The sequence below is a fragment of the Rhizoctonia solani genome, chromosome 15 (assembly GCF_016906535.1).
Source record: "Rhizoctonia solani chromosome 15, complete sequence".
Taxonomy (NCBI): Eukaryota; Fungi; Basidiomycota; class Agaricomycetes; order Cantharellales; family Ceratobasidiaceae; genus Rhizoctonia; species Rhizoctonia solani.
Window position 1 is genome coordinate 380,627 of NC_057384.1, and position 418,014 is coordinate 798,640.

The 418,014-nt window shown below is 47.6% G+C and overlaps 111 protein-coding genes across 111 annotated transcripts; 60 read left to right on the forward strand and 51 right to left on the reverse strand.

Moving 5' to 3' along the window:
• Positions 1–7,108: 7,108 nt before the first annotated feature.
• Positions 7,109–7,810, reverse strand: RhiXN_11947 (molybdenum cofactor biosynthesis protein; the record flags this gene model as incomplete). The annotated part of the gene is made up of 3 exons (XM_043331762.1): positions 7,109–7,402; positions 7,465–7,553; positions 7,633–7,810. 3 exons carry the CDS (start codon positions 7,808–7,810, stop codon positions 7,109–7,111), a joined length of 561 nt encoding a protein of 186 aa, XP_043186523.1.
• A 603-nt stretch (positions 7,811–8,413) lies between these two features.
• Positions 8,414–12,283, forward strand: RhiXN_11948 (phosphatidylinositol glycan, class N protein; the record flags this gene model as incomplete). Its single annotated transcript, XM_043331763.1, has 19 exons — positions 8,414–8,570; positions 8,629–8,679; positions 8,733–8,749; positions 8,805–8,952; positions 9,047–9,080; positions 9,131–9,218; positions 9,273–9,438; positions 9,501–9,708; positions 9,790–9,892; positions 9,941–9,971; positions 10,027–10,222; positions 10,274–10,655; positions 10,712–10,902; positions 10,954–11,083; positions 11,135–11,243; positions 11,296–11,710; positions 11,764–11,778; positions 11,830–12,014; positions 12,072–12,283. The coding sequence occupies 19 exons, from the start codon at positions 8,414–8,416 to the stop codon at positions 12,281–12,283; spliced, it is 2,838 nt and encodes a 945-aa protein (XP_043186524.1).
• A 1,217-nt stretch (positions 12,284–13,500) lies between these two features.
• On the reverse strand, positions 13,501–14,730 carry RhiXN_11949 (F-box-like protein; the record flags this gene model as incomplete). Its single annotated transcript, XM_043331764.1, has 1 exon — positions 13,501–14,730. One exon carries the CDS (start codon positions 14,728–14,730, stop codon positions 13,501–13,503), a length of 1,230 nt encoding a protein of 409 aa, XP_043186525.1.
• Positions 14,731–15,112: 382 nt separating this feature from the next.
• Positions 15,113–16,387, forward strand: RhiXN_11950 (heat shock protein HSP70 family protein; the record flags this gene model as incomplete). The annotated part of the gene is made up of 1 exon (XM_043331765.1): positions 15,113–16,387. One exon carries the CDS (start codon positions 15,113–15,115, stop codon positions 16,385–16,387), a length of 1,275 nt encoding a protein of 424 aa, XP_043186526.1.
• Positions 16,388–20,722: 4,335 nt separating this feature from the next.
• On the forward strand, positions 20,723–22,485 carry RhiXN_11951 (amidohydrolase family protein; the record flags this gene model as incomplete). Its single annotated transcript, XM_043331766.1, has 8 exons — positions 20,723–20,971; positions 21,025–21,053; positions 21,104–21,230; positions 21,284–21,379; positions 21,432–21,593; positions 21,680–21,910; positions 21,969–21,992; positions 22,117–22,485. 8 exons carry the CDS (start codon positions 20,723–20,725, stop codon positions 22,483–22,485), a joined length of 1,287 nt encoding a protein of 428 aa, XP_043186527.1.
• A 626-nt stretch (positions 22,486–23,111) lies between these two features.
• RhiXN_11952 (chitinase) lies at positions 23,112–25,704 on the reverse strand (the record flags this gene model as incomplete). Its single annotated transcript, XM_043331767.1, has 14 exons — positions 23,112–23,422; positions 23,641–23,687; positions 23,743–23,876; positions 23,929–23,994; positions 24,043–24,180; positions 24,237–24,243; positions 24,298–24,413; positions 24,462–24,557; positions 24,643–24,701; positions 24,747–24,785; positions 24,842–24,963; positions 25,067–25,210; positions 25,264–25,646; positions 25,702–25,704. 14 exons carry the CDS (start codon positions 25,702–25,704, stop codon positions 23,112–23,114), a joined length of 1,665 nt encoding a protein of 554 aa, XP_043186528.1.
• Positions 25,705–26,373: 669 nt separating this feature from the next.
• On the forward strand, positions 26,374–30,021 carry RhiXN_11953 (LysM domain protein; the record flags this gene model as incomplete). The annotated part of the gene is made up of 20 exons (XM_043331768.1): positions 26,374–26,452; positions 26,508–26,653; positions 26,723–26,936; positions 26,989–27,101; positions 27,160–27,634; positions 27,693–27,809; positions 27,868–28,017; positions 28,075–28,189; positions 28,245–28,306; positions 28,358–28,407; positions 28,462–28,565; positions 28,618–28,727; positions 28,776–29,023; positions 29,081–29,275; positions 29,332–29,448; positions 29,507–29,518; positions 29,578–29,656; positions 29,708–29,752; positions 29,817–29,848; positions 29,914–30,021. The coding sequence occupies 20 exons, from the start codon at positions 26,374–26,376 to the stop codon at positions 30,019–30,021; spliced, it is 2,571 nt and encodes an 856-aa protein (XP_043186529.1).
• Positions 30,022–30,966: 945 nt separating this feature from the next.
• On the reverse strand, positions 30,967–33,870 carry RhiXN_11954 (aconitate hydratase; the record flags this gene model as incomplete). The annotated part of the gene is made up of 8 exons (XM_043331769.1): positions 30,967–31,274; positions 31,340–31,477; positions 31,531–31,715; positions 32,023–32,278; positions 32,332–32,997; positions 33,047–33,302; positions 33,356–33,662; positions 33,713–33,870. The coding sequence occupies 8 exons, from the start codon at positions 33,868–33,870 to the stop codon at positions 30,967–30,969; spliced, it is 2,274 nt and encodes a 757-aa protein (XP_043186530.1).
• Positions 33,871–38,243: 4,373 nt separating this feature from the next.
• Positions 38,244–39,360, forward strand: RhiXN_11955 (uncharacterized protein; the record flags this gene model as incomplete). Its single annotated transcript, XM_043331770.1, has 2 exons — positions 38,244–38,316; positions 38,363–39,360. 2 exons carry the CDS (start codon positions 38,244–38,246, stop codon positions 39,358–39,360), a joined length of 1,071 nt encoding a protein of 356 aa, XP_043186531.1.
• Positions 39,361–39,582: 222 nt separating this feature from the next.
• On the reverse strand, positions 39,583–46,763 carry RhiXN_11956 (Myb protein 1A; the record flags this gene model as incomplete). Its single annotated transcript, XM_043331771.1, has 33 exons — positions 39,583–39,700; positions 39,745–39,797; positions 39,850–39,909; positions 39,968–40,129; positions 40,180–40,442; positions 40,493–40,660; positions 40,712–40,720; positions 40,770–40,870; positions 40,921–41,021; positions 41,082–41,451; positions 41,505–41,686; positions 42,406–42,621; positions 42,682–42,900; positions 42,962–43,090; positions 43,151–43,179; positions 43,248–43,488; positions 43,551–43,802; positions 43,882–43,886; positions 43,945–44,056; positions 44,125–44,595; positions 44,654–44,738; positions 44,791–44,826; positions 44,887–44,908; positions 44,964–45,129; positions 45,194–45,372; positions 45,435–45,643; positions 45,701–45,832; positions 45,882–46,126; positions 46,177–46,291; positions 46,345–46,403; positions 46,461–46,483; positions 46,620–46,644; positions 46,704–46,763. 33 exons carry the CDS (start codon positions 46,761–46,763, stop codon positions 39,583–39,585), a joined length of 4,617 nt encoding a protein of 1,538 aa, XP_043186532.1.
• Positions 46,764–47,120: 357 nt separating this feature from the next.
• On the forward strand, positions 47,121–50,100 carry RhiXN_11957 (chitinase; the record flags this gene model as incomplete). The annotated part of the gene is made up of 9 exons (XM_043331772.1): positions 47,121–47,315; positions 47,389–47,414; positions 47,477–47,558; positions 47,611–47,756; positions 47,809–48,337; positions 48,394–48,471; positions 48,529–48,589; positions 48,657–49,409; positions 49,457–50,100. The coding sequence occupies 9 exons, from the start codon at positions 47,121–47,123 to the stop codon at positions 50,098–50,100; spliced, it is 2,514 nt and encodes an 837-aa protein (XP_043186533.1).
• Positions 50,101–51,800: 1,700 nt separating this feature from the next.
• Positions 51,801–56,114, forward strand: RhiXN_11958 (glycoside hydrolase family 35 protein; the record flags this gene model as incomplete). The annotated part of the gene is made up of 24 exons (XM_043331773.1): positions 51,801–51,937; positions 51,993–52,066; positions 52,126–52,185; positions 52,235–52,358; positions 52,421–52,429; positions 52,489–52,574; positions 52,627–52,823; positions 52,875–52,905; positions 52,954–53,004; positions 53,069–53,142; positions 53,196–53,272; positions 53,321–53,389; positions 53,442–53,492; positions 53,554–53,567; positions 53,621–53,670; positions 53,722–53,797; positions 53,849–54,087; positions 54,136–54,878; positions 54,926–55,048; positions 55,110–55,206; positions 55,264–55,434; positions 55,494–55,635; positions 55,715–55,790; positions 55,871–56,114. 24 exons carry the CDS (start codon positions 51,801–51,803, stop codon positions 56,112–56,114), a joined length of 3,015 nt encoding a protein of 1,004 aa, XP_043186534.1.
• A 623-nt stretch (positions 56,115–56,737) lies between these two features.
• Positions 56,738–58,685, reverse strand: RhiXN_11959 (velvet factor; the record flags this gene model as incomplete). Its single annotated transcript, XM_043331774.1, has 3 exons — positions 56,738–58,056; positions 58,107–58,371; positions 58,419–58,685. The coding sequence occupies 3 exons, from the start codon at positions 58,683–58,685 to the stop codon at positions 56,738–56,740; spliced, it is 1,851 nt and encodes a 616-aa protein (XP_043186535.1).
• A 58-nt stretch (positions 58,686–58,743) lies between these two features.
• On the reverse strand, positions 58,744–63,445 carry RhiXN_11960 (acyl-CoA dehydrogenase; the record flags this gene model as incomplete). The annotated part of the gene is made up of 9 exons (XM_043331775.1): positions 58,744–59,738; positions 59,783–59,862; positions 59,917–60,071; positions 60,139–60,326; positions 60,400–60,435; positions 62,268–62,553; positions 62,643–62,759; positions 62,811–63,178; positions 63,262–63,445. 9 exons carry the CDS (start codon positions 63,443–63,445, stop codon positions 58,744–58,746), a joined length of 2,409 nt encoding a protein of 802 aa, XP_043186536.1.
• Positions 63,446–64,788: 1,343 nt separating this feature from the next.
• RhiXN_11961 (aldehyde dehydrogenase family protein) lies at positions 64,789–71,003 on the forward strand (the record flags this gene model as incomplete). Its single annotated transcript, XM_043331776.1, has 22 exons — positions 64,789–64,882; positions 64,936–65,002; positions 65,141–65,245; positions 65,309–65,464; positions 65,516–65,576; positions 65,625–65,748; positions 66,099–66,314; positions 66,486–66,588; positions 66,645–66,718; positions 66,780–66,927; positions 66,975–67,088; positions 67,137–67,295; positions 67,349–67,376; positions 67,427–67,450; positions 67,507–67,657; positions 67,713–67,799; positions 67,871–68,048; positions 68,132–68,253; positions 69,857–69,884; positions 69,940–70,021; positions 70,344–70,555; positions 70,625–71,003. The coding sequence occupies 22 exons, from the start codon at positions 64,789–64,791 to the stop codon at positions 71,001–71,003; spliced, it is 2,712 nt and encodes a 903-aa protein (XP_043186537.1).
• A 38-nt stretch (positions 71,004–71,041) lies between these two features.
• On the forward strand, positions 71,042–79,269 carry RhiXN_11962 (heat shock protein HSP70 family protein; the record flags this gene model as incomplete). The annotated part of the gene is made up of 22 exons (XM_043331777.1): positions 71,042–71,234; positions 72,283–72,287; positions 72,349–72,502; positions 72,561–72,698; positions 73,109–73,148; positions 73,202–73,343; positions 73,398–73,521; positions 73,578–73,605; positions 73,668–73,836; positions 74,284–74,429; positions 74,497–74,527; positions 75,046–75,201; positions 75,261–75,341; positions 75,400–75,482; positions 75,563–75,812; positions 75,853–76,123; positions 76,149–76,312; positions 76,378–76,497; positions 76,566–76,739; positions 77,137–77,227; positions 77,280–78,122; positions 78,164–79,269. The coding sequence occupies 22 exons, from the start codon at positions 71,042–71,044 to the stop codon at positions 79,267–79,269; spliced, it is 4,509 nt and encodes a 1,502-aa protein (XP_043186538.1).
• A 494-nt stretch (positions 79,270–79,763) lies between these two features.
• Positions 79,764–80,199, forward strand: RhiXN_11963 (heat shock protein HSP60 family protein; the record flags this gene model as incomplete). The annotated part of the gene is made up of 2 exons (XM_043331778.1): positions 79,764–79,865; positions 79,924–80,199. The coding sequence occupies 2 exons, from the start codon at positions 79,764–79,766 to the stop codon at positions 80,197–80,199; spliced, it is 378 nt and encodes a 125-aa protein (XP_043186539.1).
• A 659-nt stretch (positions 80,200–80,858) lies between these two features.
• RhiXN_11964 (RNA-dependent RNA polymerase) lies at positions 80,859–83,850 on the forward strand (the record flags this gene model as incomplete). The annotated part of the gene is made up of 11 exons (XM_043331779.1): positions 80,859–80,887; positions 80,945–81,063; positions 81,395–81,493; positions 81,552–81,698; positions 81,752–81,768; positions 82,109–82,320; positions 82,690–82,731; positions 82,783–82,893; positions 82,943–83,005; positions 83,223–83,519; positions 83,574–83,850. The coding sequence occupies 11 exons, from the start codon at positions 80,859–80,861 to the stop codon at positions 83,848–83,850; spliced, it is 1,413 nt and encodes a 470-aa protein (XP_043186540.1).
• A 699-nt stretch (positions 83,851–84,549) lies between these two features.
• Positions 84,550–86,476, reverse strand: RhiXN_11965 (cytochrome P450 family protein; the record flags this gene model as incomplete). Its single annotated transcript, XM_043331780.1, has 9 exons — positions 84,550–84,637; positions 84,698–84,844; positions 84,919–85,046; positions 85,570–85,583; positions 85,636–85,759; positions 85,829–85,971; positions 86,022–86,135; positions 86,356–86,405; positions 86,457–86,476. The coding sequence occupies 9 exons, from the start codon at positions 86,474–86,476 to the stop codon at positions 84,550–84,552; spliced, it is 828 nt and encodes a 275-aa protein (XP_043186541.1).
• A 3,292-nt stretch (positions 86,477–89,768) lies between these two features.
• Positions 89,769–91,828, forward strand: RhiXN_11966 (FAD-binding domain protein; the record flags this gene model as incomplete). The annotated part of the gene is made up of 5 exons (XM_043331781.1): positions 89,769–89,858; positions 89,924–89,986; positions 90,032–90,310; positions 90,414–91,572; positions 91,605–91,828. 5 exons carry the CDS (start codon positions 89,769–89,771, stop codon positions 91,826–91,828), a joined length of 1,815 nt encoding a protein of 604 aa, XP_043186542.1.
• A 375-nt stretch (positions 91,829–92,203) lies between these two features.
• Positions 92,204–96,672, reverse strand: RhiXN_11967 (cytochrome P450 family protein; the record flags this gene model as incomplete). The annotated part of the gene is made up of 10 exons (XM_043331782.1): positions 92,204–92,291; positions 92,358–92,688; positions 92,976–93,165; positions 93,224–93,237; positions 93,290–93,413; positions 93,477–93,619; positions 93,679–93,800; positions 93,859–94,065; positions 94,114–94,195; positions 96,516–96,672. The coding sequence occupies 10 exons, from the start codon at positions 96,670–96,672 to the stop codon at positions 92,204–92,206; spliced, it is 1,458 nt and encodes a 485-aa protein (XP_043186543.1).
• A 746-nt stretch (positions 96,673–97,418) lies between these two features.
• On the reverse strand, positions 97,419–98,079 carry RhiXN_11968 (cytochrome P450 family protein; the record flags this gene model as incomplete). The annotated part of the gene is made up of 3 exons (XM_043331783.1): positions 97,419–97,629; positions 97,686–97,824; positions 97,887–98,079. 3 exons carry the CDS (start codon positions 98,077–98,079, stop codon positions 97,419–97,421), a joined length of 543 nt encoding a protein of 180 aa, XP_043186544.1.
• Positions 98,080–98,911: 832 nt separating this feature from the next.
• On the forward strand, positions 98,912–100,551 carry RhiXN_11969 (bromodomain associated protein; the record flags this gene model as incomplete). The annotated part of the gene is made up of 3 exons (XM_043331784.1): positions 98,912–99,240; positions 99,366–100,180; positions 100,247–100,551. The coding sequence occupies 3 exons, from the start codon at positions 98,912–98,914 to the stop codon at positions 100,549–100,551; spliced, it is 1,449 nt and encodes a 482-aa protein (XP_043186545.1).
• A 689-nt stretch (positions 100,552–101,240) lies between these two features.
• RhiXN_11970 (AMP binding enzyme) lies at positions 101,241–103,528 on the forward strand (the record flags this gene model as incomplete). Its single annotated transcript, XM_043331785.1, has 5 exons — positions 101,241–101,641; positions 101,711–102,618; positions 102,671–103,011; positions 103,069–103,455; positions 103,505–103,528. 5 exons carry the CDS (start codon positions 101,241–101,243, stop codon positions 103,526–103,528), a joined length of 2,061 nt encoding a protein of 686 aa, XP_043186546.1.
• Positions 103,529–105,341: 1,813 nt separating this feature from the next.
• On the forward strand, positions 105,342–107,034 carry RhiXN_11971 (Serine/threonine-protein kinase; the record flags this gene model as incomplete). Its single annotated transcript, XM_043331786.1, has 11 exons — positions 105,342–105,382; positions 105,435–105,591; positions 105,649–105,858; positions 105,911–106,081; positions 106,139–106,186; positions 106,252–106,272; positions 106,335–106,460; positions 106,517–106,582; positions 106,633–106,641; positions 106,694–106,897; positions 106,954–107,034. The coding sequence occupies 11 exons, from the start codon at positions 105,342–105,344 to the stop codon at positions 107,032–107,034; spliced, it is 1,134 nt and encodes a 377-aa protein (XP_043186547.1).
• Positions 107,035–107,557: 523 nt separating this feature from the next.
• On the forward strand, positions 107,558–108,445 carry RhiXN_11972 (uncharacterized protein; the record flags this gene model as incomplete). Its single annotated transcript, XM_043331787.1, has 3 exons — positions 107,558–107,642; positions 107,707–107,841; positions 107,925–108,445. The coding sequence occupies 3 exons, from the start codon at positions 107,558–107,560 to the stop codon at positions 108,443–108,445; spliced, it is 741 nt and encodes a 246-aa protein (XP_043186548.1).
• An 817-nt stretch (positions 108,446–109,262) lies between these two features.
• On the forward strand, positions 109,263–110,552 carry RhiXN_11973 (Myo-inositol-1(Or 4)-monophosphatase; the record flags this gene model as incomplete). Its single annotated transcript, XM_043331788.1, has 5 exons — positions 109,263–109,401; positions 109,456–109,749; positions 109,807–110,006; positions 110,056–110,313; positions 110,367–110,552. The coding sequence occupies 5 exons, from the start codon at positions 109,263–109,265 to the stop codon at positions 110,550–110,552; spliced, it is 1,077 nt and encodes a 358-aa protein (XP_043186549.1).
• A 929-nt stretch (positions 110,553–111,481) lies between these two features.
• RhiXN_11974 (uncharacterized protein) lies at positions 111,482–111,784 on the forward strand (the record flags this gene model as incomplete). Its single annotated transcript, XM_043331789.1, has 3 exons — positions 111,482–111,572; positions 111,621–111,703; positions 111,755–111,784. The coding sequence occupies 3 exons, from the start codon at positions 111,482–111,484 to the stop codon at positions 111,782–111,784; spliced, it is 204 nt and encodes a 67-aa protein (XP_043186550.1).
• A 1,959-nt stretch (positions 111,785–113,743) lies between these two features.
• On the reverse strand, positions 113,744–115,955 carry RhiXN_11975 (vacuolar protein-sorting-associated protein 36; the record flags this gene model as incomplete). Its single annotated transcript, XM_043331790.1, has 5 exons — positions 113,744–114,084; positions 114,143–114,174; positions 114,224–114,600; positions 114,909–115,722; positions 115,849–115,955. The coding sequence occupies 5 exons, from the start codon at positions 115,953–115,955 to the stop codon at positions 113,744–113,746; spliced, it is 1,671 nt and encodes a 556-aa protein (XP_043186551.1).
• Positions 115,956–116,274: 319 nt separating this feature from the next.
• On the reverse strand, positions 116,275–119,377 carry RhiXN_11976 (carbonic anhydrase; the record flags this gene model as incomplete). The annotated part of the gene is made up of 12 exons (XM_043331791.1): positions 116,275–116,357; positions 116,410–116,671; positions 116,727–116,737; positions 116,796–116,869; positions 116,921–117,427; positions 117,946–118,175; positions 118,241–118,520; positions 118,593–118,737; positions 118,793–118,863; positions 118,915–119,078; positions 119,132–119,194; positions 119,255–119,377. 12 exons carry the CDS (start codon positions 119,375–119,377, stop codon positions 116,275–116,277), a joined length of 2,013 nt encoding a protein of 670 aa, XP_043186552.1.
• Positions 119,378–120,355: 978 nt separating this feature from the next.
• RhiXN_11977 (methyltransferase domain protein) lies at positions 120,356–121,801 on the reverse strand (the record flags this gene model as incomplete). Its single annotated transcript, XM_043331792.1, has 9 exons — positions 120,356–120,788; positions 120,841–120,894; positions 120,944–120,957; positions 121,017–121,112; positions 121,160–121,191; positions 121,241–121,299; positions 121,350–121,363; positions 121,422–121,535; positions 121,595–121,801. The coding sequence occupies 9 exons, from the start codon at positions 121,799–121,801 to the stop codon at positions 120,356–120,358; spliced, it is 1,023 nt and encodes a 340-aa protein (XP_043186553.1).
• A 1,327-nt stretch (positions 121,802–123,128) lies between these two features.
• RhiXN_11978 (DNA polymerase lambda) lies at positions 123,129–125,370 on the forward strand (the record flags this gene model as incomplete). The annotated part of the gene is made up of 8 exons (XM_043331793.1): positions 123,129–123,244; positions 123,302–123,667; positions 123,711–124,383; positions 124,436–124,606; positions 124,664–124,797; positions 124,844–125,015; positions 125,073–125,242; positions 125,307–125,370. 8 exons carry the CDS (start codon positions 123,129–123,131, stop codon positions 125,368–125,370), a joined length of 1,866 nt encoding a protein of 621 aa, XP_043186554.1.
• A 547-nt stretch (positions 125,371–125,917) lies between these two features.
• Positions 125,918–126,457, forward strand: RhiXN_11979 (DNA polymerase beta palm; the record flags this gene model as incomplete). Its single annotated transcript, XM_043331794.1, has 4 exons — positions 125,918–125,966; positions 126,025–126,075; positions 126,103–126,199; positions 126,247–126,457. 4 exons carry the CDS (start codon positions 125,918–125,920, stop codon positions 126,455–126,457), a joined length of 408 nt encoding a protein of 135 aa, XP_043186555.1.
• Positions 126,458–127,500: 1,043 nt separating this feature from the next.
• RhiXN_11980 (uncharacterized protein) lies at positions 127,501–132,551 on the reverse strand (the record flags this gene model as incomplete). Its single annotated transcript, XM_043331795.1, has 17 exons — positions 127,501–127,506; positions 127,562–127,606; positions 127,690–127,882; positions 127,944–128,178; positions 128,280–128,608; positions 128,686–129,268; positions 129,313–129,421; positions 129,467–129,517; positions 129,569–129,764; positions 131,379–131,407; positions 131,468–131,510; positions 131,583–131,614; positions 131,972–132,003; positions 132,057–132,191; positions 132,241–132,307; positions 132,348–132,397; positions 132,446–132,551. The coding sequence occupies 17 exons, from the start codon at positions 132,549–132,551 to the stop codon at positions 127,501–127,503; spliced, it is 2,241 nt and encodes a 746-aa protein (XP_043186556.1).
• A 1,531-nt stretch (positions 132,552–134,082) lies between these two features.
• On the forward strand, positions 134,083–138,256 carry RhiXN_11981 (phospholipid-translocating P-type ATPase; the record flags this gene model as incomplete). The annotated part of the gene is made up of 15 exons (XM_043331796.1): positions 134,083–134,181; positions 134,228–134,291; positions 134,340–134,912; positions 134,963–135,219; positions 135,275–135,396; positions 135,443–135,603; positions 135,649–135,875; positions 135,922–136,594; positions 136,645–136,733; positions 136,786–136,975; positions 137,278–137,627; positions 137,679–137,751; positions 137,805–137,928; positions 137,983–138,062; positions 138,123–138,256. 15 exons carry the CDS (start codon positions 134,083–134,085, stop codon positions 138,254–138,256), a joined length of 3,216 nt encoding a protein of 1,071 aa, XP_043186557.1.
• A 507-nt stretch (positions 138,257–138,763) lies between these two features.
• RhiXN_11982 (GATA type zinc finger) lies at positions 138,764–142,984 on the reverse strand (the record flags this gene model as incomplete). Its single annotated transcript, XM_043331797.1, has 8 exons — positions 138,764–139,649; positions 139,701–139,712; positions 139,931–140,006; positions 140,576–140,722; positions 140,781–142,350; positions 142,641–142,801; positions 142,847–142,913; positions 142,958–142,984. The coding sequence occupies 8 exons, from the start codon at positions 142,982–142,984 to the stop codon at positions 138,764–138,766; spliced, it is 2,946 nt and encodes a 981-aa protein (XP_043186558.1).
• A 3,040-nt stretch (positions 142,985–146,024) lies between these two features.
• On the forward strand, positions 146,025–147,450 carry RhiXN_11983 (Tyrosine kinase specific for activated; the record flags this gene model as incomplete). The annotated part of the gene is made up of 6 exons (XM_043331798.1): positions 146,025–146,337; positions 146,394–146,725; positions 146,781–146,954; positions 147,004–147,078; positions 147,139–147,248; positions 147,306–147,450. The coding sequence occupies 6 exons, from the start codon at positions 146,025–146,027 to the stop codon at positions 147,448–147,450; spliced, it is 1,149 nt and encodes a 382-aa protein (XP_043186559.1).
• A 955-nt stretch (positions 147,451–148,405) lies between these two features.
• On the reverse strand, positions 148,406–150,086 carry RhiXN_11984 (Gag-Pol polyprotein/retrotransposon; the record flags this gene model as incomplete). Its single annotated transcript, XM_043331799.1, has 3 exons — positions 148,406–148,514; positions 148,570–148,687; positions 149,384–150,086. The coding sequence occupies 3 exons, from the start codon at positions 150,084–150,086 to the stop codon at positions 148,406–148,408; spliced, it is 930 nt and encodes a 309-aa protein (XP_043186560.1).
• Positions 150,087–150,179: 93 nt separating this feature from the next.
• RhiXN_11985 (Retrovirus-related Pol polyprotein from transposon TNT 1-94) lies at positions 150,180–150,920 on the reverse strand (the record flags this gene model as incomplete). Its single annotated transcript, XM_043331800.1, has 2 exons — positions 150,180–150,578; positions 150,717–150,920. 2 exons carry the CDS (start codon positions 150,918–150,920, stop codon positions 150,180–150,182), a joined length of 603 nt encoding a protein of 200 aa, XP_043186561.1.
• Positions 150,921–150,998: 78 nt separating this feature from the next.
• Positions 150,999–152,075, reverse strand: RhiXN_11986 (Copia-like polyprotein/retrotransposon; the record flags this gene model as incomplete). Its single annotated transcript, XM_043331801.1, has 1 exon — positions 150,999–152,075. The coding sequence occupies one exon, from the start codon at positions 152,073–152,075 to the stop codon at positions 150,999–151,001; it is 1,077 nt and encodes a 358-aa protein (XP_043186562.1).
• Positions 152,076–152,111: 36 nt separating this feature from the next.
• RhiXN_11987 (Copia-like polyprotein/retrotransposon) lies at positions 152,112–153,605 on the reverse strand (the record flags this gene model as incomplete). The annotated part of the gene is made up of 1 exon (XM_043331802.1): positions 152,112–153,605. One exon carries the CDS (start codon positions 153,603–153,605, stop codon positions 152,112–152,114), a length of 1,494 nt encoding a protein of 497 aa, XP_043186563.1.
• A 665-nt stretch (positions 153,606–154,270) lies between these two features.
• Positions 154,271–156,609, reverse strand: RhiXN_11988 (cytochrome P450 family protein; the record flags this gene model as incomplete). The annotated part of the gene is made up of 12 exons (XM_043331803.1): positions 154,271–154,373; positions 154,436–154,582; positions 154,650–154,757; positions 154,923–154,989; positions 155,042–155,231; positions 155,292–155,305; positions 155,378–155,507; positions 155,567–155,709; positions 155,762–155,883; positions 155,941–156,147; positions 156,204–156,342; positions 156,408–156,609. 12 exons carry the CDS (start codon positions 156,607–156,609, stop codon positions 154,271–154,273), a joined length of 1,572 nt encoding a protein of 523 aa, XP_043186564.1.
• Positions 156,610–164,556: 7,947 nt separating this feature from the next.
• RhiXN_11989 (uncharacterized protein) lies at positions 164,557–165,867 on the forward strand (the record flags this gene model as incomplete). The annotated part of the gene is made up of 2 exons (XM_043331804.1): positions 164,557–164,790; positions 165,646–165,867. The coding sequence occupies 2 exons, from the start codon at positions 164,557–164,559 to the stop codon at positions 165,865–165,867; spliced, it is 456 nt and encodes a 151-aa protein (XP_043186565.1).
• Positions 165,868–166,006: 139 nt separating this feature from the next.
• RhiXN_11990 (Retrotransposon-derived protein PEG10) lies at positions 166,007–166,474 on the forward strand (the record flags this gene model as incomplete). The annotated part of the gene is made up of 2 exons (XM_043331805.1): positions 166,007–166,123; positions 166,223–166,474. The coding sequence occupies 2 exons, from the start codon at positions 166,007–166,009 to the stop codon at positions 166,472–166,474; spliced, it is 369 nt and encodes a 122-aa protein (XP_043186566.1).
• Positions 166,475–168,795: 2,321 nt separating this feature from the next.
• Positions 168,796–171,953, forward strand: RhiXN_11991 (Retrotransposable element Tf2 protein; the record flags this gene model as incomplete). The annotated part of the gene is made up of 3 exons (XM_043331806.1): positions 168,796–170,256; positions 170,302–171,589; positions 171,637–171,953. The coding sequence occupies 3 exons, from the start codon at positions 168,796–168,798 to the stop codon at positions 171,951–171,953; spliced, it is 3,066 nt and encodes a 1,021-aa protein (XP_043186567.1).
• Positions 171,954–173,967: 2,014 nt separating this feature from the next.
• Positions 173,968–178,751, forward strand: RhiXN_11992 (Retrotransposable element Tf2 protein; the record flags this gene model as incomplete). Its single annotated transcript, XM_043331807.1, has 2 exons — positions 173,968–175,316; positions 175,400–178,751. The coding sequence occupies 2 exons, from the start codon at positions 173,968–173,970 to the stop codon at positions 178,749–178,751; spliced, it is 4,701 nt and encodes a 1,566-aa protein (XP_043186568.1).
• Positions 178,752–181,375: 2,624 nt separating this feature from the next.
• On the reverse strand, positions 181,376–183,943 carry RhiXN_11993 (Retrotransposable element Tf2 protein; the record flags this gene model as incomplete). Its single annotated transcript, XM_043331808.1, has 2 exons — positions 181,376–182,633; positions 182,691–183,943. 2 exons carry the CDS (start codon positions 183,941–183,943, stop codon positions 181,376–181,378), a joined length of 2,511 nt encoding a protein of 836 aa, XP_043186569.1.
• A 644-nt stretch (positions 183,944–184,587) lies between these two features.
• Positions 184,588–187,884, reverse strand: RhiXN_11994 (Retrotransposable element Tf2 protein; the record flags this gene model as incomplete). The annotated part of the gene is made up of 1 exon (XM_043331809.1): positions 184,588–187,884. One exon carries the CDS (start codon positions 187,882–187,884, stop codon positions 184,588–184,590), a length of 3,297 nt encoding a protein of 1,098 aa, XP_043186570.1.
• Positions 187,885–187,997: 113 nt separating this feature from the next.
• On the reverse strand, positions 187,998–191,474 carry RhiXN_11995 (Retrotransposon gag protein; the record flags this gene model as incomplete). The annotated part of the gene is made up of 3 exons (XM_043331810.1): positions 187,998–189,395; positions 190,279–191,028; positions 191,082–191,474. The coding sequence occupies 3 exons, from the start codon at positions 191,472–191,474 to the stop codon at positions 187,998–188,000; spliced, it is 2,541 nt and encodes an 846-aa protein (XP_043186571.1).
• Positions 191,475–192,059: 585 nt separating this feature from the next.
• Positions 192,060–192,809, reverse strand: RhiXN_11996 (uncharacterized protein; the record flags this gene model as incomplete). The annotated part of the gene is made up of 1 exon (XM_043331811.1): positions 192,060–192,809. The coding sequence occupies one exon, from the start codon at positions 192,807–192,809 to the stop codon at positions 192,060–192,062; it is 750 nt and encodes a 249-aa protein (XP_043186572.1).
• A 2,343-nt stretch (positions 192,810–195,152) lies between these two features.
• Positions 195,153–196,967, forward strand: RhiXN_11997 (Retrotransposable element Tf2 protein; the record flags this gene model as incomplete). The annotated part of the gene is made up of 1 exon (XM_043331812.1): positions 195,153–196,967. One exon carries the CDS (start codon positions 195,153–195,155, stop codon positions 196,965–196,967), a length of 1,815 nt encoding a protein of 604 aa, XP_043186573.1.
• Positions 196,968–197,158: 191 nt separating this feature from the next.
• Positions 197,159–198,311, forward strand: RhiXN_11998 (Retrotransposable element Tf2 protein; the record flags this gene model as incomplete). The annotated part of the gene is made up of 3 exons (XM_043331813.1): positions 197,159–197,177; positions 197,236–197,976; positions 198,037–198,311. 3 exons carry the CDS (start codon positions 197,159–197,161, stop codon positions 198,309–198,311), a joined length of 1,035 nt encoding a protein of 344 aa, XP_043186574.1.
• A 3,575-nt stretch (positions 198,312–201,886) lies between these two features.
• RhiXN_11999 (Retrotransposable element Tf2 protein) lies at positions 201,887–205,077 on the reverse strand (the record flags this gene model as incomplete). Its single annotated transcript, XM_043331814.1, has 3 exons — positions 201,887–202,937; positions 203,015–203,925; positions 203,977–205,077. The coding sequence occupies 3 exons, from the start codon at positions 205,075–205,077 to the stop codon at positions 201,887–201,889; spliced, it is 3,063 nt and encodes a 1,020-aa protein (XP_043186575.1).
• A 239-nt stretch (positions 205,078–205,316) lies between these two features.
• RhiXN_12000 (Retrotransposable element Tf2 protein) lies at positions 205,317–206,672 on the reverse strand (the record flags this gene model as incomplete). The annotated part of the gene is made up of 1 exon (XM_043331815.1): positions 205,317–206,672. One exon carries the CDS (start codon positions 206,670–206,672, stop codon positions 205,317–205,319), a length of 1,356 nt encoding a protein of 451 aa, XP_043186576.1.
• Positions 206,673–216,428: 9,756 nt separating this feature from the next.
• On the reverse strand, positions 216,429–218,121 carry RhiXN_12001 (cytochrome P450 family protein; the record flags this gene model as incomplete). The annotated part of the gene is made up of 9 exons (XM_043331816.1): positions 216,429–216,499; positions 216,552–216,741; positions 216,802–216,852; positions 216,910–216,972; positions 217,080–217,198; positions 217,274–217,395; positions 217,453–217,659; positions 217,716–217,854; positions 217,920–218,121. The coding sequence occupies 9 exons, from the start codon at positions 218,119–218,121 to the stop codon at positions 216,429–216,431; spliced, it is 1,164 nt and encodes a 387-aa protein (XP_043186577.1).
• A 1,769-nt stretch (positions 218,122–219,890) lies between these two features.
• On the reverse strand, positions 219,891–224,208 carry RhiXN_12002 (cytochrome P450 family protein; the record flags this gene model as incomplete). Its single annotated transcript, XM_043331817.1, has 16 exons — positions 219,891–219,993; positions 220,055–220,201; positions 220,269–220,376; positions 220,441–220,455; positions 220,538–220,604; positions 220,653–220,842; positions 220,905–220,918; positions 220,997–221,147; positions 221,191–221,333; positions 221,389–221,510; positions 221,568–221,774; positions 221,831–221,969; positions 222,029–222,144; positions 223,047–223,069; positions 223,122–223,250; positions 223,312–224,208. 16 exons carry the CDS (start codon positions 224,206–224,208, stop codon positions 219,891–219,893), a joined length of 2,571 nt encoding a protein of 856 aa, XP_043186578.1.
• A 3,749-nt stretch (positions 224,209–227,957) lies between these two features.
• RhiXN_12003 (Retrotransposable element Tf2 protein) lies at positions 227,958–234,703 on the forward strand (the record flags this gene model as incomplete). The annotated part of the gene is made up of 5 exons (XM_043331818.1): positions 227,958–228,014; positions 228,180–228,268; positions 228,326–228,422; positions 229,947–231,266; positions 231,320–234,703. The coding sequence occupies 5 exons, from the start codon at positions 227,958–227,960 to the stop codon at positions 234,701–234,703; spliced, it is 4,947 nt and encodes a 1,648-aa protein (XP_043186579.1).
• A 2,709-nt stretch (positions 234,704–237,412) lies between these two features.
• On the reverse strand, positions 237,413–242,004 carry RhiXN_12004 (Retrotransposable element Tf2 protein; the record flags this gene model as incomplete). The annotated part of the gene is made up of 2 exons (XM_043331819.1): positions 237,413–240,697; positions 240,859–242,004. The coding sequence occupies 2 exons, from the start codon at positions 242,002–242,004 to the stop codon at positions 237,413–237,415; spliced, it is 4,431 nt and encodes a 1,476-aa protein (XP_043186580.1).
• Positions 242,005–244,254: 2,250 nt separating this feature from the next.
• Positions 244,255–248,885, forward strand: RhiXN_12005 (Retrotransposable element Tf2 protein; the record flags this gene model as incomplete). The annotated part of the gene is made up of 3 exons (XM_043331820.1): positions 244,255–244,618; positions 244,691–245,603; positions 245,678–248,885. The coding sequence occupies 3 exons, from the start codon at positions 244,255–244,257 to the stop codon at positions 248,883–248,885; spliced, it is 4,485 nt and encodes a 1,494-aa protein (XP_043186581.1).
• Positions 248,886–253,476: 4,591 nt separating this feature from the next.
• RhiXN_12006 (uncharacterized protein) lies at positions 253,477–255,121 on the reverse strand (the record flags this gene model as incomplete). The annotated part of the gene is made up of 8 exons (XM_043331821.1): positions 253,477–253,628; positions 253,736–253,886; positions 253,947–254,058; positions 254,704–254,776; positions 254,827–254,833; positions 254,890–254,942; positions 254,997–255,036; positions 255,104–255,121. The coding sequence occupies 8 exons, from the start codon at positions 255,119–255,121 to the stop codon at positions 253,477–253,479; spliced, it is 606 nt and encodes a 201-aa protein (XP_043186582.1).
• Positions 255,122–255,637: 516 nt separating this feature from the next.
• RhiXN_12007 (stress response protein NST1) lies at positions 255,638–260,037 on the forward strand (the record flags this gene model as incomplete). Its single annotated transcript, XM_043331822.1, has 6 exons — positions 255,638–256,593; positions 256,699–257,063; positions 257,122–257,330; positions 257,380–257,579; positions 257,677–258,032; positions 258,077–260,037. 6 exons carry the CDS (start codon positions 255,638–255,640, stop codon positions 260,035–260,037), a joined length of 4,047 nt encoding a protein of 1,348 aa, XP_043186583.1.
• A 3,036-nt stretch (positions 260,038–263,073) lies between these two features.
• On the reverse strand, positions 263,074–263,418 carry RhiXN_12008 (uncharacterized protein; the record flags this gene model as incomplete). Its single annotated transcript, XM_043331823.1, has 1 exon — positions 263,074–263,418. The coding sequence occupies one exon, from the start codon at positions 263,416–263,418 to the stop codon at positions 263,074–263,076; it is 345 nt and encodes a 114-aa protein (XP_043186584.1).
• Positions 263,419–264,792: 1,374 nt separating this feature from the next.
• RhiXN_12009 (carbohydrate esterase family 16 protein) lies at positions 264,793–266,218 on the forward strand (the record flags this gene model as incomplete). Its single annotated transcript, XM_043331824.1, has 10 exons — positions 264,793–264,984; positions 265,036–265,052; positions 265,109–265,206; positions 265,254–265,306; positions 265,355–265,439; positions 265,495–265,552; positions 265,599–265,834; positions 265,887–265,996; positions 266,051–266,088; positions 266,143–266,218. The coding sequence occupies 10 exons, from the start codon at positions 264,793–264,795 to the stop codon at positions 266,216–266,218; spliced, it is 963 nt and encodes a 320-aa protein (XP_043186585.1).
• A 205-nt stretch (positions 266,219–266,423) lies between these two features.
• On the forward strand, positions 266,424–271,984 carry RhiXN_12010 (carbohydrate esterase family 16 protein; the record flags this gene model as incomplete). The annotated part of the gene is made up of 14 exons (XM_043331825.1): positions 266,424–266,603; positions 266,658–266,674; positions 266,734–266,831; positions 266,886–266,938; positions 266,995–267,079; positions 267,142–267,199; positions 267,252–267,487; positions 267,539–267,648; positions 267,714–267,751; positions 271,229–271,314; positions 271,375–271,455; positions 271,514–271,588; positions 271,644–271,739; positions 271,806–271,984. The coding sequence occupies 14 exons, from the start codon at positions 266,424–266,426 to the stop codon at positions 271,982–271,984; spliced, it is 1,392 nt and encodes a 463-aa protein (XP_043186586.1).
• Positions 271,985–272,265: 281 nt separating this feature from the next.
• RhiXN_12011 (uncharacterized protein) lies at positions 272,266–272,990 on the forward strand (the record flags this gene model as incomplete). Its single annotated transcript, XM_043331826.1, has 4 exons — positions 272,266–272,356; positions 272,415–272,471; positions 272,527–272,607; positions 272,815–272,990. 4 exons carry the CDS (start codon positions 272,266–272,268, stop codon positions 272,988–272,990), a joined length of 405 nt encoding a protein of 134 aa, XP_043186587.1.
• A 449-nt stretch (positions 272,991–273,439) lies between these two features.
• On the reverse strand, positions 273,440–275,570 carry RhiXN_12012 (La domain-containing protein; the record flags this gene model as incomplete). Its single annotated transcript, XM_043331827.1, has 7 exons — positions 273,440–274,087; positions 274,143–274,440; positions 274,497–274,600; positions 274,769–274,882; positions 275,011–275,147; positions 275,262–275,390; positions 275,453–275,570. 7 exons carry the CDS (start codon positions 275,568–275,570, stop codon positions 273,440–273,442), a joined length of 1,548 nt encoding a protein of 515 aa, XP_043186588.1.
• A 556-nt stretch (positions 275,571–276,126) lies between these two features.
• RhiXN_12013 (cbinuclein conserved middle domain) lies at positions 276,127–278,689 on the forward strand (the record flags this gene model as incomplete). Its single annotated transcript, XM_043331828.1, has 10 exons — positions 276,127–276,150; positions 276,258–276,973; positions 277,031–277,532; positions 277,609–277,642; positions 277,697–277,845; positions 277,895–278,039; positions 278,127–278,212; positions 278,270–278,379; positions 278,435–278,556; positions 278,613–278,689. 10 exons carry the CDS (start codon positions 276,127–276,129, stop codon positions 278,687–278,689), a joined length of 1,965 nt encoding a protein of 654 aa, XP_043186589.1.
• Positions 278,690–278,938: 249 nt separating this feature from the next.
• RhiXN_12014 (ubiquinol-cytochrome C reductase core subunit 2) lies at positions 278,939–280,716 on the forward strand (the record flags this gene model as incomplete). The annotated part of the gene is made up of 7 exons (XM_043331829.1): positions 278,939–279,142; positions 279,204–279,343; positions 279,388–279,885; positions 279,938–280,139; positions 280,198–280,275; positions 280,326–280,466; positions 280,627–280,716. The coding sequence occupies 7 exons, from the start codon at positions 278,939–278,941 to the stop codon at positions 280,714–280,716; spliced, it is 1,353 nt and encodes a 450-aa protein (XP_043186590.1).
• Positions 280,717–281,065: 349 nt separating this feature from the next.
• On the reverse strand, positions 281,066–282,650 carry RhiXN_12015 (pre-RNA processing PIH1/Nop17; the record flags this gene model as incomplete). The annotated part of the gene is made up of 7 exons (XM_043331830.1): positions 281,066–281,221; positions 281,291–281,398; positions 281,916–282,106; positions 282,157–282,207; positions 282,257–282,349; positions 282,406–282,540; positions 282,587–282,650. 7 exons carry the CDS (start codon positions 282,648–282,650, stop codon positions 281,066–281,068), a joined length of 798 nt encoding a protein of 265 aa, XP_043186591.1.
• Positions 282,651–282,770: 120 nt separating this feature from the next.
• On the forward strand, positions 282,771–283,951 carry RhiXN_12016 (3-deoxy-7-phosphoheptulonate synthase; the record flags this gene model as incomplete). Its single annotated transcript, XM_043331831.1, has 4 exons — positions 282,771–282,828; positions 282,888–283,086; positions 283,136–283,439; positions 283,493–283,951. The coding sequence occupies 4 exons, from the start codon at positions 282,771–282,773 to the stop codon at positions 283,949–283,951; spliced, it is 1,020 nt and encodes a 339-aa protein (XP_043186592.1).
• Positions 283,952–287,492: 3,541 nt separating this feature from the next.
• Positions 287,493–292,508, reverse strand: RhiXN_12017 (anaphase-promoting complex subunit 1; the record flags this gene model as incomplete). The annotated part of the gene is made up of 9 exons (XM_043331832.1): positions 287,493–289,162; positions 289,211–289,726; positions 289,792–290,456; positions 290,504–290,721; positions 290,776–290,913; positions 290,971–291,251; positions 291,299–292,170; positions 292,254–292,325; positions 292,384–292,508. 9 exons carry the CDS (start codon positions 292,506–292,508, stop codon positions 287,493–287,495), a joined length of 4,557 nt encoding a protein of 1,518 aa, XP_043186593.1.
• An 8-nt stretch (positions 292,509–292,516) lies between these two features.
• On the reverse strand, positions 292,517–293,589 carry RhiXN_12018 (anaphase-promoting complex subunit 1; the record flags this gene model as incomplete). Its single annotated transcript, XM_043331833.1, has 2 exons — positions 292,517–292,901; positions 292,949–293,589. 2 exons carry the CDS (start codon positions 293,587–293,589, stop codon positions 292,517–292,519), a joined length of 1,026 nt encoding a protein of 341 aa, XP_043186594.1.
• Positions 293,590–293,887: 298 nt separating this feature from the next.
• On the forward strand, positions 293,888–295,214 carry RhiXN_12019 (malate dehydrogenase; the record flags this gene model as incomplete). Its single annotated transcript, XM_043331834.1, has 7 exons — positions 293,888–294,145; positions 294,197–294,220; positions 294,271–294,349; positions 294,403–294,472; positions 294,529–294,967; positions 295,032–295,133; positions 295,182–295,214. The coding sequence occupies 7 exons, from the start codon at positions 293,888–293,890 to the stop codon at positions 295,212–295,214; spliced, it is 1,005 nt and encodes a 334-aa protein (XP_043186595.1).
• A 444-nt stretch (positions 295,215–295,658) lies between these two features.
• RhiXN_12020 (uncharacterized protein) lies at positions 295,659–296,244 on the reverse strand (the record flags this gene model as incomplete). The annotated part of the gene is made up of 2 exons (XM_043331835.1): positions 295,659–296,053; positions 296,109–296,244. 2 exons carry the CDS (start codon positions 296,242–296,244, stop codon positions 295,659–295,661), a joined length of 531 nt encoding a protein of 176 aa, XP_043186596.1.
• A 542-nt stretch (positions 296,245–296,786) lies between these two features.
• RhiXN_12021 (interferon-induced 6-16 family protein) lies at positions 296,787–299,235 on the reverse strand (the record flags this gene model as incomplete). Its single annotated transcript, XM_043331836.1, has 4 exons — positions 296,787–297,237; positions 298,477–298,888; positions 299,004–299,150; positions 299,199–299,235. The coding sequence occupies 4 exons, from the start codon at positions 299,233–299,235 to the stop codon at positions 296,787–296,789; spliced, it is 1,047 nt and encodes a 348-aa protein (XP_043186597.1).
• A 1,981-nt stretch (positions 299,236–301,216) lies between these two features.
• RhiXN_12022 (uncharacterized protein) lies at positions 301,217–304,089 on the reverse strand (the record flags this gene model as incomplete). The annotated part of the gene is made up of 13 exons (XM_043331837.1): positions 301,217–301,297; positions 301,349–301,447; positions 301,496–301,591; positions 301,639–301,710; positions 301,761–301,836; positions 302,017–302,614; positions 302,674–302,794; positions 302,847–302,960; positions 303,011–303,602; positions 303,676–303,723; positions 303,780–303,912; positions 303,965–303,985; positions 304,035–304,089. 13 exons carry the CDS (start codon positions 304,087–304,089, stop codon positions 301,217–301,219), a joined length of 2,106 nt encoding a protein of 701 aa, XP_043186598.1.
• A 734-nt stretch (positions 304,090–304,823) lies between these two features.
• Positions 304,824–305,986, forward strand: RhiXN_12023 (Transposase family Tnp2 protein; the record flags this gene model as incomplete). Its single annotated transcript, XM_043331838.1, has 4 exons — positions 304,824–304,839; positions 304,904–304,972; positions 305,029–305,257; positions 305,350–305,986. 4 exons carry the CDS (start codon positions 304,824–304,826, stop codon positions 305,984–305,986), a joined length of 951 nt encoding a protein of 316 aa, XP_043186599.1.
• A 4,414-nt stretch (positions 305,987–310,400) lies between these two features.
• RhiXN_12024 (superoxide dismutase, Fe-Mn family) lies at positions 310,401–311,395 on the reverse strand (the record flags this gene model as incomplete). The annotated part of the gene is made up of 6 exons (XM_043331839.1): positions 310,401–310,475; positions 310,530–310,565; positions 310,621–310,658; positions 310,712–310,775; positions 310,833–311,174; positions 311,228–311,395. The coding sequence occupies 6 exons, from the start codon at positions 311,393–311,395 to the stop codon at positions 310,401–310,403; spliced, it is 723 nt and encodes a 240-aa protein (XP_043186600.1).
• A 1,078-nt stretch (positions 311,396–312,473) lies between these two features.
• RhiXN_12025 (oxysterol binding protein) lies at positions 312,474–312,816 on the forward strand (the record flags this gene model as incomplete). The annotated part of the gene is made up of 3 exons (XM_043331840.1): positions 312,474–312,514; positions 312,563–312,675; positions 312,728–312,816. The coding sequence occupies 3 exons, from the start codon at positions 312,474–312,476 to the stop codon at positions 312,814–312,816; spliced, it is 243 nt and encodes an 80-aa protein (XP_043186601.1).
• A 249-nt stretch (positions 312,817–313,065) lies between these two features.
• RhiXN_12026 (oxysterol binding protein) lies at positions 313,066–316,954 on the forward strand (the record flags this gene model as incomplete). Its single annotated transcript, XM_043331841.1, has 14 exons — positions 313,066–313,121; positions 313,199–313,216; positions 313,274–313,356; positions 313,407–313,498; positions 313,554–313,633; positions 313,695–313,779; positions 313,837–314,485; positions 314,540–314,586; positions 314,929–315,185; positions 315,236–315,605; positions 315,737–315,785; positions 315,841–315,876; positions 315,940–316,200; positions 316,260–316,954. The coding sequence occupies 14 exons, from the start codon at positions 313,066–313,068 to the stop codon at positions 316,952–316,954; spliced, it is 2,778 nt and encodes a 925-aa protein (XP_043186602.1).
• Positions 316,955–317,120: 166 nt separating this feature from the next.
• Positions 317,121–318,232, reverse strand: RhiXN_12027 (ubiquitin-conjugating enzyme; the record flags this gene model as incomplete). Its single annotated transcript, XM_043331842.1, has 9 exons — positions 317,121–317,204; positions 317,271–317,342; positions 317,415–317,492; positions 317,553–317,587; positions 317,646–317,703; positions 317,760–317,799; positions 317,858–317,875; positions 317,930–317,978; positions 318,130–318,232. The coding sequence occupies 9 exons, from the start codon at positions 318,230–318,232 to the stop codon at positions 317,121–317,123; spliced, it is 537 nt and encodes a 178-aa protein (XP_043186603.1).
• A 1,019-nt stretch (positions 318,233–319,251) lies between these two features.
• RhiXN_12028 (STE3-type pheromone receptor) lies at positions 319,252–320,671 on the forward strand (the record flags this gene model as incomplete). Its single annotated transcript, XM_043331843.1, has 6 exons — positions 319,252–319,450; positions 319,503–319,682; positions 319,735–319,790; positions 319,842–319,923; positions 319,973–320,408; positions 320,473–320,671. The coding sequence occupies 6 exons, from the start codon at positions 319,252–319,254 to the stop codon at positions 320,669–320,671; spliced, it is 1,152 nt and encodes a 383-aa protein (XP_043186604.1).
• A 4,333-nt stretch (positions 320,672–325,004) lies between these two features.
• Positions 325,005–327,547, reverse strand: RhiXN_12029 (P21-activated kinase 1; the record flags this gene model as incomplete). Its single annotated transcript, XM_043331844.1, has 9 exons — positions 325,005–325,085; positions 325,140–325,474; positions 325,528–325,627; positions 325,679–325,958; positions 326,011–326,275; positions 326,336–326,900; positions 326,954–327,055; positions 327,104–327,250; positions 327,302–327,547. The coding sequence occupies 9 exons, from the start codon at positions 327,545–327,547 to the stop codon at positions 325,005–325,007; spliced, it is 2,121 nt and encodes a 706-aa protein (XP_043186605.1).
• Positions 327,548–328,909: 1,362 nt separating this feature from the next.
• RhiXN_12030 (Mob1/phocein family) lies at positions 328,910–330,442 on the forward strand (the record flags this gene model as incomplete). The annotated part of the gene is made up of 5 exons (XM_043331845.1): positions 328,910–328,957; positions 329,008–329,189; positions 329,244–329,399; positions 329,442–329,521; positions 329,586–330,442. The coding sequence occupies 5 exons, from the start codon at positions 328,910–328,912 to the stop codon at positions 330,440–330,442; spliced, it is 1,323 nt and encodes a 440-aa protein (XP_043186606.1).
• Positions 330,443–330,762: 320 nt separating this feature from the next.
• On the forward strand, positions 330,763–333,238 carry RhiXN_12031 (Sodium/hydrogen exchanger family; the record flags this gene model as incomplete). Its single annotated transcript, XM_043331846.1, has 10 exons — positions 330,763–330,821; positions 330,878–331,052; positions 331,107–331,181; positions 331,235–331,518; positions 331,569–331,684; positions 331,737–331,853; positions 331,902–332,095; positions 332,154–332,382; positions 332,436–332,611; positions 332,660–333,238. The coding sequence occupies 10 exons, from the start codon at positions 330,763–330,765 to the stop codon at positions 333,236–333,238; spliced, it is 2,004 nt and encodes a 667-aa protein (XP_043186607.1).
• Positions 333,239–334,594: 1,356 nt separating this feature from the next.
• Positions 334,595–336,832, reverse strand: RhiXN_12032 (mitochondrial 2-oxodicarboxylate carrier; the record flags this gene model as incomplete). Its single annotated transcript, XM_043331847.1, has 5 exons — positions 334,595–334,744; positions 334,801–335,176; positions 335,230–336,053; positions 336,109–336,188; positions 336,277–336,832. The coding sequence occupies 5 exons, from the start codon at positions 336,830–336,832 to the stop codon at positions 334,595–334,597; spliced, it is 1,986 nt and encodes a 661-aa protein (XP_043186608.1).
• A 165-nt stretch (positions 336,833–336,997) lies between these two features.
• RhiXN_12033 (mitochondrial carrier protein) lies at positions 336,998–338,877 on the reverse strand (the record flags this gene model as incomplete). Its single annotated transcript, XM_043331848.1, has 10 exons — positions 336,998–337,069; positions 337,147–337,344; positions 337,399–337,482; positions 337,540–337,578; positions 337,995–338,037; positions 338,113–338,257; positions 338,378–338,445; positions 338,503–338,608; positions 338,654–338,728; positions 338,850–338,877. The coding sequence occupies 10 exons, from the start codon at positions 338,875–338,877 to the stop codon at positions 336,998–337,000; spliced, it is 858 nt and encodes a 285-aa protein (XP_043186609.1).
• Positions 338,878–339,383: 506 nt separating this feature from the next.
• Positions 339,384–344,433, reverse strand: RhiXN_12034 (Serine/threonine-protein kinase; the record flags this gene model as incomplete). The annotated part of the gene is made up of 16 exons (XM_043331849.1): positions 339,384–339,402; positions 339,462–339,476; positions 339,538–339,842; positions 339,891–340,626; positions 340,684–340,781; positions 340,831–340,929; positions 340,986–341,227; positions 341,277–342,801; positions 342,851–343,210; positions 343,278–343,553; positions 343,599–343,612; positions 343,674–343,851; positions 343,902–344,029; positions 344,082–344,109; positions 344,156–344,230; positions 344,293–344,433. The coding sequence occupies 16 exons, from the start codon at positions 344,431–344,433 to the stop codon at positions 339,384–339,386; spliced, it is 4,239 nt and encodes a 1,412-aa protein (XP_043186610.1).
• Positions 344,434–351,034: 6,601 nt separating this feature from the next.
• Positions 351,035–351,801, reverse strand: RhiXN_12035 (uncharacterized protein; the record flags this gene model as incomplete). The annotated part of the gene is made up of 3 exons (XM_043331850.1): positions 351,035–351,360; positions 351,413–351,653; positions 351,715–351,801. 3 exons carry the CDS (start codon positions 351,799–351,801, stop codon positions 351,035–351,037), a joined length of 654 nt encoding a protein of 217 aa, XP_043186611.1.
• A 372-nt stretch (positions 351,802–352,173) lies between these two features.
• Positions 352,174–356,115, forward strand: RhiXN_12036 (uncharacterized protein; the record flags this gene model as incomplete). The annotated part of the gene is made up of 4 exons (XM_043331851.1): positions 352,174–353,128; positions 353,192–353,290; positions 353,346–353,717; positions 353,777–356,115. 4 exons carry the CDS (start codon positions 352,174–352,176, stop codon positions 356,113–356,115), a joined length of 3,765 nt encoding a protein of 1,254 aa, XP_043186612.1.
• A 660-nt stretch (positions 356,116–356,775) lies between these two features.
• On the reverse strand, positions 356,776–359,923 carry RhiXN_12037 (transcription factor STEA; the record flags this gene model as incomplete). Its single annotated transcript, XM_043331852.1, has 5 exons — positions 356,776–356,793; positions 356,844–358,817; positions 358,868–359,099; positions 359,149–359,219; positions 359,267–359,923. The coding sequence occupies 5 exons, from the start codon at positions 359,921–359,923 to the stop codon at positions 356,776–356,778; spliced, it is 2,952 nt and encodes a 983-aa protein (XP_043186613.1).
• Positions 359,924–363,680: 3,757 nt separating this feature from the next.
• On the forward strand, positions 363,681–365,881 carry RhiXN_12038 (Retrotransposon-derived protein PEG10; the record flags this gene model as incomplete). The annotated part of the gene is made up of 3 exons (XM_043331853.1): positions 363,681–363,846; positions 364,356–365,053; positions 365,597–365,881. 3 exons carry the CDS (start codon positions 363,681–363,683, stop codon positions 365,879–365,881), a joined length of 1,149 nt encoding a protein of 382 aa, XP_043186614.1.
• An 8,277-nt stretch (positions 365,882–374,158) lies between these two features.
• On the forward strand, positions 374,159–374,506 carry RhiXN_12039 (Retrovirus-related Pol polyprotein from transposon TNT 1-94; the record flags this gene model as incomplete). Its single annotated transcript, XM_043331854.1, has 1 exon — positions 374,159–374,506. One exon carries the CDS (start codon positions 374,159–374,161, stop codon positions 374,504–374,506), a length of 348 nt encoding a protein of 115 aa, XP_043186615.1.
• A 92-nt stretch (positions 374,507–374,598) lies between these two features.
• On the forward strand, positions 374,599–375,333 carry RhiXN_12040 (Retrovirus-related Pol polyprotein from transposon TNT 1-94; the record flags this gene model as incomplete). The annotated part of the gene is made up of 1 exon (XM_043331855.1): positions 374,599–375,333. One exon carries the CDS (start codon positions 374,599–374,601, stop codon positions 375,331–375,333), a length of 735 nt encoding a protein of 244 aa, XP_043186616.1.
• A 78-nt stretch (positions 375,334–375,411) lies between these two features.
• On the forward strand, positions 375,412–377,216 carry RhiXN_12041 (Retrovirus-related Pol polyprotein from transposon TNT 1-94; the record flags this gene model as incomplete). The annotated part of the gene is made up of 4 exons (XM_043331856.1): positions 375,412–375,565; positions 375,614–375,704; positions 375,771–375,979; positions 376,048–377,216. 4 exons carry the CDS (start codon positions 375,412–375,414, stop codon positions 377,214–377,216), a joined length of 1,623 nt encoding a protein of 540 aa, XP_043186617.1.
• Positions 377,217–377,261: 45 nt separating this feature from the next.
• Positions 377,262–377,966, forward strand: RhiXN_12042 (Retrovirus-related Pol polyprotein from transposon TNT 1-94; the record flags this gene model as incomplete). The annotated part of the gene is made up of 1 exon (XM_043331857.1): positions 377,262–377,966. One exon carries the CDS (start codon positions 377,262–377,264, stop codon positions 377,964–377,966), a length of 705 nt encoding a protein of 234 aa, XP_043186618.1.
• Positions 377,967–380,003: 2,037 nt separating this feature from the next.
• RhiXN_12043 (uncharacterized protein) lies at positions 380,004–380,492 on the forward strand (the record flags this gene model as incomplete). The annotated part of the gene is made up of 1 exon (XM_043331858.1): positions 380,004–380,492. One exon carries the CDS (start codon positions 380,004–380,006, stop codon positions 380,490–380,492), a length of 489 nt encoding a protein of 162 aa, XP_043186619.1.
• Positions 380,493–380,567: 75 nt separating this feature from the next.
• On the forward strand, positions 380,568–381,023 carry RhiXN_12044 (Retrotransposon-derived protein PEG10; the record flags this gene model as incomplete). The annotated part of the gene is made up of 1 exon (XM_043331859.1): positions 380,568–381,023. One exon carries the CDS (start codon positions 380,568–380,570, stop codon positions 381,021–381,023), a length of 456 nt encoding a protein of 151 aa, XP_043186620.1.
• Positions 381,024–381,319: 296 nt separating this feature from the next.
• Positions 381,320–381,952, forward strand: RhiXN_12045 (Retrotransposable element Tf2 protein; the record flags this gene model as incomplete). The annotated part of the gene is made up of 1 exon (XM_043331860.1): positions 381,320–381,952. The coding sequence occupies one exon, from the start codon at positions 381,320–381,322 to the stop codon at positions 381,950–381,952; it is 633 nt and encodes a 210-aa protein (XP_043186621.1).
• A 1,554-nt stretch (positions 381,953–383,506) lies between these two features.
• RhiXN_12046 (Retrotransposable element Tf2 protein) lies at positions 383,507–383,773 on the forward strand (the record flags this gene model as incomplete). The annotated part of the gene is made up of 2 exons (XM_043331861.1): positions 383,507–383,525; positions 383,574–383,773. 2 exons carry the CDS (start codon positions 383,507–383,509, stop codon positions 383,771–383,773), a joined length of 219 nt encoding a protein of 72 aa, XP_043186622.1.
• A 631-nt stretch (positions 383,774–384,404) lies between these two features.
• Positions 384,405–386,225, forward strand: RhiXN_12047 (Retrotransposable element Tf2 protein; the record flags this gene model as incomplete). Its single annotated transcript, XM_043331862.1, has 2 exons — positions 384,405–385,793; positions 385,827–386,225. The coding sequence occupies 2 exons, from the start codon at positions 384,405–384,407 to the stop codon at positions 386,223–386,225; spliced, it is 1,788 nt and encodes a 595-aa protein (XP_043186623.1).
• Positions 386,226–387,341: 1,116 nt separating this feature from the next.
• Positions 387,342–388,202, forward strand: RhiXN_12048 (Retrotransposon gag protein; the record flags this gene model as incomplete). The annotated part of the gene is made up of 2 exons (XM_043331863.1): positions 387,342–387,828; positions 387,892–388,202. 2 exons carry the CDS (start codon positions 387,342–387,344, stop codon positions 388,200–388,202), a joined length of 798 nt encoding a protein of 265 aa, XP_043186624.1.
• Positions 388,203–389,246: 1,044 nt separating this feature from the next.
• RhiXN_12049 (uncharacterized protein) lies at positions 389,247–389,606 on the forward strand (the record flags this gene model as incomplete). The annotated part of the gene is made up of 1 exon (XM_043331864.1): positions 389,247–389,606. One exon carries the CDS (start codon positions 389,247–389,249, stop codon positions 389,604–389,606), a length of 360 nt encoding a protein of 119 aa, XP_043186625.1.
• Positions 389,607–391,583: 1,977 nt separating this feature from the next.
• Positions 391,584–392,270, forward strand: RhiXN_12050 (Transposon Tf2-1 polyprotein; the record flags this gene model as incomplete). The annotated part of the gene is made up of 1 exon (XM_043331865.1): positions 391,584–392,270. The coding sequence occupies one exon, from the start codon at positions 391,584–391,586 to the stop codon at positions 392,268–392,270; it is 687 nt and encodes a 228-aa protein (XP_043186626.1).
• A 302-nt stretch (positions 392,271–392,572) lies between these two features.
• RhiXN_12051 (Transposon Ty3-G Gag-Pol polyprotein) lies at positions 392,573–394,780 on the forward strand (the record flags this gene model as incomplete). The annotated part of the gene is made up of 4 exons (XM_043331866.1): positions 392,573–392,886; positions 393,037–393,303; positions 393,348–393,633; positions 393,884–394,780. 4 exons carry the CDS (start codon positions 392,573–392,575, stop codon positions 394,778–394,780), a joined length of 1,764 nt encoding a protein of 587 aa, XP_043186627.1.
• A 2,614-nt stretch (positions 394,781–397,394) lies between these two features.
• Positions 397,395–399,073, forward strand: RhiXN_12052 (uncharacterized protein; the record flags this gene model as incomplete). Its single annotated transcript, XM_043331867.1, has 5 exons — positions 397,395–397,586; positions 397,646–397,926; positions 397,977–398,334; positions 398,388–398,572; positions 398,626–399,073. 5 exons carry the CDS (start codon positions 397,395–397,397, stop codon positions 399,071–399,073), a joined length of 1,464 nt encoding a protein of 487 aa, XP_043186628.1.
• A 211-nt stretch (positions 399,074–399,284) lies between these two features.
• RhiXN_12053 (Vegetative incompatibility protein HET-E-1) lies at positions 399,285–400,142 on the reverse strand (the record flags this gene model as incomplete). Its single annotated transcript, XM_043331868.1, has 1 exon — positions 399,285–400,142. The coding sequence occupies one exon, from the start codon at positions 400,140–400,142 to the stop codon at positions 399,285–399,287; it is 858 nt and encodes a 285-aa protein (XP_043186629.1).
• Positions 400,143–400,274: 132 nt separating this feature from the next.
• Positions 400,275–400,969, reverse strand: RhiXN_12054 (uncharacterized protein; the record flags this gene model as incomplete). The annotated part of the gene is made up of 2 exons (XM_043331869.1): positions 400,275–400,289; positions 400,346–400,969. 2 exons carry the CDS (start codon positions 400,967–400,969, stop codon positions 400,275–400,277), a joined length of 639 nt encoding a protein of 212 aa, XP_043186630.1.
• Positions 400,970–407,196: 6,227 nt separating this feature from the next.
• RhiXN_12055 (uncharacterized protein) lies at positions 407,197–407,736 on the reverse strand (the record flags this gene model as incomplete). Its single annotated transcript, XM_043331870.1, has 1 exon — positions 407,197–407,736. One exon carries the CDS (start codon positions 407,734–407,736, stop codon positions 407,197–407,199), a length of 540 nt encoding a protein of 179 aa, XP_043186631.1.
• Positions 407,737–410,123: 2,387 nt separating this feature from the next.
• On the reverse strand, positions 410,124–410,638 carry RhiXN_12056 (uncharacterized protein; the record flags this gene model as incomplete). The annotated part of the gene is made up of 3 exons (XM_043331871.1): positions 410,124–410,380; positions 410,444–410,479; positions 410,539–410,638. 3 exons carry the CDS (start codon positions 410,636–410,638, stop codon positions 410,124–410,126), a joined length of 393 nt encoding a protein of 130 aa, XP_043186632.1.
• A 2,354-nt stretch (positions 410,639–412,992) lies between these two features.
• On the reverse strand, positions 412,993–416,077 carry RhiXN_12057 (COG4 transport domain-containing protein; the record flags this gene model as incomplete). Its single annotated transcript, XM_043331872.1, has 3 exons — positions 412,993–413,585; positions 415,279–415,375; positions 415,505–416,077. The coding sequence occupies 3 exons, from the start codon at positions 416,075–416,077 to the stop codon at positions 412,993–412,995; spliced, it is 1,263 nt and encodes a 420-aa protein (XP_043186633.1).
• Between the last annotated feature and the right edge of the window lie 1,937 nt (positions 416,078–418,014).

Genomic DNA, 418,014 nt, shown 5'->3' on the forward strand with positions numbered 1-418,014 from the left:
GACAGGCTGACTTGGACACACCAAGAAGTATTTGGTTTCATATGTCGGAGCTTCAGGGGTCGAAGGAGCTTGATTCGGACCTTGTCCCAAATCTTCAGAAGGAATAGTTTAAATATGGGATGTAAGTTGCTTGCGATTGGCTGGTTCAAGCTGAATTGACACCGTAACCCGTAGTAAATATTCTGGCTCTTTGAGTACAAAATAATGTTCTCGCCAAGCCAAGTCTTAGCAATGAATTCCGCTCCAAAAATACAGCGATTACAACTGAACTTTTGGCACGAGTAAAGGGGAAAGGCCGCACACGCATCTAAATCGCTCTTGCGGGTGATGCGGCTTGATTTGCCGTTCTCTAGTTCTCTCTTCCATCTCCTGAGCTCCAGTCCCACTCAGTTAAATGAATTGGATGTATATTGAATTGAAGTCTCTTCCGAATCAGTCTATACGGGCGTTAGCTCGTTTTGCTTCTTATTTTCTTCTGAAATGTGTTTTCACGCTTGTCTCTAGGACTCCTGTATCAAACTGAACCTGGACCTGAAAAACAGGCAATAGTCGAATTGAATGATCTGATCAAAGTCGAGTCTAAAATACAAGAAGCGTTACGCCTAAATTCGCGACTTAAATCTTTAGGTTATTGAATTTCTCTACGCCTACTCTCTGTGTAGCTGTCAGTAGTTTTGAGGGAAACTATCTGAAATTAACTGACTCAAAGTACTGTCAAGGGTACTAGCGGCCAAAGAACTGATACCTCAATAAAGTTTCCTCACGTCTAGCTTGCGTGGTACCCACGCTGTAGTGCTCAATATCGTTACAAGCTAATTTAGTTGACGCGGCAACCACAGTTGTATACCTCCCACACCATCACTTTAATCGAAATCCAAATACTCCACGACTGCCAGCTTATAAGCACCAAATCACTTGTTAACCCTACTTCATCTTGGTTATCATAGAAAAGGTTCAAGCAGGCAGCATAGAGCAATGCTTGGGAATACAGCCGGTATTAAAACATTTTATTGGTAATACGACCGGGTCACGAGTTGATCATTATTGTCTGGCCAAACACGCGCGTACAAAATCTCACGAATTCATACCCCGGGAGATATTTCTCCTGATAAATACAATATCACGATCATTCAGGAGCTCATGTGGATTTCGCAGCGACAGCTATGTCGGCAGTCATTTGCCCAGCCTTTGGGTCCCCTTCGTGCTAATCTCAACATTCTTTTCTAGCGCTCGGAAGCTACTTGTGTCGTGCAACTGCTGGTACAGATAATTGGGCGGAATCGACGTGAATGCGTAGGCTGAACATGAGCCTGTCTCATATTGACATGGATGAGAATATTACTCGAAGTGTATAATATTAGTATAACGCCGGAAGTCGACTCACTATCAAAGATAAAAATCACAAAAATCACAAAGAGATAGTAACCAAGCCCTTAATTTATAGTGTCAAGTAATGACTGTGTACAAAATTATATGCACAACGTACACATACCAATGTATGGATATCCAACGATCATTTTATATAAACTGTATATGGCAATCACGGACCCTTTGAGTGAATATGATACCTTTAAAGTAGGGATGTTATGCGCGATTAAGTATTGAGCTGTTCCTTGATAAATATTTGTACAAATCACAAAATAGGAGTTGGATGCTCTACTCGATATCAATTATGGGCGCTTCTGAAGGCGATGTTTAACGCTCCCACATGCTTGCAATGCCGCCACAACGCGAGTAGGTCCCATGATCGACCATGACCCATCGCTCCTAGATCTCGGCGCATAAATAGGAGAGATTTTGGTATAAAATACCCATAGAGATCTGCTATTTTATTAGAATCACCAGCATACTCATAATAGTGCATATTGCTCACGTCTCCTTGATTTTACTGTCTTACGTACTCTTGATTGTCGCATCGCCAACATCTCCAGGCGACCAAGTAGCTGGTCGAAGTGAACGTATTCCTGTCGAGAACTGCACAAAAGCCATGTGTCAGACTCATTGGGTGACTCCCCGTAAGGCAAAATTTAGTATTTAGAACGCAATCTAGAACTGGGGGCGTTTAGAATGCTCAGATGTAAATATAAGACCCTTGAAGCATGTGAAATACCGTTGCATCCGCCGGTGCCGTTGCTCAGAGGAATTCTAAATTCTAGATTGCATTGGCATTTAGAGAGAGAGGGTGACCCCCTTTCTAAACATTTAGATACATTTTAAAATAGTTTGCAACTGTATTGGTGTCTGCTGAGTGCGCGCATACACTTGAGGTGACTGCACTCATATCCTGAACAGTACATAAACACAAGAATATATGCTATTCAGCGGCCTAATGCACATTGCAAGCGGAATTCTATAGCTATCAGATAACTGCAAGGACCTGTACCCAAATTGTTGTTGTATTGCCATCCATGTTCAATGTACCTATTAGTGCGTCACTTGGTTCACATCCATATCAACCATGGCACAACCGTAGTAAAACAATGTAAAAGTTCAAACACTGCCAGCTACCCAAGGCAGGTTGCTCCTGTTGCTGCTGGCTCATGGTCCAAGCGCATGCAACATAGCGTGAGCAATGCCTAAAGCTGCCAGAACGTTTTTGAGACATGGTACAGTTCCACGCATATAAACTCTGAGGGCCGCAAGACAACCCACATCTAAGTATTTGCACTTCTTCATTGATATTGGTTCATCTATCTATACATTTATCTATCATGCCTCCTAAACCAAAGCCAAAACCCAATAAACCCCCCAAGTCAGCTGATCCAACTCCCCAACTTGATCAACCCAAACGCAAACGTCTTACCCTACAACTACACAAGCCTGTTTCCCAAATCACACGTCTACGCCCATAGTTGTGATGTAGCCGCGGTTATCTCAACTATGATATAGGGCCTGCCAAGATGAGGCAACGCGCGGTTCTGGCTGTAGATTTGCGCGAGTAAGAAAACGGCAACTCGGGTTCCTGACCCTACTTTGGAGGGTTGTACCTAGAAGATACAGAGCCCCTAAGGCAGCGGCAATACGTAGTTGTTGCCTGCACGAATTGAAGGGGCATCTTCATCATCAAGTATAAGTGAGTATATGAAATCAAGGTGATCCTCAAGTATTTCCATGACTTTTGGGGTGTTTGCCTCACCCCCGCCCTGTTTAAATACAGCATATAGAGGCTTTGTATCCATTTCCACAACTGTATGTACAGGTCTTTTTGATTAAATTCTATTTCAAAAGCTCCCAAATCCGGTCGCTTGAATTTTTATAAATTTAGAAACTGATCGCGCAATTCCGCAATCATTGGCCTTACGGGAGGGACATAGTCACGGGGTCCTACTTGGCTGTCGGCACGGAGTCGGTCCGTATCCGACGGACCGATGATCGAGCGATTTAGAAATTCTAAATCGTGCTCTCGCTTACGGGAAGTCACCCATTGTTGTGATCGATCTCTCGACTGCCGGCGTACGTGAATCTTTTGCCTCAATTTATCGTCTTACTCAACGATCTTTCCAGGCGGAATCTTAGCTTGCCACCGGAGCACAGTAAGTATTACATTTCGTACTGAGCCTATGGCCTCTCGCTTCTGAAACCCGCCCACATATGCTCACATGCCTACATGAGCGGCCTCGGACGTGAGACGGGGCCGCCGGGACGTGAGTACGACTCACGAGCTAGGCGTGTCACCTGATCACAGGAGATGTGGTGAAAGGGACAAGGGATGGGGAGAAAATACAACGAGCGCGTTGCTCGATTCGTCCGTCGGCCGGACCCGGTCGATGGCGGGTCGACGGCCACGTGATCTCGAAAGGGTCGACTCCCTATAGCTAGGCCCAGTACGGGCCGTGTGGCTCCGCCGACTACCTCGCACCACCTCATGCTTACTCATTGTAAGACATCACTAAAGCAACTATAGTGCAACTATCAGAAAGCCCTTTGCGTTTGCGACTGCCGCCCGATTGGTACATGATTGAAGGTTTTTGAGCACCAACTTATCACTTTAACATCGGGTGGTTGGGTGTTTCAAATGTGATCGATCGTCCCCATGTATGTTTTTAGTTCAATGCTTAGGAAGTGAGGTCTTACGAGTACAGCATTTGACGACTTATTGTGACTTTAAGCTTAGAGATGCTCATGAGGTGCAGCACAGCGGCTAGGAGCTTCACCAAGTGTATAACATTCTAGTGCATCTCAAGGAGTGAGTTCCGCGCGATGTTCGCCCTTATACCATATGTAGTTTCCTGGCCCTGATTGTGTGCATGGCAGACGAGATCCAAAGGATACTGAGAAACAACATTCCCACAAGATAAATATCTCATTTCCGAGTCTGCATATTGGTCCATTATTCTATAACACCCTTATGATCGAGTCCGATGGTATGCATATGTCCATTCACCATTTTTTAGCTAATAATTTTTCCCAAAAGGTTCTCGAGCCGTTCTGTCCCGGAGGATTTGGGGGCATGGGCGTTTTCATGTGGTTATCGGCGAATTTATTTATTATGCTTAATGCGCACAACTTAGCGCTTTGGAAGGCGGTTCTGGTGTGCTTTTCCTCAGAGGGCCTAGTATTACCACATGGGGTACAAATGGGAGCTTTCTGTTCAGATATTAAAATGAACATGCGCATATAATAGCCAACATTGAATAACGGGGGCGCCTGTAGCAATTGCAGTAGCAAATGCAGAATATACAATCTGGGGGGCTGGATGCATTGTGGCTTCTGCCTCCCCAACTTGAGTAAAGCATGTTCCAAATCATCACAGTCCGATGATCTCATTCTGCATGCCGAATTCTTAAATCAGATAGATTCTATTAAGGCTCGAAACTCCTCAAGTTCTCAGCTAACTGAGCGCCGCCTTGTCCTCGGCGCATGGCCCATATTCAATTAGCTTCGAAGCTACTCAACCGAATCACCAACGGTTGGGACTTGCGCGGCCCTAAGCTATAAATATTAAGCTGGGGCAGCTGAAGGCCTCCTCACTTTGCATCCTCCCTCTACAATGCGTTCGCTCATACCTGCCCTAATCACCTTTATATGTTCTGTGCTGCTAAGCTCTGCATCTCCTACTCCCGATCGTTCCTCGAACTTACTGGAGGAGCGCCAATGGTGTTTCACTGACCAATGCATCAAAGACTGCTGCACGAACGCAGGATGTAACGGTGAGGCACAAACGATTAATAGCTGGTTGTACTAATACCACTGTGCTTAATGGACATGTATAGCTACCGGTGAACCATCCCTAGTGCTCACACACACAACTAGTACTCTCAGCTACAGGCAAACCATGCGTCCCGGACCTACCGTAGTATTGATCTTGTGCTCTGCCATCATGGTCTTGTCTTCTCCAGCACCTCCATGCGATCTAACTCCCGCTGGTTGCCCGTGTACTTATTCATCGTGCGTGCAAGAATGCTGTAAACGGGTTGGATGTAATGGTAAGTACCATTTTGATCTTTGGTTGAGATAAAAGAGTTAAGGCCATCACGGTATATGTATACAGGATCCCTGCATTGTGGTAACAGCAAGGTCTGAGACGAGAATTTAAACAGCGATTTATCTGGCGTAATTACTGATATTGAGCATTTTATAGTGCTCTCGCAATGTCTGTCAATGCAACTGTAGATATAATTAGGAAAGCACCAGAGGCGGAGGAAAGTCAGAATCAAATGCCTGTATCCAAATTGGTTTGACCCTGTATGCAATAATGTAATGAGGTAAAATAAACACACCCCTAAATATTATATACCATCTGCTGTAAAAGCTCTTTTGCATACCCACCAACTCACGACTTGAGTGGTTACCATGGTCCGACTCGACTGGCAGCCAGCAACATTGCACAGCGCGCTTCCAGTTTGGGAAAGATCCTTTACGCCCGGTCAGATATTGATGCGGTGCTATCACCTGGATCTACGCGCCCCGCGAAGGCCCGTGCCATTCCCGTGCAGCAAGGCGGCAACCTAAGAAAAAATAAAAAGCAAAGCGAAAATATCCCTATATGATCAGGAGTGCTTTGCTCATGTGGTCAAGCACCTTCTGCTGACGATCATCACGCCAAGATTCGAGCCAAAGATCAAGGGACGGTCTTTATAATAATCAAATCCTTCCTAAGCAAGGGGTGTCTCTTGGCAATGCGATGCAGATTATGTGGACCCGGGGAGATCAGAGAGGTACGTTCTATACAATTTCAAGGCACAAGAAGCGCCGTCGAGAGAAAGGAGGGAGGGGGGAGCCGAAGCGCGTTCGGCGAACGTGGAGGGTGGGTATGATCGAGACCGCTTCTGAGAAGGGGGAAATGGAGAAAAATGAATTCGGTCTTGGTCTTGGAGGGTCGTGTGTAACATGTGATGGTCATGAGGGGAGGAGGGAAGGTCATGAGGCTTGGGTTCTTGCGTTCGCGAAGGATGGTGTTGGAGTCGGCAACAGATGCGTGTGACTCGTAGGTGTGGTTCAATCAGAAAACTAAATATAATGTTCCAAGTGGGTCGTCGATATCATGATGACCCCGACCCATAGGCGAATGATAAATAATATGTAGCACTTTCATAGGTGATCATGAAGCCTCGATTCGGCCTAATCAGACCACTGGTGTACCTAGATTTTTCGCTCTGATACTATGCGGTTCACGTCGTTCTCGCTGCTCTGGCTTGCTCCTGCACTCTTGATTGCTGCTTCTCCTGTCCAACCTGGAACAGAGGGTCTAAACGACCTTGGTGCGCGTGCGCAGTGTTCTCCAACTGGGCCATACAAGGTTTGCATAGACTACTGCTGTAAGGGCGTAGGTTGCAATGGTAAGTAACTCGGAACTCTTGTTTGCACTGGGGATAGTGTTCATGTATTATGTACTAGGTTTCTTGAATTGTGATCGTAGTACGGTTCGTATACGAGTGTAGACGTCAATTTGGGGATAGAATCGCTAATGAGTCTGTTTAGTGCAACTCGAACGGGACTTGCAGGTGTAAATGCCAGTATAATTAACTGGTGACTTTATTCGATGGGGTGCGCGACAGGGCATACATGTGTATGAAACTATCCAGTATCATACCCAAAGGTATTCAACTTTGTAGTGATCGTGTTCAACATATTATGCACAATGAATATAACGATCAAACCAAGATGCTTACTTTGCTTTTTGAGGAGGGAAGTTTGCTTTCCAAACCGCCTCATTCGACGGGTCGCCCTCTGCATACCACTCCCGTTTCCATATAGGAGTCTTCATCTTTATTTGCTCCAAAATCCATTCGCAAACGTAGAAGGATTCGCGTCTGTGGGGGGACGTGACTGCGATCACGATCGAGGCTTCTCCGACAGGTACTTCCCCGAGCCGATGGTGGATTGCGATTAGGGTGAGTGATGCTGCGTCGGTTGGAGCAGGGGTAAAAGAGGTAGGTCCAAAGTCGTGGGGTGAGACTTTCTATTACCCAGTGTTAGATTTCAGCTGTCGAGGATTTGTGTGGGTGGACGTGTGAAACGCACTAGGTTACGAGCATCCGTGGCGATTTTAGCCATGGATTTAATTGCGAGTTTGGAGTAGGCCTCGTATTCTAATCGTGTGACTTGTTTTCCTGTGACGATAGGTAAAGTGTAAGTTAGCAATTAGACGCATGAGTGATGGTCGCATTCGCAAACGAACATGTCTATTACCATTAAAGTTATCACGAGTGGTTCCTACAAATACTGCGAGTGCGCCAGCTCCGTTGTCTCGGACAGAGTCCATAATATTGTTGATATTGAGAGAGGTATGGGAGAGTGCGAAAGAGTCTCCTGTTAGAGGCTCAGAGAATTCGAGATCAATTGATTCGGACGGGGCGGTATTGTTCATGGCTGTTAAGCTGGTATAGGTTCGACTCAGAGAAGCAAAAGGAGTAAGAGAGAGCGATGTAAATGCTCAGTAAATGCCAAGCTGAATTAAAAGGCCCGAGTAGACAGTGGTAAATCCAATAAAACGAGGGGGCTACGAGCTCCCTAGGATCAGATCAACTGAAAATAGATAGACCAGCAATGAGTAACAAGCCTCACAAAAAAGCTATAGTCACGAATCGATGTACCAAGTAAACGACGCGTCAATCACGATTGGTGGTGGTTGGTATTAGCCGTGGGTAGATCACCTGGAAGATTGTATTGGCAAAAGCATCTGTGGGACCGATGACGTAATCACGATCGCGTCGCGGGCCAACCGCAACATGCGAACACACACGACCTCGCAGATCCTCTGGCTCGGCCTAATATTCCATGTAGCCTATATCTACTCTGTATTCGACTGCTATTTCACATCTCCTGTTGTCCATGGCATGCAACAGCATCGTATTTCTGGCCACGCAACGCTCCTAAAAAAGCACCTGCCAAACGTGTTGTCTTGATAGTTGGTGTGTATATAAATGTCCGAAATTTGTTAAATGATTTAAGAGTTTACTGCTGTTAGGGGATGGACTCCGAGCGACTTGCTGTTCAATGTCAACCCATTCCCGAATATCCGGACTCTCCCTTGACTGTAGCGCCATTCCTTCGTTCTGTTGCTTCAGAGCGCGGTGCTTTTGGAATAAGTCACACCCGAGTTCCTACTGAAAGTAGACCTGGACGTGGTAATATTGAAATCTACATTTAAGAGACAGAAATTGATGGTGTGGCACTAACAAATAGACGTGGCGCTAATTGGAGGGATGTACGAGGACGTTTCGGCGGTCACAAAAGGTCAGTGGGAGCAATCCCATTTGTGCGTCACTGACATCTCTCCTATCTACAAGGCTGGAAAACCAATCCCGTACGCTTGTGCTTTTCAAAAGTTCTGTCTCCATGGACTCATCCCAATTTCTCAGGTTGATTTCGACTCGGTCTTCAACAAATCCGCTCATACGTTTGCGTATGGATCGCCGGATATTGTCCCGATGTTTGCTCGTGGTGTAACTCCCGAGGATAAAGTTTCCAGCTGGTGTTACGACGAAGAGGATGAAGACTTTACTAAAGGTAAGTACTATCCATGAATGCATATTGTTCAGCCTGTCAACTCGTTTTTCGCCATTTTCTGCCACTTTTGTCTACTTTTTTTTCTTGCCCAAAGATGCCAAGGAGCTTGATACTTGGGTACTAACCCGGTTGAGAGAAACACTTCAAAATGCCACACAGCACCCCGGCTCTGCATTAGATCGAGCTTGCGTCAGGAAGGAGTGGTCATTTTCCTCCATCTTTTGGGGTTGGATACAACCGGACATAGTTATAGACCTTTTTCAAAGGTGCGTACGATATTTATAGTACAGCTAGCATCAACTCACCTCCTTTCATCGTAGGAATATATGCAGAACATTATCCACGTCGATGCTATTGTGCAGGAAGCGGAAAAGCTGATCAACGACTTCTACGCACACGACGATGAGCCTGAGAACGAGTCGCGCACAGCTTACGTTTTCACCGCCGACCACGGTATGAGCGTAATAGGAAACCACGGTGATGGAGGTGAGTGTTCCCGCAAACGAACAAATGCGGTTCCTCTCATAGACTTTCTGCGTTGCGTGTAGATCCCGACAATACCCGCACCCCTTTAATCGTATGGGGCTCTGGCGTTCGTGGACCCGTGTCGGACCCGAAACCGAACTCGACCCACGACTCGTATTCTAAACCCGCATGGGGCCAGCCTTTGACTGATCTTGCGCGCGCCGATGTTCAGCAAGCGGACGTGGCGGCGTTGATGACGGCCTTGTTGGGCGTCGACTGGCCAATGAACAGGTTAGTTGTACACCTTTTTGGTTGTTCTAAAGCGTAACCCACTTTGTTTTTTGTTTGCTTTTTTTTTTTAAAAAAAAAAAGTGTTGGAGTAGTGCCCGGTCTTGTCCAGGGTCCTGGGTATCTCAAAGAGTCTGATAAGCGAGGTGATGAGCAGATGGCTCGCATTGGAGTTGCGAATGCACGAGTAAGGGATTTTGATGTTCCCAAAAGATCACTGCTGACTGTTCTCAAGGCTATACTGGAGCAATATCGCGTCAAACACAGTATGTCCGTTTTCTGTTTAGTTTAAACTGGGTGCACTCAACCCCGATGGCTCAGCGATCAAATCCAAACATCATCTACGCTACAAGTCTTTCCCTCCGCTTGAACCTTACGCTGGAGGCGCGCTACCCCCAGGTGCACTGGAACTTCGTGAAATCGAGAGATTGTTGGCTGCGCAGGACTGGAAAGCTGTACGGCAAAGGGCCCAGCATCTAATTGACATTACACTCGAGGGACTAGTATACTTACAGCGGTGAGCATACATAATTACGGTCTAGGATGATTAGTACTCACGATATAGCAGCTATGACAGATACGTTCTTCGGTTTATCGTCACTGCTGGTTATATTGGATGGATGCTCCTCTCTGCATTACACGTTCTCCATACACACGTCTTGCCTCCGAATCCCGTACTGAAATCCACCGATGATACCGGCATCTCTGTGTTGGACCTCTTGGCATCGATGGTTTCCCTATTTACGGTCGGAATATTCGCGTACCAACGGTCTCCTTGGACGTACTACCTCTACGCCGCATTTCCGATCTATTTTTTCCGGAGCATACTTCGGGAGGGGAACGCCATGTACGAAACGCTCGCACAAGAAATGGACTGGGGTACCTTCCCGACTCCCGAAGAAGTGTTGGCATGGGGCATCGGCTCGTTTGCAGTGCTCGAGTGTATGACGGTGAGATGGATTTCCTCCGATTCTTGACGCCGCATATCTGATGCGTGTTTTCAAAGCTCGCATATACCCATCGAGAACTGTGGACCGTCTTGTTCGTGATTATTGGTGTCGTCTGGCCTGTTCTTTCGTGGCCCACAGGGTTTTACTCTCAGAATAAACGTCTCGGTTTGGGATGGACGATCAGTTGTCTTGTAAGCGGGATATTCACGGTATTGAGTGTTGAGAAGACCGAGAGTATTTTCCTTATGTAAGTGTGTTTGCCTCCTCGTATAGGATTTGAGCTAACTATGTATTGTAGTTCTCTGGGAGCGGGGGCGATCCTTATGTTAGGTTTAGCTGGGGACTTGGCGGTAAAGTCTGAACTAGGCAGAAGATCCTTTTCTTTGTCGTCGATTATTCATAGGCCAAGAGGATCAGTCCAAGCGCAAGTTCGTGATTTATTGAAGGGCTAGACTGATTGATCTAAACGGGTACCCCAGATGATACTTGTTGTAGCTGCATTAGTCACAACGATCAGCTCGGTCCGGAGTTTACAAAACAAAGAAGGTCTACCCATCTTGAATCAATCGGCTGGATGGGTCATCCTTGGTGAGGTTCGATTGTCTGAATCGAAGTAGCATTACTAAAGTGTTGTCGGTAGTTTTGAGTGTCGTCCTCCCTATCTTTCTTCCGCCTAGCGTTTCAAGTCCCAGCTCCAAGCTTCAGCAGTACTTCCTTGCCTTTGGACCACTTTTTGTTTTGTTGTCGATCAGCACCGAAGGTCTTTTTTATGCCTCGTTCAGCTTGACGTTGTTCCTTTGGGTAGAAGTCGAAGCCAGGCTCCATCAAACGGCAGAAAAGGCAGGGCCAAAGCGAATTGCCCCCAAGCCCGTAACGAAAAACATTGGATGGAGGGCAGAGGCGTTGCGTCAGGCACTAGACGAGGACGAATCGGAACGTCCAAAGGTCATCAAAGCTCGTGCTCCCAGGCTCTCACGTGGACTTGCCGGAGCTGACGTTCGACGAGCGTTATTCTTCCTTTTCTTTGTCCAAGTGGCGTTCTTTGGAGCTGCAAAGTATGTTCTATGTTTTATTTCTCTTGGCTTTCTGTTGACATGATTTGTGGTAGCGTGGCGTCGGTCTCGTGAGTCTACTTGGGGTTTATTTTCTACCCTTTACTAATGGCTATGTACAGGTCCTTTTACCTTGAACCTGTCTATCGACTTATACCAGTCTTCAATCCGTTCTTCATGGCTTCGCTGCTGATCTTCAAGATAGTCGCACCCTATGTGATACTATCGACTATGTTCGCGACTTTGAACAAGAGAGTTGCTCTTCCTTCGTTCGCGTTATTCAAGGTTGCCTTGGGCTTAACTGATGGTAATATGATTACTTGGTGTTCCTGGAATATCACTGATAAATGTGACCCGCATACAGTCATGTCTCTGACATTTTTCTATCTGGTACGCGACACAGGCTCGTGGTTGGAGATTGGACAAAGTATCTCTTTCTATATTATTACTTCACTTCTACTCGCGTGGAGTGCAGGTATATGCGCAGCAGGTGACTGGTTAATGAAGGGATCAGTACTGGGAGATGAAGTTTCCGGTAGTACGAATAGATTGGACACTTCGAGGAAGTTTGACTGATGATGGGATCACATACGCCGAGAATAACGCAATATAAATAGATTTTTTATCCATTGCAAAGCCGGTTTGAAAAATAGATTGTCTCACATGTTTGGTATGGTGTTATTTCTTGTGTGCTTAGTGGGCTCCCTCGCTTCTACATGGTATACACTACAGCCTAGCTTAATTTCTGACCCTGTATCATGTAGATCTCCACCAAGGTCACGATAACAAAGTTCTGACCCAAGTATACGTTTGGAAAGGGAGAATTTCCCCATAACTCAGTTGACGAATATTGGAACAGACGGCTCATTGTGCCCTGCACGATGGGATGAACTCAGGAATCTCCCCTATATATGTTACGAACTCATCGGTTCAGTTTCTGACCCTTAGTTCACCCCTGTGCGCCTCCGTGTTTTGTATTATTGGCTTTTGGGCGCAGATGCCTGGGAAAATAAGAGCATAATATAGATAAACCATATTTTGGAGATTTACCATGCACGTTGTTTGATATTGCGGTTGTCTTTGCCAGAGGAAATAAGCAAGCGATCCCGTCCCTACTGGGATATCTGTGTGGCTGCTTTTAAAAACTTGGTTGATCCGACGGCGGAACCTCATATTATCTTTTGGGCAAAACAAGTCGTCGTTCTGGGGGAAGACAAACAGTCCAGATCGGCCCATCCTTCATCATCATTTTGATTTGACAACGACCCACGACATGGTACAAATTGCGCTTTCATTGTAATACGTAGATTTACTGTACATGTATGCATATGGTATTATCGGCTTCAACGTTGACAAAAAAAAGTATATAAAACGTCACTCAATACCACTCGTGACCCTCAAACGGATTCGGTTCGTCAAAAGAACGGAAATCGACAATCGAACAATGCTTCCGTAGTTCCCTCTCAAATGGCTCCTTTTCTATTGGCATTTTTCCAGATTCGATAGCATGGTCGCCCCATATTATGATCGCTTCGACGTGAAAGGTCTGAATAATGTGCTTTAGAACGACCCACTCCATGCGACACCCGTTCAAAAGATACAGGGTGCTTATAGTCATGGGCGTCACGGGAGCCCTCAAACCCTCTTTCGATCCTTCACCAAACCAATCGGTCAAACCCAGTGTGTGTACGCGCGGTACTAATCGAGAATTTCGCAAGTTGCACATAATCATCTACGCTACTGCTCTTATTCTCGTGACGTTGCAGCGCGCAAAGAACTTTTTGATTTCGCCATCAAATAACAGGGGAGGATCTTTTTGTGAATTCGCCAACATCGGGGTTCACGACAGAAACGCAGAGGGGCTTTGGGCCTGGAGCAATTAGTTTAAGGAAGTGGGTAAGCTGGGGGCGATCCCATGTACTAGTGATCAGAACTTCTAGATCGGCGAGTGATATTGGCTTCTTCGATGCAGCCGTAGAACCTCGAGCAGTGATCTTAATTCCAAACTCCAGAATTCTGAGTTGTGGGCTAGCCTTGAGGATGGTCACAAATTGAGATTCAGTCATTGAGCCCCCTGGGATTAAAGGAAGTCGGAGCTCGACGAGCCCATGATATATTTTACTAGACCACACCGGATAAAGTCCTTTCAATCGCAAGACATCGACATTAGCCCAAAGATCTTCAAGACTCTGTTCGGGCACGTCTAGCAACAGCGATTGGTGTGTACGCGTGTTATCTGCTGATTCAATCGCCTGATAGTGATCGTACTTCCCCCGCTTGAGGATGGAAAGCTGTCTGAGGGTTCCCGGCACAAAGTGAGCGAGGCATGAGGTCAAGACTGCACGGCAGAAATTCAGACTGATCGTTCCCGCATGCATACCCACTTCGAGTTCAAGAGACCTTGTACGATGTCCATTCAAAGCTACGAATTTTTCCATTTCGCCTGTGGTTGTAACAAGGTCGAAAAAATCCGAAGCATCGATGTGCAAATCTAGGAGAGATTTCCCGGAACGATTTATGGATGTTTCTAGTCGGGGAATGGATTGTGGATCGTTCGCAATATCAGGAAATGAAAAGTCGATATGCGACCAGAGGGAAGAAGAGGAAATGACAATACGTCGCCAAAAAGAGCAGATATGAGATATGACGACAGGTTGGTCGGGATAAGACCCAGAAACCTCCTCTTCATTGTATTTCTTGCGATAGCCGCTGATATTGCACCATTGGGAAGCCACAACTATATGGAAGATTCGGGTAAGAACCTCGATGGGAAGTGTGTGTATAGGGACGATCCTAGAAGAGCAGTTTCTAGTTTGGCAGATGGCAGCTTTTGCCTGTAGTATCTTTGTATTGCAAGATGATATTTGTGGGAGCTCATTTTCGATTTTGTCCAATAGCTCTTGGGGGACATCACGAAGGATTTTTGTTTCCAGGTAGGACTCGCGGATAGTGCGGCAGATATTGAGGTAACGGTCTACCGCAACCTGTAGTAGTTCTCCTGCGATCTGGAGCTCACCTAGCATATCGGCCAAGGCTATCATTGGGGCGTTTTGAGACTGTTACCAGTACAAGACAAAGCTACCCTTGTTGCGTAATTTGCAATTCTAACCAGAAGCGCCGTTTACCAACCTGTACCTCCCAACTTGGAATTCGGGAACACAGCGCATTCAAACTCTTCACAACCTCGAATTACTTGGTTGTCGGTGGTCTTGAAAAAATCGATTAAGCCCTTAATCGCTCCTCCTTATCCTTTCCTTCCCGGAATATTGTGATATGGAAGAATTATTCTCATTGAACACCATTCATAGGCTGCTTCAAGTCCTATTGTGTGTTCTCTTACTTATCCCGCCAACAACATGGTCCTATCAATCTAGCATGTCTGGTGCTTCAGTTTAGTCCTTATTCATGAACACTATATTGATTCTCTCCGACTTGCTCTGTCTAGCGATTGGGATTAGTATCGATAACCATGATCGATTCACAGTTGCTATCTCGGGTGACGACATGCTCTTCCATGGCTCCTTCGAGGTTGGAGAATCTTTCTCTGTGAACGTTAATTTATCTGGGTCTCCGACATCACATTTAAAAACCGGCCTATTTTGGTCCACTCTGACAGCCGAAGGTACAGACGCGTTAAAATTAGCGAACACTGTTTTTGCGGCACTAAAAAATTCAAGCGGTAAGTATGAGGAAGTCCATCAACGATATCTTGTCTCTCATTTCATTGCCTTAACTGAAATCACAGACGCTTTATCTTCCTCATTTAGTTCCTGCGTTGTAGCATCGCCCCTGGCACTGTCTTCATCACAAAAGGATTTAATTGCCTCGGTCTCCAAGGAGGTGTTCGGCTGCGTAGATGATTCCCTTGTGATTCGAGAGTACGCTGCTATTATCTACGCACTGGATATCGACTCCAGCGAAATCGAGGATGTATCGATTGTGCTTCTTGCCCCCAACAAGTTCACATATATTCTAGGAGAGGATTATTCTACCACCGTCGTTATTGACACTTTCCCACCTCCCTTGGACTTGGATCTCGTGGTTTCCAAGTACGATGTGAAGGAAATCATAGTGGCCCGGGACTCAGACGAACCAGAGCTTGGGCAAACCTATGGAGCAAACAAGATCCCCATCCGATACGAATCTGATGATATCATCGCTCGAGGAGCCTTGATTGTAGCAGAGAACGCATTACCAGTCCCGCCTGTTTCACTCCTTTCTCTTCCACTAGGAGTTGCGCTCCATGGAGCTATATCGCACCCTGTCATCCCGATGTTCGCAGTCCTTCCTCAGCACGTCAAGCTTAACTTGACAACAGTTCATCACAACCAACGGGCCGCACTTATCGAACTTTGGGAAGGCCCGCGGGCTCGTGCGACAGATAATCTCTTCCTCACCAAACTGCGTCTCGAGGACATTCCACCTGCCCCAGCAGGAACTGTATTGATAGAAGTTACAATATCTGTAGAAGATTATCCAAACAGGGTCAGAGTCGAAGCGGTCGAGGTCACATCTGGAAAGAAAGTTTCAACGCTGGTACAAAGAGATGAGCCTGTCTATGCTGAAGGAGTACTCGATGAATACCAGGCCGCAAAAGAAAGGTTCGCCGAGGAAGATGCGAAGCTTAGAGAGAACTGGAACAAAAATCTTCCTCATCAAACTCAGGTATGGTCACTTTGATGTACTATTGACTTGAATTGACGCCTCGAATCTGGTTGTATGAAGCCAAACGATGCCGTTCAACTGGTTTTCAATCGGCCAGCGAGACATGAAGAATTATAGTAACTCACATTGCCTACGCCAGGGTATGAACATATTGAATACTCTTGTAAAATAAAATGATTTGTCCATGCGCGGTGCATAAGAGTTTGGCGGCAATACCTTTCTCATATAAACATTTAAACCGACAACCTCCTTTTCCAAAACAGAGACGTGAGCAATAAGTATGCCAAAAAACACGCAAATAAGAGAGCACCCGTTTTGGGGTCATAGCTGACTTTGGTGATGCAAGCCAAAATTGATTTGATGTGCGTTTGGTGGTCAGCTCCTGGCATCCATATTAATCAAGTGATACGAAATAAGCATACCAAAACTCGGCCAACTCAACCCTACATATCTCTACATGCCCCCATCAAGTTTCCAACTATTGGGGCTGAGCGTACAAGGAGGGTCCTCGTCTCCTGGTGCAGTGGAACATGTTAGCGGACAAAGTCAGTAGGTAAAACTTGAATGGATGTAACTCTTTCAATTGGTAGGTAGTGGCAATATGTGCATCCTAGTTGCGCTGGATATTATATCGTATGATATCACCATCACCGCTTGATAGAAAATAATCAAATGGGCCAGCTATTTATTCTATCGACCTGTACCATATATACCCAACTGGAATGACACTAGTGTGCCCAGTTTATTTGCATCCATCTATGCGACTATATCGTCATAGGCTAAGTGTTCATGTTTTTTTTAGACCCAGTAAGAACATTGATCTCAATAGGTGGCTCGCCACGCTTCCCAATCTAAAGATCTGTTATCTTAACTTATAGGAGCAACGGGACGGCGACCACGGTAGGATTATAGAGGTTTGGAGTTAGACAACGTCAACGCATCTCAGAACAAAGTGGCTACATTGTCAAACTACATCACTATTTCGGGCTCGTTCCTCAGCGAATGTCGCACGACCTCATGCCAGAGACCCTGACCTAAACTGTCCGAAGGGGCAAATTGTTCATTCTATAAGATACGTATCGCCTTCACTGCCAATTCCACGTTTTTCAAACCCAATGATGTTCCCCAGAAGAAGTATGGTAAGCCTCTGATCTCTCAGCTAGAACGAACAGACTTGTGCAGGAGTTTGGTGTGTGTAATCGTAATGGTCCATGTAATCTCGTACAACCCTGGTCACAACTACCCTATGGCACGTGATAGCGACTATAAGCCGTGTCCCTCGATCTCATCGGAGCAGCTCGGCTAATCGACACACTCCCCAAAATGCACTTCTCGTAGCAGGCGATCCGGGAATTGACTTGAACTAGTGACCAGCGCCTGGTCTGGACTTATGGCATGTCAATGACTACACATCTCGACATCTCGACATATGAGTCGGACATTTGACATCCAGAAACCGAAATGACTTTGTGTCCTAAAACGCGTTGGCTGGGATGACGATGTTGGCCCATCAGGCACGTCAATCTATGGCTGATGGCTCAGATCATTTGGTAGGATTGCAGGTGTACCGGAACGTAACATGCCCAAATACACTAGCACTTATCTGAGACCTCGAGTTCTTCCGAAACCCGGTTTGGAAATTGTGTATATTTATTCGGCACAAATATCACTCTTTTCGTACTAGCGAACCCATGAGGGCTGACACTAGGCTCGATCTTCCTTCACTCACCCTCGAAACCCGGATACTCGAATTATTCGTTAAGGTGAACAAAGCCTGTCGCCTCTCCATGTCTTCTGCCTCACGTATGAATTCAAAGAACCGGCGGAAGAGCCAAAATAATTTGTTGGCTCAAGGTGTATTAGCGAGGAAAATGTTTCCTTTGTGTTGTCGGTGCTATCTCGTGCACCGATAGGAGATGGAGAGTATAAGATGAGAGGGTGAACTCTCCGGTTCAGCAAGATAGTATCAAGCAATCTACCTGACTTCAACCTCTCATCCACATACCTACTCACTACTCACCCACCCGCACATTCATTAATCTATACTTTATCTCCAAAAATGGATTTCGTCTTCACCCTTGCATATATCCTCCCCTTCGCTCCCTCCACCGGAGCAGTTGAGGATCCCGAACACGATGCTCCCAAGGATTATGAGAGCTATAACTACTGTGTTGTTGCGTAATCTATACGCACCGGAATTCAGTGTCTTTCACCGTAGGTTTACTTGTCCTATCTAGCGCATACAGTCACTAATCCTTACTCTAGAGGCAAACCTATAGGCATTCCCACCATTCTCTGCTGCTATTGATTTGGACTCTTTTTCGTTCTTTTCTCCTTCTGTTGCAGTGCCGTGTGTGCTAGTCACTCCGGTACTAAGGCCATGTAAGACTCTCAGACTTGTATTTTGTTGGTCTCTTGCGCCAGTACACGAAGCTTTGGAGTTGTTTATATCTCATATCAGAGCCGAGAGCCTGGATCTTAACTTGGCACTTCCAAGAAACCCTAAAGAGGCATCGCTATGATTCCGGCGCAGACCCTCATCTTTGAAGGGGTATGCCATATAGGGTGACCATTCAACTAGCATCAAGTTGTTGGCCAGATTAGGAAGTACCATCTTAGGTATGACTAAGTAAGGACGTTCTACATAAAGCAGGGTGCTTTATGGTATGCTTCGCCTACCCAGGCTTCAAGTCGTCCGCAAAACTCGGTACAAGGCATAAGCTTTAGTGCTGGCTACCAAAGGCTACCTATTTCAGTACTGAGGTGCGATTGACTCGGGAATTGAATGAACCTCTATGCACATACCAAATTGATCGTTTGAATTTCAAGCTAACTGGGTGCTCGTATACGTTATAGCTATGTATATTATGAGCGCGGCGTAGAGGGAATTAATCAACTAAATTGTAACATGCTTTGAATACGACGTATTCAAGTTGCTCGAATTCAACTATCGAAAACTCGCAGCTATGTTTGCTTGAATGGGGATGGCTCTTGGCACGCTCTTCTTCAAGTTAATCATGTCAACATAGTACGAATTCGACGATGTGCACCGTGATGAACACTCTGTGCTGGCACGCAATTGACGGTCCCTTCTCTCCTCCCCAATTCCTATACGGTTAGCTATGGTATTTGGTCCCGCCCAGCTTCGCGCCCAGTACATTTACGTTAACCTTACCAGCTAGGTCAGAGTGAAGTACCCTCATAAGTGCCCCTGATGAGTGCTTTCTTCATTATGTCTGCTCGTATCAAGCACCTGAGCCCCCAATTCCCACACAACCGGGTTCTCTGAGCATCTTTCGCCAGTGTGGATCCAAAATTTCGTAAGGGGGACAGAAGCTCCATAGGTGTGTCTACGATTGTCCGATGTTCTCGACCAGACGAAAATAATGCCGTTTGGTTGGGCGTTACGTGTCGGCGCAACTCGGATTTGGTCGGAGTCCCACATATAGAACACGTGACTCTTTTCTACATACATACCATGTTATCCTACTTTGCTCTCTCGCTTTACGGTTTCGAATGCGTTCATCATCATCATCACGCGCTAACACTACACTATAAATTCGCTTCTCCCCTGAGACTTTGTCCACCCTGGCCGTTCTTGGTTACTGTTCCTCAAAGCTACTGATGGGCGCCTTTTCTGCATCGGGCCCTCGTCTCACGTATGAGCGTATAAATGCTCTATATCTATGACCATTCATACATAGGCCAAGCAAGATACTTATATCTAGAGAATGTATCCTGGCATTGGTTGTTGGGGCGTTTGGGCAAGCGATGTACAATTCGAGTCTGTGAGGACCCCAATACGCCGGATCGGATTTATGTATCATAAGTCTGCCCCAACAGCTCGTAGGAAGTCCATGTAAGTTCTACTCAAGGATTTCGACCAGATACTGTAATTGAGCCAGGAGCCCAGGGCTTGGCATATGCATGTGTGATTATGTTATTGAGTGTCACAGCCACATGTGCTATCATCTGTGTGTCCGGTTTGCTCTCCACCATATCGGAAGACGAGATACGCGTTCAGCTATGGGGTATAATCGATAACTGGACTGTTCTCATTCGATACCAGCAACTAAGAGATATGATTGTCTGAGTGTTGTGATCGTTGCTTGGTTAGCTGATTTCCGGGGCCGGGCGGGGTCGGCCAGACTGTAATTCAACTGGGAAACTGGAATGACAGGTGGACCACGACTCAAGCTTACTTCAATACTCGATATTCGGTACAAACAAGACGGCCGAACTTCCATTTGACGTCTTATCAGCGCCTCGTTCCCATCATATAACACGCTGTTTTTCCTTGCCAGCACACGTAACTCGCAACTGGTTTGTACTTTCTCACACCGAACAACCATGCCTACCCACCGTTTGTTTCACGGTTCTGTCATTACCCCTGTGTCTGTGCACAAAACTGAGTTCTGGCCCCAAGCGTTGCTCTGTGTGAACTCAGCCGGAATTATTGAATGGATCGTGTCCGACGTCAAGTCTTCGCAACTCCAAACCGTGGCGCTCGAAAAGGGTCTTGTATTGGATGATTCGGTTGAAATTTACGAGCTCAGACATGGGGAATGGCTCATGCCTGGATTTATCGATACCCACACAGTAAGTCACACGACGCGTATCCTTATCCCGGAGATTGATCATGTTACACGTAGCACGCGCCTCAATTCCCCAATATCGGAATGTAGTCTGATAATCATGATATCTTGACCATAAAATGACAGTATTTCATAGCGGAGGACAGTATGAGCTTCTTGAATGGCTCAATAACGTGACATTTCCGACCGAATCGCGTTTCCACGACACCACTTTCGCCGAGCGCGTATACTCTGCTGTGGTTGACCGCGTCTTAAATTCTGGTGTGCGTACTCTCAACGTATATTTTCTCACATTATATTGAATCTGTCTCGTTAGACAACCACTTGCTGCTATTATGGTACTCTGCACCTTGAAGCTACCCAGGTACTCGCCAAGCTTACGCACGACAAGGGGCAGCGAGCGTTTGTTGGGGTGAGTGCGAGTAGTATCCTATCTGTCCGTAAAACTTAGCGCGATACGGTAGAAATGCAATATGAATCGCGAATCAGGAAAATATCAAGAAGACTCGACCTCGCAATCCATTGAAAACACCAAGAAGCTTATCTCCTACATCCGAGCACTTTCACCCAATTCTGCACCTCTTGTTCATCCAATCTCACCCCCCGTTTTGCAATTTCTTGCACTGGTGACCTACTAGATTCACTTGGAGACATGGTCAAAGCAGACCCTACACTTGCAATCCAAACACACATATCCGAAAACCTTGGAGAGATTGATTTCACCCTGAAACTGTTCCCTAAAGCCTCCACCTACACTGATGTTTACAAACGTGCTGGTCTTTTAACGGATCGGACGATTCTGGCTCACGCTGTGCATCTTTCGAACGACGAGATGGAGGAAATCAAGAGTTGTGGATCTGGGATTAGTCATTGCCCTACGAGTAACTTTTACTTGAACAGTGGAGTTGCGAGGGTTGGAGAAATGCTTGACCGAGGACTGAAGGTAAATTTGTCTTTTATAGTTTCAATTATCCTGATTTAACCTGGTTTGGATTTTATAGGTCGGTCTGGGCACGGATTGCTCGGTGGCTTTTCGCCTTCAATGCTAACTGCAGTCCGGGATGCGGAATCGCATCCAAAGTGATTGGAATGACCTCTGTTGGGTCATTGCCAGTCCTTACGCCAAATCGACTCTCACTAACGGTAAAGCCGGCGCTGCGAGAACGGACAAGCCACAACGTGCAATGGCATCGTACACCCAAGCTAGCCGAAAACCCTCTGTCCGCTCTCCTCCACCTTTCGACTCTTGGTGGTGCACAGCTATGCAACCTGGAACAAACCACCGGGTCTCTCGAAGCCGGAAAGGAATTCGATGCGGTATTGGTGAGCGTGCGTCCCGAGACTGGGAATGCGAACGTCTGGGCGAATTTGCCAGCTGGGGTGAATAGCAGTGCTGGAGAAGAAATGCCAGCCGATTCGCTCGAAGCGTTGTTAGAAAAGTTCTTCTTTTGCGGGAGTGATAGGAATGTGCGCAGGGTCTGGGTCAGAGGTCGTTTAGTTGGTGGGGTTGAGAAATGAGGCAAGGTTGGGATTGGGATTGACTTGACTATAACTTTGAGAGGTTTCAAACAGGACTTTTTGTAATTCATTTATACAGAACTAATCGAACCAACTTGAATTTCGAATGCTGATGTGACTTAGTGGGCCTGTGTTGAGCCGATAATCATATGCCACTAGCAATAACAAACAGTAAACATGATATCTAGCAAAACAATGGCGGCGCGATGTGGGACTTGGGGGGCATCTTGTCCTATTTGATATACCAGAATCATCTGTGATGGAACACAAGTGGGCCTTTGCTCAGTCCATCGCCGATTATGCGTGCATTAGTGAACCACTTGGATCCTGCCCATCTCATCTTTAAGCATAATTATACCGTCTGGCACTGCTGGGTAGCCCGACGTGTAGTTGTTAGATGTGGTCGGATGTGATATCAACTATATGCGTATACTGAAGCCCAGAGCTGTACCATCATGTGATAGCCGGTTAAATTTGGCTTGTAGGTAGCCCTCAAAGATTTCGGCCTCTTGGTTTTAGCTAAGGATAGATCATCACAATCGGTGCATTCATATTGACATAGAAATAAATCGTTGATTGACCTTTAATAACGTTCATTTATGCACATTGTCCAAACGCCTTGATCATCAGTTGTGACTGCCCACAGAAAAAGCTCTCCTCAGTTCCCCATCCGGGTCCAAGGCACGGTCTACTCCTCGTTCCCCCTCCGACCCGCATGTCACTGTGGCCTTTTTGCCAGCTTCTGTTCTCGGCCATACGCCATCTGCCGGGCAGTCTGAAGATGAGGGCAATTGCGCAAGTGATTTGCCCAAGACAGAGGACAGCAAGTTGTTGTTTATGTCGAGGTCGGTCGCCCAGATTAGCACTCCAGGCATGGCACGCTTGAGCACAAAGTCGAGTTTCTTTGCGATGTATCCGGGTTCTCGTATCCGATCCACTGATTGTCGTACTTGAGCGTCATGGTCTGGCTGGTAGCGTTGTACTCGGGCTTGAGACCTCGTGACTTGATGAGGTGGTTGATTTCACCGCTGGAGTATCAATAAAATCGGTGAGTGATTGTGTTTTATTCGTCGGGGTGGTAGACTGACTATGAGAGGAAGCCCTCGCCCTTTGTGCAAGGACCTGGGGTTCCAGGGCCGGACATTGGACACCCACCAACATTACAAGATGGGTTGGCGAGCGTAAACGAACGTCCGTAGAAGCTGGTAACGCTATCAGCACTTCGATGACCGACCGAGTCAAATGGTTAGAACGTACCCGATTCCAAGGTTAATCTTACCCATCCTCACACCTGCTTTCAGCATCATATTGACCGCTTGGTTGACCTCAGGGATGGCGGTGTGTGGCAGAACGCCAGTGTTGAATTTAATGTCCCAGGATCCGTGGATATCCTGCGACCAAGTAAGTTCTGGCGTTCGCTTACTATCGTCCAATGATACTCACATAGGTCATGAGGTTGATCCAATCGGTGTATTCTTGCAATCCTTGATCGGGAATTGTTGGAGGTACCTATTTAGACGTTATTTCTTATGGTCCAGCTTGAATGTGGAACAATACATACCAGTACGACGCCGGGGCGTGAAGCTGACCTCGACTCGTTTGCCAGATGCCTTGATGGCGGCTTGCAGCTCCTTCATAAGCAGAGGAAGTTCTTGCCGTCCGCTTCGACACCTCCGCGCTCAGTGCCAGGGTATTCTTTTTTGAGGTGGTAAGTATAGAGTATAAACATAAGAGTTTACTCAAGAACTAACCCCAATCCTATGAAGATATACATCAGTGATAAAATACTAGCGAAGCCATAGCACGACTCACAATATCAATACCATCAAAGCCGTATGACGACAGTTGATGAGTACATTCTTGATAAATGCTGCGCGACTGGATGAAGTACGAGCCATTGTCGAGAAAATGTCTTGATACGGTGGATCCTGGCCTCAGGTAAGGGTTTGTCACTTGAGCTATGTTCAAGCACTTACATTAAATGCCCAGCCGCCGACGGCCCACATTGTCTTGAGGTTCGGATTCTGCTTCTTCAACCCTTGCAGCTCCTTGATGAGTTCATCATCATCGCTCTGGTGGTGGTGAGTTTCCAGTCGCCGCGAGAAATGTACGCAAAGGAGTAGACGATGTGAGTAAACGAGAAAGGGTCCAAGTCACGTGGACGCTGAGCCGGGAGAACAGTGTTGGGGACACCATCACAGCTACGGTGGCAGCCCCTAGAAAGCAGGTAGAAAAGCACTTGAGACTCTATAATAACATACAGTTACTATAATAGCCGATGATGTTTCGTCCGGGATTGGCTATATTCATTGGTCAGTTATCGCTTTCCGATAGAGGACCGGGAAATAGAACGCACCAGTAGCCTTGCCGACATTGTCAAATTCACTTAGCAGCTTGCAATTGCTCTGGCATCCGGTACCAGGCGCACCGGTCTTGTTAACAGTGCAGAAGTCCTCGGTGATGCCGCAGTAACCCCACCTAGGAAAAATGTAAGCCGGGCCGAGATCGGAACAATGATCGGACCTACTTTCCACAACAGCCATTCAAGGGACATTCTTATTACCGGGACTTTCGAGCCCACGGAATGGCTAGGCCGGCTCCAGTAAGTACCAATAGTTCGGAGGAGAAGTTCAAGGGCCTACAGCTATTGGTTTTTGGGAGTGGGGGTGTACCTGTAGACCCGCAGATACGCATGCCGGGTTGAAGTCCACCACACCCGGTCCACCTGACATAACCGAAAAGTAAATAAGACAGTTATAGTCTAACTGAATCACTGACCTCCAAGTCTTCTGATTCCACTTGTTGATCTCATCCATAGTGATATCATATGTTGCTGAGACACCAGTACATGTAGTGCCATCGACAACGTCATCGCATAACAAGACCCATCCGCATTCTGAGAAGGTCGGCTGTATCCTCATTCTGTGAGGATCTATACTGCACGGAGGAATACGAGTAATCACTAACCGTGAAGGCAAGGTCCCCGAGGAGCAACAAACCCATTGACCAGGAGCGAGCTTAGAGCAATCGAGCTTGGAGTTGTACTTGGTGAAATCCGCTGCGGAGATCCCACATTTGCTAGCAAGAGTCCCGCATCCATCGCCAGATTCACAGTGCGAGTCTTGCAGTCCGCGCGGGCATGATGTGGGGATGGAACGCAGCTAGATAGGTCACGATCAGTAAGTCATAGTAGCGAAATGATACTCAAAGGCGTACCATGGACGGGGAGCAATAGTGCCACAGCAAATACAGCGAGTGCGTTCATCTTGCCTAGATGAGCGAGGGTTGCCGACTATTTCGCAACTCGGTCCGTCTTATTATCGACTCTGTCCAGCCCCTGAAATTATCCATAGTAGGTGAACGAAAGATCACCCGGTCAGTCCCCGACCTGGCCTGAAATTTCCGCTCATACTTCGGCTAATAGCTTGGCATCACTCGATCACTCGGTTATCGAGTTTATCATATAACCAGCAATTGTCTTGGAAGCAGATGGTGCCTATAAGATGCTCCCTTCGGAGTCTATTTACGACTTCGGTACACGTTTTTCATGCTTCGTGAGCGCTTTGGGGGCGGATCAGATTCGAGACACCGGTAAAACTTTCCGACCGTGGTTCCGGGCGGTGTCCTGACCGATCATAAATCTGGCATCCACGCTTCTTCGTCTGATGGCGGCGGTGCCACCCAGCAAAATTACGGACTGGGTTGCATTTATTGGCTCTTGCCCAAGTTTTCTCGCGCGCCGAGCCGGCTAGACGATCATGACAATGTGGGCGCACTCGGGGCACTCGGGCTGCATTTCTTCGTAGATCTGATAACACTATTATGCGTATTTGGGATGCATGATTTATAGCTGTGCTCGAATATGGGGTTTTCCTTAGAGCTCTCGCCATGTTTTCTCGTTGGAGGACCTCTGGTTCTCGTCTCCATCTTTTGGCTGCTTGTTTTCTAGCTGTCTCTCCCAGTCTATGTAAGTTCTAGAACAACTTGAATTCCGTTTTATTGATAGTATCTTTATGATACAGCGTGGGCGGCGTCATGCGGTAAGACGCACACAGTCGCCTCTGGCGAGGGCTGCTGGAGCATCTACACCGATGCCAAGCTCACACAGGCTCAGTTCCTCGCCATTAACCCCGGACTCGACTGCGCCTTGCTTCAGCTTGGACAACAGGTGTGCACAGCGGTGGCATGCTCGAAGTTCTATACAGTGCAATCCGGGGACTACTGCTACAAGATACAGACCGAACAGAATATATCGGATGCGGACATGAAGACTTTGAACCCTGGGTTTACGTGCGAGGAACTTTTTCCCGGTCAGAACGTCTGTGTGTCGGCACCGACGGCCAATCCGCCGACCACTACTTCTGCGCCACCAAGTACTACGATTCAGACTACTACTGCTCCAGTTACGACTCCGACCGCTGTTCCCGTACCGTCGCCTACGGGTATAGTATGTCAGCGAGCCGGCTGTGAGCCAAGGCGATACATGCTACAACCTCGCGACAGCAAACGGAAAGCAGCTGAGCCAGTTTGTGGCGTTGAACCCTCAACTAAACTGTTCTATCCTGCAAGCCGGAGATGAAGCATGTATCGAGGGGCTTTGTGAGCGAATCTACAAGGTCAGTGATGTCTGACTCCGTACAATTTCATTTTACTGATGAAATGGTTTGGCTCTAGGTTCAAGAAGGCGACTGGTGTGCAAAAATCGAGTCTAGCTATGGCCTTGCTTCTGGCGATCTTCTCAAGCTCAACCCCGGTCTCTCTTGTGAAGCGCTTGCCCCCGGCCAGGACGTCTGCGTCGAGCCCGGTGTGGTGGGCAGCACGGCTGACAGCATCGTCGTCCCACCGATCGACCGCTTCCCAGCTCTCTCGCCTGGAAACACTATCCCTCAGTCACCCATTTTGGCATATGCTTCCGCCGAGGGTAACGCTCGCGACACGTTCTACGGCGAGGTGATCTTTCAGAGCGACTCGCAACACCTCGAGGCTTTTGATCATAACGACTTGAACGGAGATGGTTTCCTTGACCAGAATGAGCTGCAGAAAATGATGTCTTATGATCCGGCTGCACTCCGTGGAATCACAGAAATTAACAGCAAGTTGAACTCAGACAACCTAGTTCCGGAGATGCTGAAGGAAGCTGATCTCAATGGTGGGTACCTGGGTTTGGATCTATCTGTCATTTGTTAATCACACTGTTCCATGATCAGGGGATGGGAAGATCAATAAGGACGAGTACCTATTTGCCATTCGTCAAATCCAGAACGTGACGAACGTAGTCACCGATCTGGCTGCGGATAATACAGCGGCTGGGCTAGAACGTAAACGTGAGTGATAAGGTGGTCTGTCTGTGGATTATATGGAATCTATAACACCCGTCTCTAGGTATTATCCCCGCCATGATCGCTGCAGTGGCAGTGATTATTGGACTTGTAATAGCAGATGTGACATTATTCTTCCAAATCCTAGCAAAGAACGAGTTATTCAGAGGAAATGATCTGCTCAGCTACTTGGATATCCGATATTGGGACGGAAGTAAGTCATGAGAGCTATACGATATCATATGACTAAACACTTCCATATTTTGATTAGAGGGAAATCCGCCTTCATGCGCTGCATACATGTACTGGTCCTCTAACTGTGGTGCGATCGGCTCGGGGCATGCCAAGTCGTGCTCAAATGGCGGAGAAAGAGTATTTGGATCTAGGTACGAACTCTCCATAAATCAGTTGTATAAGCTCATTGACAGTATTTTGACGTAGCTGTGTAACCCATTTCCATAAAGGGAGTGCGGGCTGTGGGTTCCTTGGGTGCAAGTCACTCTGTAAGAAAACTAGAATAAAAACGTCGATACCTCAGCTAATTCAATCTTCAGGCTACAACTACAACTTGGACAACTGCGACTGTAGCGCTCTGAAATACACGGTACGTCCGGTGTAAATGACGTTACTACTTGCTCCTGAATGTCATTCCTTTCAGATTGAGCGAGATACCGAGTATACAGATACACCTTACTCCACTACAAATGAGGTTGGTGTTGCAGCATGCCGAAGCAAGTGTGGTGGCACAACCGGATGTGTTGGGTATATGCGCCCTAGTCACTTATTCGAGACCTTTGGCTAACATTTTTGAAAGATACTCTGTGTCACCAGGAAGCTCCGACACCACTCTTTCATGCAAAGTTTACAAGACGATGTCAAACAAAAAGTCCAACGGCAAATACACATCGTTTAGACTGGAAGGATGTAAGTTTGGTTCCTCCTTACACTTCTTCAACTAAATATTGTCATTAGCCCCGGTCGGTGGTCAGCAATGCTCAGTCCCGGAGCCGGGATATTCAGTGTGGCCGACTTCAGTTATGGAAGAGGACCAAAAGAAAGGGGAAGTGTTCAGTGAAGCATATCGCACGACCGACTCTAGCCTGGTGAAACGTGCTAACCCATCACGAGTGGACCGTCGCAGCGATCTAAAATTCGCGACGACCATCAAGAGCCAGAAGTGTGGTCTCTGTGCTCCGTTTTCCTTTACCACCACTGTGGAGGTGAGTTTCGCTGATTTCCAAAATGTCTCCCTTTTTGTTGACACGGAATTATTCCAGGGTACTCTCAAGATGAAAAAGGGCGGATATACTGACAACGATGATTTGTCCCCAGTCTGGTTGGGAATGTGTAAAGGCGGGCAAAAATGCGGTAGTGGAGGAAAGCACGTCTGGCTCCTGGACAAGCTCGGGAGCTCTTATATCAAGCGCGAGGTTTGCGTCCCCATGTCGACAATTTCGAATCCCAAGTGCGATGTAAGTTTTTTGGGACTTATGGCTCGACAAATACTTATATACTCTTCCGTAATTAGGCTTCATGCACAGGCTTTTTGCCGTACGTCAGTGGACGCAAAAAATTCGACTTTAACGGCTTGCCTGAAAAGAAGGATATCCGGAACAGAATCGAGCAGGTCAAAGAATGGATCGCCGTGAGTACCTGATTACCTCCAGATTCGTTTATCCAACCACTCACGCCTTTCCCACCAGAAAACTGGCCCGGTAATGGCAAGCATGTGCACAAACACTACGGCCTGGCAAACTACGCTACCAGCCTAAAGTCCACAGGCCCAGATACTGTATTCTATGATAAAGACAAGCAATGGGGCGACTCGACGTGTGGAAAGTGCGACCACGCTGGTAAGTTTATTTTGTTCCGCCCCGGACTGAGCTAACCTTGCGCGATATCAGTAACCGTGGTCGGATACTTTGAATATGAGCGAGCCGGAAAACAATGTAAGACATAATACGCTTTTCCTCCGATACACCAGCTAACCACAAAAATTCAACCAACTCTTAGCTCTTGCGTGGATCATTCATAACAGCTACGGCGTTCGGTAAGCACTCTTCCAACTCACATATATATCCCGAGCCCGACAACTTATCGTGCATTCTAGTACGGAAAACGAGGGTATCAGTTTATCGAAGAGGGCAGTGCGGGCATGCGTAAATCAGATTGGTGGGGGGTCAAAGTGGACGAGGGACGGGTGCATGATGAATTTTAAGTTCGAATTATGTAGATTAAATTGTCATTTTGGGGGAAATTTTATGCTTTATACGAATCATGTCTTGTCGCTGGCTGGCTGGGGGGCGAATCAAAGGCACGAGGGCTATATGCATGTTTTGACTAGGGGCAAGTTGTCATTCGTACGCGAGGAACACACCGGTAGCTCGATGAGACAATCGGCTCGCAGAACACAAACAACTCGATCATGGATACTTTTGACCGGCCGGTAGCATACCACTCTCGCATATGCATACAAACTCCAAAAGCTCGTGCAGTGCAGTGCAGTAAGTTACAAGGATAGACGCCAAGTCAGGTCATGTCATTCGGTCATAACTATCCGCCTTGGAACCGATGTTTCGCTCTTGAGCATCACCTAGTAGAACTTGCTTACTTTCTTGAATATGCCCATTACTTCCATATTGCCCTGCTCCTGCGTGCTCTGATCCTTGTAACACAGCTTGCCACTGGTGATTATATGCCAGGGCAATATTACCACACGCATATACTACGACATACGTATCGCTGCATATAGCCAAGCTAAACATTCAAAGGCTGTACTCGAGCAGCCCCCTGACACATACCATACCCAGGGACACCTCAAATGTCAACTTTCACACGCCCAACAGTCACAGCATCAACCAATCTCGCATTACCACTAGCCAACACAACTGCGAAAACAAGGATATGAAAAAAAGAGTAAAAATGGAATACAACACGACGACGACAAGGGGAAAAGAAAGAGAAAGCTACACAATCAAATCCAATGATTATTTTGTTTTCATTCCTTCCCTCCCCCTACAACTCAACCAACGAGCGTGGACAACGGGGACGAGATGGGAGGAGCGGGGAGGGAGAGGGGAAGGGGGCATAAAAGAACTCGAGGACCTAGTTGCCCTTGGCCTTTTGCGCCATCAAGTTCAACGCGCTCCCAGCCTTGAACCACTCAATCTGTCCCTGGTTGAACGAGTGGGCCAACGGAATCTTGTCCTTGCTCCCGTCTTCGTGGCGCGCGACAAGGGTCAGTTCTTGCCGGCGCAAACGACTCGAGGCCCTCAATGTCGACTCGGTCCGTGGGCTGGATCTTGTCATAGTCGGCCGGGTCGACAAAGGTGAGCGCGAGCATGCCTTGCTTCTTCAAGTTGGTCTCGTGGATACGGGCAAACGAGCGCACGATGATGGCGAGGCCGCCGAGGTAGCGGGGTTCGAGAGCGGCGTGCTCACGAGAGGAACCTTCACCATAGTTGTGATCGCCTGTCGGTCGGAAACGGTATCAGTAAGAGACGATGCGAGATGAAGGGAGCACAGCAGCTGCGTACCAATGACAACCCACTTGACGCCCTTGTCACGGTACTCGGCCGCAACCTGGGGAACACCACCCCACTTGCCGGTATCCAAGTTCTGAACCTTGTTCGCCTCGCCATTGGCAGAGTTGATCGCGCCAATCAAGCAATTTTCTGCACATCCAGTCAGCGGCTATTTTCTCTCAACGGTCATAGCAGCCACTCACGCGAAATGTTCTGCAAGTGTCCACGGTACTTCAACCACGGTCCACCAGCCGAGATGTGGTCGGTAGTGCATTTGCCCTGGACCTTGATCAAAACTGGCAAGTTCTTGGGCGCCTTGCCGTCCCATGGCTGGAAGGGCTTCAAGAGCTGGAGACGGTCAGACTTGGGGTCGACGGCGACGTTGACGCTGCAAAGATCACATTAGTCACATTGATCAACACAATTTAGCTTGGATTATTAAATCGAGAGTTGGATTGCCGAACCGAGCCGCGCGGGGTCGGTCGAGGGGCCATCGAACCGGGAATGATGATGCAAGACATCGAACTCGGATGAAATGGGCCATCATCGAGCCAGGAACGATGAACCGAGCCGAGGACCAAGATGCAAATCCAATCGGCTGGACCGGATTGGCGATCATCGTGTCGATGATCGCCATGACACATCACCCCATCCCAACCCACTCCAAACAAAAAAAGTAATAATAAAAGACCCACCTAGCCCTGTCCTCGGGCGGTGCCTGGAAGGTGTCTTCACCCGGGTCGTACCCCCTAGGTGGAAGTTCATTTCCACTCGGGTCGGAGAACTTGAACTTTTTGCCATCGGATCCAGTCAACTCGTCCTTCAAGGGGTTAAAGGTCAAGTCGCCGGCAAAGGCCAAGGCGGTGACAATGTCGGGAGAAGCGACGAATGCGTGGGTGGCAGGGTTGGCATCGTTACGACCGGTAAAGTTACGGTTGTAGGATGTGATGACTGGGTAATGTTAAATTAGACGAGAGCTAGGAATGCAAAGGATAGGGACCTACTCGAGTTGACGTCTCCCTTCTTTACGTCCTTGCGATCCCATTGACCGATGCAAGGTCCGCAAGCATTGGCCAACACAACACCTCCAACCTTTTCAAATGCCTCGATCTGACCGTCGCGGGCAATGGTGGCACGGACCTGCTCCGATCCAGGAGTGATCGTGAACTTGCTCTTGGTGGACAGACCGTGGGAAGAGGCTTCGTTGGCAATGGCAGCGGAACGAGACATGTCCTCGTAGGACGAGTTAGTGCAAGATCCAATCAACGCGACCTTGAGCTCCTGAGGCCAGTTGTTCTTCTTGACCGCCTCGGCAAACTTGGAGATGGGAGTGGCCAAGTCGGGGGTGAACGGACCGTTGATGTGAGGCTCGAGCTCGGACAGGTTGATCTCGATCTGCTGGTCGTATTCGGCGCCTTTGTCGGGCTGGAGATTGTGCTGGAAGGACTTGGCGTACGAGGCAATCTCGCCACGCTTAGTTGCGCGGAGATAGTCGCCCATGCGTTCGTTGTAAGGGAAGAGAGAGGTAGTTGCACCGATTTCGGCACCCATGTTGCAAATAGTGGCCATGCCTGTGCAGGACAAGGACTCGACACCTGGACCGGTGTATTCGACAATGGCACCAGTTCCACCCTTGACGGTGAGGATACCGGCGACCTTGAGAATGACGTCTGTGGGATAATCAGTAGCTGATTGATGCTGGAATGGCAGATTACTAACCCTTGGGAGTAGTCCATCCGCCAATCTTGCCAGTCAAGTTGACGCCAATGACCTTGGGGCACTTGAGTTCCCAGGGAATGTTGGCCATGACATCGACGGCATCGGCACCACCGACACCGCACGCGATCATACCGAGACCACCCGCGTTGGGGGTGTGCGAGTCGGTACCGATCATAAGACCACCGGGGAAGGCATAGTTCTCGAGGATGATCTGGTGGATGATACCAGAGCCTGGTTTCCAGAACCCAATGCCGTACTGTGAGGTAAATGCGTGAGATATATGTATAATATCTGATTCAAGCAACCCACCTTGGCGGTAGCAGTGGCCAAAAAGTCATAGACCTCCTTGTTGATGTCGATGGCACGTGCAAGATCCTTTGCGCCTCCGACCTGAGCCTCGATAAGATGGTCGCAGTGGACGGTGGTGGGGACGGCAGTAGTGGGCATTCCGGCGGACATGAATTGCAAAAGGGCCATCTGGGCAGTGGCATCCTGGCACGCAACACGGTCCGGCCGCAGCTTCAGGTAGCTCACTCCGCGCGTAATGTCCTGGTTCGCGGGATCGTCCAAGTGGCCGTAGAGGATCTTCTCGGACAGCGTCAATGGCCGGTTCAGTCTGGGCACACTGTCAGCACAAGTCACATGCAAGACAGGGTATATGCGCACCTCTGGCGGACAACAGCCAAGGTATCCTCAATGCGCTGGTAGTTGATGTAGTTGTTCGGCTCGAGCGGGGACATCGAGACCTTCTTGTCGCCGATGCGTGGGGCCGCAGTGGCCATGCCACGCGCAAAGACTCGGGCCTTGGTGCGGAGCGAGAACATGATTGCGTTAGTCGTGGTCAACTGGGGAGAAACCACTCCGGCTTTATCTATCTCTCACCCCGTGAGACCCGCCAATCACACGGCCCCCTTTGCCAGCCTAAAAATTGCACATATTCCGCGGATCTGGCCTGCAGACCTCCTTTTCGGATCGACCCGGAAGCCGGGTACCGGTCTCCAGACCAGGTGGCGGTGCCTCCCCGCGTCTTTGCTTGAGTTCTGTCCACACGCTACGTCGGATTGCGTCCGACGTGGGTTTGGGCTCCCAGGCGAGTGTGATATTCTAGGCATGTATGTCTGCATGCCACAGGGAGCTCTGCATAGTTTGATTTCCTGCCCTCGTCTGCTTTGTGAATCCTCGGCATGCTATTGGTTCGTCATTCCGGCTCGGGTCAAATACGGTAATATCCGTATTCGTAATACCAATCAGGCTCGTCTCGGAGCACGCATCGTCCCCCCTAATGACGCTTTAGGTAACCTCGGGTCGCGCAACTGCGCGTGTTTTCGAATATTCTTATTTGTCTCGGCTGTAGTTTCTTGCCTGCGTGTTCTTGGGTGGCGTTGACTCGCGTGTCAATATTTTAGTTCCGTATTTTCCTGCAGAGTAATTATATCTGGTTATCTTGAATATTAAAAGTACGCCATAGGACAGACACTCAAAGTGACAAAGTATATGAGCCACCTGTCCTCCACTTTCACGTGCACGTCGCCCCCGTTTATCAGTCGGAATTCAAGTACGCTCACTCTGTCTTTTCCATCTAAATTCACCAATATTTCAAAATATGAACTGGAAGCCTATAGAATCAAATACAAGGCACCTTTCCCATCAAGTAATACTTATCAGCTTAATGAGATAGCGCATAATCGTCTCGCGCAAGCATTCGCACTCGCTGCCTCTAAAAACACTTCAATATCGGCAAGTTATGAGTTAACTATTCATACCCAAGCCCAACATCAATTGAATAATTCTGGAATTGGACACTTTTAATCAAACTTCCAAGGAAAAGGGAGGGGACCAAACACAGCCATTATATGCATGTGCATATGTATACCATTCATTCCAAGTACTAGTAAGTACATATTTCCTTAACCACACACTTCCCCCGCTTCAAACTTGCACATCATTGTAAACCAAAGTCAGCCCCAGCCCACATCGTGAACACCGGTACGGCTAGCAACACACCGGCATCTCAGGGGCCCTGACCACCTTGAAGTGGGTGCGCCCAACCCCACAGGGCAGAGGCCTCCTACATTGGGGAGCGCGCCTCCTTCATGGTATCCATACATTCACAGAGGGGAGCCTAAACACCCAAGTCCATAGAGATGACGCTCAGCTCAAGTCTGAGTTCAAGCCCGAGTTTGAATCTTTGCCAGTGAACCCAAGTCTAGCGCTGCTTTTGTTCAGTCTGGCGTGGTGAGTGGGAGGTCAGTCAAAGGGAGACGGAGGCCACTTGGCATGCTGGTATACGCAACGGGTAAGGTGAAGTAGGCACACATGTGTTTATTGAATTGTATTTATCTTGGCAGCCTGCAATAAGGCTAGTAAGAGAATCGACCAGGGATCAAGTAAGCAAAATCCTGTGCGCAGTTCAAATGCAGCTTACTGCCGATGCGCAACTGGACCTGACTTTCTCGTATAATAAAAGAAATAAGAGACTTGGTCTCATCGCATTACAATGCATAAAAATTGGACAAGTTTTGGACCACGTTCCCTGAGTTTGAGAGCCGGAGAGGCATTTGGCCTGCAAGATTGTTTATCAATGTGACACTATACCTTGTCCAAGCTATCTAGGATAAAATATAGAGCCCTGTAGCTATACAACTTTTGATGCACATAAACACACATTATAGTGCCTTTTATGGTAGGTTAATCCGGAACTTTAGCCAAAATGAGTGTGTATACACGCCCTATTCTATGTATATTCACAATTATATGATGAAACCTATTGATGCAGCAGTATAGAATAGTGACGATCATTCTTAGATACTACCTTTATGTATCACAGGTCCAGTAGAGTTGGGCTAGAAATACACAAACCAGGCTGATGACATAATAAAACTTTTATGATAGTACCATTGTGTGGCTCTCCCTTCACCTCGACCACGATCAACTATGGATAATCCAGAGTTGCTTGATTTTCCAGCGACCGTTTCGGGCCTTCATAGTCTTCCAAATGAGCTCTTGACTCATATATTGATTATGGTCTGCAATTCTCAACAATGCGTTCTTGGTCAAAAGCAAACGCATCCACTATATCCAACGACTCTTACACATGTTTGCTCGCTTTGGAGACAGATAATCATTAATATACCTTTGCTGTGGTCACATATCGATCTTACCGTACATCCAAACGGACTTGGTGATACACTTGGCGTCGCCCGTGCATCTCTATCCCTAGATCGAGCAAATCAGACACCATTAGACGTTCATATTTCGGAAAGATCACTAACACAGCGCTCCCAATCCATACATTTTGTTAATCTACACATACTAGAGGACTGCTTAGCACATGCTCAAACTTTGGTTTATAAAGAGTTCTCGCGCTTTGAGAGTGTAGCTAGAGTATTATATCGGTGCCTTAGCAGTGCCGCACCAGGAAAGCTAAAAGAGCTTACCATTCTATTAGAACGAGGAAGAGCTTTGAAGTACTTTGATGAAAAAAAATTTGCAGAAGAATGTTTATCTATGAGCCCCCACGCAGCCCCACAAGCTTGCCTCGATGATCTTTTGCTCTCCATAACTGCCCTGCGATTATCTGATTACTTTCTCCCCTGGACAAGCTTCGCCTACCATGGCCTCGTAGAACTCTGTCTGCATATCAGGGAAGACAACTTTTACCAAACCGCTTCCATTTCCTACTATGAGTTACTGCACGTACTCTCTTCTAGTCCGAGGCTCAGAGTTCTTGATCTGGAGCTCGAGTCAGGAACGCACTAGGTGCCGATACCGATATTACGCCTGCGCGCTTGAACTACTTGGAGGTGATTCGAATCGGAGGCATAGCAAACAGTTGTCTTGATGTTTTGCTAAAATTATTTGTGCCCGGTTTAATGCCGTTGAGTATATCATGTAGTGGGTTCACCGATACTAGTCGCAAGCAGAGTATTTTCCACAATACTAGTATTGCCGATTTTCTTGCTAGGTTAATCGTCAAGAATATATGGCTCTCGTGGACCAGCTACTCAGTTATACGCGAATTTCTCTCATTGGTACCCAATGTCCAAGAACTCGCACTAGATCACTTTATCCTTTGTGAGACAGCCGACCAGCTTGTTGTATGAACCGGAAGATGCTGGGCACATAAACACCCTATATTTGCTCCCTCCTGTCGGATTGAAGTAATCAACCTTCAGCATCTGGTACAAGTCCATCAAGTAAAAAGGCTCCTTATTCATCAAGAATGTAATCTCCTGAGTAATGGGTTTCCGGTCTCAAGTGTTGATAGCGCATCGGTGCTTCGGGACGCATTGCCTGAAGGATACCCTAGTGTCGAGAGATTCAACTCACCGAGCCGTACGCATGGGGATTCCCAGCTCTTTACAACATGGATTTTATCATCTAGTCCAGAGGTTTGGTTTGTTAAGAAAGTAAGCATTTTGCAATCATTTTAAATAGTAGTGCTTACCTCTTGGTCCCTTCAGTCTTTGAGCTCCATCACGATCGCGTCGTTGACAAGCAGGCAATGTTTGTTCCGTTTAAGATATGAAATTAAATGTGCATGTTGAATTTGCTTCATCTTGGCGTAAAAAAGAGACGAACTGGTCAAACATGCAGTGTCAATACGCTATTGGGATATTGGAGTATTGCACTCTAACTGAATCCCATATAGCTGCAAGGAATGTTTGTATATTAACTATCAAGTATGATGTGAGTTCCTATCTCTTATGAGTATGGATCGTATTCTTGCATGACAGCCAGGTAGGAGTTTTAATGTACTCGATATGATGATTGCACGTGTTTGTTCCAGCTTGGTGAAATTCAGATTATCGAATGGGGCGCCTTTCTGGTCTCCACAACACGAGACAATCGACAATGACTATGGATGAAGGTTACTACTGTTAACGAAAATGTTACCACTAAATCGTTGACTATACATGCTCTCCCGAATGAGTTGCTTGTCATTATACTTACTTGTGTTTACCACGGAAACCTGCGCGAGCCACTGGCTGGAAATCTCACCGATCGTGGCAATTGTGTAAAAGTCTCTGGTACCCTTATGCTCGTTTGCTCTAGGTGGAGGGAAATAGTTATGAAGATACCTAGATTTTGGTCTCATATCGATCTTTTGACGCATGAACTAAATAATCCAATCCACCTGGCAAACGTACAAAAGCACCTAGCCTTAACCAAACAAGTTCCTGTGGAAATCCATATCATGGATAAACTTGAGCCATCTGCTCCACTCGAATTGGAAATTTTTTGCAAAATTATCAATGAAGCTGCACCTCGTATGAGGTCTCTTATATTCCATCAAGTAAACTATTCCATGGACAGGGCCAGATATTCTTTACCACTGCCTAGATCATAACACACCGGGGACGCTAGAAGAGCTTACCATCGTCCTAGATGACGGATCCGAGGATTTTCGATTGTTTATCGAGGCAGAGGACTCCATAACTAGGCACAGTCACCCACCTATCATACTCAAACATATGACCGTAGATCGCCTTGAAGCTGCGTTACTCTCCACTGTCACTCTACGACTGTGCGGTGCATTCCCTTACTGGGTCAGTAAGGCCTATCATGGGCTCGTTGAGCTCTGCCTCCACTCCAAGCCAAACAACTCCGTGCCTCTCGAAATCAGTCACTCCAGCCTTTTGCGTATTCTTTCGCTGAGCCCCAAACTTCAAGTTCTCGATCTAGATATCAAGTTCACAGCTATAGCCGAGGGATTCATTGAATCCGTCTATCTCGAGGACTTGCGGATTCTCAGAACAGGATTGATGTCCCTCCACCAATTCAAGCACTTTGTGGAATACCTGTTTCCTGGCCCTAGCCCTCTGACTATGTGTTACCGGGCATATGATGGTAATAGTGTTGCGTCTATTACCGAGATAACTGCCTTCTTTTCACGGGCAAAAGTGGAGAGAACCTGGCTTAGGTCCAGTCATCCATATATGGATCCTCGTGGCCTTGGAATACTCAAGTTGGCTCCTCACACACGAGAATTGGCACTCAGTCAGCTTCCTTTTTATAACATGCACGCGAGAATTCAAGTGGATCCCGGTGATTATCAATACCACATAGATACGCTGTATCTACTACCTCCCTGCAAAATTTCAATAAGTAATCTCGAACAAATCACAAAATCTTTTCGAATTCAAAAGGTTCGAATACACCATGCATGCCTTGTTTTGGAAGATGATAAATTGATCCCCGCTTCAACGCTCCAAGAACGGATGTCAAGTATTTGCAAAGCCATCGAATGGTCTGATGAGTATAAACCACATGGTTGGGGAATTCCGTCTTTCCCAGCCACAACTCGAGGTTAGCAACATTAGCATGAGGTATGCAGTCATTCTCTTCATTTTCTTCTGCATTTACAGACTAGATGTTATTCAGATATCGTCACTCAAGTCTTCAATCTTGCTCCTATTTGCACGACAGGTACAATTCATCGTGTATGAGAAATTACTAGCACAGGTTAATATTACACAAATCGACTAACTTGTCCAAATGAAATCAACTGGGAATGTACAACTTCATAAACCTTATTATCCCCAAAGTGACCATGCCCACTCAGCCTTGTTCAGGTTGACACTGAGAACTGCCCGTTGTAATTCAAATTGTTCCCCCAATTCCTTAGTCCCTCCATCGCCATAATCCTGGAGGCTGTTAGACCCTATGAGCTCAATAAGTTTAAATCAAGAACTTACCAAGTGTGATTCATGTCTTCCGGAAGCGGTACATGTGGCAGCATTTGGCTCATCTTCAGTTTAAATGGTTAGTACAACTAGTGTGTCTCAAGTAACTTTGCCTACGTCTAGCGTGAGATCAAGTGAAGCCGATGGCATGCTAGCAGACGCAGGATTGGCAACGCTCTATGATATTATTATGAATTGTGAATAAATTGACCATCGTTTGACATAAAATGCCCACATTAATCTGTAAAGAAGCGTGTTTCGATAAATGCTCGAAGAATTTGGCGTAATATAGTGGAGCATTGCCTGGTGTTGGTGGTTGGAGTCGACAGGCGTTGGAGAGAGACCTGAAAGCCTCTAGCGTCGTGTTCTGAAGCTGTTCGTCGAATCGAGGGAGGTTCTAAAAATAACTCAGAATGAAATGTAAATAATGAACGTGTCGCATCCAACCTTGAACAGCCATGCTCCAGCATAGGCGGTAGCAAACGGAACAATGTCCTGCCCATACGCGAGATATCCATTCGGGGCAAACTCTGTGGTGATGTGCCGTAGCAGAGCCAAAGCTGCGCTGACGCAATCCAATAGAAGTATATGCGTTGCCCCTGGCAAAGGGTTGTAGACTAGAACTAGTTTGAGTTCTGCTAATGCAAGTCGCATGCGCATATGATAAAACCGAAGAAAACTCTTCGAAATCGGCGAAATAGTAGGATCCACTGACAAGAACCGTGTAAGTTTATTTTGAGAGTCATTTCCGCAAACTCACCAGTCTCAAACCGCCACCCATCTAAAAACTTTTCACCTCCACTGATTACATGGCGAATAAAGGGCTCGAATTGAACTCGGTTTAGAGGCGTTACTACTGAACGAATAGAGCGGAAGAGGTTGTAATGAGACATCATCTCGAGACTTGTCACTATCACAATATCTGCATCTATTAACTTGAGTTTAGCGCCTTTCAGCCAACGAACTGGGTAATGCTTACTGCAGGAAACTAACCACCTGGCGTTAGTAATGGTAGAGTAGTTTGAAAAAATGCTTACCCTGGCATGGTTTCTGAGCCATTGTAGCCCGCCTTGTGGAAAATGCTCTTCTGGTATCATTCGGGGCTTCCCTCGTCGAAGGCTGGTTGCCAGATCGCAAACTAACTCATACTGGTCAAACAATAGTCTAGAGGAGAAGACTATGGCTTACCAGCAAGCTCTAAAGTGACGAAACGAATCCCATACCATAAGTCGTAATAAAAAAAAAACCATGTCAGAGGCACACTCACGAAACCAGGTACGTTCTTCATTCTAAGCAAAGAACACCACATTCAGGGTCCACCAGAGCAGTATAAGAGAACGTGTGCTTACCAGCCGCTCCCTCGCTTGTAATTCGTTAACGGGCAAAGGTTCTGCCCTGGCATGATGCAAGTTGAGTTCAAAGGCCATCCTGATAGCCAATCCCAACTTCCTAAAGGTACTTTTATCTTCCGCCTCCTTCCAATACGTCATGATTAGAAGTGCCTGGATGTACTCGACACTGCTTATACCATCTGATAGTGCTCTTCCCAAGAGAAGTTGAGCCAAATCGTGAACTGGCTTGAAATGAGATGGCTTGAAGAATCGACATGCAGCCGCCAGAATAGCTGTATATAACAACCGGGATCTTCGTCGTACGTAAATAGGCGTATGAAGTGTGGGGTCGAGTAGAGCGATTACTGGGTTAAGTGTCGAATGAAATCTTGTACCAACTATGTGAAGTGGGGCTCTCGAGGGGGTTGAATACATACTCACGAGTAGAATAGCCCCATTACAGAATCCTCAGGCAAGATACCAAGTTTTATGGGGTCATCATAAAGTTCTTCAGTGTTCGAGTAGGCTGCGGAGAAGGAGCCCGAGAGTCGGCCAACTGGCTCGCCACCGTATACTCGGCAAGAGAAACTAGAGGATTGAGTCCAGTCGAGCCATGATCCCGGCTGAGGAAGGTAACAAGATGAGCTGAATGTCTGAGTGACATCGTTTGAAGGAAAGATTCTTACTATGGAGCTGAAATATTTATAATTTACTGAGTCGTGGGAATTGGTGTTTTGATTTTGATTACTCACTTTGAGCCGGTATGGAAGGGCGATTTGGAAACAACATTTCGTTATTCCCGGACAGTTCCTGCCGGGTTACCCCCGTTTTTGAGCGATCATAGAACGGTATCGCCGCGAACATGGATCTAGTATAGTAGTCTCGGGTCTGATAAAGCTTCAAATAGGATCAAGGATGCAAAGGGCGCCGAGTTTGTCCGATGTTGTCAAGTACGTTTAAAGCCACCAGTCAAACATACAGGCGCTTAAGAAACAGACCAGGGGTGCAATGCGAACCTGGTGTCGTATCATAAACGCTCGTATTATATACGGTAGATCGTAATTCATGGTAGGGAGCAAAAAGGCCGGTCCCGGCCATTTTTGATATGAATTTAGCCGTTTACTTGGCTTCTTTCAAAGGAGGTAATTATCCGGTCACGGGGCTTGCCCCTAACCCCTGGTGGCTAACACAAAGTTTGCTGAAAGATTCAGAGTGGAGCGCGTGCCATGTTCTCATTCATATTTAGCAAAACAAACGAGATCTATATACCGCATATTATCTATCCTACTTGATTCTCCGCAGTGTATCTGTGACGGAGTTTGGCTGAAAGGAGCAATCACACCGCTGACGTTGCATATCCAAAGGCTGATCCTTCCAACCCTCGGGCGACTAGAGCATATTCATTAGCAGCTTCTTTCGTCTTCTTGGTGGATCTCGTTCTATTTGCAGCCACGTCAGCAGTGATTTCCTCAACGAAGCCAGTATCCACATACCCAAGCACGGCCTTCATAAACTTTTCCCTCGCCGCCGCAGGTATCTTGGCATTGCTAGGGTTATCCTATAATAGGGCATACAATCAACATAAAATCACCGGTTGATAGTGGAGCCGCAGACGTACTGCCATCAAAACGGAGCCCATCCACGTTCGAGCCTCGTTGGGGACCCGCGAGACAAGATTCGACAAGAGCTCAGCGAGGTTCGGGACCGTGGATCGGGGCGCGGAGCCTCCGATACCGAGCAAGAGCGCTTCCATCAATATCGCCCCTTGTTTCCGTAATTGGGCATCTGCAGGCGCAACAAGGGCGCTGTCGTTTCGCGTTTTCCGAAGGAACATGGTCTAAAATAGCCGATAAATCATACTCGACAATCACGCGTAAGCTGCCGGAAATAGGACGCACCATAAAGTTGCATGCGTTGACAAGCGAGTATCGTTCCTGCAAGGTCAGCGCGGTCGCCGTAATCCGGAATAATCCATCGGCTATATCCCCAGACATTTCAAGGATGACTCTGGGGAAATGTCCGCCGACCTATCGGAGTCTTAGTATGGTAGTTCTGAGCAAAGCGTGGGATGGATTAGCACTATGCACCTTGGTAAGGTACCCGAAAAAGTCCTGGGCTACATCAGGTTCGTCTCCATAGCCGCACCACTGTTCAGCATCGTCAGGCCAGCTGCAACAAGCCCACTGGTCGCCTGTGCAACAATCCCCGTCCGGCGCTGAACCTCCACATCACTCTCCTTGTTCAACCTTGGCCACATCGGTGGGTCCAGTTGGACAACCAAGAGCGCAGCGAGCGATAGCCACACCGCAGTCAGCTGAACCCTGGCTGCCGTGCATACAAGCTCAAGAAGCGGCTCGGGAGATAACGAGAGCAAAGTTGCATCCGAGGGAAGAGCAGTGATAGATTTGATTAATTCGCTAACTGCCTGTGAAATCCATGCGCTTAAACGTTTGCTCGAACTGAAACAAAAATGATGATATAGCTTACCGTGCTGACCTCCGCGTCCACGCACCACCTGGCCATAATCGTACCGATAAGCCTCACGATTTCTTCTCGAAGCAGAGTCATCCTGGAATCGGACCGGGCCTGTTCGATTGATAGCAGGAGAGCCTGGCCCTCGGGTGTATCAGGATCCTCGAGTGCAAATGTGAAGATGTCGGTGGAACGAGTGAGACCCTTGCTGCATGCAGTCAATGCACCTAAGTGAGCGATGGTCGCATCTCGAATGGCTTCGGGAGGCTGGTTGGATGAAATTAGTTAGAATTGGAATGAGCTTCCTACGATGAACTTGCCGTGTTTGTATCATTCAGAAGCTGACCGAGGCTGGTAACAACTGGAGTAACAACGCCCTTGAAACCACCACCACCTTGTCAGAACAAACCAACAGCAAATAAGAACGAGAATATTACCAAAATAGGATCGATAGCCTGGGCAGGAGGCAAAGCTTGAATAACGCTAGCAATCGATTGCAGAACCTTGCCCTTCTCGTTCGCCTGGGTAAAAGAAGAAAAAAGTTTAGGAGAGAGTACACAGAGTGAGTATCAAATTATCCGAAACGTACCGGGATCCGTGGTAATCGCTGATGCAGCTCGCCAAAGCTCTGAATATGAGGCGCAAGTCGCACACGATTGGCATCGCACAGCTCTTTCAGCGCGCGAGCCGCGTCTCCGCATACGGCCGGTTCCTCGAGCGCGGCAACAACGTAGCCAACCGCGTCCAGCAGCAAGCTGGCACCCTCGCCCGCGTTGGTACTCGGAACCGCCAAATTTGCCCCGTTTGCGGCAGCGGTTTGGGGGCCGACGCGGTCGCTGTCGTCTCCTGCGGGTGTACTCGCGCGCGTTCGTGCTCCGGTCGTGAACCATGTTGCGTACGCGCCTACGGTTGCGAGTGCCGTGCGGCGTACACGGTGTGTCCCGGCGCGCGGAAGGCGGCCAAGAACGCGAGGTCCGAACAGCGTCGCGAGAGATGGATTTGGGTCCACAGGCAACGCTTCTTGGATGGCCTTGATGTTGTGTAAAGTAGCTTCTACGCTCTGTGTAATGGATATAAATGTGTGGTTTGGCGTAATACCAGTATGGAGACTGTCGCACCTCCCAGTCTACAGGCTCATTCACCAATCTCTCTACCAGAGGATCCACCAATTCGCGTAACATCTCGTCCCGGAGCACATAATATCTGAGAAACAGGTTCAATAACGACACGAGCCTTGTTCTTAATCAGCACGCACGCATTTATCAGTGCATCCCCAACATCCCGTCGATAACTATCGTAATCAAACCTGCTCAGCTGCCATTATCCAAGTATCACGGGTTTGGTGACATACTTTGAAAACTTCTCTCGTTGATCTAACAACAGGATTAACATCAAACTTGAATTCTATATCCATCGTTACACACACACCTTTAGGCCATCCAGGCTCGGCCGGCCAAGTCACCTTGCGCTGCAAAATACGGACGAGCTGCAGATAGATCGCCTTGGCCACACCCCACAGCTCGCCATTTTGATCGCCCACATAATCAGCATCCAACAAGGCTTCTTCGAGCAGGTACCAGAATGGCAATACCATCTGCAGAAAAAACGAGAGTATCCCGAGTCAATATGATGGTAATCCAAGGGACAGATTGATTCACCTCGCTCTCCTCTTCATCCACGCCGTACCACCCGGGGAACCCTGTGTAGCCAAGAGCCACCTCCATGAATTTTTGAACATTGGTTTCGTTCAAATGAGCAGCCAGATATTGGGTCGAGTGTTCACCCAAGGCGGTTATCAACTTGCATACAGAGTGAGAAACGGCCCCCGAATCCTCCGCTGGAACAATCCAAGAGTTGGTAACATTACCAAATAGGGGACGGGGAGAGGGAATGACTTACAAGCCACAGCTTGGTTCATAATCTCGATTCCGACCCGCGAAACCCATTCGAGCAGAGGCAAGGTGAGAGTCCGGAGTCCTGCGCCTCCTTCAGACAACGACGACTTGGTTAGTATCTCTTGTAATACATCAGACGCAGCTACAAAGTTGTCTTCGTCCGAGTTTGGCGAGAGTAGGTCGATCAGAAGAGGGATCAATGGGGTTATATTACTGCGGGTGTGAAACGAATCAGCTCATCGAACTAACACGGCAAAAGGACGTCCATACTCGGCAGGAATTCCCCAGCTAATCCATGCTTCAAGACACTTTAGCGCCGTACGCCCATGCGTACCAAAGGACGAAGATGCGGCTTGGACGACTGCTGGAGCCGCATCGCGAAGGATCAAATCCATTTGGGACCTGTTGTGAACGAGCAGGTTAGAATGCGCAATGGCGTGCTGGTAAATACCCTCCATATTGACATATTACCAGCGCCCAGGGTGGGATGTGCATAGCATAAGCAAACTTACTTTTTCTCTGCGACCAATCCGAGCGCCCGACCTCTTCTGCTACAATAGTAAGGAATTCTAGTACGACTCCGGGGGATGCTCCGTTGGCGCTAAGTGTTTGAGCAGTACCAAGGATCCAGTTTGGCCATCGTGATTCGGGATGCTCGCGATCGGTGGGTGCAAGACGCAAGGCAAGGGAACAAACCTAAAACTTGTGGGTTAAAGGCGATCATTTGGTTTTGACAGTAGACAGACCGAAACAAACAGCTTTCGGGTGATCACAGGTGGCAAGTTTCTCGTTGCGGCTCTGCCTGTGAGTTCGAGCAAGGTATCCCGGAGTGTGATGGCGTGTTCTTGTGGAAATGCGTCCCTGTAATTGGTTGTCAGACACAAGCGGCTTGGAAAGGTACATAATATACACACCAGTCGCGTGCTATCTTAACCTGGATGGTCAAGGCGCCGAAAAATTGCACGTTTGGGTCCTATAATATCGGATTCGCGAGTTGTCTCACGGCAAACAGACTGGGTTATGTACTCACAGATGATTCTAAAAATGGGATAACTAGGCCCCAGGCTTCAGGACGTCTTTGAACATCGAGAAGCTCTCTTGATTATAAACAGGTCGGTTTGGGCGGCACGACGAGATCATTATATGTGGACGCGCCTGTTGATGCTCTGTTGGACCTCTGGGCGTGTACCAGGCGAGTACAATTGATTCACGAGCTAAAATGTAAACATATATTTAGTAAACTATTAATAAATCCAAATCGACACAAACATACTGCTTGGGCTTGAGCGATGTCTTGTGGCGAAAGCGAAACTTGGAACGGTGACGCAGACATCTCTACAATTGGTGATTGTCCAAGGCTTGTGATTGGGACCTGCCCTCAACTCTCGGCTTCAGGGCAGGGAGAACGTGAGATTACCAAATTGGCTTACCGGAGAGCAACCGTTGTCAACTCCACCGCATTTTGATATATTTCTGATCTTTGTCTGGCGCGGCCGGCAAAACGTATATATATGAGCGATTCCGCATGAGGTTCTGCTTCATCATCTCGACGACCACGGTCGCTTTTTTCTTCTGTCCTTGACGGCTGGCCTCCTGAGTCTATATTCCTCGCTGCTAGTGTCTTTCAAGTCACTCTTTCACACCAAATATTCTCCAATTGACTGGATCTTCTGCTGCCCGTAAAACGACCATGTTGTCGTCCGCTCTCATTTCACTTGGCGTTGCCGGCTCGGCGCTTGCTTGGCCTGGCTTTGGTTCCTCTCGCCACTCCTCCATTGCTCGTGCCGTCCATGCCCGCCAAGAGCTGGTAACTGCAAAGCCCAAGGAGCCTGTCGCCGCCACTTGGTTCGCATCCTGGCACGCCGACGAGTTTTCTCTCGCAAACGTTAGCTGGAACAAGGCAAGTATTTCAATCTGTTCAGCCTTCGCGCGTGTCGTAAACTAACCCCACTGCTTAGTACACCACTGTTTCATACAGCTTCGCGTAAGCGCCAATATAATATATTGATTCTGACGCCGTTATTAACTCGTTGCCATCGCATATAGCTTGACTACTCCCAACATCAGCTTTGTTAATATCAGCGACCCAGAGGTCTTCAAGGACTTTGTGTCAACTGCCCACGCCAACGTAGGTTATTTTGTCTTTTCCCCGCGTACTTTTGTAACCTTATTTCATGCAGAATGTATCAGCTACTATTTCCATCGGTGGCTGGACCGGCTCCATATATTTTAGCTCGGCTGTTGCGACTGCGGAGAACCGCACCGAGTTTGTAAAGACAATGGTCAACCTTCTAAACGATAACAAGTTGGATGGATTGAGCTTCGAGTAAGAATTTCACACCCTGACTCACTGCAGCAGCACTCATAATCACTTCTAGTTGGGAATACCCTGGCGCCGCCGGAATTGGCTGTAATACCAACTCCCCTAACGACACTACCAATTTCCTCCTCTTCCTTCAGGAGCTCCGCACCGCCCTCCCGAACGCGACGCTCTCGGCCGCGACATCCATCAACCCCTTCATCTCGGCCGACGGCACGCCAAGCACCAACGTCTCGGACTTTGCCAGCGTATTCGACTACATCCAGATCATGAACTACGACATCTGGGGACCATGGAGCGACACGACCGGTCCCAACGCACCACTCAACGACACCTGCGCGACCAACGCGACGCAAAAGGTGGGGAGTGCCGTAAGCGCCGTCGAAGCGTGGACCAAGGCTGGGTTCCCTGCGGACCAGATTGTGCTTGGTGTCGCAGGCTATGGTCATGGATTCTCGGTCACCCCGGCCAACGCGCTCAACGATAGTATCTTGAACCCTTACTCCACGTTTAACAAGAGCTTTACCCCTCCGGGCGATGCTTGGGACGATATGCCCGTCGGCCCCAACGGCACTGTCGCGCTTGATGTATGCGGCAACCCGCAGGCACAGGGCGGCAACTGGGACTTCTGGGGCTTGTCGAGAACGGATTCTTGAATGAGAACGGCACTGCTAATACCGCCGAGGGTATCGTGTACAAGTTTGACGAGTGCAGCCAGACTGTACGTAACCCTCCATCCTATGTTGGCCATCTTAATTTATTGACAGCGCCCTCGTAGCCCTTTGTGTACAACCAGACATCGGGCGTCTTTGTGGCCTTTGACAATGCCGAATCGTTCGGTAAGCGATAATATTCGTGACTTGCATCAGGCTGTCGCTGAAGATGATACTCCCTTTTTTTTACCAGCCGCCAAGGGTAAATTCATCAACGCTACCGGACTCCGTGGATTCGCAATGTGGGAGGCCGGAGGAGACTTTGACGACATCTTGCTCGATTCGATTCGTTCCGCTGCTGGTTTCCCAGAAGTGATCGAGGACGAGGACGATTGCGAGGATGATGGCGGTGATGATGGTGTCCAGACCGGTAACGGTAACTCGAGCTCTGGTGGCAGCGGTTCGTCCAACAACTCGGGTGCTGGTTCGTCCAACAATTCGGGTAGTAGCAACTCGGGTGGAAGCTCCAGCAACAATTCCGGTAGTGGTTCGTCGAACAACTCCGGTAATACTTCGGGCAACGCTTCAGGTAACACTTCGGGCAACACCTCGTCTGGCAACACCTCGTCTGGTAACAATTCGAGCGGTGGAAGCGCATCCAGCACACCTTCGACCGGTAGCAACAGCAGCAACAACTCTGGTAGCAACAACTCGGGCTCTACTACTTCCCCGTCCGTACCTGACGACGAAGACGAGGATGACGAAGAGTGCGAGGACGACGAATACCCAGAAACCCCTGTGACCTCCACTGTCAACCCCACCTACCCGTCTGCGACCGCGACTGCTTCTGCCTCTTCGATTGTCGTCGTCCAACCCGAGGGTACCCCGACCGCCATCGTTTCTTCGAGCTCGGCTCCGCAACCCTCAGCCACCGCTGCTCCTGATGCTGGAATTACCGATGACGATGATGAAGAGGAGTGCGAAGACGACGACGAGATCATTGATGGTACCGCCTCTGCGTCGTCTTGCCTACCACCACTGGTACTTCATCAGCCGCCAGCACTATCGCGTCTACTTCTGCCTCTGCATCGACTGCCTCTGCCTCGACTGAAGCCACTGCCAGTGCCACCTCTTCCGCAGCGACAGTCTCCGAGACATCAGCTTCGGCCTCTGAGACTGCCACCGAGTCGGCCACCGCCTCGACGTCTACCGGCAGCTCTTCGGCCTCTGCATCGAGCACCGAATCCTCGAGCGTTCAACCCATTCCCACAGAGAGTTCCGCCACGACAGTCTCGGAGAGCTCCACTCCTGCGCCTACCTCTGTCTCTGCTTCTGCCTCTGCCTCTAGTACCGAGCCTGCTCTGAGCGCTGAACCTACCTCGACCGCCTCAGCCGAATCTACCCCGGTTGCTGAATCCACCTCGGCCGCCGCGTCCTCTGCTAGCGCTAGCGCGGAGCCCACGAGTGTCGAGCCCTCCTCCGCTGCCGCGTCGTCCTCGGCCGAACCCAGCCCCACTGAGCCCGCAACCAGCGCCGAGCCCACCTCCAGTGCTGCACCCACAAGCGTCGAGTCTGTTAGCGCCGAGCCATCTGCCCCCGAGAGCTCTGTAGAGTCCACGCCCGTGCCCACCCCGTCCGCCGAGCCTTCATCGTCGGCGTCCCTGTCCGCCCCCGTGTTCGAACCCACTCGCCGCTAAAAAACCGAGCGAATATACCTCTTTGACGGTCGTCCTTAGGAACGCAGAGTACTTTTAAACTATATCCCACTCCTAACTACTTGAAGTAGTTTACATTCTTTTGTTTTTTAAACTGGTACTGGACTCTTTGTAGCTTGAGCTGTGCTTTGACAATACACCACGGATTCAATAAACTTTTGGATTTTTTCGCTCGTTGGCTTAAATTTGTGAGATTTACTTTTAGAGATGTGTTACTATAATTAGTCCAACCCTCTTCACTGAGTAAAATGGCTCAAATGGAATGGCGCACGTGAACCCGTTGACGATTCTGAATCTTTGCCCTATACACATGCTTTTGATGCAACGGTATTTATGCCTATCATCGCGATATCAATTCATCCCCATCGTATCAAGGACGCAGAGTAAATTTCACCCTGCCTCATCAGCTTGAGCGATGTGGCGCGCGACACTCAATGTGTATCAATTGTGCACCGCGTATGATCAACGTGCCCCTTTATATCTATGCAGATCGAACGCTATCTATATATAGCATATACTTCTATGTAATCCCGTCGCTTGGGTCCGTTCCCGTCCTTCGCTACTTTGTTACCAGATCGAACCAAGTCGTCTTTGTTGGCGGTGATTTTGCGAAGCAGATCCATGATAGCGAGGTACCAAAGGACACCAGCGAACCTTGAAACTGCCACCCGGATCCACCAGTCCTACGTTGCCAAGTGAGATTGTGGTACAGTTCCCATCGCCAAAGGTTCTGCTCTAACCTTGGCATAGATATTTGCGATCTCGGCCGTCGCCGCATCGACGCACAAGCTGTCACCAATGAATAATGTCTTCGGTGTGAATGAGATGTGAGCGCTCATAAATAAAGTTATAGCAAGACCGTTTTCTATTGGGGATAGCCACTTCGGATCGGTTGCTCTCAATATCCTAGGCCAACCTCAAATTCATGTTGTGCAAGCAAGCGAGTAATTACGGTGACCTAATTGCTTATGTGAAAAGTAGCACCCTTGATCATTTATCTATAGATAACGTTTCAGCATAAAGTTTGAGATTAGACTTTGGTTTTCAAGCTCGATAACATTAATTGAATTTTGTCAATTGTTATCCAAACTGGTGTTTCGTAAACCCATTTGCATCGGACATGATGTCCTTTACGTGCTCAGGTCCCCGTAAATAGTAACTTGCAACTTGCATGTTTATGAGCGAAACTTTCACAATTCAGTTACGTGTGCGGGGGACAGATACACATGACAGCCCAATTTGATATCACGGTAATATGCGAACACCGGCCCGCAATGAGCAGCTGAAATATTCCATTTTTCGGTCATATGCACCAGCGGTCTCGTGTATGCATTTGGACAAACGTCCGGCGTTCTGAGCGTAAAGAAGTCGGTGAACTCTTCAAAATAGTCATCTCGCGCCGGCAAAGAAGCTGATTTGCTGCTTCTCTTGGGCTCGTCATCTCCGAAGGTTATAACTCTAGTTGGACTTGGACTGGGCCGCCCTCCACTTGTGTAGCATGTAGTACGACTGTCCCGATGCTGTAATGTACTTTTATAGATTTTTCCAAGGCTTGATAAGTCGGCCCGAAATCTTCGCCTTATTGCTTTATGGGGAACACTTCTAGGCGGCGTCCACGATAAAAGGCTCGCATCACACGGCAGCGACAGCCTTTACGTGCCTCCCGCCGTTCGAATTTCACGATGAGGCTTGCTGCATCACTCGGTGTTGCCTTTGGACTTGCTTCCGCTGCACTCCATGTCCAGGCGCAAGCTAATACGACACAATGGCCTGTGCATGATACCGGGTTAACCAAGGTCGTACAGTGGGATCATTACTCGTATGTGAACTTGACGTCAAAAGTTTATCCTATTCACACGTCTAAATTTGCCCAGGTTGATCGTCAACGGCGAACGCTTGTATGTCTGGAGCGGCGAATTTCACTATTGGCGAATCCCTGTCCCAGAAGGTTAGACTTTTTTCTTTCATTAATTGCCGCGCGGGATAGCTGGCTCATTGGAGTTTTAGTATGGCGTGACATCCTGGAAAAGGTCAAGGCAGCAGGATTCAATTCTGTCTCTGTCTATGGTGAATAAGCCTTGAGCTATCCTCGATTGATTTCTAACTAACGATACAGGAAACTGGGGATATCACAGTGCCAGCCCTGGTGCCCTCGATTTCGAGTCGGGAGCACACAATTTTGAGTCCATTCTCGATATTTGCAAAGAAATAGGTCTTTATGCAATTTGGAGGGCGGGACCGTGAGTGTTCACAACATATTCATCTGTCTTCAGGGTGTCTGATCTGCTCGTTCAAATGATAGATATGTCAAGTAAGTTGATCACACACATCCCTTCAAATAACATAGTGCCTAAATGCGATTCTGTCCAGTGCCGAAACTACAGCCGGAGGTTTTGCTCTCTGGGCGACGACAGGTGCTTACGGAACTCTGCGGAATAATGACACGAGATATACAGGTATGTGATTTCGTTCGTTACCCGACAGATCTACTCACCGCACGCTGCGAAGATGCATGGATGCCGTACATGAAAAAGTACACCAGCATACTTGAAAAGCATCAGATTACTAATGGAGGAAACCTACTGTTGTTCCAAATCGAAAATGAAATCGCTGGACAACGTTTGAGCTCGGGAGCGCCCAACTGGCCGCTCATTGCATATATGCAGAACCTGGAGAAAACTTCACGGGATTCTGGACTTATTATTGTGATTGTGATTATTTCATGATCGAATGAATTTGCTAACTCGAATGAACAGCCGTTCTTTACCAATGCACCCAACATGAACGGTATGTTTGATTACGATCCATGATAGCCCATGGTTGACGAGTTTCTAGGCAAGTCATGGTCTAAGGACTATGACCCCAATGGTGCCCAGGACATCTATGGTAAATCCTAGAAGCAGGCATGCCGTATCCCCTCCAGTCTTGTATTCCTGACTCTATCGGCTAGGCGTGGATTCGTACCCTTCGTGCTGGAGCTGCAACCTTGATGAGTGCGGAAACGTCAAACCATTTACGGTTGTCGTACGTCTCTTCACCTCTAATCTATCTAAATCTAGAGCTCATTGGATCAACAGAGTTACCATGAACACTTTAACGAGGTTTCTCCTACGCAACCGTCGTTCTTACCTGAGTTCCAGGGTGGATCCTACAAGTAAGCAACTTACTGACTACCAGTGACCAATGTACTGAGCTTCGACAGTCCTTGGGGTGGACCACAGGGAGGATGTGCTTCTAACATGGGTCCAGATTTCGCAAACGTGTTCTACCGGTGAGTCCCAGCACGGCTAATTTGTCACCGAGGTCTAATTCGCTCCAAATAGCCATAACATTGCTGAGCGGGTCTCGATGATGTCTTTGTACATGCTATTCGGGTGAGCGATATGTATTTCTGTAGGATGAACGCATACAAACTGACCGCGGTTGAATCTATAGCGGTACCAACTGGGGTGAGATAGCGGCTCTTTGGAAAGTGAACCTCCAAGGCTGAATTAATTACTAGGTGGACTTGCGACCAATTTGCTCGGTACTTCGTATGACTACTCATCTCCGGTGCGCATACATTCGACGATGAGACTTGTAGCATGACTAAAGTTGCCACAGATCAGCGAGAGTCGTCAAATTGGACAAAAATACTACGAGACTAAGCTTCTCGGAATGTTCATCAGGGCTGCCAAAGGTTCGTTTATACAGTCACCGCCTCATTCTAATTTTTAAACTTGATTTTCAGATATCACTAAGCTTGATCGTATTGCTGCATCGACCAATTACACTACCAATAGTATCATCAGCGCAACCGAGCTCAGGAACCCGGATACTCAGGCTGGATTCTACGTTACCCGACATGCTACGTCGTCCGACACGACCAAAGATAGCTTCCAGCTCAAAGTTTCTACGTCGTCAGGAAGCCTGACTGTGCCTACCTCTGGAAATATCGCCTTGAACGGAAGGGAGAGCAAGATCATAGTGGTAGGTTCTTACCCGTTTCATTTCAAGCCGACGCCTGATGCCGAGTAGACTGACTTCAAGGTTGGAAATGCTACTCTCCTCTATTCGACCTCTGAGATCCTCTCTCATGCCATTATCGATGGAAGGGAGCACCTCGCACTCTGGCTCCCTGAGAACGAGTCCGGAGAGTTCCTGGTCAAGGGTGGCTCGAAATCACAAAAGGTCCTTACCGGTCCGGCAGCCAAGTTCACGAGCTCCTCCAACGGCTTGACTGTCTCTTACACCCAGACATCCGCCGTCGGTATCATTTCGTTCGACTCGTTTACCGCAGTCCTCGTCCCCCGTTCCACGGCATGGAAGTTTTGGGCCCCAACGTTGACCGCTTCTCCATTTTCGCCTGCGGACAAACTTGTCTGGGTTACGGGTCCTTACCTCGTTCGGTCCGCTTCGCTCGCAAAGCAGTCCACTCTGCTCGAGATCACGGGAGATGCCGATAGCTCTACCCAGATTGAAGTTTGGGCGCCCAAGAGCGTCACCGCGCTGCACTGGAACGGTCAAAAGCTTGCATTCAAAAAGACGTCGTATGGCACTTTGGTTGGCACTACTCCTTCGTTGGACATCACCGCCGCCAAAGTGAGCGAGAAACTCAAGGGTACATTGACCGGATGGAAGGTTGCAGACGGGTTACCTGAGCGATTTGCCAACTATTCGGACGCGGGCGCAGGATGGGTTGCTGCTAATCACACTTCGACCCCTAACCCGACCAAACCAAGTGGCAGTGGCCCTGTTTTGTATGCCGACGACTATGGATTGTGAGTATTGAATTATGGCGAAAGATGGTGGCTGATTGTATGCATAGCCATTTGGGCAACATCCTCTGGCGCGGACGGTTCAACGGCAAAGCTACCGCGGCCCAACTTAACGTCCAGGGTGGAACTGCGAGCGGGTGGTCTGCGTGGCTCAACGGAGATTACATTGGGAGGTGCGCACATCCCCCCCAATTACAAAGGGTTGCGAGCCTAACCTAACGTCCCTTGTAAAAGTTTCCCTGGAGACCCAGTTTCCGTACGCGGTAACCTCACACTCTCGTTCTCCAACGCAACTGTGCTCGATGGCGAGAACGTCTTGCTCGTGCTCCAGGTATGTCCAATTTTCCGGGTTTGTCGCGAACAGCATGGTCCTTAGAAATTTCGACAGGACCATTCGGGGCATGATCAGCGCGCAGATGCTCTCCTCCCACGTGGCATTCTGAGCGCATCACTCCTAGGTCCATCGAACGGGACCTTTACCAGCTGGCGCGTGGCCGGTAACGCGGGTGGCCAAAAGAACATCGACCCTGTGCGTGGGCCGATTGCTGAGGGCGGACTGGTAAGTTATCTCGTCTCATCGTTCCACTATTTCTCTCTCTCTGAGCCCCCCGAGCACAGCATGCCGAGCGCCTGGGATGGCATCTCCCTGGATTCGACGATTCTAAGTGGGCGTCTGGGTCCCCTTCGGACGGAGTACAGGGTGCCGGTGTGGCGTTTTATCGTACCCAGGTAGACCTGAGCAAGATAATCGACAAGCGCGGTACGTTATCGCTGCCTTTATGTTTCCCCCTCTTCTCCACCCAACCGCGGTCGATTGCTAACTCGCGATACACATATAGGCTATGACGTCGCTCTTGAGTTTATCATCGACGCGCCAAAAGGGACCAACGTCCGTGCACAGCTCTACGTCAACGGGTAAGTCCACAAACCCGCTCATCCCAATGCTCCTCCCCCCTCCCTCCTTGATCCTGATACATGTATGCGTTAATGCACAGGTACCAATACGGCAAGTTTGTCAAACAAGTGGGCAACCAGATCGCGTTCCCCGTTCCACCCGGGATCCTGAACATCCGAGGAAAGAACACGATCGGTCTGTCCGTGTGGTCCCAGAGCGCGCAGGGCGCCAAGGTCAGCATCGACTGGAACGTGCTGGGCGTGTACGATTCGGGCTTTGATGCCGATATCGACGCGGCGTATCTTCAACCTGGTTGGACCGCCGATCGTCTGGCCTATGCATAAGGTGAAACGCGCGCACACGGGGGTCTGTGAATAGAGATAGGGATGGGGATGGGGGCGATAGCCTATAGGCCAAACCCCGTTCTAAGCCTTCCTTCCCGCCCGCCTAGCCAACATTTACCAAACCGAGAAAAACATCCAACATGCTATAGTAGTCTATACTTTTTTCCTATTATGTAAACCATTGAGATCACGGTTGAAATGAATCTGAGCCTGCCCTGAACCCAATCAGGCACAAACGCCACGTCCACGGTCCCGGGGCGACCCCAGACGACGGGGACTTGGGCTCATAGCCGCCAGAAATGGTGTGAAACCGATTGGACCCAAAAAAATCGAATTCCTAGTTGCACTCTTAATAACAAGTGAATGACAGATATCAAAACATTGTACGAGTGGGATATATTCAAGAAGAAAAACGGAGCTACATTAACTGCATACACACACAAAACAGAACTTCTTTCCTGGAGAGTACACATAGAACGGATCGAATAAACAGCAAAAAAAGGCGAGAAAAGAAGAACACGGTCCAGAAATGTATGTAGAAATAGTGTAGAAAAGAACAAGAAATATAGGTCATGCGGCATTTATTCATCACCTCGTATCGGCGGAAATAATACTCCCAATGCTCAACGGGTTTCGTTTGCCCTGTCCTCCACCAGCAGCACCGCCAGCACCTTCACGTCGGTAATTCCAGGGGAAGCCGGGGGCGGGGGTCTCGTTTCGTATGTCGTCGAGCTCGGGTTGGCAGGCGCAGAATAGTACCCTCCTCCGTTCCCGGGCGCACGGTTCTCGAACGCGCTGCCTGGTGGTGGAGGCGGGGGCGGCGGTCCTCCTCCACCCGCGCGACTCTCGAATCCACCACCACTTCCCCCTCCTCCAGGCGCACGATTTTCAAACGCCGGCGCGCGATTATCGAACGCGGCTCCCGCACCCGGCGCCCGGTTCTCAAACGTCGTTCCGGCGGGTGCGCGACCGTCAAACCCGCGTGTGTCGTATCCGCCCTGGCTCTGGCTATGTCCATGTCCATGACCATGACCATGTCCGTGCGTCCTCGCGTCGTATGCTGCACTCCCGGTTCTGGCCTCGTATCCTCCAGCAGCCCGGGCGCCTGTATCGTATCCTCCAACTCCAGCTCGAGCGTCGTACCCTCCTCCAGTAGTACCTGCTCCAGTCCGAGTCTCGTACCCTCGCTGCTCGTACGCCGGACCCGGAGCCCGATTCTCAAACGATGGTGGGGCCCGATTCTCAAACGCCGGCGCACCCGACCGACTATCGAACACAGGGCCGGCCGCACGGTTGTCGAACCCAGGACCGGGACTAGGGCCAGGACCAGGAGGCGGACCCGGTCTCCCATCAAACGAATTGTGCCTCGAATCAAACGCCTGCTGACGAGCGTCAAACGACGCCGAGGACGCGCTGGACGGTGTTACTGCCGGTACAGTCGCCGCCGACACTGCCTGCCTTGAATCAAACGATCCCGGACCGGGACGACCGTCAAACGACGGGCGATTGTCGAATGTTCCCGAGTTGGGGGGTGCTGGGACAGAGGAACGGGTGTCGAATGCCCCGTTCGGACCACCTGGGCCCGAGCGGGTGTCAAAGCTGTTCGACGAGGTTGGCGGACGGGGCTCGTACGATCCTGCAGCGGCCGTCGGGGCGTTTGTTCGGTCGCGGCCTACACCGGGCGCAACAAACGGTCGTGGTTCCGCGTATCCACCGCCACCTCCTCCACCTCCAGACGGTGCATTCGAGGCCGTTCCAGCTGTAGCGGGTGCAGGCGCAGGAGCCGGGTACCCAGACTGGTTTCTCAGGGGGGGCAAATGCACCTTTCCTGTCTCGGCTGATGAGGTGAACGACTCTCGGCCGGCGTAGACCCGCCAGAATGCGTCTGGGGCTGCGACTGGGCAGGCGGCTGCGGTTGAGGGGGTTGTGCAGGAGGTTGGGGCTGCGGCTGGGCATAACCATGCGGGTACTGCCCGCCGTAGCTTTGCTGACTCCACTGCTGGCTGTACGATTGTTGGCCTTGCTGCTGTTGGTCATAGTAGTACCCCTGTTGTTGCTGTTGTTGCTGCGGCTGCTGCTGTGGTTGGCTGGGCGCGTTCTGGGACTGGTACCACCCTTGTCTAGGGCTCCTCGGCGGAGTCGGCGGGGGCATGCTTTGCTGTTGCTGGGGCTGAGGGGGATAGGGCCCGGTAGTCGCGCCCTGCTGTTGTCCATTGGCATATCCAGACGAAACATTGTTGTACCCGCTTGGGCCTCCCTGCGACCACTGCTGAGGCTGGTACGGCTGCTGGGGTTGGTACACACTGGGTCGTAGCCGGGCCGCGGCGAATACTGGTGATACTGCACATAAGGCGGCGGTTGGTGGTAGTACGGCGGCGGGGGAGGCTGGTGCTGGTTCCACGTCGGGGGTTGCTGCTGCGCATGCGGGGGAGGAGGGTAGTACGGCTGCTGTGATTGCGGCTGCGGCTGCTTGAGGTTGAGGTTGAGGTTGCGGTTGCGGTTGAGGCTGCGGTTGCGGCTGCTGGTAATGCCATCCGCCCTGGGGGTTGGACGAATCGTGCGAATGGTCATCGTGCCTCGCGCGCTTTTGCTCCCTAAAGTCGCCCTCGTTCCGCGCGCGCTTGGAGCTCTAACGTTCGGGTGGAGGTGGGGGCATGCCGGGTGCGGGACCGTGAGCAGGCGGGGGCGGGGAGGACTGCATGACATGTCCCGGAGGGGGAGGACCGGGCGGCTGCGAGTGAGGCATGGGAGGTGGGGGCATTCCGTGTCCGCTTGCGGGGGGATGCATCGGCTGATGGTGCTGGTGCTGGTGCTGATGTGGAGGCATAGTGGGCGGCATTCCGTGGGGTGGAATTGGATGGGATGAAGACGGTGCCATGTTGTGAGGCGGCATCTGGTGGTTCTGCACAGGGCCGGGGGGCATGTTGTGGGCGTGAGGGGGAATAGCACCCATGTTCATGTTCATCGGTGCACTCATGTTTGGCCCCGGACCGGGCGCAGGAGGATGGTATGTTGGCGGGAATGTTCGCGGGGGAGGCATATTGGTGGGGCCGGGTGTCGGGATGGGCTGGCCATGGTGGTGGTGTGGCGGTGGGAGAGCACCTCCAGGCACAGGGGGAGGAAGGCCAATCCCACTCGGGGGGATCGGGTCGGGCGCAGGAGGATGTTGTATGTTGGCGGGAATGTTCGCGGGGGGAGGCATATTGGTGGGGCCGGGTGTCGTGGAATGGGCTGGCCATGGTGGTGGTGGCGGTGGGAGAGCACCTCCAGGCACAGGGGGAGGAAGGCCAATCCCACTCGGGGGGATCGGGTGGTTCGCATTCGATGTCGGGGGACGGACAGGGGCCGGTGTATTTGTCGTGGGTGCGGGAGGGGCGGGGGCGGTGGGGGAGCTGGCCTGGGGGCGCACCCTGAGGAATGTTGCTGCCGCTCGGAACGGGTGGCTGTTCGTCGTCGTCGAGGGGAACAACCATGGTGCCTCCTCCGGCAAAAGGGTTTCCGCCTCCGTGCGGTGCGAGCGCATTCGAGTTGGCGGTTGGACTGGTCGCTTCCGTACTCGTATGTCTTTGCGAATTCGGATTTTGATCCCTTGGTCCGCCAACGAACACGATAGCGACGTCGACTCTGTAGCATGTTAGCAGGGCAATGGATGTACCCCTAGTACTCACCCTCCATGCCTGGGAACTTCTTGGCCGTAAACACATAGAACGGATTCGAGTAGATGGACCTGCAGTGGTGCACAGTCGCCCTGTATGCGTGTCAACACACGTACGCACAAACAAGCACACAAGACAAGACGCACCCGTGGACCTCGAAGAGCGTAAGCTTGAGGCGGTATGAACCTTCTGTGCGGACGGACAAGTCGGGAAAGACAAAGAATCCGGCGTCTTGACCGCCATTCTCGGTATCCTTGAGATGATAGAGCGAGGACACAACCGAACCTGTCGTGCATCGTGTCTATATTGACGGCCACCAATCAGCCACCAGGCCCTGTGTTCGGTCTAGTGTATGCGGGTCAGCCTACCTTGCCATCCTTGAGCAGATGGAGCTCATCGTCCGTGTCGACGCTCGCCAGACTGGCAAACATGAAATAGTATGGGTTCTGAAGGTATGACTGCGACGACGCAGGTGATCCGGGCCGCGACGGTGTCCCATTCGGATCGATCACTCGCAGCTGCACAATAGGCGGCGGGTCGATCGGTCGGCGGTCAGCTACCCAAAAAAAATAATTCCGTAAATCAGCCACAAAATATTCCCAGCCATAATATCCACATTCTACACCCACCCTTGCCACCCCACCACACATCCTCGCCTGCTTTGGCTGTTGACGCACAATCAGCTCATACTGAAGCTGTCCCGGCGCCATCGTCACACAACCACAACACGGAAACAGAGACCAGAGAACAGACGGAGAGAGAGGGGGAAAGAGAAGAGGAGAGGGCGAATCCGAAAAGTCGGGAAGGTCCGCTTTCGTCCACTCTATTAATACGTATCTCATTTGCAAAACCCCCTCTGTTACCCGTGGCGACGGCCTCCCTGTATCCTGACCCGGTACCACACTCTTGGCTCCCTCCCGAGCCAAACCTTATCTCAATTGGAAAATGTTGAAACATGGGCGTGGGTTGCGCCTTGGAGTCGTGACGAGGTTAACTTTGAGTCATATTCCCTACGTCCCCCCCCCTTCCCCGCCGATCTACAGTATCTGTGTGTCTATATCCCGGAGACCCAGGAAGGTTACGGAAGTGACGGGGGGGAGTAGAGATAGTGATTAACAAGGAGAAGGGGGAACACCGTTTGATTACCCGTTGTGATTAAATGACAACAGTAACGGACGCCATCTTGTTAATTATTATACGCATACACGAACACCTCCCCCTCCTACTATTGGATTTTCCGTAATCCCACCCCCCCCCCTAGACCTACCGCGCCCGAAGACACAAGACACCAATCCATGCTTAACCCTCCACGTCATACACCATAATTAGGTACACACATCCCATCCGTCCCTCGTACATGTTACACACCCAGGGGCCAACATCAAAACCCCGTAATCATGCCGCCGGCATCGACACATCCTGTTCCGACTGGATGGATATACCACACTTGATATATCGATCTATGCGACTGTGGAAAAAAAGAGCACACCTGGTCTACCGTTATAGGTTGACGAATCGAACCTGTTGATTCGCAGGCTCGCCTAATACTCTGTTCTTTGCTCGACCCTTGCCACCGCCGGCGATGACGCACATATACGTACACGCATGCGCAAAGACAGATGAAATGTGACGCATATAATGCATATATATAGCAACGCACGCGCTATCTTTCCCACTCTGGACACTACATCCAACCATTCATCTCATCAATCAATCACGAAAAAAATCACACATGACAAGTGAATAAATCAATAAAACATCGACATCGATTATACTCCCCATATACATACCACATACAACAACGTGTGTGTCGCGCAGGTAAACCCCTCTCCAAGACCAAACCAAAGGTCTAGCAACTCCATATTTGGCAAAGACACCTAGGCCTCAACTCAATTACACCAGGGGGTCCTATAATTGTCTTTTTGCTCCTTTCTACCTAAATTAACATCGTAGGGGGAGGAGAATGGCTAGTCAGAGAATGGATTAGCGTTCCCCCCTGCCACCAGTAATTTGGGGAGATCGGTCAGAGGTCGTCATCAGAATGACCCAAGCGGATGGGGGAAATTCCCCTTCGGAGAATTACAATCAAGGGATGAACAATTGAGATCAGGATGCGTGTCCCATATGGTACACCGCCTGGGGACCGGAAACCCATGCAAAGTCAATTCATGTACCAAACACCAAGAAAGAAAATGATCCTAAACACAACCATGTATACAATTGAAAGAAACAGACGCTGGACCAAACTTGTGTGTGTGCGCGATACAGCGTTAATGAAAAGAACAGCAATCCTCTTCGGGGGACCGACCCCAGATCGAAACCGAATTTAAGGTTTAAAGGCGATGGGATGTGATAGCCCCAAACTCCACGATTTCGCATTCCACAGAACAGGACAACGGCAACATCGGATTTCAAGAGAGGGGGAGGGGACTTGGGACGAGATCCGGGTAAGGAATCCCCAACGCCCTGGTCCGGTTTTATCATAGCCTGGCAGTACACTGGTACACTATCATCTTGTTCCAGTCTTGGTCTGCGTCCCAAACAAGCTTCCCCTCGAGCTCCTCCTCGATCCAGCGTTGGGCGATCACAGCGTCTAGCTCGAGTCGAGACCACTGTGCGTGCTGTAATAGATATGACGCGGAAGCGAGATGTGCCACGAGCACTAGGGCCTGGCGCGCGTGTGAACTGCAGCTGCTGGGGTTTAGACTTTCGAGCAGTGTCAGTCGTCGTTTGATGAGGTTGATAGAGGGTCCGGGGTACCGGGCGATAATAGCTCGCGACCACTATTTCGTCGGTGATTTAGGTAGTGATGTCAGGTACGAGTCTGGTTTAGCTAGGCGCTCGCAACAAACACACAGGGAGACAAGCATACTTCGCAAAAGGCCTTGATGGCGTCTCCTCCTCGCATAGCGCGCAGCATATCCAGTGCGAGCACATTGACCGTCCCTTCCCAGATCTTCTCCACGAGCGAGTCTCGGATCAGTCTCGTCTGGTGTTTTAGTGTGGAATAAATGCGTACTTGGGGGGGATCGTAACTCACCTTCCCTATTCCGGTCTCCTCCATGTACCCAAGTCCTCCTAGCGCCGCCATGCATTCTTCCATCCCGCCTACTGCACGGTCAGCCGCGAACGCTTTGAGAACCGGCGTCAAGAGACGTAACCGTACACGTTCGCTGTTCGTTGCCGTCCCAGCCTCGGAGGCTCCCAACAACTCCACGACTCCAAACAAAAAATGGGTTAGCGCATGTCGGAGAACCTCGACCCGAGCCAAGGTGGCTGTATGCAGTGGTACATCAACCAATAAAGCTTGACCTCCGACCCGTCCCGGAGCTGGATCGGCCACCTGTCGGACCTGAGCATAGGACCGTGCGATAGCGAGGCATTTCGCGAGATTTCCGATCGAAGTCGCTGCAGAATGTAGGCGTGTGATGTTTAATACGGGTGATATCGTACGAACCCCATTGGGTTTGATCGTCCCTTGGGTTTGTGACGGGCGATGAGGAGAAAGCCGATTGTGTCCTCGAGTTCGAGTTCGTCCTCGAGTTCGAGTTCGGCCGTCGGGAGCGCATGAGTCCCAACTTTGTTTTTTAACCTGTGTATGTTGATTCCGTTGCGTAGCTGAAATGAGAGCAGATGGGTGTTGGGCGAGAAGAGCTCGACGTCTGCGCTTGGCATCGGTACAACGAAGAGCGCGAGTCCTTGATTGGGTACTTGCGCGAGTGCAAGTGCCAATTGTCCGTCTGTTGCTGAGGAAAACCATTGACGCCCGAGAGTCGATATGGCGCGCCGTTTTGCATCGTATCATTGGGATAAACGGGGTGAGCTATGGTCTCGGTGTGCGAGACGTCTGATCCACCTGGGCGCTGTATGTATACAATTGAGCGGTAACCTACGAGTCAAATTGACCAAACATGCCTCGGTCATCCATTGTCCCGCTGTGTGTACGCGAGCTGGGGGTCTCGACTTGTCGATCACATACATGTTAATCGGTGACGCATGACAGGAAAGATACTTACCTCAACAACCTAGGTAACAGCCACTCTTTCATATGGCAAGTGCCGATTAACTCGAGCACCCGCGCGGCCCCATCCGTCATTGCCAAAGGACAGGTAACCTAATCGAGACCCGTTGATTAATATCCGCTTAAATTGGTAGGTCCAGGCTTCACACCCCATGTGAATCTCCAGCCCAGAGGCAAGTTTTAATGAACATCAATCCTTGCGAGCGAGCCGTGATTAGCCCGGTCGTACGCAATGGATACCATTCCCTCTTTTGTGGCGACCTGTTTGAGCTGGCGCCATCCTTCAGAGGTTTTCAGTTGATCGATGCGCTAACCAAAGTGATCGTATTGAATGAGAGTTGGGGCTCAACATATTTGCCCAATTCGTGGATATCTGTATCAGAGGTGATAATTCCATATATAAACAGCTCCAGGACCAGGTACGTACATCCGTTGATGTCATTTCCAAACCGTGTGAGTTCCTCAACGACTGTGGCGTACGAGCTGTATAATAATAGTTGAATTGGCTCGCGCAGCCACAAAATGTACCTAGGTGGAACAGCCTCTTTACCAACACTGGAAGAATAGGATCATCCAGGAAGGGATGCAGTAGGGGTGGCGGTTGCTAGATTTCACGCGGTTAGAGTTCTGAAAGGCCGTGCCATATCGGTTTACCGTACTTGTTGAAAACCTTGCTCGATCCTCATTGCGTCTGCGATCTTCAGGTGCAAAGCGGGACAGATGTGAGATCCTCTCTTGGTCCATTTTATGCAAACACTCCGGCTATCAAGACCAGCGGACTTGGTATCAATAAAGACATTGGATTTTCACGAGCATTCGTAGGCGTAAAGCTAGTTTCTCAACCTGTATAGAGGAACCTTAATGGAACGGCGCGTCGTGGTCACAAGATCGAGTCCGGTCCGGTAAGCGCGCGCTTAGTGACGCTGACGCAAGCAAATGCCGACACACGCACCCTGGCTGTCTCCACAGCCGTCATTCTATCTACCACGGGCAGATCATGTCGAATAACGACGAGACAGCTTTCAGAGCATCACTATCTCAATTTCGATGGGCACGAGGCAACAATGATGATTCGCAGCAGACACAGACGGGTATGTGAACCATGACTGCGGACCATGTCTGCACATGTGATTGACGGCTTTAGACAGCGCCAAACCCGAATCCATTCAGCAGAATGTACAACTCGATGAGCTCATATGTGCCGCTGAGGAGTGACGAGCGCTCTATGAAGAGGAGGCGTACTTTGCCCTGAGTCGGTGGGAGCGTGAGTCACGGTCAGTCACTCGGCCCGCAATCGCCAGCCCAGGGCTGAGCCAACAGACCTTATTGACGCCAATTGAACTCTCCAGACTGCTAGGGTTTGGAGCATGTCTCCTCGGTGCAGCTACGTGCTTCTTTGTTGCGTTCCTCACCCTCCCGTGGTTAGCCCTGAAGCCGGGAAAGTTTGCTCTCGCGTTTAGGCATGTTACTTTTTGTTGCCTCCACACGTTCATTATTCTTATTTGATATCGGTTCAGTCTTGGATCCCTTCTCATGGTGTCGCTCTCTCGCACGCCTGCAAGTACGGCTACTCACATCCCCGTAGGTTCTGTTCTGATCGGACCCGTCAACCAAATTAAACATCTCTTCCAAAGACCGTCTGCCCTTCTCGGCGGCTTACTTTGGCTCGCTCGGTCTGCGTTCTGATCGGACCCGTCAACCAATTAAACATCTCTTGTCCAAAGACCGTCTGCCCTTCTCGGCGGCTTACTTTGGCTCGCTCTCACTCTGTACTTTTCCCTTGGGGTATGTATGTCACATTAGTTTGACAACCGTGGACTAAACGCTTGACAGTCTCCGTCCTACTTCGGAGCACTCATATCCGCGATCGTTCAAATCATTGCCCTATTGTCGTACATTGCAGCCTATTTCCCTGGTGGGACCCAGACGCTTCGCTTTGGAGGACAGATGGCCCTGCGTGTGCAGGTAATCTCTTGCCTATCTAGATAGGCTACTCACGGTGAGAGCGGCCCTGCTTGACTGGCTTACGCAGGGTCGCAAACAGTAATGGAGGCATGTATTCTAGTGGATTATTCGATAATAACAGGCTCATCTGTCAATACTGTGGTTTGGGATGGACACCCGAAGCTTAAAAGCTACTTTTTTTTTTGTTAATCGCTGCGTGTGCAGGGTTAAGTGGATTAGCCTTCAATCAGGGCTTTTGCTCTCAATCAGAATGCGCCCTGAATAAATGATCCACGAAACAATTAATTTGAGAAATACCAGTTTCCATCTCATCTTATCTATATATCTAATCTAATCTAAGAGACCAACCACGAGACCGCCCGGCTCGGTCCAAGTTCCGCGCCGTTAAAAATCCCCGCACTCGTGATCCACCTTATCCTCGACCAAACCCCTTCTACACACAAAAAATGCTGCGAAACCTACCCAAGAACCGTGCACTCGCGTCATTGCCTCTGCGCCGAGTTTCAACTCTATCCGCCCCACGAAAGGCCGCTGAAGAGATTTCACGAGATTGGAAAGGTACGAGCGCGACGGGAGCAAACACAAAGTTGTACATCGGCGGGGAGTTTGTGGAGAGCAAGCTGAGAATGGATTGATGTGCATGATCCGGTTAGTTGGTCACGTTGGTTCGACGAGCAGCACTCTAACCCAGGCTACAGTCCACACAAACAGTATTAACGCGAGTGCCAGAGACGACGGCCGATGAATTCAATGCAGCAGTCGATGCCGCATCACAGGCGTTCAAAACATGGAGCAAGACCAGCATACTCACCCGTCAACGTGCAGTCATGGAGTACGCAGCAAACCCATTCAACGCGTCATAAAGTATTAACCGGGGCAAACGCATAGACTCCAGCATCTCGTTCGGAAACACGCACCATCAATCGCTCAAAGCATTGTTCTAGAGCAAGGAAAAACGTTTGGTGACGCACAAGGCGAGCACCTACTTTCTGCCAATCTAGTCTATGGAAATTTGACCAAAAGGTTCGATCAAAACAGGCGATGTAACTCGTGGTCTCCAGGTGGTCGAATCTGCATGTGCGATTACGTCCAACTTGCTCGGAGAAAAGCTCGAAGTTAGCAAAGATATGGATACAGAAACCAGGAGATTACCACTGGGCGTGTGCGCCAGGTGTGTGGATGTCTATCTCGACCGAATTGCCATACTAAAGTTTACAGCGTGGCGCCATTCAACTTTCCTGCCATGATCCCACTCTGGACCATCCCTATGGCTGTCGCGACTGGAAATACCCTCGTGTTAAAACCTTCGGAACGAGATCCTGGTGCGGCCATGTGAGTCCTTGTGATCGTGCTATAGCTGGATTCTAATATCGACTTTAGGATCATCGCTGAGCTTTGCGAGCGAGCTGGAATCCCGCCTGGTGTTTTGAACGTTGTCCATGGAACAGTTCCGACAGTCAACGCTATCTGCGACCATCCTGCGATCAAGGCAATTAGCTTTGTCGGCGGTGACAAGGCCGGCAGGCATATCTTCGAACGGTAAGGTGACTTGCATCTGGGTATGTTACTGCATGACTTATATTTAACGCAAGAGGGACGATGAATGGAAAGCGAGTGCAGGTGCGTTTGTAGTAGTTGATCACATACGCCGTCTAACTTATGTTTAATAGTCTAATCTCGGAGCCAAGAATCATGTAAGTTAGGATTCATAGCAAAGTTACACGATTAATCTGATGTGTGTCGATCATAGGGCGTTATTCTTCCAGATGGTATGGGCGTTGTTATTTTCCCTTTCAGAGTTTCTAAATCTCTGCTTCAGCAAAATAAGAATCTTGCTCTCAATTCCATTATTGGTGCGGCGTTTGGCGCTGCCGGTCAACGTTGCATGGCCCTTTCTGTTGGTAAATTACGCCCACCCGTCATTGATACGAACGTCCTAATAGCGCATACATATAGCCGTCTTCGTGGGGACGGCCCAGTCTTGGCTTCCGGAGCTCGTCGAGAGGGCTGAGAAACTCAAAGTCAACGGTGGCTTTGAACCGGGTGCCGATCTGTAAGTTTCGATGTAGCTTGACCCAGTCATCCCAACTCTAACCGTTTGGGCTAAATTCTAGCGGTCCCGCTCATTTCGCCCCATGCCAAATCTCGTGTCGAGTCGATCATCGCATCAGTTACCGAGGAAGGTGGAAAGATCCTCCTCGATGGACGAGGCATCAAGGTCTCAGGATACGAAAACGGAAACTTTGTTGGGCCAACCGTTGTTGAAGCTGTAAGAGACATGCGGGCATACAAGTATGTAGCTTGGCACGGATTGGTTGGTTGTACTAATTGTCATTGGCAGAGAGGAGATTTTCGGCCCTCCTTGTTTGTCTCAGAGCAGACACTTTAGATGATGCCCTCGCAATTGTTAATGCCAATAAGTACGGCAACGGTGCTGCGATATTTACACAATCCGGTGCCTCGGCAAGGAAGTTTGAGACCGAAGTTGTCGGCCAAGGTGTGTTGCTCTTGAAGTCTTACGCTTACCCGATTTGACACCGATATAAAATAGTGGGAGTGAATGTGCCATCCCTGTGCCTCTGCCAATGTTCTCCTGGAGCGGAAACAAGGCTAGTTTCCTGGGTGATATTTCGTTCTACGGCAAGAGGTTAGCGCTTTCCGCACTCTGTAAACGGATTGGGCATTAACCAAATGCGTTTAGCGGCCTCAACTTTTATACTCAGACCAAAACCACAACGAGTTTTGTGGCGTGCAGAAGATGCCACTGCGAATAAGGCATCAGTAGATATGCCTGTGATGCGGTGATTACCATGTATTTAGAATGGGTATATATGCGTGAAGTAATTGGAGTTTTCTGTCAGCTGTATAATTTTAAGGAGGACATGAGGTGATTGCAAGAAAGCCACAATTAATGTTTTCGTGCTCAGCTACAGGCAGACGTGATAAGAAATACCAGTACGAGGTGGTGAAGCTGTCCACTCATCCCTGCACAGACTGTATTAGATATCCACGGGTTCACTAGCGTAATGGCAAACTTGACTTGAAGCACGGGATTTAAGTTTTCGCATGCTCTTCGTATGTAATTCTAAACCAATATACCGCTTCTATCTTGCCCAGGGGTCAATGTTTCACACGAATTCAAGAAAAAATTGCGACCCAGCTTAACCCTTGCTATTTTCCGAAAAGTACTTGGTCATTAACGCGGGCTCTCTGGACCGTAGGCCGCACCTGGGTCTACACAAAAGCGAAGTGAGTAGGCCCAGCTTAGTATAGAGCATTCGAATCAATCACGTATCTTTCGACTTCTAGAGGGTAAATACGCCAGCTCTCACATTTAGTATAATTGGTAAAAGCCCAAACATAATTTTCCTGCTATCATCCAGGCGAGTTACTCGTTGTCGCATGGTCCTAGGACCTGTCGGGTATGATCAATGTTCCTTAAATATTACGGTATGTTCTCACTATCGGAATAGTAATATTGTATTTCAATTTATCTCATAGGTAGTTTATACATCATTGGGCCTTGTAAATGTACCCAGGATCCCATTGGGCAGTCAATGTCATCACACCGGCAACTAAGCCCCTCGGAACCCAACCACAATTAACTTATGGGTAATTTACAATAAAATTTGATTCTTATTTCGATAACGTGTTACTGAACACGATTTGATCCAATTCTACATCCACAGAGATGGTAGTGAGCAAATTCAGACATTCAAGCGATCACAGTGTTTAAAATTCGCACGCGCTCTGCTACACCTACTCGCGCTTTCAAATCGATTGGTTTATTTGATAAAATGATCTTCTTATCGAGCCAATATATGGAATGTCGCCGGTGAATTTAGTAGCATGGTGGACAGACCGCTAGGCGATGACCTACGTTCTATAATTAGAATACATAAATTTAAGTGTCAAGGGATCTGAACACTGACTTCAACCACTGAATTTAACCACAGCAGGCAACCCCTGAGCGATGTGGTCATTGCGCGCCAATGTTCCCGTCTTTCCCGTGGCGTGGCCACTGTTACGTCCGGATTGGCGATAAAAAGGTCCCATGTTACCGCTTGAACCCAATAACTATATCAATTACCAACGTATAGAGGATACACTGGCTATTGTGCGCCAAAAGTATGTACATATACCCACCTTTGCCGTGCCAAGGTGCTAACAGACTATCCAATAGGTTGGGCCGTCCACTCACACTCTCTGAGAAGATCTTGTACGGTCATTTGGACGATCCTGTAAACCAGGACATCTCCCGAGGAGTGAGCTACCTTAAGCTACGACCGGATCGCGTTGCTTGCCACGACGCAACCGCGCAATGGCACTTCTGCAATTCATGCTAGCTGGTCTACCCACCACTGCCGCCCCTGCTACTGTCCACGGTGACCACCTCATAGAAGCTCAAGTCGGCGGTGAAAAGACCTCGCTCGCGCAATTGAGGTCAACCGAGAAGTCTATGATTTTTAGCTACTGTATCTGCCAAGGTACGCATATACGCACTTTTCTACTCATATAAATCTAATTTGTAATGTTATTTAGTACGGCATTGGATTCTGGAAACCAGGCTCTGGTATCATCCACTAGATCATTCTCGAGAACTATGCCTTCCCTGGTGGTCTTGTGATTGGTACCGACTCGCATACTCCCAACGCGGGTGGTCTCGGTATGATCGCGTGCGGTGTCGGTGGTGCCGGTGCTGTAGACGTGATGGCAGGTGTTCCATGGGAGCTCAAATGCCCTAAGGTCATTGGGCGTCAACTTGACTGGCAAGATTGGCGGATGGACTACTCCCAAAGGTCGGCGATTTAGTTATCAAGAACTAATTGAGCTTTAATTATTATATAGATGATTCTCAAGGTCGCTAGAATCCTTACGGTGAAGGGTGGAACTGGCGCAATTGTGGAGTACACCGGACCGGGCGTCGCGTCCTTATCGTGTGCAGGCATGGCTACCATCTGCAACATGGGTGCTGAAATTGGCGCAACTAGCTCAATTTTCCCTTATAACGAACGTATGGGCAACTATCTTTGGGCAACCAAGCGCGGGGATATTGCCGAATACGCCAAGTCATTCCAGCACAACCTCAGGCCTGATAAAGGTGTCGAGTACGACCGGCGCATTGAAATCAATCTGACTGAGCTCGAGCCACACATCAATGGCCCGTTCACTCCCGATCTTGCAATCCCCATCTCACAGTTTGCCAGGCAATCAAGAAAAATAACTGGCCTACTGAGCTCAAGGTAGCCCTTATAGGATCATGCACCAATTCTTCATACGAGGATATGTCTCGCTCAGCTGCAATCGCAAATGAAGCCGCTTCACACGGGCTGTCAGCCAAGAGCAACTTTACGATCACAACTGGATCAGAACAAATCCGCGCCACAATTGCCCGAGATGGCCAGCTTGAGACATTTGAAAAAGTGGAGGTATCGTATGGGACAATCGCAAAAGCGTTACATGCATATACTCATGGCAGTATGTAAGAGCTGGAGAACTGAATGAATCTCAGTAACACTACTGGAAAATTATTTGGAGCAAACAACTCCACCGCTACAGCGCAGTAAGCTGTGCAGCTCTGCTCCTAACAGACCTCAGAAAGTAAAGCGAGCAGGAGGCTTTATTTCTTAGCATCAGCAAATAAGTACTGAAGTCTAAAGGTAGGAGGATATATTCGGTTTATACTCTGTCCAGTCGCCTGTGTCTGCCACGAGACCCAGGCCGGCGAGATTTGGGGAAACCAGCAGCTGCGAAGCAGCGAGGGTGGGTCGGGGCGTCCAACCGCGAGACCGGCTCGTAGATGGACGGCACAAATCAGCTCTGATGACTTGTTGAGTGGTTGTTAAGATAAATGCGACAACAAAAGGCATGCCGCTGTACAGGAGGTCGAGTGCAAGTCAGCATGGTCATCAGTCACGTGACTCGCTTTATGCTCTGCTAAGTCTCTATTTTGCGCCTACGCGAGCTTCGCCGCAAAACGCCCAGCTGTACTTACCCCAAAGCCACTCCTGTATAGCATTAGCAAACAATACTGATCCTAGGACTTATACAAATATACAAATTTCTCCAGTCGATGAAGTGAGCTTGCCCTCTTTTGTGAACCTCTTCCTAACTCCGGAGATATATTCGATACGTAGCGACGTGGGATCAACGTCAATCCGGGTTTGAGCTCGATGCAAAGCTAGTAATTTTAAATAACACTTTTTTTACCTTGACTCGATGTTGTGGTATTACGGGACATTCTCTGTCTTGGTGTGTAATTGAAGAGAAAATGACAACATTTCTCGCATAAAGGAATAGTGCCTACAGTAAATCTAAGAAGAGATCCATGAGGCACAGAAGTATCGTAGAATCACTTTCAGTCAATTTTTGCCCATTTACATACACAAGAGTTTCGTTTGGGATACCCGAAGCTGAAACTTTATAGTCACCAGAAGTTTCCGTCCCACCGCATACAAGTAGCGAAGCGCCCATCAATCTTACGTCAGAAATGTTTATCTCATACTGGTACACTGTGTTGGCATAGTACTAGTAAGTTGACACGACATGGACAGCCCAACAAGTGTTCAAGCAGTCTCATTTATGGCGCTAGCGCCCCTCGCATTCGTCCTACTTTGTTATCTACTCCGATGGCCCACAGTTCGTCACCCACCTTCCCCTATGTCATTTCCGCTTGTTGGCAATCTGCTTTCGATTCCACCTGGATGAGTATATTGCATTTGCAAAACTTGGAGAAGAACTCAAATGTATGTAGACATTCATTTGATTGGTTATATATGCGTACTGATCGCCCGTAATCCCCAGCCGATATGGTCTTCCTCAAGATTTTCAGTCAGAAAATCATCGTGCTAAATTCTACGGACGTTGCTACAGAAATTCTCGACAAGCGTTCCGCATTCCATTCCGACCGCCCTTTTATCCCATGGTTGCAGATGCATCATTGTAGGTCGAAATCACTTATATAAACCTGGGTAGTCTATGCTTGGTTTATTGACGCCTTGGATCAGAATGAATTGGTCCCGAGTGCCCAGTCTAATTGAGTATAGTGATACATGGAGGCAGTATCGTCGGGTAATGGGCAATTGGCTTAACAAGCGAGCCGTTACCCAGTTCAATGATATGCAAGACAACAAACGCGATTGCTCCTACGACGCCTAATGGGAGTTACAAAACACACGCGGCCATTCGAGCACGTCAAAAACGAGTTCTTCTTGTGAGATTTCATAACTTTGATGATTTAAATACAGTAACTCAACTCATGACTGAAAAGTGCTACAGGATCGTTGATGCTTCAGCTCGCATATGGGTATAGGCCTTGGGGCCCTCAAGACCCGTTCCTCAAAGAGGTGCAGTTAGCGATACACAACATATTATCGGCAACGATGCAAACTCGTGAGCTAATTTTTACGCCCTCGGCAATTATGGTTCTACTATCAGCGATTCAGGTTTTCTTGTAAATTTATTCCCATCACTCTTATACATGCCAACTGGTTCCCTTGGACTCGTTGGAAGCGCACAGGAAAGGAGTGGGGAGTACAGCAGGAAAAAGCTAAGGCCATGCCATATGAGTGGTTGAAGCAACAAGTTGTGAGTCCATATGTCTCCTGGACACTTTACTCTACGAAATTATACAACCCACAGGCCAATGGATCGCATCAACCTTCTTTACTAGCCCCTTTAGTAAAAGACCACGAAATGTTATCGAACCTGACCTCCAGCGAGAAAGACGAACTACTGAAGGAAGTTGGGATTGTACTATTCGCAGGTTGGTGCACCTAGATACAAACATACTTTACATTGATGCCATTCATGAATGTATAGGCGGAACTGATACTGTAAGATCTCCCAAGTAAGGAATTGGATACATTCAAGAGCATAACGAATGCTTTAGATATCGAATTTTCTTATTAGCTTTGTGGCCGCAATGATTTTAAACCCAGATGTGCAAGAAAAGGCTCAGAGGGAGCTTGACGCTGTGCTTGGACACACTACCTTGCCCGAAATGTCACACAAGGAGCGGTTGCCATACACTCGGAATCTAATTGAAGAAGTGTTCCGGTTATACCCGTTGTCCCACTTGGTAAGTTATTAATACGCCCTCGTTTACGTTTGCTCATATGACTAGGAATACCTCATGTTACCAAGATGATAGCTACCAAGGCTATTATATTGAAAAAGGAACAACCATGTGGGTAACATCCCACTATCCTTATGCGACTGCTAGTACTAACCTACCCTTCCCTTCCCTGCCAACAAACGCATCAATAACATTCTTCGAGCAGTATGGGGAATATTTGGTGGGTTTTTGTGAACAGTTGTGCTCTGTGTCAAACCATGACATTTTCAACTGTGGGGCTATTATAACTAGGGCTATGGGCCGTGATCCTCGTCATTACCTGGATCCTGAACGTTCGACCCTGATAGATATTTGGATCCTCAAACTCCACGAGCACCTAGGTTTGGGTGGGGAAGACGGTAACGATAGTTGGGTAGCGAGTATTGACGAGATCTGACCAATAACACCTAGCAATGTCCCGGAGCTCATTTCGCTGAGGCTTCGATATTTATGATCGTTGCATCACTGCTTACTACGTTTACCTTCTCGAGGAAGAGAACAGAAGACGGCCAGGAGATTGTACCACAAATGGAAGCAGAACGTGACTCGATGATGCTGTGAGTGGATTAATTCATTATGTCCTTGAAAATGCGTGGCTCAGACCCAGTATAACGGTGTTGGTAGTGAATTGAAGCCGTTTGATTTCGAGATTCGAGTAAGGTCTGAGGGGCATCGCGAGCTTATTCTTGGAGCAAGTGCCGATAGCGGATGAAGCGAGTATGACAAACGAGGAAGTAAATTAAATAATGAAAATTGAAGAATGCACATTAAAACGGTACTCATCCAAGCATTTGAGATACCTGAACCTTTTTTTACCTTTAAAAAGAAGCAGCGGATCCCCATACGAGAGTTCTAATACGGTTCTTTGTTAGTAAGATAATTTCTCTAAGTTTATTAATTCACAAGATTCTTGATATGCGACTTGGAATTAATAGCCAATATCGTGCGACGGTTCTGGCGGCCTGCCGCATATAATAGGGCCGGACCAACTATAGTATAGAAAATTTCAAGCGTTTAGACAAAGTTGATTCGAGAGCAGCTATCCTCGCTATAACATACCAATCCTATGCGCACCCGTTGCAGTGAATGGGAACACTCGGCGCTAAATGTGATCTTCCTCAGTGGCAGTGCATGTGCTCCCTGAATTTGGCTTCAAATTTTATGATATATTAGAACGTCCATAACCCCCCTCGCGCGAACCCAGTACAAGATGGCGAAGCAAAAAAGAATGAGACCGAGGCCGAAGGAAAGGCCCCGGAGCGAAAAGGCCCTGCCGTGATTGGGATTAATTTTGGAAACGCGTACGCGTCCATTGCAGTTATCAATAATGTACGTTTTGGACTTGGGTTAAGGGACTTCAGTTCGCTGAATCTTGAAATTTGGTGTAGGAAGGCGAGCCGGATTGCATTGCCAACGAAGATGGCGAGAGGCAGATCGCTGCCGCATTGTCGTACTTTGGGCTCGAAGAGGTGAGCAGCATTCACGCCATGGGTGTCTCGTTTTGACCGAATATTTCGTCATGTATAGTACATTGGGAATCAAGCAAAACCTCAGCTCGTCAAAAATTCCCAAAATACCATAACTAACTTCCGGAATCAACTAGGAAAAAAGTGGGTTGTACGCGTTAGCGTTCTGGGAGGACAGAATAGTTGATATTAGGTTCAAAGATTCAGTGAGGTAACCCAAGCAGGCCCATCTACATCGGCGCCTATCATCGACCACGAAGACCACCCGCATATAAAGTCACGATCCTTACTCCAGCACCCCCGCCTTCTGCAGCACCTACGCCTAAAGCTACTCCGCTGCCCACGCGCCCTGCATCGCCAATTCCCCAAGAAAAAACACTCACAGCGCACGATGTGTCTGTATTATTCCTCAAATCCTTACTCCAGTCTGCCGTAGACTTCCTTGGTCGACCGATAGAGGGCGCTGTGTTGAGCGTGAACCGGGTGGAACGATGCTCAACGAGCTGCCCTGAAGCGCGCGGCAGAGGAAGCAGGGATCAAGGTGCTTCAGCTTCTCGATGAGGCGGCAGCAGCAGCGTTGGCATACACCGACGCGCCCCCCGTTGAGGATGCCAGTCATGCTCTCAAATCGGACGACAAGACTACTTTGGTTGTTGATCTCGGAGCAGCCTCCTTGTCACTTACGTTGTTGTCCTCGAAACAAGGGCTCTCATGCGCTGTCGAAAGTCTGAAAGACGGGCGTAGATTTCAGCGGGACTTTGAACCGACTACGTTTCGATATGTTGGTCGCCAAGGTTTACGGTGCGGTAGTTGACGAGGTCAAGAAGCTTCTCGATTCGGCTGGTGTGGATCCCATTCTCGTTGACGAGGTTATCCTCGTCGGTGGTAGTGCTGCCTTGCCAGGTTTGGCAGAGAGACTCGAGGGGCTATTTGGCGAAAACACCGCAATCAGGAGCGAGATCGACCCGGGTCAGGTCCTCGCCCTCGGATGTGCACAGGCAAAACATATCATATCCGCTCAAACGATATCTTTGCGCAGGGTGTGTCGGCTCCTGTCACCTCGAAAATCCTTGCGCTTGTGTTTGCGGGAGACGACTCGACTGAAACTGGATCCCACTTGTCGCCGCCGGAACCCCTCTCCCAGCTCGACGAGTCCTCCGTTTCCCGGTCCCGGCCGGGCAGATTGGGTTCGAAATCTGGGAGGGAGTGGATGCTGTTGATGTCAAGAAGGTTGCTGTTGAGCAGGACGAGGACGACGAAGAGGAACCAGAAGAGGAGGAGATCCGAACGCGCATCGTTAAGAAGGATAGTGCGCTTGGTGGTGGTGTAGTTGATATCAAGGGCAAGAAGGGTGCGAAGCTACTTGTGCAGGCGATTGTTAGCGCCGAGGGCAAGGTTGACGTGAGTGCATGGGAAGAGGGCAGCGAAAACCGCACGACGTTCACTATTGGGGCGTAATGATGAATATTGTATCCTAGATATTTTGATTATATGAAACAATATGGTTGACTCCCACTTCGTTGATGGTTGTCCAGGCGGTAACTTTATTTGAAGGGGAATCTTTACGACACAGCCACCTGATTGACTTATCAAATCTCAACGATCACTGCAACTAATTCACAAACCCCTTGCGACTACTTGGACCATGGCCGTTACGTTGGTTATTTTCAGGGGAACATGGAACGGGCTCGGGTGGACTCTCTGGTGCTCCCACCCGCCACCATGGCCCATGTCATGAAGCAGAAACATGGAAGACCGAGGCACCCGCGTATATTGAGGAGGACTAAAAACTACCAAGTCTTTGAACAAGATCCCTCGTGTCTATCCGTTTATGCTGGGATATGGTGGAATGGGCAGGATTGACCTCGATGCGGTCGCAAACCAACCTGGTGAGTTATCTTGCTTTCGATTGCTGCCTTATCCACCTATCGCCTATCTTAGAAGCGACGCTGGGAGCAGAAACGCCACCCTCGTCAATGAGCGAGACTCTGGTTGAGCAAGTACCCGAGGAGACTGATCAAGTAGCAATGGGAGTTAACTCTGCTCTAGTGACTTCCAGTGTGCCGCAGACACTTGTTCCAATTCAGACAACTCCTATAGCTCTCCTAACTTCCACCCCAATAACTTTCTCTGTTTCTGTTGCGGTGTCGGCAACTTCTACGACTACATCCTCAGTCCCACTCGCCGCTTTGATCACATCTTCTGTTGCAGTATCGACGAGCGCTCCTGCTCCCAGTAGCATGGTAGCAGCCGTTACCGTATTGGCAACATCGGAGACCACTTCAAGCCCATTTTCCCCGGTCTCCCCCTCAGTGGTTGAAATTATCACCTCAGTTTCTCTTGTTCCTTCTCCGTCGGTTACAAGCGCGACCCAGGCGCTCAAACAGAAATATCCTTACGCCCTCTACGTCGCATTCGGACTCGTAATTCTCATCCTCCTATGCGCTATCTGTGCTTCAATTGCATGGGTCCTGCGCAGGAGGCGCAAGCGGAAAGAAGCGGAAAATGATCTATGGATTGGGAGTGTACTAAATGACGAACCCGATGGTAAGGATGGATATGAACTCGAGAAGGGCGTAGATGAGGGAGGCCCCGGAATGGCCGGAGTGGGAGCAGTGCGCAGAGAAGCGACCTACCCACCACTCACGCCTCCTTTGCTCAATACTTGGCACTCCCAGGATACGCCTATGCCCAACAATAGAAATAGCACTTCTGGCGCCCTTTATGGATTTACCCCAGCTCACGTTCGTCAACCGTGGCGGCATTCCTCTCTGCTCCAGAGAGGTGGGCCTGCAGCTATTGACGGGGTTCATCATGGATTCAAGACCCAAATGGAGGATTGACATTGGACACCCGAGGTATTGGTCCTGAGGGACGCGTCTCGTACCCCAACCCCCATGCTGCACTGGCTTCTGCCGCCCCATCTCATTATTCGTACGGGCGCGAGGGGCCCTTTGCGGTCACCAATCTCATGCCCGGGGATATTTCTAGCCGAGCCAGCGAGACAAGTTTAGGACGACAGACGAGTGAAGCGAGCCTGACTCGACTGGCTCCTGGATTGAGGAATAACGATAAAGGAAGACCCGCTCGACCACTGGGACTCCCTACCGGGCGTCTGGACGACCCAAACCCATGGAGACGTTATGAAGGGGTCGAGAACCGGGGTGGCTCGATGGGGACTGGGAATCGTGTCAACGACAAGGGTTGGGGGGATGCTCTCAGGTCTGGAATCTACTCGGCCGTCGGAAGGATAGTCGGGGTGGAGGAAACCAAGCTTGCAGAGACCAAGGAGGCCAAATCTGCTGAGCAAGAAAAGGACCGATTTACAGAGTTGGTGCAACGGAGGTACCCTCGTAGGGAACGGGGGGCGAATCCAAAGAAAGCCCTCTCAGATTGTGACAACGCTCGCACCGGGATTTACGACGGCAGATCCCATGGCAGTAGCAACAGTCCTGAATCTTCTGCACTCGCTCAGTCCGGATCTTCGCCCGACGCGATTAAATCAGGAGATGCCCGCCCAATAGATTGGCTCGAACGTGAACCTGGACAGCACATGATTCCGGATTCCCGCGGCTGGATCGTTGAAGAATTTCCAGGTGGATCAATGGGAAAGATTCATATAATTGCTACAGGGGCGAGAGATAGGATTCTCCGTCGACTTGGGTCAAACTCGAGCGTAGCTACTTGGACAACCGTCTATTCGACGGATACAGACCCGGTGTTCAGCTCCGAGTCTGCTACCACAACGCGAGCGAATACTATCGCCACATCTCGGAGAGATACGATCTCGACCCGGAGGAGTGGGTGCGTAGGTATGAATAGGAGCCGGGAACTCAGCACTACCTCGAGTGATTGGGATACGATGAATATGGCCAAAGCTTTGGAAATGTCCTTGGCTGGCAGGCCCAGGGACAATGAGCGTAGACATTAGATGGATTTTAACAGATTGGCCTGTAGATCATTCAAATATGCATGGTAGATCATTATGGATGTGTGTTAACTATGTATATGTAGTTATTTACGTAGATGTGGCCGTGAATGCATTAGCTCCGCGTGGAGCCACCTCAATTATCCATATCGAGTATTCCAAGCTGCCGTAATTGTGCAAGAACAAAGTTGTAACCATACTGATTAGCGATGCGATATGCTAGGCCTGATACGGGTGCTAAGGATATACATGTACTCACAGAGCCTATGTCCTCAATTGGGTAATCTACCGGCCGATGCTTCATGTAATCTAGAAGGTACTTGGTTTGACGCCCCATAGCCACCTGTTCAGTTGAATCAGGGATAGCCACGCCAAAGCAGCGGAGGATCTCACGCGAAAATGGGCAAAGAAACTGTTCCATCATCAGCGGGACATTTTGTCATCGGATAGTTCTGGAAGTACACCGGACGGGCGTCCCGACAAGCCGCTGATATAAAATGTCTCGGCTGCCCCTGTCGATATGCTGGCTCGTTGATAGCACCCTCCTCTCAACACTACATCTCGGACCTAGTACCCGAATGCTGCTCCGTACTCTAAAAGTGTGTCTGTTTATTCGGACTTCAAGCTGGGTTGACTGATACCGACCGCGCGCGTAAGATTGCATACGATAGATTCAATCAAAAGTCTGAACAGGCTTACCAGCAACGGGAAACCTCGGACGAGGACTCCGACGTCGGTCATCCAGAACAGTTAGACTTGAACATCCCAGGAAAATTCCAATTTGGTTCTTCGGAACCAGAAACTATATGTTCAGATGACGACCATTCAGACAGTATGAATAGCGATCTAATTGCCCAATTTGAGGAAGTAGAGCTTGGAAGCGAGTACGGGGGCGAGTCTACAGAGGTAAAACTCTTTATTCTTTATAATTAGCTCGAGCTAGACTACTGCAATACTTACCTCTTTCTCAAAAAGTGCATTGGAACTCAAGAGGGCACGGCGAGTCAAGTGAAAAGTAAGCATTTGCTAGATTCCTCTATTTAATCCCGACTTCTTCATCCTACGAGTTCTAACAACGTGATTAAAGGTCGTCCACCAGACAGTGAGTTTGAACATTGATTGCTTTCAACATGTTAATCGACCTAAACGCCGGTAAACGCTTGCATCAATTCTCTTTCGACCCAAATAGCCGCGTACGAGATACCTCCTGATATACATAAAGTTGCGTTCTCTCCAGAACATCAAATGCGTTTGATAAGCATGGCGTCTCATGGGCAGTCCAGGGAAGTGAGTCCCCAATCCATATTGATATTCAATTACACGATGAATGACCAACGACAATCTATCATTGCGACACCAACCCAAATGTCAATGCGGTATCTCTCGACTCAACTTTCGGGTGCATTGGATCCCCCAAACTTTTCCGGTGCTATTAGATCGTTCGCTATTGTCTCTCGTATCCAGACTTCACGTGGGAGCATGTTCCAATCAATATCGTTCCAGAGTTGTGCGGGCCCAGTGCACAAATAGCACCCCTGCTTTCAGAGATACTTCTCAGGGGGGAATCTTTCGCAGATTACTAAAAGCGATCAATGCGACAACCAGCTCTGACAAACCCCTGGTAAGCGGGTTCGTCAGCACTGAGCCGTGAATGTATCCACCTAATGCTACTATCTAGGGAAGAACTAGACCGGGAAGAGACCTTAATACGGGACAGGGATTGTGGAGCATCGATTGATAATTCTGGCGGGAAAATCAAACAACGGATGCGACTTGATATCGTAAAATCTGATGCTTGTGACTTCAAGTTTACTCTTGAACAACCAACGAGGTCCAAGTCGCACCGATTTCTCACGTTTCCTGGGGTCTCGTCGACTTATTGAATGCTATATCTCGAAAAACGACGTTCGGAAGCATACAAAGATTATTATCGACTTTTTCTCAAGAAAAAACTTTTAATCAATGGACGCTTATTCCAGGCCTTTTTGGACAACCCGGGAAAGTACACTTGGTCGAAATCAACCAAGATTTCATCGAGACTCTCTACCGGAACTAGGCGATGACAACCGAATGGCCTTCCTCGAGTTCATAAATTGTCATAACAACCTTGAACTGAACTCTAATCAAGGCATTAACAAGTGGGCAACTCGCTTCGCGCTTGGATTTTCGACCTCCCATCCGGGATTGATATTTTTGCCTGAAGATATCCACTTATTACATGATGAATGTGAGAATTATCAATATTCCCCGGAAGGGGGGGGGGCTTTATCTAACTTGACTCCAAGATACCACAGGCAAAAGCAAGTCAACAGCTGCAACTCACGAGATATTGACTGATGGGTGCGGATTCTTGAACTATACCGCCCTCAAGGTCATAGAACAGAAGATGGCCTGGGGACGATTTCCGACTTGCATTCAGGCACGGATTGCGGGTTCGAAAGGATTATTTATGTTACACCCAAGGCATCGTGACTTATCTGAGCAGCCTCAAATATGGATAAGGTGAGCATAGATTCATTCCTAGGGTCTTTGATTTAAATAGATATTTTATGCGCTTATTTAGAGAAAGTCAGATTAAAATTCAGCTCGACTCCAACAAAACAAAGTGGTCTCCCATCCACCGCATCCTAGATGTCTTATCAGGACCATTTGTACTGGAATCGGCCTCAATAAGTTATGAAATGATCATGAGCCTATCTGAAAACGCGTCCGGGAAGAATTGCTTGTCAAGATGCTTCGGGATACTATTGGAGAAGAAGCACGGTCCTTGGAACCATCTTTGAGACCCCATGGGTCTGAAGTTCTTTATGATTCCATCTACACTACTCAACGGGTACTTCAGAGCAGACTTCGTCGAGTTGTATCACCTGATGCACAAAGAGCCTATGGTCTTTTGGACTTTGACGACGAAGATGGAGAGGAGGAAGGAACCGCGTTGGCAAAATGGGATGCAGGGCCTGATCCCTTCAGTGGGCAACCGGCGAGTGCTCAAGAGCAGGTTCTCGGGTGGCTACAAGCAGGATTTTTACCAACTGACAAGTTCGTCATGGAGAAGTTAGTTTACTCCAGAAGAAAACAATGGAAGGCCTCGTGAAAGTGAGTGTATGCATCTTGATGTTGATCGCGGCTCACATTTGATTGGCCGCGTATCAACAGAAATATCGTATTGTAGTGCCACACAGTGTGCGGGCGTTCATTGTTCCCGGGGGTGTCATCTTCTTAATCCAAGGCGCAAATGTTCGGTCATGACTTAAGTCCACAATAGACCCGTTGGGTGTGCTGAATGAAGACGAGGTCTTTTTTGCGTCAAGTCAGCCTATCGAAGCTAGTAGTTCTGGCCTCACCCAATGCATAACTGGTCCCGTTTTGGTACGCTTATAATCAAAAATAAGGTCCTAATACTAATGCTATAATATGGTACAGGTATCACGAAACCCATGTATTCAAATATCCGATACAAGAAAGGTACGCACGTACTCCGAGAAAGAACTGAGCCACTCTAAACTCACTACCCAGGTTATGGCCGTCAATAACTACGAGCTCTGGTCTCGGGGCTACTTTGATTATATTCTCTGTCAAGGGAAGCCGAAGCCTAGCAAGCCTCCTGAGCGGAGGTGACTACGATGGGTAAGTAGGCGAAAGCGTCCCTGAGATTGGGTCTTATGCGATTCATCAGAGACACTGTTGTTCTAATATGGGATGAGCAAATCACCTCCCAGTTCCGGAATGCACATAAGAGGTTTGCGGACCCGGGCCCGGGTTTCGAAAGCCGCAATCTCATTAAATCCAAAAAATTACTGAAAGATATCAAAACGCGGGCCGATTCTGAGGGGCAAGATATAACAAAGAACTCATCTCGGCGTTACTAGAAGACATCGCGCCGAGTCAGCTCGGAATGTATAACATATTTATCGCAACTCTGTCTATCTGTACTTGGGTCTTATGCGATTCATCAGAGACACTGTTGTTCTAATATGGGATGAGCAAATCACCTCCCAGTTCCGGAATGCACATAAGAGGTTTGCGGACCCGGGCCCGGGTTTCGAAAGCCGCAATCTCATTAAATCCAAAAAATTACTGAAAGATATCAAAACGCGGGCCGATTCTGAGGGGCAAGATATAACAAAAGAACTCATCTCGGCGTTACTAGAAGACATCGCGCCGAGTCAGCTCGGAATGTATAACATATTTTATCGCAACTCTGTCTATCTGTACGGACTGGACCATCCAACGACTGCGCGCCTAGGACACATGTAAGTGGGAACTAAATGTATCAGACTGCATTTCATTCACTGAGGTACATGTAGGTTCACACAATGCCTTGACTCGGTCAAATCGGGCTTGAAACCGAAGCCCGAAGTGCTCAGAGCTGATAAGCAAATTTGGAATAAAAGACAACCCGATTGCTTTCCTTCGAAAACTGAGGAGGATGGCACCTATGGAAGTCTACTACTCTTCCCCGACGCGGAAGCAGCAATAGGTTCATTCTCGAAGTTCTTCAAGATGTTGCAAAGAATGAGGTTGAAAGTTATGAGAAGAAGCTGGGGAAATGCGCGACAAATGCGAAATATCTTATCGACTTGACCAAGACCTTATCAAGCCACTGAAAGAGCTGAAGCGCGGGTCCGCCATCCACAGTTCCAACAGTTCCAACATGAGCTCCAGATTATTGTGGATCACGTCAGGAGCTTCCGAACACGTTATACAGAGTCGTATGGTAATAGGGACAAGTATTCGACTCAGTTACCGGGAAAAGCATTCCAAGCAAGGACGCAGTATTGCCGAAGGGCAAGGAAATCCGTGCTGTTTCAGAAGCCTATTCGCGCACCATGCCCACGGGATTACTCATGTTCACTGATTCTGAAGTTAGGAAGATTGCTGCGGCATGCGCGTATAGGAATTGCTTCTGTGGCAAGCTCAATTTTTGCTTTGCGGTTGCATGGTCAGAGCTTTGCGCGATCAAGGCACAAGCCTCAGGCGGGCATTTGTTACGCTTACACCTGGTTTTGTTGAGTCCATGGCAATTCATCGGAAAATGGCCAAGGTGTTCCGTGATTTAGAGCGAAGCGAACCCAACCAAGTAGCGTGATGTAGCTCCTGTTTGTTCTTCATAGCTGAAGCATTGAATCTAGTTTATATATAAATTTTAACCTTGGAGGCTGTGTAAGCATCTACTGCATATGTGTTCAATAGCCACAAAATCTCCACCTGTACTTTAAATGATGTTTATAGAGCTTACTGTCATAGGGAGACCATTCGCACCCCAGGCACAATACGCCTATGTCACTCCGTGTCAGGATTGGCTTCAATTATGAGCTGCATGTGGTCTTCTGATCTCAACTTCAACTCAAACTCGAACGGCTTGAGCTCACTGCCATCCAGTACAAGTCAACGCAAGACTACTATAAAATAGACGCAACAATACACTCACGTGATAAGTGAGTTACGTTCTAGCTCTACTTGCGGTACAATTTCATGGCCCCCAGCGTCCCTTTTCTTTGAGAAGGTGAATGTAGCGAGCATCGAAGCAACTATGATGAAGACCGAAACTTCGGCAAAATAAACACCAGGACATTTACTAATAAACGCAAATCGTACGTCTGGTAAGAATATGCTTGGATATGGTGTTTGACTGGCTACGGGAGCACGCACCGTCTTCCCCACCCAAACACTGGTGGTCGTTGAACTTCGGGATTCATAAATCTATCTGGATTAAACACTTCAGGATTTTCGTAGTGACGAACATCCCGACCGATAGCCCTAATTGTAGCACGAGTGCCCTATTTTAGTTACATCAGACAACATCTAGGGAGGAAAAATCACCAAATATTTCCTAAACTATTCGTAATTTGATACGATTTTTTTTGGGGGGATATGGTATCAGCTCGCGGCTACATACCAACTCGAGAATAAAGCTCTTACATAGCCGTCCCTTTTTTGATGTCATAGTTTCGGTAGTTGTCGTCTTGATAATTTGCATGGGGTATTCCTAATGCATGACCGAAAGAAATTTGAATGAGAATTCTCTCTACGGGAAAGAACGTCATGTTTACCAAGTGGGAGAGGGGGATATAGCCTGAATACTTCGCTAATCAGGCATCTGATGTATGGTAGTCGTTCCTGGTCCAAGACCTTTGGCAAAACACCACGACCAAGAACGCAGTCAAGTTCTTCCTGAGCTTTTGTCTGCACTTCCGGGTTTGTAATCATAAAACACGAAATTGATGAGAAATGTTCCTGTCTGAAGTGGGCCAAATGTACTTAATCATCATGCTTTACCTACGGTAGAGCGAATTTTCTTACGGTATCAGTTCCGGCTATGACATTATTGAGCGTTCTATACTGTTATAGTTGTTGCGTACCACTAACCTCCAAACAACACGATACCAATTTCCTTTAGTCGTTTATCTTGTTCCAGAGAGCTGAACCCAGATAACAATTTATGATCTTGAAGTAAAGAGCTAACGATAGAAGGCTGGTAAGTTCCACTGGCCTATATATCGTATCAATTGTTGAGAAACAAACGACCCCACAAGGCTCCAATTCTAAGCCTGCAACTTACAACGTGGGCTTTGAGCCATTCGTAAGGCTCATTTTTTGCTCTCTCTTGTTGCATCTTCCACTCTCTTGCTATGCACTTCCAGCCTGTCCCAGGAAACCAGTCTGGAATATATGACAGGACCGGGAACACGTTTACAAGGAAGTCTTAGGCGTACTGACTAAGCAATGGTCTGAAAGATGATAAGGCTACTCACTTGTTTGCATGGCTGCTTCTACGATATTACGTGTTGCCAATTTTACTTCCGTGTAGAATCTGTCTTGAGGATCTCGAGGCTTGTATCCATAAGCGAGTTGAAGCATTAATGACCCTATAGTACTTTATGTACATGAGTATCGTATGTAATCACCATCGATAAGTTAAATCGGACCTACAAGAAAATTTCATTTTTAAGATATTCAAATGGTTGGGGTTTATTCGTAGCGCTCAAGAGTTTTTGCAGAAGTAACCGGGCCTGTTGCTCTTGTTGACTATAAAACCGAGTGACTTCCCGCGCATTAAGCCAATGATTTAATATTCGGCGGTATGACCGCCAAAGGTCGCCATATCGAGCTGCGGCAACGTTTTCTGACCAATCATCCTGGGTACAGTAATGTGAGACACAGTTTAACTAGTGAAGAACACAACATACAGTGCTGGATCCATAACCATTGGTATGTTAGGTCGATCTGAGTAAACTGCCGAACGTTTATCGAGTACATCTGACGTAGCCTCTGCTGAATTGAGTACGCAAATTTTGTGTCCGAGGATTTCAAGATACACTATGTCGGCTATCCAATCGAAGTTGGTTAGCGTGTATATTTACCATTAGGAAATCTGATGTGTACACTTGAGTTGTTCTCCGAGTTTCGCAAATGCAAGATGTTCATGACCAGGGGGGATTGAAAATAGATTCCCAATGAAAGGAAGTGATGTGGGAGAAGGCGGACAGCGGCTTCTGGACCGTCTCCACAAGTAACGGAAAAGAAGCAAAGACAAACCAATTGAAGTTGTGTACAAGCCAACCCGGTCGACTGACATGGTATTGCAAGGCTAGTCAAGTGGAGGAAAGCCGTTTAAATTGATCAGCTGTGCACATATATATCGATACTTTATCGCACATGTCGATCAGGAAGAGTGCTTGACCAAACTCGGAAAAACTCGGAAGCGCGATGTGAGCGCGATAGAAAACTCGTCATCTTCGAGAGACTGGTCCACCAGGCCCATAGGTAATCGATCGGTTTAGCTGACTCACTTATCACTAAAGGAAGCGCTAGGTTGCACCTACCCACCTGGCGTTTTCTGGCGTCGCAGGTGTAAGCCAGGTGATTAGAGCCCAAAAATCCCATTCCGCATAGTCTACCTGGGATCAACTGGTTATGGACCAACGGAGATAATTTGTGTGTGGGGTTGTTTCTACACCTCAGTCCGACTACGGCCACCACGCTAGACCAGAAACGGTTGTGATTGGCAATTTGAGCATAAGCGAGAATTTAAAATTGCGCCTATAGTCATACCATTGCATTCTAACGAGTTCCAGAGCTCAAGAGTCTAAAATGCGACAATGTATCCATCTCTTTCATTCCAATCTCATCAAAGGCTTCAGTTCACCACAAAGCTGTTCGTGATACAAAGCAATCGACACAAACACAGTTTCAAATTTCTGATCAAGCTCAAAACTGTCTATTGACTCCGATCCAGAGTAATGATCGGCGCTCGTGCATAAATCCCGCCACAACAGGACAAGCAACGGCTGACCGAAATGCATGTAGATCTTCAGGGGCTCAAGGAATATGGCGAGTACCATATTGCGCTCTCAAGCTCTAGATTTCGGGTTTTACTTCAGAGAGGAATAGTCTGGAATGGTACATGTTAGGCAGATTATTTACCGCTGCAATTGTGCTGTGTCGTCATATCAATCATAGTACCACGATGCGGGACTTGCCAGTGCGCGCCTTGTCCTTTCATTCCATACAACGTGGTCCGAGCTCGATTTGTTTGCTGCAGGTTTGCCTCACCTTGCGTTCTCCGCAAGTCTTCCCCATGCGCACCACTGCTACACACATGGCCTGGTTTGGCCTTTGCCAACTCGCTAGTCCGTAGGGTCTGCACACACAGATAAAGTTATGCTAGTTACCGTTCCTCGTATTCACCCCAGCCAGCTCGGTGGTGCGACCCTGGTGGCACCCCGACTCAGCGTCTCGCCTCTCCTTCCCCCATTCCTCCGTCCTCCAGCACTGGTCGTTTGTATTTTCCTACTTCTACTTCTACTTCTACTATCCCTTTCCCACTGAAACAGCCCGAGACCAAGCAAGATACTTTGACTTTTATTCATATATGCGTCATCTCTTCTACGCCCATAGCTTAGATTTCGAAGTGACTGTTCTGGCGAATCCATCCATTTAGTAAATGTATCAAATATTCATGAAATGGAGCAAAGGTCATTAATATATTAAAGGTAAAACTTGCATCCGAGCCAAAGAAAGTTTTAGAAGCGAAGGTAGCTAGGACAAAAGACAGTGCACGAATATAATGCACATACAGTATAGGGATAGTTGGTGGCTCGAGACGCCCAGCAATCACGTGAGTATGTGTGGGTATTTCCTTGCTGGAGAGGAATCTTGATTTTGCCTAGTTCGTTTTGCGGGAATTACTATGTAGTGACTCATCATCAACCCACCTGAATGCTGACGTTGGTACATCCCTTCATCAGCACTTGGTCACATTGCCTAACTTGGATAGTGTCGACACAAGTACATTTCAGCCGGGGCCCCGGGAAGAGCGCAAACCTTAATGTAAAATATTGGTACCAAAGCAGGGTGGTGATATCAAAAGGAAGTTGGTGGATATGATACCATTATACGGACATGAGCCCATGCCGCCCCAGAGGGCTCAGGAGCAAAACCAGGTTTTACCAAAAACACTCTTGGCCATCAGGGCCTCCCAAACCACACGACAATATTAGTAGCTAAGCTCACGTTGTGAGCATTGCGGTACGTGGTTTTGGAGTTTGGGCCCTTGAGTTACCATGCGGTTCGGATCAACATACGATTTGGTATTTTAGTGGTCTTTAAAGAAAGCGTGAGGCTAACGGGATATCCGATCGATTTCCCGGGCGGGACGACCGAAGGAGCTCAGGAGTCTTGCTCATTTTTGCTTGGAAGCTCACATTATTAGCTCACAAGAATTTTGGAATATTCGCCAAAGGGAAAGGTTTCTCCTTTATTGTTCATGTTCATTTGAAAGCCCCAATAGCCATTTTTGTTCGTGGCAACTTTTGCCGAAGGCGCTCTTCCCCGTCTGTACATGTCTTATGTGCTATACAAACCCCAAAGACTCTCGACAGGTCTCTCCAATGTTAACGTTAATACGAGATCAGTAATATTGCATGAGTTTGAGCTCCACCGCTTGTTATAGTTACCCGTGAACACATGTCAATTGCTTGAATTGTTGCCCAAGGGTGTTTTGCAGAATATAGTCGCTCGAGCGATCAAAAAGAACAACCAGCTGACTGCAGAGTTTGATCGTAGGCGCAAGTAGCTCTGTGCTGCATGCAAAAGACTCCGGACCTTTACCATTTCTCCGCGGTACTAAGATGAGATACATGGTGTCAGATGATGCACTTGTCATTAATCTGCTCGTCTTAGTAGCCCTTAGAACAAAATGTTATGACATAATACATTTCAGTCCAGGAGTTTGTGTTGAGGTATTTATTATACTGTCAAGCCGTGATTAGTTGGTTAGCACCAAAATTGTGAGCGTGAGGCCCATAAATACCAGCAAGCGCGAGTTATCCCAGTCACACAGAAATCACTTTCTACTCTGATTCTGTACCGTAAGATATAACAATCATCTTTCTAAAAGTGAGATTATCTTGTTATTCAATGTTACTATATGGTTTTCGGCTATATGCATATGTTTTGGCCGGCATATACTGACTTAACAACCCTGTTATTATAGCCTCATGTTTCTCGACACACTATCCAAGACACCAGGTATTCTAACCCCTTTTGATGCCGAGTTCAATAGGGGGGTAGATCGTCCAACAGCATCGGTGAGTGATGAACCAAACTTGTTGGTGACATAATTACGATTCGTGGTTTTAAATCTCACCTACAGGGATGCAATGAAAGCAACGGACAACCTCATCAAGCTAGAGGTGTAGCTGTTGGCACTGTAGCTGTATGTATTTCAGCTAGTAGTATGAACGCTAATAATGACTCCTAGATGCAGTCGTTAGGAAGCAAACTCACCGGTACGGGAGAGCGTCCAGGGGCGAAGGAGCATGATTCTCTATCAGCGTTTCCACGAAGGGGGTCAGAAGGCTTCGTGCTTACTTCCGAACAAGTCCAAGAATTGCGCGCACTAGTTTGCTCGGGTCAGGCCTTGACTATTGCTGCCGGAAGCCTATATCAAGCAGCCGCATTTAATGGCAACTTACTTCACGCTTTGAAACTACCCCATGTGGTTGTTGTTCCGACCACTGTCAAGGAGATTCAAGATATAGTCAGGTTTGCCCGGACACCGTATCAAACTTACCGTTAAAAATGGGGGGCACTCTTTCGCTGGTTATTCTCTCAATCATGACGGGATCTTGATAAACATGAAGAGCTTTGGCCCCAAGGGAATTACCTTCGATCTTGATAGTACGCCCAAAACCGCAACTATTCCGGCAGGATGCCGATGGGGCGATGTCTATAGATGCTTGGAGGAAGCAGGTCGTAGCGAAATGGTTCTGGGAGGGCGATGTGCTTCAGTCGGCGTTTCAGGTTTTACTATGGGCGGGGGCGTTAGCCCGTTTTCTCGTCAGTATGGTCTAGGGATAGATAGCGTTCTTAGCTTCAGGCTCATCACTGCCGATGGGGACGACATCACCGTTGGTCGGAAAGATACTTGCGAAAGGAAGAAGAACCTGTTTTGGGCTTTACGGGGTGGAGGCGGGGGTAACTTTGGGGTCCTTGTCGAGTTCACTACCCAACTCCACGACCTTGGTAACAATGATGGGATGGTAATTGGCGGAGGTTTTTCCTGGAAGTTCCCCGAGGGCCAGTCCAAGTTCAAAGAAATGATCGACAAGCTTAATTCGCATGATCAACCATGGCCTAACGAACTCACCATGAATGTACTTTGGCGGGGGGACCGAGGGCAGTTGACGGTAGTATACGATGGAACTGAGGAGAATCTCCACAGACACATCGAACCCTTGACAGGCTTTGGAGGAGAGTCAAATTTCAAGCTATGCAAGTGGTCAAATATTGCTATTCAAGAACAAGGATGGGGCCCAGGGAGCCCGGCATTCCATCATCACACCCCCTTCATCTACGGTCATCGTGCTTTGAGCTCAGACTTCATTTCGAAAGTAGACACGATCATGGAAGAGCTACGTGGAGTACTAAGTAGATACGACCCAAACGGGAAGGCATATCTAACTTGGGTTCATGTCGGGGGAAAGGCTGCAGAGGTTGGCGCAAAGGACACAGCGTTCTATTGGCGCGATGCTTCGTACGTCAGCTACTTAAAGCTCCAGTGGTACAATCGTCACGCGACAAACGCAATGATCGACTACGTGCGAAAGGTCAAGCAGAAGTTACTCCCGTACACATTACAAGGCAAAGCGGCTTATGTAAACTTTACCGACCCAACTATTCCTAACTGGCAAGATGCGTACTATGGAGACAACTACCCTCGTCTCCAGCAGGTCAAAAAAGACTGGGACCCTGATAACTTCTTCCGCTTTGAGCAAAGCATCGAGCTGCCAGGACAGAAGGGTGGGTCACCTTACCTCTGACGTTGTCAAGAGCTTTAATGCCGTATGCTGACCACTTTACTTTTGTGCATGAAACGCTATCTCCATACGACATGGGTCTGAATACAGATACCGGGAGGAGCTTAGACAAGGCGATCGAGCAAATCAAGGATGATTGGTACGCACACTCGCTACCCTGCACAGAGGAGCTTTGGAGCATGGAGGACCCATCGGAAGATGAGGTGCTGGAGGTTATCAGAAAGCAATGTATGCTCTAAAGGGCGGTCTTCTCGTGAATTAAACTTGGCGACCGTTTAGTATTAAACTTTCAATTGTTTATCGATGACCTTGTATCAAATTGCTGTATTGTCCGTACATATTGATTGTGGTTCGCCGCCTTCTACCGAGCTTTTGGCCTTTGATTATACACATTTACTTAAGAAATCATTCATAGTATAGCTATCCATTCGAAGTTCAATATGCATGGATGAATTGCGGAATCTCGAAAACCAAGAGATTTGCGCGGGGATGTGGCCGACTGACATGGCGGTTGCAATAACTCCACGATTGTTTCAATATAGTCGTATTCATACGTTAATCACAACTTCCTAGCCATTAATCAACCTTTCACCCAGATGTAATAACCTTCAATCTCATATTCCATCGGCACTGGTACTGAGCACGAGCTGCCGGTGCTCTTCTGACCTCAACCTAAGCTCAAATTCGAATGGCTTTAACTCACTAATATTATTAGAAAAGGTGAGCCATCGCCTGTCCCTTCGTAAATACTGGTGTGAATTCACTCACAATATCATAGAGTTACGCTCCGGTTCGGCTTGAGGTACAATAACATCACCGTTAATGTCTTTCTTCTGTAAGAAAGTAAAGATCGAAAGCATCGATGCAGCGATAATGAACGCCGAGTCTTCTGCAAAATGAAAGCCGGGACATTTGCTGGTAGCCATACACAGCGATTGGTTGGTGGGATGCCGCTCGTACTTGAGATCAATTGTTTGGAGGATGTACTCACCGTCTACCCCATCCAAAGGCTGATGGACGTGGAACCTCGGGGTCCAGAAACCTATCGGGATCAAACACTTCAGGATCTTTGTAATGACGGGGATCACGACCCACAGCCCTAATCATATGACACGGTCAATTATCACGAAGTATTTTCGCTAGCAAAAGTTTTACCATAGGTTTCCTATTCTATTCGGTGGTTCGAGCCAATAAAGTCAAAGCGAAATTAGCACAGTATATGCCACAATGGACATCTCCTACATTGTTGTTCCCTTTTGAATGTTATAACCTCTGTAAATATCATCCTGATCGCATGCATGGGGTAATGCTAGGGTTCGAGCAAAGCAAACAATGGGTTATACTAGTTAAGTTGGCAGACATCTTGCACGCTGGAGCCAATCTCACCAAACGGCATAACGGGATACAATCGGAGCACTTCGTCGATTAGGTTCCTGATGTATGGTAGTCGCTTCTTGTCGGACATTTTCGGTAAAACGGCATGACCGAGAAGAGAGGTGAGCTCTCTCTGCGCCCTCGCCTGTGCATCGGGATTTACGACCATTGCGAATATAAAATTGATGAGAAGAGTGGTAGACTACCACAGGGATGAGTCTCTGATCATACACGGTAGATCTACTGCAGGAATCACTCACAGTGTCTGCTCCGGCTGTTGGAGATATTTAGCACTATCCTTAATTATACACTTCAAGTAAACCAACCTCCAAATGTTGTGACTCCGATTTCCTTTAACCACTCTTCCCGTTCGGCAGCACTCGATCCAGATAATAGCTCGTGATCTTGAAGTAAAGAGCCGATAATAGAGGTTTGATGTGTTCCTGTGGCCTTCATTTGCATATATCATCACTACCAAGTAAAGAGAGTAGCTGTTACGAAATTGAAACTCACCACCCGAGATTTGACCCATTCATATGGCTCCTTTCTTGCTTTTTCTTTCTGTGCTCCATATTCTCTCGCTGTGACCTTCCAGCCAGTCCCAGGAAACCAGTCTGGAATGTATGCCATAGCTGGGAACAGGTTAACAAGGAAATCTTTAAGCATCACATTCAGCTGTGTGTCAAATCGTCACGGTTCGCGGTCCGCCACCTACTTGTTTGCATGCTCGCAGATGTTACGTTATGTACAGTCAGCTGCAGTTCTTTCATAAATGGGTCCTGGGGGGTCTTGGGTTTATACCCGTAGGCAAGCTGGAGCATCATAGATCCCAAAGCACTTTGATGTTGTCAACACCACGAGCTACTAATTCAAGGCCTAAATTAGTAGGACTTACAAGTTGATTTCGTCTTTTATGTGCTCAAACGGTTGCACATGATTTGTAGCACTCAACAGGCGTCTGAGAAGGAAACGGGCTTGCTGCTCCTGGAAGTCATTGAACTGGGCAACAGCGCGTATGCTAAGCCAATTGTTCATTATTCGACGATAGTGCCTCCAGGCATCCCCATATTCCATCAGCGGGAGGTTTCCCGGCCAGTTCATCCTGAATGGTCAATAAGGTGTGGACCAATAAACAAGGGTGCTTACATACAATGAAGGATCTTTGACCATGGGTACGGGTGGTCGGGATGAGTAAGACGCTGTGCGTTTCTCAAGAACATCGGATATAGCTTCTGCAGAGTTAAGAATAATATAAATCAGTACATCAGTAAAAGATTCCTTTTTTCAGTAGGATATGGCCTGAAAATTACAATGTTAGTATGCCTCCCTCAGCATAACCAGAACTATGGAAGAATTGATACCTAAGATCAGTATGTATTGATCTTGATTTCAGCTCAATTCCACTTAAACACACGCACTAATTTTTCAGTATTAAACCTTGTACAGTGGTAAAGAGCAAGAATGGCTGAGCCACGTATAAGCTGACTTGAAAATCTAACATTCTCAATTGTAGTTGCTAGAAGGTTTGTGAGGACTGTTCTACTTCGGCAGAGATGGGGGGTAGGTAAGTGATATCGAACGTACGGATATATGTGTACCCTTTATATGGAAGTTCCACTTCATCTGATTTATGGAGGTATGACGCAGATAAAGCAAGTCCCAATATGTTTAAGTGACCGAGATATCCGGCCCCGAATGTTACCAGCCCCTTGGGCACATGGTGAATTTGTTCCGGGAGTCATCGACTCGCATATATTGTGCGTGATGGCAGTGCATGATGGCAGTGCGTGATGATAACGAGATAAATACGTCAATGCGTCGTAAGCACAAATAAGGCGCTCTATGAAGGAATTGGTACAAGGAATAGGGACTACCTAGACACAATGAATGCTCACGGGTCGGGTGGTTTGATCCTGTTTAGCTGCAGAGTGGTGGACTGGACAAAAAGAGAACACTGAGAGTGTCTCTAGTAATGGTAGGCACTTAACGAAATCACCTACTTCTCTAAAAGGGCCACTGAGCTCCAGCGTAGTGATTGGTTACGGGGGCCCCAGGTAGGTTTGAGCCCTTATACACAACAAAATCTGGGCGCCGAATGAGTGATGCCGCCCTCGCAGGCTCGGCTGCGCTGAATAAATCTGAACTACGACTCATCGAACTCTCGGAACCACACCGTACAGCTATATATTGCTTCAGATATTGATGTGCTCCCCTCTCCTATACTAGCAAAACGAATGAGATACAATATAGACATGCAAATACAATCTAATGTATATATGCATAGTTCACAGTTGGTTTCCCGGAATTCATAAAATCCCTTTATGGTCATGGTTCTATGATAAAGTATACGCAGACACGCCGAGCTTGGCAGACCGCGCGGCAAGTTACCGCAGTTACAATCAGATGTATGCACTTAGGATTCGGCAGTATCATACGGAGAGCCAGGTTCGAGTACCCGAATGTGTTAGTATTAATTTGGTTAGCTTGTGAAATAATAGTGACTGTCTGTGGTGGCTCTTAGTCCACAGCATAGGTATCGACATAGTGGTATCATTCCACAATCTAGTGAACAAATGTGGGCAGGCGGTTGGCTACTGGCATTATTTTTGAGAAAACATACTTGCCCGCCGGCTTGGCGGCTTGTTCGGTTGCAATAACGTGAGATTTGTTTGAAAATAATTACACCGAAACATTGGTGATGGTGCCGACCCTAGTCCTGAAGTCCCCCAGAGTTGCCAGGTCTCGGTCAACCTTCCACCTAAAGGCAAGCTCTCTTGGGTTCATTCTCCGTCAGCATCAATGCTGAGTAAGAGCTGGTGATGCTCTTCCGACCTCATCTTGAACTCAAATCAAACGGCTTTAACTCGCTACCAGTAGAAAAATCAACTTATTTCTCAGCATTTGACAAACAATTACCCTGAGTGCGAACTCACAATACGGTGCAGTTACGTTCCGTTTCAGCTCGTGGTACGATAGGATGACCGCTGCTATCTGTTTTCTGTGAGAAAGTAAAAACTGACAATAATGAAGTAGCCATGATGAATGCCGAGTCTTCACCGAAATGCAAGCCAGGACATTTGCTGATGACATAAACAGAGTTATTAGTGGGACGTCATCAATATTTCTACTCGGCCAACTGAAGAATGTGCCTACCGTCTACCCCACCCAAACATTGATGGTCGCAGGACCTGTGGGTCAAGAAACCTATCAGGATCGAAGGTTTCAGGATCCTTGTACTGGCAAGGGTCCCGACCAATGGCCCTAACAATAGCCCACTATGAGCTATGGCTGAACGACGTCGCCAGTCAGGTCTTACCACAAATTCCCGATTCTGCTCAGCGAGTCGAGTTCGTGATGAATTTGATCAAGGTCAGTATAGTAGCCCGTGCGATAACGAACATTCCTTACATGGTCGTTCCCTTTTGGATGTTATAGCCCCTGTACGTATCGTCTTGGTGGCATCCATGGGGCAACGCTAGAGTAGAGATCAAGCCAAGAAAGACGCGTGCAAGTTGATCAGTCCGACCTCTTTCACATTGAAGCCAACCTCACCCATCGGCAAAACGGGATACAACCGAAACACTTCGTCTATCACGTTCCTGATGTACGGTAGTCGATTCTTATCTGACATCTTCGGTAAAGTGGCGTGACCGAGAACAGAGTCGAGTTCTTGCTGGGCCTTGGCTTGAACGTCGGGATTCACGACCATCGCGAATACAAAATTGACAAGGAAAAGGTGGTCTGTCGTCGGAATATATTGGTTGTTCACAGAGAGCCCGAGTTTTGTTTGAAGAGTCGCTTACCGTGTCTGTCCCAGCTGTGCAGAAACTTCAGGTTTAGTATTGTTCCTGGACATGATATCTAGATACACTGACCTCCGACTATAGTGATTCCGATTTCTTTCAACATTTCTTCCTGCTTCGCGGGACTCAGTCCTGATAACAGTTGGTGATCCTGAAGTAAAGAGCCCAAAATAGAGACTTGATGTGTTCCTTGCCCTGCAGTATTATATATGTGTATCAAATACAGAGAAAGGAAGGACAAGCTGTAAGAAACCAAACACTCACGACCTGAGATTTCGCCCATTCATATGGCTCGCTTTTAGATTCTTCCTTTTGTGCGGCATATTTCCTGGCTGTGGCTCTCCAGCCAGCTCCGGGAAACCAGTTTGGAATGTATACCATTATCGGGAAGACATTGACGAGAAAATCTGGATAGTCATGATCGGCCCAGTGTCCATCAACAATATGTTAAAGCTTACTACTTACTTGTTTGCATGACTGCGCACGATAAATTATGCAACGTCAGTTGAAACGCCTTTAAAACCTATCCTGTGGAGTTTTGGGCCGGTACCCATAAGCGAGTTGAAACATAGTCGACCCCAAAGCACTTTAAACCATCTTCATTTCAATAATCTGCAAAGAAAAAAAAAAGTGTGGTTTACAAAAGTAGGACTTACAAGTAGATTTCCTCCTTGAGCTGATCAAATGGCTCCTGATGGCCCGCAACGCGCATTATCCGTTTCAAGAGTGAACGAGCTTGCCGCTCTTGCAGGTCGTTGAACTGGGTCACGGCGCGCACGTTGAGCCAATTGTTCATCATGCGACGATAGTGCCTCCAGGTATCGGTATACTCCATCAGCGCAAATATTTCGGGCCAGTTCATTCTGCGGAGCCGATTGGATGCGAACTCGGATAAGTCAGCGTTTGGCTATTGGCTTACAGTGAGGGATCCTTGACCATGGGGACAGGTGGTCGGGACGAGTGGAATACAGCATGCTTGTCAAGAAGCTCGGACGCAGCTTCCGCAGAATTGACTATGATATGCTTATGGCCGAGTATTTCTAAGTAAATAATGTCCGCTAACGATTAAAAGTGAGTCAGTATACATCTACGCCTTGTGAATCGTCCATAGAATGTATACATTTCAGTTGTTGTCCAAGTTTCGCGAACGAGATGTACTCGTAGCCAGGAGGGATCGAGAACAGGTTGCCGAGAAACGGAAGAGACCAGGGAGAAGGTGGGTGGCGGATTTTTGGGCGCCGAATCCGGTTCCAGGAGTAGCAAACCACAGCGGCTGTGAGTGCCGCGTACAGAGTGGCTTGGGTATCTATCATGCTACGATTGTGCCTGGAATAATTCACGGGGGTTGTACAGTGCAAGGTGGATCACATCGAAAATGCGGGTACAATCGCGTCTTTTATGCGATAATCTGATGCATTACGGCCATCCGATTTAGGTGTAGTCGATACATATTGGATAAATAAAGGCATCCATGAACACGAGATGTTCTTGGATCGGATATATACGGCCTTGGGTGCGATACTATCCCTTTTAAATACCGTGTGGACTGTGCGTTGGTTATAGACTTACCGATTCGAGATTAGTCGACTCTTAGAGACTGATACCAGTAGAATGTGTGGCAGGATACAGTAGACATTTCGAATTTGGTGGATTGCAGATAAATGCGCTTAGTAGTTAATGATATAAAACGGATATTCGAATTCGAACGTTCAGAACTGTGTTAACTGTGGGCATGACCGTGATAGTGTGTACCAGTCCAATAAAAGTGGCCAATTCAGGCGGACGGTTGGTCCTTGACATTCTTTTCAAGAAATATGGGTTTTTTTCTGATACACACAGCACTGGCATCAATATGTTTACGGCTCTTCAAGATTTGTTTGCGCTAACGCTGCAATTGGTGCAAATGGGGCCTTGCTTTGGAAGAGGAATTAAGCCCACACAGTTAACAAATAATAGGTGTTAAGCGCCACTTCAGGGGCGGATCCAATGACACGGGCTTTACCAATGGATGTAATCACGACCACTTGCACAACCACGGCTCACAGGATTTTAGTAGGGATAATATCAAGTCGACTCACTTGGTACCCACACGAGGCAGATCGAAAAGTACAAAGACTATATTGATATCATCGGCTAATAAACTTGATGGATGGAACAGCACACCAACACCTTCACCGAGCAACACTCCGAGTTCTCCATTCCCACAACTTCTCATCGTCATCGTCCCTTGCATCTCACACACTTACAGCACTCTATGCAGAATACTTGGATCTGCTAGCACGGTCGTTTGCTGCCCATTCTCACCACGGTGGACGAACAAATCCGTCATGGCCGGATGCCGTCAATGCCTTGTCAGAAGTCGGGGTTGATGTGGATGAGTTGTCCACGTGGCTGGGGACTGAAGCTGGGGAAGTGGGCAAAAATACGTCGTTGCGGGACGAGGTCCAGATGCGGGAAGAAAGGGGGTACTGGGAGTGAGTTCCTGGCATGCCAATGGGGTGGGTGTAAGTGTTGGTGTGGGTGTCGAGGACGCTAGGAAGAAGGAGTTGATTTCGTTAGATGGCAAGTATTACCATTTCTTTCGTTTTATCTGTTCTAGGGCTCATTGTCTTTTAGAGCATTTATCAGAGGGTGTAGTGCGGGGTGAACCAGGAATCCACCTTGTTTACGCTCAATTACCCTCACCTGTCCAATCGGATAATGAGGATGAGGACGAGGATAGTCCGTATCAAGTATATACACCAGACTCTAAACCCGTTGCACTCCCGCCATCTCCAATCTCCCGCTCACCCTCTCCAGCATCTAAACGAACGCGACCCAACGAATGGACAACTTCTCCACCAGACCATATTCCCGATTTTCTCCCGCCCTTTCCAACAACCAGCCCGTCCACGGCTCCTGCTCCAATGCCCAGTACCAAATTGTCGAGGCACAAGTCAGTCCCGTCGATATCCTCAACAGGAGCGATACCTTACGTCCGCTCGGCACTCGCAAATGCCTCATTACCACCATTGGAGGCCCCGGTCCGGTCCGTTCCACCAAAGGAAATAAGCACCATTACTATTCCCTCGGTCGCACTACGGGAAGCTTTATCCCAACACTCTACCGATCCTACACCCCCGTTTCCATTTCCCCAGTCAACACCTGGAACAAACCCAGCTCGGTCCAAGGCAGCGCGTGTGCTCGCCAATGCACTCAATCAGGCCTTCGACGCGTCAGACTCAATGTTTGGCGCCTGGGGTGGAGTGGAAACTGGCCAACCGCATGGTCATGGATTCGGTGTACCTGTGCTACTCGACCAACAAGGCGAACTCGTGCTCGGGAAGAAAGGGTTCGATAGAGTGGGGTCGTTGGCAACTAGTGGTGTAGGAGGCCGAGTTATTCCAAGAGAACAGGATATAGGAAGTGTTATGGGTATGTCTATCTATGGATTCACATGCAAGTACTGACCTTCTCCCATCCCAAATTTTTCGGTAACAGGTTACCTAAACTCTGCAATCCTTCCACTAGCCCATACATTCCTTGCGCCCTCGGCTCTCCACAAAATAACGCGCATTGTTCCACCACAACCGCTCCGGGACTCGGCAGATGCGGACAAAGCTCAGCCCATGTTTTATCATACGGAAAGATCGACGATTGCACCATGGTGTTTGCCCGTGCCCGAGGCGGATGGTGGAGGCCCATTGAACGGAACTGGAGAGGGACTGCCCGAGGCCAGACTGGTTCCTACGTGGGATTGGACTGCCAAGGATTATGAGAGTGGGCTGAGGAGAGCAAAGGCGTAGTACCGTAGTGCGCCCGAAAGGCTCATTGGGGGGGGGGGGGGGAATACTGGGATGTCCGGTTACCGGTTGTAGATTCAAGCCGGCCGTTGGGATGGTACTCTACGCACACTTCTGAGCGTAGATGCTTGTTTGGCTGAAGCCTCGAGTTGGGGTGTTCGGACTCGCGCTGGTGTGCGTAGCTCTGAGTTGTGATCGGCGGTGTTTTGTATTTACTGTGACTAATATATTGGGGTGTTGTATGATTTCACTTTAACGCGTACTGACGTTCGTTTGGGGCGGAGCCTTGGCTCATTAGGGCATAGTTGAGCTCATTGGGGCATGGGTTGAGCTCATTGGGCGCACGACTTGGGGCGCTAAGGTGTAATGCATAGCCTGCAAGATCCGGAACTCATTACTCCAGCCCTGCACTTATCAATGTATTGGGGGCCAGCCTTAATACATTGGGGGTACAGCATGATGTGCAAGGCACCTTATCAGACGTGCTCAATGTCCCCCTGGCCTCGGACGCTGTCTGGGGACCTGGCCAAGGCCTTGGGCAAGTGGTCACGCGTCTAGGCCGAGGGCCCCAACTTCTTTATATAGTAATATATTGTTGTTTGCTTGGTCATGATTATAAAAGAGGCAAGACCATTACGTCGAGGCGTATCCCCCCACCCCCCAACCACAACCACCCCACTACCTGTTCCAGTATGCCGAATAGCAAGCCCGGTTCCGTTGAGGTCGGCGCTGCCACCAATGGCGAGTCCGCCGTCCGCCGTTCGTGGATCCATCCCGACAGCCTTGTGGACCGACCGGCCGAGGGCATTAATATCATCCACGATGTCCTCCAATACGCTGCGCGCACCCACGGCTCGAAACAGGCCATCGGATGGCGCAACATTGAGAAGATTGTCGAGGAAGAGAAGGAAGTTACCAAGAACGTTGGCGGCAAGCAGGTCACCGAGAAGAAAGTATGGAAGTATTTCCAGCTTTCAGATTACCAGTACTGGTCCTTTGTCGAGTTCCGCGACTACTGCATGGAGGCTGCTCGTGGTCTCGTCGTGTTGGGAGTCGAAAAGGGCAAGGTGTTCAATATTTACGCGCAGACTTCGTAAGTGGCGTTATGGATTTAGTCTGGTGGCGGACAGGCAACTGACAAGTGGGGTGGGGGTGATCTTAGGGTGAATTGGCAAATGATGGGTCATGCATGCGCGGCGATTGGCACGCCTATCGCTACAGCTTATGACACCCTTGGTGAATCAGGCCTACAGCACTCGCTCGATGAGCCTGAATGCCAGGGTGTATTCACCAACGCCGACTTGCTCCCTACGCTCCTAGGTGTTTTGCCCAAGACGCCCACCGTGAAATTGGTTGTCTATGACGGCAAACCCAGCGACAAGGTTCTCGAAGACATCAAGGCAGTTCGCGAGGGCTTGACCGTCCTCCACTTGGATGACGTCCGCGCCAAGGGTCGCGAGAACCCGGATGTGGATACCAAGTCCCGTCTACCCACCTCGGAAGACACCGCATGCATCATGTACACCTCTGGATCGACTGGCGCGCCCAAGGGTGTCGTCTTGAGCCACGGAAATCTCATCGCGTCCCTCGGAGCCATCAAGACGCTCCTTGGACACCACCTCAAGCCCGATGATGCTTTCCTCGCATACCTTCCGCTCGCTCACATTCTCGAATACATTGTCGAACTCGCTCTGTTCTTTGTTGGAATGACCACCGGATACGGGCGCGTCAAGACCTTGACTGACGCGTCTGTTCGAAACTGCCTGGGCGACATTCGCGCCTTCCGTCCGACGATCATGGTTGGTGTTCCTGCCGTTTGGGAGACTATTCGCAAGGGTATCATGGGCAAGGTCAATGCTTCAGGAGGACTCAAGAAGAGTGTGTTCATGGGCAGTATGTCCATCAAGAAGGCTGGCGTTCCTGGCCTTACCCAAGCCGTCGACTCGCTCGTATTCAACCAAGTCAAGCAACAGACTGGAGGTCGTCTCCGCCTGACGCTCAGTGGTGGTGCCGCGCTCTCTCGCGAGACTCAAGAGTTCTTGTCCTTGGCTCTCGTTACTGTCCTTCAAGGTACGTCATGTGTAACCCGTGGCGAGCTCGTTGTACTGACAATACTGTGTAGGATACGGAATGACCGAGTCGTGTGGAATGTGTGCTATCCTTCCTCCCGAGTACATGTCCTACGGCCCCGTTGGTGTTCCCGTCCCATCGATTGAAATTAAGTTACTCGATCATCCCGAAGCCGGATATCTCTCGACCAATGATCTCCCGCAGGGTGAGATCCTTATTCGTGGCCCTTCGGTGACCAAGGGTTACTTCAAACGTGATGATCTCAATAACGACAAGGAGATCTTTGCTGGCGACGGTTGGTTCAGGACCGGCGATGTCGGCCAATGGAACAAGGATGGCACACTAAGCATCATTGATCGTATCAAGAACTTGGTCAAGCTGCAGGGTGGAGAGGTATGTGAATATATTGTTTTTCGGAAGATTGGAGCGCTGACGCCACCGGTTCTATAGTACATTGCACTGGAGCGCCTCGAGTCGACCTACAAGTCTTGCGACCTCGTAGCCAATATCTGCGTTCATGCCGTTCCGGACGCGAAGCAGCCCATGGCCCTGATCTACCCACACGAATCTAATCTCCGCCACTTCCTCCAGTCGGCCAACCTCCCTAATGTTGACTCCTCTGCCGACCTCACAACTCTCTGTCACAACAAGGCAGTCGCCGAGGCCGTGCTCAAGCAGTGCAACGTAGTCGGAAAGAAGGCCGGTTTCAAGCCTTTGGAGATCTTGGAGGCCGTTGTCCTCACGCCTGAAGAATGGACACCCGAGAACGAGCTCGTTACTGCTGCGCAGAAGATTCAGAGGAAGAAGATTGCACAGAAGTACGACAAGGAGATTAAGGTTAGTATTATTGTTACTAGTTTGGATCTGGTATTAATTCTTGCTACAGGAGGTATACAAGGAGGCCCAGTAAATGCCTCGCAAGCTTTAGGCTCGGGCTCTATTCTTTTAAAGGCTCTGAAGCCGAAGTATGATGACCTTGGAGAATGTTAGGACTTGAGATACCTCATGATTCGCGACGCTGATTGATTTTGTACGATAATTAAACGAATGGAACGTCTGTTATTTACTTTATGCACGTGCGTTGAGCTTGGGAAACTCGCTGTTGGTTGGCCTGTAGTACATCGGGGTAGGGTCGATCCGAATATCTCAGCTAAAGGCACCGCGCAGATGCTGGGGCGAGTAGTGCCGGGCAGGCGACGGACCAACTACAAGACACGGAGGAATAGATACATATACACACGGTGAGCAAGTGATTGGCTGGAGATAAGCCAGTTGGCCTTGAAAAAAAAAAAAGAAACATCGCCGACGAGAAGAATGACAAAAATATCGTACGACGGATTCCTCGACCATGCGTCATCGTCATGGTGTCCCCCGCAAAATCGAGACTGAGCCGCGACAGTGTGGGGAAGTTCTTGATTTGTCAAGGAAGTATTGGGGTGGCGATGTGGCTGTGGAGCAACCACCCTTGTGTTCTATCATTTGTTAGGCATCAAGCATTCCGAGAAGACTTGCACTGGTTGGGATAGAACTTGGGGGTCTCCGAGCCAACGATTCCCAAAAAGAAGCATGATACCGGGCGGGTTAGAAGGCTGGTAAGCGTGTGACCGAAAAAGGAAAAGAGAGCTCGTTTAACTGACTTTACATTTTCGGGTTCTCAGTGGACTAATTTCGAGAGATTTTGGCGGGAATGTCGCTCTTTGTTGTTGTCACCGGTGCTCGTTGTCCAAGGCTAAATATTGGAGCTCAAGCTTGCTTACCAAGATGTCACATGCCTCTTGGACACTAGCGTGAATGGTGTAGTGACATAGCTCATTCGATCTCCACGGGCAAAATGATGGGCGATGAACTGGCCATTTGGGATACGAATCTCTGTACCTCTCCCTGCCGTTCTATATCACGACTGCGCCCCCCGTTTATCAAGTAGACGTATCTCCTAATCGATGCGATCCCTCTTCTTCTTTGCACAAAAGCAGTCCTCAAGGAGTTCTGGGACCAATCTGGCTCGCCCCGGTGAGCAGATTGCTGTCATTCTTTGCAGGAACCGATGGAAACCGGATCATATGGCTACCGTGTGCGACTCCTTGACTTGCAGTGTCAAATTCTCCATAGTGGAACGAAAGCATGTAAGCTTCGCTGTCTTTGTTACTCAAATGTCGCTTGCTCACTATCGAATCCAAACCCCATCGCGCAGCATTGCCGGGTGTGCGGGGGCGTCTTTTGCCATACTTGCTCTTCCAGATACATACCGCTTCATACTAGCAACCGGACAACGGCTCCTGAGACCTTGCCTATGGAACTATCGTCTGTAAACAATACTCTGGACTCACTGGTAGACTCTCGCGTATGTGATCGTTGCTATGGCCTGATCTATGGACATCATCACACTGCCATGCCTTTGACCGTGGAACCTGAGCCCTCTGTTACATCTGAGTTACTCACAGCTGATAGCAATCCCCCATTTCCGCTACTTGCACATTCAAGGCCCAGTAATACAAGCAGTGGGGTTTCTTCTGGATATACTCGAATTCGTCGACGTAGTGCTCAGCAATCTTCTTCCACCATCTCTTCATTTCAATCGACATATTTTAATCATTCTATTCAAAGTAATAGTGGTGGGGGTGGCTCTCTGTCTTCTACGCCGTCTGCTCTGGGGTTGACGTCCTTAAACTATCCTCAAAGAGCGGGTATAAACCTACTTAGGAATCTAACAATGAGAGCGATCTATGGCTGCCCAGTCAGTTACGTGGTTCTCGGACCTGCTACCGTCCTTCCCGAGAGCGTTTGAGTTTAGATGAAGATGCGCTGTTGCTTCGTAGCCAAGTAATACCTTCTGCTGAAACCGGAAATGGTGGAAATGGTAAACCCTTGGAAAGGATCATCACACCGGATTCCCCAGGTGGTGTGGACGAGTTGGTAAGGTCTGAACAAACTATCAGGGCAGACGTTCCAAACGTGATAATCAGTGGTGCAATGGTATGCTTTCGAAGCAATAATTTGACAATGATCCCCTGAAGATTGAGCTAACTCTAGTCAAATGCCGAAATCCTGGCACATCTTGGGAAACATGGCTGCATCGAGGTAACCAACGATATCGATGCATCCAAGTCCATAGATTACCCAGTCGTTGCTGGTGGATTTGGCGACATATACCGCGGCATGCTTTACGACGGCACTCAAGTTAGCATCAAATGCCTAAGACTCATGCTCGACTCGGGGACCACAGGAAGGAAACATGTCAAGGTCAGACGGAACGTATCGAGTATGAGGACAAGGTTTAAGTTTTTTGAACCAGCGAGCCGCACACGAGCTGTACGTGTGGTCAAAGTGTAACCATCCGAATGTTTTGGAAGTCTACGGAGTTGCCCGATATCGAAATCAGATTGCTATGATTTCGCCGTGGATGGAGAACGGGAACCTTAGCCAATTTTTGTCTCGGCGGCCTCAAGTGGATCGATGTGCTTTGGTAGGTGGCTTTATTATATGAATTGCTTCCTCTAGCTTATTCGCCTGGATGAGCTAGTGCATACAAATTGCCGATGGTGCTGCATACTTACATAGTCAAGGTATTGTAAGTGCATATGTCAATTTTTATTATAATGTATTCCTTTGAACCAATTATCTACCTGATCATAGGCGCACGGTGATATCAAAGGGGTGAGCCTATCGCCTGGTAATGGGCTATTAGTTATCCCTGATTCTTAGATTTAATATTGTAGGTGAATGTACTAGTAGCGCATGATTATACCCTCAAGCTCGCCGATTTTGGCAACGCAAGTTTAAAGGAGTATTCTCTACAATTCACTACTACGGCAAATGCGTTGAATATTTCACCCCGTTGGACGGTGCGTCTATTTCAGCCTAATAATACTTCAGGTCTTTGGATGGGGATAAGGTGTAGGCACCAGAGGTTGTATTTGGCGACACCGGCCACAGCGTCGAGGCTGACGTTTACGCGCTGGGCATGGTAAGTCACTTTCCGGGTATTAATTTTCACGAATTGAAACACTTCAATAGACTATTCTGGTAAAGCAAATAATGGAGGAAGCCTGTATCCGCCGTACTTATATCGTATCAGGAGGTGATTACTGGGGCAGTACCTTACGCTGGCATTAGCGACGTTACAGTCTTTGCCAAAGTTATGCAGAATATCCAGCCTACGCGACCAGAGCAACACATCCCGTCCGGAAACCCACAGGCCGACTTCCTATGGGCGCTTTTGACGACCTGTTGGGCAATTAGCCCCCGGGATCGGCCAAGCGCGGCTAGCGTAGGAGATCAAGTACGATTTTGGGGCATCTCAATTTTCACTAATATTAATCCTAACTCATGGCATAGATGAAACTAATCACGCAAGAAGGGCTGTTGAGCAAGGCCCGCTGGATTCCATATTCGGTCCTGGAGCTATCCACGTCTTGATTGCACTCTGGCACCATTAACCAATATAGAAATTAATGTCAACATCAACCTCGAATAAACTAAGTGGTCTTTACATACGGACTTTGGAGCATTAGTCTCTGAAACAAATGAGATTAGGCGAAGGTCAGTTCTGTAGTTTATGAATGGTACAAGTACTCTTTGTACTATGTATCAGTTTACCATTGCTGACTGAGTGTAGGGTAGTATCACATTGATTTGCGTGGATAAATGTGCATGCACTAGTGCATACATGTAACTATAGTTATATATGCAGATCATCGATGGGTATAGTGAAGGGATTTAATCTGGCCAAGAAGGGCTCACACAACAAATGTTAAGGTTCAAAAGCTTTGAATTGCCATTAAAACTCGCATTTACGTTAACACCACATACGACTTAAGGGCAAGGTTACCATTTGTACTGGTATCAGTCAATTCGTATACAGTAAATGATCGATGCACTCCACGTGATTATACTATTTATATATGCCATTTGTTCCTAACTACAACCTGACACGTCGTAAATGTCCGTTCAGATTGGAGAACGTGAAGTCTTCGGACATCTCCAAGATATCGAAGCAACTTGGAAAAAGATATACAATGACTCTCGTAAGTTTCATATGTAGCCATATCTCTCTACCATCGGGACGGGTCAACTTGACTCTGCTTTTAGGCATAAGCGATGTGGTCAACAAGATCAGAAACTTTGTATCGGATGGGCCCTTCTTAGCAGTTGTAGTAGGCTCTGGGGCAGAGTCTAAGCCTGTTGTATTTGCCGTCCTGCCGCTTGTCGGACAAACCCAGGCTGGTAAGTTGTAGCCATTTTATTCTACGACATACTCTTAATCGCAAATCCAATCTTTTGAAATGAAAACAATACAATATCACTAGGCCGTGTCCTGCAAGCAATCGAAGAAACAACTTCCGGTAGACCTACCTCTATTGCCACCGTGCTTACTGTCTTGCAATCCCTTGGTGCCACGTCCATTCCTGGCATGGTTGTTGGCACAGCTGTTTCAGGAGCCATAAATACAGCCAAACTCCTGAACAAACACAAACAAGGCGAGACCCCAGATGCAGCCATCCCCGAGACAGAGTCCCTGGCTACCGCGTGTAACGCATCCGAAACGACACGGTTGGTCAATGAAACTGATAGAGGGGGCATTCAAGATGAGCGCATTAATCCTGGTTCACGGGGATATTCGGATAGTTACAAGTCTCCTTCTGATGAGGTCGGCCCAATTATACGCAGGACCGTATCAAAGGACAAAACACCTCAAGAGGAACCTCAGACCATCTTATCTGGTATAGAGTCATTAGCCCATAGAGAAGCCGAAAAACTTCGATGCTGGTACAAGGTTGTTGTCAATAATTTTCGGAACACTCAGAGTCCCTTCAAAGCAAAGCTATAGGTATCTATGTGAATTTGCACATACCTTGTTTGTTAATGCCCTTCCACTATTTATGGCATATACACGCCTCTACTCTTGCATATGTACGAAATATTATTTATCACCATAGCTATCCACTGGTCATGTAACTGGGCATTCAGAAGCTATATATACGCCCAGACCCGTTAGCTAATTCAGCACATCCATATGCTCATTGTTTACTCTGGAATGCTTTCTTAAGCATGGCAAGACTTAGAAAATAATAAATCGTATTATTGGCTCAAGCGCAAAAGTTCGTTCGACTCCTGCCAGTGTTATCACTAAATCTGCCGTCAAGTACACGTTAACGGAGCAAATAGTTGAGGAGCTCTTTGTGGGAGAATGAGTGCTCTCATCCTAGGGCTACGATTACGACCTAGTGGCTCAGCTGCTCCGTGCAGCACCATCCCACCACTAAATGAGAAACATCCAGCTTCCTTATACCCTTCTCATAGCACCAGCTGGGTACTGCGGTCTAATTACGTATATTTATATACATTAAGTTAAAACCCCTCAGTATACATATGCATGGCTACACCGAAGTCGCCCTGTTTTAGATATCAGAAACTATAAATAAGAACACTGCTTTGGGAATTCTTTCAAGCCGTTGGTTGCAAAATTTCCTTATTAACATCTCGTCCATAATTAATTCACATATGTGCATTGGTTTTTGTGAGGATACCCCCGTACGTCCATCCCCTACACAGCCACCAGGGTGCGATTCGATCAAATAATTCGGTCCAAACGCCAGACAAGGCCGACGATACTTCAACCATTTAAATTTGTTCAGTCCTCGAAAATGGCGGCAGCGAAGTATGCACTAGAAAAGCAGGTAGCGATTGCAGCTGTGTCCCGTGCATGTGGTCTTACTACATCAGTATTCCAAAAACTGGTTACTGCCGAGACGCTTATCAAAGGCGACAAGTCGCCCGTGACTGGTAAGAGACTTTCTCACACGGCCCGTTAAACAAACGTACAAAATTGCGTTTTAGTTGGTGACATTGGAGCCCAGGCGGTCGTTAATACAATACTTTCGAAGGCATTTCCCGATGACCCAATTGTAGGCGAAGAGGACGCGGGCGATCTGCGGGATAATACAGACAAGGCTCGGTCATTAAGGGAAAGGGTAATACAGTTGGCAAACGGCACTCTTAGCCCGCCTCCAACTCTAGAAGAGCTGAAAACAGGTCAAAATGTTGGCGACTGGGGACTAGGTGCTCCCCGAACCGAAGCTGAACTACTAGATGCAATTGATAGGGGGACACATGCAGGAGGCGAGAAAGGCCGTAAGCCTCGTTTTTCGGTTGTTATTTCTTGTTCAGTCTCATAATTCTCTAATATAGGGATGTGGACGCTTGATCCAATCGACGGTACCAAAGGCTTCCTGAGAGGAGGGCAATACGCAGTTTGTCTCGCATTTATTGTGGACAGCGTTGTTCAACTGGGCGTCATGGGATGTCCGAATCTACCTGCCACCCATGGAGATGGTCAAGGAGAGAAGGGATGCCTGTTTGTTGCAGTTAGAGGCCAAGGCGCCGAGCAGGTGAGCTCGATGGATATCGGCTTTAGCTAGCTAATCTCGTATCGTTCAGCGACCTCTATCAACGCCATTTTCCAAATCTTACAAGATATCCATCCCTATCTTGGACCAAACTTCGTCTCCTCACCTTCTAGAATCGGTTGAAGCTGCGCATAGTTCGCATAGTTTTTCCGCTAGAGTCTCGTCTGCGCTCGGTATCACGGCCCCACCAGTCCGTATGGATAGTCAAGCGAAGTACTGCGAATTGGCACGTTCCGGAGGGATATATTTGAGAATGCCAGTTGGAACTGGATACGTTGAGAAAATATGGGTAAGTAGCCTGGTCTATATTGCGAATATACGCTATTAACATAAGTTTTAAAGGATCATGCGCCTGGCTCCCTGCTAATCGAAGAAGCTGGGGGAACAATCACTGATTCTCTCGGGCAGCCACTCCATTTTGGATCAGGTCGCACTCTAGGCGAAAACAATGGGATTGTAGCCGCTGGCAAAGAACTGCACCCAAAAGTCATTGAAGCCATTCGAAAACTCCGAGAAGAACGAAAATAGCTCTTGTACAACGAGTTTGAAGGTTAGATAACACAGTTGAATTAATTAAGCATTGAGCACTATTTGGCTAGCCATATTGCTCCTGCCTGAACCGCCAGTGGTAGCATAAGCTTCAGTGTTTTATCATGGATCATTGATCTTGGTATTTAAGCGCCGGGAGGTCATATCGCCTCAGGCACAAACGAACCTCTCAACTCAGGTCGGATAGCTCTATATTTCTGCCAAGTGAAAGGTATAAATCAAGACCTAAGCTTCCCCGTAACCATAAATTTCTGTACGTGCACTGTGGACCGAACTCATCACCAAGCTTAACGTTACTCGAATACTGGCGGCTCGGTTCCGAGAAGCCCACTATGGATGTATGCTCTGTGAAGGTAAGCCGCCCAATTAAAAACGTACCATCTTGATCATCAAAATCTCACTAACAGAAGCATAGATTTCTGCCACATCCTCAAGACATTGTCGGTGCTCCTCACACAAGAGAATGGATAGATTATAGCTCAAGTCAGATATTTAGTCCTACCAACGCCTATAAATGACGGGCACTTTCTCATTGTCACCAGCATTCGCTACCTATTCATCCGTCTGAATATTCATATTCGCTTCGCTTCTACTCTGGCCATCGCTCTCGTCGCTGCATTCAGTGTTCAAGCCGAGAGGCACATAGTCCATTTTGACAATCGCTGCGGGCGCGGTACCATAAGTACCACATTCAGGCTTCTCCAGCCCCCTATTTATGAATTTTTTGCTAGCCTACTTTGATTCAAGGCGGTTGTGTTCTCTCGACCGGCGCTGACTATGTGAGCAATGGTCCGCTCGTAGCTGCCATTGCTTATCTCCAAACTGGCCAATGAGGATTCAATGGAGAAAATTCTTCCATGATCGAGACCACTCTTAGAAACCCGACCTGCGCTTGGTGTGGCTCCAGCATGGATGTTACTCTCATCCCTCCTCATAAGTTCCATGTTACCACTGGGTTCGGATATTACGGAGGGTGCGATGGGTCGGAAATAATTGTCAGTAATATCACTGTATTCATTTATAACTAACCCCATATGGGTGATTTAGGCAAGTCGGCTTCTTGCTGCCCCAATGGTGCCTTCTGCAAGACCGACGACTACCAGTCTCAACGCCAGTGCCAGGCTAATGATGTGAGTGATCGTAAGGCAAAGCAAGAAAATAGACATTAAACTTGGTGATAGGTTAACCTCGATATCACTTTCTGTGCATGATGGTTGAATGTCGAATCTATGTACTTTCCATGATCTTCCTGGTACAAGTCATTGCTTAACCTATGCTTCGGTCGCTGTGGGTGATGTGCGGGTTCTGTACGCGGTACAAGAGGGGAAGCCCGTGACCGCCCGCAGGCGGCCTAGGGGGCGTTGGCCGGGTCACCCAAGACTGCGACCGTCCGGATCGAAGGCTTGGGGTGGCAGAGAACCGCACATGGACGAGTATGTTACAAATAGATGTGTGATAATATGAGTAATAAACAAACAAACAAAAACATGAAGAAAAACCGTGAAACACGCGGCAGAACATAAAGGGATGGTGGGCAGGTGCTGAAAAACGCGAGTACAGTCTGAGTCCTCGCGCGCGATACACCATTCCAAGATCGCAGTATGGAATGGTGCCGACCGACTCACGTGATCGCGACCTCCGCCCTCGGTCAAGTATCGCATGTAATGCCTCCGCGCGCTGCGGCTCACATGTCCACAAGTAGAAGTACTAGTAGAATAATTATTGTCCCGCTAGTACCAGGGTCTAGAACTTATGAGAGGATATTGCCAGAATCTACTATTGTACGACGATCAAGGTGACTATGTCTTTGTGCTAACAATAAGGAAGCATACAGTGGCACATACGAATATAACACTTTAGGTGTGTGTTATGTCTATAGTCACGTGGGCAATCCAGTGGATTTTGTCCCAGGTATAACACATCGGCTCTTGCCCTGAAGACCGTGATCAGCTTCATGTTGGCAAACACCTCTTAGAGTAGGTTGAAACATGTTGCTTTGAATGGCTCACAGCCTAATGACGTACAATCCCATTTATAGCGACACAAGTTTCCGGAAGGAAATTTAAATTCGCTTTATATGAGAGCATGCCCATGAGTCTGGCACCGACGGAAGCCACATTACCGACCTGTGAGTGCAATCGAAGTCACTAATTACTTCCATAATGGGTGATCGGTCTAGACGCTAACCTGCAACTACCTGGTATAAAGAATTGTGAGATGAAAATGCCTTTGTCCACCCACGCACCCGCCACCCTACGAATTGTGTTTCCTTCATATCCAACAGAAATATTTTCTGGTCGATGCCAGAAACACAGAAACGATGATAACGTTCGCGATATCTATATCAATAAAAACATGGGCAGAGCTCGAACAATGCTCAATTTGTCAGTAGAACCAGCACAAAGAGAAGGCACTGAAAAGTAAAAGGATCGACTGGGGAAACAAGGCTTGATCGAAGAAATAGAATCAGATGGCTTTTCAACATCCATTACAGCCCACACGAAGGCGATCCTATTCAATCACAAAAGCCCGGTATCCTATGACGCGGAGGCGCTAGGCACTGCGAAAACCCACCATGAAGCGGATCATTGATGGTAGCACCACGCTCCCGAAGCCATCATATTCTATTTGCCTTCCGATAGCGATTCAAGCCAAGATGACTATGAGCCTAAATTCCAGCTTCCGAAGTCACCCCAAAGTCAAATCCGGCCACATCGCCTTCTTTGCGCCGGTGTGTTCTTCACATCCTATTTCGAACATAAACGCGGTCGAGGAGGTGTGGTAATCGTCGGAGTCGAAATCACAAAATTGCCATGCCGCGATCTCTGGCGATATGGCGACTGAAAATAGCAATTCGACTCGCACCTATACGGAAGTAAGGAATTTGACCGAGTGATAGACATTAGTCGTCCGGTCGTCCACGCCACCCCATCAATAGCTCGAGCAAGAAAACATGTTCTGATGAACAGCAGGCGAGGCATGACTATATGCGCCACTTGCTTAAATATAAACAAATACACACCGTTATATAGTAGGTTAACAAACAGTATGCTATATGGCTACAAGGGCACATTTATCGAAAAATTACTTTATTAGTACATTCCATAAATGGAATACACTTTGATACTCAGCCCGCCCCTTCGATTCTAATACCCCGACTATCAATCCCATCAGTCCCCGTCCCAAATGTATCCCACAAACAAATTCGGCAACCATCTGAGCTCTCCGGCTTCCCCAAGTCCTAGATCCCGTACGACAGCACCATCCTCTTCCGCACATTCTATCATTTCCTGGACCATCACTAAGCTTACACCGGCACTTTCATTCCGAATTTCTCCCCCTGTACTTTGAATCCCCGCACCCCTAGACTGAGATCCCGGGGCGCCTTCATTTTCAGCTACCGCAATCTGGAAAGTAGTTTTGCCGACCGGAAAACATTCCTTGAGAAGTAAATCCATACGTCTGGCAAACGCTTCTCGCGTATAGTCGGGTGTATGCAGTACGCGCAGGCCTGATCGAAGAGTACGCATATGAATTGGTGGCGTGGTGTAGGTGGGGAGGAGGGGCACCACTGATAGCAATGTGGAAGGAGGGAGAAGAACTGACAAACCTAGAGCGTTAGTACATACAACCAAGGAAAGAGCTATTACTCGCCCACGCCTCTCGCCCGATTCCATGCACCCCACACTTCGTCCAGACCCACGATCCCCCTTGAGTCTTTCAAAATTCCGGATCCCCTTCTATCGGACTCCCGTGCCTTGCCTCCTTTTCCGCCGTATCCACCTAATAGCAGTCCGCCAAGCTCTTTTGCTAACTCCAAGTGATAAGCCTTCTCATCTGCGACCATATCTTGGGTAACCGCGTCGGTTGGCAAACCAAGTCGTGCAAGCGAGCTGCGGATAAAAGTAGTTTCGGAATCGGACGGAGCCGAATCACTACCGGACAACAGGCCTGACTCGTCTCCCCTTCGACGGTCTGCTTCTTCTTGTTGGGTAAGCTTTTGGTTCAAGAGTTTGGCATAATCAGCCTAGGTAAAAATGTATAGTATTCAGTCAGCTGGTTAAACTTAGTGCGTAAATCAACTTGCCATCTCTTTAGCCTTGGACATCAAAGCTTCGAGATCTTTCAATGCATCTTCCATATCATCATGCGTAGCCTGAGCATTAATTTCAACGGATTGTAAAATGCCATCTGGCCACCTCGATAACATCAATAGAGTGTCTCGCACTAAGCGAATCAAACACTTACGAATACCCCTAGCCTGCGGTGCAACTTTATTTGTTGGCTACGCGCCTGTAAGTTGAATTAACCTCGCCAACACAACTTGGTACTCACCACCCGAGCCCAAGCTTTGGCCAACAACGTCCGTTTCAAAGCCGCATACCACACTTTATCTCCACCCTTTCTAAAACTGATCTTGATCATATCGCGGGCGTTGGGATCAGGAGTCGTAGGCGTTTTGGAAGGCGTAGTTACGGGTGTCGCAGAAAGTGACCTTGATGGACTAGCTGGTGACGAGCTTGTTCCCATCGTGGGCTTTGGCGATCGTAGAGTCACATTTCCGAGAGGGGTCGAACAAATCTCGCAGTGAGTCATGGAGGGATGGTTAAAAAACGTGCATGCTGGACAAGCAATCTCGCCGTTCGGGGCAACGGGCGAAGTAGGCGCCGATACAGCAGCACTCGAGGGCAGAGAACTCGATGTAGGGATTTCGAGTGCAGGCCGAACGGTCTTGTTACTTCTAACGGACCGGAATTGTTGCGGCATAGGAATGTCATCATTCTTGGGAACACCGCATAACACGCACACAGGAGCAGAAGAGTCGCTCGCACTCGGAGGGTTGTTGTAGCTGCATATTGGACATAGCCATCCTTCCTTTCCGCCCCCCTCCAACTCGAGTTCCTCGTCCTCGCCGTTGATTGAAGTTACAACAACTTCGGGGTTCGAGCTGTCTTTGTCCTCGTGTGAAGACAGATACAATATCACCTTGGCTGACGACTTGAGGAACCCTGCATACACATCCGTCTGTTTTATCCGGGATAGATTACATGAGGTAGAGAATTTGCGGGGGTTGAGGTTGTCGATATAGATCAATCGGTGCGATGTAACATGGATAGTGCCGTTTTGGTGATCAGGGGCTTTCTCCTTGCTGTATACGCATGTACATGTTGATAGATAAAGATGCCGTGTGGAAGTATATGTGAATAAACATGTGCAGGTATGGCGTGCAGTGTGAGAATGGTGCTAAAATAGACTTAATTAGTGGGAAACATACCCATCGTAGAGCCCAACTGCACCCTGACTAGCCACCAACCCTTCGTCCTCGTAAAGCAGTGCTGAGATAGGGATCGTACCATCCACACGACGAAAATGGCGGTTCATGGACCAATGTAAGCCTGGGGAGAATTACAAATGTAACAACTCTTGTCGAGTTCTCCCCCAACCTTGGTATGTCTTGGTACGCCTTCAGTGGAAGTCAGAGGATGACGGACGGGAGATTACCAAGGTCATTGCATGACGTAATGAGAAGACCAAATAGGCGATACTCGGTCAAACGCCCCAGCCGTTCACGGATCATAAGGTTTACAGTCAACTATTTCTAGATATTTCGGTAATTCTACACAATGAAATACAAAAACGGGAATATTCGGGTAGGCTGTCACTTCATTCCAGCCAAGTAGAACCGCCAAGGACTTCTCTCTTAGTAGGCTGGCGGGTTGGCAGTGACCTTGAGGTCCTTGATAGTGCCAGTCTCAATCATGTAAACCCAGCCGTGGACATAGACTAAGGGCCGAGTGAGAAAACACGTTACTAGCACGCATTACGGACGACGCACCTTGCTTGCCAGATGCCCAGGCACGCTGGACTACATCGGTATCCACAACATTGTCAACTTGTTTGCGCACGTTGGCCTCGACAAGGGTCGAAAGTTCGGTCGAGGTATCATGCGAGTCCGTCTTTCCGGATGCAAGGGATGCTGCAAGCTGCGTAAGAGGGTTCAACCAGCGCGCCAGAGGCGTTGTTGCAGGGGAGGCTGCCCCGCTGATGTTCTGCGCAGCGGCGTGGCAAGCAGCTGCTCCACCACATTGCGTGTGACCCTAGAGAGAAGTTAGTACTGATGAACGGGCTGAAACCAAGCGCATCCAAGCTTACAGCAATAACAACTGCGAGAATAGTTGAAATTAGTGAGATGGTGACAATGATGCGATAAGGCGTACTCACTGTGTTCGACGCCCAAGTTCTCTACTGCATAGGTGAGAACAGCAAGGGCCGAATCATCTTCGGGGTGGAATTGGCTGTTTCAGTGTTAAAAATGAGCTGAAAGTGCGTGGAGAGAGGAAACTTACTTGGCAATGTTGCGGTGTACAAATATCTCGCCAGGCTTGCAGCCCAAGACAGTGCTCTCCGGAACTCGGGAGTCAGCACAGCCAATCCAGAGGACCTTGGGGCTCTGGCCCTTTGCAGCATCTGCAAAAAATGTGGGATATTGTTCACGGACTTCTGCAGCCCATTTGGCGTTGCCAGCAATGAGAGGAGCAAGGGCGACGTCAGACATTTGCTCTGGAGGATTGTAAAACGGAAGGCCGAAGGGATGTGGGGAAGTATGGGGGAATGATACGCCAGTAGATGTAGTTTGGATCGATGACCGAGGGTTCAAGGTAGAGTCGCGGAAAGCAGGTGGGTGCCGGGGTGCAGCGGCGGGTGAGAAAAGGCCCTGGTTTTTATATCGGGATTCTTCGGAAGACCTGTTCTGTTTTTGCTCCGAACTCGCGCTTGGACGTGGGAGTATAAATGGAAAGTTGTGAGGCTGTCGGCACTGGGTATTGCGAGGTATAACGGCGCTCGGGTTGGTCCTGTGTGGTGGGGATTAAGCTCCGTATGCTCACTACAAATACGAAGGGGTCCGTTACCGTTGGTGCCTCAGAGAAGCACGTGTTACACTTTGCGAGGCAATGGCGCTTGGGAGCATGCTGAAAATTGTCTGAATAAATTAGAGAGGGTTTTGCTCGGCGGAAAACACTTGGGGGAGGGCGGAGGGGATGACTTGGCGGGCTGCGTCCTTTGAGGCAAACTTTTCCAATCCCCAACGTTGGCAAACACGATCCCGCCGGCGCGCTTGTGCTGGACTCAACGGCTCTTGCGTCACGAGGGAAGCCTGGTACTATCCAGGTAATTATGATAACACCTCGCATATGGTCAATTCCGGAGCTTTCAAAACACTTCTTGTCCCAATTCTAGATAATGTAATAAAGTATCCATCGAATAGACCCAATAATTAACCAGTCATTATATACTTGGAAATACGTCTGAAATCAAATAGCTCCGATTCGGCAACCTCAACCCCAGAGCCCACTACTGATAAATATAGCACAAATCCCCACCAACAGTGCTCAGCATATTTTGGATAGTCTTGGATGGGAACATGCCATCCGTTGGGATGACAGTCGTGGTGCTCAACCAGGGAGGATACCCATTCGGGTACGCAGGGTCCGTGTATGTACTCACAGAGCCCCCCTTGAAGGCCTTGGCGTTGGCCGGGTTCTTGAGCTGCCACATGTACCAGATACGGTCAATATTGGCATGATGAAGGAAAAAGATCGGCTACCAAACAAGAATGACCAAAATGATCAGTCTCGCTCTGACGTACAAAATTCGATTTCACATACGTCATTTGAAGTCCACGTCGAGCCCCCAGTGCACGAAGGCCCAGCAGCTGTTGGACACGTTCCGGCCATGTCACCACCTAAAATCATGTGGATGTTGGGATGAAATGCCTGGGCCTTTTCAGTCGCGTTTTGGAAACCGACAAAGTCTCCAACGTATCCGTTGATTGCTGCATCAATGTAGGCTTTCGTAATAGTCGCATTGGCGGCTTCGTTGGGGCGCTGCAGCCAGTACCAGTCGAGGTACGGGAAGGGTGTGAATTGGCGACGAATACGGTGCTTGCTGTAAGAGGTTAGGTTGCGCAGTGGGCGTAATCAGGAAAGGGGCTGGACTCTTTTGCGCATGTCTACGTACACCGGGTATGCTACGGTCATGTTTGAGAAACCCCCTGTGGTGATTTGGTAGTCATTCAGTGGGTCTCCAAATCCACCAAGGCCCGTAACGGAATTAGTACTGAATATTCCAGAGGTATTTAGGGATAGAGAGTCTTGGCTCCAGTCTTTGACAAACAGGGTTATTTGTCTATAAATGCGTCAATATTTTTGGATACTCACCCCAATAAGGCATGACCCCTCTGTAACCGCATTGTGCCTTGAGTTGTTGGATATGCGCATTAACAAACCACCTGAGACGAGTTGTAAGCGCATATACCATGGATGCGTTAATGTTCACCTACCGATGCCAAGGTAAGAATAGCCCAGTGTAATGAATCTGGTCGGTCAGATCCATGTGAACATATGTCATATCATCATAATAAGACGAGTTTGTTGTCACACTCGGGATGTTTGAGCGAGGGTATGTTGGTTTTAAAGCAGAAGTATGAGGCTTCCGAGCCAAGCACTATAGCTACAGGTTAGTTGACCTCGAATGTTGAGGAATGCTATGAAACATACGTTGACGGCGGTGATGTATGCTGCTTTCTCGACGGATGAGAAGGTACGCCACTCTCGCCGAATCTAGGAACGCAAGAGGTCGAATTAAGGGACCTACAAATCACTCATTGCACCGTCGCTTACCTCCGGATTACGACAACCGCCAGCTGCGGAAACCTCAGTTGCTTCGGCACTCGCTTCCTCTGCCAGAGAGGGAATGGCCCTACTAGCTGCGGCTAGTAAGAGAAAGAGCGATGATGTACGCATTGATTGTGTGGTGAGATCGTAGATGAAATAAAAAGAGTGTGGATATTACAACGAGTGGTTGAAACGCGATTTCAAGCGAACGAACACAAGTACTGAGTTTTATATAGCACACCGGCAAAACTAAAGAGATAGGGGTTGAGGGGAAGATCACACGCTAGAAGCATTGGGAGATCATTTACGCGCAGTTGTTACTGGATCGCAAGGTACATTCTTATCCATAAATTTATTGATATTTTATTACTCCGGAGCTAGAGACTTGTTCCAGTATCAGATCATGTCAGGTTCGGCCTGAGCGGGCACTAGTGATGTAGAGTATGTGCCAGCCAGGGACAAGGCTAGTGCTAGTGTAGAGCGTACGTGTAGCAGTGCGTTGCAACCATCGGTGTAGAAACAGGCCCATTGCTTAATCGGTAACAAATAAGTTTGTTGCAATTCCGGAACCAAAAGTGGGTTGCTAAGAAGATAAACAGTACTGAGTGTACATGTGTCTCAGATGGCAATTGTTCCTAACAACCGTCAAGGTGCCCAAATGTTCATGATCACGAAAGGTTGCGTGCGTTCAGAATTGACGTAACGTTAAATCCCATCAGGTCGAGTTGGTCAGACGGGAAGTCTAAATTGTTCATCATTAAGCTTGCAATGGGTGAATGGCTTCGGTATGGGTGGAAGGAATTCACATTTAGGTTGGCTTACCTGATCGATGGACATCATGTAGTCCCGATATATCAGTGCAAGATCGGGCAAAACTCCCAGGTGCTTGGAATAAATCCGTAATACTGGGCCTAACTCTCCAGAAACTACCACACACGACCCATGACTCAACGCACTAGATTTCAAGGAATATAATACTACTGCTTTAATACATATTAATGAGAGCGTCTGCACAGCAGCCAAAAGCCAGTGAATAAATTAGCGTCGAGTCGAATAGTTATATAATCCACAACGATAAATCCAAACCTGCTCCTTCTCGCCATGATATTAGGCACGTCGCTCTGCCCATGTGCATCGGTAGCTGACCTGCGCGCGGTTTCTACGTAGTTGGTGCTTGTAGGTATCCAAAAGCCCGTCTATTTCGATAGCTGCTGAGCCCTGTGACAACAAAAATGGCCGCAGAGAATCGCCCAAGCTGATCATGCAATCCATCGACAAGGCTGAAATCTCGCGCACTACGGCAATGGGGTTATCGGCATCGATACCCACTGGAATTTTGTGTACATCTGAGCCAATGTTGGTGAAGAGCGGTCCATCGGAATCGCTGATCGTCCGCAACATTCCCTCTAATTCAACGCCAATGTTGGGATTATAACCCCGTTCACGCATGATCCCTTGAACTTGGCTATAGAACTGATTGGTCGCATACACATCTGGAGGTTGCCCATTAGGAAATTCGAGATATATGTCGAGCTCCCCACTGATTAATCTAAGGGTTAGAATGACGTTAAGGCGTGTGCATGGTCACGCACCTCATAAACAATCCTCCAGGTTTCAAGCGCTTGGCGACATCTCGGAGGAGTTTCCTAAGTGGGAGTGAGTTGAACATACCCGTGGTTTATTTGAGACACGTACGCCCAGTCCTTTATCTGCAAGTGCAAACGCAAGTTTAAAAAAAGCAGAAAATAACGGGTTAGAGTCTACTCACATGAAAATTCTGAAAACGGGCGTGAATAATGTCTACTGATCCCTCAGCGTTCCTGATCCCGTCGCGCTGGAAGTCGTATACTTCAAACCGAACGTGCTGTGATCAAATTAGCCAGGGTGTTGCAAGATGAAATGGCTGCCTACGTTGTTTGCGGCTTCGGTTGGTGACGAAGGGACTAGGGCATGGTGAGATTGGAACCCTCGTGCACGAGAATAAATACCTACAAATCTCAACTCCGTGTAAATGTATACTGTGGGAGAGCGTCTCCGCTACATCTTCGATCCTGCAAAAAAAATAAGACGTCCGTTGTACTCAAAGTGCAAGAGTAATCACCATTTTCCATCGTCCTAGAGTAGCTTTTAGCCCGAACGCCAAGGAGGACGCTACAAGAGATAAATTACTCACGCTTCCCAGGTCAACAACCACCTTCCCCTCAGGCGGGTCAAGATGTGCTTGAAATGGCCCGAAATAGTGAGATTCGAGGCAAAGATGTACCAAATTGTGCAGCATTGTACGACGCTAGAGGCAGATATGCATCGTAAATCAGGGCCAAGGGGGCGATCGTCGAGGTCACGTACTGTCATTTCTTGGTGATCGATAGGTAGAACACTTGGGAGTTGTGGTACATCGGAAGCGTTTTGTAGGGCGGGTTCAAGTAGATAGCGAGGAAAACGTCGTCCATGGTAATGAAAGTAATAATTCGAATATTCATCCCGTCTGATAGGAACGAGCTCTGGCGACGGTGGAAAGAGCCCAGGGTTGGCAGGGTCATTGGGATCGGCCATATGATCGGGGATAGATATGTTTTGACAGATAAAGATCTATGTAAAAATTTAGAGTCTAAATGAGAGGCGAAGGTGAGGCGGTAGCTCCGTTATCTCATTTTTCTGGAGAGGGTACGGGTAAGGAGACTCATATTTTATAAGTGGAGGAAGATATGATGGTCGTTCAAGCTTGACCAGAGCGTGTTCTCGCCATCAGCTAACGATCACGGACAGGCAGAGGGCCCGAAAAGCGCATGTGTCCGTTTTCCTGGATCGGGTAGATTGGTATTGGCTGTCAGATGTAATCTGTCAACAAAAATCGAGTCCAACGGCGCACAGATGATGGAAGTGGAAGAGCTCGTGATACGTCCTATCGATCTCTGTTGGAAGAATTTGCGCGCCAGACGGCAGGTCCAAGTGCACGCGAGCAAGGCTTTAAGCTCTCAGGATCTAGCGGTGGATTCAATGAGATTTCCTCGGACGCTAAGCGCATGACTCCCAAAGCAAGGGTGCGTTTGTTGCCGCTAGGGATTTGATGTCCACTCCAAAAAGCATTTCTCTGCTCTCAATTTCAGCCATTGCTTGTTCTCCAATTATACTGGGATACAATCGCTTTGTTGCCTAGTTGTGTTTGTAATCGGAGACTGAATACCCGAACTTACCTGCCTTTCCTGCTCTGTTTTCCTTCGTACTCATCCTTCACTCCGAAATTCGACCCCCGCCATATACCGAAGACCGAAGAGACGCTGCGATATTCGCACTCAGCAGCAAGGGAATAGATATCAAGACGTTAGAATCAACCAACATATAGGCACAGTAGTCTAGGCATCTGGAGCTAGGGGGACAGGGGTTCGATTGTTGCAGAAGCATTTGGCTGCCGATTCGACGGAAGCGCGTTCGCAAGCGAGATGATCTCTGGTACGCGGAGAAAAAATATGCTTCAGAGTGTATCGACTGACGAAATAGCACCACATAGAGAGCGTTTTTATCAAACAAACAGAGGGGGACGAGGACAGAGCTTCGACTAGGCGTGGGTAAACAAACGTGCTGGACCTCTCCAGTTTTGGCCAGGGCGGGAGGCTGGCGCTCTGGTTACGATAATCTCTGCCTGTGCAGGTGATCTCGGGATTTATTGACTGTGGCGGAAAACCTGAAGTTCTTGGACCTCAAGGTGAGCTGGACTTATGGTGGAAAGTTGGATTCACAGAGACAAATCCGTATATTGTTCCCCTCCTAGTTTCATACTCCGACCCGGATCCGCTTAGGGATCACGATCCATCACGATTATACGACGTGGCGCGTCTACCTCAACACTTAGGAACAAACCACGCGTTTTCTCACTGGTATAATGACTCTTTCTTCCTTGTTTGATTCCTTGGACCGCCTCGATGAAACCGACGACGACGAAGAGGATTTTTCTGGCCTCTATCCCCCTGGATCGGCGAGTGACACTCCACATTCGAGGTGAATTCGAAACGCCAATCAATTACTTGTATTATTCATTAATATCAATCTTTACAGTTCTCATCTGCGAAAAAGAACACACATGTACATCGATGTAGAGGAAAATGCAGAGGCCAAGCGTGCAAAAATATTAGTACCTACGCACGCTTCTTCCACGCTCCAGCCACGACATGGTGGGACAGGGGCACCGCTCGGTGAAACCGAAAGTATAGTCCCAATCCAAAATTGCGCTAACAGAGAGACCTACCCGACTGCTCAAATTTCCTCCTCAACCTCAGTCAAAGTACTGGCTGAATCTGATCGTATTGAGGAGCATTTCGGCATTCAAACTGTGGAGTCTCCCCCAACTTCATCGCCTTCCAACTCTAGCTCCAACGGTGAACTAGCCTTTGAACCGGTACCTTCTGAAAACGATCAAAAATCGTAAGTGGGCTAACAGCGGAAATGCATGTATCACTGACGCCAGTTACTCCTTGGACACGACGCCAACCCCGGCCCATCAAACGAAAAATAGAGCCGCGCTTCATGAAAAGACAAAGCCAATACCATCAAATAGAATGCCTCGGTCCAGGGCAGAGAGCGGCCAAGGTAATACTATTATTCGCGTACCACGACTGACCTTTTCAATGGTTAATATTCACTTCGTGCCCGCCAAAGCCTCAGTTGCAGAATCTGCTCCAATTGCGACGTGTTCCAACGCGGATCTATCACAACCCAATATTCCGAAACTAGTTTCGCAGGCGGCATACAAGCCACAGACCAATCTCGCGCGACCGAGGACCAAAAAGGAGTCAAGGCCGATTAAACCGTCGAATTCATTTCGTGATCCCGACTTGGTGGCGTCGCGTCAAGATAACCACGTGGCTCAAGGCGCTAGCGGGTTATTTGGGGCGCAGATCACGCTTGTGTCCCGGAAATCGCGCCACCCAGCTCAATCGGCACGAGCTCGCGGTCCCAAAGACGTAAAGGACCAATGTACTACGATCTCGGAATTTGCTACATATCTGCAAACCCGATCCAGAGATGCAGAGGATACTAACAAGAAGCAAAAACCCATCTTTTGCGACTTGATTGTGTATTATGCAGCCGAAATTCCCGGCAAAAAGATATCATATAGTACGAAAAGACGAATGGAAATTGTATGTTACCCGTGGCGTGGTAATTTGTCCACTGACCCTCGCGGTCTTCAAGCTTTCAGGACTTTTGGCCAAGGTAGTCGGTAACTTTGATTCCTCCGTCACACACATCGTCTCGGACTTGCCCGAGAAACCTCTTCTCGAAGTCATCGGCCTGAGTTCTGTGGACTCGATACCTCCGTCAGTTTGGGTTGTCGGTTGGACTTGGGTCACAAAGTCTATGAATGTACTGTTCAGTTGTCTCTTCCGGTCGTGATTCTTACACTAAACTAATTGATTCCAGTCTTCACGTCGCCTCGAGGAAACGTCATATGAAAGATTTCACAAGAGGCTAGTTCTAGATAATCGGCTATCTCATGGACCCAGAGATAATCGTAGGAGCATGTCTGCTGGGATAGATGATGTTACTGAAACGGGGTGAGTCTAGATGCTCTACATATCCGTCTAATCTACCAACATGCAGAATGTGCCTGGCTTACAGTAGCGAAGCGTCATTTCGTGAGGGGTTTGAGTCTCAAGGCGGTGAACATTCGGCGCCTGCGTCTAGCGGACTTTCGATTCGCGTGAGCTCCGCAATTTATGTTGAGGCCCCTCCAGATCCTTTGGGAAGTATAGTTGCGCTTGCTCGTGAGATGGTAAGGCTCCGCAACCATATCTATTCTCAACGAACGTTATCTTTATCCGATTTTCAGACTCATGGAGATTTCAGTTCGGAACGGAGTAGCTCTCCCGAAATTCCAGAGCCAGAGCGGCTTCCTCGACAAAAGAATGGCACCAATAGCACTCGTTCCAACCCATGTCCTCGTCCTCATGGGAATGGATTCGCGTGTATGACCGGAATATTACCCCTGCTGCGCCATGCGTAAACCAGATGCTGGTGGATGAGGTACGCTCCGTTGAACTTACGAGACGGCGCTGCCATTTAGCTTTGGCCTACGGGAACTTCCAGCTTTCACGGCTCAGAGATATCTACGAGGCAAAGAAGCATGAGGATCCATCAAACCAATTCAGAGTCTTGAACTATACCAAAGGTGCGTTCTTTTGGACGTCCTGGGGCTGACGTAGAGCTCTGAACATTCCTTTTGGCTGTGATTGCGTGCGTGCGTCCCCACAGCAATTAGGAGCATAACAAACATCCTAAGAGAATAACCTCGGTCGATCAAGTCTCGCATCTTACTGGCGTGGGTGCAGGGATCGCGGAAAAGGTGCGAGCTGTTGCCGGGGAAATCATTGGATGATTAGCAACTCTATCTAATTGCTTCTACCCCTATCGTCCATGTCACCGACTTGCCTTGTGTCTTTGAAGATCATGAGTTCATTGCCACAGGGCGAGTAGCCAAAATTGCTGCCCAAACAACGAAGATCTAGCCGTTACTCGAATATTCCAAGGCATCTATGGTGTTGGGCCCCAAATAGCTCATAGCTGGTATGTGCGTGGGTTGAGAACGTTGGCTGATATTCGCAACCGAGTGGATGGTATCGTTCTCTCGCCAGCACAGGAGCTTGGCCTTCAGTATTATGCTGATTGCAGCGACGCATGCCCCGAAGCGAGGCTGCCGAGATCTTTCAACGCATCAAGGCCGTAGGTACGTATTTCTCCGCGCCGTTCATGAGTAGCCTTTACTTAGCCACGACCTTGTCTAGCCCTCAACTCGACCCCATGCTCGACATCGAGATTATGGGTAGCTTTCGGCGGTAAGATTATCGCGGCTAACTAATCAGAGCTGATATTGGAGAGGGTACAGGGGAAACAGACTTGCGGTGACGTTGACATCTTGATGACCCGACCCACTAACGACGGGAAATCCCATCGAGGCATGTAGCAACATTCCGGTCATTTCCCTCTGACGTGACCGCCGCAATTAGGCTGTTGAACAAACTACTCCCCGTGCTTCACAGTCAACAGCTCTTGTCCCATGACCTTGCAGTCCCAGACGACGAAAACGACCTAGAGGCCAAGTACATGGGACTATGTCAGTTGCATAGCGATACACTCATGCGGCGAATTGGTATGCTTGGTGTCTACGCCACTATGTTTGCAGGCCCAGAAGTTAACGTGTGTCTTCAGACATCTTGACGATTCCATGCGAACAGTGGGGCTCTGCCCTGCTTTATTTCGTGCGTTCTAGGCGCTGCATCGCCGAGCTGCTCCTAACCTTTCCCTTCCCCTGGCTCCATATGGACATCCGCTTAGACCGGAGACGATTTGGTATAGTTTCATTTCTTACTTGTTCCCGATAAAGCTTAAATGTGTTCCTTAGTTCAATAGGAGCATGCGGCTACTAGCTCGAAAAAGTGGCATGTCACTTAACCAGCGAGGGCTATTTCAGGGCGTCGTTCGTGACCCTAAAACCCAAAGAAAAACAATAACGGTGGGTGGTCGCATTAGTTTTGCAGCCACCTGGTTGACTGGTCCTTCAGGCATATTGATCGCATCTCGTACTGAACGGGAAATCTTCGATCGACTAGGGGTGGTATGTGTTTTTTCTTGTATTTACTTCTCTCATCGATCACCCCTTTGCTCATTTAATTCGTTTATTCGTCTTTCGGTAACAGCCTTGGAGAGAACCACATGAGCGTTCCGTTGGCGCATGAAATAAGCTACCCTCCGGTCTACAGTATTTTGGGAATCTATACATTAGTTCAATCTGCTTCGATGCATGACTGCGTTTGGCCTTGGAAATGAGTTTGAGACATCTTTCTCTACTGCATCTACATGACTCCCCTTTTGGAACATCTAGGCCCTACTGGTTTGTGGTTCCTTAGTCCTGGATTCGCCAGACTGGTGTGTTTACGATCGATCGAATTCGTACCGATTGGTCCAAGTATTTGTCCATCAAAAGCTGGTTATTCGTGGAGTTACTTGTTCTATGCCGCATTTATACCACAAGGATAAGTAAACTGGATTTGTCTATGGCAAGGCACCCTGGTCCTCGTGTTTGGATGCAGCAAACACACGACAGACATATGTCAAATCAACTAAAGTACACAATATCGACATCTACCTTCCCTGGTTGCAAAACGTTTAGTGTAGGTAACACGCTTGTTAGGGATGGGATGAGCCCTCCGGATATTTCTTTTCTGGGAATCTGGCCTTGGATCTAGGAGGTTTCGCCACTCCTAGTACTCGCTCTCTTCGCCGTTTCAGCTGTAATTCATATGACTTGCAAGCCCAGGTCACGAAGGCAATATCGGCCTTGCGATGTGAATGCCTTGAGACCAGCCGCTGATGCAAAAGTGTCAAATCCGAAAACAGAAGGTGGGGTCCGATTCCCGGTTCGGTATTTGTTCAGGTCTGGTAAAGCGTACCAGCAACCCAACACGTGGTGTGGGTGTGGCCAGGAGACTGGTAAGCGACTTCTCTGAATTAGCCGGGATGGCGTATTCTAGACGCGACCGTTGAACAGGTGACGAGGGTGGACTTTGGTCATTGAGGGATGCGGGAGGATATTTTGTTACGAATTCGCGTAGGAGCGCGAGTGCAGTTTCCACATTGTCGCACCTGTTATGTGGTACAAGATATTAATCAATCAAGATGAGTGGAAAATACAAATGATACTCACAGACTATAAGCCCGTATGATTGCCGCCCAAGCTCGTTCGGTGGCTCGTGGCGTTGCTTCCGCAAGAACTGGGTCTACCTGGCCATCATGAAGGCGTTGTATCCATTTTTTCCAGTCTATCCATGTCTTTTCTGCATACGCGAGTGCGATTGACCGGTCCGATTCAGCAGCGCGGGCAAGAAGTTCCAAAATATTGACAAAGTATATGCGTTTGGAGCGACATGTGAACAACACTCCTCAAATTTGGTAATGGCTTGCTGCAGTGATGCATGAGAATAGTATATCCCAAGATATGCGTTCGCAACCCGCGCGCTGATTGGAACGTGAGAGAACAAACGGTCGGGAGATGCAGTGCGTCGAGAGAGAATCCTAGAAAACAGTATGTCGGCCTCCCTGAGAACCTCAGGGGCGGATTGGGGAATAGTGTATACTGGAGCAGGTATCTCTGAGAGAATTGGATTCTGCACATCATCCATATTATCCCGCAACGGCGTGTCTTCCGGTTTCTCGGTTCGCTTTCGGGTCATCCCCCGCTTAAAGGCAGGGCGAAACGCCGAGTACGCTTGAAATGCGCAGACCATGATCTCTTCATCCAAAATAACCTCGGAGCCGTTTTCAAATTGCCTTGATTGTGCCCTCATAGCCTCGGTCAAAATCCAGCGCGCCCTAGCGAGATCACCTGTTCGTTTAACAGAGTGCATCAAGGCGGCCATAGTATTTCTATCAGGACCGATACCACCAACTGTCGCCCAGAAACCGGGATGCCGTCTGGTTGAATAAGTTCCTTGGCAAGACGAAAGGCATCGCCAGCAAATCTGGTCCCGGCACGTGCACAAGCCCGGATCGCGCCATTGTAGCAATCGACCAGAGATCTAGTATCGAGTTGCGGCTGAGTCAATTCCGATCGACCACTTATTAATCCTTGTTTGATTTCTTGAAGGAGCTCAAGTGCACGAAGTGGGTTGACCTGGTGCCCACGCGCGCATGCCGCAATAACTACGCTATACGTTTCCAAGGACGGGTTCGGGTGTGCAGCATATCGCATGTGAGTAAAGAGGTCATGTATTGCTGCGATGGAAGCAGAAGGATTGGTTTGTGAGGCACCAGAAGGTTCGGACAAGAGGTTGGAGTCTCGTGATACGTCAAGATAAGCACGCATAATGGATACATAGGCTTTTTGAGACGGCGGGGTTCCTTGGGCTTCTAGTTTATGTATAAGATCCTGTGTGGTTTTGATAGTGTCCATCATCAGTCGCTCATGCGTATGTGAATGCAGATGCGAATCGATGAGGTACGACAGGCGGTCTGGGCCAATGGGATAGCCCGCTGTGTAATGTTAGACCATGTAATCCGTCAAATGCCCGACCCACCTTTTTGCAGCTTGTCGCTAAGTTCAGAAAAAACAGCGACATCCTGCATAGGATAGGGGTGGTTGAGTAGGCGAAGATCCAAATTTTCGACTTGACCGGCATGGTGTTCCTAAACGCATGTTAGTTGTTGTATAGCACGACTATGCGAATGTACTTTGAGCAAATCCAACGCCTTTAATGCATAGTCCAGGTCACCGACATCAAGCTAACCGGCGTAGATAAGTAGGGCGCATTATACTGGCATAGTATTACACACCGCGCCTATGATGATGTGCTCCCATTCCGTATCCAATACCAATCCCAGTTGGAGGTCAATTCCGGGAGCAAGCTCTGTGGCCACTTGCATGTGGTTGATGATAGTTCGATGTGAGCTATCTCGAAGGCCAAACCGTTCTTGAAGCGTTTGCAACGTTTGTGCAGAGTCTTCCTTGGGCTCGTCCCAAGTGGTTGTGCTGCTGAAGGGAGAGAAGAGAACAAGTCATTGTAGATCGACTTAAGTTGTCGTTCTGAATAATGTAGGCTCTCGTCTTGTGGTACTTGTGTAGGGACAGTCGATCTTCGCTGGAGAGCGGCAAAGCCCGACCAACGAGTCTACTCAAAGGGTTAGTTCAATTCAAGGATGAGTGCGATAACGAACAGAACGTCTTGGGCAAGTAATACATTGGGCCCCTATGAATGTAGAAGTGTGATCAAAACGTATCCGGCAAGAGCTGCACAAGGGGCGAATGGCTCGCGTGATCATGGTGGGCGAAAATAGACAAGTATCAAATTGTGAGTGCCCACTCTATATCACGTGCCGTGCAGACAGATTGATACATTTGCCACGAAATTCAAGTCGAAGTTTTATTGTGTAAGTCAAGCCTACAAATTATGAAGTAGAAGCCAACGATTGGGTTCCGAAGATCTTGAAGAGAAAATTATTTTAAGTATACTCTTTGTTACCTTTATATCGTCTCAAATATGTGCTCTCTCCGAGGACATTCTCTTGTTTTATAGCAGAATATACGGTCGGTGCGACTTGAGATATATATACTGCGGGGTACGCTGCCTTTCAGTCTCCTCTCCTGAGCAAAAAAGGCATTTTGAGCAACAGAAAAACCTTAAAAGGTAACGGCCCGAACCCGGGATTGAACCGGGGACCTCGCCCAAGTAGAGAAACGAGCTCCCTAAGGGCGAATCATACCACTAGACCATCCGGGCTTGGTGTAGTTCCATAATTGCTAAATATATCCTATATAGATGGCAATTCACCAGGTAGTGGGGCTCTCCTCCTTCAGTCGTGGTACAAAATCGTTATTTTCCGCTATATTCGAGCTACATAGCACTACATTCATGCCATTTCTTAGCTTGTACCTAACATACATACTAGGAAAGCTCAAGAAAGTCGTAAATCATGAAAATCAGGTAACTAAATTTGACTTTGACAAGCCTCAGCAAGTTTGTGTTTATTTGCACTCCTTGAACACTACGATTCTTGTTGGAAGCTCAGGTAAATAGGGGGTATCCATCTCCTACGTACAATTAGAATTGTAAATATCTAATCTACTATTTAGGCCTATTGACATAGAGAAATTCTAGCATAACTGGGAGTGGTAGCCTTGCTTCTGCAAGGTCACTCTTGGGGTCTGAAATGAGATGTTACCACCAGCGACTCAATAAGTCACCTGATTAGTGTGAAAAGTTAATATACAAACCTCAGTGACTGTGTCAGGATTCTGGCTATTTGGAATACATCCTTTGTAGGCAGCCCATTTAGGCCCAGAACAGGCTCAGAATTGCAATATTACCTGCATAATTTCCATCGCTTCTCAAACTTGTACCCCCAAGTAGGTATTCCACTTGATATTACAACTCAAGTGTGCATGAAGATGCTTGTCCGACTTAGAAATCAACCTATACTTTGGTCTGATTTGTATGTATGCTGATGTATGTAACCATTTGCAGTGCATATAAAATGCCGGGTAGTATACCAAGTGGGAACGAAGGTTTGCACTAAACGCAGAAAAGGACACAAGACTATAGATGCATGAGAAAAACATGAAAAAATGAATAAGAAAATAACTCACCTGAGTAAGCTGAAACGGACCATGGTGGACTAGTGCCGTAATGTTCACTAAAAAGTGTATTGATATAGTGCATCCGACACTTGACTTACTGTACTGCAGGTTTGAGCGTTGACTTCGGGCCCTGAGAGAGACCTTACAGAAGCAAGGCAACAAGAGTTAATTAAAGCCAGTGTAAGGGTGGTAGATAATTTATATGCTACTTACTTTTGTGTTGTGAACTCGAACTTTCTTTCATTCTGTCGTTTTAGAATCCCTTAATCAGTTTCAATGTGGACCAAGGTCCTCTTGCATGCGATTGGTTTCAATTTCGCTCCTGGCTCCCGGATTTGAGTATGGCGGATCTCCAGCTCATACCGTTCCACAATCATTTGGTATTCCCTAGCCCAGTGCTCTGGTGAAAAGAGACCGAAAGTTTTAACAATCTCCTAGGTGAGCCAGATCTCGAGCTGAAGATTTTCCTGCCCGGCTTCTTGTGGCTTTCGGTGGGCGTTCTCCTTTGCATGCTCACTGTGAGCGTGCAGGATTCGGACATGTTCCAGCTCCCCGAAGGACTGGATCGCCTTGCACAGGGCGTAAAGCCACTAGCGAAATACCTTTTTACGAGTTCTGTAACTCTCGGCAATACCTAGGAAGAGAGTTAGGGCAACTAAAAGGGGATGAATACTGTGTTTGACTGACCGTTCTTGTCCTGAGTCTTTCCCTTTCCCTTGGTAGGCTTTGTCTTATATTGTATATTAGATGTGTTCGTCTCGAGCTCCAAAACGTAACGTTTTTGCCTTGAGCTCATGGCTTTTCCTTCAAGGTGAATCCTACCTTTCAAGTGTTAGCGCCAGAGACGCAGCGACGAAATATACGTGCGTACCAAATGGAGTAGTATCGTCCTTGCCCTCATAGCCATCTTCGTCCGCGTCTTCCTCGCCACCTGAGAGCTGGTCAACACGAGGTGATTGAACGGCGTAGCAATCTTACTTTGCATGGTTGTGTCGGGCGTGGGAAGTAATCTTCATCGGCAGACTCATCTAAGACCATAATTAGCAACGCGTGTACCATAGAACGCATCAAGTCACCAATATCATGGACTTTGACCCCAGTGGTAATTTTAGCCTTCTTGGTGAGACGAAGAGATGGTTCACTCTTGCGCTTCTCGCTCTGCTTCTGAAGAGTGTTCAACATGGCGAACGTTTTGGATGGATTTGGGGACGCGATGCGCTTTATTTATGATAACGCCCCAGACACAGCAAACATAATGCGACATAAATAACACATGCAGCTTTAGCGTTCCCTGAGAATGATACCGTTAGACCATCTGGTAATGGAGTTACCACTCTGGCAGTAGTTTATTCGCTGCCAATGATTGGCCAATAGTATCAAGTCAAAGAGGTATTCGGTAGATCGATATCACGATGTATGCATATAAAGACTATGCAGTTAATTCGTCTCACTGACCTGCCTCGGGCATCGTTCGAGCCTCCTCCCTCCCTCCCACCACTCGGGGTTTTGGATAAATTTAAGCTGCATTTGACTCTTACAAGTTTAATCTAACTTTCGAGCCGGGAATGAACTGTAGTGCCGATTCGTTTCTTCAGTAAACTATTCCTTTAATTTATAAGAGTCCCGACCCTACGGTAGAACACTATATCTATCCCTTGTATAAGTATACGCAGAATAATGGTTGGCATGTTGAGCACTATTGCGTATGCACAAAATCAGTTACTGGGGGCTGCGGATCGGAGCCTGTGGAGACGCACGAGCTCAGACTTATGCGTAAGGTCGCGCAGGGAGGAGTGTATTTTGTCACGTGATCATTAGTCTCGCTCGTTCGACCATACTCCCACAGCGCATTCGATTCATCATCGCAACTTGATTTTCATATTTCCCGCCCACCAACCCATCCGCTCGCACCGTTTTCACTCCTCGAGAATCTTTATCTTTCGCTTGGATGTTCTCACGCTCCGCTCTGATTGTTAGGTTTGACCACCCACCCGCGAGTTCTGCTCGCGTCTCGGTGCCCCAGCTTTCATCCGTCCGCTCCGTGCCGGATCCTCCACTCCTACTGGTTCCTAACGATGATTATGTATGCGTACTTTATATATTTGTTAGTAGCTTTATATATGGTTTCATATCGGATACGCGGAGCCACCGAAGCCTAAGTCACAGAATTTACCTTGGTACATTGCTTCGGTTCCCTACCATCCAGGTCTAGAGTATTAGCAAAGTAATAAAATATCCTCAAAAGAGCCAAGCCATCTGTTCCTGTTCAATTGATTCTTCTCCCTCAACCAAGCATGCTCTTCGCAGATGGTGTAATTAACATTAGAGTAGTTACTAGTCTTCTTTGTTGTTCTGCTAGACATTTCGTCCAATCTATAACTATGATGCTCTTTGAAGCACTGTTGCCTTTTTTTTGCACAGGTTGTTCATACCCCCATCGTGGCTGTGCTAATTAACATTATCAACTGCTGTTGAGCCCAGCGCTTAACCACCGTTGTCATCCTCTGTGTCACCTTTAACGTGTGTTCCGCCTCTGGACTTTAAATACATTGAAATAAGGCATCTCTGAGTTCGACACCACGCGTGCAACACCCAACGTGGATAGTGCACGATAAGTCACGTGGGTAGCCACCTCCTTAGATCAGTAATGACTTCTGGGGAACGAGAGATTGCTCTCAACTTGTTCCCCCACGGTCGTTCCGCTCGAAATCCAATGTCACGCAAAGGCAAGAACCGCCGGCCCAATGTTCCAGAAGACGAAGTCGCGCTGTTAGCCGAGGAGGACAATTTGCCCAGTGGATCTGGTATACAAGTGAGTGTGTGCACGGTTATGACGCTGGCTACTAATCAGCTATCAGGCGGAGCAACCAACGAACAAGATGTCTAAAGATAAAAGTCGAACTATCCCGTTCCGACCTAGCCGTAGGTAAACCGATTCATTGTTATGATCTATACTAATAGCTCCTGTAGAATCTCTCCGATCCAAGTACCCTCCGAATGTAGTGCGCAACCAGAAATATACGGTTATAACCTTCCTCCCCCTCGTTATCTATGCGCAGTTCAAATTTTTCTTCAACTTATATTTCCTTTTGGTTGCACTTTCCCAATTTGTGCCCGCTCTGAAGATTGGATTCATCGCGACATATATTGCACCACTTGCTTTTGTTCTATCTGTGACCATGGGAAAAGAGGCATGGGATGACATTCTTCGCAATAGGCGAGACAGAGAAGCTAATGCACAACGCTACTTAATTCTTGAGCCTGATTCGACCCCGCTGGCCTCCAACTCATCCACTGGGTTCCCCCCTACCCGCGCCACACCATCTTCTCAACTCCAAGTTGGAGATCTTGTTCAACTCACCCAGAACCAACGAGTTCCTGCTGACATGATACTCTTGCGTACTTCTGATCCTTCTGGGACTTGCTTTGTTCGAACAGATCAACTAGATGGTGAAACCGACTGGAAACTAAGAGTTGCTGTACCTGCTTGCCAATCATTGCACGATGACTGGTCGCTGTTGGGTGTGTCCGCGGAAGTATACGGTATGTGTCTGCGGATGCGTTTCGATGCGATGTAACTTTTGTTCCGTTAGCCGATGCCCCAATCAAGGACATACATACATTTATTGGAACTTTTACGCTTCATTCAACATCCTCTGAGCCTGATACTGAGCAGCAAGTTCCTCAAGTCACACCGCTTACTGCAGAAAATATGCTTTGGTCGAATACCGTGCTTGCAGCAGGAAGTGCGATTGGAATGGTCGTATATACTGGAAAAGAAACCCGTGCTGTAATGAATACCTCGCATCCCGAAACCAAGGTCGGATTGCTGGATCTAGAAATAAATCGGGTGGCCAAGGCAAGTTGTTCATGTCATTAATACTCATTTTCTAACCACACTATAGATCCTTTGCGCCGTCACGTTTGCCCTTTCTGTCCTTTTAGTCGCCCTCAACGGTTTCCGAGGACAATGGTACATCTACGTTTTCCGGTTCTTAATCCTCTTCTCTAGTATAATACCGATCAGGTAGGCTTTCACATTTTGCCCTATCTCGTCGTCTAATATCGCAAAGCTTGCGGGTCAATCTGGACATGGGAAAGACTGTCTACGCCCATCAAATCGAATCAGACTCCGAAATACCTGGAACTATAGTTAGAACTAGCACACTACCAGAAGAACTTGGTCGAATTGAATATCTTTTGAGCGATAAAACGGGTACTCTTACGCAGAACGGTAAGTCATAGTCTTTACAAGTACCCACTCGCTAATAACCCTTAGAAATGGAGATGCGAAAACTTCATCTGGGTACTATTTCTTATGGTGCCGACGCTATGGACGAAGTCGCACATCAATTAGTCGTGGCCTTTGGCTCGGAGCATTCCACGGGGCGCACTTCGAAGCGCCAGGGTTCGCTAGTTACTGGTGTACAACTTGCCTCTCGTGGACGAAGAGACATATCTTCTCGTGTGCGCGATGTAGTCCTAGCATTAGCATTATGCCATAATGTAGGTGCCTTGGCCTAAACGAACCCGTGCTGACACCCTGAGTTAGGTCACTCCTGTTACCAATGACGATGGTACAGTAACTTATCAAGCTTCTTCGCCCGACGAAGTTGCCATCGTCAAATGGACCGAGTCTGTTGGGCTCACTCTTACCTCTCGGACTCGAACGCAGATTGAGCTCCAAACACCTGACGGAACAACGCTCGTCTACAGTGTTCTTGCCCTATTTCCCTTTACGTCTGAATCCAAACGCATGGGCATCGTCGTCCAAAGCATGGAAACTCACGAAATCATGTTCGTCCAGAAAGGTGCTGACACGGTCATGGCTCGGCTCGTACAGCGATCGGACTGGCTCGAAGAAGAAACCGCCAACATGGCTCGGGAAGGGCTCCGAACTCTTGTCTGTGGTCGGAGAAGACTCACATCTGAAGAATGGGCTGCGTTTGAAACGGCGCATAAGGCCGCCAGCGTACGCCTAGAAGGCCGTGCGGAAGCCATGGCTGCTGTGGTAGGGGAACATCTGGAACGTGGGCTGGAGTTGCTGGGCCTAACTGGGGTAGAAGATAAACTCCAAGAGGACGTAAGGGCGACGATCGAACTCTTGCGGAACGCCGGGATTCGAATATGGATGCTCACAGGTGACAAGGTCGAGACTGCGACGTGTATTGCGATCTCTACAAAACTAGTGGCACGGAACCAGTACATTCATCAAATAGCCAAACGTACGTCCAGTCGATCTTGTGCATAACCAAATTAACCTTTATCTCCAAAGTAAAAAGTCCAGATCAAGCAAGGGACCAGCTAGACTTTTTACAGTCAAAGTTAGATTGCTGCCTAGTAATTGACGGCGAATCCCTTCAGGTGTGGTCGCTCCATCCGGTCCTAATCTTAAGAGGTTAATGATCCATTTTAGCTTTGTTTGAGCCACTTTGAGAACGAGTTCATCGAAATAGCAACCAAGCTGACTGCGGTGGTCGCTTGCCGCTGCTCGCCTACTCAAAAGGCTGACGTAGCGCGGCTTATTCGACGCTATACTCGTAAGCGTGTCTGCTGCATTGGCGATGGCGGAAACGATGTGAGCATGATTCAGGCCTCGGACGTTGGTAAGTTTCAATCCCGGACCTTGCCCCCGTTTTGGACACTGACCACGAGTTATTGGCCTGGACTGAAACTGTTATCGATGGACGCCAAATGTTTCTTTGGATACCGGTACGAACACTGACCCTGCTCGCTCTATATGGATAACCCTTTTATTCGATGTCTCTATCGCATTCTACGTTTGACCCCACATTTGTGCTTGACCCCACACTTCTAATACTCTGTCATTGATCAATCTTATTGACCACGGATCGACCTCCGGAACTTGATACGGAATACTGACACGTCTGACCCGATCATCATACAGGCGTTGGTATTGTTGGCAAAGAGGGAAAGCAAGCATCACTTGCTGCCGACTTTTCGGTGACGCAGTTTAGTTACCTGACTAAACTACTGGTATGGCACGGTCGTAATTCATACAAGCGCTCAGCGAAGCTCGCGCAGTTTGTCATTCACCGAGGTCTTATCATCTCGGTCATGCAGGCGGTATTCTCGGCGATATTCTATTTTGCGCCAATCGCACTCTACCAAGGGTGGTTAATGGTAGGCTATGCGACGGTCTATACTATGGCGCCTGTGTTCTCGCTGGTCCTTGACCGAGATGTCAACGAAGATCTCGCGCTCTTGTATCCCGAACTGTACAAGGAATTGACCAAGGTGTGTATACTAGAAACTAGAGCAAGTTTGTACGTACTCACGATCCTACAGGGCCGATCCTTGTCATTCAAGACATTCTTTACGTGGTGTGTGATAAGTGTGTACCAAGGTATAGCTCGCTCTCGTGAACCAATCCGTTGATCCGGTCAAGCCTGATGTGTCTCTTTCTCGGGCCAGGGGGAGCGATTATGATCATGTCTCTTCTGCTCTTCGAAAACGAGTTCCTTAACATCGTCGCCATCTCATTTACGGCTCTCGTTTTGAATGAACTTATCATGGTGGCGCTAGAGATTACGACTTGGTACGCTCATCATCTAGATTATGGCACGTTTCACCTCTCATTACGGTATCCTAGGCATCTGTACATGGTGATCGCCGAGATTGTCACTCTGATATTCTATGCAATTAGCATGGCGTTCCTGCCCGAGTATTTTGGTAAGTGCTACCATTGGTCGTAATAATTGGCACGAATTAAACTCTAATTTAATCGGGTAGACTTGTCATTTGTGGTGTCACTACGGTTTGCCTGGAAAGTGGCCCTGATTGTATGCGTCAGTTCGGTTCCGCTGTGGCTCATCAAAACTGTCCGAAGTCGAGTACGGCCGGCGACGTACAGTAAGCTCACTTGATCCCACGGACATGATACGCTAGTAGATTGCATTGTTACAACAAAATTCAACTATTTTCATTTCAATAAATCCTAAAACATTCACAATTCGAAGACCACTCCGCCAAGGCAGAAATCGGGTCGGAATACATAAATAAGACAAATCAGTTTGTTTGTGCTGGGCTGCGCGAGGGGGGAAACGTGTTGAACGCAGAAGTTTGTACACCAAAACGAGGTCGAGCCGAGCCGAGGAGTATGGTTTAGAGTCGAGAGCGGAGTGAAAAATGGTCGAGCGGAATAAAAGGACAAACCCCAGAATAAGACGGGCGGATCAAGGAAGAAACACCAGCGTTGGCAAGTACAATAAGATCAACATAGGGGCAACACACACACATGTCCGCAAACGGAGAGGAAGAAATCTAGCAAGAAGAAAAAAGACAAAAGATTTGTGATTTGCTCCGCACCGCTGTCGGACATGGTGCTTGTGTGCCCCCAAACATTGCTAAACCGTTTTGTTGGGGGGAGGCGTTTAATTTATCGAGAGTTCTCCAGAGTTCATGGGCTCGTCGATTGGCTCGGGCTTGGCTCCGACGTTGGTCAATACGTCATTGTGTAGCCACGGGAGGACCATTGGCGGATGAAAGTAGGACAGATTATTCCCGCTCGGATCGTTCCCAGGTAGGTTGGGATACGTCAGCGAAGGCGAAAACGAAGTGTACTGGTAGTTGTTCGGGATAAATGTCGCCGACGGTGACGCACGAGACGGGTCTGGGACGTTTGGGTTCGCGAGATCATCCAAGAACGAAGGCGTGCCGTCGGAGCGCTCAGATCCAGACGTGGACGAAGCGAGCGTATCGGCTGTTGACATCCTGCGCTTCTTGTGCGCCGGCGGACGTCCGGCCCCACTGCTCGTGTGTGAACTCATGCCCATTCCGCCATTGGAATTCGTATGCGTTGGACTGCCCGTCATTGGTGGCCCAGTTTCGTTGGGGGATTCGCCCGATGTGTCCATCATGTTGGGCAAGAATGGACCAAAGTATGGCTGGGTGTTGTATCCCACCTGGCCACCAAAGTTGACCGAAGAGCCAAACATAAGCGAAGGCGAAGGTGCGTAGGACGGATACATTTGTTCGTCGGCACCCATCATCCCTGAACTGCTATGCGAATAGTCGTATGAGCCATAGTACGGCATGTGTTGCTCGCTTGTTGCGCTCGGCGAAAACGTCGCCGGGTCTTGGTTCACGGTCGGGGACGTTGCTGTTGGAGAGGCGCGTCTGCTCGCACCCGGACTGGCCGATGGCGTAGCCGAGGACGAACCGTTCCCGTTCCCGGGCCGTCGCGCGTCGTGCCGCGAGCGCTTACGAATGACGTCGGATTTCATCGACGAAGGGCGCCGTTCGCCATGGAGCTTCAAACTGGAGTCTGGTCAGAACCCGTCGTGCTCGCTAATGAAGATACACGCTTACTAGAGACCACATCTGCGGAGCAAACCCGGAGAAAGAAGAGGCAAGTCGATTGGGTGATTCGTGTCGAAAAAAGATAGGTGGCAAAATTGGACCAATGGTGTCGTAGGAAAGAAGAGAGCCCAAAGTGCACAAAACGGGACAAAACGTCAATATTCGTTACGTCGCAAAGCGGAATATTCGGACCGGTCCGAACACTTGTGAAGAACCGGAACAAGAAAGAAAAAACTCACGCATTACAAAGCGTTCGGCCTTCTTCATCTTTTCGCCAGAGCGGGGTTGCGGTTGTGTGGCAGTTGTAACACGAGACTGTATGACCTTGGCGGTCAGCAAACGTAGATTAGACAGCGGTTCAAGTGAGGATGATCAAACGAATGGTAAATCCTCAAGGCACAAGGCGATCATCCCAAGCGGGCGAAATGAGATGATGGTTAGCCGAGACAAGCCATCAGGTCACCCCCGGGACAAACACAACCAACTACGCTGAGCGCCTCCGGGCAACCCAACTACCCGAACCAGAGAAAACGTGTACAATAGGATGAACGGGTGAGCTGAGCTCGGCCGTGCATACGAGAGAAAAAAATCCTGCCACAAAAGATGGCTAAACCAAGCGAGATATGGCTCGGCTTCAAAAAGAAAAGGAAAAGATCTTCGGAATGACCCGCGGGAAGAAACAGAGACCATGACGAAAAGATGAACAGAAGAGATCTTTCGAGCGCGCTGGTGCACATGTTCCAAAGGAACGTGTTCGTTCCATAAAAGGATAGACGCAAAGAAAGAATAAGGATGGCCACCAACCGGTGCCGCGGTAAAGAGTTTGCGGTCGCGAAAAGCATATCATCCAAAAAAAAAAAAAGTAACAGGGAATAAACACATACCAGGCTCGCCCATATTGTCTCCATCAGCGTTCCCGCCTCTTGGAGCATGCCAGCCAGGGTTCCTAGAGCCACCCTCGCCACCGCTGTTGCGCAGCGTCTTGGGCCTGGGACGCTTGTGAAGTTTGCAATACAATCCGCACGCATTACCTTTTTTCGGAAATGAGCTCCACCTTTGAACCTTTTTTTTTCTATACCAGGCACTCACAATTCAACTCATCATTTAGGCCTCGCCTCCAAAGCGGCGTCGAATTTGCACCACAGTTGGCGCATTCACTCTTGACGCCTCCAGGTGCGGTGTTTCCATGTAGAGGTAGAGCGTTGCTCCCGCTCCGACCGCGAGTGGGTGGAGGCGTTGCGCTCGGTGCGCCATTGGCATTGGTGCTTCCGCTGGGCGTAGAATGGGTTCGACTCGTGGGGGAGGATGTGGGAGTCGATGTTTTTGAGTTGCCAGCGTTGGAGGTGTTGATGTTAATGGTCGCTGGGTGCTTGTATGTGCCTCCGGTGTTAGTCAAGTTCCCGGTGCTATGCGCGCGCGAGTGTCCGCCAGTATTCGAGTTGCGGCGCGAGTTCATGGAGGCGGAATTATGCGTGGGGGATGTGGTTGTGGGCGAAGTGGTATACGACGAGACGGGGAGGCTGAGCGGAGGAACGCCGCCTGAAAGATTGGGCGCAAAGTCATAAGACCCAGCACTAAACGTCGCAGCCGCTTCTGCGAATTGCGAGTCTTGGGATTGCTGGCCATACTTGACGGGACGAAGCGCAAACGCAGGACTGGTGGGGGCGGACTGGGCCGGCATGAGAGGCGGAGAGCCCTCTCCACCCCAATTGAAGCTGGTGGCGTTCATGGTAGTAGGAGTCGTTGGTCCGTTGGTGCTGGCGGAACTGTCAAAGCCGGATGTATGGGCATAGGCTTGAGTGAGAGGGACACTATCTGCGTCAGGCTTGACCCCCATGACTCCCATGGTATTGTACCCGCTAGAGTTAGTATTGCTACGAGACATGCGAGGTTTAGATGCTCCGTCGGAATGGGCCTGGTCAGACTTGTTCTTGGCGTCGTCGCTGAGCAGCTCGTCAAGTTGGAGCTCAAAAGTAGGACGGCCAACGCTCACGTCGCCTGAATCGGTGACAGACCCGGCAGCTTCTCCATAAGAGAGAGCCGGCTGGGTAAAAGAAGGCGCGTGGGGATTGACGAGCAGGTGGTTGGGCCCAAACCCGCCAAAGAGTGTTTCGAATCGGAGTAGGCTTGCCTCGCCGTCTTCCATGAGGTTGAGCATATCGGCTTCACTGACGAGCCCCTGAGCGGGAGTCGAATCGTTGGTACCAGGTGCGGTAATGAGACCAAGAGTGGGTGCTTCCATATCAAGGTCCTCGTCGTGCTCGGTATCGACGTCTGCGTCGTTGGGATCGTGGGGTGGGATGTCGATGTCCGAGGCGACCGCAGCAGTCGCGGTAGTAGTAGCGCTCCGGGGACGGCCGGAGTGTGGTGTGTCCGGTGCGTCGAACTTGGTCGCGTCGGTCGCTCGGCGAGGGCGGAGCCCGGGGGTAGGAGTGTTATTCTTGGACTTGATGACGGTGGTAGTGGTGGAAGTAGCGGCGGCGGGCTTCAAGGCGAATGTGTACTGCATTCCTCGTATGCCGCGACCACGCATAGCACGGGCAGTCTTCTCGCTCGCAAGGCGGCAGCGCTCCTTTTCTTCGGCCCGCTGGCGGAGGCGCTCGGCGGTGAACTTGGGGGCCTGGAGGTCACTAATGTCTCGGTTTTTGTCGCGATCGAGCTGTCGGGATATATAAAGGAGCGGGGGAAGCGAAGGATGTGATGTGGCATGATGAATGGAGGGGAGCGGTCGAGTATAATTTGTCTTGTCAGTCAGTTGTCTTGTGTGACATGTGATTTGTAATACGAGGGATGTGCAGACGGAAATTTGGGGAAATTTGGAGGCTGCGACGGGGGTCGAGTGGATGTATGTGTGTGGTCTGCGCACGCAGACATGGACACGGACATGGACATGGCCATAGACATATGCACAGTAGTCGTGCGATAGCCACCCAAAGAAACTAGACTTACACGTTCACCAGTATGACGAGATAGGCGCTTGAACTCGCGACGAGACTTGGCATTGTTGTCGGCATCCGAGTCGACCATGAGATTGTGCAAGTGCCAGAGACGCCAGCTGAGGTTCTCCAGACGCTGTCCCTGTTCGAGGTGGGCGGCAACCTTGGTGCATACTGTGGCCTATAAGCCCCGGTCAACGCATAGTGGGCGCTACATACCCTTCCAGGTGCGGGTCAGGGCGTCGCCGTCGGTCAGATTGGAGAAGGGGGAGAACGATTTGTTTCCCTAGACACAGTCAGCAACTGTCTGGCTCGCTCCGAACCACTTACCTTGAATTTCAGCACAAACGGGGCCATTCTGCCCAGTACTCAGAGTGCGAGCGAGAGTGTGTAGCTGTAGACTGCGGGCGTTGCTGGTTCCTGGAGACTATACGGACCTAATCCTCCTTCTGCACGAAATAACGTGACATTGCATCCGGCCGCATTCATCCACCATTTATCCGGTCCCTTCCGCCTCCTCCCCCCGCCTCCCTCCGTCCCGCTGCTCCCGCCCACCCCGCCGCCGCTCAAACACCCCTCCCCATCGTCTGTATTCCCCCCGACATCGCCATATCAAGCGCCCAGCGCTTCCTGATCCGGCCCCTCGGTCCGCATCCGAATCGGGAAGACCCGTGGCAGCTCACCCGATGGGCTCGTACCTGCCATCCTCGTACTGGACTATTTCCTCACCCCTCCCATTTCGGCCGGACCAGATCTCCTGGGTCCGAATCCCCCCCACCCGAGTCATCACTTGGCTTGCCTCTCCCCCATCCCCGCCTCCTCTTCCACGTGCTGCGTTCTCCCTTTCCCCTCTGCCCACCCCGACGGACCCACGTGTTTGCTACCCGACACATAATATTCCATCGGGCTGTGCCTCCGTTGAATCTTGTTCTGTGTCTTCTGGCTCCACGAAGTCCTATTTGCGCCGTAACTCGCATGATATCCCTGTTGCCCGATGTCACCCCTTGTCTAGACAATCCGGGGCTACACTCCCATTGTACATATACAATACATTGCACGCTTCCCCCGTGGCTAGACCGAGCCACTTGCAAATACTAGTGCAGACATCACCTACACTTCTCAATAGCCTGCCCCTTGATAATGCACCACGCCACCCGCCTCAGGGAGTCTCATTATACTATCTTCCCCCGGTCCAAACACTCATTGCGACACTCCAGGGCCAACTTTAGCTACCAACACGGATCACACCGCGCCCCACCCGCCCGATCTAACCAAATATAGCCATCCCTATACCGATATATGGTACTCCGATCTCCTAGACACTACACGTCGTATTCACTTGACTCTTAATAAACAATAGCGCATTAAATACTGAAGGAAATTCTTAAGGTTGCCCATCAAAGTCTCTAAATGATCTGTCAACTATGAATAGTGGAGCCGCGGCGCGAACCGATTCCGGTCAACAGACGCCAGGAACTAGGCTATATGCACGCGTGTTACAGGCTGAATGGCCTCTCAAACACCCTGGTGCTAAACTAGTCCTTCTCGGCAGACGGAGCACCCATTTCTTCGTAAAAGAAGTTTGTATGTAATATGACGGGAAACGTGTTCAGTGTGCTCACACGTTCAACCACTTCGACTTTGCTACAAGCCTATGTTTGTCTGATTCCGTACCCAATTCATTATAGCCTTGTTTCACTGCCAGCCCAGAGCTCACCAACAAAGGAAACAAGGTACACTCGCATAACCCATCCACCGTTTTCGGCAAGCTCCACTGGAGCGAGGGGAGGTAATGGGATAACCACCCGGCCCAGTCATGTTTTCCATACGCGGTACAGTTCTCAGCGCACATTTTGCCCCCAGTACGGATCTTCATTACCCTTCTGCGCCCCAACGAAGATCCTTTTACCTCACTGGTCTCGACTTGTTCTCATTTTACGTCCCCGTACAGGGGGGCAGCCCTTGTTTTCATTTCGCAGCCGGCAAGGGGGGAGGGGCATGCAATTTGAATCGAGGGACGAACGCATGTGTGTGGGCGTGTGTGGGGGAGGGGAGGGAGGGATCGCAAGATCGTCCCGGAAACCATGGGCTGCATTGTACGTCTTTCTTTGTTTTTCCTTCCATCCGTTGGACCTCGGCATTCCACGTACTACACCACGCAGTATAATATTAGGCTTAAATTAATTCCAGTTCGAGTTGCAGACGATCAACGCGCGACGTTGTTGACGTTTAGCAATTGGGTGTTTTGAGTGTTTTAAGAACTTTATAAGCTGAGTTTGAATCGACAGGGATAGGGGGGCGTTTGCTCGTCGGGAGGTGCAACAGAAGAAGGATATATGCAACACCGTTTCTAGTCGTAATCAACTTGTACCTTCCATGTGAATATCCATCGGCTGTAACATCAAAGAGGGGGGGGTGGAGGACAGAACTCACATGCGCATATATGCGTACAGTATTGCCCCACCGCTATGTCCCTTCGTATAACAAAGATCCGAACCTGCACACGTGTCCACTCCTGCGCCTCGCCCAAACAGGGTAGTTACCCAACGTGCGACATAAAATTCGACACTTTGCATGCAGGATTCTGAACAGAAATGACTGTCAGGTCGGCGTAATATCATTTTACTTTAGGCTTCAATACGCCGTTGTATTGGGCCTCCCCAGGAAGGACGTCCGTTACGGCCGACGAGCCTCGTATCAAAGCCCCGAACGATGGTGGAAAGCGCACGTTGTCCCATTTGTAAGCCGCTGGTTCGGGTTATGACGTATCCGTAAAGTTCAAGTCCAGAGCCCGCAAGTAATTAAAAAAAAATAATCTTATCTCTCGACGTAAATCAATTACAATAACTGGGAATCTCATCGGCGATGGCGCATTGTGTGGCCGCCCCATCTCCCATCGATGGAATAACCACATCGCCGATCTGTCCTGTCTTCTGCGCCCACACGTCCCTTCGGCTCATCGCGAGGCCCAGGGGCTTGAGACGGAGGTTTGCGACTCGAGGCAGCAGCGACCTTTTTTTCTCTTTCTCTCTCTCCCTTACGAATGATGCGTGTGGCTGGCTAGGCTGTGCTACGCGAACATCAAACGTGCCTGAGGGAGAAGGGGCAACAAAAAGCCGATAAGCGCGCATGTAACAAGCCACTTGAGGTGCTGTAAAGTCCGATGAGACACTTGCCGTGAGCCCTGAGCAAGACCCTTTTCTACCCTTTCGCTGGTATATAGGACCCGCTGAGCTAAGCTACTGCTGACAAAGCTTTAGCCACTCTCTTGGGTCCAACGGCGATGTGCGTATGTTCGGTACCGCCTAAAGGTCATAACAACGACCACCGGTTGTGTAACTCCTTGAGCCCAGAATTTGACTCGAAATTCACCACGGACCAATTTAATACCCTATGCATGGCGCGGACCTTGCAGACCGCCAGAGTATCGACCGGTGGGAAAGCATCGCGGAAACAAATAAAAACTCCAATAGCAGGGGGTCCAGCAAGTAAGGCTAAGTGCAAATCAACCGCTGCTCAAGATGAATCCAGCCTGTCGAGCATACAAGAAGTTGAAGATACGACGATCTATGTTTCTCACGCCGAGTTTATACCTAGACAACGAAAACGACGCTCAAGGCATCCGCCTGAACCTTCAAGCTCGTCGTTGCCGGCCCGTAGATCGACTCGAATACGGGACGCAGCAAAGAAGAAGGCTTCTGGAGCACAATGTGGGTCTATCGTATATTATTAATCAGTCCAAAGTACCCATCTCGTGGCGAGGCAGACTCAGGTACTAGGGTAACGAGCTCGGCTTCCGAATCCTGCGGCACTGCCATAAACAGTACGATTGAACAACCGTTTTATCCCGTGGGCAACGACCGGCCCCGCCCATTCCTACCCTTTGCGCGGTTCGACAATGACCCAGAGTTACTCAGCAGTATACAGGACTTGAACGTGCCGCTTTTGGAGAATGCAGTCTGGCAGCCAAATAGCAACGGTGAAGGGTTGCGAGGCGGGTTCGGCTACGTTGAGAAGGCTTCATGGAATAAACAAGATGTCGCTGTAAAGTTCCTAAAGAGTTCTCAGACAGTTTCCGGCGCGACTAGAGGAAAAAAGGTGCATGTGTTCAATACTCGACTTGGGTTCGTCTAATACCGACTTATCACCGTAGTCATTTCGTCGAGAGCTTAGTGCCTGGAGAAAGCTTGCGCATCCTAATATCCTACCATTCCTTGGGGTGGTGGTGGTAGATAAGATGTACTTGGGAATGGTGTCGCCCTACATGCCAAATGGGTCTGCACCCAAATATATCAGCGAAAACCCGGATGCCGACGTGCTTCAAATTGTGAGTTGTCTCGCCTGTGCGTAAGCGCGAGCTTCACTATTCGGAGCAGCTGCATGATGTGGCGGAAGGAATGAGCCATCTTGCGGGGCAGAAACCACCAATTGCGCATGGGGACCTAAAAGGAGTAAGCAACTCCTTCTGATTCCGCATACTGCTATAGTTGACGCGGTCGCTACATCCACAGGCGAACGTGCTGGTCGACCAAGGAGGTCGTGCGTGCATCTGTGACTTTGGTCTATCACGATTCATGAAGGACTTCATGTCGATTGATACGACTTTTGGCGGCACTATCCGGTAAGCTCCCCGACTATACTCCGGACTGCCTTGGACCGAGTTATGACCGCATCGTAGGTGGATGGCACCCGAACAGCTTCGTGCCGAAACAATGATAGTATCCCTTCCTGCGGATATCTTCTCGTGGGGAATGCTCTCACTCGAAGTGGGTTGGTTCCTCAATATATCAAGCACCGTTGACAACTTTGATACCAATAGTTAATGACCGGATCTATTCCGTGGCCCGAAGTTCAGCAAGATAGCGCAGTTATACTCAAAGTTGCCGCGCGGGGTCAAAGACCAAGTCGACCAGTGTGTCAAACTAAATCATGTCAATCTCACCACAAATGCAACTGCCTAGTAGGGAATAAAGAGTTATGGGTGCTGGTTCAAAAATGTTGGCTTGACGATCCTGACCAACGACCTACTGTGCCTCAACTCTGTGATGCTCTATCTATTATTAAATGTAGTGGGGCCCAAAGGTCGATACAAAGCTAAAATTCCTAGTGCTTGTACTGGTACACCTTTTGGGGGGTTCTCAGACTATTTTACTTGGTATTTATCATGACCTGGACTTATGGCACGTATTCAAGATCAGATCTTGTGCCCATGTATGTAATTGTCGTTTTAGGAATGAAAGTCAACACGTTCAAGGACTCATACACAAATATATTGATAAACCCAACCTGCTCTGGCCTCAAGTGCGTTTATGACTCTCAAAAATCGGTCCGGTTTTGTCATATTATGGTTTTTATCACTAAAATTAGGACCTTGAGTTCTGGCAATGGCTCAAAGGATCTATTAAACAAACTAACCTAATTCGCAGCCAGTTTGCTCCTGGAAGGGGCTGTATTGTGATGAATGCTTATATCTTGAGAGATTTGCGTAAAGCTGTAGTTGAGGTCTGTATACATAAAAAAACCTGGCGGTGCCTGTGTACTCTATGCCATTTATCAATTGATCTATGAGTACCGATTGTTGGCAATTTACAAAGAAGCTATCTTTAGCAAATTTCTTGATTAAACTCATAAAAATCGCTGGTCATTATTTATAGTACCACCGCGCTAAGAATGAGGTGATGATGCTCTTCCAATTGGGGCATAGGCTTGATCAAATGTACATATATAAATACGAGGATCTACCATAGCCGACAATGCCGGTAATACTTCAAAACACGTTTATACTAACCCAAGGACCAATACCGAGCCTAGGAAGCCGGCCTTCACGAGATCAGTGGCAGCCTCGCCGAGCAACGCGCTCACTGTGTTTTCTTCCCGCCCTCCTTCCCTATTACCACGATTTCAAGCGCCGATGACCCACCCAATCCGTGAGTCGTACTCACGCCTCGGGGTCCTCGGCCCGGGCGTCCCTCACTCGCCAGTTGCACTCGACATCGTGGCGGCAGGCCCATCCATGTAGGCATACTGGCATACATGGACCGATCTCAGAAACCAGAGACCCTAAGACCAGTATAAGTATGCTGGTATTAATCCGATTCCTAACTTATTGCAGTCCTGGAGTAGAGTCTAATACTGAAGGTTAGTTTGGTTCATTCACTTGAGCGGAAGAATACCCTGAGAATATACGACCTGCATTTTCATTCGTTTATAAGGCCAGATCTTTACTTTCTCTTTTCGCACTGTCTGTGTTCCTCTCACCTACGTAAGATAATAAAATTTGGTAAGATACTTGAGAAATCATCACTATCAACACTATTTGAACTGTGAGTGGGCTAATGAGTGCGTAGTTTTAAGTGTGTGTGCCAAAGTTCGTTGTAAGTTGTGTTACCCTTTAGACGGAATTTAGTGTTGAAGCGCAGGTGTGTCGATGCTAGATATAATGTATACTCAGCTTCGACTATGATATAGCGAACTCAAATTCAATGTACCTAGATATAATGTATACTACAGGTACTTGTGAGATAACATGAAAAGATAGAAAATAATCCGTACTTTACCTCAGCTTCGACTATGATATAGCGAACTGAGGTTTACATGAAAAATTCCATGAGCATATATGCGAATAGTACAAACAGATACAAACGCGTCACGTGGACACGTATACAGGTTATCTAGTTATGATACTGATATTACAACACGCCCACTCAGAATCATGACGGAATAAAAGAGAAAAAAATAGAGAGAACTATGCCATACCCATATCTGTAATGAACTTTGGAAATTTAAGTCGTCCAAGGGGCTTTGTAAGCACGTTGGCAACTTGTTCATTGGTAGGGATAAATTTAAGTTCTATCTCCTTGAATGCAATCAATTCGCGAATGAAATGATACTTCACTCGTATATGTTTTGTATTTTGATGATTGCTCGGATTTTTTGCAAGTGCAATAGACGATTGATTGTTGGTTAACAGAGCTGTTGGTCCGTTCGTAAGAAAACCTAATTCGGATAGGAAACTTCGAATCCAAAGAATTTCTCGTGCCGCGCTTGCGGCCGCAACGTATTTGGCCTCAGTACTTGATAAAGATATCGTCGGCTGTTTTCTCAATGACCATGCAATAGCACCTCCTGCCAGAATGAATGTCCAACCAGTCGTGGACCGACTTGTATGCGGATCTCCGGCGTAATCTGCGTCGACGAACCCGATGAGCTCTGAATTCTTAGAGCTGTCGTACACAATTCCAAGATCTTTTGTGGCTTGTAAGTACCGTAGAACTTGTAGCAATGCTGACCAATGCTCCTTCCCAGGATTTGCGGCATGTTGAGCAAGCAGTCCTGTTGCGTATGCGATGTTGGGCCAAGTTGAGATCATTCCGTACATAAGTGAGCCAACACCTTGTTGGTAGAGAGTGCGGTCCACGCTTGGTGAGTTGTATTTCGGAAGGCTTAACGATTCCGCCATTGGGGTAACGCATGGTTTGCAGTCTTCCATCCCAAAACGTTTAAGAACGTTGTCGATGTATTGACGTTGGGAAATTTTTAGCGTTCCCGCCTTTCAATCCCTCGTTATCTTGACTCCGACAAACATTTGTGCCTCCCCTAGATCCACTATGTCGAAAGATTTAGCCAAATCGACCTTTATGTCTTCAAGGTATGATCTTGGTGTGCCTGCAAGCAACATATCGTCGACGTGCGCTAATATTATTGCTAGTTTATTGTCTTCCCTTTGCCAAAAAACGGCGTGGTCGGTCTCGCATTGGGTGAATCCAATTCTCGTGAGTACCTCGCGCAAACGTAGGTAAAACGCTCTTGCCGCTTGTTTCAACCCGTATAATGCCTTCACGAGTTGCCATACTGACTTATCATTGTCGCGAAACCCCTCAGGCTGCTCCATATATATCTCCTCGTCTAAATCGCCATGTAAGAACGCAGTCTTGATGTTGAGTTGAAGGAGCTCAAGGTTTTGGTTAGCAACTTCGCTTAGGAGCACTCAATATGAGTTGGACGCAGCTACAGGTGAGGAAACTTTGTTGAAATCAACGCCCAGGCGCTGAGAGTATCCTTTTGCAACCAGTCGGGCTTTGTATCAAACGATTTTGCCATTGGGTCCACGTTTATATGTGAGAACCCATCGACATTCCACAACATTCTTATCTGTTGGACAATTTGCTTGTTTCCAGACTCCGTGTTTGGTAATTGAGTTGATTTTGTCGATCATCGCAGCTAACCAGAGGTGAAAATCTGGCCTTTCCATTGCTTCTTTGAACGTCTTGGGTGGTTCGTCGATTACTGACATATAGGCGTACTTGGCGTGTTTGTTTGTCCTTGCACCGTACCGTTCCGGCGGGCGAATGTGTCAAGTCGAACGACGAGGTCAAGCAGGAGGTTCAGGCGTTGGCTTGCAAGTCTCCGGGGACTGTGCGCGCGATTGGTGAGGCGATGTAGTAGATGCTTTGGACTCCGAATCAATTTTGACCATAGGTCCGTCTCTTTGAATTTTCTCATCTGTTTTCGAGACTGAAATTTCAACTTCCCTGGTATGTGTTTTTGATTCTTTCTCGTCGCCCACTTGCTCGGCGTTCCATTTGGGCTTTTCAAAATCCTCGATGATAATTTGTTGACGTGATTCACCGCCCTTGTCAAATACGACATCTTGTGAGGTGAGGATCTTCCCGCTTGACCGCTCTACCAGTATGTGTGCCTTTTGATTTGGCGCAAACCCTAAATATTGGCATTTGATTGACCTTGCTTGTAGCTTGGTTTGTTTATTGTCGGGTACGCGTGCCCATGCCTTGCAACCAAATATGCGGATTTGCGATACGTCGGGGACCTTTCCGGTGAAGATTTCTTGAGGGGTCCGCCCATTTAGGAATCGTTTTGGAGTAATATTCCATAGGTACGCTGCATAAATGACCGCATATCCCCAGAATCGATCTGCCATGTTCATGTCGATTCGAATCGTTTGCTGACAATCGTTTATGGTACGAATGGCTCTTTCAGCCACACCGTTACTCTCCGATGAGTCAGGTTTGGTCACTTGATGCTGTATCCCATTCGTACGCATCCAGCTCTCGAATTCTTTGGATTGGTATTTGCCGCCGCCATTGGTACGTAGTATCTTGATTTTATTCCCGATTAAGTTTTCGACTGACGCTTTTAATTCCTTGAATCGCAATGGGTATTCGTCCTTACTCTTCAGGATATTCACGAACATCATTCGCAATTTATTGTCAATTGTAACTGAAAAATATCGGAATCCGCCGATGGCTTTGATGGGTAACGGACCGCATAGATCACTGTGCATGAGCTCAAGTAGCTCCAAGGCGTGGTTTTGGGACTTAGAGAACGGCGCGCGGGTTTGTTTGCCTTGTATACATGGGCCGCAGATCAATTCGGGAGGTGAGCGACTTCCTATTATATCCATGCCTTTAACTGCGCCTTTTCTGACCATTTCTAGGACGTATTCGTAGTTGATATGGCCTAATTGTCAATGCCAAGTGGTCAAATCGGCTCTCGCGATAGCAGTTGCAGCATAGGCAACAAAATTGTGTGCCTTGGCGTCATTGCGTTCGTTCTGATTGTCTGGTTCGACCAATCCAATGTGTGCGGTTTCTTTGGTACGTTTCACTTGTGCATTTAGTTTGTAGAGTTGATCAGTTTGACGAGCATAACCAATCTCGGGACCTTGTCCCTTATTTGCGACAAGGACCGCGCCGTAGTCCTTTCCGAATGCGACCTCTGTCCCGTTGTTTACAAGTTCTTGGACCGACATGAGGTTTGCTTGTAGCTTGGGTACGTGTAGGACTTCTTTTATTACCGCTTTGTGCTCAGTTCCTTGACGGTTTTGCATCACGATAAAAACGCGACCGATGCCTGCAGCCGGGATTTGCTTCCTGTTTCCAACTTGAACGTGGACGGGCAATGTAAGTGGACAATATGTGGCAAACCAGTGTTGATTGGGCGTCATGTGCTTCGATGCACCCGAATCAAGTAGCCATGAGTTATTGGCCGGTTCGCTGTTGACTGCCGGTAACGCATATAGGACCGCGGGTAAGTCGTTTGTTGTAACTGCGACCTTTGCTGATTCAGTTTTCGTTGACGTCTCTTTGCCCTTGTCCTTTGGTTGCTTGTCGGCACCGTTCTTCTGCCTTGGTCCCGTTCCTTTGGCGCCGCCTCCCGCTGCCCAACATTCTTGCTTTGAATGACCAGGTTTACCGCAGTTAAGACATGCGGGTCCTTTGTTTTTCTTTCGCCGGTTTTTCGAGTTCAAGCTCGACGATTTTGCGTTCGATGTTTTGGACTTGTTCGGTAAGTGCGAGAACATCGCCGTGAGACCAGTGCCGTTTTTACAACGTTCTTCCTCCTTTAGAGCGGCTTCCTTGACCATCAGAGGTGTAACAGCGCTCGCCTGGTTTGTGGTTTGGATGACGGTGTTAACGATTGCATAGGTGGGTGGCAACGCATTCATCATGATTTGTGCCATCATTAGGTTGCTGACAGGCTCCCCAAGTGTTTTCATCTTGGAAGCAATTGACAATAGGTTGTTTAAACCGGTAGCGATGTCGTCATCTTCCAAAATTTTCGTTGAGGTAAGCTGCTGATATAAGAAAGATAGCGATTGGACGCCTTTTCCTTCCCAGCGTTCAACTATTCGAGTCCATGCTTGCTTAGCCGTAGTTGTGTCCATTACGTCCGCCATAGCTCCATCTTCCATGTTCAGCGTGATTTGCGCAAACGCGTCCTCATCCCGTTTTGTCCACTTAGCAATCGACTCTTTATAGTTCAAGACTTTTGCGTCGTCTTTTAGTTTGGCTTCGGTGGGTGAGTTGGGCAAGTTATTGGTTCCGTTCGCTACGCTGAATAATCCACGCAGTTTCAAAACTGTCGTTTGACGAAACTTCCACGCGTTGTAGTTGGACCCATCGTCCTTCAACTTCGGGAGTTCGTAGATTTTCGTGTTCTTATTCTCACTTGTTGACATGTTGTGCGGCTAACGTGCGTGTATTTTGTCTTCTTGGTTAATTTGCCAGTGCGGCGGGGCTCATAACCTGTTGAAGCGCAGGTGTGTCAATGCTAGATATAATGTATACTCAGCTTCGACTATGATATAGCGAACTCAAATTCAATGTACCTAGATATAATGTATACTACAGGTACTTGTGAGATAACATGAAAAGATAGAAAATAATCCGTACTTTACCTCAGCTTCGACTATGATATAGCGAACTGAGGTTTACATGAAAAATTCCATGAGCATATATGCGAATAGTACAAACAGATACAAACGCGTCACGTGGACACGTATACAGGTTATCTAGTTATGATACTGATATTACAACATTTAGCTGGAAAAAGGCGTACAATTTTTAGTTTCGTGTCCTCATACAGAGGCATAACAGGAGTATCCGAGATGACCTTTCAAGGACCACAACAGCAACAGGGGTATGTTTAATAAGAAGTGCCAAGTGCGTGTGTTCGGGTTGTCACCAAAAGCAACGAAGAGGGTGTGAGGCGAACTTTGGGCCAGCGAACACGAGTCAGCTCTAGGAACGTTAATCATATATATTTAAGGAGATTCAGGGATAGAAAACTTGTATTTACAACTCCTGATCAACATTTAATCCCGCAGCCCTTTTCTCGTGCTTTCTATCTGATTGAGACTTGCTCCTTGTCAATGTTGGTACTAAGGATAAACTGGCGATGTTCCTCTGAACGAGGTTCGAATCCGAACTCAAAATCATCTAGTTCACTAGGCCGTGGAACAAGTGCCTGAATTAGTCTTTGAAGTGTAGGCTGAGCCAAGCTACTCACACTACGAGCGCGTTGTGCTTTGGCTTGATTTGGGGCATTATCTCCTCCCCGTTGATGTTTTTCTTCTTGGAGAATCTGAACATGGATATCAGTGAGGCAGCGCCCACAAATGCCGCCTCCTCAGCGAAATAGATGCCTGGGCATTTACTATAAAAGTTTATAGATATTGTCTGTGAGACAAAGTTGGTGGATCATTTCCGAGTAGAATGCATACCGTCTTCCCCACCCAAAAACAGGTGGCCGCGGGACACTAGGGTCCAGGTATCTGTCTGGGTTGAACTCTTCGGGGTTTCTGTAAAGATGGGGATCACGCGATATAGCCCTAGCGAATGCAGAAGAAAACTATCATATCAATCACAGTGATCTGTAGTTCTTGGTTAAGTAATCACCAAACATTCCCCATACTGGTCAACAAATAGGAATAGGCGATTGAGCCAGTAGAGTAATCAGTTCCATATATGTGCGAAGACAAAGTAACGTTCCTTACACGATTGTCTCTTTTTCAATGTGGTATCCTCGATAAATGTCATCTTTAAAGCATACATGGGGTAATCCTGATGTGTGGGTGAGCACGTTTGCTTCTTTGGGGCTTCGAGAAGTCTTTACCAAGCGGAACAACGGGGTACATCCGTAGAACCTCTTCAACCACATTCCTGATGTATGGTAGCCGTTCTTGATCTTTAATCATTGGTAAAGTTAATTGACCGAGGATAGTGTCGAGCTCCTGTTGGGCTCGTAACTGTATATCTGGGTGCAAAACCATTGTAGCTATGAAGTTTAGAAGAAAATTTGCGCTCTGAAATGAACGTAGTAGAAGTCAGTAAAGTTGATTTTACCCACTCGGTGAATTGCTCACAGTATCCATCCCGGCTGGTGAATGATCGAGTATGTTAGACTTGGTTTTGTCCTATGACTACATTTGAAGCTGATTCTCTCACTAACCTCCAAAGAGAATTATTCCAACCTCCTTCAATCGTTCCTGTGTCTCTGCAGGGCTCAGTCCCGGAAGTAGTGCATGGTTATGATCCTGGAGCATAAGACCAAGCAGCGAAATTTGACGAGTTTCTCCAGTCTGGAGATAGCGGAGGGATTTATGTTCACATATTAAGGAGAGAGGAAAAGAATACTCACAGCCTGTTCCTTTACCCATTCGTAGAGCCTCGTCTTTGCGTCTTCTTGCATTATGCCCCATTCTCTTCCTACGCGTTTCCATCCTGTTCCAGGAAACCAGTTTGGTATGTGTAGCATTGCTGGGAATACGTTCACCAAAAAGTCTCACAGTAGCGCAGTTAGTTGAACTGTCAGTGTATCTCATTGTATACTCACTTGTTTGCATCCCTGCATGTAAAGCGTGTTCAAATGCGAGTTTTGTCATCATGAAGAATGGGTCGTTATGGCCTTGTGGCTCATACCCATAAGCAACTTGAAGCATTGACGATCCTGTAGAACTTTGTGGGGTCATAAGTGATATGCATTAGAAATCATTGAAGATAAATAGGGCCTACAAAAATAATTCGTTTTTGACGGCCTGGAAGGGCCGGGAATGATTTGTGATATCTAACAAGCTTTTCAAGAGCAATCGAGCCTGCCTTTCTTGCATAGGGTTAAACTGAATAACAGCGCGCTTGTTGAGCCAGTTGTTCATTATGCGGTGATAGTTACGCGTGAGTTCGCCATATTTAGCAAAGGAAACAATTTTCGCCCAGTTCATTCTGGATAGGTTGGTCAAGCAAGTGTTACATCAACAGCAATAGCAACTTCAACATACAATGATGGGTCAGTAAGCATTGGCACGGAGGGTCGATCTGAGTAGATCGCTGAACGTTTATCCAAGAGGTCGGATGCAGCCTTGAAAGAATTAAGGATGACGATTTTCTGGCCAAATAATTCAAGATAAACGATGTCGGCTAAGAATTAGTTGTGTATCAGTTTGCATAAATAATATCGAGATTGCACCAGTTTGGCGGCATACATTTGAGCTTTTCTCCAATTTCCGCGAAAGCAACACACTCTTGGCCTGAAGGAATTGAAAACCAGTTGCCTACAAACGGAATTGATGCCGGGGATGGTGGGTGCCAAATTTTAGGCCGACGAGCCAAGCGCCAGCATTGATAAAGGAAAATTGCGATCAGAGATATAGTGAGAATTGAGTGACTTAATTGAGTGCTTTCCATGGTGTTGTGGTGCTCCAGAGTTCCAGAATGGAGAGAGAGAGGGGGTGCGGTTAAGGTATCTCAGTCGGCCAGAATTTATCTGGTCATCTTTTGTTTGATTCCCTTTCTTCACCGATTCTGTCTGGAGTGTCACAGATAGTACGTACAGAAATTGCATCCGTGTGATTGCTGAGGTAGTTCATTGAATTCTATTCCAGATGCCAAGTCCGCCCCATACTAGCCACCTGTCAGGTACAGTTGTGTCCCTCAGCTTGCACACTGATGGGGAATTTGTTATTCCAAATTAGGCCCTGCCAAGCCGCTTTTGCAAAACATGTACAACATGAAGAGTTTTCAGACTTTTATCACATAAGACTAACCAAACAAACAATGAGGCATAGAACAAATGTACATATATGCATGATAATTAAATTAAATTAAATGATTTAAGCCTGTACATGTGCTGTCTGAGGGAGTTGCTCATCACTGAGGGGTTCCTCTGTTAGAGGATCTTGACTAAGGGTGTCAACAACTTGTTGTAGACACACATATACCAAGGGAATTTAATCCTATTTTCTCACTTTTAAAGAAAGTCAAATGGACAAGTTTTTGATCACATGATCTTGGCGCTTATATCATACAATAAGCGCCTTGCCATGTCCTCCTCCTTGCTTAGTCAGCATACATAGCCACCTCCACCTGATGACATCATTTTGACATGTCAGTGACACATACACATGAGTAAGACTGCAGCAGGAGCAGGGTTCTTATTGGATTAGGTATTGCATATATGTATTTGTAATTAGGACATACTCTGTAATATGTAAGGAGGCCAACCAACCATGGTAACACCCAGGTCAATCACCTCTTATTGCATCCTGTACACTGTACAAGGACCTTAGGTCCAGTAAATAGTTACTTAGTCACTTAGTCACTGCCTTAAGTGGCTTTGTCATTGTACTTAGATAGCTCCTTGCCACCTTAAGCAGTCTTGACATTGTAGTATAGTTGGCCATTGCTGTAGATAGCTCCACCATTGCCTTAAGCAACTTACTCATTGTACACCACAGCCACAAGTGCCAACCCCCTCAATGTCCTTACAGATGTCTAGAACACTAGGTAATCAACCTTAAGTTGGTTGCAAACCATGCCCACCAGCACAACCCACTCAGCTATCAACAACAAGGAGACCCCCTGTACTAGCACAAGGGAAAATGAGTGATTGGGATTGCCCTTTAGCTTGTTGTCATGACCCAACTGTAAGGTTGGTCACACACTAGTGGCAGGCACTTAAGGCTGTACTAAACACTGCACATGACTATCTAAGGCTATACTACTAACCACTTAAGGCAATCCTAAGCTAACTACTGATGGTGGGGAGGGGCCTTATGCCAGTGAGGATGGTGAGGACTTCTGCAGTCTAGGTGACTTCTGAGTAAAGGGGGCCTATGGGGGCCTGGACTACTTAGCTGATTGGGTACCTGTCTATGATGAATGTTACACCCCTACAAATTATACCATTGGAATTGCCTCTTTTTCTATTAATTTCAGTATTTTTTACAGACTCTTTATCTTTTGTTTTTTGATCACATGACCTTGGTGCTTATTACGCCAAGATGCTGTGCCAAGATGCTGTGCCAAGGGCGCTTAGGAGAAATCCACACTTCTGCACAGCCCACAGCATGCTTCCTTTTTCACACAGACTCTTGTTTTCTCACAAGCACAGACCATGTACATAGTGTTCAGTTGTCTATATATACAGAAGGGAAATTGCTTGGAATCCCCAAGTTGATTTTACCTTGTCTCTAATCACAGACAGGCTATTGCCAAGCTAAGTAGTCCAGGCCCCCCTAGGCCCCCTTACTTGTTGATACCACCTCTCCAGAAGTACATCTGTCCTAGATGTCTGTAAGGATGTTGAGGGGATGGGCGCTTGTGGCTGGGTGTATCTAAGTAAAACCGCTTAAGGCAGTGTGCAAGCTACCTGCAACAACATCCAACTATACTACAGTAACAAGACTGCTTAAGGCAGCAACAAGCTATCTAAGTGCAATGAGGAAGCTGCTTAAGGTGGTGACTAAGTGTCTAAGCTAACTAAGTAGTTACCGGCCCTAGTGGCCTTGTACAATGGGGTGATGCAACAAGAGGTAATTGACCTGGGTGTTACCATGGTTGGTTGGCCTCTTTATATATTCTATGGGTCTACTAATTACAAATACATAATGTGCAATACCTATTCAAATAAGAACCCTGCTCTGCAGTTGGTCTTACTCATGCATATGTGTCACTGATGTGTCATGGTGGCATCATAGGTGGAGGTGGCTATGTGTGCTGAGTAAGTGCAAGTGGGGACATGGCTCAGCATTTTAGCATATGATATAAGCACCAATGTCACATGATCAAAAATATAGTCCATTTGACTTTGTTTAAAATTGAGAAAATCAGAATAGAATCCCTGGGTATAAGTGTGTCTACAACAACATCACCACCTCTACTGGCCTAAGGCCCTCCTACACTGCCTATAGATAGTTCAGCACTGCCTTATAGCAGTTTTCTCAGTAGTTAGCCTAGATAGATTAGTCAGCAGTGTTTGTATTAGATACAGCCCTAAGCACCTGCCTCTAGTGTGTACCCACCTTACAGTGGTGTACAACATTGTAAAATTGACTTTTGTAGGCTTGAATTGACAACAAGAAGCCCTCCAGTACTAGCACTAGGGAAATAACCATGATTGGGGCCACTTTGGGACCAGAATAATCAAAAGGTCACCACCCCCATGTAGTACCAACTTGCTATAAGGCTGACAGGTGCCAATTGCCTGCATACCACAAGTTTTGCCAGAGCTCAGTAACTAGCAACCCTAGCCAGCTGAAACACCTGCTTGTGGAAAACCTGCTCATATCACAATTGCCAGATCTGTTGATTTGGTGTAGGGACCATCCAACACTAGGTGCTTGACGCAAGGGTTTAGCATTCACACATTACAAAAAAACTGCTCATAAGTCCTGTCACAGGCACCTTTACGCCCCACACTGTTTTCCACAATTCCATCCACATGCTCTGGCATCCCACACCCTTACTCCCATCCTTCCAGTTGCTCCAGCTGTTGTAGACACATTCAATACCAGGGAAATTATTCCCATTTTCTCAATTTTGAACAAAGACAATTGGACAACATTTTTGATCACATGACATTGGTGCTTATATCATACACTAAGCGCCAAGCCACGTCCTCATCTGTGCTTACTCATCACACAAAGCCACCTCCACCTGATGACATCACTATGACATGTCAGTGACACGTATGCATGAGTAAGGCCAACTGCAGAGCAAGGTTCTTATTTCATATGTAGTACTTCCTTTCCCACACAACTGTATTTGTAATTAGCCACTCTCTATAATATATAAGGAGGCCTACCAACCATGGTAACACCCAGGTCAATTACCTCTTGTCACATTCCCACCACTGTACAAGGCCTTAAGCCAGAAACCACTTAGTTACACACCTTAAGCATTGTCCTCACTGTACTTAGGTAGTTCACCAACACCTTATAGCATCTTGTCACCGTAGATAGTTAGCTTGTTGTTGTAGGTAGTACCATTGCTGCCTTAAGTGGATTCATACTTAGTTCCATATGGCCACAAGCGCCTGCTGCCTCAACGCCCCTTGTTGTAGACACACTTATACCCAGGGAATTTATTCCCATTTTCTTGATTTTTGTTGTACACCACTGTAAGGTGGGTACTTGCTAGTGAAGGCAGGCGCTTAAGGCTGTACTACTACAAGCAACACTTATGTAATCTAACTACTAAGGCTATACTAACACCGCTTAAGGCGGTTATCTACTAACTACTGACAAGGGGGCCTGAGGCCTGGGAGGTGTGATAAGTTTATCAAGGGGGTTAACTTCTGAGAACTGGTGTGGGCTGGCTACTTAGCTGGCTGGGGGTTCCTCCTCAATGAGATGAGACAAGGTAAAATTGACTTGGGGTCTCCAAGCAATTTTCCTGCTGTATATAGACATAAGTGCGCTATTTACATGGTCTGTGCGCATGAGAAAAGAAGTACATGGTGGGAAATAAGAAGCGTGTTGCAGGCTGCGCAGAAGCGTGGATTTCTCCTAAGCGCCCTTGGCACAGCATCTTGGCGCGGCATCTTGGCATAATAAGCGCCAAGATCACGTGATCAAAAAACATAAGATAAAGAGTTTGTAAAAAATAGTAGAAATATCAGAAAAGTCAGGCAAATCCAATGGTATCAATAAGGGGATTGTAACAATTTTAAACAAAGGCAATTGGACTAGATTTTCAATCACGTGACATTGGCACTTATATCATACGCTAAGCACCAAGCCATGTCCCCATCTGTGCTTAATCAGCATATGTAGCCACCTCCACCTATGATGTCATCATGACACATCAGTGACATATGCATGAGTAAGGCCAACTGCAGAGTGGGGTTCTTATTGGATTAGGTATTGGATATCATGTAATTGTAAATAGCTTGCTAGTAGAATATATAAGGAGGCCAACCAACCATGGTAACACCCAGGTCAATTACCTCTTGTTGCATCCCTTTAAAACTGTACAAGGCCTTAGGCCAGTAACTACTTAGTCCACACCTGTACTTGTTGCCTTAAGCAATGTTGTACACCACTGTAATGTGGGTACTTGCTAGTGGGGCAGGTGCTGAAGGCCGTACTACTACAGACAAAGCTAATCTACTACTATCTAAGGCTATACTATTGCCGCTTAAGGCAGACTTCTACTGGGTTCTGATAACAGAGGGGCCTTAGGCCTGGAGGTGAGGTGAGTCAAGTAAAGGGTAAGTGCTTCTAACTACTGGGGGCCAGCTACTTAGCTGGCTGGAATGGGTCCTCCTCAAATGAGTATGAGACAAGGTAAAATTGACTTGGGGTTTCCAAGCAATTTTCCTGCTGTATATATAGACATGGGGTGCTATTTACATGGTCTGTGCGTGTGAGAAAGGAAGTACATGATGGGAAATAAGAAGCATGCTGTGGGCTGCGCAGAAGCATGGATTTCTCCTAAGCGCCCTTGGCACGGCATCTTGGCGCAGCATCTTGGCGCGGCATCTTGGCGCGGCATCTTGGCGCGGCATCTTGGCATAATAAGCGCTGAGATCACGTGATTAAAAAACAACAGATATTGAGTTTGGAAAAAATACTAAAAATATCAGAAAAATCATGCAAATCCAGTGGTATATGTTAGGAGGTTATAACAAGCAACTTCCTCACCGTAGATACATAGTTTGCCATTGCCCATAAGGGCTTGGTTGCCGTACTTAGGTAGTTAGTTGTTGTAGGTAGCTTCACCACTGCCTTACGTGGTCTACACTTAGTTAGATACGGCCACAAGCACCTGCTGCCTTGACACCCCTTAAGGATGTCTAGGACACCAGCTGTTACAACCTCCTGAACAATACCATTAGATTTGCCTGATTTTTCTCTTATTTTTACCATTTTTTGCAAACTTGTTACCTTATGTTTTTCAATCACAGGATCTTGGTGCTTATTATGCCAAGATGCCGTGCCAAGATGCTGTGCCAAGGACGCTTGGCAGAAATCCACGCTTCTGCGCAGCCCGCAGCATGCTTCCTTTTTCACATGTAGGCTTCTATTCACACACGCACAGACCACATGTAGTTAGTAGTTTTGTCTATATAAACAGCAGGGAAATTGCTTGGAGACCCCAAGTCAATTTTACCTTGTCTCATATCCATTGAGGAGGCATCAGCCAGCTAAGTAGCCAGCCCCCCAGAAGTTCTGCTGACGCATTACCCCTGTATCTCACTCATCACACCTCCAGGCCTCCGGCCCCTTTGTATTGACAGTAGATAGTTATTGGTCACCATAAGTGACTTAGTAGATAGTAGTTAGCCTAGAGTAGATAGATTACATAAGCTAGTGTAGTAGTTACGGCCACAAGCGCCCGCCTTCACCAGCGCGTACCCACCTTACAGTGGTGTACAACACCAGCCATTGTTCCTTGGCAGCCTGCTCCCAACCACCCTCTTGCAGTGTTGTAAATTGGGGAAAAGAGGTTGAGACTCTGGTGCTGAGCAGAGTCTGTGTTGGAAGATTCCCAATTTCCAAGCTAAGTAAAGAAGTAGCTTCTTTAGGGTTCTCTGGGTCTAGCTATCTTGAATACAATCAACTACAGATATGTCCTTTCTCAGTGTAAAGTGTCTTAGTAAGTATTTCTGTAAGAGCAAGAGTACTGGCTCAGGTTCCCTTTGGCAGAGATAGTTATGTAAGTTTCACTCCTAGTTGCAGGAACTAACTGGTTACCTAGTATATATCCTTCTTTAAGGATGATTGCCTTCTGTTCACTTAACCTAAGAACTCTGTATCAGGTCTACAACCTTTCCACACTATGGGTACTTGGGAGATCCACTTATACAAGTTTAAGTTATTTGAAATCTTGAGGCACAATATATCACACAATTGAGGGAGGCAAGCCCAAACCCAAGAGTGACAGTCAACAGTAACAGTGAGTGGAGTGGTAGGAAGGGTGCCCTCCAAGGGTATGCAAGAGTCCCCTTTTATACCCTAGAGTGGCAAGGTTACTGATGTCATGCCCTAGAGGCATGACCACCTTAGAATCCACTAAGTCAAAGAAATAGTGAATATATGCGCTATTTTTATGAAGATTTATGGATATATGCATATCTATGCTGTTTAAGTGCTGAGTGTGTATTATGTAATCCAATAACATGACTTGGAGTCATGTTATCATGCCTTTCTTATCTTTGGTCATGTGACCTTATCTTTGTTGTGATGTTTGTACATGTATTTACTATTCCCTCCCCCTTTGAATATATAAGGAGGGTTCTGAGAGCCTTAAGCCTCAGTGTCATAGACTGTTACAACCCCCTAAATTATACCATTGGATTTGCCTGATTTTTCTCTTATTTTTACTATTTTTTGCAAACTCTTTCCCTTATGTTTTTCAGTCATGTGATCTCAGTGCTTATTATGCCAAGATGCCGCGCTGAGATGCCGTGCCAAGGGCGCTTAGGAGAAATCCACGCTTCTGCGCAGCCCGCAGCATTCTTCTCATTTGACATATGTACTTCTTTTCTCACGCGCACAGACCATGTAAATAGTGCGTTCTTGTCTATATATACAGCAGGAAAATCACTTGGAGACCCCAAGTCAATTTTACCTTGTCTCATTCCATTGAGGAGGACCCCCCCCCAGCAAGCTAAGTAGCTGGCCCTCAGTAGTTCAGAAGTTGACCCCTTTTACTTGCGCTTACCACACCTCCCGGGCTAAGCCCCCTTTGTCAGCAGAACCCAGTAGAAGTCTGCCTTATAGCGGCAGTAGTATAGCCTTTGGTAGTTAGTAGATTAGCTTTGTTTGTAGTAGTACAGCCTTAAGCGCCTGTCCCACTAGCAAGTACCCACATTACAGTGGCGTACAACATTGTAAAATCAACTTGCTGTAGGCTTTGATTGACAACAAGAGGACTCCCAGTACTAGCACAAGGGAAATAACTGTGATCAGGGCCACTTTGCAGAGCAGAATAATCAAAAGCTCCCCACCCCCACGTATTACCAAATTGCTATAAGGCTGACAAGCTCTAACTGCTTGCATACCCCAAGTTTTGCCGGAACTCAGTAGTCAGCAACCCTAGACTGCTGAAACACCCGCTTGCTGAAAACCTGCCCATATTACAACCACCAGGTCTGTTGATTTGTTGTAGGGACAGTCCAATGCTAGGTACTAGACGCAAGGGTTTAGCGCCAGCACACTACAGAAAAACCGCTCATAAGTCCTGTCACAGGCACCTATCCCCACACCGTCTCCAATCATTCCATCCACATGCTCTGGCGCTCCACACCCATACTCCTGTCCCTCCAGCTGCTCCTCTTGACGTTCTATTCCAACCCACTCCCAACTGCCCTCTTGCAGCACATCTCCTGCTCCGCAAGACTTGCCAAGGATGGAACCAGAGCCGTCCACTACTGCTCTCCTTGAGGCTGTCACAGCCCTCACTGCCACAGTCTGGTCTCTCCAGGACCAAATCAAATCCCAAGGCAAGCAAATCACCCAGCTTGTTGCCATATGCAAGGAGACCAACAACCTTGTTGGCAACAAAGACCAGGGCAGAGCCCAAACTAAGCCTGGCCCATTGACTGGGCCTGTTACCCCTCCTACCCACACAGGAGGGGAAACTGTTATAACCTCCATTAGAATTGCCTGAATTTTCTATCATTTTTAGTATTTTTTACGGACTCAATATCTCATGTTTTTCAATCACGTGATCTCGGCGCTTATTCATGCCGAGATGCTGCGCCAAGATGCCGTGCCAAGGGCGCTTAGGAGAAATCCACGCTTCTGCGCAGCCCGCAGCACGCTTCTCTTTTCACATGAACGCTTCCTTATCTCACGCACTGACCATGTATATACTTTCCCCTTTATCTATATAAACAGCAGGAAAATTGCTTGGAGACCCCAAGTCAATTTTACCTTGTCTCATACCATTGAGGAGGACATTCAGCCAGCTAAGTAGCCGGCCCCCCAGTAGTACAGAAGTTAACCCCTTCATTGCGCTCACCACACCTCCCAGGCCTAAGGCCCCTCCATTCCCAGTAGTTAGTAGAAGTCCACCTTACGTGGCATTAGTATAGCCTAGTTAGATAGTTAGATACACATTGTCAGTAGTAGTACGGCCGTAAGCGCCCACCCACTAGCAAGTACCCAACCTTACAGTTGGCGTACAACAGAAACCCACACTCCAGGCACGGTTAGGCCTGGGCTCAAGGCCCCATTCAGGCCATCAAGAGGAACGGGATTTGATTCAGAGGAGGAAGAAGAGCCAAGGCACCCCAAAAAGGAGCCTCAAGGAACGCCTTGAAGGCACCTTGGGTCCCTCACCCCCTTTGACGCAGGGTCCAGTGTGAAGCGGCCCAAGATGGACCTTCCTGACCCCTATAAGGGCAATTCTAGGGGGCATAAGGCAACCCAGTGGCTGGATTGAATGCTGCTGTGGGTTGCCCTTCATTGAGATCAATTTGATGAAGAAGAGCAGATGGTTGTGTGGATACTTTACCACATGACAGACAAGGCAGCCAACTGGGTGCTTCCCCTCATTGGGGCAATCATCAAAGGGGAAGGCAACCCTCCAACTACCATCCCGGCCCTAACGGCCAAATTCAAGGAGGCGTTTGCCAATCCCAATGCCAAGCAGGCCACAGCCAGAAAAATTGCGGCACTCTCCCAGACCACAACTGTCATAAACAGAGGAAAATAGAACTAGCCGGAATTGAACCAGCTTGACCACTAAGCCATAGAGCCCTATTATTCCTCTGCTGACAACCCATGATTACACCTGCTACCCCCCAAATTTGGGCTTGGGCCAGCATGCAACCACTTGTACTGGTCATGTGACCATGTCCAGGACAACAACCACCTCCAAGTACGTCATGGAGTTCTGCAATCTCATGGCAGAATTGGACTGGAATGAGGAGGCTTATATTGCGCAGTTCATGCAAGGCCTCCACTGGAAGGTCAAAGAGTTGTTGTCAACAAAAGACAACATCCCCAAAGAACTCAAGGCCATTTTTGCAGCTTCAATCAAAATAGACAACACTTGACGCAAAAACAAGGAGAACCGCCCTAAAAAGGCACCCGCTAAGTCCCCAGCCACCATGGCCACCTCCACAACCACCACTAGGGTCCGCCTATCAGAGGACCCCAATTATGTTACCCCAGAGGAAAGGGACCGCCGCCGTGCATTGGGACTATGCGTCAAATGCAGCCAAAAGGGCCATGGCATCAAACAGTGCCCCAACGGATGGAAAGCCACCATCAAGGAAGTGGCCAAGGTAGCTGAGGATGCTGAGTTGGGAAAAGATTAAAGTCAAAGACTGCTGCCAAGCCCTTGACTCCCAAAATGGACATTGTAGATAGCTATATAGAATTTGTATCTGTGGGACTTGATTCAAATAAAAAACCCCTACTGTTTATTGATCTATACATCCAAAACTCCTTGGCAGAACTGTCATAAACAGAGGAAAATAGAACTAGCCGGAATTGAACCAGCTTGACCACTAAGCCATAGAGCCTGTCGTAGACACAATCAATACCAGGGAATTTATTCCCATTTTCTCAAATTTAAACAAAGGCAAACAGACAATATTTTCAATCACGTGACTTTGGCGCTTATATCATACGCTAAGCGCCGAGCCACGTCCCCATCTGCGCTTAATCAGCATACATAGCCACCTCCACCTATGATGTCATCATGTTATGGAATGACTAATTTAGACATATGCGCCCCTAATTGCCAATAGGGAATAGTGCAAACTGGAGTAATCATACTTGCTCTATCCAAATATGGGCATGAATATTACTATATTTGGAAACTGGCAGTGCTACAAGACCTTTTATACCTTATTTCCTCATTGCGCTTGCATATATACACGTCTGATTATGCAAAGTGGTCATAATATTATTTCTATGATTTATAGCATTTTTTGTATCATGCATTTATATGTAGGAACAGTACTTATAGACCATAGAACAAGTGCAAGTAAGCATGCAAGCGCCGGCGCTTAGTAATTGCAAATAAGTGCCAAAGGTTGGCGGGGCGCGCCAACGCCAATATCTCGGCGGGAAATAGGCATATTAATATGCAGACAAATACCAATAGGTCGGAGGCTCCGGCATCTCACTTCTCAAAAAGGAATCGCCTGATTCTAAGCCAAATTGATGGAGATACTAACCATTTAAGTTTCTAGCTTTTTCTATGAGATCCTACCTTGCCTCAAGGTTATTTTTAGTATTCACACTAATGTAATTTAGTCATGTATGCTCTAGAACATTCTGTAAATAGCCTTGGGTCTATCTCACTAGGACTTATTGGGACTAATTGGTCTTTATGTATCAAATAGCTCAGACTGTACCTCTCATGTAACTTCCCCTTTGGTACATCATGTATATAGTTATTTGTTCTCCCTCTGGGGTATATAAACCCCCTGAGGGAGACCCTTTGAATACAACCTTCTTTTCATCCCATTCTTACCCCTTGTGTGAACTTGAAGATCTATTAGATCTTCTTTACTTAGTTTAGAGTGTCTTATTTTGCTTTCTTAGCCTCTTAAGCTCACTGAACTTAACCTGTAAGGTATCTCGGCGCATATAGCCTCTAGCAAGGTCCCAACAGATACTGGGTAGCTAGGAAAGGCTCTAGGGCGACCCTGAACCTCTTGAGTAAGTCAGTTGGGAGAGTTTAAGGCCTTGAGAGCGGCATATACACCTTAACTGAGTGCAATCTCAGTCAAATAAATTACTAACAAATCCAGATAAATTGTAGTAGGTAACTAAGACTCAATACTAACTTCCATACTATAGGTATAAGCATAACCAACCACCTGCATCTGCAGTAATTGCTTGATTACTTGTTAAGTGTAGGGATCACCCTGATTACTAACCTAATTTACCCTTATATAGCTAGTCTATTGCCTTTTATATCCATAGATAACTGATCTATTAATCACTTTATTATATTTTGTACTTAATTACATAGTCCCTAAAACCCTACTCTATAACACATCACAACACATCAGTGACACATATGCATGAGTAAGGCCAACTGCGGAGCAGGGTTCTTATTGGATTATGTATTGCATATAATGTATTTGTAATTAGTTTACCTGTAGAATATATAAGGAGGCCAACCAACCATGGTAACACCCAGGTTGATTACCTCTTGTTGAATCCCCCCCACTTGTACAAGGCCTTACAGCCAGATTACTTAGTAGCACTATAAACGCCTTAAGTGTCAACCCCACTGTACACACGTAGCTTGCCATTGCCCTTACGGCCTTGGTCATTGTTGTTTAGTAGTTAGACGTTGTAGGGTAGACCTTGCCGCCTTAAGCGGTACTCATTGTACATCCACACGGCCACAAGCGCCTGCGCCCTTGACGTCCTTACAGACGTCTAGGACAGAGCCCTATTATTCCTCTGCTGACAACCCATGATTACACCTGCTACCCCCCAAATTTGGGCTTGGGCCAGCATGCAACCACTTGTACTGGTCATGTGACTGTGTCCAGGACAAGAACCCCTGAAAACCCTCATAGACTCTGGAGCCACATCAAACTTTATATCCCCATTGATTGTGGAAAAATTAAAAATCCCAAAACCCCAACTCAAAAATCCACAAGTTGTGAGAATGTTAGATGGTACTATTTCTCAGACTGGTTGCATTTGGCACCAGGTCCACCTCACGGTCTTGGCCAATGGCCATACACACTCCATCCCCTTTCTTGTCTGCCCCATTGGCAAGACCCTGGCTATATTAGGCATGACATGGTTAACCGCAGAAGCTCCCCTCATTGACTGGCAACAGGGACTTGTCACCTTCCCCAAACAAGTTCAAATTGCCTCAGAAGAAGAAGCTGATCAAGGCCCATTAGCTGATCTACCCAGTCAATACCACAAGTTTGCTAAAGTCTTTGGAGAGGAAGAATTCAAAGTCCTACCTCCCCATAGGGAATACAATATAGCCATAGACCTCCTGCCAGACGCCAAGCTCTCCCCCAGCCCTATCTATGGCATGACAGACGCAGAATCCAAGGCCCTGAAACAACACATTGATGAGGAACTAGCAACAGGCAAGATCCACCCCAGCACTTCATCAGCAGGCGCTCCAGTTATGTTTGTAAAGAAGGCAGATGGTTCCCTTAGACTGGTTGTGGATTATTGGAAGCTCAACAACATAACCCACAAAAATGTGTACCCACTCCCCAGACAAGACAACCTCATGGCTAAGCTACAAAACGCCAAACTGTTTACAAAACTGGATCTACAATGGGGTTACAACAACGTCCACATCAAAGAAGGTGACAAATGGAAGACAGCCTTTAGAACCAAATACAGCCTCTTTGAGTACCTAGTCATGCTGTTTGGCCTTACCAATGCCCCTGCAGCATTTCAGCACTTCATGAATGATCTGTTCAGAGATCTGATTGACGTAATGGTGGTGATCTACTTAGACAATATCCTCATCTTCTCAGAAAAACCAGAAGATCATCCGACCCACGTCAGAGAAGTACTATCCTGGTTGATAAAGAATCAATTATTCTGCAAACTGTCCAAATGCCACTTCCACGTCACTACAGTAGATTACTTGGGTATTGTCATATCCCCTGATGGCTTCTCAATGGACCAAAAGAAGGTAGAGGCTGTTACATCATGGCCTCAGCCCAAAACAGTCAAACAAGTCCAGGCATTTCTAGGCTTTGTCAACTATCTCCAATGGTTCATTCCAAACTTTAGCTCAGTTGCACAACCCCTGCACAACCTCACCAAAAAGGAAACCCCCTGGTCATGGGGAAACCTAGAAGAGGCAGCTTTTCAGAAGTTAAAGTCCCTAGTAACCAAGTCCCTGGTCCTTATCCACACCAACCCTGACCTCCCCTACTACCTAGAAACCAACACATTGGGAGTAGCCATGGGAGCCATTCTGAGCCAACAAGGGGAGGATAACCGTCTTCATCCGGTTGCTTACATGTCAAAGTCCTTCTCCAGTGCTGAAGCCAACTACAATACGCATGATAAAGAACTACTAGCTATCATCAAAGCACTGGAAGAATGGCGGATCTTCTTGGAAGCAACAGATAAACCAGTCCAAGTTTTTACCAATCATTGAAACTTGGAATATTGGATGCAAGCACAGACATTCAACTGCAGGCATGCCCAATGGCACATATTCCTGAGCAATTTCAACTTTGAAATCCATTATTGCCCAGGAAAGCAATTGGGAAAACCGGACGCCCTATCCAGAAGGGCAGATTATGCGGAAGCCCCTCAGGAACCAGAAGTAATGCTACCAGCCAAAGTATTTGCCAACACATCAGAAGAGGAACTCAAGATTGTCATGGAAATCCAGAATAAGCTGAGGGAAGATCCGTCCCTGGAACCCATCATCCAGTTCCTAACAGAAGACACAGACAATGCACCTCCCTCCATCCAAAAGGCCTATTGGGATTATGACTGGGAGGAAGAGCTCTTATGGTATTGCAGGAAACTAGTTGTCCTGGACTCAGAACCTCTCAAGGAATGGCTATTAAAAGAATTCCACAACTCCCCACTGGCAGGTCACCCAGGACAACAAAGGACGCTTGAACTTGTCAGCAGAAACTATTGGTGGCCTGGGATGAAATCCTCAGCCAAGGAGTGGGTTGAGTGTTGCCCAACTTGCCAAGCAAATTGCCGCGCCCATGCACCTGTGATCTCCCTAAAACCACTGGAAGTCCTGCCATTCCCGTTCCATACCATATCCTACAACTTTATCACAGGGTTCCCCAAGTCACAGGGACATGATGCCATCCTAGTGGTAATAGATTCATTCTCCAAGTTTGGACATTTTATCCCAACCTCAAAGAAAGTCACTGCAAAGGGCCTGGCAGACCTGTTCATCACTCATGTATGGAAACTCCACGGATTACCCGTCAGGACTGTATCAGATCAAGGAACAACGTTCACAGGGAAATTCCTCAGGGCCCTCTACCAGAGACTGGGTGTCAAACCCTCCTTCTCCTTGGCTTACCACCCAGAGTTGGACAGACAGACAGAAAGGGTTAACCAGTTTATTGAGTTCTACCTCCATTCCTATGTAGCGGCAGACCACTTGGACTGGGCCACCTGGCTACCATTAGCAGAGTACGTGTACAACAATGCCAAACATGCTGCCACGGGAAAAACCCCCTTTGAATTGGTCTATGGGAGAAACCCGGTCATGAACCTGTCCAACGTGCCGGCAAACATTCCAGAAGCTGATAATATAGCCAACACCCTGGCCAAGGAATGGAAAGAAGCCAAAGTGTCCCTCAGAATGAGCAAGGAAAGAATGACCAGAGATAGAGGAACAACCCCAGAGTATTCAGTTGGCAAGAAAGTCTGGTTAGATGGGAAAAACATATTGCTAAGGACCAATTTGAATAAATTGGACCCCAAGCAACTTGGTCCCTTCAAAGTTATCAAAAAATCTCTAGTCACACCTACCGCCTAGAGCTACCAGAAACTCTGAAAATCCATGACGTCTTCTATGTTGGGTTGCTATCCAGGAGCCACAAATCACCAAGTCAACCATTTCCAAAACGGCCCCCTCCTGAAACAATAGAAAGGGAAAAAGAGTATGAGGTTGAACAGATCATAGATTCCAAAAGACAACAAGGAAAATGGTTCTACCTGATAAAATGGAAGGGGTATGGCCCAGAAGACAATTCATGGGAGCCCAAAGAACTGTTGGAACACAGCCAAGAAGAGATCAAGCGCTTCAACCAAGCTAGACTCAGAAAGGCTTGTGACGCCGCCAAGAGCCTTTAAGGGGGGGGGGGCAATGTTACAACCCCCTAAATTATACCATTGGATTTGCCTGATTTTTCTCTTATTTTTACTATTTTTGCGAACTCTTTCCCTTATGTTTTTCAGTCACATGATCTTGGCGCTTATTATGCCAAGATGCCGCGCCAAGATGCTGTGCCAAGGGCGCTTAGGAGAAATCCACGCTTCTGCGCAGCCCACAGCACGCTTCTCATTTGACATATGTACTTCTTTTCTCATGCACACAGACCATGTAAATAGTGCATTCTTGTCTATATATACAGCAGGAAAATCACTTGGAGACCCCAAGTCAATTTTACCTTGTCTCATTCCATTGAGGAGGACCCCCCCCCAGCCAGCTAAGTAGCCAGCCCTCAGTAGTTCAGAAGTTCACCCCTTTTACTTGCGCTTACCACACCTCCCGGGCTAAGCCCCCTTTGTCAGCAGAACCCAGTAGAAGTCTGCCTTATAGCGGCAGTAGTATAGCCTTTGGTAGTTAGTAGATTAGCTTTGTTTGTAGTAGTACGGCCTTAAGCGCCTGTCCCACTAGCAAGTACCCACATTGCAGTGGCGTACAACATAGACACAATCAATACCACGGAATTTATTCCAATTTTCTCAAATTTAAACAAAGTTAAATGGACAACATTTTCAACCACGTGACTTTGGCGCTTATATCATACACTAAGCGCCAAGCCACATCCCCAACCGCGCTTAAAATCAGCATACGTAGCCACCTCCACCATGACGTCATCATGACATGTCAGTGACACATATGCATGAGTAAGGCCAACTGCGGAGTGGGGTTCTTATTTGATACGGTATTGCATATAATGTATTTACAATTAGCTTGGTCTTGTAATATATAAGGAGGCCAACCAACCATGGTAACACCCAGGTTGATTACCTCTTGTTGCATCCCCTAACTATACAAGGCCTGTTGTAGACACACTTGATACCAGGGAATTTATTCCTATTTCTTGCTTTTAAACAAAGGATAACGGACAACATTTTCAATCACGTGACTTTGGCGCTTATACCATACGCTAAGCGCCAAGCCACGTCCCCCTCTGCGCTTACCTCAGCATACGTAGCCACCTCCACCTGATGACATCACTATGACACGTCAGTGACACGTATGCATGAGTAAGGCCGACTGCGGATTGGGGTTCTTATTGGTTATGGTATTGCATATCTTGTATTTGTAATTAGTTCTCTCCTGTAATATATAAGGAGGCCAACCAACCATGGTAACACCCAGGTTGATTACCTCTTGTCGCATCTACCCATTGTACAAGGACCTTAGGTCCAGTAATTACTTAGTTACTTAGTCTCAGGTTGCCTTAAGCGACTTCTTGGTTGTACTTAGCTAGCTCGCCATTGCCCTTATAGGCTTGGTTGCCGTAGTATAGTTGGTCGTCGTTGTAGGTAGCTTGCCCACCGCCTTAAGCGGTTCTTACTTAGTCTTACCCGGCCGCAAGCGCCTGCCTCCTCAATGTCCTTACAGACGTCTAGGACACTAGGTAATCGACCTTACGTCAGTTGCAAACCGTTCTGCACCCATCCCTACTAAGTCCCAACCCCCAAGAAGGATACCTGTACTAGCACAAGCAAAAACACGTGATCGGACTCCCCTTTCAGCTGGAATAATCAAAGAGCTGTCTGTCCCACATAGTAGCAAATTGCTATAAGGCAGACTATCCCTATCGCCCGCATACCACTGGTCACCGCACCATTTGTCAGCGGAGTCAATCAGCAGATCCACCCGCTTGCAGAAAACCTGCTCTACATCACGCCTGTTCACGGCTGTTGATTAGTTGAAGGGACTGTCCAACGCTAGGCGGTTGACGCAGACTCTTAGCGCCAGAACAACAAAGCGCCCCATAAGTCCTGACACAGGCACCCTTGGCTACATAGCCCCCATCATTCCCACTTGCCCACCATTACCTTGCGTACCCCCACGCGCTCTTCTTTGCGGGCCTCCTCACACACTGGCTGCTCCTACCCACAACCAACCATGGCTACCCGCTCCAGGACAGCCTCTCAAGCCCAATCCCCCTTTGATCAGGGATACATGGAACCCGCACTTCCGCCAACCACCTCTGTTGAATATGGCAAGGTATCCCTTGAACGAGTCACACAGCTCCTCCTTGGCCTCCTTGGCCAAGTCAAACGCCTTGAGCAAGAAATTGCCAAGATCAAGGAAGCTGGAATCAAGACCCGGACAAACGTCAAAAACATCTCCCAAACTGTCAATGTTGTCAAGGATGGGCTCAGGTCCCTTCAATCCCATGGTCCCCGCACACCCAAAGGACCCCAAGCCAAGGCTGTGGAAGAAACGCCACGCCCCCTACCAAAAACCAAGCCTATTGGATCGACTAGTGGGGTCCCCTTCTGGTCAGAAGCACCCAAGGTCCTCCCCGGTTTGGCCCAGCCAACCCCAAGAAGAGTCGCTCCCCCGCAAGTCCCATCTCCCCCTACATCTCTGCGTCTCCAATCCCCGATTGGAGCACCTGCCCCTCTCCCTCCGGCTCCAACAGCCCACTACCCCGCTCCGGTCAAGGTTGACCACCCCGATGCCTACACAGGCAAAATAGGAAGCGAGGCAAAACAGTGGCTAACCAGGATGCTGGCCTGGACCCGCCTTAACTTGCGGATGTTCCCGACCAATCAGGAGGTCCTATCCTTCCTCCTGATGAACATGAAGGACTCCGCCGGGGCATGGGCCCATCCACACCTTGACCAGCTTGGATCACACCGGGCTATCATTCAAACGGTCAAGGGCTTCAAGCTGGAATTCCTGGCAGCATTTGGCAACCCTGACGCCACAAGGGCCGCTGAACGGAAGATCACCACCCTAACCCAGTCCGGCACCTGCGCGGACTATATCACAAAGTTCAGGACCTTGGCCATGGAACTGGACTGGAACAATGCGGCCCTTCAAGGCCAGTTTGCCCGTGGCCTCCATTGGGAGGTCAGCCGTCAAATTGCAACCCGCAAACACCGTCCCCGTACCCTCTTAGAGCTGCAAAATGCAGCACTTGTCATCAATAACGCCCTCCGTGAGGAGCGTGCTAGCCACCCACCAAAGGATAGTAAGCCTAGCAGACCAACTAACCCCGCAAGGGGGACAAGTACCGGCCAGTCAAACACCGGTTCTAAGAAGCTCTCCGACGACCCAAACTTTGTGTCGGAAGAAGAACAAAACCGCCGCCGCACCGCCGGCGCTTGCATCAAGTGCGGCAAAATGGGTCACAAGTTTGCGGAATGCCGCACGGGCTGGAAGGCCACCCCTATTGAGGAAAAGGGGAAGGCCAAGGAAACCGCCAAGATTGGCGAATACTCCAAGTACCAGTCGGGAAAAGAGTAAGGGTACCTGCTGCCGCGCGCAAGGAACCCAAGGACTCTGGTTTTATTGAATTTTGTAATATATCTGACAGTAACAATAGAATTTCCCCCCTGTTCACAATTTCGATTAAACCAGAGAAACAAGCGGAACACTTAGAAGTCCTGATAGACTCAGGCGCCACATTGTCATTCCTTCACCCCCGTACTGCCAAGGCATTACGCCTACCTCTCATAGACCTTCCAACGCCCTGTACTGTTACCATGCTCGATGGGTCGAGCCCCCAGGCTGGCAAAATCTGGAAAAAGGCATCACTAACCTTTACCTTTGATGGCAAGAAGATGACGGAAACATTCCTCATATGTAACACTGGAAACCACCCAGCCATCCTAGGCCTAAAATGGCTAGACGCCCATAACCCGGAAATAGATTGGAACTTGCAAACCCTCTCATTCCCTCACAGGCCCCCGGAACATGTAGCCATTGCCAAAGAGGAGGAAGCTGACAAGAATCCCCTTGAAGGAGTACCCTCCAAGTACCACCAATACGCAAAGGTATTTGGAGAGGAAGAATTCAATAAACTCCCACCTCACAGGCATTACAACATTGGGATAGAACTTACCAAAGAAGGCCCACTGAACTCCCCTTTGTACAGCATGACTGACGCCGAGTCCACCACACTCAAGGACTGGCTCAGGGACGAGCTCAAAGCTGGAAAGATCCGCCCCAGCAAGTCACCTATTAGCTCCCCCGTTATGTTTGTACCCAAAAAGGATGGCTCCCGTTGTTTGGTTGTAGACTACCGCCGCCTCAATAACCGGACCAAGAAGAACGTATACCCCCTACCTTGTCCAGACAACCTCATGGCCCAGCTCCGTGGCGCCAAGGTCTTCACCAAGTTAGATCTAAGATGGGGTTACAACAATGTCCGCATTAAAGAAGGTGACGAGTGGAAAACAGCGTTCCGAACCAAGTACGGCCTCTACGAGTCCCTGGTCATGACCTTTGGCCTGACAAATGCCCCAGCTGCCTTTCAGCATTTCATGAATGAACTGTTCAAAGACTTACTGGACGTATGCGTCATCATCTACCTTGATGACATCCTAATTTACTCCAAGGATGACGCATCCCACACAAAGCACGTTCATGAAGTCCTAAAGCGGTTAATGGATAACCAGTTATTCTGCAAGGCATCGAAATGCACCTTTCACGTTACCTCTGTTGAATACCTAGGGATTATTGTCTCCAATAAGGGTTTTAGTCTGGATAAGCTCAAAATCCAGGCAATACAAGAATGGCTGGTGCCCACTAAAGTCAAGGAAGTTCAATCATTTCTGGGATTTGCCAATTTCCTTTGTCGCTTTGTTGCCAACTTTAGTCACATGGCTAGGCCGCTACACAACCTAGTCAGGAAAGACACTCCCTGGAAATGGGACATCAAGGAACAAGAGGCCTTCCAGGGATTAAAGGATGCTATTACCAACGCACCAGTACTATGTCATGCGGATCCATCCAAACCCTACTTCCTGGAAACAGACGCTTCAGGGGCAGCACTAGGCTCCGTACTCAGCCAGCGTCAGGAAGACGGCCGCCTTCATCCACTAGGTTTCCTATCTGAGTCATTCAAGGGGGCCAAACAGAACTACGACACCCATGACAAAGAACTGCTAGCTATCATCCGTTCCTTTGAGTATTGGCGTATCTTCTTGGAAGGGACTGCTCACCCTGTCACTGTGTTTACCAATCACCGCAACCTGGAATACTGGAAGGAGTCCCAAACATTTAACCGTTGCCACGCTAGGTGGCACCTACTGTTAGCAGGCTATAACTTCCAAATTGTTTACCGCCCTGGGAAGCAATTGGGGAAACCTGACGCCCTTTCACAACGCTCTGACCACGCCGACATTCCACCCACTAACCAAACCATGCTTCCCGACACCATATTTGCCAACGTAGCCTTAATCACGCCGGAAAAGGAGTTGCAACGCCAGATTGAATCGTCACTCAATCAAGACGAGTCTTTGGAAGAAATCCTACAGTTCTTACATAACCAGTCCAAAGCCCCGCCTTCCATCAAACGCGCGTTTAAGGATTACAAAATGGAGGCAGGTCTACTGTTCTATCAAGGACGCATTGTAGTCCCTGATGCGGGCTCTCTGAGAACGGATCTACTCCGGATATTCCACAATAGTCCCCTGGCAGGGCACCCTGGCAGACAACGCACCCTAGAACTAGTTTCGCGCAACTACTACTGGCCAGGCATGCGAGCAGATACATACTGGCACGTGGACTCCTGTGAAACTTGCCAACGAATCCGAAAGCCAAAATACGCCTCCATTCCCCCACAGCCACTTGAACTCCCATCCAGACCATGGCAACACGTCTCCTATGACATGATTGTGGATTTGCCTAGGGATGGAAACAATGACTCCATCCTAGTCATAGTGGATAGCTTTACTAAATACGGTATCTTTGTTAAATGCTCCAAAAAACTCAAGGCACCTGAACTTGCGGAGCTGTTCCTGGAACATGTATGGAAACGTCATGGGATGCCGGAAAAGACTATATTGGATAGGGGCAGGGTTTTCAATAACAAGTTCTTACGGGCCCTGTACAAGCAATTAGGCATTGATCCTCACTTCTCCTCCGCCTATCACCCCCAGAGCGACGGACAAACGGAACGGGTAAACCCCTCTATTGAACATTTTCTGAGGGCTTACTCCAGCATCAATCAAAGGGACTGGACGAGATGGCTCCCAATGGCGGAATTTGCGTACAACAACGCCGTACATAGCAGTACGGGGAAAACTCCGTTCAAAGCCTTATATGGATGGGAACCTTCCCTAACCCCGTCCAACGTACCAACAGACGTCCCGGAAGCCAATGAGCTAGCTCAGACAATGGAAGCCCAGTGGAGGGAAGTAGGAGCGGCACTCCGGCAATCTAAGACAAGAATGACCGCCGGAGAAGAAGGAAGCCCAACCACATTTGAAATAGGAGAAGAAGTGTGGCTTGATGCCAAAAACGTTAACCTCAAAACCTTGAGCCCCAAACTATCAGAACAACGCTTGGGACCCTTCAAAGTTTCTGAGAGGATCTCTGACCAAGCATACCAACTTGAACTCCCCCCAACTATGCGTATCCACAATGTCTTCTATGTGGGGCTGTTATCAAAGGTCAGAAAAGATGACAAACGCGCCTTTGAGAATCGCCCTCCTCCAGTCACTGTGGACAGAGAGGAAGAATACAAAGTAGAAGGGATAACAGACATGGAAGAAAGAAACGGAAAATGGTTCTTCAGAGTCAAATGGAAGGGCTATGGGTCAGAAGAAAATACGTGGGAACCCCAGGAAAACCTCAAAAACGCGGGAAAAATTTTGAGGAAGTTTGAAGAAGAAATGAGAAAGAAGGCCCTTGGCGCTGCCAAGGCCCTTAGAGGGGGGGCAGTGTTGTAGACACACTTGATACCAGGGAATTTATTCCTATTTTCTTGCTTTTAAACGAAGGATAACGGACAACATTTTCAATCACGTGACTTTGGCGCTTATACCATACGCTAAGCGCCAAGCCACGTCCCCCTCCACGCTTACCTCAGCATACGTAGCCACCTCCACCTGATGACATCACTATGACACGTCAGTGACACGTATGCATGAGTAAGGCCAACTGCGGATTGGGGTTCTTATTGGTTATGGTATTGCATATCTTGTATTTGTAATTAGTTCTCTCCTGTAATATATAAGGAGGCCAACCAACCATGGTAACACCCAGGTTGATTACCTCTTGTTGCATCTACCCATTGTACAAGGACCTTAGGTCCAGTAATTACTTAGTTACTTAGTCTCAGGTCGCCTTAAGCAACTTCTTGGTTGTACTTAGCTAGCTTGCCATTGCCCTTATAGGCTTGGTTGCCGTAGTATAGTTGGTTGTTGTTGTAGGTAGCTTGCCCACCGCCTTAAGCGGTTCTTACTTAGTCTTACCCGGCCGCAAGCGCCCACCTCCTTGACGTCCTTACAGACGTCTAGGACAAGGCCTTGGTCATTGTTAGTTAGTAGCTAGATGTTGTAGGGTAGACACCACTGCTGTAAGCGGTTTTTACTTGTATTCCACACAGCCACAAGCACCTGCATCCCTGACGTCCTTTCAGACGTTTAGGACACTCAGAACTTGACCTCTTATCCCCATCCCACATCTACTACCCTAAGACATACAATTAAGAGTATTGCCTGAGAGCATACCAGTCCCTGTCAAAGGTTCCTTGCCCTGCTATCTTTATAGCATTAGTGCACTTTACTATATTGGTCTAGTCCAAACCCTTATCTGGCAATTGCCTTGAGCATTGTTGGATCCCACTAGCTGATAAGTCCTATATTAGGCAAAAGCTTGTTGGGCTTTACCTTGTGGTAGTTGTTGGCTCTGTGTTACAATCTCCCAAAATATACCATCGGATTTGCCTCATTTTTCTCTTATTTTTACTATTTTTTTACGAACTTGTTATCTTATGTTTTCTGATCACGTGATCTCGGCGCCTATTATGCCGAGATGCCGCGCCGAGATGCCGTGCCAAGGGCGCTTAGGAGAAATTCACGCTTCTGCACAGTCCGCAGCACGCTTCTCATTTGTCATTTGTACTTCTTTTCTCACGCGCACAGACCATGTAGATAGTGTGCATTGTCTATATATACCGCAGGGAAATTGCTTGGAAACACCAAGTTGATTTTACCTTGTCTCTTATTCACTAGAGAAGGTAGCCAGCCAGCTAAGTAGCCGGCCCCCAGTAGTAACAGTAACACTCACCCCTTTACTTGACCTACCACACCTCCAGGCCTCAGGCCCCACCGCCATCAGTAGTTAGTAGTAAACAGCCTTAAGCAGTATTAGATAGCCTTAGATAAGTAGATTACAAGCAGTGTCTGTAGTAGTTATGTTATAGAGTAGGGTTTTAGGGACTATGTAATTAAGTACAAAATATAATAAAGTGATTAATAGATAAGTTATCTATGGATATAAAAGGCAATAGACTAGCTATATAAGGGTAAATTAGGTTAGCAATCAGGGTGATCCCTACACTTAACAAGTAATCAAGCGATTACTGCAGATACAGGTGGTTGGTTATGCTTATACCTATAGTATGAAAGTTAGTATTGAGTCTTAGTTACCTACTACAATTTATCTGGATTTGTTAGTAATTTATTTGACTGAGATTGCACTCAGTTAAGGTGTATATGCCGCTCTCAAGGCCTTAAACTCTCCCAACTGACTTACTCAAGAGGTTCAAGGTCGCCCTAGAGCCTTTCCTAGCTACCCAGTATCTGTTGGGACCTTGCTAGAGGCTATATGCGCCAAGATACCTTACAGGTTAAGTTCAGTGAGCTTAAGAGGCTAAGAAAGCGAAATAAGACACTCTAAACTAAGTAAAGAAGATCTAATAGATCTTCAAGTTCACACAAGGGGTAAGAATGGGATGAAAAGAAGGTTGTATTCAAAGGGTCTCCCTCAGGGGGTTTAGGTCGTACACCACTGTAATGTGGGTACTTGCTAGTGGCGGGCGCTTAAGGCCGTAACTACTACAACACTGCTTATCTAATCTACTGTATCTAAGGCTATACTACTGGTTGCGTAAGGCAACTATCTACTATCTACTGGCGGAGGGGGCTTAGCCCGGGAGGTGTGGTGAGCGCAATAAGTGGGGTTAACTTTGGAACTACTATGGGGCCGGCTACTTAGCTGGCTGGGGATGTTCCTCCTCAATGATATGAGACAAGGTAAAATTGACTTGGTGTCTCCAAGCGATTTCCCTGCTGTATATATAGACAAAACATACTATCTACATGGTCTGTGCGTGTGAGAGAAAGAAGTAACTAAGACAAATGAGAAGCGTGCTGCGGGCTGCGCAGAAGCGTGGATTTCTCCTAAGCGCCCTTGGCACGGCATCTCGGCGCGGCATCTCGGCATAATAAGCGCCGAGATCACGTGATTGAAAAACAAAAGATATCAAGTCCGTAAAAAATACTAAAAATATCAGAAAAATCGTGCGAGTCCAATGGTATATGTTAGGAGGTTATAACATTGCCCCCCCTTAAAGGCTCTTGGCGGAGTCACGAGCCTTTTTCAGTCGTGACTTGTTAAATCGTTGGATTTCCTCTTGGCTGTGCTCTAGGAGTTCTTCCGGTTCCCAGGAATTGTCTTCCGGGCCATAACCCTTCCATTTGATTAGGTAGAACCATTTCCCCCGTTGTCTTTTGGAGTCGATAATTTGTTCCACCTCATACTCTTCTTCCCCTTCTATTGTTTCAGGAGGGGGTTTCTCTGGAAATGGTTGACTTGGGGATATGTGTACCCTGGATAACAAACCCACATAGAATACGTCGTGGATTTTAAGGGTTTCTGGTAGTTTGAGGCGGTACGCGTGACTGGATACCTTCTCTAATACCTCAAAGGGACCTAGTTGCTTGGGGTCTAACTTGTTGGAATTTGTCCTAAGTTCTACGTTTTTCCCATCTAGCCAAACTTTTTCCCCTATTAAATATTCCGGGACTGTTCCTTTATCCCTTGTCATCCGTTCCTTGCTCATTCTGAGGGCTGCTTCGGCTTCCTTCCATTCCCTGGCTAGGGTATCTGCCACGAGGTCTGCTTCTGGGACGTTTGCAGGGATGTTTGACGGGTTCATGATTGGGTTTCTGCCATAAATCAATTCGAATGGGGTTTTTCCAGTAGCTGAGTGCTTGGCGTTGTTATAGGCATACTCCGCAAGTGGTAACCACTTAACCCAATCTGAATGATCCGCTGCTACATAAGACCTTAGGTAAAACTCAATAAATTGGTTGACACGTTCCGTCTGGCCGTCTGATTCAGGGTGATAGGCCGAGGAGAAGGAAGGTTTAATCCCTAATCGTTGGTAGAGAGCCCTAAGGAATTTCCCTGTGAATGTAGTCCCTCGATCTGATATAGTTTTGACAGGGAGCCCATGAAGTTTCCAGATGTGGGAGACAAAGAGATCGGCCAAGCCCTTTGCTGAAACTTTTTTCGAGGTAGGGATGAAGTGACCTAACTTGGAGAATGAATCAATAACTACCAGGATTGCATCATGTCCTTCTGACTTGGGAAAACCCGTAATGAAATCATAGGAGATGGTGTGAAATGGAAAGGGGGGAACTTCTAAGGGTTTTAGGGCTATGACCGGGTTGTGGGCACGACGGTTGGCTTGACAAGTGGGGCAGCATTCCACCCATTCCTTGGCGGATGACTTCATTCCCGGCCACCAGTAGTTGCGGCTCAAGAGCTCCAGGGTCCTTTGCTGGCCTGGGTGACCTGCTAGGGGGGAGTTGTGGAATTCCCTCAGTAATCGCTCCTTCAGAACCTCGGAGTCAGGGACCACTAATTTTCCTCAATACCACAGGAGGTCTTCTTCCCAATCGTAATCTCTGTAAGCCTTTCTTATTGACGGTGGGGCGTTATCGGCGTCTTTGGTCAGGAATTGGATGATGGGCTCCAGGGAGGGGTCTTCCCTTAGTTTAGAGCGTACTTCTGTAACAATTTCCAGCTCTTCCTCTGATGTATTTGCAAAGACCTCTGATGGTAGCATGACTTCTGGTTCTTGGGGGGTGTCAACGTAGTCCGATTGTCTGGACAAGGCGTCCGGCTTCCCTGATTGCTTTCCTGGGCGATAATGTATTTCAAAATTGAAATCGCTCAGGAATACGCGCCATCTAGCGTGCCGTCGATTGAATGTCCTTGCCTGCATCCAGTACTCAAGGTTGCGGTGATCGGTAAAGACCTGAACCGGCTTGTCTGTAGCTTCCAGGAAAATACGCCATTCCTCCAGGGCTTTGATGATAGCCAGAAGTTCTTTGTCATGGGTGTCATAGTTTCCTTCTGCCCCTGAGAATGACTTAGACATGTACGCGATTGGGTGCAATCGGTTATCTGACCCCCGCTGACTAAGAATGGCCCCCATGGCTACCCCTGAGGCGTCTGTCTCCAGGTAATAGGGGAGTTCTGGATTGGAATGGATAAGAACCGGAGATTTAGTGACAAGAGCCTTTAATTCCTGGAATGCGTCTTCCTCCGTTTTACCCCATGACCAGGGGGTTTCCTTTTTGGTGAGATTGTGTAAGGGACGCGCGACCGTGCTGAAGTTGGGAATAAAACGTCTGAGGTAATTGACAAACCCTATAAAGGCCTGGACCTGTTTGACTGTTTTGGGTTGGGGCCATGATGTAACCGCCTCAATCTTCTTCTGATCCATGGAGAAGCCCAAAGGGGAAATAACGATTCCAAGGTAATCGACCGTAGTGACATGGAAGTGACATTTTGAGAGTTTGCAAAACAACTGGTTCTTCATCAATCGTGAGAGGACTTCCCTGACATGGGAAGGGTGGTCCTCAGGTTTTTCGGAGAAGATCAGTATGTCGTCCAAATAAATGACCACTGTGACGTCGATGAGGTCCCTGAACAGGTCGTTCATGAAATGCTGGAAGGCAGCGGGGGCATTGGTAAGGCCAAACGGCATTACCAGATATTCGAATAGCCCGTATTTGGTCCTAAACGCTGTCTTCCACTCATCTCCTTCTTTGATCCTGACGTTATTGTAGCCCCAGCGTAAGTCCAATTTAGTGAAGATCTTGGCATGCCTGAGTTTAGCCATGAGGTCGTCCTGTCTTGGTAAAGGATACACGTTCTTATGGGTAACTTCGTTCAACTTCCTGTAATTGACTACTGTCGTGAGCCACTGTAAGGTGGTCACACACTAGTGGGTATGGGCGCTTAGGGCCGTATCTAGTACAAAACACTGCTGACTAATCTACTAAGTAAGGCTATGCTACTACCGCTTAAGGCGGTCTACTATCTATACTACTGCGAAGGGGCCTTAGGCCTGGGAGGTGTGGTAGGTTAAATATGGGGGTTGACTACTGATGACTAATGGGGCCGGCTACTTAGCTGGCTGGTTATCCCTCCTCAATGAATATGAGACGAGGTAAAATCGACTTGGGGTCTCCAAGTGATTTCCTGCTGTATATATAGACGTAAGTGCGCTATCTACATGGTCTGTGCGCGTGAGAAAAGAAGTACATATTGGAAAAAGGAAGTATGCTGCGGACTGCGTAGAAGCGTGGGTTTCTCCTAAGCGCCCTTGGCACGGCATCTCGGCGCGGCATCTCGGCATAATAAGCGCCGAGATCACGTGATCGAAAAACAAAAGATAAAGAGTTCGTAAAAAATAGTAGAAATATCAGAAAAATCAGGCGAATCTAATGGTATATTCAAGGAGGTTGTAACACTGCCCCCCCTTTAAAGGCTCTTGGCGGAGTCACGAGCCTTTTTCAGACGCAACTTGTTGAATCGTTGGATCTCCTCTTGGCTGTGTTCCAGGAGTTCTTCCGGTTCCCAGGAATTGTCTTCCGGACCATACCCCTTCCACTTGATTAGGTAAAACCATTTTCCTCGTTGTCTTTTGGAGTCAATGATTTGTTCCACCTCATATTCCTCTTCCCCTTCTATTGTTTCAGGAGGGGGTCTTTCTGGAAATGGTTGACTTGGGGATATGTATGCCTTGGATAATAATCCCACGTAGAATACGTCGTGGATTTTGAGGGTTTCCGGCAGGTTGAGGCGGTACGCGTGGCTGGATACTTTCTCCACTACCTCAAAGGGGCCTAAACGCTTAGGGTCCAGTTTGTTGGAATTTGTCCTCAATTCTACGTTTTTTCCATCTAACCAGACTTTTTCTCCGATTGAGTATTCAGGAGTTGTTCCCTTATCCCTTGTCATTTGTTCCTTGCTCATTCTGAGAGCTGCTTCGGCTTCCTTCCATTCACGTGCTAGGGTGTCTGCCACAAGGTCTGCTTCTGGAACGTTTGCCTGGACGTTTGATGGATTCATGACGGGATTTTGCCCATAGACTAGTTCGAAGGGGGTTTTCCCAGTAGCCGAGTGTCTAGCGTTGTTGTACGCATATTCCGCTAACGGTAGCCAGATAGCCCAATCTGAATGGTCTGCTGCAACGTAGGATCTGAGATAGAACTCAATGAACTGGTTCACTCTTTCCGTTTGTCCGTCCGACTCCGGGTGGTAGGCTGAGGAAAAGGCCGGGTTGATTCTGAGGCGTTGGTACAGTGCCCTTAGGAATTTCCCTGTGAACGTTGTTCCACGGTCTGAGACTGTTTTGACCGGTAGTCCATGTAATTTCCAAACGTGGGTGATGAACAAGTCCGCTAGTCCCTTGGCTGTGACCTTTTTTGTGGTTGGGATGAAGTGGCCGAACTTAGAGAAGGAGTCAATTACCACTAGGATTGCATTGTAACCATTGGACTTGGGGAACCCCGTAATGAAGTCGTAGGATATTGTATGGAAGGGAAATGGGGGAACTTCCAGGGGCTTCAGGGAGATGACCGGGGCGTGCGCGCGGCGATTAGCTTGGCAGGTTGGGCAACATTTGACCCATTCCTTGGCTGAGGATTTCATTCCAGGCCACCAATACGTTCTGCTGATAAGCTCAAGCGTCCTCTGCTGTCCTGGGTGACCTGCCAGCGGAGAGTCATGGTATTCCTTCAATATCCGTTCCTTGAGAGGTTCCGAGTCTGGGACAACCACTTTTCCGCGGTACCATAATAGATCTTCCTCCCAGTCATAGTCTTGATAGGCTTTCCAAATAGACGGAGGTGCATTGTCCGCATCTTCTGTCAAGAACTGTATGATCGGCTCAAGGGAGGGGTCTTCCCTTAGTTTGGCGCGTACTTCAGTGACTATTTCAAGTTCTTCTTCTGACGTGTTGGCAAAGACCTCTGCTGGCAACATGACTTCCGGTTCTGGGGCCATATCAATGTAATCCGCTCGTCTAGATAAGGCATCTGGTTTACCCGACTGCTTTCCTGGGCAATAGTGGATTTCGAAATTGAAGTCACTCAGGAAGATACGCCATCGCGCGTGTCTGCGATTGAAGGTCCGTGCCTGCATCCAGTATTCAAGGTTGCGGTGATCTGTGAATACCTGGACTGGTTTGTCCGTAGCCTCTAAGAATATACGCCATTCCTCCAGGGCCTTGATGATGGCCAGGAGCTCCTTGTCGTGGGTATCGTAGTTTGCTTCTGCCCCTGAGAACGACTTGGACATATAGGCAATGGGATGCAATCGGTTATCGGTACCTCTTTGACTTAGAATGGCTCCCATGGCGACTCCTGATGCGTTGGTTTCTAGGTAGTAGGGCAGCTCGGGATTGGAATGGATTAAGACCGGGGATTTTGTGACCAAGGCTTTCAGTTCCTGGAACGCCGCTTCTTCAGAAGTGCCCCATGACCAAGGGGTTTCCTTCTTGGTGAGGTTGTGGAGAGGGCGTGCAACTGAGCTGAAGTTGGGGATAAAGCGTCTAAGATAGTTGACAAAACCTAGGAAAGCCTGGACCTGCTTGACTGTTTTGGGCGTAGGCCAGGAGGTAACGGCCTCAATCTTCTTTTGATCCATGGAGAATCCTGCGGGGGAGATGACAATTCCCAAATAGTCCACTGTGGTGACGTGAAAGTAGCATTTGGACAGTTTACAGAATAGCTGGTTTTCCATGAGTCTTGACAATACTTCCCTGACATGGTCAGGGTGTTCCTCTGGTTTCTCGGAAAAGATCAGGATGTTGTCCAAGTAGATGACCACGGTTACATCAATGAGATCCCTAAATAGGTCGTTCATAAAATGCTGAAAGGCGGCTGGAGCGTTGGTGAGACCAAAAGGCATTACTAAATATTCAAATAGGCCGTATTTGGTTCTGAAGGCCGTCTTCCATTCGTCACCTTCCTTGATGCGTACGTTATTGTAACCCCATCGTAAATCCAATTTGGTGAAAAGCTTAGCATTTCGGAGCTTCGCCATTAGATCATCTTGCCTGGGTAGAGGGTAAACGTTCTTGTGGGTGACGTCATTTAGTTTCCTATAGTCGACTACCAGTCTGAGGGATCCATCTGCCTTTTTGACGAACATTACCGGGGCGCCTGCTGACGAAGTACTGGGACGAATTTTGCCTGTGGCCAGTTCTTCATTGATGTGCTGTTTCAAGGCCTTGGATTCTGCATCTGTCATTCCGTATATAGGACCTGGGGTTAGCTTGGCGTCTGGGATAAGGTCTATAGCAATGTCATACTCCCTATGTGGAGGGAGGACCTTGAATTCTTCCTTGCCGAAGACTTTGGCAAACTCGTGGTATTGTTCTGGGAGGTCTGCCAGGGTGTTGGGGTCTGCTTCTTCCTCTGATGCTATCTGTACTTGGTCTGGGAATGTAACAGTGCCGAGGGACCAGTCTATAAGGGGCGACTCCTGAGTTAGCCATGTCATGCCAAGTATTGCCAGGGTATTTCCAATGGGGCAGACTAGGAAAGGAATGGTATGTGGATGGCCATTGGCCGAGACCGCGAGTTGAACCTGGTGCCATATGCGACCAGTCTGGGATATTGTACCATCTAGCATCCTCACAACTCGTGGATTTTCGAGTTGGGTTTTTGGTATTTTGAGTTTTTCTACTAAGGAGGGGGATATGAAATTGGAAGTGGCTCCTGAGTCCACCAGGGTTTTTATAGGTTCCGTCGGAAAATCACGTAGTATCATGTCTAGAAAGAGGAGGGGTTTTTTATTCGAGTCCATAGCAATATTTACAAACTCAGACATAGATACAGGTGATTCTAAATTGGAGACCAAGGGTTTGACGGTAATCCTTGGCCTCACTCTTTTTCCGACTCGTCCTGAGCCACCTTGGCTGTTTCCTTGGGGGTTGCCTTCCAGCCATTGGGGCATTGTTTGATCCCGTGTCCCTTTTGGCCGCACTTGACACAGAGTCCAGACGCGCGGCGGCGATCCTGCTCTTCCGGGGTGACATAGTTTGGGTCCTCGGATAGGCGGACCCTAGTGGTGGTGGTAGAGGTGGAAGTGGTCGCGGTGACCGGGGACTTAGCGGGTGCCTTCTTTGGGCGGTTCTCTTCATTTTTGCGGCGAGTGTTATCAATTTTTATAGAAGCCGCAAAGATGGCTTCGAGTTTGTCTGGAATATTGTCTTTGGTAGACAACAGTTCCTTGACCTTCCAGTGGAGCCCTTGCGTAAACTGCGCAATGTAGGCTTCCTCGTTCCAGTCTAATTCCGCCATGAGGTTGCGGAACTCCGTGACGTACTCGGAGGTGGTTGTTGATTGGGAGAGAACCGCAATTTTTCTGGCGGCGGCACGCTTGGCGTCAGGATCGGCAAAAGCTTCCTTGAATTTGGCTGTCATAGCCGGGATAGTGGTGGGGGCTGTGGTTTCGCCCTTGAGGATGTTCCCAATGAGAGGGAGGGCCCAATCGGCAGCTTTGTCCTCCATGTGGTAGAGGATCCAGACGATCAGCTGCTCATCTTCTTCAAATTGATCCCTATGGAGGGCCCCCCATAACAGCATGCGATCCAGCCATTGCACAGCTTTCCGCCCTCGAATGTCCCCTTTGAATGGGTCTGGTAGTTCCATTTTTGGACGTTTGGTGTCCGAACCCGAGCTGAAAGGGGTAAGGGTCCTCAGATCCCTAAGCGCTCCGCAAGGCTCTTCTTTAATCCTCCTTGGTTGCTCTTCCTCGGAGTCGTACCCAGTCGTACCCCTGGTGGGTCGGAAAGGATCCCGGAGGCCAGGCCTAGCCGTTCTTGGAGTGTTGGTTTGTCCTCCTGTGTGGGAAGGAGGGGTGATAGGCCCAGTCAATGGGCCAGGCTGTGTTTGGGCTTGGGTGGTTCCTCCTTGGTCCTTGTCTCCGAGGAGGTCCGCGGTTTCCTTGCATATGGCCTTGAGCTCAGTGAGCTGTTGGCCTTGCGATCTGATTTGGTCCTGGAGGGACCCAACTGTGGCTGTGAGGGCTGTGACAGCCTTGAGGAGAGCGGCAATGGACGGCTCCGGTTCCATCCCTGGCAAGTCTCGCGAAGTGGGAGATGCGCTGCGAGAGGGCAGTTGGGACTGGGTTGGAACGGAACGACGGGAAGAGCGGCTAGAGGGGCGGGAGTATGGATGGGGGACGCCAGAGCGTGTGGATGGAATGTTTAAGACGGCGTGGGGGAAGTAGGTGCCTGATACAGGACTTATGAGCGGTTTTTGTGCAGAGTGTGAACGCTAAACCTTTGCGTCAGACACCTAGCGTTGGACTATCCCTACAACAAATCAACAGATCTGGCAATCATGATATGAGCGGGTTTTTAGCAAGCGGGTGAATCAGCTGTCTAAGGTCGCTATCTGCTGTGTTCCGGCAAAACACGTGGTATGCGGGCGATCAGGACTCGTCAGCCTTATAGCAATTTGGTACTACGTGGGGGTGGGGAGTTTTTGATTATTATACTCCGCAAGGTAGCCCCGATCACGGTTTTTTCCCTTGTGCTAGTACTGGGAGCCTTCTCGTTGTCGATCAAAGCCTACACAAGTCGATTTTACAATGTTGTGAGCCACTGTAAGGTGGTCACACACTAGTGGGTATGGGCGCTTAGGGCCGTATCTAGTACAAAACACTGCTGACTAATCTACTAAGTAAGGCTATGCTACTACCGCTTAAGGCGGTCTACTATCTATACTACTGCGAAGGGGCCTTAGGCCTGGGAGGTGTGGTAGGTTAAATATGGGGGTTGACTACTGATGACTAATGGGGCCGGCTACTTAGCTGGCTGGTTATCCCTCCTCAATGAATATGAGACGAGGTAAAATCGACTTGGGGTCTCCAAGTGATTTCCTGCTGTATATATAGACGTAAGTGCGCTATCTACATGGTCTGTGCGCGTGAGAAAAGAAGTACATATTGGAAAAAGGAAGTATGCTGCGGACTGCGTAGAAGCGTGGGTTTCTCCTAAGCGCCCTTGGCACGGCATCTCGGCGCGGCATCTCGGCATAATAAGCGCCGAGATCACGTGATCGAAAAACAAAAGATAAAGAGTTCGTAAAAAATAGTAGAAATATCAGAAAAATCAGGCAAATCTAATGGTATATTCAAGGAGGTTGTAACAACTACCAATCTAAGAGATCCGTCTGCCTTCTTGACAAACATGACGGGGGCGCCGGCAGAAGAGGTACTAGGACGGATCTTTCCTGTTGCCAATTCTTCGTCTATGTGTTGCTTTAGTGCCTTGGATTCTGCGTCAGTCATGCCGTATATTGGTCCTGGAGATAGTTTGGCGTCCGAGACAAGGTCAATAGATATGTCATACTCCCTATGTGGCGGGAGGACCTTGAACTCTTCTTCACCAAAGACTTTAGCAAACTTGTGGTACTGTGGGGGGAGATCCGCTAAAGGGGTTGGGTCTGCTTCCTCCTCTGAGGCAATCTGAATCTGTTCAGGGAATGTGACTAGTCCCTGTTGCCAATCGATGAGAGGAGCTTCTGCCGTTAACCAAGTCATGCCTAGGATTGCCGGGGTGTTGCCAATGGGGCAAACAAGAAATGGGATGGAGTGGGTGTGGCCATTGGCCAAAACCGTGAGATGAACCTGGTGCCATATGCGACCAGTCTGGGAGATTGTACCATCTAACATTCTCACAACTTGTGGATTTTTGAGTTGGGTTTTTGGGATTTTGAGTTTTTCTACTAAGCTCGGGGATATGAAGTTGGAGGTAGCGCCGGAGTCTATGAGGGTTTTAATGGGTTCTGCCTGGGAATTTTGGACGTGTAGATTGATGAATAATAGCGGTTTTTTATTAGAGTCGAGTCCAACAGAAACAAATTCTACGCAAGTATCTACAATGTCCTTTTTCTGAGTCGGGGGCTTGGCAGCAGTCCTTGACTTCAATCTTTTCCCGATTCTGATTCCTCGGCAACCTTAGCCACCTCTTTGACTGTGGCCTTCCAGCCATTGGGGCACTGTTTGATACCATGCCCCTTTTGACCGCACTTGACACAAAGGCCAGACGCGCGGCGGCGATCCCTTTCTTCCGGTGTTACGTAATTAGGGTCCTCTGTTAGTCGGACCCGTTGAGTGGTGGTGGTGGAAGTGGTGGCTACGGTAGCCGGGGACTTGGCGGGGGTTTTCTTAGGTCGGTTCTCCTCATTTTCCCGACGGATATTATCAATTTTGATTGAGGCGGCGAATATGGCCTCGAGATCATCGTCTGGGATATTGTCCTTGGTGGACAGGAGTTCCTTTACCTTCCAGTGAAGGCCGCGCGTGAACTGGGCAATGAAGGCCTCAGTGTTCCAATCAAGTTCCGCCATAAGGTTACGGAACTCGGTTACATACTCAGCCTGTTACAACCTCCTGAATTATACCATTAGATTCGCATGATTTTTCTGTTATTTTTAGCATTTTTTACGAACTCCATATCTTTACTTTTTCGATCACGTGATCTCGGCGCTTATTATGCCGAGATGCCGCGCCGAGATGCCGTGCCAAGGGCGCTTAGGAGAAATCCACGCTTCTGCGCAGCCCGCAGCACGCTTCCTTTTTCATATCTGTACTTCTTTTCTCACGAGCTTTGACCACCTGTAGATAGTTCTCTTGTGTATAAATACAAGAGGAAAATTGCTTGGAGACCCCAAGTCGATTTTACCTCGTCTCATACTCATTGAGGAGGAATAACCAGCCAGCTAAGTAGCCGGCCCCATTAGTCATCAGTAGTCAACCCCCACACTTAACTTACCACACCTCCCAGGCCTAAGGCCCCTTCGCAGTAGTATAGACAGTAGACCGCCTTAAGCGGTAGTAGCATAGCCTTACTTAGTAGATTAGTCAGCAGTGTTTTGTACTAGATACGGCCTTAAGCGCCCATACCCACTAGTGTGTGACCACCTTACAGTGGCTCACAACACAGCCGTGGTCGTGGACTGAGTTAGCGCGGCAATTTTCCTGGCGGCCGCCCTCTTGGCGTCGGGGTCCGCAAATGCCTCTTTGAATTTGGCCGTTAAGGCCGGGATGGTAGTGGGGGGATTTCCCTTGCCCTTGATAATAGTCCCAATAATGGGAAGAGCCCAATCGGCAGCCTTGTCGGTCATGTGATAGAGAATCCACACGACCATCTGTTCTTCTTCATCGAATTGGTCTCGATGAAGAGCGACCCACAGCAGCATGCGATCTAACCACTGGGTTGCCTTTCGTCCCCTAGAGTCTCCCTTATATGGTTCTGGGAGCTCCATTTTAGGCCGCTTTACGCTGGACCCTGAGTCAAAGGGGGTGAGGGAGCTGAGGCTCCGCTTAGGCGTGTCGCAAGGCTCTTTTTTGGGGGCTTGCCTGGGTTCTTCCTCCTCCTCTGAGTCAAAGCCCGTTCCTCTTGATGGGCGGAAGGGGGCCTTGAGTCCAGGCCTAACCGTTCCTGGAGTGTGCGCTTCTCCCCCTGAATGAGTGGGGGGAGTGACAGGCCCAGCCAATGGGCCAGGCTGAGCTTGGGTTCCTTGGTCCTTGTCGCCGAGTAGGTCGGCGGTCTCCTTGCATATGGCTTTAAGCTCAGTGAGCTGTTGGCCTTGTGATCGGATTTGGTCCTGGAGGGACCCGACTGTGGCTGTGAGGGCTGTGATAGCCTCGAGGAGAGCAGCAATGGACGGCTCTGGTTCCATCCTTGGCAGGTCTTGCAAAGTGGGAGATGTGCTGCGAGAGGGTGGTTGGGAATGGGTTGGAACGGAACGTCGAGAGGAGCGGCTAGAGGGACGGGAATATGGGTGTGGGACTCCAGAGCGTGTGGAGGGAATGGTGAAAACGGCGTGGGGGAAATAGTGCCTATATCAGGACTTATGAGCGGTTTTTGTGTAGTATGTGGACGCTAAACCTTTGCGTCAAGCACCTAGCGTTGGATAGTCCCTACAACAAATCAACAGATCTGGCAATCGTGATATGAGCGGGTTTTCTACAAGCGGGTGTTTCAGCTGACTAAGGTCGCTAACTACTGTGTTCCGGCGAAACACGTGGTATGCGGGGGATTAGAGCCCGTCTGCCTTATAGCAATTTGGTACTACGTGTGGGTGGGGGGTTTTTGATTATTCTACCCCGCAAGGTGGCCCAGATCACGTGTTTTCCCTTGTGCTAGTACAGAGGGTCCTCTCCTTATCGAACAAGCCTACAACAAGTCGATTTTACAATGTCGTACACCACTGTAATGTGGGTACTTGCTAGTGGCGGGCGCTTAAGGCCGTAACTACTACAACACTGCTTATCTAATCTACTGTATCTAAGGCTATACTACTGGTTGCGTAAGGCAACTATCTACTATCTACTGGCGGAGGGGGCTTAGCCCGGGAGGTGTGGTGAGCGCAATAAGTGGGGTTAACTTCGGAACTACTATGGGGCCGGCTACTTAGCTGGCTGGGGATGTTCCTCCTCAATGATATGAGACAAGGTAAAATCGACTTGGTGTCTCCAAGCGATTTCCCTGCTGTATATATAGACAAAACATACTATCTACATGGTCTGTGCGTGTGAGAGAAAGAAGTAACTAAGACAAATGAGAAGCGTGCTGCGGGCTGCGCAGAAGCGTGGATTTCTCCTAAGCGCCCTTGGCACGGCATCTCGGCGCGGCATCTCGGCATAATAAGCGCCGAGATCACGTGATTGAAAAACAAAAGATATCAAGTCCGTAAAAAATACTAAAAATATCAGAAAAATCGTGCGAGTCCAATGGTATATGTTAGGAGGTTATAACAGTTTATATACCCCAGAGGGAGAACAAATAACTATATACATGATGTACAAAAGAGGAAGTTACATGAGAGGTACAGTCTGAGCTATTTGATACATAAAGACCAATTAGTCCCAATAAGTCCTAGTGGGATAGACTCAAGGCTATTTACAGAATGTTCTAGAGCATACATGACTAAATTACATTAGTGTGAATACTAAAAATAACCTTGAGGCAAGGTAGGATCTCATAGAAAAAGCTAGAAACTTAAATGGTTAGTATCTCCATCAATTTGGCTTAGAATCAGGCGATTCCTTTTTGAGAAGTGAGATGCCGGAGCCTCCGACCTATTGGTATTTGTCTGCATATTAATATGCCTATTTCCCGCCGAGATATCGGCGTCGGCGCGCCCCGCCGACCTTTGGCGCTTATTTGCAATTACTAAGCGCCGGCGCTTGCATGCTTACTTGCACTTGTTCTATGGTCTATAAGTACCGTTCCTACATATAAATGCATGATACAAAAAATGCTATAAATCATAGAAATAATATTATGACCACTTCGCATAATCAGACGTGTATATATGCAAGCGCAATGAGGAAATAAAGTATAAAAGGTCTTGTAGCACCGCCAGTTTCCAAATATAGTAATATTCATGCCCATATTTGGATAGAGCAAGTATGATTACCCCAGTTCGCACTATTCACTATTGGCAATTAGGGGCGCATATGTCTAAATTAGTCATTCCATAACAAGTTACGGCCTTAAGCGCCCCCCACTAGCAAGTACCCACCTTACAGTGGTGTACAACATTGTAAAATCGACTTGCTGTAGGCTTTGATCAACAAGGAGAAGGTCCCCTGTACTAGCACAAGGGAAATCACGTGATCGGGGCCACTTTGCGGGATATAATAATCAAAAATCCCCCACCCCCACGTAGTACCAAATTGCTATAAGGCAGACGGATCCTAATCCCCCGCATACCATGTGTTTTGCCGGAACACAGTAGTTAGCAACCTTAGTCAGCTGAAACACCCACTTGTAGAAAACCCGCTCATATCACAATCGCCAGATCTGTTGATTTGTTGTAGGGACTATCCAACGCTAGGTGCTTGACGCAAAGGTTTAACGCCCACTTCTATACATCAACCTAATAGCGCAAAATTTCCCAACGGCCCCTATTAAAACCTTAATAGACTCCGGAGCCACATCAAACTTTATCTCACCCTCCGTAGTCGAAAAATTGAAAATCCCAAAAACCCAACTCAAAAATCCACGAGTTGTGAGAATGTTAGATGGTACAATTTCTCAGACTGGTCGCATCTGGCACCAGGTTCACCTCACGGTTTTGGCCAATGGCCATATACACTCCATCCCCTTCTTAGTCTGCCCCATTGGGACCACACCCGCCATACTTGGCATGACATGGCTCACTCAGGAGTCACCCCTTATAGACTGGAACCTAGGCACTGTCACCTTCCCCGACCAAGTCCAGATAGCCTCTGAAGAAGAAGCAGACCCTGATCCATTAGCAGACCTACCCACGGAGTACCATGAATTCTCCAGAGTATTCGGCAAAGAGGAATTTAAGGTCCTTCCCCCCCACAGGGAGTATGACATTGCCATCGACCTACTTCCCAACGCCAAACTCTCACCCGGACCTATTTACGGCATGACCAATGCAGAATCCAAGGCGCTAAAACAACATATTGACAAGGAGCTGGCAATGGGCAAGATTCGCCCTAGTACCTCCTCAGCAGGCGCCCCGGTCATGTTTGTAAAAAAGGCAGATGGCTCCCTCAGACTGGTTGTTGATTATAGGAAGTTGAACGAGGTGACCCACAAAAACGTCTATCCCCTACCAAGACAGGATGACCTCATGGCAAAACTCAGGCATGCTAAGATCTTTACCAAGTTGGACTTACGTTGGGGTTATAACAACGTACGCATCAAGGAAGGAGATGAATGGAAGACGGCCTTTAGAACCAAATACGGCCTCTTTGAATATCTAGTCATGCCATTTGGCCTCACCAATGCCCCTGCAGCGTTTCAACATTTTATGAACGACCTATTCAGGGACCTGATTGATGTAACCGTGGTAATTTACCTAGACGACATCCTCATCTTCTTGGAGAAACCAGAAGATCATCCAGCCCATGTCAGAGAGGTACTATCCCGTCTTATGAAGAACCAACTGTTCTGCAAGTTGTCAAAATGCCACTTCCACGTGACCACCGTAGATTACCTTGGTATCGTCATCTCCCCGGATGGATTCTCAATGGACCAAAAGAAGATCGAGGCTGTCACCTCTTGGCCCACTCCCAGAACGGTTAAACAGGTCCAGGCCTTCCTAGGATTCGTGAATTACCTCAGACGTTTCATCCCCAATTTCAGTTTGGTTGCACGCCCCCTCCATAACCTCACCAAAAAGGAAACCCCTTGGTCATGGGGTAACCTAGAGGAAGTAGCGTTCCAGGAATTGAAGTCCCTTGTTACCCGGTTGCCCGTCCTCATTCATTCAAATCCGGACCTCCCTTACTACCTCAAAACGGACGCATCGGGAGTAGCCATGGGAGCCATACTCAGTCAACAAGGCCCAGATAATTGGTTGCATCCCATTGCCTACATGTCAAAATCCTTCTTGGGAGCTGAAGCAAATTACAACACCCATGACAAAGAGCTTCTGGCAATTATCAAGGCATTAGAGGAATGGCAAATTTTCCTAGAGGCAACGGACAGACCAATCCAAGTTTTCACAGATCATAGAAACCTGGAATATTGGATGCAAGCTAGGACTTTCAACCGCAGGCACGCCAGGTGGCGCATATTCCTGAGTGACTACAACTTTGAAATCCACTACCAACCAGGGAAACAGTCGGGGAAACCAGATGCATTGTCCAGACGTTCAGACTATGTTGACCTCCCCTCTGAACCAGAAATTATGCTCCCGGCAGAAGTTTTTGCCAATACGTCAGAAGAAGAGCTGGAAATTGTCACAGAAATACGCTCCAAGTTAAGAGAGGATCCCTCCTTAGAACCAATCATTCAGTTCCTAACAGAGGACGCCAACAATGCGCCACCATCCATTCAAAAGGCCTATTGAGATTATGATTGGGAAGAAGACCTGCTATGGTACCGTGGCAAACTAGTTGTACCAGACTCAGAACCTCTCAAAGAGCGTCTACTAAGGGAATTCCATGACTTGCCATTAGCAGGACACCCAGGACAGCAGCAAACCTTGGAACTCATAAGTCGGAATTATTGGTGGCCTGGGATGAAATCCTTGGCTAAGGAATGGGTAGAATGTTGCCCGGTATGCCAAGCCAACCAAAGGGCTCACGCACCAGTCATTGCTCTTAAACCCTTGGAAGTTCCCCCGTTCCCGTTCCACACCATCTTGTATGATTTCATCACGGGCTTTCCCAAGTCACAGGGCCACGATGCCATCTTAGTGGTAATTGACTCATTCTCCAAGTTTGGGCACTTCATCCCTACTTCCAAAAAAGTAACTGCCAAAGGCCTTGCAGATCTGTTCATCACCCACGTATGGAAACTACACGGGTTACCAGTCAAAACTATCTCGGACTGCGGAACCACTTTCACAGGGAAATTTTTAAGAGCCCTCTACCAACGGCTTGGAGTCAAACCGGCATTCTCCTCTGCGTATCACCCGGAATCAGACGGACAAACAGAGAGGGTGAACCAGTTCATTGAGTTCTACCTCCAATCCTATGTAGCCGCCGATCACTTGGACTGGGCCACTTGGTTACCCTTGGCTGAGTACGCATATAACAACGCCAGACATGCAGCTACTGGGAAAACACCTTTTGAACTAATATACGGAAGAAACCCGGTGATGAACCCATCCAACGTCCCATCTAATGTGCCTGAAGCAGATCAAGTGGCAAATACCTTGGCCCAAGAATGGAAAGAAGCCAAAGCGGCCCTAAGAATGAGCAAAGAAAGGATGACCAGGGAAAGAGGAACAATACCCACATATGCAATTGGGGAAAAAGTCTGGTTGGACGGAAAAAACGTGGAGCTCAGGACCAACTCCAACAAACTAGACCCCAAACGCCTGGGTCCCTTTGAAATCACGGAGAAGATCTCGAGTCACGCCTATTGACTGAAACTCCCTGAAACCTTGAAAATCCATGACGTCTTTTACGTAGGGCTACTTTCAAAATCTCACAAATCTCCAAGCCAACCATTCCCGGAACAACCTCCCCCTGAAACAATTGAAGGAGAGGAAGAATACAAAGTTGAGCAGATTATTGATTCAAAAAGACAGCAAGGGAAGTGGTTCTACCTAATAAAATGGAAGGGTTACGGACCAGAAGACAACTCTTGGGAACCGGAGGAACTGTTGGAACACAGCCAGGAAGAGATCAAACGCTTCAACCAAGCTAGACTCAGAAAGGCTTGTGACGCCGCCAAGAGCCTTTAAGGGGGGGGCAATGTTACAATCTCCCAAAATATACCATTGGATTCGCCTCATTTTTCTCTTATTTTTACTATTTTTTACGAACTCGTTATCTTATGTTTTCTGATCACGTGATCTCGGCGCCTATTATGCCGAGATGCCGCGCCGAGATGCCGTGCCAAGGGCGCTTAGGAGAAATTCACGCTTCTGCACAGTCTGCAGCACGCTTCTCATTTGTCATTTGTACTTCTTTTCTCATGCGCACAGACCATGTAGATAGTGTGCATTGTCTATATATACCGCAGGGAAATTGCTTGGAAACACCAAGTTGATTTTACCTTGTCTCTTATTCACTAGAGAAGGTAGCCAGCCAGCTAAGTAGCCGGCCCCCAGTAGTAACAGTAACACTCACCCCTTTACTTGACCTACCACACCTCCAGGCCTCAGGCCCCACCGCCATCAGTAGTTAGTAGTAAACCGCCTTAAGCGGTATTAGATAGCCTTAGATAAGTAGATTACAAGCAGTGTCTGTAGTAGTTACGGCCTTAAGCGCCCCCCACTAGCGAGTACCCACCTTACAGTGGTGTACGACACTCTGACAACTGAGTCATTCACCTAGTCAGAGTATGAGTATGACTTGCTTAGGACTGTGCTTCCTAAGACTTTGATTGATGGGTGGGAAGACACAGATATGACTAGGATGGAATGTGACTGCTCTTGGGTTGAACTGCAATTAGTTAAAAATACAAACATCTAAATACATGACTCAGTCTATCAAGAAATGCTTGGCAGCCAATGAGCACTTAGAGTGAGTCATTCTGGTGGCAAGCAGAATGACTCATAAGCAGAATTTGCAGTGCCACTAGAAATTACTAAATAAGGAAAACCTTAGTAATCTCATGAGAGGTATGACTCAACTAAGCTAGGAATAAGGTTCATTTCCCAAGTTAGAGCTAGTCATGTGATGAGCTAGATGTAAAGATATGAATATAATGATTAGTAAGGTACTTGAGCCACATAGATAGAATCTTGTGAAGCTAATATCTCCATGAGATCTTATTGTATGAGCATGTGATGGGCAGCATTAGAATAAACAAAAGGAGCTCTATTGAACAATATGTAACACATACAGTCAATATGAGCATTACATAGAGTTATGACAGGAATAATGGAAAATAAGAGACAAATGGCTATTAAATCAGAAAGTCAGATATATGCAGATTATAGTGGATGGTGAGCTGTAAATGAAATATTATGTAATACATAACAGCCACCCCTGTCATGACTGTCCTAGACGTCTGTAAGGACGTCAAGGAGGCGGGCGCTTGCGGCCGGGTAAGACTAAGTAAGAACCGCTTAAGGCAGTGGGCAAGCTACCTACGACAACAACCAACTATACTACGGCAACCAAGCCTATAAGGGCAATGGCGAGCTAGCTAAGTACAACCAAGAAGTTGCTTAAGGCAACCTAAAACTAAGTAGCTAAGTATTTACTGGACCTGAGGTCCTTGTACAATGGGTAGATGCAACAAGAGGTAATTGACCTGGGTGTTACCATGGTTGGTTGGCCTCCTTATATATTACAGAGGTGAACTATTTACAAATATGTTATATGCAATACCATAACCAATAAGAACCCCGCTCTGCAGTCGGCCTTACTCATGCATACGTGTCACTTGACGTGTCATAGTGACGTCATCAGGTGGAGGTGGCTACATGTGCTGAGGTAAGCATGGGTGGGGACGTGGCTTGGCGCTTAGTATAAGATATAAGCGCCGGGATCACGTGATCAAAAATGTTGTCTGTTTGACTTTGTTTAAAATCGAGAAAATGGGAATAAATTCCCTGGTATCGAGTGTGTCTATGACAATGACCCACTCCATTCTTTTCCATGAGTCCTGACCTAGTCAAGCCTCTAACACACTCATATTGCACATCAACATGACTGCAAGCATGCATATACTTGCACTTATGCACTCAGAACCTCCAAGTTCCCACATATAAGAGACTTATGGTTGGCATGGCTGGACTTAGTGATATTCTCTAAGTCCAGGTCACATGACCTCCCCCCTCCAGGCCTTTATCAAATACTATACTAAACTACTACAGATTTGAGGTGGGGGGGATGACATAATCTCTTCTATAATAATATAATATTCAGACCTTGTGTTACACTCCCTTGAAAGATACCATTAGAATTGCCTGAATTTTCTCTTTTTTTTAGTATTTTTTACGGACTTATATCTTTACTTTTTCAATCACGTGATCTTGGCGCTTATTTTATGCCAAGATGCCATGCCAAGATGCTATGCCAAGGGTGCTTAGGAGAAATCCACACTTCTGCGCAGTCTGCAGCACACTTCTTATTTCATTTACATACTTCCTTTCTCATGCGCACAGACTGTTGTAGACACAATCAATACCAGGGAATTTATTCCCATTTTCTTGAATTTAAACAAAATCAAACAGACAACATTTTCAATCACGTGACTTCAGCGCTTATATCATATGCTAAGCGCCAAGCCACATCCCCATCCGCGCTTAACCAGCATACGTAGCCACCTCCACCCATGACGTCACCATGACATGTCAGTGACACGTACACATGAGTAAGGCCAACTGCAGAGCAGGGTTCCTATTGGTTATAGTTTTGCATATACTGTATTTGTAATTAGTCTACCTCTGTAATATATAAGGAGGCCAACCAACCATGGTAACACCCAGGTTGATTACCTCTTGTTGCATCACACAACTGTACAAGGGCCTTATAGCCCAGTAACTTACTTAGTCCACACCTGTACTTGTTGCCTTAAGCGGCTTACTCAATGTAGATACTTAGTTTGCCATTGCCATTAGGGCTTTGGCCATTGTACTTAGTTAGTTCATTGTCATAGGGTACCCCACTGCCGCCTTAAGCGGTTTACTGTATTAGTTACATGGCCACAAGCGCCCGCACCCTCAACGTCCTTACCAATGTCTAGGACACAGACCATGTAGATAGCGCCCCTATTGTTATATATACTGTCCTAGACATCCGTAAGGACGTCAAGGGGGAGGGCGCTTGCGGCCGGATGTAACTAAGTGGAAACCGCGTAAGGCGGTGGCAAGCTATCCTACAACGACAACCAGCTATACTACGGGGATTGAGGCCGTAAGGGCAATGACAAACTATGTAAGTACAACACAGAAGCCGCTTAAGGCGGTATAGGCTAAGTAACTAAGTAGGGTTTTACTGGGCTGTAAGGCCCTTGTACAATGTGGGATGCAACAAGAGGTAATTGACCTGGGTGTTACCATGGTTGGTTGGCCTCCTTATATATTCTACAGGTGCACTATTTACAAATACATTATATGCAATACCTAATCCAATAAGAACCCCGCTCCGCAGTCGGCCTTACTCATGCATACGTGTCACTGACGTGTCATAATGATGTCATTGAGTGGAGGTGGCTACGTGTGCTGAGGTAAGCGCGGGTGGGGACGTGGCTCGGCGCTTAGCGTATGATATAAGCGCCGAAGTCATGTGACTGAAAATATTGTCCGTTTGGCTTCGTTTAAATCCGAGAAAATGGGAATAAATTCCCTGGTATCAAGTGTGTCTACAACACTGCCCCCCCTCTAAGGGCCTTGGCAGTGCCAAGGGCCTTCTTCCTCATTTCTTCTTCATACTTCTTCAAAATTTTCCCCGCATTTTTGAGGTTCTCTTGGGGTTCCCACGTGTTTTCTTCTGGTCCATAGCCCTTCCATTTGACTCTGAAGAACCATTTTCCGCTCCTCTCTTCCATGTCCGTTATCCCTTCTACTTTGTATTCCTCTTCCCCGTCCACGGTGACTGGAGGGGGGCAATTCTTGAAGGCGCGCTTGTCATCCCTTTTGACCTTTGATAATAGTCCCACATAGAAGACATCGTGGATGCGCATAGTTGGGGGGAGCTTGAGCCGGTACGCGCGGTCGGAGATCTTTTCAGAAACTTTGAAGGGTCCCAAGCGTTGTTCTGATAGTTTGGGACTCAGGGTTCTGAGGTTAACGTTCTTGGCATTGAGCCACACTTCCTCTCCTATTTTGAATGGGGTTGGGCTTCCTTCTTCCCCGGCGGTCATTCTTGCCTTAGATTGCCGGAGTGCTGCTTCCACTTCTTTCCATTGGGCTTCCATTGTCTGAGCTAGCTCATTGGCTTCCAGGACATCTGTTGGTACATTGGACGGGGTTAGGGAAGGTTCCCACCCATATAAGGCTTTGAACGGAGTTTTCCCTGTACTGCTATGTACGGCGTTGTTGTATGCAAATTCCGCCATTGGGAGCCATCTTGTCCAGTCCTTTTGATTGATACTGGAGTAAGCCCTCAGGAAATGTTCAATAGAGGGGTTGACTTGTTCTGTTTGCCCGTTGCTTTGTGGGTGGTAAGCCAAAGAGAAGTGCGGGTCAATGCCTAACCGTTTGTAGAGTGCTCGTAGGAACTTGTTGTTGAAGACTCTGCCTCTGTCTGAGATTGTCTTCTCCGGCATTCCATGGCGTTTCCATACGTGCTCCAGGAACAGCTCTGCTAGCTTGGGTGCTTTGAGCTTTTTGGAGCATTTGACAAAGATTCCATATTTTGTGAAGCTATCTACTATGACTAGGATGGAGTTGTTGTTTCCTCCTTTGGTAGGTCTACGATCATGTCATAGGAGACGTGTTGCCATGGCCTGGAAGGAAGTTCAAGTGGTTGCGGAGGGACAGGGGCGTACTTGGGTTTTCTGATCCATTGACAGGTTTCACAGGAGTCCACGTGCCAGTAAGTGTTGGCACAGATCCCGGGCCAATAGTAGTTTCTTGAGACCAGTTCCAAGGTTCGTTGTCTCCCTGGGTGTCCTGCTAAGGGGCTGTCATGGAATATGCGCAGCAGGTCTGTCCTCAGGGTTCCAACGTCAGGGACCACAATTTGCCCCTGGTAGAAGAGTAGTCCGGCCTCCATCTTGTAATCCTTGAATGCTCTTTTGATAGACGTTGGTGCCTTGGATTCATTCTGGAGGAATTGTAATATTTCCTCCAGGGATTTGTCTTGGTCTAGGCTAACCTTGATTTGGCACTGGAGCTCTTTTTCAGGTGTGACTAGTGCTACGTTGGCAAATACGGGGTTGGGGAGCATAGTTTGACTGGCAGGTGGTATGTCGGCATGATCCGATTGGCGTGAGAGTGCATCCGGCTTCCCCAATTGTTTACCAGGGCAATAGACAATTTGGAAGTTATATCCGGCCAGTAACAGGTGCCATCTGGCGTGACAACGGTTGAATGTACGGGACTCCTTCCAATACTCCAAATTACGGTGGTCCGTGAACACAGTGACAGGGTGTAGAGTTCCTTCTAAGAAGATACGCCAGTGTTCAAAGGACCGGATGATTGCTAGTAATTCCTTATCATGCGTGTCGTAATTCTGCTCTGCTCCCTTAAATGATTCTGACAGAAATCCTAGTGGGTGTAGGCGTCCGTCTCCCTGCCGTTGACTGAGTATGGAACCTAGAGCTGCGCCGGATGCATCCGTTTCAAGGAAGTATGGTTTACTGGGATCTGCGTGGCAGAGGACCGGGGCGTTGGTAATGGCATTTTTCAACCCTTGGAATGCTTCCTGTTCTTTGGTACCCCATTTCCACAGCGTGTCCTATTTGACCAGGTTGTGCAATGGTCTTGCCATGTGACTGAAGTTGGCAACAAACCGGCGCAAGAAGTTGGCAAAGCCTAGGAATGATTGAACTTCTTTAACCTTAGTGGGCGTGGGCCAATCTTGTACAGCCTGGATCTTGAGCTTGTCCAAGCTGAAACCTTTGTCCAAAACAATGATTCCCAGGTATTCCACTGAAGTGATGTGGAAGGTACATTTGGATGCTTTACAGAACAATTGGTTTTCCATCAACCAGCGTAGGACTTTGTGGACGTGCTGGGTGTGGGATGCGTCATCCTTGGAGTAGATCAGGATGTCATCAAGGTATATGATGACGCATACATTGAGCAGATCCTTGAACAAATTGTTCATAAAATGTTGGAATGAAGCCGGGGCGTTGGTCAGGCCAAAAGTCATGACAAGGGATTTGTACAGGCCGTACTTAGTGCGGAACGCGGTTTTCCATTCGTCACCTTCCTTAACACGGATGTTGTTGTAACCCCATCTTAGATCTAACTTGGTGAAGACCTTGGCACCACGGAGCTGGGCCATGAGGTTGTCTGGACGGGGCAACGGGTATACATTTTTCTTGGTCTGGTTATTAAGACAACGGTAGTCAACGACCAATTGGCGGGAGCCATCCTTTTTAGGTACAAACATGACTGGGGAGGTGATGGATGATTTACTGGGACGGATCTTCCCAGCTTGGAGTTTGTCCCTGAGCCAATCTTTAAGAGTAGCGGATTCTGCGTCGGTCATGCTATACAAGGGCAAGTTGAGGGGTCCTTCTTCTGTTAGCTCAATTCCAATATCGTAATGCCGGTGGGGAGGAAGCTTGTTGAATTCTTCTTCTCCAAATACCTTGGCGTATTGATGGTATTTGGGGGGTACTCCTTCAAGGGGTTTTTTGTCTGCTTCTTCCTCCTCGGCAATGGCCACGTGGTCGGGAGGTGCGTGAGGGAAGGTGAGAGTACGCATATTCCAATTGATTTCCGGGTTGTGTGCACCCAACCATTTCAATCCCAAGATGGCGGCGTGAGACCCCGTGTTACATATAAGGAAGGTCTTGGTCATTTTCTTGCCATCAAGGGAGAAGGTCAGGACTGCCTTCTTCCAGATTTTGCCAGCCTGGGGGCTCGACCCATCAAGCATGGTAACAGTGCGGGGATGTGGGAGGTCTATCAGAGGGAGGCAGAGTAGTTCCGCTGTGCGGGGGTGTAGGAATGAAGAGGTGGCGCCTGAATCTATCAGGACTTCTAAGTTGTCCGCTTGTTTCTCTGGTGTAATAGAAATGGTGAAAAGTGGGGAGATTCTATTCAAGCTACTCAATATATTACATATTTCTATACAGCCAGAGTCCTTGGGGTCCTTGCGCGCGGCAGCAGGTACCCTTAGTCTTTTCCCAATTTGGGTCCAGACTCTTTGCCAACCTTGGCGGCTTCCTTCTTGACGCCTTCCACCTTAGGCGTGGCTTTCCAGCCAGTTTGGCAATCCGCAAACTTATGCCCTGTTTTACCGCACTTGATGCAGAGGCCTTCAGCCCTGCGGCGGTTTTGTTCCTCCTTGGAGACAAAGTTGGGGTCACTGGAAAGGCGCCCTGGTCTTGTGGCCTGTTGGCCAGTACTTGCCCCCCTATTGGGGGTGGAAGAGTTTCCAGACTTACTACCCTTAGGCGGGTGGCTGGCGCGCTCCTCCCGGAGGGCGTTATCAATGACCAGAGCCGCATTCTGCAGCTCAAGGAGGGTGGTTGGGCGTTGTTTGCGGGTGGCAATGAGGCGGCTGACTTCCCAGTGTAGGCCGCGTGCAAATTGCCCATGGAGGGCGGCATTGTTCCAATCCAGGTCCATGGCAATGGTCCTGAATTTTGTGATGTACTCAGCGCAGGTGCCTGTCTGAGTAAGGTGGGCGATTTGCCGCTCTGCAGCCCTTGTGGCGTCCGGGTTCCCAAATGCAGCCAGGAATTCCCTCCTGAAGTCCTCAACTGTTTGGATGATAGCCCTGTGGGACCCTAATTGGTCAAGGTGGGGGTGTGCCCATGCTCCTGCTGTATCCTTCATGTTCATTAGAAGGAACAAAAGTACCTCCTGATCCGTTGGGAACATGCGCTGGTTGAGGTGGACCCATGCCATCATTCTTGTGAGCCATTGTCGTGACTCATTCCCAATTTTCCCCGTGTAAGCATTGGGGTGATCCACCTTGACCGGGGCTTGGTATGCAGCTACTGGAGCCGCTGGCTGAGGGGCAACAGGGGAGCGGAGCCTGATAGGCAAAGGTGGAGCAGGAGTTTGGACTCTTGGGGGGGCCCGGACAGGAGTTGGTTGGGCAAAGGTGATGGGGGGCTTGGTAGGGTTAGCCCAGGCAAGGAGGGGTGCACTAGGCGCTGGAAGAGGGTCGGCTTTGGGTAGGGGCCTGGGCGTGGCTTTGATTGCCGGTGGTTTCCGGTCTTCTGGTGTGTGGGGTTGGGGCCCATTGCCAGCCTCAATGCGAGTGAGGGTTTGGTCAACTGCTCCCATCCAGTCTTGGGCTTCCTTGTTGACTTCCTTGATCTCCTCGAGTTCCTGCTCAAGCCGGATGACTTGGTTTTGCAATCCCAGGAGGAGGGAGATTGCGCGGCTGAGGGATATTTCCCCGTAGACCTCTGGTTCAAGGCTCCCTGACTCATCGGCGGTTGCCTGAAGAGTGGGTCCCAACTCTCCTTGATCAAGAGGGGATTGGGGACGAGCGGTGCTCCGGGAACAGGTTGCCATCTCATGGGGATATGAGCGGCCTTGGTGGGAAGTGGCGCGTTGGGAGGCGCGGGAGGAAGCGCAAGAGGGGGTGCATGACGTAATGGTGGGCGAGTAGGGGGGAATGGTGCCTGTAACAGGACTTATGGGTTGCTTTTTTGTTTGGGCGCTAAGAACTTGCGTCAACCGCCTAGCGTTGGACAGTCCCTATTGACCAATCAACTGCCGTGTACGGGCGTGATGTGGAACGGGTTTTCTGCAAGCGGGTGGATCTGCTGACTAGTTCCGCTGACAAAGGGTGCGGTGACCGTGGTATGCGGACAATTAGAACCCATCTGCCTTATAGCAATTCGGTACTACCTGGGGCCAACGCTAGTTTGATTATTGATAGCAAAAGGCAAGCCCAATCAGGTGATTTCCCTTGTGCTAGTACAGGGGGCCTTCTTGTTTGTTGGGTCTGAGTAGATGTGCTTGGTGGGCACGGTTTGCAACCGGCTTAAGGTTGATTACCTAGTGTCCTAGACGTCTGTAAGGACGTTGAGGGGGAGGGCGCTTGCGGCCGGATGTAACTAAGTGGAAACCGCGTAAGGCAGTGGCAAGCTATCCTACAACAACAACCAGCTATACTACGGGGATTGAGGCCGTAAGGGCAATGACAAACTATGTAAGTACAACACAGAAGCCGCTTAAGGCGGTATAGGCTAAGTAACTAAGTAGGGTTTTACTGGGCTGTAAGGCCCTTGTACAATGTGGGATGCGACAAGAGGTAATCAACCTGGGTGTTACCATGGTTGGTTGGCCTCCTTATATATTCTACAGGTGCACTATTTACAAATACATTATATGCAATACCTAATCCAATAAGAACCCCGCTCCGCAGTCGGCCTTACTCATGCATACATGTCACTGACGTGTCATAATGATGTCATTGAGTGGAGGTGGCTACGTGTGCTGAGGTAAGCGCGGGTGGGGACGTGGCTTGGCGCTTAGCGTATGATATAAGCGCCAAAGTCACGTGACTGAAAATATTGTCCGTTTGGCTTTGTTTAAATCCGAGAAAATGGGAATAAATTCCCTGGTATCGAGTGTGTCTACAACATATACAGCAGGAAAATCACTTGGAGACACCAAGTTGATTTTACCTTGTCCCATACTCACTTGAGGAGGATATCAGAAACTAGCTAAGTAGCTAGTTGCCAGTAGTATCAACCATTGACCCCTTTTTACTTAAACCTACCACACCTCCAGGGCTCTGCCCCCTCTGTCAACACAGTCAGTCCAGTAGCACCACCCTAAGCGGTTAGTATAGTAGTAGCCTAGATAGTAGATTAGTCAGCAGTGTCTTGTACTAGTTACAGCCTTAAGTGCCTGTCTCCACTAGCATGTACCCACCTTACAGTTGTGTACAACACCTTGCCTGCAGGCATTAACATTGGCCCACAGCTAGGGGGGTGGGGGGAGTGCAACATCCCCCAGCAACTTATATTATTAATATGTCACTGTGCATCATATATACTATATATGTCTTTGACAGTGGATATATATGGTAATAACCCCTCCAGATATGGGTTATAACATACAGCAGGAAAATCACTTGGAGACCCCAAGTCAATTTTACCTTGTCTCTAATCACAGACAGGTTCAGTAGTCCAGCTAAGTAGTTGGAACCTCCAGAAGCATCACACTCACCCCTGCTCAGATAGACTTTCCACACCTCCAGGCCTAAGGCCCCTCCCTCATTGTAGTTAGATCAGTAGACATTGCCTTATGCAATCAGTATAGTTAGTAGCCTAGTCAGATAGCTTAGTCAGCATTACCTTGTACTAGATACAGCCTTAAGCGCCCACCCCCTAGTGTGTACCCACCTTACAGTGGTGTACAACATATATCATACAATGTTACACTCCCTTAACATATACCACTGGAATTGCCTGAATTTTCTAATATTTCTACTATTTTTTCCAATCTTGTTATCTTATGTTTTTTGATCATGTGACCTTGGCGCTTATTATGCCAAGATGCCACACCAAGACGCCATGCCAAGGGTGCTTAGGAGAAATCCATGCTTCTGTGCAGTCTGCAGCATGCTTCTCTTTTCACATGCATACTTCTTTTTCTCACAAGCTTTGATGTTATAACCTTCTTACCTATACCACCAAATTCGGACAATTTTTCTGATATTTCTACTATTTTTTACGAACCCTTTATCTTATGTTTTTCAATCACGTGATCTCGGCGCTTATTATGCCAAGATGCCGTGCCAAGATGCCATGCCAAGGGTGCTTAGGAGAAATCCACGCTTCTGTGCAGCCCGCAGCACGCTTCTTATTTCCATTATATACTTCCTTTCTCACGTGCACAGACCATGTAGATAGCACCCCTTTATCTATATATACAGCAGGAAAATTGCTTGGAGACACCAAGTCAATTTTACCTTGTCTCTTACTCATTAGAGAAGGTAGTCAGCCAGCTAAGTAGCCGGCCCTCAGTAGTATCAGACACACTCACCCCACTTAGTTCACTCATCACACCTCCAGGCCTAAGGCCCCTTTGCCAAGTTCAGTAGTAGTAGACCGCCTTAAGCAGTGATAGGATAGCCTTAGATAGAAGATTAGATACTCAGTGTCTGTAGTAGTTACGGTCTTAAGCGCCTGCTACTAGCAAGTACCCACCTTACAGTGGAGTACAACATTTGACCACCTGTAGATAGTTCTCCTGTGTATAAATACAAGGGGAAAATTGCTTGGAAACACCAAGTTGATTTTACCTTGTCTCATATCCATTGAGGAGGCACCACCAGCCAACTAAGTAGCCAGCCCCCAGTAGTACATTGTTAACCCCCCTACTTAACTCATCACACCTCCCAGCCCTAAGGGCCCCTTGCATTGACAGTGGATACCAGTAGGACGCCTTAAGCGTCATTAGTATAGCCTTAGGATAGATTAGATAAGCAGTGTCTGTAGTAGTATGGCCTTGAGCGCCTGCCCACTAGCAAGTAACCCACCTTACAGTGCAGTTACAACATACAATAAGCGCCAAGTGTCCTAGACATCCTTTAAGGGGGCATCAAGGCAGTGGGCACTTGTGGCCATATGGATCTGAGTAAGAATGTTGTGCACCACTGTAAGGTGGGCACACGCTAGTGGGGTTGGGCGCTTAAGGCTGTACTACTACAAGCAATCACTGAACTAACTAACTACTAAGGCTAAACTACTTGCCACTTAAGGTGGACTTCTACTTCTATCTAATTACAAAGGGGCCGGAGGCCTGGGAGGTGTGGTGAGCGCAAGTAAGGGGTGACTACTGAACTACTGAGGGCCAGCTACTTAGCTGGCTGGGGTTCCTCCTCAATGGAATGAGACAAGGTAAAATTGACTTGGTGTCTCCAAGCAATTTCCCTGCTGTATATATAGACAAAGCACACTATCTACATGGTCTGTGCGCGTGAGAAAAGAAGTACAAATGACAAATGAGAAGTATGCTGCGGGCTGCGCAGAAGCGTGGATTTCTCCTAAGCGCCCTTGGCATGGTATCTTGGCGCGGCATCTCGGCATAATAAGCGCCGAGATCACGTGATCAAAAAACATGAGATAAAGAGTCCGTAAAAAATAGTAAAAATAATAGAAAATTCAGGCAATTCTAATGGTATAACTTAGGAGGTTGTAACAAAGAACCACTTAAGGCAGTGTAGATGCTACCTACAACAACAACTACCTATACTATGGTGACCAAGCCTGTAAGGGCAATGAGGAACTACCTAAGTACAATGGAGAAGCCGCTTAAGGCGGTGTAGCTAGTGACTTAGTAATTACTGGACTGTAAGGTCCTTGTACAAAGTGGGGATGCAACAAGAGGTAATTGACCTGGGTGTTACCATGGTTGGTTGGCCTCCTTATATTCTTCAAGCTATCTAATTACAAATACAATTGTGTGGGAAAAGAAGCTAACTATATGTAATAAGAACCCTGCTCCGCAGTTGGCCTTACTCATGCATACATGTCACTGATGTGTCATGATGACATCATAGGTGGAGGTGGCTACATATGCTGATTAAGTGCAGTTGGGGATGTGGCTTGGTGCTTAGCATATGGAATGAGTGCCAATGTCACATGATCAAAAATGTTGTCCAATTGCCTTTGTTTAAAATCAAGAAAATAGGAATAAATTCCCTTGGTATAAGTGTGTCTACAACACCAAGCCACATCCCCCTCTGTGCTTGCTAAAGCATATGTTGCCACCTCCACTTGATGACATCATTATGACATGTCAGTGACACATAGGCATGAGTAAAGGCCAACTGTGGAGTGGGATTCTTATTGGTCATAGTTTTGCATATAATGTATTTGTAATTAGTTCTCTCTTATAATATATAAGAAGGCAAACCAACCATGGTAACACCCAGGTCAATTACCTCTTGTTGCATCCCCTTATTGTACAAGGACCTTACAGTCCAGAAACCACTAAGTAGATAGTTCATCATTGCCTTAAGCAGCTTACTTGTTGTACTTACCTAGTTGGTCATTGCCCTTACAGCCTTGGTCACTGTAGTTAGCTAGTTTGTTGTTGTAGGTAGCCTCCATACCACCTTATGTGGTTTTCTTTACAAGTCTATATGGCCACAAGCACCTGCTACCTGGACAACCCTTAAGGATGTCTAGGACACCCCACACCACCTTAAACAGTTCAGTAGTATAGCCTTAGTATAGCAGTTTGCATTGTTTAGTACAGCCTCAAGCATGTAAGGTTGAAAATTTATATGGTAACTGTAACATTAGTAATCAAATGTAATAAACAACCTTGTGTGAATCAATACAAGTGAGACAATAGTAAGCCAGAACTTAGAGTCAAACAAGTTGGCTATCAAAGTCAATCAAATTAAAAGTATTTATGTACAAAGTTTTGAGTCTACAAGCTAACTTTTGATAGGTCTTTTTATATGTTTTCTACATGGGTATTCTGCTGTCACATATACTTGTGTGTGGCTTCATTCAGTCTTATTCCAATTCTTGGCCTAGCACTTATGCTAAGGCTTTGCTTCATTATGTCTTATCATTACTGTCTGCAGCTACTGCAGACTTGTTTGTTACTGTGGTATGAATATATATGTATATTTGTCTCTTTATGGTGTGTAAGGCTTGGGGGCCTCAGGGCCATGTCCCAGGGTTGCATGTTCCCTACAAAGCACCTGTTCACCAGCATGTACCCAACCTTACAGTTGGTGTACAACTGTTATAGATAGGGAAAAAAGGTAATAAAACAAAATACTCTAAAGAAGAAAGAAAGATACCAGAAGAGGAGAAAAGACTAATAAGGTAACTGTCTAACTATAAAAGGTAGAAAACTTAGGAAGATAAGTAATAAGAGAAATCTATGCTAGTGAAATTAGAGTATATTAGAGTAGCTAGTTATCTTGCTAGAAGAGTAAGGTGGTTAGTATCAGGGTGATCCCTATCAATAACCAGTAATAAGCGTATTACTGCTCAGCAGGCGACGCAAGGTACAAGCCAAGTAGTATAAAACCTAAATGTCAGTCTCTGGAACTCACTGTAATTTAATTGAGAATTATAGAAATTTATTTTCTTGTCTCCAATGCTAGACAAGGGGGTAAAGGCGTTGTGGAAGCACCAAACACTTAGCAGACAGCCAGGAAGTCTTGGCAGGGTTGCACTCAAGCTGGTTCTAGGTTCCCTGTATAGGTTGGGACCGTCCTAGAGGCTATATGCGCCAAACTTGAGAGCTTTAGGCTAATCTACTATGTATGATACTTAAAGAGATCAATAGAAGTTCTTAAGAGTCACACAGGCTGAGAGAGGATGGTAAAAATGAGATGCATTCAAAAGGCCAGTTCAAGGGGCTATTTATACCCTTGGAGGCCTGTGATTACTATATACAGTAGGGTAAGATACATGACAAGATGAAAAGAGATGAGATGTTAAGTGAGAGCCTGTCTCATAAAGCCATGCCTTATAAGAGTTAGCCTCCAGTTCTAAGAATATCCTTCCCTTCACTAAGACACTCTAGGAAAAGGCTGAAACAAGCTGTGCTCTTAGTGAGGCCCAGACCTTTCTCTTAGCTACTTGGGTCAGTAGCTTCTGGAAAGCAGAGTGCTTACTTAAGAATAGTCCTTCAGTTAGACTCAAGTTATTAAGTCTTTCCTTCAAGGAACTGTTTCTCTCTTAATACCTTGAGTATTTACATGATTAGAAATAGTAGAAATAACAGAAAAATTCAAGGAATATTTCTATGTACTTTACAAGTGTCCGTCTCCACTAATTTCAAGGCCAAATCATGTTTGCTTTGCCATTCTTTACTATTTTATTCTGTTCCATAACAACAACACCCTTGTACACTGAGTGGGATGCAATAAGAGGTAATTGACCTGGGTGTTACCATGGTTGGTTGGCCTCTTTATATATTACAGGAGAGAACTATTTACAAATACATAATATGCAAAACTGTATCAAATAAGAACCCTGCTCTGCAGTTGGTCTTACTCATGCATATGTGTCACTGATGTGTCATAATGATGTCATCAGGTGGAGGTGGCTATGTATGTTGATTTAAGCGCAGATGGGGATGTGGCTTGGCGCTTAGTGTATGATATAAGCACCATAGTCACATGACTGAAAATGTAGTCTGTTTGTCTTTGTTTAAATTCGAGAAAATTGGAATAAAATCCCTGGGTATATGTGTGTCTATGACACACACCAACATGACCACAAGTACGCATATACTTGCACATATGCACTCAGAACCTCTGAGTTCCCACATATAAGAGACTTATGGTCAACATGGCTGGACTTAGTGATATTCTCTAAGTCCAGGTCACATGACCTCCCCCCCCTCCAGTCCTTTATCAAATACTATACTAAACTACTATGGATTTGAGGTGGGGAGGGGATGACATAATCCCTTCTATAATAATATAATATTCAGACCTTGCCCACAGGCTCCCTTAACATTGGCCTGTGGCTAGGGGGGTGGGGGGAGTGCAACATCCCCCAGCAACTTATATTATTAATATATCACTGTGCATCATATATACTATATATATCTTTGACAGTGGATATATATGGTAATAACCCCTCCAGATATGGGTTATGGCAAGGGGCAACAAAGGCCCAAGGGGTATGGATGGGGTAGAGGGCAACAAGGCCTGGGTTATGGGTTTATAGTAATGTGCACTAATGGCCAACTAGGGGCCTGGGCAAAGGGTAGGAGTAAGCTTAGGATAAATTGACAAAGAGGTCAAGTCTTGCTTTTCTAGTGACAACTTGACCTGGTTTATATACATGAAGCAAGCCACATTAAAAACAACAGTAACAAATAGTGAGTCATTTACAATTTCCCATCATATATCAAATATATCATGTGATCTTGATGAGTCATAGATATATACCTAAAAACAAAACTGTCTCAGAAAAAAAGGTAAAAGATAGTAAAAAATCATGTCATGCCAATGAAGGTCATGACAGTTGGCCTCCTTACATATTACAGGGCAAGACTAATTACAAATACATGATATGCAATTCCATATCAAATAAGAACCCCACTCTGCAGTTGGTCTTACTCATGCATACATGTCACTGACATGTCATGGTGATATCATCAGGTGGAGGTGGCTACATATGATGAGGTAAGTGCAGATGGGGATGTGGCTTGGGACTTAGCATGTAATATGAGCACCAAGATCATGTGATTGAAAATGTTGTCTGTTTGTCTTTGTTTAAAATCAAGAAAATCAGAATAGAATCCATGGGTATAAGTGTGTCTACAACATCAGCACATGTAGCCACCTCCACCTGATGACATCATTATGACACATCAGTGACACATATGCATGAGTAAGGCTGCAGTTGGAGCAGGGTTCCTATTTGTTATGATATTGCACATGATGTATTTGTAAATAGCTCACACATAGAATATATAAGGAGGCCAAACCAACCATGGTAACACCCAGGTCAATTACCTCTTGTTGCATCCACTAAGTGTACAAGGCCTTACTGTCCTGGACATGGTCACATGACCAGTACAAGTGGTTGCATGCTGGCCCAAGCCCAAATTTGGGGGGTAGCAGGTGTAATCATGGGTTGTCAGCAGAGGAATAATAGGGCTCTATGGCTTAGTGGTCAAGCTGGTTCAATTCTGGCTAGTTCTATTTTCCTCTGTTTATGACACTTACAGCTGGTAACAACTAAGTCCATAGCTACATAGTCACCTACACTGCCTTAAGCAGCTTCTGCACTGTATTTAGATAACTCATTGCTGCCTTAAGCAGTCTTGTTGTTGTAGGATAGCTGCTCATTGCTGTAGATAGGACCCTTGTTGCCTTAAGCAACTTTCTTGTATTTTGTAACCTGCAGCCACAAGTGCCATCCCCTCAACATCCTAACAGACATCTAGGACAGCCTCCTTATATATTACAGGGGTAAACTAATTACAAATACATTATATCCAATACCATATCAAATAAGAACCCTGCTCCAACTGTGGCCTTACTCATGCATACATGTCACCTATGTGTCATAATGATGTCATTGGAGTGGAGGTGGCTACATTGCTGACTAAGTGTGGAGGGGGACATGACAAGGCACTTTAGAGTATGATATAAGCGCCAAAGTCATGTGATCAAAAATGTTGTCCATTCATGTTGGTTTAAATTTGAGAAATTGGGAATAAATTCCCTGGTATCAGGTGTGTCTACAACAGGATGATCCTCAATGATGTTCATAGCTTTCAGAGGTGGTATCTGAGTTCCCTGCATGGTTTATAAGTACTAAAACCCAACTGTATATTGATCCCAACAGCTATATGCATGGTCAATTATGTTCAACTATATTACAAAGTGACTAAATTGATTGCAGTAGTGTTTTAAATTCTAGAATTGGTTGCATGGATGCATGCCTTTTGGCTTTACAGGGGAGGTCTGTGCCTGGGGTCTGCTTGCCTGTTGGCACGGAATTGGTCTGTATCCAACAGACCAATGATTGAGCAATCTAGAACTTCTAAATCACACTCACACTTACAGGTAGTCACCCATTGATCACATATATGTAAGGGGATTTAGGGACAGAAAATTTGTATTTACAATTCCTGATCAACATTTATCCTACCACTCTTTTGCTTGTACTTTCTATCTGATTGAGACTTGTTCCTTATTGTTGTTGGTTCTGAGGATAAATTGGCAATATTCCTCTGAGCGGGGTTTGAATTGGAATTCAAAATAATCTAATTCACTAGGTCATGTAATAAATACCCAAATTAATCTTTGAAGTGTAGGCTGAGTCAAGCTACTCACACTATGAGCGAGTTGCGTTTTGGTTTGATTTGGGGCATTATCTCCTTGCCATCGTTATTTTTCTTCTTGGAGAATCTGAACATAGATATCAGCGAGGCGGCGCTGACAAATGCCGCCGCCTCAGCAAAATAGATGCCTGGGCATTTACTGTAGAAGTTTATAGATATTCCTGTGAGACAAAGTTGGTGGATCATTTCCGAGTAGAGTGCATACCGTCTTCCCCACCCAAAAACAGGTGGCTGTAGAACACTAGGATCCAGGTATCTGTCTGGGTTGAACTGTTCAGGGTTTTTGTACATATGGGGATTGCGCGATATAGCCCTAGCGAGCGTGGGAGAAAACTACTATATCAACCACGGCAGCTTGTGCTTGGTTAAATACTCACCAAACATTACCCATACTGATCAATTAATAAGAATAGACAATTGACCCAGTGGAGTAATCAGTTCCATATGTATGCGAAGACAAAGTAACGTTCCTTACACAATTGTCTCTTTTTCAATGTGGTATCCTCGATAAATGTCATCTTTAAAGCATACATGGGGTAATCCTGATGTGTGGGTGAGCACGTTCACTTCTTTGGGGCCTCGAGAAATTTTTACCAAGTGGAACAACAGGGTACATCCGTAGAACTTCATCGACCACGTTCCTCATGTACGGTAGCCGTTCTTGATCTTTAATTGTTGGTAAAGTCACTTGGCCGAGGATGGTGTCGAGCTCCTGCTGGGCTCGTAGTTGTACATCTGGGTGCAAAACCATTGTAGCTATAAAGTTTAGAAGGAAATTTGCACTCTGAAATAGAGGTAGTGGAAGTCAACAAAGTTGATTTTACCCCCTCAATGAATTGCTCACAGTATCCATCCCGGCCGGTGAGTGACCAGGTATATTAGGCCTGGCGTTATCCTACGAACGCACTTGCAGCTGATTCTCTCACTAACCTCCAAAAAAAATAATTCCAACCTCTTTCAATCGTTCCTCTGTCTCTGTGGGACTCAGTCCCGAAAGTAGCGCGTGGCCGGCATCCTGGAGCATAAGACCAAGTAGCGAAATTCAATGAGTTTCGGAAGCCTGAAGATGGTGGGAGTATTTATGTTCAAACACCTTTTAGAAGAAAGGGAAGAAATACTTACAACCTGTTCTTTTGCCCATTCGTAAAGCCTCGTCTTTGCTTCTTCTTGCATTATTCCCCATTGTCTTCCTATGCGTTTCCATCCTGTTCCGGGAAACCAGTCTGGTATATGTAACATTGCTGGGAATACGTTCACCAAAAGTCTCAAAGTAGCACAGTTAGCTCAACTGTCGATGTATTTCATTGTATGCTTACTTGTTTGCATTCCCGCGTGTAGAGCGTGTTCGAATGCGAGTTTTGCCATTGTGAAGAATGGGTCGTCAGGGCCTTGCGATTCGTACCCATAAGCCACTTGAAGCATTGACGACCCTGCCGAACTTTGTGGTTCCATGGATGTTATGCATTAGAAATTGTTAGAAACCAGTAGGACCTACAAAAATAATTCTTTTTTGACAGCCTGGAAGGGCTCGGAATGATTTGTGATATCTAACAAGCTTTTCAAGAGCAATCGAGCCTGTCTTTCCTGCATGGGATTAAACTGAACAACAGCGCGCTTGTTGAGCCAGTTATTCATTATGCGGCGATAGCTACGCGTGAGTTCGCCATATTTGGCCGAGGAAACACTCTTTGTCCAGTTCATTCTGAGTGGGTTAGTCAAGCAAGGGCCTAATCAACAGCAGTGGGAGCTTCAACGCACAATGATGGGTCAGTAACCATTGGTATAGAGGGTCGATCTGAGTAAATCCCCAAACGTTTATCCAAGAGGTCGGAGGCGGCCTCGGCAGAGTTCAGGACGACGATTTTCTGGCCAAATAATTCAAGATAAACAATGTCGGCTAGAAATTAGCTGTATATCAGTTTGCATACATGATGTTGAGATTGCACCAGTTCGACGGCATACATTTGAGCTTTTCTCCAATTTCCGCAAAAGCAGCACATTCTTGACCTGAAGGAATCGAGAATAAGTTGCCTACTAACGGAAGTGACGCCGGGGACGGTGGGTGACGAATGTTAGGTCGACGAGTCAGGCGCCAGTATTGGTAAAATAAAAATGCAGCCAGAGAAATAGGGAGGATTGAGCCGCTTAATTGAGTGTTTGTCATGGTGCTGTGGTGCCCCAGAGCTCAAGAATTGGGGGGGGGGGGGTTAAAGCGTCTCCGTTGTCCGAAATTTATTTGGGGACCTTCAGATTATATGATAACAGGAGCCAGGCGTGCCTGGATGGCATTTTTGGACTGTGAAAGGGGTGTCCATCAGAATACCACCTTGCTTCTTTGCACCATGAGAGCAGGGCCAAAGAGGCGGTTGGTTATCTAGACTCGCAACTATGAGTTTCGTAATCAAGGTACAATCGAATGGCTCAGACCCCAAGGAGTTTAGCGTGAAAAAATGACCGAGAGTCGGCGAATCGAGAGACTCGGTTGTTTCCATGTTGTCCTCTCATAGCCACACAATTCTGATTCGGGGGATGTAGGGACTCCTACCAAACCACCAACGCATACATCCAAAGAGCATTAGTTTCTTGTAAGCAGGCCCCCGGATACCACTTTTCATCACGCTATATGCTTTTAACATATGGTACCTTGGGAAGCTATCAATGTCGACGAGGTTAATAGTAATGCCTAGTGTCAAATCAACATTTCATTACAAACCAAGCACAAACTCAATTAGGGTATACCGCCCCGCTCGTCAGTACATATCAGCGCTATCCTGTACGACCAATCAAAGCGGACCCAGAACCTTGCGGGTCATGTGTCCAAGTGAAGAAAGTGGGTCATGGAAGTAACGGGGATACCGCAAAATACTACCTTGGAATAAGAGTCACGACACATTAGGTTCTCCGTCATTCTCGGTAAACTTTCCTGCACTCATATGAGGAGTACACTGTACAAGGTTATAATGCTGAAGGTCAGTGCGTGTGTTTAAGTGAGAATTGAGCTGAGATCAAAATCAATACATACTGATTTTAGGTATCAATTCTTCCATAGTCTGATTCATGCTGAGGGAGGCATACTAACATTGTAATTTTCAGGCCATATCCTACTGAAAAAAGGAATCTTTTACTGATGTACTGATTTTCAGGATCTTATCACACCACAGTGATATAGTTGCGCTATGCGCATCGAAGATAATGCAGCTGCCTGGTGGGTGATTAAGAGTTAGGGGTGTTGGTTCAAAAGTATTGGCTTAACGACCCTGACCAACGACCTACTGTGTCTTAACTCTGTGATGTTCTATCTATTATTGAATTCAATGGGTCCCAAAGGTTGATACAAAGCTAAACTTCCTAGGACTTGTACTGGTATATCTTTTAGGGGATTTTCAAACGATTTTATTTGGTATTTATTATGGCCTGGACTTATAGCTTGCATTCGCGATCGGATCTCGTGCCCATGTATGTAATTGTTGTTTTAGGAATCGAAGTCAACACATTTAGGGACTCATACACAAAAGTAATTTTATTGTGTGATCACTTGACTGCTGCTACTTTTTTCTTGAATGAATAAGGGCTCGATAAGCAGAGAAATAATCGTGATGAACGTGAAATCTCCAGCAGGGGATATTCTAAGATGCCTGCTAATGGAGGGTATGAGAGATATATCACCAGAGCCCAATATTTCAGTTGAACAAGCATTTGGGTCATTTGATCGACTTACATGTCCAATACTATTGTCAGGCTCCGACGGTTGGCTTACTGGACTTAGATCCGTTCAACGCGGGTGCCCAGATATGGAAATGGCACCAAACACTCGAGTTTTCAAACATTTCAATGTCGAGAGCCTCATTCCTACGGTGATAATGTGCCACCCAAATTCAATTATTTACATCTTCTAAACAATGTTTCATTCCATTGCTCTTTTGCACATACATTCTATGCACTTGGCATCTGCTCCTTGTTGACGTTGATTCCAAGAATCAGGCGGCGGTGGTCCTCTGACCGAGGTTTGAACTCGAACTCAAAATGATCTAGCTCACTAGTCATGTAATGGATAGTTGAATTGATCTTCGAGGTAGAGATTGGTCTGGGCTACTTACACTATGACTGCGTTGTGTTTTGGTTTAATTTGTGGGGTGATCTCCTCGCCATCATCATTTTTCTTCTTTGAGAAGGTAAACATAGAAATTAGTGAGGCAGCGCTGACAAACGCCGAATCCTCAGCGAAATAGATGCCCGGACATTTGCTACAAGAGTTTATAGGTATCAGGGTTGAGATAAAGTGTCATTTTATGTCCAAGCTAGCATACATACCGCCTTCCCCACCCGAAAACAGGTGGCCGTTGGACATCAGGATCTAGGTACCTGTCTGGGTTGAACTCTTCAGGATTTTTGTACAGACGAGGATCTCGTGATATAGCCCTAGTGAACACGAAAAAAATCTCAATCACAATGAGCTGCGATTCTTAGTAAATTAGCCACTTACCAAACATTTCCCATACTGATCAATAGATACAAGCGGATGGTTAATTTGGTAGACCAATCAGTTTTCTAGTTTCGGAAGACAAAGTAGCAGTCCTCACACAATCGTATCTTTTTCAATCTGATATCCCCGATAAATGTCATCTTTGAAGCATACATGAGGTATTGCTAATACATGGTCAGCACACTTCTTCGGGATTGCCGGAAGGCACACACCAAGTGGGATAACAGGATGCATTCGTAGCACCTCGTCGATCAAGTTCCTGATATATGGTAATCGTTCTCGGTCCGCAATGGTCGGCAAAGTAGCTAGGCCAAGGACAGCATCGAGCTCCTGCTGGGCTCGTAACTGCACATGTGGATGCGAAACCATCATGGCTACAACGTTTAGAAGGAAGCTTGCGCTCTGTAATAAATACAGTACAGGTCATGAATCATATTAATCGTATATTTAAGTAAGTTGCTCACAGTGTCCGTCCCGGCTGGTTAATAATCGGGGGTATTAGCATCGCGATTGGTCTTATCGTTCAGTTGTAATTACGACCAATTCTCTCACTGACCTCCAAATAGAATGATTCCAACCTCCTTCAGTCGTTCCTCCTTCTCTGCGGGGCTTAGTCCTGAGAGTAGTGCATGGCCCTGGTCCTGGAGTAAAAGACCAAGCAACGAAACTTGATGCGTTTCAGCAGTCTGGAGATAGTGGGGGGGGGTCTGTAGTAAAATGCCATTTGGAAGAAAGGAAATAAGCGCTTACAACCTGTTCCTTTACCCATTCATATAAACCAGCCTTTGCTCCTTCTTGCAGCATCCCCCATTCTCTTCCCAGGCGTTTCCAATTTGTGCCCGGAATCCAGGCTGGGATATGTAGCATTACTGGGAACACATTCACAAGGAAGTCTCACAGCGACGTATTTAATCAGACTGCGACTTACTTCATCATATGCATACTTACTTGTTTGCATGGCAGCCTGCACGCCATGTTCGAATGCGGATTGTGCCGTCTTGAAGAAATGATCGTCAGAGCTTTGTGGCTCGTACCCATAAGCGACTTGTAGCATCAGGGAACCTGCGGAGCTTCATGGGGTTACAGATGGATAAGGCAGAAGTGATTGACAACCGGGTAGAACCTACAAAAATAACTGGTCTCTGACGGCCTGGAATGGCTGGGTTTGGCTCGAGATATCCAACAGGCGTTTCAAAAGCATTCGATTTTGTCTTTCTTGCATGGGATTAAACTGAACAACAGCACGGTTGTTGAGCCATTTATTCATTATACGGCGATAGTTCCGCAAGAGTTCGCCATATTTAGCTATGCTGACATTCTTGGCCCAGTTCATCCTGAATTGGCTAGTCAAACAGAGGCCAAGCTAACAGCAACAGTGACTTCAACATACAATGGCGGCTCCGTCAGCATTGGTATGGAGGGTCGGTCCGAATAAATTGCCGAACGTTTATCAAGGAGGTCTGAGGCAGCCTCGGCAGAGTTGAGGACAATAATTTTCTGACCGAGTAGTTCAAGATAAATGATGTCCGCTAGGAATTAGACGTATGTCAGCAAGCGCACATGGTATTGAACCAGTTCAACGGCATACATTTGAGCTTTTCTCCAATTTCCGCAAAAGCTACATATTCTTGGCCCGAAGGGATCGAAAACAAGTTGCCTACGAACGGAAGCGACGCTGGAGACGGTGGGTGACGAATTTTGGGTCTGCGAGCCAAGCGCCAACACTGGTAAAGGAAAAATGCAGCCAGAGATATAGGGAGGATTGAATGGCTCAATTGAGTGTTTGACATAGTGCTATGATGCTCGTATCAAGGTCTCTACGCGCAACAATGGAGAGATGTGGTCAAAGTATCTCGGCTGTGCGGAATTTATCTGGAGAGCTTGACGTGTCATACCAAATAGGAACCAGGTATGTATTCCTGGAAGATAGTTTTCGAATGTAAAAGAGGAGCTCATCAGAACACCGGTTTGCTTCTTTGCGCCGTGAGAATGGGGTCAAAGATGCAATAACCTCTCTAGGCTCGCAACCCCCAGCTTTGTAACCGATCGAGGAATCAATTAGTGCGAGAAATTAACTGAAAATTTGCTAATCGAGAGACTTGATATATGCCCGGTACGTGTTGCTCTCTATTCCTTCCAGAGTTACATAGTATGTTTTATACATAGCCTATCGAGTGGTTCCGTAAAGACCCTGTGTAGAATCTACCAACAACCGCCCCGAGCGTTCTAAGCTACAGAGCGACTCAGAGGCGACGGGCAAGTAATCACGCAACTGTATGCGGGCAGACCCTGGGCTCCATGATTTGGCGTTCGGCAAACTCTCGGCGTCTAATTCGAGGGATGTAGGATCTCTGGGGGCCACCATCAATGTATGCACCCAATCGGTATTGAAAATTTTGTAAAAACGCCTCAGACACCACTTGGAATCACTCGGTATACCTTTAACACATAATGCCCTCGAAAGCGATCAATATTGGCAAGGATAATAGCAATGTCTAGTGTCAAATCAACATTTCATTACAAACCAAGCACAAACTCAATTAGGGTATACCGTCCCGCTCGTCAGTACGTATCAGCGCTATCCTGCGCGGCCAATCAACGCGTACCCAGAGCCTTGCGGGCCATGTGTCTAAACAAAGAAAGTGGGTCATGGAAGTAAGAGGGATACCGCAAAATCCTACCTTGGAGTAACAGTTACGACACATGGGTTCTCCGTCATTCTCGGTAAACTTTCCTGCACTCAATGAGGAGTTGCACTGCACACATCGAAGACAGAGTTTATGATATTTGCGTCCACCCGGTCCGGTAACCTAACCACCATACCATAAATTTGATATTTATGAAAGATAGGGGCTATGACGAAATGCCTACCTGCTCGGCATGATACACGGCCTTGGCACATCGGGGACACTCGACTCTTCCTCCAAAAATATTTGGACTCCCGCCGCCAGTCATCATCGGTCGTATACCGGTTGGAGTCTGCGCAAGGGGTCTGACTGGCGAAGATATACTAGATTGCATGATACCAGCAGTCGGAGTCGAAGCCCCTTGCCGAGTAGTACCAGTAGGGGTTGAAATAACGGGCCGAGTAGGTATAGATCCAGTCGCATTTGGCGTGAGCGGGGACTGGCCGGTGGCGTCAGCTCCGAACATGGTGCGCTTGGTAGGAGAAGGTGGTCCAGCTCGTAGCGCAGCAAAACCTGTGCTTCCTTTCTTGATCGCACTAGGTGAAAGAGGCGCAGGGAAGCGCGACCCTATCGCCGACCTCTGTCGGTACTCGAAATTGTATGTGTTCTTCAGAGGTGCTGTCCTGGGCGGAAGGTCCGGCGCCCGAGTTGAAGAGGATGTAGACAAGGGGGGCGATGGAGCAGCAAAAATGTCGTCCGAATCATCCTTGATTCGTTCTGGAGTGGCGGGAGCGGGTGTTTCCGATGATTCCGACCCAGTAGGGTGAGCTTGAGGCTCATTCGACTCGCTCTCAACATCAAGAACATCATTCTCTGCAACCTCGGTCGCCGGTGATACCGTTCGTGGGGGCGTGAGAGGCGGTTCGTTCCGTGGCTTAGGTCCCGAAGACTGAGAAATTCGACCAGCGAACCCATCGATCGAGCGAGGCGGGGACATAGGTTGAGCACTGCGTGACGGAGGGCTGGCTGGTGGGGAGACCTGCGGGAGATTCTGGTGTCTCAAGTCTATGATATGTCTCAGGTCCAGAACATCTTGGACATCATCATTAAAACACACCTCGAGTGCCGAAACCTCGAACATGACAGGGTTTGCAGTACGGCTATAGAAACATACCACTTGTGAGCCACCAACGAATGGGAGCAAGAGAAGCCTACCTGTTGGTTGTGCTCGACAAGAGAATATGAGTCGAGGCGTTTATTACATGATGTGCATTTCAGGCAGGACTTGTGGTAAGTTTGTCGTCCAGGACCGATGATCTTCCAACGGTTGAACATCATCAGGGTGCGCAATTACGGGTGCAGACGTCATGCTCTACCCACCTGCTCAGCAGCGTACACAGTCTTTTCGCACCGAGGACACTTGGAAGGTCCGCCAAACATATTCATGATTGTGCTTGATCGAAGTGAGAATGGGAAGAATCAAGCCTGAACACGCGTGATGGTTGTTGTAGTTTGTGTCATCAAGACGACGGCCGCCCACTATATTAGCACAGCCACAATTAAGCCTGCCAACGGTAGGCGCCGAACTAATTTCCCCAAGTAATTCCCAAATTAAATTCTATCCTAAATTATGTGTTTCAGGCCAACCGGCAACATTTCCTGAATCGAGGTTTTGGTGACAATTTAACATTCCATCCTACGAGCGATTATTATTATCTCGTGTCATTAAGCCCCCACCTCGAGGCATCTGGTTATCAGCTGAGATATCAAGATAGGCCGAGTTACGAAGAAATAAACTTCCGTGGACGCCTCATACTTAGAGTGCACAAGCCCGAGCAATAATCGCAGCATCATGGGAAACGCTTGACCAGGTTTGCACATAGGGCTAGCTTCACTAATAATACTCTTTCCCTTTTGGCGCCTGATCCGGAAACCCGAAGCCCCTCACCTGTATTCACCCCCATCCCTCCCATTTGTGCGAAACCTTTTCTCAATTCCCAATGAACGTGAATGTATTGTCTTCCTGAAGCTCGGGGAAGAATTTGAGTGGATGCATTTGTAGGACTTGGTAGAGTACATGCATATTGACTGGGTTCGGGACTGCTTAGCGGACATTGTTTACCTGGAAATATTCGCCCAGAAAATCATTGTCAATTCAGTTGGAACTCCCTTCGACCTCCTCGGCAAACATTCAGCACTCTGATCGCTCATCCATGCCAACGGTTGCGGGCCCGGACTTGAGCAAATAGCCACAAGAGCGTCAACTGAATGAAATCCCTGTTTTCTCTGGGGTTCTCCAGAGTTCTCTGATCAGGTGATTTAACCGCGGGGGGCTCTGGAGTTAATTAGCACCTTTTGGAGAAATAAATGATTTCATTGAGAATCCCACAACTTATTGAGGATCTCAGGATGAATTGTTCTAATAAATCAAGCATAATTCAATGGAACAACATTTGGTGATTTTGTCGCAGGACAATGAACAGCTGGCTCATGATCCATGCGCAAACTGTCACTCAATTTTGTAGCTTACTCAGCAAAAACTATTTTTCTTGTAACACCAGGGGTTTGGTAATGGCGTATTGACACACCAATAACATGTCATTACACAAATACATGTGATAACGCTGATGTGATATACAGTTGTAACATCATGTAACACCAATTACACCATTACCAAACCCCTGATGTTACAACACCCCAATTACATGTAATCACATGTTATTCCACCCCACATATTTTGCTGAGTACAGGAGCAGCAAACTCAACCACTTCTTTGCAAACTATAGCTGGCAGCCTGGTACCAGAAGTAGGGTTGGGCCTATATGTTCAGGCAAATGTTCAGAATAAGCTTGAGATCTTTATTGGTAAGGTAGCACTGTATAAGGTTAAAATACTGAAAATAAGAATGTGTGTTTAAGTGGAAATTCAACTGAAACCAAGGTCAATATATACTAACTTTAGGTATCAATTCTTCCTTAGTCTGATTCATGCTGAGGGAGACATACTGAATTTGTAGTTTTTGGGCTGCGTTATACTGAAAAAAGTTATATTTTACTGACATACTGATAAGATCTTATTGCACCACAGTGTAGCCATGCCAAATACCTCAGACAAGGATCAACTACCGTACATTTGGAACCTGATCAATGAGGTCTTTGGTCTCCAACCCATTTCTCCACTCGGTAAGGACTAAACAGTCCAATTATCAAACACGTGCAATCAATTGGCGGATATTTTCTTTGTCTTTCCACATACTTGCAATACCTCATACATGTTTTCAAAGTGACTCTTGGGAGATTTAGGCACAAACCAAATAGGAACACAGTCCAATTGCGCTGTAAGTAAATCCAAACAGATGTCATGCGTATGGTTCTGGATTAAGTGACACTGGACATCAATGGCAGTCAAATCAAGCTGTTTGAGATCAATTCAAACCCTGGTCAAATGAGCTCCTACAAGTCCTACTTGAATATATAGTGACAAATGAAAAGAGAATCAGAATTTTCAGGATTAATGTTGAAGACGGTTAATTAGAGAAGGAAACCAACATGAAGAAAGCTTGTCTTGGGCCAAATCACGGGTACCGGTGTTTTCTTGTTAGGTTTGATCAATGTTTACTAGTATGGCAAGCCAGATGCAAAGGCGTCTACTCAACTAAGTCACTGTTTTCTCTAATCAGGTGGTTTAACTCCGGGGCCCTCCAGAGATCTCTGGAGTTAAGGGATACCTTTTAGAGAAACAGGTGATTTTGTTAAGTAGGTAGATCCACTGAGGGACACCCTTGGTCTCAGGTGGAACTAATCTTCTCTGTCAATAGAAGTTTTCCACCTGTCAAAGATTCTTATCTTGGACAATCATGTAGTGAAGGTACTCACAGACAAACAAATAGCCCACAGCCCATTTATAGACCACCACACAAATGAGCGTTACATCCCAAGAGCTATATCAACTTCCTCTATAGTTAAAGCCCCAGAGGTCACTTTGATATTATGGACAGCATTATCCCAGGCTTTTATGTATGGCTAGCTCTGTTGATACTCTTTCCCCTCTGGCGCCTGGTCCGTAAACACAAAGCCCGTCACCCGCCTTCACCACCGTCCCTCCCGTTTGTTGGAAACTTATTTTTGGTTCCTAATGAACACAAGCACCTTGCATTCATAAAACTTGGCAAGCAACTTGAATGTATTGTGATTAATAGGCTTGACAGATTATGTTGTGCACCACTGTAAGGTGGGCACACGCTGGTGGAGTTGGGCGCTTAAGGCTGTACTACTACAAGTAACACGTACGTAATCTAACTAATAAAGGCTATACTACTTCCGCTTAAGGCGGACTGCTACTACTAACTAATTCAAGGGGGCCTTAGGCCTGGAGGTGTGGTGAGTAAGGGGGGTGGTGAGCGTCTGAGTACTACTGGAAGCCCGCTACTTAGCTGGCTGACTAATCCTCCTCAATGAATATGAGACAAGGTAAAATCGACTTGGGGTCTCCAAGCAATTTTCCTGCTGTATATATAGACAATACTACTAACTACATGTGGTCTGTGCGTGTGTGAATAGAAGCCTACATGTGAAAAGAGAAGCGTGCTGCGGACTGCGCAGAAGCGTGGATTTCTCCTAAGCGCCCTTGGCACGGCATCTCGGCGCGGCATCTTGGCATGAATAAGCGCCGAGATCACGTGATCGAAAAACATGAGATATCAGGTCCGTAAAAAATGCTAAAAATAGTAGAAAATTCAGGCGATTCTAATGGTATATGTTAGGAGGTTATAACAGATTACATGCATGCTGATTGTGCTCTATTGATAGTGGATATTGTATACCTTGAACTGCTTGGACAGAAGATAATTGTACTCAACTCAACTGAAGCGGCCTTGGACCTCCTCAACAAATGTTCAGCGTTATACTCAAACAGGCCAATCATACCAATGGTTACCAATCCAGATCTGTGAGTAAAGTTCCCTGAAGATTGCAGTGTGTCTTACCAGTATTCAGAATGAACTGGTCAGGGAATATCAGCTTAGTCCCGCACAATGATACTTGGCGTCTCTATTGCCGCATAATGAATAATTGGCTCAATTCCTGAGCTGTTACTCAGTTTTGCTTCTTGCAGGAACAGCAAACCCGTCAGCTTCTGCGCAAGCTGTTGAAAGCAACAAGCCATGCCCAGCCATTTGAGTACGTCAAGAATACGTTCTTCTTGTGAGTCATGTTTACACCTCCAATCACAAATAAAATGTATTTCCAATGACCTCAAAGCTCTATGGGATCTTTAATGCTCCAACTTGCATATGGGTACAAACCTCAAACCCCCCAAGACAATTTCTTTGAGGAGGCACAACTAGCATTTCATAATGTGCACGTGGCATCAATGCAAACAAGTGAACAACCTTACAATATTTTGGCTGTGAACTGAATGGTGGTATTTCAGGTTTTCTTGTCAATTTGTTTCCTGTGTTGTCTCACATTCCCGACTGGTTCCCCGGGACAGGCTGGAAGCTCACTGCTAGAGAATGGAGAGCACAGCAGAACAAAGCAAAAACCAAACCCTATGAATGGCTGAAGTCCCAAGTCCCAAGTCGTAAGCCTCACCCTTTTTGCTTGCGCTTTATCTATGCACCTTACTCAGAAACAAATTAAATATGTAAAGGACAATGGAGCTCATCAGTTATTGCTGCTTGGGCCTTTACTTAAGGACCATGTCTTGTTATTGGATTTGAGTTCAACGGATAGAGACAAAAGGCTGAAGGAAATCGGCATCATTCTGTTTGGAGGTTAGTATGATGTTATGCCTGGTTGAGAGTATTATGTTTATCAAGTTACTGCACACTTACTTGCTATAGGTGGCACAGATACGGTGAGAGACTGCCGTAGAAGAACACTAAGGGTCTTGTCTAATCCCGCCCTCGCTTCAGTCAGCAAACTTCCTTGTCAACTTTGTGTTGGTAATGGTGCTGAACTGTTACAAACCCCTAACATATACCATTAGATTCGCACGATTTTTCTGATATTTCTACTATTTTTTACGAACCCTGTATCTTTACTTTTTCGATCACGTGACTTCGGCGCTTACTATGCCGAGATACCGCGCCGAGATGCCGTGCCAAGGGCGCTTAGGAGAAATCCACGCTTCTGCGCAGCCCGCAGCACGCTTCCTTTTTCACATGTAGTCTTCCTTTCACACACGCACAGACCACATGTATTTAGTTAACTTGTCTATATATACAGCAGGAAAATCGCTTGGAGACCCCAAGTCAATTTTACCTCGTCTCTTACACATTAGAGAAGGTTACCAGCCAGCTAAGTAGCCGGCCCCTAGTAGTTCCCACACGCTCACCACCCCCTTGACCTATCACACCTCCCAGGCCTCAGGCCCCATTGCCAACAGTAGATTAGAAGTAGAGCGCCTTAAGCGCTAGTAGTATAGCCTTAGTTAGTTGTCTTACATAAGTTAGTGTAGTAGTACGGCCACAAGCGCCCGCCTCCATTAGCGTGTATCCACATTACCGTGGTGTACGACATTGTAAAATCGACTTTTGTAGGCTTGATCGACAACGAGAGGACTCCCAGTACTAGCACAAGGGAAATAACCGTGATTGGGGCCACCTTGCAGAGCATAATAATCAAAAGCTCCCCACCCCCACGTAGTACCAAATTGCTATAAGGCTGACGAGCTCTAATCGCCCGCATACCCCGAGTTTCGCCGGAACTCAGTAGTCAGCGACCCTAGACCGCTGAAATACCCGCTTGCTGAAAACCCGCTCATATCACGACCGCCAGGCCTGTTGATTTGTTGTAGGGGCAGTCCAACGCTAGGTACTAGACGCAAGGGTTTAGCGTTAGTATACTACAGAAAAACCGCTCATAAGTCCTGTCACAGGCACCTCTCCCCCACGCCGTCTCCACAATTCCATCCACACGCTCTGGCGTCCCCCACCCATACTCCCGTCCTACCAGCCGCTCTAGTCGTCGTTCCGTGGCAGCCAACTCCCAACCACCCACTCGCGAACCATCTCCCACTCCGCAAGACTTGCCAAGGATGGAACCGGAGCCGTCCCTTACCGCTCTCCTCGAGGCTGTCACAGCCCTCACAGCCACAGTCGGGTCCCTACAGGACCAAATCAGATCACAAGGCCAACAGCTCACTGAGCTCAAAGCCATATGCAAGGAGACCGCCGACTTACTCGGCGACAAGGACCAAGGAACCCAAGCTCAGCCTAGCACATTGGTTGGGCCTGTCACTCCCCCCACTCATACAGGGGGAGAAGCGCACACTCCAGGAACGGTTAGGCCTGGACTCAAGGCCCCTTTCCGCCCATCAAGAGGAACGGGCTTTGACTCAGAGGAAGAGGAAGAACCCAGGCAAGCCCCCAAAAAAGAGCCTCGCGACACGCCTAAACGGAGCCTCAGCTCCCTCACCCCATTCGACTCAGGGTCCAGCGTAAAGCGACCCAAAATGGAGCTCCCCGACCCATACAAGGGGGATTCTAGGGGAAGAAAGGCAACACAGTGGCTAGACCGCATGCTACTGTGGGTCGCACTTCATCGAGACCAATTCGATGAAGAAGAACAAATGGTTGTGTGGATTCTCTACCACATGACTGACAAGGCTGCCGACTGGGCTCTCCCTATCATAGGGACAATCATCAAGGGCGAGGGTAACCCCCCAACCACCATCCCGGCCTTAACGGCCAAATTCAAAGAAGCCTTTGCCGATCCAGACGCAAAGAGGGCGGCCGCCAGGAAAATTGCCGCGCTAACTCAGTCCACGACCACGGCTGAGTATGTAACCGAGTTCCGTAACCTTATGGCGGAGCTTGATTGGAACACTGAGGCGTTTATTGCCCAGTTCACACGCGGTCTTCACTGGAAGGTGAAGGAACTCCTGTCCACCAAGGACAACATTCCGGACGATGATCTTGAGGCCATATTTGCCGCCTCAATCAAAATTGACAATATCCGTCGGGAAAACGAGGAGAACCGCCCTAAAAAGGCCCCTGCAAAATCCCCGGCCACCGTGGCCACCTCCACCACTACCACCACTCAACGGGTCCGCCTTTCAGAAGACCCCAATTACGTCACACCGGAGGAACGGGATCGCCGCCGCGCATCAGGACTATGCGTCAAATGCGGTCAAAAGGGTCACGGGATTAAACAGTGTCCCAACGGCTGGAAAGCCACGGCCAAGGAAGAAGCTAAGGTTGCTGAGGTGGTTGAATTGGGAAAAGATTGAGGTTGAGGACTGCTGCCAAGCCCCTGACCCAAATGGACAATATAGATAGCATTGAATTTGTAAACCTAGGTCTAGACTCCAATAAAAAACCCTTGCTCTATATCAATCTCCACGTCCAAAATTCCCCGGCAGAACCCATACGAACCTTAATAGATTCAGGAGCCACTTCGAACTTCATCTCCCCTGTGGTTGTTGAAAAGTTAAAGATACCAAAAACCCAACTCGAAAATCCACAAGTTGTGAGAATGCTAGATGGTACTATTTCCCAGACTGGTCGCATTTGGCACCAGGTTTATCTCACGGTTTCGGCTAACGGCCACCCCCACACTATCCCCTTCCTAGTCTGCCCTATTGGGAACACACCCGCCATACTTGGCATGACATGGCTCACTCAGGAGTCACCCCTCATAGATTGGAACCTAGGCACCGTCACCTTCCCAGATCAAGTTCAGATAGCCTCGGAAGAGGAAGCAGACCCAAATCCACTTGCCGACCTACCCACGGAATACCATGAGTTTGCTAAAGTCTTCGGTGAAGAGGAATTCAAGGTTCTTCCCCCTCATAGGGAATATGACATTGCAATAGACCTAATTCCCGACGCCAAACTATCACCGGGCCCCATATATGGTATGACTGACGCAGAATCAAAGGCCCTGAAACAACACATTGACGAGGAGTTAGCCACGGGCAAAATCCGCCCCAGTACATCATCAGCAGGCGCCCCAGTCATGTTTGTCAAAAAGGCAGATGGTTCCCTGAGACTTGTGGTAGATTATCGAAAACTCAACGATGTCACCCATAAAAACGTCTATCCTCTTCCCAGACAAGACGACTTGATGGCCAAGTTAAGGCATGCCAAGATGTTTACAAAACTGGATCTACGCTGGGGTTATAACAACGTCCGGATTAAAGAAGGAGATGAATGGAAAACGGCTTTCAGGACAAAATACGGGTTATTTGAATATCTGGTGATGCCGTTTGGTCTTACCAATGCCCCTGCCGCCTTCCAGCATTTCATGAACAACTTGTTCAGGGATCTCATCGACGTCACAGTGGTCATCTACTTAGATGATATCTTGATCTTTTCGGAAAAACCTGAGGAGCACCCATCTCACGTCAGGGAGGTACTATCCCGATTACTGAAGAATCAGCTATTCTGTAAACTATCCAAGTGTCACTTCCATGTCACCACAGTAGACTACCTTGGCATTGTTATCTCCCCAGCCGGTTTCTCCATGGATCAGAAGAAGATTGAGGCAGTTACATCATGGCCACAGCCCAAGACAATTAAACAGGTCCAGGCCTTCTTAGGGTTCGTCAATTACCTCCGTCGGTTCATTCCCAATTTCAGCTCCGTTGCACGCCCACTACACAACCTCACCAGAAAGGAAACCCCTTGGTCCTGGGGCAACCTAGAAGATGGAGCATTCCAGGAATTGAAACTCCTTGTCACCCAGTCACCGGTCCTTGTCCACTCCAACCCGGATTTACCCTACTACCTTGAAACAGACGCATCAGGAGTAGCTATGGGGGCTATACTCAGTCAACGAGGCTCAGATAACCGGTTACACCCAGTAGCTTATATGTCCAAGTCCTTTTCCGGTGCTGAAGCAAATTATGATACCCACGACAAGGAGCTTCTGGCAATCATCAAGGCACTGGAGGAGTGGCGTATCTTCCTGGAAGCAACAGAGAGGCCCATACAGGTGTTCACGGACCATCGCAACCTTGAATATTGGATGCAGGCAAGAACGTTCAACAGGCGACACGCTAGATGGCGCATCTTCCTAAGCAATTTCAATTTTGAAATTCACTATCGCCCAGGAAAACAGTCAGGGAAGCCAGACGCCCTGTCGAGAAGAGCGGACTATGTAGATTCCCCTCAGGACCCAGAAGTGATGCTACCAGCGGAGATCTTTGCCAATACATCGGAGGAGGAACTCAAGATAGTTACGGAGATCCGCACCAAGCTTAGGGATGACCCTTCACTGGAACCCATCATCACATTCCTGACAGAAGACGCGGACAATGCACCTCCCTCCATTCGAAAAGCCTATCAAGACTACGATTGGGAAGAAGATCTTCTATGGTACCGTGGGAAAGTAGTTGTTCCAGACTCAGAACCCCTCAAAGAACGAATCTTGAGAGAGTTCCATGACTCCCCACTGGCGGGCCACCCAGGACAGCAAAGGACCCTTGAACTCATCAGCAGATCCTATTGGTGGCCCGGAATGAAATCATCCGCCAAGGAATGGGTCGAGTGTTGTCCAACCTGCCAAGCTAATCGCCGTGCCCACGCACCTGTCATCTCCCTGAGGCCCTTAGAAGTCCCTCCGTTCCCCTTCCACACAATATCCTACGACTTCATCACGGGATTCCCCAAGTCTAACGGGTACGATGCTATTCTAGTCGTGATTGACTCCTTCTCCAAGTTTGGCCACTTTATCCCAACCACAAAGAAGGTCACAGCCAAAGGCCTAGCAGAACTGTTCATCACCCACGTTTGGAAGTTGCACGGACTACCAGTCAAAACAGTCTCGGACCGCGGAACCACGTTCACAGGAAAATTCCTAAAGGCACTATACCAACGCCTCGGAATTAACCCAGCCTTCTCCTCAGCTTACCACCCGGAATCGGACGGCCAAACAGAAAGGGTAAATCAGTTCATAGAATTTTACCTCAGATTGTATGTCGCCGCCGACCACTCGGACTGGGCCACCTGGTTGCCACTAGCGGAATACGCCTACAACAACGCCAAACATTCCGCCACCGGGAAGACCCCATTTGAATTGGTTTATGGAAGGAACCCAGTCATGAGCCCATCCAACGTCCCAGCAAACGTCCCAGAAGCTGACCAAGTGGCAGAAACCCTGGCCAAAGAATGGAAAGAGGCAGAATCCGCGCTCAGGATGACCAAGGAACGCATGGCAGGAACAAAAGGAACAATCCCGGAATACTTAGTGGGCGAGAAAGTATGGCTAGATGGAAGAAATGTGGAACTTAGGACCAACTCGAACAAATTGGACCCCAAACGGCTGGGACCCTTTGAAGTCACAGAAAAGGTTTCCACCCATGCCTACCGTCTCAAGCTGCCCGAGACCCTTAAGATCCACGACGTGTTCTACGTAGGGCTATTATCCAAAGTCCACGAGTCACCAAGTCAACCGCTTCCAGAACGACCCCCTCCTGAAACAATAGAAGGGGAAGAAGAATACGAGGTGGAACGAATCCTTGACTCAAAAAGGCAACGAGGAAAGTGGTTTTACCTGATAAAATGGAAAGGTTACAGACCGGAAGACAATTCCTGGGAGCCAGAAGAACTGTTAGAGCACAGCCAGGAAGAGATCAAGCGCTTCAACCAGGCTAGACTCAAAAAGGCTTGTGACGCCGCCAAGAGCCTTTAAGGGGGGGGCAATGTTACAAACCCCTAACATATACCATTAGATTCGCACGATTTTTCTGATATTTCTACTATTTTTTACGAACCCTGTATCTTTACTTTTTCGATCACGTGACTTCGGCGCTTACTATGCCGAGATACCGCGCCGAGATGCCGTGCCAAGGGCGCTTAGGAGAAATCCACGCTTCTGCGCAGCCCGCAGCACGCTTCCTTTTTCACATGTAGTCTTCCTTTCACACACGCACAGACCACATGTATTTAGTTAACTTGTCTATATATACAGCAGGAAAATCGCTTGGAGACCCCAAGTCAATTTTACCTCGTCTCTTACACATTAGAGAAGGTTACCAGCCAGCTAAGTAGCCGGCCCCTAGTAGTTCCCACACGCTCACCACCCCCTTGACCTATCACACCTCCCAGGCCTCAGGCCCCATTGCCAACAGTAGATTAGAAGTAGAGCGCCTTAAGCGCTAGTAGTATAGCCTTAGTTAGTTGTCTTACATAAGTTAGTGTAGTAGTACGGCCACAAGCGCCCGCCTCCATTAGCGTGTATCCACATTACCGTGGTGTACAACATGAACCCACACGTTCAAGTGAATGCTCAATGCAAAATTGACGCCATTATAGGCAGGGCTGTTCTACCAAGCGCCTTGGACAAGGAGCGACTGCTGTACATCCGGAACTTGGTTGACAAAGTTCTACAATTGTACCCAATTCTTCCGCTTGGTAAGAATCAAAAAGAACATAATTCAATTAGGAGGCGCTGACTATATTGTTTCCACTTGTACTTTGTCTGCATGTTGGGGCTCCCCCACAAGTGTTCCCAAAATGATACTTACAGAGATTACAGCATCAAAAAAGGAACAATTATGCAAGTAAAATAAGCGGTTTGAAAAAGCGTTAAGACTAACCTAGAAATCCTGTTGCTTCACCCGTATTAATTGTGCCCACGAATTAGTATTGGGAATGTTTGGTAAATCTTGGATAGAAATTGCATTATAACACTACTCTGACTTCTTTGACTACAAGGGCAATTGGTTGTGACCCTCAACACTACAAAGATCCCAAGGTTTTTAATCCTGACAGGTATCTAGATCCCAATGTCCCAAGGCCACCCGTTTTTGGGTGGGGAAGGCAGTACGCATGTAGAGCAAATAGACCCATGGGATTATTCTGATACCTCCTAAGTAAATGTCCTGGCATTCATTTTGCCAAAAACTCTACATTTGTTGCTGCTGCCTTGCTCCTGGCCTTTTTCGATTTTTCAAAGAAGAAGGGTAGTGACATCCAGGAAATTGTCCCACAAGTTGAGCTAGAACGTAACTCACTTATTCTGTAAGTTAATTAGGGTACGCGGTATGTGAATGACTTAATGCTAACTTACATCAAACGTGAACAACAGAGAGCTAAAGCCTTTTGAATTTGAGCTAAGGCCCCAGTCAAACAAACATCAGCAAGTTCTGATTGGTATTATTGAAGAATGAGCAAGAGCAATAGTTTCTTTGGGATGGGCACTGATCAATGGGGATTGCGTGGAAAGGAATAATAGCATAGCTTAGTCCAAGTGCTCCAATCACGTTGAGTGAGATGCCTGGGTCTGAGTATGTAATAGTGTATATATATGAAAGTGGTGTACATGAATTCACTCAAGCCTATCTAGTAGTAGAGGCGCCGGTGGGATGCATACCTCAGGAAAACTATGGGTGCAATTATTCCTATGGGTACTTCATGATGTCATGCAATGAAGTCAAATAGCACCAATTTGTTGGTACAGTGAACATTGATATCACATTGTGACAATATGAAGTGCCTCTCAGAATGATTACTGTCCTGAGTATACACCAGCATTGGCGTGTCAGGTTTTACGCTTGGCAGGGGACTTGGTCCATTTTCTCATAACTGTGGTATTGGGATCAACAGCGTGCTCAAGCTGAAGTTTGTTACAGCCTCTGAAGAGCTTGTCAAACTCAACCATGAAGACAAGTGCAAGAAGAACTAGGACTTGTTCTGGGCTATGCCAGGCGGAGGAAACTTTGGCACCCTTGTAGGGTTCACCACCCAGACCCACAACCTTGAGAATAGTGACGCAATAGTTGCCTGCAGTACCTTGACTTGGGAGCTTCCGGATCACTAATCCAATTTGTCGTACACCACTGTAAGGTGGGTACTCGCTAGTGGTGGGCGCTTAAGGCCGTAACTAATACAGACACTGTTTAAGTAATCTACTCTAAGGCTATTCTACTTAACGCTTAAGGCGCTACACTACTGACTACTACTGACAAGGGGGCCTTAGGCCTGGGAGGTGTGGTGAGTGAGTATAGGGGGTGATGTGTCAGCAGAACTTCTGGGGGCCGGACTACTTATCTGGCTGGTGCCTCCTCAATGGATATGAGACAAGGTAAAATTGACTTGGGGTCTCCAAGCGATTTTCCTGCTGTATATATAGACAAAGACGCACTATTTACATGGTCTGTGCGTGTGAGAAAAGAAGTACATAAGGGAAATAAGAAGCGTGCTGCGGGCTGCGCAGAAGCGTGGAATTCTCCTAAGCGCCCTTGGCACGGCATCTCGGCGCGGCATCTCGGCATAATAAGCGCCGAGATCACGTGATCGAAAAACATGAGATATCAAGTCCGTAAAAAATACTAAAAATAATAGAAAATTCGTCCGATTCTGATGGTATATGTAAGGAGGTTATAACATTGCCCCCCCCTTAAAGGCTCTTGGCGGAGTCACAAGCCTTTTTCAGTCGCGACTTGTTGAAGCGTTGGATCTCCTCCTGACTATGCTCAAGTAGTTCCTCTGGTTCCCACGAGTTATCTTCGGGTCCATATCCCTTCCATTTGATTAGGTAAAACCATTTGCCCCGTTGTCTTTTGGAGTCAATGATTTGTTCTACTTTGTATTCCTCTTCTCCCTCTATTGTTTCAGGGGGAGGTCGTTCTGGGAATGGCTGGCTTGGGCTTTCGTGGACTTTGGACAATAACCCCACGTAGAATACGTCGTGGATCTTCAGGGTCTCCGGTAATTTCAGACAATAGGCGTGGCTGGAGATCTTTTCTAGGATTTCAAATGGTCCTAACCTCCTTGGGTCTAGTTTATTGGAGTTGGTTCGTAGTTCCACATTTTTTCCGTCCAGCCAGACTTTTTCGCCAATGGAGTACTCCGGTGTGATTCCTTTTAATCCTGCCATCTTTTCCTTTGTCATTCGTAGAGCGGATTCTGCCTCTTTCCATTCCTGGGCCAGGGTATCAGCCACGTGGTCAGCTTCTGGTATGTTTGTTGGCACGTTGGATGGGCTCATCACGGGATTTCTTCCGTAGACTAACTCAAAGGGGGTTTTTCCGGTGGCGGAATGTTTAGCATTGTTGTAGGCGTATTCCGCTAATGGTAACCATGTAGCCCAGTCCGAGTGATCCGCTGTGACGTAAGATCTGAGGTAGAACTCAATGAATTGGTTCACCCTTTCCGTCTGTCCATCTGATTCTGGATGGTAGGCCGAGGAGAAGGCGGGTTTGATTCCAAGGCGCTGGTAGAGGGCTCTCAGGAATTTCCCAGTGAAGGTGGTTCCGCGGTCCGAGACTGTCTTGATTGGCAACCCATGAAGCTTCCAGACATGCGTGATGAACAGGTCTGCCAGTCCTTTAGCTGTGACTTTCTTTGTGGTAGGGATGAAGTGTCCAAATTTGGAAAAGGAGTCAATGACCAATAAGATCGCGTCGTACCCTTTAGACTTTGGGAATCCTGTGATGAAGTCATAGGATATCGTGTGGAACGGGAAAGGGGGAACCTCTAACGGCTTTAAGGCGATGACAGGGGCGTGAGCTCGTCGATTAACTTGGCAGGTAGGGCAGCATTCCACCCATTCCTTGGCGGATGATTTCATTCCTGGCCACCAATAGTTCCGGCTAAGGAGTTCTAACGTCCTTTGTTGTCCTGGGTGACCCGCCAATGGGGAGTTGTGGAATTCTCTAAGTAATCGTTCCTTGAGGAGTTCTGAGTCTGGGACTACTAATTTTCCGCGGTACCACAGAAGGTCTTCTTCCCAGTCATAATCCCGATAAGCCTTTCGAATGGAAGGGGGTGCATTCTCCGCGTCTTCTGTAAGGAACTGGATGATTGGTTCCAGAGAGGGGTCTTCTCTGAGTCTAGACCGTATTTCCGTGACAATCTCAACCTCCTCTTCCAAGGTGTTTGCAAAAACTTCCGCGGGTAGCATGACTTCTGGTTCCGTGGGTAGGTCTACATAGTCCGAACGTCTGGACAAGGCATCCGGCTTCCCTGACTGCTTCCCTGGGCGATAATGTATTTCAAAGTTGAAGTCGCTCAGGAATACGCGCCATCTAGCATGCCGCCGGTTGAATGTCCTTGCCTGCATCCAGTACTCAAGGTTGCGGTGGTCTGTGAATACCTGAACTGGCTTGTCCGTAGCTTCCAGGAAAATACGCCATTCCTCTAAGGCCTTGATGATGGCCAGGAGTTCCTTGTCGTGAGTATTGTAATTGGCTTCTGCCCCTGAGAACGATTTGGACATATACGCAATTGGGTGTAGTCGGTTATCTGATCCTCGCTGGCTAAGAATAGCTCCCATGGCAACCCCTGAGGCGTCTGTCTCAAGGTAATAGGGGAGCTTGGGATTGGAATGAATCAGGACCGGGGACTTTGTGACCAGGGATTTCAGTTCTTGGAATGCCTCTTCTTCTTGGTTACCCCAGGACCATGGGGTTTCCTTTTTTGTAAGGTTGTGCAGGGGCCGTGCTACCAAACTAAAATTGGGGATGAAGCAACAAAGGTAGTTGACAAAACCAAGGAAGGCCTGAACTTGCTTGACTGTTCTGGGTGTGGGCCAGGAAGTGACGGCTTCTATCTTCTTTTGATCCATTGAGAAGCCTGCAGGGGAAATGACAATTCCTAGATAATCCACGGTGGTAACGTGGAAGTGACATTTGGACAGCTTGCAGAACAACTGGTTCTTCAGTAGTTGTGATAGGACTTCCCTGACGTGGGTTGGGTGGTCCTCGGGTTTTTCTGAGAAGATCAGTATATCATCCAGGTATATGACCACAGTGACGTCGATAAGATCCCTGAACAAATCGTTCATAAAATGTTGGAACGCTGCGGGGGCATTGGTAAGACCAAAAGGCATAACTAGGTACTCGAATAGGCCATATTTGGTTCTGAAGGCCGTTTTCCATTTGTCACCTTCCCTGATTCGAACATTATTATATCCCCATCGTAAGTCTAATTTGGTGAATACTTTGGCGTGCCTGAGTTTGGCCATGAGGTCGTCCTGCCTAGGGAGCGGGTAGACGTTCTTGTGCGTGACGTCATTTAGCTTCCTATAGTCAACTACCAATCTTAGCGAGCCATCAGCCTTCTTTACAAACATGACAGGGGCGCCGGCGGATGAGGTGCTGGGGCGGATTTTGCCTGTTGCCAATTCCTCGTCGATGTGTTGTTTCAACGCTCTAGATTCCGCATCCGTCATGCCGTATATGGGGCCAGGGGTCAGTTTGGCGTCCGGGACAAGGTCTATGGAGATGTCATACTCCCTATGTGGAGGGAGGACCTTAAATTCCTCTTCGCCAAAGACTTTAGCGAACTCATGGTACTGAGGGGGGAGGTCTGCTAAAGGGTTTGGGTCCGCTTCTTCTTCAGAGGCAATTTGAACTTGTTCGGGGAAGGTGATTAGTCCCTGTTGCCAATCAATCAAAGGAGCTTCTGCCGTTAACCATGTCATGCCTAGGATAGCCGGTGTGTTGCCTATGGGGCAAACAAGGAAAGGAATGGTGTGGGGATGGCCATTGGCCGAGACCGCGAGTTGAACCTGGTGCCAAATGCGACCAGTCTGTGAAATAGTACCATCTAGCATTCTCACAACTCGTGGGTTTTCGAGTTGGGTTTTTGGAATTTTGTATTTTTCCACAATCGAGGGGGAAATGAAGTTCAATGTGGCTCCTGAGTCTACTAACGTTTTTAAGGGTTCTGCCGGGAAATTCTGAATATAGAGGTCAATAAAGAGCAGTGGTTTTTTATTTGAATCCAGTCCTAGATTTACAAACTCGATACTATCTATATTGTCCTTTTTAGTCGGGGGCTTGGCAGCAGTCCTCGACTTTAATCTTTTCCCGACTCGACATCCTCGGCAACCTTAGCTACCTCCTTGACTGTGGCTTTCCAGCCATTGGGGCACTGTTTGATGCCATGTCCCTTTTGCCCGCACTTGACACAAAGACCAGATGCGCGGCGACGGTCTCGTTCTTCCGGCGTGACGTAGTTAGGGTCCTTGGATAAGCGGACCCGTTGGGTGGTGGTGGTGGAAGTGGTCGCGGTGACCAAGGACTTGGCAGGGGCTTTTTTGGGGCGATTCTCCTCATTTTTGCGGCGGATGTTGTCTATTTTTATGGCAGCCGCAAAAATTGCTTCGAGTTCGTCGGGGATGCTATCCTTGGTTGATAGCAACTCCTTGACCTTCCAGTGGAGGCCTCGCGTGAACTGCGCGATGTAGGCTTCCTTGTTCCAGTCCAGTTCCGCCATGAGATTGCGGAATTCCGTGACGTACTCGGAGGTTGTGGTGGATTGGGAGAGTGCCGCAATTTTCCTGGCGGCAGCCCGCTTGGCGTCGGGGTCGGCAAAGGCCTCTTTAAATTTGGCCGTTAAAGCCTGGATGGTAGTGGGAGGGTTACCTTCGCCCTTGATGATTGCTCCGATGATGGGGAGTGCCCAGTCGGCGGCCTTGTCGGTCATATGGTATAGAATCCATACAACCATTTGCTCTTCTTCGTCGAACTGGTCCCTGTGAAGGGCAACCCAAAGCATCATTCTGTCCAGCCATTGGGTGGCTTTCCGGCCCCTGGTCTCTCCCTTGTAGGGATCTGGGAGATCCATCTTTGGTCGTTTGACGCTGGATCCTGCGTCGAAGGGGGTTAGGGACCCTAGATGCCTCCTAGGCGTTCCTTGAGGCTCCTTCTTGGGGCGCCTTGGCTCTTCCTTGTCTTCTGAATCAAAGCCTGTCCCTCTTGAGGGGCGGAAAGGGGCTTTGAGCCCAGGCCTAACCGTGCCTGGAGTGTGGGTTTCTCCTCCCAAGTGGGTGGGAGGAGTGACAGGCCCAGTCGATGGGCCAGGCTGGGCTTGGGGTGCTCCCTGGTCTTTATCCCCAAGGAGGTCCGCGGTTTCCTTGCATATGGCCCTGAGTTCAGTGAGCTGCTGGCCTTGTTGTTTGATTTGGTCCTGCAAGGACCCGACTGTGGCGGTGAGGGCTGTGATAGCCTTGAGGAGAGCGGCAGTGGACGGCTCTGGTTCCATCCTTGGCAAGTCTTGCGGAGTGGGTGATGAGCTGCGAGAGGCCGGTTGGGAATTGGTTGGAATGGAACGTCGAGAGGAGCGGCTGGTAGGACGGGAGTATGGGTGGGGGACGCCAGAGCGTGTGGATGGAATGATTGAGACGGCGTGGGGGAATAGAGTGCCTGTGACAGGACTTATGAGCGGTTTTTTGTGCAGAGTGTGAACGCTAAACCCTTGCGTCAGACACCTAGCGTTGAACTACCCCTACAACAAATCAACAGATCTGGCGATTGTGATATGAGCGGGTTTTTAGCAAGCGGGTGAATCAGCTGTCTAGGGTCGCTATCTGCTGTGTTCCGGCGAAACACGTGGTATGCGGGCGATTAGACACCGTCTGCCTTATAGCAATTTGGTACTATCTGGGACCGACGACTTTTTGATTATTCTAGTCGAAAGGGGAGTCCGTTCAGATATTTTCCCTTGTGCTAGTACAGGGGCGCTTCTCGTTGTCGATCAAGCCTACACAAGTCAATTTTACAATGTTGTACACCACTGTAAGGTGGGTACTCGCTAGTGGTGGGCGCTTAAGGCCGTAACTAATACAGACACTGTTTAAGTAATCTACTCTAAGGCTATTCTACTTAACGCTTAAGGCGCTACACTACTGACTACTACTGACGAGGGGGCCTTAGGCCTGGGAGGTGTGGTGAGTGAGTATAGGGGGTGATGTGTCAGCAGAACTTCTGGGGGCCGGACTACTTATCTGGCTGGTGCCTCCTCAATGGATATGAGACGAGGTAAAATCGACTTGGGGTCTCCAAGCGATTTTCCTGCTGTATATATAGACAAAGACGCACTATTTACATGGTCTATGCGCGTGAGAAAAGAAGTACATAAGGGAAATAAGAAGCGTGCTGCGGGCTGCGCAGAAGCGTGGAATTCTCCTAAGCGCCCTTGGCACGGCATCTCGGCGCGGCATCTCGGCATAATAAGCGCCGAGATCACGTGATCGAAAAACATGAGATATCAAGTCCGTAAAAAATACTAAAAATAATAGAAAATTCGTCCGATTCTGATGGTATATGTAAGGAGGTTATAACACAATTTCATGAAAATGACAAAGGAGTTCAACACCATTGATTGGCCCAACAAGTTTATAATGGATGCTGTTTGGCAGTACAAACTGTCGTAGACACAATTAATACCAGGGAATTTATTCCCATTTTCTCGGATTTAAACGAAGGCAAAAACGGACTACATTTTCGATCACGTGACTTTGGCGCTTATATCATACGCTAAGCGCCGAGCCACGTCCCCATCCGCGCTTACCTCAGCACACGTAGCCACCTCCACCTGATGACATCATTATGACACGTCAGTGACACGTATGCGTGAGTAAGGCCAACTGCGGAGCGGGGTTCTTATTGGATTAGGTTTTGCATATTCTGTATTTGTAATTAGCCACTCTCTGTAATATATAAGGAGGCCAACCAACCATGGTAACACCCAGGTCAATTACCTCTTGTTGCATCCCTACACTGTACAAGGCCTTAGGCCAGTAACTACTTAGACACCACCTGTACTCGTCGCCTTAAGCGACTCCCTCATCGTAGATACCTAGCTGGTCATTGCCGTAGGGCTTTGGTCACTGTACTTAGATAGTTAGTTGTCGTAGGTAGTACCTCCACCGCCCTAAGCGGTTTTTCACTTAGTCTATACGGCCACAAGCGCCCACTGCCTCGACGCCCCTTAAGGACGTCTAGGACACTAGGTAATCAACCTTAAGTCGGTTGCAAACCGTGCCCACCAAGCACACCCACTTAGCCACAACAAACGAGAAGACCCCTGTACTAGCACAAGGGAAAACAGGTGATCGAGCTTGCCTTTCGCTGTCAATAATCAAACCAGCGTCGGCTCCACCTAGTACCGAATTGCTATAAGGCAGACGGGTTCTAATCGTCCGCATACCCACGGTCGCCGCACCTGTTACCAGCGACCTCAGACAGCAGATACACCCGCTTGCAGAGACAAGACCCTACATTATGCCCGCCCACGGCTGTAATTAGCGGCACTTACTGTCCAACGCTAGGTTGTTTGACGCAGAGGTTTAGCGTTCGCGTAACAAAGCGCTCATAAGTCCTGATATAGGCACTACCTGGCTACACAGCCCTCACTCCCCCTTACTCGCCCACCATTACCTCGCGCACTCCCACTTGCTCCTCCTCCCGTGCTTCTTCCCACGCTGGCCGCTCCTACCCGCCAACACATGCCATGGCAACCCGCTCCCGGCCAGCCTCTCGAACCCGCTCCCCAATCGATCAAGGGGAGCTGGGACCCCAACTTCCGGCAACCCCCTATGTCGAAATCGGGGAAGTCTCCCTCGAGCGAATTACAAGCCTCCTCCTTGGCCTCCTCGGCCAAGTTGAGCACCTTGAGCGGAAAGTGGAAGAAGTCCGAGAAGCAGGGGTTGAGGCCCGTACCAACCTTGAGAACATCTCTCAAGCCGTCGATACTGTCAAGGATGGGCTTAGAAGCCTCCAACTCCACGGGCCCCGGACCCCAGAGGACACAAAACCCCCGGCCGTGGAAGCAACGCCACGCCCCTTATCAAAAGTCGACCCTGTTGGATTGGCTAGTCGGGTCTTGTTCTGGCCCGAACCATCTAGAGGGCTCCCTTCCTTTGCCCAACCCACTCCTGTCTGAGCAGTGCCCCCGCGAGTCCCATCTCCCCCTCCATCTCCGCGTCTCCGATCCCCAATCGGGACAGCTGCCCCTCCTCCTCCGGCTCCAGTTGCCACCTATCCCGCTCCGGTCAAGGTTGACCACCCCGACGCCTACACAGGCAAAATAGGGAGCAAAGCAAAGCAGTGGCTGACCCGGATGTTGGCCTGGACCCGCCTCAATTCGCGGATGTTCCCCACCGACCAAGAGGTACTATCCTTCCTCTTGATGAACATGAAGGACACCGCTGGGGCCTGGGCCCACCCTCACCTTGACCAACTTGGTTCACATCGGGCCATCATTCAAACGGTTGAAGGATTTAAAACGGAGTTCTTGGCAGCATTCGGCAACCCTGACGCCACAAGGGCCGCTGAGCGGAAAATTACAACGCTTACCCAATCCGGCACATGCGCGGATTACATCACGAAGTTCAGAACCTTAGCCATGGAACTGGACTGGAACGACGCGGCCCTCCGAGGCCAGTTTGCCCGCGGCCTTCACTGGGAAGTCAGCCGTCAGATTGCCACCCGCGAACACCGACCCCGCACCCTCCTTGAGCTGCAAAATGCAGCACTCGTCATCGACAACGCTCTCCGCAAAGAGCGAGCTAGCCACCCGCCAAGGGATAATAAGTCTAGCAAAACACCCAACCCCGCAAGGGGGACGAGTACTGGCCAAATTACAACCGGTTCAAAGAAACTCTCTGACGACCCCAACTTTGTGTCAGAAGAGGAACGCAATCGCCGCCGCGCCGCTGGCGCCTGTATCAAATGCGGCAAAATGGGTCACAAGTTTGCGGAATGCCGCACGGGTTGGAAGGCTACCCCTATCGAGGACAAGGGGAAAGCCAAGGAAACCGCCAAAATTGGCAAAGACTCTGGATCCCAATCGGGAAAAGAGTAAGGGTACCTGCTGCCGCGCGCAAGGACCCCAAGGACTCTGGTTGTTTTGAAATTTGTAATATATCAAATAGTACCAATAGACACGCCCCCCTTTTTACAATTCCAATCCAACCAGAAAAGAAAGCGGAAACATTAGAAGTCCTGATTGACTCAGGCGCCACATCCTCCTTCCTCCACCCACGCACCGCCGAGGCACTACGTCTCCCTCTAATAGACCTTCCTTCACCCCGTACCGTTACCATGCTCGATGGGTCAAGCCCCCAGGCAGGAAAAATCTGGAAAAAGGCAGTACTTACCTTTACCTATGATGGCAAGAAGATGACGGAGACCTTCCTCATCTGTAATACCGGCAGTCATGCAGCCATCCTAGGTTTAAAATGGTTAGACGCCCACAATCCGGAAATAGACTGGAATACGCGCACACTCTCCTTCCCACACACTCTGCCAGAACATGTGGCCATCGCCGAGGAGGAAGAAGCTGACCAAAACCCCTTAGAAGGAGTACCCTCCAAGTACCACCAATATGCCAAGGTATTCGGAGAAGAAGAATTCAATAAGCTCCCTCCTCACAGGCATTACGATATAGGAATTGAACTAACAGAGGAAGGCCCCCTTAACTTGCCTCTGTATAGTATGACCAATGCCGAATCCGCCACACTCAAGGATTGGCTCAGGGACGAGCTCAAAGCTGGGAAGATCTGTCCCAGCAAATCATCTATCAGTTCCCCCGTCATGTTTGTCCCTAAGAAAGATGGTTCCCGCCGCCTGGTTGTCGACTATCGCCGCCTTAACAACCGGACAAAGAAAAACGTTTATCCACTACCCCGTCCAGATGACCTCATGGCCCAGCTCCGTGGTGCCAAGGTTTTCACTAAATTAGATCTAAGATGGGGTTACAACAATGTCCGAGTTAAGGAAGGAGATGAATGGAAGACTGCATTCCGCACCAAGTATGGACTATACAAATCCCTAGTCATGACCTTTGGTCTCACCAACGCTCCCGCCGCCTTTCAACACTTCATGAACGAACTGTTCAAAGACCTATTGGACGTATGCGTCATCATATATCTTGATGACATCCTGATCTATTCTAAGGATGACGCTTCCCACACACAACACGTTCATGAGGTCCTAAAGCGGCTAATGGAGAACCAACTGTTCTGCAAGGCGTCCAAATGCACCTTCCACGTCACCTCTGTGGAATACTTGGGAATCATTGTCTCGGATAAGGGTTTCAGTCTGGATAAGCTCAAGATCCAGGCGGTACAAGAATGGCCGACACCTACCAAAGTCAAGGAAGTTCAATCGTTCCTGGGATTTGCCAATTTCCTCCGTCGCTTTGTTGCCAACTTTAGCCACATGGCTAGGCCGCTACACAACCTAGTCAAGAAAGACACGCCTTGGAAATGGGACACAAAGGAGCAAGAAGCATTCCAAGGGCTAAAAAACGCCATTACCAACGCCCCTGTACTCTGCCACGCCGACCCTACCAAGCCTTATTTCCTTGAGACAGACGCATCTGGCGTGGCCCTAGGATCCATACTCAGTCAACGCCAAGAGGACGGACGCCTGCATCCGCTGGGATTCCTGTCAGAATCATTCAAAGGTGCTGAACAGAATTATGACACCCACAATAAGGAACTGCTGGCCATTATCCGGTCATTTGAATACTGGCGCATATTCTTGGAAGGTACCCTGCACCCCATAACGGTTTTCACTGACCATTGGAACCTGGAGTACTGGAAAGAGTCTAGAACCTTCAACCGTCGCCACGCACGATGGCACCTTCTCCTTGCCGGTTACAACTTCCAGATAGTCTATTGCCCAGGGAAACAGTCAGGGAAACCAGACGCCCTCTCACACCGCTCGGATCATGCCGATGTTCCCCCCGCCAATCAAACAATGCTTCCAGACCCTGTATTTGCCAATGTTGCCCTAGTCACACCAGAAAGGGAATTACAACGGCAGATTGAGTTGTCCCTGGATCAGGACAAGTCGCTAGAAGAAATCCTCCAATTCCTACAGAACGAGTCCAAGGCACCGCCCTCCATCAAACGCGCATTCAAGGATTATGAGATGGAGGCCGGTCTACTTTTCTATCAAGGACGAATTGTAGTCCCCGACGTCGGAACACTAAGGACAGATCTGCTCCGCATCTTCCATGATAGCCCCCTGGCAGGACACCCGGGAAGACAACGCACCCTGGAATTGGTATCGAGAAATTACTACTGGCCGGGCATCCGCAGTGACACGTATTGGCATGTAGACTCCTGTGAAACGTGCCAACGGATCAGGAAGCCCAGATACGTGCCTATTCCACCCCAGCCTCTAGAACTACCGACCAGACCCTGGCAACATGTTTCCTACAACATGATTGTAGACTTACCAAAGGACGGAAATCACGACTCGATCCTGGTCATCATTGACAGCTTCACTAAGTACGGGATATTTGTCAAATGCTCCAAGAAACTAAAAGCCCCGGAACTAGCGGAATTATTCTTGGAGCACGTATGGAAACGACACGGCATGCCTGAAAAAACGGTCTTGGATAGAGGGAGGGTGTTCAACAATAAGTTCCTGAAGGCCCTGTACAAACGTCTGGGAATCGATCCCCACTTCTCCTTGGTGTATCATCCCCAGAGCGACGGCCAAACTGAACGGGTCAACCCGTCCATCAAACATTTCCTAAGGGCATACTCTGGCATCAACCAACGGGACTGGACAAAATGGCTGCCCATGGCGGAGTTTGCATACAACAACGCCGTACATAGCAGCACGGGCAAAACTCCTTTCAAAGCCCTGTATGGCTGGGAACCTACCCTAACCCCATCAAACGTACCAACGGACGTCCCGGAAGCAGACGACCTGGCCCAAACAATGGAGACACAGTGGAGGGAGGTGGAATCAGCACTCCGACAGTCCAAACAACGGATGACAGCCGGAGAAGATGGAAGCCCAACGGAATTCGAGATCGGAGAAGAAGCTTGGCTAGACGCCAAGAACGTTAACCTTAAAACACTGAGTCCCAAACTAACGGAACAACGTCTGGGACCATTCAAGGTTATCGAAAAAATCTCTGACCGGGCTTATCGTCTAGAGCTTCCCCCAACTATGAGGATCCACAACGTCTTCTATGTGGGACTCCTATCCAAGGTAAAAAGGGACAAAAAACGTAACTTTGAAAATTGTCCCCCACCGGTCACCGTGGACGGAGAAGAAGAATACAAGGTCGAGGGAATCACTGATGCCGAAGAAAGGGACGGAGAATGGTTCTTCTGAGTCAAATGGAAGGGATACGGGTCCGAAGAAAACACGTGGGAGCCCCGAGAAAACCTGAAAAACGCCAAAAAAATTTTAGAAAAATACGAGAAAGACATGAAAAAGAAGGCCCTCGGCGCTGCCAAGGCCCTTAGAGGGGGGGCAGTGTCGTAGACACAATTAATACCAGGGAATTTATTCCCATTTTCTCGGATTTAAACGAAGGCAAAAACGGACTACATTTTTGATCACGTGACTTTGGCGCTTATATCATACGCTAAGCGCCGAGCCACGTCCCCATCCGCGCTTACCTCAGCACACGTAGCCACCTCCACCTGATGACATCATTATGACACGTCAGTGACACGTATGCGTGAGTAAGGCCAACTGCGGAGCGGGGTTCTTATTGGATTAGGTTTTGCATATTCTGTATTTGTAATTAGCCACTCTCTGTAATATATAAGGAGGCCAACCGACCATGGTAACACCCAGGTCAATTACCTCTTGTTGCATCCCTACACTGTACGAGGCCTTAGGCCAGTAACTACTTAGACACCACCTGTACTCGTCGCCTTAAGCAACTCCCTCATTGTAGATACCTAGCTGGTCATTGCCGTAGGGCTTTGGTCACTGTACTTAGATAGTTAGTCGTCGTAGGTAGTACCTCCACCGCCCTAAGCGGTTTTTCACTTAGTCTATACGGCCACAAGCGCCCACTGCCTCGACGCCCCTTAAGGACGTCTAGGACACAAACCAAAGAATGGCAATCCCCAGGCTGCGGAGACCATGCCACATGCCAAGTTTACGGTAGCATATAACGCTACCAAGGTAATTCAAAAAGGTTGTCAAACCCCTGGCCTGCTATGGTTGTCTTGACCATGTAGAATCAATGCTATGGTGCCAGTGAGTTCACAAACAAGAGGTTTGTGATATTGCAAGTCCAGTTTTCCACCAGCATACCACATTGGCAACTTAGGACCTTAAACTTAGCTGTTACAGCTCCAAACCACTTTCAGTTACAGCAACATAGAACTGACAACTTGTAAAAATGAAGAAAATACAATGATTACTGGGTTTAACTTTTAGATCTGCTTGCAAAATTGGGTGCTATTGTCTTTCAACTCAACAAGAACTTTGAAGGCCAAATGAGGATATGCTATCACAACTGAGAAAAAGGTATCTGATCTAACAAGTAAACGCTGGTCTGACATACCTAGACTAACTGGGTTGCCCAACATGTGCATGTATGCTTGGTTGACCCTAGCCAGCTGCCTGTCTGAAACAATTGGTCCAATTGGGATTTCAATAAGATCAAGCCAGTGGGATTTACTGAACCAATTGTCTGCTCTTCCTAGCTCAACTAGTATTTCTTTCAGCCCTGTATGCCAGCATTACTCTCCCAATAATATACTGAGCAGGAACCCTTACAAGAAGAGTCATGCAAATGGCAACCTGGACAGTGCTAGATTGTTTGCACTCTTTTTGAACAAAAAAACACAATAAAACATTACAATACACCAAGCAGCAAAAATATTGCAACCCCCATGAGGAATAGCTGGAGGCCAAGCAACGCACTTTCAGGTATAGGTTTATATACAAGATCTGTAGACCTGTATGAGAGCTAGGTGATGTCAAAAAACAGGGTGAAAATACCAATCTTGGTGTGCTAAACAGGGAGGATAAGAAACAGGGGTTTTTCCAGCCTGCCAACCAGTAAATATCTTGCTCAGAGCTGCTAATGGAACTTGAAGAGAAACAAAATCTGAGTAGTATAGCACTTTCAAGCATGCAGATCTGTGCGCTTGTTGTGGAGATATGCACCTTCAGATCTAGGGAGGGTTACTAGGAAACCTCCCATTTTCAGCAATTTCCAATTAGTCTCCTAGTAACCCCTCCTACATTGGAAGGTGCATATCTCCACAACAAGCGCACAGATCTGCATGCTTGAAAGTGCTATACTACTCAGATTTTGTTTCTCTTCAAGTTCCATTAGCAGCTCTGAGCAAGATATTTACTGGTTGGCAGGCTGGAAAAACCCCTGTTTCTTATCCTCCCTGTTTAGCACACCAAGATTGGTATTTTCACCCTGTTTTTTGACATCACCTAGCTCTCATACAGGTCTACAGATCTTGTATATAAACCTATACCTGAAAGTGCGTTGCTTGGCCTCCAGCTATTCCTCATGGGGGTTGCAATATTTTTGCTGCTTAGTGTATGTACTAAAATCGGCATACCTAACGATTTCAGCCATACGACAGACTTCATCAAAGCTACGAACGTAGGAGAGACAGGCGAGACGGATGGTAAAAGTTGCCTCCTTACATACTTCCATTCGGTTGATACAAGGTTTCCTGCAGCTCAGTTTCCAATCACGGTTGTATGATCTACCCTTTTTCGAAGGACGGGAGACACACCGCCACGATTCCCATGAAATACAGCCATACCACACACCCAGCCCCTGTAGGTCATTTAAACGCCGAGACCCCAGTGTGATTATACCCTTGGCATTCGAACACACTGTCACAGCGTGACTACTACGGCCGCGTCGAGCCGCCCCAGTGAGGTTCAAACAGTCCCAACTCAAGCACGAGTGTAAAATAAGCCATAGTTGGGCATCTTTTGGAAATGATCCTGGTTGAGAAGTCAAGAAGGAGATTAGTTCCGCTTTGTTTCCGGCTATTCATTGACTAGACCTTGTTCGATGTTGTGCATATACTCCCGTCAAATAGAGCACGTATATATATCCAAATCGAGCACTGGATGTGAATCCCTGACCATAGGACCTGGACGCGAATTCGGGTGGCTTCTCATGGTCAACACCATTGTGTACCCAACCTCTGCAATTTGAACGTGTCTGGCGGTTCATTGCACGGAACCAGGACGACAGTCCATCCTTTTGTATTTCATTCGGAGCTCGAACAGGAGCAGCCTGGTCACAGTCACGGCACGCGCACGACTTGCCTGCCTCGCATAAATGTGTACGTTCCCGAAAAAGATACTTTGGCTGCATTAAACACACCAGTGGAACCTAACCACGGACCGACTTTACATGTTTTACGTAGAACACCAAGAAACAAACAACCAAGGCCCAGCCCGAGTCTCAGCCCAAGTACTAGACCCAGTCCCTTCCCACTCGGCCCTTCCTCCCCGAAATCTTCGTCCAAGACTCGAGACTAAAAATAACAAAACGAAAACCCGCGCACTCACATTTCCATACTCATCGACGATCGCGCGGGGTAATCTATATCGGGAGGAAGAAGAGGATGAGGAAGGGGGAGGGAAGGGAGCATTTCAGGATCCCGAGTCAAGAGTGAACGTGCCGGATCGAGGAGCCTCAAGGGGGGGCCGCGGCACCCCACATACATTTCATTCTACCATTTCTTTTTTGGCTGTTATGTTTTGGTGGAAGAGAGAGAGAGTGTGTGTGTGAAGATCTAGAAGGCGTCTGAACTCCTAGGTTCGGCTACGGAAGGTCGGGGGCGTTGTGTAAAAAAAGGTTGCGAGTGAGTTTGTATTTACAAACGTTGTAAATGGTATGAATGGATGGTGATTTGTAATAAATCAGGATAAATGTAAAGGATGCTTCCGTAGAGGGATAACAGGCTTGTATGCAACTGTTGTATGTCACATCGTGGACGCGGTTGTATTATTAGAACTTACGTTGACTGTTTTCATGTACCATTATGTTCACATACATTCATTTACTCGATCATTTATCCTTACGTAGTCTTTCATCGTTCGCCTTGAAAGTCCAAACTCGAACCCATTCAGAGGACGTAAACTCTATATATAGCTAAAAAAAGAAAAGAACAGAAAATCAGCTGCCCTCCCCTTCTTCATTTCACTATATTTATAAATGTACAATGTGCTAATTTAGGAACCCGAGACCAACCCATGAGCCACTTTACGCCGCCTATAGTGCCAAAAGTAAGACAAAGCAGACGGGGAGGCTGCGCGCGCATACCATCAACGGATCAAAATGGTACTCGTGCATAAACCGTAAATCTCAGCTGACGAGATTCAAACGCCGCGACCGAGCTGGACCTCTGTACTGTACTGTACTGTACTTCTTTTCGTTTTCTTTTCGTTTCTCTTTTTTCTTTTTTCTTTCTTTATCTAGCACTTTCCGTCGCTCGCATGACCGATCAGGCGCTTATCAATCCTCATCACACGCACGAGAGAAAAAAAGTCACACGCTCATGTCACGCTTTATGTCTCATGGTGTCCATCGATATCATGCAAAAAAATATAGAAAAAGAAAAAAAGGAGAAAAAAAGAAAAAGACAAGTAGAAAGACAACAAATACGCAAAATAGGATGCAGAGGGGGAGATCATACGTGCCACACACACACATGGGACACATGGGGAGGGGCTTGCAAGTGCAGATGAGAGTAGCACACAGATGATTTAGGGAATGCAGAGGGGGCAGACGAGGACGACACACATGACTTTCTTGAGGGGCTTGGAATGCAAGAGAGGATGGAGAGATCATACGACATGTGAGGTAGGATAGGAGTTGTGGAGGATGACACAGAGGTTGATGCGAACAGGGAACATGACAAACGAGCAGGGGCAGAGGAGAAGAGAGAGGGCGGGCAGGACGTGGCGCGACTTAGCACAAGACGCAACCGCACCCTCCGCTGTGCTCTTCCCCTGCCTCGGACTTGACTTCGCGCACGATCATGCTGGCCCGCGTGGCTGCCTCGAATACGTCGTCGACTCCTTGGTTATTAAGTGCCGAGCACTCCTTGTACGCTCTTGCGCCTGGAAAGCAGTCAGTTGAATATGAGCCGAAATAGACGTCTCGATGAGGAAAGGTGGAGGGGCAGGAAAACAAGGTTAAAAGAAACGAGGCTAGAAAGGAAACTTACCAATCTCCTGCGCAATCGCTTCTGCCCTCTGTTTAGTCACATACTGCTTTCCATCCGCACTCGACCCAGACGCAGGACGCAAATCGGCCTTGCACCCGACGAGAATGACGGGCGTCTGTGGGCCACAGATGTTTCGTACCTCCTCGATCCACTGTATATTCACATTAGAATCGTCACATTACTGGGGGGATGACAAGAAAGGAGCACAAACCTTGACGGAAACATTATCCAACGAATCAGGCGTGTCGATCGAGAATGCAATCAAGATGACGTGCGCCTTGGCATATGAGAGCGGGCGAAGGCGTTCATATTCTTCTTGACCGCTGATGAACCGTCGTCGTTTTAGGCGTTCCGATCAAGTTGCGAATAATGGTATGCGCGCGTGCGTGCGTTTAACCAGGACGATTCGGGAAAAAAGGGGATCCGAGCCGTGATGGAATAGAGTCCCCGGGCGTGGCGCGTTCCGCAGCAGCATCCAGACCGAGTCGATCGGTGGTACAAGAGAATGCAGATCGGTGAGATAGGGGGTAATTCGGAAGTGCGTGCGTGCGTATAATATATGTGCGTGTGCGTGTGTGATGCGAGTGGGAATAGAGATAGGCCGAACAGAGGCGTTGTGATGTGTACAAATCGGGGAGACCGATGCGCACAGGTGAGTGACGAGCGAGGATGACAAGGAAACGCCAATTCCAAGCGTCGGGACGCGCGCGTACCAAAATCCAAGACGAATTACGCGCCCGTTGTCGCAGACCCGACACCCGACCCAACGCCACACCGGATGACATGATTTGAATGTGTCATGCATGGCGTCAACATGAGCCCGTCCGTGTTGGGAAAATAGGGTGGGCGGGAGATGGCGAATTAGAGAGAGAGATTCGAGTGCGGGACCAAGGTGCGAGTCAAAAAGGAGGCAAATGAAAGATATTGCTCGGTCAGCGATGGTCCGTTGGACGAGCGCCCGTACTCACGCAGTATCCCAGAGGGCCAGCTGGACGGGTTTTCCGTCGAGCCTGATTTCAGCTACATAGTTTTCAAAGATGGCTGTTGCACGGTTAGGTTGGTTGTGTGAGATAAAGTGGGCAGGAGCGTACTTGGTTCCTGTGCACAACAAGCGATAAGCGGGTGAAGAGGAAGAAAAAGAAGGCAATGCGTACATATTCCTTTGGAAACTCTCCCATGGCAAAGACACATAGCAGACTTGTTTTGCCTGGTCTGGGGGATTAGCGCCCATGTTTCGCAGTCGGAGGGGGGATGAACATACCGCAGGCGCCATCTCCAACGATCACGAGTTTACGGCGGATCTGTTGGGAGCAGATGAGTGGTGAGTGGTGAGGAGCTGAGAGAAGGACGGGGAAGAAGGTGACGTACAGGACCACTAGACGACATTACGGTGGAGGGAAGGAGAGATGAGAGGTGCGAGTTGATGACGCCGAGGGCCGAGTTTGTTCTTGACAGGGTAGAGTGTCACGCGTGATGTCACGTTTTTTGGGAGCCCAAGACTGAGGCTGTCGTTAGAGTGAGGGAGGGAGGGGAGAAACTAGAAGCAAGCAGAGGGCCAAGGGAGGCTATATAGTTGGGGGGGGGGGGAGATGATTTGCTCTACCGGCGGAACACGCTCCGTTGTCGTGGATAGCCGGAAGTTTGTGTGTCCGAGGGTGGGAGGCGGTGTAAGTACGGTGAGAAGTAAAACGAAAATAGAAAATCGATCCAGTCGTACGAGAGAGAGAGATAGATAGATGGGGACGAGACAAGTAGACAAAGACTAGTGAATATGATGGGGAATAAATAGGGAGATGTGACAGACCCCGTGATGAGTGGCTGGCCGGAGACGCGGAAGGGCTCAGATAATTCATTTTCATCCGACCTTGTCTTGAGAGATTATTACCCAAGGCATCATCGACGATGCGACCTGCGCCGAGCGTGCCACCGCCACCGACGCCGACGACGATCAACAAGAAGAAGAAGAAAAAGGCAGATGGGGATGAGGAAGGACCAGAGGATGCGGACCAGGTCTGGGCCCAGTTCCCGCCCGAGCTGCGCGCCTATGTCCGCGCCGAGTACGCCAAATCGGTCCGACCACCGAGCGTGCAGGGCCTTGTGCAGCATATGGAGCAGTATGGCTGGCGTGCACGGACCACGACGGACCCTCCGCCCGCACCGCCGCCTCCACCACCGCAACACCACCATCACCCGCAACCAACGAGTGTTCCGCAGCCCCCGTTCCCCTTTGACGCACAGCTCTTCTCCGATCCCGGCTTTGCCCTTGCCCTCGAGCAGCTCACCATTGCTGGTGGGCCCAAGCCGCCCCCACAGGACGACACCGAATACGGCGACTTTTACTCGGACGATGAGCCAGACGACGATGATGATCTTGTCCCTCCGCCCAATCTCGCCGCGTCCTCCAAAAAGAAGAAGAAAAAGAAGAAGAGAGTCCCTGCTACTCTGCCTCCTCCACCGCCTCCGCCTCCCATCCCTGTTCCGCATCCCCAGCCCCATCCTCACCCGCATCCCAGCCCAACAGCAGCAGCAGCAACACCACCAACAACAACAACGACGGCGGGCGGTTCCTCCCAGCTCACGGGCAGCAGGCAAACAGCCCATGACGTTCCAGCCTGCCCCAGCAGCACCCCAGCCCCCAGCCAAACCACGCGTCAGTCCACCGAGCTCGAGCACCGCGAGCAACACCAAACTATGGAATACAAACTCCCTCGAGAACGCCAACGCATCAAAGACTTCTGGCTCGGTCTCTCCGAATCCGAGCGCAGAGATCTCGTCAAGGTCGAGCGAGAGGCCGTCTTGAAGAAGATGAAGGAACAGCAGAAACACAGCTGTGCCTGCGCAGTGTGCGGTCGGAAACGGTACGTTCACTTTTCAATCCCCCACCCCTGCGTGCAACATCCCAGCTAATCGTCTCTCTTGCCGTACTTCAATCTATCCCAACACGATCGATTTCCGTGGAGTAGAGCAGCGATCGAGGAAGAACTCGAGGTACTGTACGATGCATACTACGAAGAACTAGAACAATACGCAAACATCCAGCAGCGGTACGCCTCTTCCGGCGGTACCACCTCTCCCCCCCTCGGTCCTGGCCCCTTTCCCGGATCCGTCGAGTTCGATGCTACCGGAGCTGTCGTCAATGCACAAAGACCTATCGCGCAGCACGATGCCTACGACGACGATCCCGACGAAGACGAATACGACGATGAAGACGCCGACGAGGAGGACGAGGACGAAGAGGACGACAAGCCCAATGGCGTTGTTCCGGCCCCTCCTGCCAAAGACTCGGGAACCTCGTTTTTAAATTTTAGTAACAGTCTCACTGTCACTGGTGAGTTGCCTTGCTTTCCGTCTCTTTGATCCACTGGATAACTGACTTGACCGTCTAGCTGGGAATATATTAACAGTCGCAGACGACCTTTTGAAAAACGATGGTCAAAAGTTCCTCGAGATGATGGAACAGCTAGCCGAGCATCGGACCAATCGGGAGGAAGAGGCGGCGGATAGCATCGCGGCTGGAGAGGACGAGGACGAGGACGAGGACGATGAAGACGATGAAGACGACGAGGCCGACGAGTACGAAGACGATCTCGACAAGGTCAGTCCTATTCATGGTACCTATGACTCTCATCTCATCCCTTGTATAGAAAATGGAAGACGGCAAACGCATGTTCTCCATCTTTGCGGCCAGAATGTTTGAACAGCGCGTCCTGCAAGCATACCGAGAACGCGTCGCACAAGAACGTCAGCTCCAGCTTCTCCGAGAGCTCGAAGACGAGGACAGAGTGGCGCATGAGCGAGAGGCGAAAAAGGCGAAAGAGAATCAGAGAAAGAAGGACAAGAAGCGGTGTGTCACCCCCTCCCCTCCCCTCTCCCCCTCCCTCAGCCCTTGGCATGGGGAGCGGGTTATTTGTCGGACTGGAACTGATGGAATAAATGGAAAGACAACAAAAGCTGGCTAAAGATTCCGAACGGGCTAAACGCGATGCGGATCGTTTGGCGGAAGAACAGGCCGCCCAGGTCGCGAGGGAAGAAGAGGCTCGCAGAAAGCGGGAAGAGCGCGAAGCCGAGCGGAGGGAAAAGCTGAAAAAGGAGGAAGAGAGGAAAAAGGCCAAGTTGGAGGCAGAGGCCAAGGCGAGGGAAAAAAAGAGGAAAAAGGAGGAGGAGGATAGGAAGAAGAAGGAAGAGGAGAGGGACAAGGTCAAGGGTGAGTCGACTAGGGCGGGGGGAACTCGATGCGGAGACAAAGTTGCTACGATCGACGTACGCTTCATTGTCTCGGCGATCCTCATGCCGTACGGTTCGTTTTGCTGGGTGTATGCTGACTGGACTCCATGCTGCCAGCCGCTCCACCACCTCATCCGCCTCCATCCAGACCCATCCCTACCCCTGCTGCTCCCGTCACCAAACCCCCAGCATTACCTCCAACGACACCCAAGAAGCCCCCGGTCAAGGCGAATACTCAGCCAATGAGCATGAGCGCTGCGAGCTCCCCCGTCAAACCCAGCACCATGCCACCCAAGGCGCCAACCCGAAGCGTCTCAGCATCGACCCCCGCCGCAGCGAAACCGGTCAACGGCCCCGCAAAGACCGTGAATGGCCCCACCACCAAGGCCGTAAACGGCCCACAGGGTTCCAAACCCGCTCCGATAACGTCTGCGCCCAAGGCTGCTCTCGCATCCGCATCGGGGTCGAAACCTTCCGTAAACGAAAGCAAGGTCGTGCCCTCCGCCTCTGGGTCTGGATCCAAGACCCAACGGGTATCGAGCACACCCGTCAAGGTCTCGGTTCCCCAGGTATCCACGTCCCAGCAGGCTCAGACTCAGGCGCAGGCGCAGGCTCAGGCTCAGGTGCAGGTCCCGCCTCGCCCGACAGGATCGCCGGCTACATCCTCGGTCACACATGCGTCGGTATCGTCCGTGATGCACACGCCCGGGTCGTCGATCACCCATACGTCCACGCACACGACGGGATCGGTGGGCTCGTCTCCGGCTAAACCTGTTGGACTTGGGTTGGGGCCTGTACCGATCCAAGCGTCTGCATCGGGGGCGAATCTGGGTTCGCAAGTGCCAGCTCCTGTTCCATCGGTCTCGGTGTCGGCTTCAACATCTACATCTGCATCTGCATCGATAGTGGGTTCGGCATCGGGCTCGGGTTCGGGCTCAGGTTCAGGTTCGGGTTCGAGCTCACAGACGGCACCTTCAAGTTCGCAGATCATTCCTTCGAATGCGCAGCCCTCGATGAGTACGATTTCCCCCGTGCAAGCGTCTGTTCCATCTGGATCGCAATTGCCTCCTATATCAGGACAGATTCCGCATGCTCATATGCATCCACAACTCCCATCTCACGCGTCGGGCTCGCAGATTCCACATACATCTGGATCGCAAATCCCGCATACGCCGGGATCGCAAATCACGCACGCGTCGGGATCACAGATTCCCCATCCATCAGGAACGCAGATCCCCCACGCGCCACCGCCTGTCCCGATCACGCCAGGTCCTCAAATCCCGCTCCCCCTCCCTCCTTCGACACCTTACCAGGCCTTTGCGCCCACACCGTTCATGTCACCTTATCCCGGAATGGCGTTTACACCCCCTCCGCCCCCGCTTCGCATGTTCCCGGCTACCCCGCCCGATTTTAGTGTTGGCGGAGCGTTCCAGCGCGGACTGACACCTCGCCGCGGGTCGATTACGGATTTACCGACCAGAGGACCGGTGAGCACCGGCTCGGTCGGGGATGCACGGGATTTAGCGTTGCCTTTATCCTCTCGGGGCTCGGTAGGGGACATACCCTCTCGCGGATCGGTCGGAGACATTTCTTCTCGAGGGCCAGTTGGGGACATGCCGTCGCGAGGATCGGTAGGGGATATACCCAATCGCGCAATCACGCGTCCGATCGGGACGTCTGGCGCTAGGCGGTCTCCTTCTCCCGAACGACATCCACTTGGATCGAAAGCTCTCGCAGCAGACGATGATGAAGTCGTTACACCCATCTCGCGACGGAATACGACCGTCTCGTGGGGGAGTGCGCCTGGAGTTGGGATGCTCCCTCCTGTTGGAATCGCGGTAGGGACGATTGGGCCTCCTCCCGGGTCGATAGGTTCGCCCGTACCGATAGGTGTAGGCGCGCCTGGACCTGGCCAAGGGCCCGGGCTAGTTGGTGCACCCGTGTTGGCCCCGCCGCATTTAGGGTCGCCTTGGACGCCCGCTCCCGCTCCTCCTACCGCGGTACCTCGGCCTCCGATGTGGCAACCCAACGGGAACCCATGGGGCCAGTTCCCGGCTGTTCCCTTTGCGGAACGATGAGCCTCTCGAGCCTTGGGGAGGAGGGGGACTTGGAGCACCGTGTACAACCCGTCCTAACCCATGACTATACTATTATCTTTTTTTTCTTTTCCCCAATTTTACTTACTGCTACTGTCCTTGTCCACACTCGCATACGCTCGACTTTCATTTTTTTGTCTTCCCCATAGTTTCTTGTGATCCTTACATTTAGTTGTCCGATTGCGTATATGGCAATGGCCAGGATGTTTATGAAGTACGGCAGTGTGGGAGTGATATGAGCATACACTCGTATATGCGTGGTTGGTGGGGAGGATCCCGAGCCTGTTTGCGCGGTTCGATCAGGAGAGTAGATTCAAGGTTCGGATTTTGAAAAAGTATACAGGGATGTGCATCGGTTTTGGATAATTGAACGCAAAGCACAATTGTAGATGTCACGACATATGTGAAAATCTGAGACGCAGATTCGCGAAGCGATTCATGAAATTTCAGCAGCGTAAGTTCTTTGCGAGGCGATAGTGCGACGCAGAGTTGCGTGATGTTCGTTCGTTAGTCTGGGTCCTGCCTCCAACAGCGTTGAATTAAAGCCCATAGACTATCATTTTCTACCAGACACACGCACCCTGGGTGTATCCGATAGAACTTGCTGTGATGCTCTGGGCGGTTAGGCCTTTGACCACTCAATATTTTTGAAATGATAGAGCTGTCGTTTTGGACTGGGTACCAGGGTAGCGTTTCAGTCATTAGCTGCACGCGATGGCGTCGTAGTTGTCAGGTATAAAGCCTACCTCGAGAGCAAGCATTTCCCGAGAAAATATATCGACCGATAAAGAGATTATCATATTTTCGGCGCTCAATTATTCGGAAACTATCCAACTATGGGTCGCGTTTGCTTGTTTTATGTCACGTGATACTACGAATACCTACCGTAATGTCCCGAAACAAGATGTGCTGGTGAGCTGACATTCTTTAACAAACTGAGATAGACCAAATCTGCATATACACGCTCGTTAATCTGAAATAACGAGTACATTTACCTGTAATATATTAAACTTGATACTAATCTATTCATGTAAATGGGGTTTCCACATACCTCTTTGAGATCCCCATGTGCGATTGGTAGGATTTGGCTGCGAGATACCTTAAGCCCTCGGATATATCACAAAGCTGCATGTATATTTGGTAGATATTAGTACAACCTGCAATATCCATCCTGTATTGTATACATCTTCACTCACAATCCGGAGGACATTGGCACTCGGGTTGCGCTCTATAGATCTCGGAGTAGATCCATTAGGCATGTACAGAGATGCCACACCCAAGTACCTGTTCTGCAAACACACTACTCCAAGCAGTAGCAGGGCGTTAGGGTGAGTATGCTTGCACCATATAATGAGTTCCTGGTACAATTGCTAATGACATTACTGTAAAGTCGATCCAACTTTATCTAGCTAATTGAACACCGGCGATTACCCGCTGCTGAATTCATGAATTATTAGTCCCGCGCTCGCTATACATATGATCGCTCAAAAACTTGACCGCGACGATTTGATTATTCCAAAGTGCTTTCTTGACATAACTAAATCCGCCTTGAAACCCTTGGGCATTCTGTGGCCATAGTACATCAAACTGAGCTACGTTCACATCTACGATATCATCAAGTATCTCAAGTGCGTTTTCATATCGCGTTAGCGATAGGTAGAAGGGAGTGGAACTGGATAAAATTAAAGACATGGGTTAGAACTGAGCCAATGTATTAACTTCAAAACGATTACTAAGTCTCCGAGGAACGTGAGAAAGATTCGAGGGGAATAACACAATGGGAACCAGCAGCTAAACCACGGTGAGCAAGATGAATTAAAGATTGGGTAAGGGGGATGAGGTAAATGCTTAAACACCCCGTCACCCAACATAGCCGGCCCCCTCTGACACATTACTTGGATGCCTGACTAATCTCAGCTCGAGAATATTGATGAACACTGATTTTAGATGATTCACTCACTGGGCCAGGGCCTCCGTTTTCAAGCTCGTCCTGTATCTATATGACGCACACATGATTCCCTTGCACCCCCCCCCCCCCGATGCATGACCAGGTAGGGCCGAAAGATGAGCAAGTGATGTAAGAGAGTCATGATGCAGACCAGATTTCTCAACACGCAGTACGACTCCGGCAAATATCCAACTCGCCATTACACACATAAAACCATCGCCCTCAAACACGAGCTTGATTCCGAGCAGAAGGAAAGGAGGCAATGGCAAGTATGACAGTCTGTCAAACTGGAGTGCTATGGCTAACGTTGAAAGGATTTAATGCTCGCTTTGGCAGATGCGATCCATGGATACTCATAAGGGTATGTCCATAAACTGCGATGACTTCAACCAAACGCTGAGAGCAATCATATCATAGATGTAGATATCCCGAGTCTGGATACTCCATTCTGCCCCCCCCCCCTCCGGGTAGCCATCTTACTGATAGTAGAATTAGGAAAGTATCTGAAACCTCGGAAGGTATTGGGAACCTCGGGAGCTCCAGAAATTCTGCTAATGGACCTATGGCCTCGTGGGTTCTTTATCACAGGTAATATATAGTTCTTAGCTTCCCTTCCGTACAAGGCTCTATGAGTCAAACAGCTTGCAATAGAAATACTATCCTGCTTAGTTGTTGACTAAGTCCAAAAGTTGCGTTACTGATGATTATGTTTTTTCGAATTACTTTACCCTCCAACTGGCGTCCAATACATATACACTGTACAAGGTTATAATGCTGAAAATTAGTGCGTGTGTTTAAGTGAGAATTGAGCTGAAATCAAGGTCAATACATACTGATTTTAGGTATCAATTCTTCTATAGTCTGATTCATGCTGAGGGAGGCATACTAACATTGTAATTTTCAGACCATATCCTACTGAAAAAAGGGATCTTTTACTGATGTACTGATTTTCAGGATCTTATCACACCACAGTGTATACGCATCGCATATATCATAATGTTCAGCCACGACAAACACTCTCATAGCTAATGGAAGAAATACACAGGGTTTTACTGACTTAGGACCTCGTCTCAGGCTGAATCACCGACTATCACCCCAAAGGCGGCAAGTCCGCCCAGCCCTACGCCAAGTTGAGCTGCCCCTGCGGTTGCTCCTAGGGATTGAAGTATAGCAAACACGCTTCCAGCAGAACAAGGCCCCCATAGGCGATGGATTGCCAAGCCGCTGCTGCCGAACCTGTGCACAATACAATATGTGATAAGATCGATTTCCAAAGCTGATATGAAGCTTTTACCTGCAGCCACCCCAGCGGGACCGAATCCGAATGTAGCAATCGTAACAGGGACAGCAATAGCTACTCCTGCCCCAACGGCTGCGGCTATCAAGAGCCTCCTCCAAATATCTGAAACTTGCATGTTAGCGATCGCCTTCGTAGCTTGGCGGAAAGAGACATTGAAGTACGGGGTTGACTAGCCCAGCTGTAGAACGCGTTCCAAGCGCGCCGAACTGCACGTCCAATAGAACTTAACGCGGCGGATACGTTTCCCATGGATACCAATAGTATGGTGTACGCTGATACGCGGGATGGATGGTGGTAGTGAAAGCAAATGATGGGGTGGGAGTTTCGCCGGAAGGTATCTATCTTTATATCCAGCTAAAAGGGCTCTACTCACAAACATATACATTGTTCATACCTGTGTACTCGGGATATACTCAACAACTAGGATATCATCGCTATGAATTAACAAGAAGTCATGTCAACTGGGATTTGTAGAGATATCCTGGGTTTCAGCCATAACAAAGTTGATATGAGCTCCATAGGTTTGATTCTTCATTCCAAAAGGGCAAAGTATTCTAATTGGGGACTAGCCACCCTGTGCCACTTGAAGTTATAGTGATCCAAGGCCTGGATCTGGCAGCGGGGACCTTGCGTAGCTGATCTGCGGTCCATCATACTGTTCTGCCGCGATAATCCTTCTTTCAATAAAATCACTCATGATAATAGCACTACACTCTCCTAACAAGTAATTTAAGTTAACGGTGCCTGTTACGGACATAATCGAGAATGAACCGGATCAAAGCATGCCAATTTAGAAGAATTCAACAAGATTACCTTTAACATAACGCTATATCAAAGAGTGCAACGTGTAAGGTTACCATATTTGGTTTCATGCCTTTCATTTGGGATAGGAAATTGGCGGGCCCGGAATAAGGGAGAATGAGGGCCACTCGCTAGCGCTAATGAGCAAGGAATTAACTCGGGCTTTCAAAGGGGGGCGTTGTGATCAACCTCTGTGCCCGATGTTCAATTTTGACCGATAACTTCAATTTGATCGCCTGGGGGAGGTGGTACGTGCAGAGCATAAACAAGTAACAAACGGATCCTAACAAACTCTGTCGAGTGGCCAGTGCACGTGGGTGAGTCACTTCCTGACCATTCCCAAGGACTCCTTCGTCCAGACTTTATTCAGTGTAATTACACTTCGCGTGAGCTGATCGTACACTATTACTCGTGGAGATACTTAAATTTAGCACACGTGACTTCGCTTATTGATTACGGTCAGCTGAATACGGACCGGGAATTCACTGTCGACGTGCGGCCCGGCGATTCCGCTTCGATTTCGTTGGTGGGACCTCACACCTAATCATTAAAATGTTCCAATCTACCCTAACTGTCTAAGGACATGGTCCGGAAGGAGACTACCAGGGACGCGCGGGCCCCGGAGCATCCCGTATATAACGTACTGGTACCGGGTCGTAAATCGAGCCATTGCATGATCTAGAGAACCATGTTGCGTAAATTACTCTCTTCCACAGCTACTCTGTCTAGTCTAGTGTTGGCAGTACCTGCTACGAATAACACAGGTCGTAACGACGGGATTCACTTGGCTATCGGTCCTACATGCGGTAAACTGACTTCAACCGGAGACACATCGGACCTCAATGCGGGTCTCTGGGATTTAAAGCGATATAAAACAATCGTAAGCTCGTCGAATATTTCTACATGTTCCGTGCTGAGTTAAGTTACAAAGGTCTCATTCGGAGATAGGTAATTCAGACTGAACTAATGTCGGCACCGTGATCTGACGCTCTGAAAACAAATAGCTTTACTGCCGGAGGTGTGAGAGATGGCTCACCTCTAGCTCCGGCAGTGATCACTCCTCCTTCTCCAAAAGCCGGTGGCAGGACAACCAATGGGCCAGGTAAGTGGCCTTGTCTCCTCCTTTTTATCTCGCTTACCTCTTTAAAGTGTGGATTGAATACATTGCAAATGATACATCCGCACGGTTTATGGATTACGCAGTATGTCACGGTACCGCTATTTATTGAACTGTAGCTAAATAGACGTAGGTTGGTGGTGCGGTTACGAACAAAACACTATGGCCAAGTAAGTCAACTGCGAGTGACTTTATCGAACAAGTTGGAATCTTTCTCAGTAAGAGTCCTCCAGCTGCTGTGAATTTGGTACTAGTACTGAGTGGCGCACCTAGATCAGAGCAACAAATTGGACCCTCTTACGACATTATATACGGTTTACTTTGGCATCAAGTAAATTCTTGCTACGTTCTCGTTTCTGCTGCTTACCCCTTCTTAGTGACGTTTCAGCCTCACACACGGACGGGGCGGAAAATCTCCCTGCAGCTGCCCAAGCTGTACTTGATCAAATCAAGCGTCTGTCCGCACCTCCAACTAACGCCCGTTCTTTTCTAGTCACCGACTCTTATGGGAGAGGAAAACGGGAACCTGCCGGAGAGGCCTATAAGAAGAATATATTCAATGGTCTTGCTAAACTTCACCATGGTTTGCCGTTCTTGCAAATAGGATATGCCGGTAGGTTGTTTCATAATTGCAGATCGCTTGCGTGAAATAAAAATATTTAAAGATTTCGGCTATATTTGGGACGCCGTGCTGAACACCTCACCCGGCTATGCGGCGTTTGGGTATAACAGTCCAGGCGCATGTGCACTGAACAGCAGCACTATCATCGGAGCTGTGAGCTTTTGGCCTTAATCTATGCATATGTCTTTTTCTTAACGCTGGTTCTAGTGCGACGATCCGGACCATACTTTTTATTGGATTCCAGGGTAGGTGTATTGAGAATATATGTGAAATTTTAGTCCGCTTACACACATAATTAGGCATCCTTCAAAACAAACCCATCGCATCATGGGTGACTACGTCGAATTGGCGATGAAAAGGTGCCGAACTTTGTAGCGTTCTCCGGGATGCGCAAGCAATGCATACGATCGCTGTAAACATAAACAGAACAAATTTATATCAACTACTGTAACGCAACGTTTTAACCAAGAAATTCCCAAGGATTTTCCTTTCCAAAACGGCCCGGGCCTCCCGTCCATGCTTAGTATAAGTACGTACATGAAGTCAAGAATGATCCACTGCCCCCCACCCATAAGGAACCATGGTCATTTCTCTCTCCAAACTATATCTCGTGACCCTACTCTTCGCTCCTGGTTCAAGAGCAGAGAGAAATGACGGGATCAAGTTAGTTATTGGTCCTACATGTGGGAAACTCACTCCCACGGGTAACGTGACGGACGTAAACAGCGGATTACTTGATATAAAAAACTATAAAACTATAGTAAGTTTTGAACATTTTTACATATCATTTGCTTCTAACTTTGAGTATTGCTAGGTCTCATTTGGCGATAGGTAAACTGTCAAAGCTGAATAGCTGGGATTTGGTATCTAAATCGATGTACTGTTTCTAGCTATACTGCCGGCGGGGTCAGAGACGGTTCACCTCTGGCCCCTCCAGTAATTACCCCTCCGTCTCCCAAGGCAGGGGGGAGAACAACAAACGGGCCCGGTTGGTACTAATTAAAAATCAGAATACACTCATAATTCATCAATATACTCCTAGTGTGGATAGAGAACATTGCCAATGACGTAGGAGCAAGGTTCATGGACTATGCAGTGAGTGTTATCCGATTTTTGGACAGCTGAGGATGGAGGAAACAATATATTTCTAGGTCGCAGGAGCTGTGACAGATAAGACGTTGTGGCCTAGCAAAGCCAGCAGTTGGGATTTTGTCCAAGAGGCTGATATCTTTTTGAGTGAGTGATAACAAAGAATTTGTATTCAAAGCTAGATACTCATGCATATCTTGGCTCGGTAGGCCAAAACAACTCATTGGATCCTTCAACTACTCTATACACCGTCTATTTCGGAATCAAGTGAGCATATAAATGGGCTGCCCATACTAGGTCATAATTTTTCGTAAATTAGCGATGTCTCGGGTTCCCGCAAGGACGGACCGGCCAATCTTCCCAGGGCTGCCCAAGTCATCCTGGACAAGATCGAGCTACTCTCGAGACCACCCACAAATGCACGATCGTTCTTGCTTACTGATTCATATGGATATGGATCTCATGAAGCTCCTGGAGATGCATTCAAAAAGAAGGTTTTTAACGGAATTGCGGAAATGAAAACTCGAGTCCCGAGTTTGAAGTTCGCCTTTGTAGGTAAGGGGGAATTGAAAAACGCAAGTACTCCATTTCATACTCTACCTCTAGATTTTGCTTATTTATGGGATGCTGTTCGTGGGAAAAGTCCCGGGTATGCAGCCTTTGGGTATACGAGCATTGGGTCGTGTACCCTGAATAGCAGCACCATAGATGGCGCCGTGAGCACTCATTCGACCTACGATAACACCATATACTGATACTCTAAACCCCTCTTACTATTCAGTGCAATGACCCTGATCACACATTTTATTGGATTCCAAAGTAGGTGCCAGCAAAGACACGTAAGTGAATGCTCTGACACTGGTACGGCATCATGCAGCCATCCATCCAAGCAAACCCATAGGATCATGGCGGACTATGTGGAAAGAGCTCTCGAAAAATGCCACTGATTGAGGTTAACTGACAAAGCCAGCAGATTGGTTACAATGAATTAGTCATCGGACATAGTCCGACCTGCGTTTAGTGAATATTCACCGTGCTCTGTAGTGACAAAATAAAGCAACCACAACTCGTTCTACTCTTACAACACTTCTCTAAGTTGTCTTTGGGTTCAAGTAGGCAAAGTTCGATTTATCTGAAACCCCCTGTTCGGCACATGTACGCGCTAAACCCGTGACATTTACGGACTTCTTCGCCACTAGCAGAGTAACATCCAACTTAAAAGGCCCTAGTAACGTGTCTGGCTAGCGTCACAACTTGAAAATTCTATCCATCGGTACGCTTGTAAAAACCCAAGACAACTAGACTCTCCTTTACATAGATATCAGGTCCAAGAGACAACCGCCCGCATGTACGGGTATCAACAACCTTTTTCCCGAAGGAAATTGAGGGTCACTGGGCGACGGCCATCATGGAGCCCGCATCGAAAAATCAGTAAATAGTTCAGAAGTTGATATTGACGTAGGCACTTATGCATCACAACAAAGGACACTGATTTGACTAAGGCACAGAGGTCGAACCTTGAAATGCGGTGAGATTTGAAGTATTCGGGTCGAGATACGTCTACTAGTCCGCCAATGCAGTTAGATTAGCAATCATACTTGCTTGTAAGAGGTTAATAGTTCATCTTCACGGGCGACTATCGCATATCGCACTGGACATGAGAAGCCGCGCGATAAGCTATACCTAGGCCTCTAATAGATCAGATACTAACCCGTAACTAATGGGTTAATATGGTCCGATTTCGCATGCTGATTGACACGTTTTGGCACAAAGCAAGGCTTAACATATGGCACCTGAAGTGTCACGTACCCCGAGCAATAGGATAAGTCTTCCCGGTTAGATTGAAACTGTGAAACCTGCCTTGTTGACTATAAGCCTGACGATAAAGCCAGGGCAAGATAAATGAAAGTAACGTCCATTAACGCAAACTACCTCTGTACCAGCCTGCGCAGAAATGAACTCATTCCTAAACATGACCCCCCTCCCGGATAGATGAATTTAGGTAACGTCAACCCTAGAATATACGCGGCTAATCATACTCGGAACTTGTACTTGGCCTAGACTCCCCCACGTCGGCATTCAACCTTAACCATAACTCGGCGATTCGACATCCAAAAGCCGAAATAACTATGTATCTCAAAACATGTAAGTTAGGAATTTGCTGATGACGACAGTTCATCAGGTACATTGATCCAACATCAACCGCCGGTTCCACAAAGGATCAAATCATATGCGAACACACCTTAACCAAGTTACTGGGTCCAAAATTGGCAGTTGTATACATTCTACTCGGCCCGGATGTCCAACATTTTCGTGTCAGTACACCCGGATCAATTGGCACTGGTTCAATACCCTTCCTAGCCCCTCGAAATTCAGGGTGCGCGAATTAATTGCCGCGGTGGACAAAGCTAGTCGTTCCTAAATGCCTTCGGCGCCTTCTTCAGAAGCAATGAGCCGGTGGGAAAGAAATCAAATGATTTGTTGGCTTAACATGTACTAGCTGGGAATATGTTTCCTTTGTGCTGTCGGTCCTGTCGTTTTACACCGACAGAGGTGGAAAGTATAAGATGAGGGCATGAACTGACCGATACAGCAAGATAGTATCAAGCAACCTACCTGACTTCAACCTCTCATCCACATATCTATCTACCCAACCACCTGCCTCCTTGGCTGCACATTCATTAACCAATACATAACCTATACAAATGGATTTCGTCTTTACTCTCGCGTCTCTACTCCCATTCGCCTCCTCTACTGGAGCAGTTGAGGACTCAACAGAACGTGATGATTGCCCCAAAGACTTTGGCCAAAACTACAACTACTGTGTTGTTGCGTAATCCTTGTACACTGTCGACCAGTGTTCGTCTATGTAAGCCTGTGTCCCCTACGTGGTGCATACAACCACTAACTCAGACTCCAGAAACATGTCCATAAACACTGCTACACTTCTTTGCGGCTATTTTCTTCGATGCTATTATTGTTTCGTTTTCGTTTTTTCTCGTTTTGTAAATGTTGCATGCCTCGGGATACTTGGGTTTAACTGGGACTACATCCGTCATTCGAATTCGAGTTGAAGTTATTTGGTAATGCTTTGCACAGTTTGCAAAGCTTCTCAAGTATTTGTGGATCTTTTAGAAGAGCGGAAAGCCTATACATGATAAAGATCGCTTATTTAACACCCCTGAAGAATATTCCATGATTCAGTGGACATGCTTTCTTGGACATGAGGTTCTGTCACTATTTAAGTATTTCCAGGGACTGCTGCAACTCATTGGTTGACCGAACATAGTGATACCGTAGCCACTATGTAAGCGGATGTAATGGGTTGATAGTAGCCCCGATTCTAGGTACGATGTTGTTGTCTTGCTTAACGAATGGCCGAGACTCCGGTTAAGCACCGGAGTGACCGTGCGTTCGGATAGTAAAGAGCAAGAAGTTTGGGAACTTGGGATGTGCATGTGCTTGACATTGGCCCACCAGCCATTCGAATTTTCGGTCATATCAAATTCCTATCTGCTTTGTTGCTACTCCCTATCCGCGGCAGACGCGGACCGGATGTAACAACACCACATGCTGAAGGCTTGCTTGAGTCTTGTGGTGCCTTGTTCGTATTTTTGTTTAACTACATACATGATAAATCTTTTGGTCTTTCACTCGCAGCAGCCCGACAATTCTGTCCGCTTGAAGCCACATATCTCATACTGGGATATCTGACTCCCTTACTCGGTTGAATTCTCGGGCGTTTTGGACATGACCCTGTCGAGGCGTCGGGCTCATTTCTATTCCACGGTTGCACTTGCAGTGGTAAACATTCCGATGGCCAGTAAAGGGACACCCCTAAGACCTGGGCCCGCTGGTTATCCCCGGAGTTCACCCCCTTTCTAATGTGTTTGATGGAGCATTTGGTTCCTCAAAGTTTCTGTGGGAAGTCGTTGATATGAAAAGGCTCGGATACCTTCATATATGCGGATGATGAAAAATTCCATCGACTGGTTCTCTGAAGTACAGTGACCCCCGAACATGTGGACACTAGTTGGTTCGGGTACATGAACGGTACATGACGTGCGTTTCCACCCGAGTTAACACATGTTCCTATGAAAGAACCTTCATCTACCATTTCAAATAACCTCGACAGACCCTACGTTCGGCGCTTGTTACGCAGTTAGACCAAGGTGTGTGGCTATGCTACGGATAGCCACCACCCGACAACCACATCAACGGAGGTCAAACAACTGGAAATTATTAGCAAGAAATGGCGCCTGTTTTGCCCGAATTATTTTCCCAAGCCGTATACAGTTTCAAGAGCTACGATTGGTCATCGGAGGCCTTGAATGCATCTGAGAAACTAGCACAAGTGGCTTCCGACTCGAATGTTTTATCCGGTGAGTCCCATCTTTGCGAGCCTCATCAAAGGACTAAACTGATTTCTGTAAAAAAAACAGCCGCCTGGGCATGGCTGTTGGGCGTGTTTGCTTCTATTGGGGCATTTTTTGCAACCAGTTGGCAGTATGTTGGTGCTAGTGGTAAGTGATTGACTACATTCCCCACAACGATCCACAGGTTTACTAACTCGACCCGTAGAAGTAAGCAAGGAACATATATGGGAATGGTTCACTGCCTCATGGCAGAGCCTGTCTGAGTTCTTGTTGCGCCCTGGTACGCTTTCGTCGTTTACGTCTACGCCCCTCGAGCTCATCTGGCTTTCATTTAGATGCTCGCAATGCCATTATCGTGTGGTTCGTTGTATTCTGGATCTGCGTTCTCATTCCTCTGGCCCTTGGATTTGGCCCTGTTGGTGTAATTGGAGGTGCGTCCATACGATCAAGGGATCCATTTCTCCTCACATGGCTCATGGTTTCCTTTCGCCTTTCAGGTTCGCTTGCAGCATGGTTTCAGTCTGTGATTTATGGAGCTTTCACTCCGGCTGGGGGGTTCTTCGCAGTAATGACATCTGTTGGGATGATGGGTGTTGCTTGCCCGCCAGTAGCCGTACCCTCGATGATTATAGCTTCCTTGGCTGCATGGATCACTTGGTCAATGTCTAGCACATAGCAATAGAGGATACGTGTCATGGGCTCGTACAGCACTCCGATATGTAGAACTGTAACTCGTATGTCCCAAGTTTGGGTCAAGGTGACCTATGTGTCAATCGTTACTCAAGTGTAATACGATTCAATCTACACCTGAAACTTTCCAAATCAAGGTAACATTAGTGCGCGTGTTTCGGATGACCAACTAAACATGCCTCGAGGCTAGGGTTTTATAACCACGCGTTCTGGGCACAACTCTACGGCCACTGACCCCCGTTACGATCAACTCACCCTCTTTTTCTAATGTCCAACTACACCTGGTACGTTTTCGTGGACGACCTGTCGTTGTGGTTACAAACCAACCTCAAGGACGGTCACCAACCGGATTGGAATGGTCAGTGTATGTATTGGAAAGAGTTTGCGCGTCCGAACTAACCCCATCTCATTTGTAGAATTCTTGAATGTGGTTCGCCCCGCAAAGGCGCTCCTTTCAGACAGAGCACACAATGGTTCGTAGACCCTATGTGAACTCGCACGCAAGGTTGCTCATTCAGGCTGAATCAGCTGTCGAGAAGTTCGGCGAGGTTGCGCTCTCTGTCCAAGATCATTGGAACTTTGTCAACGATGAGAATCGCATGACGCCTCGTAAGTTGCTTTTGGCCGAATCTGGGAGTTGCGGTGGTTGCTTATGCCCATCCTCAAAGGGGCGCGAGCATAACACGTGCTTGGCTAATGGCGTTTGTATATCTTTGTACGCACCGATGATCCTGCTGCGCAGGAAAGGTGCCATGAAGGGTAACGTGGTATCATATTTTATTCACCGCATGCTTTGACCCGGCGAACATTTACTAGGCGGTATCGCTGCCTTTGTCCAATCAACGCTCTACGGCGGGTTTACCCCCGCTGGAAGCATTTTTGCGACCATGACCACTATCGGAACGCTAGGGCGTGAATCTCCATTGGCAATTGCTGGCGCAACTGCCGTTGCGTCCGCGATCGCTGGGGGGATGTACTTGGCCACCAACTAGGGCTATCTCTAACCGAACTAACGAAATAAAATATGGGATGGGCTTACTGGGGAAGCTTGCACCTGTTACGACCATTTACGATTATTTAAAGCTACGGACTCTAGGAGATGTCGTATGTTGCCTGAACATTTGTAGACATTTTGTGTTAATGAGAGCGCCTCTTCGAGCTCAAATGGGCTGGTCGAGGTGCTACTGGAAATTCATAAGTTTGATGGAGGTTAGGGTGTATGCGATTGTGAGACCACTGGCCTCTGTCCACATATACATGATTCCGCAAAGAATGATTCATATCAATATTTGCTCGCTCTCAGGACCAATAATTGTGTAAGAATATCAATTGTTGTTGCACCAATCCTTCAAGACAATCGTATGCATGCCAGTACTGTACACCTAAACACCACAACAGCAATAAAAACAAGGCGGATATCAAGACACAAACTCGTCATCGGTTATTTTTTTTTACTAGTTGCCTTACTCTTCAACTTTGGCTTTCTTTTCGGGCTCTCGCCCTCGCCCTCGGCCTTTCGCTTTGCGCCGGTCGAAGCGACGCTCGGGATACTAGCGCCGCGAATGCCCTGTCCGGCGCTCTCCCCGCTCGGTTCCACCTCCCCACGGGTCTTGCCAGCCTTGAGCGCCTCGACCGGTTCATCTTTGGCTGTTGCATCCTCGGCTTTGGACCTCGGTTTGGAGTCTGCGCCCCTGGATCTAGGTTTCGAGTCGCGGTCGTTCCTGCCCCTGTTATTGGGTCGACCGCCCTTGTCCCTGTTCCCGCCTCGACCGCCTTTCTGGTTGCCCTTTTGCTGGGCGTCTGCATGGGCACGCTTGGCTGGTCTTGGAGACGCCAGTAGTGGAACGTGCGTTCGTCTTCCTCTGAAAGATAGTTCGTGTGAATCATACTGTGGGAAGAAACGGGGGAGATGGACCGTACCGGAAAGAAGCTCCCAAGTGACCTCTCCACCTCCAATCTTTGGGACTTTTTCTTTCAGGAATGCAATCTCCTCTTCGCTCAGCGTCTTTCCGAATCCAAAGACACCCTCGGTCGCGCCCTTGTCCATTTTAATAAACGGCAAAGGAGTAAACTTTTCTTTCAAGGGGCTCTACAACGCACATATTAATGCTGTTTCCCCATACAAAATAAACAAGAACACGCACCTTGATCTCACCAAACTTGGCGTCCTCCGACCCAGCGCCAGTAAACTTGATCGCAGAGCCCTTTTCAAACTCAAACTCCTCGACGGGGACATTGATTTTTCCTTCCCCATCCAAAGTGTACACTTTACCCTGGAACTTGACCGTCACAGCTTCTTTTTCCTTCTTGCCTCCGTTGAGATTCTGGAATGCGTCAAACTGCTTTCGGCCGCCTGCTCCGCCGGTACCCGAATGCGTGCGAGCTGTGACGCCTTTTTTGTCGAGGCCCTTTTCTTTTATTTTCATTGTGCAGTAGGCTTCTCTGTTGTTGAGATTAGGCAATGGGTTGAGAATGAGAGAGTTGGAGGCAAGACGTACTTGGACATGGTCACGAGCTCGGCTCCTTCAAAAGTTGGCTTGGGGTCTGCTTCGAGGAAAGCTTTGACGGATGAAAAGTCGTCGAATTCGACGAAAACGGAGTTCTGCACAAAGTGTTATTATATGTTGCACAAATGGATGAGAGCAGGCGAGTGGTATGTAAGAAAGCGAAATATAAAGGATAGAAGAGACTAAAGAGGCCTCTTTCGAGCGAAATATGATGGGTACGACCCAATACGAGGCGTAGACGTAATAGACTAGTGGTGGCGTACCTTGAACACCTTTTGCTCAGTCCTACGCATCCTGACTGCATTCACCTTGCCAAACTGGCTAAAGAACTTTTCGAGTCGGACCTGTAGGTCAGGCGTCTCGTCCGGGAACCCTTTCTGTAGGCCGAAACGAGTCAAATGAGGGTGGGCGTCAAAACATAAGAGATTAAATATGATCAAATAAGGAAGGAATGAGTCAGTTATGAGCTGGCTGGTTAGACAACAAGATGAATGGTACCACGTACCGCATAGACGGACCTTTCGAACTGGTCCTTGGGCTCAACAAGCTCATGAGCTCTTCGGGCCTTGGTGCCAGTTTCGTCGATTTCAAGGAGGCTAGAAGAAGAGCGTAGAGCAGAGAGGAGCCATTCAGCTCCTTTGGCTGGATGATTGTATTGGTTAGTAAGTGTGCAAGATGCTATGAGTCAGAGCAAGGAGGAAGAGCGAATGACAGGGATAAAGGAACGAAATGAATTAATCGGTGGTGGCGACGTACGTTCAAATTCCCTCATGCGCTTGAACGAGGCAATGGTTGCAATTGGGATCCAGTGATCCTCGGTCTGGGTGTGAAGCTTCCACATAAACTTGTCGTATGGCAAGTTGGCATCGCTAAAGTAGAACTCGACTGTAAAGGTGCAGTATTGCATTCAGAGCTAGAGAAGCCAAAAGAGAGAGACTGGTACTTACACTGCTTGACAGCACGCTCTTCTTCGGTAGCCATAGGAGTATCGACTGCAGCAGAAGCCATGATGAGAGAGAGTGGAGAGAGAAGGTCGAAATTTAGTGCATGCATGCACGTGATCATAACATTAGGCGTGATTAGTCAGCAGATCGCTCTATGTTTGGTTCCGCCGGTAGATCATTTAGTTCTCCGGTATATGCGCCCACTGCGAACCCGTTTTGGCTCGAGTCGACGGCAGACCGACGACCGTAGCAGCGTCGGGGTGCAGAGAGATAGAACTGAATAGGTGAAACCAAACTTGGCCAAAGCGCCACACATCCCGGAAGTATGGAGGACAGATTGAGCCGTATCGACCGCAGAGCTAACTGTGCGGCAAAGTGCTAGACAATTTGGTTTCCCATGCAATCTAAATACGTAGATGTTTCTAGTCCGGCTGGGGGGCTTGATTCCGAACTCGACACCACACCACCGCGAGCCAGATTTTTTTTCACTCGCAGAGTCTGAGCGTTGAACGCTAAGAGGCTTGGATAGCGCTTTTTCGATCGGTGATTTCGAAACACAAGCTTGGGGTTCGTATCCGCTCCGTAATATTTTTCGCACGCGCGCCCGCCGCCCCGCCCCGCCGCCCCGCGCCTCCCGAACACCGCATCATAGAAAATAAAATAAAATAAAGAGAAAAATGGCCTCGTCGGACCACGAGATGGTTGACCTGACGCACTCGCCACCGCCGTTTGCGTCGACTCCGCTCAAGGCAAGCCGGACTCTGTATCCATCCCCAAGTTGTGTCCCGTGCTCACACGTTGCCATCAGCAGGACGCTCCCCGGACTGCCATCCTCATCTCTTCAAGTCTGCCTACTTCCCGCGGATCAAGTCCGACTGCCCACTCGACACCCGCAAGGGACCGGGACATTCTCTCCCTCAGCAATTTGCTTTCTCGACAACACACCGACGACGACGGCGCCACCACTGACCACGACCACGACCACGACCACGACCACGATCATGCCACCGTCGACCCCCCAACCAGCGCCTCTGTCACTCCGCAGACCACGCCCGTCACCGCACCCACCGAGCCTGGTCCCGAGCCAAAGCCCAAGAAGAAAAAGCGCCGGGTCTCGAGGTCGCCGTCCCCGCTCCCTGCACCGCCTCCCCCTATGCTCACCGTCCGCCTCGAGTGGAATCTGCCCAAACCTGGCACCCACGAGCACAACGAATCCTATGCTATCAATGTCCGCGACATGGCACGGGAGAGCGGCCAGCGACATGCGACACCCATCCCTACTCGTCGCATCGACGACTATTCGGACGACGACGGCGTCAAGGGGGATACGTCCGCCGTTGAAGGCGCAGGCAAGGAGATCAAGAAGAAGCGCAGAAAGAGGAGGGAGGAAGAGACCGAGTACGATTTGAGCGATGCCTTTATTGATGATTCCGACCTTCAACGCGATTCGAGGACCCATTTTGCCCAGACCAAGCAGCAGGGATTCTATGTTAGCAGCGGAGAAGTTGCCCTCGTCAAGGACAAGTGAGTCTCCGCACATTTATTAAATTAATGGTGAATTAATTGACATGGGTCGGACAGAACGGTTCCTAAGCCTCGTAAACGAGTTTCCAACGCCCCATCCAAGCCCCTGTCCAAAGTTGCCGCGACCAAAGCAGCAGCCCAGCGCGCTGCGTCCAGTTCAGTGGCAAATGCATCCTCCGCAACAGCAGGAGCAGGAGCTGGGGCAGCGAACACGTCGACCGCAACAGCTGGAAACACATCTACACTCAGCGTCTCCATCCTCGCCGCTGCCCTTCCCCAACCCCAACCGATGCTCACGGTTGGCGCACCCGTCTACCCACGCACGCCCACTCCGCCCAGCTCGGGTGCTCAAACACACAGTGCCCAGTCGTTGCCGCCCATCTCCACCCCGTCCAACGATCCTGGTTTCAAGCCCATGTCGAGTTTTGCGCCCGAGGCGAGTCCGATGGATGGGAATACGAGTCTGGGAATGAAGAGGCAACGGACAGAGACAAATGGTGTTGGAAACGTGACGACTCCTGTGGGCGGGAAGAAGCCCAGAAAGACATTGGTGGATACGGTATGTTGTGTGCCACTCTGCCCGGTTGGAGGTGTTGACGAGCTATGCAGGAGCCGTTTTCGGTTGCACTAGAGAGAGGCTGAAAGAGCTGCATGAAGAGATCAAGACTTGTATGTTTCTTTTGCGTTCCTTTTAAACTGGCAAATAACCGAGTTGTTGGACAGATTCTTGGGAAAACAAAGCCAAGTTCCCCCCGAACCTGAAGCCTCGTTTGACGACTGTCGCGCTAGAAGCGCTTAAACTGGGCGAATACAATGAAAACTTCTTCAATTACTTGCCCAAGATTTTCCCGTACAACCGGTTTACGATGCTCGTGAGGCCCTATTCGTCGTAGAATCATCAGCGATTAATATTATTGGTAGAAACTCACTCGTCGGTTAATGTACAAAGATCATAGTGAAATACTACGGAAACGGGGTGAAGAGCTTTTGGTCGAGTTGAAGCAGCTCGTTGATCAGGGATTGCCCGACCAAGAGAGGTTGCATGCGGATGCTATCAAAGCCTGGGGTGGGTCGAAATGACGAGACGTATTGGGATGTGAACTGACGATCCGGGTGGTGCTTGGCGAATCACCGTGGACTTACAGAAACCAAGAAGTATCCGTGTTTGCTAAATGGCAAGAAGAATACACGCAGGCGTTGGCGAACCATGTGCCCCAGGAACAGCTACCACCTAAACCTGTAAGCTCGTATTTCATCCAAATAGCGGGATAGTTTGAACCAACGGCACTTGGATAGGACATCCCGCCTCCTCCTAAACGCTACAAATGGAACGACGCGATCAAGGAGAATGTGTGGCAGCAAGTGTGCCTGTGTAACGAGTCGGCGGCGCTGGCAAACGAAGCTCAGTGAGTGTGGGGTTTCTCTTTCCCGACCCAACACGCATAACTTGGCCTATCGCAGTGGATTCGACCAGAACCTTGCTCCCAAAACGAGCGAACAGTCTCTCCGGAAGAGCTTGTACCAAAAGATTGTAGGCGTGTTCCCCGAGGGATGGCTGAATAGTAATTTAATTTCGAGAGAAGGTGAGTTGGATTCATCGATCAAACTCCCCTCATCACGACTAACAGTTCCACATTAGTCTCGGAGATGAAGCGTAAAGAAAAGAAGGTGGCAGACGCAGGCGAAGGAGATGACGAAGACGAGGGGCATGCATAGACATATCCGCATGCGCACGTAGACTATTGAGCCTGGGACTGGAATCGACTCGCGACCAATGGGGAGACCTGTAATTCGGCCTTGTAACTTTTTGTATTTATTCACTATTCATGTTCCTGGAGTTCCCGGGGGGCGGTGCCAGGGTCCACGGAGGGATCCGGGGGGTGGTTTTGCTGAATGCATCGATTCGTTTTGCACATCTCTTTTGCCCAGCTTTGTGTGTGGTGCTCGTACTCTTGAATTGACAAGATGATGCTTGCGCGTGCTGGACGATCCACGGCGGCGTTGAAGAGGTCGTTTGCGACGACGGTGGATGCGGCGGGTGTGTCTGTTGCGGCGGTCGACCACGGTCAGCCCACCACCGCGGTTACGGTGCTCGTCAAGGCCGGGAGCAGATACGAGACCCAGCAGGAACTGCCCATTTGCTCAAGAACTTTGCGTTCAAGGCAAGTCGTGAAATAAATCCATTTTATGCGGAATAGCTCGAGGGCTGACTCGTCTGGTTCTCACGCAGACCACGTCCCAACGATCTGCCCTCCGTACCGTCCGCGAGGCAGAGCTCTATGGCGGAGTGCTCAGCTCGACCTTGACTCGTGAACATTTGGCCATTACCGCCGAGTTCTTGCGCGGCGACGAGTTGAGTTTCATCGCTCGGTCCATTTATGCGCACGATTAATTAATTGAATGCGATTGGACAGACCCCATTTCGTCGACTTGCTCTCGTCCGTGGTTACCTCGACCCAATTCCTCCCACACGAGTTTGCCGAAGATGTGGTCCCCCACTCGATCGCAGAGACCACCGCCGCCCTCGCCAACCCATCTGCCCAAGCGCTCGAACTCGCACACACGATCGCGTTCCGCTCCACCGGCCTGGGCGCATCCCTCTTTGCCCAGCACCCATCCAAAAACGACCTGGAAGCACTCAAAGAATTCGCCAAGTCGGCGTTTACCAAGTCGAACGTGGCCGTGATTGGAACGGGCATCGACTCGTCCAAGCTTTCCGAGCTTGTCTCGAAGCATTTGAGCGGCTTGCCTTCTTTCGCTGGAGCGGGCACCAAGGGTTCGTCTTCGCAGTACTTTGGAGGCGAGACCGGGTTGGGTCGCAGGGTGGGAACGCGGTGTTTATCGGCTTTGGTGCTCCTGCTGGGTCACCTGAATTATCGGCCCTCCAATCCCATCTCGACGGCGCTCCCTCGGTCAAATGGAGCACTGGCTCGTCCCCGTTGGCGGGCACGGGTGCTGTCCCAGTATATATCCCATACTCGATGCTGCACTGTTTGGTGTCCTCGTATCGGGTAACAATGTTGCCGCAGATACCAAGACCGCTGTTGCCGCTCTGAAGAAGGGCTTGAGCAAGGAAGAGGCTACCAAGGCAGTGTCCAAGGCTAAATTCAAGGCTGCCAGTGCTCTCGAGGCCCGGGAAGGCTTGGTCGCCGCTGTCGCTCCTCAGGTGAGTCTTCTTTCATCCCGATTCGGGCACAGAGTTTACGATTGACCGAGCTTTCTAGGTCTTTGGTGGTTCCACCTCTTCGCTCGATTCTTTCCATGCTGCTCTGGACAAGGTTTCGGAAGCTTCGGTCTCCAAGGTACGTCTCATCGCGCATTTATCCTCCATTTTGACTAATTCTGGCATCAGACTCTTTCCTCTCTGCTTGGTGCCAAGCCTACCTTTGTGGCAATTGGAGACGTAATGCGCTTCCATATGTTGATGAGCTCGGCCTCTGAGTTATTAGAGACTGGGTCTAAAAATTTGAGGGGTGTATTTGAAGATGTTACAGTAATTCATCCTTTCTTTCGTACTCTACTCAAAAGAGGTTTTGCGTGTCACACGATGGATGTGTTTTCATTTCGTCGCCTTTTAAGGAAATAAAAACGGTCAAGGCCTCGAACGTTGCAAGAGTGCGGATGATAGGTTCTCACATATGTCTGTCAAATAGTCCGACACCCATAGGTCCGTTTTCGCAACCAAGACGCATCACACCACTTTGACTGCTGGATGGCATTATATGCCCCGAATCCAACTTTGATCCCGTCGAACAAGTCACTGATTCGCCCGAGTCGGTGATTGGCAAGTTGTCCAGCCTTTGGTTCCTACGGCGAAGTTCGGAAGTCACGGTTAAAAAGTGGCGGTGGAATAGCCACTCGATCGGTTGGTCCGGGTGTGGCACCCAGTCGACGTGTTCGCTCGTTCTGAGACGAGCTTGGTCCATTGAAATTGGGGACTAACCACCAAGCGCATGTACCCGGCGGCACATTCTACCACAGTCCATTCTCAGATGAGACATGCAATCGGTCTCGATCACAACCAAGCTTATTTCCATTTATATTATATTATTTTGTCTCAAACGCCCATTTGTTCCCCTTCCCTCTCTTACCCTACTCCTTCTCCTTTTCCTTTTCCCGCGCAACCACACTCGCCCACTTGATTTGCACAACCAATTCCTTCTTCTTCACATTCCACTCTGCAACAGCCGAGTCCGGATCCACGGTGGTGGGCAGGAATTTTGTCCCACCTACGGGTGCACCCGTTCCCTATATCATAAAAAAAAAAGAAAAACAAGAGTTTAGAATGGTATACGTCATTTGCGGGGTTGCACGTACCTGTTTTGGTGGGAGGAGAGGGGTGTCGAGGTGATATCGCGGGCCGGCGGTAAAGATTAGTCTCCGGGCTTCAATATCGAGTGTGGTTGATGCATGCAGGGACTTGGTCTAATAGTTGCAAGTTGGGGGAGGCGATTAGTATAGCACGTGCGGTCAAATATACTGAGAACATAGAGAACGTGTGTAAATTGAGATTGCAGTATCTGGCGACTGGGCAAAAACCCTGATTATAGAGCCAGCGATAGAAGGCGCGCCGATTAGTCCAAGGTCGAATGGGAAGAACGAGCTGAGCTATTACCGGCCACGGCCCTAGACCTAGCCAATCAAGTCGGTAATTCCCAGTGGTCAAGGGAATAATTAGGAGCCTTGTAAATCATTGGAAAAGAATAATGTGTGAGAAGATGTAGGGTGCGAGGTGATCCGGGAAAGAGGAAATACGTGTGAGAAATAGAGAGATCCGGTATGTCACTAGGAATGTCACAATACATATTAATGAAATGGGATATTCCACTTTTTGGTCGTAAAATCGAGCAAGCAGTTTATTTTTTTGAAAGTTGAGAGGGAAAATGGACAAGCGCCCTCGACGGGGCGATCTACCAAGAGGCAGTGTGATAGAACTACTCACCAGTTCAGGGACGTGAATCACTATACGACAACCTTCTCTTGTCGGGGACCAATTCCATGAAGGCACTGCTGGGGCGCCTAATTCTTGAATACGAGCTGTGCTAATATTCTCGGAGGAGGCCCAAAACGCTGGGATCCTGGCGGTCCTTGGTGGGATGGCCCCCTTGGACTTGATGTTCGGGGTGGCGATGGCTGGATGTACATGTGGCGTTATGACGAGGCTTGGTGTTGGTTGTACGTACATCGACTTAACGTAAGACCGGTTTTCTCCTCGATTCGAGACAATGCGACATCTTGAAAGAGTGAGTTCGAATAACATAGAGCCAATGAGATGTTATCTACCTATCAACGTGCCGCGGAGCTTCGTATCCTTGGCAGCCTTGCTACATACGGTCGGATTGAATATGGCATCAAAGATGATACATGGCTGTCCAGCTGGGGTCGAAAATGTTTAATCGGATACGCTCATGGATGGAGCTAGGGGCGCTCACCCTTGTCAGAACCATCACGGCGCTCGCTGAGAACCAATGGTAGATGACCCTCGGCCGATGGAATGGCTGGGTGGTGACAAATGTTGACGAATAGTTTGTGACCATCAGGCTGGACACGAGTCTTGACGCAGAATCCTGTGGATGATCGGTATTGAATGTGTTATGCCAGATCGCGACTCACCTGGATCCGGCGTGAGCTCCACGGGGACTGCGTTCTGTCCGTGGGATGGAGGGGAGGATATCATAGTGCGCGATGGTCACGTGCAAAACTTATAAAAAGCGCTTGACTAGAGTCATCCTTCTCCATCAGCTCTTTTCTTCTTTCCTCTTCAATTTCAGTTTCAGTTCTCGCTCAACCCGCCGCAATGTCTTCTACTCCCTTCCCCGATGATGCCGAGCGCCTCCAAAAGTACATTGAGGATCGTCGTGTCGTTGGATACGATCCTCTTGTCAGCCTGCTCTCCTGAAGCACGATATCCCAGCCTCCAAGGCTTCCCAAGACACCATCGCTCGTGCTCGCTTCGCCGCATCTCGCATCATTGCTGGCCAAGACGACCGTCTGCTCGTCATTGTCGGCCCCTGCTCTATCCACGACCCTCAGCAGGCTCTTGAATATGCGGATCGCCTCAAGGCAAAGATCCCAGAGTGGGATGGTCTTCTCATTATCATGCGTGCATACTTGTGAGTTTCAATCTTCTCTTAGGCCATACGTATACTCAGCTATCTACAGCGAGAAGCCCCGCACTACTGTTGGCTGGAAAGGACTCATCAACGACCCCGAGATTGATGGCTCGTTCCAAATTAACAAGGGTATCCGCATCGCCCGCCAACTCCTCTGCGACCTCACCAACCGCGGTGTTCCTGTCGGCTCAGAGCTGCTCGATACCATCTCTCCCCAGTACCTTGCCGATCTTATTTCCTGGGGTGCGATTGGTGCCCGCACCACCGAGTCCCAGCTCCACCGTGAACTTACATCCGGTGTTTCGTTCCCGGTCGGCTTCAAGAACGGTACCGACGGCTCCGTCGGCGTCGCTGTTGATGCCATGCGCGCAGCGCCTCTCCTCACGCATTTATGGGTGTTACCGAGCAAGGGTTGGCCGCCATTGTCAAGACCCGCGGCAACCAGGACGTCCACGTAATTCTCCGAGGTGGAACCAAGGGCCCCAACTACTCGGCCGAATACGTCCAACCCGCCGCCGACGCCATCCGCAAGGCCCGCCCAGCTAACCACCCCTCGATCATGGTCGACTGCTCGCACGGAAACTCGAGCAAGAACCACAACAACCAGCCCAAGGTCTGCGCCGACATCTGCTCTCAACTCGTTGCTGGCGAGACCTCCATTACCGGTGTCATGATTGAGTCCAATATCAACGCCGGCCGCCAAGACGTCCCCGCCGAGGGTCCCTCTGGTCTCAAGTACGGTGTCTCGATCACTGACGCTTGTATTGACTGGGAAACCACCGTCGAGACCCTCAACGCTCTCAACGAGGCCGCGAAGCAGCGCCGTGCTGTCCTCATCGAGCGCCAGTTCGCAAAGAAGGCTTAATTTGAACCTTTTCTGTGGTTTTATCTTGCATGTATTTCTTTATAGACGCATTTTGCATAATTCTACTGAATTTTTCATTGAACCACACTCGAGCGTGAATCGTCCGCCCTCTTCAGCATGCGTTGAACGCCTTGTCCTCAAAATCGAGTTTTGTCCGTTGTATCAAACCTACTTTAACTGGCAGCAACTTTTACGTAGCCCTCTTCTTGAATCAACACTGATCAACCCCCCCTCCCTGAATGACGTTGTTCGAGGCCTCCTAGCTGTCGACTTTTTGACAGGATCGAGTTCAGGGCCCAGCCAAATTAATTAGCCAAGCCGAACTCTATATTTTCGACGCTGATGTCTTTGCGCCTCTCGATATCATTGAATGGGCAGATCACTGAGACAATGGGCGGCCGTTGTGCTAGTGATCGGTGCAATAACACTGATCATCGATATCAGCATATATATGGTGAATTATACATTTTCAGTGTCGACATATATTCTGCGTCATTCCACGGCGTCATTCTCGTGTGATTTGGTTTGTGAAAGTGTTGAACTTTGTTCAATGACATTCAGTGGTTTGACAGTTATGGAGAAGTCTCGTACAAATTTGTTGTTGTGACTACTCTTTCAGAATCTCTCCTCTAAGGGCGACGATATGGATAGAGAATTACATGAACGCAAGTTACCGAATTGGCCCAATAATAGAAATCGCTTCGTTTCCTGCTGTATACGACCAAGTGCGCTTGTCTGTTGCAGCATTTGCCGATCTTCATTGTTTTTCCCACCATGGTACAAACTCAACGGTCCACGTTTGAAATGATGCAAACGAATGCTAATGGTCATATGCGCCTTGCATCGAGATCATTGCACTTGAGATTACGACAAACACAGGATAAGACCGAGTGAATACAGATGCTGGCTGAAAAAGTTGATAGGGATGAGTGGAGAATCGCGAGCACGTCATGCAATACAGTTGGCCATTGTAATTTCAGGCAGGAGGACATGTATCTTCCAAGAACTCAGTTGAACACAGGTATTCAACTACCTCGTGTGATAGAGTTGATCTACACCCCCAGTGCAAGATGTCGTTGATCTTGGCGGTCCACAGCCAAGATATTGGTGGGGGAAGTGGGGGTGGAGAGTCTATTAAACTCGAGAGACGTCATTGCGTGTGGGAAAAGTGTACGGCGCCTTGGGAGCTAAACTCCACCAGAATAACACCTAAACTATGGCTAATCTTCGGGTTCGATTACGCGTGGAAATGATCTCGACGAAAGAAATTTGTCGAGTATTGAAAGGATCAAGCTTGTTCGGTTCGAGCTCTCTGACTGTAGCCTCGAGGTCACCACCTGTACATCCATGAGCTTTGGTGCGTCATCTGTTGACTTTAGTCGGGCTCAAGCGGCTTGTAGGAGGAAAGGTCATGTATACGTACGAGCGCGATTTGTGCATCTACGCATTTGGCTGGGATGTCACAGTCGACGTTGGCGTGACGCCCACAGTACTCGGTCTTAAACTCAGGAGGTACCAGGAAGACAGATTAAGATTAATGTATCTAACCGTTACGATATTACATGAGTCGGCTAAACGGCGGGGCTATAAGCAAATAAAGCTATTATTCGCTGCTCAGCCTTGGTTACTTTGTCCCTAATTTGGCTCGGGCTGAAGTTGAAGCAATGTCACAAAATGAGAATAGCCTTACGGGACGGAAACTAGAACTCACAAGTCAATTTGCAAATGTCGATACTACATCATAGAGTTTCACAACGTAAATCATGTATGTATGATAAATCATTCGATGATTTTGCGTTCTTAAAATGTTTTAAGAATAATTGTAAGGCCTTGTTGCCCTCACATATGCTATCCGGGGTTTCGGTATTTATTGACCTCTCCTCTTCTCAGTATGATTGATACAAAAAGACAATCGGAGTAGGTGCACTTCAGTGTACTCCTTGGAACCAATAGCTTATAGAGTTATTCTGAATAATAGACTTTTTACTGAAAAGTGGAGTGTTGGCTCCCAGCATCTCGTGCCCACGCTGAGAGCACTCATGTACTACAAGCATCAAAAGAAGGCCTGTGGCCGAGATATTTATTTTGATCGATTAAGGGCATATAAGGCTCGAACAAGAATTTGGGCCGGGCTACTATTGCTATGTCTTGTGAGGTTTATTGGAGAGATCATTTGCAATCGCGGAAAATACGTGAAAGGGGTTGGAATGACATACATCAGGTGAACCTTTGGGGTTTCCGAAACCTTGGTGGACTACGGGGGACTCTGAAGCGTTTACTTGAGGATCCTTCGGTATATAACTCTGGTCAATCACCAGTAGAGAGAAAGCTTATCTATTATCGCTTACGTTATTAAATATGCAATATAAACCCATAGATGTGCGAATAGGTGACAAGTCGTATCCAGTACGTGGGTAGCTAGCTCTTAGTGCCGGACTTTAATAAAAACGGCTTGGCCTAAATACTCGCTAGTAAATGCCCAGGTATTTAATTTGCTGAAACCTCGACATTTATTACCGCAGCTTCGCTTCTCCCTGTATTCTCTTTCTCGAAGAAGGAAGGCGAGAACGACAGAAAAACAGGCCTCAAATTGGATTGGAGCGTAATCCATTCATGCTGTGAGTACATTGGTTAAACCAATAGACGAAAGGATTCCACTCATGTCAACTTTGTCGTAATGGCAGTGAGTTGTGACTGTTTGATTTTGAGGTCAAGCCCCGATCAGATGCACATCGCCAACTTGTTGTTGGAAGTATTGATGAATAGAAGTTATTGGTGAGTGGTGAGAGTATTATGAACTCAGATATTTTTTATACATTGAAAACTATGTCGAGGGAACGTGCACCTGTACTAGGCATGTTAATCTGGTGAGATAGACTCGATGCGCATACACTATACTTTTAATATATTAAGCCAGCCCTCGCAGAGTGAGAGTTTGTGGATGGGCGGCTCGGCCGTTCACGAAATCACCGCCAATTAAAGACACGAAAATTCGTTGAGAAACAGCCTTACGATATTCGATATGAAACCTGCCGGAAGTCTATATATGTTATGGAGGTTTCTATATCTTCTCCAAATAATCGGCCAGAATTGTACTAGAAACGGTCTGTCTACTAGCCCGGGCCAAAACTTTCTGGATGTTTACTATTAACCGTTTCCGGCATGTTTCGTTAGAGAGTCTATTTATCGCCGAATTCAGGGATGCCTATATGTTGCAGTGCCGAAATAATCAGAATCTATGTGGTATACGTGAATTGATGCCCCACTTAGTGTGTAGTGAAGAGAGACGGAGGGGTCGTCGGCTCATGCGACTAATGCTCCTGCGCTCGCCATTGAGTATACGTCCTGTGTCCTCTACCGGTTCCCTTAAACCTATCCTACTATACATTATACAAAACTGGATTAAACACATATAAAACAGCCCCTGTCAAGCCGACCTGGTATACGTTTCATGACCTCTCCATGCTCCATGGCAAAATAGGCCGGATCCATAGGCCTTCTAGCTGCACTGATACTGAGAGGTTAAATAAAATAATTACATTCACACCAATGCAGAGAAGGACCTCCAACCCCATGCTTCCCAGCAATCACTTGTCCAGCGTGGATGATATTCATCTTGGATAGGCATATAGCCATGCAATCCGGTGGCTGCGTTGGCCGCCAATAGCATAAGGATCCCTTCCCGAGCCTTCAATGATTCTAGCTTGTCGTGCTCCGCTTCTAGATTAGTGCCACCTTGCCTCTGCGGAAGCGCTGCACGCTCCTCTTCTACCAATGTACGAATGCCACGCAATGTGTCTGGCCCAGGGAAAGAGTACCGAGTGACGTACAACCCTACGGCACGAAGTAATTCACGCTCTCGCTGCATCCACCCGCTTCGACGTGGTGTTAGAGAGCGTACATCTTCCCCTCGACAATAGCGCATGATTGCGTCTCTGAGTTCATGTGCGCTAACTCCAACATAGCCAGTCTCGGTTAAATCCAGCGCCTTGCGTTGGTCCCTGCCGAGCCTGGCTTCCCGCAAAACTCCATCCCAAGCACTGGCAACAGCGCCTAGGAGGCTACCTTTAACTAGGCCCACACGCGACTTATCGCCTACCCGACCTCCGAAGCTTTGGAATAATTGGTTATAGAAATCTCGTGCAAATCGTACATCTCGGAATACGAGAGTTCGTGGTCCAGGTGCTGTGTGGTGGCCAGCTAAGGGTATTCGTTGGGTTGTGTGCGGATAATTTGGATGACCCGAATCGAGACTTGGATGCTGGAGGCCAACACCGGTCTGAGTAAGGGCGTGCAGTCCGGCATGTAACGGTAGCGCTTGGGCTTTATCTGCTGTTAAACATTCAAGTAATGCCTGATGGAAGTATGTTGTACGCGCGACGTCCGCTCGAGTAGCATCGGCTGGGACCCGACACAAGCGATCTGCCCAAGCTACAAACATGGGTTCATTGGAGAAGCTCACAATAAAACGTTGCAAGTCTGCCTGCGCGTTTGAGCTCCTGGGGGCAGCAGTATCCGGGAAATCCAACGCCGAAGGATCGCCTACATGTGTACCCGCTCGAACAAAGATGCTCCTGACTCCGCGCGGATCCTCAACGTAGCTCAGGAAGCCGGTCCGTCGCTTGACAAACAGGGTTTGGTGTTGGAGTATGTTCTCACGATGCGCGCGTACGCCGGCAACATCAACGTAATAAGGCCAGTACCTCGGAGAGTCTACCCTAATGGACTGTAGCGCGCGGACATCCGGGATCAGCGTTGGCGTCATGAGATGGTGGACAATTGGTGGTTGGCTCGAGACTTTAACCTTCACGGGAAGGTACACCGTTTCGCCTGTATCCGCATCTCTTGCAACAAGACATCGAGGCTCTGCTGCCAAGACCCAAAGGTGGCGAAGAAGCTGTAAATGACCTCGGTTGTCGCCCGAATTCAGAGGCATTCTTGGGTAGAACGCAGCGATAAGACATGCAATTGATGCATTGGACGAACTTAACGTGTACCGACCACCCCCTAAGAAGAGCAGGCCCAGCGCAAGACTTGTGGACATAGGTGATCCGAACTTAAAACCTGGGCCGTACCTTCCATAAGCAATTCGGAGTCGACGAAGGGTGGTTAATTCTCCAGTCCCGGCCATAACCATGGCTAGGGCCAACGACAAAACGTTGAGGGTTTCACGAACTGCGCTGCGTTTGACTTGCGCCTCATAGGTTACCGCTAGTAGTATTGATTAGCCCATGAATAGTCCAGACGAACGGTACGTACTGGAGGCTGTGACATGTTTGGTAAACAAGTCAAACCAGTACGCGATTGTCCCATAGGCTCCCTCATCCGCTGTTCCCGCGTACTTGAGTCCAATTGCAAAGCAGGCGCCAGAGATGATATGATAATGTGCCAATTCTATTGATTCAGTCAGACTGGGGTCTGAGTTATTTGTGCTCCCATCGGCGCCATTTATTTGTGGTAAGCGTCCGTGAACCCAAGTGATCGAAGGTTCAATTGTGTCCCACATAATAAGCGATCGACCAAGGGTACGCATGACTAGTAAATTGGGTTGGATACGATACAGGGCCATTGGGGTATCGGGTAGCTCGAGAAGTTGGGCGATGTCTTCTCGTCCTGTTCGAAGGTACATTAACGCCAGAGCAATCGTGGCCGCCGGGGAGGTAATATTCACATCGAAAGAAGGCTTGTCTCCCGGTGCACCAGGTGGCTCTCCTTGAATGTACACTCTAAGCCGAGCAAGCATTTCCATATCCACAGGACTTGTCGCCCTTGCACCTGTACCGACCATTATCATGCCAAATGCTAACGCGGACTTGCGGAATATGCTTCAGCGTCTGTACCGTCGGTGTTTCGACCTATTTCTCCTAGCATAACCTCTGCCATTCGTCGGTGGCGGGTGCCAAGGAACAATAGACCAATACCCGAGACTGCAGCCGTTTGCGTCGCATGCGGGATATTGAGTTCTGCTGCGCGAGGGGGGAGGAGGGCCGGAATATGCACACATAAGAGTTTGGTCGTTGCCTTGTCCCCAGAACCCATGTGCGCTGCGGCGAGCCCAAGTAGTACGCCCATTGACGTGAGCTCATGCTTAGGTGTAAGGTATCTGAACGTATGCCAAGTAACCATGGAACGTAGGTGGCCTGTCAATCCAAGGCCATACAAGAATCCAGCGTGTTCGGCAGTAAGTTCGTTTGGTCGATTGAAGGCAATCCAAGAGCTATCGATGCTTCCGGATGACGGGGATATACGAAGTGCAGCCGCAACACCATTGTGGAATTCGGCGTATTGTTTGCAGTCAGGTGGGATTCGATTGGGCTCGAGCGTTATAGTCACGTTTTGCGGATAGATTTTGACCGAGAGTTCGATTTTGGGGATGGTGTATACGTCGGTCATGACAGTCGGCACAGAACCAAAAGTATATGCCCCGCGGCCAAACGCAAGAGAAAACGTTCGCTCCGCGAGGAAAAACGCTACTTGTTGATTTTCTGTTGCTTGGTCATGTTCGCTATAATCAGGTAAGTCGGCGAATAGACATAGCTTTGCTACACTCACCTTAGCTCTGGCCGTTCTTTCAGCTTAACAATCGCCATCCTGGATGAATTTAGCATTCGTTCTATTTCGTACAAACGCCTGTCCATCCCGAATCGAACGTCCGTGAATCCTTTGAGTCCGAGATCGGTTCCGCTAAGTTCTCGCGTCTGACCCTGTGCTATCGTCTTAGCTTCGCGGCTCAGTTCACTCGTCGTTGGGCGCGCATCGTCGTTGGTGTCCTGATTGTCGGCTCAGTGACCTTGATACCAATCGAATTTTAGGAGAACACTAACCATTCTGGCCCGGTGCTCGTACTCCCCGCCAAATGTAAATCCGGAAGCCTTTCCGCTACGCATATGCGCCAAATCCCGCCTTTCGATCAATGTATACCCTCGGCACTCATCTCCGTAGAAGGATTTAGTTGGCAGCTCCTAAGGCTCTCTGATTGGAGCCCCCACTCCAAGTGGTAACCTCGCGATTGCCACGACCACATTCTCAGACTCTGAAAGGAGACCCACAGCCGCGACGGCCCGAGCACGTTGATCGCCTACAGCAGGGTCACATAGCACGTTAAACACATCGTTCCATAAATGGACACGCTCCGTAGGGTCAAGTTTCCCGTATTCCAAGGCGGGGGTCAACTGGAAGGTGCGTGCCAATTCGCTTAGACGTGGGAAGGAATTGCGACCATGTGGTACAGAGAGAAGGGTATAGAGGTGAGAAAGGATGTCGGGTGGAGCGATGAGGCGTTCGTCAAAAAGATGAGATTCTGCAAGCACGTCAGGATTAAGGTAAGGGTGGGCTACAGATACCCACCGTTTCCGACACAGCCCCTCCATGCTTCAGGAGCATCGCAACATACTCGGCTCCAGTAATCCACGTAATCGGGTCGCACTCTACGGGCGAGTTTAAGTACTAGAGCACCAATCTCCGCGAGTCGGTCCATTTTAGTTACATCCGTTGCAAGTGTTTGGGCGGCGAGATGTAGTGCGAGCATTGCGGGGGCCAAATATGGAGAAGTGGCCCCTGGCTGCGTCTGCACAACTGCATCAAAGCTTCGCGAGGTAGCCGGATCAGGTTCGGGCAGAGCCAACCCAGCGGCTGTAAATATGGTCTCGTCCCTCATCCTTGTATGCGTCCGCGTGCTTGACAGTAACTCCCAGGCATTGCTATGGCTGCTGATTTCTCGTTTTCCTGCATTGTCTCCAAGAAAAACCTCACATACAGCTTCTCCAAAACATTCGAATTCTGTCTTGTCTACATCGGGATTTTCACCCCATCGTTTCTCCAACCAGCTTTTACGAATCCTCCATCCTTCATTCGCTGGGACGACCCTTGCTAGAGCCTCGAACCCCAATTTAACGAGGTAGTCATGCGGAGAGAGATCCAAACACAATCTCCCTTTAAGGCCATCTTCGTATTCGATTGTTATGCTTGATCCAACAGGATTGCGCAAAGCAACTGGCAGGGGGGCGTGGAGAGGAGTAGCGTCCATCGACTTTGAATCCACTTTTTTGTGCCCACGTACTCCTGTGTACTCCAAACTCGAGGACAATTTGGGCGAGACAGAAATGGTTACTTGGAGTTCTCGGAGTTCCCAAAGAAGGACTTTAACGGTCCCTTCAGAGGTGAGAACCAGGAGGTCCTTAATTCCGGGCGAGTGATGGAAAGTGCAGAGACTGAGCGAGCTGAAAAAGTTCCGATAATTCGGGAAGATAAAGATGAATGCTGTCGAGTAAGGGAGATGATTTGCAAGGATTGTGAGGGGAACAGAATGGCAAGATTAGAGTAATCGTGACGGGCATCGAATGGGTGTATAGTTATCTCAGATGCATGGCTAGAGCTATCCCATTAAGAGAATGTGAATAGGTATGATGCGCTTTCAAAGGGCTAAGACTTACTCGTACTCGTTCAAATCGAGTTGAGTTACATGTTGGAGCCATACGTGGGGTCGCATGCTACTATCGCCTACACCAGCTAGCTCATCCCCTTCTCCTAGCCCTCCACCGATATGAATCCGATCCATAGTGCTAGTTAAATCATTTCGGCTGATCTGTGGAAGCATGGGCCGTGATGTTGTTCTCCCAATGGCTCTTCGTCTTCATCGTCCTGTCCAAGGGGGATGCGATCCAGCCTGTCGTTGACCACTCGCTCGCGTGGTTTTGCGCCTCCTCCATGGAGAGACATAACGGGTTTACGGGAGGCATATCTCCAGATGGTCAACCGCCGTTTTTGATTATTGTGCGAAATGAGGAGTCGCTCGTGGTCTGCATCGGTGCCGCCCGATACATACAAAACTGTGTCAGAGGGGTGTAGACGGGCCGACGGCAAAGGCTCGACAACGGGGGGAGTACCACCATCTGAGAAGCCTCCAAGTATTGAACGCGCGCAGCCGACAATTTTGAATTCGTCAAGGGGACTAGCAAGGGAAAAGAGGGTGGGGAGCAACGGGGTGCCTGTCTGGACAGCCTCGTCAAGTTCTTCCCGATCTTGGGCGCGTTGACGAGAAGACCGGTGGGAGACATTTCCCAAGCGCGTCGGACGAGAAAGGGAAGGTGAATGGTATGTTCAACGCCATTCCGCATCAAGACCTTGGCAATATCTCGGAGGAAAACAACTAAAGCGCGACAGGCGGTAGGCGATTCCGGTGCGTGGTCATCCTGTGACGGGTTCATACGTTGCCTTTGCAAGAACTGAAAGAAAGGACCAAACGTGGGATTGTCATCGAGAGACGAATCATGATGAGAAGTTGCGTTTTGAGTGGATATAACATCGTCGGGATGGAACCAAGCCCAGCAAACCCATTGAATATCTTGCTTTTCGTGTGCAAAGTCCCAGGTTCGGCGAGGTATTCCTCCTATGCTCCAGACTATGGTGCGATTATTCCAAGATAGTTCTTCTTCGCCTTGTCCAGGGACCGGAGAAGGACCAGCCAGACACCTGACAGCCGTAGCAGAGGATTGGTTGGGAGCAAAAACATTTCGAAGGCTCTTGAGCAAATCTGACTCTTCGATATCATTTTCGGTTGTAGGCTCATTCCCCAGAGAGCGAAGATAAGTTTGCCCAGGCGAGAAAGGCGCTGTGCTCAACGGAGCGTGGATCGACATGGTAACAGAGGGGTGTAACAAAGCCGGATGTAACGACGCGCAAACGCAAATCACGTGCGTTTGTTGGTATGGCCAAGCATGTGAAAGGGACGAATCGCCGGTCGTCGGGAGGGCGGTCGGGAGCGTCGGACGACAGAGGCGGGTGTGCTGGAGATAGAGAGGAATCAGAGGACTCAAGGGAGGAAACGGGGGAGCGAGCTTTGCAAGCGCCGATCGGATGCAGATCCTATCCTTCTATAAGAAGCCAGCCATGCCTGCAACTAACAATCACCCAATTCGATTCGACTGAATTCTAAGCATGACTCTCAAGGCAGTTGTTCTCGGTGCTGCTGGCGGCATTGGCCAGCCTCTCTCTCTTCTCCTCAAGACTAACCCTGCCATTACCGAGCTCTCGCTCTTCGATATCGTCAATACTCCTGGTGTTGCAGCCGACCTATCGCACATCGACACTCCTGCTGTCGTCCAGGGTTACCTTCCACCTGACGATGGTCTCGCAAAAGCCGTCAAAGGCGCAGATGTTATCGTAATCCCTGCAGGTGTCCCCCGAAAGCCCGGGGTATGTATGCATAATTTCGTATATGCACTATCACTGACGCGTTAACCTCAGATGAGTCGTGACGATCTCTTCAAGGTTGGTCATACGACTATAGCTGGCGCCCATACTCACACTGCTACTATCAGATCAACGCTGGCATCATCCGCGATCTAGCCATCGCGATCGCAACCAACGCCCCCAAGGCATTTATCCTAGTCATCTCCAGTGCGTTTCCACATATATTCGGTGATTTCATCGTGCCGATCATCTATCTTCAGATCCCGTAAATAGCACTGTCCCTATTGTCGCGGAAGTTCTCAAGAAGCATGGTGTCTTCGATCCTAAACGGTATATACCCCCACTGCAATCGCTTTCCAATTCCATCCAATTTATCCACTTTGCAGACTATTCGGTGTAACCACACTCGATGTTGTTCGGGCTTCTACATTCATTGCAACTGTCGCTGGGTCGGCGTCATCTGCACCCGACTACACCGTTCCCGTCGTCGGAGGTCACAGTGGCGTGACCATTATTCCTCTTCTCTCCCAAGCAAGGCCGTCCCTTCCATCCAGTCAATCGAAATCTGATATCGAGGCTCTCACCAAACGAATTCAGTTTGGTGGGGACGAAGTTGTCAAGGCCAAAGATGGAGCAGGAAGCGCCACTCTTAGTATGGCCTATGCCGCTGCTGAATTTACCAACGCAGTCCTCAAGGGCCTCAAGGGCGAGGATGTAACCGTACCTAGTTACGTTCACATTAGTGCCGATCCTGAAGGTGGAAAGGCCTTGTTGGCTGAGATTGGAGACGATTTGCAGTATTTCTCGACGCGCGTCAAACTTGGGGTGAGTAGCTTCCCTAATCGTGTCCATGTGGGGATTTGATTGATTGACGAACGTGGGGATAAAGCCAAACGGTGTGGAGAAGATTCTTCCTCTCGGGCAGCTTTCGGATTACGAGGCCGCGTTGGTCAAAACCGCTACTCCAGAGCTGAAGGATAACATTTCCAAGGTAGGTAGATTGTTATCGTTGGTGAAATTTTGCTGACCGGTATATTAGGGTATCAACTTTGTTGAGCATTCTAAGCTGTAGACACACTGCTAGGCCTTGCTATATTTGCGTGTTTGAAGGAAAATAATGTAATATCAAAATTATAAAGATCAATCGGCTATATTGCGGAGAATGTTCGCAAGCAATCCCGCAGCTTTAGTCAGTCTGTTATTCAAGTTAGAGTTCTATCTGACTACAAGCTCAATGAGCTCCGACATTGACTGCAAATGAGTTGCCTTGAGTTTGGGATGAACAGCTCGAAGCTTCGCAGGCCTTCGTAGCTCGTCAACTTGTACGAATCTGTGGGCGCTTTGGTGGGCTTCAGCCGCTCACGAGGGGGTCCAGCCATAGGCACGGGTGCATGTCAATACACATCCGCATATATAGTGCACTTGACGGGGACCGGTTGAACATCAAAAAATACGGTTTCAACCTCTGTCTGCTGGTTCTATACATCGAGTTATATATATGGTTTATTCACTAGGGTTAGAAGGGGTCTGCGCCACTTCCGGCGTTCAGAGCCAAGCTCTCATCCTGCATGGGACCAGTTTGAATACGAACCCCGGGATGTGCGCTATTTGTGTCATCCGGGTACCTAAAATCCGTCGCGTTCCTCCCTTTGCCACCACCTCTGTCTCCTCCTCCACGCCCTTTTCGTCTGATTATTTTGATGGTCAAGATAGCACCTATCAATCCAATACCTATCATTGCGATAGTAACAACGTCTGCATGGTCCTTCTTTTTCTCGACGTCTACCAGAGATTGCTGGAGCTGCGATTTTAGACCGGAGAGGGCTTTCTCGACAGGGGTGATGTTACTCATGGGCTCAGACATGTGGGGAGGGGAGTGGTCCACCGGAGGAGGAACGCGCACCGACGAACCTGTAAAACACATATAAAAAAATAGACGTGTATAAAGGCATACAGATTGGCTTACGCGCCGCAATTCCCACTGCTATCAAAACCAAAACAGGCGGGGTGATCAAAAGAGCTGTTCCAAGTCCCTTGTTGGTCGCGATCATGTTGGCTCTTGATCGAACCACTTTATGAGCCTGATAGAATGTATCATTCATCTTTACGTGTCGCGCGTATTTCTCTACGATCGTCTAGGTAAATAAGGCATTTCCACCAAGTTGGAGGTATATACTTAGGATTTTACTGAATTTGTAAAGCCATCGGTGGATGTCCATGGTGGTGCACCCGTACTAGTGTATAGCCACATTGCCTCGAGGTCCTCCAATAATTTGATTTGATTAGTCCCGCTGCGGAGCCCGAGTGGAATCAGGTGGCTACGCTCTTGTTGGTTTGAGCTATAGTGGAGTTTAATCAAGCAGCTACGACGCATATAGGCCGTTGATAGGAATCATTGCCAACGCCTCATGATATCGATCCACACATATATCATATATAAATCGTGTGACCCCATCATGCACACATGTATGCTCATACATAGGCACTTGCGTGTCTCTTTTTTAGCGTTTCTGATTTCACATATGTAAGCTCAGCAAGGAATCAGTCATCCAGAATGTGTGTACATGTGCTCGCAACAATTTCTTTTTGGTAAATTAGACACCCGTTAAATACAGCTCGTTCAACGACTCAATTTGGGCACGGTTTATCCCGTGAACGATTCTACCTCTGTATTTGAGACTACTCGTTTAGTCTTATTTTTAGGAAGTCTTGATTCCAAGAAGTCATCTTCAGTGCTGAGTCTATGCTGAGCACGAACGATTTCGTCCTCATAAGGAGGTGGGGGACCACATGTTTCTAGTGTCCACTCCTGCGAATCATCGTCACTATCATCGTCTTCCTTGCTCTCATCGTCACTCCTGCGCTCATTGTTGTTTTGGCTGCCACGGTTCCGGCCTCTACCATTCCTATCGCGGCTCCGGCCTTGATGTTGTTCGCGACCTCTACCTCCACTGCTCCCGTCCCCAGTTCTCCCTCCCTCGTCGCCGTTGTTTGAGGAGCGCCCCCCACTATTCCTGCCGTTTCCGGAGTCTTTGTCGTCACCCTTGTCTTCACTTGCAGCTGCAGTGGCGATTCCTGCGCGGCGGCGGCCACAACTGCAGGAACCATCGTTCCTGTTGCCCCGATGGATTGCATGATAGCAAAAGCGCTACCTGCTTGAACAGCGCCTCCATATACTACGCTTTGGACGAGCGCTGCCACCGATCCTGAATAAATAATTGGTTAGATTGTTTTTATCAATATTATATTCAATATGTATCAAGAGATGTATCGGTTAAAGTGGTATCAAGATTACACTCGGATCTGTTCATAATACCGAGAGTCTGTGGAAATAAAGGTCAGGTACATACCTGCTGCAACACCGGCTGTAGTAAATCCTAATAAGGGAGGGGCTACAAAAACTCCTACCCCAACCGCTGCTCCTGCTCCGATTCCTTTTATAACTAGACTCACATAACATGCACAGCTATCAGTATACCCATACAAAACTTCGCATAATAGCATATAGGTCTCACTGACTTTTACTACCCCAGCCCATGAGCTAAATCAACGAATGATGCGATGGTTGCTGTTGATAGCTACTCACAAGACTTTGTCATCACTTAAATATAGCCAAGGTAGCAAAGCGGGTCAAGCATAGGGGTTTGCCACCCAGAATATTCTAGCAATAAGACACGTAGAAATTACATGACGGCGGTATTCTAGTTCCCTTATACCGATGGGCATGCGGCTGGCCAGAGTACGGGGTAACAACGTTGTGGGGCTTCATTGGAACGAATCGCTGATACATACATGTGTTGGAAGAGTTCAGCATTCTGATGGAAGCTTAAGTATATCGTCTTTACATTTTTGAGATTATCAGTGAGTTGAAATAACGTATATAGCTCTACGCCCCGTTTTCGTCTGGCCGATGAATATTCCATGCTCAGATGTTCCGGGCCGGACCAAAGAAAGCATGTCAGTCGCCCTTTACATTTGCGCGAAAGACTCTCTAAATGGGCCCTACACCGGTCAATAGGTAAACTTGGAGTTTCGAATGTAAATTTCGGGCTGAACTCATGCGGTTTATCTGCCTCCTCATCAATAGCTAACTACAGCGAGCTGCCAGCTTGGATTGAAAATCCGTTTTGTACCTTGCTCGCTGGGAACAAATATTTGGTGGCAACAATACGCATAATGATTCCAGAGAACCTATTTATAACGGGAGTGAACAAATGGTGCTATTCGCACATGCGGTTTCAAAAAAAAGAGCAATTGGACAACTGACATACTCCTAACTCTGATTGTTTCTCGGGCGATAAACTTCTCCACCATGACTCGCATTTATCGAATACCTTATCGACCCTTGGTCTTCATCAGGGCTGGAGACTTGAAGGATACCTTGATCGTATGGCGATCGATCTTGGACAAGTTTGTGTAACCTCTCTCTGAGACTTGCACGCTGTGACCTCCCTTCATTGACAGGATTTTGATTTTCCCCTTCACTCTGCTTCTCCAGGTCTTCATTTTCTTTATCCTCTTGAGCTTCTTTATCTCCGTCCTCTCGTTGTTCTCCGTTGTCATCGGGGCCCTGTCCTTGGCCCTGTCCCGCTTCTACAGCACCGGCAATGCCTGTAGCACTAGCACCAGCCACTAGCGCCGGGACGATCGTTGCCGTTGCGCCAACCGATTGCATAATTGAAAACAGGCTACCAGCCGGCACAGCAGCTCCGTACACCGCAGATTGAATGGCTGCAGCCACAGATCCTACCAAATGGGTCAGCAAGAGTTATCACGTTCACCAAATAGCCCGGCAATATACTTGCAAGCCAGAACTTGGCAACTGCAAAACAGGGACAAGAAATAAAGCGCGTCAGCTCACCCGCTGCAACGCCAGAAGCGGTGAATCCCAGCAAAGGGGGAACTGCAAATACAGCTACACCAGTCCCTACTCCTATCGCCCCTACTTTGGCAACTTTTTTGACAGGGGGCGGCATGTTCTCTATCGCCTCGCGGGCTGCTCGCACATCTTGGCAGATATTTAGTCCTAGTCAGTAGGATAAGTGACATAACCTACTGGGATTATTTGCTACCTGATTCCAAAAATTATTCATGATGATGGACCTATGACACGGCTCTCGTAGTGGTTATATCTCATAGTTTGTAAGTTAGCCACCACGCGGTTACAAATAACGGCAATCAAAAGGGCCGTCGCCACGCGAATGTGTGCTGATGCATGACTGACGCGCCTCCAGCCTTCAGTTGACTTGGGGATAAAAGAACTTCTCCGAATGGCACATCAATACCTGTGCACCGAACCACCTTGGATATCATTTTATTCTATTTAGTATGAATCGGTTGTGAACCGCTCGCTAACAAGAAGGAAAGTTTGTGGCGCCAGATACACAAGTACTAGCGCCGGGATCATGCCAGCAGCCCACAAACCCCCATAATAGCACTCATAGCTACAACCACGAGACATTCTGCTTCGAACGGATACACCCTCACTTCGATATGTTCCGCATTGATTAAGCGTATGAAGAAATAAAGTTGTCTCAGGGGGCTCCAAACCAGAATATTGCGGCAACTGCAGCTACAGCTGTGATCCCTATCTCCTATATACATGTGCTCATCATAGGTTGCGGATCATATAGGCAGTGGGTGCAGACGTGATGTACGCTGAATAGTCTCTGTCAACTCAAGCATAGCGGAGGCCTCTGTCGTTTCGGAGAAAACTTACGATGGCCATTGGATGTATTACGTGAGTCACTCACTTGAAATTTCTAGTTCGTCAAAGCCGCAGCAGTAAATAAGTTCGGTAACCAGTTTTTTTGTATAGAATTATTTGCCTTTCACATGTACTCTATACGAGGCTTTCGATAACCAGTTTGTTACGCTACGCATGTCCATGACGCAATGCCTATCAAGAAACGGGATTCGCTACTATCGAACTAAGTGACTATATATACAAAAGCATCCGGCTTGGGACAGGATAATACTGGCTCTTTCGTGGACATGTGAGCCACAGCGCGTGGAGTCATCAGTGCGGTATTTGACCGAGGGAGGAGGGTCGCGGTCATATGAGACCTTATGGCGCACTGACCGCGAGAACCCAACCTGCCCTGGCGTTTTCAGAACTCACACACCATCCCTAAAGCCCCTTCGCATATTTAATTTTCTCTATCTGTTTATTTGTTCATCTTACCATACATCCATGCCTGTGACCTACCGATACTGCGCGGTTCTCTGCCACCCTAAGCCTTCGATCCGGACGGAGCCGCAGTCTACGGTGGCTACGACCTCCCCCACATTTACTGCGTACACAATACACACAGTATGGATGATAGCGACCGACGCATAGGTTAAGCATCTAGTATGATAGCCTGGGTAAACCTCAGCAACAAGGTCTTCAGTATCAGATAATACAGGCGGCCGCGTTTGGAACACATAAACATGCAATCGCGAGTGGCCGATATCTCAGGGTAACATAGATACGTGGTGTACGTACTTTCTGTGCTTGATGGTGTACTTGGGGTTACAATAATATGCTTCAAGCATGCTGTGCACTTCTGGAAGAATACACTACTGGTAATTTGAATACATCTAAGTATATGCATTCACTTCACGAATTGGTGCCTCAGTTGATCGTGCACCACAGTGAAAAGTCATACAACTAAATTTAGTTACTTTCAATAGAACTCGTTTACGCGCAAGAAACATTTAAGTTACATGTAAATATACTTGTTGTTACATGCACTTCGCATGTGACAACATATTGGTGGTTAGGTCATGTAAACTTACCCGCATGTATCCTTCCTTCTGTACACTAAAACTTAGATGTTTCTGTACTTGTTTTAGATGCCAATACATGTATTAATCTTGGTTGATTTGACAGCTATTTTTACACGATTTTACTACTACAACTAAACGATACCTGCAAATGCAGGTATAAAATTCGTACCAAATCACATAAACCATAATCCCACGCGTGCAAGCCAGGTTGTGCCAGTAGCCGAGAAGCAGCATACAGATAACATATAAAGAAATGATATAAACGAGGGGTATAAGACATGGGAAATGGGGAAGGAGGTAAGCCTAAGTACGAGGACGAAGTTCGCGAGAGGAGTGTTGCGGTGGCCGTTTAATCTTGATAACTCCAACCGCTTTTGCCTTGCCCTAAGTTCGATGTATTGTTAGACAGTCAATGTAACAAAAAAATCCACCGACCGTGTTAACAAGCTGTTCTGAGTCGATCTGGGTCGTGTGAACGGCTTCTATGGCTGATTTTGACGGGCCGACTTGAGGCTCATCCATCAAGCGGGTATGCTATAAGTGAGTATTAGTATTGCGTGCAAAAATGTCAATTTGACGAACCTTTGCTGAGCTCGAGTTGTGAGTAATGCGAGGAGGCAGGGGCGGGAGCTCTTCATCTTCGTGATCGTCTTGCTGCGTCTGACGCACCTTCACGGGCTAACAGATAATTTAGTTGCGGCACAGCACGACCAACACTCACGTACCGGGCGCCTCCGACGTGGGGGCTCAAGCTCCTCTTTCTCGGCATCCTCGTCGGTATCCACCGTCGGTGAAAGCTATTGGTGTAAGTAGACAATAATAAATACACGTCTAGGACTGTACTCACCTGTTTACGCTTCCCTTCCTGTTGACCTTGTGTTCTCTCGCGTTCACCTGCAGCACAGTAGACTTTTATTTGTAGTCTAAGGCAAACTTGTTAGCCTGCAGGAGCTTTGAGCATACTGACATACCTCGACAGGTTCGGGCTCGGGGGAGCTTTCAATAACGGGACGCTTGGTCACTCTCTTTGTGACAGTTTGAGTGGGCTAACAGATATGTAAAAGTCAAGAAATAAAATGAATAAAATAATTTAGATAACTTACCTGTTCGTCGTCCTCATCCTGACTCTCATCCTCGTCACTATTACCCTTCGCTTCCTTGTGACGACGGCCGCTTGACTTGGAAGCTTCCGGTAAAGCCCCCAGCTCCTTTCCCTTTTACCAGGCTTTGACGCAGCTGTCGGCTTTGCTCCCGCCTTGCCCTTAGAGTTGCTGAAAGTCTTGTTGCGGGCGGTTTCTTGTGCAACAACCTTATCGGCACGTCGGCGCTGAGCGGGGGTTGGCTCGGGCGGCAAGTCCGGTTCCTCGTCCTCGTCGTCCTCGTCGTCCTCGTTGTCCTCGTCATCCTCGTCCTTATCGTAGCGTCTGTCTGCACGTGCCTTGGGCCGTTTGTTCTCGAGGTCGTGGTCGGCTCGTTTTTTGGGCAGGAAATTCAAAGGAAGTGCCGTCTGGGTGGTCTTGAGACGACGAGCGTTGAGGATGTAGTCGTCCTGGTAGGCAGCCTTGTTAGTATCAGGGTCGTTCTCGTCCTCAACGTCCTGGTAATCATCTCGATCCCCATTGTCCTCCTCGTCTCTCCCGTCCTGGTCGTCTTGTCCCCCAGACTCATTGCGCTTGAGATATAGTTTCGCTTTCTTGTTTTCTAGGAGTTAAATTAGCTAAAAATGAATATTTATATTGAATGTTTAGTCAAAAACGTACTGCCGGCCTTTGTGTAAGCACTGTTCGAGGCAAAATACGAGCTCAGCATCGCATCGATTGCCCAGCTATCCTCGCCCGACTCATTGCGCGTGTGGTACAAGAAAGGAAATCGTTTGTACATCTAACCAAGTACTGTTAGCCACTTGCACTAAATGAGATAAATAAATACTCACATAATCATTAATTTTCTTCTTCGTCGACGGGCCATAGTGCTTGAGCGTGAGCTTCTGACCCGGCTTAAGCGTCAAGTTCCTTGGGCGGAACTTAATTGCAGCCTTGCGGACGAGCTCTGTGGAATGTGAATAAATGCGAGTGATATAGAAACATGATTACTTACCCGAATGTCTGATGAGAAATCATAGTCGTCCCGTAATCCAATAGCGACATGGATGGGATCGTGGTTTCCACGGCCGGGCTGATAGCCTTTGGGTTTTTCGATCCGATGGCAGTTTGCCTCGTTCACGGCGCTGAAACTATAAGGGTTAAAATAGAACCCGTGCTTATCCCCAAACAGGTGCCCATGTTTGAGCACGTGTTCATACTTCTTGTGTCGATGGATGAGTCGTTCCATCAAAGTTCGCTTGATTTGCTGTGTGCCGTTGACGGTCTCGTATACACGACCCCCACGCTTCCCCGGTCGATTTTCGTAAGACGTTTCGCAAGTGTCGTATGGGTGGGGCGGTGCGTTGCTGTGGTCGTTGTTGGTTTGGCGACGCTTGGATGGTCCTGATACAGGGGATGGGGAGCGACCACGTTTGCGGGAGTTGGAGGGAGCTGGTGTCGCATCAGGAGAAGGGGTGGGAATAGGAGGTGGAGTGGGGGATAACAGGCGGTTCTGTCTCGCCTGCTTGTCGCGCCGAGCAAAAGCGCGGGGGGTTGTACTACGCTCAAGTACGGATTCGGGCTGTTTCTCGGAATTAGGACTGGACCTATCGATCCCAGTAAATTAATTAGTATAACATAATTAGCCCTTGTTTACTGAATGTATGCGATCAAACTTACCGGGTGTATGTGTTTTCGAGCTCTAAACGCTTCTTGGGGAAGCCGTTACTGGAGCGGACGTGTGTCAGCAGGCTAAGATACAAATAAATGCGCGTATAACTCACTTGTTGGGTTTGCTACTACTAGTCTCTCTGTCCGGCGAAGGCGGCAGAGGTGTGAGGGTTCGATCCTCGGCTGAATCCACAGGGCTGGACAATTGGCCAAGTGTCGAACCCCGAGATTCATTGAGCTCGTGGCCTACCCAATGTTAGTCCGACAGACTATACGTACTTAAACAAATCCAATGTACCTTTTACTGTGTCGTCGCGTTCTGGGGGGAGATTGAATTTATAGGAGTTAAACATGGAAAGAGAACTCACGGATTGCTCTGAACGCTAGGAACTGCTTGAACTCGGCTAGGAGCCCAGGATCCATGTTAGAGAGCTCCATAAATATCTGTACAAATCTCTTGTTTAGCTTCAATTAGTAAATTAGAATATAATCTTGACTTACCTCAAAAATTGTCGTATGAAGCCGTTCAAGTCGGAACGTGCGGAGGCAAGCTAAGTGAGGCGAAATGAAAATTTAGGATATTTTTATTGCCGCAGGAACAGTGCCTTCTGGAAGGCAAGCAGAACAGCAGGACGAGGCGGGAGACAGCAGTGGTGGTCGGGAGCAAGGTGGCGGGGACGGGCGGGGACGGGCGCTGGCGGGGACGAACCGGCGGATGGGCGATCGGCGGATGGGTGATCGGCGGATGGGTGATCGGCGGATGGATGATCGGCAGCCACGTGACTACGCGACCGTGTCCTTGTGGGTCTCGATCGAAATTAACTAAGTCCCTCGATCAAATTTGACCAAACCTCTCTCCGCTCGCGCCTAGGCCTCATCCCTCATGTCTGCTATTGCTCGGCGCTTTCCTGGCAGCGGCGTCCTAGTCTATTGTGCTCACTGCAAATGTTTATTAATTCTAACACTCGAAATAAACATATGAAGGACTGGCGGCCCAACTTGGATTCGGATGTACAAACATTTAACATTGTGCTCTGAGAATTAAGTACTGATAGTTTTTAGGACAAAGACTTGGAAAGAAACAATGATATCAACATAAATGACGATTCACCGCCGGGGGACTCGCAGACGGAGAACAAGGAAATGAGGACGCGAACATGACAGGCGCGCCCGGTGAGCATCATTTGAAGCTATTATTAATATATTTCTACTAAAGAACTGCTTACATGTACCTCAGATTCTCAGACTAAAAGTAATGATAACGATATTGCTCATCAACTAGCGGGTCAGGAGTTTCGCATGGAAGGTATGTCCCCATAGTTGCTATCAAAATCTGAATATGTGCTAATAAAATTACTATAGAATATCCACAGATCAACGACACAATTGGCTATAATACATACGACCCCGAAGGCGATACATTGGACGATGATGACCGTTCGGACTACTCGCGCGGCAGCTGGTACCGGGTCGCCACACCCCTCCCTTCTCCACCGTCGCCTCCACCCGAACATGAGAGCGGTCTCTCAGAGCCCGACGATGATGGATTCCAGAACGTTGACGCCGAGGACTATCGGGAATACGAACGATGGTACGCGGAGGATAACATATATGAAGACTCAGAGATGCGTAAGCACTTTTATACAAATGAATTTATCCATTGTTACTCACGATTTTGCTAAGTACTGACGATGAGGAGGTTGATAGCATCATCATGCTAGCGATCCGACAGTTTGGAAGTGTTACACAGAACGACTATGAACGAATTCGATATTCTTACCGACATAAGCTTCAACTCATGAGTACCCAACGCTTGAGGACACGTATCGCCGCTCTCTCCGGCGTTGAACCAGAGAACGTCGACTGCTGTCTCAAGTATGTCATGCATTCACTGGACAGTACGCCGAAGAGGATGTCTGTTCGAAATGCAACGAACCCCGTTACGACTACAAGGGTCGACCTCGAAAGACCTTTCAGTACCTCCTGCCACCCCACGCTCCGCGCATATTTCAACAACCCCGACTTCATTCGGAAAATGCTTTATCGATTTAATTTTGTTCGACAGCCAGGTGAAATGAATGATTTCTTTAATTCATCTCGGTACGATAAACTATTGCACACGAATATTGTCATTGACGGCGACGACACTGGAGTGCCTCACTTCCCCGGCAAACACGACATTGCACTTGCAATCATGACTGACGGCGTCCAGATCTTCGACCAGGTTCTACCGAGACTAACACGTGCTGGCCGATCATGGCCCAGAACCTTAACCTGCCGCCGGAGGAACGAGCTCAGATGCGGAATCTTATTCCGTTAGGAGTTATCCTGGGCCAAACAAGCCCAAGGATTTTGACTCGTTCCTCGTCCCTCTTGTGAACGAATTTATCGAGCTTGCCAAGGGTATCGAGGTCTACAACACAATGAACGGCGAAACTATAACATTGCGCGTTCATCCGACAATCATCTCTGGCAATATGCAGGCAATTAAATACTTGATGAATTTCAAGGGTCCAAACGCTCAAGTGCCTTGTCGTGAGTGTCTTATTGTTGGCTGTTACCACCAGGGGAGGAAAAACGTACTATATACCTCTGGCCGAGCCGCTTCGCGCGGACTCTACTTCCGTTCAATCGTACGATGCTCATAGCCTCCCCCTTCGAACCGACAAAAAGACAGCTGCACAAACTAGAAGGATTATGAGACCGCACGCGTGGGTCTTGCCGATGATTTACGCAAAAAGTACGGTATATGCGGACCGTCTATTCTTGATCGCATACCCTCTCTAAGCCGACCGGCCTCTTATCCCCATGAGTTTATGCACTTGTTCTTACTCAACCATGGCCCGCTCTCTTTTCTCTGTGGACTAATACACACTCTGGTATCTCTGATTCTGGTCGCGAGCAATACTGATTTCGCATTCCGACTTAGTTCTCATAGGCACCGAAACAGTTGGTGCGACGAATGATGGACCTATGACACGGCTCTCGTAGTGGTTATATCTCATAGTTTGTAAGTTAGCCACCACGCGGTTACAAATAACGGCAATCAAAAGGGCCGTCGCCACGCGAATGTGTGCTGATGCATGACTGACGCGCCTCCAGCCTTCAGTTGACTTGGGATAAAAGAACTTCTCCGAATGGCACATCAATACCTGTGCACCGAACCACCTTGGATATCATTTTATTCTATTTAGTATGAATCGGTTGTGAACCGCTCGCTAACAAGAAGGAAAGTTTGTGGCGCCAGATACACAAGTACTAGCGCCGGGATCATGCCAGCAGCCCACAAACCCCCATAATAGCACTCATAGCTACAACCACGAGACATTCTGCTTCGAACGGATACACCCTCACTTCGATATGTTCCGCATTGATTAAGCGTATGAAGAAATAAAGTTGTCTCAGGGGCTCCAAACCAGAATATTGCGGCAACTGCAGCTACAGCTGTGATCCCTATCTCCTATATACATGTGCTCATCATAGGTTGCGGATCATATAGGCAGTGGGTGCAGACGTGATGTATGCTGAATAGTCTCTGTCAACTCAAGCATAGCGGAGGCCTCTGTCGTTTCGGAGAAAACTTACGATGGCCATTGGATGATTACGTGAGTCACTCACTTGAAATTTCTAGTTCGTCAAAGCCGCAGCAGTAAATAAGTTCGGTAACCAGTTTTTTTGTATAGAATTATTGCCTTTCACATGTACTCTATACGAGGCTTTCGATAACCAGTTTGTTACGCTACGCATGTCCATGACGCAATGCCTATCAAGAAAACGGGATTCGCTACTATCGAACTAAGTGACTATATATACAAAAGCATCCGGCTTGGGACAAGATAATACTGGCTCTTTCGTGGACATGTGAGCCACAGCGCGTGGAGTCATCAGTGCGGTATTTGACCGAGGAGGAGGGTCGCGGTCATATGAGACCTTATGGCGCACTGACCGCGAGAACCCAACCTGCCCTGGCGTTTTCAGAACTCACACACATCCCTAAAGCCCCTTCGCATATTTAATTTTCTCTATCTGTTTATTTGTTCATCTTACCATACATCCATGCCTGTGACCTACCGATACTGCGCGGTTCTCTGCCACCCTAAGCCTTCGATCCGGACGGAGCCGCAGTCTACGGTGGCTACGACCTCCCCCACATGTACTGCGTACACAATACACAGTATGGATGATAGCGACCGACGCATAGGTTAAGCATCTATAGATAGCCTGGGTAAACCTCAGCAACAAGGTCTTCAGTATCAGATAATACAGGCGGCCGCGTTTGGAACACATAAACATGCAATCGCGAGTGGCCGATATCTCAGGGTAACATAGATACGTGGTGTACGTACTTTCTGTGCTTGATGGTGTACTTGGGGTTACAAAAATGCTTCAAGCATGCTGTGCACTTCTGGAAGAATACACTACTGGTAATTTGAATACATCTAAGTATATGCATTCACTTCACGAATTGGTGCCTCAGTTGATCGTGCACTGCTCAATCGTAGAGAATTCGATTCTGGACCTTTCGGTTTTACTGTCAAAAATGGCGTTAGTTATTAGAGCAGCATCTGGGACTCCAGACGTCGTATTTTCTAGAGATGCAAACGCGCACATAAATCTGATTCGTAACCCACGACCAAAATCCCGGGCCACCTCAGCAGCTAGGCAGTGTATCTACGTATTTTTATATGGGCGGGAATTATGATAGCACACCTCGACTAGATCCACGTCCGTTACCTGCCCATGTCCCCCAAAATGACCTGGTTCGCGCTACCCCCGACACAATAAGAAGCTGGAACATTAGCATCGCTTTTATCGCCGTTGCATTCATAACGACTGGTTATACAGATTGAAACGGGGCATTGAGAAGAAAATGCGTTAACTGGAGGACATCCTCCCATTTAACGTCATACATCCTCAAGGTGATTGGTATAAATCACACGGACTAATTATACCATGCTGGTCGGATAACATAACATCGAACGGTGCCTTCTTGCCTTATTTCAACTTTGCTATTATTATCTGCCCCTATAGATACTTTCATTCGTCTATCTATATTTACTATCCGCCCTTCTACCTGAATGGATTTTTCATTCCCAATCTCGTTCCTTTCATCCCCCCTGCTGGAGCAGTCGTGAGCCTTAACGGAAAGGATAGTGGAACCGATGGTTTTAGTCGTAACAACAATTATTCGTACTGTGTAGTGGCATAAAGTAAATTTCACAATGATTAAAAGGATATATCCATGTGAGTATGCCGGAGGATGAACGATGCCATGCATATGTTAATCGCTCCTTCCCTCAGAGTTCTTAATAATATTACCCTGCGGAACACGCTCCTTCCCGTTCTCTATTTTAACTCTTTCGTATTCTTTATAGCCAGCGTAACCTGTAACCAGATCTAGTACTAGTTGTCACAATGAGTTTGCTTTGTTGAATACTGCCCAGGTCCCTGGACCCGTGTGCATACGTCATACAATTCACTGGCAACACCATAACTACAAAGGATTTGGTATGCACACTCAGATATTATTTTTCCCATATGCACTGGTTGACGAACCTTACCATATATTAACATTGATGGATGATCATCCCATGTTGAACTGCTATGAGGTTGATACTGTATGCCCCGAGTGAACAGGTGAATGGATTAATTTGAAATAAATGCGAGTCCATTCTGTGTAGGTTTTGTTTGCTCATTTAGGTAGCACGTTGGCCGACCTTCCGGGTATTCCCTGAAACTGCGAATTTAAATGAATTGGCCGCGTGCGCCTCCTGTCTGAGCATCGCCTGCAGTGTATCGAACAGTCTTGCGAATTCTCAAACTCGTATTTCCATCCAATTTAGTTCAATTCTCAGTATCGGATAAATTAGACCGTTCTTACTGATGAGGAGATTCTAAGGTGTGCAAATGCTCTAATCGGTGTGAACACTTAGGACCGACAACACACTAAGGCCCAGGAAGTAGTTTGAAATACTTTGAATGTTCTCCCATTTCTGGGGACCATGGGGACCTTGCCAGGTAGATCCCAGTCTAGCGGTTTAGTCACCCTTGTGCTCCAGACCAACTTTTCAATGCCCACCGGCGGCGCTAAGAAATGAATGAGTTATGTGGCTTCTTTTGGAAAACTGCAATGACAATGGATTTATTCGCCTAGAATATATGAACCAGCTAAAGTTTTGGGCTTAGTTAGTCGAGTCTAGTTGTCACAAGGGGTTTACGGTTGATTGACAGACGCCAAGAGTTCCGCACCCAACTGTCAAGTTAATGAGACCATCAACAAGCCAGTGATTAGCTTTGGTGACGTTATTAAATGTTCTGGCACCGAGGGCGTACTTTCCCGAACTATCCCGGTGAAGGATCAAGGATGGGGACCTCTGATCAGTCTAAGAACCCCTTCCCCAAAAGGGCGAATTTTAATATTGGCGTTGGTAGTATTTGTGTCTATGGATGTATTCGTTAAGGGAAATCACTGCTCTGGTAAACTTACCTTATACCATAGGATCTCGGACTTCCGGGTGGCGATCGGCGTGTCGGTCGGCGTTATGATCTACAGACATTAGGGTTGGAATATTAAGCGAATCAATGCATCCCCCTTCGGGAAAGATGAACGTGTGAAAATTGAAGGTTATTTGTGATCACATCCTCGAGGAACAGATCAGAAGTCACCTGGTAGCAAAAGTACATTCATTCGGGTTTGATTTTACTAATTTACAACTATATGCACATTAGTTTGGTTAGGAAGTTCGTGCCTCCTGGAACCTTTTGGCGGCCTCCTTGAAGTTGATGACATTCCAGATGGCCTTGAGGTACTGCAATGGGATTTTAGATATCATTTGGCCAGGGGAAATGATGGCATAGCTTACGTCAGGTTTCACATTCTTGTACTGCAGGTAAAAGGCCTATAAAATCTACGTTAGGGACCAACTTGAGCAGCGTTATTCTGGGGCAACTTACATGCTCCCATATGTCGACACCAATAATCGGAACATGAGCTGACAAGTAAACCAAGTAAGTTAAGATCTATGTGGAGTTATCTAGGACTCACAGAGCAACGGATCCTGGTTGGAAGTGGTTACGATTTCCAGTTTCTTAGTAAATTTGTTGTATCCCTTGCATAGAGCACGTTAGAAATATGTTGATTTGAATTAGTGAATAGTGATACTCACCAGCCATCCCCACCCACTTCCTTGGATTGCGGCTGTCTGCTCGTTAAACTTCTTAATGAGCGCATCTACGCTACCGAAATCTTTCTCAATCGCCTTCTTGAATTCCCCATCCTCCAGCTTAGTCTCAGGGCTCCCATTGGGCGCCAAATTCTTCCAAAATAGTGAGTGGTTAATGTGCCCACCGCCGTTAAACTTGAGAGCGGCCTGGAGTGCAATGCGCTCCTTGACCGATGGTGCTTTAGCGTGAGATTCTTCGGCGGCGTTCAGTCCGTTGACATAGGTCTGGTGGTGCTTCTTATGGTGAAGGGTCATGATCTCCTCGGAGATATGGGGTTCGAGTGCCTACATGCGCGAATGTGACTCGCATAACCGGGCGGCACGCCTTGCATACTCACATTGTAGGGATACGGCAAGTCAGGAAGAGAATGGATTGAAGCTGTTGCAGAGGCAGCAAATGCCCGACGCGCCGGGATACGGGTAGCGGTGCGAGTAAGAGCAAACATGGCGGAATGGTGGTGGTTGCGAGCGATTAGACAACGATGACGTTGGTCACGCACGCTCATTAGGTGATCGCCCGTGGGTCGGCTTCCGATTTGTTGATGTTTGGCCAGACGGATGAAGAAATTAGATTAGATTCTTGGGATGACTGCACCAATCAAACCCCGAACAGAGTCTTTGCTCGATCCACTTGGTACATCCCCAAGTCTCTTGCTGATTCAATATGACATCTCGTCGCCATTTTCTCCAATACTTGAACAAACTGTCAAGGATTTGATAACAAGGCAAGTAAGAATTACATTTTGTCCCAAGCTATGATTGACTCAAGCGTGGTGTCAGTCAAGTGCAGATAATATTCGTATCCTTCCTTCTATCCCCTGGGCATTATATAACGAACATCGGGTCACCTCTGCTTCATGTGCTCGACTATAGTGCCATCATCCTAGGATATAGTGATAAATCGATCCCTGATTTATCATCCGTGGTCACAGCCAGACTGTCATCGAGTACGCCTGCCTTTTGAATAATTTGGATTATACACTCAAATTATAACCCAGTACCCAAAGGCCCGGTAGCATTGATAATTGATTCGGCAGATACAATCCTAATTGACACGGGTTCGCATGCAAACACTTTCAAACTTTGGCCAAGCTATTTGGAACTATCACACAGCACTCTAGTTCCTCGAGACTCATACTGCCTGTCTCATCTAGATCTCCCTGCTTCCATCGCTGGTATCTACGGCCTTCCAAGTACGAGTTCCCAGACCCCAAACCTCGCCAATCCACACTCTCATACACTTGGTGTTACATTCGCCTGCGCTTCTTTCTCATCTCGTTCACCAGTATCATTTGGCACTCCCTCCTGTCAACACCGTTCCTGAACCTGCTACATCTCGATTCTGGTCTGTATTTACCCCTGTTGCTGGCCGTAACACTGGGGAGCAGTTAGTCATGGGAGTTGGAACTCAGGGGTCAGCTGGACCATCAGACAGTCACGATTTGTTGGCTAACAGAGATTCAAACTCTGGAGTAGTCGAGGTTAGGACCAGATCAAGGGCAGGGGGTCAGAAGGGAGTACGTATTATACTACGACCTTGGCGGTTTGACCACGAGCGCGACCGGATTGCATGGTCCGGATGGAATGATATACACGGCTTGCGCGCGTATGATCCACGCGATCAAGTAAGTTTGAATGCACAGGCTATCACGAGATGAGCTCAAAGTCATTAGGATGGTGGGCATAGCCCCCGCCATCGACAATTTATCATTTAATCTTCAGCTATCGGACGCTCAGCAACAGGCAAGGGCAAGCGTACCACTTCCATATACTAATGAAGGAAAAGGTGCGTGTGAGTCTTCGCATTAAACTGTATAATCTTATCTCTGGGAGAACAGCTCCAACGGGTGACAGTGAAATTATTTACATTCCTGACCAAGCCGACGATTTTGACGATGATGATCCGGATGACGATTTGTATATATGAAGGCGATGATATAGCTAGTTAGATGACTGAGTTTTTTGTATGTAAAACTGAGTCACCATGGGCCCCGCATTGTGTGCACATGCGCGGGTGAAAGCCATGTCGCTTACCTAAGTGCGGAGGACGACCCGATGAATACAGGAGGGACACAGCCCCAGTTCAAAAACCAATCTGGTTTAATGAGGTCATAAAGTGCCCTAGCTCCCACCAGCAACAACCACCACCACCCGCAACTGAAATCATCACGAAGTTATGTCTGCCCCAGCCGATGCCGGAGCCGCTGTTCCACAAGCCCAGAAGGGAACTTGGTAAGCATTGTCGCCCGATACGCGTCACAGGGTATCGTCCAGTACACTGACCATATTTGCACCTGCGCCGCGTACAGGACGTCCTTCGTCAAATCGTGAGTGTATATTCTTTTGAGGAACATAGAAACTGCTTATGAATTGTGCAATTACAGTCTTGCTTCGTTCACAGGCGACCTGTCGTCGCTGACGGCTCCCCCCTTTATCCTTTCCCCTGTATCACTCACCGAATTTCCTGGTATGAGATATTGCATCGTTAGCCTTTCATAGTACTAACAACATTACTAGCTTACTGGAGTGAGCGACCAGAGCTTTTCTCTGCTATTGCAGATGGCAAAACGGAACTCGATAGGGCTAAGGCCGTCCTGAAATGGTTCATCGTATGTAATTTATTTGCCCCCTATTTTAACCATGACTTACCACTATCATCCCTAGTCAACCCTGAAAAGCCAATACACGTCGCGAAATGAGACAATGGGTTCAGAGAAAAAGCCACTGAATCCCGTTCTCGGCGAGTAAGTTGGCTATATAGAAACACCTTTATTTAAATCATTGTCACTCATTTGACCGTATTAGGTTGTTCTACGGCCATTGGCCCGATAAAAATGGTCGCGGAAAGCAAACTATTGTCGTAGAACAGGTTTCTCACCACCCTCCCATCGTACGTATCACTCCTTTCACCTAGTATGCCACCATTTACCATCCAAACCGTTCGCAGACCGCATACTACCTTGCGAATGAGGCAAAGGGCCTCGCATTGCAAGGTCATAATGCCCAGAAGACTACGTTTAGTTCCGGAGCCATCATCGTGCGGCAAGTTGGCCACGCGGTTCTTACACTCAAACTGCCCTCTGGATCCATTGAGAAATATCTCATTACCCTACCCAAGCTTCGGATCGACGGAATTTGGTACGGTAGCCCGTATATTGAGTTGACCGATACGTCCTACATCGCGTCCAGCACCGGCTATGTCTCTACCATCAAGTATGAAGGAAAAGGCTACTTCTCCGGGAAGGCACATAGCTTCAAGGCAACCTTGGCAGCACCCGATAGCAGTACTATTGAAACATACGAAGGACAATGGGATTCCCAGTCGCACGCCAAATCGAACAAGAATATCGCATTCACTGACGTCTCTGGACCTAAAGAAGAAGTTAGCGTCGGGCCTCTCGAGGAGATGAACGAGTGGGAAACACGAAAGCTATGGAAAGCTGTTGCTAAAGGTATTCGGGAAGGAGATTTTGCAGCTGCGAGCGAGGATAAGTCTCGCATCGAAAATGAGCAACGTCAGAGGCGAAAAGATGAAGCTGCAGCTGGTACACCGTGGCAACTCAAGCATTTTGTACATGTCGAGAATGATGAAGATTGTAAGTCTGGAATACTTGTGGCCTTTTGTCACAATGGTTAACACTCGTTATCAGACGAGAAGCTCGGTAAAGCGTTTAATGCCAACCCACCAACAGAAGATGTATATGTTTACCAGCACAATGGTCCTGCGCTGTAATCCTGGGATTTTACTCGATTATGATCTGTAGCGTGAATTAGATGTTTGTCCATAAGTCATAATAATGATATAGTAATACTACTATCCGTATATTTGGCGTGCTCAACCCTGCTTCGATCAGAGATTCCATTTGAGAGGCACACATACAAATAAATGTAAACATAACTTGGCCCCTCTGCTTTGAATACATCAAGGTTCTATAAGATCCCTCCTACAAAGGTTTTGAACACAGCAGCTCAAACGTATGGTGAGTGCTCATAGTATATTATTGTTATACGAACATATTGAATGGTACCACTATCTCAGAAAGTCGATAATAATGAGCCTCAACAGATAGGCGTTCCCGAGGACTGGGAAAGCGACACCAGTTCCCGAAAACAAGATCCATCTTCAGAAAGCGGTAACTTACTTCCGCCTTCCAAACGAGCTAGGAAAGAAAAATATGCCAACTATGTGCCCGAGGAGGAGACCATCCGGAACGATTATTCACAACGCTACGTAGACGGTGGTGAGTGGCCACAAAATTGGGTGTTGGGTGCCAAGCTGGAACAGAGATTCGAAGAGTGAGTGTCAGAGTATGTTTTCGCTACATCTGACAATAATGTAACGATAGGTACCCAAAGCAAAGACGTTTACTCGAGCTCAAACGTGCCGCTGTGGCAAATGCTGCCCACTCTCCCATGCATCTATCATCTTCAGACTTGACCACGCTTGTCGAATCGCAATGCAAATTTGACGTGATTTTACTCGACCCACCAGTAAGCGAAACGACCGACTCTAGCAAGGATTTTACGTGGAATGACGTGCAAGCCATGCCTATCCCTGCGCTAGCCGCCGAACCTAGTTTTGTTTTCATGTGGGTTGGAAGTGGGGCCGGGGACGGGCTCGAACGCGGCCGCGAGGTCTTGGCGCGCTGGGGATTTAGAAGATGCGAGGACGTTGTATGGGTCAAGACGAACAAGAGCGATGTTCGCGGGCCTGGTGTAAGCACTTTCCTTACTCCGTCAATTGGAGTGTTGAGTTGAGATTGATTATTTCTTTCCTATTTCCAGGGAGACGCGCCGACCACCTCGTTGCTCACTCGGACAAAGCAACACTGCTAATGGGAATAAAGGGCACGGTCCGCAGGTCGACGGACAGCTGGTTTGTGCACTGCAATATTGGTGTGTTTGATTAGGTTTTAAGGCCCCGTCTTTGCACACTCATCAATTTGAACAGACACCGATGTGATTGTATGGGACGGTGATCCAACGGGTAAATGGTTTCTTTGATACTTGCCTGATGCACCTGGGTGCTAACAGGACGTTGCAATGCCAGACCCGACCCGAAAGCCCCCAGAAATGTACTCGCTGATCGAGAACTTTTGTTTGGGCACTCGTCGGCTCGAGATCTTTGGAAAGCTGACCTCACTTCGGCGCGGCTGGGTAACAGTTCTAGCCGCGAACGCAGGCACACCGCCAAAGGAACAAGAAGGCACCGATGACAACAACGAGCCTGCGCCTGTTCAGTGGGACAAAGCTACATGGGAGACATCTGTCCATCGCGAAAATGGGAAATATATTGTGCCAAACTCACAAGGTGCGTCTACCAACTGGAGTTTCGGCATAAACAAATTAAGCTAAACTTACGAATTCTAGAAATCGAAATTCTGAGACCCAAGTCACCCCAACGAGGCCCTCCAAATAACATGAATAACATGCCCATGTCAAACGCAAAGCCACCATTTTCCGCCGGCCCGTCACCACACCCTCAAACGCCTATGCCAAATATGCTCGGAAAACCGTTGCATATTGGATTTCAGAGGCCTCCCTCAATGCCCGGTCGGCCGGATGGAGGAATGGGTCAGATGGGCCCCGGACCGATGGGGATGGGGATGCCGGTGAACATGAATATGAATATGAACATGGGAATGGGGATGGGAATGGGGATGGGGATGGGCGGAGGTCCGGGTATGAACATGTTTGGAGGTATGCCGAACATGATGGGCGTCGGCCCTCAAAACGGGATGATTCCAAACCCAGGGATGATGGGCAATAATATGTTCGGAATGGGTGGGGGCATGCCGGTCGGAATGCCTGGACATGGGATGATGTTCAACCAGAATTTTACGCCCGGTGGATTTGATGGTGGCATGGGCGGAAACATGCCATTTGATCAAATGGGTGGAGGACCTGGGTGGGATGGCAGTCAGCGCGGGCCATTCCAGGGCGGGAATTCCGACGGTATGATGCAGCAGCAAATGTTTATGAACAATATGATGGGCAACCCCCAGCTCCCGCCCAGGTTCAACGGAAATATGGGCAACATGGGCAACATGAACGGAGGATTCTGATGTACTTTCGCGAGAAGGACTTGAGACTTTTTTGTACATTTCGATCAGCATAAATGGGACTTATATTTGCAAGCGAGACCTAATTATAACTACGAGGCTAAAGAAATAGGATTCAATCCTAAGTTCCAGTTGACAAGAAAAGATAAAAATGCAGATAACAAGCTGCTTAATCATATGCCTCTTCAGCAGCTCGTCGAACAAGCTTTCGGACTTCCTTGCGATATCCGGTGATATCGTTACGAACTTGAACCTGATTGTTCGAATTCGCGATGAGATGGGATGAGCAATAAATGGGCTTGTATCAGAATGTGCTTACGGCAGCGTCTACGTTCGCGGGGCTATCCGTGTTTGGGGTGTCCGAGCTCAACAATGAGATGACACTAACAAGCTATTAAGAATTAATGCGCATTTAACATCGGTCCCACAGTCTCTGTAATCGTATCGACAAGCAGACACTCACGATCGACTCGACAGAGTGAACTGGCATCCATCGCTCGCCAGCTTGCTCGAACCCATACTGGTCTTCTCCAGGAGCATGCTACATTTGAAAATCAGGTCAGCTCTAACGCAGTTAATTAGCCTCGTATTTGGTCATTACCAGAATTGAGATGCAGACTTTCCCATCGGGGTAGACTTGGTGTATCCACATATTAGGTGAGCATGTACATAGTGAATACCGAGTCGTACGTACTATTTGGGTGCCACATCTTGGTTATAAAACGCATTTCTGGTGGGTAGAGTGGAAAATTCTACAGAACAGATCGCTTGGTTTACCATTAATCAGGACAACAAATGGGTATTATACCTCGGGGAAGGTCAGCCTGGCCTTGAAGATTCCACCTTCGCTGCGTTTGCGGTTAACCAAACTTGGCTCCGACGATAGGCGCGCACTATAGAACTCACTACAAGGTATCAGGAGGTCTAAGAGTACCGATGAGTGGATCCCATTCGTGACGAAAAGATGCCTGAACTCACCCAATAATCATTATTTCCCATTCCATAATGTTACTATCATCGACAAGACCTACATCTCCAAGGGTTAGATCACGTTCTTGGGCTATCTTTTAGGTATGCTTTCCTGCAGAAAAGCCTTCAACAGGACGTTTTGTGAGTTCTGACGAAGCGATAATCGAATCAGCTACATGCGCAACGAGAGCCACTGAGAGCACACCTACCCTGCAACTGTCGCTTCAAAAGCAATTGAGGACCTCCAGGACCACCACTTGGAGTACCAGGCTTAGACCCAGAGGGTGTGTATGATGGTGTAGGTGTGCTCATGATATCGTGCTACTGTTCGCTGTTGGCGAGCGCTGCGCGTATGTCGTAAGGATCCGGGCTTGGGGCGTCCGCATCACGTGGTTTATTTAAACTGGGTGGGTCCTTATTTGGTATAATTTGTCATAGAGACACTAGATTCAGGCGTACTTGCAGTAACATTCAACAAAAACGAATATTCATATATTACATCGCCCTCTAAGCCCAACGTTACAAGCGGATATATAACTACAAATAAGCAAAACGGTGTATGAACAAAATGTCTCTAAGACAGAACAAAGAACTTGAGGTCGTATGTTAGCAAATATATGCGCTGCCCAAGGCACCTAAGACTTACGTGTGCACTGATCTACAGTGTACAAACTATGCGATTACACAGTATCCATGCTTGGAGTTGCCGGTTCCCTTAGGATCACCCTCTCGCTCGATCGGGTCCTCGGCACCGCCAGAGAGCGATGAGGTTAGGAAAAGAGTGATGTTGAATACAAAATCCATATCGAGTATGTGAAGGAGTGTAGAGTAATGTAGAAGACAAAGTGGTTGAGTGGAGAAAAGGTAGATGATACACTGAAGTTCTTGAGGAGAGTAGAGCTGGAAACTATCTTGTTGAAGAGGTGCACATGGGCCTCATCTTTATACTCAAACTCTACTACGTGCGTTGACGACGACTGCAAGGAGCGAAATCTACAAGGGTGCAGTTGGATTTATCACTACTTGGGCTTCTGTCGTACATGCATGACTGGTGTGCTTTCTTGAGATGAGCCAGCCACATTTGGGTGTGGCTTTGTTCATATGTCCAAATAAGCCACCATAGATAGACTTCGAGGGTGTGAATGGGAGCCGGAAGTACATTTCCAAATAGGAATAGTCTGGATCAGTCCCTGCACATCTTTGCCCCTTTGTCCTTAACCTACCTGTCGTACATTCGGGCCGACCTAGTATATCAATATGTTCTCCTCGGACGACGCTTCACCCCCTCATACCGAATCCCCCCTCTCTGAGCGTCCACCCTTCCGCTCGCCATGCGCACAGAGTTGCCTATCGTCTCATTTATCTGCACCGTGCTGGTGCTCATTCCTCTGCCATGGCACTGGCGAGCGCGCAACACCGCGACGCTCTCAATCATCTTCTGGCTGACCGCCATCAACTTTACTCGAGGCGTGAATGCGATCGTATGGGGAGGCAATATAATAAACAAAGTTCCAGTTTGGTGCGATATCAGTGAGTAGATCATTCAGGTAGTGTTGTTTAGCCTATCCTGACTTGGTTTCAGCTGCGAAACTGGTCATTGGTGCCAATGTTGCGCTCCCAGCTTCAACACTATGCATTTGCCGATATCTCGCGCAGGTCGCATCACCTCGTCATACGATCGCTAACGCCTCAGACAAGCGTCGACGAATGATATTTGAGATTGGCATGTGTGCGGTGCTCCCTGCTGTTGCGATGGCTCTTCGTACGTTGCTCTTACTGACATCGTCTGTTGATGCTAATCTGTTCGGGAGCAGATTATGTGGTTCAAGGCCATCGATTTGATATTCTTGAAGATTTTGGATGCAATCCCGTACGTGAAATGCTCCCGCTCGACGGTCCAAGCACTAATTCATCGCGATAGACCACCTATGTATCAGTCGCGGCTCTCTTTATCGTTTATTTGCCGCCGCTCATTCTTGCTCTCGGAACGCTGATTTATGCCGGTATGCACAGTCAACATGCGGTTCCAGCACATTCTAACACCAGCGCTAGGTATTGCTCTGCGTTGGTTTGTTCATCGCCGGGCCCAATTCCAGGCCGTCTTACAGTCCAACCAATCGGGCCTTACGACTGGACGCTACCTCCGCTTGATTGCGCTTTCCATCACTGAGATGTTGTTCGCGACAGCAATGACTCTCTTTATCCTGGTTGTGACTGTCGAAGACAACGGTATTCGACCGTGGGTCTCCTGGGACTTTGTTCATGCTGATTGGATGCGCGTCGACCAATACGCCAAAATCCTCGCCCCTCAATACTTCTGGGACCGATACCTTCTTACGTGGTACATCATCCCCATCACTTCGGTCATTTTCTTCGCGTTCTTTGGATTCGGGCAAGAAGCCAAAGCGGAATATGTCAAATACTTCAACTGGGTCAAGACCCGTATTTTCCGTATCAAGCCCAAGGCGCAGCCCGTCCTGCCTGTTTCGTAAGTGTCTAGATCATAATTCTGACATGCATGTCAAATTGATTCCGGGTCCCTTCTTTTTCAGGGCGCGTGGCGGTATTAATACTATTAGCTCTACCATGAGCACCCCTGCCGTTATCAAGCTGCAGACCGAGACCACGGTATCCCGGACATCGGAGAAATGGGACGATGCTCCTCCATCTTCCCTGCATACCAGTTCACGAGCTCCCTCTCCATCTGCCAACAACGACAAAGACACCTTAGACGTTGAGTCTCGCTCATAAATCTTCGATCCTCTTCGTTTTCTTCTTTTCGGGTCTGTAGGTAGCTTTCTTTGTTCACTCGTTGTATATTGTTTCTGCACATGCACCAGTCGTTTTCTTGTAACCTCATTATTATTACTTTCTTTATCAGAACACTGTTTGACATAGTTATCAACTCAGTCTTAGTGTTTGTACGGCCCGTATGTATTGGTGTTGTAGGCCGTGCGCACACTAGAGACCAGAAAATTACAATGCTTATTCATTTGTTAAATTATATGCTTGAGCCCGAACTGAGGTCGATTCTAGCCGTGATCGAACCGCCAAGATACCAACTTATCACACCATGAAGGTCCCCGGTACAGTACTCTTCCGGATCAATTGACCACGCCACTAGTGCATATTCTGATGTCTTCCTCTAGTATATAAGGTTTCTCTGGTAAGTTAATACACGAATCCTAAGAACTTGATGTTGGGTAACTTCGTAATCCAAAGTTGAAATATATTTCGTTATGCGAAGCAGGTGAATGTTAAGGAAGAATATCTCCCACGAGGGTGTAATATATGCGCATCAAATCACAATTTTTGCTAATTGGCAGCATGATTTCTGATATGTTATGAGATAATCAGAGGGATCAAGTTGAACGAAGTTTTTGTAGATGAATACTGGTACGAGATTATCTTGTTGTGTGGATTCCCACCGTAGTATATATATCCTGTCCAGCATATATTCATAGTGATTTTGTAAATCATTGCTATGAGTGCACATTTACAGTACCTGGCTCTTGTATTTACGTTGACATTGGGTAGATTCGTCTGAATAACATAGGGGCTGGTAGTTTCGTGTGACCTCCCTGCCTTATGGTGGGCATGTTGCATGCCAATGAGTTTACTAACAGATCGTAACTCGCTGTTGAAAAATAAACATATGACTTTGTATATATGCATGTTCTGTTTTGACCTTTGATCGAGGGATCCGGAAGGAATGCCAATATCGTTTTTGGTGTTAGGCTGATTTGGATCGATCGAGTAAGGCGAGTGCAATGATCTTCGGTTATGTTTGTCACAGTTTTGTGCCAAACCTCTTGGTTATGAACTACCTATCGTAAACACAGTCGCCGGATGACAGCTGGCTCTCGGCGGCGGTTTGTGTCAATCACCGAGATCAGAGGAGCGGATGGTACCACATGAGGAAATACATATTTGGACATTTTACCGTGCCACCCGCTTACTTGTTGACCTATTCCTTGTACGTGCAGAGAGATGTGGTAATGATGGAGGCATTCCACTCGCTTTCCCATCATATTGGAGATCTCGATGGATAATATCTAACTCTGGGTCATGGGAGTACGTTGGAGCGCCAACGGATATGAAGTAGCAGCGAAACACAGCTTTAGTCCCGAAGGCTGAAAAGGCATCATCTGGTTGCGCAAGCAAAGAGCCATATGTACTAGTAAAATTGAATAGGTGTGTCGAATGTATTAATTGTATCATCGCCAAATCCTGCCGAGGTTTGGTAGACAGAGGATTATCCGTTTAAAAAGTCCATACCTATTTCCGGATGCTGGGTTTTTGTATATCTCCTTAGACAAGTGATCTAATGACAACTATAGGTACTCAAAAACTTGGAACATGCTGGACGATGGTTCACTTTACACTTTAACTGCCTGCCACGCATATATCTACATATGTGCGTCTCATTCTCGAAAATTCCGTATTCGTATTTGTTTACTCACCTCCCTCTCTTTTTGATATTTTTGAATGGCAAAATCGAAACCAGGCTTTGACGCCTATTTTCGTCCTGCGTCCTTCCGTGTTACCGATAAACAAGACCATAACGGCTCGTATTTTCAACCAAATTTTCACATTGCAAAGCTCAATGGCTGTTACTCAACTCGATCAAGCACCGGAGCTATCACAAGAAACTCTAACATCTCTTTGTCGTGTGCATGCAATTTGTTAAAATATACTTCTAATATGGATTACCAGGAGCTACATGTGAACAAGACAAAATGCTCATAGATAATACAGCAGGCACCGTTATGCGACCGATCCCCAGAATAGTACAACACAAGATAACGGTAAAGGAGATAAGGAGACCGCCTTTCCGGCATGTCCGGGTCGGGCTCACAAAGAGGGAAGAATCATCTACAAAGACCGATTTCAAGATAACGAATAAATCTTGCGGCTGCCTCTAAACCGTTGGAGATATCAAATGGGATAGAGGAGTTGAGATCGGGTGAGGTTTCAATAAGCGTTGTTCGACTGTCCTCTGCAAGCAGGTAGTGAGATAGTAAGTGCGGGAGAGTTTGAGCTGGCTCCACGCCTGGAAGTTTGGGTATGCCGTTGATAAATATAAACTTTGTGTTGTATCCGCCGAACCAGACATGGCCCGCCATAATGTGAACGAGGCGGGGGGATACCAAGCAGGGGAGGCCAGCTTTGTTGAACACCAGGTGAAGTTTGAGGAATGGTAGGCGAGAGATTTACCCATTCACGCATACACAGTCTCTGAGCGAAGATTTTCGAACCATATCCTCCTCCATTCATATGCATGCCGTCACAATATGTATGCGAAGGCACGTAGTCGTTCTGGCGCTTAGTCTCCACCCCTATCCTGCCCCCTATACAGCGCGTTTTGGCTTGTTCTTTCACTCGGTTGGCTTCACCATCATCGCTGCCATTGAGTTATTTGCATCTCTTGCAGCCTTCTAACATACGCGACCTCCACATATCCGTATCATACCCATCACTCAATTACATGGCATGGGGTTATACACACATCCTCAATGGGGTTTAAATTTGCACTCGGTACATGGTAGAACAGAGGAGAATTGTGCCGGGGACTTTTGGGGTGGTGCCACGGTAGGATGGTAGCAAAGCTATAGGAAGCAGAGGTATCTTTATCTTCTGGTAGCTAATTGACTTAAACAAATCAATATATTAGTGCCTCAAGAAAGTATCGCACAAAGGTGCTTTCATCATTTTACCACCACAATGTTCGAACTATGGCTGCAGGTATTATCAATAGTTCTACAGAGTTTACTAATACATGCAGCCCTAGTTCGAACATTGTGGTGGTGAAATGATGAAAGACCCTTGTGCGATACTTTCTTGAGACACTAGTATATGGGTTTCTTATTATTGCCAACACTGAAAACATGGCTAAACTGGCTGCTCATGTGGAATCCAGCTAGAGTCTTCATAAAAGTGTTGTTTTGTAACTCCAAACGCCTTTTAAGGTGGAACTAAACCGTAGAAGTCCAAGGTTCAACGGAGTATCCCGTTAAAGGCTGGGAGGTAGGGCGTGGATTCGGGATGGAGGGAGGCGTAGCGATTATAATAGTTGAATTGGGTCAGCTAGGTAATAACCGATAGCATATTAACACAATATGTCCGGTCATGATCACTGGTGTCTTATAATCGGCCCGAATCGAACGATTATTCGGACCGCAACTGGTCAAATGCATATATGGAGTCGAGGGAGATCGGTACTTTTCTGAATGCAGTATATGTTATAATTAAAGGACCATAATACGTGTAGTGAGTATATATTAGAGAGTGGGGAAAGATAACAAAGTCTACGATGACCCCCCCTCTCTTTCCAAAGAGATTGGATTGCCTGGACACAGAGAACCGCATCTTATATGCGGGGTGTTAGCAAGATCTGACTACAATTTCTACGATTCCGCATCGCCAGCCCACCCCTACGTGCCGTCCACCTGTGGATTCTGTGTTGCTGCGTACTGATGTTTGGCAAAAATCGGACGTGATGTGGATTTTCCGGGTTCTTCGAGTTCACCGCGGATTAGCACAATCTTTTTCGGTAATGGTCTTATTTGTGCTGCAAGAAACGCTACAACGTTTTGATCCCAAGTATTGTCCTATACCTGGAGTGAGTGTACGGGAATTGTTTGCTTTCGTAAAAGACTTCGAATTCGTCAAAAAGGGGGCCAAAAGACCATACCGAATCCAGGACGTTAGTGCAATTATAACCTAGCCTCAAAGTCTTATAGTTGAACGATTCATCCCTATAAATCAGGACCCAAGAGTAAGAATATTTAATAGGACCAAGGAGCGGGGAGTTCGCAATCCACGAGATCAGCTGTAAGATAAAGTGCTTTTTTGCCTGATAGGTGTGGGGATTAATTCTCATAACGCTGGAGTTTTGCGCCCACAGTCTATCACTACGAACTTGAATATACATATGATCCGAGTGAACTCGGTCAAAATCCCACCTAGCGTAGTTCATATTTCGCACACTCTTTTGGAAAGAAAATCGTTAAACAGGTTCACCAACTATACACAGATAAGGCGAATTGTACCATCAGACAACCCATCAACCACGTCCAGACTGTCATGCGACACCTTGCTTCGCCTTAAATAATAGCAATGGAGCTAGTCCCGAGAGATCACAAGCTTTGGACAGAAAATCATGCTATTATACTAAGTCAGCGGAGAGACCATAGGCAAAAAAAAGAGTTAGATGTACCTGGAGTAATTCGTCTGCCGTTGCTCGACTCTTCACGTCGACACATAGGCACACACTTAAGAAACTCTTGAGCTCTCGACTCAGCGTTTCCGGCTTCTTGAGTGTTGGCGTGCCGTTGGTCGCAATCAAGTAGAGTGCCTTCAAAGGCTCTTCATCAAGATATGGAGGCTCGTTTTCGATCATTTCGATCGCCATAATTCCCAATGACCAGATATCAACCTTGGGTCCGTACTCTTTCTGCTTCACGACTTCGGGTGCCATCCAGTATGGAGTGCCCACCATGGTTGCTCGTTTCGATTTTTGATCCGTGAGCTTCGCACAGAACCCAAAGTCAGCTATATGAGCTATGTCAAAACGATACCTGACAATCAACACGTGGATAGCTCACTGATCTTGACGTGCCCTGCCGCGTCGAGTAGCACATTGTCAGATTTGATATCACGATGAATGATCTTCTGGGTGTGAAGGTGGCCGAGACCCCTACATGTCTGATGAACGCTTGGTAAATTCTGAATGGACAGTAAACTATAAACGCTTACCTCTAGGCAGATACTCGAAATCTGGTCTTCGGCCAGAGTATTATTTTCAATCACATCTGTCAAGGCACCTCCTTCCATGTATTCCATCACCACCCAGAGATCGGTGCGAAGCAAGTATGAATCCAAGAAATTGACAATGTTCGGGTGTCGAGACTCTTTCATTACCAAAATCTCGTTCACAATGAGCTCCTTCCTAGGCTGTTGAGTAAGATCCATCTGTTTGATTGCAACTTTCTGACCATCAGAGAGTTTCTTGGCCACAAATACATGACCCGATGCTCTGGTGTATAAATGAGGTGCTTTTCCCGGCAAGGCTGTAATTAGAAACCCACCCCTGGCCAACTTTCCGTATGGTGCTGTAGAGTGTCTTGGGGTCTTCTTTACTGACAACACTACGCAGCTTGTCCATTATTTGTGCCTCGGTCATCGTGCTGATTCGCCTCTCAGCTGCAGTGGTGGTCGCCTTGGGTTTGTTGGTTCCCTCGAGTGCCGCTGCCGCCGCCGCAGTCCCTGTCAACTCTGGCTCATCCTTCTCAGCAGGGGCAGACGGTGGAGGGGGAGGTGGCCTAGCAGCCTTAAGTTGCTGTTTAGGTGGTTCTGATGGCAATCCGATTAATCAACCAAGTTAACTAAGCTGTTATTTCGTTAATGACGTACCCTGCTTCACCCGAGCCGGAGCAGGTACTTCTGATTGTGCATCAATTGAAAGATCCTGGACTGCAGAGTCTAATCCAGTTTGATCGGCTTGACCATCGGACTCCTGCCCCCGATATCGATCCTGAGACGAGGGTGCTGGTACGGGAGGCGTATTCGATGTCGCTGCTGCTTGCTGGTTCAGTTGCGGCGAGGATGTGGATGGTTTGATTTGTGGCCGGCGAACCTCGCTGGGGGTGCGAACTGTGCTTTGGGATGGTCGAGGAGTGCCAGCAGGTGATCCACTGCCACTGGCTTGGTTGCGAACATGAGACGGGCCTGAAGTGGGTGCCACGGCGCCAGCCAGCCCGGTTCCAGCCTGGAAACGGGGAGGCCCACTTGATGGCCCGTCGCCCCCCACGCTAGGACCCATTCTGGGTGCTGGGATCCCCGACATTTCTTCATCTTCCCGCTTCTGACGGTCCGTATAGAATTCGAGGACTTCCAAGACAGCCTGTGGATTCTTCGCGTAATCCTCACGAGTGATGGCCGAGGACGTAAGGAGTTTTGTCCATTGATCAGGAAGCCCCTTCAAGTCGGAGTGAATTCACATCCAAGATACACGATCAAGACGGTGCATACCGTGAACGCCCCGCTAACAGGGTCAAACCCAACGTGAATTTTGTGCACAAAGTTTGTGGGGTTGCTAACGCCCATAAGAGGTGATCGGTTATAAATTTCGTCCTGAAAAAAATGAGAGATACAGCAAAAAGCTTATCTATAATATCCTACCTGCCAACTGTACAGCTCCGAGTCGCTCTTCAAACTAAGCCACAATTTCTTGTCTTTCGTCGCGATGAAGAGACAATATCGCTTCATATCAGTGCGTTCAATGTTCGCAATATCCCGAAGCCATATTAAAGTGGAGCTGGACGAAGACTAAAAATCGCCATGAGACAAGCGCAAGACGTAGAAAATCGGGTTACACACCTCGTTCTTGTGGAAACTCAACGTTTGCTCCTTCAGAACCATCCATTTCCGTGTCCAGATCCAGCTGGTCAACCCTTCCTCTTTTACGCTAACCTCTCCGCTCTTCACAATGTTATTGCTCGACAAACTCGAGCCGTTACCTACAGGAGCCGCTCCAACGCCGCCATACGAGTTATTGATGGGTATAGGAGGGGCGTTTCGAGAGGCCGCTAACGGATATTTATTATGTGTACCGTCAAAGCTCATGATCGACCACGTTATTATCTGGGTGTCGGGGCGTGCTCAAGGGTGTCGTCGCGGTTAATCGTGTTCGCCCGCACTATCGAAGTGGAGGTCGGGACAAGACCCTGACAGCGACGACTGATGCATTACCTAATTCATAACCAATTATAGCCAAACAAAAGACAGGATTCATCCCCCTCATCCCATTCTCGGACAAGGATACATTGTTATCACTGACTCACTATTTTGAGAACTTCATTGAAGCTTAGCTAAGATATGAGTAAGTAAACTTAATTTGAGTTGCTATCTCTGGCTAAGTATCCGAGGCACTGCGTGGCTCGGAATAAAAGCACACGAATAGTCGAATGACGCCCCAGTTCAAAAGCGGATGACTTCGTATAATATTCATATCCCGAAGCGGGATAAATAACGTATAGAAAACCACCGATACAATATCGGATAGTTCCGGCCCAAATAGACTACGCACGGGTAACTTTTGAGGATTCCCCTATATTAGCTATGCGTGGTGCTAGAAAGTCCAACAACTCCATTGCTTGCTCTCTTTGAGCTGCTTCAGGAGGCAATCAACCATTATGATCCAACAGCTTCTAAAATCAAGTCGTTAACCGATCATACCAAACCCCCTCGTTCTTGGGAGGCCCACGCCTCCGGACTCATTACTCATTTCCACACACCCCAACTATAAAGGAGTGATCTTCGTACCAGCTTTATTCTATACCATAGAAAGGTCATTCAACCCGATAGACACCGAATTGATCCGACCAATGAGCTCACAAAAAACTGGGATTCGTCGCATTGGCTTCGCCGACACTTCGAGTTGAGTGATGACACGCGCATACATCCTTCGAGTAGTTAGTCAAATACCTCGCGATATATCAATCAGAGCAACGACGGGGATTCGCCCACTGTAAATGCTATTTATGGCTGAATCCGTGATCTGCGAGCCAATCGTGACCCAGCACGCCGAAAGGCATGAATACTAGGCTAACCCAACGCGGCGTAAAGTTCTATTACTACGTCTCGTGTCATGCCCGTGAAGAAGCTACCAGTATAGCCAGACCGCTTATAGGGTATTTGCGTCACTAAAAAATCAAGAGATTATCCGGATACTCCAGGAGATCGATAGGACAAGGTTATATCAAGAACAATTGATGGAACAGGGAAGAGTATCAGTGTCAATTACTACAGTGCGATAGGATATTACTCTGCCTACTCTGGATGGAGTTACGTGGTCCTACAAACGTCACTCAGGATCGTCACTTTGCCTCTTTGCTATAAGTCACGTGATATTTACGCATATTTACACATAACCGCCTTGGCTCTGTTCACGCTCTCAATATTCCATATTAACTAAACCTAAGCCTAATGACAGGAGGAAAAGTGCAACGACTTCGTCGAGGAGCTTCATTAGAGGTAATTGTTAAAAATCACGTAAAAGGCAAATATTTGCTGAAATGATGCAGCATGTGTATACCCCAGCAGACCTGCACTTTGGACACATTGACTCGGCTTTTCAATCTCAAGAATACATAGCTCAATTAATTCGCCAAGACCCGCACGACGTGCAGAAAATTGTGACTCCGCCAAAATCTGATGACGAGAAAAGTTCAGTGGATGATGGGTGCTGGTTGTACGAACAGCTTAGGTTCGTTGCCAGCAGAGCTGATACGTGTCCATGTACTCACAATGCCCGAACCAGACGCTTAGCACAAGATCTAACATATCCGCTTATTACCAACTTACAGCTAGAATGCAACCGAGACACTTGCCCCGAAATGAAAGCGGGCGAATGGCTTTACCTTTGCGTGGCACATGGTAATGCTGCTGGGGGACACATCCAGGCACGTATACTTCTGTGTGATCTCATGCCCATGAATCGTACTGACGTTTCACGCAGTGTTGCGCGATCGATTATATCGTACATACATTGGACAGTGCAACAGCACTTCTCAATTCGACACGCGTCTTCCCCTCTAGGTGGGCAAAATATAACTATCCATTCCTCCGTCACCCCAGATTGACGGCCGCTTTAGACTTTCAGTACCCCAATCGTCATACCGTCATTTTTCGTCCCTAGCTCGCCGTCTATCTCGAATATTTGCCCATGCGTATTATCACCATCGTGAGCTCTTCTCGCAAGCAGAAGCCGAATCATCGCTCTACGCACGCTTTCTTGCTCTTTCACAGCAACACGAATTGGTTCCTCCCGAACTGCTGGTGATTCCCTCTGAGAGCTTTGAGCTTAACTCGTCAAACGATCGTTCACGCCATACCGTTGATGACCACCGTGACCCTGGATCTCCTCAAAGTGCTATAGAATCAGGCCAAGAAGGGACGTACTTACCCAATGAGAACGAACGGAACATGGCACGACGGCTTTTCGAGGAATGGACTGGAAACAGGGGCACGGATGAGACTAATGAGGTCGAATCAGAAGAGCAGATTTCTGACGAGAACGTCACAGAAGAATATCCCATCGAGGACCAATCTGCTGTTCCGGACACAGACGAGCACGAGGGTGTACCGAAAGCTCACCAGGAACCTAAGGAGCTCCCTAGCGAGCCCATTGCCCCTGGAGACTCCCATGGTCCGCATGACGAAGCACCAGAGCCCCCAGTTCAAGCTACCTCTGTTGTCACTCAGGAAGCTGAGTCTTCACCGAAAACCGATGGCGAGAAGACCGAAATCCAGGTGCCAGACAGAGAAGAGGACAATGACACAACAAGTCCTCCGTCCATTACTGTGCCAACTTCGGTTGATCCTCGCCCTCAAAGCCCAGTGAAGGAATCTGAAGCAAATGATGCTGAAATTCCTAGAGGTACTAAATCAGAAACGGACTCCGAGACACCAGAAGAGGGAGGAGAGCAATCCAAGGATAAGGATACTGCTGAGAATTAGACTTGCACCTACTGTAGACTGCAGTCAGCCGACGCGGCCAAGCCAGTCGTGCGCGCGAAAACAATTATCAACTCTTATCAGGATGCAAAATGTATATGTGTACAAGTATTCGAGATGTTTCAGTAGCACTGTACTTGTGGTCGATATATTACTATTGTATCTTGCCTCTCCAACAATGATCGGTCTATTTTTATGCCACACATATGCCGCCACATGACAGCTGACCATACTTCCCATATTAAGCGCCCTCACGCGACTTGTGCCGAACCCTGATGAGCAAGGTGCCCCAAGCAACAATAACTGACTTTTAATTTTATAGAATGTTCGCGGATGATCCTAATATGCCTGAAACCCCTGTAGAGGAGGAAGAGTTGTATTCGTGAGTAAGAGGCATACTGAGTAGGGGATGGACGTTGACAGGGTCAAGTCGCGTAGAGCATGGGCTCTTACAATCCTATGCATACTCCTCATTCTCTCGTTATGGACATCATACTATGTTCAAATCAAACGTATCAAGACTGTTCACGAAACCGTTTTGTCCATATTTGCTGGGATGGTGGTCGGCTTGATCATCCGACTCTCACCAGGTCATCTCATTCGCGAAATGCTGGTTAGCCATCACCTTGAGAATAATCACACGCATCACTAAAAATGTGGACTTTAGACGTTTAAGCATACACTATTCTTTAACTTACTACTCCCTCCGATTATCTTGAACTCTGGATACGAGCTCAAGCAGGTGGGCATTTATCACACGAGAGGGTGAGCGGCCACTCATGTATGGGCGTCTAGGACAACTTTTTTCGCAATTTCGGGACTATATTAACTTTCGCATTCGTTGGGACCTTTATATCTGCTGTTGGACTCGGAGTATTGGTCTACATCTACTCTTTCCTAGGACTTGAGGGTCTTCAGCTTAGTTTACTCGAATGCCTGATATTTGGCTCAACACTATCAGCCACAGATCCTGTCACGATTTTGGCTATTTTTAACCAGCACAAGGTCGACCCAAAGCTGTACACGGTCATTTTCGGAGAGAGCATCCTCAACGATGCAGTCAGTATCGTTATGTACGAGTAAGTGCTACTCAGTGTTTATCATTTGTTGGCAGACTAATGGCCCACAGGACGTTATCCCAATTCCATGGCACTGATATATACATGTCTTCATTCTTCCGGGGTGTAGGCATATTTTTGCTCTCTTTCTCAGTTAGTATGGCACTGGGTGTAGTATTTGGCCTGGGTAAGTAAACTGTGGCCTGGGCGGTATTATTGAGTTCACGACTGGTCGCCAGGATGCTCATTGATGCTCAAACACTCATCTCTGACCCTGTATCCTGGAATCGAAAGTTGTCTTGTTGCTCTGATAGCTTATACGAGCTATTTCTTTTCAAACGGGCTGCATATGAGTGGTGAGAATTAAACACTTGAACTAATTCACTCATGCTTATTCGAAATAGGTATCGTGTCCCTATTATTTTGCGGGATTACCCTCAAGCACTATGCGTACCATACCATGTCTCGCCGAACTCAACGAACAACCAAGTACATGTTCTCAGTTTTGGCCCAGCTTTCAGAGAACTTTATATTCATCTATCTCGGGCTGAATTTGTTTACACAAGACGTACAAGTGTTCAAGCCTATCTTTATTCTGGTCGCAACGGCAAGTATATTCACGCATCCGAGCTTCAGTCAGGCTGACTAGTGTTAAGATCTCGGTCATTTCAACTCGATATGCGGCCGTGTTTCCGTTGTCCGAGTTGATTAACCTTGTACATCGCGCACGGGGCCAACGACAGGACGAGCTGCCGCATTCATACCAAATGATGCTATTCTGGGCCGGCTTGCGCGGGGCCGTAGGTGTGGCGCTCGCTGCTGGGTTCAAAGGAGAAAATGCGAATGCACTGAGGACATCAGTATTGGTGGTTGTCGTGCTGACTGGTATGTACTTGGATCGCTTCTACTAAAATCAAGTGCTCAGCGAGTACATGCAGTCATTCTGTTCGGAGGCACTACGGCACGTATGCTCGAGGTACTAGGCATCCGTACCGGAGTGGAAGATGATGATGCAGACAGCGACGACGAGCCACTGAACGATTACGATATCGGCTGGGGACAACCCTATAAAGGCAGATGGAAACGACGCGGGCCGAGAGGAGAAGAGTATTCCGTAAGTATCACTTCGCGAATACACATGATTTGCTCATCCACAGCAAAGGACCTCTGGAACTCGGGTCCCGATGTTCAACTTGGACGGTACAACCAATCCCAAGGGCCGGCCCAAGCATCCAGTTCCATCCCACCAGCCGCGGGCCCATCGACGCGTTCATCCGAATCGTCCGATACAGAAGAATTTGGCGCGTTTAGGCCGGCTTCAGCACCGCCCACCGGAGCGGGATCGTTTAGCCTGACTGGGGGTGTGCCCGTACAAGTCCCGACATTTGAATCGCTTGACCAACGATACCTGCTTCCACTCTTTTCCAACCCCGTCGCGAGCCGGAACTTCCATGCGCGTAAAGCGGCCTATCGGCGTAGTATGCTCAATCTTTCGAGCACGGCGGGTGGTGAGCGTGATATTGGGGATGGGGACGAGGACGAAGGGACTGGTGGTCGGGGTACACCCGAACCTGTTAGAGATTTGCGCGGAGCGGGAGGAGCGGGAAGATTGAGTGTTCCGAGCACACCTGGAGCGAATAGTCCCCGGTTCGGGGCAACACGCCAGTTGGGGGGATCTTCTTCTCCCGGAATGGGAGAGGCGAGCGAGGATGCCCGACGGCGACGTGACTCGAGCATGTAATAATATCAAAAAACTGTACTGGCTTTTCGTGTTCGAATCATAGAACGTCTGATGATCCACGATCTGACTTTGTGTGTGTATTGCCGAATATAGAATGTATGGATTTACATTCCTCATACTGGGAACTATACCTTTCGCGTCAAGTGAGCCCGATATGTGGTTAGAAATCGCGAGGGCGTTCACTTTAGACCCCGGATATATTGTATGGGGTACGGGGATCATGTGTTGCCTCCACACGGCCCGATATGTTTGTCTAGTGTGGCCACTCCCTAGCGCGGTTCCGAAAGTCTGTTTCCGGCGGGAAGGGCGAACCCACGGGTCGTCATGCCCGATCTTGCACCGGCACCGAGGTCTCGACCCGCGGGTAAATATAAAAATCTGAGCTTGTTGCGCGTAAATTCCCAAGTTGAGAAGGACGCGACTTTTGAGCCTATCTAGAGATGTGCATTCGCGATACGGCCGCAAGATGAACCGGGCGGTGTCAGAAGTGTCTATGGACCCAATAGCTTACTAACGTCGTGTGCCCCCGATTACATCTAGGGAGAGGGAGTATGATCGGGCCACACGCGCATGTATGGCGGATAGCGGGAGACGTCTAGATTATATATACGCCAAGGCAAGGTACCAAACACTGTGTTCCAAGAACCCCACGGCAGACTCGGATGCTCAAGGATTCGACACCAAAAGTACATTTCCACAAAGATGGATGATACAGAGTGTGATGTTTTGTTATGATCTACATATTGGCGGGGCGGCATATTGCGAGAAGAAATACATGGTCGAGGGGGGGTAACGCGCGCTTCTAAAGCGGGAAAGGAAACACAACAAGTGCCGAACGATGTGTACAGGATTGGCAAATGAGTAAAATAAGCGATTTGTGATGGAAGCAAGCAGAAAGAGCTCAAACGGGTGGGCCTGCGGGACAAGAGACGGGATGTCACCCGACAGCATATGTCCCGAAATTGGGTTTGAGGGGAGAGAGGGTTATCATGATATCGGAAATGAGAAACCACGGCGATCATAAATAAATAGAACCGGCTTGGAGGAGGGCTGGGAGGCTCAGTGTGGGATATCAAGAAACACAGACAACAAAAGATAAATCCGAAGAAGAGAAAAGGGGGACTGATCCTTGCGTTTATACATGTGGATGATTGGTATAAAAATGTGTGGAGAATGTCCCGATGCCTACTGAAGCAGGAAATAGAAAGAAGAGAATGCCACTGGGGGGGGGGAGGGGAGAAGGGGGGTCAGCAAGGATGTATGCGTGATGCCGGACTAACGCCACTTGGCTTGGGTGTACGTGTGGGGGACGATGGGTAGTACGCGTGAAGAAGAGAGCAGAACTTACAAGGAAAACTAGTACCGCCTCGTGACACTGAACACACCCTCGTAGCCGCTCAACAGCTCCGATGTAAACGTATCTCGCCATCGTCCGACCCAATTCCCACCTGACACGACATAACCCTTGTACAACCAGCGACCGCGGCCTTGGGTATTGGGACCATCCTGGAAGATGAAAATAAGGGCGAGGAAGAAGAGGAAGAAGAATATGGGTGACGTACATAATCTTTAATGAGGATTATCATCCCGTCCCAAGCCCTGATTCTTCCTCGCAATTTGAAGGAACCCCAAGAGGAGTGGCCTTCGCCTGTAATGAGCGTGTCGAGGATTTGCTCCTCGAATTCGTCATCTCCGTCTCCCAATGTTGGGGGTGCGGGCTGTCCCCAGTCGGAGGACAAGTCCATATCGATCAAGGGCGGAGTAGGGGACAGGACCTCGGCGGTCGGAATGTGTGTGGGCGGGAGGTCAGTGGGGCCGTCGAGGGTTGTATAGTAGTAAGATTTGAAGCCTGATGGGAGGGTTTCGTCTGGAATCTGGACCTCAAGACGGCGAGTCTCGAATTCTGAAGGCTGAATTGAAGGACGGGGATCTGAACGGCTGATCAAAGTTAATGGATGAGCGTGTTACTTACTTCACCGTGATGGACAAACTCGGCGTCTCGAGGGATGTATGCATCGAGTGCAGCGCCGACGGGAAGGGGCTCGCCTGTGATCAAGTCTGAATCGCGACCGAGGGGGATGCGACGACGTTTCTGGACAAGGTGGTGTTCGTGAATGCGCCAGACGTGGGGTTGCTGAGCGATGGGGCCGTTTGTGACTGCGCCTAGGACACCGGCGAGCATGTCTCGGAAGGCATCAAAGGTAAGGAACTGGTTGACCGGAGTCCGTAGACCGTGAGGTGAGTGGGTAAAGCGGGCCACGGTAATCCCGACCATGCTACTCACCACAAAACGGCCCTCCCAATGACCGGCGAGGTCCCCGGGCCTAAAAGTAGGCAGTGACCTGAACGCGGGAGACGCAAATGGGTTTCCACACTGGACGATGCGACGCCACTCGGAATCGTAGGCTGCACTGCCCTTGCGATTCACACGGCCGTCGAACTCGGGACTTCCGGGGCCGTAGAAGGCAGGATATCGGGTGCGTGGATAGATGGTGAGGCCTGCGTGATCGGGTCTGATGGTCGAGGGGAAGCGGCCGGGGGGCGGAGGGGGGATGGGAGGAGACGGGTGGTCGCGTGCGGGGATGGGGCCATTGCGCTCGAGACGGACCATGAAGGCCATGATGGCAGCGACCGAGGCACGGGGAGGGGCAAGATAGATACGACGGCCCATGTGCATCACGATCTCCGTACGGTTACGCAGATCGAGATCGGCAAGAAAATGGTGGTGCGTGCCTAGAACAGGATCTTCCCCAAGGTCGGGCTCGTCTGGGCTGGGCAGATTCCAGTGTGTATATGGCGCACACAGTGTGTCGTACTGGACCACAATCGACCGTGGTCAGCCAGTGCCAAATGAAATCACACACACTCACCTTGTGCGATGCCAGTGCCCAGGGACGGAGTATGGTATGCATCTGCGCAGTCTCGGGCTGGGTCTCGGCCACGACTGTATCTGGGGAACGTGTGAGCGGGCGACAAGAAAAAAGGAGAGGAATGGGGGGAAATGGGAGAAAATGGAAAATAAATATAAATATACACACAGACTTCGGTCAAAAACCACATGAGCCAGAGACCAATCGCCCGAGAGGTGGATTCGTGCATGTAGCCCGGCCTGGGGGAGGGCATGAGCTTGTCGCGGATGAGGGTGCGTACGTAGCCGGTGACGCGGGCCCAGTGGAGCTGCTGGTAGTTGCGTCCGTCTGATTCGAGGAACATGAGGTAGATCATCCACTGATCCTCCCGTTCATGTTCCTCGGAGCACACACTCAGCTTGCCCGCACCCGACACTCCACGGATCCGCTTCAGTCCGATCCACCGTCGCCGCAGCTCGTGTGCGAATGACAAAGCAGTCAGCGGCTGTCCGGCCTCTTGGAATCGTCGAGTCGGTGCACGAGAGTCGAATTTGACGTCAAAGATGCGTGCATGGAGCCCCGGGTTCTGCTCGACCTTGAGTGCACTATTCGTCCGACGCGACACAGCCAGCATCGCAGCCAGCTCAGTCGGTGGTCCGACCACTGTCCCCCCGCATGCCCAGACAACAATATCCTGGATCACCTCGGGCGGCAGTGCCGTGAAATTAGCTTGCCGGTCGCTCATTCTGCGACCGTTCTGCCTCTCTCGAGCTCGCTCTTTATATATTCCTGCTCGTCTATCGATCACATCATTTCCCCCACGCGTTCCCTGATATACCCGAACAAACGGTTATTTCATAAACACACGGCCATCTGCCTTTCTCTATTCAGTATCCCGCTTTTCAGCTTCTCAGCCCCCTTCCATTTCCATTTCCGCTTCCGCTTCCTCCTCGTGGCTCTTAGACGTACGGAGGTCCGAGTGCTATTACATTACCGTTGATAGTCAATCACCACTGTATGCTTCCACATCATCCCAATCGCCGACTCACTTTTGCGCACAACCCCCAGCACCGCCTCGACAACGAGCAGCAGCACTCCTCCTCCCGGTGCCAACCTTAGCACCTTGGGCACGAACCCCTTGTACAACGCCGCAGCCCCTTCTTCGCGAAGAATTAGTGCCAGCGACGGGTACGTCCAGTTGTACTTGGGCACCACCCCCGGCACAGGATGTGCGCCCTGGATCCGCGACTTGACCACCTGTTCCAAATCAGCCTCCGTCCTATTCTACCCCTCGCTTCTCGCTTCACTCACATCAAACGGAGTATTCAACGCCGTACCCACAAACCCGCCCGCCGCCCCCGAAACAAAGTTGTTCAATAACGCCGCTTGCGGTGTCTATCCCATACTCTATTTCTCATCCAATCGCCTCGCCTACGGGAATCACACACTCACCTCTGCTTTCGGAAGCTCGACCGGAGCGTATGGATTGTTCTGTTCAATTCGTTCGGGTCGCCGATTCCATATTCGGTCAAAATACGATCCGTCGTTTCAGACACGATCCAATGCTAGTCAGAAGCTTCGTTCCCTTATACTGTGCATTCCACGTACCCAAAAAAGCCTCCGTCTTCAAGGAACGTATAGCGTCACGTGCAAGTCCGGGACCGTGGTTGGTGGCGCCCCAAAGAGGAGATCAGTAGTGGGTGGCGAGGTACAGAATAGATGGTAGGAACAACGGTCAGCGATCCTGTCATCCCGGTCTACACATAGAACTTACTCCACCATACGTGTCTGTCATAAAAGATCAACGATCGAGCACCAAATGAAATCATACACACGCACCTCCAAAATGTCGATTCCATTCCGGCATACAACCCCAACGGACCGTGTTGTCTCAAAATTGAACGAACCACATCCATAGGTCCGGCATACTTTGATGTCTTGTCTTGTAGTCTATATGCAAATACAATTAATCCCATCAGCGGGGTTATCCTATTCCCTATAATTCCCTGTTCCCTGTTCACTCACCGAATCTTGACCAGTTCAAAAGGAACAACCACGAAACTTTCGGTCGCTCCCGCCGCTGCTCCGGTCAGGATACTCAACCCCTGTGTCATTTTCCCATCGGGTGAATTCTTGATGAATGCCTTGCCCCAGAAATCGTTCGCCGCGACTAGAGTCCAGTATTAGCTTTTCGATCCCCTACTTTTACTATCCCCTTGCTCCGACCCCCTTTCTCTCCCTCCCTTCCTTTCTTCCTTCCTTCTCCCCAAAAGAGTGTTATTAAACTCACATTTCACAGCACGTTTTGGAGCTTCGAGCAGCAGCGGCGGTACGAGTCCACGGTACAGCCTCCCAGCTCTGTTAACCCCTGTATTAGAATATCCGTGCGAACGAAATTCGTGTCATCGCACATACCCCTCTTGGCGAATGATGTTCTTAAAGCTCGTCAGCATGCTTGGTGACTTGCCCGTATCGAGTTGCATACGGGTCTTGACCACATCTTTTCCCCACGATGATTGTGCTTTAGTACACAACCCTTTCGGACGTAAATATAATCGAGACTCACCGAGCGGATAAAAGATACATATCTCGGTCACACCTGCAAAAGCTCCAGCCCCAAACTGATAGTACCCAGGAAGAGCTGGTTAACCGTTTCGGATCGGATCCACGGGCACACACGATAGATAGTCCGACACAATTACATGAGATATTAGTCGCCGTCACAAGATTTAAACTCCTCCACAAGGGTCAATTGTACTTACGTTTGCGCGTCGGGGTAGCGGTCGACATCTTAGTGTTAGTCTAACCTTCGTGAGCGGGTCGGAGTCGGTATTTGTAGGCTCAACCAATGTGAGAATGTGGTGGCTCCGCGGGCTCCCACCCTGTCACATCGGGAATTTCGGGACAAGCGCTTGGCTAGGAAAATTTGCGTTCCCAACTTCCAACCTGGGTTCCAATATTACTGTGCGTTCCATCACTTTCCCATAACTTAAAAAGAGAATCGAACTATTGCCAAAAATATAATAAAGTCGGATGCGCGCATTCCAGGATGTCAAGCCAAGCCAAGACTGAGGACTAGATACACAAAAACAAAACAAAAAAGTGGTCAAAAAAGGAATAAACCAGACGCAATTGGAGATAGATGGAAACTGATGCCAGGCACCAAATGGGATGTATTATAGATTAAAACGAGAGACAAGGAGGGAGGATAGGAGCAAGTGGATCTAGGAAACTAGCGCGTGAGATCTCGTGTCGGATCGTGGGGAAACTAGGTGGTGTGTGGGTGTCGTAAGGCATCAATTGATGGTCTGAAGCCTGAATGGTTAAATCTGGTCAGCCACTATACCCCTTAGAAGATCGGGGCTTGAACTCACCTAGGAAGGCATCGCCTATATAGCAAGGCAAATACCGAGTGAGTTAGACGTAATAAGGGGAAGAAAGAACACTTACTCTCGCATTGTGTCATACAAGAATTTATAGCTCCGCAGATTGCCCTTAAGGCGACGCACGTCGATACTGTATGTATCTTCCAAGCGATCGATACGAGTCAATTCAACGAAGAATCGGACCTCATCCTGTGCATCATCGTTACGCTCGCCGTAAATCGGCTCGGGAAGTTGCTGTTGTTGAGCGGTGCCCTCCGATTCGGTAGGTACACCCGGTTGCGCGGAGCTCCGACGCAACAAGCCACGGAGCATTCCGCCCGCACCTCCAAACGAGGGCGGGGGCGGCATGGGCAATCCACGATTGTTCACCTGCATGGTACGATTAGCTGAATTCACTAGCAAGGCGTTTGTACTCACTCCACCGCTCGCCGCGCTGCCCATTACACCTGCACTCAACCCGCCAACGCTACCGGAAATCCCGCCCTTGCGCTTCTTATGGCGCACACACCTAAATTTCCACTCGCTTTCCTTGGTGAACGCGATACCCATCTCGACGAGCACGGCTTCGGCGTGCGAAAGTGCGTCGAGAGGCGAGCCAGACGTAACCATAGCCTGGTCGACAGCACCTTCGTGCACGCGCATTCCAGCGCGGTTGACAATTGGCTTCGAAGGCTTGACAATCGAGACCGGAGTTGGCGAGTTGGAAGGACGAGGAAGTTGGAGAGAAGATTGGTCCTTGCTGGTCGAGACACTGTCCATTCCGCCACTGTGCTTGGGCTCGATATGGGGCTGGGTAACCGATCGCATCGGCCCAGTTTGAACAGCAGGCGTAGTGGCAGGAGGCAGGTTGACGACCGGATGGCTAGCGGGCGCGGCTGCATCGGGTGCCAGAGACCGCTTCCTAAACCAGTTCATTACGCGCTTTGCTTTGCTAGTCGCGCTTGCGGGTCCGGCGGGTGCGCCCTCGGCCATGAATCGCTCCGTGTTAGACTTGTAGGCCACTGGAGGGGCCGAAGTCTCTTGAGCAACCCCAGGCGTCGCGATTGGAGTAGGGGTCGAGGCTGGTGGAGCAAGTGGAGCAGAACGCAATGGTTGAGGCTGCGTGTCCTTTCGTTCTGGTGCAGGCTCGGCCGGTGTGCGCGTCCTGAATGGCCTAGTGCGATAAATCCTATTCAGTAAGGCCGCCATGAGCAAGATGGAATCGGCTTACCTTTGGAAAGGCTCGACCATCAAACTCAAAGTCTTTCGACGACTCTTGGAACTCGACACACTCGTGTTCCCGACCTCTTCCTCCGCCGGCTTCTCAACCTGATAGACGTAAGCATCCATTAATCTTTCAGATCCGAAAACGACTCACGGGCTTGGTAGACTGTCTCGTAGACTTGGAGCGAGGCGTACTGCTTCCACCGGTGGAGCTCGTCGAAACGTTCCTAACTGGTCCAGCAGGTGTAGGTGTCTGGAAAATCTCGTTTTAGTAATAATTGCCAAGAAATAATGCCAAGAGTGTCTCACCAGGACTGGTTCTTGAGTCTTTGAGGATGGAGTGTCAGCATCGGTGGGCTTAGTTTGAGCTGGCGACTGTCGGAGCTTGTTCTCTGCATCGCTGGCCGTGGGCTCGGTCGGAGCAGGAGTAGGCAACCCGGTACTCTCAGCGGTAGTTGGAGTAAGCATAATCGGGGAACGAACGATCTCGCTGGGAGGCACATCGACCTTGGCCAAAGGAGTGAGATCAGAGCCATTTGCGCCGTTGACACCTATTAAGAATGTAAGATAAACTTCGAAATTAGTGGTGACAAAACATACCATTGGTGCTAGCAGTGCTGTGCTTGACTGAACGTTTACCTCCAGTCAAAGCTGCCAGAATATCGGCTTCATCGATCGAAGTAGACGGTTGAGATACCTGGACAGACGGGACATCCGGCCCAGGGATACGGAAATGCCCGCCATCCTCACTGATGGAGAAGTCAAGAGAGCGACCATTGGCATCCATCGAACCCCCACGACCGACGTCTGACGAAACTGCGCGACCCACGGTCTCGGCTTCTTCAGCCCGTGCCCGAGTTTCGGCGGTTCCGGCACTGGCAGAACGCATGCCAGTGGGCATGCTAAAGGCGCTGGGCGGAGCTACGCGAGAAGTGCTGACTGATCGACCGTTCGTAGACGACTGAGGTTGCGAAGGCTCCGGCGTAGACGTCGCAGTGCCGGTGGACGCGTTTTGCGCGGCTGCAGAGTTTGGAGCCCCAGAAGACGCCTCTGTGGACGTAGGCAAAAAGGCGGGAACGGGCGGAGCGCTGTCGCGTGTTCCGACGTCATACTCGAGTTGAATGGTGTGGCGGTATGCCCGATTCTTGCGCTCGGTGGGAGCCGAGTCCTGCTTCTGGGCGCCATCGACAGTGAGCATCTCTGAATCAGCTGCGTTTGTGGGCGAGGGAAGTACAATAGCCGAGGCACCAGCACGTTCACGGCGAGAAGGCGAAGCAGTCGACGTGTAAAGAAGGTCGGTAGAATCCTCCGGAGCAGCCGGGCGAGTAGATTGTGTTCGAGTGGCCCTCGACTGGGAAGAGGACTGAGCGGCCTGGGCTTGCTGCTGTTGCTTCTTGCGAATTTGGCGCTGGTAGGCCATGCGCTTGGCATGCTGCTGCTCGGTTGCCTGCTGTTCGAGTTGCTCCACCGAAAGTTGGAACTGGGCCGAATAGGGCTCGAGCCATGGGTGGGCCATAATGGTGGCCAGGTCAGCGCGGTGCTTGGGGTCGGGGACGAGCATGCGGCCGAGCAAGTCTCGAGCATCTTCGGAAACATAATCGGGGAAAGTAAGGGGAGTGGTCACAATGTATTTGTATAGTAGGTTAATATTGTCGCCATCGGGATTGGCGGGGTCATCGTCGAAGGGAAGGTATCCGGCCAACATTGCGTAGAGAATGACGCCGCAAGACCAAATGTCGACGGCGCTACCCACATACTCGCCCTCGGAAATAACGAGTTCAGGGGCGGCATAGCATGGAGAGCCACAGGATGTTTGCATAAGGTCATCGGGTCTGTGTTCGAAGCGATTGGCAAAGCCAAAATCGGTGATAATCACATTGCGGTTGCGGTCGAGCAACAGGTTCTCGAGTTTGAGGTCACGATGAACAATTTTCTTTTGATGGATGTATGATACGCCCGAAATGAGCTGAGCAAAGAGCTTGCAGGCATCGCGCTCACGGAGGAAGCGGTGGGCGAGGATATGGTCAAAGAGCTCGCCGCCAGACGCGTACTCGAGAACAATGCCGATATACTTGTCGGTCTCGATGACATCGTACAGACGCACGATGTTCGGATGGTTTATTTTCTACATATGGTGAGCACGGAAAAAGAGAAATGGGAAAAGAAATACCCACCCGCAGAACCTCGATCTCGCGCTCAACCTTGCTCATGCGGAGTGCGTTCTCGACGTTGCCACGGCGGATGAGCTTGACGGCAACCTCTTCGCCCCATGTTGCATGCAGTCCGAGCTTCACCTTTCCGAACTCGCCTTCGCCCAGCGTCTGGAGCAGTAGATACGGCCCAAACCGGGGGATGGCGCGCCGTGGGTGTGCAGCCTGGTACGCGATAGCAGACGGGTGCTGGCTCACGTCAACACCGCCACCCTTGTTCGACCCAGACGCTCGTCTCGTCCGCTCTACCGCCGTGCTTGCAGGCCGCCGCCCTTGCGATCCTTCCGGGTCCATGTCGTCGTTCAGCGCAGGTCCAACAATCACCTAATCACACACATTTCATTTCTGTTGCTACACACTAAGCGCCCCGCGCTTCTTTAAATCTCGAAACCGCTCCTGCTGCATCCCCCACTTCCCCGCCGTTTCCCACAAACGTATCTATCGTCTGAAGCACCTTTTCCCTGTAATCACCATCCTTCGTCGCATCACCGTCCCCGTCCGGCCCGTATGGCTGCGGCTCAACCAGCGCCTCGATCAACTTGTGATCCACAATCGCCTTGCGCACAAGCCCTTCCGTCGATTCCGACTCCGCGCCGCCCGCTCCGTGGAGTTTCGGGCCATCGGACTCGTGCAACGTAGCCGCGGTCGATCCGCTGCTTGAAATGTCCTGTAGTAATAACGTATTGATTAAAAATGCCGTCTTGCGTCTAACCGTGATGTCCGGATCTTCAAAGTGATAAGCACCGACCCTGGATCGACCCCTCCCTCCCCAGTCCGTTCAACTCACCTTGCAGCGCATGCTTCAGTGCTCTCCACCCATCCAGTTCATCCAATCTGTGGACCGCGCCCACATTATGTTTCAACGAACCCGATAGGCAATACAACACCTTGGACCGCGTATTTCCCGACACTTGGTTTGACGTGACGAGTGAAAGGAGATATGGCAACGGGTCTCGTTTCAAGAACTTGTCCAAACGGGTTAAAAGAAACCCAAAACGTATTCGAAACTACTTACATTGTTTTGTGCGGCGGAGTTATTTTGAACCGCCGTACCGGCAATCCATATCGCATGCCGCTGTACGCCGGCTACGGGTGAGCGTATAAGCTCTATCAAGGGCTCCCACATTTTGAGATTCTCCAGGTCTGTGCATGCGCTCGTTAATGAACAATTGGAAAGCCGTCCCATTAAACTCACTATTTGCGTTATCTATTTGTTCCACCAGCTAGGGTTTTATTAGTGAGGACAAACAGAACAAATGATATACTCACCATCTCGAAATCATCCAGTGCTTCGACCCTTTCATCTTCTTCCCTTGATTCGTCCCTCGCGATCGCCAACTTTTCCTACCACCAGAATTAGGGTTTAGCGTGAGACAAAAAATTTATGTCAGATAGAATGCTCAAACCTTCATCACTACTGCATCCGACTTGCCCAGGATCATGTCGATAATCTCTGGATCCAACTCTTTCATTCGTTCGGCAGTGGGACGAACCACCGGCTCATCTGTCGGCGTATTCTCCAAAGACCATTTGAGTAAGGATTCCATTATCAATGTAAATGTATAAGTTAAGCCAAGTATGTGGCGTTGAAAAGTAAGGATGGAAGCGCGGTGGTGGTAAGATTCTGGCCACACCATTACGCATGACTGACAATATACATGCATATGACCAAATCCAGTACATCCTCGAACTTGCCAGAAGCACGTGCAGATCCTGAGCACAGCCACAAATGTCGATCAACCGGTAAATTAAATGTTCGCTTTTTCCGGTGCCGACCAAGAGCGATCCGAGCTGGTAAGGACCCAACTATAACAGATACATTCATTTATACATAATTTGAGTCATCAGTTTGGTGGAACTCAGGGCTGGTGATCTGACGGTTACAAGGTTAGCTTCTTCAACTGAGCGCGCTTAAATCTCGGTCTAGCCCTACCTCTTGGATGAAGGGTTGTTACAGATGTGGCAGAAGCAGCGGCGGGCAACTGTTTGCTTCCCAGGGTAGCTTCAGCCTACCAATCAAACTCCTGCTTGATTTCGGCTGCCACTGAGAAAACGGAGAAAGATCGGCTTATCGTTTCGTAAGTCACGCAAATTATGTGTCTGATTTATGAATTCAATGTATTATTTGAATGATGAACGAGTGCGAAACGGAATTTCTGAGGAACGAACCGTATATTCGATTCGCAGGGCTGAATGTCTAACCAATGAGGATCGAACCCATACTCCTCATCGGCGATGCAAGCCCATTTTGTTGTGTATGCGTTGTTGGGTCCGATTCGTTTCGAGGGTGGAACGCACTTAAAAGCATCAATAAATCTGGGCTAGTATAGTTTCCAAGTATAGCTATCTAGCAAAATCATACCAAGTTTGAATCACAAGGTCCCAGGTCCAAGGCAATGCTTCCGGTTCTCTCTAGATCGGGAAATCGTGCGGTAAGATAGTCGGGGTGAGGAACTGTGAATAGATCGCTCATTTCCGTTCATTTCCGCAAATTTCAGTTAAATTCGGCCATCGATCGACCCACAGTTCAAGCGACAATTTGACATATTATATCTTCATATAAATTCTACTCAAACCACCCATGTTTGTACATATTAAAGATCAACTGAGATGAAGTGTAATATCCGGTCCCCGCTGCATAACGATAAATATAGGCGCTCCATGGTTGCGCGCATGCATGCCCGAAAGGTTTAAAAATGTGGGTAAGTTGTTTTTGGAATTGACGGCATTCACTCAGCCTAACGAGCGGCGAACTTGGCCGGAGGCACGGAATGTATGAGACCCCCCGAGTTTAATTCTATCGTTGTGTACGAAACTGGTACCTCACGCAGGAGTGCTCATCATCGCTTAGTTGTATGAAGGCCAAACCCAAACCCAAAATATAACTATCACGTTTTAAACGTGGTACGGACATCTCCGTATGTGGTGATGTTCCAAGTAGTATGGTGCCCTCGACTAGACCTTGGAGTGTATCGGGCCTGTAAAAGGGGTGAGGAGCGGAGAAGAGGTACTTCCTGATTGCATGGATTACTTACCATATTATGTATCTCACTTACGCAAGGTGTCAACACGATGGATTTTAGAGATGCGGGAACTGGAGTGACTGAGGTCTAAAGCATCAGGGTGAGGCGCAATGACAAAAGCCTAAAGGAGATTTGAACTTGCCCATCAACAGCGAATTGCTCTCCGTGTTTTGATAGGCTCGGCCATGTAGCCAGCACAGGATACAGCTTTCAAAGAAGGAAAGAAGCTAGCTTGAGTCAAGAATATCCTTCAAAGATACTTGGGTGTGATTGCGACCAATCACCATACTCAAAACATTATTGACCGAATCGAAGACGCCGTTGCTCAGAGCCCAGATACATACCACCTAACGACATCTTTAACCGAGCTCAGCAGCAGCATTTTGTTTGGTGTTTCGATGCCCCTATAGTTGAACGTATAGTTAGAAACAAAGAATATGATGCGCCCAACTGGTAGCAAACCAACTTATAGGTACTAGGGTCTATCCCGGGTACTTGGCGAGTGAATATATGCGCATTTGAGGGAAGACTTAAGGTAGACAGCCCACGTGTATGGCTTCGAGGCCTGTATCAGTTGTAACGTGTAGAATAGTATAAGACCTTCACCTTCATGGTTTTGGAGTTTTTTTTTTAATTGGATGGTACAGGAAGACGAAGGCTCTCGTGACATCTGATAGCTTTGGCAACCGAGATCTGAATAAATACGGAGATAGTATTGATTGAATTACAACGGATTGAATTGTACGGCTCAACAGCTTAACCAGGAGACTAAGTTGCACGGTTCTGCATGTTTGCGCCTTAGAACACAGAAATTATCGCGGATCAGAGGGATTACGAGATCCAAGGCGCTTACCTAGAAGGGAAGTAGGACTACTCCCAGACAGAGAGGCTTTCGTTATGACACTGAAATACACGAGGCTAGCCTCATTATTATACCGTCTCATGCTGTAAGTGATTCGCTCTCTTAAGTAATAACCAAAAGTGCGTTGAAAAAAACAAGAACCAACCAGCCTTTCTCACACCGAATAGCTTAATCTGACCATCCCTGGTAGAAGTTATTATCATAAGTGTGAAAGTTGAACCGCAGCGCGCAGAGGATTCATACGCGATACTTGTCCGAAGAACGGAGGCTTCTAATCACGCGGGTCATTCGAACACGACTCTATTCCACCACCTCGAATAGTGTACCAAGCACGATGCTCGTGTATGAATTCGCACTTTCAGTAACCACCCGGCATCCCTGTCGATGACACAAGTCACCACTGATAGTTCTCTGCCACCCCGAGCCTTCGGTACGGACGGTCGCAGTCTTGGATGGCTCACCCAACACCCCTAGGCCGCCTTTGGCGGTCCCGGGTTCCTGCACTAGTACCGCGTCGAGAGTCGGTTTTGCACTTGTCACCATGGCCTCTCATATGTTGACACGTGCATTTGCACATATATGCACACACCAGCATATAAAAAGACTAAAACAGAGGATGGGACAAGTAGCCTATATGATTGTCGTCCGAAAAGATCTGCAGCTTATTGAGTATACCAATGCTGTAGAACCCAAAGGTGCGGGTTTTTCGCACTTTGGAACAAGACCTAGATGTCAATTTTGGTATGGCCCATAGAAACAGACTTAGTCAATTAAATGCAGACACAGAGCCCATAATAAGTATCAATATATTCTCAATCAGCAGTCGCTGTCTCTTGTATGAGATAGGTAGCTAGTCCATTGACCTAAGTTATATACTCGAACACTAGCTACACAAAATTTGCTCAGTAATTAAAGCTCAATCGCCTCTAATAGTATAGCGATCGCGTGCTATTCAGTGGAGCAACTTGAAGATCATAGAAGTTGAAGTTGTTCTTTACATTTTAATAAGAGTCTACGAGATTGGCGTTAAAAACACGTAGCATTGGTTAATGTCATGTAGATTTCTCAACCGGGGGACTACTGTACTTGTAAGAGGTGAGCTCAGGGGACTCATGTCCCCCTCCAGAAGAGAGTTATGACGCTGGATGTAGTATGAATCGAACTTTGGTGACCAATTATGTAGAGATATAATGCAGCCTAGGGGCAGATGAATGATTCTGCTCTTACCACCCAAACGATATCAATTGTCCCTTCGCTGAGTTGTTTGCTATGACTGATAGTGTAATAGTAAACGTATAGAATATATAGATACTGGAGCATCAAAACAAAAAGTAGAGTATAAACCTACGTATATGCAGAACGTTAACAGCACTGTCGCAAGCTCCTCAACACAGTTCTACGGTGGCAGCGAAATGCCAGGAGTTTGAGTAGTTTCCGCTCCATTTTTCTGTCCAGGATTCCGTTGGAATTCTCTCTGTTGTATCAACAAGTCTGTATTTGGGCACGTTCGTAACTTACTTAGTTATGAAAGACCATATCAAAGTTTTGCGCTTCCTTCAGTTTCAAGGGCTGAGTCGCATCTTCATTAGGAAATTTTCTTCTGCCACGAAAATCCTCTTTAAATTTTACATAACTCACATAGTTTGCTTCCAGATATGAGGAAGTGTCACAGTATTTCTTGCGCGTCTATATCACCGCTGAGTGCCGTGGCGGGCTCTGCGTTTGTTGCCAGGCCGTACGCATACTCTAAAGAACGAGTGTTCTCTCCAAGAACCAGAAAACAGACGGTGCGATAATGTAGAATATCTAGGATCGATGTGGCGATATCAATGCCCCTACTCGACCTCCAGCAGAATATGTGCCCGCTACCGCCTAAAGCTCTCTCCCCAGCTATCAAATTTTGATGATTCTTATCTTCCAAGTCAGCCGGCCAATTCTTGTATGTGTCATGAGCGTGAGACCACGTTATCTCTGTATCTAGGATCCAGGAACTCGCTTGTGGATACCTTCCTGGTCAGGGGTTGTAGATAATTCGATGCAGCCGGATAGTTCAAGTCGAGTGAATGCACTGATACATACGCCGGTGGGGGGGGGGGGCACAAGACCACAAGAACCTTCCTACCTCTAGATCATTTGCTGAGGGAGACCTAGAGTAGGAGTAAACCAAGACACTGTTCCATATAAGGTGGCTTGCTTTATTATCACAAATACATCATATTACATGCGTGCCACTGCCGCAGCCACAATGAAGGGACTGTGGCATGAGTTATGTCAGAGAGGTATACTGGCTCAATTAGACAGCGCAAAAGGACTCTAATCTCCACCTTGTTACTCAGTAAGCTTCATAAGAACAGAGAATCCTGAATTTGGGGTTCCACCGCGTTAGAACTAAGCATTCTTGGAGGACAATAATATATAATGCAGAAAGAGTATGATCTGGCATTCGAATACCTCTTATGCTATACTAAGAGATGTGACCGTCAAAAGTGACAGCAGGCATCGGAAAATAGGCGACAGCCCACCAAGCGTATGCCAGGCACAGTAAAGCGAGTATGGTAAGTGTTGCGCTTGATGGGTATGCAATGCCTTTCCTCTGGTCCTGACAACGATATCAATTCAAGGAGTACAAAAAAGCTGCGGAATGATCCTGGCATAAACAGCATCCTTACAAAATATACTAGAGTTTTAGCTTTGAGAGCGAGTTTTGCACTGAAAGGCGATAGACCAGTAACATGATCTGATGCCCAGGAGCTGATCATAGCTAATGTCAATCGGGAGAGAAAAATAAGACAAAGATCAAAGGTCCACATACACGGTCCAAACTGCCATCCGTTGGAATTGGCTATGGTTGGTGCTAGCGAGCATTCGAGCTGAAACCATTGTCCACGGACAGATGCTATTATTCACTTTTCTGAGCGCAAAGCTCAGCTAAAGTGTAAGTCTATGCACGCTGGGACACAGCGAAGAGCAAGAAACTCGTGCGATGGAGTCCTATTAGCTAGCAGCTTCATTCCCATCTTTATTCTCGTTGGCCGAACTGTTTTCAGGGATCAAGTAATTCCCTCTCTGGGTCAGTTGGCCTTGGATACTGAGTTGAGTTAACATGAGTTTAGAAAGATTAGTGAACAGACTTACAGTTTAGGGGTATCCAAAGCGAGACATGAATGGTACTGAATAATAGTTTTGGTATGTCCATTGACCCGGAAAGGAATCATTGCCTTGAGCTGAAGAGCTCTGGTGACCGGGTTCAAAATGAACAGATATATGGCGATCCTAACGCTAATTTTATATCTTATTACGAGGCGTTATTTTTTGAGCGACCTCACTGATTACCGGTATTGGGTGCAGTGTCTTCAAAAAAGAAAAGAAAATGTCAACACGAGACTGAAAGCAAGTGCAGGTGAATGTGAACCAACCATCTCGTTGTTATGGGTGTTGTGCTATAGAATGCATTTCCATGTTTACGGCATGATTGGGCGTCAACATGGCAGAGATGAGAATGGCCCACACCAATCGGTCCTAAGAGGTAGTATTTAGTATTGTATAATATTCAGCGATGGCTGTAAGTTTACGACTTGATAGCAGGGAGTAATATTGCGGCACGGCTGATGGGTTTAAGTCAATTGAGTCGACAGGTTAAACATGGGTGATGAGGTTATCCCACATGTGATGTTCCTGGAGAGTTAAATGATTGAAATAAGTGGGCGTCCCGCTTTGAGTGACATGTCATGCATATAGAGTGGACTATAAGGTCCTTACTCGTGACAAATCTATGAAATGGAGCTCATATCAGATGGGAGATCGTGTGGGACATGAGTTGACTAAATTATTATGTAGCAGCACTGGCCCGTGACAAGCGTTGGGCTCGTTGGGTAGCGATTAGTGCTTTGGTGATTGCGTTTAAGAGTGACCAGCTCAGCTCAGATACTATATTTCTTTCGACAGAGTGTAGCACCCGCCTTGACTAAGCTACGATGAGTTTGAAGTGTAGCATATATACCAAGTATAGTTATCAAACCACGGCACAGCCCCCCACGAGCGCTTGAATCAGGCACAATAATTGATCGGCAGCAACCAACACGCCGAGAATGTCAAGAAGAGGCAGTGCAGCATTTCGGGCATGCTTTCAGGTGAGGAGGAATGAGAGAAAAAAAAATCCAAGAAACAAGTTGACCCAGTTTACATCGGTACACGATCACATGTAACAGAAGTTAAAGAAAAGAAGACGATTATAAGTACGGGAGGTGGAAGGAAATGAGAAGTTCAAAGGCTATCGCCAGAGCCTGGTGGGTTGGGTGTCTGGGAGCCGGGCGGACGGGGGGAAGTAGGCGAGGGACCCAGTGTACCTTCAGACCCATCGCCAGAGCCAGTGGGAGAGGTAGTTGCAGATCCAGTCTGTGAGGCTGAACCAGGGTTTGTACGAGTGCTTAGACCCACAGTGTCTACAGGCTGGCCAGAAACAAGGCTCGGATTCGGAGTAGGAGAAGGGTTAATCGTGGAGCCCGGTAAATCCGCGCTTAGTGTGGAGTTTTGGTTTTGTCCACCCGAGTCGTTGCCTTTTCCCCCGAGAGTGACTCCTACAGCTACGCCTGTCAATGTAAAAGTTAGGACTGGGAATCCGACCAAGATATAGCAACTCACCAACTACAACAGCGACGATGGCGATCGCAAGAACAGCAATAATAATTATGCCTTTAGGTGTTTTCCAGAATGGCTTCTTTGCCGGTTGGCTGGCCTGGTCGTACCCGCTGGCGGCTATGTGTTTATCGTGAGCCGAGCTGCCCGATTCAACATCGGGATGGTCACGATACGGCTGGCTGGGTACTGGGGTGCGAGACGGTGGCGGAGGACTGGAATTGAGGATATCTGCATCGTAGCCTTCCTATATGGGGTGTAGCGGTTAAGCGTGCGTGTTAAATTGGACAAGTAAAATGGTAATAAACCTGTCGTTGGCCTTGGGTAACTTCAGGCGCTTGGGCCAGTAGATTCTCATCGTATACAAGTGGTTGGTGGCCTGACTTGGGAGACATTACATTAACTGGACAGTGGTGGTGGTCGGGTTAGGAACTCTAGCCATCATTGCCTCAATTGATGAAAGATGGGGCGTGGCTATGAATGAGCCCGACCACGTGACACGAGTTCAGTCCTCTTCGTTTGATCACTTTGTTTTCCGTCCTATAAGCATAATTACTCGTCAGTCTCTGCTTCGTGTTCGTGCTGGAGAGCGCGCCATCGCCTCATGATAGCGGAGCAAGTGACATAATCGACCGAGCTTGTTCTCAACGCGAAGAAAACAGCAGCTTTTTTGCGGGTTTGGGAGCTTAGGTTGAATATTTAAGTAAGTAGCCATGGATTGATTCAAGCTGTGATCAATCGCTGACTTGAGTGGTGGGCAACAGATAATGCCTCGAGATAGAAAGAGGTCTATAACCCAGGAGGCTGCTAGGATCGTATTTCCTGTATCCATTAGCTCCTCTTTTTCGCTCCCTTCGCTGTCTCTTTCCCGCTCAAAGCCCACCCCGGTCCTCCCACCACTGGACACGACGAGAGCAAATGCTCACCCTCTAGACAATGGCGGTGCAACTTCTTCCTTCATCACTCCTACTTCACATCCCAATGCTTTGGAACTATCAGCATCTCCTGCGCGTTCTGTATCACCTTCCAAGCCACCGGCATCTCCTGGCGCGTCTGTTCCGCTGCCGTCCATTCGTTCTCTTCGAAGTCGTTTCTCCTTTACTACCCAAGAACCACCCAACTTGTCAGCCATTCCATTGCAAACTCCTACACAAAAGCGAGCCCCTCCCCGCCGCTTTCTTCCCTTTGGCAACTCGGGCTCCACTCAATCCACAAATTCCACTCCTTCAATTCCTCGCAAGTCCTTGGGCGATGTATTCACTCTGGGAAGACCCAGTACCGGCTCTAGGCACGATTCAACTAGTTCCCGTTCGGTAACACCGAGCAGCAAGAGCTCACGTAGCGCAGCGAGCATGGGGACAATGCGCGGCCAATGGCTTCATGGCTCGGGCTATTCTATGTTGGCACCTCATCACCAGGCCGCCTCACCACGTCCGCTCTCCGAGGATTTTGCCCTCGACGCCGAGCTCGGCTACGTGTTGGCCATCGAATCTGGCGAAGACACCATACGCTGCCGTCCGGATTTACCCCCGGCTGAACCCCCACCTCGGCTCCGCGACTCGAACCAGACAATTCTCGAGTCTTCACGTGAAAATCTTTCACAGATGACCTTGAGCCCCCCAGTCGAAATTCCTTCGCCAACACTTCCAACATTTGTGCCACCTTCACAAGCTGCCACCGCCCAGTCTAGCGCCCTCAATACAAATGTGACTAATCAGCTTGGTATGTTGTCACTGTGATCTTCGACGTACATCTTACCGAACCAGCTTCCTGAATTTCAATTAGGCAACGTGTCCCGCCGCCGTCAATCACCGGTGCCGCCTATTTCCATTCCTCCTCCTAATGTGCCGGTTGAGTTCGAGGGTCTCAGTTCAGGAGTAAAAGGTATGTGGAGTGAGCAGTGCCATTCCAGTAGGCCATACATTGACTCCGTGTGCAGCGCCAGCCACAATACTTGATTCAGAGGGAGAGGATGATCATCTAGTACCTACAACTTTTCCTTTTACACCAGTTGACGATCGTTCGGACGTAACTTCCAGCACCAATAACACCCCTCACTCGGGAGATCGATCGCGCGTTCCTCCAAGTATTCCTCCCCCCTTGCCATCCCCATCTCCACGTCCGGAATCGTCCTCGAGGGGCGAGTTCCCTTCTCTGAAGACGCTTCCCCCGTTAATGAGCCATGTTCAGCGATCTTCCAGTAGTGAGGCAAACTGGAGCAGCCGGAAAGTGGAGCCATCCCAGATCTCTAATGCTGTTCCTGTTGATACACTCAATTATGTTCAAGCTGTGCCCGAATGTCCTACAGAAGGTGGGTGTCCCCATTAAAGCTACTCGCCCGTCCCGTGTAATTGATACACCGGAATCTAGGTCAGCCTCTTGAGTTGTCCCAAAGTAGCGTCTTGAATGCAAAAACAAGGGAAATGCCCAACCTTCTCGCAGCCGACCTGGGTTTTGGCAGCGGGCCTCTAAGGAACCCACCCCTTGGTCTAGCCGCAAAGCAATCTGATTCGGACCTTGAGACTAACATTCCCGACAACGAATTATTGCCTTTCAATTCCGATTCTCGAACGGCCCATATTGACAAACACGCCCACCTCCTGTCAACTTTGGGCACCCTGGATAATTCAAGTTGTTCCGCCACTCCTTCAGTCCGAGGTGCTGATCAATTGGATGCAAATACGATAACAAGTAAGAACACGCTGTCTCAAAATTCGATTCTGGGGCAGAATCGACTAGGGGGCCTGGTTTTCCAATCCGTTCAACCCGCTACTCCGCCGGTCCAGGATCCGAATCAAGGCGGTCAGTATTTGGGCACAATCGAAGATGATCTTGCCAAGTTATTATCCCCACATCGATTTACTCCTCCTAAGGATAAGCTAAGCCACGAACAAGTTCAACTCCAGACCCCGGCATCGGCGCATGTACTACTGCCATCTACTTCTTCGACTCCACAGCCATCTCCGCTTCATAGAGCTGGGACTCGATTGCCGTTACCTGTGTCAACACCTTCGCCTTCGGTTCTTTCTACTCGCGTAAACGATCTGCTGTCAGCGAAATCACTCTTCAATGTCCAACGTCCAAGCCCTACCGAACGGAACGCCGTGTCTTTGAATGGGTCTCCCATGCTTTCGCCCAGCAAGCTTTCGAGTTCAGGGTCTTGGGGAGCGGACCAAACGAGCTATAGGGAAGCGGTGACCACACCTAATAATCCTGCTCGACTGCTTCCGCGGCGTTCCCCATCGGTCGGTGCGGCGATCACTCGTAAGCGAAGTGCGAGTTTCGATTCAAGCGGCTCTCCTAAGATAACCAAGGACACGAGCGACCCTTTTGCCTCCCATGTGATTGGGCCAAAAAGAACGGATTGGTTAGGACCTAGGACGGCCAAGGCTTTTGCCGCAGCCGGATTGATCGAGAAGGACAGGGACAGGACTGGCCTCAACACTGGTTCCCGCTCTGATACTCCTCATCGTGGAGGGGCCCTCAACTCATGGCGGACATATGGGGAGCGGTATGGAGGGTTCGGCTCCAGTGCCGGTTCTGCACGTTCACATTCCCGTTTGGGATCCGAGATTATCTCTCCTTCACACCGAACTCGGTCTCTGGTCGGAGGGGATTCGAGCCCAAGCTATCGTCGTTCCAGTTTGGACCATACCGCTCCCCCTTCTCCCGTGTCTACCCATCGTACTCTGGTTTCCAGTGCAACATCTTCTTCCCAGTCCCAGTCGGCGTTGCAGACTATGCGCGAGCGGCATGAGCTGGAAACCGAAGCATTATTGCTGGCCTTGGCGGGGAGTAAACGGACCGAGAGAGATCTCCGAGCCGAGAACGATGAATTGATGGCGTACATTCTCCAACTCGAGCGACGAATTGCTGTCTTGGAGACAGAAAAGGAACAGGCCGAACGTTCTCAGAGTCGGGCACGGGATTACAGATGGAACACACCTCCTCCGTCTGACGTTGAAGCTCTGGATAGGCGAAGACAGGAAATTCTCGCCGGACGCGTATCCACAAGGGCCTGGAGCAGCTCCAACACCTCAACGATATCAGGCGGTCGTTCTCCGCTGTACGGTCGACCCCCTCTATCCGCCGGTCTCCCGAGATCTGCATCTGCTGCCTCCGTACGGAAGAGTGCTGGGCCTGAACCCGACAGAATTTCTCCCTCTAAACCATCTCAACCTTGGGATATGGCTGATTCACGGACATCACCTCGTAGCCAATCTACGCTTGCGAACGTATCTACTCCGACCAGGAACACCATCAACCACTCGGCTGCGGACATTTCTGTCTCAGCGCGCAATGATTTTGACGATTGGAATGACTCCTCCTTCAGCCAGCCGCTTGAATCAAGCCCCAAAAGAGCGGCTCGTAGCCGGTTGTCGGGTGGTTCAGTGGTGTCACTGGTCCCTCAAGTACCTGGAAACATGAGCATGCTTGTGCACGAGCGACCAGGAGGCGAGTTTGGCGATGATGAAGTTTCTTTCAGGAGCGCATCTCCCTTGTCAATTACTCTCATTCATCCTCGAAGCAACACCCCCAAGGCCACTCCCGCAAATATTAGTCCCATAACTGCCGACTTTTCGTTCAACTCGATACCTGGCTCGCCTCGAAGTTTGCGCCTAGGCCCCGATGAGGAAATGCATTTGGCCGACTTGATTAGTCTTCAAGGCTTGGAAATTACAGATGCTATTACCAATCTTGATGGTTGAGGGTAGTTTTTGTTTTACTCACCGATTCGTTCTACATTCGAGTTTTAAGTATGTTTCACTTCGTACCTTATCTATGCCGTCATATCGATTTGATTGAGCTGTACATACAACTAGTGCATTCGTTTTACTATGGACTCCGGTTGTACTATGCATACGCATCTGATTTGTCACATGTACCTTAGTTTAGTTGGGCAATATTATCTTACCATTGGGTTACTTTCATGTTTGCTTGGGATACCAGCGACTGTTGTAAACTTCGAGATCGTAGTGTATCGAACCGAAGCCGCAAGGGTGTGAGACAGATACAGCTCAAATCGAAATAAGTGAATATATTTGAATTCCTGGATGAATGACACAAACTGGGAAGCACACACAATTCAAGATTAATGATACGATAGCATAAATCAAAATCGCCAAGTAGCATAAGCAATTAAACCACATTAGACTAGAACCGCATGTCAAGTGCACAAACGGCGCTCAGCGCGAAGAAAGCAAGTAAATGAAAGGAGCGTCCCATTTAGACATGTTAGTAATACTGTATGGAAAGGATAAACGTATGTTAAAGGCATTAGAAACCAGGATCCAGAAACCACTTCCGGCAATTGACCGTAGACAAAATACATAATTAAGGAGTCGATAAAATATTAATCCAGTCAAATTTTAGACCTGTGTCTGAGTCTATTTTCAATAAGAAAAAATGATCTTTCAAGTGCTTCAGAATTACTTACTGTGCTGTAGTGTGCCCCATCGTATATCTCAGGAACTTCATAGTTTCCTCCATAATCATCTTGATCCTCGGAATAATACGCGTTGTTAGGAACGGTGGCGTAGCCCTGGTTGTTCATTGCATAAGGAGCTTCGGCAGTGGGCCCATCGATCGCGTTATTGAGAACCCCGGTTACTCTTTGGTCAACGGGCGGAGGATACGGGGCTGGGCTTGATCCGGAACCATAATGATTGACGTTGGCTGCTACCGCATGTCCATAGGGGTGGTAACGCGAAGTAGCGCCAGAGAGATCGGCCTCATCAGGGCCCCCTGCGCTCGCCTTTCGAACAGCCATAGACATGTGTCGATGCGACTGGAAAGGAGTCGCACTACGGTGCCTTCGCAAGGCCCCCGGGCCGGGATGGTTCGGAATATAAGCTGGTGCATCGAATGATTGCTTGTGGGAGGGTGCGGATTGCATATAACCAAGAGGAGGTCGTAGCGAATCGGTCGTATTGGAACGGTGGTATGGTGTATGGGAAATCGGCGCACTAATTGCGCTGTAGGCGGGAGAGACACTTCGCTGGTCCCAGTATCCGAGCGCGCTCTGGCTGCGAGGTACTTCCCAAGGCTCGGCTTCGCTTGGCCACCTTGCGCTGGACACGCTCCGCGCGGACCCGATCCCATGATGACCCCGCCAGTGCGTGGCAGATCCGTTAGGGCTTTGTTTGACCATACCTGGGTATGGAAAATTGGAGGGAGGTGGAGAAGGGGCCACTTCGGCATAGTCTTCGATGGGATTGGTAGCTACGCCTTGATCGGCAGCGTTGGATGGATAAATGCAAACCACGCCAATGCCCCTCAATTGACCTGGTTCATTGGCAACGTCCTCTACCTCACCCCTGACCTCCACTTCGCAAATTTTGTCTCCCATCAACATCGTCTCTTCTTCGTCGGCACGTTCCAAATCAACATGCGCCTGAGGGTCGCCTCCATCGGCACGAGCGTGTGTTTGATGATGCTGGGTGAGGAGGTCGGTCCGACTGAATTTCTTGAAGCACCGTTCACATTGATAGGGCTTGTCCGTGGTATGAGATCGAATGTGTTCCCGAAGGTATCCAGGTTCACGATATAACCGACCGCAGGAGTACAGTGGGCAGACATACGCTTTTGTACTAGTCACCAGTCCGCTTGACGTATCCTGAGGCTGTTGAGCAGTATAGATATCCGTCGCCGTCCCAATCACGTTCGATGGATCATACGTCCCCAGGCTCGCGTTTTGTAAGGTTGAAGTGGAGGCTGGATATTGAAGCGGGACGTTAGGTGAGAGCTGCTGCGTAAGCTGCTGGGAGATATCCGAACGAAGCGAACTGGATACATGAGGTGCTGATATAAGTCCATCAACGTTCCCGTTTAGTCCATTGGACACCTCGGGCTGATGTTGCCTTAGTGAGACAGAGGGGACAGCCACACCACTATGACTGGAAGAATCGTGGGCGTAGGGCGACTGCCTCGCTGCATGCTGAAGTGAGAGTGAATTGGCTCGTGACGGAATACGATCATGGACTCCGAGGGAGCGATTAATTTGGTCGGGTACAGCATTTCCCATGCTTTGCGATATATCCAAGCCACCAATGGATCCGGGTACGGCATCACGGTCAAGATATCTGAGTCCGACCCCCGCCTCTGATTCGCTTTCCGTGCCGGTGCCCCCGCTGGCAATTCGCCTGCGTGCTGGCTTGACGACCTTCTTGCGCCTTTGCTTGTATGATGGACTGCCTTCAAACAATGACAGCATACTAAAGAACTGTTTTCCGTGGCCGGATTGATTGTTGATGGCATTGGGCGGTTGCTGGGTGCCAGCGCGAGAGTGCGGCTCTGGTGTTGCTTCCACATCTGAGTTCAGCTCTGGATCGGCATCTAGTTTACGAGCAAGCGTCAGGGCAGCGGGTTTTGCCACTGAACCAGATACAGTTGCCTCGTGATCATTGGTGACCTAGAATGTATTGAAAACGACCGGCATGCATCGAAGGCAATGTCACATACCGGATAGGAGTGCTCTGGAGCACGCTCGGCAGCACGCATGGCGCGATCCAATTCGTCGCCGTCCCCACCCCTGGCGGTTACAAATTGTTCGTAGAGGGTCCGTTTGGGATCATAGGCGAAGGACCGAGCTGGTTCACCAACCACAACCGTGGTTGGTTCAAGACCCATCTTCTCTCGCTTCAAATCTCGCTCAAGAGCGTCTAAGAACAAGCGGTCGTGAGGAACGGAGAACCTAAGTGCGGATTAACGGACACGTATGCTTGAGATAAATAACGACATACCAGTAGAATACTTTTTGTTTCTTTTGAGTACGAATACATTGGTATTTGAATAGTAGGTCGAGGAATGGTGACTATGTAGCGATGAGCATGAGAGATAGCGCCTAGCCAAACGCCATACCTTTGGTTCCTCTAGACAGGCATCGTTCCCGGGCTTGAGGTTGCGCAAGTCGGAAAACACGCCCTCCTCAAACTTTTTCATGTTGCGGACGGGTCGAGCGAATGCATCGAAACGAAACACCAGGGCTCGAACGATGTCCGTTCCAGTGATATGATATAACCCTCCCCAGAGTACACATGATACGAATTCACCTGAAGGAAGAAGGAACCTGTTCATCGCAGGATGAGATGCGCTCTGAGGGTGCTGAACGAGAGCGTCCGATGTTGAAGAGTTGGGAGACGTCCACCGAGACGGTGCAGTGGCCAAGAAATACTTCAGCTTGTCCAACTGTGCGATCATCTCTTGCTCGTGCACGGTAAGGGGGCGTGGGACTGGCGGTGATACGGCTTGGTTGGAGGATTGGGCAACGTCAGCATTAGGGTCGGACTGGTTGTTGGGAACCGTGTTGGGCTGAGTGGATGGAATCAGTGCTGCGGCGGGTCGCCCTGACGCCGCCGCGAGAAAATGGGGTGAGGTTCCAGGCCCTGTGATTCGCGCTGTGAGGCCCTCGTTGGCTGTAGCCGCCCGAGCAATGTTATTGTAAGGTGCGTGAGGTGTCTGTTGGCCGGAATGAATTGGCTGGGGAGGGTATCCTGAATGCAACATGATATTATTCATGGGCAACGACGAACACCAGGAGCGGCAAGAGAATGTGAAAGGTGCCCAGGTGAGGCCAGCGCCCTAATCTGAGATGTGCAAATGTCGTGGAAGTAGGAACAACAGACGGCCGTGGTGGTTGCGAGGCGAAAAGAGGGCCTGGATGTGGTGCTTGAGTATAAACGCCGAGGAGGGGCGACGGCGGCGTGCCCAACAGCCGATGAAGAAGGTCCCGGTGGGTAACACCCTTACCACGTAACGTTGTTACGCCAAAGCTCAGCCACCGGCACACCCAGTGGGGGTCGGCAACCCAATAGAAAAGTGTGTCCGGGTCACGTGACAGGATTAATGCAAATATCCCGAGTAGCGGTGTTGGCCACTGCGTGCAGCACGATACGCTACACCTGGGGGCGCAATAGAACTTCAGTATCAAAGATACATTGAATTATATTGTAGATAAAAGATTTCAAACAATATAATATACCACTGTGTACCTAACAGCTACGGATGATCCAACCTTGGGGGTTGGATGCCCGGGAATCCGTATCCTACCAGCGCTAGATATGCTCGTCTGGGGTTTGGATCCTTGTTGTTTTCTGGGGTTGGACTCTTGCCAGGGGTTGGATTTCTAATAAATTTCTTAATTACTTGCTATGCATTAGTTAGATGAACAAGTCATGTGTATGTCCTTCGCGACTGCCATATACACACTGAGGCTCGAAACTTCCTCCAGAGGGTGTCCGGGCCGATGCTTGACTCTATTCTTTTCGGTACTCAAGCTGGCCTTGAGGCACTTGCTCAATTCCTCGGCGCGTCAAACGCCTTCTCGCTCAACCCTTAGACCTATGCACTCTTTTCCGCTTTTCTTATTTATGATTATTTATTCTACACCTATGCTCTCTGTCTCTGTCTCTTGCGTCCGCCTGTCTCTTGTCCTGTCTCTGCGCTTGACTGCTCGTTCTCTCGGACCTGTATGCACCCTACGTGCACAGGTTTTCTACTTACTCTCATCCGCCTTGTGTGTTCCTTTGTCTTTCCTGTCCTCTGTCTCGCCTGTCTCTCCTGGTTAGTTTTAGCCCTTGGTGTTCGACCGTGTGATCGTGTCCGAGTGATAAATTGCAGCCAAAAAAAAAGAACAAGTCATGTGACTGAGAATCAATTTTGTGTTAATCTCTATATAAGGAAGCATTAAGTCCAGATCTCTTGAATGTTCTATAATAGCCACCAACTTGGTTGTTCTGGTTGTGCTTTTTTGCATCCAATGCATTTTTGTGCAATCCATCTGCATATCTGCACAACCCCCTCTGTGCAACCATCCTTGCTCCCACTCTGCCAAGGTATATACACTTGTACCCAAAAAGATTGAGCCATGTGAACTCAAATCAATGACACTCACATGTCACCTGCACAATTGAGAATTTGTTTACAATGTAATAGTAGAGTATGTAGATACAGTAGTATAGAACATATATACAGAGTTTTAGATCAAAACTAAATCTCCTGGTGGAGATATGTGTGAGCAAAATTTTTGGGCTGGCTCATTCTTTTTGATCACTTTATATAAGCTACTTGGTCCTCCCTCCTCTATGGGGCCCCAAAAATCTGGGAGCACTCTGGGACTTGCTATTGTTGGCAAGCATTCCAGAGCATTTGGTATGATGCTTTGTCATAGACACATATATATCCAAGGGATTTATTCTGATTTTCTTGTTTTTACACAAAGTCAAACAGACAATATTTTCAATCACATGAACTTGGCGCTTATATCATACACTAAGTGCCAAGCCACATCCCCATCTGCACTTATTTCATCATACATAGCCACCTCCACCTGATGACATCACTATTATGTGTCAGTGACACATAGGCATGAGTAAGGCCAACTGCAGAACAGGGTTCTTATTTGATACAGTATTGGATTTAGTGTATTTGTAATTAGTCTACCTCTGTAATATATAAGGAGGCCAACCAACCATGGTAACACCCAGGTTGATTAGCTCTTGTTGCATCTCCTTTTGTACAAGGACCTTACAGTCCAGCAACCACTAAGTAAATAGTCACCACCACCTTAAGTGGCTTACTCATTGTACTTCAATAGCTGGTCATTGCCCTTACAGCCTTGGTCACCATAGTTAGTTAGTTAGTTGTTGTAGGTAGCTGTTGTAGACACACTTGATACCAGGGAATTTGTTCCCATTTTCTTGAATTTAAACAAAGTTGAACAGACAACATTTTCAATCACATGACCTTGGCGCTTATATCATACGCTAAGCGCCAAGCCACGTCCCTATCTGCGCTTACTCATCACATGTAGCCACCTCCACTTATGACGTCATCATGACACGTCAGTGACATGCATGCATGAGTAAGGCCAACTGCAGAGCGGGGTTCTTATTTGTTATAACCTCCTTATCAATACCTCTGGAATTGCACAAATTTTCTATTATTTTTAGTATTTTTTACGGACTCAATATCTTTTGTTTTTTGATCACGTGATCTCGGCGCTTATTATGCCAAGGTGCCACGCCAAGATGCCGTGCCAAGGGCGCTTAGGAGTAATCCACACTTCTGCGCAGTCCGCAGCACGGTTCTCATTTCATATATGTACTTCCGTTCTCACGCGCACAGACCATGTAGATAGTGCGCTCTCTTCTATATATACAGCAGGAAAATCGCTTGGAGACCCCAAGTCAATTTTACCTTGTCTCTTACTCATTAGAGAAGGTAGTCAGCCAGCTAAGTAGCCGGCCCTAAGTAGTTCTCAGACGCTCACCACCCCATTTACCTATCACACCTCCCAGGCCTCAGGCCCCATTGTCAACAGTAGCCATAAGTAGCACGCCTTACGCGTTTTAGTATAGCCTTAGATAGTAGACTTACATAAGCCAGTGTAGTAGTATGGCCTTAAGCGCCTGCCTTCATTAGCGTGTACCCACCTTACAGTGGTGTACGACATTATTGGATTAGGTATTGCATATAATGTATTTGTAATTAGTTCACCTGTAGAATATATAAGGAGGCCAACCAACCATGGTAACACCCAGGTCAATTACCTCTTGTTGCATCCCCTATTGTACGAGGGCCTTATAGCCTGGTAACCCTACTTAGTCACTTAGCCCACACCGCCTTAAGCAGCCTCTTTGTTGTACTTACATAGCTTGCCATTGCCCTTATGGCCTTGGTCACTGTAGTATAGCTGGTTGTTGTTGTAGGATAGCTTGCCACCGCCTTACACAGTTTCCACTTAGATACATCTGGCCGCAAGCGCCCTCCTCCTTGATGTCCTTACAGATGTCTAGGACAGTAGCATTGTCACTGCCTTATGCAATTTTGTTACAAGTCTATATGGCCTTAAGCACCCACTACCTAGACAACCTGTCCTGGACATGGTCACATGACCAGTACAAGTGGTTGCATGCTGGCCCAAGCCCAAATTTGGGGGGTAGCAGGTGTAATCATGGGTTGTCAGCAGAGGAATGATAGGGCTTTATGGCTTAGTGGTCAAGCTGGTTCAATTCCAGCTAGTTCTATTTTCCTCTGTTTATGACACTAGGTGTTTGATGCAAGGGTTTAGCGCACACACGCGGCACAAAAACCGCTCATAAGTCCTGCATCAGGCAACTCTATCCCCCCACACCATTTCAATATTCCATCTACACACTCTGGCGTCCCCCATCCATACTCCCATCCCACCAGCCATTCCAGCCAATGTTCTGTGGCAGCCAGTTCCCAACCACCCTCTTGCAGCTCATCACCCACTCTGCAAAACCTGCCCAGAATGGAACCAGAGCTGTCCCTTGGCGCTCTCCTTGAGGCTATCCAGACCCTCAATGCCACCATTGGGTCCTTGCAGGCCCAAATACAAACCCAAGGCCAACAACTCTCTGAGCTCAAAGCCATATGTAAGGAAACCGCTGACCTCATTGGCAACAAGGACCAAGGGGGTCCCCAAGCCCAGCCTGGCCCATTGACTGGGCCTGTCACCCCTCCTACACACACAGTGTCATGACCTTCATTGGCATGACATGATTTTTTACTATTTTCTAGTGTTTTTCTGAGATAGTTTCCTTTCTTGGTATATATTTATGACTCATCAAGATCACATGACATATTTGATATATGATGTGAAATTGTAAAATGACTCATTGTTTAGTAGTGTTGTTTTTGATGTGGCTTCTCTCATGTATTTAAACCAGGTCAAGTTGCTGCTAAAACAGCAAGACTTGACCTCTTTGTCAATTCACCTAAGTTCTTACCTACCCATTGCCCTGCTCCCTTGTTGAGCCCAGTGCACTTTACTTAAGCATCACTTACCAGGCCTTTGTTGCCCTCTACCCTAAACCATACCCCTTGGGCCTTTGTTGCCCCTCTTGTTCTCATAGTCCATTGGTGATAGGGCCACGGACTTTAAACCTACTTGTATCATAGATCCAAGCTTAGTTGTGACACACAGGAGGGGAAACCCACACTCCAGGCACAATTAGGCCTGGACTCAAGGCCCTGTTCTGCCCATCCAGAGGAACAGGATTTGACTTGGAAGAAGAAGAGCCAAGGAGGGAACCAAAAAAGGAGCCTTGCGGAACCCCTTGGAGCTTAAGCTCCCTCACACCTTTTGACTCAGGGTCCAGTGTAAAGCAACCCAAGATGGAGTTACCAGACCCCTACAAAGGCAACACCAGAGGATGCAAAGCCACCCAGTGGCTTGATTGCATGCTACTTTGGGTAGCCCTCCATTGGGACCAGTTCAACAAGGAAGAACAGATGGTGGTATGGATCTTATACCACATGACAGATAAAGCTGCTGACTGGGCACTCCCTATCATAGGGACCATTATCAAGGGCAAAGGCAACCCCCCAACTACCATCCTGGCCTTAATGGCCAAATTCAAGGAAGCCTTTGCTGATCCAGACACCAAACAGGCAGCTGCCAGGAAAATAGCGGTCCTCACACAAACCTCTACCACCTCTGAGTACGTTACAGAATTCCACAACCTAATGGCGGAATTAGACTGGAACAAGGAGGCCTATATTGCGCAGTTCATGCAAGGCCTCCACTGGAAGGTCAAGGAATTGTTATCAACCAAGGACAACATTCCTGACAATCTTGAGGCAATTTTTGCGGCCTCCATTAAAATTGACAACACCTGTGTTGTACGCCAACTGTAAGGTTGGGTACACGCTGGTGAGTGGGCGCTTGTGGCCGTACTGAACACTGCAATCTACTACCTAAGGCTATACTACGTCCTATACTACGTTATCTACAACGCTTAAGGCGTTCTACTGCTAACTACTGGTGACAATGGGGGCTTAGCCCTGGAGGTGTGGTGAGCGCAAGTAAGGGGGTTAACTACTGGACTACTAGGGGCTGGCTACTTAGCTAGCTGGGGGACCCCTCCTCAATGGATATTAGACAAGGTAAAATTGACTTGGGGTCTCCAAGCAATTTTCCTTCTGTATATATAGACAAGTCTGCTAAATACATGTGGTCTGTGCGTGTGTGAATAGAAGACAACATGTGAAAAAGGAAGCGTGCTGTGGGTTGCGCAGAAGCGTGGATTTCTCCTAAGCGCCCTTGGCACAGCATCTTGGCATAATAAGTGCCAAGATCACGTGATTAAAAAACAAAAGATAACAGGTCCGTAAAAAGCACTAAAAATAACAGAAAAATCGTGCAAATCTAATGGTATATGTTAGGAGGTTGTAACAACCTGCCACAAAAACAAGGAGAACCACCCCAAAAAGCAGCCTGCTAAATCCTTGGTCACTGCAACCACTTCCACCACAACCACTCAACGGGTCCAACTACTGGAGGATCCCAACTACGTCACCCTGGAAGAAAGGGATTGCCATCACACAGCAGGCCTCTGTGTCAAATGTGGTCAAAAGGGTCACAGAATTAAACAGTGCCCCAATGGTTGGAAGGCTACCATCAAGGAAGTGGCTAAGGTGGCAGAAACCAAGGAGTCAGGAAAAGACTAAGGCCAATGTTGTAGACACACTTGATACCAGGGAGTTTATTCCCATTTTCTTGATTTTAAACAAAGGCAATTGGACTACTTTTTCAGTCACGTGACTTTGGCGCTTATATCATACACTAAGCGCCAAGCCACGTCCCCATCTGTACTTACTCATCATACATAGCCACCTCCACCCAATGACATCATTATGACATGTCAGTGACACATATGCATGAGTAAAAACCAACTGCAGAGCAGGGTTCTTATTTGATACAGTATTGCATATAAGTGTATTTGTAATTAGTACTGTCCTGTAATATATAAGGAGGCCAACCAACCATGGTAACACCCAGGTCAATTACCTCTTGTTGAATCCCCCTAACTGTACAAGGCCTTACAGCCAGAATCACTTAGTACCTACAATGCCTTAAGCGTTGACTCCACTGTACATACACTGGCAATCAATTGCAATGCAACATTGCCTATGAGACCTTTAACCTGTTGATTGCCACTCATGTACTTGGCCAATCTCTCTCAAACCTTGCATGAAGTACTGTCACCTTGCACTCCACCTCTGTGCAAAGTTTCATGTCAGTTGAGCTCATGGTTCTGTCTCTGGATCTCAATAAGTGATTGCAACGTTCTGATTGAAGAAATGCAATATCAAGAAACTTCTCTTCTACTGCCCTGCTACTTCTTTGCAGGTTAAGCCAGTCATCTGGGGCTGTTCCATGCCCCATTGTGAATGACTAATCAAACTCTCAGCCTGCCAGCTGCCACAGAGTTTGATGAAAGGTGGCTTGTTTCTGGTTGCAGGCTGTTGGATTTCAATGGACTGATGTGCCACAGTGGAAAGAACTTGGGATGAAGATTGCCAGGGTAGGGTTATTGGGCCCCAGGAAGACAGCTAGTACCATTATATTAGCATGGATGAGAGTGTGGAGCTCACACCAGGGGCATCTTGGGTTTGGTCAAAACCTGTACAATTTTGCACAAGACATAGCACCTGCCATTGTGACAATCAGACTACATGAGTAAGCTATTTGACTTCTCAAGACCCAGATTCACCAGCAGATATGTATTCTAGGTCATTAATCTTCTCCCAACCTGTCCTGGACACCAGGAAATCTCAAATATCACAAAACCTGACATTTTTCATATGAGATACTACCTTATCTATGTTTCCTGGTGTCCAGGACAGGTTGGGAGAAGATTAATGACCTAGAATACATATCTGCTGGTGAATCTGGGTCTTGAGAAGTCAAATAGCTTACTCATGTAGTCTGATTGTCACAATGGCAGGTGCTATGTCTTGTGCAAAATTGTACAGGTTTTGACCAAACCCAAGATGCCCCTGGTGTGAGCTCCACACTCTCATCCATGCTAATATAATGGTACTAGCTGTCTTCCTGGGGCCCAATAACCCTACCCTGGCAATCTTCATCCCAAGTTCTTTCCACTGTGGCACATCAGTCCATTGAAATCCAACAGCCTGCAACCAGAAACAAGCCACCTTTCATCAAACTCTGTGGCAGCTGGCAGGCTGAGAGTTTGATTAGTCATTCACAATGGGGCATGGAACAGCCCCAGATGACTGGCTTAACCTGCAAAGAAGTAGCAGGGCAGTAGAAGAGAAGTTTCTTGATATTGCATTTCTTCAATCAGAACGTTGCAATCACTTATTGAGATCCAGAGACAGAACCATGAGCTCAACTGACATGAAACTTTGCACAGAGGTGGAGTGCAAGGTGACAGTACTTCATGCAAGGTTTGAGAGAGATTGGCCAAGTACATGAGTGGCAATCAACAGGTTAAAGGTCTCATAGGCAATGTTGCATTGCAATTGATTGCCAGTGTAGATACAGGAGTAAGAAAAAATTACTATATACAAAATGTATATGGGAATAACTAAGAACTAGTATTAAGAATCAGAATATGTGCACAGAATATATGCACAATATAGGCTAGGCTTATCAGGAATAAACATCTCCTAACAAATACTCTACCAACTATCAAGTGCAGGTGGTTGGTTATGCATGGTACCTTAGACTAATGTTACTTAAGCCTAAGTGACTAAGGGTATGTATACTTGAGGTCTCTGGGATAGTACCTTAAGTAAGAGGGTGACCTGACTAATGCACAGGATTTATAGGATTTGCCTATTAAGTATAGGACTTAAAGATGCTTAAGTATGACTTAAGACTTATAGGGTTTACCTAAAATGTATCTAGGACTTATGAGATATTGTAGATAAAGCTATTTACAATATGGGAGTATGGTGGATTGAAACACTATCACTCAATCACAACAGTCCTTACAGTATTGATGCACTATACTCAAGGTTGAACTCAACAACTGTGACAGTCAAGGGGCACAGGGTTGCAGTAAGTACACTAATAGGCTACCCTGTGTCTGTTGGGACTGGCCTATGGTCTTAGTGTGCCAAATAACCTCCTATGCTACTTACAATGAGTCAATCACTAAAGTAAATGTGCAAATAAGCTGTTACTGTTATGGATATGACATTTCTCCTATAATCTGTACTTATTTTGTTAATTACACAAGTAATACTACAGCAAATAAATAAGATAAAGATGCAAACTAAGGTCTTCAAGGTCCCTCTATCCAATTGCAACTTTTGCAAAACCTCTAAGCATCAGGAACACCCTCAATATGCAATATCTTTTGCATATATGCTGTTTTCTCACTCATTTAAATATTTATAAATTCAGCTGAGTAGATAAACAGTAACAAGTAATATTTCTCCTGTTTGTAGTATTTATCATTCAAGATTCTATCTTGTGGCTACACACAGAAATATTCAGGGTCCCCCCTGTTGCATAGGCAAGTGCTCCAGCACTTAATCCGCTCTTAAGCGCCAACGCACTAAATGCGCCTTTTCTTGATCACCCGGGCATCCCACACTGCCACATTGCTTGCGCTTAGGTGCGCCTGTTTGTACGCTCCAGAACGCTGGTTCAAACATCCAAAACGGACAACGTTTGGCAGAGTTATGCCCTGTTTACTGTAAGTACCCAATGCAGCAGTATCCTACCTTTGGGATTGTTTACTCCAAGGATGAAACACTTAGCCTTGGGGTATCTAAGGACCCACACAGGTAAATATTGCCTTGGGACAAACATTGCCTTGGGGCAAATATTAGGAACTGTTATTATTTACTATGTACCAAAGTATTGGCTCTCCTAAGTGTTTCAGTTGCCACATGTGCCTCCTGTACCCCCTCTTGATATCAATTGTGTATATACTTATTTGTGCGCCTTCTCAGGGTATGAAAGGACCCTGTGAACACGCTTCTAATGCATCCTACTTTTACTCTCATATATTGACATATACACACAAGCCTTTAACAGCTTATCTGTGCATTTACTTTAGTGATTGACTCACTGTACTAGCAGAGGAAAAATGGTTTGGAAATGGCATGTGATTTGGGTGCTAAAAGAAAACTTGCTCTCCCCTGGCTGCATGAATGTAGTATATAGAAACAGGAAATACATTGGTTAAAATACAGTAGGAGAGACAAACAAGTGTTAGAACTTTGTTGGGAGTCCCTTTGACTTAACTGTCAGAGCCAACAACTACCAAGAGGTAAAGCCCAACAAGCTATTGCCTAATATAGGACTTATCAGCTAGTGGGATCCACAATGCTCAAGGCAATTGCCAGTTAAGGGGTAGGACAAGACCTAAAGGAGTAAAGTGCACTAATGCTATTAAGATAGCAGGACAAGGAACCTTTGACAGGGACAGGTATGCTCTCAGGCAATACTCAAAGTGTATGTCTTAGGGTAGGTAGATGTGGGAAGGGATAAGAGATTGAGTTCTGAGGCTTAAGTCTCTCAGAACCCTCCTTATATATTCAGCAAGAGGGAGGAATAGTATATACATTGACAAACACAATAACAAAGATAAGGTCACATGACCAAAGATAAGAAAGACATGATCAGATGACTAACAGTCATGTGATAGGATTACATAATAAGTGCTCAGCGCTTAAATAGCATAAAGATGCATATATCCATAAATCTTCATGAAAATAGCGCATATATTCACTATTTTTGACTTAGTGGATTCTAAGGTGGTCACGCCTCTAGGGCATGACATTAACTAAAGCTGTTACCCAGGATGGCATTTTCTGTGTGTACTTGTTGATATCATCTGCTGTGAAGGATTTCCAGGCAGCTTCAGTGGCATTCCAAAGGTGCTTGAGACTTCTTTGGGCCCAGGGGCACTGTACACACATTGCTTAAGTTCCATCCATAATGGTTCTATTGGGTTTAGTGTCATGACCTTCATTGGCATGACATGAATCTTTACTATTTTCTATCTTTTTTCTGGAACAGTTTCCTTTTTTGGTATATATTTATGACTCATCAAGGTCACATGACATGTTTGATATAGGATGTGAAATTGTAAATGACTCACTATTTGCTACTGTTGTTTTTGATGTGGCTTGCTTCATGTATTTAAACCAGGTCAAGTTGCTGCTAGAACAGCAAGACTTGACCTCTTTGTCAATTCATCCTCACTCTCACCTATCCCTTTTACCCAGGCCCTTAGTTGGCCATTAGTGCACATCACTTATAAATCATAACCCAGGCCTTCATAGCCCTCTACCCTAACTGTACCCTTTGGGTCTTTGTTGCCCCTCTTCCTTGTCTGATAGTCCATTGGTGATAGGGCCACAGACTTTAAGCCCCCTTGTACCATAGGTCCAAGCTGGGTTGTGACACTGGGTCAAGTCTTTTCTACTTGTACTCTTGTCAACAAACAAGACCTATGCTTGGGTAAGCACCAAAACCTGAATAGGTGTCACATTGTAGCCCCTGTGTAATAATCAAAGACAGGAACACAAGCACCAGTAAGGTTGCAGGATAGCCCCTTGCTAGCAATTGTCTGCATACCATGTCATAACCCATATCTGGAAAGGTTATTACCATATATATCCACTGTCAAAGATATATATAGTACATGTGATGCACAGTGATATATGAATAATATATATTGCTGGGGGATGTTGCACTCCCCCCGCCCCCCTAGCCGCAGGCCAATGTTAAGGGAGCCCGCGGGCAAGGTCTGAATAATATATTATTATAGAAGAGATTATGTCATCCCCCCCCCACCTCAAATCCGTAGTAGTTTAGTATAGTATTTGATAAAGGACTGGAGGGGGGGAGGTCATGTGACCCTGGTGGACTGTCAGTCTCTAAGTCATGAGCGCTTAGAGTAATGACAGTTCTGACTGCATATATGTGAGTATATGCGGCCTTCTAAAGACTGTGGGATATCCTATTAGTAGGTGGCTTGGTCAGGAGACATGCCAGCAAAGGCATGGGTCATGACATACCAGGGTGTCTGCACCTTTAGTCATACACTGTTAGTCAGCCAAACCTCTGCTTACAAAAAACCTGACTAATATCACCCTTGCACACAGCTGTTGATTTTAGTAAAAGGATTGTTTAATGCTAGTGGGAAAGTGTTACACCCTTGTAAACTACACCATTGGAACCACACAATTTTTCTGTTAATTTTAGTATTTTTTATGGACTAATTATCTTTCTCTTTTCAATCATGTGATCTTGGTGCTTATTATGCCAAGATGCTGTGCCAAGATGCCATGCCAAGGGTGCTTAAGAAAAATCCTTGCTTCTGTGCAGCCCGCAGCATGCTTCTCTTTTCACATAGTTACTTCCTTTCTCACATGCACAGACTGCATGTAGATTACATCTTTGTCTATATATATAGCAGGGCAATTGCTTGGAGACCCCAAGTTGATTTTACCTTGTCTTTTAATACAGACAGGTCCAGTAGTCCAGCTAAGTAGCTGGAGTTCTCAGAAGTCACACTGCTCACCCCGCTTATCTCACTCACCACACCTCCCAGGCCTAAGGCCCCATCATCAGTAGTTAGTAGTAGAACACCCCACATGTTGTAGACACTGTAGTATAGCCTAGCCCATTAGCCAGTGTTACCTTATATTACTGATGTCCCCAAGCACCTGCCACTTGTGTGTACCCACCTTACAGTGGTGTACAACATTGTAAAAGCAACTTTTTTGTAGGCTTGATTGACAAGGAGAGGACCCCCTGTACTAGCACAAGGGAAAACACCTGAACAGACTTGCCTTTTGTCTTCAATAATCAAACAGACGTTGGTCCCAGGTAGTACCAAATTGCTATAAGGCAGACAGGCTCTAATCCCCTGCATACCCCAAGTTTTGCCAGAACTCAGTAGTCAGCAACCCTAGACCACTGAAATACCTGCTTGCTGAAAACCCGCCCATATCACAACCACCAGGTCTGTTGATTTGCTGTAGGGACAGTTCAACGCTAGGTACTAGATGCAAGGGTTTAGCGCCAGTACACTACAGAAAAACCACTCATAAGTCCTGCATCAGGCACCCTACCGCCAACACCTTCTACATCATTCCATGCACTGTCACAACCAAGAATGAAATGATTGCTGTGAGATATTGAGACAATTCACACAGATGAGAGAGTGGGAAATTGACAAGGTGAATTGTTCTTGGGGTTTCTGTCACAACCCACTCCATTCTTTGCATGAGTCCTGACCTTGCCAAGCCTCCAACAAACTCATGTTGCATACCAACATGACCGCAAACACGCATATACTCGCACTTATGCACTCAGAACCTCCGAGTTCCCACATATAAGAGACTTGTGGTTGACATGGCTGGACTTAGTGACATTCTCTAAGTCCAGGTCACATGAACTCCCCCCCTCCAGTCCTTTATCAAATACTATACTAAACTACTATGGATTTGAGGTGGGGGGGGGATGACATAATCTCTTCTATAATAATATATTATTCAGACATTGCCTGCAGGCTCCCTTAACATTGGCCTGCAGCTAGGGGGGCAGGCAGTGCAATGTCCCCCAGCAACTTATATTATTAATATATCACTGTGCATCATATATACTATATATATCTTTGACAGTGGATATATATGGTAATAACCCCTCCAGATATGGGTTATGACAGTTTCCAAGGCAATTCACAGTCTTCTTTTATAACAAAGTGAAAAGGGGTAGATACAAGGAGAAGGGACAGTGTCTGGGCCACACAACTTGGGAGCAGGATTGAGCATATGGCTTGGAGGCTCTACACATTGAACCAGGCCGGTGCGCAGCAGGATAAGCAAGATAGAGGCACTTAGAGCAGAATAAGTCCAGACTAAGTGCAAGAAGGGAACAAGGAAGAGGGAAGAACATAAACAGGGAAGATGTTAAGAGTTGTGTCAGTACAGGAGTAAGAAAGAATTACTATATACAAAATGTATATGGGAATAACTAAGAGCTATTATTAAGAATCAGTATATATGCACAGAATATATGCACAACATAGGCTAGGTTATCAGGAATAACAACTCCTAACAAATAGTCTACCAACTATCAAGTGCAGGTGGTTGGTTATGCATGGTACCTTAGACTAATGTTACTTAAGCCTAAGTGACTAAGGGTATGTATACTTAAGGTCTCTGGGATAGTACTTTAAGTAAGAGGGGTTACCTGACTAATGTACAGGATTGATAAGATTTGCCTAATAAGTATAGGACTTATAGATGCTCAAGTATGACTTAAGACTTATGGGGTTTACCTAAAATATGTTTAGGATTTATGAGATATTATAAATAAAGCTATCTGTCATAAACAGAGAAAAATAGAACTAGCTGGAATTGAACCAGCTTGACCACTAAGCCATAGAGCCCTATCATTCCTCTGCTGACAACCCATGATTACACCTGCTACCCCCCAAATTTGGGCTTGGGCCAGCATGCAACCACTTGTACTGGTCATGTGACTGTGTCCAGGACATTATCTACAATATAGGGGGTATGGTGGATTGAAACACTATCACTCAACCACAACAATCCTTACAGTATTGTTGCACTATACTCAATGTTGAACTCAACTACTGTAACAGTCAAGGGGTGCAGGGCTGCAGTAAGTACACTAATAGGCTACCCTGTGTCTATTGGGACTGGCCTATGGTCTTAGTGTTGAAGAATCAGTATCATGGTCTATAGCATATAATCCTTACAAATGTATTTACTGATATTTGGATGTATACTTCCTATAAAAGTTTTGGTATTGGCTCTCAAGTACCTCAGTTCACTACTCTACAGTCAAACTTATATCATCCTATCAAATGTGCTTATCACCATGTAGATAACTATTGTTTAGGTAGATACATGCACATAGCTCACTATTCTACAGTCAAACTGAGATAACTATTGTTTGGATTTTATATCATTTAAAAGGTTATGAGCCCTGCTGGAGACAACTCAAAGGAAGACAGCAGTAAAGAGACAAAACCTAACAAGACCACTGCACTTTACACAATGCAGTTGACCAAGAACAGCTATCTGAGCAAAAAGACCTACAAAATCCCACTCCTTAAAGACAATGGATTGAACTACACTGCATGGAAGTTCAGACAAACAACTGTACTATGGATGCGCAAGCTTGATACAATTGCATGGGGCAAAGAAAGGCCACCAGCCAAGTTAACAGGCACCAATGCCACTGACAAGACAAAAGTCAACAAGCAAGAGGCCGCATACTTGAAGTGGAACCTGCGCAACAATGAGGCATTTGCTCAGATCACATGAACATGGAAGATGGGTGCATGGCTGATATAGTCAAGACCACAACAGCATATGAAGCATGGACATGGAATGTCAAGCACTGGGAAGGGAAAGGCATGCAATTGCTGTTGTTCCTCTATCAGCAGCTCATGCAGGCAAAGATTGACAAAGGCAAAGACTTACAGACTGGCTTCAATGCCATCAAAGCAACCATTGCAAAGATTACCACGCTAGGCAAGACTGTGAGCAACTTTATGCTTGCACAAATTATTATGAACACACTCCCACCATCCTACACAATTGTCAACACCATCCTCCAAATGTCACTGAACAGAGGAGCTATCACAGCCAAGGCCATACAGAACACAGCCTATGCCAAGGAGGAATGGTGTTGCAAAGGAGGCAGAATCACTGCAATGTTTGCACAATTGTCCAAAGGGAATTCCACAGGCAAGAAGTTGTCAGGTAACAATGGCAAAGGGAAGAAGAAGGCCGCAGGCCCTCCTTGTGAAAATTGCAGGAAATCCAGACACACCAAGCAGGAATGTTGGTTAAAGGGTGGAGGAGCGGAAGGCACAGGACCGCAGCAAAAGCATCAGAACTCAAAGCAGTCAAATCAGAAAACAAACAAACCTGCATCAATGTCTAAGAACAACACTGCAAAAGTTGCTATTACTGACAAACCGTCCACCTCTGCTACCAGGACTAGGCTATATGCACTCTTAGCGTTGGATACCTGCCTTCACAACAACAATGTCTGGCTACTTGATTCAGGGGCGTCAATACATATGACACCAAATTGCAACTGGTTCTTCACTTACCAATGTCTGAACCCACCAACCTTAATTTGAGTAGGCAATGGGAATCAAATTCCTGCAATAGGTGTTGGTTGAGTCCATGTTGCACTAAAGAACCGTCATGGTATGATCATGCAAGCAGTCATGAAATCCATGCTACATGTACCCAAGTTGAACGCAAACCTCATGTCCGTCAAGGAGCTCACAAATGGTGGCACCAATGTGCTCTTCTGCAAGGTGTTTGGCGCAATCCTGATCAGCAATCAAGGACATGGGCAAGAGATTGGTTTTGCTAAAGAACTAAGCAACCAGCTTTACAAAGTTGAATGAACAGTGAAACATACCAAAGTGATGGCACATACAGCCATTGTTGAGCCCAACAGTACCAACAATTGGGACAACATCAAAGCAAAAGAATTTGTTGTGTATGCAGCTGGGCATATTGCTTGAGTGGATCTTGAGACCTGGCATCACCAACTGGGTCACATCAGCTACAAATACGTGCTAGATAGGGCCAAGAAGGGTGCAGTCAAGGGGATGGAGATCATTGGATCACGTACCCTGCTGCACACACCATGCAAGCTGTGTCTAGAGGGCAAGCAAACCCGTTCTCTGTTCTCCCCCTCTGAATCCTGCTCCTCCAAAGTCCTTGAACTCCTCCATAGCAACCTACATGGTCCTGTTGTAGTTGAAGGGATTGGTGGCATAAGATATTTTGCAGTAACAATCAACAACAAGTCACACAAGATGTTCATTCACTTACTCAAGTCCAAGAACAAGTACAAAAAAACTTTGAAGATCTTAAGGCGTCAGTCAAAAATCTTACAGGGAAGAAGATCAAGGCACTACGTACTGATGGTGGAGGCAAACACTGCGCCAAAACCTTTGAAGAATGGATGCACAGCAAAGGGATTGAGCACCAAAAGACCAAAGCTGACTCATTGGAGAGTAATGGCATTGCTGAACAAGGAATTGAAACCATGAATAACTTTCAGCAATGTATGCGTGCTGACGCAAACTTACCTGACAAGTACTGGGGCTTTGCAATTGTCTATGCAGCCTACTTATGGAATGTAACCCCCAAGGTGTTCCTCAATGGCCAAACTCCCAAAGAGATGTTCTCAGGACAAATGCACAACATAGCACAACTACAAAGGTTTGGATGCACCGCCTGGGTACAGGTACCTGATAAGCAATGGACAAAGCTTCAAGATCAATCAATTAAATGCACTTACATTGGATTCACATCAAATCAAAAGGCACACACACTTCTACATAGAGAGTCTGGAAAGCTAATCACCTCCCAAGATGTTGTTTTTGATGAAGGCGGAGGCATTTGTCAGCATGTGGTACTTGAAAGCTGTGGGGAAAACCCCTTACCCAAAGAAGAAGGCAACAACAAGTCAAAGGCTGAGGTAAAAACCAACAACAAGGACAAGGCAGACAATAAGAAGGACAATGCCCCCAAGCCTGTATCAGTCAGACAATCAAGCCAATCAAGGTGCCCTCCTGTATGGTACAGGGCAAATGTGGGTGCTGAATATGCCTGGTTAGCCAACACAAATGCAATACTTGAAGCACTTAATGCAGCCCTACCAGCACCTCCCAAAACATTTGCCAAAGCAATGTCCTGGCCAGACGGTCCCATGTGGTTGGCCTCTATGACCAAGGAGCTTGATTTGATTGAGAAGCATGGCATGGGAAAGAAAGTTGGAAGACCTACCAGCAAGAATGTTACAACCTCCTTATTTATACCATTGGATTTGCCTAATTTTCCTAATATTTTTACTTTTTTTACAGACTTGTTACCTTCACTTTTTCAATCACGTGATCTTGGCAAGCCCAAGGTGTTTGTTGGCGTTAAGATTGATCAAGACCAAGACGCTGGTACTCTCAAGATATTGCAGGGCCAATATATCAAAGAAATCCTGAGTTGATTCAAGATGAGCAACTGTAAGCCAAGCAAGACGCCAATGGCCAAAATGCCAAACTTACCCAAATTGGACTTGCCAACCATTGACCAGATTCTCTATCAACAGGGTATTGGCTTGCTCATGTATGCAATGGTGCAGACCCATCTGGATATTGCTTTTTCAACTGGTCTTTTAGCCCAACGTTCAGCAAATCTGGGTCAAGACCACTGGAATGGGTTCAAGAGATCCTTGCAATACCTACAAGGCACAAAGGACATCAGCATAGTTTACAGGCAGTCCGCTGGATCCACACTTATTGGTTACGTTGATGCCAATTACGCAGGTGATCCAAATACAAGCCAATCAACTATGGGCTGGGCTTTTATGATGGCCGGGGGATGTGTAGCATGGTCTTCTCAAAAACAGCCAACAATTTCTCTATCAAGCACTGAGGCCAAATATGTTGCAGCTGCAAGCGCAACTCAAGAGCTAATTTGGCTCTGTCAATTTTTATCTGAATTCAATTTCCTTCCCAAGGGACCAACTACTTTACTTACCAATAACCAATTGAGTGTAGCACTGGCAAAAAACCCAGTGAATCACCAGAACACCAAGCATATTTGCATCAAGCATCACTTTCTGCAGGAGATGGTCAAGCTACAGAAAATTAATCTTGAGTACATTCCAACCAATTGCCAAGTAGCTGACATCCTTACAAAGCCGCTTGGACGTGTCAAGTTCCCAGGCTTTGTTGCCAATTTAGGCATGTCCTAGACTCTCTTTTCTCACTGTAATCCAGAGTGGGTGTGTTGAAGAATCAGTATCCCAGTCTATAGTATATAATCCTTACAAATGTATTTACTGATGTTTGGATGTATACTTTCTATAAAGGTTTTGGTATTGGCTCTTGAGTACCTCAGTTCACTATTCTACAGTCAAACTGAGGTATGTTTTATCTTTCTATATCATTCTATCAAATGTGCTTACCACCATGTAGATAACTATTGTTGTGGTAGATATATGCACATAGTTCACTATTCTACAGTCAAACTGAGATAACTATTGTTTAGATTTTATATCATTTAAAACTTAGTGTGCCAAATAACCTCTTATGCTATTTACAGTGATTCAATCACTAGAGTAAATGTGCAGATAAGCTGTTAAAGGCTTGTGTGTATATGTCACTATATAAGAGTAAAAGTAGGATAAAAGTAGGATATATTAGAAGCGTCTTCACAGGGTCCTTTTATACCCTGAGAAGGTGCACAAACAAGTATATACATGATTGATATCAAGAGGGGGTACAGGAGGTACATGTGGCAACTGAAACACTTGAGGGAGCCAATACTTTGGTACATAGTAAACAAATAACAGTTCCTAATATTTGCCCCAAGGCAATATTTACCTGTGTGGGTCCTTAGATGTCCCAAGGCTAAGTGTTTCATCCTTGGAGTAAACAGTCCCAAAGGTAGGATACTGCTGTATTGGGTACTTACAGTAAATGGGGCATAACTCTGCCAAATGTTGTTCATTTTGGGAGTTTGACCCAGCGTTCTGGAGCGCACAAATAGGCGCACCTAGGAGCAAGCGATTTAGCAGTTTGGGACTCCCAGGCAATGGAGAAAAGGTGCATTTAATGCATCAGCGCTGGAGCACTTGCCTATGCAACAGGGGGGACCCTGAATATATCTGTGTGTAGCCACAAGATAGAATCTTTGTTGTAGACACACTTGATACCAGGGAATTTATTCCCATTTTCTTGATTTTAAACAAAGACAATTGGACTACTCTTTCAATCATGTGACTTTGGCGCTTATATCATACGCTAAGCGCCAAGCCACATCCCCATCTGCGCTTAATCAGCATACATAGCCACCTCCACTAATGATGTCATTATGACATATCAGTGATACGTATGCATGAGTAAGGCTGACTGCAGAACAGGGTTCTTATTGGTTATGGTATTGCATATATTGTATTTGTAGTTAGTTTACCTCTGTAATATATAAGGAGGCCAACCAACCATGGTAACACCCAGGTTGATTACCTCTTGTTGCATCCCCCAACTGTATGAGGCCTTACAGCCAGATCACTTAGTACCTACAATGCCTTAAGTGTCAACTCCACTGTACATATGTAGCCAGCCATTGCCCCTCAGGCCTTGGTCATTGTAGTTTAGTAGTTAGACGTTGTAGGGTAGAACTTGCCGCCTTAAGCAGTACATTTGTATTAGTCTCACAGCCACAAGCGCCTGCACCCTTGACGTCCTTACAGACGTCTAGGACAATCTTGAGTAATAAATACCACAAACAGGAGAAATATTACTTGTTACTGTTTATCCACTCAGCCAAATTTATATATTTAAATGAGTGAGAAAACAGCATTTATGCTAAAGATATCGCATATTAAGGGTATTCCTGCAGTCTATTGGTTTTTCAAAGGTTGCAATTGGATAGAGGGACCTTGAAAACCCTAGTTTGCATCTTAATCTCATTTATTTACTGTAGGATTACTGAGGTAATTAATAAAATAAGTACAGATTATAAAAGGAATGTCATATCCATCCATAACAGAAGATAGGAACTATGCAAACAGATGAGATGGATACAGATGAGTTCCCCAGACAAATACACTGGGGGGAGGAAGGAAGTGACAGTCAACACATAATCATGTCAGGAGGTAAGGCTCATGACATGCACCCCCTCTGGCATCCTTCACCCATACTCCTGCCCTTCCAGCCATTCCAGTCATTGCTCAGTGGCAGCCCACTCCCAATCACCCTCTTGCAGCCCATCTCCCACTCTGCCAAACATGTCAGGGTTGGAACTAGAGCTGACCATTACTGCTCTCCTCAAGGCTATCACAGCCCTCACAACCACAGTTGGGTCCTTGCAGGACCAAATCAAACACCAAGGCCAACAGCTCACTGAGCTCAGGGCCATATGCAAGGAAACCACCAACTTGCTTGGCAACAAGGACCAGGGAACAGGACAAGCCCAGCCTGGCCCATTGACTGAGCCTATCACCCCTCCAGGAAGACCAGAAGACCAAACCCACACTCCAGGCACAGTTAGGCCTGGGCTCAAGGCCCCCTTCTGCTCATCAAGGGGCACAGGGCCTGACTCAGAAGAGGAAGAAAAGCCACAACAAGCCAAGAAGGAGCCTTGCAGAATGCCTAGGGATCTGAGGTCCCTCACCCCCTTTGACTCAGGCTCCAATGTAAAACATCCCAAGATGAAGCTCCCCAACCCCTATACAGGAGACACTAGGGGGTGCAAGGCCACACAGTGGCTTGATTGAATGCTACTATGGGGAGCCCTGCACCAAGATCAGTTTGATGAGGACAAACAAATGGTGGTATGGATTCTCTACCACATGGAGGATAAGGCTGCTGACTGGGCCCTCCCCTTAATCAATAATATCATCAAGGGAGAAGGGAGTGCCCTGACTACCATTCCAGCCCTTTCATCCTGGTTCAAGGAGGCCTTTGCCAATCCTGATGCTAAACAAGCCACCATGCAAGAAATAGCCACCCTCACCCAGACTGCCTCAACAGCAGAATATGTCACTGATTTCTGCAGCCTCATTGCAGAGCTTGACTGGAACAAGGAGGCATATATTGCGCAGTTTACAAGGGGCCTTCACTGGAAGGTTAAGGAGCTCCTGTCAACCAAGGACAATGTTCCAGATGACCTTGAAGCCATTTTTGCAGCTTCCATTAAAATTGATAACACCTGCTGCAAAAACAAGGAAAACCGCCCAAAGAAGCAGGCATCCAAGGCACTGGTCACCACAACCACCTCCACCACTACCACCACTCACAGGGTCTAACTATTGGAGGACCCCAATTATGTCACACCCAAGGAGAGGGACTGTTGTTGTGCAGCAGGCCTCTGTGTCAAATGTGGTCAAAAAGGGCATTGCATCAAGCAGTGCCCTAACAGCTGGAAAGCTACAATCAAGGAGGTGGCAAAAATTGCCAAGGAAGAGTTGAGAAAAGAGTAGGGCCAAGGAAAGCTGCCAAAACCTTGAGCCCAAAAATAGATGTGCCTGATGTAACTTGTATTGAATTTGTATCTGTGGCTTTGGATTCCAATAAAAAACCACTTCTTTACATTGACCTACAAATGCATGACTACTTGGCAGAAATTAAAACTCTCATAGACTCTGGAGCAACCTCAAACTTCATTTCCCCCTCCATTGTTGAAAAATTCAAAATGCAAAAAACCCTACTCAAAAATCCACAAGTAGTGAGGATGTTAGATGGTACCCTATCCCAGACTGGTTGCACTTGGCACCAGGTTCAACTTGCAGTCTCAGCCAATGGCCACTCCCATTCCATTCCCTTTCTTGTTTGTCCCATTGGCAACACCCCAGCTATATTAGGCATGACCTGGCTCACAACAGAATCCCCCCTCATTGATTGGCAACAGGGACTACTTACATTCCCTGAACAAGCTCAAATTGCCTCCAAGGAAGAAGCAGACCCCAATCCTCTGGCAGACCTCCCTAGTCAGTACCACAAATTTGCCAAGGTTTTTGGGGAAGAGGAGTTCAAGGCACTCCCTCCACATAGGGAGTATGTCATAGCTATTGACCTTGTCCCCAAAGCCAAACTCTCCCCTAGACCAATTTACGGGATGACAGATGCAGAATCCAAGGCACTCAAACAGCTTATTGATGAGGAATTGGCAACAGGCAAAATCTGCCCTAGTACCTCCCCTGCCAGCGCCCCTGTCATGCTTGTAAAAAAAGGCTGATGGTTCCCTTAGACTGGTAGTTGACTACAGGAAGCTGAATGAGGTCACCCACAAGAATGTTTCCCCACTTCCATAACAAGATGATCTAATGGCTAAATTATGCAATGCCAAAATATTCACCAAACTGGATTTACAATGGGGTTATAACAATGTTTGGATCAAGGAAGGTGACAAGTGGAAAACTGCCTTCAGAACCAAATATGGGCTCTTTGAATACCTAGTAATGCCTTTTGGTCTGACCAATGCACCTGTTACAACCTCCTAACATATACCATTGGAATCACCTCATTCTTCTATTATTTTTACTATTTTTTACAGACTCAATATCTATTGTTTTCCAATCATGTGATCTTGGCGCTCATTATGCCAAGATGCCACGCCAAGATGCCTTGCCAAGGGCGCTTAGGAGAAATCCGCGCTTCTGTGCAGCCCACAGCACGCTTCTCTTTTCACATGTAGGCTTCTATTCACACATGCACAGACCACATGTAAATAGCTTTCTTGTATATATACAGCAGGAAAATTGCTTGGAGACCCCAAGTCAATTTTACCTTGTCTCTTATTCACTAGAGGAGTTATCCAGCCAGCTAAGTAGCTGGCCCCTTAGTGACTCAGAAGCTCACCCCTGTATATTGACTCATCACATCTCCAGGCCTAAGGCCCCATTGTTGAAAGTAGTTAGTAGTAGACCGCCTTAAGCAGTAGTAGTATAGCCTTCATAGTAGATTACATAAGCAGTGATTGTAGTAGTACAGCCACAAGCGCCCACTCACTAGCAAGTAGCCCACCTTACAGTGCGGTTACAACAGCACCTGCAGCTTTTCAGCACTTTATGAACAATCTATTTAGGGACTTGATTGATGTCACAGTGGTTATCTATCTGGACAACATACTGATCTTCTCAGAAGACCCCAAGGACCACCCTACCCATGTCAGGGAAGTCCTGTCACAATTAATGAAGTGTTGTAGACACACTCTATACCAGGGAATTTATTCCCAATTTCTTGGATTTAAACAAAGGCAAAACAGACTAGATTTTTGATCATATGACTTTGGTGCTTATATGATACACTAAGCGCCAAGCCATGTCCCCACCTGCGCTTACTCATCACACATAGCCACCTCCACCTATGACATCATCATGACACATCAGTGACACGTATACATGAGTAAGGCCAACTGCAGAGCAGGGTTCTTATTGGATTAGGTATTTGATATGATGTATTTGCAATTAGACTACCTCTGTAATATATAACAAGGCCAACCAACCATGGTAACACCCAGGTTGATTACCTCTTGTTGCACTCTACATTGTACACAGGGCCTTAAGCCTGGGTTCCACTAAGTCACTCAGTAGTTACATTGCCCATAGCGCCTTATGCATTGTTGTCACTGTATTTACATAGCTTGCCAATGCCTTATAGCACTTGGTCACCGTAGTTAGTAGCTTTGATGTTATAGGGTAGTTACTTGCTGCCTTAAAGCAGTTTCTCACTTGCATTCCACACAGCCACAAGCACCTGCACCCTCAACATCCTTCTAGACGTCTAGGACATGAAGAACCAGCTGTTCTGTAAGTTGTCCAAGTGTTACTTCCATGTCACAACCATCAACTACCTAGGCATTGTCATATCCCCTGCTGGTTTTTCAATGGATCAGAAGAAGATCAAAGCAGTCACATCCTGGCCCATACCCAAAACAGTCAAGCAGGTCCAGGCCTTCTTGGGCTTTGTCAACTACCTATGCCAATTCATTCCCAACTTCAGCACTGTGGCATGTCCCCTGCACAACCTCACAAAAAAGGAAATCCCATGGACATGAGGTAATTCAGAAGAGGAAGCATTCCAAGAATTAAAGGCTCTCATTACCAAAAGTCTGGTGTTGATCCATTCCAACCCTGAACTCCCCTACTACTTAGAGACAGATGCTTTGGGAGTAGCCATGGTGTCACAACTCAGCTTGGACCTATGGTGCAAGGAGGCTTAAAGTCCATGGCCCTATCACCAATGGACTATGAAACAAATAGAAGGGTGACAAGGGCCCAAGGGGTATGATAAGGGTAGAGGGCTACTAAGGCCTGGGAGGTGATGATTAAGTAAGGTGCACTTATAGCCAACTAGGGGCTTGGGCAAAGGGTAGGTGAGAGATGGGGTAGAATTGACAAAGAGGTCAAGTCTTGCTGTTCTAGCAGCAACTTGACCTGGTTTATATACATGAGACAAGCCACATCAGAAACAACAATACTAAATAATGAGTCATTTACAATTTCACATCATATATCAAATATGTCATGTGATTTTGATGAGTCATAAATATATACCAAAAAAGGAAACTGTCTCAGAAAAAAGATAGAAAATAGTAAAGATTCATGTCATGCCACTGAAGGTCATGCGGCATGGGAGCCATACTTAGCCAAAGGGGACTGGATAACAGGCTGCACCCAATAGCCTATATGTCCAAATCCTTCTCCAGCACCAAAGCCAACTATGACACCCACAACAAGGAACTCCTGGCAATCATCAAGGCCCTGGAGGAATGGTGGATATTCCTAGAGTCAACAGATAAACCCATTCAGGTCTTCACAGATCACAGGAATATTGAATATTGGATGCAGGCAAGGACCTTTAACTGCAGACATGCTTGTTGGCAAATATTCCTAAGCAATTTTAACTTTGAAATTCACTATTGCCTGGGAAAAAAGTCAGGGAAACCAGATGCCCTATCAAGAAGGTCAGACTACACAGACACACCCCAAGATCCAGAGGTTATGATTCCACAAGAAGTCATTGCCAACACAACCCAGGAAGAGCTTGAAATAGTCACGGAAATACACACCAAGTTAAGGGAAGACCCATCCCTTGAACCAATCATCCAATTCCTCACCAAAGACATAGACAACGCTCCCCCCTCCATCCAAAAAGCCTATAAGGACTACAATTGGGTAGAGGACCTTCTATGGTACCAAGGGAAATTGGTAGCACCAGATTCAGAAACCATCAAGGAACAATTACTGAGGGAATTCCACAACTCTCCCCTGGCTGGACATCCAGGTCAACAGTGTACTCTGGAACTCCTAAGCCATAATTACTGGTGGCCAGGAATGAAATCCACGGCCAAGGAATGGGTTGAATGCTGCCCAATATGCCAAACCAATTGTTGCCCACATGCTCCAGTAATTGCCTTGAAACCCTTAGAAGTCCCACCATTCCCTTTTCACACCATCTCCTACAACTTCATCACAGGGTTCCCAAAATCCCAGGGCCATGATGCAATTCTGGTAGTGATTGATTCATTCTCCAAGTTTGGTCACTTTATCCCCACCTCCAAGAAAGTCACTGCAAAAGGCCTTGCAGACTTATTTGTCACCCATGTGTGGAAGCTTCACAGGTTACTGGTCAAAACCATCCCAGATCAAGGATTTACCTTCACAGGAAAGTTCTTGAGAGCACTCTACCAGCAACTTGGAATCAAGCCCTTGTTCTCTTCTGCCTACCATCTGGGATCTGATGGACAAATGGAAAGGGTTAATTGGTTCATTGAGTTCTACTTGCATTCTTATGTTGCTGCAGACCACTCAGATTGGGCCATGTGGTTACCACTGGCAGAATATGCATACAATAACACCAGGCATACAGCCACAGGAAAAACCCTTTTTGAATTGGTTTATGGAAGGAACCCAGTAATGAACCCATCCAATGTCCCAGCAAATGTCCTGGAAGCCAACCAGATAGCAGACACCCTGGCACAAGAATGGAAAGAAGTGGAATCAGCACTTAGGATGACAAAGGCAAGGATGGCAGGGACCAAAGGAGTAATCCCAGAATTCAACATAGGCAAGAAAGTATGGCTGGATGCTAAAAACATAGAAATATAGTCAAACTCAAACAAGCTAGACCCCAAGAGATTAGGCCCCTTTGAAGTCATTGAGAGGATCTCTAGCCATGCTTACTGCCTTAAACTCCTAGAAAGCCTAAAAATCCACAATGTCTTCTATGTAGGGCTCTTGTCAAAACTCCACAAATCCCCAAGTCAACCACTTCCAGATCAACCTCCCCCTGAAACAATAGAGGGAGAAGAAGAGTACAAAGTAGAAAAAATCTTAGACTCCAAAAGACAATGGGGCAAGTGGTTTTACTTAATAAAGTGGAAGGGTTACAGCCCTGAAGACAGTTCCTGGGAGCCAGAGGAACTTTTGGAACATAGCCAAGATGACATCAAGTGCTTCAACCAGGCTAGACTCAAGAAGGCTTGTGACTCTGCCAAGAGCCTATAAGGGGGGGCAATGTTACACCCTTGTAAACTACACCATTGGAACTGCACAATTTTTCTGTAAATTTTAGTATTTTTTACAGACTAATTATCTTTCTCTTTTCAATCATGTGATCCTGGCGCTTATTATGCCAAGATGCCGCGCCAAGATGCTGTGCCAAGGGCGCTTAAGAAAAATCCATGCTTCTGCACAGCCCACAGCACACTTCTCTTTTCACATAGTTACTTCCTTTCTCACACACACAGACCACATGTGGATTACATCTTTGTCTATATATATAGCAGGGCAATTGCTTGGAGACCCCAAGTTGATTTTACCTTGTCTTTCAATACAGACAGGTCCAGTAGTCCAGCTAAGTAGCTGGAGTTATCAGAAGTCACACTGCTCACCCCGCTTATCTCACTCACCAAACGTCCCAGGCCTAAGGCCCCATCATTAGTAGTTAGTAGTAGAATGCCCCATGCATTGTAGACACTGCAGTATAGCCTAGCCCATTAGCCAGTGTTGCCTTGTATTAGTTATGGCCCCAAGCACCTGCCACTTGTGTGTACCCACCTTACAGTGGTGTACAACAGAAAGCAAACAGTTAGTAGCTAGCACTATAAACCTGTTGTTCTGTCTGACTGAGTACCAATTTATATTGGGAACACATTCTAGTGTTCAATTTCCTAGATCTCATCATTTTTGCCATTTTTTGGCCATATTCCATTGTAACCCAATATCTCTACCTTGAAAAGACCCTCAACAACATCAATCACATATTAGTGGGTCAAATCAACAACCTTGAAGAATATATTGCGCAAATTGAAGAACCAGGGCTAATCCAGAATATTGCCCTTATAAAAAGTCATAAGTCATTTGCCAAACACCTCAATCATATCTACAAGGCAGATCATCAAGAACAGAGGAATCTCATTGCCATCCTTGAATCTCATAACTGCAATCTAGCTCTCACAATTGAAGAGCAAGAAAGATGTATCAAGGAAAAAGATCAACTATTGGTTGAAAAAGAGATAGAGCTAGACAATTTACATACATTCATTCAAGACACCACCCAAGATGGAAGGGGGCAAATTCACTACTACTGGGACTATGAGTTTTGGGCAGTATTGCACAACAATGCCTGGTTTGGGTGCAATGGGCAGGACTAGTCTGATCATGCCCCAAGTACAATCTGGTTGGTCTGTACCCTCTTTTTGTACCCATACTCCTGCTCCTGTGGCTGCACTGCCTCATGTATATTCTCCCATGTCCTTTGATTACATGTCTTATCACAAACTATTTGATATGGTTGCACAAAATATGATGGTTTTAAAAAAGGAGTTCTCTCAATTGCAAGGGGCTTATGAAAGCCAACATGACCAAATTGCATTATTGAGAGGAGAACTAGAAGAGCATTGGGAACATGCCAAGAAATGGCACCAATTTTATTCAAATCAAATTCAAGGAGCTGCTGCTTCCATTCAAGCTGTGCAAGACCAGCTAGTCCACAATTCCACCCTTTGCCCTACTGCTCTTGTTCCTCCCCCACCTGCTCCCACTTCTTCCAATATTTCCCCATCTTTGTCTCCTTCTGATCTCAAATTTGCCAAACCAAATAAATTTGGTGGCAAAAAAGATGACGCCCTTAGCTTTATCATTGCCTGCCAAGCATAAATTAGGGTAAAAGGGGTGAACCACTCCCACAAAGAAAAGGTACTGTGGGTAACTTCATACTTTGAGGGTGCAGCAGAAGACTGGGTTGGACCCTACAAGGAAAGGAAGGTATTCAGGGGAGAAGCAGTCCCCCTTTTGGAAGACATTGATGTGTTCTGGGCCAAGTTCACCAAACATTATGTGGACACCAATTGCAATGAGAAGTACTGCCAAAAATGGAACAACCTGCAACAAAAATCTTCTGTCCAGGAATATACTCAAGAGTTCCAACAGTATTCCATTTCTTTGGGTTACAGCAATGAGACTGTTGTAACCACACTGTAAGGTGGGCTACTTGCTGGTGGATGGGCGCTTAAGGCTGTATGTAAACAATGGAGTCAACTATCTAAGGCTAACTACTATAACTACTAGCGCTTAAGGCACCCTACTACTAACTACTGTTGATGATGGGGTCTTAGGCCTGGGAGGTGTGGTGAGACTACTGAGGGGGGTAAGCAATATACTACTGAGATCCTAGCTACTTAGCTAGGCTGCTGGAACCTGTCTATGATGGGAGACAAGGTAAAATCAACTTGGGTCTCCAAGTAATTTTCCAGCTTGTATATATAGACAAAGACACAAAATACATGTGGTCTGTGCATGTGTGAATAGAAGCCTAAATGTGAAAAGAGAAGCGTGCTGTGGGCTGCACAGAAGCGCGGATTTCTCCTAAGCGCCCTTGGCATGGCATCTTGGCGTGGCAACTTGGCATGGTGAGTGCCAAGATCATGTGATCAAAAAACATGAGATATCATGTCATGACCCATGCCTTTGCTGGCATGTCTCCTGACCAAGCCACCTACAAATAGGATATTCCACAGTCTTTAGAAGGCCGCATATACTCACATATATGCAGTCACAACTGTCATTACTCTAAGCGCTCATGACTTAGAGACTGACAGTCCACCAGGGTCACATGACCTCCCCCCCTCCAGTCCTTCATCAAATACTATACTAAACTACTATGGATCTGAGGTGGGGGGGGGATGACATAATATCTTCTATCATAATATATTATTCAGACCTTGCCTGCAGGCATTAACATTGGCCTGCAGCTAGGGGGGTGGGGGGAGTGCAACATCCCCCAGCAACATATATTACTCATATATCACTGTGCATCACATGTACTATATATATCTTTGACAGTGGATATATATGGTAATAACCTTTCTAGATATGGGTTATGACAAATCAAGTCCGTAAAAATAGTAAAAACATTAGAAAAATTGTCCAAATCCAGTGGTATATGTAAGGGGGTTATAACAGAGACATTACATGACAAATATTACAACAGTCTCAAAAGAAATTAAGGATATCATGTTGTCAACTATGTTCCAATGGTGCCAATCCACCACCCAACAAGTTTATGATAGGGCAGAGGAGATCAAAAATCATATTGAATCATTGCACCTTTCTAATCCATCAATTCCATCTTCTGCAGCTTGCCCATCCCCCAATGTTGTCTCAACTTCCACTTCCACTTCCACTTCCACTTGTCTCAATGTTGGGGATGATGTTTATATGATTGACCCCACTACTTGCTGCACCAAGAAAGGCACTATTACTTCTATTGTTCATACAACTACTGGCAACATGCCCAACATAAGGTGGAATGGGGAATCTAAAGACACTCTAATCCCTTTCCCATTTTTGAAAAAGGACAAATGCCCTGCTGCAGCCGCCCTGTAAAACCAATCATTGCCCCTGTCCTGGTTCTGGTCTCAAATTCCAAAGGTCCAGGCCCCATGGATTTAGACGGCAAGGGATTTGCAGGCATAGTATGTCATGTGTGTGGTGGCAAGGGTCATTTTGTGCAGAACTGCCCTTCAAAGCCCATGTCTGGACATGTGGCTAATGTCAAATAGTTGTGGGAAAGGCTCAGGGAAGAGAATTGGATTGAAGTAATCTCTGTTATGGAATGACTAATTTAGACATATGCGCCCTTAATTGCCAATAGTGAATAGTGCGAACTGTAGTAATCATACTTGCTCTATCCAAATATGGGCATAGGCATTACTATATTTGGAAACTGACGGTGCTACAAGACCTTTTATACTTTATTTCCTCATTGCGCTTGCATATATACACATCTAATCATGCGGAATGATTATGCTATTATTTTCATGATTTATAGTATTTTTTGTATTATACATTTATATGTAGGAACGGTACTTACAGACCATAGAACAAGTGCAAGTAAGCATGCAAGCGCCGGCGCTTTGTAATTGCAAATAAGCGCCAAAGGTCGGCGGGGCGCGCCGACGCCGATATCTCGGCGGGAAATAGGCATATTACTATGCGGACAAATACCAATAGGTCGAAGGCTCCGGCATCTCAGTTCCCAAAAAGGAATCGTCTGATTCTGAGCCAAATTGATGGAGATACTAACCATTTAAGTTTCTAGCTTTTTCTATGAGATCCTACCTTGCCTCAAGGTTATTTTTAGCATTCACACTAATGTAATTTAGTCATGTATGCTCTAGAACATTCTATAAATAGTCTTGGGTCTATCTCACTAGGACTTATTGGGACTAATTGGTCTTTATGTATCAAATAGCTCAGACTGTACCTCTCATGTAACTTCCTCTTTTGTACATCATGTATATAGTTATTTGTTCTCCCTCTGGGGTATATAAACCCCTGAGGGAGACCCTTTGAATACAACCTTCTTTTCATCCCATTCTTAACCCTTGTGTGAACTTGAAGATCTATTAGATCTTCTTTACTTAGTTTAGAGTGTCTTATTTCGCTTTCTTAGCCTCTTAAGCTCACTGAACTTAACCTGTAAGGTATCTCGGCGCATATAGCCTCTAGCAAGGTCCCAACAGATACTGGGTAGCTAGGAAAGGCTCTAGGGCAACCCTGAACCTCTTGAGTAAGTCAGTTGGGAGAGTTTAAGGCCTTGAGAGCGGCATATACACCTTAACTGAGTGCGATCTCAGTCAAATAAATTACTAACAAATCCAGATAAATTGTAGTAGGTAACTAAGACTCAATACTAACTTTCATAATATAGGTATAAGCATAACCAACCACCTGCATCTGCAGTAATTGCTTGATTACTTGTTAAGTGTAGGGATCACCCTGATTACTAACCTAATCTACCCTTATATAGCTAGTCTATTGCCTTTTATATCCATAGATAACTGATCTATTAATAACTTTACTATATTCTGTATATAATTACATAGTCATAAAACCCTACTCTATAACAATCTCCAACAAGGAAGAGTTGGCAAAAGAGAAAGCCAAGGCCAATTAAGGAGTAAGGCGCTTGGCTGTATGTTAGCAGATTTGCACTATGAAAATGATGATCTTGAAATTCTCTCATTATGTAACTCATCTCAAATATATGCATTGTTTTCAGCAAATCCATGTGAAACTCCCAAAACTCAAAAATCTAGCTTCTCAGCTAAACCCTTCCAAGGGAAATCCATGATTGACTCTGGAGCAACATCCTGCTTCATTCACCCCCTTTTGGTAGAAACCCATTGACTTCCCATGTATCCACATCAAATTCCTAAGAAACTATGTGTTATTGATGGCCAAGAAATTGACTCTGGCCAAATCACTCATTTGACTTGTTTCAAATGTACCATTGGCAACCACACTGAAGAACTCAAATGCCACATTTCTAATATTGGCATTCATCAGTTGGTATTAGGAATGTCATGGTTAAAAAAGCACAACCCCCAAATTTCATGGGAAAAGCATACACTTGTTTTTAACTCCCTATACTGCTCCAACAACTGTCTGACCATGCCCACTGTCTTGGAACTTAAAGCAGTGAAGGAAATACCAGTCCCTTACCAAGAATTTTCTAAAGTCTTTTTGGAAGAAGAGTTGTCCAAACTACTGCCACATTGTCCATATGAAATTGCCATTGAATTGCTCCCAGATGCAAAACCCCAACATGGCCCCATATATAGTCTAGGCCCAAGGGAAGATGCAGAGCTTAGAGAAACTATTGAGAAGCAGCTTAAGGCAGGATTGATTCAACCCTCCAAGTTCCCTATGGCCTCTCCCATTCTATTTGTCAAAATGAAGAATGGGAAATTACAAATGTGTGTAGATTATTGGTGCCTAAATAGTATGACCAAGAAAAACATCTACCCTTTACTGTTACCTCAAAACCTTATCAAAAAATTACAAGACGCTAAGATCTTTAATAAATTTGATCTCAAGGCCAGGTATAACTTAGTAAGGATTAAAGAAGGCAATGGGTGGAAAACCACTTTCAAGACAAAATATGGGTTATTTGAGTACTTGGTCATGCCTTTTGGTTTGACAAATGCACCAGCTGCTTTTCAGGATATGATGAATGAGATATTCCAGGATCTCCTGGATGTTTAGGTCATTATCTACCTGGACAACATTTTGGTTTTCTCCCTAAATGAGACAGATAATGAAGCTCATGTTCAAGAAGTTCTCAAAAGACTTCAAGATAACAATCTTTTCTGCAACATCAAGAAATGTCATTTCCATGTCATGAAAATTGATTATTTAGGTTTTGTCATATCTGAATTTGGTATTGAGGTCAACCAATCCAAGGTCACAGATGCAATGAACTGGTCTACCCTCAAAAATGTCAAGAACATTCAGGAATTCCCAGGCTTTGTGAATTTTATAGGCAGTTCATCCCTAACTTTGGCAATATGGCACAACCCTTGTACAATCTCTTGAAGAAAGATAACCCGTGGAAATGGGAACTTGCGGAACAACAGGCTTTTGATGGACTTAATAAATGTCTAACATTGGCACCATTGCTCCTACAACTGGACACCACAAAGCAATTTTATGTGGAATGCAATGCATTGGATTATGCCACAGGAGCTATACCATCCCAACACAATACTGAAGGGAAGCTAGCCCCAGTAGCTTGTTTGTCAAAGTCTCTATCTCTGGCTGAGAAGAATTACAACATTTTTGATAAAGAGATACTTGCAGTCATCAGGGCATTTAAAGAATGGTGCTGTTTATTGGGAGGGTTGCAGTTGCCAGTCCAGGTTTTAACAGATCATAAGAACTTGGAATACTTCTCTACATCACAATCCTTGAATAAACATCAAATTTGATGGGCAAACTTTATAGTGAATTATCACTTCCAGATCATTTATAGGCCAGGAGCTCAAAACAAAAAAGCCAATATTCTTTCCAGGCACTACAACTTAGTACCCCTTGAAGGGGGGGTAGAGAACCAGGTTCTCCTGAAACCAGACCTTTTTATTGCATCTATCACCCCAGATCAGGAAATCAATGACCTCATTGGCAAGTCAATCTATGAGGATAGTTGCCTGAAAGAAATTTTACAAAAGCTCCAGAGCAAGGAAAAGATCCTGGATTGGGAATTGAAAAAAGGATTACTTTGGTTTCAAGAAAAATATTTGTACCAAAAGACATAACCATTAGGAATTTAATACTAGAATCCAGACACAACACACTAGCTGCAGGACACCCAGGACAAGCTAGAACATTAGAACTGGTATCAAGAAATTACTATTGGCCATCTATGAAAGAATTTGTCAATGCCTATGTCAACCACTGCAAAACTTGCATTCAATCCAAACCAACCAATCAAGTACCTGTAGGCCTATTAAAACCATTGCAAATCCCTGAAAAACCTTGGGAAGACATAGCCTACAACACAATAGTTGGATTACCAATCTTGGAAGGATTTCATGCTATTCTCACAGTCATTGACCAATTTTCAAAAATGGTTCATTTCATCCCCACACTGTCATAAACAGAGGAAAATAGAACTAGCCAGAGTTGAACCAGCTTGACCACTAAGCCATAGAGCCCTATCATCCCTCTGCTGACAACCCATGATTACACCTGCTACCCCTCAAATTTGGGCTTGGGCCAGCATGCAACCACTTGTACTGTTCATGTGACTATGTCAAGGACACACACAGTCCACAGCATCTGCTATCAATATTGCCAACTTATTTATCAACTATGTGCAGAATCTCCATAGTTTACCAAGAAGCACGGTCTTGGACAGAGGTCCAACTTTCAATGCCAAGTTCATTTGTCATCTGTATAAAAGGCTGGATATCAAACCCACATTTTCTACAGCCTATCATCCACAAATAGATGGACAAACAGAACGCATACAAAGAGAGGCCAAAATCTTCATTTGCATGTTTGGGAACCACCATCAATCAGATTGGGTTTCCTTGTTACCTCTAGCAGAATTTGCCCTAAATAACCTGAGGCAAACCCATACTGGAAAATCCCCATTTCAAATATGTTATGGGTTTAATCCAAGATTTTCCATTGGTCAAAAATCAGAGGAAGTGGTACCCAATGCGGACAAACATGCAGAGTTCCTGGAAAGAGGATATGATGAAGTCAAAGCAGCATTATCCCTGTCACAGGAAAAGATGAAATACTTCTATGACCAAAGGCATAAAAAGGAGGAAGAAATTCAAGTAGGAGATAAAGTTTGGCTGAGTCATCAAAACATATCCACAGATAGACCCTCAATCAAACTCAGTCACAAGAAACTAGGCCCATACTTGGCAGTAGAAAAGATTGGATCACATGTGTATAAATTACAATTACCCCATACCATGTGCATACACCTAGTGTTCCATATCAATCTCCTTACTAAATTCCACCCTGATCCTCCTCAACCTGCACCTATCATTACAGAAGAAGGCAAAGAGGAGTACAAAGTAGAGAAGATCCTAGATAGTAAACAGAAAGGATGTGGCAAGTCAAGGAAACTTTGGTATTTGGTCAAATGGCAAGGATACAATGAAGGAAGTAACTCATGGGAGCCAGTCAATAATGTGGCTAATGCTAAAGAAGCAATGGAAGATTGCTATAAGGAACACCCTGGTGCAGTTGGAGCTTGAAGAGGGAGTAATGTCATGACCTTCATTGGCATGACATGATTTTTTATAATTTCCTATCTTTTTTCCGGAACAGTTTCCTTTTTTGGTATATATTTATGACTCATCAAAATCACATGACATGTTTGATATAGGATGTGAAATTGTAAATGACTCACTATTTGTTACTGTTGTTTTTGATGTGGCTTGCTTCATGTATTTAAACCAGGTCAAGTTGCTGCTAGAACAACAAGACTTGACCTCTTTGTCAATTTATCCCCACTCTCACCTATCCCCTTTGCCCAGGCCCTTATTTGGCCATTAGTGCACATCACTTATAAATCATAACCCAGGCCTTCATAGCCCTCTACCCTAACCATACCCTTTGGGCCTTTGTTGCCCCTCTTCCTTGTCTGATAGTCCATTGGTGATAGGGCCATGGACTTTAAGCCCTCTTGTACCATAGGTCCAAGCTGAGTTGTGACAGGCAGGCCCTATATCATAGTCAAGATAACTGCAGCTACATCACAACTATGGGCATAGATGATCCAATGTTTGATTATATACTTGAATTTGAATTTTGGACCACTTGGAACTTGCATACAACTCCTCAGGAGGATGTTAATCCTAGAGGGCTGACATAACTTAGATGCTGGTCACTCAATGCCAAAGGTGCTCTGGGCTTGCTGCTCCATGTCCTGAGTGGGACTGTCCTAAATGTCTGAATGGGACACCAAGGGTGCAGGCACTTGTAGCCATGGGGTACTATGGGAAAACTGCTTAAGGCAGTGACATGCTATCCTACAACAACTAAATATCTAACTACAGCAACAAGACACTGTAAGGCATTGTTATGGAATGGATAATTCAGACATATGTGCCCCTAGTTGCCAATGGTGAATAGTGCAAACTAGGGTAATTACACTTGCTCTATTCAAATATGGGCATGCACATCACTATGTTTGGAAACTGGCAGTGCTACAAGACATTTTATGCTTTATTTCCTCATTGCACTTGCATATATACACATGTGGTATGCAAAATGGTCATACTATTATTTCTATAATTTATAGTATTCTTTGTATCATACATTTATTTGCAGGAACAGTACTCACAGAGCATAGAACAAGTGCAAGTAAGCATGGAAGCACTGGTGCTTAGTAATTGCAAAAAAGTGCCAAAGGTTGGCAAGGCATGCCAACTCCAATATCTTGGCAGGAAAAAGGCATATTACTATGCAAACAAATACCAATAGGTTGGAGGCACTGGCTTCTCACTTCTCACAAAGGAATTGTCTGATTCTGACCCATATTTATGTAGAAACTAACCATTTAAGTTTCTAACTCTTTCTATGAGATCCCACCTTGCCTCAAGGCTATTATAAGCATTCACACCAATGTGATTTAGTCATATGTGCTCTAGAACATTCTTTGAATAGCTTTGGGTCTATCTCACTAGGACTTATTAGAACTAATTGGTCTTTATGTATTAGATAGCTCAGACTGTACCTCTCATGTAACTTCCTGTTTTGCACATCATGTATATTGTTATTTGTTCTCCCTCTGGGGTATATAAAGCCTGTGAGGGAGACCCTTTGAATGCATCCCCATTTTCATCCCTTTTTACCTCTTTTGTGAATTTGAAGATCCAATAGATCTTCTTACCCAGTTTAGAGTGTCTTATTTTGCTTTCTTAGCCTCTTAAGCTCACTGAACCTAACCTGCAAGGTCCCTCAGTGCATATAGCCTCTAGCAAGGTTCCAACCAGTACTGGGTATGTCATAACCCATATCTGGAGGGGTTATTACCATATATATCCACTGTCAAAGATATATATAGTATATATGATGCACAGTGATATATTAATAATATAAGTTGCTGGGGGACGTTGCACTCCCCCCGCCCCCCTAGCCGCAGGCCAATGTTAAGGGAGCCCGTGGGCAAGGTCTGAATAATATATTATTATAGAAGAGATTATGTCATCCCCCCCCACCTCAAATCCGTAGTAGTTTAGTATAGTATTTGATAAAGGACTGGAGGGGGGGAGGTCATGTGACCTGGACTTAGAGAATATCACTAAGTCCAGCCATGTCAACCATAAGTCTCTTATATATGGGAACCTGGAGGTTCTGAGTGCATATGTGCGAGTATATGCGTGCTTGCAGTCATGTTGGTGTGCAACATGAGTGTGTTGGAGGCTTGACAAGGTCAGGACTCATGGACAGAATGGAGTGGGTCATGACATTGCCCCCCCTTTTGCACATAGTTTAGGGGACATGAACTTGTGCCATTAGAAAAGATATCTGGATAGATATCTTATTAGGTGTCAAGTTCTCCTAAGTACAATTGTGCAATGAGTTGTTCTGAGGTCACCTGACTTGTTCTTGGTCATGTGATCCTTGTTGGAATGTTGTTTTCTTCCTGTGGGAAAGTTCCCACACTACAGTCTTTGTAAAGCAACTTCTCAAGTCTTCTGGAAGTTCCTGGTTAGCAACATATTTCATGGTTGCTTGGTTACTGTATGGTGCCATTTTATTGTTCAGAAAGGATTGGTATAGTAAGTCATTTCCCTCTGACTCAGTCTCTTGGCCCCCATGGTATAAAGAAGAGGGCAGTGGCAGGTGGGATAAGTCATCAACATGTCTCAATGCCCAACTGCCAGCGCCACTCCCTCCACAGTCTTGGATTCACAGCCTTCAGGGCTGTTGGATGCCACCCCCTATGTTTCCCAGATTGCATCTACTGTGTGGCAGAGTCAAGAGCTGCCTCTGTCACAGCTCACTCCCAGGACTCTCAAAAGAAGGTTGGATCTGGACTCCCAAGAAGAAGGAGTAAGTGGTCTTGTTTGCTAGCAAAATCCTTTTACTAAAAGATAACTGTAAAGTCACAGATATCCTGCGTGCTTCCCCCCTTGTCCAGGCATTGGTTAGCAGTGCCCAGCAACAGGGAAGACTTAGAAAATGGAGGAAGCTCCATTGTCCCATCCATGGCTCCATTGGAGTCAAGGGAATCTATTGTTCCTGCAGCCCCTGAAGGGCAGGAGGACATTGGGGTTCTTCCCCAAGAAGGAAGGCGCTTCCGTTGTAAGGGGAAGTGTTATCTTCTCACTTATGCTTGTTATGTCAAGAGTGAGGAGACAAGGGAAACCTCTTGCCATGAGGTTATAAAAGAGTAAGTAGTTATACCCAGGATGTTTTTACTTTTACTGAAGATTATTCAAGTCTTGTAGATCATCTTCTTACTCTGAGGAGTGGGGAAAATTCCCTTTTGGAGTATGCCATGGGAGTCACTGAGTCCCATGACCTGAGGGAAGGTGAATGGCAGCCTGATTGGCATTGCCATGTTATTGTTTGGGCCAGGACCCTCATCTCATCAGAGGCCCTGAACCTATGGAAGTATAAGGGAGTGCGCCCTCATGAGCGTCTTCTTGTACTTAGGGATGATAAGGGAAGGTTTGCCCCTTTATCAGCCTATGAGTATCTCAAGAAGGAGGCAGATGCCTGGGAGGCAAGATATGGGACCCTTACAGAGGAGTTCTTATTAGGCCAGTGCCCTGCAGGGTTGAAGGCTAAGACCAATGTAAGTCCCTGGTTATGGAAAGAGGTTCTCAGCTGATGGTTCTCTTATTACAGCGTAATGAAGATTTTGCCTATGCCATGGAGGCAGAGGATGCTGAGGGATTTTTTGGTTGCTTAAAGGAGCGCCAACCTTGTGATATGGCCATGGGGTATAACAACCTCAAGGCTTTCACTGGTTACTTCTACAGGGACAAGGGTGCCCTTCCTCAGGGTGTATGTGAACCCAAGGCCCTTAAGAAGTAAGTCCTCTTCTTTTTCATGATAGAAGAGAATGTTGACAAGTTGTTACCAGGGCTACAGTCAACTTGCCACCTGGTGTTCAGGAGTGGGTTACTTCCAATATATTGGAACGTGACCCTGAATCTGATTGTGGTAAGATCCTTGTTTTGTGGGGGCCCTCAGAAACAGGGAAGTCAGCCCTGGCTTGTTCTTGGGGGCACCATATTAGGTTCAGGCAGAACCTCAACTCTGATGAGTTTAGTGACCATCCTATGGTTCAGTATGCAGTGCTGGATGATATGGATTGGTCCAAGGTTCCTTTGAAGATGTGGGTGCAGGAAGACTTCAACTTCTGCACTAGTTACAGATCAGAGCGCCATTGTCAATGGGGGCGTTCTACTGTTATATGTTCCAATTCTAAGCCTTCTGTATTTGCTGATTGTAGTTATGCCACAGTTGATGGCAAGAATTGGATTGACACCAATTGTACCTTTGTGTATATTGGTGATAAGCTGTATTAGATAGTTCCTCTTTGTCTTGTCTTTCCTTGTCTTGTCTGTTCTGGTTCCTGTCTTAATAAAAGCATCCTTTCTCTTCCTCCATTTGGCACTTAGAGATAAAATGATTCTTGGAAGATCAGATAAGACACATGGTTACTAAGAAGGATCAAACATTGGAAGAAAAGGAAGAAGAGAAGAATGTAAGGTAACTAATGGAATGTTACATATTTCATCACATTCCATCAGCATAATCCAAGGGATTCCATTTGTTCATGGCCTTGTTACTTTCAAGGTCAGGCTCATGTCCACCTTCATCACTTAGTTCATGGATTGCTAAGTTAGATATACTTCTGCTCAGATCATTCTGAGCTGCTTGCATGGCCCATTGTTTGAGCCAGTCATGTAGATCCTCTATGCTCATTTCGCGTTCTAGGATCATGTAATAGACATCCTCAGGAGTGAGGTTGTCCACATAGCCACCTAAGCCTGATGGCAGTTTGTTTTTCCAGTTTTCAATTTCTGCAGCCAGCCATTCCCTTACTGTTGAGATTGGTATCCACCATTCAGGATCAATTTCCTCAATGTCTAGATGCCACTCTGCCAACTTCCTTGTGTGCTTTAGCACTGGGGCCCTTACTACATCCTCCACAGAGGCACCCACATTACCTCTACACACAAAGAACTTGGTACTTTGCATTAGTTTGGGTTGTTTTGGTGGCTCACTGCCAACCCAGCGGAGGTATCCCCTGATTGGACAGCGTAGGGTTCTTCCAATCCAGTAGCATTTCCATTGTTGACCCATTGGTATGTAATCAAGGGTTGCTGAGGGATCAAGTAGTTTGGCATAAGCCTTGGATTGTTGGAAGGAGTCACATCTTGTGATGACCTTATGCCAGTCATAGATGTTGGTGATAGGGGGTTGATCATTCCCCATGTCCCAGCCCATGGATGGATCTGGGGGTGCCCATTGATCCAGGTTGTCCTGGGACCAAGGGAACTCGGTCCTGTGCTCACTGGATCTGTCAAGGTGGTAAGAGGTGGCATCTCCAGTGGCCTTGGAGATCCTGGTCTCTGTTCTGATGGCAGGCATGATGTCTTAGTAATGGGGATGGATAAGAAAGTAGTGGTGCCAGTGGTGGTTTGAGATGACTTCCCAGGCATGGGATGCCTTCCTTTATACCCTGGGTTGCCAGGACCCTTATCTTTCCGCTTGTCAGACCCTTTATTGCCCTTTGCCCTAGGGTCACGTGATTTCCTATGTTCTTCAGTAGAGTAGTTTGTTCTCCCACACACCTCACATTGGATTTCAGTAGACCCTGATTTATTGGAATTGGATTCACTGTTGTTCTTGGCCTCCCAGAGGGAAGACAAGGGAAGTATTTTATCCAATTGATCAATCACTTCCTGAGAAATACCTTGATCCAGCATTTCCTGTTCCATCTTTAGATGGTTGTCAATATGTTTCTCCAACCTTTTGACTCCCATTACTAGTTCCATTAAGAATCCATAGACCTTTTGGGTACTTGTAAGGTGGTCATTAGTAATCCATTTCCTGTTTGCCTCAGTTTTTTGTGGTTGAGTTTCCTCAGGGAATTTGGCAAAGAAGTCTTCAATAAAATCCTTCACTGTCTTATTCCTGGTTGCCTCATTTACCAAAGGGGTGTCCTTTTCCCTGGTGGCAGGGTCCTCCAAGGGTGTGTTATTCCCTGGATTCTCATGCCTAGGGTCTAGGATCCTAGCTGTGGCAAGTTGAAATGATTCCATATCCGGTTGGTCAGCCTGTTTAGAAGGGGTAATTCCTACTCCTTCCTGATGTCCCTGTTCCATGCCTTGCATAGGAGATGTCAGCTCCATGACATGATCATGTTCAGGGTTATCCAATTGGGGCAAAGTCCCAAATACACGCCTAGGTTGCATCTTATGAAATCCCATATTGTTGCAAAAGGTCAGATAGAGCACTATAATAGTCTCTATTACTTGCAAGTTCCAAGATATACCTATCTTAGTCAGTAAGAAGCCAAATAGCGCAACCCACAAAGGAAGTCTTTAGCTATTTGCAAGAAGAAGAAGTCTCAGTTAGTAAGAAGCAAAATAGCGCAACCCACAAAGGAAGTCTTTAGCTATTTGCAAGTAGAAGACAAGAAGTCTTAGTTATCAAGAGGCAAAATAGCGCAACCCACAGAGGAAGTCTTTAGCTATTTGCAAGTAAAGCAGTGGACACCTAGGGTCCTAGTGATGAGAAGACTCTGACAGTACTTCTTATCACTAATCAGATAGAAGGATCAGTGGAGATCCTTTGTTGACAGTTGTTGATAGTTGAATTTCAAATAAATCATGCAGTTGCTCTTTTTGAGGTGTAGCAACACCTGCTTGTCCCTATAGGTTGTAAGACAAGGGAAAACAAGCTGGCTTTCTAAGCAGCTTGTTCCACCCCTATACATACCTGGGCATCACTTGGGTCTATATACATATTTCAAATAGGAGCACAGCCTCTTGGAGCCGTAGCACAGCCTCAAGAAGCAGTATGAGTCAAAGAACCATGTGGCAGTGCTTGATTAGCCAATCAGATGCCAAGAAATACACCAGTGAGGTGAGGTCTTGGCGGAGTTGGTTCTATTTTTAGCACATGATCACGTGGAACACCGCTTAAGTATGACTCATACTCTTGGCATGCACAGCCACAATATAAGTATGACTCATCCAATTTCCATATATGGTAATCCTATTCCCCAATCCGGCCCGGTTTTACCCGGAGATCAAGCACAGCCATCATCAAGTGATTGTGGCAGTGCAGGTAGTACTTGATGACTAAGCATTTGTCATTATGCTTGGTCATAGTTGATTTGTCATTCATGAGTTGATCATGTGACCTGGTTGCTGACTAAGCATTTGTCATCATGCTTAGTCATACTTGATTTGTTATCAATGAGTTGATCATGTGATCTGGTTGCTGACTCATCAGAGTTCAGCTGACTAAGCTTAGTCATCCATCCATTTCATCTTCTTTCCTAATTTGGAAAGGGGATTGCCATTTTTGGTAAGTCTAGGTTGCTTAGTCTCTATTTGTCTTGAAAGTCTTCTTCAAGTTATGTCTCTTTCCTAATTAGGAAGGTGAGTTACCATAAATGGTAATATGAAGTTGTGTTGTTGGGACAATATGTTGTGCATCATTGATGTAGAGGCATTAGTCATCCCTACATCCCCTATAGGCAATACATATACACATATATATGTATATATACTGGGTATAGGTGAGCAGCTTGATTTCAATGTCATAACCCATATCTGGAGGGGTTATGTTATGGATATGACATTTCTTCTTTAATCTGTACTTATTTTAATTACACTAGTAATCTCACCGTAAATAAATGAGATAAAGATGCAAACTAAGGTTTTCAAGGTCCCTCTATCCAATAGTGACCTTTACAAAACCTACAAAGCTCAGGAATGCCCTTAATATGCGATGCCTTTTGCATATATGCTGTTTTCTCACTCATTTAAATATATATAAATTCAGCTGAGTAGATAAACAGTGACAAGTAATATTTCTCTTGTTTGTAGTATTTATTACTCAAGATTCTATCTTGTGGCTACACACAGAAATATTCAGGGTCCCCCCTGTCGCATAGGCAAGTGCTCCGGCGCTTAATCAGCCCTTAAGCGCCGACGCACTAAATGCGCCTTTTCTCCATCACCCGGGCATCCCACACTGCCGAATCGCTTGCGCTTAGGTGCGCATGTTTGTGCGCTCCAGAACGCTGGGTCAAACTCCCAAAACGGACAACATTTGGCTGAGTTATGCCCCATTTACTGTAAGTACCCAATGCAGAGGTATCCTACCTTTGGGATTGTTTACTCCAAGGATGAAACACTTAGTCTTGGGACATCTAAGGACCCACACAGGTAAATAATGCCTTGGGGCAAACATTGCCTTGGGGCAAACATTGCCTTGGGGCAAACATTGCCTTGGGGCAAACATTGCCTTGGGGCAAACATTGCCTTGGGGCAAATATTAGGATCTGTTGTTTGTTTACTATGTACCAAAGTATTGGCTCCCTCAAGTGTTTCAGTTGCCACCTGTACCTCCTGTACCCCCTCTTGGTATCAATCATGTATATACTTGTTTGTGCGCCTTCTCAGGGTATAAAAGGACCCTGTGAAGACGCTTCTAATGCATCCATTTATCCACTCTTATATATTGACATATACACACAAGCCTTTAACAGCTTATCTGCGCATTTACTTTAGTGATTGACTCACTGTAAATAGCATAGGAGGTTATTCGGCGCACTAAGACCATAGGCCAGTCCCAACAGACACAGGGTAACCTATTAGTGTAATTACTGCAACCCTGTGCCCCTTGACTGTCACAGTTGTTGAGTTCAACATTGAGTATAGTGCAACGATACTGTAAGGATTGTTGTGATTGAGTGATAGTGTTTCAATCCACCATAACCCCTATATTGTAGATAGCTTTATCTACAATATCTCATAAATCCTAGATATATTTTAGGTAAACCCCATAAGTCTTAAGTCTTACTTAAGCATATATAAGTCCTATACTTATTAGGCAAATCCTATAAATCCTGTACATTAGTCAGGTAACCCTCTTACTTAAGGTACTATCCTAGAGACCTTAAGTATACATACCCTTAGTCACTTAGGCTTAAGTAACATTAGTCTAAGGTACTATACATAACCAACCACCTGCACTTCATAGTTGCTAGACTATTTGTTAGGAGTTGTTATTCCTGATAACCTAGCCTATATTGTGCATATATTCTGTGCATATATTCTGATTCTTAATACTAGTTCTTAGTTATTCTCATATACCTTTTGTATATAGTAATTCTTTCTTACTCCTGTACTTACACGACTCTTAACAGGTTATTACCATATATATCCACTGTCAAAGATATATATAGTATATATGATGCACAGTGATATATTAATAATATAAGTTGCTGGGGGACGTTGCACTCCCCCCACCCCCCTAGCCGCAGGCCAATGTTAAGGGAGCCCGCAGGCAAGGTCTGAATAATATATTATTATAGAAGAGATTATGTCATCCCCCCCCACCTCAAATCCGTAGTAGTTTAGTATAGTATTTGATAAAGGACTGGGGGGGGGAGGTCATGTGACCTGGACTTAGAGAATATCACTAAGTCCAGCCATGTCGACCATAAGTCTCTTATATATGGGAACCTGGAGGTTCTGAGTGCATATGTGCGAGTATATGCGTGCTTGCGGTCATGTTGGTGTGCAACATGAGTGTGTTGGAGGCTTGACAAGGTCAGGACTCATGGACAGAATGGAGTGGGTCATGACAGGGTGGCTAGGAAAGGCTCTAGGGCAACCCTGAACCTCTTGAGTAAGTCAGTAGGTAGAGTTTAAGCCTGTTAAATCAGCATATACACTTTAATTCAGCTGTTATAATCCCCTAACATATACCATTGAAATTGTCTCTTTTTTCTGATATTTTTAGTATTTTTTCCGAACCCTTTATCTTATGTTTTTCAATCACGTGATCTTGGCGCTTATAATGCCAAGATGCCATGCCAAGATGCTGTGCCAAGAGTGCTTAGGAGAAATCCATGCTTCTGCACAGCCTGCAGCATGCTTCTAATTTCATACAGACTCTTCTACCTCTCACACACAGACCATGTATATAGTTTCTACCTTGTCTATATAAACAGCAGGATAATTGCTTGGAGACCCCAAGTCAATTTTACCTTGTCTCATATCCATTGAGGAGGCACCCAGCCAGCTAAGTAACAGGCCCCTAGCAGTGTTACTAATGTAACCCCCTTACTTTAACTCATCCCACCTCCCAGGCCTAAGGCCCCATTGTTGACAATAGATAGCAGTAGGTTGCCTTAAGCAACAGTAGTATAGCCTAAACAGTAGATAACATAAGCATTGTCTGTGGTAGTATGGCCATAAGTGCCTGCCCTATTAGCAAGTACCCACCTTACAGTGGTGTACAACATAAGCACAATCTTGGTCAAATAAATTACTAACAAATCCAGATAAATCACAGTAAGTAACTAAGACTCAGTACTGACTTTTATACTGTAGGCACAAGCATAACCAACCACCTGCATCTGCAGTAATTGCTTGCTTACTTGTTCAGTGTAGGGATCACCCTGATTGCTAACCTACTTTACCTTTATATAGCTAGTTTATTGCCTTTTATATCCATAGCTAATTGATATATTAACTACTTTATTATATTCTGTATGTAATTACATAGTCTCCAAAACCCTACTCTATAACTGTCATAAACAGAGGAAAATAGAACTAGCTGGAATTGAATCAGCTTGACCACTAAGCCATAGAGCCCTATTACTCCTCTGCTGACAACCCATGATTACACCTGCTACCCCTCAAATTTGGGCTTGGGCCAGCATGCAACCACTTATACTGGTCATGTGACCATGTCCAGGACATGCAGCCTTACTCATGCATATGTGTTGCTACAATGTCATGTGGCTGAGTAAGTGCTGGAGGGGATGTGGCAGGGTACTTAGGGTATGGCATAAGCACTAAAGTCTTGTGATCAAAAAGATTGTCTGTTCAACTTTGTTTAAATTTAAGAAAATTGGAAATAATTCTGTGGTATCAAATGTGTCTACAACAGTGACTATGAACAAGACATCTTTACAAGAGATGTTTCCCCTGGTTCCATATGTATTGTCTTGTTGTATTGAGTTTGCAATTGGGACCCTTTCTGTCATGACCCATGCCTTTGCTGGCATGTCTCCTGACCAAGCCACCTACAAATAGGATATTCCACAGTCTTTAGAAGGCCGCATATACTCACATACATGCAGTCACAACTGTCATTACTCTAAGCGCTCATGACTTAGAGACTGACAGTCCACCAGGGTCACATGACCTCCCCCCCTCCAGTCCTTTACCAAATACTATACTAAACTGCTACAGATTTGAGGTGGGGGGGGGATGACATAATATCTTCTATCATAATATATTATTCAGACCTTGCCTGCAGGCATTAACATGGGCCTGCAGCTAGGGGGGCGGGGGAGTGCAACATCCCCAAGCAACATATATTACTCATATATCATTGTGCATCACATGTACTATATATATCTTTGACAGTGGACATCTATGGTAATAACCTTTCCAGATATGGGTTATGACACTTTCTGCAGTGTTAAAGCAAATACAAGAAGCACACATCACTTGGCTGTCAGTGGCCAAAATGGCAGAACTCTCAGAAATGATCAAAAAATGGCATCCAATAATTGAACAAGCTTTTGGATTTATTGACAGGCTTAGCTTTCCTGTGGGGACCAGTTTGGACCCAAAAATCAAACAAGCAACCTACAATGGCTGGCTACATGCACATCAAATAACTAATCCAACTGTGTTTTCTCCTGACAGCACAACTTGTATGTCATTTGATTTGTTGCAACTGACACACTGTTGATCCTTGGATAGGTTGTTTTAGTGCTAGGATCAATGCTCCTGGGAGCTGGCATGATTTGCAAACAGCTAATCATATATATGAAAAGTTAAAGGACTGTCCCAACAGTCATTTCCTAATTGTTGAAACTGCTTTACTGCATACACACACTAATAGAGGCACAATCAAGATGCCTATGAAACATTGGATGCAGCTTGGAAATGACCCAGCTCAAGCTGCTGAACTTTTTGCATACTCAATTGCAATTGCATTGACTTGATAACCAGCTGAATAGGGAATAAGAGCAATTCAAGGTAGCTACAGTTGTCTACAAGCACCTCTTGATATCAATGGCCCAGTTGGCCAACAAGTCTTGATTGGAACTTGTTTCTGCTTGAACAACCTCTGCACTTGGCTCATAGGTGTCAAACAAATTCAAATGGTTTGCATGAAGGAATAGGACAGCAAAGGTGACTGCTCTCCATGCAACTTACAGTTACTGTTCTTCTCTGAAATCAGGAGTAACAATCAGGTTTGTTGGTTCTATCTACAAGTAGCTCCAGGACTGTCACAAACTTAGTGGTATCAAGTTGTGCTATTTTTTGTAGCAGAGAACAAATCAAGATGTGACTTGCTGTGCAAATATACATGTAAGGACAGAAAGAGTAAAGACAGATTCAAAACAACTTGTAAGGACAGATATACAAAGAAATTGTTAAAATCCAGAATGAACCAGGGGCTTGCCCTTTTTGGAAATAGTTACTTTTGAACTGGGAGGCATGTTAAATACCTTTGAAGCTTCTTCCACAAAATTGTGATCCATGTCTTCACACAGGGTAGGATTAATATTGTCTGGCTCAGTGTGGTTGGAAATGAATGCCAAGCAGGGACAATTGGGAGTGGGCATGGAATCATCCTCAGGGGTCTTGCAAATAACATCACCTGCTACAGCAGGATTGATGGCTGGCAAGTGCTCACAAAGAAAGCTAGCAAGTGCATTACCATTTGAGGGACCACCAGCAGCCCCCAAAGCTCCTTTTGGCATGGGTATACCATACACAGCCATAGCCATAGTCAGACTATTGGCTTGTTGTTCAAGCTGATGACACCTCTCCTGTAAGATAGAACACTCTATCCTGAGCCATTCAATGGTGCAATCCCAGCCAAAGAGTTGGGCTCTGGCAGTGCCAGTGGCCTTGTGAGTACCATCAACATTGGTTGTCTTGCATTTAAGGATCTTGCTGATATTGTTCATGGTTGACTAGTCATTTCTGCAATGCTTATTGGGGTTCTTCTTGGTCTCAGTAAAGTCTTGGTCCTTTGCAGCATAGTAAGTTGTGCCTGACTTGGTCTTCACAGCAGGCTCAACCTTCTGTTTGATGGGGAATATGTTGGAACATACCAAAACCTTGTTGCCCAAGGATATTTCAATCACCTCAGGCTCTGGATTATGAGCTGCTGAGCTAGGCTGCATTGACTTAGAGCAAGCAAACAGGGGAGGAGCCAGTCTAGTGACAGTAGGAGAGTTCTTGGAATTGATACAAGGCTTTTTAAGTGGGGGCTCATTGACTATGGTTGCATCAATTGGTATGCCCAATGTTGTAGACACACTCAATACCAGGGAATTTACTCCCATTTTCTCAAATTTAAACAAAGGCAAATGGACAAGTTTTTTGATCACATGACTTTGGTGCAAATGTCATACCCTCTGCACCTTGCCACATCTCCCTCCATGCTTAGTCAGCTACATGGCCACCTCCACCTTGATGACATCATAGGTGACACATGCATGAGTAAGGCTGCTGATGGAGCAGGGTTCTGATTTGATACATTATTGCAAATTAGCATTGCCTCTCTTGAATATATAAAGAGGGCAATTGACCATGGCAATCCCCAGGCCAATTATCTCCTGTTGCATGCACTAAGTGTAAGAGGGCCTTACTGCTCAGCAAATACTAAGTAGATAGTCCACCACCACCTTAAGCAGTCTTTTGACTGTACCTAGATAGTTGGTTGCTGCCTTAAGCATGCTCATCACTGTAGTACAGTCAGTAGATGCTGTAGGATAGTCACTCAATGCCTTAAATGGTTATCTTGTACCTGTACCTGGCCTTATGCACCAAACCCCCTTGACATCCCACAGGATCTTTATGACATCCAAGTCCAACCAGTTATTGTCATCAAGCATGCCAGTTTCTTCCTGAGCAACATGCTGATCTTCAACCTCATACACAGCATTGTGAAGCCTTGAGTCTTCTCTGTCTCTAGTAGGCTTCTTCCTCTTTACCATCTGAACATATCAATGTAAACATTAGTTATTCTACAATTGGAATGTAATGTGCTTTGCTCACCCAATTCCATTTATTCTTAATTATATCCCATTAGTGGCAACAATCCTTCTGTAGCTCTGAGTTATAGTACTGAGCTGTCTTGCACCATCCAATCTTGCTTTGGGGCTTGCACAATCTAACACCTTCAACCAACTTCCACTCCTTGTCTTTTTGATACTCAGCCACGCCTGTTGGGGAACCCTTGTGTCCTTTTGCCTTTGGTTTGTAACTGGTTTCACTATACCCAACTGGTTTGGATATTTTATCCTTGTGTTGTAGACACATGTGTACTAGGGAATTTATTCCTATTTTCTTGGATTTGAACAAAGGCAATTGGACAACATTTTCAATCACATGACTTTGGTGCTTATACCAGACACCAAAGCACCAAGCCACATCCCCTTCTGCACTTACTCAGCACACATAGCCACCTCCACCCATGATGTCATCACAACACATCAGTGACACATATGCATGAGTAAGGCCAACTGCAGGGTGGGGTTCTTATTTGATACAGAATTGGATATAAATATATTTGTAATTAGTTCACCCTTGTAATATATAAGGAGGCCAACCAACCATGGTAACACCCAGGTCAATTACCTCTTGTCACCACCCTACCACTGTATAAGGACCTTAGGTCCAATAATTACTTAGTCACCTACTTAGCTCACTGCCTTAAGTGGCCTTGTAACCATACTTAGATACTTTGACACCACCTTAAGCATGCTTGCTGTTGTAAGATAGTTGGACATTGCCATAGATAGGCCCCATGTTGCCTTAAGCAACTTATTGATTGTACAGTGCAGCCATAAGCGCCAACCCCTGCAACATCCTTACAGAAATCTAGGACACCTTGCCATTGCTGTTGCCCTTGTGTAATGACCTTCATTGGTATGACATGACTTTTTACTATTTTCTACCTTTTTTCTGAAACAGTTTCTTTTTTGGTATATTTATGTGTCATCAAGATCATGCAACATATTTGATATACAATGTGAAATTGCAAATGACTCACAGTTTGTAGTTGTTGTTTTTGATGTGGCTTAACTCATGTATATAAGCAGGTTCATGCCACTGCTAAGCAGCAAGGCTTGACCTCTTTGTCAATCCATCCCTAGTTACACCTACCATTAGCCCATGCCCCTAGTTGGCCATTGGGGCTCCTTACTTATCAACCAATGACCCAGGCCTTAGTTGCCCTCTACCCTAAACTTATCCCTTGGGCCTTCATTGCTCCTCTTGATTTCATAGTCCATTAGTGATAGGGCCACAGACATTAAACCCCCTTGTACCATAGGTCCAACCTGAGTCATGACACTTTGCCTTCATCCTGATCTTCATCCTTGCCGTTGCCCTTGCCCTTGCCCTTGCCCTTGCCCTTGCCCTTGCCCTTGCCCTTGCCCTTGCCCTTGCCCTTGCCCTTGCCCTTGCCCTTGCCCTTGCCCTTGCCCACACATTCACTTTGACCCCCACCCTTGGCCATGCCTGTGCCTTTGCCTTTGTCTTTGTCCTCTCTGTTACCCTTATACCTGTCCTTGTCTTCCCCTTTGTCCTCTCCCTTCTTGCCTTCAAGACAAAAATTTAAAAGGATTTAGCATTGGCTAAAGACAAGATCTAAGTTATATTTACCTGGTTTAGACAATGCTGAAACCAGTTCAGCAATATCTGGTAAGGGGCTTTCAGTCCCAGCATTGCAGCATGTGATTTGGGAAACAGGCTTGCACAATTGTAGGGTAAAATGTTTGTGTTTGGGTTGATCAAGTTGGAGAGTTGGATTGGCTGACTTGGGGGGTTATTGGGTTTTGACTTAGGTTTAGGAGGCATGAGGAATAAATGTACAGATGGATGAATCAAATATCAATGAAGAAGAAGCACAATGTCATAAACATAGGAAAATAGAACTAGCCAGAATGGAACCAGCTTGACCACTAAGCCATAGAGCCCTATTATTCCTCTGCTGACAACCCATGATTACACCTGCTACCCCCCAAATTTGGGCTTGGGCCAGCATGCAACCACTTGTACTGGTCATGTGACTGTGTCCAGGACACACAAATACTTAGATGTGGGTTACCTTGCAGCCCTTGGAGTTTATACGTGCAGAACTACACTGTGTCTCAAAAACACTCTGGCAGCTTTAGGCATTGCTTGCACTATGTTGCATGTGCTTGGACCATGAGCCAGCAGCAGCAGGAGCAACCTGCCATGGGTAGCTGGTGGTGTTTGAACTTTTACAATGTTTTACTATGGTTGTGCCATGGTTAATATGGATGCAAACCAAGTGATGCACTGATAGGTATGTCAAACATGGATGACAATACAAGGACAATTTGAGTACAGGTCCTTGCAGTTATCTGATAGTTATAGAATTCTGCTCCCAATGTGCATTAGGCCACTGAATAGCATATATTCTTGTGTTCATGTAGTGTTCAGGATATGAGTGCAGTCACCTCAAGTGTATGTGTGCACTCAGCAAACACCAATACAGTTGCAAATTATTTTCAAAGGTATCTAAATGTTTAGAAAGAGGGTTGCACTCTTTCTCTAAATGCCAATGCAATCTAGGATTTAGGATTCCTCTGAGCAAAAGCACTGGTAGATTCAACAGTATTTCATATGTTTCAAGGGTCTTATGTTTACATCCAAGAAGTCTAGAACACTCCCAGTTCTAGATTGCATTCTAAATACTGAGTTTTGCCTTACAGGGAGTCACCTATTACATTTATATAGTGCCCCTAATATCAGATTTTTGGGTGTTTGTGGAAGTAGCTCATGCATCAGGAATGTCTGGCAGGAAGCAACTACCCCATATATACTGAGTCCAGGGCCCCTTACTTTGGGGCCTCCACCAACACACAAGCACACAAGTCAAAGGCAACATGTGCCCTGCCCAGCTTGCGCCTGTGGCAACAGGCCATATAAGCCAATTTGCACTCAGGTATGATAATAGAGTGGGCTGGAATATCCTATACAATACTATGTACAAGTTCTCAGAGCAATTGAACAAGCTGTGATGGATTTACCACACAAACACTGGTTAGAGGGGTTGCATTTGTTTTGGTACTGACTAAGCAAATCACACCTGCCTGGTAGAAACATGTATACAGCACAAACAAGGGTTCATTCATAAAATTGGGACAAAATCAACAAAAGGTGTGACCTCTCTTCTTCTTTATAACCTCCTGCACTTGTCTAGGCAAAGAATTGTACAACTGGTTGGTAAAAATCCATGGGATGTCAGTCAGGAAAAAATCCAGGTGTCATATAACCAGGGGAAAGGTCTGTTTGTTTTGGGCTGGAATGACCTTTGATGACCTAAACTTGTGATAATATGCTTGTGACTCTGGGTCATGACCAGAATATCATCATTCCAACTTATACTTAGCCCAGCTCAGACAGGTTTGGCTGTATTTGGTCAAATTTTGCAGATTCAATCCAATGCTACTTTGTTTACCAGTCACTTTGTGTGTGCTTGGTTTATGCATGTATGAATCTAAACATTTCCATTTGATTTGTCCATCCAATTCCTTACCTACATCTACATGATGGCAAAGAGTCACCTACCTGAGAAATACACTACCCCCAAAAAAAGCATTGCATGTGTGATCTGTTTTGCAATGTGTATGGTGTCATGCCCTAAAGGCGTGACCACTTTAGAATCCACTCAGTCGAAGAAATAGTGAATATATGCGCTATTTTCATGAAGATAAAGGGATATATGCATCTTTATGCTATTTAAGCGCTGAGTGCGTATTATGTAATCCAATCACATGACCTTTAGTCATGTGATCACGTCTTTCTTATCTTTGGTCATGTGACCTTATCTTTTTTTTTGATACAATTTATTATTTGGACCCAAACACATGGTTGGACACCAAGGATCAGATAGAGCAAGGCTACATGAAAGCAGCAGACAGAGGGGATGGGAGCTGAGAAAGGGAGGGGAACACACAGATTGGGTGAGACTACACAACATAAAGAGGGCCTGACAGAACCAGAGCTCTGCAAGCACAAACTAATGCAGGCAGGGTGGGAACAGGGTAAGAGAGCTGAGAAGAGGGAGGAGCAGACATCACGTGCAGCACGTGCACTCAATGGGGGAAAGAACATATATGTACAAGTTGAGCATAGATCACTGGGGGGGCACCATAGAGGGCAGGCATCACATGGGGGGCAAATCACATTTTTAATGCATTCATTGAGTTGCGGAATTTGGCAACAACTTGAAGTCCAGTGGTGGTGCCAAACAGAGTGGAACTCAGCAGGGGGCCCAACACCTCCTGTAGGGTGTGTCTTGCAAGATCAAATGATGGGCAGGCTTGCAGGACATGATCAAGAGTTTGGTGTGGGGCTCCACATGGGCAGCTGGGGTCATTGTTGGGGTAGAACTGTTTGCGGTATTTGCCAAAGAATGTGTGGCCCATGATGACCTGGATTAGCCAGGCAAGGATTGCACAATGGTACAGGAAAGCTTTGAAAAGGGGGTGGAGGGACAGGGAAGGGATGCGGCAGATGTGTTCTGAGACAAAGTGCAAGTGAGGTTGGGATGACCAAAGGTGTGCCCATGTGAGGCTGGCATTGGGGGTGGCTTCAGCCTTGCTCCAGGTTATTGATCTATTGTGCAAGTGCTTTGGCAGTTTCAATCCACCTTTGTTGGCAAGAGCATCAGCTTGTTCATTGCCTTCTACCCCCTTGTGCCCCAGGACCCAGTGGAGATTGAACTTGTTGAGTGGTGACTTGGAGAGGAAGTTGTTGACAGCAGAGCAGAAGTCTTGTGATGCATATTGGCATGGGTGTTTTGATAGTAGTGGTATGTTTGAGAGGGTGGCTTTATTATCTGCTCATGTGACCTTATCTTTGTTATTGTGTTTGTTACTGTATGTACTATTCCCTGCCCTTGTTGAATATATAAGGGGGGTTCTGAGAGCCTTAAGCCTCAGAACTCAACCTCTTATCCCCATCCTACACCTACTACCCTAAGACATACACTTAAAGAGTATTGCCTGAGAGCATACCAGTCCCTGTCAAAGGTCTCTTGCCCAGCTGTCTTTACAGCATAGTGCACTCTTACTCATATTGGTCTTGTCCACCCCTTATCTGGCAATTGCCTTGAGCATTGTTGAATCCCACTAGCTGATAAGTCCTATATTAGGCAATAGCTTGTTGGGCTTTACCCTGTGGTAGTTGTTGGCTCTGACATATGGCCTGGACTTCAAGTCTAGGCTTGGATTGATTGGGTCCACTAATATAAAATATTACAATACAGCATTAAAATGTATTCACATAGTCTCAATATATTTGGTTGCATGGAAGCCAAGATATAGCCATATTGGGGTCAAAGCAACTGTGTATTATGTTTTTGTGTTCCTGGCTGCTAGAGTAATCTGTTGAGTCTGGCATAGCAGGATAGACTGTGTTAAGAGTTATTGTCATAAACAGAGGAAAATAGAACTAGCCAGAATTGAACCAGCTTGACCACTAAGCCATAGAGCCCTATTATTCCTCTGCTGACAACCCATGATTACACCTGCTACCCCCCAAATTTGGGCTTGGGCCAGCATGCAACCACTTGTACTGGTCATGTGACTGTGTCCAGGACAGTTATGTAAGTACTGGAAAAATAATGAATTACAATATATAAGGAGCATCTGAGATTAATTAGGAACTAGTATTAAGTATCAGAATATATGCTAGGTTTATTAGGAATACACAACTCATTACAAATACTCTACCAACTATGAAATGCAGGTGGTTGGGTATGTATAGTACCTTAGAATGATATTACTTAAGGTCTCTGGGATAGTACCTTAGGTAGGTAGGCTACCTGACTGATGTACAGGATTTACAGAACTTGCCTAATAAGTACAGGACTTATGGATGCTCAAGTAAGACTTAAGACTTATGGGGTTGACCTAAAATATATCTGAGACTCATAAGATATTATAGATAAAGCTATCTACAATATAGGAGTATGGATGGTTGGTACACTACAGTGCTGTTCAAAACTGTTCACAGTATTGGAACTTTTGTACTGTTTCAGTTGTTACTCAATCAATTGTCACATGATAAATTTGAAGTTAATCTGGCAAACCTGGTATTATCTTCTCTGTTTAACACAATTTATCTTATTCAGTTCAAATGAGATTTGATGAAGATACATTCAGAACAATGGAACAATCTCTGTGAACAGTTTTGAGCAATGGACTACAGGATATACAAGTCAAGCAAATATCAATACTTGGTGGGGCCACCTTTGGCTTTGATCCAAACCTGAATCCTCCTAGGCATACCCTCTATCAAATCCTGGCACTTCTGGGCACTACATTTGTCCTAAATTTCCTGCACCCTCTCCCATAACTCCAACATCCCACTTGCAGGGGTTTCATAGCTATAAAGTTCCCTCTTGACTTGATCCCAAAGGTTTTCAATTGGATTGAGGTCTGGGGAGTTAGCAGGCCACTCACAGACCTCTAAGCCATTCTCTTGGAACCAGTCCTGTACAATATGGGCCTTGTGGGAGCTTGCATTGTCTTGCTTAAATATGACCTTCTCCATGTCCAACTGTCCTGGACACAGTCACATGACCAGTACAAGTGGTTGCATGCTGGCCCAAGCCCAAATTTGGGGGACAGCAGTGAGAGACCCATCTATCTTGCACATAAGACCAGAGCCTTCCCACCCCATGCATACCCCAATCATGATATGGCCTCCTCCATGCTTGTGGTGTTTTGATGATCTGGTGGGGCTGAGGTGCCTAGCCAACCCTTTATAGACATAGTGGTGCCCATCTGACCCAAATCTGTTGATCTTGGTCTCATCTGACCATTGGATCCTCTTCCAGTCATCAATTGTCCAGTGCTGGTGTGCCATAGCAAATTCATAGCATGCCTTGATATGTTCCTTTGTCATAGCTGGCTTTTTGGGCTTGACAAAAGGTACCACACCAGCTTTCTGCACTGCCCAATGCACATTAAGGCTTGAGACAGGGACCCCATTTGTGCTAGAGATCTCTTGAGCAACTAGGCATGGGGTTGTGGGGGCAGGGCCAGTCAACAAGTGGGTGGCATGGCAGATATTGGTTGGTGAGAGCTTAGAAGGGTGGCCACCAGAGTGCTTGGGGAGCTCAGGAAAGTGCATTGCCCTTATCCTGCTAATCATTCCAGTACTGACACCAGTTTGAGAGTGAATTTCTGAGTAGTGAAGGCTTTTTTTGAACTTTTCAACAACATTCTGGACATCAGAGGGAGGCAAAGCTTTAGGCATGGTAGGCAGAGAACAGCAAAGGGTTGAGGCAGACTCAGAGCAATCAGGAGAGATTGAATAACCTGCCAGTAGAGTATGACATCATTGAATGACATCATATGACATCACAGCTGATGTCATCATGAAATCATTGGGGGGCTAGACCCCATTGTTCAAAACTGTTCACAGACGTACCCTGATAATTCTGTTTGTTACTGGGTCAATTCTCAACCATATCAGACCAAACAAAGTACACCACATAGGAGAGGTGATAGTGCTTGTCTGAGTAAAATTTCAAACTGGTCTGCACACTAGTGGTGAAATGATGGCTTGTTCATGAAGAAAACAGCATCTCTGTGAACAGTTTTGAACAGCACTGTATCACTCAATCACAGCAATCCTTGCAGTATGGTTGCACTATACTCAAGGTTGAGCTTGACAACTCTGACAGTCAAGGGGCACAGGGTTGCAGTAAGTACACTAATAGGTTACCCTGTGTCTGTTGGGACTGGCCTATGGTCTGTATATACATGAATGATATCAAGAGGGGTACAGGAGGTACAGTTGGCAACTGAAACACTTGAGGGAGCCAATACTTTGGTACACACTAAATAGCAACAGTCCCTGATATTTGCCCCAAGGCATTATTTACCTATGTGGGTGCTTGGGTGTCCCAAGGCTAGGTGCTTCATCCTTGGGGCAAAAAGTCCCAAAGGTATGATATCTCTGTGTTGTAAATTGGGGGAAAAGAGGTTGAGACTCTGGTGCTGAGCAGAGTCTGTGTTGCAAGATTCCCAATTTCCAAGCTAAGTAAACAAGTAGCTTCTTTAGGGTTCTCTGGGTCTAGCTATCTTGAATACAATCAACTACAGATGTATCCTTTCTCAGTGTAAAGTGTCTTAGTAAGTATTTCTATAAGAGCAAGAGTACTGGCTCAGGTTCCCTTTGGCAGAGATAGTTATGTAAGTTTCACTCCTAGTTGCAGGAGCTAACTGGTTACTTAGTATATATCCTTCTAAGGATGATTGCCTTCTGTTCACTTAACCTAAGAACTCTGTATCAGGTCTACTACCTGTCCACACTATGGGTACTTGGGAGATCCACTTATACAAGTTTAGGTTATTTGAAATCTTGAGGCACAATATATCACACAGTTGAGGCGGGCAAGCCCAAACCCAAGAGTGACAGTCAACAGTAACAATAAGGTGGAGTAAAGTGGGTGGTGCCCTCCAAGGGTATGAAGAGTCCCCTTTTATACCCTAGAGTGGCAAGGTTACTGAGTCATTCATGTCATGAGCCTTTCCTCCTGACATGATTATGTGTTGCCTGTCACTTCCTTCCTCCCCCCAGTGTATTTGTTTGGGGAACTCATCTGTATCCATCTCATCTGTTTGCATAGTTCCTATCTTCCCTGTTTATGTTCTTCTCTCTTCCTTGTTCCCTTCTTGCACTTAGTCCAGACTTATTCTGCTCTAAGTGCTTCTATCTTGCTTATCCTGCTGCGCACTGGCCTGGTTCACTGTGTAGAGCTTCTGAGCCATATGCTCTATCTTGCTTCCAAGTTGTGCGGCCCAGACACTGTCTCTTCTCTTTGTATTCACCCCCTTTCACTTTGTTATAAAAGAAGACTGTGAATTGGCTTGGAAACTGCAAGAACAATTCACCTTGTCAATTTCCCACTCTCTCATCTGTGTGAATTGTCTCAAATATCTCACAGCAATCATTTCATTCTTGGTTGTGACAAGAGCCTTATCTATCCCACTTCAGAGCACCTTCAGGGGACTGTCCCAAACTCCTGGCTCAGCCCAAGTGAAATCAAAGATCCATGCTCCTGAGAAGTATGATGGCAAGAATGGCCCTGCAGCCCAATCATTAATCCTGGATTGCAAAATACACTTCCTCAATGCTTCCTCCTTCCCTTCCAATCACAGTTGCATCTCCTTTGTGCTAATGAACCT